At 42.2% G+C, this 541,716-nt stretch overlaps 2 protein-coding genes and 1 long non-coding RNA gene across 9 annotated transcripts; 2 read left to right on the top strand and 1 right to left on the bottom strand.

Moving 5' to 3' along the window:
• Positions 1 to 23,088: 23,088 nt before the first annotated feature.
• Positions 23,089 to 32,817, top strand: LOC131824163 (uncharacterized). Its single transcript, XR_009350769.1, has 5 exons — positions 23,089 to 23,170; positions 30,449 to 30,640; positions 30,730 to 30,805; positions 31,375 to 31,533; positions 32,447 to 32,817. It is a non-coding gene; the product is annotated as an uncharacterized LOC131824163 (long non-coding RNA).
• A 40,814-nt stretch (positions 32,818 to 73,631) lies between these two features.
• Positions 73,632 to 400,603, bottom strand: ITPR1 (inositol 1,4,5-trisphosphate receptor type 1). Of its 6 annotated transcripts, none has more exons than XM_059161557.1 (62): positions 400,362 to 400,603; positions 399,464 to 399,534; positions 377,724 to 377,831; positions 373,466 to 373,536; positions 281,823 to 281,938; positions 272,415 to 272,501; positions 269,695 to 269,853; positions 267,652 to 267,750; positions 266,511 to 266,594; positions 266,255 to 266,401; positions 261,635 to 261,730; positions 260,125 to 260,169; positions 256,052 to 256,206; positions 249,311 to 249,410; positions 247,868 to 248,028; positions 247,260 to 247,401; positions 245,172 to 245,330; positions 242,903 to 243,075; positions 241,200 to 241,319; positions 240,024 to 240,218; positions 237,575 to 237,826; positions 236,894 to 237,035; positions 235,804 to 235,957; positions 234,133 to 234,320; positions 230,919 to 231,057; positions 229,978 to 230,036; positions 227,484 to 227,645; positions 227,222 to 227,392; positions 226,672 to 226,737; positions 225,514 to 225,651; positions 222,355 to 222,480; positions 219,743 to 219,943; positions 217,634 to 217,885; positions 216,292 to 216,417; positions 213,550 to 213,678; positions 209,098 to 209,218; positions 206,396 to 206,580; positions 202,559 to 202,707; positions 201,514 to 201,625; positions 195,555 to 195,587; positions 187,789 to 187,824; positions 186,554 to 186,604; positions 181,238 to 181,370; positions 178,949 to 179,139; positions 147,928 to 148,108; positions 145,728 to 145,981; positions 139,244 to 139,444; positions 137,574 to 137,684; positions 135,834 to 135,929; positions 133,249 to 133,371; positions 132,077 to 132,181; positions 128,879 to 129,071; positions 122,241 to 122,363; positions 116,719 to 116,894; positions 112,241 to 112,405; positions 107,221 to 107,416; positions 105,715 to 105,807; positions 104,160 to 104,299; positions 103,478 to 103,643; positions 100,611 to 100,771; positions 82,273 to 82,434; positions 73,632 to 74,964 (listed from the first exon to the last, which is right to left on the bottom strand). In XM_059161557.1, exons 3-62 carry the CDS (start codon positions 377,813 to 377,815, stop codon positions 74,878 to 74,880), a joined length of 8,250 nt encoding a protein of 2,749 aa, XP_059017540.1. In that variant the 5' UTR covers positions 377,816 to 377,831; positions 399,464 to 399,534; positions 400,362 to 400,603; the 3' UTR covers positions 73,632 to 74,877. The 6 variants fall into 6 exon arrangements, with proteins under 6 accessions (XP_059017540.1, XP_059017541.1, XP_059017542.1 ...); XM_059161558.1 differs by having other exon boundaries at positions 186,554 to 186,601; XM_059161559.1 differs by lacking the exon at positions 260,125 to 260,169.
• A 31,877-nt stretch (positions 400,604 to 432,480) lies between these two features.
• SUMF1 (sulfatase modifying factor 1) lies at positions 432,481 to 538,459 on the top strand. Of its 2 annotated transcripts, XM_059161555.1 has the most exons (9): positions 432,481 to 432,778; positions 450,754 to 450,927; positions 454,773 to 454,847; positions 477,883 to 477,965; positions 479,865 to 479,987; positions 480,741 to 480,855; positions 486,986 to 487,099; positions 526,822 to 526,881; positions 537,351 to 538,459. In XM_059161555.1, exons 1-9 carry the CDS (start codon positions 432,509 to 432,511, stop codon positions 537,459 to 537,461), a joined length of 1,125 nt encoding a protein of 374 aa, XP_059017538.1. In that variant the 5' UTR covers positions 432,481 to 432,508; the 3' UTR covers positions 537,462 to 538,459. The 2 variants fall into 2 exon arrangements, with proteins under 2 accessions (XP_059017538.1, XP_059017539.1); XM_059161556.1 differs by lacking the exon at positions 526,822 to 526,881.
• The last annotated feature ends 3,257 nt before the right edge of the window (positions 538,460 to 541,716 follow it).

Raw genomic sequence — 541,716 nt, 5'->3', positions numbered from 1 at the left:
CCTCTTGTTTGTTTAAATTATAACCTCCTCACTTTCTTTTTGTCTTCTAGGAGGTTCTTTGTCAATTTCTCTTCGGGGGAATTGATCTTCTGCCTAACACATAATGTTAGAGTTCCTCAGGATTCTCTCTTAGATTTCATTCAGCATTCAACTAATAGATATCTGGGCATTGTTCTAGATTCATGGGATACGTTAGTGAACAAAAATTCCCTCCCCTTGGGGAAATTTTTAAATGTATATATAATATCTTGAATTAATATGTGTCTTAGAAAAGAAAATAAAACAGGTTAGCGAGTATGAGGTAGGGGGGAGGGTTTAAAGTAAGGTGGTCAGAAAAAAATCTGAATCATCTGAATCAGAAATCATCTCCTTAACATTTGAACAAAGCCCCCCCCCCCCAAAAAAAAAAAAAGTTAAGGAAGCAGACATGTGGAAATGTATAAAGAACATTCCAGGCAGAGGGAGCAGCAGTGCAGACACTTTGGCAAGGAATGTGCCTGCAGTGTTTGAGAACAGGAAGGATGCCCCTGTGGTGGGAAGGAGCAAACAATAGGAGATGAGGTCAAAGGATGAATGGACTCCAGGTCCTGTAGGGTCTTGTAACCCTTTGTTAGGACCTTGTCTTTTTCGGACTCACATAGGTGAAGGCCTACTGGCCATCTCCTCTCCCAGTGTTCTCCAGGCACCTCTGGCTCTGTTGTTCCACTAAAACCTTTGTCTCCTTTCAGGCTTCCTCTACTTCACCACTAAAGCCATGCAGCCACACCTTCTTATTAAGGCATTCTCTTTAAGAGGCCACTGCTAACACATATGTTAGTGAACAATCTTTGCTGGCCTATAAATGCTTTGGCTTCCATTAACACATCATTATGGTTTAGTTTATCAGATTTTCTGCCTGTGATGGTGGCATGAAGGATTAGACTTAAGATAGATGGGTTTTAATTGGGATAAGATGATGGAATACTGTTTTAGGAGACAGTTCAGGGCAAGGTGCCATATTGGGGGAACTAAATGCACTGAGGAGAGAGGATGGAACTACGAAGGGAATTCTCTACATTTTGCAGTTTTTCCCAACAGGGGCACTGCCACTGGGTATTGTGAAGACACGTAATTCTGAAATTGTCACTTTTGTTACAAATGGTACATTTATCACATAGCCAGCAAGAGTTAGGCTCCATATATATCACAGACTTTTAATTTGTGAATTTAATTTTCTACCATCTCTCACAGGAATTTTTTTGTCCACTCCCCATTATAATTTTAGAATTTAGCATTCATTCTTTTGACTTTCAGCAGAGGAACCAGTTTTGTTCTGGAAAATATTTAGTTAGAAGGGTGTATGCTGCCTTTTTCCATGATCATCTTTTTTTTTTTTTTTTTTTATAATTTGTAAAGGAGCTTAAGAAATATCTTAGTCTTTTCTAAGTCTTATAAGTATTTTTAGAGATTCATTTATTTATAATTTTTGAGAGAGGGAGAGACAGAGGAAGATAGAGAGAATCTCCAGCAGACTTCCCACTGAGCAGGGAGCCGGATGTGGGGGTCAATCTCACGGCCCTGAGATCATGACTCGAGCCAAAATCAAGAGCCAAAATCAACTGAGTCACCCAGGTTTCCCTCTTATAAATGTTTTTAAAAAAATAATAACTGATACAGGGGAAATAAGTCTTCCTAGGTTATATTTTCCCATATTGTACTTATATGTGGGAAAGAGTCTTGTAAAAATCATTAATGTGAAACTAACTAGGCCAATGGGAGCTATTATTTTTTATTAGAAAATCAATTGCAAAATGAATGTTTAAAGGCAAGCTTAACGTAGTTAATAATGTAATTAAGTCTCATCCCTTGACACTTGAAAGTGCTGTTTTATTTATTCATCATTTTCAACAGTATTTATCGAAGGCTTGCTCTATGCCAGGTAGCATGTTTGTGCTGGGGATAGAGTACAGACAAAACAGAGAAAAAGCTTGCTACCATGGTGCTTAATTCTAGTGGGGAAGGCAGACAATGAAACAGTAAAAATAATTACTACTTGTAATAAGTGCTAGGAAGGAAATCAACAGAGAGGTGTGGGGGGGAGGGAGAGAGCGAGAAAGGTAGACACACAGAAGACCTTGGTGGCTGCTTGCAAAAAGGACTCTCCAAGAAAGATGACAGTGAGTGGAGTCCTGAAGATGAGATCAAGGCTGTCAGGAGAACTAGGAGAAGCCTCCCAGACAGAGGGCCCGGCAAGACCAAAGGCCTAGAGGCAAGAAAGGTTTCATGTTCCAGAAACAGAAAGGAGGCTAGAACGGCTGCCGTGAAGTGCCCAGGGATGACAGAGGCACAAGACAGGCTGCAGAGAGGGGTGGGAGCCAGATGGTGCAGGATGTGTACGCCTTGGGAAGGAATTCGGGTTTTATTCTGAGTATGATGGCAAGACCACAAAGAGACTCTGCAAAGGAATGCGGTGACCAGATGCTCTTCTTCTCTTTTTAAAAAGATTGTGGCAAAATATACATATCGTAAATTTTATGATTTTAACCACTTTAACTGTATAATTCAGTGGCATTAAGTCTGTTCATAATGTTGTACAGCTACCACCACTATTCACTTCCAGAACGTTTTCATTATCCCAGATGGAAACTTCTGTACCCATTAAACAGTTACTTTAGGCTACCTAATTTGAGAATCATTTTTGGTTCTTTTAAGTTTTGTATGCCCATGATGACTTTTTTTTAGGCTCTTCCTAGGTGGATGTCGTTTAACTCAGGGAAAGCTATGATGATGACTACAGGAGTTTTGTCCCTACATCTTGTCCTCGTACCTGTAGTCTTATGTTTGTGGTTGGGGGTGTGTAGGAAGTAGCAGCTGGATTTTAGACCAATTCCAAGCAAATAATCTTTCTCGTGTCGAAAATCAGCTACACTACTTTGGAAAATGGTGTGGCAATTTTCCAAAATGTTAAAACATAAAATGATCATATGACTAACCGTTCCACTTCTAGGTATCTACCCAAGAGAAATGAAAACATGTGGCCCCACAAAGACTTGCATGTGAATGTTCACAGAAGCTTTATTCATAATAGCCCCGGAAGGAAACAACCTGAATATCCATCAACCAATGAATGGATGGACCCAATGTGGCATATTCATGCAATGGAATACTTTTCAGGATCCAACTACCGACACACGTCCCATCATGGATGAAGCTCAGAAACATGAAGCCACATGCAAAAAGCACATATTGTATTTGTATGAAATATCCAGAAAAGGCAAATTTGCAGGGTGCCTGGGTGCTCAGTCAGTTAAGCATCTGTCTTCGGTTCAAGTCATGATCCCAGAGTGCTGGCATCCAGCCCCATGTTGGGCTCCCTGCTCACCAGGGAGCCTGTTTCTCCTTCTGCCCGCAGCTCCCCTCCTGCTTGTTGTCCTTCTCTATCTCTCTCTGACAAATAAATACATAAAATCTTTTTTTTTTTTAAGGCAAATTTATAAAGACAGAAACTAGATTAGCGGTTTCCTGGGGTTAGAACCAGGAGCAGATCATAGGTAAATGGGCATAAAGATCTATCTTATTAGGAAGATGAAACTATACTTAAACTGGTATATGATTATGGTTGTACCACTTGCTAAAATTACTAAAAATCATTGGTCAGAGCACCTGGATGGCTCAGTCGTTGGTCCTGGGATAGAGCCCCGAGTTGGGCTCCTTGCTCAGTAGGGAAACTGCTTTTTCCTCTCCTCTGTCTGCTGCTCCCCCTGCTTGTGCTCTCTCTCTCTCTGTCAAATGAATAAATAAAATCTTTAAAAAAAATTTTAAATAAAAATCATTGGTACACTTGATATGGGTGAGTTTTATTATTTTTATTTATTTATTTATTTATTTATTTATTTAATAAGCATATATTTTTATCCCCAGGGGTACAGGTCTGTGAATCGCCAGGTTTACACACTTCACAGCACTCACCAAAGCACATACCCTCCCCAGTGTCCATAACCCCACCCTCTTCTCCCAACCCCCCTCCCCCCAGCAACCCTCAGTTTGTTTTGTTAGATTAAGAGTCACTTATGGTTTATCTCCCTCCCAATCCCATCTTGTTTCATTTATTCTTCTCCTACCCACTTAAGCCCCCATGTTGCATCAGATATGGGTGAGTTTTATGCATGTAGTTTAATACTTAATGCTCTCTGGAAGATAAAAGTTCTTCTGCTGGACCAATGTTGAAACCTTTTTATGGAGCAGAGTGGGAGGGAAAACCTGTCCTAATACTGCTGATGCCTTGCTTTATCTGTGATGACTGTATTTGGAAAGGCTCTGAACCTCTTTCTTTCTTTCTTTTTCTTTATTTTTATGAGAGCACACAAGTGGGGGTAGGGAGAGGGAAAGAGAGAATCCCTAGAAGGTTCCACGCCCAGCATGGAGCCAGATGCAGGACTCCATCTCACGACCCTGAGATTGTGCTCTGAGCTGAAATCAAGAGTCAGACACTTAACTGATTGAGCCACCCAGGTGTCCCATCAATGTCTCTATTTTAAAAAGAATTAAAGTCTCTCAGGCCATTTTTAAAATGATGTAATTATTTCAGCTTTACCCAAAATTGTTCTTACTTCTTTCAGTTTTTCCTGACTAGGGTTTAGAATCTGAAATAATTTCTGTCCCCTGAACTGTTCTGTCTGCTTCCATGAAAATTGGTTATCCCAAAGATTACTGTTGAAGATTTCACTGTTGGTGATACAAAGGGTTTGAGGAATTTGTTTTTTAAACTTTCAGAGAAAGATTTGTTCCTCAGAAGGCTAAAAGTTGTGACAGATATGGTGGGAGAGAGAAAGACTTCACAGAAGCACTTGGCTGATGTTTGCCAAAATCGTGTGCTTGGCTGGTTTTGAAAACCATCTTCAGAATATTTTTAGTTTCACAGGGTATGGTAGGAAAAGGGTGGCTCTTTTACTGAATTCCTTCTGTGAAGTAGCACGTTAGAAAGAGTCCAAAAACAAAGGCCTGCGGCGTAACCTTGGATAAGTCTAATTACCTCTATTTCCTCTCTTTTCTCATCTGTACCGTGGCAACATATGGAAGACCTAGAGCAGCGACTGCCAACTAGGAAGCACCCCATAGTGCTTGTTGTAATTTTTTTATATTCCCTTGGAAAATGCCATTGGTAATGGTTTGTGCAGTGTTGATTGATTTGGACTTTTTTGTTCTCTTTACACAGTCATTGCTTTTCAAGAAATAGAATGAAAACCATTGTATGTCTTGGTTTTTGAAAGAACAAAGCAATCATCGTCTGCATTCCCATCACCAACAACAGACATTTATAAATGCAGGGTGGTGTCAGGGTGAAGAGCGGGAGCTGGGCCAGCCTATGTGGGTGTGAATGACCACTCTGCCATCACCAACGCCGGTGACCTTGAACAACTCACTTAAGCTTCCCTTAGCCTGGTTTTCATTAATACATTGGGACTCATAAAGGTGCTTTTGTCATAGGACAAAGACTGGAGAGAAACTATGCCCCACAGGACTGTTAGAAGTAATAAACCATTGATTCTCCTAGGAGTGGAGTTGCTGGGTTATGGGATAGCTCTAGGTTGAACTGGTTGAGAAGCTGTGAAGATGTTTTCCACAGTGGCTGCTCCATTTCACATTCCAACCAGCAATGAACGAAGGCTCTGATATCTCTGCATCCTCACCCAAACTTGTTATTCTCTGCTTTTATTTTTGTTTTTTGGGGTTTTTTTTTGTTTTTTAAATAGCCTTCCTAGTGAGTGTTTATTGCTCGGGGCTGGAAATACAACTGATCATTGTATATTGATTTTATGTAATGCAACTTTGCTGAACTGGTTTATTAGCTCTAATAGGGTTTCTGGTGAATTTTTAAGGGTTTTCCATATATAAGTCATGTTACCCATGAATAGAGACAAGTTTTACTTGTTCCCTTCCAATCTGTCTTTTATTTCTTTTTATTGCCTATTTGTACTAGAACTTCCAGTGCAGTATTGAAGAGAAGTGGTAAGAACAAACATCCTTACCTTTTCCCTCATCTTTTTTTTCTTTTTAAGACTTTATTTATTTGACAGACAGTGATCACAAGTAGGCAGAGAGGCAGGCAGAGAGAGAGAGAGGAGGAAGCAGGCTCCCTACTGAGCAGAGAGTCCAATGTGGTACTCGATTCCAGGACTCCGGGATCATGACCTGAGCTGAAGGCAGAGGCTTTAGCCCATTGAGCCAACCAGGTGCCCCCCTTTTCCCTCATCTTAAGAGGAAAGCTTTCTTTCACCATTAAGAATAGTGTAGGGGCGCCTGGGTGGCTCGGTGGATTTAGCCGCTGCCTTCGGCTCAGGTCATGATCTCGGGGTCCTGGGATGGAACCCTGCGTTGGCTCTCTGCTCAGTGGGGAGCCTGCTTCCCCCTCGCTCTCTGCCTACTTGTGATCTCTCTCTCTGTCAAATAAGTAAATAAAATATTAAAAAAAAAAAAAAAGAATAGTGTTAGCTGTTGGTTTTTCATAGATACAGCAGGAGGTTTGGATGTGTTCCTCCAAGGGGTGGTTTATTCATATATAAGAAAAGGTATCTTAATGTAACTGTTAGATGCAATGCATAGATCTTGATTCGATGAAGTTAGGATCTACATACTGCATTTTGGTTGTTAATCTCTCTTAAATATCTTTTATCTAGAACATTGTTGTATACATTTTAACATATAAATTTTATGGAAATAATACACAAATAATAAAATATATATTTGTAATATTGACTTTTTGAAGATACTAGGTTACTTGACTTTGAGAGTGACCCAAACTCTCAGATTTGTTTCTCAGACTAGATTTGTTTCCTCATGGTATTGTTTACTCTGTTCTTTTATTCTCAGTGTTTTCTGTAAATTTGAAAGTTAAATCTAAGGGTTTGATTAGATCCAGGTTGAACACTTTTGGAAGGATATTTAGTAGGCGATTCTATATGCTTGTTGTATCTCTCAGTGGGCATATGATATCAAGTCCTTCACTTACTTGTGATATTAAATTTGATCACTTAAGAGGTGTCCATCAGAAATGTCCTTTGAAAAAGTACATTTTCCCCTTTCAAGCTCTGAAACAGCCACTCCTTTAACCATGAGAAAATATTGAAGACTTAGATTTGGAGGAGAGGGGGGTAGACCACTGTTTGCTTTTTTTCTTCCTTATACATCCCAATTTCAACTAGTGGTTTGGACAACTTTTTGGTACAAATAGAAATATAGAAGCGAGCTTGCAATAGATCACGTGATGTGCTATAACTTGGAGTCACAGTCAGCTTCTTACTCTGGGATCAGTGAAAAGGTCATTGCATTAGAAATCAAAATCAGGGGGGTGACTAGGTAGCTCAGTTGGTTGAGTATCAAGCACTTGGTTTTGGCTGGGGTGGTGGTGATGCCCACGTTGGGCTCTGTGCTCAACAGGAAGGCTGCTTGAGGTTCTCTCCCTCTCCCTTAGCCTCCTCTTCCCCCCCCATGCACATGCTCTCTCTCATCCTCTCTCTAAAAAAGATAAATAAATCTTAAAAAAAAAAAAAAGAAATCAAAATCCGGGATCAAAATTTCAGTTTCTGATCTGCCATCCATGACTCAAGATGGTTTTTAGAGTCCTCTTCAGTTCACAGAATCATAGTTTATGATTCTGTGGTTTCACTCCTTTTCATTTAGTGAAAAATACTAGATCACACTTATTAGCTATATCATGTGGGCGCTTTTATTTCTCTCAAAAATCACAACACTGGGATTTCAGTTAATCTCATAATTAGGGAGTGCCTACTCCATGTGGGCGCTCAGTAAGTATTCCTGTGAACCAGGACACTAGTTGTGATGAGTGGACATTTATTTTGCTTTTATCAATATGTTTTATGTTATTTTTATTGTTTCCCTTTATTCTCCATCACTGGAGAAAATTGTTGGGCAGCTGGGTTACTTTTTCTCAGTCCTGTGGCTTGAATTGTATCTCTGCTTTCCCACTCCCCCCCCCCCTCCCCGATTCCTATGTCGAAGTCCTAACCCCCAGGACCTCAGAATGTGAGCTTGTTTGGAAACAGGGTCATCATGGATCTAATTAATCAAGTTAAAATGAAGTCATTAGGGTGGGCCTGAACCCATATGATTGGTTGAAAGGGAGAAATTTGGACACAGATACAGATGTGTGCATTCGCGCGCTCTCTCTCTCTCTCTCTCTCTCTCACACACACACACACACACACACACACGCAGGGAGAATCCCATGGGAAGGTGAAGGCAGAGACTGAGGTGATGTATATATAAGCCAAGGGATGCCGGATTGCCAGTAAGCCTCCAGATGTTAGGAGAGAGGCCTGGAACAGATTTTCCCTCATAGCTTTCAGAAGGAACCATCCCTGCTACGACCTAGACCTAGGCTTCTAGCCTCCAAAACTGTGAAACAGTAAATTTTTGTTGTCTAAGTCACTCGGGTTTTCGTTCCAGAAGCCCTAGCAAGCTAATACACTTGCTATCCCTGATCTGGGAATGATTCCATGAGGAAGTATAATAGTCTATATGGAAAGTAGTCACAGGCTTTCTCTTATGTGCACGTTAGAGCCCTGAGCAGGTTGAAAAGTTCTTTTTTTTTTTTTTCCCCCAAATTCTGTCTCAGGCCAGACACATCTTCTGAACTGCTCGTGGAACACTTTGTTGTTATTGTGTCTCTGGTAAGCTTTGTGCGTATGTGCGTGGGCATGTGTATGTGCTCAGGCACGTATGTATAATGTGAGTGCTAACCTCATCCTTTCAACAGATTTCGACTTTTGATACCAAGGAGACAGACTAGAACAGAATTTAAATATCTTCGTTGTTTTAGCATACATATGGTCACATCTACCATACCAAAAAAATTATAGTCAGACTTTTTTGAGTGAAAATTTTAATAATTGCTCACACTTCCTCTCTGGATATACAGAAGGATTTCAGTCATAGAGATAAGGGTCCCGGCTAAGTAGAAAAGACCTCTGGAGAATACAGATGATCTGCTAAAAATTTTCATTTATTTCTAGGTTTTGCCATAATCTTAGAATGGAGAGCTCTCAATATATGTCATAGTACAGTAAGTCGTTTACAAGGCACACAGATGTAGAAATGCTTTTGTTTGGTTCAGATGAGTGGCTTCAGATAACTACATGGACCTAGTGGGTTTTGGTTGTTGTTGTTGTTTTAAGCATTGCTTGCTTTATCTGTTCTAATAGTAGAATTTGTTATGCTTTGGAAGAATTGCCTCCACTGTGCCCTGGTGATCACTATGGTCCTTCCACTTATAAAATGCCATCAGCCTCTTATAAATAATGGCATAAAAGAGTTGGTGTTAGCATGGGTTTTTCAAATGTGGCCTTTCAAGGTTGACGTTCTGACATAAGCTTTCTTCAATGATTTGTAACAACAAAATCATCTTGCAAACTGAACAAACGAGCCTAGCTTTTGTTATAAAAATTTTAACTGCCTGTGTCTTTGATTATGTACAGTGGTAAGAAAAGAGTCCTTAACCAGAGAGTTGATAGATAATGAATAAAAGAGGGACAATAATAGGACTTTTGTACTTATTGATGAGTCAAAATTCACATATATCTGCATGTCTACACTGAAAGTCCTGTGTAAGGATAAGCAGAATGTACTCATCTGTCTGAAAAGAAGATCACCTTGCAAAACTTAAGGTTTTAAAGCAGTTCTGTTTTGCATAAGATAAAGTGGCTGGTGATGAAGGAAGAACGTGTGTTCATCCTAAAGGCAACTGTGGTTTCCCCAATCTGGTAATGAACTTGAGGAAATAGGATTAACTGTAGGGAAAGTTAAAAAAAAAAAAAAAAAAAGAAAGACAGGCTTTCTCTTGTGGTATGTAGATGTTAGAACTGTAATCAGATCAAGAATATCTATTTTTCCTTTTTTTTGCAAATTCTAGCCTCGGGCTAGATACACCTCCCAAATTGTCCATGGGGTCCTTTGCTGTCATTGTGTCTTTGCTAGGTGTTGCGCATAGGTACATGTGTATATGTGGACACGTGTAGATAGATGTCCCACAGCCACAGCAAAACCCTCACACTTGTGACTAAAATTAGAATGGTTTTCTCAGGCGCACAGTTTGGAGTGAAAAGTCATCATCCAGACATTATACACAGCACTCAACTTCTATGGTGGGATAAAAAGAATGGAGACTTCAGATTTTTCTCTTAGGATTCAGTGTTACAAAGACAGACAAATGAAAACGGAAATGAACTCCTACAAGCCCAAAGGACTTTGACACTATCAGTCTAAAATACTGCCTTCACCTAGACTCATGGAAGTTCTAATAACACCGGAGGAGGCATTCATCCAGGGGTAAAATTTATTCCATAAAAATTGTCTTTTCTGTAGGGATGCTTCTGGAACTATCAGCACTTATCTCACAAATGGTCCCCCAAATGACTCCATAGTCCGTAATTTATCTTTACAAGCAGGTATCCTAAGAGCCCAGCTCTAGCAATTTTAGTTTCAAAACCCAAAGAGATAGAAGCAACGTGATAATAACTGGTGATCAAATATAATGCGATTCCAGATTTTCTAATGATGATACAGCGTTGCGATGTGGAGCTGCAGAAATGTTGTAACTAACCCATTTTTAAAATGCCGCCGTTTTTATGATCTCATTTCATATCTGTCAGTTCGGGTTATTCAAGACATCCATCAGTGTAGATGGAACATTGTTCCACGTGTTTGACTCTCTTCCATCCAACCGCTTCTATTAAAACCTGTGCTGAGTTGGGTTCTTGAGTTCTGAGAGTGAGTTTCTCAAAGGTCACATATTCAGCAAATAGAATTATTTTGATATTTACTAATTCTTTACTTTTGATATTTTTTAACTAGTTTGGGCTTCCCAAAACAAGTTGTGGTGAAACTTTATAAAATGGGGAAGGACTGGCTTTTTCATATAGTTAACTACTCCAGTTTTTATGCATGGCACTAACCTGTCTTCAGACACCCCAAGACATGCCCTGTGTTTGGACTATTTCCCCTCCCTTCCAAATTCTCCAGGGTCAGCAGATATTTAAGACTCAGGCAAGACAATTACTGATAAAGTACCAACGAGTTTTCCACAAGACCTAAGGCTCATATCCATTCAAAGAGCTCATGACAGGAGAGGGCCAAGACGGGAATGTTCCTTTTCCACGGCCTCACCCAAGGAAGTGCGGTCCACACTTCTCTTTAAGGGTCGCGGGATGCTTACACTGTGTACGTGCATCTGCCTAGTGTGGCGGATGAGCCTAGTGTGAATTGTCCAAACGATTTCCCCTTCTTTCTTTAAATCTCAACTTCAGTCTCCCTTCTACTGGGAAGTCTCCCTCCCCCAGCCTATAATGTGGGGCGCGGCTCAGGGCTGCCATGTTGCACAACCGCAGGCACCATTCACATTGTGCTTTAGGCGGATGGCACCCCTGGAGTTAAGGCAGTGAGGGGGCCCTCCCCACTTGCCCTATCACAGCACCCTGGGTTGACCTCTTCCACGGACTTTACCCAGCTGGATTGTAACTGCCTGTTTCTTTGTCCATCTCCCTTCCTCAAGGGCCGGGACTGTCTTCCTCTTATGAGGCTAAACTTGACATAGAGTATGCACTCAGGAAAGACTCCTAGAGGACTAACCTGAGTTGTTGAATTGGGAAGTTCGGGATCCTTCCTGCAGTCCCTGATGTCCAGCCCTGATCAGCCAGTTGCCAGTGGTCTTGTTTTAGAAAGAGGTGCTACCAAATCCCTATGGGGGCTCTCTGTTCCTTATCACTTACCAGCGTAAACTCCTCCCAGGCTCTAGGCCCCTGTGGACTTTCTGAGAGAATGGGGCTGCCTGAGGGGCTGGAATGGGAGAGGGGCTAGAGAAACACAGGTGCACCTGGCTTGGTTGGCAACAGGGTTTTATTTTAAAGATTTTATTTATGTATCTATTTGTTTATTTCTTTATTTGGAGAGAGAGTGTGCTAGAGAGCATGAGAGTGCCCGCACACTAGAGGGCACGGGTGGCACGGGGAGGAGGGGGGGAGGGGAGGTGGAGCAAAAGGAGAGGGACAAGCAAAAGGAGAGCCACAAGCAGACTTCCTGATCAGGACCCTGGGATCATGACGGCCGCTGAAATCAAGAGTGGGTGCTTCACCAACTGAGCCACCCAGGAGCTCCGGCAACAGGGTTTTTGTTTTTCTAAGATTTTATTTATTTGAGAAAGTCAGAGAGAGAGAAAGAGAGAGAGAGAGAGAGTGCACAAACAGGGATAGAAGGAGAGGGAGAAGCAGATTCCCCACTGAGCAGGGAGCCCAATGCGAGGCTCAGATCCCAGGACCTGGGTATCATGACCTGAGCCAAAGGCAGATGTTTAACCAACTGAGCCACCCAGGCGCCCCAGCAGGATTTTAATCCAAAGCACTTCCGGGGCGCCTGGGTGGCTCAGTGGGTTAAGCCGCTGCCTTCGGCTCAGGTCATGATCTCAGGGTTTGGGGATCCAGTCCCGCATCGGGCTCTCTGCTCAGCAGGGAGTCTGCTTCCCTCTCTCTCTCTCTGCCTGCCTCTCCATCTACTTGTGATTTCTCTCTGTCAAATAAATACATAAAATCTTTAAAAAAAAAAAAAAAAAAACCACTTCCACCCCCTCCTACAACCCATTCTTTTTTCTGAGATGGACCTGTCAGTCCTAAATTCAATTTGTTTTTAATGGCCGAGGATTATATAACCAGTGAACTCTGATTTTTGAAATTTATTTTATATTTTTTATGACTATGTAAGTATAGATGGAAGTATCAAAATCATTGAAATCAAAAAAGTTGGTTCAGCTTTGTGGAAAACAAATCCTTCTGCTGTAGTACATTTTTCCATTAAAAAAGAAAAAAAAGAAAAACTGATTTTCAGAGTTCTGCCAACAACACTCTAAATGTAAGTGCTAGATTTGCAAATAGGCTTATATTCAAATTTAGAGAATATGCATATTCAGAGACTTATTATTCAGGAAATATTTGGTTATCTTCAGACTAAGTAAAACTTTTGGCTAAAAATAAGAGGGGTAACATATAAATAGTGGGGAAAGTTAGGGAGCATGCCATTACAATAATAGAATAGAGAGAAAGAGGTAAGGAGAACTATGGGTTGTTTTCTGTTTTGACTTGCTTTTGCCACTACCTGAAATTCAATTAAATTTAAAAAACATTAACTTGGTACCTAGCATGCAAAGGGTTGGAAAATGCAATCTTGACCCCCATGTTCTTAGAGTTGAATAGGCAGGATAAAATGGAACAATGAGACTGATTCACCAGCACCATCTCTTGCACCATTATGAAGGCCAGATATAATTCAGAGTTTATACTTCAGTTCCAAAGGTGGGCTCTGATTGTAACCACCACCCCCTCATCAATGACTAGTTCAGGCACTCATCAGGCCACAGTTGTTGGTTCGGAATGATTGTGTGACCTAGTTTAGGCCAATGAGACACAAAAGAGAGTTTTCTCAGGGTTTTAGGAAATGTTTCCTCTCCTAAAACACAGAATAGATAGTGGATTATTCCTTCTAGAGTCCCTATTGAGTATGAATAAAAGGCCCAGAATCGCTGCAATCTCTTGCTACTTGTCTGAGGAAAAAGTTGTGAATAACGATAGGTAGAGTCAGCAAAATCATAGAAAAATGGATGGAGAACCCTGATCAAGCCTTGCCTGAAGCTGCCTATCTACTTAATTTCAGTTATGAATTGATAAATCCTTTTTATTGTTTAAGGCACTTGGAGCTGTCTTATTTTTCATGCTAACTGATGCAATTGATAAGCACACTGATACTTTTAACACTTGTCAAAATATGATAAATGGTGTTCAGGTTATACCCAAGAACACAGCAGAGTCCATCAGAGATGGGATCCTGTTGCTAATAATTACAGATATAGTAATAAAAATATTATCAAATAGAAATTAAATTAGGCTTACCAGGATGAATTAGCACTCTATAGGACAAATAGCAAACATGAAATAAGAGAAACCTAAGTTAGAAATGAATCAGAATTTGAGAGATGGAAGAGATCTCAAAGCTGAGATAGGAAAGCCCCTAGGTTTCCTGTGCAGAAATAGGCCCCTAGAACTTGCCCAAAGTCACAGAAGTGAATTGAGCAGAGTTGAGGACCAGTTTTTTTGGATTCCAAATGGGGTTCTTTCTGTTACAGTTTCCTCTCTAAAGATAGGAAATGAAATAGGAAAATGATATTTTAAAATGTCAGCGTCGGAAGAGGAGAGAGGAAAATTTTGCGTTTTTATTTAACGGGAATTTAGGAAGCTCATAATAGAAATTTTGGATATTTTGTTTTTAAATCAGACTGTGGCCTTTTCTAAAAGGTTGAGCATATGCTACCATGTGGAACCACCTGGGGTAGCTCTGTTGCTAGGTGCCCCGCCTAAAGCAAGGCAGTGCTGGTTCAGCCCAGTCTCACCCAAATCCTGACCCCTCAGAGCCGTCAGTTGGCTGGCTCTCACTAGAGTTAGATTATACACTCTTTTACAAGATCAAAAGTCAGTCTATCAGGGATCAGACCAATAGTGTGTTCAACCTGGTGTCTGGCCCAGTAGAGGCACTAAGGGATATTTCTCTGTCTTCCTGCACACACTGAGCAAGGTAAGAGATTCCAGTAGAGCTATATTATGTTATAACTGCAACAAAGCAGATCTTGAATTAGAACTGTGTTCTGGTCTCAGGTGTTCTATTTTAATTGCTCTCAGATCTTAGACACGTTCAATCTCTGAGCCTCCATTTCCTCTTCTGCTAAATAACAACCGTCCTGCCTACCTTTCAGGGTTGCTATGAAGATCAAAAGAGTTAATGATTGTGAAAGCAGAGGGTGAATTCTCCAAGCCTGTTATCATGATCTGCTTCATACCCCTCGGTTTAAAGATCAGGGAGCCAGGAGCAGCTGAGTGATTTCCCCGAGGTCTGTTAGTGGCAGGTCTGTTAGTGACTAAGACCTACCTCTTCCTGAGCTTGGTGAGAACTGAGCCCCAGCAGAGAGATTTATAATTACCTACCAAACAGTCACAAGATTTGCTGGATTTACTCAACCACCTAACGAAGCTACAAATGAACACTGGATTCTACCAGCTCTCTCGAAATGATGCCCCCAGTATAATGAAGCGTGGTATACAATGTCAGGGGAGATGGGTAGGAACAGTCTAGCCAAATGAAGCCCAGTTTATTTATTTGTTTGTTTGCTTGCTTTAAAATTTTTATTTATTTATTTGACAAAGAGAGATGACGGGAGAGGGAATACAAGAAAGGGGGAGAGGGAGAGCAGGCTTCCCACTGAGGAGGGAGCCTGATGGGAGGCTCCGTCTGGGATCATGACCTGAGCCAAGGCAGATGCTTGAAGGCTGAGCCACCCAAACACCCCCAAAGCCCATTTTAAAAACAGCTTCCAGCACTATTTTGCTTTTTAGCTAAAGAAAGGAAAAGTGCTCAGAGAATGGCTAGGAAGTTGAATGAAGGAAATGAAAACTATTTCTTACTGGCTTTCATTGATGTTACAGTCGTCCAACAAATCATTCTCTTCTTCCTAAATTCTCCTTTTGCCCGAATTGGTGAGCCCATCAACATGAATCCTTGAGGTGTTCACTCACACTTAGGGTTAACAATTAACGAGTGATTGTCTTGCCTTAGCCAAAAGGACTCTCAGATCTTACAGTCTATCATATTGTGTGTCTGTCTTATGTATTTGTCTGTTTGCTGCTTTCCACAGAGAAATTTGAAGCTGTTCATACAAATAGATGCTCTGTCCAAGAATGAGATAAAATGGAGTGAGATAAAATGGAGTGAGAAATTAAAAAAAAAAAAAATGTGGGTAAGGAAATGTGGTGAACTGCCAGACATACATACCCAGTAGCCCAACTCACTTGCCAGTAGTTCGGTAGAGGGTGGGGTGGGTGGGAAGGGGAGGAACAAAACCAGAAAACCGAAAAACAAATGCTAAGCCTTCCAGAAGTCAAGAGCAAAGACAGTCTTTGTTACTGGTGATTGCCATTTGGTTCAGACTCTGCAGCCTGCGTGGGGCTGAAGGGAAGGGGCGGAAGGCAAGCTTGGCCTACAGCCAGCACCACACATGCCTATGGAGCGGTACTGGTGAAAGCATTTAAGTGCACCTTGAACTCCGAATATTCGCTTGTAAAACATCCATCTGTCATCCACCCACCGAGCGCAGTGGAGTGTCTGCCTCACTTCTCCAGTGAGTGCCCGATTTACAGATTCTCCTACCTCAAGCAAAGGGGGCACTATCCAAATTCAAAGGTTGTGTTTGCTCTCATGGAAGCCACTTGGAGAGTCTGCTGCCCTTGCTAATTCACTGCCCTAGGCAACTGCTGGTTTCCTCTCTGTTCTTTTCCCAGCCGGAGTCATTGTTCCAACTTATTTATATGAGTTAATGCTTCTCCATACCCAGAAGCCTATTCCAGAGTTCACTCATTAGTCAGATCTGTTTTTTCACTGATCAATTATATTCTTTTGTTCACTAGCTAATCTGAAGGAAAGCGAGTTAGCTAATTTGGAAAAAGCAAGTATTTAAATCTTGGTAATATAATGTTCTCATGAAAAGTGCTTCGCTAAATTAGAGTCAAGTTGCATATGCGAAGAATGTAAGTGGTTGTGGAATCTTAGGAACGGGTCTTTATCCCCGTGTCGCATCTCCCTAGAGTTTCCTCTCTCCTCAGGTGTACCATATATAAACAACTTCATTCCTTGTGGAAAAGAAGGAGTGTGAAATGACAGGATGGTGGAGGGGGGGAGCAGATTGAGACATTTCGTAGTAGGCAAAGAATGGGCGCTACCAGTTGGGCAGTTTGATTTAGCTGTGTCTATAATCATTACTTAGTGATAATTTTTATCACCATCTGCCTTGCTAATCACGTTTTAAAAACTAGGACCTTAATTCAACCTCTACAGATTGTTTGTTTTAAACTATTTGGTCTATCTAACAACTGGTGAGCAATTACCAGAACCTTTCAGAGAAAATTTTTAATTCATTTACACAGACTTGAATGTTTAAATTACATGAACATATCATCACTTTTATTTTAGTCAGTTTTCTTCTCTTGTTTTGATCTGCTGTTTGACTTTTTGCCTTGCCAACCCAGATTCAACTGTCTTCAAAGATGTCTTTAGCTATCATTTAAAAAATCAGCTCCCTTTTCTTTGGATAATTCTGCAACCTGGAGAATTAAAACAACATTGTCTACTTGTGCTGTTGACTCATGTGCAATCTTCAGAAAAATATATCGTTTTCATGTGGCTGATTAGGTTTTGTAGCAAGGTTCTCATAAGCATATGCTCTTTGGAGAGTAGCAATAATTCCGTCTGTTTTTCTTTCCTATTTTTTGAAATATACAATATGGAGGATGTAAATTATTAAAATTCTCTATACCTGTAAAAATTTATCTCATATGCCAAAGATTTTTGTTATCTTTATTGAACAATACAGTTTATGAAAAGAAACTGTAAATCTATAAAACTGATATCTATTGGAATATTTTCTATGGATTCTAGTTTTTTTTTTTTCTTGTCCATCTGTTGCCATAAACTAACAAATGAGAAACAATGACTATTATGAAAGCAGAATCACCAAAGAGTGGTTCTCTCCAGTTTTGGAATAGGTTATACTATTTTGTATTCATCTTTATCTGAAGATGTCAAATATCAGAAATCTCAATACCTCTGTGAGGTAAATAATTTTATGTTATTTTGCAGGGAAGGATAATGGTATACTGAGAGGTAAATTAAGTCCTGGGGTCATATTACCATAGCACAAAGTAAGATTTTAAAGTTCAAATTCAAGTATGATCTGCAATCAAGCCACATCAACAGAGATTCCCAGATTTTGACACCAAGGCTGTGTTTATTTGATATAAAGATAGGGAGGTTGACTGGCTAAAATTTTTCTCCATCTCTCCAGTCTTCCCTCCACTTAATCAAAAAAACATAAGGCTTCTCTTGCTCTCCCAAAAGTTGCATCTGTAAAATGGGGATGATAATACTAATACTTACCAAGCAGAGTTGTTTTGAGGAAGAAATGAGAAAATGGAAATATCTTATTACAGACACTGGCATTTAGTAAGATATTCAATAAATGTTAACTGCTATTAACATTATGATCAGCTCATAAAGAAAATAAATGGAGGACCTCAAAACCCCTGACTGGGGGCATGTAAAAGAATGTTCACTTACTTTGCAAAAGAGAAAATCTATTGTTTTTTCCAAAAGATTAGAAGATTTAAAGTACTCTTCTGTGTTCTATCACGTATTATTATCTATCTAGTATCTATGCATTTATTATCCATCATTATCTGTCTTTATCTTTTATCTATTGTCTATTATTACCTATTGTCCTATTTATTATGCAAGCATAAATTTCTGTCCTATAACTATTAGATTACCCATGGCCAGGTGACAAGAGTCAAAGACAGTATCATCAGGATAAAAAAGGAGAGATATTGAGGTGGTAGCCAGCAACCACCTATGAAACTGCCAATATTTGATGATTTTTGACCCAAGTAAGTGGCAATTTCAAGACTCAACCTAATAGGCTCCAAATCCAGACCTATCCAAACTAAAATTAAAAACAAGAGAGACAATGTATCTTTTACTGTTCTCACCTACTTCCAAAACACCTGAAACAAACAGCAGAAAACCAACAGTAGAATAGGAAACAGTGATTCACCACGGTAGTTCAAACTTTGGAAAATACAATTTATTTAAATCTCTGTTTATTGTATTTTTCATTTTCAAAAGCCATTTTTAAAATTTTGTTCACTTAGCCAACATATAGTACATCATTAGTTTTTGACGTAGTATTCAATGATTCATTAGTTGTGTGTAACACCCAGCACTCATCATAACATATGCCATTTTTTTTTAAGATTTTATTTATTTATTTGACAGACAGAGATCACGAGGCAGGCAGAGAGAGGAGGAGGCAGCCGCCCTGCCAAACAGAGAGCCCGATGCAGGGCTCGATCCCAGGACTCTGGGATCATGACCTGAGCTGAAGGCAGAGGCTTTAAACCACTGAGCCACCCAGGTGCCCCAACATGTACCATTTTAAATATAACAAATGTCATTTTCTCAATCTAAAATATAAGTAAACATCAAATGATATATATTTTTTTAATTATTGGTATTTCTAGCATGAAAGCCCATTGTCTTTTAATGGGACAAAGTTATTTTAAAAATTTACGATAGATCACAGGCCCCTGGGTGGCACATTCAGGTAAGCCTCCAACTCTTGGTTTTGGCTCAGGGTCTCGAGATCAAGCCCTGGGGTGGGCTCCATGCTCAGCACAGAGTCTGCTTAAGACTTTCTCTTCCTCTGCTCCTCCCTCCAGCTCGCTCGCTCTCTCTCTCCAATAAATAAATCTTAACAACAACAACAACAAATTATGGTAGATCCACCTTCATTTTTAGAGGACAAGATTTTTTTTTTTTTTAAGATTTTATTTATTTGACAGACAGATCACACATAGGCAGAGGCAGGTGGAAAGAGAGAGAGGGAAGCAGGCTCCCTGCTGAGCAGAGAGCCTGATGCGGGGCTCGATCCCAGGACCCTGAGATCACATGACCTGAGCCGAAGGCAGAGGCTTAACCCACTGAGCCACTCAGGTGCCCCCAAGATTATTTTTAATAAAATTCGGTACTGATTTTGACCATAATTTTTACTATGTTTTGAATAGCTCTAATTTTGAAGAGTGTTTTTTTGTAAGATAATTTTTATACCTTCCTTCTTGCTGTTTTCTGCTTCCTCAATTGGTCACCTAGCTAACAGAGCTCTATTTGAAACATGGCTTCCTCGTCAAAAGGGAGAAGTGAACAGGCTTCTTAATGCCATCTTCGAAGCTGGGATTATGTATGATACTTCTGCAGACCTCTCTTTCAGACAGGCTGAGCAGCCATCCATTATAGTGTGTACGTGTTCTCCCAGGACAGACTAACCTCCAGCATACCAATAAAACCATGACATGCCCTCCAACACACAATTACATTTCGCTGAGGTTTTCAGGTGTGACATCTTTAAGAGAATTTCATATGCAAAAGTTTCACGAATCACGCACTCTGGCAAATTACTGGGACACTGGTCTCAGCTGGATCTCTTTGGGAAAACAAGCTGAATATTAACATGAGGGTTTTTGAAAGGCTCCCTATGGCACCTTTGCTGAAAAGATATTAAACCAAACAGCTGCTGATATGGAAACCGGCTGTTTGAACTGTAACTCGGTTAGATATGTTAATAGGGGAAGAGTATGATGTCTGACGAATGTGACGCAGGAAATGACTAAACAGATCATGCTTATTACTTTGCAGTATTCCTGTGGCTGGGGAGGTGGTAAGGGTGTTATCAGTGTGGCACTAAACAGTAACCCAGGGCAGCGACACTTGAAAGGGACCATTTCTTTGTCCTTTCTAGAGTTTCAGGCATTATAAATATTAACTCGTCAAAGATCCTGCTTCATAGCAATCACTGACGGGACAAGTGAAACATTTTGCAACATCTTAAAAAAAAACAATCCTATCAGTGTTGCAGAGCTAGTTTTATTATCCTGCTTTCTAAAAAAGCCGTGAGGCCTCAGTAGCTCTGGCAGAATTTCCATAAAGGTGATAGAATCCTGGCCCTTGAATGACGCAAAAAGATGCATGCATGGATTTTGCAAATTCATGCTTCCACATACATAAATGCTGGATTGAACCCAGGTTTTTAACCGTTTGGATTTTTAAAATAAATACAGATACCTCAGTATGGAATTTCATTTAAAAGTATCAAAAGTTGGGGCGCCTGGTTGGCTCAGTCAGTTCAGTGTCTGCCTTTTGCTCAGGTCATGTTCCCAGGGTCCTGGGAGAGAGCCCTGTGTTAGGCTCCCTGCTCATTGGGGAGACTTTTTCCTCCTTCTCCCTCTGCCACTCCCCCTGCTTGTTCTCTCTCTCTTTCTCAGATAAATAGGTAAAATCTTAAAAAAACAAAAACAAAAACAAAAAACCCACCAAAAAACCAAAAACGAGAAGTTAAGCATATAAAAATGTACTAGGGCTCTGTGCACCATTGATCTTTCATAATATTAGAAAAATGGAAGAAAGTATATTCCCTTACAAATACTCTCATTTTTTAGAAAGATTTTATTTATGTATTAGAGAGCACAAGCAGGGGTAGGGTAGTGGCGGGGAAGAGGGAGATGCAGACTCTCCACTGAGTAGGGAGCTGAACTCAGGGTTCCATCCGAGGACCCTGAGATCGTAAGATCATGACCTGAGCCAAAGGCAGATGCTTAACTGACTGAGCTGCCCAAATACTGTCATTTTTTATCAGTAGAAGAATCATCAGTTATGCAAAAATATCTGTAAATACAAAATAAGTAATTTCCAGCATAACCCAAGACCATTGATGATAAATGCAAGAAATATTTACTAAGCCAGGGTCAGGCAACCTATCCATCCCCCAGCTGACCTGGGAGCTAAGAGTGTTTTTTATGTTTTTAAAGGGTTGTATAATAAAGCAAAGAAGAATCATCAGCGACTGTTCATAGCTTGGAATGTCTAAAATATTTCCTAATTAATCTTTTGCAGAAAAAGTTTGCCCACCCTTGTAGTAAGCAGTTGCAAACTCTCTTTTGGACCTGCGTTTTCCATCTGAGACCGTGGGGAAGATGAATAAAGCCTTCTGTGCCTGTAAGTAGTTTCTGTACTCCAGGGGCACAGGGCTAGTCAATAACTTAGACTGTGAAAGATGATGGCGTCAGATAAGGACTTAAAAGAAACAGGCCCCAGGGTTGGTGGGGAAGTAGGGAGTGGCTTGTGGGGGGAGGTGGGTGATTCTTAAAATGAACCTTGAAGGTTCTTGGGGGATACAGGAAGGTAGAGTGAAAAGGGGATTGGAAAGACCAGAAGGCAGGGTGATTCACTCTCAGAAGCACTTGGGTGGCTGATGGTGGCCTACCAGACTGGGACGTGAGGTTGGGGTTGCATGACAGAGGTCATGATCAGGAGCTTGTATGGAATCTAGAGTTTCGTTCTCTTAGAGCCCGAAAGGACAATGTATGCTTTGACTTTGGTGTCTGGTACTACTGTATTCTCGTGCGGTCACAGGGAAGTGTTTTATTACAATCGGTGAACAGGGAGGGGGATAGGCCTTCTTGGGCCATGCATCTAGTAAATGAATAGCTTTTGGCTGTAGGTCAATGAATAGCATGAGTATACGCAGTTACGAAGTCACCATTAACAAATAAAGCTGGTAGAGTTTCAACGTACCCATCAGAATTCTTGAAAGCCTATTTTCCAGGCAGTTCAAACAGAGGTGAAGCAGCTCAGGTTGGCGGGGCTGCCAGGAACACCAAGTTCTGAGTTTGCCCCTGACTCAGTGTGTGACGTTCGGCAAACCACTCAACTTCTCACTATCTCAGCTTCCTCGGCAATAAAATGGGGATAAGCTCTGTCTGTACCCCAAAGCTTAGAATGTTCTGCTTGGTTCTCCTGTGTATTGTTCAGTTACAAAGTTGCAAAGAGAAAAAAAGTCCCTTTCTCCACTTCCTTTTCTCTTCAGACTTTCATGATCAGTCCTAGAGCGGGACCGTAGAGGCAACGTCTACTGGGACAGAAGGGCTGCCTCATAGCTAACCAGCTGTCATTGGCCCTTAGAGGCTGAGAGACATCCTGAAGTTTCTAAGGAAAGTTGAAGAAAGCCCTGGGATACACCCTACTGTACCTGGAGCAGACCACTGGGGATAGAAGACATGCTCTGCACTGCTCTGGACATTTGGGCTGGTGAAGTATCCCTTCAGATGCTTGCTTTCCCTTACCCCCACCCCCTTTTTGCTTCTCCCTCCCCTCCTTCCTTTTTCTTGTTCTTTCTCTCTCTCTTCCTTTCTTTCTTAAAGAAATCTTTACTTTATAGTTGGCTAAACTGGAGACACAAGACACAATAGTTCGATTTGCAATTTGCTATCTTGTTGGGAGGACACTAGCTCAAAACCACAGAGCCCTGAGTTTGACCCTAGCACTCTGTGGCTACTGATGACTCATCCTGATAATTATCAGATTGAATCTTCTCTACTGGTTTGGTAATAACAATGAGTGGAAAAAGAACTTCAATCAGATGTTCATGCCTAATAATCGGTCTCCTGATTGCCTTTGCAGACTCATGGTTCTCTTCTTTTTCCTGGTATGTATAAGACAATATGCTCTTGATGCAACCCTCGGGTGTTGCTTGGTCAAAAAACATAGATAACGCTGTTTTCGGGTCCTTGGAGAATGCTGCCCTAGTAGAGGTGGGAACCACTAGACACAAGCAACAGTCAGAGGTGGCTGGAATGAGAGGTGCCCCCTGATGAAATCTTGATTTTATGGGGCCTTTCTTTATAACAGGGTTGCTAAATAGGAAAGTTAAGCTGCAACTTAACTGCCAAGATTCTGCCTTGGATTTTGGAGCTCTGGGTCCATGGATGTTCCTTTCCATCCCATCCATTTATAACTTTCATTTCTTTTTTCTCAAAGTAAAGAAAACGGACCTCCATGACTCAATGGCATACCAAGGTCATCTGAGTCTTCCCAGTGTTCCAAAGGAAGTTATTGATTTGAATTCAGATGCTTAAACAATTAGTCTCTAAGACAGCAGTTTGCAGCTTCCTTAAAGTACTGGTGTGGGTTTGGAGAGGAAATTCGCTTGTTGATTAATTTTTTTAATTTTTCAATTCCTGGTTATTCGTCTGCTTGTGTGTGGTCTTTTGAGCTTGATACTCTGCTGAATGAATCTCGATGTCAAAGTAAAATGGGAAGAAGACCAAATTTCTGTTCAGTGGAACTATGCATTTTCTGACATGGAATCACTTGCATATCCTTAGTAAAAACCATGTATGGATGGCCCACAATAACACTCAGTGATGTATATATGTTATATGCACATAATATATAAAATATACACTTTTATTCTTATATATTTATTTTTTTTTAATTTTTTAAAAGATTTTTATTTATTTGACAGACAGATCACAAGTAGGCAGAGAGGCAGGCAGAGAGAGAGAGGAGGAGGAGGCAGGCTCCCTGCTGAGCAGAGAGCCAGATGTGAGGCTCGATCCCAGGACCCTGGGATCATGAGCTGAGCCGAAGGCAGAGGCTTTAACCACTAAGCCGCCCAGGCGCCCCTTATTCTTATATATTTAAAAATATATTTATATATATATACTTATATATAAATATATAAGTATATAAATATAAAGTATATAAAGTAAAATATAAGTATGATAAATATAAAGGTATATACATGCACCAAAAAATTATGTTATTCAAAGCAACACTAGTCACAATAGTCAAAAGTTAGAGACTACTCACATGTCCATCAACTGTAGAGTGAAAAAATAAACTGTGGTTTGCTTATATGATGGCACGTTGCATAGCCATGGGAAAGAATGAGCTCCTGCTACACACAACATAGATGAATTTCACAAACAAAATGCTGACCAAAAGAAGTCAGACACAAAAGGACACATACCTATGAATCCATTTATCTGAAGTTTGTAAACAGTCAAAATTAGTCTATGGAGATGTATTCTGATAGAAATCTGAAAAGTGGGTTTCTTTGGGGTGGGGGATAGAGTTCCTAAAGCGAGCTCCTAGAGTTTGGTAGTGGTTACACAAGCATAGAGCTGTATCATAATGATTTGTAAACTTTTCTGTATGTATGGTCAATTTTAATGAAGGTTTATCCTGAAACATGCAGAGTCATTATTATCAGTTTGAGTGTAGTGTCATTTCACTTTTCATCAGAATGAAAGAGATCAGTATTGTGCGAATGCTCTTAAGCTGCAAATGACAGGAGATCCAACTCAAAAGTGGTATAAACCAGGGGGTGGCAAACTTTTCCTACAAAGGAAAAATAGTAAATACTGTAGGTTTTGGGGGTCATGGGACTTCTTGTGAGTACTCATCCCTGTGTTGTAGCAGGAAAGCAGCCACAGAAAATATGTAAACAGAGGAGCAGGGCTGTGTTCTAATAAAACTCAAGAGAACTTGGGGATAGTCTTAGAATTCTGCCATCCACCAACCCTAACCTGTAACATCAAGTCAGGTCATAGCACAGTAGAAAATGGCACATTCAGAAGAAATAGGCTTTATTTGGCATTCTCCTTGCTTGGAGGATTTATGCTTAAAATCCAACTCCATGAAGACAATGATAACATGGAAATTTTGGAAAATGTTTAGCTATTTGCTATATAGCAAGATGGTCAAAGTACCAGATAAAATACTGAAATATTTACATAAAAACAATCAAAGTGGTGAGGGTTTTTATTCATTTCAAATGTTATTTGTTTATTTCTAGACTAAGTAATACACTAACAACATTCACATCTCCGAAAATAAAGGAATGGAAAGAGAAAATCTCTTTCCCAGTTGTTTTTTCGGAGACAACTGATGACTGCAGTTTCTGGTTTACTTTTACTTTGCAATAGGTCATGGAAATCTTTTCACATCAGTATATAAAGAGTTTCCTCATCCTTTTTGACAGCTGCATAATGTTCCATTATAGAGCTGTAGCCCCCAATTCACAGATTTCCTATTGGTAAGCATTTAGATTATTCCTAATCTTTTGCTATTACAGAAGATTATGTATTAAATAACTTAGTACCCACATTATTTCACACATGCTCAAGCACCAAACAGGATAAATCACTGAAAGTGGAATTGCTGCATTAAAATACAGGTCCATTTATGATTTTGATATATACTCTCAAATTGCCCATGATGGTATTACACTGATTTAAACTTTCAGCAGGAAAATTGGAGTGCCCATTTACCATGCTTGTTTCAACAATGAATTTAATTTCATCTTACCTAATCTGACAGGTAAAAATGATATCTTATTATGAGTGAACTAGAACTTTATTCCGTTTATTTCTTTTTCTACAAACTATCTCTTTTTTTTTATTGAAATACTGATCTTTTTCTTATTAATTTATAGGAATCCTTTATCTGTTGTATGGATTGCAATTTTTTTCTAAAGTTTGTTTTTTGTCTTTCAACTTTGCCAATGTTTTGTTGTTGTTCTGCCATACAGAAGTATTTGATTTTATGTATATATCCAATTTTTTATGGACTCTGGCTTTTATTCTGTACTTCAAAGGACCTACCCTAGTCTGAGATTATATTTATTTATTTATTTATTTTTAAAGATTTTATTTATTTATTTGACAGAGAGAGAGATCACAAGTAGGAGGAGAGGCAGGCAGAGAGAGGGGAGGAAGCAGGCTCCCCACTGAGCTGAGAGCCTGATGCAGGGCTCAGTCCCAGGACCCTGAGATCATGACCTGAGCTGAAGGCAGAGGCTTTAACCCATTGAGCCACTCAGGCACCCCCTGAGATTATATTTAAAAATTACCGACAATTTATTCTGGCATGCTCAGAATTTTCTTCCCCTTTCTTATTTCTAAAAATGTTAATCCATCTGAATTTATGGCAAAAGGTGAAAGGTTTGAATCCAACTGTAATGTTTTCTCCGCAGAGAGCTGTTCAGTTGCTTGAACAGCATTTATTGAATGGGCATCTCTCTCCACTGATAAGAAATATCATTTTATCTTATACTCAGTTTCTTTTTGTATTTGAGTCAATTTCTGTTCCATTGTTCTATCTATTCATGTAGCATGCCTTTTTTAATGATTGTAGCTTTACATTTTAATATCTAATGCAGTTAGGTTAACCATTGTTTTTCTTTTTCTTTTTTTTTAAAGATTTTATTTATTTATATGACAGAGAGAAAACGCACACAAGCAGGGGGAGCAGCAGGCAGAGGGAGAGGGAGAAACAGGCTCCCCACTGAGCAGGGAACTGGACAGGGGACTCTATCCCAGGATTCTGGGACCATGACCTGAGCAGAAGGCAGATGCTTAACTCACTGAGCCACCCAGACTCCCCAGTCCTTGTTTTTCTTTTTCAGGATTTTCCTGCATACTTTGGCATGTTTATTTTTCCATATTAATGTTATAATCAGTACATATCATTTTAAAAAATCTAATTTTCAAGTGATATGTATTTTTTGACATTTAGAGATAATTTGGGGGAGAATTGACCTCTTTATAAAGTCTCTTTTACCTAAAAGCATAAATACCCTTCTATTTGTTCAAGTCTTCTTTTTGACCCTCAGTAGCTTTAAAAATCTTCTTCATGTAGTTCTTCATTTCTCAAGTTTATTCCCAGGAATTAAATCTTTTTTGTTGCTAATACAAATGAGGCCCTTTCTTCCATTTTATTTTCTAACTCATTGTTTCAAGGGCATTTAAAAACCAAGGGAGAAAAAAATTTATTTTTAGCTAAATAAATGGAATTTTCTAAACCATAATAAGTAACCATAGCAGTTGTAATTTAATTCTGTTCAGAATAGTTGCAAAAGGAAAAAAAAAAAATCCCAAATTCATACAAGTAGAAGGATATTAGGAATAAATTAAAATATCTTTTTAAAGTTGTTTTTTTGATTCACATTTTCATCTTAAAATAGAATCCATATAATTTTCTCGTTCTCACACATCACTCACTGTTCATCTTTTGCCTGGTAGGGTACACATGTTGTTTTTGCCCAGGGCTTCTCAGGGCGCTCTGCTAATTGCTTACCTCTCCCCAGGGGAAGGCTGGCAGCTCAGCTGTTCTCTTCTTTCTCACCTAGATTTTATGGGACAAATGCTGCTGGGAACTAGAGCTTACAGCTCCTGTGGAGGGGATGGCTGATGCCTCCCGGGCTCCCTCCCCTCCGGGCCGCTACCTGCCCAGTTCCCTTCAACAATAGCCTGGGAAAGCAGTATGTATCCGGGAAATCCCAGCTCTACCGAGAAGAGAGGTGAGAACATTTCCGAGGTCAGCAGGAAAGAAGAAAGAGGGAATTTCTTACAGATCCCTTCCAGATTTGCAACCTGGGAGGATACAGGATGGAGGACTAAGTTGTCTGGGAGGGGAGGCTGGAGCTGGAGTTTTTTTTCCAGGCGGGTTCTGATTTGGGGTGGATTTTGGTTTTGTTTCCTTCTCCTCTTTTTTTTTTTTTTAAACTGGTGTTTTGTCTTTGATTCTCCTTTAGTCGTTATTCCTGATCCTCCTCTTTCTTGATTGACATCTTTGCCTTCCTCTGTCCCCTTCTCTCCCCAGTTCCCTTAGTTCCCCTCCAACCTGAAAGGGGCAGGGGAGTGTGGAAGAGAAGCCCCAGGCCCAAGATTCCATCTGCTTTCCTTCCTGATCCCAGAGGGGGTCAGGAGAAGAGGGTGGCATCCCCAGCCCCCAGCACTGAGGAAGAACAGGGCTCCTAAGGCCTGAGCTCTGACCCCCACCGACCACTTCCCTTTTTCCCCTGCTCCCAGGACTGGGCCACTTCTAGGTGGGGCAGTGGGTTCCAACTTGGCTCACACTGAGAATGTAAGAACTACAAACAAAATTTCTATTAAATTAAGTTTTGTGTCTTAAACAAAACAAAACAAAACATTAACACCCGGCTGTGTAGCCTTGGGGAAGAGTTTTCCTTTAGTGAGTGGCACATTAGAGTCTTGGTCTCCTCCTTAGAACTGAGTTCGTTGACTGTCTGACTTTGGAATAACCATGAACTGGGCTAGGAGAAGAAAGAGTGGGTGACTTCTTGCCTCTCCTTTCATGCGGGGAAGGGACTGGAGGCCATAGTCTTCTCTTCTTGACAGCCAGACAGCCTTTTTACAGGCAAAATCTTTACTGATCACATTGCTTAGGGTTAACTGGTGGCCCCTATATTTACTGGAAGGCAGTCAAAAGGCCTTCTGCATAATAACACTAATAAGGAGTAGAAAGGCTACTGTATTTGGAGTACCATGAGCTGCCTCTGCCCTTTACATGGGTTCCCTTATTTTAATCCTCATGATGACCGTATAAGTCAAATATTACTGTATTTATTACTCTAATTCGCAGATGAGAAAAGTTAGGTTGAGGGAAATCACATAACATTGCAAAACAGAGTTGGGATTTAAAATTAAGTATCTGACTTTAATGATCATGGTGTTTTTGTTTTAGATTTTATGTATTTATTTGAGATAGAGAGAGGGGGGAGAAAGAGCACACAAGCAGGGGGTGGGGCATAGACAGAGGAGGGAGGGATAAAAGACAAGGGAGAAGCAGACTCCCCCCTGAACAAGGTTCCAGGCCAGCACTGGGGATCAGCACAGGGGATCTGGACTGTGACTTGAGCCAGATGCTCAGGGCAGACAATGGACTGAGCCACCCAGGTGCCCTAATGAGTATGCTTTTTATCATCACACTTAGGTCTTATGAAAATGAATGGTAAATCTAAATATTTTGAAATAAGGATGAGCAAAGAGAGTAAAGTATTTCTTTTCTTTTTTAAAGATTTTATTTATTTATTTGACAGAGAGCACAAGCAGGGGGAGCAGCAGGCAGAGGGAAAAGCAGACTCCCCGCTGAGCAGGGAGCCTAATGTGGGGCTCCATCCCAGGATCCCAGGGTCATGAACTGAGCTGAAGGCAGACATTTAACTGGCTGAGCCACCCAGGTGCCCCAAGTTTTTCTGTATATTAAATATTTCTTCCTGTAATTTTATGTGTTAATATATTCCTCCTAAAAATGTGAGCTTTACTTAATCCTGACTACGCCCATGTCTTTGAGGGATGTTGTAAAGCCCATTCACAAGCATATAATATTTTTTGCTTTAAGAGACAGATATATTCACGCAGACATTGAAGTATAAGTAGCAGCTCAGCCAGCATGTTTATTATACAGTATTCCAAAGTCTATTCTACTTGTGACTATAATTCTGTACTCATGGTTTGTAACATTCTTCCAGAGATGTCAGATGTGTGTATATGCCTGTGTGTGTGAGAGTGTGTGTGTTTATGAATAATATGATTTCCTTGTGGGTGTGAATTTCATCCTCTCTGTGATTCCTGTGCCTTAACCATATTGCTAGGCAACACAAAGCAACACACATCCCACATTCTCCTAATTCCGTTTAATGTTTCACCAGTGGACCTTTGCTTTTATATGCAAGCAGAATCATACCAGTGGGTTTAGGATTTTGGATTTTTAAATAATCAAGGGTCCACTCTGGTCAAACCAAATGACCATAACCATGAGAAACTGGCATAAGGCAAATACACATATTTGTTTTGTAAGACTTTGGTGATAGTTCATTAGTAAAATTGGATGTGGTTCTTACAGGTGACAGCAAGGGGAGAGAGAATACTGGTTTCCTTCCAAAGGACTCCTAGGACTCGAAGGGGAATTGTATATGGAATACTCTTTCTGATATTGGTGATGTTGGACACACATAAATTTGCCAGAGGAAAATCAGGTGCACATCTTCTCTGTCAACACAGAGACCAATAGTTTTATGTCAGGCTCTAGTTTAGTAGAGTACAATGAATGTACTCGTGATAATTCCTCATCATAAGTTAAAGTCATTTATAGTCCTCCTGCTCTCTGTTCCCAGGGAAAGGTCAGAGGGAGGCTTCAGTAGGCATGAAGCGTACTGGAATTTGGCCTACAGTGGACAAACACACAGATCTTCATCGCTACAAAAAACATCCCTTGATGTTGCCCCATCCATTCAAACCAAACCTCAGAGAGCCCCAGGAAGAAGAACTCATAGATGTTTACAGTGCTGGTCGGCATTGTTTAAAAGGTAGGATTGCACAGGTCAGAAAGTCCTATGATGGCATTGTGAACGAATACTCAACCTATAAAAGCAAATGTCATATTATAATTCCTTAGTTGCAGGCTTAGGAAAAAGAACAACCAAAATTTTTGCCAGCTGGGAGATGAAAATGACATGGAAAGGAGGCCACTGGTAAGAACAACACATATGGAAAAGTATGGTTATATTCGTTACCGAAGGCTGTGTAGCAGTTTTCCCCCAAACTTTGTAGTTTATTTTTTTAGTTTTTAAAAAAGATTTTATTTATTTATTTGACAGAGAGAGAGTCAGAGGGCACAAGCGGGGGAGGGAGGGAGGGACAGCAGAAGGAGAGGGAGATGGAGACTCCCCCCTGAGCAGGGAGCCTGATGACTTGGTGCTCAATGACCCCAAGATCATGACCTGAGCCAGGCAGATGTTTAACCGACTGAGCCACCCAGGCATCCCCAAACTTAGTAATTTAAAACAGTAAGAAACATTTATTATTTCACACAGTTTCAGGGCATCTGGAGCCAAAGAGTGCCTCAGCCTATTGGTTCTATCTCATGATCTCTTATGAATCCACAGTTAAGATGACAGCCAAGGCTGCAGTCATTTGAAGGTTTGGGGCTGGAAAATCCACTTTCAAGATGGTTTATTCACATAACTGGCAAGTCAGTGCTGACTGTTGGCCAAAGGATTTACTTGCTCACCATATGGCTTCCTACATGTCCTCACAACAGAGTATCTAGCTTCTCCAGAGTGGACAATCCAAGAGAGAGCCAGACAGAAGCCACAGCGTCTTTTACAGCTCAGCGCTGGAAGTCATGGCCATACCTTTCTGCAGTATCTGTTGGTTACACAGGTCATCCCCATTCCGTGCCACAGCAGAACACATACAGGTGGAAACACTGGGAAGTGGGAATTTGGGGGGCTATCTTGGAGGGTGGCCACCACAATGATAGAGACATTTCTGTATATACAGGATTGAGAAGAGATTCATGTGTTGGCTGAGTGATTGATTTTTTTTTTTTTTTAAGATTTTATTTATTGTCAGAGGGAGAGAGAGCATAAGCAGGCAGAGTGGCAGGCAAAGGCAGAGAGAGAAGCACGCTCCCCGCTGAGCAAGGAGCCCTATTTTGGGACTCAGTCCCAGGACGCTGGGATCGTGACCTGAGCTGAAGGGAGTGGCTTAACTGACTGAGCCACCCAGTTGTCCCTGGCTGAGTGATTGATTGCACTGGACCAGTGGTCTCAATGCTAGCTGCGAACAGTTGCCTGTGTCAGAATGACCTGAAGGCACTTCAAATAATATTGGTTTCCATGGCCTCTTCCCCAAATAGTCTGATTAAATCAGGGATGATGCCCAGATTTGAGAATTACTGGATTAGGTGATGTCCCAGGTCAAGCCCAACCTTAACCCTGTTCCCCAAACTTTCCAGATGATAGGTGTTACCCAGGGAGTTTGTTTAAAATACAGATTTCCAGGCCCTACCTCCAGCTTCATGAATCAAAACCCCAAGTGAAGGCCCTAAAAATATGTATTTCTGCTTAATTTTTTAAAAAGTTTAGACCAAGTCATTCAACATGATTGAAAATTCTAAAAGGTATCAAAGAATGTTGTTTAAAAGTGTCTTTCTCAACTTTGTCCTCCCCAAATCCCAGTTCACCTTCCTAGAGAGGGTGATCAGTATTACTTTGTATGTGTGTATTCTTGCAACAATAAATGCACATATATAAATGTGGATATATATATATATACACACACATTTTTTATTTTAAAGATTGTAATTTATTTATTTGTTTATTTGACAGAGAGAGAAAGAGAATGCTCGAGCACAAGCAGAGGAAACAGCAGGCAGAGGGAGAAGCAGGCTCCCCGCTGAGCAGAGAGCCCGATGGATGCATCTCAGGACCCTGGGATCATGACCTGAGCTGAAGGCAGACGCTCCACCGACTGGCCACTCAGGCGCCCCTAAATGTGTATATTTTTGAAATTTCTTCTTCTCTTTTTAAAAACAAATTAAAAATCAAAAGCATATATGGTCAAAAGCCAGTTTGTTCCTGATCCTAATCACTAGCTCTCCTCTTCAGACTCGAACCCTTTTTCCAGTTTCTTATGGTTCCAGAGCCAGGACTCTGTCATTTTAATAAGCGACTGAGGCATTCTTACAGCCCGGTGTGTTTAGGACACTGTAAGTCTGTTTTAATATTTTTATAATATATAATAATATAAACTATTATAATAAGTTAACATAGCTAGAAAACTTCACTTGGCTCCTTCTCGGTTGTGTAACACTCATTTAGTTGAACTCTACCTTGGATATTACATTTAGTTTCTTTCATTTAGCCATTACTTATAAGGGCCTGTGCTGTGCCTGGCCTGGCCTGGTCGGTGGTGAACAGTGAACCCAGCACACAGAAGCCCACAACAGAGCAAACAGCTACTCTCCATGCAAGTGCTATGAGAAAGGGGGGGAAGGGCACCCCAGCAGCACATTGGCACTGGAGGTGGGTGAGGCTCCTGGAAGGAAGGGGTTTCCACAATGGGGCAAAAGGGATGATGAGGCAGTGCTAACTGGGCAAATGGAGAAGCAAAGTATTCCTGGCAAAGAGAAAGCAAAAACTCAAAGGTCCAAGTTTTGATCTGGCACATGGCTCTCAGACAACCTCAAAGTAAAGCATCTTGGTGTTGGGTGCAGGAGAGGCTGGAAATGAAACAAGGGAGGTAAACTGAGGTCAAAATAAGAGGGGAGGACCTATAATGGCCCCGAAGTTCAGGAATTAAATTTGGGAATGATATAATCAGTGTAAAAAGTCGATGTTGGGGGCACCTGGCTGGCTCAGTCATTGAGCATGTGACTTTTGATCTCAGGGTCGTGAGTTCAAGCCCCACATTGGGCAAAGAGTTTATATATATAAAAAAAAAAAATACTAAAACATTGATTTTGATGCAAAAAAAAAAAAAAAAGGATTGGAAAGGATAAGAGTGGAGTTAGGGAGATAGTTTAGGAGGTTGTTGTCAGAGGAGATAGGTGCAGCCTGAATTAGAGAGCCCTTGTAGGGATGGAAAAAACGAGAAACCTTTTGAAGTTATTTGAGAGGTAGATTCATCAAAACTTGGTGATTGATTGACAGGGGATGGAACTGGGTCACTCCCAAATCTCTAGCACAGGCAATTAGGTGTTCTGCACTTCAGCAGGGAACACAGATGGGAAAGCTCTTTGGGAGAAGGCATTTGGGAGAGTGAAGGATGAGTTTGACATTTTGAGTTTGAGGAAGAGAGAGCGAGGAACTAAATGAAAATCTAGCGTCAGACTGAGAAATAAGAGACGGTCGGTGGGGGTCCGTGGCAGGACAGGCATCTTCTAATTGGTCTTGAAGCCTTGCCCCTCCACCTCTACCGTTGCTTTGTCCTGCCCCCGACCCTCTCGCATCCCTTCTAGAGCAGGCTGGTTTCACCTTTCTCCACCGCTCGGGGTGGAAGGGGCTAACGGATGGTCCTGCGTCAAAGCTGCTGCTTGCGCAAAATTCGGTAGCCAGCCAATAGTATGCTAGGTTCGGTAAAAAAGATAATACCCTTCCGTTGATTATAAATGGTTACCTGACGGTTCCATGTTTCCCAGCATAGTGCCCAAAGTGGACTCTACCTCTGTTTTCAGTTCTTAGTTTTTTCTGGGTACCGAGGCTCTCTATATTGCACGGGCAACCGACGGCAGTGTGGATATACTTGAGACAAGGTAAGCCTGCAGCCATAGTTTTCTTTGCCTTCTGGAGCTCTTAATACTTTTTGCTGGAATTAATAGAGCTTCGGCTAATTAGATGTTTGAAAACGCTCACCTTTGTTTGGTGCTCTGAACAACCAGCCAGAGGCATTGTAGATTGTGAGGGTGACTGAGAAAATAAGATCTTTGCCATTGTGCAGAGAAATCTGAAGAATTTTCTCCATTCTTCAGTTCTTGCTAAATGGCTCATTGTATGCTGTCTGTATGGTATGGGTCTAGGACAGATTTCTCTCTGAACTTCACAGCATGGGTGGAAGAGAGTAATTTGGCCTTTCCTTTTTCCTGGCAGTCCGTGCCAGTCCATTTATATGGTATGTTCACAGGAGAGCTGACAAGTGTTGAGAGGTTTTATTTGATATGCATTTTTTTTTTTAAGTAGGAAAAAAATCCATAAAAATAGGTACTTTTAAGCCAGTTTTCCTAGTTAGTCTTAAGGTCATAACCCATTCTGTTTTACTAAAAAGTTTCACCTCAAACTGACTAACTACCTATGCTAAATTCTCTGGGCTGTGTTTAATGTATATGATGAAACCATGTACTACAGGGACAGTTTTTAATGATACAAATGCAAAAACCACATTATTTTTCTGTGTAACTTGTAAAAGCCATTCCTTCTAAAATGGGGCTGCTTATGCTAATTTGTTATAGTTAGTGAGTTGCAGGCAGCTCTGTGAATTTACTTTTCTTGGCAGTTCTAGAATATCCTGCCATAACACATACTGAAAAACTGTTTGATGGATTATGAAAATCTGGATGTACTAAAGGTACATCTTGTGCAAACCATAAGATAAATACATGATTACATCTTTAAAAATCTGTTATCTCATCAGATTAAGGAAATTGTCATTATAACAACCCAAAGAAAATTAAACTATTTTGAATAGAAGACCTATTTCTACATGCTGTAAATATTATTAATATCCGGTACTGGCTCAATTTTGCTGGTCTTTCTGAAAATGCTGCCTGCTGGAGATAAACTGTATTCCATCTAGAACCCATCTTACAGATGGGTAGGACTTCATTGCTCTAGTTGATATTCTTAGTAAAGTGTATGTTGTTGGGATTACTGATGCAAAATATATTTTGAAATGTTATTATTACATTGAATGAGGTGAGCCCTTTTCTATTACTCAAGGATGTTGAATTACTGGGCCTGTCTATATAATATTTGCACTGATATATGATTGGTTCATTAATAATAAATGAAAAAAATATATAATTTGGTTTGATAGCTACACATAACCAGCGCCTTTGAAATAGTCTCTAACCTCTAGCACCTTGCATTTCTAACAGATGAAAAGGCATTGGGGCGGGGTGGGGGAAAGCAATTCATTTGTTCATTTATTAAAAATAAACATATGTATATATATATATACATATATATGTGTATATATATAAATACTGAGAAGCTATTATGTAAAAGGCACTCTGTCACACTTTCTAGGGGCCTAGGGAATATACTTTGATGAACAGGAGAGATTTGGTTTATATCTTTGTCTATCAGGGAGACAAACAGGAAATGACAAATTTTAAAATTGATTATTTAGTAATTATGGGATGTGTTTCAAAGGATACCAATAGGGTGGGATGAGGGCAGAGAACTGGAACTGGATGGAGGAGCAAGCTTGTTTTAAGGGAGTTTTTAAAGTTTAAGTTGCATTTGGGATGAACTGGAATAAAATCTTAACCGTGTCCATTTAAAAAAAAGAGAGAGAGAGAGAGAGAAGAGTTCTTGTATTTAAAGGTAAAGAAGCCAAAAGATCTGTAAGAGAAATATGGTGTAGTGTGGTAAGAATCTTATACAGACAGGAAAACATCCTTGCATGTGCTAAAAACATCTTACCACTTGAAGGAATGATTTTTAACCTTAGGCTAAAAGTAAGATATTATATTCCACTTTAGAAGAAGAAAAATGGCTAAGAAATGCAGATGGCCAATTAACTTTTTCAGTTAAACTTCGTGCACGTGATAAAATATGTAAAACTTAACATAAAAGACTTCAACATGTTTATATGCTTATAAATGCTTCAAATTGATTAAAATTCTTCAGTTGCAAGGTTAGGCTCCTGGATTGTCGAATGTTCTCATATGTTTCAAGCAAAATGGAATTTTATCGGAAGCTGAAGCATAAGGACAGAGTTATACAAAGAAAGACCAAATTGACTAAGAAAAGTCAGGTATGAGATGAAAATAATTTTTGTCACTTACTCTTCCCATAATGAATTTCAACACAACGTAATTTATTTTAAGTTTCTAGCATAGCATGTAGTTTGAGAAAATGTGTCATTAGAGAGACATATTATGTCATTATATTACAGACATATTATATGTCATTAGAGAGTCATATAATCGTAAGTAAGTGTGATCATCTACTAGGCTTAGGTTGGGTAAAAATACTAATTTACTGTTAATTTTTGAATAGGTAATACATATATTATTGAAAAAAAAAAAAGAAATCCAAAAATTAAACTGTCTTTCTCTCAGTTCTGTTTTATACCCATCCTGTTCTCCACCCACCTGGACCACATACGGAAACAACCGCACACTGTGAATCTCAAGCAGGCTCTGAGCTGAGCGAGGAGGCCCAGGTGGGGCTCAGTCTCATGACCCTGAGATCGTGACCTCAGCTGAAACAAGAATCAGATCCTTAATCAATGGTGCCACCCAGGTGCCCCCTCTTTTAAGATTTATTTATTTATACTTTGTTTTATTTTTTTCAACAGCTGTCTAGTATAGTGTGGATGTACCATCATTTATTTAACCAGTCTCCTGCGGATAAGCATTTGGGTTGTTTTCTTTTTCTTTCTTTCTTTCTTTCTTTTTTTAAGATTTTATCTATTTATTTGAGAGAGAGAGAGAGAGTACAAGCAGGGGAGGGACAGAGGGGGAGGGAGAAACAGACTCCCCATTGAGCAGGGAGCTCGATCCCAGGACCCTGGGATCATGACCTGAGCTGAGGCAGATGCTTAACCAACTGAGCCACTCAGGTGCCCCTGGGTTGTTTTCAATAAACAACTCCATAGCGAACAACCTTGAATATGGCCACTTCACAAACATCTCCACCAAGATAGAATTACCAGTCAGAAGATATAATCATTAATAATTTCAGCAGAGATTAACAAAATGTCCCAGAGTTTGTACCAATTTACACTGCCTGCAGCAATGTATGAAAATGTGTATTTTCTTCTTGTGTTATCCATCTTTTAGGTTCTTTTTTGTGAATGATTGGAGAAAAATGGCATCTCATTTTCTCATTATTTTTTTCTTTTAAGATTTTTCAATTGGACAGTTGGGGATTTCCCCCCCTTCACTTTGAAGAAGGTCTTTTATATTAAGAATGTACGATCTTCATTAGTAATAGGAGTTATAAAAATTTTTATCTCACCTTATCATTTGTATTTTGATTTGCTTGTGCTGGCTTTTGTTGCTCCAGTTTTTTGGTTTGTTTGTTTGTTTTTTTGGTTTTTTTGGGGGTTTTTTTTTTGTTGTTGTTTTTTTGGTGCTTTAATTTACCAATGTTTTCTTTTATGGCTTTTGGATTTGACCCACAGTTGGGAAAGACAACTATACCCCAAGGTCATTAAGAGAGTATCTTGTTTGTCTGCTAGGGCTTGAGTAGTTTGTTATTGTTTGTCTGCAAATCTTTTATCCATTTCAAATCTGTCCTGGTATAGGATATGAGTTTTCCTTCTAAGATGGTACCAGTTATCTCAGTATCAAGTATTGAATTGTTCATACTTCCATATCCCTTTGCAATGTCATTTTTATCCCATATGTATTTGGATCAATTTCTGCACTTTTTTTTTTTTGACATATGTATTTTTACCCATTTCAACTCAAAAATGTTCCCATGTTGTTCCTGTGTTTAAGCTCCTTTTAGGTAACTGGAGTGCTTAATTTTTTATTTTAAATGTAGTTTTTCCTAGTAACAAACCTTGCATTTATTGCTTCCTTGAGCAACATCTTTAGAAAGTTATACAAAGTGAAAAATATGTTTGCAATTATGTGAAAATATTATTCACATCAGAGCAAATTCTGCAAAGCCTGGAATCTTGTGAAAAAGAAAAATCTATTTCAAGTGAAATCCTTTCAACCCCAGGGAACCTCCATATACTCAGACCAAAAGTGGTTTTGGTTATACATAATGTACTTTAAAGAGAAATGGATCAATTGGGCATTACATCTACCTCAGAATCCCTCAGTGAGGTTACATAGAGACTCAACCCTAAATCACATTTATTGCAGGCTGGTTTTGTCACTTTTTGGAGAGGTGGTTGGCAGAGGGAGAGAGAAAGGATTTTAAGAAGAAGCAGGCTCTGGGGGCGCCTGGGTGGCTCAGTTGGTTAAGCATCTGCCTTCAGCTCAGGTCATGATCCCAGGGTCCTGGGATGGAGCCCCGCATCAGGCTCCCTGTTCAGTGGGAAGCCTGCTTCTCCCTCTTCCACTCCCTCTGCCTGTGTTCCCTCTGTCACTGTGTGTCTCTCTCTGTCAAATAAATAAATAAAAAGAAGAAGAAGAAGAGGAGGAGGAAGAAGAAGAAGAAGCGGGCTCCATGCCCAGCGCAGAGCCCGAGGTGGGGCTGAATTTCATGACCCTGATGTCATGGCCTGAGCTGAAATCAGGAGTCAGACACTTCACTGACTGAGCCACCCAGGTACTCCTGGTTTTGTCACTTTTAAAATATATTTTTTAGTTGGAAATGACAGGGAGCTGGTTATATAATACTTGTAATTTCAGGATTTTAGTGAAAATATCAGGCCTGCATGTTTTAGATAATCACAAGCAAAGTCATGTGTGACTGTGGAAAAGGAAGAGGAACAGAGATAGGTCTGTCTGATTATTTACTGTCTGTAGGTGTACACAGATTACTTCTGGTGCAATTTGATCTGGAAGATTATGTAGCTGAGAATAAGATCAAATCGCTGTCCTCTAGCTATCAGAAGCCATGAGGCAGTTGTAAGCATGGGACACGTAGGTTACATCTGACACTGGACAACTCACTCGGGTTCTCTGCCTGACTTTCCTTAATCAAATAAGGTCTGTTTGAAAGCCTGAAGTTAGTACTCATATAAACAGGGAAATGCTAAAACCAGCTGGCATTCTGTAAATGAAGTAAATAGAATGGGGACTTGGGATATTTTTTTTCTTGATTATTGTGCTAGTTGTTCACCATAAATGACTCAAATCTAAATCGGCTGTCTGAGTCTTCCTGGGGGAGATGTCAACACAATCTTTTACAGCGTTTACAGAATAATTTTCAAAGCATATGCTGAATTTAATATAGATATGGCTATCTATCTATCTATTTATTTATTTAAGATTCTATTTATTTGTCAGAGAGAGAGAGAGTGCAAGCACAAACAAGGGGAAAGGCAGGCAAAGGGAGAAGCAGACTCCCTGCTGAGCAAGGAGCCCAATGTGGGTCTCCATCCCAGGACACTGGGATCATGACCTGAGCCCAAGGCAGACACTTAACCAACTGAGCCACCCAGGCGTCCCCAGACATGGCTATTTATAAGAATACAATGACTACTTGACAATTTGGGAAGAGTTCCACAGTATGCTACAAAAAGAGAAAGCTATTCCATTACTATCAGACATGGAGGAGAACTTAGTGTTAGCTGGATCCTACATACAGAATGGTAATAAAAAAAAATCAAAGTTAATTTTTTTTTTTTTAAAGATTTTATTTATTTATTTGACAGAGAGAAATTACAAGTACACTGAGAGGCAGGCAGAGAGAGAGAGAAGGAAGCAGGCTCCCTGCCGAGCAGAGAGCCCGATGTGGGACTCGATCCCAGGACCCTGAGATCATGACCTGAGCCGAAGGCAGCGGCTTAACCCACTGAGCCACCCAGGCGCCCCAAAGTTAATTTTTAAGTTTATATCAGAGTATCTTTTTCTTTAGAATATTGATCCTGAAATTAAAATGAACATATAAAAAAATGCTAGTCTAATCTACCCCTCAGAAACATAATACCATTAACTAGACACCAAATAGTTTTGCCCAGAAATAACAACATGTATAAACATAAGTGCATAAAGTTGAAATTAATTTTAAACTTGCTCAAAAATATAGATATTTTTGATGATTTAAAAAAAAAAAAAAGCATTACTGAGAAAATGTCCCCAATTTTTTTTTTTTTAAAGATTTTATTTATTTATTTGACAGAGAGAGATCACAAGTAGGCAGAGAGGCAGGCAGAGAGAGAGAGGGAAGCAGGCTCCCCGCTGAGCAGAGAGCCCGATATGGAACTCGATCCCAGGACCCCGAGATCATGACCCGAGCCGAAGGCAGCGGCCCAACCCACTGAGCCACCCAGGTGCCCCTGTCCCAAATTTGTTTTAAAGAAATTTTAACTGAACTGTTTTCTTGTATGAAATGATTGACCAATGTGTGGTTTTTTCCAAAGATAAGCAAATAGGCAAATCAAAATTAAGATTAAGAGTCTGGATGATTTAAATGTTGTATGTCTAATTAAATGTTCTTCATGTTCTAAAAGTAGCACTTTGTTAGGCCTACCTGCACAATAGTGAAACTATCTACACGTGTTACCCCGTGATAACTATACAGTAACTGTACATGTGATAAGCAAATTAATAGCTACTACTGATGAATGAAGAAAATACTGAAATAAGAGGGAAGAGGAGAGGAGCTGTCAAATGGCTAGTATGGGGCAAAGAATGAATGAAAAGCGGATAATGGTGATTATTTCGTAGTAAAGCAATGCAGGCCAGGATTATAGTTTATATTTCTTTTCATAACCTTTAGTGCCTACTGTGACTTTCACTGTTTGCTGATTTTGTTGCCTGAGCAGCATGAATCTCCCTATTTGATTTCTTTTTAGTGGTTCTTCATTTAAACTACTTGTGACAAATGAAAACCGAAAAGGCTTTTTTTTCTTTTTTAAGGAAAATAAGACTAGTATGAGGTCAAATTACTTTCTGATTAGTGTGCATATTAGAAAACAATTATATTAATTTAAAATGCCCTTTCCTGATATTTTAGACAATCTAGGGCTTGTGGTTTTTTATTTTATTATTTTAAAAGATTTTTTTTTTTTTTTAAATTTATTTGACGCAGAGAGAAAGTGGCAGGTAGAGGAAGAAGGCAGCTTGCGGCTGAGCTGGGACTCCCCCCGGCCCCCATGTGGGACTTGATCTGAGGACCCCAGGATCATGACCTGAACTGAAGGCAGATGCTTAGCTGACCATGCCATCAGCAGCCCCAGGCTTTTGATTGTTTTAACTAATGGATTTATTAAACCCATTCTATGCCTAAGGGGATAAGACTTGGTCCCTAGTCTATAAGCAAATTATTTTATTTGAGGGACCAAGTTGATGCTTTTTTCCATGTAATAGTTAAATGTTTCAGATGATTTCAGTCACAGCATTTCAAAAGGAGAAAGGCTACATGAGTTATCATTTCGGGAAGGTTTTCCTGAAAGAGATTAACGTCAGTTCTTTTCTCTACTTCCACACATTGCCTGTAATTGGCGAGGAGTCTGAGAACTGGATTGTTCCTGCTTAGAGAAGAATAAAGGGCAGGACTGATAGGATTCAAGAACTTTGTATATAAACTTGGAAAAATTGCTTAACTTGTTACAGGCTTCGAGGGTGCGGGGTGTGAGAACTAGGCCCCACCCAAATCAGTTTTTTTTCTGGGAATTTTCTCTTTCCCCAACGGGTAGCTGAAGATGCCATAGAGGGAGGAGAGGTGATATAGAGAAGGATAGGATTAGGTTTGAACGGAGAGGTCGTGGTTTTTCCTGGGAAACATGAAAATGCAGTTCCTCTCAGTATGCAGGAAGCTGGCATTGGAAGGAATTCAGTAAAGCTCAGGGAAAGACAAAAACCACACCTTCGTTTTTTTTTTTTTTTTTTAAACATTTTATTTATTTATTTGACAGTGAGAGATCACAAGTAGGCAGAGAGGCGGGCAGAGAGAGAGCAAGGGAAGCAGACTACCTGCTGAGCAGAAAGCCCGATGCGGGGCTCGATCCCAGGACCCTGAGATCATGACCTGAACCGAAGGCAGCAGCTCAACCCACTGAGCCACCCAGGCGCCCCCACACCTTCGTTTTTGATAGGAATGGAGATAGGAGCAGATCCATTTGACGTCATGGTGGGGATGCTTTTGTCTCTGAATACATTCTCCGCGGGCATCCTGGAAGTCTTTCCAGCCAACTGGGATCTTCTGGTTTTCTGTCTTAGACTTCTTCCTGTCAGCAATGAACTAAAACACAGTAGCAGACACTCCTGATCTGTTCCTCTGTAGCAAGAACCTCTTCTTCTGAAAGACAGCCCCTCCTGTTGAGAGTCCTGTCTCCTGCTTTCTACTCACCATTCTGTCCCAGCAGGCCCTTCTGAAGTCCAAGGTACAATTCTGAATTCTAGGGACTCTCTGATTTTAGCTCAGGTTCCAGAATGAACATTGGCCTGAATCAATCCTCAGGTCATTCTTAACAAATAAATACATTCCAAACCATCCTATGCAAACGACTCTAATACTACTGGAATCTTTCTTCTAGGTCTGGATTTTCTAGAAATGAATGTTTCTTCAGGAATGCTAGCAAATCTGGAGTCTCAAGGTGTCCGCCAAATCTTAATTCAGTTGAGCATTTTGTTGCTTAGTGAGCTATTCTTTGATTCTTTTTATCTATTTGCAGCTGAAGAGCTATGATGATTTGCTACAGTCAATGTGTCATCCAGATCCTCATTTAACAAATAACAAGCATTCTGACTATGTGCATAGCACTAAAATGCTTTATTCTTGCCCTGAGTAAAGCACTAATGACCTTCCTTCTTTTTTGGGAAATGGAGGTTGCTGCCTATTCAACATGCTTCTGTGTTTGACTTACCATCACACTATTTCTTCTTTTTGTTAGAGTTTTTTGGTATTTTTTGGAGTTTCTATACCAGCTACATATATAATTTAAAAACCATCTGAATAGGGCGCCTGGGTGGCTCAGTGGGTTAAGCCGCTGCCTTCGGCTCAGGTCATGATCTCAGGGTCCTGGGATCGAGTCCCGCATCGGGCTCTCTGCTCAGCAGGGAGCCTGCTTCCTCCTCTCTCTCTGCCTTCTTCTCTGCCTACTTGTGATCTCTCTCTGTCGAATAAATAAATAAAATCTTTAAAAAAAAAAAAAAAAAAAACCATCTGAATAGAAACATCATGCCCCAAACTGACAATAATGGAAACTTTGAAAAACAATATTTGGTGATGCGTGCACACGGACACACACACACACACAGTTTAACGTTTTAAAGGTTCACAGTGAGGAAGTTTTAATGGTGATATTTGATGTTGGCCCATCATTTTACCATTTCATAGTTGTTTTCATACGTCTTATGTAGGAGGTAGACTAGCTTAGTAGTTAGAAGTCAGTTTACGTCTTCTCTCTACCACACACCAGATATGGCCTGGCAAGGCACTGCATTTTCTAAGCCTGGGTGTGATCCGTGCGCCTGTCTCATAAAGTTACCGCGAGGATTTGGTGGAACAACACATAAAATGTGCAAAAGAGGATAGAGATCATAGGAAATGTGCAGCTCGTGGTACTTACTGTCTGACCTTTGTGTTCCCTCCACAAAGTAGGCCCTGTGGGATTACCTTCATTTTGCCAAGGAGAAAACAAGTGCTCAGCGCGATTAGGTGAAATGACAAGCAGTTCTTCAGTTTTGTTTTGTTTTTAAATACGATTTTATTTATTTATGAAAGTGCATGTGTGCATGAGAGACAGAGAGAGAGAGTGTGTAGAAGCAGGGGCAGAGGGAGAAGCAGCCTCCCTGCTGAGCAGAGAACTTGATGCAAGGCTTGATCCCAGGATGCTGGGATCATGATCTAAGCCGAAAGCAGACACTTAACCGACTGAGCCACCCAGGCATCCCAGTTACTCAGTTTTTAAACTGAGTTTCGATTCCAGTATTAATGCCAGGACTAGAAAGGGCCATCGAGTGAGTTTATTGGGAACTTTTTCTAGGGTGGAGTAAACACCAAAGGAAACCTGAAACACCTGTTGAACTGCTCTTGTGGGTTGAAGAGAACCCCTAAAGATCTGACACTGTCAAATTTTCTTTATGGTCAGGGAGCTAATGGCCTCAAGTTCAATTTGAGCTGAACATTCTAACCAGGCATGTTCAAATCATTCTTCACTTTTTTCGTGGGGGCGGGGAATGATGCAAATGAATTCTTATTAACTAATTTCAGTAACTTTCTAATCTCTAAGTGCAAATGACTTGTTTGAGAATTTCGGTGAGTGTGTAGCTACTTTAAAAGCTCAGGTTCCTTGGTTAATGTGACTTTGCAAAAGGGGCACACACGGAGACTGGGAACCATGGAGTGCTGGCTGGCCCTTATCTTATTTGGCCACATGTATTGATCCAGCAGCTGTATATGAGACCGGGCTCCTCTTTTTAAGCTACTTGGAAAGTAATGCATCTTATCAGCTTGTGACAAAGATGCACTCTGTGATTTCATTGCAAAAATTTTATTTTCTAAATGTTTTAAGTTTTTAAATTTATTTATTTATTTGACAGAGAGAGTGAGAGAGCACAAGCAGGGGGAGCTGCAGGATGAGACAGAGGGAGAAGCAGGCTCCCTGTTGAGCAAGGAGACCGATGAAGGACTCCATCCCAGGACCCTGTGGGAACATGACCTGAGCCGAAGGCAGACACTTAGCCAACTGAGCCACCCAGGTGTCCCCGATTTAATTTTTTTTTTTACTAGATTAATGTTACCTCTGCATAGCACACGTTTGCCATTCTTTGGCATGTAACCCAATTTGCTTTTTTCTAACAAATACTTTTTACGATAAATTCATTCCTTTTAAAATGAACCAAAAAAGGGTCGCCTGGGTGGCTCCAGTGGGTTAAACCTCTGCCTTCAGCTCAGGTCATGATCTCAGGGTCCTGGGATCAAGCCTCACGTTGGCAGGGGGGGGGGGGTCTCTGCTCAGCAGGGAGCCTGTTTTCCCCTCTCCCTGCCTGCTTGTGACCTCTTTGTCAAATAAATAAATAAAATCTTTAAGAATAAAATGAACCAAAATATTAAAATGTTTCAGGTAGCAACAGTCTCACCCCTCATTCTACTGTGCTTCTTGCAGAAATAATCTTGGACTATACAGCTTTAAAAGAGGTAACGTATATAAGTGAAAACATCCCAATAAACAAACAAAGCATCCCAATAAACAAAAATGAAAACATCCCAATAAACAAAAACAAAGAAATGAAAACTCTCATTATTAAAGAATTTTTTTTGCTCATTGATGGATTCTGTTAGTTATATATTTAATTTAAAGGCATGAAATCTCTGAAATCACATTGTTGAGAAGACTAATGTTTTTGAGATATATCTATTTTTAAATTCAATTAATTAACATATAGCGTATTATTAGTTTCAGAGGTAGAGGTCAGTGATTCATCAGGCTTTTATAATAACCGCTGTTCATTACATCATGTGCCCTCCTTAATGTCCATCATCTAGTTACCGCCTCCATTAGTTCCTTCCCCTCCAGCAACCCTCAGTTTGTTTCCGATGATTAAGAGTCTCTCAGGGTTTGTCTCCCTCTCTGGTTTCAGAGAGAATGATTTAAAATGCAAGCATTGGGATGCCTGGGTGGTGCAGTTGGTTAAGCATCTGACTCCTGGTTTTAGCACAGGCCCTGATATTAGGGTTGTGAGATTGAGCCCCATGTCAGACTCTGCACTCAGCTCAGAGTCTACTTGGAATTCTCTCTCCTTCTCCTTCTCCCCATCCTGCTTGTACTCTCTCTCTGAAATAAATAAGTAAATTAAAAAAACATTAAAATAGTAAAATGCAAACATTGGATATGTACCAAAGCTTTTGGTAATGTAGTCTTTGGTAAACATCAAAGTGGAATCTCCAAAGATAGTCTGGAAAGCCAGTGTTAAAAGGTTCATAAAATCATATCTTCAGGTTATGATGAAAACATAATTTAGGAAAAGAAGCTGAAAAAACTAGGTTTAGAGATCAGACCACAGACAAGTATTTAATATTGGTACAATAACCAAAGACTATATGGAGGGATGCCTGGGTGGCTCAGTGGGTTAAAGCCTCTGCCTGCTGCTGAGGTCATAGTCCGGGGTCGTGGGATCGAGCCCCGCATCAGCATCGGGCTCTCTACTCGGCAGGGAGCCTGCTTCCTCCTCTCTCTCTGCCTGCCTCTCTGCCTGCTTGTGATCTCTGTCAAATAAATAAATAAAATCTTAAAAAAAAAAAAAGACTATATGGATATTTTTACTGGATATTTATTTTTACTTGTAAGTTTCAAAACAACTACAAAATGACATAGACATTTAGCAGCTCTTCTTTGATTAGTACATGTCCTGGGGCACGTTTTTGTGATCAGAAATGCTAGTTTTGCTGTTCACACACAAACTTCAATTTGGCTAAGTGTTAGGCACAGTATGATTCCTACCAGAATTACAGTAAGCTACTGCACACTTTATTTCCTGTCCTGAGCTTTTGAGTGTTACTAGGCAACCGTTAAAATGGCATTGCATACCTCTGGTGTGGCACTGCCAGATTTAAAAAAACAAAGACAAAAACAAAAAAACTGGTGAACTGGGTTGAGAAGCTCGAAATCCTTCAGGAAAAAAGATACTGAATGAATATGGTGTGTGTGTCTGCATGAATGTGCATGTAGAAATGTAAGTTATTAGTATTCATTCATACAGAGCATGTTACAGAGCATATAAGACTAATTTCTTTAAAATATGTGGCTGGCAAAGCCAGATTAAATTCATAATGTCTTAGCCTTCCTACGAATACCCTACGTGTTTCAACTATAAGCAGTGAATCAATTTTTTTTTTCCTAAGGGACAGGTTTATAAAACAGCAATAAAAGTAGATTATACACATTCCCCTTTCCCCAGCTGTAATACAAATCCTTGGGCAAAATGGAGATAAACTGTGGCTCCCAAATAAAGTTATCTATAAGGAAAATGAATTAAATTTATAAGTATTACAATCAGCAATAAAATTAAAAAAAAAAATCAAAGCTCCTGGGATTAGTTTTTCTCTTCTCTTTCCTTCTTTCCTCCCTCCCTCCCATTCTTTCTTTCTCTTTCTTTCAAGACTTTATTTATTAATTTGAGAGAGGAAGAGGGAAGGCATGAGCAGTGGGGGAGCACCAGAGGGAGAGGAAAAAGCAGGCTCCCTTTTGAGCAGGAAGTCTGACACAGAGCTACATCCCAGGTCCCTGGAATCACGACCTGAGCCAAAGGCAGATGCTTAACCCACTGAGCTGTCAAGGCACCCCTGGAATTAGTTTTTCTATCTAGATTTTATTCCTGGCATAATCCACATTTGGAAGCAGGGTGAGGCGAGATTGTGTTTTCCAAATATGGTAGCACTAACCTAGCCCTTCCCATATGCTCTTCTAAAAGTGTGATGTTGGCATTCCTCTATCAAAGGTGGCCTATTTCCCTGAATATATAGGTAGACCCATGGTAGGGCAGAAAGGACGTTATCTGACTTCCAAATCTAAGTCATCCAAAGTGATACAGCTCTTGCTTGGATCCCTTCCTTGGGACTGTGTCTTAGAATCCCTGAACTGATATGTGAGACCACCAACCAGCCTAAAGCCACTGAGCTGGGGAGACCACGTGGTAAGATCCATGAAGATAGTAATCTCGGAGAAGCCCAACTGTTCTAGCCTCCAGCTGTTCAAGTTTTCCCCCTGCCACCTATCTCCAGATGAGAGAGAACTGGCCTTTAAGCCAGGCCTACCTGATGCTGAGTTGGGCGAGACTGGCTGTCCTCATGGAACTATGCCCAAATTGCAAAGTAGTGAGCAAAAGGAGAAGTGTTACCTTAAGCTGCTAAGTTTTCCGGTGTTACATAATGCATCATGGGATAACCAGAACATTAAAATTGAAGAAAAATTTGTGATAGTTAAGTATAAGTTAATATATTTACATGTATAATATATGGAGCAGGGTTGGTTGTTAAACAAATTAATAAACTAATTTATACCCTTAGTGTCTGAGTTAATTTAAAGCAGAAAACCACCTTGTCTTGATAAGATACGTGAAGTGTTGGCCCATCAGTTTCCCTACTAAGACTTCTGAGACCTAACAATGCTCTAATGTCTTGATTTTTTAATTATGATAATGAAGTGAGCAGAATAAGGCAAAGGATGTAGGGGTCTTTCAGTTGTCTGTTTCTCATGATTTTCTGCGTCAGGAATTGGGGTAGAGTTCATTTGGTCAGGTCTTCTCCGTGTGACTTGGTAGGGGTAACTCATTCAGCTGTATTCAACTTGTGGCTGGGCTGGAAGGTCCGAGGAGGCTTGCCTCGTGTCTACTGCTCTTCCATATGTCCTCTCCATCCATGTTCATTGGCTCATCACTCAGTAGTCAAGCCCAGTTTCTTTACAGTCATGGAGGCTGGCTTCCTAAAGCAGGAGGCAAAAGCTGCCAGACCTTTTAGGGCCTGAACTGGGAAGTCTCAGAGTGTTACTTCCCCTGCATCCTGTTGGTTAAATGGAGTCGTAAACCAAGTCAGGAGGTGGACAGAGATTGCACTTGCTGACAGATGTCCTGTCATGCATATCCGTGGGTGACGTGGGAGGAAACTGATGCCCATTTTGGGGACAAATGGCAAGAGTACTTGTCTCTAAAGAGAGAGAGTCGTTCTAATCCCAGCTCTGCTATTCTGCCTAGCTATGTGGTGTTGGTCCAGTCACCCATTAATATACTTAACCAGTTTGCACACATACCAGGTGAGAGGAATGAGCCATGAACTCCAAAAGTCCTGTCTAGTTCCAAAAGTTTGCTTCTCATCAGGGCAGTGGCTACATTAAGCCTGGAAGGTGGGCACAGGAGGAGAACACAACTAATGAATTCTCCAATTGCTAGCCTGTGTTTAACTTTAGCTATGGACTGGGTAACTAGTGATCTCTCCCTAACCAATCACCATATGAACTCAGCTTTTGAGACATCATATGTTGCTGTTACAACCTACCCTCCCCTTCCTCCCCCTCCTCTTAGTCAGCTCATGGGATGGGAAATCAATTTCACAGCTGTTATCTTTTACAGGGAGCAGGAGGCACTAGGGCTTCAAAGGGAGTTGGGGTAGGGATCCCAGAACTAAGATTTGATAAAATAATGTAGCCAACTCTATAAACATTGTGCTGAATCGGTTGTTAAGATGAGACCCCTGAAGCAAACTGAAACATTTTTTTAGTGTTTTTAAAAGTCTTCAGCCAGGGGGCTTTATAATTTTGAAATACACAATTTCCTTAGCAAGTATTCTAAAAAACTTCATTTTAGAAGGATTACAGGTTGCCATAAGGACATCCCCGAGCTAGATCTGTGATGATTACTTGGTGAGGGGCGGTACATACAAGATCCATGGTAGGTGTACAAGGAGCTCCTTTAGGAGCTCAGCATTCAGTAAGTTATCTGGTGCCTTCCACTGTGGGCCAAAGTTAGACATAGCATTTGAACCCTTACAGGCTGTATTGCCCCAGGAATTTCAGCTACAGAACCCAGATTCAGGCAGAGACTGTGTACCTTACCCAGTTTCTCCTTACATAGTCTTTGATTTTTCAACGTGGAGGGTAGGGTGGGAACACTAAAACAATGTGCACTGAGATCTGCTGGATCCCAGATTGTCTTTCTGGTATTCAACTATCAAACCCTCTTTATGTCCTTCCAACTTTTGCCAGAACTTGCAGGACTTCTCAAATGAGGGAATGGTAGTTTTGTTTTGTTTTGTTTGTCATCATTAACAAGGTACAAATCTTCATGCCCAAGACTATGATTACCATTAGAGCATAGGAGTATCTTGCTAGATCTGCCACCCAGTCTTTTTTTTTTTTTTTTTTTTTTTTGGTCTTCATTCTTTCTCTAAGCTTTAGTTATCTCCCCTCACCAGGATTTTCTTATCTTCCTTTTCTTAACACACGACACCGTCTCCCCACACACCCTATTTACAGTGCTTCCATTCCGCCAAAATTTCAACTCAGGCTATACAAATCTAAATGCAGGAAAGATATTCTTCCAAACATTATGAAGAAAGATGCGATTAAAAGCATTCGATGAACAGTCAGTGAGTTCTAAAATCTTAGGAGGAGACGGTGCCAAGAGGAACCAGAACATTAAGATCTCCAATCAGTAAAGGTTTTTTTTATTTGTTCAATTCTTATTGTTCCTTAATCCTTCACCCATTGTTACAACTGTCTGACAGGAAGTCTTCATTGAAGCTAACCTCCCTAAGAGAGGAGAGAAAGAGAAACAGAAGTAGAGGCAATTTGTATAAACAAGAAAGTAAGGGGCGCCTGGATGGCTCAGTTGTTAAGGGTCTGCCTTCAGCTCAGGTGATCCCAGCATCCTGGGATAGGGTCCCACATCAGGCTCCTTGCTCAGCAGGGAGCCTGCTTCTCCCTCTCCCCCGTCTCCTCCCCCTGCCCATGCTCCCTCTCTCTGGCCCTCTGTCAAATAAATAAAATCTTTTTTAAAAAATGAAGTTTGGAGTTAGAGTAGTAGGTCTGGAGCTATTTCCCCATAGTATTTGCACCCAGGTAACAACGTAAAAAAACTGTCCGTGGGAACGTATAATCAAGCACATCTATATGCTGCCAAATACGACAAATGGGGGACATATGTTTGGCTAAGTCCTGTATCAGCCATTTCCCATGTTACCAGAGGCCATCCTGACAGCTTCTAAGCAGTGTTAAAAACAACAAAAGTACTTAGTGTTCTTAAGGGGCATGTGGCTTCATTGAGGAACCCATGGCATAAGAATATACACAACCGACATAGGTACGTATGTTGGGTTTCGGACATGGCAACGTGGTCTTTTCTTCATAAAACCATCCAACAAGAAAGCTGCTGGAGAATACCCATAATTGGATTAAGTTAATGACAGGGTCTAAGAGTCACGAAAGCTCGAATTGGTCCCTGGACTAGCCCTAGAGTAGGCCGTGGCCCAGGTGGGTGCCCTCGGATGCGATGATCTCTGTGAGCCGGCTCTTCCTCCTGGAAGATCTCAGACCTGCCCCCTCCCCCGCCCCCTGCAGTGCTCTAGAGATGATTATTACTGCTCCACGTGCAGCTACTGCGAAGTACTTGCTAATGTTCCTGGCGTGACGGAGTCGGAGGGGGGGGGCGAGTTATTTAACCATATAAAATGGGAAAACCTGCAGCAGTTCTGACTTCCCCCAAAAGGGCAGTGTGTGCGGCCCGTGATACCCACTTCCTTCCTTTTTCTGGGAAACAGAACTTTCCCCATCCAGGCCGTCCCCCAACACCCCCGTCCCCCCTTCTCCCACCACAGTTCGTGGCCTCAGCGGCCTCAAACGTGTTTGGACGACTCTCCCACCTCCACCTTGCACATGCGCATACACAGCACGCGGTAAAGCAGGAACAGCCTGCGCAGCGCGGTGTTGCACTAGCCGCCCGGCGTTCTGCTCTCCCTCGAGCGGGGCGGGGCACCAAGGGGGCGTGGTAAATGCGAGGCCCTGTGTTGCCATTGGTAGCGGCGGGGTCACGTGGAGGCTCACGTGACCCCTCGGCTCTCGGGTCCACCGGCCCACGGGCCCACGGGCCCACGAGTCGTCTGTCCGCGGAGCGCAGGCGCTCAGCGGGGTTGCGGCGAGGGCGGAGGTGGTAAAGGGGTGAAGGCGGAGGAGGGAGTGCCTGAGAGCAAGCAACACATGCCTGGCGCGGTGCCGTGCAGCTGGCGGCGGGTGGGGCTGCCGGGCGGGCCTCCGCGGCTTTCTCCTGTCGTCGGAGGCTGCTGACAGGAAAACGAGCCGGGTGGGGAGCGCCCCGGCCCGGGCCCTTTCCCCTGAAAGTCTGCCGGGGCCGGGTAAGCCAGATAGAGACTCTGGGCCATGTTACAAACGGACGTTGAGGATCGCAAAGATCAGCCTTCTAGCCCTCTCTGTGCCTGTCACGAGCTTTGTGACCTGTGGCGAGTCACTTAACCCGCGCCTCAGTTTCCCCACTCTTCTAGAGGACTTGCGACCTGAGCGTGGTCAAGAAGAAAAAAAAGTTCACGTCACAAGCACTACCTGCCTAGTGAGTATTTAGAGCACCTGAGTCATGCCCTTTTGCTCTCAAGAAATCGGGTGCCTCCTTCAGGCACTGAGCAAGACGGAAGTTCCACCATGGTTTATGCCAGGGCCCTGGAATGGGCCCTCCTGGTGGACTGGCTGCACTGCCCATGTGAGCTTGGGGCTCAGTTTTCTGATCAGGGATAGCAGGTGCTTCAAAGGTAACGCAGAGAGCGTGGAGTGGTCAGCGTCGTCATTGGCACCTAGTGGTCTCCTAAGACTGGTGACCAGCTTCAGGCAGGGCGAAAGGCTTCCCTGTACAGTCGCTCATTTCAAAGCAGCCTGAACGTGTGGGGGAACGCAAGCATGGTGGAGGGGCTGGGGGTGCACACCCGCAGAACGGAGGTTGGTTTTCATTCTGGGGGCTAGCCAGAGTGAAGGAGTGGGATTATCGATGAAACCCAGTCCTATTTGTTCCTCCTACCTTGGGAGAGGGCTTCTGAGTCTTCCTTTCTGAATCCCTAGTTGGTAGTGGTTTAGAACAGGCAACGGAGAGATTTAGTTGATGTTTCTGAATTCGCTCTTACGTTCAGCCCTCTTCTGATGACGGAGAAGGCAAGTGACTGACTGGTCGTTGGGGCAGTTCATGGTGTCTTCTAACAATTTGGGATGACATTGTCGGTACTTGACAGGAAAGCTGGCAAAAAACATTCACATAAACTGTTACTGTGGTTCCAAGTTGAAAGCTTGAGAAATACTCGTGGGCTGTGTTGTATTACCTCTTTCTTGCGGTCTCCATAATACGCCTGCCTCCATTGTGTCTAGGTGGTCCTTAAAAACTGTGATTTATTATTATTTTTTATAGATGTGCATTTTGACCTTAATCTCACCTTTTCTACCAGTAACCACTTTAAGATCCTGTTGCTACAAGAGTTCAGGGAAAATCCATTTGTAATATTATTTAGAGAAGGATGACCGCACCCTGACTTAGCAGAGTGTTGAGTAAATCAAGCTACTGTTCTTTCTGGAAAAAACCTGCAGCTGAAACTGGGATCAGGGATAAAGAAACCCAGCTGGATTTTTGCCCCAGTGCCAGTGATAGTTTCTGTTTATGGTCTGTTTATCAGACAACATGCTTTGCCCAGAATATGACTAGTTTTTTTTTTTTTTTGTAAGCCTACCATACCTATAGTATGTGATGCCTTGTGTCTAAAGGATGTATAAAAAGCTGATTGATCTTGACCTTTTAAGTGAATGGGAGATGTTAAAGTTGGTAGCTTATCCACACACAGGTCTTTGGAGAAACTAGCCATTTGATTGACGCTCTCTAATAGAAAGCATATAAGAGATTCCAGGAACTTTTTCATTTATTTTCAGTTTTTCGTTTTAGTCTTCTAAACATTTGCAGAGTTTACAGGCCAATGTTTCAGTTTCCTGAAATTGGCTTTAAAGAATTAGTTGTCCTTGGTCTCACTCACTATTTCAGTTCAACATATATTATTTAACACAGTATAGTAGCTGAGTAACTACAACACTCATAATAAACATTGGTTGAGTATGTACTGTTTATATCAATAATTTATATATATCATTTATATCCATTGTTTCACTTCACTATTTTGGACACTGGGGAATAAAACCATGTTTATTATATGTTCCTCTACTTCAGGAAATTTATGACCAGTTTTCTCTACTTTTTTTTTTTTCTTAAGAGAAAAGAATCTTCCTGGAAAGTTACGCCTTTTAATTGTTCTAGAAATCTTGGATATTTATATTGTTTCTTTGAGAGTACTCGTTTTCTTTAACATTTTAAATTTTTTCTTTGTTTCAAATGGAATAACTCTTGCAATGTTAGTGTAGGTCTTAGCCAAATCTGATCATTTTCTTACTCTTATTCCTTTTTTTGGCCAAGTTCCACTTACATATACACGAATACAATATTTTCTTTATCCATTTACCTATGGATGGGCACTTGGGTTGCTTCCATTTCTTGGTTGTTGCAAATAATGCTGCAGGAAATGTAGGGATGCATATTTTTTTTTTTCAAATTAGCCTTTTCATTTTCTTTTGGTAAACCAGAAGTAGAATTACTAGATCACATGGTATTTCTGTTTTTAATTTTGGGGGGAACTTTCATACTCTTTTCCATGATGGCTACACCAGTTTGCATTCCCACCAACAGTACATGAAGGTTCCCTTTTCTCCACATCCTCACCAACACTTGTTATTTCTTTTTCATTCTAAGCCTTTCTGACAGGTATGAGGTAATATCTCATTGTGGTTTTGGTTTGTATTTCCCTGATTATTGATGTTGAGCATCTTTTCAAGTGTCTCTTGGCCCTGTATGTCTTCTTTGGAAAAATATCTATTAAGATCTTCACATTTTTTTTTTTTAAAGATTTTATTTATTTATTTGTAAGAGACAGAGGGAGAGAGAGCAAGCGAGCACAGGCAGACAAAGAGGCAGGCAGAGGCAGAGGGAGAAGCAGGCTCCCTGCCGAGCAAGGAGCTTGATGTGGGACTCGATCCCAGGACCCTGGGATCATGACCTGAGCCGAAGGCAGCTGCTTAACCAACTGAGCCACCCAGGCGTCCCAAGATCTTCACATTTTTTTAGTTGGTTTGGATTTGTTTGTTTTGTTTTGAGTTGTAGGAGTTCTCTATATATTTTGAATATTAGCCCCTTACCAGATACATCATTTTTAAATATCTTCTCCCATTCATTAGGTTGTCTTTTCATTTTGTTGATGATTTTCTTCACTGTACACAGTTTTTTTAGTTTTATCTATTACAGTTTATTTTTGCTTTTGTTTCCTTTGCCTGAGGAGACAGATCCAAAAATATACTGCTAAGAGCAGTGTCCAGGAATGTACTACCTACATTTTCTTTTAAGAGTTTTCTGGTTACATGTCTCACATTTAGGTCTTTAATCCATTTTGAATTATTTTTGCATATAGCATAGGAAAGTGGTCCAGTTTCATTATTTTCTATGTAGCAGTCCAGGTTTTCCAACACCATCTATTGAACTGAGTGTCTTTTCCCCATTATATATTCTTTCTTCCTTTGTTGTAGATTACTTGACCACATAGGCATGGGTTTATTTCTGGATTCTCTATTCTGTTCCATTTATCTATGAGTCTGTTTTTGTGCCAGTACCATATTGTTTTGATTACTATGGCTTTTAGTATAGTTTGAAATCTGGGAATTTCAAATTTCAATCTTTGTTCTTTGTCCTCAAGATTACTTTGATTATTTGGTGTCTTTTGTGGTTCCATACAAATTTTAGGGTTATTCTAGTTCTGTGGAAAATGTTACTGGTGTTTTGATGGGGATTGCATAGAATCCTTGCTAAATCTTTGTGAATTGCTTGGGGGTAGTATGGACATTTTATTTTATTTTTAAAGATTATTTATTACTTGAGAGAGTGAGTGAGCAAGAGAGCACAAGCAGGGGGAAAGGGAGAGAGAGAATCTCCAGCAGACTCCCTGCTGAGTGCACAGCCTGATGCTGGACTTGGTCCCATGACCCTGAGATCACGACTTGAATTGAAACCAAGAGTAAGACGCTTAACTGACTGAACCACCCTGGTGCCCCGGATACTATGGACATTTTAACAATATTCTTTGAACCATGAGCATGATATGTCTTTCATTTGTGTTGTACTCAGTTTCATTTATCAGTATCTTACACTTTTCAGAGTACAAATCTTTTGCCTCCTTGGTTAAATTTATTCATAGGTATTTTATTCTCCTTGATGTAATGGTAAATGGATTGTTATCTTCATTTCTCTTTTTCTTGTATGCTATTTGTATATAGAAACACAGCAGATTTCTGTATGTATTTCTGCAACTTCACTGAATTCATTGATTAGTTCTAATGGATAATGACTTTAAATCTAAAAATCTCTAAAGTGATGACTTTAGGATTTTCTATATGTAGTATCCTATCATCTGCAAATAGTGACAATCTTACTTCTTTACCAATTTGGATACCTTTTATTTATTTTACTTGTCTGAACCAATAGCTACAACTTTCAGTACAATGTTGAGTAAAAGTGGCAAAAGTGGACATCTTTGTTTTGTTCCTGATACAGAGGAAAAGCTTGGAGCTTTTCACCTTTGAGCATGTTAGCTGTGGGTTTATCGTATATGGACTTTATTATATTGATATATGTTCTTTCTACACCCACTTTGTTGAGAGTTTTTTATCATGAATTGATGTTGAAATTTGATGTTTTTCTGCATTTATCAAGATAATGTGATTTTTAAATTAACATATAATGTATTATTGGTTTCAGGGGGACAGGTCTGTGATTAATCAGTCTTACACAGTTCACTGTGCTCATCACCCAGCCATTCCATCCCTCCCACAGTCCTCCCCTCCAGCAGCCCTCACTTTGTTTTCTGAGATTAATAGTCTCTTATGGTTTGTTTCCCTTTCTGGTTTTATCTTGATTTATTTTTCGCTCTGTTCCCCTATGATCCTCTGTCTTGTTGCTCCAATTCTTCATATCAGTGAGAGGATATGATAATTGTCTTTCTGCAATTGATTTATTTTGTTTGGCACAATACCCTCTAGTTTGATCCATGTTGTTGCAAATGGCAAGATTTCAGTTTTTTGATGTCTGCATAATATTCCATTGAATGTGTGTGTGTATACACACATGTGCACACACATACATACCACTTCTGATTTATCGATTCCCCTGTTGATGGACATCTGGGATCTTTCCACAATTTAGCTATTGTATACATTGCTGCTATAAACATTGGGGTGCATGTGCCCTTTCAGATCACTACATTTGTATCTTTGGGGCAGATACCCAGTAGTGCAGTTGCTGGGTCATAGGGTAGCTCTATTTTCAACTTTTTGAGGAACCTCCATACTGTTTTTCCAGAGTGGCTGCACCAGCTTGCATTCCCACCAACAGTGTAGGAGGGTTCCCCTTTCTCTGCATCCCTGCCAACACCTGTTGTTTTCTGACTTGTTAATTTTAGCCATTCTGACTGGTATGAGGTGGTATCTCATTGTGGTTTTGATTTGTATTTCCCCGATGCCAAGTGATGTGGAGCACATCTTCATGTGTCTTAGCCATCTGGATGTCTTCTTTGTAGGAATGTCTGTCATGTCTTCTGCCCATTTCTTGATTGTAGGTCTGTTCAGGTTTTCTATTTCTTTCTGGTTCAGTTTTGGTGGTTTATTTTTCTAGGAATGCATCCATTTCTTTCAAATTGTCAAATTTGCTAGCATATAGTTGCTCATAATATGTTTTTTAAATTATTTGTATTTCTTTGGTGTTGGTTGTGATCTCTCCTCCTTCATTCATGATTTTGTTCATTTGGGTCCTTTCTCTTTTCTTTTTGATAAGTCTGGCCAGGGGTTTATCAATCTTATTAATTCTTTCAAAGAACCATCTCCTAGTTTCGTTGATCTGTTCTACTGTTCTTTTGGTTTCTATTTCATTAATTTCTGCTCTGATCTTTATTATTTCTCTTCTCCTGCTGGGTTTAAGCTTTCTTTGCTGTTCTTTCTCCAGCTCCTTTAGGTGTAGGGTTAGGTTGTGAAATTGAGACCTGAGAAAGGCTTGTATTGCTATATACTTTCCTCTTAAGACTGCCTCTTCTCCATCCCAATATTTTGAACAGTTGTGTTCATTTGTTTCCATGGATTTTTAAATTCTTAAGTTCCTGGTTGACCCATTCATTCTTTAGTAGGATGTTCTTTAGCCTCCATGTATTTGAGTTCTTTCCAAATTTCCTCTTGTGATTGACTTCTTGCTTCAGAACACTATGGTCTGAAAATATGCAGGGAATGATCCCAGTCTTTTGGTACCGGTTGAGACCTGATTTGTGACCCATGGTGTGATCTATCCTGGAGAATGTTCCATGTGCACTAGAGAAGAATGTATATTCTGTTGCTTTGAGATGGAGTGTTCTGAATATATCTGTGATGTCCATGTGGTCCAGTGTGCCATTTAAAGCCTTTATTTCCTTGTTGATGTTTTGCTTAGATGATCTGCCCATTTCAGTGAGGGGACTGCTAATGTCCCCTGTTATTATTGTATTATTATCAATGTGTTTCTTTGATTTTGTTATTATTTGGCTAATATAATTGGCTGCTCCCATGTTGGGGGCATAGGTATTTAAAATGGTTAGATCTTCTTGTTGGACAGAACCTTTAAGTATTATACAGTGTCTTTCCTCATCTCTTATTATAGTTTTTGGTTTAAAATCTAATTTGTCTGATATAAAGATTGCCACCCCAGCTTTCTTTTGATGTACATTAGCATGGTACATTGTTTTCCACACCCTCACTTTAAATCTGGAAATGTCTTTGGGTCTAAATTGAGTCTCTTGTAGACAGCATATTGATGGGTCTTGTTGTGTGTGTGTGTGTGTGTGTGTGTGTGTTTTATCCATTCTGTCTTTTCCATTGGGTCATTTATCCCATTTACACTCAGAGTAACTATTGAAAGATATGAATTTAGTACCATTGTATTGCCTGAAAGGTGACTATTACTGTATATTGTCTCTATTCCTTTCTGGTCTATGTTACTTTCAGGTTCTCTCTTTGCTTAGAGGACCCCTTTCAATATTTCCTGTAGGGCTGGTTTGGTGTTTGCAAATTCTCTTAGTTTTTGTTTGTCCTGGAAACTTTTTAATCTCTCCTTCTGTTTTCAATGACAGCCTAGTTGGATACAGGATTCTTGGCTATATATTTTTCTTTTTAGTGCTCTGAATATATCATGCCCATCCTTTCGGGCCTACCAAGTCTCTGTGGATAGGTCTGCTGCCAATCTAATATTTCTACCATCATAGGTTACAGACCACTTGTCCTGAGCTGCTTTCAGGATTTTCTCTTTGTCTCTGAGACTTAGAAGTTTTACCATTAGATGACAGGGTGTTGACCTATTTTTACTGATTTTGATTAGAGATTCTATGTGCCACCTGGATTTTGATGCCTGTTTCCTTCCTTACATTAGGGAAGTTCTCTGCTATAACTTGCTCCAATATACCTTCTGCCTCCTCTCACCTTCTGCCCCCCCCATTCTTCTTCTTCTGGGATCCCAATTATTCTAATATTGTTTTGCCTTAGGATATCACTTATCTCTTGAATTCTCCCCTCATGATCCAGTAGTTGTTTATCTCTTTCTCAGCTTCTTTATTCTCCATCTTTTTTTTTTTTTAATTTATTTATTTGACAGAGAGAGACATAGCGAGAAAGGGAGCACAAGCAGGGGGAGTGGGAGAGGAAGAAGCAGGCTTTCCACTGAGCAGGGAGCGTGATGCAGGACTCGATCCCAGAGACCTTGGGATCATGACCTGAGCCAAAGGCAGATGCTTAATAGCTGAGCCACCTGGGCGCCCTATTCTCCATCATTTTGTCTTCTGTATCACTGATTCTGTCTTCTGCCTCATTTATCCTGAGAGCCTCCTTTTTTTTTTTTTTTTTTTTTTTTTACTGAGAGCCTCCATTTTTGATTGCACATCATTAATAGGCTTTTCAAGATTTCAACTTGGTGAGATTTTAGTTCTTTTATTTCTCCAGAAAGGGGTTCTCTAGTATCTTCTATGCTTTTTTCAAGCCTAGCTAGTATCTTTATAATCATCATTCTGAAGTCTAGTTCTGACATGTTACTAATGTCCCTATTGATTAGGTCCTTGGCAGTTGGTACTGCCTGTTCTTTTTTTTGAGGTTAGTTTTTCTGTTTGACATTGTCATTTTTGTTCAGAGACGAATAGATGAATGGGAGAACAAAATGCTAAAAGGGTAACAACAACCCCAGAGAAACATATCCTAAACAAATCAGAAGAGACCCAAAACCAGAGAGAAAAGAAAGGAAGAAGAAAAAAAAGAGAAGAAAAAAGGAGTATGATCAGGCTGGTGAATAGAACAAAGCCACACACTAGATTTTGGGTATATTTTGGTCTATTAGAAGAAACTGCCTCCAAAAATTTTAAAGAAAGAAAAATTTACATATATACAAAAATAAGGTTAAATATGAAGGAGGAATAGAATAGGACTATAAAGATGAAAATTGAAAAAAGATTTTTAAAAAGGAATTGATAAGAAGTTGGTTGAAAAAACGAAGAAAAAAATTAAGGAAGAAAAAAGGAATGTGATCAGGCAGGAGACTAGAACAAAGCCATATGCTAGATTTAGGTTATATTTTGTTCTGTTAGAAGAAAATGTATCCCAAAATTTTAGAGAAAGAAAAAATTACATACATACACAAAATAAGTTTAAGTGCAATGAAGGAATAGAATATCACTGTAAAAATGAAAATTAAAAAAGATTTTAAAAAAGGAATTGATAAGATGTTGGTAAAAATAGGAAAGAAGAAAAATTCAAAATAGAAAAAAAGAGGAAATTTTAAAAATTAACTTTGAAAAACTAAAGGATCATGGAAGAAAAAGTCATGATTCTGTGTGCTGTATTCCTCTAGCGCTAGAGTTTTGCAATTCTCATTGATTGGTGTACTTGGTCTTGGCTGAATGTTCTTGCTGATCTTCTGGGGGAGGGGCCTGTTGCAGTGATTCTCAAATGTCTTTGCCTGAGGTGGAATTGTACTGCACTGCCAGTGGCTAGGCTAAGTAATCTGCTTGGGTTTGATCTCAGTAACTTTTGTTCCCTGAAAGCTTTCCGTGTAGCTTTGGAGGATGAGAATAAAAATGGCAGGTTTCCAATCTCTGGCCCTGGAGGAGCTGAGAGCTCAGGGCCCCAATCCTCAGTGCACCCTCAGAGAAAAGCAGTCAATCAGTCCTTTCTTCCTGGTCCCTGGCTGCACTCCATGCTCACCTGGCTGTGACCAAGCGTTTCTGTCTCTGACACACAATCCTGTTTGTAGTCTACAAACCCAGCAGATTTCTGAGGTATGTTCCCATGCTGCTCCTTCCAGGGAGGAAGGGGAGTCTCCCTGGATCTGCCACTTGTTGGGTCCCTGCACAAGGAGCAGTAACCCAGCTGTGGGGTGGATCATAGTTTATGGCAACCCCAAGCTGAGAGCCTCCTCCAGGGTTCTGTCTTTGCATCTGGCTTTCCTGCTCTGATACCTGGTAGGTCTGCTGCACTCAGATACCCTCAAGCTTTCTGTGACCCTGAGCGTCCTGAGACCACACTGTCCCACCAAGGGTTCCACTTAGCCACTGGGAGTGATGTCCCTTAGTGGAGCAAAACTCTTTTTTTTTTTTAAGATTTTATTTATTTATTTGACAGATAGATCACAGGTAGGCAGAGAGACAGGCAGAGAAAGGAAGGGAAGCAGGCTCCCTGCTGAGCAGAGAGCCAGATGCAGGGCTTGATCCCAGGACCCCAGGACCATGACCTGAGCCGAAAGCAGAGGCTTTAACCCACTGAGCCACCCAGGTGCCCCTTAAATGATCTGATTTTGTGCTCCACTGCTCTCTCACTTGCCGGGAGCCAGCTGATGGAGGCTCCCTCTCCTGGTGGTCTGTCTTCCCAAATATTGCCTCAGATTGACTTCTCTGCATGTCCTACCTTCCAGAAAGTGGTTGCTTTTCTGTTCATAGAATTGCTGCTATTCTTTTCTTTGATCTCCTGTTGAGTTTGTAGGTGTTCACAATGGTTGGGGTGGTAACTATCTAGCTGAATTCCTGGGAGCAGACAAAATTTAGGTCTTCTACTCCTCTGCCATCTTGCTCCCCTCCCCCCACAATATGATTTTTACCCTTTATTTTGTTAATGTGTTATATGATACTGATTTGATTTGCAGATATTGGACCACCCTTGCATCGCTGGAATAAATCTTACTTGACTGTGGTGAATGATTCTTTTAGTGTGTTGTTGAATTCATTTGCTATTGCTTTGTTGAGGAATTCTGCATCTGTGTTCATCAGGGAATTGGCCTGTAATTTTCTTTTTTGTATGGTCTTTGTCTGGTTTTGTTATCCGGGTAATGCTAGCCTTGTAGAGTGAATTTAGAAGCATTCCTTTCTCTTCGATTATTTGGAATAGTTTGAAAAGGATAGGTATTAACTTATTAAAATGTTTGGTAGAATTTACCTGTGAAACCATCTTTTCCTGGACTTTTGTTTTTGGGGAGTTTTTTGATTATTGATTTAATTTCATTACTTTTTTAAAAAAAGATTTTATTTATTTATTTGACAGAGTAGTACACAAGGAAGGGGAGCATCTGGCAGAGGTCAAGGGAGAAGCAGTCTCCCTGCTGAGTGGAGAGCCTGACATGGGGCTTGATCCTAGGAACCTGGGATCATGATCTGAGTTGAAGGCAGATGCTTAATTCACTGAGCCACCCAGGGTCCCCTAATTTTATTACTTTTTACCAATTTCTTTTCGGATTTTCTACTTTTTCCTAACTCAATCTTGTAGAATTGTATGTTTCTAATGATTTATCCATTTTTTTCTAGGTTGTCCACTTTGTTGGCATATAACTTTTTTAGTGGCCTCTTATAATTCTTTATTTTTATGTGGTTCAGCAGGCTATTCCTAACATTTATATAGAGAAGCAAAGAACTTACTACATCCAGAACAATTTTGAAAGAGAAAAGCAGTTATAAGACTCATACTACCTGAGTTCAAGACTTACTAGAAAGTTATAGTAGTTAAGACTGTGCAATTATTTTTAAACCTATGGTAAAACATACACAGAACATGAGATCCACCCTCAATAAATTATTAAGTGTACAATACAGATTTTTAACTGCAGATATAATGTATAGCAGCTCTCTAGAACTTTTCAATCCTGCATGGCTGAAAGTTTATACTCGTTGATTAGCAGCTCCTTGTGTCCACCTCTTTACAGACTTTGACAACAGTATTGTATTTTTTGCTTTGATGAGTTTTGACTAGTTTAGATACCTCATATAAGTGGAATCATGTAATAATTGCCCATGACTGGCTTATTTCATTTAGCATAATGTCCTCAAGTTCCATCTATTTTCTGACATATGACAGGATTTCCTTCCTTTTTATGGCTGAATTATATTCCCCTGTTTGTATAAACTACATTTTCTTTATCCATTTATCTGTCAACACACATTTAGGTTGTTTCTACCTCTTAGCTATTCTGTACAATGCTGTAAGTCTGGGAACACAGATATCTCTTTGAGAACATGATTTCACTTCTTTTGAACTTTTTCAAAGATTTTATTTATTTATTAAGAGAGAGAGGAGCACAGAGGGAGAAGCAGACTCCCGCTGAGCAGAGAGCCCAACATGGGGCTCCATTCCAGGACCCTGAGATTTTGACCTGAACTAAAGGCAGACACTCAACCAACTGAGCCACCTAGGTGCCTCCAGTTGTTTTGGATTAATACCCAGAAATGGGATTGGTGCTTCATGTGGTCATTTTATATATTTTTTGAGTAACCTTCATACTGTTCTTTGTAGTGGCTGTACCATTTTACATTTCCGTCAACAGTGCTCCAGGGTTCCAGTTTTTCCACATTCTTATCTATACTTGTTATTTTGTTTTCTCAATAATGGTCATCTTAACCAGTGTGAGGTGTTATCTCACTGTGTTTTTGATTTGCATTTCCCTGATGTCTAATAATGTTGAGCATCTTTTCATATATTTATTGGCCATTTGTATGTCTTCTTTGGAAAAGTGTTCAAATTTCTTGCCCATTATTAATCAAATTATTTTTGGGTTTTTGTTTTTTTTTTTTTTTGCTTATGAATTGTAAGAGTTCCTTACATATTTTGGATATTAATCCCTTAAAAATTTGCAAATATTTTCTCCCTTTTGATAGATTGCTTTTTTAGTCTATTGATTGTTCTCTTTGCTGTATAGGAGATTTTTAGTTTGATGTAGTCCCATCTTGCCTGTTTTTGTATCTATTGCCTATCCTTTTGGTGTCATATTCCAGAAATCATTGCTAAGACCAGTGTCATGAAGCTTTTCCCTGATTTTTTTCCTTAGAGTTTTTCAGTGTCAGGTCTTACATTTAAGTTTTCAGTCCATTTAAGTTGATTTTCATATACCGTGTAAGACAAGAATTCAGTTTTATTTGTTTGCAATTGGAGATCCAGTTTTCTCAGCAACATTTGATGAAGAGACTGTCCTTTCCCCATGGTATATTCTGGGTGCCCTTGTGGAAGGTCAGTTGACCATATATGAAGACAGGGTGCTACTGGTGAAAGGAAAGACACTTAGGTCAATGGAACAGAATGTAGAGTTCAGAAAAAGACATAAACATGGCCACAGGTGCCAAGATAACTCATTGGAGTAAAATATAGTCTTTTTACAAAATGGTGCTAGAATAATTAGATGTCCGTATTTTTAAAAAATGAACCCTGATCCATACTTCAAACACTTACAAAAATTAACTCAAAATGTATCATAGACCAAAATGTAAAATCAAAACTATAACACTTCTAGAACTTCCTGTCCATATGGTAGCTACATGTGGCTATTTAAATTTAAATAATTAAAACTAAATACAATTTTAAAATTCAGTTCCTAGTTCTAGCCACATGTCAAGTCCTCAGTAGCTATGTGTGGTTAGCTATAGCTAGTGTATTGGTTAGCTTGGAGTATAGCACATTTTCATCATCACAGAAAGCTTTATTGTACACTGCTGTTCTGGAAGAAAACATAGGAGAAAACTCTGGGATTTTAGTTAGATGAAGATTTCTTAGGACACAAAAAAACATGAGCCACAAAAGAAAAAAAGTTGATAAATTGGGTTTTGTCAAAATTAAAAACTTTGAATTTTTGGAAAGCTGTGCTAAGGAAATAAAAAGACAAGCCGTAGACCAGGGGAAAAAAGTATTTGCAAAACATATATTTGATAAGGAATCGGCAGTCAGAATATAAAAAACAAAACTTAAAATTCAGTAATAGTAAAAGAAATAAAAAGGTGAACAAAGAAAAAGAGATTGTATAGACACTCACCAAAGAAGAGATATGGATGTCATATTATTTAAATTTAAATTTTCTTCAGCCCCCCCCCATTAAGTCTTATTGCCTGGGAAGTTTTTTTTCCTTTGTCTTCTTTGAGTTTATTGGGTCTTATTTCTTTATAGATGGGGAGGTGGGACAGAGGCAGAGGGAGAGAGAATCACAAACAGGCTGCATGCCCAGCGCCCAAACAGGGCTCAATCTCAGAATCCTGAGATCATGACCTGAGTGGAAATCAGTTAAGCTGGTTGCTTAACTGACTGAGCCACCCAGGTGCCCCTCACTGTGTCTTATTTTTAAAGTGCTAATGCTCAGAAATAAGACTGAGGAAAATAAGATATGTGTGTGTGTGTGTGTGTGTGTGTGTGTGTGTGTGTGTGTGTGTGTCTCTCTCTCTCTCTCTCTCTCTCTCTCTGAAAAAGCAAACACATCTCTTTTATAGTTTCTGGTATCAGTAGTGAAGGTGAAAAGAAAGCAACATACCATCTTGGGTAATCCTGTGTAGCTTTATCACTTTTTACGATCATGTTAATGAACTGATTTTTCAGCCTGTTTGGACCATAAGAAAATGCACCTTCCTAATTGTATTCAGATCAGTTAAGCTTGTAAACAGATGGGTGATTTGCTTTTCTTGTCTTAAACCTAAATACTTGTCTAGACTCTGTGTAAGCGTGTGTGGTAGGCAGAATAACAGCCCCCTTAAAGATGTCCACATCCTATTGCCCAAACCCTGTGAATATGTTACCTTACATGGCAAAGGGATTTTGCAGATGTGATTATGTTAAGGATTTTGAAATGGGAAAATGTAACTGGCCATTTCGGGTTTTGAAGATGGGAGTAGACCACCAGTAGGGGAATGCAGGCTGCCTTTCTAAGCCAAGAAAGGCAAGGAAATGGATTCTTCCCTAAGGCCTCTAGAAGCAATGGCAGCCCTGCCAAGCCATTTTAGAGCTACTGGAAGTATGATTTGTGTTGTTTAAACCACTAAATTTTTGCTAATTTGTTATGGCAGCGGTAGAAAGCAAATGCAGCTAGAAGACTGCTCCATTTGCAAGTTATAAAACACATTTCTTTTTTAAGTAGGAGCACACCTTTTTTTTTTCTTTTTTCTTTCTTTCTTTCTTTTTTTTTTTTTGAAGTCTCACTGCCAACCCTATAGGTACCCCAGTGAGCATATCTTTTGCTCCAACCCTCCTATTCAACCCTGTGAAAAGAAACTCCGTTCCAAAAGTGTGCACATGGCCTGTACCAAAAAGAATAAAGGTACTGTGATGCAGCCCAGACATTAGCAGTGCTTCTCATACTGTGGACTGTAGACAGCTTGCATCAGAATTATCTGGGGAGCAAATTAAAAATGCAAATTATTGGATCTGACCCTTTTATCTCTCCTCCACTATACCCCATTAGTTTTTAGAAATATTTTCAGTCAAATTTACTGGGATATAATTTACATATAGTACAATTTACTTCTTTTAGGTTATAGTTCTTGAATTTTGAGAAACCTGTGTAGTCATAACTACCAACACACCAAAGATCTTTCTATTACCCAGTGTATTTACCTAGTGTCCCTTTGTAATATATCCCCTTCCCATACCTCCTGTATCTGGCAACTGCTGATCTAATTTCTGTCCCTGTAGTTTTGTTTTTCTGGAATGTCATATACATGGAATGACACATTATGTAGCCTTTCAGTTCTGACTTCATTTGTTTAATGTAATGCTTTGGAGAGTCATCCATGTTGTCTGTATGTTTATATGTAAAGGAACCATAATTCTTCACTACCCAAAATGGCCCTAACTTCCTTCTGTTACCTAAATTGTGTTCTCTTTGTGGACAGTCTGAGAACTGCTACAGTTCCTCCACGGATTATGGAGGCAAAGTGTCCTTTAGTGTTAGACAAGGGGCTGTGGTGGAGAGAGGAGCGTTGGAGCACGCGTGAGTCTGTACATCTTCAGGAAGACAACACAGTCACACATTATCCTGTTAAAGAATTGAAAGATGGGAGAGATGGGGGTCACTTGTTCAGAGGGAGCAGTGGAAGATGGTTTTGAGTTGTGAAGCAGGACTGTGGGAGCCAGAGGCATTACAGTTAATCATTGGTTGTAGGATTAAAGGGTCAAGTTGCAGCAAAAGGAGTAGTGACTGATTGTTCTGTATGTATAACTCCCTTCAGGCCACTAGATACTCCCTCTTCATTGAAAGACGCCTAATTAGTGTTGGTTCCAAAAACCTTGAGCAGATTAAGTGGAGATTCGCAAAGAATTTTTCCCTCCAGTCACTGTGTAGAATACCTTTGACAGGTACTATGCTAGGGACCCATGATATAGAAATGAACTAATGCAGCCATGACCCTTAACAACTTTTACATTCTTTTGTGTCTTGTAGAATTTTTAGCTGGTACAGGTTTTCCCCAGACAGGTGGGCAGGGAAGAAGGGGAGGCCCCAGCACCTTATCAGCAGGACTGCACCTAGCAGAGTGAAGCCTCGGCAAAGAGAAGAGAGTGGGTAAGATCACATGATCTGCCCTGAAATCCTAGGTCCCAGGTTCTAGTTGGGCCATATCACTTAACCTTTCTAAAATGATTTTTTCTTCTTTAAGATAGGGATGTATCAGGAAGGGGAAAAAAAAAGTTTAAAACACTGGTTGATCTCTGAGTTGGAAGCTAAGGACAGAGGAATTAATGTTTTTTGTTTGTTGGTTTGGTTTGGTCAAGGTAAAGGGCTAATTTAGATAGGAGTGGTTGGGACCTGGGGGCTAAAATTGCTCTGCATGGTAAAGAAACAAGAATTTTTGTTTTTAACCGAGGCTGGAGGGAATTTTTTCTTTAAGATTTTTAAAAAATTTTTTATTTGACAGACACACTGAGCGAGGGAACACAAGCAGGGGGAATGGGAGAGGGAGAAGCAGGCTTTCACTGAGCAGAGAGCCTGATGCGGGGCTTGATCCCAGTACCCCGGGATCATGACCTGAGCTGAAGGCAGATGCTTAATGACTGAGCCACCCAGGTGCCCCTGGAGGGAACTTTTTAATTATGCTTTTGTTTGGTCAGGAAAGAGAGTGGGCCCTAGCAGTAGGGTAGACATGAGAATTGCTCCTCCAGTGGCAGAGAAGAAAGGGGTGTGGGTTTTGATGTCTGATTCTCAATTTTAAATAGTTTCCAATTTGCTGTTAGAATCTTCCCCCCATAAAGATCTGCTTGCATGACACCCAGATGTTAATGGAGACAAGAGTAGAGCAGGCTATGTCAGCAGTAGGGGTGATGTGAAATAGAGGGGAGATGATGAGCATCAGGTTGCATTTGGGGTTTAGGGTCAGGAGTGACAAGGAATCATTAGGATTCCCTTCTTGGGATCCTCAGGAGTGCTGGGCTGTCCACCGTTATGTGAGATCTGGTCTAAAATATGCATTTGCATGTTAAATGAAAGAGTAATTGAGAACCATGCAGATGACAGGGATAATAATCTACTGAACAGGGTTGGAGGTGTAAATGAGAATGTAGGTTTCATAAACGGGACACCTGGGTGGCTCAGTTGGTTAAGTGCCTGCCTTCAGCTCTGGTCATGATCTCAGGGTCCTGGGATCAAACTCCATGTCGGGCTTCCTGCTCAGCCAGGAGTCTGCTTTTCTCTCTGCCCTTCACCCTGCTCTTGCTTTCAAATAGTAAAAATAAATAAAATCCTTAAAAAAAAGAAAGCATTTCATAAACTAAGAAAACACATCATCCTCTAGAAGATAAAACATCTTTCCATGAAGAATATTTTGGAAAGTCAGATTTGAATTCAACACTGATCATAAATATGAGAATAATTATCTGGAAGTCATAAGCTATGGTAGTTTTCTTTCTGTATAAATTCAGTTCAGATTGGTAGTTAAGATATAATTTGGATGTTAGATATACAGTTTTAAAAAATGACTCAATATGACCCCAAAGTGTCATGTTCAAACATGAGGATTTAGGATCCTACAGTAATATCTGGCCCATTTATTAGGAACAGAAAGCAGCTTTGGTCATTTAATATTTGCCTGAGATTGTGGATAGGTATGAGAAAGAATAAGTGATTATGTTGCAAATAAATGGGAAAGAGCATGTATTGGATATATGTATAGACACTTGACATGTTTTGTCTTTATTGCTCATCACTGCCCAAAGAAGTAAGTGGTGATGTCCATTCTTTAGATGGAGTGTGACAATTATAGTGATTAAAGGACTTGCTCAAAGTCATAGCACTGAAGTGGCAGAGCTGGTATGAAGACTCTCAACCAACTTCAAGGTCTTTGTTCTTTTCGTGCCACCGTGCTGCCGTGTGGGTTCTGAAGTAAGTTACTGCTTAGCCCCCAAGCCTTTTGTGCTTTTGGGCTCCTTGTCCCAGTTTCATACAAATCTCAATTGTTATTCTTCTGGAGAACTTTTATAGAAAGCTTCTGACAGACTTGGAGATGTTATAGCTGACAAGCCTATGAAAAAGGATTAAGTAACTTGAGTTCTGGAGTGAACAGTTAAATCCCTGAATTGTTGAAAGTTCCATTCTTGACCTGGGACTAACCATTTTTTGTGAGGTAATTACAGAAATGCTGGCGAACTCTTTCCATTAGTGGTTCTTGCATACAGTATGCACTTCTTATGTTGTGGGGGCTCTTTTTCTTGTTGTTGTTGTTCACAATTCACCTTAGGGGTTTTCTCAAACTCTGCATTCTTATTCTATAGTGGTTTTTAGCTTTCTTTTTTCTTTCCAGACTGGGTGGATGATGCAGTTTCACTTCTAGGTGTTAGGATTCTCTTTCACACTGGTTTGTCATGACCTTAAAGTATTTTAAGCTTCTCCTTTAGTAAATTTTTCTTTTTAAAATGTGGTACCCCTAGTAAGCTAGAGATTTGTTTTACCAAATGAGTTTAAAATACCAGTGCCTGGAGAACCCATAGTCAATAATCATTGTTGGAAGTTGACCACATATCAAAACCCACTAGGATCAACCTTTTCATTTTTTTTATTTTGGCAGGTTTTGGGGTCCAGACTTAAAGGCTAGTTACGGTTCTGAATTGCCTTTAGGATGCAAGAATTACCAATGTGGTATATAATGCCAAAGAAGAAAAAAAAGTTACAATGATCGTAATTGTCTTAATTTATAATTGCCATCATAGCTCTCCCCTGTAGGTAACTGATGAGGCTTAATAGTCGTTTTGAGCTGCAACCACCCACAAAAACCACACACATGGCATTTTACTCAAAACTTTACTTAAACCACTACTTTGTGATGCAAAACTGGCGGAATTTTGGGTACTTTCTGTAAAATTGAAATCTTTATGGGGGTTTTCCAACACTCTAGTTGATTGTTAGCAAATTATCAGTATACTGAGCAAGAGCAGAGCGGGGTTTGCTAATAAACACCTACTTCTGTGGTAGGATAGGATGCCAATCACCACCTATATCTGAATGTTTTCACTAGGAGGAAGCCACCTTCATTGAGAGAAGAGTCTCCTGTTGAAAAATGCAGTTAAGTAAGAAGTACTGTATGAGATTGGTAATTGTAAGAGAGATTTTAGGAGCTGCTCATCTTTGCCACAGTTTTCAGTCTTGACAAAGTCTTCATATTCAGTGTTTTCTAATTTGTAGACCCTTATAAAAGTAGATTTGTAAAAAACAAACAACAACAACAACAAAATCAGTTTGCATCTTAGGACAAAGTGGTATTCTCCCTAAGAACTTTCTGTGAAGGGAGAACTGTTGTGGGAAACTGATTTCTCCTGAGATATCACAGCCCCATTCTGGAAGACTGGTAGCAATTGGGAAGAATGCTCTCTGGATTTGGCTAAGTCAGGAGACCTTTGTTTATTCTGGAACTGAGTTCTTAGGCCAATTGCTTTGCCTCTCTAAGTCTCAATTTCTTTTTTTCCTCTCTTTTTTCCTTAAGGTAATCTCTATCCCCAACGTGGGGCTCGAACTCATGACCCTGAGATCATAGGTCACATACTCTACTGCCAGAGCCAGCCAAGCACCCCTCTAAGTCTTATCTTTGAAATTAGTTTCACTCCTGCTGTATGGTTTGGTAGATACAGCATATTGTCTCAAGAGCCTTCTGTAGGAGCCCTTTGTAATATCCTGTCTTATATAAAAGTGACTTTTATGGTCATATAATTTATACCTTCTATCAGGCACCTATTTTGTTCTTTGAAATCTGTAAAAACATTATTTTAGCAAAAACCAACTCTACTTCTAGAAGTCTGTATTTATGTCCCTTTTGTATTTAGTATTTTTGAAGGAGTAAATTTCCATCTATGCAGCCCAGAAGTTAGCCTTAAAATAACTGTCAGAAACTTCCAGGCTATTTCTCATTCATGCATTATCATGCTCAGTAGGAGGATAGTAGACCATCCTCAGTAGGAGGATAGAGAAGTCTAGAATTGAATTTTTAACAGGTTAATTCCTTAGTTTACTGTGAAGATCTTGATAATTTCCCACTAGCACATAAGTAAAGCTTCGTTTAGTTTGCTCTGCTGCATAGACTGTGTTGGTTAGCTTCCAGAAATAAAGTATGCTTGCTATATAATTTATGTTAGGAAATATTTAAACAGGATGAAAGAGCAGTTTTTACAGGACCCAAATCAAGCAATCCATTTTCAGAAAGTACAACCAAATAAAAAAAATTGGCTGAACAATGAATAAGAAGCATGAACTTGGAAACAAACCAATTAAATTGAATCAAATTTTTAAAGAATGAAATAAAAGAAGTTGTATTTTGTATGTGTGGGGGGTGACTAGAGACAGATGTAGTACTAAGAAAAATTGTACGGGATGAAATAGCATTTAAAGCTTTAGGACTCAGTGAAGAGTAGAAGGGGAAAAGGTTTATCAGTACACAGGTTTATATTACAGAAGAAGCAAAGGCTAGGATATTATAAATGTTAGAAAACTGGAATGGAATTCTCCAGATCCTTTGATTTAACGAATGGTTTAGTTAAGGAATTTGGTAAAATCCTGAAATTTGGATTGGTGCTACAACAAACTTTTAAAATTAAATAAAGCCAGAAAGACTTTCTTGCATATTAGCACTCTATTACCACGTCTTTTACTTAGCCTGATACCAGGCAGCTTTGAAGGTGATGTGGACGTCCACCCTTGAAATAGAAGTGTTTGAAAAAGCAGTGTCTGGAGAAAGGTGAAATCACAATTACACATCAAAGGCTATAGAAGTTTTAACTTCAGATTTTATGTTTCAATTATACAAGCTTTGTGTTCACACCCAAACTCCAAGGGTAGGATCTGCCACATACAGGGTGGAGTGGCATTCCAATTCCATTTATTTTCTGCTGAAGCTGGCAAATTGAATGAAGATTTCTATCTTAGGTGACAGGATTCAGATGAAACATGACAAACTTGTAAACGCTGCAACCCGGACATGTCCGTGCACAACTCTCCAGTGAGCTGGATGGGAATGGAGAGACAAACCACACATACTGCCACGCTGTGCTGGGCAGCACGAGATCAAAGAGAAACCGGAGGAGGAGCAAGTCCCTGCTGGCTCAGGCGCAGGTAGGGGGCTTCAGCCGAGACCGCACTCGACTCGTGTTCACGGATTCAAGTCTGTGTCTATCTTGGGCCTGCCTCATTACGGAAACATTTTGTGGAGATACACTGCCTTGACAGGAAAATTATTCTTTTTTTTTTAGTTATCAAATTTATAACATAGAAGCATTGGTTATGAAACTAGTCATTTAACTGGAACTCAATCCTGACCTAGTTCCCAACATTGGGTGGTAATTATGCGTATTTACCAAAGAACAGAGAGAATTAGTGTTAAAAGAGCAAATGGGCGGGCAGGAGGGCATTGCTTTGAGGAGGGAACAAGTTTTACTACCTTTGGATAGACAAGTTAGCTCTGTGAAATATTTCTGACTGTCTTGCGGAAGGCCTCCAACCACTGGACACGAAGGAAAACAAATGGCAACTGTTTTTATTTGCAGACAGCAAGTCAGAGCCCCCCAGTCCTGGGAAAGCCCAGGCAGCCAGAGCCTCAGCAGAGTCCACCCTGACTTTCCCTCAGCAGGCCCTGGTGCTCACTGCTCAGGACAATGTGCTTGGCAGCCACTCGTCTAGAAGAACGAATGAATGAACATCGTATTAAACACTCCCTGATATTTGTTGAAGTAGATCTCCTCAGCGTTCTTGATAATGAGGTAAGCATTTTTGAATGAATCTGGTAACCAAACCAGGTGCACTTTAAATTGGCCCCAAAGAAAATAATTCATTGGAACAGCTGTTAAGACACAAAGAAATGCCAAACTGAAAGCCACCAATCCACCACTGTATATTGTTCTGCATCATTAAATATTTATTTTCATATATGCATTTACAAACTTTACTCACTTCAGAACTCTGCTTTCAGTACATTTTAAACTTTTTTTTTTGGCAGAGAGATTCTCTTGTAAAATGAGATCCATGTACAAAACTAGGCAACAGATATAAAAGTTTCCTTTCATACTTTTCATCCATCAAGGAAAGAAATCATGTGACAAGGAAATAAAACCAAAACGTGGCTCTTTCACAAGAATAACATGTCAGTGTTCAACTATGAGTTCTAATGGGATAGCTCATATTTCATCTTTATATGGATGTATATAGTTTAAATACTTAGCTACTGTAGCATGTTGGTTCAGATGAAGAAAAAAAATAAACTCTACTGTTTGGACTAGATAATCTAGACACCATCAATTATTCATTTCTTTATCCTGTGACACCAAAATTCACCTTGGAGATGACACTGATTGGCCAGCAGTATGCATTTATTCCAAATGTTGCATAAAAATTTACCTTTCAAAAATTCATTAACTTCACAAGCTAAGGTCTGAGCTTCTAATTTAGCTCTCTTACTTAAAGAAAGTTTAAATGATCAGTTCAGAAGCTTAAAATTATCTTTGAAACTAAAGTTGATTTTCTTAAGATGAATGCTGACTTGGAGCACTGTCACTATTAGAGGCACTAATGCCACTAGCAACGAGAAACAGTATCACCACAGATAAGTATATAGTACAAAATGCCCAGGGGCTGGAAACTCACTAGTCATAGGATTTTGGCAGCAGCATCATTTGATATTTAACCATTTATTACATAGTATTAACACACCAGCTTCAAAGATGTGCACTCCCTTTTGGATACTCAGGAGTTACAAATTCATTGTGATTGCATAATTCGTATTGCACAGTTTTATAAAAAACATAAATACTGGCTATTCTAGTTTTAAATACAAAATACAGGTTGTATACTTTTAAATCTATAATCTGGTTCAAGTGCAAATCAGGTGCTTTCTTTAGTCCTTCCAAAAAAGGCATTTTTAATATTTTTGGCACAAATGAAATTTCATCATGCCAACAATTCTAATTACAATACATATATCCAAACCTTTAGAGTAGCAATCATATACATACAGTATAAAACTGATTATTTACAAATGTACTAGGGATTAATGTCATCTTTGTGGGTGAATCAGAACTAAGTAGCCATACCCACACCAATAATAATTATAAAAATTACAGGAGTTTCCTTTATTTCATTTGCTTATGCTGGTTGCTGTGGGTTGACATTCATATGAGGAGGATGTCCTAGAAGACCAATTCTTTGTTTCTGCTTCCTTTGTTCTGTCATCTGGAAAGTTAAAAAGTTTCATCATTAGACCCAGACACTTCCTGTACGTCAGATCACATACTGAACCATAGATTTACCTCTGTGGTTATGGTTTATACTGAAACCCACTTTCTACAAATAGTGTACCGTCACTAAATCAAACACTCAGAACTTCAAAAGGGACATCTTCCTAGGCAGAATGGGGAATTCGGTTACCTAGTCATGCAATGTGGCATTCAGAAGTATTGCTTACTATTTGTTTCATAAAGAAACAAAAAATGATAAAAGCACAGGATTCTTGATTGTTTCCCAAATCCATTTCCAAATGATTTAAAGCCTCATTGGAAATGGTGGCTTTGTGTGGTGGGAACAGCATATCAAACTATCAAGAGAAGCAGTGTGTTTAGAATCCTAGGTTTGAGAGGGACTATGTCCATGGTCTTCAGGGGGTCCTGATTCCATTTCTCAGTGATTCCAGAGTAATTCTGGTTTGAGAGGAAAAAAAAAATGATGTAGCACCTTGAGGAAAATGAGGAATGTCCTCACATGCTAATGAGATCCAGAGTGACTGAATAGGCACTCAGTGGGGTCTGAAGTAGACCCCATCCGCAGACAAGGGACTGATTAAGGTCAGGAAAGACCATTTCCCAAAAGTGGTCAAATGAAAAAGTGCTTGCAAAACCCCAGATAAGAGGTTGTTACTATTCATTTGGCTGCTGAACCAAATCACTTTTCATATTGATGGGTATCTGTTCTAGATATTTTAGGGTACATTTAGTGTTCCACATTATTTTTCTTAACTAGTTGGACCTAGTTCTGGATTCATTTAAGCCAATTAAGATAAAAAGTCTATAATGAAATATATGTTAGATAAAATTGCTGTCTATAAGTGGTGTTAGGTCCTGCATGTAGATTTTTGGTTTCCTAAAATCAGACAAGAATTAGTGTATCCTGGTAAAAAGAACGTGGACTTTGAAATCAGACCCATTTCCTTATGGTTCTGTGTTATTTAGCTTATCAAAGTCTGTTTCCTCACTCACACAATTAGTATGATAATTCCTATCTCATAGGTGGAGAATTGAACAGATATATGTAAACTTTTTGGGAGAGTGTCACATAGTAGTTGCTTAAGTCTCACTTTTCTCTTGGACTAATTTTTGGTACAAAATATCCTGAGAGAACATAAAACAAGAATAGCTTACCTAGGTTTAGTTTTAAAGTCGTTACTTGCTCAAAACATGGCAGTTTTCTTTTAAATCAACATACTATTTTTAGGCTCCTGTGATATGCCTTCTGTTATAATTTAGAAAAGTATTTACAAGGAGCGAATATTTCCAAAAGGTAGCTTTTTATAAAGAATTAGGATATTCCAGCTAGCCTCTGAAGTTTCCTTAGATGAATGACAATCTTTTAAGTAAGTGTTACACACTACACTATACTTAACAGATTCAGCTGAAAAAAGAGAACCTAATTTGACATGTGGGATAAATGCACAATTAGATTAAAATATAATCTGTATTCATTAATCTTACTACCTAATACTTTGGGTACTTCACTCAGATCCTCCTCCCTTCCCCAACTGACAGACACACGGATGGACGCACACACAAACACACTCTCTCTTCCCTTGGCAGCTAACCCTGAGAGGGAATCTAACACAACTTCACAAAGTTTAACAATCTCAAGCATTCTAATGGATTTAGGAATCCTGGGGGGGCTCAACCACTATTGAAGGCTACTTTATTTAGGCACTTTCATTTAAAGTTACTGAGGTCTTTCAACTGTCAAAGTTGGCTATTAAACCCTTTGCTGTAATTTTTCTATAAATAACTACTTCCATTTGAGATGACCTTTTATGTTTGCATATGTTCATGCCTGTTGGTTCAGTCCGCTTTTAACTTTCAATCTGTTGGCTATTCAGTTATCTCTTAAACAGAAAAGCCTCTACACTGTATTTCCTATAACAAACGAATCTTTAGCTGATGGCACACCTCCCTTCCCACTTCTGCAGCCATCACCTGACACCTCATTGCTGCTCCTATTTTAACTTTCTAGGTTTGCCTTTCTAAGGTAATGATCACATCACCGGCCCTCCCTCCTAAACCTTCAAACTCCCTAGTGATGTAAGTTAGTGGCCAAATTCTTTGCTCAGGCAGTCTTATTCCTGGTGATTTCAAGTACCCAGTAATACCTAATTTTCTATGGAAAGAAAACAAAAGTAGGTATATACTGGGTACTTGAAATCACCAGGAGTAGTTCTTCAACTTTGGCATAAGTCAGAATCACACAGAAGGTATGTTAAAACAGATCAAAGGGCCCACAAACAGAGTTTCTGATTCAGAAACTGGGGTAGGGCCCATGAATTTGCATTTCTAACAAGTAACCAGTAAGGTTTATGTTGTTGATCTGGGACCACACTACTGTGGATTCTCTCTGAAATGGGTCAAAGATCACATCAGGTGATCTTGAACATAAAGTAATTTGGGTACATACATCATTTTTCTCTAATAATATTATGATCTTGGAGAAGATTCTCTACAGCTGAGCACAGCAGAGGCACACACATTTGTCTGAATTCTGTTTTCACGAACCCTGGCCTTTTAGACAGAATAGCCGTCATGTAAGTGACTAATAAATGAGAGGGAATAGGGTAACTGCTAAAGGACTGAGCCCTTTTGACAGTGGTCATCATAAGGGAACAAAAATAAAAGCCCTAAGGCTTAAATCTGGCCTATAAAAAACCAAGGTCAACACTGCTGGCTAGTTAGGTTTCACTGGCCCTCTAGTGCACAGCCTCACATAACTTCTGGCTTTATGGGCTCAATTCTACCTACTTACCTATTTACATAATTCACACACAAACTGTATAAAGTGTGTGTGTGTATAAATTTAAAGTGTATTACCTGTTGTTGTTACCTTTATCAAAGTACATAGAAATAATGACCAAAGTGAATCTTCATATTCTCATGCAGTATTTGCTCTGGACATTTGAAACAAAACGACTCAAAAAGATCCATCAGATTCTGATCTAAGGTAACTATATTCAAAATATGAATACTGAAAAATCTATTTTGAACAGTGTGAAATGTCTCATTCGTAGGAGATTCATTTAAAATCCTCATAATTCCCATTTAGCTAAAGGATAAACATTTAAAGCAGTACTCTTCTTCCTATGCATATGAATATAAAAACTAGCTTGAATGTTAGCATTCCTTCTTTTGACTCAGTCTAAACAAGAAACAAAGAATACTGTAGCTTTACAAATCAGAGGCAGCCAAACGTCGGAAAGATCTTTCATGAAAACACTAAGGGTAGAGAGCAAATGAGCACATTTCACCTCCCAGAACTGGCCTCGATGACAGAAGGCTGGCAAAGGAAGGACCGCTCAGTAGCAGCACACGGATGCCACAATCTGGTTTCTAACGGGTCAACAGTCCGAAAAACTGCTTTCCTGTCACAGCAGGGTCTTGGTTACTCAGATTCTAAACAGCCGGGGGACTCTAAAATCAGCCATGTTTCTAACAAGGAGCCTAAAATACTAAGAAAAAATCCCAGCACAACTCTCAGACACACTTACGTTGATTTAATGTCAACGTACAGATACTTGTTCACGCACTGAGTTGATCCCTAATACTCTGTCCCTCTCTGTAGCTCTGGCAGTGCACTTCGGAGGCCTCTGTGGCCTCACTCTCTCCCAGAGATCAGGCTGACTAAACTGCTCTCCTCCTTTTCCAGTCTGCTCATGCCTCCATTACATACTTACAGGGCTGAATTCTCCGTTTACAGTTTACTGATTCGCTTCCCACTCTAGACTGTTGAGTATAGAAGAACAGGTTCTGTTCATCTTTGCGACCCAGTACCGAGGGCTGCACCTTGCACATCTATTTCACAAGTGGTGGTTCAAAGAATGAACTGAATTAACCAGAACATAGTGCCATTCCTGGAGCATGCCATGCATTTTCATGCCTTTGCTCATGCTGATTCCTTTCCTGGGATGCCCCCCCTGCTGCATTCCTCTGCCAGCTCAGAAGTCACCTACTTGTACAGGCTCTACTCCTTCCTCACTCCCAGCCACACACAGGACCCAGTGCCGCCTCTGTGCTACCATCAAGCTGTCTTCCTATCTTGAGTGGGTTGTACAATTTTCCACACTGTATCATATCGTCAGAGGTCTGTATGCCTGTCTTTCTTGCTAGATTATGGGACCCTAGAGGGCAGTGGTTATCTTAGTCCCCCTTTGAGGTTCCAGAACAGGGTAGGGGACAGAGGCACTCAGTAAGGTTTAACATTCAATTTTCTAACTGTAAGGCAATTATTTTAATCTTCTGTTATTCCTCCCTCTCTTAAGCAGTTAATGTTCACAAGATAACCATCTTGCATGAAAAGTGCCAAACACACTGGAACATGCTAATGTGATCTGGATTTTCAAACACTTTTGTATTCCTAACAGCATGTAAGGGTTACTGTCTCATAGGAAGCCAGTCACATTTTCAGTAAAGTGAAGCCTCTTCGATATTTGCTCTTTTGCATTATGAAGAAAACATGCAAAAAAAAAAAAAAAATGTAGGTTCTTACATCAGTTCTCCTCCTTGGAATAAGAATGTAAGAGAATCACATTTAGTATTCAGAATCTCTTGGGAGGGGAAACTTCAAGATGAGATTCATCATTAACACTTAGAATAGCAATTCTAATCAACTGTTCTTGGCAATAGTAGGAAAAGTGACACCACCAACCAGGTTTTTAACTTCTAACCTTGACAAGAACTTTTTCTCCTCAAATTGGTATTTTAAGAAAACCACTACCAAAGAGGTCAATAGCAGTACAAATTAAAACCAAAGACATTCACATTTATAAACTATCATTGCTCTATTCTGCTTTTTTGGACCAGAAGATTGAAAAAATAGCTCAGTGATGAAGCAATTTATGTGTTTCCCAGCACTTTTACCAGTGAATGGTATTCTTTCATAGCAGTTTTAAAAAATATCTATCACAGAGTTTCTTGCTCATTAATCATTTGTAGGCTTTTATTTTTTAATTCAAAAAGGTTTTTTTCTTCAGAGGGTAGGAATTCTTACAATTGCCATTTAAGAACCAGCAACTCTCTACCATATCTGCCTGATTTCTTATGCAGAACAATTCAAGAAATTTTTATGATTGCTATTACACCAAATTTAGTAAAACTGAAAAATTTTTAGTAAGTTGATTCTTAAACAAATGGCCTTAAAGCTTTGTTAAAGGTTACATAATCAGAAAAAATGCTGACTAATTCCTTTTGAAAGAAACACATTTCCCCCAATAAAAGCAGCTGTGCTGAGTTTTTCCTGGGCACCTTAAAACCCAAGCAGATCAATCCTGGGAAAGGCACTAGAGATTATATTACTGGTTTCCTGGTACTTCTTTTTAGCTTATAGTGTCTTCCAAGATAAAATGGTTCATATTCATTCAGAGGGGAACGTTAAGACAAAAAATGTAGAAAGGGCCCAAACCAAGCAGTTTAAACCATACTGGCTTTAATGTCACTTAATGAACCCTAGTCCTTACGCAATGAATATTTACATATTTTGTTTAAGCTGAAATTGAGGCTTAACGGGAACAGTTCTACCTTGTATTTTAACAATGCCAAGTTTCTACTACGTACAGCTGTGTAACATGGCCGTGAAGGTATCCTCCACAGGGCTCAAGTGTGGGAGGCAACCTCGGAAACTTTAATGCTCTTAAAAAAAAATGAGTAAGAATTTAAACAGCCAATCTGAAAGGCAAACCAAGGTACAGTGACAAAACAAATGAAAACAAAAATATGTACGACAAACAAAAATCAAACCCACACAGGAGGATCAGGCACTGTCCTAGAGAGTTGGAGAAGCTTCCCAGGAGCCTTTTGTACACCTCGGTGCTCTCATCAGTACGAAGAGGGAGTGAAGAGGGAGGACCTCTGTGGTCTCAGATGCCCTCCTTCACCTCGGATGCCTTCTGCAAATTCCTCAGCTCACCTCACTCCTGTGACCATTTTAATGAGAGCTCAACAGTTCCTTTAGTGAAGTCTGTCTTAGATCAGTTTCTGGAAGGTTTTTTAAAACCTCCGATTTAACTAAGATTCTTGCGGGTTGTTGATGTTAGGTGGCCACCAAGCTCAAGCACTAGAGACAGCCTTCATAAATAAGCCTTTCTGTTGTCATTAGTCTTTTTTGTTTGCATCTTAATAAAAGTCAAAGAAAAGAACTTTGAGACCAAATGGTGTATGTGGGGGTATGGTTTGGAATAATTCAGTTGGGAAAGATAATTCAAAGTAGATTGTTAAAATTGCTCTGAAGACCACTGCCAAGAAGAGTTTATTCTAGACGGGGTATTCACTAGCTGTGTACCTATGAGTAAAAAATCACCTGTAGGTCTGCCTTGCCACTTACCTCCAGGGCAGCCTTGCCTGACAACTTTTGCCATGCACAATTTATAATCTTGTCTGTGGAGCTGATTAAAACACTCAGAAACCCGTCCAGGATGCTGACCTGTTCCCAAGTCTGTGCCGATTATCCTGTCAGCTTTGGTACAGCAGTTGCTCACCGCGCCCCGCCCCGCCCCCAGCATCCTGTCACTGCAATAACTACCCAGTGACTGTTCATTGTAAAGGGATCAAAAGGAAGAAAAACAGTACATAGAGTTTGGTACAAATCTTAAGAGTTTGGTACCCCCTCCTTAACTTCCTTCAAGTGGCAAGTGTTTACCTTAGGGATAGAGAGCAGGATGGAGCGGTACTTGTGCAGACTATTATGCTCTGTGGGAGCAGGGTTAGGTCTAGATTGTGGGTTCATCCCCAGCACCTGGCATAATGCCTGGACTACGATGGCCACTCAGTACAGATTTGGCCAATGAATGAACCAAAAGGAGTTTTCGCACAAGTATGGCTTATCCTGGGATGCTGAATTTAAGTATCTTGAGTGAAGAGTTGATAGATCTGAGGGCCAGAAAGCAAAACCAGAAATAGCTTTTAATCTGTAAGTAAAGTAAAAAGAGTATAGCTTTACAGGTCCTGTTTTCTGTACAGCCCTTCACTGAAGTCATTTGCATTCTCCCATTTTCTGGTTTTGTTATAATACTAGCAGCACTGAAAGTAGTGTTATGGGTTTACCCTATAAAAGGGCAGTGAAGGGGACTGGAGGGGAAATGGGGAGACTAGGTGACTTTGTTCTCTGTGCCCTCGGTTCCCTTTCTACATCCATGTGAGGGAAACGTCCGCCTTAACATGAGCACTAGTAATTTTGCCTCAGCAAATCTGGTGTGTCTGGTAGTGGTGTGTGTGTGGTTAGGGGGCAGATGGGTTATCTTTTCTTTACCTGATCCTTTAATTCTGACAGCTGGCCGGAAAGGTTAGTGACCAGCTTCATGGTGGACTCCAGCTTCTCCTGCAGGTTCCTTAGCTCATTCTGCTCTCCTTCAGAGTCACTGCTGACCAAGGACATGGCTCTCATCCTGGGGAACCAGTCAAGGTTTCTTTCCTAGAATCCACATTAAAAAAAAGAAAAAGAAAAAGTCATTTCTGGAAATAGAGACAAGAAAGGCAATCCCAGGGGTGCCTGAGTGGCTCAGAAGGTTAAGCCTTTGCCTTCGGCTCAGGTCATGATCTCAGGGTCCTGGGATGGAGCCCCGCATCGGGCTCTCTGCTCAGCGAGGACCTGCTTCCACCTCTCTCTGTATCTGCCTCTCTGCCTACTTGTAATCTGTCTCTCAAACAAATGAATCTTTAAAAAAAAAAAGGCAATCTCACCATGCTATCTTTTCTTTGTGACATCTTTTATAAGGCTATCTCTGTTGTTACTGAATTGATGTGCCATGCCTTTTAAAAAACCATTTAGTGAATATCTTTTTTTTTTTTTAAGTGAATGTCTTTTTAAATTTTTTTTTTTTCAAAGATTTTATTTGTCAGAGAGAGAGAGAGCACACAAGCTGGAGGAGTGGCAGGCAGAGGGAGAAACAGGCTCCCCTCCGAGCAAGGAGCCTGATGTGGGACTCAATCCCAGAACCCTGGGATCATGACCTGAGCGGAAGGCAGACGCTTAACCAGCTGAGCCACATAGGTGCCCCTTAATTGAATATCACTGAATTCTCTCAATTCTTAGAAATCACTTTTGACCTAAATATGGTGCCTGGTGAGGGACTGGGGGAGTGCACACCTGGGTGGCTCTGGCAGTTAAGATTCTGGCTCTTGTTTTCTACTCAGGTCATGATCCTCGGGTCTTAAGACTGAGTCCTGTCTTAGGCTCTGTGCTCAGCGAGGAGCCTACTTGAGACTCCCCCCACAACCAACTCAGGTGCTTTCTCTCTCAAAAATAAATACATAAAATCTTAAAAAAACAAAAAACTAAATACAGGGGAAAGGGTAGGTTTCTGAACAACTTCCCTAATCTATAAATAGGAATGCAGCCACTGCATTACATGGCTAATGAGTGGTGGGTGGCAAAATATATAGAACATAAAATTTTCCATTGAAGTCACTTTTAGCTGTACATTTTGGCGGCACAAAGTGCAGTCACACTGTTGTGTAACCATCGCCACCCTCTACTCCTCGGGAACTTTGTTCGTCTTCCCCATCTGAAACTCCATCCCCATTCAACACTAACTCTCTCACCCCTGCCAACCACCATTCTATTTGCTGTCTCTGTGAATCCGACTGCTCTAGATACCTCATACTGTGCTGTGTATTTTTAAAAAGCATTATACTTGGAAAATCATTTGCAAACACTCTGGAAGTGAAATGAATTTTGAGATCCCAAGTGTTCAGGCATTTACCGGATATGCGTATGTATGCTTTCACTTGGTAGGGGATGATCAGGAGGCTGACAATGGGGAATGGGCTTCTTGTTCAGTTTCCCTCATTGTCAGCTTTTGGAAATACTGCTCTATTCTTGTTTCCTTTTCCTTCCAGTTTGACATCATTGATAGGTGCTATCGGTTGGTGTAAGAAAGGCCCATTCAGTCTCCATCCTTTCTTTTGATATCTACAGCTTATACCTGAAAATAGTTTTTCTCACCACTGGTTAACCAATGGGCCAAGACTCCTCTTCCTATCTTTCTTGTGCCCACAAATGCCTTTTTCCTAAAAAGTATGCATCGTGTATAAGTTCTGTACAGGGAGGCAGGAATGAACAGTAAAAGCTAATCAGCACAAGTTAAGGGGGAAAGTGGACTCAAGTTCACATCTATCTGGTGTCATTTCTGACTGGGACCATTTTGATCTCCTCAAAATCAACCATAACTGACATTCTAACACAAATCTTGCCCATCCCCTTACCCCCTGCCAGTATGCCAGCACACCCTCCCCCCGCTATATTGCTAATGTGTATACACCAGAGGTCAGCAAAATTTTTCTATACAGTATTTTCTGATAGTAAATATCTTTGGCTTTGTGGACCATATGGTCTGTCACAATGACTCTGCTACTATAACCTGAAAACAAGCCACAGGCAATACATGAATGAGTGTAGCTGTGTTCCAATAAAACTTTATTTACAAATGCTGGTGGCAGCAGCCTGGGTTTGGCCCATAGGCTAGAGTTTTGCCAACCTCTGTCATAAAATAGAAGGCATCAACATACTTAGAGTCAGATACAAAATCCCACAAGACATGTCTAAATGTTAAAAAGCAACCAAGACAGTCTAGCAATATTGAAGCCAAATGAGAACTAGTTGAGATTGAAAAATATTATGGGGGGTGCGTGGGTGGCTCAGTCATTAAGCATTTGCCATTGGCTCAGGTCAGGATCCCAGAGTCCCAGGATTGAGCCCTGTGTTGGGCTCCCTACTCAGTGGGAAGCCTTCTCCCTCTCACAGTCCCCCTGTTTATGTTCCCTCTCTGGCTCTGTCAAATAAATAAAATCTTTAAAAAAAAAAATTACACGAATAAGGCAGACCACACTGGCAACGTGACATCACCCCTACTTTAGAGTGTTGGCTTAAAATATCTGGGGAATCTGTAAGTAGGAACTCACTAGCCCTTTAGCATCATGAGTGCAAAAACCACCTTAGTGCAGTAACCAGAACACGGCAGACACTTGCTAAGTATTTGTGGAAGGGAGGAATGATAAACCATCTCTATTTCCTGCATGAGCCCTCAGAGAAAATGATTAAATGGTGAACTCAGTTGTTTAGAATAACTGCCGGAGGAGAAAATGATGATCTCTACCTTCCTGTACCAAATACCCTATGATCAGCACTTCACATGTGTAAGCCCATATTCATTTTGACCAATTTCCCACCACAGTGCAATGGGCAAAAACACCATTCAATGAAATACTCCATTTCAAAGATGACCGACCTAAAAATTTAAGGTGTTCCCATGTCTGTAGTCTGTTTTCTGCTGAGTGTCTACAGCAAAGCAGAGGAGGAGAACAGACATTTGAAAACATTTAGCTTGGTGTTGCCACTGAAAGGCAGCAAAGGTAACCTGTCACAGATTATATTCACTGCTCTTGAGTCAGTCCTTCAGATATAGTCATACCTTCCCACCGAAGAAACATCCCTTGTTCAGTGTCTGTCCAAATCTAAGGGAGGAATGAACCGAACTGCTCAGAAGAGGGTACCTACAGGGGACGAGTGGCTGGGGGTTACTCGCACTGGGGCGAAGCAGCCCATGTTGGGCTGAGGGAGGGTGTGGGCCCGGCTGGTGAAACTGTGAGCCGTGCATTGGCAAAGCACGAATGCACTAGGATCACAGAGCACGAGGCCGGCCCAGCAGTGAGAGGCCTCACCTGTCCACAGGCACTGCTCTCAATTTTTGCAGACTGACAGCCCCCCACTCCCACTGCCAGGAGAACAGCTTGAAGAGGAAAGATCCAGCATCCTATTTACATTGTACGGCTTGGAAGAGCAGAGAGACACACCATCGATTGGGATGTGACAGAATGTCATGCCAAGAAGGAGTTCAGAGATCATGGTCACAGTTGTATGTGTGGTGCAGAAAACTAAGCTCTGAAAGGGAAAGTCACTTGTCCCTCCCTAGGGGGAGGGACCTAACAAATTCTCTTGTTTCACAGAGGGGCCCCCCAAAATATGTGGTGCTGATGAATTATAAACTGCTATTATTGAGTTTATTTCGGGGTGAAATATTTGCTAGTTCTTTGGATTCTAATCAAAAGTATAAGCATTATTTTAGTTCCCTGGAAGGAAATATTTTAAAAACAACATATATTCAACATCTGCTTCAGGGGCACTCCTTGTGTGCATGGTGCTGAGGATTCAGCAGTCAGCCAGCCAGGCCGCCCCTGCCCCCACCCCGCCACGCTGCCTCCTGGACCTCTTTCAACTGGAAATGGCTTTCAAACCCAAGTATGAGATAGGGTTCCTGCCGTCATAGCACCTGTTGTTAATGAGTGGACAGACATTTAAAAAGGAGAAAAATGCTATAAAGCAGGTTCTGCTCTGTCAAATGAATGGCAGAGAGTAGGGCCACAGAACGGACCAGCAGTGATGACGGCTGACTGGAGCTCTCCTGGGGAAAGCCATGGCCCCACAGGAGGGTCGGGGCTTGGCCAAACTAAAGGCAGCATCAGGGCATTCTCAACCAAGGGGGGTGGCACAGGGAAGAAACCAGTTTGCCTGGAGTGGGGGATGAAGGCCTACAGGTAGAGGCAGCTCAGACTGTAGAATGCTGTAGAAGAGACTAAAGTGTGGGATAGGCGCAGGAAACAGTAACCAGGCACAGAATGAAGAGGGCCTGGGTCAGCTGGCTGGCCGAGAGGAGGAGGAGAGGTGACCTGGAGTCCCTATAGGCCTGCCTGATGAGATGCAGAGAGAGGGACAGATGCAAACCACTTCAGCGGTAGGGCAGTGAGCATTCTCCTGTAGCTGCTTCACTACCAATGTGCAAGTTAATGGGAAACGGCCTCATCCCGTTTGAGAATGCATCTGAAATCTAGCTCTCAAATCTTGCGATGTTCCTTTGCTTAGCAAACCCCCCATAAAATAGAAAACACAGATTTCCAAACAGAGTATGCATTAATGAAGTCTTCAAAAGAGTACAGAAAACTGATGCAAGAGTCTACACATAGCTTAAAGCTCAAGCAATAATTTCTTTTCTCTGTTCCAATAGCAAGTAACCAAATGACCACAGATTCCCACCTTCTTTCATGATCTATTCGAACAAATGCAAAATGCACAGACTTCACTTAACAATTGTTTATTGAACATTTCTAATTTCTGTGCCTGGCCTCGGGCTGAGTGCTGAGGGTCTCATGACAAGCAAGACCAGGTCCCTGCCCCAGGTGCTTCAGCGCAGACTGTGGTCATGGGGCAGTCACTTCTGAGGGGCTCCCGACTGGTGACTGCCTAATGAGTACCTGCTGGATGAATGGATGGGGTCCATCAGAGTAAGGATGGCCGCTACTGGCATCTGTGCTCCTCATCTCAATGGCTAAGAAGATGCACTCAGATCTCCTTTGTCTTTGCTTTACTTGTGCTTCTCTGCATGAGATACCTGTAATCCTAGGGCAGGAAGGCCTGGCCCGGAAGTACATAACACCAGACAGAAAAGAATGCATCTTTTTTCCATTTCATTCGATGGTAAATTAAAAATATTTTAATATTAAAATAGGCCCTAAAACTGCACATGAAATGGAATCAAATTTTAAAAATAGAATTAAAAAATAAATCCATGATTTAAAGGAAATGTCATATTTGCCCGAGGCTACTTTGGGCCATAAACTCTCATCCTAGGGCTGAAGCTTCATTCTCCAGCTCAGGAGAGTCCTTCAGTGCTGAGCTGGGAAAGGAGTTCTCGTCTAGATATTTACTGGCTACCACCATACAGGTTCTCCCCCAGTGCTTTCCTTAGACTCTAATATTTAACAATGAGACCTAAAGTGGAGGAATCCCACTAAAATCCTAAAGCATAGGAAACCAGCTCAACTGCAGAAATGCAAGTATTCTGGATGGCATGTATTATTATTATGTATTATTGTATGTATTATTAGCTTTTCTGTGCTGAGGTAGGTAAATCCCCAAATCTGAGCTCCTCAGTGTTGCCAGTATTTTAATTAAATAATCTTCCTGGGCTGTTAAGTCAAATCTCAAATTACCAAGGAGTACCTACTGGTTAAAATTAACTAGCAATTCTAGCCAAACTGTTCTCTCAGCTTCCATTTGATTTTGTACCCAGCACAGTAGGAAAAGCTTTGCTGCAGGATGAAAGGTCGCTCACTGACAGGATCCCCCATCTATAGAGAATCTGAATCTTGAAGGGAAGATGTTTAGACTCTCCCAATTACTAGTATAGGAGCAGAGAGAACACCTGAATCCAGTGCCTTCGTACCTAACTTTCCAATGAGATGCTATGCTTGCTTGAGTGCTACTGGACTCCAGTGAAGCTGGCTGTATACGGCTCTCCAGCTAGTAGTGTTTGCAGAATCCTGCCTCTACGTGTACTAAAGATTGAAACCATGTCTCAGTGTTTTGGCTTCTGCGTTTCTTGAGAAAATCATCTACAGCTATGGCATTCTGTCTATAGACGAATTCAGCGTGTGTGTGTGTGTGTGTGTGTGTGTGTGTGTGTGTTTAGGGAGGTGGCTTTGGGGGAGGCTGTGGGTTCACCAAGCGTCTGTCAGTAGCATCTGTCACTCTGGGTCTGAGACATCCCTCTGTGCTTCCCTGGCTCTCCTTGCTGCTGGCATGTCGCATACCAATGTCATTAGGCACTGTCTGCCCTGGTCCTCCTGCAATCCAGCCAGGGCAGTTCCCGTCACAGCAAGCGCTTCCTCTGTCAGAGCAGACAAACTGACTGAAGCCACAGCCGGAAGCAGGCTGACCACAAGTGCTAAAGTTCTGGTTAGTTCTTTTCTAGGTAAAGTTGGAAAAGTCCCTGCAAAGGCAAACACTGAAGTTTTAGACACGGGGGCGGTACTGACCTCTTGAAATGTCCTTGACTGGAAAGAAGGAGGGTGTGTGTGTGTGTAGTGTGTGTGTGTGTGTGTGTGTGAGAGAGAGAGAGAGAGAGAGAGAGACGGAGAGACAGAGAGGAGGAGGAGAGGAAGTTGGATTGTATGATGCAAATGCTAATCATTCTGAGAAGAGGTTTTTTTTCTTCTTCCCAGGTTCAACTGAAGAAGCTGTTCTAAGAAAGATGACTGAGGTAATCAGTCACCTTCCTCAGAGAAAGTCCACTCAGGTAGAATTTTATTTACTATGTAAACAATGGAACATTTATTGCCGAATCCCTTGTTCCTTTATAGCTAAGCTAGAGAATTGAGATTTCTTGGTGGGGGGCATGAAAGTAAAAGAAATGGTCATGGGAGAGAAGATGGGTCCTGGATAAAGAGACCAGTGGCTTCTCTATCTCCTTCACAGCCCCAAGGAGAATCAAAAAGGTAAAGACTGTCCCTTTAACTCAGATGGCGTGTGTGTTTCTCTTTATTTTACCAAGCAGGATGACAAACCGGGTTTTCCCAGAAAGCCTGGGGATGCGCAGAGGATAGGAGTGACTAGGGAAGGGAGGAGGGCAGGGGAGATCTGAAGATCATCCTTAACTTTCCAAACGCAGGAATATAGGACACTTAGTAAACTTTAAATTTCTTGCCCCTTTTATGGATGGGGATAAGGTTATTTTTACTGAAGAAAACTAAGATAATTTACTTAAGAGCTCACCTTTGTAAGATCACAGCAAAAAACAAAACCCAGAATCTGTTTGTTGCTTTAGGTGACAAATGGTGATAATGATCTCTATGCTCAGTTAGTTTACAATTGCTCTTTATAGCAAATATTATACGCTAAAAACAAGTACACTAAGAAATGGATCCCAACTATGGACACGGTAAAGAGATCAGGGGTTGGGGAGAGGGAGGGATGAGGTGGAGCACAGAGGATTTTTAGAATGGTTAAACTACTATTTGCTGCTGTAATGGTGGATACATGTCATTATACATTTGTTAAAACCTGTAGAAGGTGTAACACCACGAGTGAGCCCCAAAGGAAACTCTGATCTATAGTTAATAGTAATCTATTTGTTCATCAACTGAAACAAATATACCAGAGTAAAAAATGTTAATAACGGGAAATTGTATATGTATGTGTGTGTGTGGGGGGGGGTTCAGGCAAGGAGGGATTAGTATACAGGAACTCTGTGCTTTCTGCTGTTTTCATGTAAACCTAAAACTGCTTTAAAAAATAAACTTCATTAAAAACAATGTGTCCCAAATCTGGAATTTGTTGACCAGTCCCAAATCCAAGGATCTACTTCCCTCAGTTCCAAAGTACAGCAAACTCAAACCACATACAGCATCCCTACACTTTACAGGTGCCTTTCTACAACAGCCTGGTGACATTAATTCATAGGCAGGAAGAGGGATGGCCTGAATCAGGAGCTAAGGGCTTCAGGTCACAATGCCCCAGTGTTACAGGACAGCGTGCTAGGGAAAACGTCAGTTCACCGACCGGGGTCTCTGTTTCTGATTTTTTTTTTTTTTTTTAAGATTTTATTTATTTATCAGAGAGAGAGGGGGAGAGAGCGAGCACAGGCAGACAGAATGGCAGGCAGAGGCAGAGGGAGAAGCAGGCTCCCTGCTGAGCAAGAAGCCCGATGTGGGACTTCATCCCAGGACGCTGGGATCATGACCTGAGCCGAAGGCAGCTGCTTAACCAATTGAGCCACCCAGGCGTCCCTCTGTTTCTGATTTTTGAGAAAGAGATCATGGGACTGCCACCATGGAACTATCATAAGGGTCAAATGGGTGTGAGAAAGTGTCCCAGAAGCTGGAAAGCATTATGCAAAAGAATTATAAATCAGTGTCATCAGCCTAAGGTCACAAAGCTAGTCTAGAGTTGGCCCCAGGATGCAGACACTGACTGCAAGTGTAGTGCTTGACTTCCATGCTGGTTAGTTCCTTCCTTTCTGTGGGATTCCATGTTACAGAGATTTCTCTTTGACCAGTGTAGCCGCGTGAAGGTCACCCACAGTGCCCCCAACTTTAGGTGTCGGGGGGGGTCTGCTCTTGAGCTCGGAATGACATTCCCCAACAGGCCACATTATATAATCGTCAGCTGGGCTGGAATGACCACTTACCCTTCCCAGACTCAGTTAATAGTTGTTCTTGGATGATACAGTGTAACAAAGACGGGCCCTTGCCAGTAGAGAGAACCGCACCCATTTCTGATGAAATCCCTAAGAAAAGCCAGCTGCAGAATCACTATTTTCAGTCATTCTAGGCCCTCAGGTGAAGTGATTTATGGGCCCCCTCGAGATTGAGAAAGCAGTGCCTGCCCCGCAGAGCGGCATGGCTGGGTACTTGGCACCTGGGGCTGCCAGGCAGAGGAAGCCAGAGGTCTCAGAAGAGGAAAGGTGGGGCTGGCAGCCACTCTCGGAGTGAGGCAGGGTTGGCCCAGTGGAGACTCCCAATAGAGAACAATTAGGGTAACTTGCCCTTCTCTTGAGCTGGTTCATGACATTTTGCTTACACAACTTCCGCTGCATTTTCAGTTAGCTAAGAAATCTACCAGAATGTTCCCAGAGGTTAGGTATGGGATTTTAGCAATTTCTGTTGGTTTTCCTCTATTCCTATCTGGATTTCATGACTTTTCAACTTTGATCTCTTAGTATCTTTAAGACAGTAATGGTTCTTGTTTTTTGGTAAGCCTGCTTAAACAGCTTTCCAAATTTCTTTGCTGTTTTTGCAGGAAAAGATACTTGGCATTTACCTTTGAACCTACAAACACATACACACCCGTTAGCCTCACTCCTAAGCTGCTTCACATATGACAGTGTTCCGCCGAACAGTGTTTCTCAGTCTGTGGGTTTCTATGCTGGCAAACTCTTGACTCAAGTGGTTTTACTGAAGGTCAGCCCTGCCTAGATAGACTCAAAGAAGAGAGGAGAAAGTCCTCTCTCTTACTGCTCACGGACTCCAGCCAGAGCTGGGAGCCAAGTCACCAGCACCGCCACACCACCATGGGGAAGAAAGGTGCCCCGCAGCTTGAGTTTTTCAGGGTGAGAGGTCATCAGCTGTTCCTCAGTCCTTTCCAGATTCCCTGTTTTGTGCACCTGCCCCATGCACTCTGACCCTGAAGACCAACTCGAGTTTTCCCATAGGTCTCCCTCCTGACACCTACATCCGTGCTCTTGACAAAGACCCCCTTTAGTAGTTCACAAACTCCCACCAGCAATTTGAGAGTTGCTTCACTGACAGGTTACTCTAAATATGGTGTAAGAGACCCTGTGGTTCAACTTTCCTTTATAGGTGGTCACACCAAGGCCCTGAAAAGAAGTGGGTTTGTGAAAGGAGAAGCTGAGAGCCTTGTCCACCTGTGTAAACCGCCCCCCCACAGGACTGCACCTAAATACCAGTAGCTTTTGATTCCCACATTGCTTAGCAACACGCTCACAGGCCTCGTTACCAAGAGGCATCTTGGACTCCTGAGCATAGGTACGGTTGGTCCTTGAACATCATGGGGGTTCAGAGGCACTGACTCGCGCACAGCGAAAATCTGCGGAGAGCTTGTGACTCCCCAAAAACTTAACAATAGCCTACTGCTGATGGGAGTCAATAGTCAGCATATCTTGTATGTTCTATGCGTTGCATACTGTGTTCTTATAATCAAGTAAGCCATATCAGTTACGGTCAGTGTTTAGATTCCGGAGTAACGAAGGAGTTTCAAGTGCAGTTAGGGTGTCTGGGACCACAGGCAACAAGGCAGGCAGCCCAGTGGGGTCAACACTGGGGCAAGGAGCTGAAGGCGGGTCCAGCGTGTGACAGGGAGAAAAACACATTTTTGGAGTTACCATGTCTGCTGAGTTGGGGGAACTGTGTAAGCAAATATTTATGTACAGATACAGTGTGTACAGACATCCATGGACTAACTCACAGTGGGGAGACTAGCACTGGTGGCGAACGCAGACGCCGGTTGCCTCGATCCAACAGTTGGATTGATCCAACAGTTGCCTCGTACAACGCTCCAGACCTGCACGGGCTCACATACAGTCCCCTTGGGTAGACCTCAGTCCCTGTGCTCTAAGTTAGCACAGAAATTCCTCCCAGGCAGATTATGGCTCGACTCCACTCACTGTTACCAACAAGTGCCCCACACACTCTCTGTGAAGGTCAGAATGTGGAAAATTCAGAGGACAGTGCAGACCCCGGGGTCCCAATGCCAAGTACTTCACGATAAGAAGAAGGCACCTGTGAAGTGCACAGCAGGATGAGGGGGCAACTTCAGAGCTTCTAGACTAGAGGGCAGAGCCTGTGATAAGCCTGGGCGGGGAAACATAAGCTCACCCTGTGCAGCTGCCACCGACAAGAACCCAAGCTCAAGTGCACAGGGTGGGGTGAAGCACGTCTGGCTGGCTGGAAGGCCAGTCCAGGGCTGCTGACACGCTGTTTCCAGCCACCAAAAAGCCAGCGCCAAATCCCTCTCTCCACGTCTCCCTTGCTCTGAGAGTCTTGAACTCTGCCACGGTGCCAGCTAACTTCAGAAAGCATGCTGGGAATCATACCGGAGCAGAGGGCCTCCCAGGCCAGATCCTCACGCACAGCTAAGTGCTTCTGGAGCCCAGGGGACATTTTAATCAAGGCGTGTGGCCCCCCAAGTCAGGCAAGAGAAGCTGATGATACAGCACTACCAGTGCTGAAATCTATGTCCCAGGAACTTCTCAAGGCCCTCCCTTCCTCCCGGCATCCTCACTGGAATTCCAGAATAAAAGTCCAAACCTGTTAACTGCCCATCTGCATGGAAGCAAGGGCTTTCCTGTCACTTTATCACAGCCAGGAGCCACCTGCCTGCCGGGCATATGGTGAAGCACAGATGAAGATGGGCAGGGGAGGTGGGTGCACAGCTTGCTGGCCAATCCTGCACTCTTAAGTCCTGCCTTCTAGGGACCCCCAAATTCTCACTGCCTGGGGCTGAGACCCTTCAAGTTGGCCGTGTCCAGGCAGACCTTCCCTTCTGGGCTCCTACCGTCTCTGCCGGCACCCCTCCCCTGCAGACTTCCAGGGCCTTGCTTTTATCGGATTAGGAAACACCAGTCATTCCTGCTGGGGGCGGGGGTTGTGTCCTGAGTGATTCCCTTTGGTCTCTTTACTCAGTTCCTCAGGGCAAAAAGCTCCACCCTCACTTTGGAAAGTGCCTGTCTGCAGACTTCCTAGCAGACTCTCTCTCGGGTCAAGAAAGGTGCAAGACTTGGGTCAGTTCCCCTTTTAAAAGAAGGCAGTGACTTGTAGGTAATTCAGTTCCCATTTTGATCTTTTGCCCTTGTTAACACATTGCTCTCTGACTGTGCTTGCTTCCCAGGTCTTTTTATCAAATACAGACTAACACAAGTGCTGAGGCCACATGCCCTATGGCTTTAGAATCTTCCTTATGGATGTTCAGTAGTGCTCTATTTGCTAAGAAAATATATTTGCTTGGAAAATTTACCCAAAAGGAATTTTCCAACCAAAAAGAGCTCTCTCTTTCATGGCTTTATTGATGCAAATGGACTAAGGCTTACAGAAAAGGCTTACAGAAAAGCGTTTTCCGGGAATGCAGGCTCCTGGACTGGGCCCTCCTCTCTGAAAAAAAAGGCACTAATTTCTAAGAGCGTTTTCACTGGCTGCCATGATACTACCTTTGATTTGGAAAATTGTTTCTTTTGCTTTCTATACAACTAGTTTCTGAGGAGATCAAGTGAATTAATACAAGATGGAACAAACTGGAAAATCTCTAGTGGAACAGTGTGTGAGCACGAGACAGAGAGAGAGGGAGAAAGAGGGAGTGAGGGGGGAGGGAGAGAAGTCAAAAGCGGTCTATCTTCACTATGAGAAAAAGTCAGCACCAGGCTTAAAGGATGATGGATCAGACACTCTAATTATCAGGGAGTTCTAACTCTTGAGATGAGTCACCTGGGCGTGGAAGCCCGTCTGTCTATGGTTCTGGTGAATCTTCCTTCCCCTTTAACTTCGACAACTCTCCCCTCAAATAATGGCCACCGAAGGGAGTATCACTCCCTGTTCTAGGCTCAGGGGAGGGTAATGACGTTTCTCAGACCGTACCAAGTCAGAATTAACACCTACTTCAGATACACCCTATGCAAGAGTGGGCTCTCCCTTTCCCAAACTCTCGTCATTTTCTACAACCCCCAGTAGTACCCGACTCCAGGTGGCTGTGCTGGCGGCAGCTCAGAGATTTAACACGCGTCGAATGCCCAGAGCTACCAACTCGTTGATTTGTGCGTTAGCCAGTCAGCATCACCCAGGAGGCTCTCCCCCATCCTTCTCCCTACCCCAGTGGGGCCTTTGCTGGGCCTTGCGTCTTTGGATGGCGACTGGTTCTCCTGGGAGGTGAGCCAGTCCCAGGCAGGAAAACCGGATTCAGCCTGACCAAGGGTGGCATGTCCTTGACATGGAGGGTTGTAGGTGCGTGTGTCAGCCCCAGGGTGGGCTCTGATTCCGCAGACCTGCACGGGGTTCTCAGCTGCAGCCTTTCCAGCAAGGGGACCCTGGAGAAGCTGCTGCCCCTGGCTGGTCTTTAGTTTCCCATCTGTAAAATGGTAAGAGTGCCATCTACAAATGCTGTTCCCGGGATTAAACGGGACTGTGCATGCAAAACATTTATTTTAGTACATACTGATTAAACATGACCTATTATTAGCGTCATTATCCAATCTGTCATTGTTACAGCAAAGCACAGCCCGGTCCACTCCTCTGGAAGTAGCAGCCTACCCCTCGACACTAAGGCTGTGGTGGGAGGAGGTTTCCCCCAGCTGGCGCGGTAGTCAGTCAGTGTGCCCTCCTGGGGAAGAGAAGAGGCCAGAGCAGCTCCAGCTAGCAGGGGATGCTGAAATATGGACAAACAATAGTCCTTCTGACTACCCTGCCGTTCACTCAGAAACATGCCTCTGAAAATAGAACTTTTTTTTTTCAAGGTAGCATTCTAAGATACTGAAGGAAAATCTATATTGCATTAGCAAAATAGATGCTATATATTTAAATTATAGTTTGGTCTTCTTTACTAACCTTCCTTCTTAATATTTCTGGAGTTTCTAACTTTCAAGAATAACTCAGTCTGCTTAGCAAATTAAGCCCTGGCTTTTCTCCTGAGCTTGACTGTCACAGAAAATTGGGCTGCTGAATCTTCAGTGGGAATCCTATATTTGATCTTTTATCTACAACATGCCCACTGTGCAGTATTTAAATCCCTTCAGGCAAAGATACGACTAATTTACCACTTATCCAGGTTAAATATACCTGATTGTATGGCCTATCAAATCATCGTCTATGGGCTAACATATTCTCATTTCAGTCAGCAGTAGAGAAAAGTCAAAGAATGCTCAATTATTGAAAAAGAGTGTGTGGTACATCAATTATCATGAAAATTTCAATGTAGTTTAGGGCTAATAAAACATTAATCATGAAGGCTACCACTAAAACTACATGGTAGCCCCCCAAATCCAGTGGCTATGGGGAGAGGAAGCTCGGGGGTTCTTCTCCTGCCCTGAGCTTCTGGGGCTAAGTGAGGTCACTCTGTAGTCACATTTCTCTGTAAGTACAGCCCTGTCTGGGGCCTGAGTCAACGAATGTGAGAGATTGCCTCTCCTGTCTGAGCTGCACTGTCTGCCCTGTACAGAGGCATGGGGAGCCCAAGCTCCCCCCAGCCATGACAGTAACAGCAACCGCTTCAGTCATGTGCGCGGAACCCAGGACAAACATGACAGCATCTCATCACAGAGAACCCAGGGGCCACTCCCCAAGTCATCCCAACTCCTGGTCGTGGGTAGTGACTGTGAATGGAGGCCACTGCTAAACACATGGATATGAGTCCCAAGTATTGAGGCCAGTTCCATGGAGAAAGAGTGAGAATGGCGACTTTGTCCTGCTCCAACATTTCAGAGCACTTAGAACATTTCACTTTAAGAGCGAGGAAGAAGCAGGAATTTTCCATGGGAGGAACTTCTTGGAGTCAAGATGCCCATTCTGACTTTTCTTAGCAACAGCGTGCCAACAGCCAAGACATCTTACACAGTCGTGAAGTGTAGGACACCGTGCCTGCGTCAGCTCTCTGTCAGCGCTGTGCTCCGCTTCCCTGCCGACTGCTCTGTCTGTTCATCTGGCCCTTCTGGCATCCACTCCCTGCCTCCTCGGGTGCCTACACCCCCACCTTCGTCCCCCACATTTACCTCATTCCCATCACCCAGTGGACACAGGAAGTGCTGCTAACCCCTATTCCCACACAGCAACTCAGGGGAGGGATGTCCCATGATGTCCTGGGGCTACATGGCTCCGAAGGAGCAGGGCCCAAACTCACATCTTGGATTCTTTGCCTTCAAACCCAAAGCTTGGGGAGTAAGGACCTCACGGTAGGCATGTGCCTGACCCTGGCTTTGCCAGAACAGTCCCATCTCTAATGAAAGAGAAGGCATGGCCAGAAGGAGAAAGAAGAGAACATACAATATTCTATTACATTTAGATGAAGATTAAATGTGGGTAAACATCTGGGTGCTGAGTTCTCTACTGCCATCTCTGGCAAGAAACTCACTGTCTCCATGTTTTTCTTGAGATGAAAGTCTATTTACCATCTCTGACACCACGATCTGCAGGGAGTCGTTTTCGGGCCTCTGTGAAGCTCTCTTCCTCCACCTGCCTGGGGCCTCTTCTGTTTGGTTCTTTTGGGTGGTCTAAGGGCAGCTGTTTCTTCACAGTTCTTAATGAGTCTCCAGGATCTTAATTCATGAGTGGAGGGACAGCTTAAAACCTCTAGCCTCTGGCTACTAGGCAAGAGGTGGTTTTCCTGAAAAACCCAAGTCCCAAAAAGCCTGTCTTGATTCCTTTTGGGACATGAAGCAAGCAAAAGGGTAGATGAATGCCCAGCTGACTTTTCCTTCCCTAACACTGTTAGCTGCCCCTCTCTCCTTGATCATGGAGTAACATGCCTTCTCAAAGAGATCCCCTGGCTTTTCCTCCCAGAAGCAGTGGGCAGGAGGCCTGCCTGCTCAGGAGGGATGTTGAAAAGAGCTCCTCTCTTGGCTGTGGCTGCCTCCACAGGGTATGACTGAATGGGTCTGCCACTGGGGCATGTGGCCTGCTTTCCTGCCACTCTGAGCTTCCCTGGGCTTCCAGCTGAACACCCCCAGTCTACCCTCCTGTGGCCAGTGTTCTCTGGGGAGTCGCCGGCAGGGATTCACCACTGAAAACAGTGTTGGCAAAGGCACTGCCTTTCAGCCAGGGGAGGGCATATCTCCCCCAGCCCTCACTAAGGGCACAAAACAGCTGGTTCCTCAGCAACCGGGACGTTCACAGTTAAGAATTGTTTGATGCTACATATTTTTAGGCCTTTGGACAAGAAGTTCTTGTACAATTTAAGAATGATGTGGATGAGGAAAGCCCCCTGAATGCTGGGTTTTTCAAAGTGTCATCAAGCGATGGGCTCTGTGCAGGCTTGGTGGGAGGCTGGGGGTGACTTCTGGCTCTTAATCCTCACCAGGTGATTGCTCACAAGGCTCCTTTAAGTCTTCATGATTGAGACAGAAACCTTAAAGTGCACCAGAGTTTTCTGTGACAGTAAAGTAAGGTGATTAACAGAAAGCTTTTAACAATGGCTCCTGTAGACTTGAAGATAGGGTACAAAAACTTTTGAGAGAAGCAAAGTGAAGGAGAAAAAGAATGTGTGACAAGAGTAAAAACCAGAGGTCATCTCCTCTAGCCATTACAGGACTTAGTGCAAGTGAAGGTATTTGTGTACGCAGACGGGTAGGTCTCTGTCCCACGAATGCTGGCCAAGTAGCTTCATTTGGCAATATCCACAATTGGAGGAAAAGAAGGGACAGGAGAGCTTTTCAGTTAATCTGTCCTGATCCTGCACACCTAACCAAAAATCGGCCCTGGCAAGCAACAGGAGCCCCAATTAACAACAGATCCTGCTCCCACCTGGCCCGGTGCTGCCAGCTGCCTCCCCGTCGGCTCCCTGGGCCGTGGTGCAGTCCCTGTCACTAATCCCGGGCTGGCACCCTGGTCCTCTCCTTCTGAGCTCTTCTTGGGCAGGCTACTTAACCCTGAGCCCGGCTTTGATCTGTAAGAGAGCACACCCAGCAGCCGCCTTCTGGAACTCCTGTCTTTTTTTCCTTCTGTTGATTTTTTCCCTCTTCTCCTTTTGCTCATCTATGACCCCGTCTCTCTTTCAAAACCTCTTTAAAAGTCATCTCTACTGTAAAACCTCATCCATTTCTCTTTACCCTCAAAGTTTTCTCTGAATGGTTCCCCACCGAGGGTAATTTTATCACACAGTTCTAGATGTGAAAGTTTTGTAAGCCATAGAGTGCTCAACACCTAGATGTTATTAGGAATCCCTCTCCTCAGCACTCACATTACCAGTCCAAAGGCTCATTTCTTCAGTCGCATTGTTTTGTCCCTTCTGCTGGCTGCTCACTACTGCTCCAAGCATGACCCGGCAGCCAGCAGCTGCGGTGTCCAAGTCCTGACGGTGCCTGCTGAATCTGAATCCCAACTCCCTGCCTGTCCAGGTGAGTTCAATGTACATTAACATTTGAGAAGCACGGAATTCGACGTTAAGGACCTCAAGGGTACAGATGGCATGGAATTGCCAGAAAGCCCTCCAGAACCTCTGAGCTGGTGTTATATGGGCGGCGACAGTCTTGTCGAACTTGCCCTCAAGAATATCGCCACGTGACCGGTGGTTTGCCAGCAATAAAGCTAAAAGCCTGCCTACGTCTGCTGCATATGAATGATGATATTTACAGGAACAGACGTCACCTGAGATTTCTTTATATTAAAAGCTCTAAAATCACATCTGCATAAAAAACACAGAAGGGTTTGTTTAGGATAACTCATTATCAGGCTGAGTGCTTAAGTCCTTGGCAACTGGAAGGAGAGTCCGTGAATTGCGTCGTCTCTCTTAAGAGTGAACGGCCCCCTCTCCCCAAAGCGAGCTCGTGTAAATCACAGAGGCTCCCTACCCTTCACAGCTGATGCCTCCTCACGTTACCAACGCTGCTGAACATTTTAATGAAGTCCAGAAACCACAGGTATGAAAGGACAGCTGGCCTGGGACTCCCACGGCCCACGTCTGGTGCCTCTGCAAAGTCCTGACTGAGAAGAGTACTCTGGAAACCTGGGGCAGCTTCCCCTCTTCCCAGGACACGGCGGTCACGCTCCCCATCAGCAAGATTAATTTGGGACTCCAATTGCTCTATCATATGATCCCTTCCTAATGATTAGCAAACCATCTCCCAGAAAGGCTAGGCCGAGGCCCAACAAATGAGCAAATAAACCAGGCTCAACACATTCCACCAACTGATCATCGTTTAACGTTCTCTCTTAGGGACCAGGTCTTATTTAAAGAGAAAAAAACAAAAGGCTCCATTAGAAAAAAAAAAAAAAAGAGGCTGAGTAGGTAGAGATGGGAAAGCGGGTTGTGGGGTTAGATCCAGGTTACAGCCCAGCCCCAGTTAGGTGGCCGTGGGCGAATCTCCTGGAGCCTCACTATTCCTCCTTTAAAAGGGGAATGATACCACCTGTTTGGTGCCTCTGCAGTTCACTTGAAAGGATGCACACAACGTTCTAGCGTCTAATACCTCACCCAGTCTAAGAGCTCGGTAGCCCAGGACACGTTAGATGTTCTTGCTCTGCTGTGCGACTGGCTCGCTGGCTCCTGCCCCGTGCTGCAGGCCCAGCCCCAGCGCGAGCTGCCTCCAGGAGCTTCCTGCTCACCTTGATCATTTCCGCCACGTAGCTCTCGGGCCCGGTGTACTCCGTGGAGTCCTTCACTTTCACCAGCACGATGAAGCACAGGTAGTGCCACATGTTGTGTTCTTCCTTGATGTGCTCTTCAAAGGTGACAGTCTTGTTGTCGAACTTGTCTCTCTCCAAGCCTACGGAGAGACAGAAAACCGCCGGCCCTAAGTGAGCAGCCACACAGAGCGGCAAACCCTGGGAGATGACCGCCCGCAGGGGAGGCTGCGGCTCTAGTCCCCTCTTTGTGCAGAGCTGGATTCCGTAGCCGCCTCCACGCAGTCCCTTTTACATCCCTGAAGGGAAACCCAGAGTGCAGGGGAGATGGACCTGGGTCTGCAGCCCACCTGGGCTCCCTCCCCGTCACTGTTTAGTTTCCACGTGCCCTAGTGGCCTTGTCAGGGAACAGGGTGGGGGGGTGGCAGAGGGGTGAACTTTAAACACATTTTGAACTTTAGATGGTAAGTTAGTATTTTGCAGAGGTCTGGGCAAGCCATCGTAAAGCCAGTTTCTGTGGATTCCTGGATGGAGCAAGGAAATACATGATGTGTAACAGGAGCCACACTTCTCACTGTCAAAGAAGAGAGCTCAAATATGGAAAGGGACAAAGAGAAACACTGCAATGGTGAAATGGAATAAGAGATATGGGTATGAATTCATCCTTTTTCACATGTACGTAAAATTCAGTGCAGAAGTGTGTGGCATGTGATTATGTGCACACAAACCCCGCCGAGTGTGCAGGTACATGTCTACTCTCCTTCTGTGTCCTCATAAGCCCTGGGAGCAGGCACCCGGCAGCACGAATGCACACACCCCGTCCCCAGATCACAGCTTCCAAATGCCCTTCTTCATTAGAAAGAATCAGGGCTTTGTGGAAAAATGGGCGATGCCAGGGCTGGATCAGGGAGTTACAAGCTCAGCTTGAGCCTGGAATATCTCACAGCACTAAGAAAGGAAGGAAGTATATAAAAAATTGGGGTGACATGACAAAACAGAAACCAGCCTGAAGGGAAGGACACTTCTGGGGCATTCTGAGCATCCGAACAAATAATGACATTAAAGGATTATAACCCACTGGATTAAATAAAAATACAGGAATCCATGTTGTCATAAATACAAAAGTATTAATACACCTACACGAGAAGAGAAAGTTCTTTCTTAAAAAGCCAGTTAACAAATGTAGAAATCATAAAGTAAGAAAATCATCACTGGGCAGCCATCATAGTAAAAGAGCCAGTGGGCGTTAAAGCTAGCAGATTAATGTTTAATTTGAAGAATAATGGGATGTTTACATGGTCTCAGAATATCTCCTTATAAAATGATTCCCAACTACAAAGAGGAAAAACCCTAAGCTTTAGTGGAGAAACCTGGCAATTTCCACCTTAACTCAAGTGACTAGAGTTAATATCACCGGTTAGAGGAGGGACAGGCATCACATGCCTCCTGAAATGATGCCCTGAGAGTAAACACTTCTTTGATGTTCCTACAAAAAATGCATAACCCCAATTCTACCATGAGAAAACATCAGAGAAACCGAACCCACAAGACATTGACTGAACTCTTTAAAAATGTCAACCGAGGCTCAAGAGCCATGACAACAGAATGCTCTATGACTTGGGCTTCCACTGGCGATAAAGGGCATTACTGGGATCAAGGGTGATAGGAACAGGGTCTGCAGAGTGGCAGAGTGACCTCTTTGCTAATTCCCTCATCTTGGTGACTATACTGCATATGTGTGAGAGAAGCTTCTTGTTTACGAGATATACATAGAAATATTTAGGAATCAAGGAGATCATGCCAGTGGATCTCAGACTGTTCAAAAAACTGTGTATGTGAACAAGCCAGTGAAGGAAGAGATATTTGAGAGAGTATTTGGGGACTCTGGATGAAGAGCAGACATTTTTTGTATTGTTCTTATCATTTTTCTGTAACTCCAGAATTGTTTCAAAACAAAAGGCCTGAAGTGGTTTTAAGGGGGCAAAAAGCAGATTTTAGTTTTTAAATGGAAAATGCTCATTTCTTTGTGGAGTAGATGTACCAGCAGGAAATTTCTATATTCACAATAACCATATTAGGAATAATTGTGAAATGAGCACTCAGTTACCACATTCCCACGTGGTTGGTTTCCATTTCCACGTACCTCCTGTGGCTGTACTGACGATGGTTTCTTGGGCACCCCATGCACCCTCTACCACTCACCACAGAGCGGCTACAATGTGCGGGGTCTGTGCTAGGAGTGCTGCATGGACTAGCTCTCTAAGCCCCACGATAATGCCTGGAAGGACATACTATTATACCTATTTTACAGATGGAAAATCAAAGTCCAGAGAATGAAGCGACTACCAAGATTATGTGACCCATAAGCAGCAGAGACTTACTCAGAACCCAGGTCTGAGTCCTGAGCCCAGGCTCTGAGCACAGTCACCACACTCCAGGCAAGGAATATTCTTTCGTCTGATGCCCGATACCATTTGCAGCGGAGACCTCCACAGCCTGGCTCTGATGAAAGATCTCGAGTCTAGTTACTTAGCAGGGGACCAAGAGATGCTCTGCAGCCTCCAAAGACGAAAGTCCCCCAGACACATTCATTTCAAACCATGTGCGCTTGTATATCTGCCACGGGAACCTTCAATCCTGCAGACACACTGGCCCCAGGAACTGTGGCTCCAGGTCCCTCAGCTGCCAACACCCCCCAGCAGAAGGGAGGCTGGGGAGCGGCCCCCCAGCACCAGGGGCCCAGTGGCCTGAGGAGGCGGCAGCACCTCCCTCGCTGCCCAAGGCCTGCATACCACCCCTCCAGTCCGTGGGGCCGGGCTTTCCTGCGACAGCCGGGCCACCACACTCACCGCAGATAAAGCACGTGGTCTTTAAGATCTCCTCCTTCTTCTGCTTCTCGCTCCTCAGGTCAGCAAAGGTGTCAATGATGACCCCAAAAATCAGATTAAGGACGATGATGATGACCATGAAGAAGAACAAGAGGTCATAGATAACTCTCGCGGCAAAGAGGGGCTCCTAGAAAAGAGGTGTCTCTATCAGTGAGGTCACCCCACAGGTAAACTTTGGTCTGCAGGGCGCAGGGAAGGAGGGAAAAGGCCTCAATGGGCCCAACCTTCGTGGCTCACCCACACCCCATGGGTCTGCTCTGTCACAAGTTCAACTGGGCAACACCTGTCTCTTTTCACACCCTTTGTACCAAAGGTTGGTTCTGCTGGTGTCGCGTGGTGTGTGCCTGAGAGCCACTCCCTGGCATCTAAGGGGTCTTGGACGTGTATCCACGAAGGCCGGACCCGGCTGGGGGTGGGCAACAAGCATTTCCATGCACCAAGCAGAGAATGGAAGACACCCCTCCCCCCCCCCCCCCCGGGCCCCTTAGATGCCAGGGAGCTTGCCCGTTCCAGGAGGTCAGGGGAAGGAAGGAGCCTCAGGGTGCCAGCTCTGCTGTCCTGGGTTTCCACACGTGCTCTCTGCCTCGGGCTCTGGCCGCCCGCCCCGCCCCCTCTGCTGTCCCTTCCCCTCGGATCCAGCTACCTCTTTGGATGGCTTCCTGAGCACGTCTCCTACTCCGCCCCCGCTCCTCAGCCCGTGACTCAGCACTGTGACGATGCACATCAGCAGCGTCTCACACGTGTGCTCTTTGTCTTGCTCTGTCTCTTCTGCAAGGACCAGCTCTGTGAACACGGTGAGTAACAACAGATTTACGTGTGGGCAAAGAGCGACCATGGTTCCGAGACGGCGTTCCCTGCGTGCCAGCTCCCCAGCTACACGCAGGAACAAGACAGAACTGTTAAAACTAAGGAACCAAGTGTCACATAATTTCTTTCAAAAAGGTGATGTTACCTGGGACAATTCGGTTTTCCTCACCCAACTCTTGCTAGTTTCTCAAGCCAAGTCAGAATTGCCTTTCCCTATATTAAATCCAAGAGAATCCCTATCCTTTTCAGATTTAAACTCCAGTCCCAGCTCTGAGCAGGCACTGGACCTTAGCTGAGTTGCTTAATACCGTGAGTCATGAGTATCTCATCTCTCAGCTGAGGGTAATCCCACAGCACCCAGGCTCCTCACTGGCTAAATCCAGCCACATTTTACAGCAGGTCCCCTGGTTGAATAGCTTTGTATTAGACACTGTCCATTCCTAATAATTTTTGGAGGAAGAACCATGTCTTGCTGCCTATCTTGTTCTTTTCGGCAACTGCAGGCAGAATGGTCTTGCTAAAACAGATCTTATCGTATCGCTCACCCACTCCCCCCTCAACTTTTTTTTTAAAGATTTTATTTATTTATTTGACAGTCAGAGATCACAAGTAGGCAGAGAGGCAGGCAGAGAGAGAGAAAGGAAGGAAGCAGGCTCCCTGCTGAGCAGAGAGCCCAATGTGGGGCTCCATCCCAGGACCCTGGGATCATGACCCAAGCCTAAGGCAGAGGCTTTAACCCACTGAGCCACCCAGGTGCCCCTCCCCCATCAACTTCAATTCATTCTTTGGGTAATGTTTAACCTCCTCAGCCTAACATGTAAGATTCTTCGTGATCTAGCCTTTTGTTGACCTCTCTGGCTTCATTTCTCGCTACTACTATTCTCATGATCATTTTCTCCTTCAACACACTATGTTCTACTTCCAAGGCTTTGAACATCTTATTCCCTCTAACTGGAACACCCAACCCTCCTCCAATGTCCAAGATTCTACTATTTTAGTTTAACTACCACCTCCTTGGTGATACTCTTACTCCAGTATTAGGCCAGGTGCCTATTTCTGTATTCCCTCCTTATTCCTAGCATTTCGCATACTGTCTAATAATCCCCTACGTGCCTGCCTGCTGACTCCCTCCCCGATAATGTTGTATCTTAGAATACAACACAGTCCCTGGCAAATAGGGGCACCTAGTAAATAGCGGTCGAATCAACCAAGCGGGTATTTTCTTCCCACATAGCCTTCTTTTCCTTTTATCTCCCTCCTCTTTCCCAGCCTTTCCCCTCTCCTACTAGCCTTGCTTCTGAAGAGTAAATCTGTTTCCAATATCATGTAAGCCATCTCAGCTTCTAGAGAAGCCTAACACTAACATGGGGCTTAAGCCTACAAGGTCCTACCTTCTTTGGGTGCTGGAGAGGAGCAGTTTTCCCCAGTCTCCACCCTACACACGTCAGAGTATAGGAACTCGCTTGCCAAACTCTCTCCGGCTTCTGGGAAAGAGAGGAAATTTTATGATGAACAATCTGGCAGCATATGGTTAAAATGTTTGAAGTCCCCAATTCACGGCTGATTAAACAATTCTTTACATAAATAACACCCTACATTCCTGCATATAAATTCAAGGCAGAGATGCAATTTACACTTTCATTTGGTGATCTGGATGGGAAAGGAGCCAGAAATGTCAATTCCTGTAGGCTTACTAGAAATATCGCACTTAAATAGCACCTCTCCAACTTTAAAGACACACAGCTGAAACTCTTCGACAAATACTACTGTATGTACAGACTCCAGCAAGATTTACACCAAGTCTGCACAAAAAGCATCAGTGAGCAGGAGCGAAAATCTAAGGTCCAGACCAGTTTAGTTCGGAACCCTAAGATGGTTGGCAGCAAATTTCACTTAGAGTCAACTTGGAAGCTGGAGTTACATGCCAAGAATGAAGTATTTGGGAGAACAAGGCTGCCTGGCTTAGCCAGTGATAGTAATTCAAGTTTATTCCTTAGACTCGGGGCCTCTGGCTCCCTGATTAAAAAACAAAACAAAACAAAACAACCCAGTAACCTTTTATTTAATGGTGTTCAACTATTTTAATTGAGACAAGGTATACTTGGGTATCACTCAAGTATATGATCATTTTATTTCATTTTCAAAAGTGGAAATGAGTTCTGTTTGCTCTCTATAAAAATAATGTAAGCTCATTGTCAAATTTATATATCATAAAAAAAGACAAAAAACAAACAAAAAAACCCACAACAACAACAACAAAAACAAAAAAACCCTAGAGATAACCATTGCTGGGGGGAGGTAATATTCTTCCGTATTTTAAAAGACATATATGAGCTTTTTCATCTTTTAAAAAAATATGTGGATCCTATTATAGTTATTACTGCAATTTCCCACCACAGCTTGAAGGTTTACAGAGATGGGCCCTGTCTGCACGGGGATGCCCCCCACAGGACCATAACCTAATGGAACATCCTACATTTACACTGCTTCCACTTTCACGCTGCAGCGGAAATTCTTCCATATACATCTGTTTCCACACAAATAGGCAGCAGGTTTTTCCTTTAAGGATAAATTCCTAGAAGGAGCTTTACCAAGCCAGAGGGAGGCATCCCCCTATGCTTTCAATACACAGGGTCCAATTCCTTTTAAATGAGTTGCATTAGTTTAAAATATGACTTTAGTGAGTAAGTTAAATGTAGGCTCTGGACCCTTACACTTGTATCACACATACCATACCACACCCTTGGAATAAAGCGAGAACCAAGCCCTGGAATCAGAATTCATCGTCTGAGTGCCAGGGAGAAACCTACATTGCTAAAGTCATCGTTCTCTTTTGTTCACCTAGGAGCAAGAACTGTTCTCTTAACATTAAAAAGATTGGAAGATCTCAAACTCACCTGGAAGAGCGGTTTCATTGGGCAACCTATCTACTTCCAAGATAAAATCATCTTTGAAGAAAAGATAGCCCACTATTGAGAATAGGTAAACCAGGATCAAAGCCAGAACTGCTGTCAAGATGATGGACCGTCCATTGCGAGTGACACTTTTAATGACATTAAGCAGAGTCTCTTCTCTGTATACCAAATCAAAAAGCTTTAAAAATGAACAAAGAGAAGACAATGGGACAGTTTTAATAAGCCTCTATGTTAGATGTACACAAAAATCTCATAATGAAAACTCGATTTATAGAGAATTTACCCTTTTAGAAACAAACACAAAAGCATTCTACTATCTTAACACTTTATACTTGCTTTTCTTCCTGAAAACTGAGATGGGGAACATTAGCATAGAAAAGGTGGGCAGAGGCAGCAGTAATTTCCGGTGGGACTCAGAGAGCTGCGAGGTCCTGGGGATGGAGAAAGTACAGGGTAGTTCAGCGAGCTTCAGAAGGCAAAGGAGAGCAAAGGATGAGGGTCCTGGCATGTGTCCGCATAGGCAGTAGTAGCTGAGTTTCTGCTAAGGGCCAGCCACTCCGGATACAGGATTGGACAACCCTGGCCCTTGTCCTCAGGGAGTTTGGAGTCCCGCAGGGAAGGCTCCGTCCAGCAGGCAGCAGGAGGTAGCAGGGACTCTGGAGTGTGAGATGCAGCCTTAGCTCAAGCACAGGACATCAGGACGGTGAGCTGGGTTCTCGCTCCTTCCCCCTGAGCCTCTGTTTCCTCATCTACAGAAGGGAGGACAGGGAGCTGCTGTGAACAACAGCTACATAATGGATACCGTGTCCGGGAGATTGCGGACAGCCGCATGTACGTGCTGTGTGCACACAATAAATAGTAATGATTATTTCCTGACGGAGGGACTGGGCCCAGGTCACACAGCTTATGGCAGGGACCCTGGTGGTAGTAACACACCGGGGAGCCTAAGCCCTTCCCATCTCCCTAATGTGGAGGGTGGGGTGCAGAGCCCCCTTGCGAGCTCTGTGGGCTCACAGTCTAGGCTCGCCCTCTACTAAGAGACTACTTGCTCTTTGCAAGAAGTTGGCCTGTAAGTACTTCTAGGAATGCGATACAGATGGCTAGTTTTCTCAGGTATTTGGCTGTGGGAAGAGTACAGAGCCGGAGGAGAGTTCTGTGGGCTTTTTCTTGGAGCAGGGTTCTAGTTTGGCCTCTGTGCTGACACCGACTCTTCTGAAGTTCTGCTTCCACATGGCTTTGGGGCATGAGTGCACAGACAAGTGAGTCAGGGGACAAGGGTTTGAATCCTGACTCTGCTTTTAATTTGTAGTCACATGTAGATCAAACCATGTAACCTCTCTGAACTAGCTGGTGTCCAAGTCCCTTCCAATTTATACTTTTACATCTGAGTTCATTTTCTGGTCAATTACCTCTTCTGCCTCCATAAGGCCAATCTGTGTCCTGAGACCTTCCTTGGCCAGGGCACTGGGTATAATAGGAGACTCGAAGGGAAGGAAGCAAGAAAGAGGCGTTTGGTCAGTATAACAGTACAAAAGGCTTATGTTGCTGTTGCAGTTGGTTAAATATTTTCCAGCAGCCTACCATGAAGCAGCAAGTGAGAGCAACTTCTGACAATAAACAAATGACACTTGTGTTCTGGGGGAGGACCTGTAAGATTCTGTAGCCACCAAGTCATTGAGATGGCAAGTGATTGCTTTTTTCACTCATCTGTGATTTCTGACTTGAAGATAATGGACAAGCATTGTTTTATAAAGGAAAAACTTTCTTCTAATTGGAAAGTTACACACGTTCAATGGAGAAAACTTTGAAAACACAAAAAAGCACAAAGAAAAACCAAAATCACCAATAACCCCACCATCTACTTGAGTTATTTCTTCTGCAAGGGCTATACTGGAAAAATGTAATAGATACAATATACCACAATCCTGGCATTTGGTCAGTCCCTTTCATCAAGCAATCATGAAAATTTCTGTGTCAGAAATGATCACCTAGAATGTCCCTGTACAGAAAAAAACCTCAGTTTACTTAGCCAAAATATTTACTTTTTTTTTTTTTTTACAACAGTCAAGATGTTTCCAATTGCACGCCATTAAAAATAATGCTGTGATAAACACCTTGCCCCTTGTCTCTATACATACTTATCTGGTTATTTCTTCTTGGAGAATTTCCAGAAATGGAATTATTGGGTCAAATGTTGCAACAGAAACACATCGCCCCATCGCTTTCCAGAAAGGCTGTACTGATCCACACTGTCAGGGGATGGGGGATGGGGGCCACAAACTAGAGCACGCGGTCGTAAGACCTGAACATGCTTAGCCCTTTGAACCTTTCCAAACATCACAGGTACAGCTTGGGATCACACTGTTGTTTCAATTAGCACGTCTGTGTTTAGCAGTGAGGTTGGACATTCTTCCATGTTTACTGACCATATGGATTTCTCCTCCTGTTACCTGCCCATCCGTGAACTTGACACATTTTCATCTCGGGCTGTTAACGTTTTCTAAGGACACATTTGGACGCAGGCTCGAGACCAGGTTCAGCCAGTCTGGGCCCCCACTGTCCTTTTCTGGTCTGCTGGCAGGGGCTTTCATAACCCCGGGATATGTGGCTTTTCCCTGCTGGAGTTAACTCTCCAATTCCCTTCTTTTTTTTTTTTTTTAAAGATTTTATTTATTTATTTGACAGAGAGAGATGACAAGCAGGCAGAGAGGCAGGCAGAGAGAGGAGGAAGCAGGCTCCCTGCTGAGCAGAGAGCCCGATGCGGGGCTCGATCCCAGGACCCTGAGATCATGACCTGAGCTAAAGGCAGCGGCTTAACCCACTGAGCCACCCAGGAGCCCCTCCAATTCCCTTCTGTCACAGGTTTTAGTCCTTTGTCTGTGATTCTCGGTAAACATGTTAAACACTACTTTTGATACCAAAAGTAGCATGTCACCAGAGACCACAAGTCACGGGTCAGAAGCACACAGGAGGGGCATCCAGCCACTGTTTAGTCTGAACCTGGTGAGTTCTCTGAAAGCGAGCTGAGCCCAGGTGGCACCGACAGCTCAGGGTACTGCTTCTGTGACGGAGGAGAAACGTGAAAGCAAGAATGTGAACTGCCCTGGGAAATACCAGCCGCACCAAAGCAGGGACTTTTTCACGAGCTCAGATGAAAGGCAGTTCAGGGCTGGGCTCACAAGCTGACTTGGCAGTCACCAGAGCTCAGCTCCTCTCTGGTCTCTGGCACTTAGTAGGTGACTCTGGGCAAGTTACCTAACCTCACCAAGCCTGTTTCACCATCTGTCACTTGCAGACATTGTCTCAGAAGTCATGGTGAGAGACTGTATAAAAAGGGCACATGGGGGAACATTCCCTAAATGGCGGTAACGATGATCTTGTAGACCATGAGCCTGTAAGGGCAGAGAGGATACTGGTTTGTCTCACTACAACAGCCCTGCATCTAGCTCGGGTACCAACCCGCATCACAAAGACCAAAGGCAGAGGACTTGAAGGTGCAGGCAGGGAAATGAAGCCAAAGGGATGCAGAAGGTAGGCGAAGTCAAACCCTCCCAGGAAGAGATGGCGCTGTCTGAGGAAGAATCTCCTGTGTCTTGGGAGAGATCCATCAGCAGGGATGTGGGAGACCTCCTCCTGAGCTCTGCCTCCTTGCCTGGGAGCACCCGGGGCTCCCTGACTCCACACCCCGATCCTTATCCAGGGGCATTATTGTAGGAGACAGAAAGGCTCAGAGGTATATAGGGAGCTCTCAAGATTTCTGATACAGAGTGACCAAAATAGGCCAAATAATGGCAATCTAAAGTACATCCAGAGACCTCTCTGCCTAAAACCTCAAACTATAGCCAGACCTATTTTAAAATGAGGCAAAACAATCCATTTCCTTCAGCCTGCCAACATCTACCACTAATGGAATGAGCTAATCCTGATGACCTGAATGGTGAATTCTTGATGGTGTTTTGGATGGCAGAGGAAGTAAGCGATGACAAAGACAGTAATAATAGCTGGAATTGCTAAGCATTTCTTGTGTGGTAGTGCTATTCTAAGGCCCTGATGTGCACGGCTGCAGATAATCCCTGTGGCAGCCCTGGAAGGGGGACAGCTTGTTCTCATTTTGCACATGGGGAAACTGAGGCACAGAACCAGTGTGTCACCGGTCCAGAGGTGACATGGAGGATACCTCTCAGGAGAGTTTTCCTCGCTCTATCCTTCGCAAATAAGTCCCTCACTTTAAGTCAACACATAGGCTTGGATCATTTTTTATCCTCACATTTTAATTCTTCTGGTCTGGTTATGGATCCTTTTGCTTGCAGACAGGTCAGTTTCATGCTTCCTGTCATTTGATGTAGGTACAAGGCAAAGGTTTCTTATCTACAACTCTGCAGGTCTAGACTCCCCCTAATGATGGGAAAATAAGTAGCTATTTAGTCTATAATTTAAAAACCTGCTCGGAAGAAGGTGACTGAACCAACTCATTTTATAGACTATCAAGACATTAATCACTTGACTGAGAATGGAACAAAATAACTTCCAGGGAAAAGGTGTCCCGGACCAATAAATCTATTGAGGTCACTGTCCCGGATCTTGGGACTTTGAAAATAGCTCCTCCTCTTACTTCGTCACTAAATGTTCTCCCTGGGAAGCAGATCCCATGAGAACTGTCAGATGACAGTCTCAAAAACATTCTCCTTGGTAAGCGCTGGCTGAGTCCAAGAAAGCAAGGAAAGCAAAGATGCATGTGGAGGACGCTTCCCTTGATCCAGACCGCAGGTGCTGTCTACCACTGGAAAGTAAAAGGTCCAATGTGGACGCAAGCACACACCAGCTGATCTTCTACCAGCTGCCCTGCTCCCTGGGGGGCTTCCTTCTCTAGATCTCAGAAATGATGCACCTGACCTTCTTAGACCAGACACACCAATCACCATTAAAAGGAGGGGTCTGTGAAGAGAGACACGGGACACTCCTCGTTTTCAACATGTAAAATCTTTCCGTACCAGGAACTCACCAGCAGACTGTAGAAGAACTCGTGGACGAAGAGGCCCATGGCGCAGATCAGTAGATACAACAAATGGTAAAGGAACTCAACATCCAGAACCATGGCTCGGTAGCCTCTGGTGAATGTTCCACAGTTGCCCACAAAGCTCATTAGAAAGATGATTTTATTGCAGACCTGAGAATAATGACAGGAATAGCCAGATAAGCACAGACCATGCTGAACTGCAGACTTCGTGACAGCCAAGGGCCATTTTCACGTAATGGTATTTCCGCTACGGTGCCCAAACGAAGCTTCCAAGTGCCCACTGAACCCGCCCAGAACCATTTTGCAGATCTAAGTCATATCGTTACTTTGCTTTTCAGGCATATTACACAGTATGCGGTACTCAAATAACTTCATGAGCAACAGTAATCAAGTGGCATTTGTATATGACAAAAACAAAATTAACACATACCGAAATTATGATTTTCGAAATGAGATATGAATCATTTCTAACATTCTTATATGAGTTAGTCAAACACAGAAGTCACCTCAATCTACGAACCCTGTGATCAGCATAAATAAAAAGCATTTTCTGAATTTCTGTTACATTCTGGGCATTATAAGGATTGTAATTTAATGAGAAGCAGCTAGTTCTTGTCTTTCACTGCTCCTGAATTCAGAGGAAATAATTTTCTTGGGGAAGAAAAAGTAAGGGACTTCAGGATGAGTTCTGTTTTCCTGCCCGCCTTCTGGGAATAATAATTTTTCTTTGGAGATTCGTCCCTTTCCATGTGTCAGTCCTTGGAATCTGCAGTGGGGAGTGGGGGGCACCCCAGTCAATCAGCTGTTGTATTGCCCTGGCAACAGGGATCGGTTCAGGGATAGTCACATGGTCCAACGGAACCCGTGAGACCCACTGAGAGCTTTCCTGGGATTGCAGTAAAAGACAACTTTATTAGGGCACCTGGGTGACTCGGTGGGTTAAAGCCTCTGTCTTCGGCTCAGGTCATGATCCCAGGGTCCTGGGATCGAGCCCTGCATCGGGCTCTCTGCTCAGCAGGGAGTCTGCTGCTCCCTCTCCCTCTGCCTTTCTGCCTGCTTGTGATCTCTCTGTCAAATATAAACAAAATCTTTAAAAAAAAAAAAAAAAAGACAACTTTATTGCTTCATCCTGACCTTGAACCTAAGAGAAAGTAAGCTTTGAAGCTGCTAGCCTCCGTCCTGCCATACCACGGCACCTCGGAGCACAACTGATGCAGAGCCCAGAGAGGGAACTGGATCCTGAGGCCACTGTTGGGGCCACTGTTGGGGCCCCTGTATTCAGCAGCCCCTGACAGCAGGGTCTTCATCTCTCAGTCCCACGAACCAATGCATTTTCTCCTTTGGTTCAACTGGCATGGATTTGGTTTTTTAACACTTGCAGCTGGAGTTTGATCTACTATGTAATACAATCCACCTCTAACAGAAACCCCATGCCTCCAAGTCCATCTCCAGGAACACACTGACAGAAAAACTCCAATGAAGAGAAGGCTGGAGAGAAAGGTTTTTGGATGTACTTGGTAAAACCGTCTTCTGCTCCCCCAGCTGCCTTGGCCTGGGTAATCCTGCCAGTTAATCCGGCGGGTCGGTGTAAGGGAGTTTCTCTGCAATCAGGTATGTGAGGAAGCCAACACCCACAGGGAACATGAGGCTTTCTCAGGATAAACATCCAATCCCCTAGTACTTGTTCTCTAATCTCCTACCCATCACTGGTCCAGGATCTCTCACTGAGAAAGTACCATTGATCTGGATGATCTGTGCTGACGGGGTTTCAGGAAAACAAACAAACAAGAGGTCACATACTGGTTAACACGGCAGGACCTCAGACATGCCCCGGCCCGCCGTGTCTCATCCGAGCAATTCGCTTTACTTGAAGCCACTCTTCCCCTTGACACGACTTCTGCCCTCGATTCACATTGCTTCAGTAGCACATGTGTATTCACGGTCTTGGCCGGTTGTCCCCACCTCCTACCGACCCTGCTTAATGAGTCTAGCATCTGGCTTCTGGCCCCACCTCCCCCACGTAGCCGCTCCCCTCCAGTCTGCAAGGGACTGAGCAGGGGCGCAGGCGGCAGTGTCAACCCTGAGCACCTAATCCCAGCTCTTGCAACAAGACAGCTCGGCGGGCCACCCCCCTCCCCCCAGCACTCTGGCGGCCCCTGGGTGCCAGGACACCACCCTGTCCTTCCCCAGCCCTTGCATATCCACTGCTCCTTCTCCGTCCGCAATGACTCTTGCTCTCATCTCCTGTAGGCTCCATGTGAGTGTTCCCCTTTTCTCATTCTGGTTATTTATTACAGTTATTTCGGCTCTCCCGCCCCAGATGTTACTGTAAGTGGTAATTGCCTAATTTGAGTCGTTCCCCCAAAAGATTTATGTTAAAGAAGAGATGACTGTGAAATGATTAAAGCCCAGAGAAACCAGAAAAAAAAAAAAAAGGCCATAAGACTACAATCTCTGAAATACTGAGTTTTCCCTTTTGTTTTTTTTGTTTATTCTGTGTTTCCTTCTTAATGATACCTACACCAGTGAAGGATACCTACTTTCCCTATGTAACACTGATCAGTCTTTGTCACCCCGGTCATATGTTTCCAAATGCTACAGCTAACATGAATGGTTTGCCCTGTCATCTCAAGCCTAGTCAATCAACAATTTAAGTGCATTTTCACCTTGAATATTAGGTTTCTGCATGACTCCACTTTAGTTAGTGGCATTATTCTTTTCCTAGTCACCTGTGACTGAAAATTTGGAGTTGGGGTGGCCTCCTTCATCACCCCATCAAGACAATACTACCTTCTTGACCTGGAGAAAAGGCTTTGAAGGTGAGGCTCTGACTCCAGTCCCACAACACATGACCCTAAGCTTCGCAGCTCTGACATCTGTACCTTCCTTCTTCCTTCCACATTATGACCAAGACCTAGGATTGTCACACCTAGTCAAAAGCTCTGCTGGGGGTGTCCAGAATGGTCCTCCTGCCTCTGGTCCTTCCCACTTGAATCCACATAACATGCCACTACATGAGGGTATTTTCCCAAGAATACTTCTTTGTATATGCCATTTCTTTGCTCAAAAAAACTTAAGTCATTTCCCACTACTGGGAATAGTTTTCCAACCTGTATTCTATAACACTAATTCCAAGTGATACTTAAAATGTGGGCAAGTAAGTAAGTTTAGGAAACAGAGATGCGTGGTTTCCCTTTCTTGGAGATTCATAACCCTTATCACACATGTTAAAGTCTCTCAGAAATCCTACAGTATAAACCCTTTAATTTTGTTTAACCCAGCCTCTCCCTCATGGATTTGACCAATGAACCTCTTTCTCACCTAACTAAGACTTATCAACATGGAGCAGTCAGTCTTTGGAAACACTTCCCTACCACACGGTGCCCTGGTGACCTGTGCCGGGAGCAGGTCCTGCGTGTCCCTCCCTGAACCACAGCGGAGGGGAACACTACTGCTGGCTGTCTCTTGAGAGTGTCCTGGGCCTTCCCCAGTGCTCTGGCCTGTGGGGCCGACAGGAGAATGCTCTTCCCAAACCTGTTTTCTGGCCTGGTCCTGGCCATTCTTCAAGGCAGAGCTGAACCCCAGCCTCTTCCCCTGGAGCTTGTCAGCTTGAAGTGGTCCCTCCTCTCCCAGTGTCCTTGCTGTCTTTGCCATCTGCATACCCATTTGAGGACATTTATTGCTGCAATGAATTACTCTATTAACCTTATTTTGCAACAGGATTTGTATTTCTGTAAAGTAACCTCAGCTTCCTGATATGCTTGGGGCAGAAACCTCGGGAAAGCAGGTTTTGATCTCCAGACTCCCTCCCATGTCCAAACCTTTTGCTTCCTTTCACCAGGACACCTCTCATATCTATGGTCCTGCATTGGCTATCTGTATTTCTTCAGAATTCTCCCTACACGTGCAGGTGGCGTCTAACCTTCAACTACCGTGGAAGAGAACTTCCAAATGTCCCCACTGACTTTGAAATAACCCTGATTCTCTCTTTACCTCTCTACCTGCTCCTCTTCTGTCTGAACAAGTCCTCCTGCCTCTTCTCCTGGCTCTGTGTGGTCCCCACCAGAAGTGGGTGTGCTGTATTAATATCTGACCATTTGACTTATACCATCAGTATCTGACCATTCAGCTAAAATCTCCTGTCCCACCAAACCTCTGACCTGACTGGGAAAACTAATTTATATCTCCACTGCTCTCCCTCTTCCTGCCTTACTCCTGGGAGGGATATTCCCTAAAAAGGAGACCGTGGATGCCCGGGTAATAGATTAAGAGGTTCACTGTACCGTGAGAAGGTTAAGAGGGAGACATCCACCCGCACAGCTCTTGCTTCTGCTTTTCTAACACCTGACCTGAACAGTCTTTGGCTGCACTGCAAGCCCAGGCCAAGATCCCAGGAACCAGAATGGAAGGCATTCCTGTTTGCATGTCAGCAAGAATGCGGCTATGAAGTTACTCATACTTACATTGAAAGCTCCCAGAAGAAACAACGTGGGTTGTAATCCAACCGAAAATATCAACCGGAGAATTGTGGAAGCGATTAAGGCCCGGATGCCATGGGGCTTGGGGAGGGCAATGACAATGGCCAGAGAGATGAGCATGGCTGTCCACAGTAGTCCGGACCAGTGTGGCTCCAGGGTTCCTGCAAAGACAAGGCAGGACTTTCAAAGATCAGTGCTTTCACCAAGTAAGAGGTGATGGACCAAAAGACACTTTCTGCAATCCTCCAACTGGCCCTACTGTCCAAACTCTCACCTCCAGTTCTGTGCCCCAGATGGAACAACACACATCCATGTTTTCTCACCTCCAAGCCCTGACCCATGTTCCTCCTACCTGGGAAATTCTTTCCCCTTTCCTCTTCATCCTAGGTTTTAGCTGAGATGTCAACTTGCCCCAAACCTCCCCAACCCCCTTCCTTTTCAGAACTGTGCCAGGCGCCCCTCCCTCTCTGGGTTCTCCATACCCACTCCAGTCACCCCTACAGAACACTATTTTCTGGTGGTCAGTTCACCTTTCTCTCCCCTCCACCCCTATCCTAACTGCCCCCCCCCCAGGTGTATTCCTCCCAACCAAATTCCCCAAGGGAAGCACTCAGCACCCCGCAGGCGCTGGTCAAATGAATTTGTTCAATCAATAAAACTCATCTCCGTATCACATTTCACTTTTCGGGAAAGCAGACTGGAAGCCTCAACTTCTAATTTCTATTAAAAGTATGCAAAGGAAAATTGCAGGTCCCCTGCCTGAATCAGACTTCTCCAAGGGAAGGAGGAAGGCAACTTCCGTATCATTAACATCATCCTACAATTAGATTATCCTTGTAGTCAAAGAGCTTATACCAGTTTTTGTCATCTCTTGCTATTTCAAGTTCTATTTAGAGTGTCCCACGAGACGGCTTAGTTATATAACATGAGCCAACACGGCTAAAAATATAGTTCTGTAAAACGCTCATTAAAAAAAAATAAAACCCTATTTCAAATGCTGTCACATCTTGAGTCTCCTTCAGATGTAAACAAGCAGCACTCCACGATGAAGGCCACTTACATAAAGGAGTTTCACTTCTCCAGCACTGCTGGGATCGAAGCCCCACCCAGGAAAGAGACCCCCTTGCGAGTCCCAGCTCTTCCCCGAGCCTGCTGGCTGTCCTAGTTCATTCTGCTCATGCCGCGGAGACACTTTTTCTCTGGAAACTGTTGCCCCACTCCCAACCACTTACCTCTTCCCTTTTGATATCCTTCAAAAGAAAACCTGATTAGAAACGGGCACAGAGAGGCAGAAGCTTTTCAGAACTCTGGGAAGACGTGGATATTGAGGCTTATGTCACTTCTCGTGCATTTAAGAGTGGTGAGATAGCCTATTAAGCCTTTTATGTTGATTATCATTTATGTGATCTTCCCAACAGCATATGATTATCTTCATTTTCCTCTGGAGGAAACCGGGTTTTGGATTACCTATCGGGCCTAAGGTGACACTGCAAATGGCTGGACTGTGTATGCCCCTGAAGTGGATGGTCCTTAATCACCAATTAAAAAAAAAACCCCACAGAAAATCCACTGATGTTCAGCTTATAATGTGATGAATTTTGGCAGTATATAGAGCCATATTACCACATGCGACTGCCAACACAATCAAGATACAAACATTTTTGTTCCCCTAAAAGGTTTCCTGTGCTCTTTGCCATTGCTGCCTTGCCCATCTCCACCCCCAGGGCAACCACTGGTTTCCTTTCTATCACTAGAGCTTTGCACTTTCTGGAATTTCATAAAAACGGAAAGATAATCAGATTAGGAGGCAGTCTTTTAATTCTTTCACTTAGCAAATTTTTAAGATTCAGTCAGGTTATTTTGCGTATTAATATTGTCCTTTCTATTACTGAGTAAGATTCCATAATACAGATAGACCACAATTTACTTATCCACTCAACAATTAATGGGTATGCGGGTTGTTCCCAGTTTGCAGTTATTATAAATATTGTTACTGGGAACATTCAAGGACGAATCTTGGAATGGGTCTATGTCTTTCTTTGCCATGGATAAATACATGGAAATAAGATTTCTGGATCCTAAGTGTATGTTTAATCGCTGTGACACAACCACACTTCCACAGTGACTCTGCCGTTCAGTTGCATGCGGGAGTCCCACGTGCTCCACGTCGTCACCAATATTTGGTATGGTTGGTATTTTCTTTTTATTATTTGCTCATTTTTATCTCTTTTTTCAGCATTTTCAATTTTAGCCATTCTTGTAGGTTTCTCGCGGTATGCCATCCTAGCTTGCATTCGCATTTCTCTGATTAACGACTGATGTTGCGTATCTTTTTCTGTGCTTATCGGCCATTCTCTTGTGAACTGTCTGATCACATCTTTTGCCCGCTGTTCTAATTGAGTTTTTTTTTTTTATTATTGAATTTCAAGAGTTCTTTTGTATTCAGGATATAAGCCTTTTGTCAGATACGTTTTGTAAGTATTTTCTCCCAGTCTGTGTCTTGCTTTTCATTTTCTTAAGTGTTTAATCGCCATTGTAAACTGCCTTGAGATCTCAGTATAATAAATGGGACCAGTAGAGTGGACATACCCAAATCCTGAAGGGGCTGAAATAAAAACCTGTTGTCTCCCCACTATAAAAGCAGTGTTAAAAAAATAATGCTAGATTTTTAAAAAACCAATTATAGAAAGACATCTTTAAGACAATTGGAGAAACATGAATATGGACAAGCTATTTCATGATTTGCTGTTAGTTCTGTTACATATGATAATGTTATGGTAATTATACATATTTTGAAATATTCTTAGAAGTTAGAAATGCACACTGAAATATTTATGGGAAAAACAACAAGATGTCTAGACTTATTTAAAATCTTTCAGAAAATACAGTAGGAGAATAGATGAAACAAGACTGACAAAACGTTGGTAGTTGTTAAAGCTGGGCTAATAGATACAGAGCAGTGTGTTAACTTATTACTTGTATATTGGAAAATTTCAAAAATGACAATGTTTTAAAAGGAGTACTCTATGTGCTTTAATCATAGCAGGCTCAAAAATTCAGTAAAAAATCTGAATGTGCCCCAGGCTTCATGTTTTCAAAGGCTGTGTGACTCATCAGTTCTTGAATAACGGGGGAAAATGGTTCTTTTGAAAAGGAGCTTTTAAGGCCACCCACCGGTATCGTGGGCAGGCACAGGCCTACGATGCCACAAAGCTACATTCGCACCCATGAGAAGGGGACATTACATGGGGACATTTCGGAAATCCTGGTTTTAGAGCTCAACATGAACAAATACTGATGTCAAAGAAATACTCTCAGGTAACCAACCAGATCTTATTTCAAGGCTGGCCTAATACATCCCTCCTCCTGAAGATGGTTAGTAGTGAGTACAGAAGATGGTCCCGGCATGTCTTACAAGAGGAAAAGTAAATCCCTCTGAGAATGAACTGATGTGTTTGAGGTGAGCTCAGTCACTGTGTAATGGGAAGGGCTTCCTGAGGTCAGATTAATCCTCTTCCGTCCTGGAAGAGCTAATGATACTTTCCATTTAGTCTGTACACATGAAGTACCACAGCCCACACTGCCAGAACAGGAACCCAGAGTTGATGCCACATTGAGAACCCCACACTGTAGAGTTGGAAGGACCTTTCGCACTCCTCTCATCAGTGGGTCTCGAACTTGTATGGGCCAGAGACAGGATGTCCCAGAGATCCTGACTGGGTCAACCACTATTTTAGGGATTTCCAAACCCACATCCAGGTTTTACAACTATGGGCTCAAGTGCCTTTTAACAGAGTAACTAAGAAAAACTAATTGAAGTTGCCTGCCTAGAGTCATGTGGGGAGTGAGTGGCAAAGCCAGGCCCAGTCTGGATGTTGTGAGTGTCGTATTCCAGCAGACGAGGCTGACCGCTGCAGGGGAGAGGAGCTGTCAACCACCTCTCCTCAGACATGGCCCTCAACGTGGCCACAAATGACCAGTGAAGAAAATGGCCAAAGCATGTGGTAAAACTGATTTTAAATATTTCTGAAGAAATGGGGGATAAAGCAAAATGCATACAAAGTAATGGCTGAAGAATGGGTTCTGATGAGCATGAGGACATCCCTGAGATGGAAAAGAGGGCTGGGCTCTGTCGCTCCAACGGGCCACTTCATGCTCGCATCTCTGCCGACCAGCAGTCTGGCTTGGGCACATGCCCCCTTGATGTCAGCCTTGCAGTACTGTGGACCTGCACAATCTCTTCACATAGGGGCACTTATTCCTAACATGACATTAAGAGGGAAAATACCCCCAGACTTGCGTTTAGGTGTCACTTTTGGGGGAAAAAAAAAAATCACTCCAATGATGCTTTCAGTGTAACCGAAGGCCAAACAGAAAAGCTAACTGCTCGAATGGGTGTGTTGGATACCTGAGCATCAAGGAACAAGCCATTGCTTTCAAAATGGACCTTAAGTAGACTTTAAGTCTAGACAAGCTGTCTCATTACATATACACCTCTACATTACCAGGCTCCAGAGCTAAGCCTGGAACTCCTGCGCTGTTTTGGTGTCTTCCTTTTGGGCTCTTCATTCCATTCTTTCACACAAGGTGGCTACTGGCAGGTTGTGACATATGTATGTGAGATGATCTGCCAAACAGCTGATGAAAAATGCAGCAGAGAAGACCTCCCAAAAGCCAGTCCAGGGTGTCAGAAAAGGGGCTGTGGATGTGTGACAGTGGCGGGGCTTCTGTTGGCCCCCAGGTCCCCACAGGCGTGCACGGCTCCAGAATGCTGTCCAGCAAACGGAAGAACTGCAGACACAGAGAAGCCCCACCTGGACTGTCTGCCTGTTCTCGGCAAGATGTGCAGAGCACACACGGCAGGTGGCTGGAAGGAGACAGTGGTGGGGGTAGGGGGCAGATATCCACAAAGACCATGGACATCACATTTTATTGCATGAGTAGTGGCACGTGGCTCTTTATAGACTAAATATCCAAGGAGCTGCAGTCTTCAGTCATTGAAGCCCTGCCTCCCTAAGCCCCTTGCCAAAAAAAAGAAAAAAAAAATTCCAGACATGTCTTAAAAATTCTCCACTCTGAAATTAATTCTGTAAGTATGGTATGGGGAAAATAATCTAACTGGACTGGGCATCAAAATATCTATGTTCTAGGGTTAGCCCCCCCCCCCCCCCACCTAGCTGTGAAAGTTTGGCTCCATCTCTCAGTTTCTCTGAGACAAAGTCTCCCAATATGTATATAACAAGGAGGCTGACTGAGATCGCTTACAGATTTCAGAGTGTACAGCTTCTCTTTCTTTCCTGGCAGATAAATGTGGACACACCATTTACATTCTTCTAAGTGAGATTGAAAACTGAGTCTGTGGTGAAAGCTACAATCTCAACTTGTCTGAACTAGGTGAGTGAGATCCCATAATATTGCACCGACACTTCCAGGGACCATACTGAAGATGCAAGTCACAAGCTTCCTGCTGCTTCTCATAGTTTTCATGAAATTAAAAATGTGGGTACCTCCTCGGACTCCTTTAAATGGGTAGAAAAACGCCACAAGCAGGTTCATCAGGACGGCCAAGTTAAATGAAATGCTGCTCCAGAAAGACATGTTTCGGGCACACCAATACAGAACGGGCTGGGCTGTGAAAACAAAGATCAGGCCATGTCAGGTTTGAGGCCGCCGGTCAGAAGGCTGGGAATCCCACCCGCCCTTCCTCCCGCTCTGCCCCACAAGCCCACTTTTGTTCCCAGTTTTTACCACAGCAGTAAAAAATGATCATTTGTTTTGAGGTTGACTCATAGGCTCATAACAACATCAGATTGGTTTATTTCTGTTTGGAGTACTTACTGGAACAGAAGATGTATTTGGGGACAAGGGAGAGAAGAAAAGGAGAAAAGTTGGAACATCTGAAAGACGCTGCATGCCCCGGTCGACGCCACCAGTTATGGAATCTGGGGTTGTCCAGAGTTCAGGCACTGAATCCTCAGCCCTTCCAGGGCTCTGGGACCAAAGGAAATGCCCGGAGAGACCCAAGAACTTAGGGAGCCTTTTGGAAGTGCGGGGCTCCAGCTGGAGGGACACACAGCACTCAGAGTTGGCCCAGCAGGGCCCCAGGCTAGGGAGGCTACCATTTCCACACTCCTTTGCTCAATCAAAATCCTCCACTAATTCACCGGTGCCTAAAAGCTAGACAATGATGCCTTTCCTGACATCGAGCCATTTTCTGTTTTCCTGAAGTCTGACAATCACACGGGGGCCAGGGGAACTACGGGAGGGAGTTGCCGACTGGGTAGTCAGCAGCAGCTAAGTTCCCATTCCCAAAGGCTACAGTAGAGAAAGGATGTGGTACCAAAGCCATCACCGAGGGGTGAGAGACACTTTGCATATTGCTGCCGTCTGATTCTGTAGTCCCCTAGAGGTCACACCATGCTGGCCAGGCATGTTCAGTTAGAACAACAAGCCTCTGGCCACACCACATGTGGTGGTGCTCCTGAATTTGTCTCCTGTGGTGCTTAGGGTGATGCTCAAAAATAGATGTGGTAGGCATAATTTCAGTCTCCACGCCAGAAGCAGAGTTTCCAAAAGACGGTCTCCTTTCACATGATCTCCCTCCAAAGAAGTATGGAGTATGGGAGAATTGGTCTCTATGGCATGTTTCTCTTCCCCAGTGAAGTCATCACTTAACTTTAGGACTGCAGCCAATGACAAATGCAATGGCCCTATAATGACGCCTAGAGCAGCAGCCAAATCTTTGAAAGCTTCTCTCCAAAATAAAGTTATGCCACAATTAAACAGAGCCTTGGGTAATTTAATAATTGCTCATTTCATGTTTGCACTTGGAAACAGGAAATGTTTCCAAATTCTAGATGTTTAGAGCTATGAGCACCTAATTTAAAATCTCTCATTTTTAAAATGAGGGAAACTGAGGCCCAGCCCCTAGGGGGTGGAAGCTGTGGAGATCTCATCACCCAGGTCAGTGATCCTGTGCAGTCAGACAAGGCTAAAAGTAAGTGGCTCATCTCCTCACCCCGTAGACGAACTGAGCAGGATTCAACCTCCAGTAACAATTAACTTTTTTTTTTTTTTTTTTTAAAGTTAATTGCCGAAACAAATTTAAGATGAGAAATCATCTGCTCTGGAAACAATAGCTACTGGTGTTTCTTCTGGGACTGAAGCCCATTTCTGATCTGGAAATGGAAACTCCACAAGAGACAGGTGGCAAGCATGGCAAAGGGCTGGTAATGGTCGAAGCTGAGTGGTGGGTGCAAGGGGATTTAGAATATCCTCTCCCCATTAGCGTCAGTATAGAAAGCTCGTATGAGATCAAAGAAAAACAGGAAATGGCAAAGCTCAGCGCTGGTCTACGTAAGCCAGAACTCTCTTCAAGGGGGTTCTCAATATCAAATATAACAGGAGCTACTATAGGACGCTTTCATATAATTGTAATAAATGGCCCTTAAGCACGGCATAGAGTTCACAAATAAATCATGTATTTATAAAGTTAACATACTTAAATATGATGAACAAATACTCTGTCCTTCAAATCAACTGGGTATCTGTCCTGGTGCAAAAAGACCCTTAAAGACCAACCTTGACACACACTGTCTTCTATTTCCCGCGTGTCATCTAAATTTCCAGACTCTTCTCCTACTTCCCTTCCCCAGATACACCACCTTCACATCCCAGTCTAGTAATGGGCTCCCTGGACATCTGCCACCCCTCCTCCAGCCTCTGTGCACTGTCCCCACGGAGGCTTAAAAGTATGTCCACAAAGTCTTCGATGCTCTGCTCTTCGAGAGGTACAGCTCAATCCCCCTCCCTATGAGTGTGGGACGGACTTAATTACTGCTCCCGGGAGAATACAGAAGTGACGGGCATGCTTCCTGACATTCAGTCATAAGACGCACTGCAGCATCCTCCGTGCACACACACTCTCACCCTCTCCTCAGTCATCTGCTCCAAGGACACAGTCCGCCATGTAGTGAGGAACTCCAGCAGCCCTACAGGGGGGCCCGTATGGAGAAGAAGTGAGGCCTTCCAGCAGCAGCCACATAAGCAAACAGAAAGTGGGTCCTCTGGGTACACCCAGCCTTCAGATGAAGAGGCCCTGGCTGCCAACTTGACAGCAAAACCCTGAGTCAGAACCGCCCAACTAAGCTGCTCCCAAACTCCGGGGCCCTGAGAGACTGTGAGGACCTAAATACTTACTGTTGGAAGCCACTAAGTTTTGAGGCCATTTATTCTACAGCAATATAACACAACGGATATACCCTGTGTGAGGGGAAAATAGTAATACCCCCGAAGAGGTCCACATCCTCATTTTCAGAATCAAATATGTTACCTTTCGTGGGAAAAGGGACTTCATAGATGTGATAAAGTAAGGATCTGGAGATGGGGAAATGATCCCCAATTATCCAGGGGGCCCAGCATAATCATAAACACCCTTAAAAGTGAAGGAAGGGTGTGGGAGTGTCGAGGCAGAGTCATGCAGCGTGCGAAAGCCTCTCCTGGCCACGGGTGGCTTTGCAGATGGAGGAAGAAACCAGGAGCCAAGGAGTGCAGGAAGACCCTGGACGCCGGAAAACAAAGCTAGAGCCTCCAGAAGGCCGGCAGTCCTGCCAACACCTTGATATTAGTTCAGTGAGAGCCTCTGTACATTTCTGGCCTTGAAAACTCTAAGATAGTAGATGTATGTTGTCATAAGCCTTCAAGTTTGTGGGACTCTCTCAGAGTAGCAAGAGGAAATGAGTATGCCTTCTCTTCCCCCGAACTCTCAGGCCTATGTTTGTCCAAGTCCTATCAGTCCTTCCAGATGCTGTTCAGATGCCACCTTTTCTCAGAAGCTTCTCTTTCCCACACTTCCAGAGCATGTCACTGCTTAATTACAGCCCTGCTCCTCGTCAGTCGCCTCAATTACAACCGCTTAAAGATATCCTGTGTTGCCTGCCCCCATCAGGTTCACACAGGAAGGAATCACAGCTTACATACTGTTGAACCCCTCCCAACTATACTTTGTAGCATATTTTCTACTTATTAAGGATACAAGTTGGAGGGATCAATACACCTGTTACATCACAGCAAAAAGACAGACGCCATGACCCCAGTAAGACAGGTCAGTCCAATGACCTACACCCCAGAGCACTTCTTGGTCATCCCCTTTCCTAGCCTCTGTGTCTGTTCTTCTGAGGGAACAAGGCCTTGCTGGGGGACCTGGACTCTGTGTATATAAAAAACAGAATTCTCCAGCTGTTTGGATGGGTGTGATAACCAGGAGGGAAAACCCCAAGCAGGAAAAGGTCAGTAAATGCAATTCTGCCTCAATTTCCTCTTTTACTATCTTCTCATTTTCCTAGCCCAGAGTGTTCACTTCCCCGGGGCTGGGAACTTCAGGAGAAGGAGTCAGAGAGACATGGGTGAGAGAGCATGTGAGCACACTGGAGGTGGTGTACGTGTGTGTGCACGCACGTGCGTGCGTGTACGCAAGTTCTGTAAGAGGAGCAGGGAAGGTGGCTTCGGGAGAGCTTAGGAACTGACGATCTTAATATCTGCAGAAGCAATTACTAAGTGACCTCAGTCTTAGACAGACTTGGCTTTATATCTGAGCCCTGGCTACAGACGTACCAAAGCATAGGTGATTCTGCGATACTTTTGGAAAAAGGGAAAGCAGCTTCAGGAATAAAGCAGCATTTTTCCCCCCTGCAGATTTATTAGGAGAGAAATCAGCTACTTAGAGGGAAAAACGTATTTCACTTTAATTGCACTTCTGATGAGTACATTTCTCCCCTCCCTAAATATGCATATCATGTTTAATTCAGTTACTGTTTTCAGTTTCTCTCCTACCAGCAGATAGCTTTGAAGCCAATTAAAATCTTTCAGTTGACAACTATAGCTGTATTTAAGCTTTACTGAAGTAAAAACTGTTTCTGAAACAAAGGTGGACTCAATAAGAGAAGGTATTAGCTACAATGCAACGTAAATCTTGAAATGACAACACAGCGGCTCAGCAATCAATCAACCTCAATTCCCCACCGTCTAGGCAAGGGTCTGGGAGCTGGAAGTCGTCTGCTCAGGACCATGCAGCCAGGGTGGCAGGAGTGGAATGCGAGTGAGGTCCCCACCTCTGGGGGCTGAGGTCTTCCCACTGTGCCTGGCTCAGGGCAATGTCTCAGAACAAGAGATTACAAATTACCTCACCCCAGCAAGAAGAGGTGAGACCCCCTCTGTCAGTTCCCAAGCCTCTTGGAGAGCCTCTACAGTATTGATCTCTTTTTTAGAGGCTCTCAGAGTTGGCAGGATGACTCTATCTCACCAGTCTCAATAGACCCGCACACGGACAAGAGTGAAATCACAGGGGTAGCAGCCACAGCGGAGGCCTGCATATGTGAGCTCAGGATTCTCCCTTGAAGCTGGAATCCCAGACAGCCCCAGCCAACCTAACGGCTGAAAATGTAAGAGTACAAAATGGATGCGGTCTATGTCCACCTTGTTTTTGGTATTTTTTCTTTCCCTGTTCACCTGAGCATTATGCTGTGCAGATGTTCAAGGCTGCTCACGCTAGAGCAGCAGGAGCCTACACAAAGTCCACAGCAGGCCACAAGGACACACTGTATTGGGCAGAAGTGTGCCCTCAATCTTCCAGGGTCCCTACCAAGGGGGACACGCAAGCTGTTCTGCTAAAGGCCTCCGGGTCCCGCTCTCTGTCAGTCACCTGACTGGGTGAGGAATGGGTTTTGGCTCCAGAAGCATTTTCTTTTTCTCTTCTTTTCACAATTCTATGTTTAAGTAATCTCTACACCCAACATGGGGTTCGAACTCACGACCCTGAGATCAAGAGTCATAAGCTCTAGCTATCAAGGCAGCCAGGTTCTCCCCAGGAAACATCTACCATTTTAAAGATTTATTTGTCAGACAGAGAGAGAGAGAAAGAGAGAGAGAAAGAGAGAGAGAAAGAGATATAGGAAGCACACAAGCGAGGGGAGTGGGAAGCAGAGGGAGAAGCAGGCTCTCCGCTGAGCGGGGAGCCTGACGCAGGATTCAATCCCAGGACCCTGGGATCATGACCTGAGCCGAAGGCAGAATGAGCCACCCAGGCATCCCCAAAACTTCTAATGTTTTAAAGTGATGGATGAGGAGATAGCCCTTAGAGATGAGAGAGAATGCTGGGGGGTGGAGGTGTGGTAAAGAACAGGGCCCCTGGCCAATGTGTACATACGCCCCACTTTGCCACTAGCCAGACCCGAGGGGCAGGGAAGCAGGGAGAAAAATGGCGAGGTGGAAGGAGGGTGCCGTGAGGGATGCTGGTCCGTTCTGCCTGGGTTGGTGGGAGGCAGGAAGAAGACAGAGCTCCCGGAAAGTGATCTCCAACACAGCTTCCCCTCCCACCGCCCTGCCCCGCAGAAAGAGCCCAAAAGATCACAACTGTAGCTGGAATCCAGGGTTTCAAAGAGAAAACCTGCCTCCTGACTACGAGACAGAAATAAAGCACGATCCTTTCTAAGTTGGTTACAACAGTTGGCGCGGAGGGTACTGTCAGTGCTGAGGGATCCCATTAAAATCCTAATGAAAACCAGGCGCTGAGCAGCCCTCAGGGACAGCCCTTATAAAAGCGTTTGAGATGGGTAATTTCAAGCCGCCGGGCCGGGCAATGCAGTGGGACTCGCTGGCGAGTGATGGTGCGTTTTATGTGGCAAACGGTTCCGCTGCCTATAAAATGACGCTGGAGTCCAAAACCCAAGTCACTCTGCATAAAAGGGGGAGACCGGTGTCTTTGGAGCCGGAGAGCTAATGCATGAGCTGTCAAGCTGGCTCAATTTCCTGCTTAAGGGCACCATCCTGTGAGCTCAAAGCCTGGCCTTTTCTCCCTTCCTTTTATTTCCTACAACAAGATACCAAAAAAGGACATTCTGGAAGTCTTCCACAGAGCTCTCCAACCCAATCTCATCAAATGGGGCACGAAGGGAGGTGCCTCCCTGAGGCTAGAGCCCACTTCTCAGCTACCAAGGTGTCTGGGTCTGCCCAGTGCTCAGAGGCAGACGTTAGGCTCGCCCTGCTCCTGCTGGAGAGTCGCCCTCCACCATCGGGCGGGGCTCCTGAAAACCCAGGATGGCGTGCCCCCCCGCCCCCCAGCCCGAGGCGTCATGCGCCACAGACCCACCTCGCAGTTTCTTCTGCCAGTTCATTTCATTGAAGAGGTCCTCGGACCGCAGGAAGAAGTCATTGATCTTGCTGCCTTGCTCGTCCCTCTCTGTAGTGTAGTATATCCGCAGTTTCGACTCCTTGGTTAGGAATTCACATATGCTGGGCACAGGGAACACAATCTGTTCCATGGTTCGGTCTAATCGGACGATCTAGGGTGAGAGAATGGAGGAGCTCCGACAGTCATCCTCAGGAACCTTTCACTAGGGGTCTTCACTAAGGTCACGGGCTCGGTGCTCAAGACTGAGTGTAACACAAAGCTCTTCCTGCGTCTTCTCAGATCTTAGAGCCCCCCGATGGGGCCATGTCTCTCCCATTTATATAAAAACCAGTTTGGGAAAGTCTTTAAGAGTTGGTTGTTTTTTTTGTTTGTTTTTTAAAGATTTTCCATTTATTTATTTGACAGAGAGAAATCACAAGTAGGCAGAGAGGCAGGCAGAGAGAGAGAGGGAAGCAGGCTCCCTGCTGAGCAGAAAGCCCAATGCGGGACTCGATCCCCGGACCCTGAGATCATGACCTGAGCTGAAGGCAGAGGCTTTAACCCACTGAGCCACCCAGGTGCCCCAAGAGTTGGTTGTTTTGTTTTAACTTGAGACCCATTAATTTTACCATGACTAACTTTTGCCTCCAAAACTTAAAACTGTGTTTTGCGTACATATCCAGATGACGGGGCTGCGCCTGTCCAACAGAACTCTGTACCGAGGGAATGGTTCCGTGTCTGAACACCTGCCCCGCGTGACTGGTGCCACTGACCCTCTCCATATTTAATTTTAATTCAAACAGCCACATGTGGCTAACGACGACCATACCGGAGGGTGCAACACTGGACTGTGGGACAAACCTCACTAAAACTTCTCCGATAGCAAAATTAGTTGTTGTTGTAGTTTCCCTAAATAGGAACTTTAGAAAGAGACCCTTGGTTCATCCAGTTGCACTGTCCTCCTGTCTTACTCGTCACGGCATCTAAAGTGCGCAGCGCGTGAGCTAGTCTGGCTGCTTCACACGGGGGTAGTGCTCAGTGCCCTTTAAAGCAGCTTTGTTGGGTCCCAGAGTGGACACCTCCCAGGTGTTCTCCATGACCTTCCCAGCATGGGTCGGTTTCTGGACAGGAGGCAGTCTGGTGAGGATGGTTCAAGTTCTAGGATACTTAGTCACCATCCTGGGGGGGTAGGGATTTCAAAAGGGGTTCAGGTCACAGTACCACTGGGGCTTGGCCTTTATTCTTCCTCCCCAGAGGATGGAAAAGTCAGGTGAATCCCAGGGCCTATGCCCTCTTCCAGAAGATCTGGTTCTCACACTCTTCAACACTTTTATCCCCTGACACAGCAAGAGAGGTGACTCTGGTCAAGTCTTAGTGGCAAGCTCTCTCAGATGTGTGAGAGGTTCCCATGACCCTATGTCTATAAATTCTGGGAGACGTGGTCTTTAGACCAGTGGTTCCCGAATCTAGCGGAATATCAGGTTACAGGAAGCTTCACTGTCATACTGATTCTGGTCCCTCAGTCAACCTCATGTAACTGGAACTGTGGTGTGGGGATTGGTGACTAGAGCGTTCTCATGAACCAGGTTCCCCCAGGTGACACTGTCGTCCAGACAGGCTCAGGAACCAACTCTGCAGTCTCCTGCTGGCAAGAGCCTGCCTGTTTACATAGTTGGGTGGGCCCTGGATCTCCCTAAGCTGAAGGGATAGGATATAAGATGTGTTTCTGGGATCCAGAGGGAAAGAAGGAGGCTTCTTGGCAAGAACGGAGTCCCAGACTCCAGGGCTACACAGCCTAACTGTGGAGAGCGAAGGAAGCCCCAGGGAGTAACAGGGTGTTCTCTGGCTTTGCACAGGTAATTCCCTCAGGAAAGTGGAAGAAATAGGCGGCTAGCCAACGGCAGGATTTGAGAGCCAGCAACACCATGCCTGGCCATGTCTCTCCATAATTTAGTATTTGCCCTCACCTCATTTTCAGGAGACTTAAAACTGGGAGGACACATTCCAATCCTTCCCCGCCTCTAACAGGTCAGGTGACTTTGTTCACACCTCTTAACTAGAGTAAGCTTCAGCCTTCTCTCCAGTGGATGAAGGAGCTCTGACATCCTATGCTGCAAACACCTACAGCTTGTCCTTTAAGGGCCCCATAAATCAGAGCTGGCTCTGCCACCAAGCTTCTCATCATTAACAATAAATCAAGGGTACTTGCCCACATGCACTGCCATGATCAACTCATCAGTAAGGTGACGCATTTTATTAGAATAGTCCAGACACACTTGAGACATCAGGCAAGAAAATATTCCTAGGAAGTCTTCATCCTGAACATTTAATATGGCCCAAAGGAGTCTGTTAGCCCTTCAAAATCTTTGTTCTGACACGGATATTGAATTTGTGCCCTTTCTTAGCTAATCAGGGCACACCACCCCTTACTGCCCAGAGCCTGGAGACAGAACGCTGTGTTCAACGCAGGTAACAAAATGCGCCATGGGCTCTGGGGTCAGCCAGGCCTGGATTACACACAGTTCCGGCTCAGGCACTGCTCGCTGGGCCAATGACACACCCTCTCTGAATCTTCTTTCAATGTCTCCCCATCTGCTAAGGGCAAGATGGTCCCAGTTAGGTCACAGAGAGTGAGTAAGGTATGCTGTGTGTATGTGCATTTAATGCGAATCTGACCGCCCCACTCCTGTGCAGAACTCTCCCGTGGTTCCACATGGCTCTTCCCGATAAACCCAGACTTCTTGCCAGGAAGGCAGAGAGGATTCCGTAGGACCTGAGCTGCCTGTCCTGCCCTCCCTGCTGCTCACTGAATGTCAGCTCCTTACCCTCCCCTAGTGTCCCCTTCCACAGCCTCCAGTTGTTACTTCCATGTCAGCAAAGCCCTTCCTTCTAGGCTCTGCCTGTTTGACTCTGCATTTTCCTAAGTTCTGCGCTTGGCCGTCATTCTTCAGGACAGGCCTCTCTGACCATCAGAGTCTCCAGCAGGTCACTCTGGAAGGACCCTCTGGAAGGTCCCTCCCTTTCTTATAATACCTTCTACTTGTCCTCACGGCCTGGTCAGAATTCATACCCAACATGCTGGGGCTCAGAAGAATGACTATGCGCCCACCCCAGCACAGGGCAAAACCCAGAGCAGGCCCTTGCCACAGGCCCGCGCTCAGTTCCTGCTGCCTTTACCTCTATCTGGGCTGTGTGCTTGGCATAAAACTCCAGAGCTTCGTCCCCATCCACTTGGCCTCCAGGTTTCAGCATGGTCTGAAGTTCTTTGTTATGCCGAGCCAACTAGAACAAAGACAGAAAACCAGGGAGTCACCATCCCTTTGCAATAGGCACTGCACGCGCTCCTTTCCGGCCTTTCCGGGGTATAAAGAATGCGTTCTAACCTGCGGCAAGGTGAAGGGCAAAGGCGGCAAGAGGCCGCTGAGTTCCAGCAAGGTGCGTTCCGCGCGCGGCTAGTTTGGGAGCTCGGCAGAACAGCCTGAAAAGCTCAGGCCCACGAGAGGTCCCTCTTTCCCCCAACGTTTTTAGCCAGGCGGGAGGGTGATGGGGTTTTCTGTACAGCCACATGGAGTCTCCATTCAGAATGTTCCCAAGCCCTGTTAGTGGCTAAACACGGGCCGTGAAAGAGATGAGGGGCAGGAGCCTGTTTTCTATCCTTCCGCCGGCACGCCGTGGTGGGGCATACCTACCCCTGCCCAGCACCGTCGCTGCTCTAGCCCTCATTCCCGCACCTCAGCGAGGTGAAGGGGACAGGAAGCATAAGCCTGCCGCAGAGTTACAAGCTGCCCACACACCTCAGCAAGCTCAAGGCACATCAACCTCCAGAAAAAGAAAGTGTCTTCAAAAGCCCAGCCACTTGGGAAGAGTTATGAAACAGGGCATTTCGGTGCCAGGGCAGGAAGCATAACTACACCCCCCGAAAAACAAACAAAAAGAAGTCATAATGACAAGTCAGTCCCCCAAGATTTTTAAATGTGATAGGCAAGGCAGCTGAGGTTTATTTCTTCGGATTGTTAAGACAGATTCATCAATATTTATGAAAAGCCCGAGTCCTTTCAGCTGTCTCCAAAGACAGCCATAAACCATCCAAGTGTCAGGACTCAGTGCGAAGGCCTTTGAGCAGCGCGGGGATTTCCAAGGACGTGATGCTACTGTGGGAAAACGGAAGCCCTGGAACTCAGTACACTGGGTCAGGCTGTCACTAGTACCTGGGAGCCACATTATCAAGCGCAGACACAGCCCGAGGTTAAAACCGTAAAGGAAAAGCAAGTTGAAGCACACGTTCACCTTGGAATGCCGGCACCGAGGGCCAGCGACATCTGGCGCCGGGACCTAGGGAGAGGTCCTACCTGATGAGCCAGTATGTAGATGTTGTGTCCTACGTTCCTGGGGGAGGCGGCTCCGTCCTCGCCATTCTCTCCATCCTCAAATTCCACCTCACCTTGCATGTAGGCTTTCTTGATCACTTCCACCTGCAAGAATGGTCAAAGGAATACAGCTCCTGTTCCAAGGACGACCCACCCACGACCGACACCCACAGGCCACCTGTCTCCAGGGGCAGACAGTGCCCAGGAATCTCAGCACTCTTTCCTGTCAGGTTACGGACCCAGCCTCAGAATCCTTCTCAACACTGCCACAGGCTGTCCCTACCAATCAGCTTCCAGTGACATGATAAATGAAACCCACGTGTGCTGTAGCCAGACCAAGGGCTATTCTGTCCCCTTAGGAGGGGACAAGGGTTATAAAAGTTTCTGGAAACAACAAAATAGGACATAAATGTAGACTAGAAGCCAGACTTTTCCTGTCTCTACATTTCCTCCTGCCATGTCTCCCCAGCTCCCAACCTTTGCCATCTCAGGAAAAACCAGTAAGAAATCCACTAGCCTTTAGGCAGAGCTGGTCAAACTATTACCTCTGATTCCACAGATACCTCTGATACCTCTCCGACCCTACTCCATGTAAAAATAACATCTACCAAGGTCTTTGTATATGTCAAGCACTGTGTAAGTATTTTAATATTTTTTGAGGGGGGAATTTAATGCTCATAAACATTTTAGGAAGTGTCAAAGATTGCCTTTTATTATGGATGAGGCAACAGAGAAGTTTCATTTCAGAGAAGGGCATTCCTAAAATGATCTGCTAGTGAGCTGAGATTCGATCTCGAATCTGCTACAGAGGACCCATGCATGTTGCTTATTTCACCCTGCAAGGACATTTCCTAGAGCATTTCTGTACCTGTCTTACTGGTTCAGTCTACCTCGGTGCCCAATGCAGGGCCAGGGGGCTGGGTCTGCTCATTTCTTAATCTTTACCTGGATTCCCAGCACAATGCCTTGGACAAAGTCGGGCCGGGCCAATGTGTATCCCATGAACAAATCATTGGAGATTTAATCATTCAAAGAATAAGAACAAAATGCCTTCAACCCCTAAGTTGAAGGGAAAATTAATCATTTTCTTTGATGATTCAGAGGGCATCTCAGCCTTCTGCATTGCCACAAGGCTATTCCCTGGAGTTATTTTTCATGATCCCAGAGCAAGCATGCAGAGGGCCACACAATTCTGTACTGACATCAGGGCAGGCCCTGAAAGTAATTTTAGAGAAAGATCCTTGAGATTCTTGCTTTCTAGCTGGATTCCCTGTTAGTTCTAATACCAAACTGAACAGGCAATATATTACATGGGTTGTGGGGGCCGGAATATACATGTATGTGCACACACATACACACAGGCTTATGTGCAGGGGTGTCCTGGACAAGGGTGCTTCTTTTCTACATGGATTCTTAGAACCACGTTTGTTCCAGGAAGCCTCTGACTCCTCCCATGAGCTGGGAATGATGTTTTCCAACCACAAAGGGGCATCCCCCCACCAAGATGGAGGCATGTTATTGGTCCATGAGAGTTGGAACAGGGTCTCTGTGAAGTCATTCTGTCCCTACTCACAAGGGACACCTCGAGCCCCCCCAACCCCCGGTTACATAAGCTATTATGTAAACTCAGAGAGGGCGTCCATCTCAGGCTGAGAACTCACTCCTGACCTCAGAGATCAAAGAGCTGGGCTCACTGTTAACTTTATTTCAAGGAATACATGAAGGGACTTTAGCCTGGTCCCTGATGCACACAGGTCACCAGGCGACAGAAAAGTTTTTGTGCCCTCATTTAGTGCTGTCAGTGTGGGAAAAGTCCCAACAGAGTTCTGTCCTCAGCTCATTTCAGTGTCTCTGAGAGCAGCCTGTCTCACAGGTTGCAGCACCGACCTCCACCCTGGAAGTCACAGCCCATTGTGAATATCACCCAGCAAAAATAAACAAGATTTGTGTTTTCTTTGAACAAACCAAAAACAAAAACCCAAGACATCAGCACCCAAGAAACACTCTTCTGCTGCCCAGACTATTGGCCCCAAGAAGTGATGGGGATCCTTTAGCTCTGGATGCAGACAGGGCACAGAGAGCAGCAGCAAAGGAGGAAGGAGGAGGAAGGAGCTATAGTTCACTGCAGGCGCTGTGCTGGGGCCGGATGCCAACCGTCTTGTCTAGCCTCCAAAGCCACCCTCTGGCCTACAGGATATTATCATCTTCCTTTTAGGGGAGGAGGAAACTGTGGCTTAGAGCGGTCAAGTGCCCGCCCAAGGTGACCAGGCACAAAGGGAAAGCTGTGGACCTGAACTCCAGGTTGCCAGGTTCCCCAGCCCACTCACTGCCCTGGCTCCCTGGAGGGGAAACGGGAGGTGAAGGTGGCTGCCATCCGTGGCTGTGTCACTCACTCGAAGCACTACTTCACTTCTCTGGTCCAGTCAGACGCCTGAGTCTGAGGTTCTCTTTACACTTCTGGTTCTTTGGCCTCTTTAGAAAACTCAAGGCAGCAAGTTCTCTCCTGCCGCAAACCCTGCTCTGCCGGTGTCTCGTGTCACGGCCAGGGGACTCGCCATCCAACTCACCAGTTCCTTCGGCCTCATGTTATAGAGGATCCTCTCCGCGTTCTCGCTGTCGTGCCTGCTCTCCATGATGGCCAGCAGCAACTTGGAAGCATTGTTCTAATTGGACAAACAAAGGGAGGAGACAGTGGAGAGGAGCGGCCTGGGGTGGCTGGCCCGAATGCGTGCGCCCAGTTGAGGCAAGCGCTGCATGCTGGCCGGACAGACTGACATCTCATCCCACAGGAGAGCCACGGGTTTAGCACAGCCAAAGCCACCTGCACGCGAGAGGGAATGTGCTGCTGCAGACCCCAAACTGTAAATGCAGGTTCTGCTTTGGGTCTCGGAGGAACATGCTTGCTTGGGCATGGTTTCTCCTTAACATTATTGACACAATTCCTAGTGGAAACTGGGAAGTTAAAGATGTGTGCTTGTGGGCGTGTGGGCACTCTCATGATGCCAGGGGTCAGGGAGAACCTGCTGGATGGATCCATGATGCCTTTAGGACAGATGTCCCTTTAAACCTTGTTCTTTAGTCTCGCAGGGCAGAGGAGGTAGGTAATTAAGGTAATTCTGCCCTTTCTTAAAATATTACTATCAGCTCTCATAATCCCTAATACTATAATCAGAGTACAGATGACACTAGTTAGACAAAATGACCCAAAGGAGCACTGTATGTGTGCCAAACCCTAATTTCCCATTTTATTCCAAGTTTTCATGTGCCCACGCCCTGAACTTCTTGGCTTGACCTCCTTTTAGGTCCTGGGTCTAGGATACCCTGCATGCTTCTTTGTATACAGGATTAGAAAGGTCTTACTATTTTGCATAAGAGGGGGCAGTATTTGTTTCCTCCCCAAGTATGGGTCACGGCAATTCACTCAGGAGGCTGTGCCATCCACGGTGGCTTTTTAGAGCACACAAATTTCTATCATAATCCACAGATTCCTGGATTAGTTGAAAAAGTCACTGAAAAGACTGAACAGTAGCACATAAAATTTTGTTCATTTCAGGTTCTCATCATATAAATCCTAATAAATGGGAACCAGGCACATGAGCCTGAATTAATGTTCAAGTCACTTCTACAACTTGTCAAAGGAATTAAAAATAGCACACCCACCAAAACACCCATTTAAATCATACCCACAAATCAACTATCAATTTGGACTCTCCGTTCTAAATACTAAAGGAAAAATAAAAATAATTGTGTAATTCCTGTGGGCTTCTGTGTTAACACCTTCCCTAATGATCTTTCTTTCCCATGATACTGTTCAAGCATTAAACACAAATCAGCTTTTCAGCTAAACCCTGCAGTTGCAGGCAATTCTGTGACAATGACAAAGTGCTCACTGCTGTGTATGGGTGTGAGAGAGGACGGATCTCAACACTCCCCGACATGGGAAAGGTTAAAAAGGAAATGTGCTCAGTGAGGCAAACACGGTCTGAAATACACTTTGGACAGCAAGAGGTCTTTGGACTCCTAAAGAATCTTTGGAAACCCTAAATACGAATGAGGGTTTTCTTTTTGGGCGATAGAGGAGTAAGAAATCAACATCAGAAGTGGTATCCTGTCCTGAGACCCTTATTTGGAGGGGAAACCAGATGTTTTGCATTTTTTAGTCAGAACTTACAAAAAGGATCATTCATTTAGTCTAAGAGAGCTGCCTGTATTTAGTTTCATAACATTGACTGTATCGTGTGCAGAGGCAAAACACAAAAGTGACTATTTCGACATGCTACTGTCTTTTGCTTTCATTTCCTACTTGCCTTCAGTTCTAATACAAGGTCCATCCTCTTCTTTCCCAAAGGATTGATGTCATTAAGGATCAGGGCTGTGATGATGTCAATGCCGTTGGATTCATGGGTGGCTATGCAGTTCTGAGGAAACACACACACACACACACACACACACACACACAAATTTACAGAAGTGCTGGTCATAAATCAGATGTCAAAAGCCAACAGGCTGAACTGCTATTTCAACACAATGCTTGCCACTCCCAGTAATGTCTCTAGGGGAGAGCTGCAAATTTTCCGTGAGAAAGTGGTAAAAAATAAAAGACAGATGAAAATCGCTAGTTTCAGAATTAACAGTAAACAGCAGGAAAGTCCCCATGCACTGTAACTGATAAATTGGTCGTGTCTAATCCAAAGAGTGCCGTAAAGTTGGCTTTTGTTCTTAAGGGAAAATACGGCGTGTGACTGATTCTGAGTTCTGAGACCTGTTTTCCCCTTTAAAGGTGTGTTCCATTCTCTCTACATCACTTGGTTTTCGTATTGCATGCTTTTGCTTAAGGCTGAAGCCTGGAAAGCAAGTTTCCGGCTTAATTCACACAATACCAAAATTAATCATCTTCCCCCAGGTAAGGTTCCCACTTGCAGCAGAATCCACTTCAGTATGTGCCTTTTAACAGACCTCTGTTTGGCAGAAAAGCAAACTTGTGGTTAAAAGGAAATTCACTTAGATGTTAGAGCCTTTTCTCCCAAGCCGGTTGTAATTTTTTTGTTCCTTTTCATTTTAACTTTGACTACACCATCTGTCTCATCAGTGAACCAAGGGAGGAAAGTAGATCCAACACATGCTAACCTCGTATTTATAGCCAACTATGACCAGGTGCGTGGTACACAATGAGTTGTCCCTTTGGTCAGCCATTCTTCTCTCCTGAGCGAAGGTCTTGGCCTTGCTCCCCAAGTAACACAGCATACCACACCTTCCCTGTCAAGTGAGTTTGCAGCTGGCAATTTCAGTGCTAGTCTACCCCCTTCAACCAGAGTAGAGCCAAAATTTGAGTTGAAAGTCATAATTACCTTAGAATCAATGCAAAAACTCACAAAGTCTACAATACATCACGGATAAGTAATGAACATTCTACTTAAGGAATGGTTGGTTTCTTTTCTCAAAATCTACTTCTTGAGAGGCCAACATTAAGACTAATGGGCCTTTCTTTTCTCTAAATGTCTTTGGTGTTAAAATCTCAACTGAACATTTTCTCATGTTGTTGAAGCTGTCTTGTCCATAGCAAGGTTTCTCTCTCCAGCTAGGTATAAGCCTTTTTCTGTTAAGTAGCCACTGTTTGAGTCTTTTCTAGCATTTAAAATTGAGCCCAGGCCTCTGGTCTTCACTGAACTCCAACTTCATTATCTACCCTTAGTCAAGTTAGTCAAATTTGGACATTCAAACCAAATCAAGCCAAGACATACCATGGCACGCATGGAGACCAAGGACAGTACCACCAATGCCTAGGATTAGATCAAGTCCTGAAGCACAATAAAGTACCATAGCTCCTTCTTGACTGCTGGAGAAGATCTCTAGTTCTAGTGACTTCTTAGGCCAACAGGCAAATGTTATATGACTTCTGAACTAGTTCCTGTCAACAGCATTTCTAAAATGGTGAACCTCTTTTTTTTTCTCCAGCCCCAAATTAAAATGGAGATACCTGGTTCTCATGGCATGGTCCTTGACAGTATTCGGTCAGACTTTCCAGGGTCTGGTTGATGAGGGCGACGTTCTTTTCATTTATATAGAGCCCGAGAAGACCAAGACCTCCAGTTGTGCTTCCACAAATACAGTCCAGGAACTGCAGCGTCTCACACACCAAATTGTAGTTGGTCTTGTTATTTTGGCAACGAAGGAAGTTCTACAATTGGGCAGTGCCCAGAATGAGGGAGCAAAGTCAAAAAGGAGAGGGAAAAGGTCATTTAATGCTGCCAATTTGCTGGTGTCTAATTGGTGGATGCCCTGAATTGATTAGCAATTATGCAGAGAGATGGAGCACTGGAGGAAAGAGTAAGCCCCCATGCTGGTCAACTGGGGACCTTGGTCTATGGCAATGGCCACCAAACAATGTAGCTTATTCTCCAAGTGCTTTTCTATGTGAGGCTGTGGAGGAGGGCTCCTCTTGGACAGAAACCTAAAACCATTTTGAGTTCTCCTTTCTCTTGTTTCCCACTCCAGCCCATGCCCCTCCCACCAGGTATTGGGTTCAGAAGCATTTGACATTTCAAAGGGCAATGTTTATGTTTGAAAGATGGTGGTGTGGTCTGGATGCTGGATGCCAACAGCCAAGCATTAGGGATATTTCATCACAAAATAAGGTGTTTATAGGCTGACTTAAGCCCACTGCCATGGCAGAAACCTTGGTTATCTTTTTTTCGCCATTTCCATTAATTATTATAGGAAGGAGCAAGAAGGAGTAAATGTCTGTGTGCTTGTGTGCATGTGCTCAAATTTATGTTCTCCCACTAAATCTGTAATGTTAACGGGAAACATAAGAGCAGGTACTTCCTCAATAAAATCAAGCAAACCACAGTCAACCACCTCAGAAAGCAGAGTCTATTTTGATGAAGAGGAGATTTTTGTCAGAGATTCTTTTTAAAATCTCTTTTTAAAAAGAAGGAAAAATTAACCACAAAAATTCTTTAAAGCAGTTATAAAAGTTGGATCTTTAGCATAGAAGACAGTACTATAAAAAGATAGAAGCAAAATATAAAATAAATGTGACCTTCGACATGGCAATTCCACTTGTATAAAAGAATGACCTCTATTCACAAAGAACATACTGGATGTTCACTACCAATTGCACTGTTTTCAACAGTGAAGAACTGGAAGCAACCTAAGTGTCCATCAGTGGGGGAGCAAATATAGTACACCAACATCATTCAATATTACAATTTAGAAACACTAATATGTGTCAATATGGAAAGATCTTTAGGGCATACTGTTAAAAGATAAGAAAACCAAAAAGGCAAATAATGGATGAGTATGTATACACTCCTCCCATCCAGATACACAGAAGAGTGACTGGAAAGTTACCAGCCAACCCATTGGTTCACTGTCCGAACCAACAATAGTTCTCTCTGGGTAGAGAGGTAGGGATGGGGAGAAGAATAAATTTTTTTAACTAACATCTTCATTTGAACTTCTATAGAGAGAGTCTGTCTATTCATGTATTCCTTGTATCATTGAAGTATTTATAAATGTACAGATTACAAGCTGGTAACAAAGTTGAATGTTGGACCATCAAACCAACCATTTTGCCCTACTCTTCTAACTTAACTTTAAATCATTATGCTCAAGTCTTCCTAACTAGTCTAAAAATTGAACCAACACTTGGGTAGGGGAAGGAGATGGAGGAAGGATAGATGATTTGAGACCGTGTGGTCATACGATGTCTGTCATACGATGATTGTTTTTCTCAGGGGCACAGGAAGCCATGGTAATCTTCCACAGCCACTCTTTAACCCAGTTCCTCAGGGAAGATGTTACCTATCTGGGGGCCTACCTGAGCCCCTCATCATGTAGAGAGGGAGGGAGAATTCTTCGGGAAGCAGATAGGAGAGAGCTTGGCTGTCTAAGGGTAAAATTCAAAGCATGGCTCTCCAAGCCAGTTGCCTCTCAAACTCACGTGTGACTGCTCCCACCATGTCTCCCCGTCTGCGCTCAGTGACATCACTGCTCCCACCATGCCCCCTTCTTCCACTCAGTGACATCACTGCTCCCACCAATGATGCCGTCCCTCTGCTCAGTGACATCACTGCTCCCACCATGCCCCTCTGCCAGGAAGCAATGAACTCCTTCCTACTCTTCATTCTATTCTTCTGGGGCTTCAGGCAAACTATTCTCTCTTCCTGTCATTCTCTCCCCATCTCTACCTTGATGAACTCATCTTCCTTTAGGATGGAGTCTCAGTCACTTGCTTCAGGAAGTCCTCCTGCGCCTCCATCCTGACTCCAGGGAGATCAGAGAATGGCACGCACCTCTCTCACCCCTCCTTACACTTCAGGATGTGCTTATAGAAATGTCTGTCAGCTCCATCCAGGACCATGGTGATAGCACGGGGTGCCTGGTGGCTAGCACAGTGACTGGCGCATGCCAGGTGCTTCATAAACACTGGCTAAAATAATCTGAATTAAATTGAGTGGGTGGAGGAGAGGGGACTGGTGAAGTCCTCAAGCAAGTTGTGTTTCAGCTCCCCATGAAAAATAACTGGCCGCCCTCTCTTGAAAGCCTCTCCCATAGCTCATAGTTTTGGCAGTGTTAAGCCAGAATTCTCCCTTCCCCAGCTCAGATCCATTTCCTCCGTCCTCTGCAAAAACAGAGCCATGTCACTCACTAGGAGGCTCACAGGGACTCCTACATTCAGGGAATAGATTTCACCCTAAGCACACACTACCCTGCCTTGCTTAGGCTAGAGAAATCCTGTTCTTTTTGGGGTTTTCCTTGAAAGGACAGGGACCAAGTCGAGATGGGCGGACTGAGAAATGAAGAGACTTCAAGTCTGTTCTCATACAGTAGTTCTCAGCAGTAAGAGACCCGTGCTCCTTAACCCAGCTGCAAAGCAAAGGCAGCCCCTCAGGGGAAGGATGGAAAGCATAGGCAAAATGTCTCCAGAATAGTCCTTCCCAGTAAGTTTCTTCCTACTGTGGACAAAGCTTGTTTAAGGCAGCAGTTGGCTGTTTGGCAAAGTCAAAAGCAGTGGCCTTATCTCTACTAAACATTTACCGACAGTAAAGTGAAGGTTATAAATATGACAAGAGATGCTGGGCAACTTTGAAAGGCCGATTCCTTCTGTCATTGAGCTCACTGGTACTTCTTTACACCAGCGGGGCAGTAATGTCCTCATGAGGTCTTCTCCTCCCTTTGGTACACAAGCAAACCCTGAGCCAGAGAGCCACTGTCTGCTCTGGTATGCTGCCAAAATGGTGGCACTCAGAGTAGGTGACTTCCACTCAAAATTGTCATTTTGAGAATCAGATTTCTACAAATGTCATCCTATCAGAGCAATTTTACCAACACCTCAGTGTATGACATAGTGGGAGCCTTTAAAGATGATTCTAACCTTTACCCTTGAGAACCACTGGTTCGGATCACTGGTTTTCCAACTAGGCCCTGTAGGACCCAGGCGCATCCTTGGAAAGCACCGCCTCTCAGGGCTCTGGTAGGTAAGGGAGGAAAGGAAAGCTCTTGGGCACTGTAGTTTCTCCTCTGAGTAGAACAGCTCTGCTCTCATCTGCTTTACTTAGTACATTTCTGCATAAGATCTTAAACAAAGGATTCTGTGGCCAAAACCAAAAAAGCGTAAAACCACTGACTTGGATAATGCTTATGGTACTTTCAAAGATTAAGTTGCTAAGACTTTTTTTTTTTTTTTTTTTTTTTTAAAGCTGCTAAGACTTCTAAAAAATATATTAAAATATACTCTAGACTTCTCTTTCCCCCAGTACTCTTTTCCAGAGAGCAATGTGTTGGAGAATCAAATTTTGGAAGGAGTCATTGAATGGTGATTCTGTCCATGGGGTTCTTAGGGCCTTAGTTCAAAGGAAGCACTAAGGTACAGAACTAAAACTGTGAAGACTTCTAAACAAGAACTGGCAAATTCATGCAATGAAAGCCTTACTCTCCTTCTGCTGTGGACTCTGGGTACGACGGTAAAGAAGGGAAATCAAGGGTGTACTGTGAAGGAGGCAGAACAGGTCCATGAAAGCAGACCAGGCTTGAGAGCAAGGACGTCAGCACGGCCCCTCTGCCGGTCATGGAGGGAATCTACTGGAGGCAGCCTTCTCTTAGCTCAGAACCTGGCCGTTATCAGGTCCTCTGAGGAGTCTTCCTGGATAGGCACAGTGGGCTGGTTTGTGAACCCACAAAACCCCTCTGATGACACCACGACAGCCCTTGTCATGCTGCACAGCAATCTTGGGTTTCCCCGAGTGGATCCTGCCTGAGACTTGTTTCAGGGCAGGCGTGAGGTCTCTGTCACCACCAGTGCTGGGCACACAGCAGGTACTCACCCAGATGACGTACAGTCACGGTCTCAACCCACTTCCCTTTGGAGCCCAAGGTCGATGGAGATCAGTGGCAGCAGGGGGGTGGGGGACAGTACAGGGCCCTGACCACCGAGCTCAGCCCAGAAATAGCTCCAGCAGCAGGGAGGTCCCCCCATCCACAGAGATGGCACAGTTGGCTTTGCCTTCCTGCTGGTGGGACAGCCTGGCTTTCCATGGTGTCATTCACACTCCCTTGGCCAGTCTCCCTCATGACTAATGGTGTACATATGGAAGGCGAGAGGGCACAGTTGGCCGGCAGACAGAGCACTAGCCACTGAGACCACAACCCATCCCTGGCTCTTTGAATCACAAATACTTTGTTCTACCCGGCTAGGCCTGTCAGTCCCAGGCCTGTGGATCTGGGGCCGATGTGGTCTACGTCCAAAGTTGGAATATTTGAGCAACAGGCAAGGAAAGAAAAACTAAGGGCTAAGATCCCACACTCAGACGTTGGGCGGGATCACGCAGGGAAGGTCAATGGAGGATATGAATGACCAACAAAGTGGAAAAGAGCCCGATGGGTCTCATGCAAAAGTCTTTCATTTTTTTTAAATTTGGGCCAGATTTGGCTGATGGATGACCTTGGATATATCTGTCTTTTCAAACCTCAGGCTCTTCAGACCAATTTGATTAAAAATAAATACCAGTGCAGAAGTGGTTAATACTGCAGACTTTAGCCGGTTTTATTTCACTGTTCTGTCTTACTGTTTAACAATGTAATTTCTTACTCAACTTTTCCAGGCGTCGACTGTGTGGCAGGGTTGAAGCATGACTGATTCACAGTGGCTGCCCCGAAGGGTCTGGCCACAGGTGACGTGTGAAAGGCCATCACATCACCTGATGGATCAAGTCAGCAAGGCATATAATTTAAGACTGCACTTTTCTTTGCCACAGTTTCCTTTTCATACCATCATTATTCAAGTAACTGAACTACCACTGCCAACTTGTTTATTTTAGGAGGCAATATTCTATCTTAGTGGAGTTGTTCAGACACACTTTCTTGTTAATCCTCAATCCCTTTTAGGCAGAGAGGGGTGTTTTTCCCAAAAGCCAGCAGCAAATCCAGGTAATGGCCAAGGACCAAGGATGCTCCAGCATCCTTCCCCTGGGCAGTGATTGGCTCTACAGAAGCTATGCCCATTCAGTAGAAAGAAAATATCTCCGGGGCGCCTGGGTGGCTCAGTCGGTTAAGCCTCTGCCTTCAGCTCAGGTTGTGATTTCAGGGTCCTGGGATCGAGTCCCACATTGGGCTCTCTGCTCAGCAGGGAGCAGCTTCACCTGCCCCCCTTGCTTGTACACATACACTCTCTCTGTCAAATAAATAAAATCTTAAAAAAAGAAAAAGAAAAAGAAAGGAAGGAAGGAAGAAAGAGACATCTCTGGAATCTATCCTTAGTCCTTCCATCTAGGCTTTGCAGGTGGGGAACTTTTCAAGGAAGAAAATAAACTATCTTAACGTGGTGGTGGACCACACGAGCTCTACCACCCAGATGGCCTGGGTTCAAGTCCTAGTTCTCTACTCCCTAACTATGTCCCCTGAACCTCAGTTCCCCCAACTACAAAATGAATATAATGATATCAGCAACACTTGGCATCCACAATATTCTAAGAAACTGATAAACCTTGGCCATCGATATCATTCCGATACCAATTAAAAAAGTAGACAAAAGATGTCTGGAATAATCAGTTCAACACATATATTTGAGCAGCTATTTGTGTAAAAACCTGGAAGGCCACGTCATTCATTCAACCAACACATATTTAAGTCGAACTTGCTACGTATCCGCTTTTCTAAGTCTAGTGTACGTAATCATTCATCCGTCCTGCGTCCATCCAAGTTTTACCTGCGTCCGCGGCAGCCTACCACCTGCACGCACACACAGGCACATACCCCCATTTCACTACATATGCAGGAGGCACCAAACTGGTGAGCAAGAGACTTGGCTCCTGTCCTGGGGGAGATGGTGGGGAAGACAGACAAATGGGTCAGCTGCCCAGAGGTCAGAACCATCCTGGGTTCTCAGCTCAAGGACGCTGGTAGAGGCGAGGGGAGCAGAGATGTCCGAGGAGCTGCAAGCCCTGGGGGCCAGCCCTCACCTGCAGGTCCCGGTTGTGGTTCTCGCACAGGAGCTGAAGGAACCGCAGGATGGGCTGCATGATGGTGATGACCGCACTCATCTCCAGCTCGTCCTTGGTCTTGTCTGCTGTGGCCTGGGTGCCTTCCCCAGACTGGTAGTGGTCGTCGGGGTCAGCCTCCCTCCGGAAGGTGCTGAAGGCTTTCCTGGTGGCAGCAGAGGCCTCCAGGAGCTGATCGCGGACCTCTTCCGTTATTTGCGTTGAGGGCTCTTTGGCTAGAATGCAAACAGAAGACACTCAATGTTTCTGAGTCCACAGGAGTCCTATTCACGGCACGAGAGAGAATGTTCCAAAAGGCAGGTTCTGATTTTCACTAGAAATCTTCAAGGTCGGACAAACACTTCTCTTAGTCCTTATGAAACTGGGTCATGCCCCCCCCACTCGCTTATGGCTCTGACATTGTATCTAAGCTTGCACTGTTTTAGAGGGAAAGTCTTAGTATTGGCTCCATCAGCCTCACAAATCTGTATGGCTCTGGGCCTCAGGGTCCTCATCTGCAAAGGGGAGAGAGGATCAGTGAATTCTACCTAGAGAAGCTTCTGAGAGAGTTGACATAACAAGGATCACAACTGTTAAGTCCCTGTTACTGTGGTGATGATAAGCTGAGCGCTTTTCACTAAGTACCAAGGCACTGTGTGTTACCTCATCGAACCCTCACGGTGACCCTGGAAGGCATCAGAGTGAGGAGTACGGTGCCCTGCAGCCAGTCTACCTGTGTTCAAAACCTACTCACTGCATAGTCTTAACAAGGACAAGTCAGTCTCCGCTCCTCAGTTTCCTCATCTGTAAAATGGGGGTAACAATTCTATCTCTTGTACAGGGTTAATTTCAGTTCCAAATCAAGTAAAAGATGAATAGTGCCTGGTTCATAGAAAGTACTTAGTAAATGTTAGCTTTTCTCCCTTTCTTTATTCCCTTTCTAGATCAGTGATTATAAAACTAGAGCTGACTTTGTGTTTACCCCCACCATGGGGACAATCAGCACACTCTGAGGACACTTCTAGTCTGTTGCAGGACACTTCTAGTCTACTGGTATCTATTGGGTAGAGGCCATACATGCTGTCAAACACCCCACAGCACACAGATTAGCCCCTCCAGTGACTCATCCTCCAGAGGCCAAATGTACTGTGGCTGAGAAACCCAGTTCTCAACTTAAAACAAGAGGCCCGTCGTGGCTCGTTAGCCTGTTCACAGCCATTAGACTTGAACACTGATGTATCTACCTACTTCCAAGTATGACTTCTCTGAGTAAGAGCATGAATGAACAACTTTAGAAACTTTCAAATAATTTCGAAAATATGGGGGAATTAGGTGACAAGTGATACATACCCAGTTTTGAAGTGTTTGTTTTTTTTTAAGATTTACTTATTTTTAATTATTTTTTTAAATTAACATATAATGTATTATTTGTTTCAGGGGTACAGGTCTGTGAATCACCGTCTTACACAATTCACAGCGCTCACCATAGCACATACCCTCCCCAATGTCCATCACGCAACCACCCCATCCCGCCCCCCCCCCCCCACTCCAGCAACTGTCAGTTTGTTTCCTGAGATTAGGAGTCTCTTGTGTTATGTCTCCCTCTCTGGTTTCACCTGGTTTCATTTTCCCTTCCCTTTCCCTACGATCCTCTGCCTTGTTTCTCAAATTTCTCATATCAGTGAGATCATGTGATAATTGTCTTTGATTGACTTAGCTCCCTTAGCATAATACCCTCTAGTTCCATTCATGGCATTGCAAATAGCAAGATTTTGATACAGTGGAATATTATGCAGCCATTATTTATTTTAAAGAGGGAGAGAGAAAGAGAGCATGTGCAAGAGGGAGAGGAGAGAGAGAATCTTAAGCAGACTCCCCACGGAGACTCAGGTGCTCCTAAGTTTGTGTCTTAACTTTCCCTACCATCGAATAGAAAATTATAGTAAAAGATTACAAATGGATTTCCTGCCAATAAAACCTTGAGCTTGACCAAGAAGAAGGTACATACAGCTTTTTACACAAGAAGAACGGCCAAACCACAGTTTGAGCAGTTCAGCTCTGCTTACTTGAGAAGAATTACATTGTAACCAGACTGGTCTGCTTCTCCTGAAAGCCTCAGGAAGAATAGCTTGGAGTCTGTAGGTCCAGCTGGTAGAAGGGCTGCACGCAGGGGAACACTTACCTTTTTTCCGGGATGGGGCGTCCCTGTCTACCTCATCATCTTTCTTTTTATTCCCCAAGTCACTGGTGTTCACGGTCACCGTTGCTTTGATTTCCTGCTGGGCCACCTTCATTCGGTCATAGAAAACTTTGAAGAATCTTTCTGACTTCTTGTCTTCTGTTAACCGGCAGAAAAAGGAGTGCTGCCGAGGAAAACCCACAGATTTTTCAACACTGTGACAGACCAGTGATCTAATCCCACTCAAGACACCAAAACCTCACAGAGATCCAAGCCAGCTGCAAAACTTCACAAATGGTCTAGGTTTGGACCAAAGTTGATTCCATGCACTATCGTTCTCCAGATTGCATGCCCTGAGATTTTCTACACGGAGACTTTAAAGCAGCCCGCCACAGGATATCTCTGATGGACAGTTACACAGGCTTGGGACACATTCTAAGGGGGGTGGTGGTGGGGAGAATCCAGCCTACTAAGAACAAGCACCTGCACACACCCCAAACAACTTCTTTAACAATGGAAACAAGATATTTCTGGTGATTACTGCAGGTTCTGTCATGTGTTGAAGGACTTCTGTGAGTCCCTCCACTGTGCACGGCCCTGTGAATACCTACAGACCAGTAAGACGTGCTGCCCACTCCTACACAGCTCCATACCAGGTCAGGGTGACAAGTTCGTAAGTAAAACAAAAATGTGTCAGTAATAAGTGCTCCAGAAGCTACACAGTTACATCCTAGAAGCACAGAGCTGGCAAGGATGCCAGTGGCCACAGTGATCCCAAAATCTTTGTGGAAAAGGTGATTTTCAAACCAGGTCTTGAAGGACAGGTAGAGAGTGGTTAGATGGAGAAGCTCCATGTTAACAGGTAGCTTGTCTCTTGGATGCACATTTGTTTTTGGGCCCACTGCAAGCAATAGTATACAATGTTGATGTAAAAACACAATATGGTGTCTCAACTTCATTTATGAGTATTCTCTTTTCACCCCTTTGCAAACACCACGCTGTTGTGAATTATTTACATAAAAATACAATACGGTCATTTCCAGAGGAATAAAACAAAGCTCCAAACAATATATTTGCTTCTCCCGGTTGGATCTTTCTGCCAATTTCAAATCCTCCCCCTTTTGGAAAGATGGCATTTCCCTACTGAAGGTAGCCTTAAGGCTTGCAATCCTAGAATAAAGTAAAACCTTAACAGTCATTGTAGCCCCCATAACTCCTCGATCTCTCACCCTGCCCCACCCCCGCAACACCTGCTGCCAGATCCAGCAGGCCCCGGGGAAAGCCACTGTGTTTCCATCTGCCAGAAGGCAAGTGCGGCCCCTGACCTTTCTCCTAGCCACTAGCCCCTGTGCTGCCTCGACAAATGTCGGTTTCATTTGCCGACAAAGCACTTCTTCATTTTGCTCTTTCCTTTCTCTCTCACTCTTCTTCCTTACTCCTGGTTGCTTTCAATATATAGCAAAGATCCATCCTTCCTACTTGTGCTCCCTGGTTCTATCTTTTCTCCTTCACCAGCTCCCGGTGGCAGTACAAGTCACTGCCGACCTCCTGCTTGGCCTTATTCTGTGTGTCATGAGTCCTCCCAGACTCCCACGCTCTTCGAACCAAGCTCAAGTCTTTTGTGTCCTCCATTGCACTTTACTACCTTTTATCTTCTTTTAGGTTTCTTACTATTTCATCTATCCATCCATCATCCCATCCACTTACCCATTCATCCAGGCACCTACGCATCTCCCTCTTTATCCACGCATCCAGCATTTACTGTGCGCCTGTCATGTTCTAGGTTCTAGGCCCATCATAGGAGTCGCAATGGTGAGCAGAAAAAGGCCTGGACCCTGCCCCTGATAAAACTGGTAGGCTAGTAAGGAAAAGACCCAGTAATTCAATAATCACCCTAAGGACGTTTTACTAAAAATAGCCATTTATCCTTATGAAACTGACCCAAGAGAATGCCGGCAGAGCGCTATATCAAACACTCAGGGCCACTGCCTTGTTTTTCCTTGCTTTTCCTGGCTCTTCCCATGGCTAGAATCCCCTCATCCCCACTAACATCACCTCCTTAGCGAGGCCATCTCTGACCATCCTACCTGAGGCAGCAAACCAGTCAACTGCTTATTCTCCCCTGCCCTGTCTTATTCTTCTCGTAGCAAGTGGTCTCTGTTGTATTTGTTGTTTACCTACATGCAGAGTGCAAGCTCCAAGAGGCCAGGTGCCTCACCTGTATGCTTTACAGCTCTCTCCAGAGCACCCACAGGAGCCCCAACACCTAGAAGAAGTTTCCTAATCATTTGAGGAAAGAATGAACACAACCCAATACTTCATGGCTCCTTCTAACCATCAGATCCTGCTTATATTCAGTGGCTGTTCCAGAAGTAAACCCCCAACACAGATTAATTCTGGAAAACTGCTCAAATATGAAAAAGCAAGTTCTAACTGTTCACTTCTTTGAGAGCTGATGCCATCTACAAATAAAAGGAGAGAGGTGGGGACTCAGAACTCAACCTATAACCACCTAATTATGATGACTACATTTTTTACCAAGATAAGCCATACAATATTTAACCCACATGGGGTCATGGGGAGACTGCGCCAGAAGGGGGCCCCTCGGGGCAATTAACTTCAGTTGCTACCCCATTAGTCTTCTTGTCGCAGGGAGGCAACTTAAAAAGCATCCTTTAGACAATCTGGTCACTCAAAAAAAAAAAAAAAAAAGGCACTTTAAGTAGGTAAGCAAATAAATAAATAACTAAAGCCTGCCATCTGTCATTGGTAACAACGCAACACGGTGGCGAGCGATCACCAGCTACAAACCGCACTGCTTAACGTCTAGCTGGTTAACCCAACAGATGTCAACTGATAGGGCCAGGGGAAGGGAACCTCTTATGAAACGGGAGAAGGGCAAGTGACTGAGGATTACACACTTCTATATATGTTTTGCAACAGCCAGTATATTTATTTTGCATTATTTATATCAGTCCTTAGTCCCCCAAGGATCTGAAGCCACTTTATAAACAGAATGTGGTCAACAAATTAAGAAAGTAGACACTAGGTACAGAGACACGAGTAAGCACCAAGAACCAGGACTAAACAAGGCCGGAGGCTGGAAGGTGGAAGAGATGATTCAGGGCAGTCCTGAGTCCCTGAAGTAACCAGCCATTCTGCTGAAATGGAAGGCATAATCCAGGGGTTATTAGTAAGTATCAAAAGGAAAAATATTGCCAGTGCCTCGAAGGAAGGAAAACATTCCTGAATGAAGGGGTTAGAAGGCAGGCTTTCCAGTCAGAACCCCCTGGGTCCCTCACTCACTAGCTCTGTCATTTGAGGCAAGTTACTCAGTCTCTCTGAACCCACTTGAAAGGGTTGCCACAGTGCCCACAAAGCACTTAGCACAGGGCCCACTGAGTATCGTGTGTGTGTGTGTGTGTGTGTGTGTGTGTCTGTGTGTAGCCATTACATTAGTATAATGTGAAAACCTCACAGTGAAGGCATCTCCCTAAGAGGTGAGGGCTGGGTAGTGAAGTGTGAGAATTCTGTCTCTGGAGACAGAGACACCAGGGTTTCAGCTCTGCTACTCATGAGCTGATATCACCTTAGAAAGTGATGATATCTCTGAAACCCAAATTTTCTCATCAGAAAAATGGCCATGGTAACAGTACCACATGGTGGTTATGAAGATCTAATGAGAAAATCACAGTAATAGGCACAATGACCGATATTTCCTGACTGCTTATAAGGTGCCAGGGACCCAGAGTAAAGCTTCATGTGTGTTTTCTGACACAGAAGTTCTCTAGGGGTAGTTATTACTTGTATCTGAGAGTACAGGGTACCCTAAAATATAATGGACATCAAGTATTTAGCACACCCCCGAGATGCCCACACGGTGACAAATGTAACCTCACCGAAACACTGAGAGTCAAGAGCTGTCACCTCAGGTCTCCTGCCTGAGAATCTAATTAAAGATACTTTGGAGGGAAGAAGCTTGGTCTCCAGAAGGGAAGCAGTGCTATCTTGTGTAAGAGGAGAAGTGAAAAGTGACAGCAGTGCAGAAGAGCTAAGATACCTCTCCCACAGGGGCATGATATGCCAAAGGGGTAAATGGTGGGCTGAGGAACGGGGCCCTCAGTTAGGGGCTCCTGGAGGCAGTCATTGTCCTTCTCCGGTGCGCAGCACAGTCTGGACTCGGCCAGACCAGGGCCCTGCACACAGTTCAAAACCCTGTTTGTTAAACCTCTTTCTGTGATATTATATTTGGAGGACTTGGGAGGGGAGAGGGGACACCCTCCCCAGGACTCTTTCCCCAGATGCAGGTGGGACCTCAGACCAGAGCAGGTGGGTACTTTTCCTCCCAGACCTCAGGCTCTTGAAGCAGGGCCTTTTCTTTTTTTCTTTTTGCTTTGCTTACTTATGCTTTTAAATTTAAATTCAACCAACATATATTATTAGTTTCAGAGGTAGAGGTCAGTGACTCACCAGTGTTATAGAACACTCAGTGTTCCTTACATCGCGTGCCCCCCTTAATGTCCATCATCCAATTACCCCATCCTTTCATCCCCCAGTTACCCCCTCCCCTCACCCCCTCCCCTCCAGCAAGCTTCAGTTTTCCTGTAATTAAAAGTCTCTTGTGATTTGTCTCCCTCTCTAATTTCATCTTATTTTATTTTTCCCTCTCTTCCCCTATGATCCTGTTTTGCTTCTTAAATTCCACATATGATTGAGATTGTATAATTGTCTTTCTCTGATTGACTTATTTCGCTTAGCATTTTATCTTCTAGTTTCACCTGCATTGTTGCAAATCGCAAAATTTCATTTTTTTGGATGGCTGAGTAGTATTCTATTGTGTATATATATACATATATACCACACTTTCTTTATCCATTCATCTGTCAATGGACATGTGGGCTCCTTCCATAGCTTGGTTGTCATGAACCCTGCGCTATTGACATTGGGGTGCAGGTGGCCCTTTGGATCATTACATTTGTATCTTTGGGCTAAATACCCAGTAGTCCAATTGCTGGGTCACAGGGTAGCTCTACATTCAATTTTTTTGAGGACCCTGCATGCTGTTTTGCAGAGTGACTGCACCAGCTTGTATTCCCACCAACAGTGCTCAAGGGTTTCCCTTTCATCGCATCCTCACCAACATCTGTCATTTCTGAAGCAGGGCCTTTTTTCTACAAGCTCCTTGTCTACTTTCCTCCCTGAACTTATGAATCACCCTTTTCTCCAACTAAGGGTCAGTAGTGTCAGGTAGAGACGGTTTTGCTTTTCCAAAAGTTTCACAGCACCCCCACCTAGCAAGTGTGAGGTAACCACTCAAAATTCACCTGGCCTAGAGTCGGTAATCTTACATGGTGGTAAGAGAAGTCAGAACAGTGGATGCTCCTGGGGCGTGTGAGTGGGGAGACTGAAGGGAAACAAGAGACCTTTCTGGACTGAAGGAAAACCCTGATGAGGCTGGTGGTAAACAGAGGCTGTGGTAGAGAGAACTATAACACTAAGAATAAAACGTGGAACCTGCGAATGTGTTACCTTCCACAGTGAAGGGAGACAAAGTTGTTGACCTTAAAAGAGGGAGATTATCTTATGCAGGGAAGGCAATATGATCAAAAGATCCTAAGCGTGGAAGAGGGAGACGGAAGAGGAACTCCGAGTGAGGCCGTCTGAGGACTCCATGCGCCACCGCCGGCCGGGACGATGGAGGAAGGGGCCTTGACCCAAGAAACACAGGCAGCCTCTACTGGAAGAGAAAAGGAAATGGATTCCCCCTGGAGACTCCAGAAGGGAACGCAGCCCTGACAACACCTGGATTTCATCCTAGTTAAGACTCCTGTCAAACTTGGGAGGTAAAAATTCTGGTTGTTTTCAGTTGTTTAGTTTGTAGTAACTGGTTACAGCGGCCATAGAAAACGAACACAGGTAGGCATTATTTGTCAAATCTGATCAAACTGTACACTTAAAATCTGTGCATATTACAGTATGTGAATTATGCAACAATGAAAAGGGAGCAAGGAAAAGAAGATCGGCTTCGTTCCCAGAAAGCTAGAAAACCACGTAAAGCTGTCCAGAGAAGGAGCTATCCTCTGAGGCCGTCTCCGCCAGCAGAGGGGTCTGTGCTGCTGCCTGCACAGCTGACCTTTCTTCGCCCTCCACGCATCTCCAAAACACAGGCAGTTTCAAAGCCCCTTCCACATGAGCCATCCTGTCAGCATCTTACGAGACTGCCAAGACAGAAATCATCATGCATCAATCTGCCCCGTTGTAGAGGAGAGAGTTGGGCTGGGAGAGGTCCGGTGCTTCTTGCTTTCCCTACCCCCAGCCCTTGCTACCATCCTGCCTTTTTGAGAACACATGGAGGACCAGCCCCAGGGGTGGCACTTTTGGGGGCAGATAGACAGTACCAACCCCTACATCACAGACAACAGGTCTACCTGGCATGGCTTTAAGGAAGGGGCGGGAGCAGGTGAGCAAGGGAGCATGCGCCGTGGCCGCCTCCCTGGCAGCTCTGGAGGACCATGGTGGATGGGGACCCAGGCGTGGCCTTCGTAAGCCAAGCCGAAAAATGAGAAAATACTGGAAAAAAAAGAAAACATTCGTCACAAAATGTGAAAGCAGGAAGAACTCTATTCCAGCAGTTTCCAATACGGTTTCCAGCAGAGAAACCCATGCTTCCTCCCTCCCCAAACACCACCTTAGGGAAAGACCCCATGTTTAAGAGAGATACAGGCAGAACTGTTTAGCTGGAAAGAGAGTGGGAGGGACCCTCTCTCAGCCCCTGGAACTCCTCGGAGCTGCACGGCTACAAAGAATATCATTTGGAAACTACCCCTTTAGTCAGGCCCTCCACATTTTACAAAGGAGGAAACTGAGGCCTAAGGGGCGGAAGAGACTTGCCAAGGCCACAGAGGATCTTTGTCTCCAACTGCGCAAACCAATCAACTTCTGACCATGCTGGGTTGTGGCTGGGTGACGCGATGGTCCGAGGGCATGTTCTTGCCCTTGGTAACTGTCACGTGGACACAGTTTGCCCTCCTTGGGCTGCTTAAGCTGTAAAGAGACTCAGGGACTGAAGTCTTAGTTTAAGATAAAAATGAAAGCATCTTTTAGGATCACTTGAAAATACTAAGGTATTGCTTCGTTCACCTGGCAGCTGCCCACTATGGCCGCTCGAGTCCTTGCAAAGAAGCGGAGCACGATTGATGACAAGCCCACCTGGCTTCTGAAATAAGAGGTACCCCGAAGTTCGGGACTAGCAGACAGCAGCAGCTCTCCTAGTGACAGGCAGGCCCTGTGTGGGAGGGGGTGGGCCGACACTCCTTTCTTTAGGGTCAAGAGGTCACAGCGTCAATTATACTGCAGGCAAGGGGTCCTGGGAGAAGAATGGGAGACAGAAACCAGAAACCTGCTCCAGGCACTGCACACCCACACCAGGGAAGGTGAGCCCATAAGCACCTTCTTGAAAAGCCACCTTCCCTAGAGTTCACAGACTTAGGGGGCAAAGACAGACTTTGTACCCCAGAACCAGCCAACCTACACCTACAGGAACACAAGGCCTTTCTGGAGGGAGAAGCCCTTCATGGGCATCTTCACTTAAGAATGGGGGGGGGCAGGCAGCAGAAGTGGACACGACCCAGGATGGAGCATGACAGGTGCAGGGGTGGTCTGGGGGCAGTGGTCCACAGTGCCACTAGGACAGCTTGGAGGCTTGGATCCTGCCCCACAGGACAGTATTTCCACGCGGAGCATGGCCCACCTTCTAGAAGACTTTGTGCTGGACCTGGATAGAATCCAGAGAATGAGCTTTTCCATTTCACTGCCTAGTACTACATGACCCAACCACCACAGCCCATGACATTCACTCTGGTCACTTATCTGCTGCAAAATGAATTAAGTCCTCAGACTGAGTCCAAGAATTTGAAAAATGTGACTGCCAAACAGTGCTCAATGCTTGAATTTCCAGTGGCTGATAGAAATTCCTCCCTAGAGTCTGATTTTTCTCTTTTCGCTCTGCTTCTGAAACACAAGGACATCACACATGGCCTTGGGGGGGTCTCGGGGACTTGGGGAGACATCCCCAACCAGACCTTCCCAGCGTGAAGAGACTCTCTGCAGGTGTCAGAGGGACAGCGATGGCTACCGAGGCTGCCCAAGGCTACCTGGGGAGTTCTTCTCCTGTGCCTGTGGTTAACTGAGCAGTCAACGTTTCCTGGGGACCCCCACTTCCATAAACTGTGTTACAGTGAATGCTCACTGAACATTGCCTATTTTCCAGGTACTGCCTAAATGCTTTACCTATATTATCTCATTTAATCCTTGTAATGACCCCATGAGGTGTGTACTATTATTAACCCCGCCTTACAGATAAGGAAACCAAGGCTCCAGGAGGTTAAATAACTTGCCCAGTCCCACAGCCAGGAAATGGTGGCGGTGCCCCAGGACTCAGGCCCCACTTGTCTGCTGTCAGCCCATGCTTGCGATCTCTCTGCTTTGCTAAACACCTCTCATCTGAGCAAAGTTTGCCAACCTCTAAATACCTCCTGGCTTTTTATAATCCACACCCCCCTCCCCACCACACCCAGTCTCTCAGCTGCACAAACACAGACTCTTCTCACAGGAAAGAATAGCTCTGGTAAGTGCTCATGTGAGGCCCGATGCACTTGTTCAGATGGGCTCCCGAACGAGACCCTTCTGCCAGCTGGAGACTGCCCAGGGCTGGGGGTTACATGTTAACAAGACCACTGTCACACAATGACAGCTTTAGGTCGGGAGTCCTTGTCTTAGAAACCAAGGACAATAATCAAAACCCAGGACCGTGGACCATGAACTGGCGATAAACCACACGTGGTTAGGCACAGCTGCTCGGAGAACCGGACATCTGGAAACCTCAGTTTCAGCCTTCGCTCCTCACTAAGCAGCCACGTGATCTTGGGCAATTTACTTAACAGCATTTATGCCCCCGGTTCCTTATCTGAAAAACGAGACTCTTACCACCTGCCTTGCCTGCATCACATGGAAGCTGGGAGCCCATCAAGGTTGCAGTTATGAAACATTACGTGTGAAAAACATTTTCATTACTCTGGGAACCTACTGAAATGTATGGTGCTGCCATTATCTATCCATTCCCCCTTTTAAGGGAAAGGTATTAGAACGTAGGATACGTGGCTCAACCTGAGTGCTGGGTGTTCCATGATGACCAAAGTCTGGTGTCCACAAAACACCCAATGATAAACAATTCTAGCTGATACTGGCAGGTCAAGACAGTAAATGAATAGCAGTTCTCATAACTGTCACAATAAAGAAAGCTTAAAAAAAAAAAAATCCAGCTGGAATTTCACTAGAGAAGCCATTCAGATTGCTTAAACATAAAAATAAACAATTTTGCTTCTGGTTCTCAAAGTTTAACATAAGGCAGAATACAAGCTTGCGGTCAGACCCTCCTCGTAGATAGTCCTAAGACATTCAACATGAGCTATTTTTCTGTTATCGTTTCTTTTTTTCCCCCACCATTCTTTAGAAGTATGATGCAATGGAAGAGTCTAAGAATTAATAAATTGGGCATTAAGAATCGAACACTCCTCTGGTATAAATTATCACTCTAAGAAGGACTTTTTTTTTTGCAAGGTTTGATGGGTTTCAACCAGTAGACATCTGGAACTTTCAGCTCACCAAGCTCTGTAAAGCTATCTCTAGCTTTGGTGAGTTTAGAGATAAAATAAACTTCAAAGTAGAAAAGAAAGAAGGGACAAAGCAAACCAAGTCTATGTTGGAAAGATACCCACATTTCAAGTTCATTCTTCTCAAAGAAAGTTCTCTTGGCACCTGGGTGGCTCAGTGGGTTAAGCCTCTGCCTTCTGCTCAGGTCATAGTCCCAGGGTCCTGGGATTGAGTTCCACATCGGGCTCTCCGCTCAGCAGGGGGCCTGCTTCCCCCTCTCTCTCTGCCTGCCTCTCTGCCTACATGTGATCTCTGTCAAATAAATTAATAAAATCTTAAAAAAAAAAAGTTCTCCCTGGTCTACACCATATAGCTCCCTCCTGAGGACTTAGACAAATGCCCTTTCAACGACTCTGCCATGTCAGAGCTGATGGAGGCCACTTTCTGGGTCACTGCTGCCTTCTAACGCCTGAGAGAGAGGTGGAGGACGTGGAGATCCTCACTCAAATTATTCTGCTCACTGAGCTCCAAGTAAGGGCCTGAGTTTCAAGGTCAAGGCCAAAGCAGTGGCTTATCATGACTTTTCCCAGGGTGAATTAATTTGAATATTAGCAAGCAGTAAGGTCCAACCTGTTCTATAAGAACCATTTTTTCTCCTAGGATGGAAAGCTTACCTCTCCTTTTTCATCTCCCAGCACCTACAGGAATCAGCAGCTGTGGACAAAGTCTGCCCTATTTGGTAAGCAGGCTGGTTTCTCCTCAGTGTGGATCAAAACACTAACACTTTTTCACATATTCATCAACAACAACCAACAATCTGTACTTCCTAAGAAAAAAAAATTTAAGGTGTTATCTTACAAAGTCCCTGTATGTGTAGGTAAACTTATAAGCAAACATCTCTAGGAATATTTAACAGTAAAATCAAACAGATTTCAGAAAGGCAGGTCAGGGATCCTTCTGGAGGAAACAGGAACAAGACAATAAGAAGACTCCAAATTTTCTCTGGGTTCAATGCCCAAACCGCCATATGGATGCCAAAAGTCGGCATCTTTTGTTGGTGTGGACTGGCAGCTGTCTCTTTCAGCCGAAGATGGAAGGAAAAAACAGAAAGCCTTCAGAGAAAAGCAAAGATGACCAGTGGAATGTGAAGTTGTTTCAGCCTCCAACATTGCCTGATGTTGCAGGGGACTATGGGAGGGACATCCTTGGGACTCTTCCTCACATGTAAGAAGGCACTGTGGCTGCTCTTCATATCAGCAGGAGGCTTAGGCAAAGGAAAGGTAGTACAGAGCAAAGGAGACTTGGATTGGACCCCAGAAAGGCCTTTTGTTAAAGCACTCAGGGAGGTGTTAGAAGCTCCGTCTATGGACATCGATTCAGCTACGGAAGAGGATGCAGAACAGCCTCCAGTACGTGTCTGGGGCTGCAGGAGGTGCACGCCAGCCTCTGACGGTGCCCTCCAGAGCTCCTTCTATGACTCAATGAAAAGTAACTTCTGGCGGTTAGGGTGAAACTCTCAGGTCCCATGTCGCCTGCCCACAGACTTGCCATGGGGGACACAGAAGGCTTCTCAGCAAGCTCTGACCTGCCTAAGGGCTGCAAAGAGGTGTGTGGAAAACTCTATCACCAAAAATCCCAGCCATGCATCCACACGAGACAGCACGGGGGCTGAGGTAAAGCGGTCTCCCTTTCCTCACCTGTAATGTTGGAGAGTGGAGGGTAAGTGCCTCCAGAGAGGCCTGTGGGATGGCGTAGAGGAGGTAACACGGGGAAGCCCAGCAGCGGCCTGGCACCTGGTAGGTATTTTATACCAGCCACCTTCTCCTCCCTGCTCTCAGCAAACCTATGACAAATCCACTCGACCATAAAATCCAAAGAACAATAAATATACTCTGGCCTGCTGGCGGCAAGGACACTGCCTGGCAAAGAGCATACCATCAACCCAAGCGAGTGCTTTCCTGATGGAGGTCCCACAGTCACCCTCAGTCCTCTGCTCAATTCCACCAACTCTCAGGGGACATCCCCCCAGGGACCCCAAAGGCAAAGCTCCAGGAATTGCATCTCCCAACCTCCCAGGCCCATTTCACCAGGTCCTGGCCCATCAGGGAGCTTCCCTGTAGCCACCAAGAACATCCTTGGGATGGGGCAGTAGAACGTACAGATGGCCAAACGGACGGAGACGGCGGGATGAAATTGCACAGCTCTCATCAGCCTAAGTGCTGCTTAATATATTATGGCTCTGGCATCAGTCCCGTGGATGCCAGCAGGAGATGGCCTGAGCCAACTTGGTGCCCTTTAGAAGCACTGACTAGGGGTTGGCAGTCAGGTCACCTGATGACAAGCGTATTACTGGGGTCCAGCCACCATTTCATTCCTGCTCCCCCCACTGCTATGCTTCTGCCACCTTGGCCTCTCTCAGCTCTGGCAAGAGGCCCAGCCCACGCCAGCCTGTCTGTCTGAACACTCCTGCCCCTGCTCTCCACATGGCTGCTCTCTTCTCCTCGGTTAGGTTTGGGCTTACATGGCACCTCCTTAGAGAAGCCTTCCTGACCATCCTAAGTGGGTTCTCCTAAACCCTCTGTGCCCCGGTTGTTTCCTTCCTCATCCTTCTTCCAGGGTGCTATTTAACTCGTATACTAGTCACCTCTCCCACTGGACTGCGAGCTCCTAGAGGGCAGGGCCCAGACTGATCTTATCCCGGACTCTGTCTCAGCCAATTCATATAATGGCCGGCACCCACCCGGTGCTCAACGCGTGTTTGCTATGTTGGTGAATACACAGTAATCCTGAGGGAGGCTTAGTTCCAAGAACCCTAAGCTGAATCAAGATGTGCAGCACGGCAGATAAAGTTTAACTCAATAACCCAAAGATCCCCATCTGTGGAGGCCCCACGTGCTGCCAAATGGGGACTGTGAAACACGCCAAGGACCAGGTGAAGGTGGCTGAGGTGGCCTTCTTGCCTCTCTGAGGCTTATCAGGTTCGCACACATGCCTCCGGGATGGGCTCGGGCTGGCTGGAGATCCGTAATCCATCTAGTTAACTGTTAACCACTCTGGCCTCACTGACACCTGCATTATTAACTATGGGGCACCGAGGACAATGATTTGTGAGCCTCACGTCTCAGAACCTGGCTCGCTCCTGGACATGCGAACTACCCGGGCTCTGGGCTGAACAGTTTGTGGGCTTATGTTGCAAGGAGGCTAATAAAAACACATTTCTCAAACACCGTATGGTGAGGGCAACTGAAATGCAGCCTCCTCAAATGCAATATATATATATATATATATTTTTTTTTTAAGTCCGAATGCAAAGGGACTTGCAAAGTGGCTTGAAGACGTTAGACGGTTTCTAGGACTAGCCCAGTCAGTGTCTGGGCCATGTCAATGGGTAGTTTATAGCCTAGCCATGGCAAAGGATAGAAATAGCAGGAGAGCCTCTGCCAGTCTCAAAAAGGGAACCCTTAGGAAATTTAAGTTGATATAGACTTCCCAGTGAAAAGAAGGGTCGTGGCAGACGTCTCAAAGCCCACTGTGAATGTCAGTTAGGTCGTGGGGCCCAGGCTCCGCGCTCGTGGACGAGGTATCTTTCCTATCCCCACATCAGGATTCAAAAAGCTGGCAGTTTCTAATGAGAAAATATTTTCAACGATGAAGTTAACTCTGCTGGAAGAACTCCAAAGGGAAAGTCCCTCCACTTACTCGGAGGGGGGAAAAAAATTACCTTCTTGGTCTGGAATCTGGGGATATTTTATGCAGATGTCTCTAACAGAAGTTAATAAGGGGAAGTCAGCTTGCCTTTGATTATTCAAACAGGCTACTGCTATTAAGAGTTGCACAACTCTTGGGCAAGGCAGGGGTGGGTTTTAGCTTCTTTTTTTTTTAAAGCCTGTCCTCCTGGGAACTGGTTTTTCTTTTCTAAGAACATTTCACGAAAACTTCCCTACTCACATCTTCTCAATACCTCTGCTCTGGTGGGAGTGTGGATGGTAATGCAGGCCCATCTCAGAAGGCTCTGTGGTGGGCACTCCTGGGGGCTGCCACAGGGAACTTCTCCGAATGGCAGTTCCACTTCCCTGCTGAGAACTGGGTAGAGGAGCCACAACAGCCCCCACCATATTTTTCTTTTTTCTTTCTTTTTTTTTTTTTTTTTGGTGCAGGCTGAATAATTTCAACCTACAACCTGCAGGTACCAGAAATTGCCCAAGCTCTAGGAATTATCACTGTAGGACAAACACATTCTCTTGCTTTCCTGTGGTTCTATTTTATAATGTGCTAGGTGAGACAGGAGACATCCGCTCAGGGCAAGAGCACACAGGAGGATGTAGGGAAATACAAACAGCCCTTCTTCTTTGGGGCAGAGCAACATTCCTACGACTAACAGTGGAAACCACCCCGTTTAGGGGCAATCCAACAGGGAAGAGTAAGCTTCTATTGGGTGAGATTAAAGGCTTCTGGGATTGGTCCCTATAATGGAGGGGCTGGGTAATTAAAAAAAAAAAAAATCATGGGAAAAGAAATAGGGGACGGTGAACATAATATACCTTAACAGAAACTCTTCTGATGTCCTGGAGCTCCACAATGGGGGGAGGGGCCGGGGGGGGGGAGGGAGAGGGGAGTGGAAAAATATTCTGTTTCCGGAGACAGCTCCAAGATCATGAGTAGGTGTGAGAAACAAGGAAGCTTATAGATTAAAAAAAAGAAAGAAAGAAAGACGAAAGAAAGAAAAGGGGAGGAAGGAAGGAGTCAGGGACGGGGGGGTAGTGAGATCTCTGAGAGACAGGGGAATTAAAGAACACCATGGCAACAAGTCTGTCCACCTACCCCGACCGCCCACCCACAGCCAGATTCTTTGCTGACGCACTTGAGAACAAGCTGGTTCCTACCAGCTCAGGAAGGTGAGCAAACCCAGAGAGCTCATTAAATCCCTTCTCAGCGACTCTTGTCTGCCTGCAGATAGTGAGCAAGGAGGATATAAATAGAAGTTATATAACATCTCTTTGTTGATTCCTGTGCTTACCAAAAAAAATGCAGCATGACCTTGTTTTTTCTGAAGCATTTTCCTCGGCCTACTGGTTGGGGACTTTAATCAAGTTAGGGATCATCTTAAAGTTTAAACAGCAGGATATAGATTTCCAAGTTAAGGGTGCTCAGGAAAAATCAGCCAAGCCTGGAACCCTCAGGGTCAGGTCTTGCTCAGGTATACAAAAATATCCAATATATATATATCAATCTTTAGGAATTGTATAGCTTCTTCCTAGAACGCTTTCTGATCATGCTAGGGGTTAATATTAATTCCCAAGAGTCAAGAACCATTAATAAAATGGCTTCTTGGATTTTCTAAAGGAGATCAGAGCACATAAAAAAATATATATATATATATGTATATATATGTGTGTGTGTATGTATATACATGTGTGTGTGTGTGTGTGTGTGTGTGTGTGTGTGTGTATATATATATATATATATATATATTTAAAGCTAACTGATGGCTTCTAAATGCCACCAGGCATAATCAGCACTCCTTTTCTCTCTTAAAAGGCAAGACATTAAGAGTCCAATAGACTCAAAAGGACTCCTCCTCAGAGATGCCTTCAAAAGTCAGCATTGCAGTGAGACACAAACGTTCCCTGAACCCCAGCCCAACCTGGCCAGATCTCCAGTGTCCACAGGGGCTGCGTGCTGAACAGACTGCCCCTTGGGCGCCTTGGCGCGGAGGAACTGAACAGGAGACGTGCTTGCAGGACGCACTGCAGAGCTCTGTGACTCGGATACCTCGTCTAACCTGTTGATGCCACAGAACACTCTTTTAGAAACTGTTGCCATGGGAACTTGCCCCTCTCAGGCATTTGTCAAGAAATGTCACAGGTGCTGGAGAATTCAATGCCCTAGGTCTCAGAGAGCTTTCTTGGAGTCGGAAGTGCAGCTTTAGCCAAGAGGACTATGAAACCTGTGACAGGAGGGTTTTGAACACAAACATCTTGGAAGGGGTTCATCATAGAGGGCGTGATGGGGAGGGGTTGTGCCAGGAGAGCCTGAGAGTATATACAGGCCCCACTCAGCATTTAAATTCCATACACAGTGTTCTTAATGCAGCGCATCAGCTAAACAAAGACCCTGAAGGTCTCTAGGTAGCTCGGATAGTGACCCCAGCAAGAGATGCACTGCCTGTTATCCCTAGCAGGGGCTTTCCTTTCCCATCAGAACTGGTGGGTGGGCAACAACACAGTCATGCCCAGACTCAGGCAGGACAAGCGCCCACGCCCCTTGGCAACCCCCTAGCCCGGGGACGGTGACTGCAGTGCCTCCGCTCAGCTCTCGGCTGAATTCCATCAGCCTCCTGCCTTCTCCTTTTGTAAATTCCTGCCAGAAAAACAGGCTCTACCTTCTACAGTATGAACAGTGCAGATCTGGTAGGAACCAACACATCTCCATGTCCCGACGCAGCAATGTTGCCAGGTAACAAATGTAGAAATATACTCGGAAGACTGTATGTGACAATACACAACCCCCGCACCGCAGCTGATAACCGAGGGAGTGTTAAAACACCATGTTCTCTTAACACTCGGGCTTGTGGTGTGAAAATAAAATTAAACGGGATACTTCCTCTTGTAAATATAAGACAGGCATACAACTCACACATGCATCCACTAATTGGAAATAGTAGAGGGGTTTGCGACAGCCATCTGCAGTGCACTCTGGCTTTCCCTCCCCGCCCTCCCCGCCAGCATGAATTCCAGAAAACTCCAAGACACATAACTGAGCAGGAGCCCTTGTAATGTCAGGGACGAGTTCACCTCTGACCAGGGAAAGTGACTCAGTGAAGGACACCGCGGAAACTACAGAAAAGCTCATGCGTTATTATGAAACTCACCATTGTGCGGATTGGTGGGATGACATTGAAAACTCGTGGTAGAACCAAGAAGGGATTCCTTGCCTCCTGGATGAAATAACCAATGCTTCCTGGCCTCAGCCCCAATAGTATCAACACAGACACTGCTCTAAAGGGTGTGCAGCCCCTCAGTGAAAATGGAGCACTGAGTTAACTCCCTGGCATGGGACCCTGCCATCTCCAGGGCTTTCTGACAGGGCAGAGAGGTGAGAAAATGTTTGAGAGGAAGACTTGGGTTCAAATCTCAGCTTTGCTAACTGGGTGACCTTGGGTAAGAGTTCTGGCTCTTGGGACTCCTGAGGAGCTCAGTGGGTTAAGCGTCTACCTTGGCCTCTGGTCATGATCTCAGGGTCCTGGGATGGAGTCCTGCATCGGGCTCCTTGGTCAGTGTAGAGCCTGCTTCTCCTTCTGCCTGCTGCTCCCCCTGCTTGTACACATGCTCTCTCTCTCAAAAAATAAATAAAATCTTAAAATTTTTTAAAAAAATTTGTCAGAGAGAGAGAGGGAGAGAGAGAGAGAGCGCGCGCACACATACAAGCAGTCAGGAGTGGCAGGGAAACTGACACGGGGCTTGATCCCAGGACCGGAGATCATGACCTGAGCTGAAGGCAGACGCTTAACTGATTGAGCCACCCAGGTGCCCAAACTCTGGGTTTTTTGAGCCTCCCCTTCCTCCTCTGTAACTGGAGCTATCCGATCTAGCCCAGATAAAGTACATAACGGCACAATACACAGCTCCTGCCCTAGAATGGGAACTCTTCCTTTTTCTTTCCCCCAAAATGAATATTCTCCAACTAACCAAAGACTCAAATATGGGGAGAATTCAGTGTACTGAGCCTCTTTGTGCAAAATGAGTAAAAACTGAGCGCTAACAAGCCTCACATTATGCCAGAGTGCATGTGCTTCCTTCGATGCAAGTAAAACCCCCAAATTGTTAATAATGTCATCTAAACTTTCATAGAAGCCCTAATTAAACAAGCCGCCTCTGTCTCCACAGAAAGGAAGTTATGCAAGCGAGTTTCCTCATCATTAACTTTCATAGACCTGGGAACTTGGAGCTTGCTGGAGGTGAAGCAGCACGTATAGCACTTGAGAGTTTTTATTTGGCAAACAAGACAGCAAGCCTAAAAGAGAAAGACTTTCACGGTTTCCTTCTGTCGTTCACAGGCCAATATTATAACCAAAGCACAGACACCAGCCACACAAACTGTCTTCTGCCATATTCGGAAGGCATCGCACTCTCCACAAAGAGTCCATCTGCCGAAAGACCAAGCAAGATGAAGCCACCAATACCACTTTGCCTGATCAACAGAGGCCAGGTCCTCGAAAGGGGTCCATCGCCCTTTCTTGGTTCCCAGCCAAGGAGGGGATGTGGGCCACCTTTGTGCCAAGGAAATTAATGGAGTCTTCTCATACTTCTCATACAGGGAGGCAGCAACGCAGAGGGCTGAAACCTCAGGCTGAGGCAGGAAATAAACCCGGACACAATTACCAGCCAGCTCGGTGGCCCTGAGCAAGTAACTTGACCTCCTGGATCCTTTATTTCCCCTTTAACAAAAAAAGGGTCATGGCAGCACTGACCCACACAGGATCACCATAAAGAGTAAATAAGATCATGCAGAGAAGGCATGTGGCCTCACTCCTGGAACATGAACATTCAGATTCTGGTTTTCATTATTCCCACTACTGCAATTATTAAGAAGAAGAACTAGACCCCGAGTGCTCCTGGCACCATAAGGACAGTCTTCCAAATTCACATGATGTGTTGCCTGTGAAGTCAGCTAAACTTAACTCCCTTCCACCCCTAAAGAAGGAGGCCCTGTATAGTTGTAACAACCACTAACCACAAATTTTCACATCCTAATGCTTTTATTCAAAAAAGGACAATAAGTCTAGAGTATTACAGTGGCCACAGAGGGTCAGAACTTGTATTCCTTCAGTGAACGCTTAGAATATTTAATGAGCACCCATCAAGGTCCCGATGCTGGGGAGTCAGACAGAGGCTGGATCCTGGGGGAAATTACATTCCTGGGGGGGGGTGAGCAGAGAGAAAAATGTACAACCAAAAAGTCACCATGAGCAATTACAATGTGTCAAGCAGCCGGCTGAGCTGAGCATTTTCCATACATCTCATCTAGTTCTCAGAAGGACCCTTACAGGGTAGGATTCTCTCCACTGATACGTTATGTACAGACTGAGTTCCCTTCACCTCACACACACGGGGACTTTTCTAAGGAACTTGGGGGTGAAGACAAACTTGGTTTCTGTTCCCTCGGGTCCTACACTGAATCTCCACTTCAAGTGCAGTGACTGCTCTAGTGAACGAACAGCCCAGAGATGGGGATCACTACTCCTCTGCCTCAGGGGATCAAGAGAAAGTTTCCAGAACAGGAGACATTTCAGACAGGGCTTGGGAAGTATTCCAGGCAGAGGGAAACAGGGCCTGTCCCACACGGAGCACAGGCATCCGAGTACACAGAAGGGACTGACAAAGGAACAGATGCGGCTGCAGGACAAGAGAGTAGCAGTGTGGGTAGGGAAACCCAGGCGGGGCCAGACCACGCAGGGGGCCACTGGATTTCATCATGGTGGCAGTGAACTCCAGCATTTGCATTAGGCTGTTGAGACAGGAAATGAGGAGCGCCTCCGTGGATCAGTTGTTAAGTGTCTGTCTTCAGCTCAGGTGATGATCCCACGGTCCTGGGATCGAGTCCCAAGTCAGGCTCCCTGTTCAGCAGGAAGCCTGCTTCTCCCTCTCCCTGCTTGTGTTCCTGCTCTCTCTGTGTCAAATAAATAAACAAAACCTTAAAAAAAAAAAAAAGACAGGAAATGAAGTGGTCAAGTTTCTGTTTGGGGGATATCACTGACAGCAGCATGGAAGTAGGAAATGCCCAGAGGTAGGGAGGCCTCGAAGAGGCTATCCCAGTTATCCAGGTGAGAAAGAATCAGGCTCAGACTCGGACAGTCCCATGCTGGCAGGCAGTATAGCATGGTGGTCAGTAGTAGGAATTCTGAAGCCAGAGTGCCTCATTTCAAACCCTAGCTCCCTTGACCCTAGTGGGGCCAATATGGTCATGTCATTTAACCTCAAGGTGCCAACTATCTGGCTCATTACAAGTCCTCACTGACCATTAAATTACTGGGAGGTGGATTGGACACCAAATGAGCTCCTGATGAATAGCAGGAGAGGAAAGAGGCCAGAGATATCAAGGTATCTCCCCTAGGGAAAGGAGAGCTGCTGGTGAGCCCGTTGGCCAGCGCGTGGAATACAAGAGGGCAAACGGGGCAGAGCAGCAGGGGTGACAGGTGCACCTGAGGTCATCCTAACCTAGAATTAACACAGGTAGGGATGCCAACAGAGATTGGAACAGAAATCTAGAAATCAGCAAAGGGGTGGAGTCAGGAGCTACACCTTTGGGAGTTGCTGACTTGAACGGTAGCTGGAAGCCATGGGAGTAGATGAGGTCACCCAGGAAGTTTGGAGAAAAAGAAGACAAACAGGCTAGAGCGCAGGTTCCAACATTTCAGACGTTTTAATGTTAACTAAATGCCCCGAGGCCAGTAGGAAACCTTTGTAGGAGGTACAGAAATAGCTGAGCACTGGGCCATAAAGAAGTGACTAATTTAAAATGTGGTGGTCTGAGGCAGGATGGTCAGAGAGGGCTTACAGATGAAAAACCTGCAATCCCAGGTATCTGGACTCTTGAGCCACAAGGACAAATCCCCACAGGAAAGAGCTGCTTTAGTCTGCATTCCAGATCTGGGTTGAAAGGGGACAAACAGGGGTAGTGGAATATATCTGAATAGAGACAGTGAAGGAAAAAGAATATCGCCTCTAGGAAAAAAAGTCTTCTAAAACACAATCCCAATGCCCCTGCAGACCATTACCTGCCCTGGGAGCGGGGCGGGGGGAGAAAAACAAAGAAAGAAAGAAAGAAAAGAAAAAGTAGAAAACTCTATTTCTCTGAATTCCTGTTTATTAGGCGAATGAGTGGCCAAATTATCTTGGGACTTAGCATATGGGTCATCTGGTGAATATTTACTAAAAACCCATTGTTGCATACCAGGAGATGAAGAGCACAGAACAAAGAGGAAAAGACATGGTTCCTTCCCTCCCACAGATTAATATTTAGACAGTGAAGATTCAACAAGCACAGGAGTTGGCAGAGATTTCCATAAAGGGCCAAATGGTAAATATTCTAGGCTTTGCAGGCTATACAGTCTCTGTTGCAACTATTCAACTTTGCCCTCACAGCATGAAAGCAGCCAGAGACAAAACTAAAGGAATAAGCATGGCTGTGCTCCAATAAAACTTTATTTACAAAAGCAGGCCATAGACTGGATTTGACCTACTGGTTATAGTTAGTTTGCCAAGCCCTGGACTAACACATCACAAGCCAACAGAGGAGACTGTGGTGTCAGCCGGGAAGTTGGTAAGCTTGTAATACTTAAGTTGGTAAGTTGGTAACGCTGGTAAGCAGCATTCCCTCCTTAGAAGTCACTAAGGAAAGTGAGGAAGAGCACAGACCTCTGGCTAGCCCTAAAGGAAGAGAAAGAAAGAAGGAAAATCTGGGCTTGTTGCAGATTTAATAGGATAAAATGAAATGATGTTTCAAGATATAATGTTTTCCAAGTCTTCTCTGACTTTTTTTTCCTGCTCTTTAGTCAAATTTTAAAGACCATGGAAAACCTGAGAATTCCTTTGAAGACACCTCTTAGAAACCAGCTCCTGCTTCTAGGTTTTGCACAAGGGAAAGAGATTAACATTCTGCTTCCAAAGATCTCTCAATAACCCCTGATAAGTTCAGTCTTCTCATGGAAGGCCAGAAGAACAGACAGATGTATCTGCCCACTTCTGCCTAAACTGTTGGTTTTACTATTCAGGAAAAAAGAAAAATAATACTGGGTCTCCAATTCCTTTAAAATCATGAGCCAGGGTGCAACTCAACAGGACTGTGCTTCTCATACCCAAACGAGGACAAGCCACAAACACATGTGCTGACAAGTCCTGCAGTCATTTCTTGCCCCGAACTACAAAACGAAGCCAAGAGGCACATGCCTTCTCCAGTGCCCACCATCGCTTGGAGAGATGCCATGACCAGGACTGTGCTATGCGAGGGGTCACTTTCCTTTTTTAGGAGAGTCATTCATGTCTTATGTTCCCAAGAATGGTAACCCTCTTTAAATGTTGAGTTTCTATCAAAACCTGAATTTTGGGGGCGTGGGTGGATTAGTTGGTGAAATGTCTGCCTTGGTCTCAGGTCATAATCCCAGGGTCCTGGGATCAAATCCCACATTTGGCTCCCTCCTCTGTAGGGAACCTGCTTCTCCCTCTGCCTGCCAATCCCCCTGTTTGTGCTCCCTCTCTCTCTGACAAATAAATAAAATCTTAAAAAATGCAATGAATTTTGAGACCAAAAATCTTAAAAGACCTTTGTTCAATGACACACCAGTTTCTTGGGAATGGAGAAGAATGGTAAAAGGGTGAGGTACATATGTCAAAGTAATTATTAGACTCCCCCCCCACCCCCCGCAAAACCAAAAAAGGTAAGGAAAGTAAAGGCCTGGGTCAGGGAGCACTTAAAACCACAGGGTGACTGGACTGGACTGCCCTTCACTTTCTGCCTCACCCAGAATGTCTGTCACTGTAAGTAACAAGTACTCAAGGCACAGAAGTGTTCCAACCTTCTGGACCACTAACATCATTTCAAATATATCATCAGTGGGATTTAGGTGAACTGAGGATGAAAACAAGGTAAAACAGAGCATCTCCTAGGCCCACTGGATCATAAACCACTAGACAGAAGCAAAAGCTCAGAATTCAACTTCTTGAGAAGAAACCTATTTTAAAAAATGAAGTCTATTTTTAAAAAAGATTTGTTATTTGAGAGGGAGCGTGAACACGAGAGTGCGGGGGAGGGAGGAGGAGAGATGGAATCTCAAGGACACTCCCCAATATGCGTGGAGCTGAGTCCCACGACCCTGAGATCATGACCTGAGCCAAAATCAAGAGTCGAGAGCTCAACCAACTGAGCCTTCGGGTGCCCCTGAAGTCCATTTTTTAAATAAAAAACATTTTTTAAAATTTTCTTTTTTTTTTTAAATTTTTTTTTTTTTAATTTATTTGACAGACAGATCACAAGTAGGCAGAGAGGCAGGCAGAGAGAAAGGAAGGAAAGCAGGCTCCCTGCTGAGCAGAGAGCCTGATGCCGGGCTCGATCCTAGGACGTTGGGATCATGACCTGAGCTGAAAGCAGAGGCTTTAACCCACTGAGCCACCCAGGCGCCCTAAATAAAAAACATTTATTCGTAAAAATAATCACCCAATTTTGAGATCTTTCTACAACCGTGGCAACTGCATGAGGCAACTTCTGTGAGTCACCTTGTCTAACTGTCTCATGAGCCCTGTGAGAAGGACACTGCCACTGTCCCGTGCTCCAGTTGGCTACCATACTGACAGAGGTCAAGGACTTTACCCCAGGTGCTCAAGAGGGACGTGGCAGAAGCAGTGCTCAAACCTGGATCTTCCTCATTCCAAACGACCAGTCCCCATGACAGTAGCTCATAGGTGTGCAGTGTCTACTAGGGTAGGCCCTTTACCCCCATGTCCCGCGGTTTTATCCTTCCAACAGCTCCATGAGAAGGGACTTAGTTTTTCTAACTTATTTTACAGATGAAAAAGCTGAGTGAGTTTCAAAGTATCCTGAGAAAGTCCAAGGTCACCCTACTCACCAAGGGCAGGGCTGGGATTCCAACACAGGTGTTTCCACTCTAGAGGCCAAGCTCCTACCTACGTCATAGGCTTCCCTTCTAGGCAGTGTCCCCAAAGTCTCTGACCCTTTGCCACCAACTCTCAAAGGCAGCCGTTCAGACCCTTCCCAGTTTTAACTGAAGGGCCAAGCGTCCAGGGAAGCCTTCTGGGGAGAAGCCACCTGCCTCCCTCTTATTTCAATTCCAATGGCTCCCAAACCCCCCACACTGGGGTGGGAGGCGGGGTGCGGAGCAGTCTTCAGACTACAGCAGGCCACACTCATTTCCCATATGGATAAAACCTGAGGTCAGAAAACACCACTCAGAAATGACTCATTTCTCTCTTCCCTGCCAAAAACAACACCCTTTTACGTAACTTGCTCACACACCAATCTCCTCCTCCTTCTAAGGGTGAGTGTCCTGTCAAACCAAGGCTGCTCTTCCTCACAAACCAGCCTTCCGTTTCCAGCAAACGCAAATCAGATCACCCTCTCTGGCTTCATATCTCTGCGAACCGGGGTCAGAGGCAACCAGACCAACATGCTTCTCCAACGTGTTCTTCTGGTGACTTCTTCTGGAAGGGGTGGGAGAATGTTTATCTAATATTGGCTCTTGGGCTGACTTCTTAAGCCAAACCAAAAAAAAAAAAAAAAAAAAAAAAAAAAAAAGTGTGTGGTGTGGAAAAGGCCCCAAGGACTAGGGATCTCTCTCGGATGAATTTGCAAGCCAGTTTCCTGATGGAGCACTTCTCACATTTTCCATCTCCAGCTGCGTACGTGCAGAAAAGAAAGCCCTTTTTGGGTGTGTCTGTAGGCTAGACTTGGCATAGGAATAGCTGTGGGCAGCCATTTGATACATCAAATTCACTGTGCTTCTGCAACCGGAAGCAATTAGTCCAAAAAAAATTTTGTGTTATGTCTGTCCCTTTCATTTGCTATGAGGATCTCTATGGTCCTGTCAACACATACATCTCTGAACATCTGTATTTCCTAAAAAAAAAAAAACCCAAAAACCAAAACACAAGATAATGTCCAAAGATATACCTTACTCCTCCTCTTCTCCAGGTGAGGACAGCCTCTACCCTCCTGTAGGGAATAGGAAGCAGAGGGAACTTCCCCCGGGTGCTGGTGGGAACGTCTCCGGAGGAAGGAACACAGAAGTTGGCAAGGACTCGAAGGAGGGATATGCAAGTGCCGTAAGGCTTGCTGAGCCCTGCATGTGCCAAAAATTAATTCATAAGCAAATGCTTATTTTATAGTTTTCCACTTGCTACAAAACACCAAGCAGAAAGGAAAGATTCCTTCTGAGGGCTGGCAGGAAGGGGGTGAAACCAGAGTGGGGAGGAAAAGCAGGGGTTGCTCAAAGTGAAGCTTGATTCTATGGCTGGACAACGTGTCGGTACCCCTTGCAGAGCCCAAGGGCAGTGGTATCATCTCCTTGTTCCTATAAGCAGAGGGTTCGTTCACCATGAAGTCCAAGCCGCTCCGATGGCACCCAGGGAGGAGGACTTTTGGAGGTTAGATCTACCCTCAGATAAGCCAGGGCACAGATGGAAGATGCTAGAAGACTTGAGGGCACTGTCGCGAGGATCCCATTATGCCAGGCTGGGAAATATCCTAAATTTGGCTTCCTGTCATTTCAGGGCTTTAGGTGCTGATGTGACAGATAACAGGGTTGCAGAGTAAGGGAGCAAACTCCCTCCGTGAGGGTCCCTAGCAAGCACTACATGTCTTTATTTTTGGATTCCCATAATTGAATCATCCAAGGTCTGCGCAGTGAAATTCATAACTTTTGGAGAGCTACAGGCCCCAGTGACTTTATCCTCAGGACTAGCTGAATATTCACAGATCGCTCCAAAGAGGAACAACATGAGCATTACTTCTGCAAGATGGGATTGAATTTTCTGGGAAAACAAAGCTCCCCCAGGACAGACAACAGTGTCTCCCTCTTTTTGAAACTTTAACACTCATCTCAGGGGTCAGAATGGCCCTGGTAGATGCTCACACAATTATAATGAGGGGCGGAGCCAGTCTCCACACGTGCCCACCCCCCCCATCATTCCCTACTTTTATGCATATGCCCTCCTCTCAACCAGAGCTGGTTTTTCTCCTCTCCCTCTGAAGTTGGGCTGACCTGTGACTGCCTTTGACCAAAAGAATATGGCAGAAGTGACATTCTAGGAATCCCCCTCAGCCCAGGACATAAAAGGATTTGTAGCCTCCACTCTCTGCTTCTTCAAACACTACTTAGAACCCAACCACCATGCTCTAAGAATTCCAAATGACATGGAAAGTCCACCTGGAGGAGAACCGTGACAATCCGGGTGGCAGCCCTCACTGAGCTCCCAGCTGAGAGCCAACACCAAGCGCCACAGCCACACGGGCGGCCGCCACAGCTGATGACCCAACCGAGCCCAGGCCAAGAACACATGGAGCAGAGAGCTGCCCAGCTGAGCCAAAGCCCCCAGAATTGTGACAGGTGCCAGAGAGGCCACTGCTTCAAGCCATGCCATGCGGAGGGTGCTGCTAAGCAATGGAACTAAAGTTGGGGGGGGGTGGTGAGAAGAAGGAGGAGATAAGAGGCACATGCTATTTGGTCTAGTTCCGTAGCTCTGAGTAAGTCAGGAGCTTCAGTCTTCTCACTGCTACGATGGGGGCCACGCGTGGCTGGCACACAGCTCCCAGCACAACTGGACATTCCAATGAGACAGCTGAGTGGGAGGACTTCATCAACAGCAAGTGTCCGAACCCAGGGAGAATGGATGCTAGACCTGCTGTCTGCTCTACTGAGCTCCGCAGCCATGGACCCATCCTTGGCCCACCGAGGCCTCTGTCTCTGAAGATGACAAGGACTGACCTTGTAGGAAGGAGCAAGTCATCTTTCTTTATAAAGCACCTACTCTTCTTCCTCTGATCGTTACCATCAACCCACAGAATGAAGCCATCACAGGCAAGGAGGTGTTCATAGAGCCAAGCTGCTCTGGTTCCACTCTTGGCTCGGCTACCTACTGACTATATGATCTGGGGCAAGTTCCTTAGCAATTTTTCACTTTAGTTTCCTCCTTGGTAAAAAGCAGTAATTACAGCACCTGCCTCCTTTAGAGAGTGGGGGGATTAAATGAGATGATACAAGACACACACTGGAGCACAGTTCCTGGCTCACAGTTAGCACTTAATTGGCCATTGTCGTCATCATTATGTTTTTACTTTTCAAAAATAACTTCAAAAACTTTAAAGAACTTTTTTTATAAAAAGTTTTTACTTTTGTTAATTTTTAAAATGTTCATACAGTAAAACTGACTTTTTTGGGTATACAGTTCCACAGATTTTCACAGATGGGCAGACTCTTGTGGCCACCACCAAAAGCAGGACCAACAATGGTGTCATCACACAAAAAACTCCCTTGTGCTAGGCCTTTACAGTCCAATTGTCCCCTCATCCCTAATCCTGGCAAACACTGATCTGTCCTTCACCGCTAGTCTTGTCCTTTTGAGAATGTCATATAATCAGAAGCACACAGTATGTCTCCTTTTGAGATTGGCTCCTTCTACTCAGCATAATGCCTCTGAATTGCATCCAAGCCACTGCATTTATCAATACTTTGCTCCTTTTTATTGCTGAGAGATATTCCATCGTATGTCTCACCTGGAGTTTGTCCAATCATCATAGTTTCAATAATTATTTTCACAAGCCAAGGAAAACTTCAGAAATGGAACCAGCCAACCATCGCTACCAGGTCCTAGGAATTCCTGGGAAAACATCCAGTAACTGCTTGAAAGTTCTGATTCATACCGACAAGGGTCCCAGAGGTCCATACTTGTGCCTCACACTTGATAGAACAGGAACAAAAACCCAGGAATAACTTCCTTAATCCCACACAGACCCAGACTGGAAGATCAGTCTCATTGTCCTTCTTTGTGTAAAGCATGTCCCAGATCCTAGGAAGAGGTACTCATAAGCAGAAGGGTCCTTCTGTAGCCCTCTTCCTGGAGAGGCAACATGGTTTTGGAAGCCTGTAGCCCTCCATGCTTCTCTGTGATCACCCTTTCTACCACCTGTCACTGAGCAACAATCTTCTATGGGAGCCCACCTGACCTGAGACCAATTTCCCTTCCTAAGACCATAACAGGACAATCTGACCAGGAAGTGATAATGGGCACAGAGTTCCGGCTGGAACTGACCCTGCCTTTAATGGATTACAGCATTTCAGCAATCATTAATAGTCACAAAGGCAGCTTTAACCCAACTCAGACTCACTTCCCAGCTGGTCATGCACTACTTCAAACCAGCTTCTCTAAAGCAGGATGAAATTTTACATCACTCCCCCTGGGGCTTCAAGGTTCCTGTCCTTAACTGGCTCCATACACAAGCTGAGTTCCCATCATTTTCTCCAGAGAAAGAGAAGCTTGGGGCCAAGGGAGATCGCACCATTCAACTCTGGGCTAGAATGAATTTTCCTGGAACCACAGGTCTCTATTGAAGTAGTGCCTACATTCTCCCCTCCACCCTCTGAGGTCACCGAAGGGGGTGCGGGGTAGGGGAGACAGAGACAAGGAGAAAGAAAGAGCGAGCACACGTGCCCTCAGTGCTATGCCCTCCCACCCTGGCTCACCACTCAGGGCACTCTGGCTGCCTTAAGAGAAAAACTTCTCCATTCCCTATGAGGCTGAACTACTGGAACTCTATCGTGGCATTTCATCTGGTGCCTGAGCATATGAGTAATAAATGTGTGAAAACATGAAACTAATATTCATAATTACTTTACAAGATAAAGAACTTGAAGGAAAAACAGCTTCTGTGTGCCTTGCCGTCACCATCAGGGGTACACTGTGAAAAACACGGCATCCTGCCAGAACCTCAGACTTCATCTTGCCAGCCAGCCTTAGTGCCGGCGGCCCTCAGCCCCCGCGAGTCCTTTCCGTGCTTCATTATTCCTTAATTAATGGTGCCTTCATGCGTCTCGTCATCCAGACTCTTTAGAGTCTCAAAGAGCCAAGTGGGACCTCTGACCTTCTCATCTCCAACATCCGTTGAGGCGCCATTTTGGCCAACGTTTTTGAACTATCAACGGGTGTAGGCTCTAGCCTCAAGCAGCGAGTGTTAGAGAGTCTGCACTCATGATAGCCTGTACCTGACCCTCTTGCACCCCTAGGTTCAGTATCTCTTTTTCTCCTCATTTTTTTCTTTTCTTCTGAAGTATAACTTATATACAATAAAGTACACCAATTTCTACTGCATGTGTCACTGAGTTTGGAACAGGTAGGTACCCATGAAACCATAAATACCTCCAGCACCCCCAAAAGTTCCCCTGGGCCCCTCCTAGAAAACATCCTCTCCCAAATTATGGCCAACTTTATCACAGAATTATTTTCAGTTTAGGTTCTCATTAGCTCTCCCCTAAATTACTGCTAATTAGCTTTTAATTACTGGGATGCCTCCTTCTGGACCTTGCTTTTCTCAACTCATCTATCCTACACTGCCAGATTTACAGCCCTAAATTGCAGCTCCACAGGCCTTTGAAAGCCTGCCCTGCTGTTGCGTACAAACTCTCCCGCTGCCAGTCCCCATTTACTGCCCCACTCCGGCTCTGCTCAGTCTGAGGCACCCCATTCCTGTTCTGCCAGCACCTTTACCGCTCCTGCACTTCCTGGGCTTCCTCTTCTCTCCCAAGCAGCACAATGCAGCTGCCATGCTGCAGATCTGTACCCAGTTTCCACCTTTCAGATCCAGAGCCATGCTTCAAAGTCAATCTCATTAAAAAACCTTCCACTCCTCACAAAGCTGTTACTTCTTTCTTGGTGGTTCCACATTATCATTGTTACCTTTTGGATGGCATTACCATTAACCTTGAGACAGAGCTTCCTACGTGCATGTGTTTACATTCTTATATTCTTGCTGGATTTTTCAATTTCTTGAAGACCAGGCTTCTAGGATTCTAGGATTTCTCTAATTGCCAAAGCTTTAAAAGAAAACTGGGAAGTGGAAGGAATAACGTACTGTTTCCCACTTCTTTAGTCAACAAAGAAGAAAAAAATTGTCATCTGCTATCAAAATCTTTTCATTAAAGCAAAGACACTGGAGACGACATAATACCAGAAATAAAATGGCAAGATAGAACTTCAAACTGAATACACGTGATTTATGAAAAACTCACCACACTGCCTTCATTTTTCGTACTTGGCTATGCCTGGAGAAAATTCTCAGAGACCAACTGGCTCCTGTTTCTAGAAACCAGGGCCTTATAGTCCCTACTAAAGCACTGTGTACCTACAGGGCGCTCAATAAATGTTTAGTTCAAATGATCTAGTCACTGGAAATCCTGTGGCTGAAAGACATGGAATGTCTGAGCATGGCTTCCGTTCCGACACGGTAGTGGGTGGGCCACATCTTAATGATGAGAAGGACCACAGGATCCATTCGTGCTCATGGTCAGACTCTCATGTGAAAAAAATCAAATAGCCGTCCCAATGTGTCACGGCTCTGGTGCCAAAGCGATGACTCGGGCACAAAGTGGACTCTGCCACCAGCACAAGTCTCCACTGAGGGCAGCGCCTAACAATGAACTTCACAAGTGTGTGTGAGGGCCAGCTGGGATCGGAGTGCGAGAAGGCAGGGCCCTCACAGGCTGCTGTGCAGCTCGTGTAAGGGGCAGGGCACCTGGGAGAGGTAGCACTGAGAAATGTAACCTGACCCAGGGCAAACCTACCCACAGGAACCTAGCTTCTTCGTCTACACTAAGATACATGACTCCATTCATCCAGATTCTGGAAGGCAGCTATGCTCACCACTATACCACCAACGCCCGCTATCCATTCATCCAGATTCTGAATTTAAGCTTGGGCCCGAGAATTTAATGTCAAGTCAAATATACACATCAGGGTGAATGAAGTTTATGATGTGTTAATTAAATCTCAATCAAGCTTATCGAAATGTAGGTGTGCATACACAGACAGCTAAGTAAACCCTTATTCAAGACCTGACAAAGAGGGAAGATTGCATGAAAAACAGGATGAGAAAGTATTTAAAGAAATACTTTTAATTGGCATTTTGAAATGAAAATTATAAACATACTCTTAAATTCACTAAAACTGCTTCATGAAGGACTTCTGTCAAGAATTCTTTCAAGTTTTTATTACTGTTTTAAAATATATATCCTATCCGGCTACCAAAAAAATCATCTACGCATCTTTGACTAATCCAGCCTGACTCTTCCCTATTAGTCTAAATTGGTGTTATTAGTTCAAGTGGTTTTTTATCAAACTTCTCACCCTGAAAGGTAGAGAAATTGATAGCCAGCAGTAACTGCAGTGTCTATAAATATAAAAATTAAATCTAAACAGCACACACAGCCCAGACTCCTTTTTGGTCATCATCTGAGGGGACTGTCTATGATCTGGGATAAAAACTCTAAGTACACTTCATTCAATCACTCATTGCACAAACATTTATGGACTTCCCACCATGCCCCAGATCTTGGATCGAATTTTTTTTGCACATCCTCAGCAGTTTATCAGCTTTCAAATGTAACTCAGGTCTTGAAACCAATTCTGAATTATGACTGAATGACCGAGGAAGATACCGGTAGAATTTGCTTCTCATAAGCACATAATTTTGTGCTCTAGGAATGACCCATCCATCATAGAAGAACCTTGGTACCACACAGGTGCCTGGCTCTCAGAACAGATTCTCTTCCCTCTCAGTAGGGATGTCACACAGCAGCAAGCTGCCTTCTTACCTGTATGGTGGTGTTGCCTCCTTCCAGGAGGGCGATGGCCAAGAGAATGCTTTCATGAAACACTCGGTCACTGGATGCGTTCATGATGAGATCAATGACCAGATTGGAGGCACCCTCCTTGTCGAGGTGGCACTGAACCTCAGCCAGGCTCATCTCACCCCTGCTCGTGGAACTGGACCCAGAGCCTCCCCCTAGAAGGATGGAACATTGCTCCTATTAACCACTATCAGAGCATGTATTGCATACTTACTATGTACCAACATTTAATGCACTGAACGGTTTAACAGTATTAGCTCCTTCTAATTAGTATTAGAAGGTCCTTCTTAAGGACCCCACAAGGAAGATACTAATTATTAGCACAGAGATGAAGTCACTTGTCTTTGAGGAGGACACCCAGCTTGTAAGAGAGATGGTATTTCAATGCAGGTAGGTAAGATGAGGAATGATGTATTTCCAGCAAAAGACCCACAGCCATTCAGCCAAGACTCTCCCTGACATTAAAATACAATGACTTGGTGAAGAATTATTAAAAAAAACTTTTGAGTTCAAGAAACAAACCCAACTTATACATGTCTTATAACACTCCTAAAAAAATATAGCCTATAACAATCACTTTAGCCCTGTTTCTAAGAAACCCACTCTTGCCCCAAAATCAACCTTTCATATAATTTATCTGTTCATTCATTCATTCAATAAATACTTACTCAGTGCTTGGCACGGAGCCAAGAACTGGGGCTGGAGAGTGAAAACAGATGATATTCCCAACCCCACTGAGCTTGAGATGACATGAATAAAGCTAAGCAGACAGGGCCTATGTCGTTTAGTGGAATGGATTCCAACTGTGTTTAGAAAGTGCCTACATAAGAACTTGCCTTGCATTACTATTGGCAACAACTGAAACATTAATTTACACGGGGACATGGACCAATCGATTTCAGAGAGAAGAAAATCATCTGCCAGTCCTTCTCCACAGACCTCAATTCAAACGCCACCTCCTTTGCACTGCTTGTCTTGACTGCCTAGATCCATTATATCCATAGAGCAGAGTAGAAATTGGGTTGTGTCTCTTGCCTCTTATAGCTTTTTAAAGCAGAAATAGTCTCTGATGCATTTCTAAAACACTCTCATAAGGCCTCCCCAGGGCTCCACATACTTTGTGGAATGACCCCACTACAGAAAGTAAAGAGAAATAGTTTTGAGATATTATGCGAGGAACTTCTTGAGAAATCTCTTGAGAATTCAACTTGCAGATGAAATGCTAAGGTCCTGTTCCTGGGGTACTCCGAGACCTATCTTCACCATAGCTGTACAGCCCCATGAAGTGAGGTGTGCTCCAAGTTTTTGTTTGGTGAAAAACTCAAATCCCTTCCCAGAAACGGCTAGGATAACTGCATTAATCACCGAGTATTCTGGTTCTACCTACAGCATGCCCCCCAAACCTACATGCGTAACAGTTATCATTATAGACAAGGAATCAGTCAGCTCACATCTGTGCTTCCAGCGAGCGTTGAACTCCTGCCTCCACCCCCCCACCGGCTTAAAACCAAAACCAACACCCACAGTAGAGTTCAGCGTTCTTCCAACTTTTGCCTGTAACTGTGTTTACAATGTCTTGCAACCTCTTTGAGGATTTTTTTAAAGCAATTCTATTGGGACTTTTCTTTCTTTCTTTCCTTTTTTTTTTAAGATAAACTCCCTTAAGATTTTGGGAGGAACACAGCATAGGCATTAGAATTAGACATACTGAGGTTCAAATTATAGAACAGTCACTAACAAGGTTCCATTTTCTTTCTCTTAAAAAGGGCTAACAAGAGTGCCTGCTATAAAATGGGGTACTTGGAGCAGCAAACAAGAAGGCCAGATGCTTGGGAGAGCCCTTGGTACTCGGTAGGTGTATAATTATTATTATATACCTTTTATTATTATAAAAAAAAAGTGAGGAGCTTTCACCATCCTCCCTGCTAACACCATTGTTATTTAATGGGAAGAATGAATCCTCATGAGCACAAGAAAATGGGCAGTAAAATCAAGTTCCTTGAGTCGCTCAAAAATCATCCAGAGGGTTGCTGTACTAGAAAGGGGGGCAAAAAGACTTAGCCAATATCTAACTGCAGGGAAATATTTTTAGATATCACTTTGATGGTAGACCAAAGACAAAACAAGTTGCTAGAAAACACACTTGCCACCCAAATTCATCTGTTAGTTTCAACCTGTTAAGGAGAAACATACAGCTCTCATGTGGCACACTCAATTCACACGTGCAGCTAATTAGCACACCACACAGCCTACCTCCTCCCCCAGGCTTGCTGGGTCCTCCTGGTGACAGCGGGCCATTGCCAAAGCTGGTGAGGCTTTCTCTTCTTCCTGAAGGTCTGATGTTTCCATAGTAACGGTTGACCAAAATTTGCCTGAGCGCCTCACCCTTAATTCAAACAGGATAATGAAATCAGGTTCTGAATTTAATGCATAACTGAGCTACTAATACTAAAAAAACATGGGGGTACTCAGTTATAATTGGCTCAGTTTCACTCAGTGAAAAAATAAATTATTAATAAAAGCACTTGGAAACTCTGAAGTTAACTTCTTCAATATTTTCTCAGGAAAGCACATCATTAAAAAAAAAAGCAGCAATCTAGAATATTAAATATCTGAAGTTTCTCTCTCTCAGTGATAAACACAGAACATTAATTTTGAAGGGCAACTAGCAATAACAAAAACAAAAAAGTCCCTTTGGGTTAAGCCAATAAAACTCAGACAAAATGAGAATTTTACAGGTCACCTTTCACACAGCAATATGAAAATGTTACCTCAGACATAGGGCTTATTCCCAGTATTGTAAGAAAATAATAAAATATAAAAGTAATACTGCATGATTTAATGAGCTGAAAGTAAGCCTTTCTTATAGAAATAGTCAATGGGTCGAGTGGTGAAGAAAAAATAATGCTACAGGAAATAAAGTAGGGGCAGATATCAGACATGCCAATCAAAAAATAAGCACCATGAATGAAATGAGTTTGACATTTGCTTTGAAATAATAAGGGAGGCCAGTAGGTACGGATACAGATGAGATGAGAGGGACCACGAGTCGATAGTCGCTGAAGCCAAGTTAGGAATGTGCATTCTCGGGTTCTCCAAACTCTTCTGGTTCTTCTCATATATATTTGAACATTTCCATAATACTGTGTTTTAAAAAATGTAACTATCAAAGGAACCTTGGACAGGAGACAGAGCAACTCTCTCCCACAACTCCAACCAACCAAATAAATAAATAAATAAACCCGTGATTTGTTCCCTAACACTAGGGGACATTAGCAAAGCAGCCCGAAACAGCACAGAGCAGCAGGATTCACTCTCAGCTCTATTCTACATTCAGTCCTGCTAAATGATTCCCAGGCCGCCTCCTGGTCTGGAAGTTTCTGAAAGTCAGAGGCTGTATGGTTCTCCCCCAGACTCTTCCCCAGGGACAAAGTAGTAAGCCATGGAGTTCCTCTGACACCTCACCAGGAGAGGTGAGTGAGACGTCTAGCAGACAGAAGGGTGCTGAGATATAGCGGGTGTCTAAAATAGAGGCTCAAGAGTTCTTTTGAAGAGCCCTGCAATGGGAACACGAGTCAGTAGAATTTAAAGTGATTTGTGAATAAGCTCCAAGAATAGGTCTGGAGACTTCAAGTGGGGTGTCTGAAAAATAAGACGGGAGGAAGCAGATGGGAGAGCAGGAAGGGCCCTGAGAGGGGCAGAGAGGCTGGGGTGCCAGGGGCACGTGGGACCAGGGAACAAAGGAGAAAGGTAGAAAACTCCTTAGTTCAGTGTCAAAATCACATAAGGTCCCAGGGCTACGCTGCCAAGTTCTTCTTCTTTCTTAATTCAGGCTGCTGGTCAAAGACTCCAGGGACAAGTTGGGATGGGGATAAATAGGAGTTCAGGAAATAGGAAAATCTCTGTTTTCTTCTCTCCTTTCTACCCACATATGGGTCTCTCACTGTAGTTCAGCAAAGGAGGGTGCATCTATTAGCTCGTGAGACTTGTCACCCACCTTGGCTGCCTGTAAATACAAAATTCTGAGAGTGCTTCCAATAGGGAAGCTATTTATGAGGTTTTCACGTACTTTTTAAATAGATTGCATTTGGTACAATATTCTTTAATGGCTCAGAAAACCACACTTTGGTATAAAGATATAGTTTTGCTGGTGTTTACATCTCCAGCACCAATACAAACACACAGATGCTCTCCAACGCAGTCGCTGAGAGCACGGGGATTTGAAAGGCTGACTTCATAAAAGGAGAGAAATATAAATTTCAAAGGATCATTCATGGAAGCCACCCCAGAAAGAAAAGGGGCAAAGAAAAGGTTACCTCCATGCTGAATGTAACTGGAGATTAAATTTGATTTCCTTTTTTTTCACCATAATGATGTACAGTTTGATTTTCTTTCAATAACATACAGTCTTTGAATTCCCATGATAGGAAATGGTTGGCAGCAAACCATCTAATTCTCTAACTGGGTCCCTCTGGGCATCACAGGAACCTTGTCTGAGAGGTAGATGGCTGGGCTGAGACCTACGAGCTGCAACCACTAAAGACAACCAATGTCACCATCCTGGCTAGCATCTGGAAGATGGTAGGAATGAACGGTCAAATCAAAGGCAGGGTGACCATGACCAACCAACCAACAAACACACGTCGCAAAGGAAGTGTCAGCTATCGACTTTACAGTCAATTCCAGTTCAGGCAGGAGCAACTCAGATTTTCCACTCTTGAGCTTGAGGGCAATGGTCAGTTTGCAATCAAGCGAGCGGGAGGTAAAGAAAGGAACACATGCCATCTGGGAACACGTGGACTCCAGGAACAGGAACTTCACATTTATGCAGCCTGGATGCCAACTGAAGTTACAAAGGGATCTCACATTACCATTTTGTCTCTCCTTCCACAGAAAAACCCTAGCGGTTACCATAGCAACTGATGCATCAAATGGTACATTTTTCCCCCATAAGAGAATATCATGAAATGTGCTAATTATGGAAAAACACACACACATACATTCTACCCTACAAACTTTTATTTTTTTTCCTTCTTAATTATAAGACTTTTGGCACATATTCACTTCACCTTCTCTCCACACACACAAAAAAGTTTAAGCTGCAAGGGGGAAAAACCATAGAGCATGTGGGACTTGCCTTTTTTTTTTTTTTAAACAAGTTTATTCTTTTCTGAAAGAATAAAGACTGATACTTTTAGGTAAAAAGGGAAAAAGAAAATGGACAACATTATAAAAAGTTATGCAAATCCCTAGTGTAAAAACTTAGGTTCGAGAAAAATTCTGTTTTTTGAGCCAGTGGTTTAATTTAGGAAAAATTAAAATCTGCAGACAAAAGCCTTCCTAATCATCATGATATAAATTACTCAAGAGCACAAAACTTCTCGCACTGTACTAAGATCAGAAACCTGATTGAAGAAAAGAAAAAAAAAGACTCTGCAAATAATGTCATTTCTGCAATTTTAACATTTGGCCAGGCAACCCTTTAAAAAATAATAATAATGATTTTTTTCCAGAAGTTTACACCTCTAGTATGCAAACAGATATCAGATGTTTTTCTCTGGTAAGAAATCCCACACACACATTATAATCTAAGACTGAGAAAAAAGGCAAAGGCCAAGAGTTTCTTTTGTAGTAAGTGTCATCTTAGAACAGTGAAATGGTGGCTCAGTGACGGGGAGTAATGAAATCAGGCTTCTACCTTGAAGTTTGGTTCAAACAAGTTTCATTTCTATCAGTTCAACAAAGTGGCTAATGATAGGGACAGAGCGAAGTGCCAAACAAGGCACTAAGGAGTTAATATTGCCACATACAAACAGGAGAGAAAAAGTGACCTTTTTGTCTTCCTAGGTTCCAGCCACTTGAAAACCATGTGCTGCAGGAAAGATCAGCCTCTCACATGAGTGGTGAGCCTTTCACACCTTAGTCAGCACTAAGGTCGCGCCTCAGTTTAAAAATACCTTCCTTTTGCTACTATTATCTACCAAATCAATTGAAGCGTGTCAGTCTGCAAGGTAACAATACAATAGTTAATATTCCTTATCATAATCCAGCCACCGTGCTAAGTGCTTCACACGCACAGCTCAGTAGGGCAGTCCTAAGGGGCGGAGACCATTAGTATCCCCATTTTACAGCAGAAGAAAATGAGGAACAGGGTGGGTCAATCACTTGCTTTAAATCACACAGCTAGGACTTGGCACAGGAAGGCTTGAACCTCTTTCTAAGCTTACATCCTTAGATAGCATTCAATACTCTGACTCCTGAGAACTTGGGGCATGAGGGATGGCTCTGGGTCTTTACCAGCTACTTCTAAGGCCCATGGTAATTGTTAAAGGACAGGCACGTATGGAAAACACAGGAATGCACAGGGGCTCTTGGTTGACTAACTGCCAGAGATCCAGGATGCTGGAAGGGAAAGGCTAAATGCCAGCTCCACAGGGACTCCTCTTTGGTCATAGCCTGAGAAATTACAATCACAAAAGAATGCAAAGAATTTGGGATGTGGTGGGACTGGGCAGGGGCTGGGACCTATGAGCAGAACAAAGGTGCATGGGCTACCCCATTTACCTCAGGCATAAATCCTCCAGGACACTGATGACCACAATTCCAAGGCAGTCTTTGTTATACCCCATCTTCCTGTGTCTTAGTTTCCTAATGTGAAATGGGGATGAAGACTGTGTCACTGAGTCAACGTCCAGCATTAACAAAAATTAAATTGATGAGTTAACATATGTAAAAGTCTTAGCACGGTCACTGGCATATGATAAGTACTCAGAAATCCAGGATATCTGGCTTATCTTCCAAAAATGAGTAACATGAATTGGTCAGCATGCTAATGATGTAGATAAGCCTTGTAAAAAATGGTTTAGCAATGCATAATGAGCACCTAAAAAAAGTATCTATGCTTTGGCCTAAGAATGCCCCTTCTAGAAATCTACCCAGAGATGTACACGTTTCTTCATTTCCTCATCAGAGGAAAATATTACAAACCACTTGTTCATTTGTGGAACTTCAGAGAGCTATTAACTTTCAGACTTTCAAAGAAAAGCATCACAGACAATATTAAATGACAACAGCAAGGTACGGAAGTCGTAAACTTAGAATATCCCAAGGACAAAGAAAATGTTCATTGGCACATGATGCACACCTGCGTAAAAAAAGTGGGCAGAGGAAATGTTATATCATTAGCTGCTTTTATAGCAAGTAATACAATTATGAACTTTTTATAAAATTTCTTTTGCTTATTATAAATTAATTGTAATGATAATCAATGACTTACAGAAAAAAAAATTTTTTTAAGACTTCACCTAATTAGAGAGCCACTACAGAAAAAGAAGAGAGGTCATGAAAAGCTTACTGGTCATCATTTGGACACTGGCAGGGTCTGTGGCCCAAGTAGGTAGATAATAGGTGGACTCACCAGTTAGCCTCACTGATACAAATGGCTGTGATTGGTCCTGAGCCAATTAATGCTTTAACACGATCAACACCAACATAAGCTGTCTTTGTATTACAGTGCTTGGCTGAGGGAGGCATTATGGTCATTAGCTCCCAGAGTCCAAGACTACGTACCCTTTTATGGTCTTCCAGTTGCCTCAGGGGGGGGCTCGGCTCAAGCTCCTGCTAAGCACGCAGAAATTCCATTTTAAGTACAACACGAGGCAGACACACCATCTTCAGCATCAGTCACAAATGAAATACACCAAGAGCTCATACTGAGCTAAGAGTTACACAAAAGGATTGGAGGCCTTTTAAAATGTTTCCCCAGGCACCTACGAATGCTCAATTACTTTGAATACTGCTTAACAGCTGTCCTGTCCCCAACCCTAATGCACTATGTAAATGAGCAGGTTTCTGACTTTTTGGCCGTATGCTATATTATGTATTTTTACAGGACCCCAGAAGGGGTTATAAGGCAAGACACCAACAGGGCAAGTCCTCACGGTTCATACATGCATAACTGCACAGCACATGCATCAGAACATCAATGCATTGACACTTCTGAGCAGACACACATATATGGCCCCTCAGCTCTCCCCAACCCACTGGTTCACAGCATTCTAATCAAAGCTGTGAACAGTGAGGAGCTCTGATCAGCATATTAGAGACTGATCATCGTAAAGCAGCCGCAATGCAACTCGGCAATTTGATAATGTTTGTTTTATTTTTAAGATCTTCATTAGACTTTTCTCAGATGAGATACACTTCATTCATGCTTTTACCCTCCCGTGATTTTAGTAGAGCTTCTGAAAGTAAATTTTGATACTTAGAAATAGGTCTCTCCAAAAAGCTTCTCTATGATTTTAGAAGCCTTAATTAATTCCAGTCCTTCATTTAACGAGTTTAGTTAGCAACAGGAAGAACAGAAAGAATGCAATGTGAAACCATGACTTTATTAGTAGCTTTCACCAAAACCATGCGTTAGTATCCAGGACTTCAAATTTGCATCACCTCTGCACAGAACACAGAGTCTATTCTGTAGAACAAGAGAAAGGTCTTGACATTCTGGAGTTGCTCAAATGAGTATTTTACAACTGAGACAGTTTTGTGTGAAAGCCTTTACTTCGAGAACCCCATCTCCTCACGGGAGGCATGCTCTGGTTTAGCCCCAGTAACTCTGAACTTACTTTCTACATTGAGAGCCTCCTCAATTACGGAAACCATCAGTTCCCAGCCTGGCTAGAAGACTTCCCCCTGCACCTACCACCATGACAGAAATTTCACCACAACAGCTCAGACACTCAACCGAGACAACTGAGAATCACCCATATTTGCTGTCACTGCAAATATAGGTGAGCGACACACACCTCTGTGGAGTTCTCCGAATCTGGAGCTTGTGGGAGCTAGTTGGGAGTAAAACAAAGCATGTTAGTTATGGCACTTGAATCTTGGGGGCCACAAAGAAATCCAGAGACCAACATCAAGGACAAGACACAGAAGGCAAGATCAAAGATGAGGTGACATGGCTATACTGGGTCTTGAGCAACAGAGGTGAGGAGATACTTTCTCTTTTAAACTGCATTCAATGTGGTCATGATGGAAGAAACCAACTGGCCTGAGATAGGGAAACATATTTAGGAATAATAGGGAAAGAAATAGAAGACTACTAGTGACCAAGAAGGAAATAGATCTTAAAAAAAAAAAAAAAAAAGACACCAAAGAAAGAACCAGTGCACACCTGTGCTTTGTTTGTCCACTGAGACAGAAAAAGCCATCACAGTGCATACCCAAGGGGGGGGGAGGGAGAGGGAGTGGGGTGGGTAATGGTAACAGGGCTCTCAGGGGCACTCCCCTTCCCAGAGCCCCAAAGCCTGTGAAAGACAGCTCCATGAATCTGTCCTCCACCAGGGCACATGCTTGGAGCAGGAAACTGACTGATGTCAGAGGTAACCAGCAGACCCTACCCACATCTCCCTGGACCAAAGTCACGCACCAGGTACGGCTGGCTAGTTCAAGGTACAGTCTGCGACTATGGAATGAGGCCAAGGTTCACGCTTCAAGTGAATGACCTTGCTGAGGCCAGAGTGTGGCTGTCGGCTGGTGAGCCAGAACAGGTGTAGAAAGCACAGAAGGACTGACGCTGTGAGATCTGGTAGTGTTTCAACCCAGCCCAGTGCTACCGCTTTGGTGGTTTGATCCCCAAGATGGAAAAAAAAATGTTCTCCATAGAAGATTGTCGTTATGTAATTTCACGGTTTCTGTCTTGTTTTCTATTTCTGAACAGGTAAAATGAAGAAAAGATATAGGAGATCTCTTTAAGTACAAAGATTAAAGTCATTCTCCAAGGACAGTGGGGCATACGTGGAGGGCTGCTCACTCAATTAGGGACAGAAGACTTTTCAGACATGAGTACAACGCCACTGGCCTCAGGGAAAAAAATGATCTCCAGAGTCTTGAGCTTCATGTTGGGGTGGGGAGACACAGAGTGGCAGGAAGGACGGACACATGGCAAGGAAAATAAAAACAGAAATCAGTTATAGGTCTTTGCAAGATATAAATAATATCACAACCCAAGACTCTGTTCTTTAAATTCTGTATGCTCTAGGCTAAAGAACTGAAACTGTACAAACGTATTTGCTATCTCCCACAGTGCAGAAGGGACAAGGAGAAAAAGCAGAACTAAAGCAATGACCCACGTATTTTAGAGCAGCCAGATACCAATGGAAAAACAGGTTACCTTCTACTATTTGCACTGGCTACCTTCCCACTAACATATCCTTTTATATGGATCCCACAGGATTAGGACAAAAAGATTAGAGGCACCGATTTATGGCAGGAACCCACAGAGCTACCCTATCCTACTCCTTTGCCAATCAAAAGTTAAAGGAAATCAAGAAGATTGAATTGCAAGTGGTGGCGTTTGGTTTTGTTTTTAAAATTTTCTTGTTTGAGGTCCCTTTGACTGAAGAAGTATGGTGAATACTTCTAGAATGCCCATAGGTAGTGTATGGTTATTTCTTAATCACTCAGACATCAGTGATTTCTGATATGTTTTATGATTGTATACTCACTCTGCTGCTTCCCTAAACTACTGTCATGCTTGTTTTAAAATTAATTTCCAAAATAATAACTAAATTAAAATTATCTTTTTTTTCCTTGAACATTTCATGAAGCCTTTTAAGAAAAGAGAGGATGCTCTGCAGCCTCAGGATTCACTAAAGAGTGGATAGAAAGACTATCCATTCTTAAAAGAGAACAGAAAACCCAAGGGTGCTACACAGGGTCATGGGTCCATAAGCGCAAACAGGCGTTGGTTCTGTGTGAACCTGACCCAGGCACTGAACCTCTTTGGGCTTCCACGTTCTGACCTGGAGTTCAAGGAGACTGGAGCAGCTATTCTTTAGGACTTCTTCCAGTTAAAACATTAAACAATGCTTGGTATATTTTCAGTAAACTTCATTTCATAATATCTAAAGGCAAGTTCCCTACATATAACACAACGTGCTAGGACATAAAATGATTTCAGGCATAGCAAAGCCCAAACCATATCTGGCACATGATTTGGCAAAAAAACAAAACAAAAACCAAAAACAACAAAAGCCAAGTGCCTTTACCAGTACTTTCTTCTAAGAGGATTTCAGCTCTATTTCCTTGAGGATGAGGTTATTTAATGGCAGTAAGTTTTGAAAACAGAAGCATATTTATAATAAGCTATATATTGTTCGAATAAGATAAAAGCTACAGTGGTGCCTGGGTGGCTCAGTGGGTTAAAGCCTCTGCCTTAGGCTCAGGTCATGATCTCAGGGTTCTGGGATCGAGCCCCACATTGGGCTCTCTGCTCAGCAGGGAGCCTGCTTCCCCCAACCCCTGCCTGCCTCCCTGCCCACTTATGATCTCTGTCAAAGAAATAAATAAAATCTTTAAAAAAAAAAAGCTACATAAATACAAAATATAAGGCCCAAACCAAAACACAATGTTTAATAATGAAGTGATTTTTCACAGCACATTTTTAATATTAATTTTTTTTCATGAAAGGGCATCCTTAATGAGTACAAATTAAAGAGGTATATGTTTTGAGAAAATGGTCATGTCTGAATTTGGACAAGTCTTCCTGACCTTAGTCCCAGGCGCTGACACCTCCAATCAAGGCAGAGCCTCCCAAACCAGCAGGTGATAAACAGTGGTCTGATGTCGCCTGGTTTTGAACTTGGAAATCCACTATTGTACCCTATTGCTTCTCTGTATTTCTTTACTGATCTTATGTGTCAATTGAAATCTTTTGCACACCTCGTCTAGTCAATTGACTAGCTTTTAAGTAGGAATTCAAAATGAATCTCAAGTCACTAAATCCCAAGCAGCCTTCTTGGCTGAGATCACAAATCAAGTCCCCAGAACCACGGTACTTGAGTAGTATCAAATATGTGCTTGTGAGACATGGACATGCTTGCTTACAACATGTAACATACCTAACATTTTATCTTAGGATAGAATTCTACTATAAATGAAGGATATCATACCTTCTCATCTTTAAAAAAAAAAAAGCCCCTGGTCTTCCTAGAGTTACTATTTAGTGTATGTATGTACAACAGTACCCGTTCACATGCATGCATATGTTTCACGTATGCCTCCAAAAGGATAGTGCAGACCACAGCCTTATAAAAAAAATAAAATAAAAAAACAAGACCTTTTGTTTTCCACTGCCAATTACATAAATCTTTCCATTAACCATGGGATTCTAGAATTTTCCTCTGAAAGATAAGGTCTTCTTCTATGGACCATCCTCAGCAGAAGCTGAATACAGTTCAAGAAACGACAAAATACTATGACTCTCCTATTCAGCACATCAAAGGGAAAGTATGAACTCCAGCATCCGTGAATTGGCCTCCAGTTCCTCTTCACCCACTCAAAACCTCAGAGGAGGGAAACCAACCAACTAGCCAACAGCAGACAGGCTTGCAAATATGTTTGCTGGGACCCATTCTTCCTGAGCCTTTGCAACCCACCTTGAGAGACCAGAAAGCTTTAAAGAAAACTGAGCTAAAATATGTGATCTAGCATTTTAGCAGAACAATTTTAAACCTTCACATCTGCTAACACAATGCCCTTTATTAATGGCATTTGTTTTTAGGAACCAAATAAGAAGTAAAAATTTAGCCCCGATGATGCAGTTTCACCTTTACAGAACACGTTCATCGGAACTCAAGAGCAGAATTCATTTTTTAAAAACGCATTCTGACTTGACTAAATTATACAATTTCAGTCACCGCGGAATAATCTCAGCATCAAAACACAGACACAGACCCACAAACACACACCCCCCCCAACCGACCTCCCCATCCCTCAAAATCTTCCTGCAACAGCTTCTGTGTGCTCGGAGTTGAGCTCGCTTGCTGTATGGTTGCCGGTGTCTAACAGTAAACAGCCCTGCTGCATTTATTGGCAATTACTGCTGAAGGTCACACATCAGCAGTGAGCCTAAATTCCAGGAAAAAAAGCAGCTCTTATGTAACTGCCGCCAGAATGTTGGCAGGTACCCAAACCCAGCAGTTCACAGCAATGCAAAAAAGTAGGACACCTCCAGCCCGGGGTTCGATGTCATAAGCACGCCCCCTGAAGGTGAAACTGAATAATTCTTGTGTTTCTCTTTTCTCCCCTCCTGAATTTTACAGAGTTCTCCTTGGGTGGCATCCTTGGGTTGCAGAAGAAGCTCAAGGTGGGATGAGTTGAGGGCTCCCTTGAAGCAGGAGGCAGTCGCCCTTAAACCAGTGGGAATGCCACTCTAGCTTTTCTGTTGCGGTGCAGGAAGGTTGCTAGCTGACACCAGTGGCGCTGGAGATTTCATGGTTCCAAGTGACAGTGATGAAATGGGGATCCCATCTCAAATAGGAAGAAATGCTGCTTGCCCCACTGAGCTACAGCACACACTTTCCCAACACACCACACTCCCTGCCATAGACACGTATGTGAAAATGAGGCGGATTACAGTTCTGTCGTACAGACTGCACCTCAGGTTTGAATACTGGATTGAAATCAACGGTTTGGTTCACACAGCACTTTACAGTTCAGAAAGGTGATTCATAGCACTTGACAGTTTAGAAAGCTGCTGGTGCTGCCCACCTGTTCTCACCTGACCTCCTAAGCTCTTAGGTGACCTCCTTACTCAGGTAGAAGTTCCCAAATTATGGGTTCTCATAACCCAACCCCAGGTACTTCTCCACTCTGGCAATTCTCATGACAGCTGTCACTGAACAGTTATTTGTACTACTGGCCATCTCCGCCACACAACTGTGGACTTCAGAAGAGCAGACACTGCCTATTCGGGGGCATCACCATAGTCCTTCCCCCTCACACCATGCCTGGAATGTAACAAGTTTTCAAATATTAGTCATATAACAGAGTATCTTTAATATCAACTGATATCCATGTAAAGCCAAGAATGGGTAGGCAATGGGAACTTTTGGGGGGTGATGGAAACATATCCTATCTTGATTTCTGTGTATACGTATGTAACAATTCATCAAGCTATAAATGTTAAGAGTGAGCTGAAGGGACACCAACCCAAGTATGGTAGTTTCCTTATCCCCTCCACTCAATCTGTACCCCATCAACCAACACCCCAAGTAAAAGAGAAAATTAAGGGGGTAGGGTAGACACTGTGCCTCTCTATTTGCCAAAAGAAGGAAGGAAGGAAGAAAGGGAGAAGGAAGAAAAAGAGAGAAAGAAACCAGACCTCCTCTTCCTGGTTTCAAATGGATTTTTGTTCTAAAAGACAGCTGGAGGGCTCCATACCATTCCCTTTCCTTACGGGGACTCCGTGGCTCTCTCTCCTTTCACCCTGATTTCTCAGGGCACGGACAGAGACACAGAGGGGCTCTGCTTTTTCACAAGTCATTCACAGCACGTCTCCTTCCTTGAGATGTCCGAAGGGCCTCTACCACCAAAAGGGAGAGGCCCTCCCCCAATCAGGGATTCAGAGGATCAGCATATACGCCCTACACTATTTAAGGGGCAATTCCCCACCATGTTTAGAATTCCACATTGGTTTGCAAGTTAGGTGTGAGGCCTTGGCTGTATCATGGGCCAGCATGAACTCTCATTAAGCTTCTGCTGAACCCCAGCTGTGGGCTGCAGGTCTCCACCAGCACACACGGACAAAAGGCTTGGTAGAGGAGAAACCACAGGAGCTGTCGCAGTTTCCAGAACAGCCATTGATGAAAAAGGCCCATCAGCCATCTCTGCTTCGGGGACCAGATCCGAGAGCCTGAGGGACTGGGGACAGAGTGCTGGTGTCCCAGGGCTCTGACAGTTGCCAGGGGTAACAACGGAGAGAGGACCCGCAGTTGCTTCCTCAGGGAATTTTCAAAGAATCCAAGTGGCTGCCAGAACATTCTTCTTTTATAAACAGACAGTATTCTATTTCCTAGAGTATAATTATAAACACACCTGCTCCAACTGTGGAATCTTTCCATAAGCAAGCAATAAACTCCCAACCAGGAGACCCAAGTTCTATCTTGAGCAAGCAAACACATCAACTGATTACTATGGTGCAAAACAGTATATTAATAACATTGCGGACTCTGATTAGGGAAGGTGTTCCTTTCCTGACTTCATCTGTACTTAAGCAAATAGAAACACAACTTCAGTATTTCAGAGGAAAAGTTCGAATCAGGGAGGCATATACAACTCCAGGTAGAAATAAAAGGAATGAGAGATGCCAACATGCAAATTCAGCATGAGGTATTTTTCTGGCACAGAAATAACCAGGAAGAGAAAGAACGAGCCAGGGAATGCCAAAAATCACTAGTTAGAGCCATTCATTAAACCTTTACTGTAACACCTTTTCTCACCTTCTCTGCATCCCAGAGGACATGGCCTCCTCCCCATCCAAGTTTGGTTACTCTAAGGAAAAGTCCATGCTTCCAGAGTTTATTATGGTAGAAAAGCAAGCACACCAGGACAGGAGCGGAGCCGGCAGTGTGTTAGCTTTAATTTAGCCACCATCCAGCTGTGTAAGCTAAGTCCAGTCACTTAACCACTCTGAGCTCCGTTCCTGAGGAAACTGAACCAAATTCAGAACCACTTGCTTTCAGTTTTCAGTCTGTGATTCAAACTCTCCTTAAGTAATTCTGAACCATCTCTTAATAGGTCTGAAAGGATGATGGAGGGTATTAGAATAGACAAATGTATTCGTTCTGGCAGCTCTATCTCACCCAAAGTGAGGTATGAATTGGTCTATCAAAGGAAGTAACAGATGTCTAAAGAGGTAGAGCAGGAAAGGGATTTTTTAAAAGTCCAATAAAAAATGTTTTCCCAGGGTGCTCAATTTCCCTCATTTGTATACTTTAATTGTATAACATGCATTGACACCTAAACATATGGCAGGGAATGATGAAAAATATTCACCAAACACGCAGTATTTCAGAGGCCCCCAAATCCCAAATAAAATGACTTCACTTATTGGTCCCCAGGGTAACTGTGGTTAGTAAAACCAATTAGATACATAAGCAGAGAATCCACGAGACAACATTTCAATTTCCTGACCTCTAGGTAGTTTTCCTGGATGAAAAGCCACAGATCCAGTATATTCTTAATCCCATTGTAAACCTGCGGCTAGACAGTCTCAATGAGCACTTTGGAATTCACAGTGCACTTAGACAAAATTGTATATGATCCCTCATACTCAATACCTTCCAACATGTGGACCAAGAGAACAGTGTTTTGGTTTTTTACCACTTTCAAACTATATAAATGTGGTTATTTCTTTTTGCATCGATGCTCTGCATCCAGAAAGAACAGCTCTTTTTAAGTGTGAACACTGAGTTGCAGAGAGAGGTTAATGACAAGCATCAACAACAAATTTAGTTGAGATTCCAAACAATGAATGATTGAAATCTTATCACAGTTTAGAAAATCTTTATCTAGATTCTGATGGGATCTCCAAGGACAAATGGCAAACAAACTCATGGGAAATGCTCAGACAAGACACAAAGGACTGAACTCAGGCCCAGAAGGCACACTACACGAAGTCAGATACTAGATGCTGCGGAGACTGGGGGACAGACCACAGTGTTCACTGGAAGGGTGTCATGGAAACATCACCATGGGACATTGAAAAAAAAAATGAAATTAGGACCTCAGCATTATCCAATTCATCAATGGAAATGAGCTGGAAAAGAAAAAAAGAGGGGAGAAAAAGAAGGAAATGTTAGGAAGTATCAGCAAGTGAAGTGTTAGAAACTTTGTCTTAGCGCGGAGTCTCTCACTTTGGAGTGCTGTTAGATGGGGGCCATCTGAAGGGGTGCAGCGATCTGGGGCACTGACCACCACCGCTCACAGTGACATCTGCTCTGCACTGCGCCACTCAGTATGGGGCAGGATGCTGCCACACTGTGCTCACTTGGCAGGTAGCAAACCTTCCAGGTCATTGACCCAAGGGGGTTGAGAGGTGCACATTCCCCCTCTCTTACAGATATGAAAACTTGAACTGAGCTGCGAGCAAGGGCCAATTACCCAATCAAGAACCATGTTCATTTGGAAGAGGGTGGGAAAGAGGAGAGCCAAGGATGATATAGTTGGATCAACACAGCTTAGGAGAAAATTATTTCTTTCCATTCATTTTACCATTCCATAGGGCTCTGGGGGTCTCAGAACCAGGTTCCATTTCAGCAAATAGTATGACAACATATCCTAAGAGCAGAAGCTCCAAATCCTAGAATTATTGATGACTTAAAAAAAAAGCACATTTTCCCCCAAAGATGATTAGAGCCAATTCAAGTGATATTAGTAACAAGTAAATGATTAGCATCAAGTTCTAGAAAAAGAAAAAAAAAAAAAAAACAACTGGAGCATTATTCAAAATTGTGCTTGTTTAAAAGGTGAGAGATAATCCTCAAGTTGTTTTTATCATGCTTTGTTAATAGTACATTTGCAAATTTAAGTTCCTTAATAAAAATCCTGATAGCTGGAAATGCTAACAGTTCATTCACCTAGAGAAAAGAACCATTGGTAATTAACAGGTTACTGTCAATTTGTATGAGAAAACCCTGACATTAACCTGAGGTCAGAAATTCTCTAGTAGTAAAACAGCTACTACTATTCAGAAGACAAAATAGATTTTAAATAAGTTCTGAGATAACCTTTTATATTAATTCTTGGCTTCTGAATTTCTTTTCAAAGCTCTCTGACTAATAGAAAAACCTACAACAGACGACAGAGAAGCCAATATATAACATATAACATAACTATGCTCGCTTTTCAAGCCAGGTCTAAGGGCATTTAGATGTTCTTTGAGTTATATAGAGATTCAGATTCAATTTTGGAGATGTTTAGCTATGGGAAGTTATTTGTTTTTGTTTTTCAATAAAGACATGGTTTAATTTTGGATTAAAAACAGGAATGTGGGGGCGCCTGGGTGGCTCAGTGGGTTAAAGCCTCTGCCTTCAGCTCAGGTCATGATCTCAGGGTCCTGGGATCGAGTCCCGCATCGGGCTCTCTGCTAGGCGGGGAACCTGCTTCCTCCTCTCTCTGCCTTCCTCTCTGCCCACTTCTGATCTGTCTCTGTCAAAGGAATAAATAAAATTAAAAATAAAAAACAGGAATGTGATATGATGAGCACTGGGTGTTATATTCAACTAATGAATCATTGAACATTATATCAAAAACTAATGAGGGGCGCCTGGGTGGCTCAGTGGGTTAAGCCGCTGCCTTCGGCTCAGGTCATGATCTCAGGGTCCTGGGATCGAGTCCCGCATCGGGCTCTCTGCTCAGCGGGGAGCCTGCTTCCTCCTCTCTCTCTCTGCCTGCCTCTCTGCCTACTTGTGATCTCCCTCTGTCAAATAAATAAATAAAATCTTTAAAAAAAAAAAAAAAAAAAAAAACTAATGATGTACTAAGGCTAATTGAGTTTAAAATTTTTTTTTTCTTTTAAAAAGCAGAGTTTAGTAGGCACTGCTAGAATAGCTGTAAAGTCCTGTTATCATTTTAAGGTTTATTAACCTTGAATACAAAGGACAGCAAGAGGTGAGCATCACACAAAAACATATTTCATCATTATTTTGGTGATCATTTTTAATATTTATATTAAGAGGCAAATACTCATTGCTGCTCCTTTGCATTTTAGAGACATAATAAAGATGATTTTTTAAAATTCCTAAATTAGCATGATTAAATTTTTGCGATAATCTTCTTCCAGCAGCCTTGAGCTTGGCTTCCTGTATGATAATTCTTAGAAAGGCACCTATCAGGGAGCTGACCGAGAACAGAGGACTGACCACTGGCTACTCACCAATTTGAGGCTTTCTTCTGGGACCTGACCAGAACCACAGGTTGTGGAGGACCCTGGGACAATCGTAATTTGTACAGCCAGTTGGCATCAAGTGGAGACTGTTTTCAATTAGGTGAGACATCACAACTCAGCTGATGTTTAAATTTTGCTACCCACAGTGCTGTCAGAGCTACTAGTTCATGTCATTTACATAATGATGGAACATGATCGAAACTCAAATGTTACACTTGTGGGTGGACTTCCAAACATTCAGATGTTGTCAATCACCAATGATATAGTGGAGAAGACCCTGGAGCCAGAGTGTTCAGGTTTGAATTCCTGGCTCCTCCATTCCTGTGTGGCCTCAGGCAAGTTTCTGAACCTCTCTGAGCCTAAGTTTTCTCCCCATGTATAAAACAATAACAATACTGCTATCTCTGAGGCTGACCTGATGTAAGGCAATACATATGTTTAGTACAGCGGCTGGCATATAATAAGAATTCAAAGAATGTGACTTATTTAAGACATACTTTAGGACACTAATGGGTACATAATGCATTTTAAAAATGTAAGTCAGTGTTACAGTGATTCTGTTACATTTTAATCTGTCTAGTAATACGGGTGGCAGTAGCTTTTTTTTTTTCAGGCAAGTAGATCTATGCAAGCACACTAATGTCTCAACATTTTTCAACAGGATAATAAAGAACTATCTCAACTTTCATTTTCATCTGTGACCTTGACAATCCTAAATATTGAATGAAAACAGAGACAAATAAAGGCATCTATGTCTCTTTAAGGAGTATGGCTTAGAAGACAAGAAAACTTGGCCCAAAGGTAGGGTGGACACCACCTGAGGGGTGGGACAAAAGGGCAGTGCACTGGGATTTGGGACCCTGGCTTTCAGTCTTGATCTTGTCGGGCACTTGCCACATGACCTTGGTCAGTCTCTTCAGCTCTCCGCCATGGCCTCCTAGTGTGCAGAAGAGGAGTGGGACAAAGTGATGCCAAACCAGACTATGGCCATGAAAACTCAGGATAGGGCAGGGAGGCAGAACAATTCTGGACATCCCAGGAGGGTGTTAGTCATGGGACAAATTCCACTAAAGAGACAGCTAATAGGAAAATTGGGCCAGGAAGACGGAAATGACCTCACACTTGCCCTTGTGCCCTGAGCAACCAGTCCAAAGAACACCTCATTTATTTTATCAACCAAAGCCAACTGGTTTGCCTGAGAAAGGTTAGTTTCTTGGCTCTGGGTTCCTTCCACCCTTAAAGGAGCTGGCCCACCCCATACATCATGCATTTGTAGTCAAACAGGAAGAGCCAGCAAATCATCAAAATCATTTTCAAAAAGCCTTAATAAAACAGGACAAATTTAATACCCACTACCGGATCAGAAGAAACAGAGATAGTTTAGCACAACCTCCCTCTCCAGCACCAACTCTTTTACATTCAATTAATGTGAATAGTTAAGTAGCATTTTCCCACAAAGCATAGGGCCAGAAGCATTCTAAGTATGTGCCATAGGTATTGAAGCTGTTGACTAACATGGGTTTCTGGAATGTCTTCCTTGGTTGCATGACCTACATTTGCCTACGGTATTTTCACTTTCGTGAAGGGGGAAGACAGCCCCAGCCAGACTGGAAAGACATGCCATCTTTCCTTTAAGCCTGTCTCTGCTTGGGTGTGGCTACTTCCTTCACCAGCTAAAGAAAAAATTGTGAGCCAGGGCCTGAGAACCTCTTCTAAACTGTGACAATTTACTCTTTCATAGTGACCTCCACCTCCTGCCCTCTTAAAGCTGTAGGCTCTACTGTTTTTCGTGAGGTTTATAACAGACAATTTTACAACATCTCAGATCCAGTATCTCCCATGGTCTGTGATATTCTCCCAGTTAGCAAACAGGCAGGGAAAACTGGTGGGGAGAAGCATATCTTCCATGTGGCTCAAAGACCCTGATGTACGTGGATGCCAAGCAACAACAGACCTGACTCCCAGCTTTTTTCCACTTTCCATGATATTAAAAACAGAAACAAACAAAAAAACTTGAGAGAAATGGAAGTATAATCACAACTTGTAATGTTTGTGGGAGTAGCCACCACGTTTACTATAAAAATCTCAGTCATTGAAATGAACAGATCTTCTAAAGAAGAGAAAACTGATCTCCACCTTTAAAATCAGGTTTTATGCCCCCAAACCTGCAAATACATTCATAGCTGGTTATGGCCCTTTTGGTGGATTTTATCTTATTATGAAGAGTGAATTTCTGTAACTAGAATTGTATGTTAAAAATACTCCTTAAAGGTCACTTTAAGAAAAATAAAGACCTCGGGGCGCCTGGGTGGCTCAGTGGGTTAAAGAAGCCTCTGCCTTCAACTCAGGTCATGATCCCAGGGTCCTGGGATCGAGCCCCGCATCAGGCTCTCTGCTCAGCGGGGAGCCTGCTTCCTCCTCTCTCTCTGCCTGCCTCTCTGCCTACTTGTGATCTCTGTCTGTCAAATACATAAATAAAATCTTAAAAAAAAAAAAAAAAAAAAAAGAAAAGAAAAAGAAAAATAAAAATCTTGTGAAATAAATGCTGCTTATTTGTCTGGTCCTCTCTGCTATTAGCCTTTGCCTATTCCTTGTGTGTCAGCGCAAGATCCACACAGCTATCTATAGGTGCTTGTATGAAAAGGACATCTCATCCTTTCTCATTTGTACAAGGGGTCTTCACCTCTACCATTTATATTTATAAACTCTTTTATTGTAGGTTATCGCCTCAAAGTTCCTACTGAGTTATAGATACTTATTTCCTAATTAGTCCACATTCATTCACCCTTTAATTTATGTATTTTTAAAATTCTCGGTGACATTTCAAAGCCGTGTGATTTGGGGACAGGAAGGAATGTATATACTACAAAAGGGCTTGTGTACTTTGCTGTTTTACTTTTCTTACCCAAAGATTTTCACATGTGAAATTATTCTAATATTTGCATAAGATATTGCTTAGGTCAGAAATCAAGATGCTTGAAATGACCTGGTTGCCACCACCCACTTTGACAAAGAAGACTATGATTTAATTATCAAGGCTTCTTCGCAGAGATGAATCAATGAGTTATTGGGTATTTTGACAAACCAATGATATCAGTGCATTTACCTGCTCAGAAAATGCTACGAAAGTAGCTAGGAGTCCATTAGTGAACACACTACCTTCAAATGAAAACTGGTGGAATTTTAAATTCAGGACCCGCAATTTTTTAAGGTGGGGAAGGGGTAGAAAGGAGGGGCAATGTGATTGTTTTTATCCCACTTGGACCAAAATCAAAAATGTGGGGAGTGGTCTCTGCACATCCTTGCTCACTGCCTATGCCAGGAAATTAGCACGTCCCAGGGACGGCCCGTGTCCCAGTCTGAGCTAGAAAGGGTAATATGTTTGCCTGCCCTAATTCCAGTTAGACCCGGAGGGAGTTTTTCAGTACACTGGAAGCACTGTGCAACATCTCACCAGAAAGAACCAAGCAGGCCCACAGGTATGCGTGGCTGGAACCCACCAGTCAGGAATGCGTGCCTCGATACACAAGAGGCGTTTGCACTCATGCCGGGAATTGAGACAAAAATCTCTTATTACTATTTCTCTAACATTAGCAGCCTATAAGACGTCTAAGTATATGTGATTTTTAGAAGAGAAGACATATGATTTAGCTACCTTTTATGACAGGATAATTAGCTTTAAAAAGTAATAAGTCCCCTCAGTCAGTACGCCTGAACTATATCGGATTTCTAACCCATGATCCCATTTCAATTGAATAGCAAGATCTTGTCTTGACAAGAGCATAAAATGCAGTACCTTTTCTCCATAGCCTCTATCTTTGGTCATCATTTCTCGGAGGGTCTGTAGGACCTTAATGCAGAGTTTTTCCTCATTCTCCTCTAGCAGCTGTTTAGTATGCTTTATCAACCTGAACGGAGGGGAAACCATGCATTAGGTCCCTGAAATGATCTTTGAATTAAACAAACAATCACTTCACAAGCAACTTATTTTAAGTAGTCAGTTAATGAACAAATATTTATCAAAGGCTCACAGGTTCGACATGCTTCGGGGCATTCACTGTAGTGAGAACTGCCAGTTGGTCTCTAAAGTGTCTCAACAGTGACACCCGCTGGTCAGTAACAGCAAAAGGGCACCCTGGGCAGGAGTCTATCACATAAGAGGGGGAGACGACAGGGGGAAGAGAAATAGTACAGAAGTCCACTCAAACCTGTTAGTTTATAGAGTGTGGCTTTTTACGCAGCAAGGGGTGCTGATAACATGGTTAAAATATGCCACTGGTATTAAAAAACAGCAACAACAAAAAAAAGTCATGAGGATGATCATTAAGGTGAATAAACACTGTTCATTAACCCATAGTCTTGTTCTTTGAGGGACCCAGGGTCCTTGGAGGGGCTCTGAGGCAGAGCCCACTCTCAAGTTAACCAACCCACCTTAGGATAAAAATCAAACGGAGATTTCCACTGATGGAACCTGTTGTTTCTTACAGATAATGCCTCAAGGCATAAACTAAGAAGTTACAAAGATGTTGGGAAAAAACTGTGGGATCCTGGTACGTCTGAGCTTTTTGAGGGCAGAAGGGTCACGACCCTTCCAGCCCACGGTGGACACCCTGCTGGTGCTTATGGTACGGAAGATGATCGGAGAAATTCTCACGCAAAACAAGTGTCAGGAAGTACGAGTGAACCCACAGACTTTAGAAAGGTCAGAGCAGGACTCTAATGCATGACCTTGTACTCGTCAAAGTCAAAAACCAGGCCAGCATCTGCTTCTTAATGAACAGGTACTTTGTCTGGTCAGCAGGGCTCCACAATCGACCACCCCAGAGTGAGAGGCTGCTTACTTGCAAATGAAGCCACCGCTTTCACACTTTCTCCTGGCATCTGTGTTCTCCGGGAAAAGCAGCTCAGGTCTGTGGAGCACGTCCACGAGCACAGATAACTCTGCCTGGACCAGGGGCCTTAGACGGTCCTCCAGAGCCGAGACGATGTCCTGGAACGGAAGGAAGTACAGCTTTGGTGAGCAGCTCAGGCCGAGGCTGACTACAGGAGTGTGAGAACATTCATTTCTGACCTCAAAAATGACCACAACCTAGGCTAGGTTAGAGCGTCGTTAATGCTGTCTGATATTTATCACAAATTATTAAACATTGCCCCAGGGATATCTGAAGCCATAGCCCCTGACATGGAGAACGAGGTAAAAACAACACCCCCAGCCCTTCTATTGTGATGACCCTATGCCACTCAAGGGGTCATTCCACATATTTTAAAATATGATGCAAAAAGTATACTCGACAACATAGAAAAATGACTACAATATGAATGCAAAAAAAGGTTAAACAATAGCATGTAGTATATGATCCGATTTTTTAGAAACAACATCAGGTGTTTCTAAATATTAGCAAAACATCACTACTAGTTTTTTCTGGGTGGTGGGATTGCAGGTGATTCCAGTTTTCTTCCATAAATGGGTACTTGGGAATACAGTCAAATTACTTCCAATAAGCATGGATTATTCATATAATAAAAAGTCATACCAAAATGAGCACACAAATGAATGAACATGCTGTATCAACATGCTAAATACATGTACCCTGATAGCATGATGGTCTTCAAATGCAAAACACATAGCTGTAGGAGAGGAAAACAGAGAGAAGTTGAAAGAGCAGCAAAACCAACACAACAAACACCATATAAAGGCAAATGGCAGAAAACAGATGAGAAATTATCTTCAAAAGATGCTACAGTCTGCTGGATGGCTTAGTGACTCAGAACCTAACTAGAAGCCTTGCTAACCAAGATGGGAGCTGAACACAGCATGATAGACAATAGAGGAAGGCCTAGTAAACCAAGGAGATTTTCAAGGGAAAGGTCACTTAAATGACCTTTAAGTCATTCAACGTAACTGTAGACCCAAATTTCATAGAGAATGGTCAATAAAGAATTGATTTAACTGTTACCCCAAAACTAAAACTAAAGAATGTGAATATTATTTATTTTATACTGAACAAAATTTATAATCACTCAATAATATTTAGGATGCATAAAGAATGCATGCATCGATCAAATTATTTTAGGGGGAAGGGTAATTTTTCCAGCAAGAGTACACTACAGTATCCCTTAATTCATACTGACATTCACAGCACAGTCAAAAAGAGGGTCATTTTTTTTTTTTAAAATCTGTTTCTTCTTTTGAAAGCACCCAAAGTTTTCTTCTTCAGTAGTTATCAGCCCTAACTCAGGCAAACCTTTGTCTATAGCATTTGCAGGGGGTTGAAGCAGTTCTTCAAAATCATATTCATAAAATCCTGCATCTTTTGCAAGGTTTGAACTTTACACTGCAATTGATTTGCATTGTATTGTCAAATGTTTAGCATTCAGCAATCGAGGAGAGGCCAACAGACAAGGATGGTGAAGCAATGGGTAGGGAAAGATGCTGGTGTTAAGTGAGGGGATGTCTCAATGGAGATTAATTATATAAGCAGTCAGGCTGCAAGTGAATGTTCTTATATTATGATAACTTCTGCTGTCCTAGGCAATCTTACACTACAGGGACTCAGACAATAAATCACGGCATAATGAGGATCCTTTCAGCCACTACTCAAGTCTTTATAACAAGCATTAGCTAGGCTTACATATTTTATTTTATTCCTCAAGAATATGCATAATAAATCTGGGAACTGGTGTGTTTGGCTGCAGATAATTTATTTAGTCTGAACAGTAAAAAATACTGTGCATTCAAACAATTATGAGTCTGTAATATCCCTTCACTTTAAAAATACAGTGGAGTCAGGAAGCACTCTATTTGAATTAAATTACCTTCAAGACTGGGTCTGTCAGAGGAAGGGTGGAATTCTTTCCCTGACCTAAGAACACCTTCCTACTTCCCCAGCTCCATGGGCTTCCAGCCACACTAACCTTCCTTTGGTCTTCAAATGCATCACATTCTGTCCCATAAAAAGTTCTTTTCATATGCATTACCCTCCCTTCTACTCCTTTCTTTAAGTAAGTCCTATATTCCTCTGATCTTGGTTCAAACATCACTCCTCAGCAAAGCCTAGGATCACCATCCCAGCTCTGGACAAGATGAGGTTCCTCAGCAGCTCTCCGTAGCACTACTCATTTGTGGTTTTCATCACCATTGCATTCTAGTGCCCACCATGAGTAGAGCTAATAAATGCATCTGTAGGCTGGTTATATAACCTCACAGAGATTCATTATTACAGTCCTAACAGCAATGACAGTAAAAGTAATAATCATAATAGCAGCTGTCATCTTTCAGGTGCTCACTACACGCCAGGCTCTATCCTATGCCGTTTACATGAACCGTATTTTCCCAAAATGGCCACTGCAATATATCTTCTCTTGCACGTTCTTCTCACACTGCATCACTGACATTCATTCTTCCCATCATATGGTGGTCTATGTCCCCTTCTCTTGAACCTCAGTGGACACCTGTGAGTGTCTTGACCAAGAGAATTTGACAAAAGTGATTCTATGTGTGCCCTAAAGTCATTACAGCTTTTGTTGTCTCTTTCTCTCTCTGAGATGCTGATCTTGGGACCCAGCCACCATGCTGCAAGCAAGCACCGACCACATGGGGAAACTGCATGGAGATGCTTCAGCTCACAACTCCAGCTGGAGGGGTCTCAACATCAATGGCCAAACATGTGCAAGATTCCAAGATGAGTCCAACCGCAGATGCCTTCTCACTGCGACTACATTCAAGACCCTGAGCTAGCGAGCCTAGCCAACCTAGGTAGGACAGCAGAAAAGAAGGAAATAATGGCTGTTGTGATTTGTTAAGCAAGCAAATGTGTTCCGATAATGGGAACAGGTTACCAGCCTTGTAATCCTTACATCCACCCCTTGAGGTAGGTGTTACTATTATCCTACTTCACAGATGGGAAAACCAAAGCATAGAGCAATAAAGTAACCTTTCCGAGGACACAGCATTTCTAAGAAATGGTGTCAGGACTTGACCGCAGGCGCTGGCCTGAGATCATGCCCTTAACCACTGCAGCAGGCCCATCTGAAGTGTCTGAGAATCTCCGACAATGGCCCATGCACTTCCTGTAAGAGACTCCCTTAAAGAGCTTGCTAAAGGAAGGTGCTCATGTTAAGATGTATATTTAAGTGTTTCATATACCCCTAATACTCACTACTCTTCCCTTAATAAAGGCACAGCTCTCTTCCTAGGTGCTAAAAAAAAAAGTACAATCCAGGTAGAACTTAGGAACATTTTTATTTTCAGTTGGCTCAGTCTGATAGAAAACTCTTTTCTCGGCATTATCACACTAGTTTACCTGCTAAATCAAGAGGCTAAATATCCCAGGGTGATTTACAAAATAAAAAAAAACATGGAGCCCTCATGCCCTTATTCTAAGTACCCTTATGTAATACTTAAATATTCCTTCCTGGTAAGAGCAGAGTCCCCATTCTACATAAAGAAATCTGTACATCTATGAACCTTTATAGACCATGACTTTGTGAGGAGCTTTCCTCTTCCCAAGTAGCTTTGCATTCTCGGTCCTATGTCTGTTACGGTGCTTGACTATCTACTCACATGCCAACATCTCTCTATGGTCCATCTTGGTTTTTCTCTGGCTCATGGAAGCACTGCTGTGTGGGAACCACCTTAGACCTGGTTCAGGTTCACTCCTCTCTGGGTCAGGCATTACCTGCAATCTCTCAATGATATTCCGGTAGTCTCTAGAAGCCGCCAGAACAGAGTCTCTGCGAGCCGCATTGCGGGCAGTCAGCCGCCAGTTCATGGCAGTTTTCTGTACAATGTTGTGGGACTTCAGAAAGAGGTTGTTGACTTGGCTGTCCAGGTCCACAGGAATAGCAATGGCCCGGCTCTTAGCTACAGGGAAGAAAGATGACTTGTGAGACTCCAACTTGGGGAGGAGATGCCCCAAAGACAGACTTAACTCCCCCATCATCCTTCAGGCAGATTTTTCCGAGCCATAACATGTCACTTGCATGGCAATGAGTATGAATGCTGAGGAGCTCAAATGAATTTGACCATCCTTAGGTCAGCAATTTTCAGTGTGAATTCTTGGGGGCAGTAACTCTGAGGATTAACATGTTCTAAGGTCAAACTTTGGGCAAGTCAAAGTTAAACTTCATTGGGTTTCCCCAATGACTGGCATCCTAAGGTCTCTCTTATGTTCATATATGTAAAGAATTATGAAGACAGGGAACTCATTTGGTTATTTTTCTAAAAATCCTCTATCGGTGGTATTCTACACAACAATCTACAAAATGCCAATTTAAGCCAAACATAATACAAATGATGATATTTACAATAACATAAGCTATTCTTTCCATTTAGGCTCGTGTCTTCCCCTCTTAAACTCCAGTCTAATCATGAGGAAAGGAACAATCAAACCCACAGCAGGGATATTCTACAGGACACCTGACCAGCACTCTTCAAGACTGTTGCTGTCATAAAAAACGAGGAAAGTCCGAGGTACTTTTGCAGCCCAGAGGAGACTACAGAGGCATCACAACTAAAGGCAACATGGGACCCTAGACTGAATCCTGGAACAGATGAAGGACATTGATGGAAAAAGTGGTGCCAAGTCTGGAGTTTATTTCATAGCAATGGGCCAATATCAGTTTTGTAGTTTTGACAAAAATATTCTGGTGTTGCAAGATGTTGACAGCAGGGGAAACTGGGTGAGGGGCATATGGGAACTCGTGTGTTCCCCTGGCAACCTTCCTATATGTCTAAAATTCATCCAAAATAAAAAGCGTAATTAAAGAAGGAAAATAACTACGACCAACAATCCTTTTTTTTTCATACGGAAAATCCAACAACCTCCAAAAAACAAGACAACAACCGCCTATCTTTAATGGTTCATATGACCAGAAGCAAAGAAGAGGTGCCATATTACCTGTATCTAACTGTAAAAACAAAGCTAGCACTCTGGAAGAAGCAATCTGAGAAGCAATTGTTTAAATCCAATTAAAAACAAAAACAAAAACAAAAAAACCTAGTGTGGGTTAAGGAACCATCAGCCAGCCAACGAATTTTAATAGTTTAATAAAACAAGTGAGAAATTTGGGGAAGAAGATAAGAATAATACAAAACACACACACACACACACACACACACACACAAAACCAGGCTGCACAGCATATAGTCAGATAGAAATAAAGTACACCAGATACCCCCTTCTGAAGATAAACCATAAAAAACAGTGAACTTTGGTGTGATTTTAGTCAGGAGGAGGCATTCCCCAAGAGGCACATGTCTGAATTCCTGGGGGGCTGTGCTGTTTTCATGCCCTGCCACTTAAAAGACATCCCCTCCCTCTGTCTTTTCTCGTCAGTTTCAAGCCAATTAAAACATTTCATCTCCCTAATGAGCACTGACCTGGTCAGCTGGGCAACCTGCCTGAATTTTACTCAACAACTTCATGACGCATAACCTTCTGAGGGCAGAATAGTGAGTTCTGGGGATACTGCCTCAGAATCTTGGCTCTGGGGTATCACGTCATAGCCCTATAGCGTACACACTTTCAAAAGCCTCATCTCTTATTATGTAATAGAACTGCGTAGATAATACAAAGATGCCAACACCTACCACGTGAGAGTCAAGGAAATCAGGATTGGGAGGACTGACATCAGGTAAGTCACCCTAGAGACAGCATCTGTATTTGCTGGGCAACTACTCAACAGTGCCGAGAACCTCACCTGTTTCTGCTGATGCTCTCAAGGGATGGAAATCGCTACTACAGGGAGAGAACTCTTCTTAAATTTCGGCACGCAGGGGAACTCCTTGCTTAACATTTATGAAGGGGAACAGGGCCAAGAAATAGAGCCTGCTTAAGTCCGGGTGAAGGGAGCAGTAATTTTTAAGACTTCCTTTCAAAGCTGCCAGAGAGGTGACAAGTAAGGGGTGGGGAAGAGGGAATGGAGCACCATTTATCATGGAGTCAAAAGGGATCAGTGCACCATTTCTGAGAAAGGATGTTCCCTGGGCTTGTACTTCATAGGAAGAAAGTTTCCATACGGTCAAATACACTTACTGGAGTAAACAAATTCATTTCTTGCCTGAGAGATTTCCCAGAGCCTTCAATTAGCTTGTGTGCCCTGGGACTTGCCAAGAGTTGCCTCACACTGAACCATGCACTCTTACTTTTTCAAAGGCTAGCTTTCTTTGGGACTTACTGGCTCTTGACTTTGGAAGATGCTGGGTTGGTAGATGAAAGCAAGGGTTAGCAATCAAGATTTCCATTCCAGTTCTGCCTCTGCAACATCCTGCATGCAGAACTTCAGAAGAGCTATAACAAGCGCTTGAGAAATGGCTGTCTCTAATACTGGCAGGGAGTTCATTTTCATCATGTTCAATCCAAACTGCACGATATCTTACCTACATCAGAGAGCACCCGGATACAGCTCTCCACGGAGGCTTTTTGGCTCGGCATCAACCAGTTGCAGTGGTAAACCCTGAACACGCCTTGCAGCAGTTGCACAAAGACCGGCTGGCGAGTCTGCAAGTAAGAGAGGCCGAGAGACGGGCAGTATGACGTTTCTGCAGATCACAGATATGCCCGTCAGAAACAGACATTGCATTGAATGGTGGGTTAAGAGTAATGGACCCTTTGCAAGAGTGAGAAGGGGGTGACCGGTTATTGGCAGGATTCTAGAAGTTGCCTAGCCTAAGGAAGAAAAAAATTAGAAGCATTTTAAGGGCATCTATAAACTTGATACCAACTGAGTCTGACCAGAAGAACAAACCATGGAATTAATGTGAAAACTGGTATTACTGTCCGGTTACCAACAGGCAGTATGACGTCAGGCAAATTACCTCATGTTGCTGAGCTTTTTTTTTTTTCTTAATATTTTATTTATTGCTTTGAAAGAGGGACAGTTCACAAGTAGGCAGGGGGGTGGGGTGGGGGGGGGGGAAGCAGGCTCCCCGTGGAGCAGAGAGCCTGATGAGGGACTAGATCCCAGAACCCTGAGATCATGACCTCAGCCAAAGGCAGAGGCTTAACCCAACTGAGCCATCCATGTCTCTGAGCTTTAACTTCACCTAATATATAAAATATAAAATATATAAAATAAGTGGACTGAGGCAGATTAACCCAAAGTTCCTTCCAGATGTTATTTCCTATAAGCAGAACCTCTACTTTTAACCAGAAAAAACAAACTGATGAGTGGATCTCACCAAGAATGTTTACTTATTTGTAGCAGTGTCTTCAGTGATATCAACAGCAGACAGTTCGGATGGTTACTCATTAGAAGTATTCATTTACTACGGATGAGGGAGTTAATGATATGGTAGAATCTATTCCTAGGACGGTACAAATGTGTACTCTTTTTATTAAAGTAATAGAACTCCAACATTTACTTCCTCAGTTTGACAGTGCTTTCTGAATGCATTTCAAAGTTATATTATGGTCTCCACCCAAAGCTACCCGGGTCATGGTAGCTTTGACCTGCAAGGCAAACTTCACTGTGTCCAGTGAGCTACTCCATGGGATTTCAGTCTGGGGAAAGAGGACTTACATAGCCCCTCCATAACACAGTGGGAGTTAATATAGCAAAGAAAAAAAGCATTAAAAAACTCTAGAAAGGTTTCTGAGATAGAAGAAAAACAACAGAAAGTGCTGGGGTAAGGGGGAAGAAACTCTATTAGAAGAAAGTACAACAGGTCAATAAAAATTCAGAACCTCTTCTATGAACAATGTTCAGGTAACTTACACTTATTAGGTGCCACATTTGGGGACTCAACTAACAATCCTGTGGCAAACAAACTGCCTTAATGCTATACCTACAAAATGGAGGCCCAGAAAGCTTAAAAGAAAGTTCACCAAAGAACGGACAAGTGGTGGCAGAGCAGTGAGTCAACGTCAGAGCTCTCTGACGCCAACAACTTGTGCTCTTTCAACCAAGGTCACCTGCAAACCGGGATCTCACTGCTTTCTTCAGGAAGTACTTTCTGTGCCACATGCCAAGGCCTAAGGGCTTTTTGCCTCTCACTGAACCCTCACCAAGACCCAGAGAAGTCAACATCCACCCCACTGGCTGGAGTTGTGATGAGAACCCAACACCCAAATTCAAAGAGTATCTCTGAATTCAAAATTCAAAAAGTATCTTTGACTAAATTAATTCAATGGAACCAGTGTTTATTAGGCTCTGTTTATTAGGCTCTGTTCTTCTGACCTCTGGAAAAACAAAAAATGAATTGGCCAGAATAGCTTCCATTAGGCATCACTTCACTTGACCTCATGGCTGCCCAACACCTTCTACATATAATCCTCCCTGTTCTTGGGTCCTGAAGCCCTGCTTGTTCCTTGAATCCTATCCTACGTGCGGACAGAGTGAAGTGAAAACCTTCCTCTGGCTTCTGGAGTATCTTGTCTCTAACTATTTGTGCTGTGCCCAGTCCCTTCTAGTAAACCATTTCATTTTCTGGGCCACGACTTCAAGGAGCCAATGTATAAATTTGGATTCTGCCACTCCATTCTCCTGAGTCTCACCGATTCATTTACTTATTCAATGAGTCAGCAACTACTAGGTTCCAAGCACAAAGCGAGGCACAGGGACAGAGCAGGGTCACAGACAACTGGGCACCTAAGACATAACCACGTCCTTCTTACCGTAGCTGACAGTCTAGCAGGGAAAAGCACAAGTTCTTATTCACTAAGCCTCTCCTACGCACCAGGCATTATGCTAGATGTTTCATAAAACATTATTTCTTGTGCTCACAATAACCTGTATGGCGGATACTACATTTCTGCTTCAAATGCAAGCCAAGAGGTTCGGAAGTTCAGTGGCCAAGGCAAGTCCACAGAGCCAGTAAGGGACAGAGTGAGGATTTGAGACCAGCTTTATCCCGCTCTAAAGCCTCCAAAATTCTATTCTTCCTCTCTGGATCCCATAGTTCCAGCTGCTCCCCGGACATTCCACGGGCAACATAAATGCAACACAGCCAAACCCAAATTCACCATTTCCCTTCCTCATATGTTTGGGCTGAATGAAAAGAAGGAAACAAACAAACAAACAACAAAAAATAAACAAGGAAGGAAGCCAGGAAGGAAGTAAAAATCTAGCTGGGGAAATGAGGCATATACTTCTCAGCATATAAACAAAATAAAACAAACTATGAGAGATCCAAAAATAATATTCCTTGAAAATAAATGTCCTAGAAATTCATAAGCTACCCCTTAAAAAACAAAGCTAAAACCACTTTAGACTTTGTATTCTAAGTATATATAGACTACCTGGGTATTGCTAGGAACTTATAACATTTATATTGAAGATTCATCTCTCTGACAAGTCTGGCTTATTAGGCGGTCCAAAAATTGGCTTCAGAGTAAGGCAGTATGAGGAGACCGAAGTGACCAAAATAGAAAACCAAAACTCAAGTTCCCGTTTAATGGTTTTCCAATTAATGTGACTGATTTACTTTGACATTTTGGTTTTGTAATACTGTTTCACAATCTATAGGAGAATGGGCATTGCTGTGGTGATTGTCACTTGAAATTAAATTACAAAAGAAGCAAGTCTAATCTTAGTAACCAAAGCATCTTCCCTAGCTGGCTCTCTGTGTAATAGTACTTGGTAAGGAGCATGTTCTGTTCTCTAGGAACTCATGTGCTTGGGATCCAACCAGTTTCTGCTCCCTAATTACTCATGAACAAGTACAGACATTTGAAAGGCAATCCTTCTAACTCTGGGATACTTTCACTTAACTGCTAGCTTTTATAGCTATTTCTAATTAAACAGAAGGTTACCAGTAGTCCCAAGGAAAGGTATCTCAATAAAAAAATTCTATAATTCAACTTTTTGCATCAGAAAGAAGCAGGCTAAAATCATGATTATGCCACCTCAGTCAATGGCTGTGACCCTGACTGAGCACGGTAATTAAACTTTCTGAGCCTCAGTTTACACAGCTGAAAATGGGAAAAGTATTATCTACCTCATGGGCTGTATTAGACTCATACGAACTCTTTGCATATTAATGAACTATAGCAGTATCTAATTAATGCATCAGGGAATATTACACTGACCAAGAATCACCCTTCCCTTAGAGCATTTACCTTCATTAGGATTATGTCTATACTCCAGCAACCCTGGGCCACCCATCAACCCCAGGACAGGCTCTATCTCCTCCTACGACAAGGAGGGTATTTCTCTTCTGACTGCTGGAGACCAAGATTAGATTTTATCCTGCAGCAAGACTCACACAGCGGTTAACCCAGATTTACGTTATAAAGAGAAGGATGATTTTTTTCCAAGTCAAAGAATGATACCATCCCCCAGATCCATGGATTCCTACCTTTGGACCTGGTGGGAATCGTGACACGGGGCCATGATGGTACACAGTCCCAGGAGTGCCACGCATGAAGGTGTGCATACGCCCGCAGGGCTGGGCCATGCAGCAGTACCCCTGGCTGGCTGCACGACTTCTCACACTAGCCCCTCACCATGTCGGGTAAACTCCAGGCGCACATTTGGGAGATAGAATCGAGATCTCCAAATGTGTTTTTAAGAAGCATTAATAACAGGGAAGCACCTATCTGAAAGCTGCGTCTCCTTCTTCTAAGATTAGAGGGGAGGAATCAACAAGAAGGAAGGGGGAAGAAAAAGCATCTTAAGGGGCTAAAAATCAACAACCAATAGAATCATCTGGTTTAGAACAACATCCTTAGGTGCTTCTTTAGTCAAGGGACCCCCCCCCCCGCCACAGAAGGAAAAGCACCTTGTCCGAAAGCTCTGCAGAATGGCTCACGGACAGCGGCTCACTGCCAAATCCGGGCGGACAGCCACCGCCCAAGTTCAGCTGTGAATGCCCTGCCCTTGCCCTTCTTACCTGCAGCGTCGTGCTCTGGTCCGAGAAGGGAGAACTGAAGAAAGTGGTGACGATGCTCATGACAATTTCAGTAACATACTTCTCCAAAATGGAGTCTGCGTGTTTCCGGTCACTGGTGTTGTTACAGGCCTGTAAGGCAAGTGGACGTTTCAGACATGGCACCAAAACCTGCAGGTCAGTGGTAGGATTAAGAAATCTGGGGCCACTACTGCCGATTACCCCCTTAACAAATGAAAGGGAAGGGCTTGCAGATTGATACGTCTCCCTCTTAGGAATTACAGTAGTAACAACAGTAAATCATGCAGGAAGAGACGCTAATCCACTCAGACATCACACAGAGACACACAAAACCGGGATGGCACCTAGAGGGCCATTGCTTCCCAATTCCTAGCCATGTGTGGCAAATCTAAAACCTTTAAAAGGCAGCTTAAGGCATAGTCACTACAGTTATCTATACTGTCCCCTAAAAGCAAATTTGTCTTCCTGGTGAAGCCACTCATCTCTTGTCAGCTATGGTTTCCTATCCATGTAATCAAGAGAATCAAATACATCAGTGAGGTCCATTGTGTGTGATGCTCTCCAAACCTACAAACTTTCACACATTCTTTCATTCAGTAGAAAAGTTAATATAAAGTTGTCACATCACTATGTTGTACAGTGGAACTAATGTCACATTGTGTGTCAACTAGACTTCAATTTTTAAAAAGTTAAGGATATGCAATGCTGTTGAAAGTAGTGGGCTGTAAATCAGAGTCACGGACTCTAAGTTTTGGGGTAAGGAGAGACTTCAGATTTTACTTACATTCTACTTAATTATGCTGCTTAAAATAAGATCAGACATTTAGAGGCAATGGTTTAGAAAATACATTCTTAAAAATCAAGTTTTATGGGGTGCCTGGGTGGCTCAGTGGGTTAAAGCCTCTGCCTTTGGATCAGGTCATGACCCCAGGGTCCTGGGATTGAGCCCCGCATCGGGCTCTCTGCTCGGCAGGGGGCCTGCTTCCTCCTCTCTCTCTGCCTGTCTCTCTGCCTACTTGTGTCTGTCAATAAATAAATAAATAAATAATCTTTTTAAAAAATCAAGTTTTATTACCAAATTCGTTACTTACACAGTTTGGGACATTAACATTACTCATAAAAATTTATGAAGGGCAAAAAAGAATCAAGTTTTATTAACTAACTACCATGTTCTAAGCTTAATGCTGAGCAGTCTGTAGACAAATTCAGAAAATGAAATTAGCAACTCATTTTACATTTCTGAATAATGTAATGTAGAGGTCAGCAAAATTAAGGGCTGGTGGCTGCTTTTATAAATAAAGTTTTATTGGAACACAGCCATGCCCACATGTATACATATTGTCATGGCTGCTTTCAAACTACCAAGGCAGAGTTGTGATACAGAACAGATGGCTCACCAAGCTGAATGTTTTAATATCTGGTCCTTTATGGAAAACTTTGCTCAGCCTGATTCAAAAAAAGAAAGAAAGAAAAAAAGAAAAAACAAAAAAACAAAGCAGGGGTCCCTGGGTGGCTCAGTCTGTAAAGCCTCTGACTCTTGACTCCACTCAGGTCTTGCTCTCAGGGTCATGAGTTCAAGCCCCACATTGGGCTCCACACTGGATATAGTCTATTTTTTTTAAAAAAAATTTTTTTAAGCATAAAATAAAAATAAAACAAAACATGCCTTTCTTTCCAATCTCTAAAACCCAGATTTATGGGATTAAAAGAGACTAGGAGGAATTTGACATTTAAAAAATATATATATGTCTGTGATACCAATACCTGAGTACTATTAAATAAAGTCCTCAATTGGGAAGAAAACAAGTTCCTATAGGTTCCTTGTCTTACACTGATAACTGTACATTCAAGCAGAAATTATCATAGTCTAGGACTCTAGAGTGCACTTTTCTTTTCAACACGTATCCGAAATTAAGGTTCATCTTACAATTATTCTCTCTTGGTTGCCACCACCTCTCCCCTAAATCCACCATCACAAAACTTCTAGTGTATCTATGGTGTGCCTTGTCAGGCTGTAGGTCTTGCAGCCTTAAGATTAATGTTAAGCTTCAAGCAAAACCAAATCAAGAGTATGAAGCCCAGTTCAATGGCTGGTCAGGAAAGCAGATCCAAAGGGAAGTGCTTCGCAGGATCCTCGACACCAGATGGAAGGAGAGAAATGCTCAAGCTTAGGACAGTGTCCTTCAAGGAGACATAGTGTCAAGGAAAAGAAAACTTTTAAATCTGATTGTATTATGTCTCAGATTTAAAAAAAAAAGATTTTATTTATTTATTGGACAGAGAGCGAGAGATCATAAGCAGGCAGAGAGGCAGGCAGACAGAGAAGAGGAAGCAGGCTCCCCACTGAGCAGAGAGTCTGATGTGGAGCTCGATCCAGGACCCTAAGACCATGATCTGAGCCAAAGGCAGAGGCTTAACCCAGTGAGCCACCCAGATGCCCCATGTCTCAGATTATTATTCACAGATCAATCCATAAAGGATGAAGTGAAAAGCAGAAATGATCCATCTTCCTTGACACATGACACATAAAATCTATTCTCTGTTAGGAGTAAAAGGTAGAAAGTAATGAGACATATGCGAGGCCAAGAAACACATCTGCCTCCCTGTGCCACACATTAATGAGTTGAAATTATGTGGCTATTTTTCTTACGCCTGCATAAGGATGTCCAGACACACTTGTACATACACACTTGCGCTCTGCTGCTCAGTTCCAGAGAGCCTTACCCTGCAGATGTCTACAAGGAAATTCTCAAACAATTTCCACATGTGATTGCTGGTGTAAATCTCCTTCATTTCCACCTCCGTATCCACATAGCAGTGATTAAGGAAGTTAATGTATGCAATTTTAACCTGAAGACGGAAACAGACTTCTATGAAAAACTGATTTGGTATACATGGAATAAGAGAAACGCAAATCAAAACTCTGTCAGACCACTCTTTTCACCTATCAGATAAGAGTCCAGAAGTCTAAGTAGACAAGGCTGTGAGAAAAAGGCAATCTTGTCATTTCCTCCTTCACGAGAATCACCAGTTATTATCATCTCATTATAGTCTCATAAGCCTGTTAAACAGCCATGCAGGGCAATTACAGAACATCCACACAATAAAATTTTTATGTAACTATAAAAAAGGAATGTGGAATCTCTTTATGAATTTATATAAAAGGAAGAACAGTGTATCCAGAATGTCACCTTTTGTATTAAAAAAATTAAATAAATGGGGGAATGAAGAACATATATTTATATTTGTTTATATGCAGAATTCTAGACGATGCACAAGAACATAATAAATGATTTTCTGTGGGGTGGGAGGGAGCAGATTAGGACACTTTTCATAGTTTACTCCTTTATAGTCTCTGCTATTTGAACTTCTCAAAAAAATTATCTAAAAACATACTAGCATATATATGATACATACTATATATACTGTATACAAATATATGTATATTTAGTTTAAGATAAAAATTAAGAGTATATATTTTAAACATATAAAGCCAAACTATATTCTGGATGATCCAATGTTTTTCTGTCATTTTTGTTACCAGCCAATATATATGAACAAGAAAATGGACAGCTTGGAAGGAATCATTTTCAAAATCAAACTGTTATTTATTATGGGTGGTAGATTTTCATATTGCTTACCTGTAGTTCCTCAATATTTTATAATTGTCATTATTGTTATAATACAGATTTTCATTTTAAAGAATAAACTTGCAGAATCGGGTCTTCCATGCCCATGAACCATATCTCAACCCATTCAATCTCATTTTTTCATTCATTCATTCAAAGGGGATTCAAAGAATCCTCTTTGCTCAACAGGCTGTTATTAGTTACCAAGAACAGAAGCACAGCAGCAGATTCCCACGGTTCTCAAGGAGACAGCAGGAAAGACTAACATCCCCTCACCGACGAGCTTTATGCACAAAATCAGCATTCGAGAAAATGTTGTTTCCACCAACTGAGACCTCACTATGAAATGAGCTGCAGGTCTCAGCACTGTGAGGTCTCGTGTGGGCCGGCAACAGCTCCACACGCCACACACAGAGGCATGAGAAAGGCTCACTCACCTCGGGGATGCAGTCCTCGTGGGTCACGACGCGGACGATGTCATCCAGCGGGAGCAGGGAGTTGCACTTGATCTCCGTGTAGACGTTTTTGCCCTCAGTGCACACGGCCAAGAGCTCCACCAGGTGGATGTGATACATGAGAGGGCTGTTCTCGTCCATCCGGTCCCTCTCTGACCTCATCATCTGGATCAGGGTCTGGAAAGAGGCTCTGTCGTTGTAGAACACGAGGACGTCTTCTCCCGAATTAACCAGCTATAAAAAGAACAGGGCTTGTTTATATTACAGGCTTGCGGAGGTGGGGACATCATTGAAAAAATATCTACTTGCAGAGAAGGAGAGCTGCTTTGTCAGCTTTTGCTTTCCAAAACCAGTCTCACCTTTATTACTAAACTCATCTAAATTTCATTCACTTCTATTAATCAATAACTAAAAATCTGCAGCAGCAGCACTTTAATAGACAGATACAGGTATATGACAGTGGCCTTAAACAAAACTACCAGGGGAAGAGAAAGTCTGCAGAACCACATTCATGTACCCAGTGGAAATGAAGATTGCAAGCTTGCATGTGGATTTCCAAACCTAATATTTAGGCTATGATTTTTCTTTTCAAAAATGTTTCCATTGGGGCACCTGGGTGGCTCAGTGGGTTAAAGCCTCTGCCTTCAGCTCAGGTCATGATCTCAGGGTCCTGGGGTCGAGCCTCATGTCGGGCTCTCTGCCTTCTTCCTCCTCTCTCTGCCTGCCTCTCTGCCTACTTGTGATCTCTGTCTGTCAAATAAATAACTAAAACCTTAAAAAAAATAGTTTCCATCTTTTTTATGCTTGAGAAGTAGTATCCGTTTTACAACTCTTTCATATACTGCCTCCTCTCTTCACAATGATCAATTATCCACTTCTTACTAAGGTATGTCTTCCTTTCAATACTGCTTCAAAGTATCAGGGCATTCCTACTTATAACTTGCCCCCAGGACTGTGTGTGTGGCTTCTCATTAGTTCGCTTAATAGTAAATCAATTTCAGGAAATACAGAAGATCCAAAAAGGGCTGGCACAGAAGTCAAAAAACATATAGTCCATAATATCTGCGTAATAACAACTCACTTCTGTCAGCTCTAATTAGGTGCCAGATACCACGACCAACATTCCACATGGATCTAACCTCCCTGTGCCTCAGTTTTGCCCATAAAACTGAGGACGAAATTGATACCTAACTCATGGTGCTGCGTCCTGTAGATGAGACAAATGATTATATGCAAATTGCTTAGAACCTTGACTAGAGTAGGGCAGCCTTCCCATAATGTTAGCTCCTATTGTCACCGTCGTTTCCCTGAGCTGGCATGTCAGCTTCTTGGCTGAATACCACCGTGCCTTCATTTTATAGGAAGGCACACTGAGGGTTGGCAAGTCATCAGGTCACTGTGCCAATAAAGTAGTATAGCTTACACTCACATCCCAGGTCAAGTCAATTCTTTTAAACATACTACACTACCTTCCCCTGGAACCCTGTTTCTTATTAAATGGGAATTATAAATCCAAGTGTTAAATGGATTTACTTGATATTTCATTTTTATTTTTCAACAGGTGGGAAGATTCAACTGAGTCTATTTGAACACAGGTGTGGCAGAGGGCCTTCCCGGTCAGACAGCATCCCATGTGGCCCTGACTGCCCACAGACAACCCAGTGGGACTTTGTCCCAATTCTACTGACCAGCTTCTTCTTGTGAATCAGCAAGCAACAATTTTTCTAGCTAGTTAAGCGAATAATTAAAGAAACTGTCATATAATCCACAGGAATGTAGGCTGTTCTGGCTCAGTGGTTTCTATCTATATTTAATCTCTATTCTTTGTAATTTTTGTTCAATATTCCTATTTTTTTCTCCTCTCAGAAGAATCTGAGCCAAAATGCCTTAAAATAAATAGATATGCTGCTATGAAAAAGTCAGATCAGACTCTCACTTCTACATACAATTTAAGCTCACAAATACACACCACAATTACGTTTTGTCCATTTATGTGGCTCCAGGAGAGGGTGCCAGTTCGTACAGAGAGCAAGAATTTAAAAATTTGCCAGAAACTCTAGATGAAGGTATATAGAAACAAACAGCTGTCACCTCAGCCATGACCATGTCTTGGCACTTTTTGATGAATTTCCCTTCTGCCTTGACGATCGTCTGCAAGAATTTTATGTACTGGACGTTTCGACCATGGGTCTCAATGCAGTGAACAAAATGCTGGACAACCCGCTCATTGATCTCACTGCAGAGCTGGAAATTGTTCATGAAGATGTGCTGCATGGTGACCGCCTCCAGGATCTGGCACAAGAGTGAGGGCAGGAGCACAGGGAAATGGTCAAAAGGTGGACAGAGCGGAGTCAAGTGAGAAAGAGAGTCTAGCAGTATGCACAGAGAGAAGCGTTGAAACCCACAAAGACACCTTTCTCCTTTCTCACTTCTGTACTGCCTTCTTTTGTAAGTTGTAATAAACCCATGGAAAGGGAAACGAATCACTTGTCTCCAGCTCAGTGAACTACAGCGGAAACCCCAGCACCCACGTCCAGAAACGAAAGGCCTCACCCCGCCATTTAATTCATTTTGATTTCTGCAACTACAGATTAGTTTTGCCCGCTGTCAAGCCTCATGTACTCCCTTCCTGTCTGGTTTCTTTTACTCACAGTCCAACTGCAACGCTCTCAACATGCTGTTGTGTGTATCAATAGTCTGTTCGTGGTCACTGCTATGGAAGTTCCATGGCCTGGATAAACCACCACGTGCTTCTCTGTTCTATTGCTGATGGGCATTTGGGGGCGGATTCAGTTTCAGTACCAAGTAGTAACACTACTCTTAGCACCAATAGTGCTGCTCTGAGCATTCCGGAACGTGTCTTCTGCTAAGCTTTAATATACGTGCATTTCTGTTGGGTTTCCACCCAAGAGTAGAATTGCTGGGTTGCGAAGTACAAGCGTTTGGCTTGAGACAGAACTTGCCAACAGCTTTCAAAAGATGTTAACAATTTCCATTCTACACTAGAGCTTTTCCATACCCAAGTTGGGTTACAGTGTTTGGTTTTTGTTTGGTTACAGTCTCTTTGGTTTTTGTCATACTTTGTTGTGCAAATCTTAGCTAATTTACACTTCTCTGATGATCACTTTGCCCCATTTACTGGCTATCGGGATTTCTTCTATGGATGATTTCATTATAAACTTTTTTTTAACCTATTTTTAAAAATAGGTCATCCTTTGGATTATGGACATTGGGGAGGGTATGTGAGAGTGGTGAAATGTTTAAGCCTGATGATTCACAGACCTGTACCCCGGGCATATAATACATTATATGCTAATAAAAATAATTTTTAAAAATGGGTTGCCCTTGGGCACCGGGGTGGCTCAGTGGGTTAAAGCCTCTGCCTTCGGCTCCGGTCATGATCCCAAGGTCCTGGGATCGAGCCCCACATCGGGCTCTCTGCTCAGCAGGGAGCCTGCTTCCTCCTCTCTCTCACTGCCTGCCTCTCAGCCTACTTGTGATCTCTATCTGTCAAATAAATAAATAAAATCTTTAAAAAAAAAATAAAATAAAAAAAATTTTAAAAAAAATGGGTTGCCCTTTTCCTTATGGACTTTTTTTGAGTTGGTTATATATTCTAGATAGGAATTCTTTATTGGACACATGTAATGCAAATGTCCTCTCCCTGTCTCTGGTTTGCCTCTGAAGGATCTTAATAATGTCATTTGGTGAATAGAAGTTTTTAAAGAAGTCTGGTTTACTGATATTTTCCTTTGTAATTAATGCTGCTTGTATCCTATGTAAGAAAATTTCACTTTCCACTAGGTCATCAAGATATTTTCATGTTATCTTCTAGAAAATTTATTTTCTATTTTTTACCCAGTCAAGTTTTATGTTTGGTGTGAGGTAGGGGGCTCTAAACTTTTTATCCTTTTTCCTTTCTTTCCCCATACATAACAAAGAGGAAGTATTACCCCTCAACCTTCCAGTCTTCTCCTCCAAAGCTCTAGGGGTACTAATGAACGAGTGAGTGTGCGTGTATTTACAAGGATATCCTTTGTAGAATTATTTACAAAGTCAAGAATTAGACATTGCCTCAATGTCCACTAATATGATAATGGTTTTTAAAATGTTACAGCCATACTATGGAACACCATGTAGCCATCACAACTTCTCATCAAAAATGAGAAAAATTTATGTAGCTATGACTTGCAAAAACAGCCATAGTATTAAGTGAAAAAAGCAAAATGCAAACTATAGAGTACGTCACCATTTTTCTTTAAAAAACTGCACAATACATACTTTCAAAACATATCTGACAAACTAAGATAGGACAGTTATGTTTTATATGAATAAACCATGTATTTGTATATATCTAATGTATTATATTATGCACACAGAAAACTTTATGCATGACCTCAGGAGGATGTAGCTAGAGACTGACAATCAGCAACTCTCTAGGGCTAAAATTTGATGTAATAAAGAATGTTAGGAAAAAAATATATCTTACCTTACCCTATCACTTCCTCCTCCCTTTCCCTGCTTTCTCCCCTAAAAAGATGGGGAGTGTTTACGTCCTCCCGAGAATTGGTCCAAATGTTCCTTTTAGAATGAATGTCGCATTATAACAAGTCCCTGTGGTCACCACAGCAAAAGAACAAGTTGTTCCTCTTACTGCTTCCTGCCCTCCCCTCACAGATTTCCAGACATGCCTGAGGTCTTACCCCTGGGTTGAGAAACAGGTTTATGTGTTTGTGTAGCAAGGCTTGATTCTGCTGGTTGCCTGCACAGAAATTCTGCAGGAATTCGTGAGCCAGCCTCATTATCTCCTGCATCTTGGTATCTTCAGCCTGTGTGGAAGGAGGCAGATGAATAATAGGTTGAAAACAGGGCTACGCTGTGGACAAAAGGTCAGCAGGTGACAGCACCTACCTTTCCGCCAGGAGACCCAGTTCTAGGACACGCTGAAGGCCTGTTTGTGTGAAAATACGGGGGTGCTGCACTGATGACACTGCAAAGAAGCCTGTAACTAATTCTACTGTCCTACGTTCTCTGCCACTAGCCACAAGCAGACACAAAAAGAATTTATTTGGGAAGAGTAGAATACAGAGTGGAAGCCATTTCTAACAATGCCCCAACTTTCTGAACGCACCCCCAATCCTGAGAGCAGAGTGACAGCACAACAACAGCCGACTGCGTCACTGCTGGTGAACCCACACCGCCCCAGCTCTCGGGCTCACCCTGTTTCATCTGCCGAACGTAAGCATGCATTAGAGCTCTTGGCAGGAGAGAACATGTCAGAGTAGAAATCTCTTTAGATTATAAACTTGGGCAAATACATCTGCCGTAATCCTGTCCTTGTCACCTCAGCCTCAGCATTTAACCCAAGAGTTAGTTTTCCCACCTGCAAAATGGGGATAATACCTGCCCCAGGCACTTCACACAGCTGATTATGTGATTCTCATTTCCTACCATAAAAACACACACTCGGTGTTCTTTAAGCATTAGATGCCCCGTGATAAGACAACTGATTACACCCTACTGCCATTCTACCCAATTCTAAACAAACCAACCTTTAATATAGTAAAAATGAAGGAGAATGAAATGGAATCATCCGTCTTATTTGTACAGTCAACAGTAACCTCCCTAAGTCGTCTCACTTATATGACCTCTTTCGAGCAGCCAGGAGCCTAACAGTTAAGAAGGCAAGCCCTAAAACCTGACTGCTTAGGGCTTATGCAGATCTACCACTCCCTAGCCATGTACTTAAGCATTCAGGGTCTTCGTCTCCTCCTCTGTGAAATGGAGGCAACAAAAATGCACACTTCGTATGGTTGTCATGAAGATTCAGTGCAAAATCCATGTCAAGTGCTGAGACAGTTATCACACCATCAACGTTAGCTACTGGTTCTGGTCTAGACCAGGGGTCAGACAGATACTTTGGGTTTTGTGGGTCAAAAAGCAAAAGAGAGAACATTTTGCAGGTACCACTAAGAATGTAACTATTGAAAAATAGAACAATCATTCTTAGCTAATATGCTGTATAAAAACAGGTGGTGGGCTGGATTTGGTTCATGTCTGCAGTTGGCTCCCCCTGATCTAGATAATAATCCTGGGAGAAAACAGGACACATCTGGGCAGAACAACTTACAGAAGGAATCTGAGCTACCAGCTTTAACAATCAAAAATGGGCAAGGTTAAGAGGAGTCCCATACAACAGAGTGGATATTACCGTTTGTCTCTCATTAACAGAGAAAGTGGCATGCCTTCCAGCTCTAAGAAATCAGAGGCCTTGGGACAGAGAGACACTGCTGGCCGGCAGCCGTAACCTCAAACAGTCCTGCACTCTTTCACTTCTTTGCTAAAAGGAGAATCTGCTGGGGCTCACAGAAACTAAAAACTTCATCATTTGAAATGGATTTTTACAAGGCAGGTAAGCTCTAAAGACATCACATAACAAGAGCGCATCTGTAGGAATTCCTCCACTGTTCTCCCACACTGGGATATCTGCACTCATGGAGTAACACACACACACACACACACACACACACACACACAATGTTTTCCCACCAATTCCAACCACATCAGGTTACCTGTTTTTTTCCATTAACACTACTCTACGAAGGCATGTATGTTTTCAAGGAAACTGAGGATATTAGGAGGCAAAGACAAGGCCAGCAAATTACCTCCTCATACTCTGTACACACAGCAAGGTAAATCAGCTTGCTGGTTCTAGCCTAAATGCCAGTCAAGTGAGGATGACATGCACACTTGTGCTAATGTCAGGTTAGTTAAGTTCCTGACCTCTTGGAGGGATTAAGCTTACACCTTATAGGTGGCTACTGAAAGGTTGATGAGCCTGAATCCTGTGGCCCCCGTGACTGTGGTGGTGGCCTCTGCCAAGAATTTCCTTGAGCACAGGCAGCTGGTGCAGCAAACAAGATCTGGGCCCCACACCTGAGCAGTGCTGGCTCTGTCATGTTGCTGCACTATGGAGGGAACGTATCGAACCTCTGGTGACAGTCTTTTCATCTAAAGTGGGGCTCCAAAAAGTATGACCTGTCTCATGCACTGTCTTAAGGAGATCAAGTGAACGAGTGAACAAAAGGACCTAGTGCAGCCCCCGGCGAGCACAAGCAGTGAGGCTTCTTCAGGCAACTCAATGCCAGCAAGGTTTTCTGGCAGTCACTGGTAAAATCAAGAGGCAGAAGTCCACGCCCTCGGGCTCTAAACTTCCCCAAGCCTCAGTCTCCTCATCTGTCAAGTGGGAACACCATGACAATGGCACTGGATTGTGGAAGCGAAGGGACAGGGCTTTCACAAATGCCCTGTCAGGCTGCACAGTGCCAAGCACCATTATCCTGCTTCCCTAAATCCTATCACTGTCAATGACAAATGCTGGCATGAAAGGATGGGACAGAGCGTATAACTTCTCATGAGAGAAAGAGGACTTAGAGCAACATATACGATAGACCCAAATACTTGGCCAGATGTCAGCACGCTACTGAGGACCTCCAAAGTAGGCAAGCCCCACGTTCCCACATGCATTTAGAAACCTGTAGGGCTTAAACTGCCTGCAGGGCATTTGCAGAGGATGCTGGAGAGCACAAGCCCGTGCGCAGAGCTCCGTCTAGCCAACCTTCATATCCAGCGTGGTGTGGGAGCAAGGCGAGAATCAACGGGCTCCTGCTTAGAATCTAAGAACTGGAGGCAGGTTACGGGTGACTTCACTTTATGAAGCTGTTAGTTTCATACGAGTGACCTACAAGCGCCTCACACTCAGCTCATCACATCGGCTTCATGTCTTCACCAACACCACCAAGCGATAAGGGCTGAGGAAAACATGGGGACCCGCCGCCCTCTGGGGAGGGGGACTGGCTCACCTTCTCGTAGGGGATCTGCAGCAGCTCCAGCACCACGGCATGCGCGCCCATGTTCCGCAGAAGCCGCTGCTGCTGCTTCCTGCTTTTCCTCACGGACGCGCTCTCCTGGACACAGAGTTTGCTGAGGCGGATCAGAATCTATCCGAGAGAGAGATCCCAAGTTTGTACCTCTGACCAAACCTCAGCTGTGAGCTCCAGGGTCCAACACGGTGACAACAGGCAATAACGGTGTATGTACATGCGAAATTTGCTGAAGCAAATCCTAAGTGTTCTCACCGCCTCCAAAGAGCTTACTCTGTGAGGTGATGCATATGTTAATGGACTTGATTGTGGTCATCATCCCACAGAGTATATCTATCCAATTATGGCATGTCATGTTTTAGTGAGATTATAATTTTTGTTTTGGGTCAATTATGCCTCAATAAAGCCAGACAAAATGAAAGAAATCAACCTCCAAAAACTAGAAAGCACAACTGAGAAAAAAAAAAAAAACCGTAGGTGCTGGTCATGGGCAGGGAGGCAGAAGTGATCACAGCATATTAAAACACCCAAAATGAGGGAGATCGTGTTCTAATACTCAGTATTCTTGTTAATAATATGAAGCTGAATCTCCATGTGGCTAAGAACATGCCCTTCCAGAGGATGCAGTGGATTAAGGCTTCAACCCAAAGTGGGATAATTTCAGAAAGATCTCCTAAAATGATGAGACTCAGCATCATTGCCAGGGACTCGAGAAGAGTGTGCTCTGTGGGTAAAAAACCCACAAAGCTCCCAACCTCCCAACTTTGAACCACCTTATGCAAAGATCTCTAAAGAGCTAGAGCCCTCAGGTGGACACTATGTGCCAGCCGCTGAGATGGAATTCTGATGGTTTTATCAATTAATCCTCTGGTCAGTTATAACCCCTCAGAAATACACGTGTTAGCTGCATCAATCAAAAGTGAGAAAACTGAGGATAAGTAAAAAAAAAAAAAAAAAAGCGGCAGAGGATGATTCGAACCAAGATCTGACCTTAAAACCCATGTATGTAACCTCTGCAAGCTTCTTTCGCCCTGTGAAACTTTACATGAAGGAAAAAGCCTAAGTGTTTGCACCTTCAACCTCACTATCACAGACCGTAGCTCCTAGGAGAGGAAAGCAGGCAGGAGGGCCACTTACCTCTTTTACCACCCTGTAGTTGTAGCTGCTGGTGCTCTCATGCTTTTGTGACTTGTTATTCCCGTCCTAGAGACCAAAATAAACGTAAGTGTGGTTTGTTTGGCCCTTGGGCAATAGTCTGTTCATTCGGCTTGGCATCGGCGTTTAGGAAGCAATGAGAATTTGGCAGTTTTCCTATCGTCGTGCTGGGTTTCAGCCCAACTCATTCAGATTGATGTGATTTCACTGATGTGGGAGAGGATTGGTGGGGGGGCAGCCTCCTGAGAACAGGTTCTTTCCCAGGTGGGTCTGCAAGGGAAAGCTGGTGCTCATCCTCTCGCAACAAAGTCTACTCCCCACAGTCCAAGGTAACACAGAAGAAGTAGCTAAACTTCCATTTTGCAGCTTATTTCCTAGGAGAATGGCTGTTACTGTGGCTACTTAATAAGCTAATCTCTTGTGAATAACGCTCAACCCACAATCTGCACTTTTTCCTAAAGCCAGAGGAGGGTACCCCGTTGTTGAGGAGCCCATCCATCTGCAAGGACAGTGTGAGCCTCATCTCACCCACCTCTGTTTTCTTATGTTCATTTTCACCAGAGGCACCATCCATGGCCTCATCAGGGCCCTGCCCTTTGTACACCCAGAGCTCTGACTTTTCCACGATGGATCTCAGCTGGTCCAAGTCTTGTTTGATCTGTTTGTAGTTGTCCACATCTTGGCTGGTAACAAGCAGCTGGACCTGAACAAAAACAACGGGTCAGCGGCGACAGCAGCCTCTCGGAAAGTCACGCGAAAAGCAGTAACAACACACAAACAGCAACCCCAGCTACCTGTTTGAAGGCCTGCAGGACCTCCTGCCTCTGACTGAAGTGCCGGAAGAGGAGCTGCAGCGCTCCTGAGACCAGGGGTGGGTAGTCGTGCATCGTCAAATGCAGCAAGACTCGGAGGAAGGTTCTGCCGCCGTGGTCGTCCAAGTCCAGGGGGGTGTTCTCCTCACTAAAGGAGCACAAGGAAGGGGGAAGGCCAGATGAGCCACAGAGGCCCTTCTCTCACGTGCTTGCACCCAGACACATCCACCAGTCAGAGTTCTCACCCCACAGCAGCCTCGGGGGGCTTGAGTTTTAACAAGCCCCCCTAACAACGCAATCTTGTTTTAACTTCCGCTACATTGTAAGGTGAAGGGACAATGAAGATCTCACCACTGTCCGATTTTAAGCCAAGGTCCCTACCCTCCCACAGTGACAGGACCTAGCTTTTTTCTCCAGATTCCCGACTCCTGGGTTTTAGTGCTCTTCTGCTGGGTCTCGTCTATGGGCGGAGGATTGCACACAGTTGTGTTTGTCCAAAATCAGGCGTTTATCTTTTATGGAAGATGCTGTAATTCAGTGCCTACCAAAGGACTAGTTGCATTTACTTCCACTTCACGGCTAACTGATGAGGTAGTCGGTACCAAGTCCCCTGATCCCACACGTGGCTGTAGCCATCAAGTCACTATAAAAATGTCCCAGTGATTACTCCTGTGCTCTGAACTTCTAAGGTCACAAACGTGTAACAAGGAGTCTGCAGACCCCACTTTGGGGTGTGTTGCCATGACCAGGACGACGCGGTGTGCTTCAAACTGAGGACCATTAGCAAACTGTCGGGACTGATCTCTGTATCTATTTTAACTGTGTCATTTAAATAATTAAAAAATTAATAAGCGTGTCCTGGATCAGATGGCAAACCGCCGCCGACCTGAGCATTGCTCCATTGCTGTGTCAGTGGCCTGCTATGTTGTGTTACCATCGAATGAATGCCAAATGGTGGGAACTTCATGCTTGCAGGTTAGCAAGAAAAGCACAGAGGGGATTTCACAGGATGATACTCTACTCTGGGTACATGCTCTAAAAAGTTGTGAAGACAGTCCTACTGCTATGCAATAGTAGAAAATGATGGGAAAGTTGAGATACCCTAAAAGCACAAAGGTAGTGTCATCATGATGAACTCAACATCCTCTGTGTTCCAGAAAAACATCTTTTACCGTAGTAAATAATATTGCTAATTTAAATTTCACAGGTTTTATAGTAAGTGCTGGGGTAGACTGCTAACATTGGTGCCCCCTCAACAAAACAGACCTTCCTGGTATAGACATCTTCATGTAGATCCCTCCTCCACTGACAATGGGCTCAGCCATGGGATCTGCTTTGACCAACAGGATATTAGCAATGCGATACAAGCAGAGGCTTGATTATTGTTGTATGCTGTTGGCCTATCCTGTCGGATTCTTTGCACTTAGAGCTAGTCACCGAGCTACAAAGAAGCCTAAGATGATCACGTGTAGAGAGAGAGAGGAAGGGAGGGAGAAATAGAGTTCCCAGCCTTGAGATATTCCTACCAAGGAGACAGAAATGTGAGTTAAGAAGCTTGCATGTGCCAGCCCCAATCACCAGCCCCGACCAACTCAACAGTGACCAGCAGATGAGCCGTCCAGCTGAGCCCCAGCCAACTCACTTAATTATGAGAGGCAGTGAAAAGACTATTTTTTCAATCCATTAAATATATGTAGTAAGTTACACAGCAATAGATAAGTGAACCAAGTATGTGTATGAAAAGAACTATGTGGGGGACACCTGAGTGGCTCAGTCGGTTAAGTGTCTGCTTTCAGGTCAGGTCAGATTCCAGGGTCCTGGAATCAAGCCCCACATCAAGCTCCCTGTTCAGTGGAGAGTCTGTTTCTCCCTCTCCCTCTGTCTCTCCCCCTCCTAATGCTCTCTCTCTCAAACAGATAAAAATCTTAAAAAAAAAAAAAAAAGACTATGTGGAGAGGGTATTTAACTGAATTTGTGGCTGTTCGAGTCTTGTAGGTATTTGAGTCTCATAATAATGTTTTAAGTCTACATTGAGTAATCTGATCTTTTAAAAAGAGGATCATACGTTCATCTAATGTTGGGGACAATGTGTGTTTCTGTTGTCATTGCACGTACAAAAATGGCAATCCACCAGCAGCAGAAACACATGATCTTGCTAACCTCACTTTGTTTTCAATCCCCTCTTTCTTTCAACCCTATTTTGCACCATTTAAAAAAATATTTTAAAATGTGTATTTGGGGAAACCTGCATTCCTTCTATCCTAAGCAGGAAACACATGAACACACACACACACACACACACACACACAACCAACTAATATCATTCTGACCTGAGCACTAAGGGTTACAAATACAGCCAAAAAATAACCTAAACCCAAGGCTAATTGTTTCCTAGAAAAATGAAGGAAAAGCCTTTACACAAAAGGAGACTTCCTACTCTTAGAATCACTCATAAAATTGAACACTGAAATTTTACTTTCCTTCCTCCAAAGATGCCTTCTGCTTGCTCTTCAATGTGTTCAAAGTCAAGAGTACCTGAAAAGATAGAGAACGAAGCTTCAGATGTAGAAAGGTCTAAAAAAAAAAAACCAGGCTGTTGGTGAATGGCCTTGCCCCACCCCTAGGTTAACCTCAAGTCTCCCAAAATCTTATCTTGCAAAGCTGTGCAGCCAGGTCAACCCAGATCACACTGTCCAGTGGCTCTGGTGTGCACTGCTCTACATTCCTGTCAGTCTCCTACCTGCTCATGATCCCCTTAGCAGAGCAGAGTGATGACCCCACTCCAAGGCAGCTCAGGCCTTGACAGGTGGGATTATGTTCCCCACTACCACCTTCCCCAGTACCCTTCATCACTATTTCCTGGGCAGGGTAAAACTTCCATTATGAGTAAAAGTTGCTAGTGGATGAAACATTTTCTTAGAGGGTTTTGTTTGCTTTTATTGGCATTTCATGTAACCACAACACTACAACCCTCAGCTGTCTTATGACGAAGACACTCCAAGATGGAAGGAAATAAGACCTAACCCAGAAGAGATCAAAACTCTATCAATTATTCTTCTGTTCAAAAAGGGTAACTCCAGGGGCGCCTGGGTGGCTCAGTGGGTTAAAGCCTCTGCCTTCAGCTCAGGTCATGGTCCCAGGGTCCTGGGATCGAGTCCCGTGTCAGACTCTCTGTTCCTCAGAGAGCCTGCTTTCTCCTCTCTCTCCACCTGCCTCTGCCTACTTGTGATCTCTGTCGAATAAATAAATAAAACCATTAAAAAAAAGGGGGGGTAACTCCAAGAATTTCGTTCTCCATTATAGTAATCTTCAAAATATTCATATTTTACCCTTTCTGTAGTATGTACTATTGGAATCCTCAGTTTTTATTAGACTACACCCAGTCTACAGCTGAAATCCCATTGTAGAATCACTAACCTGGTACGTTACTTGGCCCCTCTTGGCTGCTGTTTCCGGAGGATGTTTCTGAAGTCTGGGAATTGCTTTCATCAAACTCTCGCTTAAATATACACAGGAGGCAGGAGATCCTATAATCCAACCTCACATTCAAAATAAACTAAAGATTCAAGTGGAAATGGAAACAGATTGGTTACATTAGCATACCACCTGTAACACTTTGCCAAGCCACTGCACTCTGGCTGGGCCTGGTAACTGTTGCATCAATTAGCTTAAGCACTAAGTGAGCCAAATATTTGGCTTAGATTTCAACAATTACTTTAACAACAGACTTCCATGGAGTATATCAAACCTGTCCACAGCACCTTAGCTTCCAGTGCAAACTTCAACATCCAGACAATTAATTTAATAATTGTAATAATAAATCACTCACTCCCTACTCCATCCTCTATAAAACATTACTTCAGCAAGTAGTAAATGCCAATTCTGGACCCTGAGAATGGTGAAGCTGGCTGCTTTAATTTAAAAGAATTAACAAAGAAAAATATGTTTTTACTACTAGAAACTAGCTCAGTCTGTATTTTTCATTTCAGATGGTTTCCTCTGATTTATTATCAACCCTTGGGTTCCCTCTTCATTCACTTTCTACATTCCCTTGCCCTCTGCTCTGAAGGAAGGTTACTTTTTCCTGGATTGTTGCTAAAGCCACCCCCCACCCCCCAAAAAACAACAACAAAAAAACCCCACCACATGGCCTTACTTGAGGACCTTACTAACATTCCCCCTTCCATTCTCTCCCCATCTCTGCCTTGCCCTCTTGGTGACCTTACCCAATCCCAGGGCAGTCACCTCTCTCAGACCGAGACACTACCTTGGCTTGCCTTCAGAGATGCTGGTCATTGTTTCCTATTGACTACTGGACATCCCATTTGGGGTCTTTGCAGAGTCTCAAACTCAGTATTGTACAAAACAATGTCAATCCTGCCCAGGTTCTCTCAGTCAGCCTCAGGAACATCGACTCCTCCTTCCCTGAGTCACACATTAATCAGAGACAAAGTCCTCTTGGTTCTGCCTCCACCACTTCCCCTGCATCTCTCCCGACTATCACTTGCCCCTGCACCCATCCTCCTTCTCTTCTGCCTTGTCCTCATCAAATCCACCTCCCACAGGCACTCATTCTTATGTCAGTCCCCTGCATAAAAATCTTCAAAGTCTCACCACAGAATAAAGTCCTACCACTTGAGGCACCTAGAGCTCTCTAGAACCTGGTCCGGTCCTCCTTTCTGACAACCTCCATTCCATACATTCCGGGTCTCTGCCCAAGGAGGAGATGCTACTGGCCCATGTGATGTCATGCCCTCATCCAACCTGCTCCAAGTTCAAGGGGACTTGAGTATGTTCCCTTGTTTCTATACTATAAATCCTGTCCAGGCTTAAAAGCGCAGATGAAATCCTACCTCCTCTGTAAAAACCTTCTCTGCTGCTTACTAAATGAGATCACATGACCCACCCCTGTGTCCCAGGAGACACTTTCCTCAGAGTTTTATTTCCTTATTTTCCTATTAGACTGTAAATCGCTTGTGGATATAGTCTCTGTCCAAATCACCTGTGCATTCCTCCTAGTGCCCCAAGTGCCTTGCATATGGTAGGGGCTCAGCAAGTATTTACTGAAACAATGATTCCATGGACCAACTGTTCTAAGATGATGACAATAAGAGGACCTCAAGGTGTGATCAAGGTTTACACTCTATCACTGCTGATACACAGTCATGATACTAATGTACTTGGGACACATATGCCATAGCCTAAAAAGTCCTTCTCAACTTTTGGTCAGGCAAAAATTCAATGATGTTTCTTTTGAGTCATTCTCTATGGCCTTAACTATTTGAGGACTCTCATGAATGGTTTCAAACTACTGATAAAATGTGATTTCAGATTCAAAATACAAATTCTTAAATTTATAAACATTGATAATCACCTACTACATGTTCTGGGGTTGGCAGGAGGCAGCATTAGATAAAAGAAAAAAGTGGTAACAGTATTCTTTTCATTAAGGAGCAAATGATTTTATTGATGAATAAAAATGACCTGTGAGCAGAAAGCGGAAAGCACAGGAAGGTTCTTGTACCTAAGACCAATCCCTGTCTCCAGCAGCCTGGGTCGCCTACCTCCTTTTGCCCATGCAAGGTCTTCACTCCTGCTGTTCACTCCTCTCTCTTAAGTCAACAACTTGCCCACTCTACTGACCATTCCATTCCACATACAAACTTGCCATAAATTCCCAACTTAAAAAAATAAAACAAAAACCTCCTGTGACCAACAATCATCCTTCAGACACCTCCCCATTTCTCTGTGCATTTTGTAGCAAGTCCACTCGAAAGAGTTGTTTGTTCTTACTCCCCCTAATTCATCTTCTCCTGTTTCCTCTTGAACCCAACCAATTCCCAAACCTGCCAAGTGTATCCCCACCTCAGGGTCTTCCTCCTGCTATTCTCTTTGCCTAGAGGTTTTCCTAGATACCCACATGCTAGCTTCCTTGCTTCATTCGGGTTTCTGATCCAGTCACCTTACTAGAGAGGCCACATCTGAAAACCCATCAAAAACAGTATCCCTGACCCCCACCTCCTGGTGGCCTCCAAACCATCCTGGCCCTCCTCTAGATTTTAGCATCTTTAACACTTACCACTATCTGACATAGTGTACCTGCTGTTTAATATGCCTATGACTCCTACCAAAATGCGGGCTCTTCAGACACAGGAATTTAATCTATGCTGTTCAGTGTTGGATCTCTGATGCTTCAAAGTACTTGGCACAGAATCAATTTCAATAAATGTGTGTTGAATAAATAAACGAAAAGGGAAGGGAGGGATGGAGCCAAGCGTTGCCAAGTTAATGGAGGCTTAAACTAGCTATGAACGACAAGCAAGGAATCCAGCTTTATGTAGAAGCCTAACTAAGTGAATTAGCTTGGATGAAGACACAGAGGGCAAGGATTATGAAAACCTAAGGTAATTTACAGGAAATTCTGTCATGGCTGGAGGGACCAGGGCACTTTGCGGAGGGGTATGAGATGACAGTAGACCGATGAACAGCTGGTACATGAATGGCACTTAGCAACGAGCTAAGAATTTATCTCCATTCTCTCCCCAGAAAGTCTAGGGCTTTATAAAAGCAGGGATACGGTCCCAGTGGCAGCCCTGTGAGCACACCCCTTCCACCTCTGGCTGACAGTTACCTGGAGTATTTCGATGATCTTCAACTTGGTGTCCATGACCATGATGTCCTCCTTCTCTGGCTCTGCCTGCTTCACATTGCCCTCAGGGGCAGCAGCCATGGGAGTCATGGGTAAAAAGCCTCCTCCCCGGAGCACCACCTGGGTCATCAGCTCTCCGACCCCATGGATGGACCGCATTACGTTACTGCCTAGGAAGGGCCAGCACAGACCTCAGTCACGACAACCGTCTGGGAGAGTGCTCTGAGGTGCCTGGCAGCGGGCACAGGCTGGAGACATAGTACTGAACATGTCTCTGTTCTGACACATTCTCAGGACCCTAGGAACCGGAAAAGGTTAATACCCATCAAAAATTTGGGGATTCGGGGGGCGCCTGGGTGGCTCAGTGGGCTGAGCCTCTATCTTCAGCTCAGGTCATGATCTCAGGGTCCTGGGATCGAGCCCTGCATCGGGCTCTCTGCTCAGCAGGGAGCCTGCTTCCTCCTCTCTCTCTCAATCTCTCTCTCTCTCTCTCTCTCTGCCTGCCTCTCTGCCTACTTGTGATCTCTGTCAAACAAATAAAATCTTTGAAAAACAAAAACAAAAAAAATTTTTTTTTAAATCTGGGGTTTCGGGAGTGGCGGAAAACACATGGGCTTTGAATCCCCAAAGGGGCACTTTTGTGTATTAATTCACCTACCAAATGTTACTGGTCACCTAGCACATGCTTGTTGCTATGCAGAAAATTAGGGGTACAGGAGTTAACAAGGCATAAATCGGGTGCTGCTACTAACACTGATCTTGAGTACACTGGATTACCTCTGAGGCTCAGCTTCTTCATCTCTAAAATGAGAATAAAAGAGCTCAGTCAGAGAATGAGATGGTGAAAAACACATGAAATAACTGAGCACAAAACCTGACAGAAAGCAGGAGGTAAGGAGATGTACTTTTTCTCTTCTAGTTGTAGGGACAAGTTTGACAATTATCCAGACACGAGTACCTAGTACATGCCACTCTGACCCTAAAACAGGAAAAAAATACACATACAAAGGCAGATTGTCCTCTTCACAGACTGGAAATACAAGGTTGGATTTTATTTCAGCATGTGCTACTATCATCATTAAATGCCTCAGAACACATCATATATGAGGGTAGGACATGTGTTCTTCAGAGATAAGCATTCAATTTGTTAGATAATTTTCAAGTGGTTTGGTAAAATAGACACACAGACTCATATATGAATATAAAGGAAATCGAGCAAAATGTGAATAATCAAGGACCCGAGGTCGTGGATCTACAGGTGTCTGCTGTGCTGTTCTTTCAGCTTTGCTTTTTGTTTGAAAACGTCCATAATGGGGGTGCCTGGGTGGCTTAGTAGCTTGAGCATCTACCCTTGGCTCAGGTCATGATACTGGGATTGAGACCCACATGGGGTTTTCCCTCTCCCTGCTACTTGCCACCCATACCCCTAGCTTGTGTGTATTTTCTCTCTCTGTTTTTGTTCTTTCAAAAAAATAAAATAAAATAAAATAAAATGGAAATGTCCATAATGAAAAGTCCAGGAGAGAAGGATAAGGAAAGGACCTCACAGGGAAACACATGACAAGAGTCATAAGGGGAGAAGTTGGCAGGTTGTGCCCCAGGCATATGGGTGCCTGCAAATCCCATTCCTCTACTTTGCTGCAATGTTCTTACCTTTATTCTCTTCTCCTTTTGCCATCTTGCTGATGGGGAAGATGGTCGTCACATGCACGCAGTCCAGTATGGCCAGGAGTATTTTGGTTAATCGGAGAAGGTCAGAGAAGTTGTAGAAACCAAAGTATATGAGATTCCTAGCTAAATTTACAACCTATTATATTCGAACAAAAGAGAGAGAAAGATGGTATTTAATAAACTTTACCCTTCGGTTTTACGTTGACTAGCTGATAAATGACTCATTCTGACCCTTGTTATGGTAAGAGAAGGCACACACTTTGCTTGCCATTTCTGATCAAATTTCATTTTATTTCATAAAGAGAAAAAATAAACAAAAAACTGCCAAGCTCCTGACCTATTTCAATAACTAACCTAATCATGTGTCTGTGCAGCTACCCAAAGATAATACAGGACCAGTCACCTTATAGCCAAAGAGAACACAGGTAACAACATTGTAATCCTCAGAAATAGAACTCGCTGCAAGGAAAGTCTCAAAGAGAAATATTTTTAACTCAATGGTAACAAGGATTTATGTACCTCAAATGATTCATCTGTGATAGATCTCAAGCAGAGGCTGTTTCTTTCCTACAGTGTTTTGTTTTTTCATTGTGTTTGTTTTTAAAGATTTTATTTATTTATTTGGCACAGACACAGCAAGAGAAGGAATACAGGCAGGGGGAGTGGGAGAGGGAGAAGCAGGCTCCTGTGGAGCAGGGAGCCTGATGCAGGGCTCGATCCCAGGACTCTGGGATCACAACCCAAGCCAAAGGCAGACGCCCAACTGACTGAGCCATCCAGGCACCCTTTCCCGCAGTTTTTAATATAATGTACAGAGTATACCTAATATACTACCATTTCAGATGATACAATTTGCCCTGAGTACTTCTAAGAACTTAACTACCATTAAGCCAAGTGACTGGTTAACAGTTCTATTTTATTCTGGAATAAAAGTGAGCTGAATTCCTTTTTATTATCAAACGAGAGTCTCAGGATAGAAATCACCACATGCTAAAATATTTTATATTTACCCAATGGAAAAATGACCAAAGAAAAGCAGATAAAACACACAGATCATTTCATCATGAGTTACCTCAAAGGTAAGCTTATTTTTCTCCTTATCAGAGAAAGGAAACCTCTGACAAACCACATCTCTTAAATACTCCTCCACAAATTCCATGGTTTGTGCAAACCTCTCCTTAATTTCATCTTTAGAAGTTCCACTACTGTCATAGCTAAAAGAAAAGGAAAAGAAAAGGAAATCACATTTCAAGATCTTTGCACTCAAGCTTACCCAGCTGCTCCAGCCACAAAGCCAAGAAGCCCTCCCAACACCTCGTATCCCACCCTCTGTCCTTACTTTATTCTTCCCTCCTTAGCACCTATCATCAAGATATGGAATCATTTATCTTGTTTGCATCTTTTTCCCCACTCGTATAGAGATAGTGTTCTGGCTGGTTCACTGATGTATTACTTAAGGCTGACACCAAGTAGAAACACATATTTGTTGAATTTAAAAAAAGGGACAAGACATAAAAAATACAATCATGCTAGCTTTTACATTCAATCATGCCAGCTTTTACATTCTTCAAAAAAAAAAATTTGCCACACACTTTTTAATTTTAAGCTTAATGAAAAAAAAAAAGACTTCACTTTGCATCTGTGATTTAACTAGACTTAACCTGACCATAAGTGGTTTGTCTACCATGACACAAAACATTATGAGGTCTTAAAATAGCACGAGGTCTTAGCAGGGAGAAGGAGCCAGGCTCACTCGTCAATGGCGATCTCCGAGGGAATCTCAGACCACAGGCGGGCATATTTCACAGGCGTGACTTGTTCCTGGGGATCTCGGTCTACGTGCATATGAAGCATAAGACGGCAGAAGGATGCCCTCAGGTCATAGGGCAGGTTCTCGTCAGACATGCAGCGGAGAATGAGATCAACATCCAGCTGGCCTGATATTTCATTGATAGCCAGGTATTGGCGATCCAGACACATCCTGGCAAAGAGGTTCAACTGATACCTGGAGAAAGGTAAAGTTACATGAAGAAATCAGAAATCGTTGAGGATGAATGGAAATTCACAGCAGGAAAGTCGAGATATCCCCAACTTTCATAAGAGGGTCATTTGGCTTCCTGAACTTAGATACCAACACACTCAAATAGCTCCAATAAAGGAAGAGTTCAAGCTACACCACTAGTCCTACATGTCTACCCTGCTGAGTTGGGAGTAATTACATGACTACTTGATTCCATTTTGGCCTTGTTTATTTTATGAAATAAATGGAGAAAAATATTACATCTCAAACACGTGTCTATTTCTTCAGCTGTTTTTTAATATAGCATATAAAGACCATGTAGGAAATGTTAAAGATATCTCCCATGTTGAGTCTAGTTAGAAATTTTGTAATACTCTTAGGATCTTATCTCGTATAAGCCTACTCTGTGATTTCTACATGAAAACCATGGTGTGCAAGGTAGGGAACTCCTCATGATGTCTTTTGCTTTCTTCCTCATCCAACTACGTGTCATCTTTGTCACCTTCCATACTGGACCAGGGAAGCACGCTTTCACATTCACCCTCAGGAGAAGACATATCAAACATTAAAAGAGTAAAGAACTTCTGACATGAAATAGCAAGCCACTAGCATCCAAAGTACCAAATACTGGCTTCTCAATCTAAAACCCCATTGCTATTAATAACCGTTAGTTGAAAATATTCTCAGTCTCACCAGATACCAGTGAATGCAGATTAAAATATTATTCTATTTCATGCTTATAAAATCAGCAAAGATTAAAGAGCATTGCAATATTCAGAATTAGCAAAGACCAGGAGAAACAAAGTTCTCATTTACAACTGGTGAGTGTGTGCGCCAAAATATCTGATCTAGGATTGCTGAGTGAAGTTTTAAAATATGCATCCTCGCCAATTCAACAATTCCACTCCGATACAAAATGGAAACTCTTACTCATATGCACACTTTTGAATAAGGATGTCCCCCAACATGAAAGGCTAAACTGTGGCATACAATGGAATATCAAAGAGCAAGGTCAACGTGGCGTCATAAAAAGGAATACCGCTCAGCTGTTGAAATTAGATACATCTACCTCCATTAACATGAACACATTTCAGAAGCAACACAGAATCTATCAGGCAGGTTTCATAATGGATACATTATGCAGTACAGCACCATTTACATACATTTCTAGGAACAGGCAAAATCCACTCTATTTGTTAGGACTGCGTACTAATGTAGTAAAATACGAACACACCGAGAAAGTGGAGGGGTGCACACCAAAGACACAAATGGGAGGGAGGAGAAAAGAATGCAGGAGGTAACAGAGGGCTGTAACTGCCAAGTTTTACTTATTTAAAAAAAATGCCATGAGCACTTTGCCATCTTCCCTTCTCTCTTCTTTGAAGTGGCTCTTCCCCCCACCCTTTCCCTCTCCATTGCCTTCCCTGAGGTGGCAGGGTCCACAGGTCTTAAAGCTGGGCCCGGGGCAACTCTGGGGCTAAAGAAGGTGACTGGCAGAGGTGGACAGTGAGCAAACAGGTATCCACCAGAGCCAAGGCCAGCCAGGTTTCTCTGTCACAGCATGGAGTCACGCACACAGGAAGGTGAAGCCTAGAATGACCCCGTGGGTGTTGGAATGGAATTGGAAGTACTGATGTGCACTCACAATTTCATCATATATTTGTACAGACAGAGAACATAGATATATGTGTGTGTGTACATAAATATGCATATACGTGTGAATACACATACTCCTTTCCTAGCTCTGTCTGCAAAGGTTCCAGGAGGTTGGCACTATTGTCTCTATTTTGCAGATTAAAGAACCGGGGCATACAGAGGTATGTAACTCGACCACAGTCAAAAACTTCGTATGTAGGAAGGTGAGGATTTGAACCCGAGCAGTCTGACTGTACAGTCTGACGCCTAGCTCCTATGATATGCACATATGTCTTATGCTACTAAGGGGAAACGGTAACCAGGGGCTGATACAAGCACTCATTCTTCGGTTGCCTCGGTCGAATCTGGAAATCAACTTACTACCTAAATAACAACCAAACCTTACACTCCCAACTCCTCCAATACACAGCATTTGCTCGACAGGGGACAACTTGTCGTTCCTTGGAGCCATCGACCAATAAGCAATAAACTTCCCCTCAATTCTTTTCAGGGCACCCCAAATCGAGCCTGGCGGGACCCCCATCACCTGTAGTAGCTGAGAACGTCTCGGTCTTCCTTTTGTCCTTCTTTGGCATCCTGCGCCAGTTCCCGGACACTCTTGCTGCGAACCTCCTTGCTGCTGTCCCTCCAGAAGAGCCACACCTCCTCTTCATCTTCCCCTGCCTCCAGAGCATTCTCTCCAGTGGAAACGCCCTCAAATTCAAAACGAGAAAGAACCAACCTGGACAATAAGAGGAAGAGGGAAAACTCATGCTGAAATACTCGCTACTGCCGGTTCGACTACAGCAATATATGGCAATCTAGCCGCACTCTCCGTGTAAACATAAAATGAAAACCGGTGTTTCCCTCGGCGGCAGAATCACAAAGAGCCGAACATGAACTTCTTCACATACTTTATCCCAGCGGTTCTCAAGCAGGGTGGTTTTGCGTGCCCTGTCCCATCTCGAGGAGACAATGTCGGCAGACACGTTCTCATTTCTGTTTGTCCCAACGGAGTGGGAGGGGCATTACGGACATCTACTGGGTAGAGGCCCAGGATGCTCTTCAATTAATAGGACAGTCCCCCGTGACAATTATTCAGGCCCAAATACTGAAATGCTCAGGTTGCATCAGCCCAAGCCCAAAACTAAGTTATGCGTGAGAAACAAACAAAAGAATCGGTAGTTCAGGGCCTGAGTTTGCAGTTTTGTTTTGACTTGTTTTTCCTACATTTGCCCCATTGTGGGCATGGTACTTATCAGGAAAGCTGTTCTCTTGCTAAAAGTGAATCACTACAGTTACTGAAGTTTCTGGGTACCACTAACCACTTTTTGAACAGTGATGATGTAAAAAGCTCTGCCCTACCGTGTCTTAATATCACCACTGAATTACCTCCTTTAAATTTTAAAACTGATTATCGTACTTAAAGAACTTTAAGGATGAAAACAAGTGTGTGCAAAATGCTCTCTGGTGAATACATATTGGTTTTCAACCAGTGTGCAAAGTAAGTGCAGAGAAGGCCACTCCAAAAGCAAACTTAATATCCCTATCCAAGATCTTTGGCTCAGAACGATCCCATGCCAGCCCATCTGACTTCAGAGCAAGTCTGAAAAAGTCAAAGAGTTAAGTTCTATTCGTCAGGAGTGCAGGCCTCCCCTGAGCCATACATTCTCTACCTAAATCCCTCTCTCATTGGAATCTTAATCCCAAGATTGCCACTCACTTGGTCTCAATCAGGATGTCGGCATTGGTTGGGTTCAGCACGGCTTTGCATATCAGTTCCTGGGTCACTGGGATCGATTTGTTCATGGACACACAGAGGTCAGAGAGATAATCTAAGAATCTGTCAAGAGAGAGAAAGCAAACAAGACATTTTCCATAACTAGGGAGAGGTTTGACTCTCAGAGCCCGACTCTTTGCTCCAACAGAGCTGGGACCAAAGAAAATGACAGACGGTTTCGGTTTGGGGGCCAGTGTCTACAGCACCACCAGAAACCCAGTAACCGTAAGAGAAGAAAGACGGCAGTGGCTGGGGCAGACGAAGAAGTGATGAGGCAAAAATGCAAAGAAAGAACGAGACAGGGAAGGTCACATAAGGGAGCCATGGGGGAGGAGGAGGGGCAGCAGAGAGGCAGAGAAGGGCTCGGAGGCCCGATGCCCCAGCTGGAATCCCTGCTTTGGTTCTCCTTAGTTATGTTCTGATAGGCAGTGTGACTTGGAGAAATTTCCAGACCTCACTGTGCTCCACTCTTCTCATCTACAGCAGAGGGTAATGCAAAACCTCAGAGAACTGTCCTGAGAATTAAGTGAGATAATTCATGGCAAATGCTGACTTAGTTCACTCCCTCGTACATGAGAATGCTCCACAAACGTTATTTATCCTCATGGGTGGGAGGAGTCATTTTACAACAACATTATCAGTTTTCCCGTGTGACCATTCACAATACCTATATTGTAAACTATTTCCCACTTCTCCTAAAAATGTTGTGAATCCCCCCCTTTTTAAGATTTTATTTATTTAGGGGTATCTGGGTGGCTCAATCAGTTAAGTGTTTGCCCTCGGCTCAGGTCGTGATCTCAGGGTCCTGGCATCAAGCCCTGTATCAGTTCCCTGCTCAGTGGGGAGCCTGTTACTCCCTCTGCCTCTGCTACTCCTCCTGCTTGTACTCTCTCTCAAATAAATAAAATCTTAAAAAAAAAAAAAAAAAAAAAAAAAAGATTTTATTTATGAGAGAGAGAGACCACAAGTGGGAGTGGAAGTGGCAGAGGGAGAAAGAGAAGCAGGTTCCCTGCTGAGCAGGAAGCCTGATGTGGGGCTCAATCCCAGGACCCTGGGACCATGACCCAAGCTGAAGGCAGAGGCTTAACCCACTGAGCCAAGCAGGTGCCCTGATGTTGTGGATCTTAATTAGAAGAGGGAAGAGAGTAAAAAGGGGGAGAGCTATAGAAATGAGAAAAGATGGAACTACAACTTAAATAAAAATAGTCAAGCAACAGCTAAGTTTGCAAAAGACTCTTACTAATATTTGGGGAGATGTTCTAACTGCAAATCAGGGTGCTAAACTGGGACTGAGTGGCCGAAACTGTCATTTATTATGCAAGGACTAAGTACCAGGCAACTTCCCATGCATTTATTCTCATTCAATTTTCATAACCATTCATTTAGCATAGAAGAAATTAAAGCTCAAGGGGAAAGTGAAGGCCACCCAGCTGGTAAATGCCAGAGCTAGGATTCCACCAAAAGGTCTATTCCAATACCATGTTTTTTTGACTACCCATCCAAGGGTCTCTCAAAACTGGCCTAACTGAAATCTGTCACTGGCAACCCTCAAAAAAGAAACCTAGCCCAAAGCACAATGACTAGCTCAGTGACTGCAACTTTGATACCCGGATACCTTCTGCCGACCAGGCCCACTTCCGCCTCACCTGGGCTCCCTGTTCTTCCGCACCAGACTGACAAATGTGTCGATCTCAGCGGCGGTGATGTGCTTTTCCAGGAGTTTTCGGTTATTGTGAAGCAGGGCGGTGATGGTGTCTTCAGCCAACACATCATAGCCAATCTGCTTCTGCATGAAGCCAAACTGCTTGGCTATATACTCCTTTTAAGGAAGAAAAGAGAGGTCAGCAGGAACAATGAAAGGTATTAAGGTTAACCCAAAACCAAGGAAAGTAGCAACAGTCTCTGATGAGAATTATCGTTCATAAGGGAAATCCTAGTGGAGCATCTTTCCACAACTTTCTAATCTAGGACACCAGCTGCACACGCACCCACATCCTTCATTTTACTAAACCTGCCGCACAAATGTAATTAAGCAAATTATCCTGTATGTACAGATGGGCATTTTATTAAGTGCACAGTATAAATATTAATGTGGTGACTTATTTCTCTAAAAGGTCAAAAGCTGTTTTTCAGCTCTGATTTTATTACTAATTCAAGAGGCTTTAACTGTGCCTTACTGCTCTGTGCTGCTGAATAAACACACTTAAGCCTACTTAGATATTTAGAACAATACCACCCCATCCTGTTTTTTGTATCCGGGGTGAAAATACATTCTTATAGCCAATGGGTAGCAGATCAAGTGAGGAATACCTAAGCCCATCAGTCAGATTCACAGAACGTACAAAAACATCCCTGGCTTCTCTCTTGGGGGACCAGACGTGACGTTCCATAAAAATACGTGAGAACTCGGGGAAGCCTCTTGCACATGTTTGTTTGTTTCTAGCCAAAGATATATCCCTTCCCAAGACAGACTGTTTGCTTACTGAAAGTACTAAAAGCCCTTGAAACTTGGCTTAATTTTTTTTTAATTAATTCTAAAATCCTAAAAACTATTCAGGGTGTCCACAGGGGACACTGACCCCTTTTCAGCCCATGCTCAATAAGGGTGCATATGTGGGAAATCACCAGCCTTCAGCAGCTCCTGCCAAGTGGCAGAGACTCTACAGACAACAAGCAAAGACAGTCAATGTGGCAGCAGCGGGAGGGACTGTTGCGTGTCTTCATGTACAAGCAAAATATGCGGGCAGACACCAGAGGCTCTGGTGTGACCTCATCTGAAGAGGGAGAAAAGAGTCTCTCTGCGCTATTCCAGGATGGTGTCAGTGCACTGCAGGTGGATTTAAAGCCACCAGAGCACTCAAGGACCAGCCGTACGCACTGAGGAACATAGCCTCACAGGTACAGGGTACTTGCGATCTCAACAGGAGCAAAGGCCAAGTCACAAGCTCACCGTTTTGCTCACAAGGTTCTCTCTGATACTTTGTGATACTTTGGAGCGCCGCCGCCTCCATTTAACACTGTCTTCACGACAAAACATGAAACTTTTTATTACAGAGAGAAGTTTAAATTTCAAGGCCGTCAAAAGTTTACCAACAAAGGCCTTTTGTAACCCAATGCAGAGACCGGGATTCAAGGTTATCCCAAGCGCCCTCTGTGCACCTACAGCAATTTATGTCACCAAGGGCAGGACTCCCCAACCTCAGCACTACCGACTTTCAGGGCTGGATGACTATTTATCGTTGGGGGATGTCCTATGTGTTCTGGATACTCCTTCTGTCCACTAGGTGCCAGTGGTGACAGTCAAAAGGGTCTCTCGACAATGCCAAGTATTTCCTGGGGGACAGCATTAGTCCCATTTAGAGAACTACTAAATGTGACAACACAGTTCACAGGTTTCCTTAAAATCTCAAATTGATGGGAACCCTCAGAGAGGTTAGAACATTTATTTCATCGGAAGAGGATAATATAGACAGTGCCATGACATTCACAAGGGCTTCGGATGTCATAAAACATAGCCAAAACCAAAATAAAGAGAAAGTTACCAGCAGACATGGAGGAGATAGAAGGGAGCGAGAAGAAAAAAAATTCTGCTCTACCTTTAATATAAATACATGCAATCACTACCCTGAACCTTAAGGTAAAGCACCTTAAAAAAAAATAAAAAACACTAGAAATGCAATACCAATGTCCCAAAAAACAAACAAACAAACAAACAAACTCACTGAAAGGTGGCTACAGAAGGGGACTTCTCTTGATATCTTTCTTAAGGACTGTCTTTTTCTCAGGCTTGCAAAAATGTATTTCCTTGCTAAGCAGAAACTTAGTAAACTGTTCTTTAGCAATTAAGTAACAACAGATGTAAGACTTAAAACCATGAGGCACGTATATGAACTTCTGTCAGTCCCAAATCCCAACCTGATTTTTCCTGTAGTCTTGCTGGGAGTGTCTCAGGACCCTGTAGCACAGCCGGCAGATATGTCGGAAAGGGGCATGCCGCTGGTCCCCGAGCTCCTCCAGACGCAGCATGGGGCCATCGCCACAGTCTGTGAATGGGGCTTGTAACAGCTTGAAGATCTGATTGTGAGAAGGAAGAATAGACACCGCCATCATTTAGAGTGCTAATGGCTAGCCCTCTGTCTCAAACTAATCTAACCTCACAGGTGGCCAGACTGCACTGGCAACTCTCTCTATATCAACATCAATAACTTGAACATTACATGCAATCCACCAACTGGGACTGGCTGCTCACTGAATTCAGGCCACCTGGACCTAACTGGTCCTTAAGCACTTCCAAGTATGGTGTAGGGCAATGGTTAAAAGTATGGACTCAGGGCGCCTGGGTGGCTCAGTGGGTTAAGCCTCTGCCTTAAGACCTCTGCTCAGGTCATGATCTCGGGGTCCTAAGATCGAGCCCCACATCAAGCTCTCTGCTGGGTGGGGAGCCTGCTTCCTCCTCTCTCTCTGCCTACTTGTTGTGATCTCTCTCTGTCAAATAAATAAATAAAATCCTTTTTTTTTTTTTTTTTAAAGTACAGACTCTGTAATTGCCAGATTCTAGGTTGAAATCACTGTCCCTACATTATACCCTAGTGGTATAAAGGACAGTCGAGGTAACTCCTGGCTTTCTTCTCAGTAAAAAGGAAAGAATACAACCCAGCTCCCAAAGGGGTCCTAAGGAAAAAAGGGGATAATAACTGTCAATTGTATAAATATAGTGCTCAATGAAGGCTTCTGCCATGGAATTCGATCATTCTGGCCCCTCAAAGAACTACTACTGTGTTGGAAAATGAGCATTGGCATGGAGCCAGAGGTCTAATCTGGGAGTCATCCCATGAAACAGCTGGATATAATTTATTCTTGGATGGGAACTCCTTGTTGAAACAGGATGGAGTGCTAATAAATTTTGTCTATCATCAACTGACAGGAGAAAGGAGTCTCAAATCCCAAGTTCCTATGGAGAACTGTAGGACTAGTAACTAATATGTTTTTCTTTGGGGTTTAGTGGCCAGGAATTTCCAAGCCATGCATATAGCTAACATATAGCTTTAGAGAACTCTATGGTATGCATTTCTGTGCACTTCATCTACTCTTGTCACCCACCTCCCTGTCATTTGTCTTGACAGCAGTTTATGTAAATTTATGCCAGATAATACTATCTACATATGTCCTAGAAGCCATTTACTCATTCTTATGGTAAGATTTTGTGGTGATTTATATAGTTCCCTATTTATCAAATACTCCAATTCTCCCAGACATGTGAAATAACCTTAAGGTCACATAGCACCCATTATTTTTAATGAAAATAAGTAGTCAAATGAACTTTTCTTGGAGTTCCTAACAGATGAATTCTCACACATTGAGATTCAACAAGTGCATTTTCAACTGAACTGAGCTATGAAGCCATGAAAAGACACAGAGGAACCTCAGGTGCATATTACTCAGTGAAAGAAGACAGTCTGGAAAGGCCTCATACTGTAAGATTCCAACTATGAGACATTCTAGAAAAGGCTAAACAATGGAGGCAATAAAAAGTTCAGTGATTGCCAGGGACTGAGGGGAGGGAGGGATGAATAGGCAGAGTATGGAGGTGTTTTAAGACAGTGAAAATATTCTGCATGATACTATACTGATGGATGTCTTTATATATTTGCCTACATTCTAAGAGTGAGTATGTGACACCCAAGAGTGAATCCTAATGTAAACTACAGATCTGGGGGGACTAGGATGTGTCAATGCAGGTCCACCAACTGTAAGAGATGGACCGCTGCAGTGGCACATGTGAATGATGGGTACAGCTATGCATGTGTGTGGACCGGCAGTGTGTACTGTGTGCTTTCCGCTCGCTACTGTTCTGAACTCAAAACCGCTCTACAAGCATCAAGTCTGTTTTCTCCAAAAGTCAGTTGATCAAGCCTTCCAGGTGGGAACCACACACATCCCTGTGTAAGAGCAGGGATCTCACCGATGTCTTACAAAGATCCCAGTACCTCGCATCTCACAAACCTGCTTGAGGATATTCTGTTCTCTCATCAGCTTCTGCCGTTCTCTGTTAGGCTTGGAGAAGACCACTTCAAGTACATCTTGACCAGAGTTAGTGCCACCGGTGACAAAGTAAACCAAGTCTTCCAGCAGCTTGGTTACAGACCTTAGGGGTAAAGAAGCAATTAGAGATGGGAAATGTTTAACGCCCAATAGGTTGGAAGCGTCACCTTGGGAGACTCAGGCCTAATGAGGTAGTTAAACCCAAGTGGATCCATTCTTCCCAATTTCCCTGCGAGTGACAACCAATTACCAGAAAGAGTAAAATACACAGAGCACACTATCGTCTACAAAAGGCTAACCATCTTCATAAAATAGGAGCCATCAAATTTCATTTCAGAGTAACACTGGCCCCAAACTGGAGATAGACCGGTCTTTTCAACTTTAGAGACTTTCAAAGAAGTGAATGTGGTTTTTGAAAACCACAAGTTGAAGCCACATATAAATGCTAAGGCCTGCTCCTCTCATACAAGGTTGTTCAGAGTTGGCATTTTTCTCTTTCTGCAAGCAAGGGATTTAAAAAGTCCACAGTGGCTGAGGATGAGTGCGTCTGGCTCTTGCTGAAGCCCTACCTTCTTTCATTCTGGGTGATGGTGCCCTTCTCCAGCTTCCCAGCTATGGAACCCAGCACCTTGCTGGCATCATTGGCAAAATCCAGGTCCCGAACCTCTGCAGGGGAAACTGGAACTATGGCAAATGCTTCCTTATCCTCTTTCACAGGGGAGGTGCCGATCTGAAAAGCAGAATTTTTTATGGAACTGTCTCTTGGATTGAGAGAGGAACACATTAATCAAACACTATACTGGGGCACCTGGGTGGCTCAGTGGGTTAGCCTCTGTCTTCGGCTCAGGTCATGATCCCAGGGTCCTGGGATCGAGCCCCATATCGGGCTCTCTGCTCAGCAGGGAACCTGCTTCCTCTACCTGCCTTTCTGCCTACTTGTGATCTCTATCTGTCAAATAAATAAATAAGATAAAATAAAATGAAAAAAAAAAAACCCCAAAAACAAAACACTATATTTATGGGACACTGGGCTATCCAAAGAGCTGAAGCTATCTTGCATTTAAAATTAACTAGACATAGACAAACATCTGGAAGGAAGTACCCCAAATCATTAACAATTGTTACCTCTGGAGATTCTTACTGTGGGTAAGTGTGAGGCAGAAAATGGGCTCTGGTATCGATTTATACCTTTATTTGTTAAAGGAAGCATATTAAGACTGCTGTAACTTAAAAATATGCTTATAAACACATAAGGAAAAAGCAAATGAGCAAAATGGTAATTATTTACTCTGAGTATTATAAGGGTAGACAATGTACCAGGGGCACCTGTGTGGCTCAGTGGGTTAAGCCTCTGCCTTCAGCTCAGGTCATGATCCCGGGGTCCTGGGATCAAGCCCCACAGGGAGCCCGCTTCCCTCTCTCTCTCTCTCTGCCTGCTTCTCTGCCTACTTGTGATCTCTGTCTGTCAAATAAATAAATAAAATCTTTTATAAAAAATGAAAGTATCATTTCATTTTTAAAAAACAAAGTCCATGTTTGTGAATTTATGCTCTATGACCCTGGAGAAGGTAGTGAAAGGGAGGGGGATTCAGTGAGAGAAATTAAAGGGGCTGAGAGAACTTTCAAAAAATAAAAGTATATTTAAGTACACAGAGAGATAAAGAAATAATAAAGATTGGGGAAAACTGACTAGGTATCTGATGTTCCTCAAGGCACAAGCAAACATTCCCCCAGCCAAAAATGATCCTTCAGACCAACGTGAAATCCAGACAATTGCTCAACCTTTAGGGCAAAAGCCATGGAATTAAAAAAAGTTCTGTTTATTTCAAAAAGCCTGGGCTTGCTTTAGCCAGGTCCCTTGGAGAGAATTCTTTCACTGCATTCAAGTTTGTCCATGACCACACACTGGCCAAACCAAAAAAACGCAGCCTCTACCCTTCCATCAGTTCTCAAAGGAGCCCTTTCATTAGGGAACACAAGACCAAAGGAGGCAGCCAAGTTCCAGGACTTACTTTCAGCATCACGGGTTTCTCTTCTTCCTTGTCGATGGGGATATTTGTGCTGTGAACCCAGGTATTAGTGCACAGGTGTCTGAGCCGGACATAGGAGTTTCTAAAGGGGGGAATAAAAAAGGATTTGCGGCATAGGAATTTTTAGGTTCTCTATAGCCACTGGCCTAGAATATATTCTATCAAAATAAAAAGGTATCCAAATGGTTTTTGTTACATACACTAGAAAATATAGACTGAGAAGCAAATGGCTACTGAGATATATTCTGATATATTTATAATAAGAAATCATTCCTTTGCTCACTTCAGGGGTACAGGTCTGTGAATCATCAGTCTTACACAATTCACAGCACTCACGATAGCACATGCCCTCCCCAAAGTCCATAATGTTAGTAGTTTTTAAAATGATAGTAAAAAAAAAAAAAAAAAGAAAAGAAAGAAAGAAATCATTCCTAAGGATTCTAACATTGGGATATTTGTATCTCTAAATATAAGATCATTCTTCTGGGGCGCCTGGGTGGCTCAGTTGGTTGGGCGACTGCCTTCGGCTCAGGTCATGATCCCGGAGTCCCGGGATCGAGTCCCACATCGGGCTCCCGGCTCCATGGGGAGTCTGCTTCTCCCTCTGACCTTCTCCCCTCTCATGCTCTCGCTCTCACTCTCTCTCTCAAATTTAAAAAAAAAAAAAAAAATCTTTAAGATCATTCTTCTAAATGAGTATCTCAGAACAAACTGAGTAGGAGACAGAGTAACAACAAGTCCTTCCTGAGTATATATTAATGCAGATCATGAGAGTTGATAAAGCAACATTTGAAATTTTCATATGGAATAAAAGACAAAAAAAATAAAATTACTAGGATAAAATATGAGTTAAGTGACTCTTAATCTCACAAAACAAACTGAGGGTTGCTGGGGGGAGGGGGTTTGGGAGAAAGGGGTGGTATTATGGACATTGGGGAGGGTATGTGTTTTGGTGAGTGCTGTGAAGTGTGTAAACCTGGTGATTCACAGACCTGTACCCCTGGGGATAAAAATATATGTTTATAAAAAATAAAAAATTATATTAAAAAAAATATGAGTTAATATTTAATAATCTTGTGGTAGGGAAAGCCCCTAAAGCACATAGGAACATAAAAGTTTTGTAAGTTTTAAAAGTCAAAGATGGATACATCTTATAATACAGTTTAAATTTTTTATCTTCTGTAAAGCAAAAAAAAAAAAAAATCAGGAACAGCTGATAGAAAAAGGACAACCTGGGAAAATGAGAGAATACCACATAGCCTAAAAAGGTTATTCATCTGCATTTATAAAGAGATCTTTAAAATGAGTAAGAACATAAATACTGGAAATGAAAATGAGACTAGGACATAAGCCAGTAATATAATAATGCTGTATAAATGGACAATAAACTTGAAAGTATACACTCAATCTCCTTAGTATACAATTCATATAAATTAAAACTATGTATCACTTTACTCTACCACAGTCCAGAAATCTTGGAGACTGAGATAACCCAGTATATACCAGAGCTTAGGGAAATAACTTCTCCTCACACTCCTGGTGAGAGTGTAAACAGGTAAAACTCTGGAAGGGAGTCTGGCACTTTATAAAACAAGTAAAATGTATCTACCTTTTCACCCAGCAATGCCATTTTTAGATTTTTTTTCACTTAAAATGACAGCACAAGTACAAAGTGGGGCATGGAAACATTTAACAAAACAATACTTACAAGAGTGAAAAACTGCAAACAATCCAAAGTCTCAACAGTGGACTAGTTAACTGTGTAGCACATGCAGTAGAATACTAACAAGGTAAAGTGATTATAATCCGTATATACTTGGAAATATGTACAGAACATCCCCAGTAAAAAATGTTAAAAATAGTTTATAATTCTATTTATGATAAATCATATACATGTTAGCTGTGTGCCCAGAGACCTGTCTCAAACTATAACCCTAATAAACCATAAATGTTAACAGTGATTATCTCTCAATACTTAAATTTTATGTAATTTTTATTTACTTCTTTGCTCTCTGTGACATTAACACATTTTTGTTTTTGCTTTTTATAGTGAGCATGGATAATTCTACAGTGTTTCTCCATCTGCTTTAAGAAAGTTGTAGAAATAGTGGCATAATTCTTACATCAAGAACCTACCACATTAGTGAGACAAGATCAATGAATACCAAACAAAAGCAAGTAATGGGAAATGCACATTAAAAAGCATTAAGTTGGGAGACAGTCAAGGTAAGTACTGAAGGACTTTTAGAAGATATCATTGAGGCTTCAGAAAATCATGATAGTTTTTTGTTACAGAAACCCTGAGTTGGAACTTTGAACACTGTTGGGGCTGGGCAGATAAGGGACCACAGACATCACTTGCATTAAGAGGAATTTACAGCAATGGTACACACATGGAAAAGAGGTGAGGGCAGGGACAGCATCAAACCAGACAACTGTCTTTAGGACATCCTCTCTGCCTTCTGCTTTCCCTCATTCTAACTGCCCTGAACACTATAAATAAGGGCAACCCTAGCGATTTTTATGTAAACTAAAATGAATATACATGAAACAACATGAACAAGAAATCTGACAGAGATTTTCAGTTCTTTTTCTTCTGAGTGGCTTGGACTCATTTTCTTAGTTTCAAAGTATAACCAAAGCTTGGAGCTTAGTTTTTAATTGGATGATTACATTCTATAAAGCTCTAGGCCAAATTATATTTAAGACACAAAGAGCATTATATCCGTTCATCCCAAATCTCATTCCCAATCCTTAACGCAAAAGCCATGAGATTGGGACAGTTACAAAACAGCCACAAAGTTGGATGTTCTCCCAAAGTTCATTTAATTCATCTAATTTACATATATTGTAATTTTATTATCTTGTTTAGTATATCCAGAATTTGCCATTATCCTTTTCATTTTGGCTTGGAAAGATTCTTTTAACCAGTGACTACCCCAAAAATTCCTTTGCTAACATCATTTCAGAGACATTCATTTATCTACTTTAGACTTCCTGATCTTCCAACAAGCAATATTTAGCACAGCTTTAAGATGCAGGGAAATGAGTAAACTATCCCTAAGGCTTTTTACCTCTCCACAGGAATAATGCATAAGGAGCCCATTCAATTCTGGCTCTTGGGTTGTTGGTCAAAGGCAAAAATGGATAAAGACTTTTAAAGCTAAGACCAAGTCCAAGATCATAACTGCTAACTAACACTGGTAGACCATACTGGACACTTTTCCATGGTGAATACAAGACTTCCCTCATTTAAGAGTTTAGAATCCATCTACCTATGGACAACTATCCACCAAGAGTTTTCCAACAGAGAAACAGAAATAAATTGAAGTGGATATAGAAGCACAGTCTCTAACCAGCCAAAGCTGCTTGGCCATCTGACCTAAAAGCTTAGACTCAACTTCCCCCTTCCTACAGGATCATGTGGATTTTCAACCCATTGGGGAATATGGTCAACTAGCTAGCACCTTACTCCCCATGCCAAGGGAATGTCACGAGACACCTTCTAATAAAATAATGTCAAATCACAAATCACAGGGTCCTGTTCTTCGCTATCCCTTGCAAACTAAAACGTTTAGCATGTAATATAAATGTCATTCCCTCATCTCCTGGGAACTTAACCAAATTCATTAAATCACTACCAGAACAGAGGACACAACATATGGAAACTTACTTAAACTAAAATGCAATTGGGTTCTACAGACCTGTATTTATCTAGTTAACAAGTCAATGAGAAAGAAAGCTTTTAAAAAGCAATCTACTGGGGTGCCTGCGTGGCTCAGTCTGTTGAGCATCTGACTTTTGATTCCAGCTCAGGGTCATGAAATTGAGTCCAGTGTGGGGTTCTGTGCTCAGCGTGGAGTCCACTTGGGATTCTCTGTCTCCTTCTGCCTCTGCCCCTCCCCCATACGCACTCTCTCTCTCAAAATAAATAAAATCTTAAACATAAAAATCAATGTACTATACTACAAACCATATTTTAAAGGGACCTCAAAATGGGTCAAAGACCTTAAGAGTAGAGAGCAAAAACTATAAAACTCTTAGAAGAAAACATCGGCATAATTGTTTTTGACCTTGAAATGGGCAATGGTTTTCTTAAGAAACTAGAAACTTAAGCAATCAAAGAAAAAATAGGTAAATTGGACTTCAACAAAATTTAAAACCATTCTAATTCAAAAGATACCATCTAGAAAGTGAAAAAATCCAGAGAATGGGAGAAAATTCTTGCAAATCATATACCTAGTAAGAGGTCTATATCTAGAATAAAGAACACTTAAAATTCTGTAATAAAAAGACAATGCAATTTTTCAAATGGAAAAAAAATTTTCTCAGATGTTACATGAGTGGCCAACAAGCTCATGAAAAGATAATGAACCTTATTAGGCCTCAAAGAAATTCACATCAAAACCACAGTGAAGTGCCACTTCACACTTACCAGGACGGCTCAGATAAAAAGACAGTAACAAGTACTGGAGAGAGAGAACGTAGAGAAATCAAAATCCACGCACACAGGTGGTGGGAATGTAAAATGGTGCATCTGCGTTGAGAAACAGCCTAGCAGTTCCTCAGAAGGTTAGATAGCTACCATATAACATACTCTTCTTCCACTTCTAGATCTATACCCAAGAGAAGGAAGCCTTATGTTCCCTCCCCAATAATGTGTACAACAAATGTTCACAGCAGCATATTAGCCAAAAAGGGCAGACAACCCAAATGACCATCAGGTAATAAGCGGATAAATATGGGGTGCCTGGCTGGCTCAGTCAGTAGGGCAAGCAATTCTTGGTCGTGAGCTTGGGCCCCATGTTGGGCACAGAGATTACTTTAAACAAACAAATAGATAAATAAATAAAATCTTAAAAAAAAAAAATGTTGACAGATAGAGATCACAAGTAGGCAGAGAGGCAGGCAGAGAGAGAGAGAGAGGAGGAAACAGGCTCCCTGCTGAGCAGAGAGCCCAATGTGGGGCTCGATCCCACGACCCAGGGATCATGACCTGAGCAGAAGGCAGAGGCTTTAACCCACTGAGCCACCCAGGTGCCCCAATAACGTTTTTTTTTGTTTGTTTTAGAGAATGGGCATTAAACCTTCTTTTAGAAAAATATGAAAAATAAGTGGATAAATACAATGGGATAAAACTGCATAATGGAATGTTATTCAACAATAAGATAAAATGAAGTACTAATGCATGCTATAATATGGAGGAAAGTAAAATAAGCCAGTCACTAAAGATCCCAGGTTACATTTACATGAAATGTCCGGAACAGAAAGATCACTAAAGACAGGACGCAGCTGAGTCTAAGACTGGATGTGGAACATGGGGAAATGAGAGTGATGGAGAAAGGATATGGTGTTCTTTTTTGGGAAAAATGTTCTAAAACTGTGATGACAGCTGCCCGATTCTGCTCATCCCCTAAAAACCACTGAACTGAGCATGTTAGGTGAACTGTATAGAATATGACTTAGATCTCAACAAATCTGTTATTTAAAAAAAAAAAAAGAAGAAAGAAAGAAAAGAAAAAGGCAATCTAAATCAGGAGTTCCAACCCTGGAGAATGCAAAGCTGTGCACATACTTAAGATTTTCTAGAGGAACATCCTAGCTTTCCCCCCAATTCTCAAAAAACTAACAACCCAACAGAGTTTAAGAACGAAGCAACCCTTTAACTGGATGGCCATGGAAGGCCTCCTTGCACTGTAAAATCTCTTCTATGTGGACACTGTCCTTGTTTCATCAATCCAACAGCACAAGAGAAGCTTCTCTGCTACTGCTGAGAGCACCCACCTGGCATTACTGTTTCACCAGCAGATTGAACGGTGACACGGCAATGACGTACACGAATAACAAAACACAGAGTGGTAGTCAGAGGAGCCATGTGTAAAACCTACAGATGCCAAGGAGATTGCCGCTAACCAATGCTGTGCTGAAGAGTGAGAACTGCCCCCCAAAACCCTGTCTGTCTTCGGTGTTTAAGATTTGGGGCTCTGCAAAGGGACTGGCTGATGTGTGATGAGTTGCTTAAACTCTCTGAGCTTCGGTGTCTACGGTAGAAGGGCAAGTAGTAACACGTAGCTCACAGCTGGGGGCGAGGGGAGGGACGGGTTTGTGACGATCAAATCACGTAACAGAAATAAAAGCACTTGGCATGATTACATGGCATGTAATCAGCACTCAGTAAATGTAAGCCGTCATTGATAATAGTGCGGCTGATTTGGGTATTAAGCACAAGTTTTCATCCCACTTGAGTCCAGTTATTCCCTCCACCAAAATGCATCCTTGTGCAACTAAACCAAGAGTCAAATTTAACAAAATAACCAAACAACACTGGTCTGACTTCTCGTATTCCACTACATACTCAATGAACTACAAATATTCCATTTCCCAGAATTTCTTTACGACTGTTTATTCAGTTGACTTAGGGGATCTCTCAAGTTGGGAAATGAGGACACAAGTAGAGGAAATCAGACATATGGAGCTACTGAGGCTTAGGATTTGACTTGTACACCTAAATAAAGTAAATTAAATAAATAAAAATAAATTAGGTTCTTGAGAACTTAAAACTAATGAGCCATAAACAAACCAGCCACCATTCCAATGGGCAACCAGAACAAATCCTTTACAAAAGCTTCAAGAAAGGCAATGATGATTCGGATTCCAAGAAGCCCAACCAGGTCACATATATCAGCTCTGACCCACTCAGGATAAGCCATTTTAGAATCATACCTTGGAACAAGGCTATCACCTCCACGGAGAGTGGTGGGGTCTAGCTCAAAAATGGAGGAGATGTCGTTGCCTTCCGGCACAGAAACCAGGGAGTACACCATCTTTTCTTGGGCATTTCGCAACCTGCTTCGAGAGGCGTCCTGATCAGGGTCCACCTGAGGAGGAAAAGTCATCAAGTCATGGATTCTGCACACCAGACCTTCCCTCACTACAATCACTGCACAGTCCACAGGAACAGGGAAGAAACATTAGCAGTTGGCAGGAAAAGAACCACAGTTTCAGAGCAGTCATGAAAGAGGACAGTCGGCCACCCACGCCAAGAATATTTACACTCTACCTCCTTGTGTTGCAAAAAAATGTTTAAACAATGCAGGGTTACAGTAACAGATGTCCACGGAAAGAGTGCTAGAGAGGTGATAAAGTCCACAGGGTACATCCGTCTGCAGTAGTTGGAGAGAGAAGAAGCACTTTGAGAAAAACTCATCCTGTGGCTTTGGTTATGGGTCATTGTGTTAAGATACAGTTAAATGGGCTAGCAATAATATGATACATCTACTTCCCAGGAGAAAAAGTAAAATAAAATAAGCCTGCATCCAAGAGTTCGTAAGCAGAGATCCCAGGGTGGCCAAGAAAAATATTTGAGAAGTCAGACTAGCCCTGAAAAAAAGTTCATAATTAATCAAGGAGCACTGCCGACGACAATTCAGGGGAAAGGGGGCCTCTCTTGCTATGTAAGGGATTTGGTGGAGGCTGAAGAAAATCTCTGACAGTTAAGACTAATGAACAATGACGAAAGCTTTCCTGAGAAACTATAAAAACACACTGTAGGCCCCAGAGCCCATCTGCCTGAGTGGATTTAAGCATTATGCTTCGACGGTCACGTCCTCGCATAGGCTTTGCTACGTGGCTCCCGGCACTGAGACTCTATGTGGGATTATTTTTAATTTTCAACATGCTTGCAAGAAGACAACATCCACTTGTATCTACTGGGGAAAATCACATTTTCTTTGTCACTAACGTGCTTGGCTTGGGCTGAGGCACGGACTCTTTTCCAACTGGGGAACGGGTAAAAGGAAATCAGGTTTAACACGCCAAGGAGAGAGGATGAGAGAAGTTAATTCCAGGGCCTGATATCTAAGATTGCAGGCAATGGTCTGTTCTAGCTCATCGGGCAGCCCCAGCTCTTGTTTGCGAAAATGACAAAGGGAATGGAGGGAGAATGAGGGGAGAGGGAGGGAGAAAGGAAATACAAAGGTTTCCTTTACTACGCAGAAGCTCTGTGTCTTCCTCCCCATGCCCTCTCCTCTAATACCTTATAGCACCGTCCAAACAAAGCCGCAATTCATTGTTGGTTCTACCCTCGAGGATGAATCTACTGGAGAGCACCAACTACCCCAGTTCAAGGAAAAGCTCTGCCCTCATCTAACCACTCTGACCTGCAAAATCTTCCACATACCACTTTAAAATAAGCCCTGACCTGATTTTGGCTTGCGACACACAGCTCAGCTACAGGCTGGCAGTTCGATTTCAGACCTGCTGGAACACTGAAGAAAAATTAAAATTGCATGGAGTGCCTGTATCTGGACTTGGAACCGCAAGACAGCGGCTTCACATTCTTTGTGTGCAGTCGGCGTTTGCCACCTAGTGGGAGGAAAGGCACATGTACAGCAGGCTGCAAGACGAGAGCCAGCCTGGGATTGTCCTTTCTCTCCCTCTGGCGTCAAGAATGCAGCTCATGGGTGCTGCTAAATTGAGAAGAACAAGCTCAACAAGTTAAGTAAGATTCTAGGCAGAGATTCCTATAGGCACTGGATGCCAGTCTCGGGGATGTACGTGACCCACGAGCAGAACAAAGTTTCCTCTCCCATGCTTTCCCAACTCCAGCTTTCCTGCTCAAGTTTCCCAGCCTACAAGAAGGTGAGGGGTATAGGACTCTCCTAATGCTAACACCTTCCCCAGAGAGGCAGGAGCTGGGCCGCGTGGCTCAGGGTGTCCATATGGGCCACTGGGCTCCTGGGGGCAGATCTCCAAATGAAGACCGCCACCAAGGCAACATCCAAAGCAACCAAAGCAATGCGGTCTAGATCTGCACCCACGCCTGCTGGCACATTCCACCACCGGGGCATGGAGAAGCAGGAGAAAATAGAAAGATGACTGAACTCTGATTGAACCAAGACAGGTCTGACGAGTTAGAACCATGCTCTGGTTCCTCATCAGTCCAACAAACATCATCAAATCTCCCCTAACTCCTTTCACACAGCTGCTGCGCAGTCCAGATGAACTCATGGATGGATGTAAAGGCACTAAAAATGCTAATGATCTTGTCCAACCTACACAAATGCTCCATGCTGAGCGCTTACTTTGGGCTGCGTCTTGGGTACCACAGCTCACTTGGGCATTATAACAAGCAGTTCCGCCACTTTTACAGAGGAGGGAAGTGAGGGCCAGAGAGGAAAATGTAGCTCCTTCAGTCCCACAGCTCAAGTAACTGGAGGGTCTGCTATTTAAACCCAATTCTGCCTCTCTTCCTGCCCTGCTTTTGGATCACTACATTCTTCCTCCTGTGCTACAAATGCCCAACCTCCCCACACCCATCAACAGGCCAGGAGGGCAGCCCCATTCTTCATACAGCTCAATGTTCAAATGGGGGTCAGGTCTCACGGGCAGAAGCCACAGCTCTCCTTCGAAGTCATCTCAGAGAGGATAATAATTACTCTGTGTTTCAGCCCAAATGGTGGTGCTACCGCCATTAGAGGCAAGTCCCACAGGGTCTCTCAAAGTAAAGAAGGTGCAGTGACAAGAAGTGCCCTATGGAACATGGCACCCCCACCAGTCCAAGCCTCTGAAGACCAGCCACGTGAACACTACACACCAATGTTGGGCAAAGACTTTACTGCACGCTGGCAAGAAGTCAGACCAGGTCAGTGCTCTCAACCTGCCGGGCAATGAGACAGGCAGCTCTCAAAATGAGCTCTGGGAGTAAGAGTAAGGAAGATAAAAGGTAGGAGCAGGACCTGCAGCGGCCCCCTCAAGAACTGGGAAAGACATAATCTCCTGCAGCAAGTCCAGGAACTCACGACATGAGTCCCTCAGCTAGCACGTCTCTTCACTCCTTCCAGAGCTAATATTGCATCCAAGCGTAACTGCAAGGTTCATCCTTTCCACAGAATTTGGACTTTCCAGAGACAACTGCATTCTGTCATCTCCAGCTCAAACCCCTTTATCCATGGATCCACTTTAAAACCTGTGAGCTCTTCCAGAATTTTATGCCCCGCCCCGAGTCAAAAAGAAGCAAGCTCAGGACCACGTACTATATTCACCAGAGATGATCACATGAACAAACCATGTCAGAGTAGCAACCACTTGCATTTTTTTAAAATCCTAAACCAGAATGAAGCACTGTATAAGAGAAGGGCTTTACTGAGAGCCGTCATTTCCATAGAACAGTACCACTGTCCTCTTTAACACATATTTGTGGACAATTCAACCCCCAAGTGCCCCCAAATCAGCATTAATTGGTTGTATGGCTTCTAAAGAAGGATTCTGTTGGCATTAAATTCCAAACTACATTATAAAGTCTACTCCTGAGTCTGCAGAAAGCAAGGACAGATGGTCAGACAATCGAGTGTCTACTCCAATGTCAGGAGCACCTTGCCTCAGGTATGACCTCCATCCTCTAAATGACACTATCCATCTCACACACTCATTCCCTGAAAAAATCTGGGCGAATCATAGATTGAGGTCAACAGCAATCGGATATTCATTCTTAAGGGGCCATCTCTGTCTCTTACCGAGGGGCATTCCAAGAGAGCATCAACTTCTGCAACTTAAAGGTGGAAACCCTTTGACTAAGCACACAGAAGGAGCATCATCACTGCTAGTCCTGGACCAATCAGAACACAGGAAGATATGACTGCCCTCAAGGGAAGCACAGAAGAAGACCCTCTTTTAAGGCATCCTATGGTTTCCCCTTCCCCATCACTCAATGACAAATGGAAGTTCTTAAATGGGGTTCCAGATCATTTGGCCTCACCCTACCAGATGGAGACAAGAAGGCTCTTGCTCATACTTACTGAGGGCTGAAACTCCAGGCATTCTTCCTCAAAGTCAGGGTCTACCTGATGAAAAAGAATCATTAGGAAATTAAAACATCCATTGATTTCTCCAGGACTCGGCCCCACTTGCAGGAGACTTCAAGGCCTGTGAACATCTCTGAACAGCTAAAAACTCGGCCCTTCCCTCTGCTCATGAGACCAGCATGCCACAAGACATATCACATGAATACAACACACAGGGAACGATCGACCAGTCACCAAAAGATGGCTCTCAAGTGTCGACAGAAGAACACAATGAGTTTACTAGCAAGGCAACAGTTACAACCCTGAGATAAATTAAAGAGGAGTATCCAGTCATTGATAATCCTGCTTAGTTTTAGACAGAAATAAAAAATTTATAGCCTCCGGCAAGACTTACACTCACTTCAGAACATAACAAATAATGCAACCACCACTGATCTTTGGCAAAACTTGGAATCAACATTTCTCACAGCTGGCTGGCTGGGTCTGTAACTCCTTACGGCTTCATTTTAAATTTCAACTTGGTCTTGACATTTGGTTTGTAAGTATTTTGAAATCACCATTTCTTCCAAGTATCAGGCATCTCCAGGATGAGGGGCTCAGTACATTTCAATTCAGCCTTCTTTGGGGTCAGCAGCAGAGGCAATACTGAATCACCCTGAAGATCTCTGAGCCGTCCCACAGCGGAATCGGACCAGCGGGAGGTATCCTTTGATGTACGACAAGAATCTGATATAAATATGTATCGTACATCTTCCAGCAGATCAGAGTAAAACTCAGCATCTGCCACACGGTAGGATGGCTCCTTAATTGAGCACAAAAATTAAAAAGTCAATTCCTCCTGTTCAGTACTGAGTCTTGCCTTTCCTCAAAAACCCTTTACAGACATTTAAGGAAAAGTAATTGTCTTTGATTTTTGGCATTCCTACAAGTAAAGATAATTCCCTGTCTATTCCAGCAGTGCTCTGAAAACCAGAATACTTGGTAAAGTTGTCTAATTCTTTATGTGTCTTAACGCTTCCAGCTTTACAACCATGTTTCACCACAGCTGAGTCTTGGACATTCATGTTAGGAGCAGAGTGGGTAGATAAGACATGGGGAGATCAAAACGTAAGAGCAAAAATTTTATAATCCTAAATCCCAGAGAAGCATTCTTTCCTTTTTTCTTTTTTTTTTTTAAATCTGCTCTCTTAGCAACTTTCAAATATACAATATAATTAACTACAGTCATCATGCTGTACATTGCATTCCCATGTCAGTATTATTTTCTAACTTATTTTCTCCCCACATCTTGATCAAATCCCTGTGAAGTACTAAAATGTGTTAATCATCTTTACCTTTTCTCATCTATAAGCAGAGAAATGAGGCAGGCAGAAACAGAAAAGCCGAAGGAAAGGCAAGGTGACTGAGCATCTAACTTCCCAATGGCCACAGATAAATGGAAGAAAAAAAAAAAAAAAGGAACGTGTCAGCCTTGAAAGAGAAAGACACAGAGGCTATTACTTACCTCTGCTGCTAAGTAATGCCCTGTAGCAAGATGCTTGAAACGGAAGAGGCTGTTCCAATATCCTGCTCCGCCCCGACATGGGTCATGTTGAACTACCTACAAGAGGAGGAATGATTACCAGAAGTGGAAAAAATGTCAACCCTTAGGAAGACAGCACTGAGACTTCACTCCTAAGTCATAGTTCAGGAGTGATATTTACTAGCTGAAAAAAATGAGTATCTTCCAACAAAGCCACTGCAAGTATCACATGTAATGTCAGAGCACAAACATACGAAAGTGTTATTTTTTTCCAAAGAAGAAATAGTCTCCCAGTTCATATGAAATGGTTCCACCAAGTTGAATGGCTTTCAGATTATTTGCTTTAATCATAATAAAGTAGAAGTTAAGATTCTACAATGCATCCATAAAAGGCATGACAAATAAAACTAAATTTCAGAGGAAACCGAAAGAATTCTGTACTTGTACTCGCGTGCTGAAACACACAGATAAGCCAGTGCTCTGAACTTGAAACTCACAGAGCCTGGGCCAATTTACCATAAAAATACATGTAAGTTCAACTTCTAGTCATGATGGAATAACTGGCAGTTGGTGCCATGAACAATTAAACACTGCACAAAATACATGAACTTGCTACAGACGACTAGAAAACTGCATAAAATACAGGAAACAACTGTGTTCCGCTGTTAGACAACGGGCAGTACACAACTGTGATCTCTGAGAAAGGGGAAACAAACAAAGTGATCTTCATGATTATTCCAGCTTTCTGCCTTAAGGGTCCTCTCTGGACGGTAGCACTGGGAAGAAGAATCCAAGCAGAAGACACCGATCTGAGTTGAGGAGATACATCAGAATTTAGGGAGACTAAAGTGGCATCAATTTATGGGGCCAGAATACAGAGCTACCCAGAGAAAAAGCTCCAGACAACTACACAGGAGCCCCCTTGAGCTTTTGGTTGAATACCAAGTTGCATATGTGTAAGGGGAGACCACACAAGGCCCAGTGAAGAGTGATAGGAAAGCTGTGAGTCCATTGTTCTCATTGTTCATTTGGGGCTGGGAGATGTTCTGACAGATTCCATGGAACACCTTGGACATTCTATAAAATGTCAGAAGAATTACACCTTAGTGATGGGGCCAAGCCAGCCCCCCAAAGAGAAAAGACTGTAGCACACTTGACTTAGCAAAGCTTTAAAATAAGCCTCCAAAGCATCAATCTGATACATAAGTAACATTACTGTGTGACAAAACAGAACTCAAAATTCTTTAAAGGAAGGTAACAGAATATAGGTACTCCATAAAATAGCACCACAATGTTCAGCATATAATCATGAAGCACTGGACAGATGAGAAGCAGGAGAATGTGACCCACAAACTCAGCAACCTGTCAGACAATATCAAATGATCCAGCATTTTTGTGTGGGTTGGTGGGGGGAGGAAACATATCTGAGACAGAATGAACCCAAATTTTACCATTTTGATACATACATACAGATTCAAGAAACTCAATGAACTCAAAGCAGGAAAACACACACACACATATACATACCTACACACACACACACACCCAAGGCAAATCATAATTAGATTAATGTAAATCAGAAATATCAAGAAAAATTGTAAAAGTAGCCAGGAATAGCATGGAGAAAGAAGGGGAAAATGAAGCGGGAGAGATCAGAAGGGGGAAGAACCATGAGAGACTGTGGACTCCGGGAAACAAACTGAGGGTTTTAGAAGGGAAATGGGTGAGCCTGGTGGTGGGTATTAAAGGAGGGCACATCAAAACAGGTACAAGAAATGCTATACGTGGTATTGGCTTCCTTTTTTTAAAAAGGAGCACTAATGATTCCAGAATCTGCAAGAAAAATATTAAAAAGGGGGAGACAAAAAAGGGGGGAACCCTCAATGTTTTCCTAGGATATGCAGGGAAAAACCAGCAGGAAACAATTTTTTAGGGAATAAGAATTAGACAGCTGTTTCTTCTCAGAAGAAAAAAGAGAGAGGGAGAAGATGTTCTGAAATGGATTTCTGAGTTAAGTATCTGAAGTTTTTAAAGTCCAGACCTTAAACACTCTCCACAAAAACTTGTGATCTTTAACTCATTTCTACATCGGTAGAAATGAGTAAGACATGGTGGTACCTGCTTGTTAGTTTACTCAAGTCAGCCTTGGTGACTTCTGCAGGGCTCGGGCTTGTTTTGGGGTGTGGGAGTTATGACAACATGTTAAAGCAAGATGCAAAAATGTTTGTCATCACTTGACAAAGTGATGTCAACTGTGCAAAACAACCTGCTCACAGAACAAACAGCTCCAATGAAATGGGTACATTAAGTTAATGAAATGATGGATTGCTTCTTCCTTTTTTCCTGTATTTTCAGTTTTCTCTTAGTTTCTACTTACTACTTTAAATTCACTTGAGAAGTTTTTTTGATTTGGGGTTTTTTGTTTTTTGGCAGTAGTATCCAAATCATGTGAAAAGTAGTTCTGAAAGACGTTTGGCTGTGCTGAGTACAGTGGTGACATCAGGGAACAATGACAAAGGTCTAGCTCACAAGGGGTTTCTAATCTAACAGGACTGATAGGGTCTCTATGTAGGCACTGACTAAAAAATTCCCAACAAGTGCTCTGGGTGTGGAGAGAAGGAGAAAAAGAGTAAGAAGAAGGCAGAAATTGAAAACTCTATACAGAGTCCTTTCATTATGAAAACTGTAGAAATTATTCTATACAACAGTCAAGATAAACCTAAGCACTGCAACATTCATGTTAAAAGAAACATAAGACAATTTTTTAAATGGGCAAAATATTGCAAAAGACACTTCCCTGAAGATAATACACTGATGGCAGATAAAGACATGAAAAAATGCTCACTATCATTCACCATCAGGGAAATGCAGATTAAAAGCACTAAGAAATCCCATGATGCACCTACTAAAATGGCTAGCGTGGAAAGGACGAACAATACCAAGTGTTGGTGATGATGTGGAAGAACTAGAACTCCCATACCCTGCTGGGAGGAACATTAGATGATATGAACACTTCTGGAAATAGTTCAGTAGTTTTGTTTTTTTTTTTTTTAAACATACACCCACCATATGATCCAGCTGTTCCATTTCTAGATAGTCAGCCAAGAGAAATTAAAGTTCACAACCATGAAGAGACTTGCGCACATTTGTAATGCCCTCCAAAGCTGTAGTTCTAACAGCCAAATGTTGGGATCAGCTCAAAGGTCCATCCACAGGTGAAGAGACAAATTGTGGTGTACCTCATGGGGAAACATTCCTCACCAACAGAAAGGAATGAACTACTGACATGTGCAACAACATGAATGAACCTCAAAATAATCATGCTGAGTAAAAAAAAAAAAGACCCAATCAAGATTATACACTCTCTGACTCCATTTATACCAAGTTCAAGAACAGAGAACACCTAACGGTGGAGAAGGAAGATGGAAGTCCAACCGCTGGCGACTTCTCTAGGAGGAAAGAAAGATGGTGCTGGAAAGAAGTTCAAGGGAGCCTTCTAGTTGCTTCTAATCTTCTACTTCCTGATTGGGTGCTGGTCGTGTGACTGTGTGTGTATGTAAAAACTCATCAACTTGTATACTTTTGACCTGTCTGCTATACCTCAGTAAAAACATGAAACCATTAGAGCAAGGGAGGAAGAGGAGAGGAGGCAGGCCAAGACAGAGAAATGCATGTACCCTAACAGCTGCAGTTACACGGAGAGAAGGGCTTTGGGGAGAGGCTAAGTCCTGCGGCTCAGGCTCTCATCCCCTCTGTCACCAAGCACTCATGCCATTGTCTGGGGGTCCCACCATTCTAGTCTCTTTCCACCTCCTCTCAATAAATGACAGGCAGAATCATTTATTTCCTCAAGTAGCAGAATCCTTTATCTCCGTAAGTAGCATACTGAATACTTTACTCTCCTGCTCAAAACTCCTCTCCAAACGCCCCTTCGGCCTATGACTTAAATCCGAACTCCTCACAGCTTGGATAGGTGCCCTTCAGGCTCCAGACTCCAAGCCCAGTTTCTGTTTCCCTTCCGTGCCCATCCTCTGCTCCCCACTGAACTGGGATGCTGAGCCTCACCTCATTGCTGCCTCATAGTCCCAACTGCATGCCACCATCTGACATGAAGTGACCAACGCTCTATGTATCTCTACCTTCAGAAATACACGCCGTCTCGTTCCATACCAGCCCAGATGCCACGTCCTTCACCCAACCTGAACTTCTCCCTCCCTCACCTCCATCCCCAGAGCAAGAGGAAAGTGTCTCTGGCCACATCGCCATCCAGTGATCTGGATGTCTCTCTATCCCATCCCTGACATGAGTCACCGAGGTACCCTGCAGAATAGACACTCAGTTACATATTGTTGGGACATATGAGCACGGTTGAGGAAGACATGGAAGGAAACGATGATTCAAGAGTAAGAAACTTCCAACTTCACTTGAGAGTTTGCTTCCCAAGTCGACATCATTTTTCCCCACAAGTGCACCCAACATCCTCCGGATGTGGCACGATGCACTTATTCATCTGTCATCCCAACCCATTTTCAGAAAGAGGTGAGCTTAAGCACTTCACAGACCCCCGAATGTTCTCTCTCCCTCTCCAGTCCCCACCCTTACCTCCACTTCCCACAGGGCTTTTGAACTCGTGGCAGATGTGGCGGACTGCCGGCCGGTGGTTCTCAGGAAGACATGCTGTTTCTTCCTGTGCTCATCGCAGGTGAGAAACTTCTCCTGCTCTGCATGGAACAGCCTTACCACATCACCCTAAAAAGTCAGCACATGGAGGGTTTAAGGACCATGAATCTTACCAGAGAACTTAGCTACTGCCCCACGAAGAGCCAAGTGCAGCCAGCCTGGGAAGTACCAAACTCACCCCCTTCAGGATGTCGTCTTTGTTGTCACTCCATTTCATGAAAAGGACTATTTTCCAGCTTGTATTGCAGTTGACAGAATTGACCTGAAAAACAAATACAGTTGTTTTTTCACACATCCCTCCCCACTGTCTTCCAGTGGGGAGTTTTCCAGCCCCAAAACTCCACATTACTGCCTAAGAGGCAGGGCTGTGCTTCCGCTCCAAAATCCTACCAATTCATACAATTAAGATCACAGAACTGCCAAATGAACTGGCCTGGCAGACATGTTGGGTAATAAAGGGTGCATTTCTGCCCATCAACATGTATGCTCAAAATGACTAAGGGTACCTTCTTCACAGCCTTCCTTCTGCAACTCTCCTGCTCTGCAGCCAAAAAGTAAAAAGCTCAGTAGAAACAAGGACCGAGAAATGTACAGGTACAAAGACTGCAGTGAACACATTCTAAAATGTGAATGATAATCACTGGCAACAGCAGCCACCGCTGGTACACTAAACACATGCCAGGCACTGGGCGAAGCACTAATATTCACGACTACATTCAGTCCTCAGCAACACGCTGAAAAGTGGTAAGGACCATCACACCTATTTCAGACAGGAAAACTAGTGCACAGGGAGATTAGGGACATGTACGGTAACTAGCCTGGAAATGCGGACAAGATCTTGTGATCTTGACCCATAGACAAATATTTATGTCACAGTCAAGTTACTGTCCTTTGGTCCTGGAATTGCCAAATTGGAGGCCAAGGAGATGTTTTGCCAAAGTCAACAAATCCCCATTGCCGGGCCACCGATGGCCTGTAGCACACCCGTCGGAATGAGCAGCCAAAGACATTCACCCAAGGCAAACAAACTGGAAAAAGGTGCCCATGTAGCCAGAAAAATGTGAAGAAGAGGCCCTTCTCTGGCTTAACAAATTAGGCAACAATCTCCCAATTATAGGAGGCTTAGTAAACTGAGTCATAGGGGGAGCTATTAGCCCTCCCCCAACCCTGATTCTAGGCCTTGGTTACTCCCCTCCAGAACAGGTATGCCGCCCTGAGTCACTAATAAGGTCACTTTCATCACGCACCTGCTGTGGCCCCCAGAAGCCCCGCTCCTGCGGCCTCTCCTTGCCCACAAGCCATCACGCGGTTTCCCTTACCTCGTTGCAGCCCGGGTTATCCACCAGCTGATGGCTGCTGGCATGTAGAGGCTGGCCGGCATTGACGGGGTTCAGTACAACCTTGTCACCAATGACCACCTGGAAAGGAAGAGACCAACAGAGCTTTTAAAAAAAGGGTCCGACGTCCTCGTGGAGAGCAGGTGGGGATGTTTAGACCACACCCTTGGATATGGTACATCCTCACCCATCACAGCCAAACACAGGCCAGGCAGTGAAGTCCCACAATCCCCGTCCAGTCCCTGGAGAAATACCAAGACTAGCATGGGACACCGCTGCCAAATGTGAATATCCCCCCTTTCCTATGTTAACAGAGATCTATAAAAAAGCTCAGAGTATTAGGAATAGAAGCAGAACATTGCCTGAAGGAAGTCTATTTTTAAATGAATAAAGCTATAATCATCTATATCTAAAGTAATGACTTTCATACTCTTTTTGTACAAGCCAGAATAAGAAATGCATTTCTATTATATTCCAGTTCATACCTACTTATGTGCACGTGTGTGTGTGTGTGTGTGTGTATATATATATATATAATATATGTATGTGGGTGTACATATATAGATATACATATCTATATTTACCTAAAACAGAAGTTACCTCCTTAAAACAATAGTTATCCTCATTATGTTTAGGACAGCCTGATACTATCTATTCTCCACTTTCTAAAATGATAGTCACAAGCCACTAAACCGATGGGAGTCCACAAATAGATCAACACGTGTTTGTAAAACACTATCCTACAAAGGATAATCAACCTTTCCATGCCATCATACCTTCTCAACTAAGGCACAACTAAACAGATAAGTTTAAAGAAGGTCAAGGATTTGCCAAATACGAATTTCAGGACAGAGCATCTTGCTCTTTTATTATGAGGGTAGAGGGAAGGAAAACCTAATTGATGGCTTCCTAAGAAGTAAAACTCATCTATTTTCAGTTTGCTACATTTGGGGAGGGCATACAATTAAATGTTCCCTAACTCCAAATAAATACACATACACACACACACATAGAAAGATAGATAGATAGAGATAGATAGAGAGAGATATGGACCTCAAAAAACCAAAACCTATGGTGAAAACTAAGCTCTACTGGACTTGTTCTTCTCTCCTCAGTGGAGGATCAATATTTACTACACACCATCTGGGAAGGTGTGGTCTGTTTCTACCTGCTTCTAGGATACAGCATATAACGTAATACATACCCCAGCATATAAATGAATACTTCACTGCCCAAAGCTTGCAAACTGAAATAGCAATATGAAAAACGGCAAAACTCAGTTTGAGATTAAAGCTAGCTGAGCATTTTGACCAGATTTCAAACTGTTTAAGGAACACATTTTGTGTTAGTAAGAAGCTACTATTGTCAAATCCTAACAAGGTCAGAAAAACAGCTTAATAGCATTTAAACATATTTGTTGTCAAGTCGATGCCCACATAATGACGTACTAATGCAGCTGACAACTACCAGAATGCTCTGAGTCACATGGACAAGGATTTTGGTGGCTTTATACCCCCCAAGCAGAGGAGCCAGCTGAGGACCAACCCCAGTCACTGACATGAGATGGAGAATCTGCCAGCTTACTGATAAAGGAACAACTGAAGCATCATCCTAAAATCCACTCTCCCTCCCTACTGTATCTAGTTATCTTCTCTTTTCCTTCTCTACTAACTGTATTTCCAACATAGAGAGGTGTTTCCATTCCACAAGTGATCTAGAATGACAGGGACACTGCCCAGGACATTTATATAGGATAGCTGTTTTCATGGTGAAGTTACTGAGGTAATGGGCTATTCATCCAATTTTTTCAGAAACTCAGTAGGAAAAACACAGCTACTGTATTTAGGTCACACTTCTCTCCAAATTTCCCTGTTTCCCAAACATTGGTTTCCATAGTGACTCCCTTCTCTTCATCCAGGATGAGCCTCTGGTTCCAACTATAAAATTCTCCCCATTGACTTGTATATACAGTTAGGGCTGGAGACTTGGCATGGGGCACTCCCCAGGCTGCGAATTTGCACTTACGCTGTCTCCGATGGATCGCAGCTTGTAAAACGGCTGAATATAAAACCAGGACCCTTCGTTTCCCGCCTCGTCCAAAGTCACTCTCATGGCGTTCTTCTCCAGCAGAGCCGGAAGCCTCTTATTCACAGTTAGGTATTTATTACTTTTCAAATGCAGGAGCTGAAAACCCACAGAGGAAATAAGGTGAGTGCCAGCAGGTCTCTGAATCTCTGTGATGTCTTCAGTCACAAAATATGTTTCAAATATTCCTTCCACCCCTGAGCTAACTTTAAAGTTAGAAAATCATCAACGTATCTGAGGCAGGGCATAATTGGAAAATAAGGAAGAGCAAAGGAAGAAGCAGAGGGAAGAAGAAATATTTTATTCCCCACCCCCAACATGGCCATGGACAAGATGGTAGTTGTTCAGGTCAAGTGCACCATCAGCAAGGATGAGCACACCATCTTTTAACAAGTAGGAGCCTAATCCCATGTAAAGAAGCTGAGGAATTGCAATCCGAACACTGCTGACCTGAACACGGAGCTGAGGGAAGGCACTTTTGAGCACAAGAAATAGTTGAAGAGATGACCCTATAAGGAGTAGTCATTTCATGTGGAATAACATGGCTGCTGTAAATTTCCACCTCCAACTGCTAAGTACTTTATTCTTGATTCTTGGGAAAACCAAAGATCTAAATAGGAAACAACTTGTCTCATAGTAGGTCTACACCAGGAAGCACTGATTAATGCCTCCCAAATTAACAGGCTATAAGAGAAGATGGAAGGGTAGTTGAAAGATTGCCCAAATCCTGGAGAAATATTAAGACCAGTATGAAACTGCATTGCCAACTGCCAATATCCCTTTTTCACATGTCAATAGGTACACTTTCTAGAACATTCCTAGGAGGTCCACATTCTTCTAGCAATTCAACAGCATTCTATCAATGCTTTTAGGGTCATGGGTCATGGATCATGAGTCTGATTTGTGAGTCCCTGGCATGCCTTGGTCATTATACACAAGGGGTAGGCAATGCCCTCTTAAGTCTCATCATTACTCTGGTGAGTGGCCCCTAATCCTCCACATAGCTGTCCAGGTGCTGGACTCAGTTGGTTTATAAACTGACATTACATAGAGATGGAGACAGATCCCAAGATCCAGGGTTCAAAGAAGTAATAGTAAGTAATATCAGCTAAAATATATTCAGAGCCTACTCTGGGACAGGTACCTCTCAATCATTCTAGAAAACTAGTACCATTATTATTCCCATTTTTGCTAGTGAGCAAACTGAAGCATGGGAACATTTCTCACCCCAAATCTCATAGTTATTAAGTCACAAAATCTGAATTGGAATATATGGGAGAGTTTATATTCTTAGCCCCTGTGCCTACCTTCCATCTTTAGTTCAAGCCATATTCTCTGATCTAACCACAGGAGGGAGTCCAGAATTTGAAGGCACTGGACTGACCCAGTAATAAAGCAGATATTGAACTCTGGACCCACCTGGCCCCTTGTGTCCTTTCTCAGTTGGACAGAACTTGAAAGGATGGTCAAGGGGGACTGGCAGGACATATCTTCACACAGATTTTAAAGCTACTTTACTATTGCAAAAAGCCAAATAATAATAACCCATTTAAACATAAAAGGTTGCTATTACCAATGTGGCAATTCTACTTTTCTCATGCGCTAGATTATCACTGCTTCACAAATAACAACAGGAAAGAATTCCTTTGTATCCAGTCAAGTTTAAATGGCAAGCGCTATCTTTCCAAAAGGTAAATAATAGAGCAGGATAACCAGATGGGTCAGGTCTTCAAAAGTTAGTAACTATTACCCTTTGTGTCCCTATCAAAATGACCCGGCAACTAGGTAAGTAGAAAAAGGCTACAGGGGTATCTGGGTGGCTCTGCCAGTAAAGCCTTGGACTTGGGTTTTGGCTCAGGTCAGTATCAGGGTCTCTAGATGGAGCCTCTGATTGGGTTCCGAACTCAGTGGGGAGTCTGCTTGAGATTTGTCCCCTCCCTCTCCTTCCCCCTCTGCTCCTCCCCTCCGCCCACCCCCACTCATGGAGACACCAGCTCTCTCTCTAAAATAAATACATAAATAAAATCTTTAAAAAGAAGAAAAGGAAAGGCTACATTTAGCACTGGACCTCCTCTCACACTATTTTCTGTAAGGAAAGACCCAGATAGATTTTCTTAGCAAACCCCACAATAGCTATTTCCTAAAGTGTGATTTAACCCCATGCCAACTTTAAAGGCACAAGGGATAAACAAGTGAACCTCACAATCTATGAGACAAGACATGAAACCTGTCAACAAATATTCTACCTGAAGGTACTGAATTGCAGTGATTGCCCCATGACCAGCTCTTGAACCAACAGATAAAAGGTACAGGGAAGCCAATTTTTACCCAATAGAGAGAACTTTCAAGGAAGGCAAGTGAAACAAAAGTGCAGCCGTCAGGCTCATTTCCAGATAGGGAACTTCCCACTTCAAATATTTGCACAGAACTTAAATTACCAACCAGAGGGTAGAGTAGTGGCTTCTTGCACTGAGAGAGCCAACTCAAAAGCCCAAGAATTCAACCCATATAAGAAGAAATGCTAGACCTTTTGCACCAGACCGGCTGTCTCCATGGGAGCCCTGTTAGAAAGCTGTCCAAACCCAATCTTATGTGTTTATTTTTCAGCTTTGTTCTTTGTAACACTCCAGCTCCAGAAGAGAAGAGTGGTCATGACCTACCTGGATCACGTTGCCATACTGGATTACGGTCCCCAGCAATTTCCTGTTTTCTGTCTCATTCTGTTTCTTTTCCAAGTCTGCAGCATGCTGTACATGGAGAAGGAAGACTAGTCACAAAGAGACAACAATGGCTTGTGTTTCTCCACAGTGATGCAAAACCCATGTCACCAGTTCATACGAGAAATGCAGAAATAAGCAAATACGTAAGCAAAATGAGCAAGGGGTTCAGGAAGCCATCCCACTCTGCCCTTCTTGGCTTTTTTAAAAATGTTTTCTTTTCTTTCAGCCATTCATGGACATCTGCTTAGGTTAAGATTACGTCAAAAGCTTATGTATTTTTGAGGAAAATAGGGTAGGGGTGGGAGAAAATTTGCATAACTCTTTTATGATTTGTAAAAGTCCTCTTTTAAGGTTTTGGAATAAAATAAAACTGAATTTAAATGCTGATTTTGGGTGACTTTTGGTTCTCTGTTCTGGGTAATTCCTGAGCCTTAGTTTCTACTTTTGTAAAATGAGGATAAAAATAGTACCTATACTCATGTACCATAGTGCCTGGTCACTGCAGCTTTTAATGGAATGCTGTTTATTATTATTAGACATTATTAAAATTTATTTAAATTTTTTAAAGATTTTATTTATTTATTTGACAGAGATCACAAATACGCCCAGAGGCAGGTAGAGATAGGGAGGAGGAAGCAGGCTCCTCACTGAGCAGAGAGCCTGATGCGGGACTCGATCCCAGGACCCTGGGATCATGACCTGAGCTGAAGGCTTTAACCTTCTGAGCCACCCTGGTGCCCCATTTATTTAATTTTTATAGTAGCTCCTTGAGGGGGGGTTGTTATCGCCATTTTAAAAAGAAAAAACATAGACTCAGAGATTGAAAGGTTTACTCGACACTATAATTAGTTGGATAGTAGGTACACAAGGAAATTGTTAATAATATCTACTTCTGTGTATACTTAAAATTTGTTTAATAATGTCTTATTTTGGGGTACTTGGGTGGCTCAGTTGGTTAAGGTCTTACTTTAGCTCAGGTCATGATCTCAGGGTCCTAGGATCAAGTCCTGCATGGGGCTCCTTGCTCAACGGGGAGCCTACTTCTCCTTTGCCCTCTGCCTGTTTTGCCCCCTGCTTATGCGCTCTCGCTCTCTCTCTCTCTCTCTCTCAAATAAATAGATAAAAATCTTAAAACAAAAAACCCACATCTGTACTGTGCTAGGGGAGCGCGCGCGTGCGTGCGCGCGCGCGCACACACACACACACACACACACACACACACGAGTATTACTCAGCCATTAAAAGAATGAAATCTTGCCATTTGTGACAACATGGATGAACCTGAGGGTATTATGCTAAGTGAAGGAAGTCAGACAAAGACAAATACCTAATGATTTCACTTACATGTGGAACCTAAAAAACAAAACAAATCAACCAGCAAGGGGTGTCTGGGTGGCTCCTTCAGCTAAGCATCCAACTCTTGATCTCAGCTCAGGTCACAATCTCAGGACCGTGAGTTCAAAACCCACGTTTAAAAAAAATGGACAAACAAAAAAGCAGAAACAGACCAATATATAATGACAACAAACTGGTAGGTGCTAGAAGGGAGGGGGCAAAGAGGAAGTGGAGTGGGAGGCGTAGGCTTCCAGTTACGGGATAAATAAGCCATGGGGATGAAAGGCACTGCATAGCGAAGAGAGTCAATGATGCTGTGACAGTGTTATATGGTGACAGATGGTAGCCCCACTTCTGGTGAGCACAGAATAACCTATGAACGTGCCCAGTCACTATTTTTACACCTGAAACTAATTTAACGTTGTGTGCCAACTATGCTTCAATTCAAAAATAAATAAAATATAATGATGCTGGATATTTTTTTAAAATATCACATCTATTAAGTAGCAGGGATAATCCTCAAACCCACATTTGGGTTAACTGCAAATCTATAGGTACAAAAGGGGCCAGCAGTCATTACTAGTCCAAATTTGGCATGCTCGGGAACCTGGGAAAACTGAAGACAGGGTTCCAGAAGAGTCTGCCAGGGCCATCAACCGGAACAGGCATTTTTATTCATTTACTTGTACACCTCAGAAAGTACTGTTATCATATTATAACAGAGCTGAAGGGGAACTAGCTTTGTTCTAGGCAATAAAGACATTGTTGTTCCAAGCTCTGTCCCCCAAACCTAGACTGGGTCAAACAGAAATAAATTAGCAGGAAGAAATCAGTATCTAATCTGATGGATAATAAAACCCTGGTGACCAGCTGTGCGTTTCAGAATAGTTCCCATTGTTCTCTTCCCAGAGTTTCCCTCTCCTTGAGGCCAGATGTCCCCAGATGCCAATGAGAAAATGGGTCTCTTTCCTAAGAACGGTCTCTATTCTTATAGGACATTCTGGGTTTGGCCCTGGTTCCACCACATACCAGCTTTACCATCTTGGCCAAGTTACTTAATCTTCCCAAGCGCAACTCAGCATTCTTGTTCACAAAATGGGGACAATGCACGGGAGATCAGAGAAAAAGTATGCCTGATATATAATAGGCATTCAATAAATTCTAACACTATTATACCACATCACGAAAGTTAAGAAATGTTCTAATGTTCTAATGATGAGAACTTCCACTGGTGAACTGGGTGTCTGGGTGGTAAAAAAATATTTCCATTTCCTTCAAATTCAGCATCTGCTCCATCTCTACCTTCAGTGTAGGTATTTTTAGGAAGGTACATCTTCTGACAAAAATAAGTTGCAGAAAGCAATCCTAAACCAAAAAGAAACCACGTTACAGGATGAAATGACCTGCCTCTGATGGTGCCGATCACTGTTAAGTCTCTCCCATCTGTCTCAGCCCTGTAAAACAATGGTCTGTTCAGAGACGTCCCTCCCTCTTTCTCCTGGAATCGGGTACCAGTCGGCTTCTCTCAGTTACCCAAGGATAAAAATCCACTGGGTTCAAGACACATCCAGAAATAATACCAGGACGGACAACATGACCGTCCCAGGCATCTGAACTGCCCTCAGCACCGAGCTTAGCTCTTCCTTCCCCTCTATCCACAGCCTCCCTACATTTCCTCCCACCTTCTGTTCTCCCTCGTTTCCTGCCTGGGCTGCACCCCTCCAGAGATCTATGAGTACCCCACACATTCTACAGGTAGTCTCCCAAACACAGCACTGGACTGAATGCACTTGGAAGGAAGGTTTAGACTTCTTAGAGAGGCATTTGTTCTTTCTGCTAAGTTGCTGTCTCTGTTAATATGGACAGAACATTCAAGAAAGAAAAAAATGTCCAAGTGGGAAAAATCATACATTCAATAAAATAAGACACAACGTTTTCCAATAAATACAGTTTTTCCTATACTCAGAACCTCCTACTGAAAGGACTCATCTTTAGTAATTCACAAGGCAGTGTTTCTTGAACTTAATGATATAAAGGCACCTAGGTGACTGTCAGTTAAGCCACTGGCTCTTGATTTTAGCTCAGGTCACAATCTCAGGATTGTGAGACTGAGCCCGGTGTCAGGCTCTGTGCTCAGCCAGGAGTCTGCTTGAGATTCTCTCTGTCCCTCTTCCTTTGCCTCTCTTTAAAATAAATAAATCTTTAAAAATAAATAAATACATAAATAAATGATATAAAGGTTACAGTTTAAGAGAAAAAACTCTCATGGGCACTCCTCTTACTCTCAATTTCCAGTGGCCTCCATTTAAGAAGCACTCATCTAAGATATTAAGTTCCTACCTACACTTAGATGAAGTACAGATGTGGCAACTCAGCGTTTGCTGGCATGTCTAAAAAGAAACATCAAGTCAGTCATCAAGAAGGCATATAGTCCGTATTAAAAATTAAATGCCACCAGCTCTACATATTAAAGAGTATTTGTTTAAAAAGATATAAAAGGTAAAATTAGAAAATATTAGAGAACAAATACCCAAGAACCTCTCTTAAAATGCTGACTGTCTCATCGGAAATACCGTTGAAAGGTTTAATGATAACCAAGCCTATATAATTATATATAAGAACATTCAATGCATCAACCTCATGGACTATTTGAAGACTTCACTTTTCCTATAAGGATAAGCATACTTTGCTTAAGGAGAAAACTCTCCAATTCATTTTACTTTTTACTAAATACATAAATGCCAAATGTGTTCACTTGAATTCACCCATTGTTCCTTAGATAACTTCCTCTACAAAGCCAAATTCCAGCCTTAGACAAAACCATCTTCATGACCTTTGTGTTTCAATAGGTGAGGCACAGATCGATAAAAAGGGAGTCAGGTACTAACTACGCCTGGGCCCTCTGATTGAGGTTGTTTTGGCCTTGAACAGAACACAACTTGGTCTGTTCAATCCCTCAAGTACATTCTAAGGAATGGCCCATGCTGTGAAACGGTGAACTGACAAATCTTTCTGAAGGATTATCTGGCCATATCTCTCAAGGATTTTCAATGGGCGCCACTTCGATTTGGCGATTTTGTTTACAGAAATTTCTCCTAAAAAGATAATCTTGCATACAAACAGGTCCATAACAGCTAGTTTCAGTCCTGTAAAAACTGCCAAGATTGTGAATACCGCCCACCCCACAAGGACTATGTAAAACACAGTGTTGACATATAACAGAGGAAGTGGCCATGTGGCCACTAAACAGGAAAATAAAAGATTCTTATTCTTATATTAAGTGAAAAAAAGTGAGTTAAAGAAAGAGAAGACAGCCGTATGTTCCCATTGATACTTCAAAATGTAGAAATACAGGAATATACAGCGGTGGGGGGTGCCAAATATAAACCAAGGCTATATTTGAGGAGTAAGATTTAGGGATTGTATTTTTTTTCTTTTTCTTACTCATATATTTTGAAATTCTTTTTCTGTAATACTCATGTGTATTATTTCTTCAAAAACCTCATCATACCTCTGTGACAGCCTGGATTTTTAAAATTCATCTTAAGTGTGTTATGTTTTCAAAATTTAAAACCTTGTAATTTAAACACCTGTTGCTCTTCTCTCTTAAACACTGGGTTGAATTTCCCAGGAAAAAAATCACACTTAATGCTATGGTCTCTATCACCATGGTTCACCCTGGATATTACCATGCTCCCTAAGTGACATGAAGGTCAATCTTATCGTAGCCACCTGTTAGCTTATGTCATAAAAATAGAGAAACCATTCTTCAGTTACTATAGAAAGGTCACTGGAACATGGGGAAAGGTTATTTAAGGTCAACAAGCTCTACAATGTGTAATACAATATGGAGTTAAGGTTTTTGAAAACAAGCAATATAAGACCCAAGCTTCGGGAGACAAGAGACTCGTCACTCCTCTGGCTTTTCCTAGTTTGTCAAGACTATGACTTATTGTAATTGACAAGTTTCTCAGAACCAAAACAGAACAGGTCAAAATGCTGTTGGCAAACAGTAGTCAAAGCCTTTGAACACATTATTTGATTTGTGGGTGGGAAAAGCTCATTTTGCCAAAAGACTTTTGATAAATCATGACAAGAAGAGTCACAATCCAATTAGTCCTGCAGAGGGAATGAACACACAGTAACCAGCCACTAGATGTCATTCTCCCTCAGAACGCTGTTTATATGTTGCTTATCCTAGTGAAAAGGAAGTCAAGTGGTCTAGACAACTAATTCCTTAAATGGCATTAATTTAAAATAATCTGACCTTTGATTGGGGTGCTGCACAGTAGTTGACAAAAATAAAAATGAAAACCCACTGGAGACTTGCCATCAACCCCGAAAAGTAAGCAGCTGCCCAAAATACAACATTTTAATGACTGTACTAAAACACGTACACGACTTCCAGACACTAGAGGGGAAAAAAAGTCCAAATAAGCAGCAAAGTAGGAAATGCACGAAGTCAACCTCCAAGTCACATCAGCAACCCTAAATAGGGGGAAAGTACTAGTTTCCTTTTTAAAAAATGTTTTAAAGAACCAACAGCATGAAAGAGCTATTTCATTTTCTTTCTTTTGCTTTCTTTCTTTCTTTTCAAATGTGTTCAGAGTTCTTGATCACCTTCAAGATTGCATTTTTGTTCAACTATGCAGTTTTTTTCACAGTTCATTCATGAGAAGGAGCCCTGAAAGGAACTTTCATTGAAAGAAAAAATGACAGTTCATTACAGGTTGCAAACGGGTGGCTAAAGAACCCCATCCAGCTTGAGACATTATTGTACTGAATGGGTGCTTTAAACTTTAATTGAATTAGGTGCCAACGTCTCTTGAAAAATTGAGATATTAGATAGAAAGCATGAATTTTTAGCTTCTCTTGAAAAAGTATAAGATGTGGCAGCAGCTCTGGGCCCATGTTCCCACACACCAACAGCAGTGGCACGGAACTGCCCTGCTCTGGACCCATACATGCACACTCAACTTAGCAACCAGGCCCACCAAGTTCCTTTTATTCCAGTTAGCTTCCTGCATTGTCAAGAGGAATCTGAATTTCCAACTTCTGCTGTAAAAAGCATAGGAAAAGGAAGGTTTTTGAGAGGTACTAATAAGATCTGATAGAACTGAACGACTTTCCTATCAGAAAAAGAAAAGTCCAAACTACTAAAGATGTACTTCTTCCAAGATAACCCCATAGGCATAAGCACTCAATAGCTACTGAGAGAGATGTGCAAAATTAAACAGTCTTGCCCAACCCATTCAACTAGATTGCCACAGTCCCAGCATAAATGTCAGGAGGATCCTGGGTCATCACAATGGTTGGGGGAGGTGGGGGTTGCTACTGATATTCAGTGCACAGAAGCCAGGGATGCTGGATTCCCCAAGATGTGTGGTACAATCCCGTCTAAGGACAAAACATCATTCATCCTGTATAGTTGCATGTCTGACATTTACATGGATTAACAGGCTGTCTGCAATTTCTGGGTCTAGCTCCTAACTCCACTTAGCGTATCAACACAAAGCATAGTTTGATAGGGTTTAGTTACCACTAACACATTTACCCAAAATGCAAGTGCTGTTTAATAAGGGGAGGAATGTACTTTGCATTCTTTGTAACACTAACAAGATCTGCTGCCCATTTTGGAAAATTACTTACAAAAAAAATTGCTTTTTAGTGGCAGTACTACACACCTACCTGAGTCATAGTCTTTGGATGCCTCATTCAGAGTTTATACAAATAGGAGCGAGCATTTACTTCCTTAAATCCCCTTGAGTAATCCTGCCCAAGCATTAACTAAAGCATACAATTATAAGATTTATTACTTTCCTCTTATTTCTTCTTTATAATTCATTTTTTAAAAATGTGGTGTCTTCAGAGGTTGTATGATGTACGAATGTTATTTCCTGTTTATAGAGTTACACAGTATTTTCTACTAAGAGGGAGTCTACTGAGGTTGAGAATGACTGCCCTAAAATCATGAAAATAATGACACAGTTCCTGAAGTATTCAAAGCAACCTATTTGTTTCTGTTCTCTCTTCTTCTCCTAACCTCTGACTCCCACAGATGCCTCAGACGGAGGCTTGGCACTTCTTTTTCCTCCAGGAAGCCCTCCCTGACTACTCATACTTATTCACAGAGATGGATTTGGGTGCTCCTTCTAGGTATTCCCGCAACCTCCCAGGTGCTTTTAGGATCACCTGTAATAGTACTTGCCATACTGTCTTGTCACCACCTCTTTATTCCTTATTAACTCTTGAGCTCCCAGAGGGTTCAGACACTGTCAGTTTTATCCTGATTACCTAGCAGAGTGCTCCTTCAATCAACAAATATTTCTTGAGCATCTACTATGTGCCAGATACTATCACAGGCAGGGGGCACACAGTGGTGAACAAGCCAGCCATTCCTTTTCATCTTGTGGGGCTGCCATCCTAATGATGAAAGAGGATAATTAAGGGAAGTACTAAATATAATTGCAGACTCTCATCAGTGCTGAGAAAAACAGAGACTGTGCTGCAGTGGAGGAAAGCCAGCAGGGCATCACTGAGATAAGGAGATGAGGAGAGACCTCGCTAAGATAACGCTTCAACAGAGATATGAAGGCGGCAAAAGTCTTCACTTAGGAAGAATCAGGAGAAGAATGTTCTAAACTGACAAACTGAAAGCACACAAAGGTAGCAAAATTGTTAAGAGACTATGGTGCTCAAAAAAATGAAATGAGATAAAGCTACTGCAGCAGAGTACGTGCAGATCAGAAGGCTCAGAGATGAAAGCAGGATCCAGCAAGGACAACATCTGGATTTCATTGTAAGTGCAATGGCAGTGACTGCCGGTGTGTTCTCACCCTGCACAAGCTCCCTGAGGTTAGGAACCAGGTCTTTTCATCAGACTAGAGCACCTAACCCCCATCCAACACGGTGTGCACGGGATCAATAAGGCCCTCCATGTGAGCCTTCCTTTACCAAATGCGGCTGTTCGTGACTTTGCCGCCTATTACTCAAGGGGAGTCAGTGTGACAGATGACCGAGTAAGCTCCATGGGGCTCACAGATACACTGTGTCTTTAACTATTATCGCTAAGTCTCAAGAGAGACCTTTGTTTTTCATTCCGGTAGCAAGTATCTGAGTGCCTACCATGTCTTGTAGGCATGAGAGACACAGCAGTGTACAAACCTGACACAAATCTGTGCCTGCAAGTAGTCCGTTGACATGAGTGGGGAGTAGCCAGCTGGTAAAATACATTAGAAAGATTATGATAAATGACACTGAGAAAAATAAAGCAAGAAAGGGGGACAGTGAATGGGTTGCAATTTTAATACTACTACATTGGGTGTATGTCATGTCCTTCTTCTAAACATCTCCAAGTAGTTCCACACAAATTAGCCTCACAGAAGAATCAGGTCATCTAGATACTGGACACTAGAAAACGATGTCACTGTTTTACAGACAGAGAAATACACTCCGAGAGGCTCAAAAACTTGCTCCTGGTCACAGAGCACATCAGCAGTGGAATAAGCTTATATGCCAACCAGCAGTCAAGATAAAACAGTGATAAAATTTATTAAGCACTTATTGAATGTTGCAGGCACTGTTCATGTGCCTTTCATGTGTCATTTCATAGAATTCTCACAATAATCTCTTGATGTGGATATTATTCCTATTCCCATTTTATAAGGAGGTAACGAAGGCTCCAAAGGACTGATTAACCTTCCCAAGATCAGCACTGAGTGAGTTTGCTTCCAGAGCCTGTGCTCATAACCAGTACTGTAGCTAGCGTTATCCCCAAAACGGAATGCCTAAGAAAACAGTGCCTCTCAAGGGATCCCAGGGGGACTATGATCTCAAGGGTGTCTCTGACCCATCTCTCCTTAGAGTCAGCTCCCTTTTACCCCTTTATCAAAGAACATAGGAAAGCCTATGCCCAGAGCTGGAGGGTTGCAAAGCTAATCCATTTCACTCAGACACAATCCAAGTGGGCGTTCCTAAGACCCTTGTCACAAATAGGTCCCTCGCAATACGTACGTGCAATTTGTTGAGCAATACGGCATCTGTTGTGTTGTTGGCCCCTGGCTTGGCAGCTTTCCAGAACTGCTTCTGGGCAGAGTAGCGATTCATGGGACATAGCTTAAAGAGGCAATCTAGAAGTGAAACAAATAAGAATGTTTTTGAGGAAGTATACGCATGCAACCTATGAAAAAACATTCTCTTAAATATAAACTTACAAGGCCCTTTTAGGAACTTCTCCTCTGACCTTTAATCTATGCCACCACAATGTGAAGTGCCAGGTGAGGAAACTGAGGCTTTCAGAAAGTCAGTCAATTCATTAAATGTTGTCTCGGTCTTGATCTCAGAGTTGTGAGTTCATGCTCTATGTTGGGCTCTACACTGGGCATGGAATCTACTTAGAAATAAACACTAGAGAAGCTTTTTTATAGGGACCTCCTAGTGCAGCGGTCTCTTGAGCACCATATACAAAATGATTCTTGGGGGCAGGAATAAAATATCTGGGGCTTGGAGAGAAACAGCAAAACAGCACAAGCCCTTTCCCCTCAGTGTCAGTGCGTCACGATGTGCTTCCATGTGGGTGTGCCTGGACTCATACAACTTCATATACTGTCTTAGAGAGTAGGTAGAACTGGCCCTCACACAACAGACTATTGGCTTCAAAGTATTTCTCCAAAGAAGTCCAACCAGCAAAGATAATGGTAATGCAAACTGAGCAAGTAAGAAAAAGGCACAATCAACTCTTGTTGCATTCCCTTTGTGAGCCACTAGACAGGGAAAATAATGATGATCCAAAAAAAAAGGAAATTTGAAATCGCCTAGATAATAAGTCTAATAAAACCATTTAAAGCATTGTCTCTAATGATGAGCCTAATCCTATAGCACCTCTGGGCCTCCCAACAGGATAATCATAATAGGATAATCCTGATAGACAGGATACTATACTGTTTAATCTTAATATTTTCATCAATGTTCACTTTCCTGCTTGTTTTTATAATATATACAATATATTAGTATAGTAACAGATATTCAGAACTTTCAAATATATACATAGACATAGTTTAGGAGTATACTTGTCAAATTTTTGATAGGGACATGCCACCAAAAAAGTTTAGAAATAGATACTCTAAAAAACTAGCACAAAAATTGACACTATTCCTTGAGAAGTTTACATTTTGACATAATTAGGTTTTCAAGAGGTTAAGTATTTATAGAGTAAAATTAGTTACTCTGGGATGAAAACCTAGGTTTGGAAAAAGTATACCCTAAAATATTTCAGAACAAACGTCTCAAGGATATTCAATCTAATAACCACACACTTATTCTTATCTGTTCACTTTAACAGATTCTCTTAAAGGACCTCAAATAGGAAAATACCTAATTATAGTTTACACCAAATAACTCTCTCAAAGCAACAAAAATTCATTTGCTATCAAGTAGGTAGACACAATGGCTTTGCTCTAATTCCAGTCACTGTCTCTTCTAGTTAGGATCAGTGAATTTTTACAAAGTACTGCACAATCACTTGACACTGTTCAGGAAACAAACAAACAAAAAAGATCATTTAATTGTAAAACTAAAAAGTACTTCCCCCCTTTCCATAATCATCTTCTTCACTAAATATTTCTACCTAATCACAAGCAGTTACAAAGTAAATATGAAAGCATAGATATCCACCCTTATCAAGAACATAATCCTTAACCCATTACTCAAAGTAATCATTAGGGCATAGGAAAGATGCCATCTAGATAGAAAACAAAGGACACCTCAGGTAACCTATTAAAAGATAGAGCTTTTATCCTCAACTCTTATGAAAGCCACAGGTCACTGTCATTTACTGTATTAGTGGCAACTTAATGACATCATTAAAACACTATCCCCACCAGTTTCACCTATGTGAACCCCCCCACACACACTATTTACACCATGAACAAGAACACACAACCGTGAGACCACTGGTCACCTTTAAAGGTCCCAGCTTTGGTGGTGGACAGAGGTGGGCTGGACAAGGGTGACATCCTTGATAATCATGTGACTGAAAGGACATTCAAAACATGAATGCCATCAGTATTAATATTTGACACAGAACTCACTTTATGGGCCAAATAGGGTGAACAATTTCAAACTTCATCAATAGTAAGAGTAAAATGGTCTGCATTTTTTCCTCCAACCCACTTCATATGATAATAGCTACATGGTATGAATTGCAAACTAAAGAATTTAAGTTGGTTCTAGGAACAATCAGGCTGGAATCATAATGCCAAGGGATTAACATGCAATGGAAAGTACCATCCGACAAGTGTTCATGGGACAGCCAAGTCCAACGCCCCACTTAAATAAATGGGCCACAACACAGGCTCAAAACTTCAGGTGACTTCACCTTCATCTAGGATGAGAGTGTCAATTTAAGTACTAACAATCCAACCAAAGCCTTGCCGTAACTTCCACACTGACTACTTTCCTTGGACAAAACAAAGCACTGCATTGGGTGAAGCATATTTACAACCAACCAGCTATGTAAATATAAGAGATGCTAACAAACTAGTAACAGAACCAAATTAGCCTTGCTGATTTTGTCCTGTCTTCCCAGTTGCTTAGCAACTGATTCAAAGAGAAAATTAAATTAAGCAATTCAAATGTGATGTTAAACTAGCCTTCCAAAATTCTGCAAGTCAGCGGCTCCACATTGCCCTTTTCTATGTGGATGGCACAGCAGGGCAAAATTGAAGTTCCGTTGGATTCTAATACTGTGCTAAGTACAGAATACACAAATACAGGAAATCCAGTAGGAGAATATATATAATACATATTTGAGAGAAAGGAGTACGTGTGTGTGTATGCATGTGTGTGTGCGTGCACGTGTGTGTGTATATATACACGCACACACGTGCGCGCATGTGCACATACACAGTGATCTGATCTCACCCCAAAGAAATGCCACAAAGAATACCTTATGTGACAAATGTTATTTTAGGCCTTTGAAGAATAAACTAAACTAAGCTTTCAAAAAATTACTCCTGAATATTCCTAAGCTTTCACAGATGCCATACTGGGCTAACACAGAAGTTGTCAGCTGAATAGAGGGTTGGGTTAGGTGCTGAAGGGCTGAGTGGGCTGGAACCCAAATTCAACAGGCCATGCGAGATCTTCTGTGGTTTAAACGGCATCCCAGAGCTTGGCTGGAAGGAGAAGGGTCAAATGCTTGAAGATGCATTAACTGTGAAATGAGCATTTGTGGTGCACAATTAAAAGAGGAAGTCATGGGGGCACTTGGGTGGCTCAGGTGGTTAAGTGTCAGGTTCCTGATCGTGGCCATGATCTCAGGTCATGAGTTCAAGCCCCACATTGAGAAACAAAAACAAAACAGAAAGAAGGAGAAGTCAAGAGGAGCCACAGGTGTTCATGGAGTCCTCTGCGACCGGGTCCCTGGGGGTGAAAGCAAAGAAGCCCTCTGTGGGGGGTTGGGGAGTAACACCTTAGGGACTAAGCCAGATAATAAAGGCTGCCAGAAGAACAGCCAAAAGCCCACTCCCTCCATACCATTTTCCACCCACATCCGTAGAATTTTGAACTCTAGAACAATGGGTTCCTGAGTGCAGACATTTTGTCTGTTTGGCATGCACTCATAAACCAGGGCCTAGAAGTCCCAAAGGAGCGCAGCGATAGTTGCTAAGTTAGTGACTACATTGTGCTGTCGTCTCTATAACTCCCCAAGTGATGACAGGTATGTCTTCTCAAGACACCTCCAAGTCTAAGCCCCTGGGAATCTCTTCACTGACTCAGTTACCATTCACTAACGTGCCTACTGTGGGCTGGGTGCAGTACAGGGTGCTGAGAATACAACGCTGAAACCAGCTCACACGTTTCTTAACGACAGCAAAAAACTCAAGACACAAGTTGAATGGCATTAAAGTCAAAAGTACTGTGGAGGAATGAATTCTATACTGCCACAGTGTGGCCACTGCGGAGATGCGGCGGAGATGTGGCATTTACACGGGGTTGTCAGGATGGGCCCCCCCAGGACAGTGGCATTTGACAGACGGCTGAAGGGTGTGAGGGAGCCACCTTGATAAACACCCGAAGGCAAAGCTTTCCAGCCAAAAGGACTAGCAAGTCCAAAGGCCCTTAAGTGAAAGAAATTTTGAAAAGGTTTAAAAAAAAAAAAAAAAAAGGAAAGAAAGAAAGAATGAAAGAATGGCCCAGAAGGTAATGGGCAACAGGGTGACTTACGAGATATGGCCAGAGAAGCAAGCAGACACTGCTTCACCCAGGGGGTGTAGACCCTGGTGAGGCAGGGAATTCTTATTTTAAAAGCAGTGAGAAGCTACCAAAGGGCTTTAAACAAAGAACCTCAGAAGGGAACCTTGATTTTTGGTGTTGGTGCCTACTAAGAAAGGAAAGGCTAAGGGAGGAGTGAATTGGGGGAGAAAAGTAGAAATCAGTAATTTTAACTATGCTTCGTTTGAGATGCCTATGAAACATCCAAGCTGAAATGTTGAGTAAGCCATCCATCAACTAGCAGGTTGGAAATACAGTAGTTATTTCAGGAGTGAGGGTGCGGGGTGGGTGGGGGCGCAGCGAAGAAGGATGGGGATGCTCAAGAAGAGAAACGTCAAGGAAGTCAGCATTACAAATAGAATTTAGCTACCCACCTGTGACTAGGGAGGGCAGAAAAAAGACCACTCCTTCCCCTTTCCTTCCTCCCAAAAGAAAACAGAAAAACCCAAATCCATCCTCTATGAAACTCAGTTCAATCTTCCCAAGTAGGGAGAAGTGAAGCCTGAGTGTCTGCAGACGGGGACCAGGGAGAAGGAAGCCAATTTTCCCAGTGGAACCCTGGAAGAGCTCGGGAACCCAGGATGACACTGTGCGGGGCACATCACTGCCCAACCCGGAGCAAGGACAAAGGGCTCCAGGGGCTGAGCATGAGAAGCAGGAACGACCAGGGATTCCATCCCCCTGCCACATGGAAACATACTGAAGCTTCCAGAGGCAGAGAAGACTCAGCACATGCTATGAAAATGTTATGTAAACAAAGAAAAATGAGATTATTGCTAACTCCACAGGAAAGCTGCACATTAAAATCCGGTATGTTGGTAGCTCAACAGTGAACAATATTTACGTAGTCATAAAAACCCGAGACTGAATATTATTTGTCTAGCCAAAAAGAAGTGGTACAACTCTAATGGGAGGACGGAAGAGGAGCCCGGAGTGTCGGAAAGGCAGGCTCATCTATAATAACAGGAAGTCAGCAGAAGATATTTATAATAGGTTCATCTACAGACATCAAGAGATACACATCATCTAGAAATACAGGGGTAAATGCCAGTAGAAAATGTTAAAATATTCTAAATTGTTGCCTCTAGAAAGTGGGAGGCAGGAGGCGTCAGACATAGGACTGTTATTTTTATTCTGCATTTTATCAATATTTGAACTTCTTTGAGGCAAAATTCACATAACATAAAAATAAACCATTTTAAGGTAAATGGTGCAGTAGCATTTAGTACAAGGTTGGACAACCACTACCTCTACCTAGTTCCAAAACACTTTCATCACCCACCAAAGAAAGCCCCATATCTATGATGTTTATTCCCAACCCCCCATATTTCACTTTTTAAAGAATGTGTACCAATCAGTGAAAATGTTTAACTTTTTTAACAACCTTTTTGTAGTCAAAGGCATCTCAGTTCCTACTGAGTTACCACTCTGCAAAGAAGTGACAAAAGGCAGCAAGCTGGATAATACCACAGATCAGCAGGGATACAAAACCCTTCTGCAATGGTGATGGGTACACAGACTAGCGTGGCTACTAGGGTTGAGTCAAGTTCTGTAGCTACACACAGCCTGTAACGTGTAATCCAGCAATTCTGCTACTGGGCAGACACCCAAAGACATGTCTCACTGGCCCTGGGTCTCCCACTTCCACTTGAAGGAGAAGGTTCTAGGGAAGAGAGCCTGAGAAGGCACACCTGCTCTTAACTGTACTGGCTTGAGAGCAACACAAATCCTGTATCACCAGTCATCAGTGATCACCCATCACCTGATCTCACCATGCTACAAGGAGCTAAAAAATGTACTTCAGCCGCATGCCCAGGAAGAAGAAGGCGTTTGCTGGGTATTCAGCCAGACTCAACGGCTCTCTGTCCTTCAGAATGCCAACAATCCATTTCACCCTCTTACCACCATCCACCAGCTGGTGGTGTAGCAATGAATGAGACAAAAATAGTCCCTTCTCTCACAGAATTTAAGCTCTTCAAACCTATTTCAATGACCAAAAACCACAAATAATCAATAATCTGTCATTTTTTAAACAAAATTCTTTATTCATCCATCATATATAAATGCAACTTTATATGGGAAGAATCAAGGGGAGAGTTATTTAAGTTACAAGTATGAAAAATTTAAGTGTTGATCATTCATACATTGCCTTCTTTTGAAAAGAAGAGAAAGAGGAATAAAAATTTCAAAAGAAAAGACAACATGATTAAAAAAGAAAAGGCAGAGTGTTAATCCCCTAATAAGGGAGTTAAGATTTAAAAAGAGGTGTTGAAAGGGGAATACAAAACAGTCCAGTATTTTAACTATTCTCCCAATTCAACTTTACTGCACTGAAAGTTTCACAAGGGCAGGACGAACCTGCCTTATTCATCATTCTGTCCCCACTGCATTCAGTAAAATGTTGGGCCAAGGAACAAATGGATACTCAAGGCGGAAGAATACTCGAAAACGGCAGTTCACATAAGTGAAACCTACTCTTAATTCCAACAGAAGCCGTCCGTGTACAAGCAATTAACTGCAGCTCACTAAAAGAGGAAACCCGTACAACACATTGTTGGGTCTGTTGCTTGCTAATCACATTTCCCAAGTCATGACAGAGCCCTTCGAAGTTAAATGACATTTTCCAATTGGGACTGCCAAATAAACCTTCCATTACCTGTCTGAAAAAAATATATACACATTGTTATTAAGAGACCAAAGAAAACGAGATAATATTTTCCCATTTAGGCAACCAGGTGCTTTTTCGGAGTAGAAAATTCAGGACAGACACCATGTGAGAGTACAAACTTAAAAGTAGTAGATAAGCCCTAGAGATCTAATGCACAAGCCTGTGAATGTAAACAACAGTAGTATACATCATAATCATCAAATCTGCTAAGAGACAGAACTTAATTATTCTAAACAATAAAAAAGGATAATTATGTAATGTGATAGAGATTCTAATTATTGCTACAATGGCAATCATATTACAACATGCAAACGTATCAAATTATCAAGTTATACTCTTTAAGTTTATACAATGTCAAATATATTTCAATTTTAAAAAATTCAATACCAAAAAAACCCCACAAACAAAAAAACTCAAGCTGACTACAAGCAAGGCTGTTATCCTCTACCTTGATCATCTTTCCTGGTTATAGTGCCATCATTCACAAACACAGTAATAAAGTGGAAATGCAGGTAAAAATGCCTTTTTGATTTACTTTAGCTCAACCAAGTAAATTTTTACTTACTTACTTGCATGCACTATTGAAAATGGGTCAGCTTTAACCCAAAGATAGAAAGGGAAAAAAAACTACTAAGTTATAAAAGCAAGACCTCTTCCTACTCTACAAGACAAAAGTGCACACAAGTTCCTCCAGCTGCAGCCTCCACACAGGCATCTGCCAACCACTGGAATGTCAGAAGTCCTGCCCTCTGCACCCGACAGACAGAGGCAGAGACCCAGAGCCATTTAAAGATCACTTTGACAGCAGGGTCAGATGTCCAGGAGCAATATGCAGAGTGTTATCAGTGAGGAGGGATGGGTCACTGCAACAGAGGCAGCCGCCTCCCTGCCAGAAGTGTTCCCAAGCAAGAGCCTTGCTGTGCCTCTATAGCTCCCTTAGTGCCTGAGCCTGGTTGCCTCCCTACTGATTTTGTGAGCTACCCAATATTCTTCCAGCAGTTGGTTTCCTTGGCTTATCTTAGTTTCTGTTGTTTACAACCAAGAGTCCTAGATAAAAAACCACAGCACTCTGCTGGCAATGGAAATAAACAAAGGCTTTTACCATCACCAAAGAGAATGCCAAAAAGTAAGAGATAGCAAATCTGGGAAGTTGGGTGTTCCCGCCCTGGTCCCACCCCTCACTAGTGGAGCAGTGTTGCCCAGGTTTTTACAGTTCTCTTCCTATAGCAAACAAGTCATCCCTAAGGGACCACAGAGCCTTGACACAGGATGGAGTAGGTGGAAGTGTGTATTTCAGGTTAGGTCAGTCACAGAAAATCCAGACTTGGACGTCTGTGTACACTGCTCTGCAATCTAGCTGACTGGGTTTAAACCTTAGCTCTATCATGTTAGCTGTATGATCTTGGAGTAAATCATCTCATCTCCGCAGGTTTTTGTCTCTTGCCTATAAAAGGGCAATAACCACAACAGCGAACTACAAACTAACTTAGAAGATGAAATGAACTACTTCGTTTAAAACAGTACAGATCCTGACATAGAGAAAACACTCAATAAATATTCGCCCCGTGATAGAATGGATAAACAAACTGCATATTCATTCTGCACTGCGAAGCTGGGAGGGTACACCGTAACAGATAACCACATATTGTCATACACGACAACATGGATGGATTTCACAAATTATTCTGAGTGAAGGACGTCAAAAGCAAAAAAAAAAAAAAAAAAAAATCAATTCATAATAAACTCATTTATATGAACTCAAGAATAAGCGAAACTATAGAGTCTGAATACTGGTTATCTTTGTTGGGGGTGATATTTCCTGAGAAGGGGTACCTTCTGAGGTGCTGGAAGTGGTCTCTACCTCAATGTGGGTAGGGGTCATGAGAGAGAGAGAGATTGTGTGTGTGTGTGTGTGTAAAACTTCAATGAGATCTGCATTTAAGGTACACATGGATGTATGTGTGTGTTTAAAACTTCAATTAGAGGGGCGCCTGGGTGGCTCAGTGGGTTAAGCCGCTGCCTTCGGCTCAGGTCATGATCTCGGGGTCCTGGGATCGAGTCCCGCATCGGGCTCTCTGCTCGGTGGGGAGCCTGCTTCCCTCTCTCTCTCTCTCTGCCTGCCTCTCCGACTACTTGTGATTTCTCTCTGTCAAATGGATAAATAAAATCTTTAAAAAAAAAAAAAAACTTCAATTAGATCTGCATTTCAGGTGTGTGTGTGTGTGTGTGTAAAACTTCAATGAGATCTGCATTTCAGGTACGTGTGTGAGTGTTCGTGTGTGCGTAATACCGCAATAAAAGATAAAAATGAAATAGCTGTTCTCCTACAAAGGAGGATTAAACACATTTTCCCTTTATGTGAAAGGTTAACAATAGTGTCTGATTTCCACTGCTGGGAAAACATGCTTTGTTTTGTCAGGGTTTTGGGTTGGGCATTTGCTGGTTTATAATGGAGAGGAGGAAAGGCGCAACAGAGATTACATCACTGACTCCCCAAATGGCCTTGGTTATTTGCGTTACTTGCAGGATACCCTGGGCAATGAGCATTCCCTGGCCCAAAGCCTAATACCCAGAGGGACTGTGACTGAGGGAGGCTTTTCTCTGCTGACTCCCTGTATTATCCAAATATAATACCATTAATAGGCAGCAGTTTAAAAATGCAATCTGCAACAAAATGCTAGGATGTCTATTTGCTTCAAAATAATCAGGAAAAGGGGAATAAAGGATATAGATGAAATAAGATTGGCCATGAGTTGGTTAACTGTTAAAGTTTGGGTTTCAGTACATGGAGGTTCATTATACCACTATTCTCTCAGCTAATATAAGCTTAAAATTTTATTTAATAAAATCATCTGTGAAATTTCAAGTATGAAATTTTTATAAAAACCACACAAGTATTCACCAGGTCCAAAACAAGGTTGTTTTTAAGTTAAAAGGAAGGAAGGAGAGAAAGAAGGAAACCCCGTTTATTACACACACACACATATGTATAAGTATACACACATATACATATATGTATATGTATATGTATATATAAAAAATATATAAACAAACCAACCTGGTCCAGTTTGCCAATCTACCTGAAAACCAATATACTCTGTAAAGGAAGAAATAGATGGAGGGACTGGTCAGATAAGAAAGACAGTGGCGCCTGAGTGGCTCAGTCAGTGGAGCATCAGACTCTTGGTTTCAGCTCAGGTCATGATCTCAGGGTCGTGAGCTCAAGCTCCTGTGTGGGAGGTCCACACTGAGCATGGAGTCTGCTTGACATTCTCTCCTTCTGCCCCTCCCCCTCTGTAATGCACTTTTGTGCTCTCTCTATAAAATAAATAAATAAATCTTTAAAAAAAGAAAAAAAGGAAATACAATAAACTGAAGTGCACCCCAAAATTACAGGATGCCCAGCTCTAAGTTAGATCTGTGAAGGGGTGCCTTTGGCTCAGGTCATGATCCCAGGGTCCTGGGATCGAGCCCACCATCAGGTTCCTTGCTCAGCAGGTATTCTGTTTCTCCCTGTGCCCGTGCTGCTTCCCCTCCTTGTGCGCGCGTGCACACACACACACACACACACACTCTCTCTCTCTCTCTCTGTCAAATAAATAAGAAAATAAATCTTTTAAAAAAAAAATCTGTGAATACCATATAATTCCATGGACTTTGGAAAGCTTTGCTCTAAGAGAACTCTACATCCTTGGCACCTCTCAGAGTTAAACAGCTCTGGCTATTTAAACAACTACAGCACTTGTGAACCTCTGAGAATATGTCAAATCTTCTACAAAAGGGCATTCAGAAGGTCTGGAACATCTAGCCTGAAAGGAGTTACATAAGCTATTGGACTGGTCATCCTGGGATCCTCCTGGAAAAATACTTTTACCATTAGAAATTCCCATTACACAAAGGAAATGTATGCTGTCTCAAAGTAATTGGATTTCTCCTTCATTCAACAAACATTTCTTAAGCGCCTGTGTACTAGAGATAAAGGGTCAGTAAAATCTGGTCTTGAATGTCCTCAGGGAGAGGGGGGAGCCAACCGATAACTCTATAGTATATGGAGCAGAAGGTCACCTAATCCCATGTGGAGAGAGATGGGAGAGTCTGTGAGAGAAGGTCCCTCAACGGAGCTTTGCAGGATCTACCACTGCAGTCAATGGGCAGGGCAGGAAGAGGGACCGACAATACAGAAAGAATGAGAAATCTGTTGCATTATGTGTAGCATATTAGCCCAGAATTAACTTACTCTGTGATGTGGGCCAGACCTCCTGATATGGCCCACAGTTCACAACGAGAAAGGCTGATACCATCAGCCTGCTCCTACCAACTCCTACACTCCCCTACCTACAAACCTCAACACTGTGTCTTCTTCACTGGTTCTCCACCTGGTGTTCAAGAAAGTACAAACCTGTCATTGCTGGTTTGCATCCATCTCTTCACACAGAGATAAGAGGGTGAGTAGACACCAACAAGCAAGAGAAGATATGACCTGATTTGTCTCGCTCTGGTCTTTTCCTTATTGGTTTCCACTAAAGACCCAGAAACCCAATGCAGAGCCCCCTCAGTATTTCTCCCCAATGTGAGGATTTCCCAGTCAGCCCCCACCATTTGTGAGCAGGGCCTCTCCTCCACATGTTTTTGACTTTTTACTTATTATTCATACCATCAGTAAAGAGAGGCCTTCCCAAGTGGCCCATTCACTGACTCTAATCCATCAAAAAGGAATTACCCAAACGAATCAAGAGTCAAAGAGGTCATTTACTTTCCTAAATGAAGAGAAAAGTCACTCCTAAATTTCACGACCTAGGTTTCCTTTACTTACACTTTATTTTTACCTTTGCAAACACAGACTACCAACAAGCAGCTTCTTGAAATCAAAATATTTGCCATGAATGAGGGTAACTAAACATTTTCTCTCCCCAAAACACCTATCTGAAAGATATACATTGCCGCCCAGAAAGGTGCCTTGCTATAACAGAGGTTCTCCAAGAAGCACCTCTGAAATGAAAACCCCCAAACAAGGTGGTTATACCAGGGTTTCTGAACACCATTATTGACAGTTGTGGCCGTCACCTGTAATTATTTGTTGTGGGGGGCTGTCCCGAGCACTGTAGGATTATTAGCAGCACCCCTGGCCTGTACTCTTCAGTTGTCAGAAGTGACCCATCCCCCAGTTTCTTATGATCCAAAAATGTCTCCAGATGTTGCCAAATATCCTCTGGCTGGGGCAAAATCACCCCTCACTGAGAACCACAGGATTAAACTGCCTTCCTATCCTTCCTGAGAATCAGTGCCCTCAAGTTACCAAAAGTGACAAGAAGGACAGATAAAGACAGCAGAGAGAGGCAAAAAGCATTCTAGACCCTTACAAATTTTGTCTCAGAAGCAGCTGTTTTGTTTGCTACACTTGAAATTCTACTTGACAGCTGGAATTCTCTCTCTGTAAGTGACTGTCCTGCCTAAGAGCCTGCAGGGTTATAATTCGCTGGGCCGGTTTAGTCCTCAGAGTCATGTGGAGGGCTTTCAAAATAATACACAGCTCTGGCCCCTCCCTAACAGATTGAATTCGCGGGTCTGAAGTCAGATCCGAGCAAGGTTTTCCAACCAAACTCCCCAGATTTCCACTGAGAAGAGCTCCTTCAGGACTTCACATGGTAGTGGTGTGCTCAAACAGGGGTAGGGCATTATTGCCAGGGGATTTTACTAACATATTGATGTCTGGAGGGAGAGTGGGACCTACGAATCCTCATTTTTACCAACTTCTCCAGGTGCTTCTAATGTGAATGGCCCCCAATCACACTCTTAGAAACAGTGGCCTGCAGAATAAATGAATTCTAAAAACAGCACTTCTCGAACTTTAATATACAGATAAATCATCTAAGTATCTTGTTAAAATGCAGGCACTAATTTGGCAGCTCTGAGGAGGGATGTGAAATTCTGCATTTCTAACAAACTCCCAGGTAATAAGAAGTGCTGATCTGGGGACCACTCTGCCTAGCAGGGTTCTAACAGACTCCAGAGACGGCCAGCAACTTGGATCCCCAAGGCCCATAGGTACATATATCAAAGAGCTTAGCAAAGAAAGGTTCAAAGGTTCAGGCGTGGTAGAAAGAATGGTAGCCAGGAATGCGTGGCCCTTCTTATGGTCCATCTCCAGCTCCACTTCTGCATAGCACTCCACCAACGTCCCACTTTGGCCATTCCAAACTACTTACAATTCTCACAAACATGTGCCATATGTCACTCTTCTGTATCTCTACCAAGTTGTTCCCTCTGCCAGAAATCATCTTCCCATGCCAGCATCTCAATCAACAATACCGTCATTTTCTGCCCAGGCCATTCTTCGTCTATTGTGCTTTAGGCTCACCTCAAAGTTCAGCTCCCTAGAGAAGACGTGTGTGTCCTCCATCCTACCCTCCCTACCACACAGGATCATCGTTCCCACCCCCAGGATCCCAAACAGTACCTTCACTCTAGGACTGCCTCATGACTTGTCTGTGTAATCAGTGTGTGGACTTGTGATTTAATTCCAAAACATCTAACACCGTTTTAAAATGTATTCAGTAGAAAAGGTTCTTTTATCTCCCTGGATTAAAAAAAACACATTGGGTAAGATACTAACAACAGCAAGACATTAACTATCCTAGATTGCAAATACTGCCAATTCAGAAATTACAAGTATCTAGACCCATTTAACGATCAAAGTTCCCAATATTATTTGGAGCTAAGATTCCACTCTTCCCAATCCCCGTCTTGTGCCTCCATCCTCCCCACCCTACTCCTGTCTTGCCTACTTTACTTTGGATCCCATCTGGGTAGTGGCAGGAGATGTGGGAAGAAGGGCAGCAAAGTTGCTACTTGGCTGGAGGTATCAAGTCAGCTTCATACCCCAGACTTAGATGACAGATGCTACAGTTGACTTTTCCAGTCATTGGACAATTTTTCTTAGATTTTTATTTATAAATAATTGCAAACTTACAGAAAAGTTGAAAGAGTAGTAATACATAAACTATTCTCTACCCAAAGTCACCTTTTGTTAACATTCTGCCCATTTACTTTATCATTCCTATTCTCTCTTATGTACACATATAGAATACAGAATATTTCATAGGTATGATATATATGAGTCACATATGAAATAATTTCCTGAACCATCCCAGAGTAAGTTGCATTACATTATGCCCTTCGCACCTCTTCCAATGTCCATTTTCTAAGAACAACGATATCCTCTAACATGACCTCAGCACATTATCACTTTCGGTACATTTAACATTGATCTTATACTTCTATCTAACCTGTAGTCCACATCTGTACCTTGTCATCTGATCCAGCAATAGCCTTTCTAGCACTTTCCCCACTCCAGTTCAAGATCCAGTGGGGACCAGGGACTACATTTACTTGTAACGTTATTGCAGTTGATCCTCATTGTAATGCTCCCCCCACTAGAATATATCTACAAATACAATCGAAAACTGTCATCTAAAAAAGAGGTCTTCCTCCTGAAACAAACTGAGGGTTGCTGGGGGTTGGCAGGGATAGGGTGGCTGCGTTATGGACATGGGGGAGGGTATGTGCTATGGAGAGTGCTGTGAAATGTGTAAGCCTGATGATTCACAGACCTGTGTAACCCTGGGGCAAATAAATAAGTAAATAAATAAATAAATAAAAATAATAAATAAATAGGGGTGCCTGGGTGGCTCAGTGGGTTAAAGCCTCTGCTTTCGGCTCGGGTCATGATCCCAGGGTCCTGGGATCGAGCCCCACATCGGGCTCTCTGCTCGGCAGGGAGCCTGCTTCCTCCTCTTTCTCTGCCTGCCTCTCTGCCTACTTGTGATCTCTGTCAAATAAATAAATAAATAAGATCTTTTTTAAAAAATTAAAAATAATAATAATAATAATAATAATTAATAAATAGACCATGCCTTATTTCATTCCCTTTTACCTCTTTTTCCACTTGTAGTTTTAGTCAAAAACTGGTATTTTATGTGTGATTCACTTTCATGTTTTGTTAGCAGTAAGCTTCATTTCTACTCATTTTTTAAATTGAGATTTCATTCATATCCAACAAAATTCACACTTTTAAACTATACAATTCAGTAGGTTTTTTGGAAATTCAGAGTTGGTTTAACTATTATCACTATCTAATTCCAGAACATGTGCATCACCTCAAAAAGAAACCTCAGGCCCATTAGCAATCCTTCCCCATTCTCCAGACCCTCAACAACTAGCAACTCCTACTTTGCTTTCTGCTTTTATGGATCCTGGACATTTCACATAAATGGAATCACAGAATACATGGTCTGTTGCGACTGGCTTCTTTCCTTTAGCATAGTGTTTGTAAGGTTTATCCACGTAATGGCATTCCTTTTTATGGTTGAATAATGTCCCACTGTATGGAGAGACTACATTTCATTTCTCCATGTATCAGTTGATGGACATTTGAGTTGTTTCCATTCTTTAGCTATTAGGAATATCACTGCTATGAACACTTGTGTACAAATTTCTATGCAGATATGTTTTCAATTCTCTTGTGTATATACTAAAAGTGGAATTGCTGGTCATGTCATAACTATGTTTAACCTTCTGAGAAACTACCAAACTGTTTTGCAAAGTGATTACATAATTTCATGATCCCAGCAGAATGAAAGTTCCAATTTCTCCAATCCTCACCAACACTTATTACTTCCACCTTTGACTCTAGTCATCCTAGTGGTGCACCTCTGTATTTCCCTAATGGCTAATGATATAGCACATCCTTTCATGTGCTTATTGGGCAACTATACATTTCCTTTGGAAAAGGGCCTATTTAAGGCCTTAGCCCATTTTTAAAATGGAATATTTATTTTTTAATTGTAAGTTATAAGTGTTCTTTATATACCCTAGATATTACTCCCTTACTAGAAAAAGTGATTTGCAAATATTTTCTTCCTTTCTTTGAGTTGTTTCCTCACTTTCTTGATACTACCCTTTGAAACACAAAAGTTTTCATGTTTCATTAAGTCCAATTTTTTTTTCTTTTACTGCATATGCTTTTAGTGTTATATCAAGAAACTATGGCCTGATTCAAGGTCATGAAGAATTATACCTATGTTTTCTTCCAGGTTATAGTTTAAGCTCTTATATTTAGATCTTTGAACCTTCACATTCACTTTTGTTTATGATGTGAAGTAGGAGTCCAACGTGTGAAAATCCGCTTGCCCCCACATCACCTGTTGAAATTACTATTTTCCCCACCTAACTGTCTTGGATACGTATTGCAAGTGAAATGAGTATAAATTATGCATTTCCTTCTCTTTCACTTCTAGCAGGTAATTAATGTCCAGCAAACTTTTCCATGCTCAACTCTTAACAACAGGAAAAAAAAAAATTTACTTCAAAAAGTTGTTCTGGAATTTCACAAGAAAGCCTACAAATATAATTAAAGACTGTTGAAAAGTATAATTAGCATAATTTCTCTAAAAGTTAAACACAGCATAATGGAACAACATCAGCATAATGGAAGAACAACAATGTACCATCTATAATACATTCTAGTATGTAAGAATATAAGACTTGGGTCTTGAAAACCCAGCATTTGAAATGTAGTAAGATGAAAGAATGCCTTCCAAATGGGGTCTTGTTGACATAAAAGACAGTGTGAGATGCTATTCCCTGGCAAATTTTCTTTACGATCAGTGATTTTTTTTTTAATATTTTGATCTTTTTATTTTTTTATTGATTTTTAAAAATTTTTTATTTTTTATAAACATATATTTTTATCCCCAGGGGTATAGGTCTGTGAATCACCAGGTTTACACACTTCACAGCACTCACCAAAGCACATACCCTCCCCAATGTCCATAATCCCACCCCCTTCTCCCAAACCCCCTCCCCCCAGCAACCCTCAGTTTGTTTTGTGAGATTAAGAGTCACTTATGGTTTGTCTCCCTCCCAATCCCATCTTGTTTCATTGATTCTTAAACTATGGATGTGACACCATATTTGGTCAACTTAGCTTTGACCAAGTTCTCTTCCAGGAATAAATGCAACTTATATCGTGAATGGATTTCTGTGAAAACCACAAAATTATGATGTAGTTTCATGAGCTGTACTACCCAACCAAGAAATTCAATGGAGTTGATATTTTTTTCTCCATTCCTTTGTTATAAAGGCTATGGATGTTCTGTGGAACCTTCCTTTGGGGAGCAAGTAAATCTTAGAGGGGAAGTCATAGAAATTAACTTGTATGACACAATCTTGACCTTTTTCCAAGGAATGTATCTACCACCATTAACTTTAAATTCCCAGAATACCACTCTTCACACCATAATCTCCACATTATAATTTCTAAACAGTCCACAGACTATCATTTTACATAGAAGACACATAAACATTCACATATATTTGACAAATGCCAGGAAAGCATTCTCAATTTAGAAGCTAAAAATTAAAGCTTTTTAGACTCTTCACCACACACACACACACACACGCGACAGGAAGACATGCAAAGATGGCATTCCTTCTAGGCTGGGGACCTTCCAAAAGCCCATGTGCACACTCCCCAGTAAAGCCATCTACAATAAGACCTGTGGCTAGTATTTCTGTAGAGTCACAAAATCATTTAAGATCTTGAAATTCTCGGGGCACCGGGATGGCTCAGTGGGTTAAAGTCTCTGTCTTCGCCTCAGGTCATGATCCCAGGGTGCTGGGATCGAGCCCCACATCGGACTCTCTGCTCAGCAGAGAGCCTGCTTCCCTTTCTCTCTCTGCCTGCCTCTCTGCCTACTTGTGATCTCTCTCTGTCAAATAAATAAATAAAATCCTAAAAAAAAAAAAATCTTGAAATCCTCAATTTCAATTCTAACCCATGGGAAGAATTTGAGGGAGCATAATGAGTAGGCAGAAACCAGGGCCCTAATGTCCCCAAATCTGCCTCAAATGGATAAACAAACTAAGGTATGCAATGGACCATGCTCAGCAGTTAAAAAAAAAAAAAAAAGACCAGACTATTGACAGACCCAACAATGGGATTGAAACTTAATGGAAGTATGCTTCATGAAAGAGGTCAAACAACAGAGTATACACTGTATGATTTCCTTTAAATAAAAAATTATAGGAAATGCAAACTAATATATAGTGATGAAGCAGATCAGGGTTCCTGGGGGCAGGGCTTGGGGGTGGGGGTAGTTGTAGCAAAGAGGGAATAGGGATTATGAAGGGGCAAGATAAGACTTGGGGGGTAGTGACTATCTTCATTATCATAATGGTGGTGATGGTTTCACAGGAACACACATGTCCAAACTTATCAAAATGGTACATTTTTAAAATGTGGGATACACTGTATGTCAATGACACCTCAATAAAGCTATTTAAAACCACCACGGAACTATATCCACAACCTTAAAACTCTATAAAATGACATGCCAACCTGATACTGTCTAGTCCAAGATTGATTCAGCACAGAGCAGATCCGACTCATGCTGATGCCAGGGAAGTACAGTCGAGGCCCCAAGGAATCCAAGTGAAAAACCACTGCCACTGTCTAGGTGGGTGCGGATTAATTAATTTCAGCCAATTAATTTTGTTAAGGAATTTTCGCTTTTAGAATTCACTACTTCTCTTATTTCCAGTTTTTAATGGATCAAGCACAGCGTCACAAACCCAACTGGCTGCAGTAGCCACTCCAGAATTTTAAGGGAAGGCCACAGGAAACAGAGGAATGTGAGCAAACTGTAGAGCACTTCCCCTGAGAAAAGGGGAAAGCTGCTACTCATTTTCTGACAAATGTTGCCATCTGGGAATGCTAATCCAATGGGGCTAGATATGAATTTTCCCAAAAAGCCAAAAAATTTGTCTTTTCATGTCAAATCTGAAAATCTTAAAGGTGAAGCAAGTTACTCAATTTTTTAAAACAACGTGTGGGTTAAACAAAAAAGGGTGAGCAGCAGCTTGCCTATGGGGTGCTGATTTGCAACTACCCACAAAGCTCAGAATACAGGCTCTGGGTTCAGGACCAGCTCTGTAATTTCTGGCTCCATGACCTTAGGTAACAAACCCGAGCTCTCTAAGATCCCATATCCTCACCAGCAACACAGAGCTCACAAGACAGGACCCACATCTGAAGGTTGTAGTAAAGATGAAATGTTCTACACATGGAAAACCTACAGTAAATATTACCAATACTAGTATCCAAATGAGAGCTTGCCTCGCTTCAATAGATCTCACCAAAAACAGTTTTCTCTTTTGTGTTGAAGCTGCAGATGGCTTGTAGCTTGGAGCGCTCATAAGAACACTGGAGAGCAGCAAATGGGTTTCAACAAGCCAGAGAAGGGGACAGAACCAACCTTACCACACTTGAACACAGAACAAACTCATTTCCTGAGTAAGACACAGGGAAAATTGTCTTGGGAAGGTGTCTGAGTGATGGGAATAGAATGTGTCAGGGTTACGTGGCACCGAAATATAACGACCAGGAAAAAAAAATTAGTCATGATCCAGTACACTAAAGAGAACACACACAGAATATGCTCTTTCATTTTGAAAGCCACTAGGAGACATGAACAAACTGCATCTCAGCCAGAAAGAGGAACCAGGACATCCAGTGGACTTCACAATGTTCTGGGAGGAAAGGTAGGCATCTGAACAAGGCTAAAACTACTTTATTGTAAGACTGGATGGAGACTTTAACATAACTCCCATGTTTTATGACCATCTTAAAAGTGGATGTAGTAATTAATTGTGTTTCCTAAGTGTTCTGCTTTTATTTTTTTAATTCTTTGGTCAAACTAGGGTTTCTTGAAACATACCCAGGGAAGGAAGAAGACCTTCTTGTTGCTGTCAAGAGTCATGTCACAGTTAGAGATCTACCATAGGTTATGTCCAGAAACGAGTAATGACAAGTCACCAAAGGGAAGACTTGCTTCCTTGCAACCAGGGGCAGTGAGAAGACCAGGAATAAACCCTAACTGGGAGAAGGACATAAGCTCAGCAGGACTCGCTATCCAGAACTGCACGAGGTCATACAGAACTTAGTTGGGTGCATAAGCCTCATGCCTTGTGCGCCTCCTTCCCCAACAGGTAGATGGAAGGGGGCACCACAGAACCACACAGCAGGTGAGCTCTAGGATGGTTTCACAACCCAGCACTCAGGCTCCCGCAGTCTTCCAACACTACTAGCCTCTCAATGCATGAGTCTCTGTGGGTGTTTGCAGATCCACGTGCGAGGATTAACATGAGATAGGAGACCACTGACTCCGTGAACTTTACATGCCAAGTGGACAGCCAGGAATGGCCTGCCAAGCTAGGACGGGGATGAACAGCAGCTGAACGGGATCACACGTCACACCAGAGCAGAATCTCTGGCCCAAAGTGAGCTGGTACTTTACTTCGAGCCCAAGCAGGTCATTGACCGTTCCTAAATGCACATGCTAGGTCTCACTTCCACAGCTTCACCACTCTGCCCCCTTGTGCCCCATTGCCTTCACGGTGCACCTCAATGCACCCTTCCTTGGGGACACCCGCCACAAGTCATCTCTCCAACCTGGAAACCCCTCCTTCTCTTACTAAACTGCTCATGCATGGCCGGATTGCTATCTCATTTGTCCACTGCACCATAGACAGCAGCTCCACGGGAGGGCTCGAGGGACACCATCGTCACCTACACAGACCCTCCCAGCCCCACAAAATCTCCCTCTGTGCGTGTGGATACATTGACTGAATGAATAGGAGCCTCACTTAAAAATGTTATTATCTCAAGCCAGAGTTGCTAGCTGGTGGGCTTAGGGCCAAATCCAGCTCATAGACAATGTTCTATCTGGCCTGCACAATGTTTTGAACAGACTGATAAAAATTGCCACTATGTAAAAGTAATCAATTTCACATTAAAATCCACCTATCCAACTTCTCATTAGAAGACAAACAAAACCAGGAACTGGCAACGCTGGCTCTTAGTTCTGCATGGCAGCAGAGACAGCAGGAGGCCAGGGAGAGGACCCCTGTAGACAAGACATATACTTGTTTTCTCATTTGCCTGGGTCTCTCTGAGCTAATTTACTCATTCCTCACTCTTCTAACCCATGTTTGCTGAAAAATGAGTTAGCCCCAAACCACTGTTGACCTATCGATACACGAGAACATCAGCTTCTAAGAGATGACACACTTTTATTGACCCAGAGAAACAAGATAAAGTCAACTTGTTTTCATGTAAATTACAACCACATTCCTATTCCCTCGTAGGGTGCCTTGTGCCTTTTCCTACGTCATGGAGTAGTTGCTGGCTTTAAATACTAACAGGGTAAACAAATGAAGGGGATTATGGAAAGACAGAGCAGCTAACGAGGACTTCTGATCCTAAGAAGTTGTCTAAGATTTTAGGGAGGAAAGAGATTTCCACGTATGAGAACGAAAAGGATTCTAGCAAAAAGGTAGTCATTTGATCCACATAACCCCAAACTGGAAAGGTGACACTTCACACCTTCATTGCAATAACAACCAGGTTCAGAGAACTGAAAACTTATCTGTGACCACTTACTAAACCCTCCAGATCATAAATAAACCCCACATTCCACATCTGCCACCTGTAAACAAGGGATCAGCAGAGCATAGACACCACTTTACACAAACAACAGACTATTATTTTGCTCAATCCCTAAGTTCAAGGCTTGGGACTAAATACAGGACAGGCACAACAACCATTATTAAAAACTAATACTTAAAAATCAGGAAAGAAAATTCATGGAAAGAGTTCGTCTGTTTAAGGACTTAGTTTTCAACCATAAACGCACCCCTTCCAACATCACAGCACTTTTTCTCAATTCTTGGCTGATAGTTTTACTGTTAGAGGCTTACCTGAAAAACATCCCAATTCAAGCTTAGCGAGCTTTCTGAAATGTGGACCTTTTAGAACAACATTTATCTATAATTTGGGCTTATCACTCTTCTGTAAATGCTGCTAGCCTTCACAGCAAGGCCTTCATAAGCAAGGTATCTAGATTTAATGTCTGGTTTCACCTTAATCGATTAGGTGGGGGTTGGGGGGAAAGGGGAGGCGCGGTGAGGGCAGGGCAGGGGATGGCGGGGGTTGGGGGGGTGTGTTCAGGCAAACTCCAAAGAGAAAACAAACATATACCATAATTGTCCACCTACGAAGTGACGGTCATACCTGGCCTTTCTGATTTCACAGAAACATTCTGCCCCAGCCACACCACCAAAATTCTCTCAAAGGTCACCAATGACCTAAATGCTAAAAACTGAACTGCCTTTCCAGATGGCATTCTCCCTAATCTTGGTGCCATCTGATACTCTCTGTTACCCTCCCCGTCAATTTCCAAGCTCCCTCTCTGCCTCACTGTCCCTCTTGAGGTCTCCTCACTACCTGCTCTTTCTCTGCTCTTGAAAACATCCTCATCTGTAAAGGTCCAAACCGACTGTAACGTATACGAGGTATCGCACTGCGTTTCATATACAATGTCTACCTTAATAATTCACACGACTACTTTTTGAGCTAGGTCCAGTTATTATTACCATCCTCATTTTTCAGATGAGGAAACAGAGGCTTAGCAGTCGGCCCAAGTTACATATATCAGGTAAACATGAGAGCAAGGGAGGGGTTTTAAAACCAGGTCTAAGTCCAGAGACAATTTCCTTAACACTATGCTCTACTTTCTCCACCTCACACAGGCTTCCATGAGCACTACCAGCTGCATGCTTAGTTTTGATTTTAACCTCCGTGGCCGACACTGTTTGCTGCTTACTCAGTGCCCATTCCCCTTTGTCCGAACAGAACACTTTATCGTCAGTGGTGGCAATGGGACTGGCTTTAAACACACACACACAAACACACACATCCCAGCCTCCCAGTAAGATGGCCATGGGGAAGAGCTTTTGGCCAAGGCGTTTAAAGGAGGCTCAATCAGTGGGTAGGTGCACCCTTGTGCCCCGTCCCCGTTCCCACACCCTGGAAGGCGAACAGGACGGCTGGAGCTAAACTAGCCATCGTATGATAAAGAGACAACCTAAGCGAAGGCACATGGTAGGGAAAGGAGAGCAGACAGAGACAAGGGATCCAGTTCTCATTAACCATGCAGCTGCCACATCAGACCCAGGATACTGTATCTTGACTTCTTTTTATCTGAGGTAAAGACCTATCTTAGGCGGAGTCCCCCAGAAGGGGAAAATGGATTAAAAATTCATGTACCAATGATTTATTAAGAAAATGCACCCAGGACAGACCTAGAGAGAGGCAAAGAAAGCATAAGAGAGGAGAGAGAAGCCCCGTCAGGGTGGACTTCTAGGCAGAATTTACAGAAGACCAGCTTATGAAGAACTCTGGAGTATAAAGGATGCCTCCTATTATCCTAACCTGAGGCTCAGGTGCTGGGTTTTCATTCTTCTGCTTCAGCCAGTCCCAGGCTAGGGTGGAGAATGATAGAGACTCCCCGGGGCTCTCATGTTTTCACTTTCATTTTTCAAGATTTTATGTATTTCTTTGTCAGAGAGAGAGAGTAAGAGAGCACGCACAAGCACGGGGAGCAGCAGGCAGAGGGAGAAGCAGGCTCCCCGCTGAGCAAGAAGCCTGATGCGGGACTCAGTCCCAGGACCCTGGGATCATGACCTGAGCTGAAGGCAGACACTTAGCTGACTGAGCCACCCTGGACTGTGCCCCTGGCTGTCCATGTTTTAAAGCAAAGTCTCCTCCAGAGCCCAAAGGCACTCTCTTCTGATGGTGAGGCGAGCGCTCAGACTGTAGGAGGCAATTGCTCACAAAACCCAGGAGGAGCACATGGGGATGCCAAGGGATCAGGCAGAGCAGCAACAGCAGCTACTACAATGTCCATTTGGTTTAAGTGCCTGCAATTTGTATTTCTGTTCTGTAATAGCCAGACCCAGTCCCGAGTGATGCAATTTCTCCGCTAAAGACATCCGCCCTTGCATCTCCAGCTCTAATGGCTGTCCTAAACTGTAGGCCAGATATGAAGTGCCTGATACGTGTCTCCACAATTGTTCATACCTCATCTGGCTTCTCTGAAAATATGGGTAGCCTCACATAGGCCTCCCACCATGGCCATGGCCATGTGACATGAACCAGTGTCAACTCATTTTCTGTCCCTGTTCCTACCCTAAATCCATCCTTTCTTCTAACCACTGTCTTGATTACTGGTACAACTAACCTCCTGGTAAATCAGGAAAGAATGCTTAAATTATCCCAACTGCTATCTCTCCTACTTATCTCCCAAAGGTCGTGAGCAGGTTCTAGTGAATCTACCTTACACTCATGGCCACCCCCCTTCTGTGCTGCCTCTGTCTTGGTTTTTGGTCCCATCTTCTCCCATAGGGACTCTCCCCATAACCTCTTTGGCTGCTGTATTCCGCCTCTCCACTAGAGTTGGTTTTCTTAAACACTTGTTGCCCATATCCTTCCTTATGCAGACATCTTCAGAGGCTCTCATTGCCAAAATGAAGGGCTGAGCTCCTTAGGCCAGCACCCAAGTTCAAGGGGCTTCAATCCACATTCCAGCTTTAGCTCTCCCCTCATCCTGCATATGATCTTCAACTTCTGCTCCAGGCTCTCCTGGTTTAGGACATGAGTCTGCTTAGTATTTATTTTCTCATGCCTTATAATAAAAATGTAGTAGAATAAACTAGCCTTTCTCTTCTACAGTATTCTACATGACTGCAGGGAAACATCCTATCCACTTCTGTAATCTCCAAAGGAACTAGCATCAGAACTTTGCACACAATTATTAAGTTTTTATTGCTGAATCAACTTCAAGGCTGTAAGGGGAAAACGAATACCATCACCAGCACCCTGGCTGTTGTCTTCACTTCTTTCCGGTGTCAGCTCTAAGATAAAATATAAAATGCAACCCGGACGCTGCCACTGGCTGTGGCACATGGAGTCGCACATTATTACTCTGAGAAAGGAGAGTGGCCTAAATGATATCACAAGGTTTTAGAGCTGAAAGTAGCCTTATATAGGCCTCCCACTTACATAATCATTGTAATGGTTACACAGAGAAGGAAAATGATGTGTCAAAGTTCATAAAACACGCAAGTTAATACTAAATGTGGAAGCTGAGTAAAGCATCAACAACAGATATTGTTAGACATGACAACAAGTGACAAAGGAAGTCTCCCGACCGAGCAAGTTTTCATCTTAGCACAGAGCATGTCCTGAGTTATCAGAAAATAGGTCACTTTCCAATGATCATACCAGAGAAGCTGATTGTTTGTTCTTAGCACGCCCAGCTAAAACCAAACCCCTCCCACTCAGATTTCCCCCATGGAATCAACCTCCTCCCAGAGTCTCTGTATTTGGGTGGGGTTCACTCTACCTTCCTGCTCCAAAGGTGGGACTGTGATCCAGCCTTTATGAAAAGGGGATTGTGTCCCCTGGCCACAGTTCTAAGAGCCTGTGGTCCCAGAGTCGAGGGGATTAAATCAGCTGGAGAAACTAGGAAGGCACACCTTCCTTCCCCTGGCTTGGTTGAAGAGCCTGCAAATCCAGAGTCACACACCACAGTATGGACATCACCAAGAGAAGCCTGCCTGAGAATGAGGCCCAACCATAGGAAAGCAGAGATGAAACAAAGAGAAAATGGCAGAGTACAGGCTGTCAAAACACAATGACGTCAGGTCCGCCCCTCTGTGCCAGCCGGCTATACATGCCAACAAATTCCTCTATCAGCTGGGTTCTCAGTCTGCACCCTAAAGAATCATGACTAATATAAAGGCCATCAAGGGAAAACAACAAGAATTGCTTTGATTAAACAAACAGATTGGGTCTCACAGTAGATGAAAGATTATATATGTTATAAGTAATGGGGATGGGGGCCTGGGTGGCTCAGTGGGTTGAAGCTTCTGCCTTTGGCTCAGGTCATGATCCTAGGGTCCTGGGATCAAGCCCTGCATCGGGCTCTCTGCTCAGTGGGGAGTCTCCCTCCCATCTCTCTCTGCCTGCCTCTCTGCCTACTTGTGATCTCTATCAAATAAATAAATAAAACCTTTATTAAAAATTTTTTAAAAAAATAAGTAATGGGGAAAATTTGATGTAAACAATGCTTAATGTACAAGGAAATCACTGAAGTATTAAAACTAAAAGACAAAGTGCCTAAGAGACAACAGTGAACAAACACATAACCTAAAACAGGCCAGTCCACACTGAGCACAGAGACTGACTCTTGCATCTTAACCATGGCCAGTCAAGCATCTTCCTGGCATTCCATGGTACGGCAGATATGTACTAATGACACTTCTTAAAACTGATACTGTCCCCTGCCTTTACTCACATCTGATTAAACATGGATATGACTCTCACTGTGTTCTTTTTTTGGTTGAAGAATTCCTTAGAACCCTGGCTCTGAATTAACTTACTGAAGGAGGGATCAAGGCTCTCAGATCAAATGCAGGAAGACCAACCCTCAAAGCACATAAAATAAAAGAAGTTCTAAAACTTAACTGCAATGACTTTTCAATTTGCATCCTTTAAAAGCCTGATTATGTAATGCAGTTATGTCAGTTCTGTTAAACTGACACTGTTCCAAATGAGGACTTAAAAAGAACTCGACTAAGATAAAGCAAGCTATCATTTAAGTACACCAACTCCAAATCCAAGCCAAAATAACCTCTGACACTTAACACTCTGATATCAGTCCTAAATGCTATAGGTTTCTGTTATTCAGTTATAAGTTTCTGTTCATAAAGTGGGGGGGAAAGGCCAGGTTAAATGAAAAAGTCTCCCAAATCCTACCAAACAAAGCAAAACCAGCTCAAGGTAAAGATGTGGTGATCTCTGGGGTGCCTGGGTGGCTCAGTGGGTTAAAGCCTCTGCCTTCAGCTCAGGTCATGATCCCGGGGTCCTGGGATCGAGCCCCGCATCGGGCTCTCTGCTCAGCAGGGAGCCTGCTTCCCTTCTTCCCTCTCCCTCTCTCTGTCTTTCTCTCTCTCTCTTCCCCTCTGCCTCTCTGCCTACTTGTGTTCTCTGTCAAATAAATAAAATCTAAAAAAAAAAATAATGTGGTGATCTGAAGACACTCAGATCCCTCTAGGAAAATAAGTTATCCCGCCATTCAGACAAGGAACACTGTACTGAATCAAAATATATGGAGCGGACCAGAGTTAGGGTTTACTAGTGATGAAGCCTTCTTCCTGCCTCGTGGTCTTAAAACAGCATGGGCAGACTCAGTGGTAAAAAGCCAAAAAAAAAAAAAAAAAACCCCATGATACAGTCATGTACTTACTCTACTGACTCTAATTCATTCATAAATGCTAATTCAGCATCTCCTGTGGGCCAAGCACTATTCTAGGTACAAGGCATACGATACGGAGCGAGACAGACACAGTCTCTGTCCTCACAATAGCTTCAACTTCAGAAGGGGAGAAAAGAGTAAATAAGTAAAGCAACAATGCTAAATACAGTGCTGGGAGTAACAACTGCTGTGGAGAATAATGCAAGGTGGAGGGACAAAAAGGGGTGCAGCAGCTAAAAATAATAAGAGAGGACGGTCAGGGGAGGTCTCCGTGAGATGCTGACATCTATGCCAACACACAAAAGAAGTAGGGGCATGAGCCCTGCAATAGCACAGAAGAAAATTCCAGGTGGGACAAAGGCTCTGGGGCAAATGTTAGTTCACCATTGTGCAAGGAACGGGAAAGCCGCCAATGTGGTTAGAGCAGAGCAAGCCAGAAGGGCCACACACAGGTCAGTTCTGAATGGTAGGCAGGGGTCAGAGGACACGTCAAACAGCAGTTCTCAACGCCAGCTGCCTAGGCAGATATTCCAATCCGATTCTGTGATGCATTCTGGGTACCGCTTTTTTGGTTTGTTTTTCAATTCTTCCAGGTGATCTTAATGGGCTGCCAGCCAAGTTGAGAACCTGGCTTGATACAGAATCCTATAGGATTTTATTCTATGTGGGAAGCCCTGTAAGCAAAGGAACTGCTTAGCCTAAATGGTTTTAGAAAGACCGCTACAGCTCTGCACACAGTGAGGAAGACTCTAGGGGACGTGGCTGGAAAAAACACAGCTAGCGGACAACCACAGTATTCATTCCAGACAATGACAGTCAAACTTCAAGTGCTGGCCAATCCCCTAGGATCTCCTTCAGTGCAGAGTGCGGTTCAATGGGCCAGCAGAGCGGGATTTCTAAAAAGGCTCAGGTGAATAGCACAGTTTTGGGCTCCATGGATCACCTTAAATAATAAGGATCCAGATCAGTTGGGGTGTGTGTGTGTGTAGATTATTTATTTTTCAGGGAGAGAAGGAGAGAGAGAAAGCATACGAGCAGGGCGAGCAGCAGGCAGAAGGAGAAGCAGGCTCCTTCCTGAGCAACGAGCCCAGTGCAAGGTGCCTGGGATCATGATCTGAGCCAAAGGCAGAGGCTTCACCAGCTAAGCCACCCAAGCATCCCCAGACTACTGTGTTTTAAACTGCAGCTCATGAATGAAAGTGGGTCAATGAAATCAATTTTATGGGTCTCCACTATTTTTTTTTCCACGTAGTTAAAGAAAGTACAGTATCAGGGCATACTCTAACAGTAAAGGTTAAGTAGTGTTTTGTGAACCTTCTGTTTTGGTCACATACACATAGAAATTTAACACACACACACACACAATCCTATACACATATGAATATGCCTGATGGACTACACTATTAAATATTTCCTGCAACGAGTTCCAGCACAGAGAAGCAGATGACAGTGGCTGCAGACTAGGAGGTGGGAAGTCGGCAGCTCTGGGACATAACTGAAAGCAGAGCAGACTCAGCTGGTGAAGATGCGGTATGTGAAGGATGGAGAGGAATCAGAAAATTTAGAATTTTACGTGAGCAACAAGAATCACCATACACTGAGATGGGGGAAAAGGAGCCATGGACGAGGTTTGGGCCAAGGAGAACCAGCCAGTTTGAGGCAGATTCATAGTCCATTCAAGTAGAAGGGTCACCTAGAAAGTAGGAAGTGTGAGTGGTTAACTCTTGGGAGATGGCCCTGGGCTGGAGAAACACATTCAGCAGCTCAAAGGACTGGATGAGATCATGAGGCGTGAACACTGAGAAGAGATGAGGGCCAGGAACCAAGCCCTAGACCATACCAAGACTTGGAAGTGAGAAAGAGGAAGAGACGGTCTGGAAGACCCTGAAGGAGCAGACATCCAGGTTCTGAAGAAACAGCCAGGAAGGGTGTCTCTAAGCCAAGTGAGAAAAAGATGTCATCACGGCATTAAATACTAGGTTTAAAAACCTACTGTACTATTCAACTACACTCTCAATAATAAGCTTAAAAAGTAGAAATGCAGAGAAAAAACATCTGAGAGGTTACGAAGCAATTTGATCATAGTGGTCAACTAGGGTTAAGAATAGAACAAAAGGAGGCCAGCCTTTGCCCCAGTACTTCACTGTATTCACTCCTAGTCTTCACTAGGAGACGGTATTTCTTCCATAGTGGGGAAAAAAACAAGTGTTTAAGCTCTTAAATGATTCTGATAGACAGCCAGGTCTAGGTATGACCAGGCAGGGATGCTCAAGGGGACATACTCCAGGATCAAATATCAGATTGAACAAAATGTCTTTGAGGGCTTTGAGACTGTGTATGACTGATTCCATACCAAGAAGAAAAAAAATCAATTGAAGCTTAAGAGAGCATGCTTGGCAGTTGAAATATGCGAGGAGAGAGTCTCCCTACACAGCTTCTATTTTGGATTCCAGCAGGCTATTTAGCAGAGTCAGATGAGAAGTGCTAAAAACCTCTGCAGCTAGAAACTGTCTTCAAGAAGACTCCAGGCAGCTTGATTTGCAGACTTCAGTGACAAAGATAAGATACAAAGCTGGTAATTAACAATGCCTGCCTTTTTAACAAGTCCTTTTCCAACACAGTTTCTACCTTGCTCCTTCTCACTTTACCCCAGAGGCAAGTACCTCCAAGAGGTTGCTGGAAGCCACAAATTCCAGCGGTGAGATACTACTCGTTACAACAATTGGAAAAGTAAGGGACGTACGGTCAAGACGTGCAGGCAAAGTGCCAGCTACCTGAAACAAAGACTGTGAGCCACTAGCTTCAGCCTCACTGGGTGCTTATCGGAAAGGCAGGATCTCCCGGCAGGTAGACAACAATCAGCAGACTGAGGCAGAATCTCCATCTGAACAAGATCACTGCACCCTTCCACCTGCACAGTCAAGTTTGAGAAACAATGCCTTAGAGCCAAGCTAGCTGGTCATGAAAGTCTCCGGGGAAATGTAAAAACAAAACAAAACAAAATAACAACAAAAACATATTTCCAAGCCCTCTCTCAACTGCAGGGATGGAGCCCAGCAATTTGTTTTTTTATTCTCTCAAGTGATTCTGAGGCAGAATCAAGCTCACGAACCAAGGCCTTAAAGGACCCAAAGGTCTCAGCGACGCCTGAAATGTAAACGAACCTGAGTCAGAGAAAAATCACAAGAAGGGAACAAGGGAGGAGAAGGGTGAAAGACTGCATAGCAACAAAGCAAGGCAAAGAGGTGACCTTATCGAAGAGATAGCCATCACAGCAAATACCTTAGGTGCATGTAGTCTAGGTGGGAGCCTTTGCACCATAGTGCCCAGATCCTAGTTCAACCCCCAAAATGCTCAAGGCTCCGGGCAGCCAGACAGTGACTTAAACAGTGTTAGGAGGCAGTATAGCAAAGCATCTGGCAAGGAAGTACATTTCTAGCTGAGTTGCTGTGGGCGTGTGAATTCCCTAAGCCTCAGTTTCCTCAATAGTCCCACAAAGATAGAACGGGTACCAGCCTCCCAGGGTTGCTATGCAGAAGAAATGGTAAACTGTAGGCAAAAGCTTTCCGTACAGACCAGGCACACGGTAAGCGTTCGACTGAGTGTGACAAAGAATTACATGCCTCAGGACAGATAAGAAGGAATAACAAACAGGATCAAGGAACTAACTCCAGCCAAGAGTCATTAAACTCTAGTGCAGAAGAATGACAGGTCGTTAAATCAAAATGTTCTTGTCTACCCTATATGGACAGATAATTGGTTGGGTTTACCCACTTAACCCAGCATTAGGCAAACTTCCATAACATACCTACTATATAGCTCTGGATCTCTAAAACTTGTGATTTTCTAAGGAGGAAAACAATAATACCCAAACTAGGGGTGCCTGGGTGGCTCGGTTAAACGTCTGCCTTCTGCTCAGATCATAATCCTGGCATTCTGGGATGGATCCCCACAGCAGGCAGGCTTCCTGCTCAGCTTCTCCCTCTCCCTCTGCGGCGCCCCCTGCTTGTGCTCTCTCTGTCAAACAAATAAATAAAATCTTTTCTACAAATAAGTAACAATAATGACACCTAAACCTAACAGGAATGAACAGAGCATCTGGGTGCCCAAGATAGCTGCCTGGTCAGGGAATGGCACAGAATTAGTATCTGAGGAGGGTAGCCTACACCAGGGTCCTCCTCACTGGCCTGGATAGGCAGGTAATACATTCTCACGGGGTTAAGGTCAGTTTAATTCTGGTATTTAACACTTGGAGGCTGTCCTGATTTTCTCCTGCAGGCCCTCCATCCCAGTGAATTTCTAGATGTCACACATGTGCCTCCTCATTAGCCTTTTGGGATGCCCTATGATGCCAGCATCTCTTAACTCCACATACACATGAGAAACGAAATGCAGGGGAAGGACGAAGAATAGGAAGTCTCTCCGTGACACACAGAGAGAGCAAAGAGAGAAGTGCAGCAAAGATGAAAAAACGCTCCACCAACAGGTCCTTGAAAGTGAAAGTGAGTTCAGGAGCTTTGCTGCTTCTCCCACTGAGTGGCAGCCTCCGCATTCTGGGAGGTAAAAACATTTCCTTCAGCCCCCTCCCTCCGAACCCGTAATAAATCCAACTTCCTTTTACTTTAAAAAAAAAAAAAAAAAACACCAAGCAACAAGAAAATGACGGTCCTTTTGGCAATGAGTGGACGATTGGCTTACATCAACCTCGCTTCCTCTCCCCCCGCCTCGTCTCCATCCCATCTTTTGTCAGAAAGAACCTAACTCTCTTTCTGAGAACCAGGGGTCTACAAACTTCATTCTTAGGGCAAAACACAAAATATATAAGCTCCAAGAACTAAGCCACACCTTTTCATCTTTCTAAAATGTATGCCAATTACTTTTTAAAGTAATGCTGCTTAGAGACTAGAGAAGGATGTGTTGTCAGAATTCTAGATTCCACTTGGTTAAGGGAAGGTATGGGGAGCTGAAGGGGGTGCTAAGACCATGACTTCATATATAACAGAACATGTTAAGAACAAGTTTTCCTATAAATAACATCAAAAGAGGTACTTAAGAATAATAAACCCTGAGCTCTATTAAAACCTGGGATGTGGAGCTCTCTTGTGAACAAAATTATCCATTCCTTAAATGGGATAGGAAAAGCCCCCAAAAAGACAACAAGAAAGCAAAACCGAAGTAATAATTGGGGGAAAGGCGGTGTAGATAGCAAGATAGAGGTAAAAACTAGAAGGACATGCCCCTTCCAGGCCCTGGACAAAGCAAAAGAGCCAGCCTCCTTTTCATGCGTCCTAGTTTCAAGGGGAAGTTTACACTGCACTATATATATTACATGTAAACAACTCATTAGTGAGGGATATATCACCATCAGCCGTGTATACATTGAGAATTCTTCAGGATACTCCAACCCCTACAATTGCCGCAGTTCAAAACAGACACCACGGAGCTGCAAGCAAAGCTCTGGTTTCCAGCTCAGATCGCAATGAAAGTGGGAAAGAGTCCTTGAAACTGGTGAAACAGCCCTTTCCAAGAACAACGAAGCCCACAGCTTTACCAAATAAGGCAAGTGAAAGCTAAAAGCCAAGGAAGAACAGGCTCCAGCTCTATCTTTCCTAAAACTAGCCAGCTGGATGATAGAAATGTGAGTATCCCGATTCAACTAGCAAGGATTGCAAATGCAAAAAGAAAATGCAAAGAAACTACAAAAGAAAGAATACTTTGCCAAAGAGAGGCCTGTAACGTACTGATTCCAACTACTAAAACTTTCAGGAAGTTTCAAACCCACTGAGCTGCTGAACATACTCTTGTGAAACACGTAACTCAAACTGAAACGAGTCGGTGTTATGATTCAGACCCTAACCTTTTTTTGGTTCAATGTCAAAGATACACAGTTTTATATCAAAGTTCTGACAGAGCACAGTTAGACATCATTACAGACGAGAATACCCACTGAATTTTCATTTTTTTTAATGAAATTATTTATGAGACTACTTGTGTTTAAACATCTATTTAAATATATATATATATATATATATATATATATATATATATATATATATATTTGCTTCCAAAGCAGCTTCAAATCCAATTTCCTGTTTTAGCAAATCTCTCTCATAGGAAAAATGCCTTAATTTTTTAAAAATTCTTTTCTCCCCCACCACTTATGCCACAAGTCTCTTACATGCTGGAGATGAATTTAAATAAATATTAGAAAGAACGATTGCTAAAATGGAAAGAGAGAAAACAATTCTCTGTAGGGTTTGGACGTAGACTTCACCACTGTCTTCAGCAAGTTTTCAGATATGTCACCGGCCCACAGAGTATGGGTATCTTATAGAAAAGGAGACAGCTTCCCTTAGGCACACACATCACTGTGAGAAGGATGACACATTCCATAAATTCTTCCAGAAAGTCTAGTATTGCTTTCACTTTCCTTGAGACACTGAGGATCCTGAAGGCTGATCATCTCACAAATATACCAAACACAGGGTAAGACACTTTCACAGACATGAAGGGATGCACTCAAAGGGTTAAAAGGCTTGGAGAAAATGCACCTATTCAGACAACTGCTAGTCCCTTTAAATTCAAAATGTGTGTCCTTTCTTCAGTTTCTTTTAATGCAACATGGCCAGTCACTTACCATCTTCGAACTTTTCTTCTTCCCTTAAAGTGTGGATACGAGACCACAAACTGAAATTGTATCCAGAGGCTCACGTGACTATGAACATCTCTAAATGCACACCTGCTGGCAGGCAGGGCAAGGAGATGGTGACTACTCATTCTTCAAGGCACACTGGGAAGTGGGTCAACGGGGCTCATCCTGAACATACTCAAACTAGAAGAGCATTTTCCTACAGATACATTAGGAATGCAGTCTTTGGGCATTAAAATAACCAGCTGTTCCTTTGGCATGCTGTAACATTTCTGGATTGGAAAGCTTGTTTATTTGCTGGGGGAGAGGGAAACTGCCTACTTGATAAAAAAATCAGAGGCCTCCAACTTAGGAGCTCAGAGCTTCACGGCTGATGCCAGTTTGACAACATTGGTAGATATACTTCTTGTTAAAAGGACACAGGCCAGCATGTGAGCATAAGAATATTCAAGTCTCATGCTAGCAGAGCTTAAACAACATCAACATTAGGAACATGGTTAAGATTTTTAAAGGCCTAATATCTCTGCCTTCTGGTTACTCTAACCTGTGGTCTGTTTATTTCCATTTCTTTTTTGTAAGTCCTAAAAAAAAAAAACAAAAAAACAAAAAAATTCACAAAGTCTTCACAACCCAAATAGACCATTTCTTTTAGGCAATCTAAATAAATAAATAAACAAATAAATAAATAAAGCCTGTCTAAATTATTTTAAGTTTCTTTAACAGTTTGTGTGGGCAAGATGACATTTCAAGTCCACAGGGAAAACTGCAAGGCCTTCAACACCAGAAAAGCCTTGGAAAGACCTAACAAAACTAGTTCCAGGGCATGATTTCTGGCCTATACTAACCAATCAAAACCAGGGCAGAAAACAACATGGTTCCCCCTACAGTCATTTTTTTGTATCACAAATGGTTTCTGAGCATTTGGTTATTTTTAGTACTTTATACAGTGGAGTCTGCACCAAGCAAAAATAGATGTTTACTTCATATGAAACTTGTAATGGGGTAGGCGTTACTTGTTGTCCTGGGCTCATTTAAACCAAAGAAGGATGGTTCCCAATATAGACTACAACTACTATGTTAAATTTTCCTAAAAGAGGTTTATATAGAATATGGCAAGGAACCTAAAATTATGCAAGAGTAATTGACATATACAACAGTGGTCTGGGAACAATAAAGAAATCTTTCCTGGGAGTTTTGAGTACAAAGTGTACTCAGGACATGAGCCCACAGAACACAGTAAATGGGTTTCATCCACACCGGCAACTCTTCTGGACAAGAATCTCATGGACCTCCCAGGAGAACAAGAGAGACAGCCACTTGACATTCTTCCTCACCCTAATGCTGCCTCAGCAAAAACACTATCCAAGATGATTGGGCTATCAGGGCATTATGTGGTTGCTCCTTAAGAGAATCACTTTGAAATTTTACTGGTACTTGAAACGGGTTTATATCCTGAGGTCCATACAGTTAAGTCCTAAGCTAAGGGCTATGAAGTCCAGAAGCAGAGAGTTTAATGAACAGCTCTAGCACTTAACATACTACTTGGTATTTAGAGATTATGCTGAGTGAAATAAGTCAAGCAGAGAGAGTCAATTATCATATGGTTTCACTTACTTGTGGAGCATAAGGAATAACATGGAGGACACTGGGAGATGGAGAGGAGAAGTGAGTTGGGGGAAATCAGAGGGGGAGACAAACCATGAGAGGCTATGGATTCTGAGAAACAAACTGAGGGGTTTTGAGGAGAGATGGGGAGGAGCGATGAGCCTGGCAGTGGGTACTGTGGAGGGCACATATTGCATGGAGCACTAAGTATGGGCATAAACAATGAATTTTGGAACACTGATAAAAAAATTAAATTAAATTAAAAGAAAAAAGAAACAATAAATATTTATAGGGACAAGTTAGGAACCTTTATTCTTCTTCCATGATGTTTCCCGTGGTAGGGGAATCTACCCAAGGGTGACACTAACCTAGCCTCTCTCCAGTCCCCAGCAATCCCACCTCACAGTGGGAAGAAGTCCCATTCCATGATTGGAGGGCCTGGAGAAGGCTGGGCATGCTCAGTTCAGCCCCTGTGGCTTGCCCAGAGTCTGTTGCGATCAGCTCAGCCATGCAAACTCTGTTCCTGAGAGAGGCTGGGGATAAGGATAGTTGTGGGGGAGCGTTAGCAAGCATGTGGGACAGCAGAGCTAAAGCCACATCCTTCACGTGCTTTATCAGTGAGCTGTAGAACACAGACGCGAAAAGCTCTCCACTCTTCTCATCTATAACCTCCCTGTAACACTTGTTCTTCCTGCCTGCCACAGATCTCAGGAGATTAGAGAACTACGCTGATTTGAATATTTGATGTGGTAGTTTCCACAAAGTAAAATATGGGGAATCTGTGGGGTTCTCTAGTTCTGTCTCTTATTTGAAAGGATGACATAGGTCATAAGGAATAGCTTATGCCTGTTTGAAAAACCAATTTCTGTGAAAAACCATCAACCAACCAATTCCTTATTTCACTATTGTGAATCTCACTCCTGAATGCTTTGTAAGTTAAGATTCTCCCTCCAGAGAGCCTTGCAACAAATTATATGGTTTACAAAGAAGACTTTATTTAACATTCAAAATGCAATTATATCTAGTTATCCAACCTAGATGAAACATACCTATAATCTGCTGAGAGTGGGATGTGCTTTAAAGAAAAAGCAATGCAAGAAAATAATTACCCGTAAACTCTATATTTAACTTCTTTTCATTCAGCACCATAAACAACAACAACAACAACAAAACCACTACGTCATCTGAGAACACCACTTTTCAATTCTCTATCATTAAAAAAAAAATTCTAGTTCAGTTCCCTTGTCTAATATAGTCTTTCCTATAGAAAAGAACCAAATCAGGGGCACCTGTGTTAAGCTTCTTTGAGTCAGGTCATGATCCCAGGGTCCTGGAATCGTTTTTGTTTGTTTGTTTTAAGATTTTATTTATTCATTTGATAGACAGAGATCACAAGTAGGCAGAGAGGCAGGCAGGGAGAGAGGGGGAAGCAGGCTCTCTGCTGAGTGGAGAACCCAGTGCAGGGCTCGATCCCAGGACCCTGGGATCATGACCTGAGCTGAAAGCAGAGACTTTAACCCACTGAGCCGCCCAGTGGGTTTGCACTGGGCTCTCTGCTTAGCAGGGAGTCTGCTTCTCCCTCTGCCTCTGCCCCCCCCCCCTGCTGGTGCACATGCACCCTTCCTCTCTCTCTCTCTAATAAATAAAATCTTAAAAAAAAAAAAAAAAAGAAAGAAAGAAAGAACCAAAGGGGGGCTGGGGGATTTAAAAAAAAAAAAGAAAGAAAGAAAGAAAGAACTAAATCAGTAATAGACTTTGTTTTTTAAGGAAACCACCAAAGAGGGACACACTGAGTGGGTGACTGACCAATATTTCCTCTAAACGCAACCAACCATCTCGCAACTATTTATCCTGAAAAGAATAAAGACAGAACTTGCTCAAGTTACATGATCTACCTAATGCTTCCTCTAATTATTCCAAACCATATATACATAAAAATATAAAACAAATATACTAATATGTTGATATTAATGAGGTATGATCATTTTATGATAAGTAATAATTACAGAGCTCAAAAAATTCTCAATTGTATTATTATTATTATTAAATGCTTCCAGAGGCATCTGGCTAGCTTGTTCAGTAGAGCCTACAACTCTTGGATCTCAGGATTGTAGGATCGAGCCCCATGTTAGATGTAGAGATCACTTAAAAATAAAAATCTTTAAAAAATAGTAATAAATGCTTCCAATGTTCTGTGTATTATGTAACTACTTTACAATATCATCTCATTTCATCATCAAAGCAACTATCTTTTAGAATAAAAAACCAAGGTTGGAAGAGGTTAAATAATCTTCCCCAACATCACATGGCTGATAAGCTGTGGGGATGGAAATTAAATCCAGGCAATGTGATCCCAAGCCCACCACACAAAGTCAACTGCTCAAATGGAATTTCTTAATATTCACAGCCATAGACTTAATGGAATTTCTTAATATTCACAGCCATAGACTAACTCATACAACTGGGTAGGTAAAACCAAATGAAATATTTGGATAGGTTGTAATTGGAAGATCAATCAAGTTTCTGTTCCAGTCAGAATTGTAGAATGCTCAAAATTACAAGATTTAAAAAAAAAAAAAAAAGATGCTTTGATCCCTTGAGTCCTACCTCTAGATGACACTACCAAGGTCACTGTTAACATTTCATCTGGCCTATTTCTAGAACTCTGTGCTCACATAGACAAAATGTAAAGAGCGTTAAAAAAAATCCACAATTCAAAAAAAACAAAAACAAAAACAAAAACCTTTTCGAGCTTTGGTCATTTATAATCATTTATAATGTTTTTTGTTGTTCCTTGGAAACCAAATACTCCGTTAAGGCCATCATGAGAGCACTCAACGGTCAAGTCCCCTGCACAAATGTGGACTAGAAGATTACGGAACACGAGGGCACTTAGGGGAGTGGGTATGAACAATGGAAACACAAACGCTGAGGAAGTCCATCATACAACACGATTACTGGGCTGGGCGAGTACTAGGCGAGTACCCTACAAACACCGTTAAGTTCTACAACTTGAAGTGGCAAAGGATCCTGGAATAACTGGATTAATGCCCTTGTTGTCAGCCATGGAGATTTCTAATTTGAACATGGAAGCCAATACACAATAGAAGGAAATTCAACAAGAAGGTCAAACTGAATTTTTCTCTTTAAAAGTCACTCTTAAAAAAAAGTGGCAGAGAAAATCTGTTTTCTATAGAACCTTACGTAATTAAGTTTTTAACCTCAAACAATTTAAAACAAGAAACATGTTTACACAAAAACTCAATGTATTCACTTATGACCTTTAAAAGGCCCAATAACGTTAGGCATTACAGCAATCTACAAGTAATTTTTCTCCTGCTTGCTGTAAACAAACTATGAGCCAGAAGTAAAAGGGCTATTATTTCAAGACACTTATGAAAAATGCAGTTTCACTAGCAATTGGTTGTTAGATGAGCTTCCAGTAATGATGTTATTACCCTCCAAGATTTTCTGTCTGTAAGATACTATCTTACGCACTAAGATGGCAGGCAGAGAATAAGAAACCAACACGACTTCTGTCCATACCCTGTTACAGACACCCCCAGTATCCCTCCCATTTCCTTTATAACACTGGTCACACTTGCAATTACAGCCTTTCCTGCTCTACTTTGAGAGTTGATAAACTCAAGACATCATCTTATATCCAAAATGAAGTTATAATTTTTTCTATGAAGTTAAAAGGAGTTAGAGAAAAGAAGAATTGCAATCATAGAAGTTGTCTTTCTAGACGGATTTCAATAGTGAAGGTATCTTTCTAATTATACTGTACTTTTACTACAAACTTAACAACAACAAAAAATCAATTGACCTAACCAATTATCATGGAGATCATCATCAGTGACTCAGAAGCCCTACTAATATCTCTAGGTTTCGAGATTGTTGCTATTCAGTGTGGTCCGCCTATCAGAAGCATCAGGATCCCTAGGAGTTTGATGGAAATACTGGACCTCAGTCCTTCCTCTGAGAGAATCTGCATTTTTAACAATACCCTGGATGATAGCCTTGCATGGGAAAATCTAAGAAGAAGAGCTGTTCACTGTTCAAATAAATCACAGAAGCATGCATTAAAGAGAAGAAAGAGAGGAGGGCTGTCCACAACCTGCGACTCTAGAAATACAGCCATGTAGAAAGTTGCATGGCTAATCATGTGTCCAGATTGCCAGTTCAATAACTATCTAATCAGCACATCAAAAATAGTAAGATACCTAGAAATAAATCTAACCAAAGAGGTGAAAGACCTGTAGTCTGAAAACTAGAAAACACTGATGAAAGAAATGGAAGATGACACAAAAAAATGGAAAGACATTCCAAGCTCATGCATTGGAAGAACAATTATTGTTAAAATGTCTATACTACCCAAAGCAGTCTACACATTTAATGAAATCCCTATCAAAAATACCAATAGCACGTTTTGCAGAACTAGAACAAACAACCCTAAAATCCGTATGGAACCAAAAAGGACCCTGAATAGCCAAAGCAATCTTGAAAAAGAAAAGAAAAGCTGGAGGCATCATACTTAAGAACTTCAAATTATATTACAAAGTGATAGTAGTCAAAACAGTATGGTACTGGCGCACAAAAAAAGTCACATAGATTAAGAGAACAGAACAGAAAATCCAGAAATAAACGACCATTATATGGTCAATTACCAATGGGAATTCGTAATGTCCAATGAGAAAGACAGTTTCTTCAACAATGATGTTGGGAAAACTGGACAGCAAATGAACAGGAATGAAACTGGACCACTTTCTACACCAAACACAAAAATAAGTTCCAGACGGATTAAAAATCTAAATGTGAGAACTGAAACCATAAAAATCCTAAAAGAGAGCACAGGCAGTAACTTCTCTAACATCAGCTGTAGCTGAGGCAAGGGAAACAAAAGCAAAACAAACAAACAAACAAAAGAAAAACAACTATTGGGACTTCATTAAAATAAAAACCTTCTGCACTGCAAAGGAAACAATCTACGAAACTAAAAGGCAGCCTACAGAATGAGTAGAGCTATTTGTAAATGACATAACTGATAAAGGGTTAGTATCCAAAATATATAAAAAATTTACACAACTCAACAGCCCAAACACAAACAAGCCACTTAAAAAATGGGGAGATGACATGAACAAACTTTTCTCCAAAGAAGACATACATATGGCCAACAGACACATAAAAAGATCCTCAACATCGGTCGGCATCAGGGAAATACAAATCAGAACTACAAAGAGGTGTCATCTCACACTGTCAGAATAGCTAAAATCAACACAAGAAACAACAGGTAGTGGCAAGAATATGGGGAAAAATGAACACTCATGCACTGTTGGTGGGAACACAAACTGGTGCAACCAATGTGGAAAACAGTACAGAGTTTACTCAATAAGTTGAAATTAGAACTACCTTATGATCCAGCAGTTGCTCTACTGGGTATTTACCCAACAATTACAAGAATATTAATTCAAAGGGATATATGCACCCTTATGTTTATAGCAGCATTATTTACAATAGCCAAGATACAGAAGCAGCCCATGTCCATCAACTGATGAATAAAGAAGATGTGGTCTATATCTACAGTGGAGTATTATTCAGCCATTAAAAAGAACTGAGATCCCGCCATCTGCAACAACTTGGATGGAGCTATAGAGTAGAATGCTAAGCAAAATAAGTCAGTCAGAGAAAGACAAATACCTTATGATATCACTCCTATGTGGAATTTAAGAAACAAAACAAATAAGACAAGGGGGGTTAACAAGAGAGAGACTGAGAGAGAGAGAGAGAGGAAGGGAGAAGGAAGAAATAGATTCTCTTAAGTGTAGAGAACTAGTAGGGGGGTGGCAGAATTAAATAGGTGGTGGGGATTAAGGAGGGTAGTTGTCTTGAACACAAGACAACTGGAAGGAAGTGTTGCATCACTGTACTGTATACATGAAACTAATAACATAGCATGTTAACTAATGGAAATTAAAATAAAAACTTAACATTAATTTTAAAAAGGAAAAAAATGTAATCAGTAGGGGTGTATGTAATGCAGTTTGTTTCCCTGCTATATTTAACTGACCTCCTGGGTAAAAGAACACACAGTGGAAGTTCCCGTACTTGTTCTACAACTGATATCTTCATTAGACTGTAAACTCTTTAAGAGAAAAGAATTCTATGAATTTATCCCCCCAGTAGGGTCTCAGAGCCTAGCTCAGGACCAAGCATATCATAAGAGCTTAGTAAGTGATAACTGATGAACAACCAGACAAGTGGAATGATTACTTTTCAGAGATCTCTGACTTTTAGCCAACGCTCTGCTACCCCTCACAAGTTACTTCCCTGACTCTGGAACTCTGAGTCTTTGATCTTAAAAGACAGGTTAGATCAAGAGGTTCCTGTCTGAGATCAGTTCCAGCTCTAATGTGTGAAGACATAAATTCATGTAGAATGATTTTTTCATTTAAATATTAACTTCATTCTTAAGCCACCTTCAAATAAAAATATTAAAATAGATTATAGCATTCTACAGATAACAGGTTCAATCACTATTATCTGTCCCAACATCAGTCCTTCCAACACTAGAGACAGCCTGCCACATTTGTTCCTTCTAGACAAATTTTTTGTTTCTATCTTGGGAACTAGCTTGCCTCCTTACTGAACATCGTCGTTTTTTACTTCCAAGCATTTGCCTTCCACCAATCCTCCTCTCTCTCCCTACATCATTTCCAACCATCATTTCTCACAGCACAGCCTGTGAACCACCCACACCTGCATAATGCTAGGCTTCCCCCAGGCCCATGGAATCTGGGAACAAGACTTATGAATCTACATTTTGAACTTGTTACTGAGGTATTTCTTAGGTGCCTGCAAGTTTGGAATCCACTGTTCAGAAACCAATTTGGGTGTAATGACTAAAAGCGCCCAACCATTCCCTATCCATCAATTTTTTGTTATCCATTCCGTCTATGAGCTCGACGCATTTGTTTTAGAAAAATTAGCTTTCTATTATTTTGCAATGCTTATAATCACTGCCTATCACAATTCTGTCCAATCATTATGATAAAAAGAAACAGAGCAACCTTGTATATCTCATCAGACCCTTTCACAGCAACATTTTTTAAAAATAGTGATGTCAATTTTTTTTTTAAAGAATTACTACCCCACTACCCCTCACACACACAACACGAGTCAACTCCAATAAAGGGTCACTGCCAGCCATCAATAGTACTAAGTATTTCCCAATAACAGAACACATCAATGGACAATCCACAGTCATGTTTTCAACTCTATTCATTCACCCATCTAGATGCCAAAAGAGAGGAAGGTCTGGGGAGATAAGCTCTCTGAGGGCAAAGATACTTTTAATGAATTTTTTGTTTTTTAAGCAAGGATATTTTATCTTGCAAGCATGCTCATCTCAGAACTAGAATCTATAACCTACTTATTCTGGTTTCCTCTATATAAATCCTGATCGTGTGTAAAGGAAGCCAGGAAAAGGTGATAAATTCCATTTAAGTCTCCTCTTTGATTTTTTTCTCCATCCTCCCCTTAAAAGATGAGTTCAACCCCTTTTATTTGTGCTTCCATAATATGCTTTCTTTAATCCCAGCACTAATCTGAGTAATATGATCTATTTGAATATCTTCACCAGGAGATTTTCTTGAAAGTAGGAATTATAGTTGGTTCCTTTTCTTCAGAAAGCTTTTTTACTGAAGTGCAACATATATACAGAAAAGTATCCAATCCCTAAGTAGAGAACCTCAATTTTCAGAAACAAACACACTTGTGTCAATAGCATTCAAATGGAGCATCTGAAACTATGTTGCAATGATCTTTGAAGTTCTTGAAATGGATAGACCCCAGGAGTGGACAAGACCCATTTTAAATATCCTTGTTTCTAACTGACCAGTAAAACTGAAATAGACTTCTCTATGCCTTGAGGAGGCTGTGAGCAGACAAAGACAATGTTCCAAGTCTATGACATTATCACTCTAACTGATGCATCAGAAGCTCTCTTCCACAGCATGGAAGACCATTTAAGGTAGAAGCGTTCTGCTCAGCAAGTGTGTGCTGATCCTTTAGAACTAACTGAATGTTTCCATCAGAATAACTTCATCACAAACCCAGCTGGGGGAAAACAAAACTATTACACATAATTCTAATCCCAGAGCCCCTTAAGTACAGGAGAGCAGGTAGGAGAGTGCCAAGAATATCCCAAACGAATGGGGAAGAAAAGCCCATTGTTTTTGATATTTTGGCATCTTTATAGGACAGGTAAAAGGAGATCCCATTATATAATTTGCAGACTTGTCAAGCTATCATCTCCCCTGCAGGAAGAATTTCTGGCTTTGCTTTTTGCTTTAAAACCCATTTCCAACATTCATTGTGCAAATGAGGCATTGCCCTCACATTACAATTGGAAATGTGATTGCCGGTATTTAAGAGCAGCCAAGACTCATTTAGGAAGGGTGATCTGGGGCCAACAGGACAGAGGCAAACAACCCCCATCAATCTTTGAATTATTTTTTTCAATAAGAGATTGGATGAGGCATCTCTATTTTTCTCACACAGATCTCAGAACAGCCCACAAGTGAATAAGAGCTGGGGAAACCAGATGGAGCAGGAAGATAACACCAAAGGTATTTTCTTTGGAAGTCACCCCTATCCAGGACACCATGTGTGCACAAGGAATCTCTGTCACCTTGGCCAAAGCTATTGAGATACAAGAGTACAAAGCATTCATTCATTCATTCATTCATTCAACAAATATTAATAGAACATATTCTAAGAGTTTCAAGGCAGTCTTCCAGATGCTGAGGTATAACTCACAGTGCTTACATTCTTTTGGAGAAAAAAAAAAAAAAAAGCCAATAATAAAGTCACAAGTAAACAGTGTAATGTCTGAGAATGGTAAGTGCTCAGGGAAAGGTTGACAGTTGAGTGACGTTTTGTATAGGGTTGTTTAGGAAGGCCTTTCTGAGTAGATCACAAAAGAGCAGACATCAGAATTAAGGGAAGAAGTGAATCAAGAAGTCTATAGGGGCGCCTGGGTGGCTCAGTGGGTTTAGGGGCCGACTCTCGGTTTTGGCTGAGGTCGTGATCTCAAGGACATGAGATCCAGTCCTGCCTTGACTCTGCACTAGGCATGGAGTTTGCTTGAAATCCTTTCCCCCCTGCCTTTCCCTGCCCCTCTTGCTCCTCACCTCCAACCCACTGCGTACTCTCTTTCTCAAATCAATCAATAAATAACTCAAAACAAAACAAAAAGTCCATGAATGAAGCCATCCAGTTGAGGGTACATCAAGTATAAAGGCCCTGAGGCAGGAACATTCTTAGTGTATTTAAAGCATTGCTGGAGGTCAATGAGAATTTTTAGGACATTATAATCAAGAGAGGGACTTTGGATTTTGTATCAGTGTGATAGGAGCCGCTAGAAGAGTCTGAGCAGAGTGATAAGGTCTGGCTTCTGTTTTTAAGTTATAGTTCTGGTTGCTCTATGGGGAACAGACTGTAGGGGGCAAGTGCTGTGGTCAGGACAAGAGCCAATGATGATTAGGGGCCAGGTGACAGTGATGAACAAGATGAGAAGCCATCAGATGGGGGATACATTATAAACATAAATCAAGAGCATTTGCTGATGGATTCCATGAGCAATCTGACCTACATTAAGAGAGAGAAGATACAAAGACTCTAAATCTTGCATATGAAGAAATTAGAATCCCTGGGTACCAGTGACAGGATTGTAAAATTGTGCAACAGCTATGGAAAACAGTATGGAGTTCTCTAGAAAGTTAATAACAGAGCCACCATGTGATCCAAACAGTTATTTAGCCCTAAAAATAAGGAATTCCTAAAAAAAAAAAAAAAAAGGAATTTCTGCAACAACATGAGTCAACTTTGAGGATAATATGTTAAGGAAAATAAACCAGTCACAAAAAGACAAATACTGTTCCATTCCACTTATATGAGTTATCTAAATTGGTCAAATTCATAGAAACAGCAGAATGCTGGTTACCAGGGGCTGAAGGGATAGGAGCTGTTGATAATGGGTATAGAGTTTCCAACTTGCAAAATGAAGAAGTTCTGGAAGATCTGTTTCATAACAATGTGAATATACTTAACATTACTGACTTGTACACTTGAAGGTTAAAATGGTAAATTTTACCTTAAGTGTTTTTACCACAATAAAAAATTTAAACTCAAATTTAAGGCACATTTAAGTACTTACTGTGTTTAAGATATTCATAAATGAAAATATGCAGCATCTAGACTTTTATGATTGATTTTACTTCATCTCATTAAGTTTGCAAATCTGCTTTCTTGTATAATGTAGGTACTATATTAGAACTGTAGTATATGTATATAAATTTTATTTTATTTTTTAAGATTTTATTTATTTGTCAGAGAGAGAGCACAAGCAGGGAGAGCAACAGGCAGAGGCAGAGGGAGAAAAAGTTTCCCTGCTGAGCAGGGAGCCCAATGCAGGGCTCAATCCCAAGACCCTGGGTTTATGACCTGAGCCTGAGGCAAATGCTTAACCAACTGAGCCACCCAGGTGTCCCTGTATATAATTTTAAAATAAATATATAAGCAAACACTTAAAAAAGATTCTTACCCTTACACTTAAAAAGATTCTAAAGTTTAAACATACAGTAAATTAGAACTGCCAGTAACTGAAAAAAGGCTGGGAAGTGAGGGTTTATAAAGGGGAAATGAAGTGGCCCATATGGGGTAAAAGCTTGAGATTCCTAGGAGATATATACTACGTGGTGATGTGGAATAAGATGGAGTATATAGGAGTCCGGAATTCAAGGGACACATCTAAGCTGGAGATAGAAATTTATGAGTCGTCAGCATCATGAAAGCATTTAAAGTCATGACACTGGACCAGATCAGTAAGTGAAGACATAAAGAAAGAGAGCAAGTCTGAGAAGCCAGCCCTGGGAGACTCAGAGTAGACCTAAGAATAACCAATCCATGAGCTAGCATTTGGGGACATGAATTTGGGACTGGGAAACAGGGAGATACGGTGGGTGCTTGAACTGAAAGCCTGTGCAACTGGGAATGAGAAGGCCACATAGGGTCCTGCGCAAAAAAGCAGAACTGGGAGCAACATTGTGAAGCCGCATGGACTCCCTCAGACAAAAGAGAACAGCCTCCAAGGCTAACATCTAGCAGTCCCAGTGAGACCTATCTACTCTAGGTTGTCTTCTTTTACCTGTCTGCAAGCTTGCCTATTGGGTTCACAGTAACTCTCCAGCCAACTTGAGTGGGTTTCTATTCTCTACCACCAAACAATACTGATGAAATCCCAAGGAGAGGAGAAAATATACATGGTACATAAGAACTGAAATCAAGGGGCACCTGGGTGGCTCAGTGGGTTAAGCCTCTGACTTCAGCTCAGGTCATGATCTCAGGGTCCTGGAATCGAGCCCCACATCGGGCTCTCTGCTCAGCGGGGAGCCTGCTTCCTCCTCTCTCTCTCTCTGCCTGCCTCTCTGCCTACTTGTGATCTCTATCTGTCAAATAAATAAATAAAATCTAAAAAAAGAAAAAAATCCTGAAATCAAATGTTCTCAATAAAAGTTCTAAGTCCTAGGTGGTGGATTGCAACATTTGGCCCCAGTTCTTCACTCCTCCCTGTACCCATGCCTTTTGCGGTGCCCTTCATAGTGCCAGCCTACCCTGGATGGGGTGGCCTTTTCTGCCTCTTGACTGGGCTCATCCCAGAGCAACATGCTTTGGTCAGCAGACATGATGCAAGCACCGTGAGCTTGAGCACTAAGACTGGCTCTCTAGAGCAACTGCCTTGATTGCTGGACAATGAGGGACAAGTGGAGCAGAGCCAAGTCACCCAGTCACCCCATTCAACCATGAGTCAACTCCCAGACACATGGGTATGCTTACCCATGATCAGCAAAACCTCAGTGACCCCAGACACGTGAGCAATAAACGCCTATCCCGTGCCCTGATGTGTTTTCAATTGCTATGTAACAAAGGTAACTGATACATTGTATATAAAAACACAGATTGGATTTCATCAATTTATTTCCTGTTTGATTATCACCACTGATAAGTGAGGACAAACCTGGGCCCAAAAAATGGCCCAACATAAACAAATAGTAATTGACAGAATGAAAAAATGGAGCTTCAAAAATATCTAAATGATAGAGAACCTAGCTGATTTATTCCCAATTACTGAAGAATTAACTATAATTTTAAGGTTTATTGTAAAATAAAGAAGCAGTCTTCCATATTGTTTTCTTTGATTGGCCTCAGGCATTCAGATTCTTCTATTCATGATTTGCTATACAGGTGGGGGGGAAAAAGTCACAAAGCAAACTTTTTGTTTTAAGAACCAGGCTTTTATTCTTTCAGCATAAAAATCCTCATTCATCTTCAATGAGTGGTTATACAGTCCAAAAGCATTACTTAGAGAATAATTTTACATGAACTCAAGTTAGCATAGCACTCATATATGTTATTTATAGATGATAAAAAAATTGTGAATATAGAGCTGGGTATTTTATGAGTGCAAAAGTTCTCAATGAAACAAAATTAATATTTTAAGTCCATACTTTTTTATGTTTAGCAATCAATATCTCAATATATTATCTTATTTGGAAATAATCTAGGTTTTTTATGAACATCCAATATCTAGCTGTAACTCAGTATAAACTGATCTCATTTACATTTAAATTACTTGCTTTTAACAACAGAACTTGGATGACACATTAAATGGCTAGCCATCATCTTATTTCTCTCATCGGCAAATTTTGTAATACAGAGAATGCATGAGCTTTTATGATTAGTAAACCCAGGTAGACCAAGGTATTTATCTGTACTATATTTAATGCCTGTTTTTATTAAACCAGCAAACTAAAAACCAATGTTTATTTATCAAAGATTATCTCAGATCATGTGAACTTGAAAAACCTTTCGGTTAGTTTCTGTTACATTTCTGAGAATTTCTGCAATACTTAATTTTTGTAACTGCTTTTCTTTTTTTTTTTTTTTAGATTTTATTTATTCATTTGAGAGAAAGAGACAGAGATAGCAACAAATAGCAAGAGAGAGCATGAGCAGGGAAGAGAGGGAAAAGCATGCTCTCTGTTGAGCAGGGAGCCTGATGCGGGACTTGATACCAGGACCCAGGGGTCACAACCTGAGCCAAAGGCAGATGCTTAACCGAAGGCAGCTGCTTAACCGAGCCACCCAGGCACCCCGTAAGTGCTTACTTTTCTTTAAACCAATTAAATAGAGTTCTTTTATAAATTAATATTGTCAACACCATCTGGAAATAGAAAATATGATATACCTATAACATACATACATAGATATACATAACATATAGAAAAACAGAAACAAAAACTTTAGTTTCGTTTTAAAATCCATGCCACCAATCAAGAACAAACCACAAAAGTGGGGGCGCCTAGGTGGTTCAGTTAATTAAGTGACTGCCTTCGGCTCAGGTCATGATCCTGGAGTCCTGGGACCAAGTCCTGCATTGGGTTCCCTGCTCAGAAGAGAGTCTGCTTCTCCCTCTCACCCTCCCCCACATGCTCTCTCTCTCAAATAAATAAAATCTTAAAAAAACAAACAAACAAACAAACAAACAAAAAATGAACCACAAAAGAATAGCTGATTTCACATTGTACTTTGGGTAGATGTACTAAGTTAAGGTTATCTGCTCGGATAGCCATGGTCTTTTACTAAGGTTGTTTTATTTGCCCCCTGTAAGGGTCCTTTTAGAGCTGGTCTATTTTTATTTGTTTGTTTGTTTAACTGAAGTACAGGGGGCACACCATGTTACATTTAATTTCAGGTGTACAACATAGGGATTCTCCAAGACTACACATTATGCTATGCTCACCGCAAGTGTAGCTCCCATCTGTCACCATACAAGGCTAGTACACTACCATTGACTATATTCCCTATGCTGTACCTTTCATTCCCATGACTTACTCATTCCAGAACTGGAAGCCTGTACCTCCCACCACCCTCCTCCCAATTTGCCCAACCCCCATCCTCTCCCCTCTGGTAACCATCAGTTTGTTCTCTATATATGTCTGTTTCTGCTTTTTCTTTGTTACTATGTTTTGTTTTTTAGATGCCACATATAACTGAAATCATATCATATTTGCCTTTCTCTGTCAATTGTCTCTATTTTTTAATTTGATAATACCATGAGGCTTAGGAGTTTAAGAATTATTAAAGGAAGCCTAACTAACAACCTCATACTTGCCTCTGACCAAGCTTGAAATGTTGTCATTTTCTCTCAGCAACAGTACTTGTATTGTACATTGAAATAGTAAGCCTCAAAGCTGGAGTGTGAAAATATGCAGTGCTCCAAATTGAAGGGTAGCTCAATTGTAGAGTTGGGAGAAGAGAGGAAATGAATAGCAATATAACCCTCAGCTGTTATACTTGGGACTCCTGAAGTCAAGAATATCAGTAAATACCAGTCCTTGGTGAGCCAACAGTTTAAAAATATTAAATTCCCACAGGAAGTCCTTTCCTTGAACCTGAATATAATTGCCTTCAGATCTTTAATAAGCAATTCAAAAAACCTTAATTAAATATGCATGAATGCATTCAACAGCTGGTCTTGAGAAACCACAGTTATTCTAGAGTTCAACGTGAACAAAGTTTAAGGTTAAAAAATGGTTTCCAAAACTATGCAACTCCCACGACAAGCTCAAAGACCTATTCCTTGAATATCAAAATATTCATGCACCCTTTTAAAGCCATCTATAAAACAGCTGTGTTACCTATGCTGGTAAACACTTGGAATCGCTGGTTCCCAGTTTTTGGATCATGGGCTCTGGGATCTCCCATAATACACAAAAAGAAAGTAAAGCATTTTTTTAAGGCACCAGAGATCTGAGCTTGAAATCCTCTGTCTTGTACGTTCTCACACACTAAGTTCTGTTCTTTGACAATCAATATTCATTTTTTCATAAAAACAATGGTCACGACGACTTCATTTATAGAAACCTAAAATAAAATTTGCTTAAAAATTTGTAAAAGTATTGCTATAATGCTTTATTATCACGCTGTTAGAAAGGGATTTTTATATGCATGCATAAAATATACACACTGTTATAATGTTAGAAATTAAATGTCTTAAATATCAAATTTTAAGTTTTATATAAAAGAATGGATGGAAGCAAACATCTTCCACACCATCCCCAGAATTAACTTCTGTTGTTAAAAGAAAGCCAAATTTAATGCATTTTAAGCCACTTTCTGGCTTAAAAATTTTCATGGAATCTCTGGCTTCTACCACATGCCCTGAAGAGAGAGTAGAAACTCATCCCATACACTTGCCCTCAGGAGCATTTCCACCTCATCTGGAATCACTCCTGCCCTCCACGTCAGACACACAACTTCGCCCATCCTTAACTCAAGCTCTGGCCTTTCCTCCATGATTTTACAGGCTCTGCTCCCTTTGCTGAAATGCCTTTTTCCCTGCCTGGTCAGTATCTATCCATGTTGCAAGACCTATGTCAACGTAAAGCCATCCCCACAAGTCATGCAGGACATGGTCCCTCCTGAGCACACACACACTCTCTTATACCCCACTGGCCACACTTGACATTGTCATTAGTTCTTCACACAACTAGCTGCCTCTAGCAGGTGAGACCACCTCCAGGGCACAGATACTGTCTTCACTCAGCTCGCTAATTCCCTAGCACCTGGCGCATAATAGGTGTTCAGCAAAGTTCTATGGAATGGGAGGAAAGGGGAAGGGAAGGGGGGAGGAGGAGGAGGAAGGGAAAGGAAGGAAGGGCAAGGGAAGGGGAATTAAAACAGAAGCAGATGAAAGCATGCATGTGTCCTGAAGGACAGTGAGGATCTCAGCAGGAGATGACTTATTTTTACTATGTCTCAGTTCACATCCTGTTTTTTGTCTTCTGTATTTCTCTAAAATATCACTAGCTCCAGGAAGTTTTACTATAAAACTCTACAGTAATAACTGTCACCTTCGTGGCCCAACTTCATAATCAGAATACTTTGTTTGTTTGTTAACCTCCTCCTCTCCTCAGTTCCTGCACTCAGGCTCCTTCACCAGCCGTAGGGTACAGACTCCCAGGGACCGCACGTCTGCTAAATCCAATGGGTGGCTCTCCTGTCTCAACACAAGTGACTCATCAGTGGCGCTGGAGGCGTCGAACATTCCATCGCTGAACTTCTTGCCCCGCTTGGTGTACCTTCCCGCATGTTCTGCTATCTGCCCCCACAACTGCCTCTGACCCTGTGTTTTCTCCCTTCCTTTTATTTGTTACCTAAATGCTGGTGCTCCTTGAATTACTAGCTTTTACTCTTTTGCCTTTCTTTACTCTAATTCATCACTTCCATTCCCATAGTTGTCACCTGCTAACTACCCACTACTATTTTCTTAACATGACTCTAACCTTAGCCACATCTCACTCCCAGACGCTTTTTTTCTAACTGCCTATTAGATACTGAACATGCCCTATGGTGCCCTCAGCATCACTTCACCTTCTCCCATGCTCCCTACCATGGTTGACTGTGCTGCCATTCCTGCAAGCTCCCACGGCAGAAACTTGGGGAATGTTCCCAGGGCCTCCCGCTACATCAGCACTCATATCCCACCAGAAACTAAGGGCCATCGAAGTACTTAGATTTCTCTCCCGACCACCCTCACAGCCCAGGTTCCTTGCCATCTCTCACCCATACTGTAGAACACCTGGTCTTTGGCTTTCTGAAGAACTCCCTCTCCATACCACACTCCTTATCCGCAGAGCTAGCAAAGATTTCCTCTTAAAATGCAAGTGTGCTAGACTCACTCCTTTGCTAGAGCCCTTCAATGGCACTCCTGCCTGAAGGTCAAGTCCCAGGTGTGCACTGCCCACAAGACTCCCCATGACCCTGGTCTTTGTTCATCTAGCTTCACCTTTCCTACAGCAAGACCCTCCTCTGGCCATCGTGAACTTCTTGCCTAGTCTTCCTAATGCTGTTTGTTTGGTTTGTTTTGTTTTTAAGATTTTATTGATTTATTTGAATGAGAGAGCACAAGATGGGGGAGAGGGGCAGAGGGACAAGTACACTCCCCAATGAGTGTGGGCTCAATCCCAGGAGATCATGAGCTGAGCTGAAGTCAGATGCTCAACCAACTGAGCCACACAAGTGCTTCCCCTGTTTGGGGGGAGAGGAGAAATGAAAGATTTATTTATTTATTTCATGGAGAGAGAATGAGCATGCGGGTAGGAGTGGGAGGGAGAGAGAGAATCCAAGAAGGCTCAGTCCCAACCTGGGACTTAATCCCAACATGGGGCTTGATCACACATCTGTGAGATCACAACCTAAGCCAGAATCAAGAGCCAGTCACTTAACCAACCGAGCCACCCAGGCCCCATTATGAATGCTATTTGTATGTTCATTCTTTCACATGTGAGTTTATTTCTCCCTGGAATTCTTCCTGTTCTCTGCGCCTAGAAAATGCATCTTCATCCTTTTAAAACCAGCTTAAGTGTCACCTCCTCTGTGAAACCCTCCATAACCAACCCCTGCCCCCCAAGCCTATTCTATATGGTTGACTATTGTCTTCATTTGTCCTAGCTCTAATTTTGGTTTGTACTTGGGGTCTAGGACCTTCTATACTATATTGTAATCCCTTGCTGGCAAGTCCCCTGTCCCATTACACTTTAAGTCGCATGAAGAAAGACTGTATCTTCTTATGCTTTATTGTTCTGACTTGAGGCATTACAAGGCTTCAAGAAGGAATTGATCTGTCAGCAATTAGGTCTTTTCTCCTTCTCACTAGTGTTGTAAGAATGAATAAGGAAGAGGAAAAACTAAACAATAACAGCGATTGTCCAATGTTACCTACATAAGAACTGAAAGGGATAAAGAGGAAAATGTCCTTCCTTTTCAATTAACATCAAGTGGACACATTATGAACACACCCTAAGAGCTTAACATATATTAACCCATTTAATTCTGAAAACATTGTGACCCAGTCGGTATTACTAATGTCCCCATGTCACAGACAAGGAAACTGAGGCAAAGAGAGACTAAGCAACTTTCCCAGGGTCATGTAGGTTCTAAGTGTTGAGCCAGAATTCACACTCAGGAAGTCTTAACCCACATTGCGGTTCACTCAAGATACACATCCGGGAGAAAGACACTGAAGGGAGGGGTACCTAAAGGAGGAATGCAGGGGGCACAGGCAAGGAAAGGAACTCTCTCGAGGAAAATCGAAGACAAAGAAAACTGCTCTTGACTGCACTTGGTGCCAGGAGACTATGTAGTAGGAGCCAAAACCCAAGACAGGTTGGTTACTACCCAGAGTCATACGGGTTAGACAGGTAGAGCAACGCAGGGAAGGCAAGTGGGAGGCATCGATGCTGCCTTCAGGGAAAACCCGGGAAACACCTCCATGTTTACGGTGTGGGAGTGTGTGTGTGTGTACATGAGCCTGTCGGTCTCTTGGGTCAAACACCGCTGGCTACTTCTCTCCACCCCTAACTCTCACCTGGCCCTGAACGCAGCTCACCTGGCCTCAGTCTTGGGTGAACGGAGTCATCTATTCCTTCCTGTGCCCGTTCATTCATAGCTGAGGTTCAAGGAGCTAAATTCAACAGAGGCTTGTTCACAGGTGAGGCGAGGTAAAGGTCAATATATTCTGCAAAAACAACTCCTGCATAAGAAAATATTGCTGATATATATTGTTCTTTCGAAAAGCCATTGTTAAGCTCCTGAGTTGAAAGCACTGTGTTAAAATATCTACCCAAGAGGAGAAGGCAAGAATACAGCCTTTCAGAAATCTAAGATTCAATCTCCAGGCTGGTTCCCAATTTGGCTCACACATTCTTCCAAGTCATGATTTTTTACATTGATTTGTCCTACGAGTTTATCTTCTCCCCCATCCCTGATACACTTTTATATAGTTCATTTGAGGCTACATTACAGCACACTATTCAGGGATATGGTACCAGGAAGAGCAACGGATAAGACTGAGCCAACACCATGCCACTCAGGCTCATTAAGAGTGAGACATCTGAATGTCCTGGCACAAACCTCAGGCCCAAAAGGTTACAAATGAAAAAGACAAGCAAACAATTGCAACCTAATGTCCTGAACTATCAATATTCCTTCTGGCATTTATATATATACTCAGTCTAACATGAGACTCACTTTTCAAACTACAGTGACATTCATCTCCAAATTTCCGGGGTTGCACTCAATTTAAATCCCTAGAAGTTAAGATTTAAACCATGTCTCCGAATCAATCACATGTCTATTTAGCGGGGAGTCAAATGTTCAATAGTTTGCAGAATCCAATCTAGGGTAAAAGAGAACTGGTCACCATTCAGACCTTCCCCTTGAGGAGATAATCGATACAGCCTGCTCTCTGCAAGGATTAGCGCGAGCTCTCCTGCATGATAAGGGGGAGCCTTTGATCCCAAACAGAAAAGAAAAAACTGTTTATTCCTTGGCACCATGAGACAAAATTTAATTTTACTTTGTGTCCACAAGCTTTTCATCTTCAAAGTGCTTCACAGATATTAACTAATTAATCATCACAGTACTACTGCACAATGACACAAGATCTCACAAGGATAAAGACCAAGGGAGGCACTGAATGTGAGGGAGTACAGTTCAGAAGGTAAGAAACTGCCCCCACAAAAAGAAACTCCTTTTACCTGGAGGGGTTAGGAGTGTGGTCATGGCAGGCTCCTAAGACTTTACCAAGTCCACCAGTTTAATCCATGAGAAGAATAGTGTTCAAACTAGAACTGATGTGATCACAAGGCCAAAGGTTCCTTACAGAAGGAAGCCTCAGTTCCCTCCACTGCAATGGAGGCTGATTCCAGAACTGTCCCCAGAGGGTGCTTATGAGGAATCCACAGGGTCACACCTGTCAAGATCTTGGCACAGAGCAGCCCAGTGGCCAGTAAATGCTTCATAAACACTAGTTGTTATAAAACGGAAAAGGGGGCATGGCTTCCAGATACGGAAGCTGAAAAATGGGTTAAGAGCTTCAGGTAATATTCAGACAATGCCCATTTTTCCATTTGTGAGAGATAATGATTTGGCCAAATTATATACACATCTGTTATGGATTGAACTGTGTCCCCTCACCAAATTCAGATGTTGAGGTTCTCATCCCCAATACCTCTGAATGTGATCTTATTTGAAAAGAAGGTCATTGCAGATGTAATTAGTTAAGATGAGGTCTCGCTGGAATAAGGTGAGCCCTAATCCAATAAGACCACTGCCTTATAAAAAGGAGATCTGGATGGGGACACACACGCGCGCGCGCGCGCGCGCGAGTAGTATCTTATGTGAGGAAGAAGGCCGAGCCCAGGGTGGTGCAGCAGAAGCCAAGGAAGGCCAAGTGATGGTCAGCACATCACCAAAAGCCAGGAGAGAGACACTGGGGACAGATTTCTTGCTTGTAGCTGTCAGAAGTGGCTGCCAACACCTTAATTTAGGTAAGACAATACATTTCTGTTGTTTAAGCCACCCAATTTGCTGTGTTATGGCAGCCATAGCAAACCAACACAACCTTTAAATAAAGTCAGTTTTGTTTAGTAAACAACAACTAACCTACCAAATCCCAAAGACAAGTCTATTGGTCTGTTGATTCACAGATACACCAAACATCCTGAATGAATGAATCCAGTAGTCTCCTCTCGTTGCCAAAGAAAGAGAAAGCACCATAGGAAAGGGGGCGCTGGAGATCTACACAACCAGCAGGACTTGGGATACCTGCTCCTACCACCAGTCAGGACACCAAACTTTCCTCATCTCAATTTTACGTGGCTAATCAAAACCTGATTCATGAAATACTTCTCAGTATCCATGTAGAGAGGCCAAATTACCCCTTACATGGTCTTGACCACTCTATATGGAGAGGACGGGTTAGGACACAATGATGGGCACCCCAGCACCTGGCATGCTTCCAGTTCCTCCAACACTCCTGGCACCTGCATCACAGCTTTTACCCTTGTCTTCCAGGTCCCTAGCACCCCATCCTCCACAGGTTCATAGGGCTGGCTCCTTAGAGCCTTTTAAGTATCAACCTACTTTCTCTAGAAGACTGTCTCAGTACCTCATTTACTGTTGGTCATGCCACTGCACCCCAACCACACGGCATATCATCATCTGATTTTATACTCTTCACAGCATTTATCCCTCTCTGAGGCATCTTGTTTACTACTGTTTACTTGCCTGCTGTCTGTCTTACCGTATAAGAATGTCATTTCTATGAGGGAAGACTCTTCATTTGTCTCAGTCAGTATGGTAATTTCAGTGCTTAGCATGATGCATAGTGCACTGCAGGCATGTAATTTTTTGTGACTGAATAAACAAGTACTACCTTCAAAGGTGAATTATTCTCAGCTAGGTGCAAAATTCTACAAGTCTATTCAAAGGGAGAACCATGAGCTGGTCCAATTATAAGATTCTGGAAAGTCTGAACATACAGAGTTGGCAAATCTAAAACCTAAGATATTGGTAATGAATATTTAAATGATCCCTACTATCAACAATTTGCTTAGTGTAACATAAACATGTCAGATATCCTTTCAGCTTTAACAATTAGTCCAACTGCTTCACACACTCAGTATTTTCTTCATACATTATCAGTCAAAAAAAAAATCTGTGATTGTTTACAAGCTTTTTTTTTTTTTTTTTAAGATTTTACTTATTTATTTCTTTGAAAGAGAGTGAGAGAGAATTAGGAGGGGCAGAGAGACAAGCAGACTCCCTGCTGAACATGGAGCCCAAGATGGGGCTTAATCTCAGGACCCCGAGATCACTGCCTGAGCTGAAACCAAGAGTCAGATGGGTAACTGAGCCACTGAGGTGCCCCTACAAGACAAGCTTTTAATAAAACTAAAGGTTATTAAAACCTAAAATGCAAAGCTACTTGTTGCAACTTAACATTTCAACCTAACAATTTTCCTTATAAAAGATAAAAATTAAGAATTTTTAAAAATATGAAGGTATTTTGATAAGAGGTATCTAAATTCCAATCTTTTACATGTTTAAAAAGTTAACAAGCATTAAAAAGAAAGCGAAATAAATGTCAGTGACCTAGGTGATACTCAATTCAACTTGTCTATTTTAAGAAAAATAGCCAACCTAAGGGTTATGAGCTCTGAATCCTAAATGTGACCTTTATGGGAAAATTATGTTTATATTTTAAAACAGTTATTGCCAGGTCTATTACTCATGTTATTTTATCCCACATTTAAAAACAAAAAAGCAAAAAACAAAAAAATAAACACCTTTAACTCATTCAGGTAAACCATGAATAAAATATACCCATGTTGAGGAGGCAGTGGGGGTTTGGTGAAGAGGGGAGTGAAGACATCCCTAGGTAAATATTATGTTGTCCCCAAATCCATTCCAGATTCAAAAATCAGATACAAAACTAACATACAGTCTTTCTTGTTTTCTTCCCCTTTTAGGTCAGTTCATCCCAGTGGACCAACAAAACCAGTAAGTTTAAACCTAGAAACATGCTTTAATGAGTTTTGGTTATTAGTTCTCATATTCTAAACAATTATGTATTAGCAAATTCAAATGGTTAAAAAAACTAACTAGCTAAATAGGATTTCTGGAGCCATCATTAACCACTTAGTCACCTTATCATTATGGTCACCAGAATTGGCCAAATGTTATTCAGAGAATAAAGGGAGTTAATGGAAAATTCCACATCCTCCTTCTCAATGAGGGCAGTTGCTACAGTTGTTAAGAAAGAATTTCAATCACGTTATTATCAATTACAGGAAAATTTACTGGGCTGAACACATCACCATCTTTCTTTTGAGACTATATCCCCAACTACCTGACACTTACTAACACCAGTTATACAATAGTAATCAGCAAATCACATTCAACCACGTCAGCTGCTGAAAACGTGTCAGGAGGAATTAAATAGATTGTCCCCCTCATTCTCTGTACATTTCCAGCAAAAAACCTTATTTTTTTTGCTGGAGATGTACAGAGAATACAGCATCTAAAGTACATAAGGGGGCATCTGGGTGGTTCAGTCAGTTAAGCATCTGCCTTTGGCTCAGGTCATGATCCTCAAGTCCCAGGATTGAGCCTTGTTTTGGGCTCCCTGCTTCTCCTCTCCCTCCCACTGCTCATTCTCTCTCTCTCTCAAATGAATAAAATGTTTTTAAAATTTTTTAAAAAATAAAATCACATCAGCTTACAAAGCGTCCTCTTGAAAGCATTTCAAAGTGCCATCTCCAAGCTGCTCTAGCTTCCTGCATCATAACCACTTATGTCAGCAAAGTTCAAAAGATTGAAAAAATAATAATAATTTGGTCAAACCAAGTAAGTTCTGCCACTGTTAACAGCTCATATTACCATAATCACTGTCACCTGTACTTCTCTCCCTGAGACCTTGAGGACAGAATACATGGCAGAGAGTCAATTATTGCATCTACTAACCACACACTCAACTTAATCTCTTCCTCCAGAATCTTTTTAGATTTATCAGTACTATAATGTGACTAACATTTTTTTCTTTCTCCTTGACAGGAAAGCCCAAAACCACTGCTCTCTCCTTCCACCAAAAGCTTAACCTGATAGTCACCTTTCACACTTCCTGATTATTCATAGGGTTTGAAGAAAAACAAATTGAAAAGGAATAGTCAGAAAATTGACATGAACACAAAACATCAAGAAATCTAACAACAAAGTATTACAGGATCAGACAGAGAATCTGATTACATTAAGGGATTCCCTTCAGTGATGAAATATAAGAAAAACCATCTACAACTTGCTTCTTCCACTTTTTCTTATTTGTCCATCTGTCCATCATCCATCTATCCATCCACAGATAGACCAACCATGGTGTCTCCAGGTGGCAGTTACTTATTTGTTTTTAATGTATGTACCAGGTGCTGTTCCAAGGTCTTTAAAAATAGGAAGTTACTTAATTCTCATAATGACCTATGAGACAGGACTACTGTCCCCATCTTAAAGAAGAAACAGAGACACATAATGATTAACTCATCCAACGCCACAGAGCTATCAAGTATCAGAGCCAGGATTAAAATCAAGTAGTCTGACTCCACGGTTCATAGTATGAATCAGAACACAACACAGCCTATTAGGAAGGATGATTAACATGTCAAAGCCAGGAGAACCTGTGTGCTTTAGAAATGAAGACTCAGGATCCAGCGTCAAAATAGACCTCGCTCGGGATGCCTGAATGGCTAAGTTGGTTGGGCTTCTTCCTTTGCCTAGGTCATGATCCCAGGGTCCTAGGGTCAAGTTCCACACTGGGCTCCTTGCTCATCAGGAAGCCTGTTTTGTCCTCTGCCTGCCACTCCCCCAGCTTGTGCTCGTTCTCTCTCTCTCTCTGGCAAAGAAATAAACAAAATCTTAAGAAAAAAAAAAAAAAAAAGACCTTGCTCATATACAGGCTGAGTCCCTTACTAGCTCAGTCACCCTATACAAAGCTACTTAACCTCCTTGGGTCTCAGGTTCCTTGCCTATATACAGAGGATTCTCTCATAGGGTAGGGCACAGATTAAATAAAATACATTTAAAGCACTTAGTGGTGGGTACCTAATAAAGAATCCATTAGCTAATACCTTAAAAAATAATTATAATTCCATATGCCAAAAATGTCTCACCAGGGATGTTCAAAAATCTTCAAGGACAGGGGCGCCTGGGTGGCTCAGTCAGGTGAATGTCCAACTCTTGATTTCAAGTCATGATCTCAAGAGTTGTGGCATCAACCCTTGCATTGGGTTCACACTGGGTGTGGAGATTAAGATTTTCTCACTCCCTCTCCCTCTCCCCCCTCACACACCCTCTTCTCCTTTTCTAACAAAAAAATAAAATAAAATTTTTTTTTAAATTCTCAAGGAGAATAATCATTTTTTTACACCTTCATGTGGAAAGAAACCTGCCCAAAATAGTTGATAAATAAATTCTGCTGCATTAGAGATGTCTGAACTCAGACATTAAACAGGAATTATTTGGGTGCCTGGGTGGCTCATTGACTAAATGTCTGCCGAAGGCTCAGGTCATGATTTCAGGGTCCTGGGACAGAGATTCTCCCTCTCCCTCTGCACAACCTTGCTATGCCCTCTCTCTCATACAAATAATAAATAAAAATCTTAAAAATAAATAAAAAGGAATTATTACATTATGCTTAAGGAGAACATAAGACTTTTAAAAATAGCCACCCATACATTTTTTTAACCCTTTGAAGTTTTTAAGCAAATTACTACAAGCACTTTTTTTTTTTTTTTTAAGATTTTATTTATCTATTTGACAGACAGAGATCACAAGTAGGCAGAGAGAAAGAGAGGAAGGGAAGCAGGCTCCCTGATGAGCAGAGAGCCTGATGCCGGGCTCGATCCCAGGACCCTGGGACCACGACCAGAGCCGAAGGCAGAGGCTTTAACCCACTGAGCCACCCAGGCGCCCCTATAAGCACTTGTTTTTAACATCAAATATTGCTCAGTAAGTCAATGGCATGATAAAAGGAAAAAGGAACTATTCTTAATTAAAGGGACTTTTAAAAGAGATTCAAGACATATGATGCTCATATACAAGAGGGGGCCTGTTTTGAAGCCTAATTTGAACACATATTAACTTTTTTTTCCAGATAATCAGAAAAATCAACATGGTAAGTTAGGTACTGTGGAGTATTACTCATTCTTGAGAAATAAAGACAGCAAGACATTTGCAACAACTTGGATGGACCTTGAAGGCATTATGTCAAACAAAGACAAATATTGTGTGATATCACTTTTATGTGGAATCTAAAAAACCCAATTCCTAGAAACAGATGAGAACAGTAGTTACCAGGGGATAGGGGGTGATAGAAAAGAAGTTGGTCCAAGAGTATAAACTTCCAGTTATAAAAGGAATCAGTTCTGGGGAATGTAATGCATAGCATGATCATTCTAATTAAAAATACTATATTCTGGAAAGTTGCTTAGAGAGTAAATCTTAAATGTTCTCAACACACACACACACACACACACACACACACACAGTAATCATGGGTGATGGCAGCTGTTAATACTTATGGGGATAATCATTCTATAATACATAAATGTATCAGAACACAAGGTATGCCTTAAGCATACACAATGCTATAGGTCAATTACATCCCAACAAAACTAAAAAACTAAATAAATGAATGAATGATCTGGGGCCATAAAAACCTTACCACATTGTAATTTCCTTAAAATAAGAGATCCTACCTAGCCAAGTGAGAACCACCTGTGGGAAAGCATATGAAGCATTTAACAAAATGTGAAATAAAGGTTCATCACTGATTATTATCAACACTGAGAGACCATCTTGCATCTGAATGCTTTGGCCATTATGCCATAAAGAAAGGTTCTTTGATAATTCTATTTCTGTGCTACCTAGCATGCAGAAATTTCTGCACATGTGAACACAGAGCTATATACGGGATACTCATTCCTAAAAGGCAGCTCAGTACGGTGGTTAAGAACACAGGCTCTGCAGCTGAACTACTGTGTGCAAATCCTGGCTTCAAACTACAGGGCGTTAAACAAAGTATTTAACTTTTCTCAGTTTCTTCATTTGTAAGGCAGATAAGCCTCATTAGACAGTTACAAGCCTTACATTACTTACTATGTGCTCAGTATCTGGCACGAAGTAGGAACTATATAAATTCTTAGTAAATAAATTGTAGTACTGTTTGTGATAATAAAAACACAACTTATGCTTATCATTTGAAGAAAGGCAACTTAAACTGGCACTTCTACATTGTGGAATAATCCTCAACAGTAGAAAAGAACTAGGCACCCGAGTTTAAAAAAAAAAAAAAAAAAAAAAAAAAAAAAAAAAAGGTTAAAGAAATACCGTCAGTTAGAAAAAACAAGTTGTAGAAGAATTACAGGTTTAAGAAAATTGTAACAATATGTATTTTTATATATTTTCGTATGCCTTCAAATAAATAGAAAACATTCTGAAAAGATACACACTCAAGTGCTAAAACCCATCAGTTACCATTAAGACCTAGTTTCTGGTCCTGTCTCTCTAATACCTAACTATCCAACCACAGCTAAGTCACTGAACTCAGCCAACACCCAAGGAGACTTTCCTCATCTGAAAAGACGGAGAAGTCAGAGATGGCTGCATTCAGTAATCCCTCCAATCAATTCCAATCCCTCAAATACCCTGACTGTGATTATGGGATTCTGGTGCTTTCTATAAATAAAAACACTGCATTCTCCCAACACTCCATGCTGCTCAGTATTTATTAGAAACTCTATGGAACAGGGTGCATTGTTTCAAAAGCACAGCCAGTGTCAGATGGAAAATATTCCGTGTGGGTACAGTTCCATCCCCAGATCATGCTCTCAGTAACAAAATCTTTCTTCTCACTCCCAGCCCCCATGTGTTCTTACAGAAGGTGCCATGTGTTCTTACAGAAAAGAGTTGCTTTATCAATTAATATATGAGCAACAGTTTCTTTATTGCCATTTTTGCTTTTTCTCTGGATTGTCATGAGAAATCGATTTATACCATCAATCACAGACATATGTAATCCAATTTGTCTACCCACAAGTAGGAAGACAAGAAATTCCCGTGTCAAAACCAGGGTCATGGTCCTATCATCTGACCAATGAACACTAAGAGACACCCTTTCTGTCACTGACACCCACCATGATTCTTGGTCACTGCTGAGTGACCCAGAACCTCAGTCCTCAGGCTCCTTTTCTGCCCATCTTCCACCCACCCTCGCACTACTGAGACCTGCGACCTCACCCTCATGGCCTCCTGCCTGGCCTCCTGCCTCTGTACAACCTCTCTGTGTCTGGCCCAACCCACCATTCAGCTCACCATCATACATTCCCAGAACATGTGACACTATCTAGCACACACCAAGCATCAAAATATTAATTCACTAGGGGCACCTAGTTGATTGGTAAGAACAGCATGCAACTCTTGATCTCAGGGTCCTGAGTTTGAGCCTCACATTGGAGGTAGAGATTACTTAAAAAAAAAAAAAACTTAAAAATTCCAAGCATTAATTCAATATATCCATACCACAAAAAAAAAAAAAAAAAAAAAGTTAACTATCACCAAACTAATCTTTCTAAAGAAAAACAGTGATTACATTTGTGGCTGGGCAAAAATTCATTCTCTCAAACCCTGTAAGAACCCACAATGTGCCAAGCACTATGCTCACTTCTGACAACAGAAAGGATGATATTTTGCTCCCACCCCCACAGAGAAATGCTAGGCTCACAGATTTCAGTGAGGGAGATACATATCACCAACTCTGCTGCTCATGGACTGCTATGGTCTGAATGTTTATGACCCCACCCCCTAAGATTTTATGTTGAAACTTAATCCCCAATGTGATAGTATTAGGAGATGGGGCCTTTAGGAGGGGATTAGGTCATGAGGGTGGAGCCCCAATAAATGGAATTAGTGCCCTTATAAAGGCTATTTGAGATGGGGCACCTGGGTGGCTCAGTGGGTTAAGGCCTCTGCCTTCCACTCAGGTCATGGTCACGGGGTCCTGGGATTGAGCCCCACATTCGGCTCTCTGCTCGGTGGGGAGCCTGCTTCCTCTCCCCTCTCTCTCTGCCTGCCTCTCTGCCTACTTGTGATCTCTGTCAAATAAATAAAATCCTTAGGGGAAAAAAAAAAAGGCTATTTGAGGGAGGTAGCCCCTTCCACCATGCAGAAGACACTGTGAGGACACATGTAGAAGACACTGTTTACGAACCAGAAAGTGAGCACCAGATACCAAGTTTGTGGTCACCCTGATCTTGGATTTCCTAGCCTCCACAACTGTAAAAAATACATTTCCTTTGTAACCCAGTCTGCTTTGTTATAGTGGCCTGAATACAAAGACAAGGACTCTGTGACCTGGGTTAAGTTACTTAAGCTCCATGGGTATCAGTTCCATATCTATATGCACAGGATATCATCACTATATATTTTCTGGGAATCATTCAACTGCTACGTCAAGTATATAATGTATTCAACATAGCAAGAGAATAACAAATCTTCTTTCTTTAATAGTAGAGTATGAACAAAACCCAAATATCTTATTTAGTCCATCAATGGCTTTAAAATTTCTCCAAACAGGATTATTTTTGCTATCTTTACACCCAGATGGAAGGCAAGTCTGTTTCAACATAGTAACTCCAGAATGCACCTAGTAATTATGTTCATTGGAGGTAACTGAATTATCTTTTCTATCAAAAGTGGAGTTGGTTGGGGCGCCTGGGTGGCTCAGTGGGTTAAAGCCTCTGCCTTTGGCACAGGTCATGATCCCAGGTCCTGGGATCGAGCCCCGCATCAGGCTCTCTGCTCAGCAGGGAGCCTGCTTACCCCTCTCTCTCTGCCTACCTCTCTGCCTACTTGTGATGTCTGTCTGTCAAATAAATAAATAAATAAATAAATAAATAAGAAAGGTAGAGTTGGTTGAGAGTAGAAACCATGTCTTAGGGAGCAAAGAAAATGAACAGGAGAAAAAGAACAAGATAAGGTCTGTAAAGCTTTTTGACTTGCCAGCAATATAACCTTAAACTGACCTCTCTCGTTTTCAACTCCCTCATGGGCATGAGAGAATGAACTTTTAGAAACTGTTAAGAGCATTGCCTATGGAATATTGTCTTTGTCTCTACCTCACTACAACTGGCACATATTACATGAATTTAGGAAATATTTACTGAATAGATGCTAAGACACTTACCAAGGCCAGGAGATAGCTCTTTTATGACTTTGTCTTATAGGCAAGGTCCAATGTCAATCCTGAAATACCTACTCAACCCTTTACAATTCAGACATGGAATAAAGCATAGGCATTTCTTGGCAATACTGAGAAACCTGAAATATCTATCCTCATAAAATCTCTGTAATGCCAAAGCTATCAGAAGGCAGTGTTTTTCTATAGAAACATTTCTGAATCATTCCATGATTTAACATCTCTCAATCTCAGCACCATCCAGCTAGAGGCAAGTTAAAGGTCCTTTCCATAAATCCAGTGATGCTGGGGTGATTCTAACACACTCTCCCTGTTCTCATTACTCTTCCCTTCTAGATCCCAGCTGGGTGCTTGCATATGCACACACTATCTCTTTTACATGCAGACTAAGACTAGAATGGAACCAACAAAACACCTATCAGAGAAGAGGTACATCCCTGTATCACCATCAATGGCCTCCAAACCTCCACTGTAACAAGCCACAGTCGGAACCTTCTCTTCCCAGCTACCACCCCCTTACATACAGACACATGAACTGCCTGTTCTGTGGAAGGTAGAAACACAAAACCAGACAGCACTATTCTACCCTCAGTCCTTCTTTCCTCCAGCCACTTGGGTTCCTAGTGGAATCATCTTCAAGATATCAGTGTTTCCTATTTATTTCTTCAAGCCCAGGTCAGCAATGCATGTCACTAGAAACATAAATGAAGCCTCACTTAAAGACAATTCATCTGGGGTGCCTGGGTGGGTCAGTGGGTTAAGGCCTCTGCCTTCAGCTCAGGTCATGATCTCAGGGTCCTGGGATCGAGCCCCGCATCAGGCTCTCTGCTCAGCGGGAAGCCTGCTTCTGCCTCTCTGCCTACTTGTGATCTCTGTCAAATAAATAAATAAAATACTAAAAAAAAAAAAAAAAAAAGGCAATTGGTCTAATTATGCATGCACAGATTTTTTTTTTCTTTTAACCCTGTGCCAGGTGCAAGGAAAATCAAAGTTTGCAATCACTTATTACACAGCAGGCACTAAATGGTTTCTATGAAACAGCCAATAAAATCATTGTCACACCCCTGTCAGGTAGATGCCGACTTATCAGTGGGTTCAATGGGCACCGTGCAATAGCCAAGTCACTGCCCTTTTGCTGTCCTGTGTGTATGGAACATCTGTACCTACTATGTTCCTACTATACAGATAGAGCTTGCTGTGGCCCTATGGAGCAGGGTCTAAAACAGCACAGGTACTAGAAATCTCCAATCTGGCCCTGCTCAGAGGGTTATGGGGAATTTTTCATAGCAAGAAGCCAACAGCACCAAGAATGGCTTTCCTTCTAGCATATGCTTAGTTGTTAGCAGATTCAACGACAGGTGAATGTTCTTACTTCCAAAAAGAGATGGAAAGCACAGGAAATGCTGCAAACACTGATTTCATCAGCAAAAAAACAGATCTTAAAAGAAACCAGAGGTATTGAAGAGTTGTCTCAAGAAGAAAATCTTGTTTTATTTTCTCGGGGGTGGGGGAATAACACTACCCTTCACCTTTCAGTAGGTAGAAACATCCATGTCCCTTTTTTTCCCCTATTTCCTTCCTCTGAGGGCCCACATGGTATAGAAGTTACCAGATGAGACTCAACCCCACAGCAGAAAACACAGAGACACGGCCAAGAGAAAGAAAGTAGTAGCTTACACTGAAACTCTGCTACTTCTCAGCAACCCAGGTTATAGTTATGGGGAAAAAATTCAAAGGCTATAGATAATACCACAAGATCAGGGATCAAAGACTTCAATTCCTGGTTTGTGCCACAGAAGAGTTCCCCTCTGCCCATAGTGGAGCAGAGCAGCTGCAACTTTCAAATCGAACAGGTATCAAACACACATGGGAGGAAATGACCTGTTGGCAGTTACCAAAATGTTGGGTGTTTGAACAAACAAAACACATAAAACCCCTCAAACTTCAAGAAAGATGTGTAGGAGAAATAAACACTTTAATATTTTGTTCACGGTGAAACTGTCAGGATTTTAGAAGCCTGAAAGTCCATTTTAATTTTTTGCCAGAAAAAAATAATTTCAAACCTTTCTGATTTAAACAGCCTTGCTGAGTCTTTTAAGTTACCTCTGAATTCCATTTTAAATATTTGTGCGATAAAATGGAAAGGAAGATTAATAAATAGCTCTGTCAGTCCCTTTGCCAACTATGAAAAAGCAAAGCTTCATATTTATTTAAACTATTAAACTATTTATTATAGAGTAAATTAGAATTTGGAAGATGCTGTGCTCTCCTGAAACATGATTCCTTAGGAACATGAGAACACACATCAGTCTTCTGTTCTGAGAAGTCATTTTTTGCTGAGAAGGGAGAGTAACAACCCAGATTTTCTTTTTTTTTTTTTTTCTTGTTTAAGAGGATAAGTCACAGATAACTTTATTATTTGTTCCAGAAATCTTTACCAAGAAAATCATTTAAATAAAAAATAAAACTGTTCAACTCTTCAACAGACAGCATTGACAACTTTACTCCCCATGACTCTTTAAAACATTCACCTCAAAATCCACGCCTTACTGTGTCCACCAATCCTAACTTATCGTATCTCAATCTTTACTCAGTGCTAATCAAGCCTCTGCACGAAAGGCCCATTTTCTTAAAAGATTTTTATTTATTCCTTAGAGATAGAGAGAGCATGCACATGGGAGAGAGAGCACAAGCAGGAGGAGTGGCAGGGGAGAGGGAGAAGCAGTTTCCCTACTGAGCAGAGAGCCCCATGCAGGGCTCAATACCAGGACCTCGGGATCAGGACCCGAGCCAAAGGCAGATGCTTAACTGACTGAGCCACCCAGGTACCCCTGAAAGGCCCATTTTAAACTGGCCTCTAAAACACAACCCAGGGGGCGCCCGGGTGGCTCAGTGGCTTAAGCCGCTGCCTTCGGCTCAGGTCATGATCTCAGGGTCCTGGGATCGAGTCCCGCATCGGGCTCTCTGCTCAGCAGGGAGCCTGCTTCCTTCTCTCTCTCTCTGCCTGCCTCTCTGCCTACTTGTAATCTCTCTCTGTCAAATAAATAAATAAAATCTTTAAAAAAAATAAAAATAAAAATAAAACACAACCCAGATTTTCTTAATAGGGTTTACGGATTAGGTGAGAATTAGAACCATTTTACTCCAAGTGTAAAATCCAAACACTTACTTGAAATTTGTTTCTCTGACAGGTAACGTGGGTTTCCAAATTCTTTTAAAGACCACTTAGCCATTAGTCCCCAAAATATGCCTGAAAGTACAACTCAGGACTTAAGTGAGACATTCCCTGCTCTTTCTTCATACAATAAAAGTTGCTTCATGTGACCTTGAAATAACTGAAACGACCAGTGGAAAGGGTCACTGGAACAACTCCAGTCAACAGGACAAAGAGCTCATTCATCGCTACCTGTACACTTCATAACGAGGCATGCGGGCTTCAAGAAAGGTGATGAAATTTATTTTCTGCATGAGGTAAATTAAACAGCTGCTGAACTGGATGAACTAAATTAAAATAAAATGCCATCAGAGAAGTGAGAAATAAAAGACAATTTGCTAGAAAGTCAAGAATATCCCACTTTCTCACACACGCATACCCCTTTTTTACTTTACGGGTTCTTGGGTAAGGTAGCTAGGAAATGTGGAAAAGGAAATCCAAATGTGTAACCAGTTCAGACTGGGTGTCTGAGGGCAGCACAAACAAATCTGAAAAACTGAAGAAGAATGCTAACTGAGACCTAATTCTCAATTTTAATTAACTGAATTCAACGCCATTGGTTTTAATTCAACTGCAATGCAATATTGGCAGTGTCTTTCCACTTAAGTCAGATTAAGGTGGTATTAACTTTATCCACCACTAAAAACAAATTTGAGGAGAGCTAGAGACAGACTCCATTTAGAGGAGTTTTTTAAATGACATTTTCTAATAACCTCTCAGCTAATACTCATGTCATCGCCCTCCATAATCTTGGCCAATGGGAGTTCAGTGAGGTTTCTTAGTAGCTCAGCGTGAGAAATAAGGAGGTAGGATGACTTTGTCACAAGCAGATAGCCAGACTGAGCCAATCTTGTAGTCATGTTTCTAAGTGGGGACAGAAGAATATGTGAACTCGACAGAGTAAAATAAAATGATCTACATGGTATCTAAGGCTTTCTTGCAAAGAAATGGGCTGAGATCCTGTTTAATGCCCCACTTACTACACTACCACTGTGTCTTTGGGGTGAAGGAAGATGATTCTATTGCATCTGAGCCTCAACCCCTTGGATTTGATGATCGACTTATACCCCAAGGGTAACTGGACAGGAAGAAAGTTGGGAATTAACAGCTACCATGTGCCTAAAAGAGGTATTACTTTACAGCTTAAGTAACTAAGCATCAAACACATCAGCACATCATAAATGGCAAAGCTAATATTTGAACACAAGCAGTGTTACAGTCTTTGGTATCACCACCACACCACCCTGTCTGCCAACATGCCAAAGTCCTTTGAAGACATAGTGAACAGGAGTACAATTTTGAGAGACAAATCCATGTCATCTAAGGGGAACTAGAAGTAGGGAGTCTAGAAGCAATAACAAGGGATGGCAGAAGACCAGTCTTTTCATGGCTAATTTTAAAGCTTTTCCTTATGGCTAAGTTCAGACACTATTATAAATTCTTAGCCATATGATTTTAATAAATGCTTATATGGAGTTTATTCATATAGGGTGATAAATTCAAGGGATTCTTAGAGGGTTCTTATACATAAGATATAAGAACAAAATATTAAGCCTAATCTTTCATGAAGCAGAGACTAAAATTCATCAGGCATAGATGGAACCTGAGTGATTTCAGAGATTATAAATACAATTGTAACACAAATTGTGCCTACCTCAGGCTTTAAATGGTACAGACTTTCAATAAAGGTTTTGTTGTTTTGCATTATCCAATCCAACATATATCACAGAGGAAGAAGCAAAGACCCAGATATGTCAACAGCATTTGGAGGTCACACTGCTAAGTCAGGGACAAAGCAAAGGTTGGGACTCAAGTCCTTCAGCTCTTAAACCCTGAACTGCTTTCTGGATGCTCTAATCACTCTCATCCCCTGTCCCACAATCCTTTTAAGTAGTTGAAGTTTAAGAAGAAACAATAAAAAGTGTAATACACTTTTCAGATTCTGTGGCTGAAGGCAGAGCACACATCTGCTGTGTGAACAGAACACCGTTAGAGAGAGCTTAAACCAATACATGAGGTCTGAGGCAAGAATTCTGGAGACGAAGAAAGGTTCAGGTCAAGCCTCGCGCTTCCGTTTGCTAGAATTGCGAGCTTGGGCAAGTCTCATAACTTATATGGTCATCTTCCCACAGTGAGAAAATGGTTATACCCGTCAGCTTCACAAAAATAAGATGACGACCAAATGATATAACGGTGAATGGAAGGTTTGAGCATCTACACACTCAAATGCACCAGCAATCCTAATGTCTTCTTATGGTACCTTGAAGAGACACTTTCTGCTCTTCCACTCTATCCTTCTAAAGAAAAGGACAATTACTTTCCAACTCACAGGCAAAACTCAAAAAAGTAAAAATAAAATTCAATTAAAAATTTAAAAAGGGAGGGCGCCTGGGTGGCTCAGTGGGTTAAGCCTCTGCCTTCAGCTCAGGTCATGATCTCAGGGTCCTGGGATCGAGTCCCGCATTGGGCTCTCTGCTCAGCAGGGAGCCTGCTTCCTCCTCTCCCTCTCTGCCTGCCTCTCTACCTACTTGTGATCTCTGTCTGTCAAATAAATAAATAAAAATCTTAAAAAAAAAAAATTTAAAAAGGGAAAACCATTCCCATCATTACCATCATCATGGCCAGAATGCTGAGAATTAGCTACATGCCTACGATGTACTTGGCATTGCTCTAAGAACATTTCTTCTATCCTTTACTCTCCCAAACCCTCTGAAGTTGTTGGTACCATTTTAGTCATGAGGAAATCAAGACAGGGAAAAAAAAAAAAACTTTGCCCAAGATCACACACTACTCAGGATTTGACTTCTTTGCTTCCAGAGCCAATTCTTGACTATAACATATACAGCCTCCATACACAAACACTGGAAAAAGAATGGAAAGGTTTCCCTACCACTTTCTAGGAAAACTACTTCCTTCTTAAGATGAAAAGAGAAAAAATAGTGAATTTAAAATAGATCATCAAATTTATTTTAGGTTTTTCTCACAAGCTTAATCTTCTTGAGAATAAAAGTTATTAACCAAACTCTTCTGGATGCTTCAAGTGGGCTTTTGTTTCTTAAGAAGCTGTTCCAATCAAAACAAACCTAAGGGCAAGCTCACAAAATGCCCCTTCAACATTGCTATCACACAGGACAGATGACAGATAAAGATAAAATCTAAGACTCTCCATTTCCCTGTGTGAATTGGAAGTGTTGTTCCAAAATGACTGAGATGGATAGCCCCCAGATTTGGTCAGCGGAAACCCAGTCATGTGTATGAGATGCTTTTCTTCACCTAGCCCCACTTATCCAGCCAAACTAAAGAATTACAAAGCAAAAGCAGAAATTACTAACTTAAGGCATACTTCTCATATGCAGGCCAATAAAACAAACCAAGTGGCTATTACTCATTAAATTATCTGTTTCACCAACAGTCATACTATTAATGGTGGATACTGGCATCTGGTGAACACATACAGTTGCTTTCATTCATTTGAGATGCCATTTCAGGGCTGACCTTAACTGAGAAAAATATCTGCTTCATCTCAGGGATGGGTCCATTACATTATTTACTGGTGATAAAAACCAGCATTCTTTAATCACCAGACACTAAAAATTACACGGAAAGAAAATTATGTGGATCACTATATGTGTCATCAATACACCACAATATAGAAATCCTGTGCCTACCCAAACCATTTCCAATACCCCTCTCCTTGATTGCTTCCTAATAAAGAAGCTAAAAAGATAGAGTATCACTTCCCCAAATTCCTTACAGCTAGAAGTATTTGTGGAACCCAATGTTGACCAATGAAATAAAGGTAGGTGGCTAGGGAACATGAAGCTTCTGCTGCCTAATAAAAGGGATAGGAATGAGAGGAGAGCTCACAGTGTTGCCCCACCCCCTTTATTCTTGCCATGAATGCAAACAGGATGTCTGGTGCCACAGAGCACCATGTAACTCTAACCATGTAACTGTAACCATGTAACACCAAGAGCACCACCACTGTAACCATGAGGGGACAAGACCAGGAAAAGATAAGCCCATAGATATCCACTCTGAGGATGTGGAGCAAAAAGACAGGACACATTCGAGTCCTTCACTATATTTGGTACTGCCAATCTTTGGATTTCTAACTCACAATAAATGTCCTTAGGTTTTAAGTGACGCTTAGATGGATTTTTCCCTTATTCTCAGTCAAAAATCATTTCTAACAGACTCAAATGTTAATCTATTCTCCCCGATTACCACCACAGTAGACACCTGGATCGTTTGTCCAATACCTGTTGTTTTAGGAACAATTCTACCACAGATGGTTTTCTTAGGAGCTTCCAGGTCAACACATATAACCCTAACTCTTGGCCCTAGATTGAGCCAGAGAAAAAAATCTGACCCAAGCTCAGCAAGTCCTCTTCTTGAATTTTTTGAATATTAGAACAACAGAAATCAATCTCTCTCCAATTTTTAAAGCTATAAAAAAAGAAATTTTAGGAGTTACTGGCAGCCATGTTTTCCATCACCAAGAAAACGAGCTTGCAGTGAGACAAAAAGTAGCAGGCATGTACTTCCATTTCTTAACAGTATGGCAAACTAGCTATCCTGAATGAGACCCTCAATTAAAAACATGAAAAAGGCTAGATGAAATACTACAATACATTTTTAAACCATGTACTGAACTAGTAGGGAATCCAGAGGCCAATAATGAAGTGAAAACAAGATCCCTAGGAGTTAAGTCAGTCCCAAAGCCGGCATTTACCCTGCGCTTATGTAGAAAACCTGGTCATCTTAAGCTCCCATTTTGATACCTATCCTGGGTTTATAAGATAAAACTTTGAGCCTACTCAAGGTCAAAATTCTTCTAAGACACCCTTGTATAAGTTTGAATCTCTAAGTAGTTATACCTTAGTCAATGAAAAACCAGCTCACCCTGAAAAATGGGAGGGTAAGGTAACCTGTCTATCTTGAGTATGGTACTAGCTACAGAAAAAACAAAACAAAAACAAAAAACCACCAATAATGTATAACCACAAGTGGGCCTCCATACTGGTTTGCCCCCCAGATTCATGCTATGTGGGAGATCTTTAAACTTTAAGCAGAAACAAAATAAAATAAAATAAAAGTCCAGAAAATTTCAGGCAGAGAATTTGATTTAAAGTTCCTGAATTGTGGCACTTCAATTGGCAAAAGCAAATAATCTTCTCTGAAGGAACACAGCTTTTACACAGGCCTCAGAGAATTCCCACAGATGACATTCCAAGAAATACAAGCTAATAGTCAAAATTGCAAAACACATAGGGAAATAAGACATTTTTAGAATGAGTCATTATAGAAAAATTACAAAACACATGAGGAAACAAGACACCAATATTAGAATGAACCACTATAGAAAACAGAGTAACATCTGCAGAGATTTTACCTACTGGCATTTTTAGACATAGTATTTTTAAACTATGGTTTTTATGTAACATGAAATAAAATAGAGGCTTGAAAATATGGAAGAATGAGAATGACCAAATATTTTTAGAAGACAAAAAGAGAACTTTTAAAAATTAAAAATATAACTAAAATTAAACTCTCAAAGAATAAAGAGATTAAAATAGAATTAATAAAGAATAATAGAGCAGAACAAATCACCCAGAGTGCAGCATAAGGAACAAAGATGGAAAAGAAGAAGACATTAAGGAACCTAGCCTACCCGAAGCTCCTCAGGTAACCAATGGGAAAGGAAGTATTCCAATAGAAAAAGGCTCAGAATTTCCCACTGTTAGCAAAAAAAGCAACCTCAAGTCTAAGAATCTAACAAATACAATGCAGGATACATGAAAACAAACCACTACCTGCACTCATACCAATAAAAATGGAGAAAATCAAAGGTCAAGAGAAGATCATAAAATCAATCAGAGAGATAGTCAAGTCTTGTCGATTACTTTTCACAGCAAAATGGAACTCCAAAAAAGCAGAGAGGCTGTGAGAAAGTGCCTTTCCACCTAAATTCTATATCTACCCCTTGAAAATAAAAGTAACATCTTCAGACAAACAAAATGATTATTTTCAAACAAAGTAAGAGAATTTACCACTAACAGATGTTCTAAGTTATACAGGAACATCCTGAGGCAGAAAGATAATCATCTCAGATAGGAGGTCTGATAAATACTAATATGTAAGTCAATTTCATAAAAATTACATTGTAAATAAAATCATATCTAATATACACATTTAAATAAAGTACTAACATTGTGAATGACAAGAACATATATACTAAGAGGGTGACAGGACTTAAAATGTTCTAAGGTCCTTATAGCAGAGAAAAGAATGACAGTGATTAACATTAGGCTTAATTAAACATACACATTAAAATACCTGGGGGTAAGTGCTATAATAAACATATAAAGTATAACCCTCAAGCTAGGAGAGGGAAAAAAGTGGAAAGGACAACAATAAACAAAACCTTCAATGAAACTTAAAGGTGGCAAGAAAGGAGGAAAAAAATGGAAAAAAAAAAATTGAAGTAAAAAAGAAAATCACAGGGGTGCCTGGGTGGCTCAGTGGGTTACCCTCTGCCTTCAGCTCAGGTCATGATCTCAGGGTCCTGGGATCGAGCCCCGCATCAGGCTCTCTGTTCAGCAGGGAGCCTGCTTCCCCCTCTCTCTGCCTGCTGCTCTGCCTACTTGTGATCTGTCAAATAAATAAATAAAATCTTAAGAAAAAGAAAACCCACAAACTAAGATTCTAAGTCCAAGGTCATCAGTACTTACAACAAATGTATGTGGACCAAAGATTCTTTTTTTTTTTTTTTAAAAGATTTATTTATTTATTTATTTATTTGATAGAGAGCACAAGTAGGCAGAGAGGCAGGCAGAGAGGTAGGCAGAGAGAGAGGGGGAAGCAGGCCCCCCCCGCTGAGCAGAGAGAGCCCGATGCGGGGCTCGATCCCAGGACCCTGAGATCATAACCTGAGCTGGGCAGAGGCTTAAACCGCTGAGCCACCCAGGCACCCCTGGACCAAAGATTCTAATTAACAGACAAAGATGGTAAGAATACTTTTAAAAATCTGGTTATGCATGTTTGTGAGATATCTCTAAAACATAATGACAATTCACACGTTAAAGAAAAAATTATACATTAAAGAAAAATTATACTAACAAACCAGTTCTGGTGTGCATACATTAGGAGTAGACAAAAGAGACTTCAATATAATAGATTAAAAATGTTCCCCACATAATGGGAGAATGTTTAGTTCACCAGGAAGTTAACAGTTTTACAAGTGTTACCCTTTTGTGACATAACTTCAGGAAACTAAAAAAAACCCAAAACCTTACAAACTACAAGGCAAGATTACAATTCCCTGCCATAGCAGGAAATTTTTAGGCCTTTCAAAAATTTTTACATACAGTTAAATTCACTTTTTTCTTTGGTATACAGTTCTATGAGTTTTGACACATACATGTACTATGTAACCATCACCATAATTTGGATATAAAAAAGTTTCATAACTCCAAAACATTAACAGTGGGAAATTTTAACAAATGTCTTTCAACCACCGATAGATCAAACAAAGACCCTAGTGATTTCATGTATAAGATATTGCATCCCAGAAATGGAAAATGCACATTCTTTTAAAAACAGTGAAACATGTATGAAAATTGGTCACATGCTAAGCCATAAAGCAAGCCTCTCCAGTTATCAAGACCTGATCTGACAGTTATTATCTGATCAACATACAACTAAATTGTAAAACTTTTTTAATTTAAAAGTGGAAGTCCTCCATGCAGCAGACATATAAAACACTTCTAAATAACACATACAAGAAACAATAGCAAATATAAGAAAACATTTTGGGACACCTGAGTGGCTCAGTTGGTTAAGTGCTTTTCTTCAGCCCAAGTCATGATCCCAGGATCCTCAGATCGAATCCCGCACTGGGCTCCCTGCTCAACGGGGAATCTGCTTGTCCCTCTCCCTCTGCCCTGCTTGTGTTCACTCGAAATTGCTAATTCCATTCCTGTATGTCCCACGACTAACTCTAATCCTCCTGCTTCCTTACTACAAGGACCCCCGTGATTACATCAGGCACACTTGGAAATCCAGGAAAATCTTCCCATCTCAAGATCCTTAATCACATTTGTTAAGTCCCTGTTACCAAATAAGGTAACATACTCACCAGTTCTAGGGATTACAAAGTGGACATCATGGTGTCAAGAGGGCATTCTTAAGCCCACCACAGGGACCAAACCAGATCGTTGAAGAATTAACAACATACTAGGAGGATATTCAGATTAGGAAACTTAGATGACACTAGGTAAATTTCTAGAAACATATATTTTACCAAACTCAGCCTGAAGAAATAGCTCTTTAAAGAAAATAAATCAGTAGTTAATCGTGCCATAAAGAAAGCACAAGGCTGAGACTGCTTCACTCACCAAACGGTATACGAACAGGTAGTTCCGATGCTACAGAAACTCTCCCAGAGAACAGAAAACCAGAGAACACTCCACAAGTCATTTTAAGAGTGTAGTATAACCCTAAAGCAGATGAGGACAGGACAAGAATGCAAAGCGCTAATGCAGAGAGAGGAAACTACAAGAGACATACATAGGTTGCTAAAGGTACTCGGTGCCTGAAACAGGTCTATTCCTGGGTGGGTGCTGCCTCCCGCCTTTCATGCAATTCAGTTGTCCAGCCAGGACTGTTTGAGACAACAGAAGTCCCCTTTTTGTTGAAGCTAGCTCAAGCAGGCTATCACCCAGAATAAAGAACCTAACTAGATCACCCTGCCCCGAACCAGCCTGCCACATCCAACCTCTTTAATGACATTTGCTTAAGTATCATCAACTTGATTATCTGTATTAATGCAAGGGCCTGCGGACAAATGGGTAGTGAAAGCCAGGTCAACCATAAGTACTTTAAAAGACATGCTGTTGTTTTCCCACCAAGCTCTCTAACTGCATTTTTTCTTAAGCTTTTATTAAGATGAATTCAAATCATTTGGGCACAGAGAACTGATGGACTAGATGAAAACAATGAACATCAGGGGAATAAAAATATGTGTGGGATTCAACATTCTCCAAGAATAATCCTCAAACTAGATCTCACTCATCTCTCCTCATAAGATTGCAAATTCCTTCAGAGCGGGGACCATTTATGTTTGTTCAGGTAGATGACCTTATAAATAGTCAAGAAGCTTGCACAATCCAATGACCTTTGGGACTATGTTTCTCAGAGTCTTGCCAAGGACATATTTTCCATTGCAACAGTTAAGATGCCAATACAGAAACATGCAAAATGGTGAAGAAAGTTTATATTCCCTTGCATAATGCCCCACACTTCAAATCCTATTAAATAATTAATTCCTTTAAGGTAAAAGGAAAAAACCCGAAATCATACACGTGAAATTGAGAAAGAACAATTACCAGGATGCAACCAGCAAGGAGATGTAACAAGGTTTCAGAAGAACCTGGGTAATGTTCTCCATCAATAAGACACCTGGCAAACAGAGTAACTCAACTGCCCCTCTGCAGCACCCACGGCAGGTGATGATAAATTAGACAAGCAGGTCAACTAGAAGTATCAATACATGTCCTGAAACCTGCTTCAGTCAAGACATGGTACCACAACCTTCTGGGATGACACAATATTGGTAACGTTTTTAGCCATCATCAAAAAAGATGAGTCAGGGGCGCCTGGGTGGCTCAGTGGGTTAAAGCCTCTGCCTTCGGCTCGGGTCGTGATCCCAGGGTCCTTGGATCGAGCCCCGCATCGGGCTGTCTGCTCCGCGGAGAGCCTGCTTCCTCCTCTCTTTCTCTCTGCCTGCCTCTCTGCCTACTTGTGATCTCTGTCTGTCAAATAAATAAATAAAATCTTTAAAAAAAAAAAAAAAAAGATGAGTCAATGCAGGGGTTCTTAATAGTCAGGTGACAAGAGAAGCCAAATTTTATATAATCTACGTGCAGATCATTGCCTGGAGCTAAATCAGGGCTCAAGGACTTAATGGACAATGGGGTTGAAGGAAGGAGAACACAGTTGTACTCAGAACTCGGGATAAGGGGACAAAAAGGAGGCGTTGTTTCCTTATTCACACGTTAAGCATTCAAAGGAACAAGAATCTAGAACCTGTGTGTTCAAAAGACCCAGATTTCAGATGGGAAATAACTTTTCAAATGCCTCTCCTTCTCACCAAGCCTGCTACGAGATCACCAGCAAGTATCCTTGTCAGGGTCCCGATCACCATCATTTCCCATCTTGCCTTGTTAGTTTGTACCCTGTAGGGGACAACTGGAAATAATATTGAATGTTTTGTTTTGCTCTCTCAACAAGCTTTATATATTCATCCCTGACAGATCTGAAAATAAAGTCAAAGCTAACATTAAAAAAAAAAAAAAGAAGAAGAAGAAGAAGAAGAAGAAGAAAGGAAAAGTTTTTCTAGCTTACAAGAAAGCAGTAAAGGACGATTAGGGGTTTCCTCCCTCCCCCTGCCCAGATCAAGGACTACATTCCCTTGGGCTTTTATATCCTTGTATAATATTTAATTAAATACTCTGTTCCTACTGGTTTATGTACTAGAGAACACTAATTTTAGAAAACCGATTAGCTAGTTCTTTCTAACTGTATGTTATTGTAGCTAAGGTCAAATTTTTCACTGAAACTATGGCAACAAAACCCCAGTATTCTTCATCGACAAAACTGAAGCAAAGTTCTCAAGAGAGAGGCCTCCACTAGATGGCTAGACCTAGGCTAGATTATTCTATTTCTTACTTCTACCTGAAATGCTATGTTCCTGGGAATGGTTGGGGCGGGGGGAGGACCTCAAAGAAATTTGCTAGCATAAGTCCAAGTGAGCTTATATAGAAGTGTCATCACTGATAACATTTTTAGACACATATAATTTTAGCAGCACAAAACATCAAGACATTTCAGAAGCACCCAAATTGGAACTCAAATGTACCCGGAAAAATACCAGATGAAAAAAAGGAACTTTTAAAATTTCAAAAAGAGGACTAATTGCCCAATTTATTTTCTCAATTATTACAACTGCTCAAAATCGAGTTTTTCCTACACGGACCTCCAGCTACTGCTCTGTAAAGGAAAAACGATGGACTCTTTGAAGGGACAAATTTTTCTCCCCATACCTGAGGCCATGCTCCACTTATCTTCGTAAACCAATGCCTATAGACACAAACACAATTTCTGCCTTCAAGAGGAGCCATGCTGGCCTCTCGCCTTGGAGAGAGGTGTCTTTGTGTTGGCTGATAGGACCAAGGAAGCAGCCAGTGGACATCCTTTCTCCTTAGAATCCAACTGTCCTCAAAGCCAGGGAGAATGTCCTTCCACAGACTGACTGGCAAGAACCCTTCCCTCCGAACCTACAACAAACACACAGGGTGTGGGGGTGGGGGACTTTCAGGAAAACAGCAGATTGGCAATATCTTCCTCCTGTCTGTCAAGAGTGGCTGGAAGGCCTGCTGCTTGGGTTAAGATAAACACAACTTCCTGTCTCAGCTAGGTTTGTAATTTTATACATAAGGCAGGATTACCATCTGGAGCAAATGCCCCTTCAGTAACAGAGGCTCTGATCAAGGCTTATACACGTAGAAAAAGGGCCTGATGGCTTCTCTTCGGAAATCAACAAGTTCTAGAGCTCCCTCTTGATTATGAGACACACTCCGTAAAATTTACTAAGACATTCAGGAAGGTTATAAAGCGTGGCTATGGATACCTTTGTATAATCCACATACCGAAATACTACAACAGACATTAGTGTTATACCAGATGGCAAGGCCTGTGTTTGACCCTCCCAAGAGATGTCCTGAGAGCTGCTAATTGCAGATTTACTCATGAGGGCTACTCAGTTACTACTTACTCAGTGCTTAGCTTGTGCTCAGCATGTTGCTAATCATGCACCCCCTCATCCGAAAACAATCCAATCAGTTCCATACTATTATTAACCATAGTTACCAAGTGGAGAAACAAGGTTTAGAGAGATTAAGTAATATGCCCATGGTCACACAGCTAATTAAGGAGCGGGGTAGGGACCTGACTGCCCATCTGATTCCAGAGCCAACCCTCCTAACCACTATTGCCCCACGGAATCCCCACTACACCAAACATACTCATTAAAACTAGATCCAGCACTTGACTTTTCATATCCATTCATCTTTTCCAAGAGTCAATAATTCCATCTTTCCGCCACTTTGCAATGCTCTCTCTTGGTCAGACTGAACACATTTCTGGGTCCCTGCAAGGCTCTCATTTGGAGTGTGTATCTGTTCTCTCCCCAGCTGTTTGCTGACCCGATGCCCCCAACCACAAGGCTTCCGCAGGAAGCAAAAACAGAAGGAACAGCTGGGTCCTTTGGTGGGAAAACAGACACTTATGGTCCAATGGGATCATCTACCTAACCTCTGTCCCCAAGCGAAAATTCCCCTCTTCAAAATCCCTGACAAATAGTTCGTTTCCTCTGAATGAGAGGAAACTCAATTATCTGAAGCAGGCCTCTTCCCTGAGCAATAGCTTGGCACTTAGAATCAAGTTCCTTAAATCTGAAACCCTGCCTCTGGTCACTTTTATCTGCTGACCCTAATTCTCTCTTGTTCTGGGTACAGGACATCCATCTTCCATATAACAGCCCTAAAGTAATGGAAGATTGACAGCTGACCCTTAGAGCTTTACACGAGGATGGCAATGTCAGAAACGCCCAAATCTCAGGCCTCACCCCAGACCTACAGAATGGGAATCTGTGTTTTTAACAAGATCCCTGGGTGGATTCTATGCACATTCGTTTCAGAAGCAATGCCTTAGAGGCCTCTTTTCATTTATTCTACAAATACCTACAAATATTCTACAAATACCAAATACCTAAATAAATTCATTTATTCTTCAAAGAGCCTACTATAATCCGGGACCTGTACAAAGCCTTCAAGGAGACAGGCTTCGGACTTCACAGTCAGCCGGAGTTGGGTGGGAGGGAAGTCATAAACTAGCCGTAACAGCAAAGTTTTACAGCAGGTAGTTGGGGCCAGGTGCTCCTCTAAGTGCTTAACACAGATAAGCTCATTTGATCATCACAAAAACACTATGGGCACACACAGTCAGTCACATCCCCATTTTCAAGCCGAAGAAATAGAGGTACTGAAAGGCAAAGTAATGGGTCCAGGGGGGACACAACCAGCAAAATGCAGAGCCAAGAGACAAACCCAAGCAGTCTGGCTTCAGCGTCTTTGAAAAGGAGGAACAGCTTATCTGCACACAAGGGGTCGGCAAGGATAGTCCAGGGGAGATGTCTGAGGTTTGAAGGACAGGTGGGCATCGGGGAGACGGGGGGGTCCCAGGAGGAACGACAGAGATGGGGAGATCACTTCAGCATGAAGAAAAAGGCCATGCAAAGGCCCAGAGTGGAGAGCAAGCAAGCACACTGATTGCCAGGAAGAAATCAATCAGTCTGGCGGGAGCACAGGACATAGCGTGAGACTGCAGATGAGGCCAAGAGGTAAGCAGAGTGACTCACGCAGGGCCTCGTGAACCCTGGAAGTATGTTGTGTATCCTAAGCACCACTAGGGAACAGCCCGGGGCTCCACCCAGCCAGTGACATCATCAGATCGACACCAATTCCTGTGGCTGCAGTGAAGGGTGGCCCCACAGTGGGGCCCACGAAGGAGGGGAAGAGGGAAATGCAGAAACCAACAAGGAGGCCAGTGCAGGGACTTAAGTGAGAAATGCTCCAGCTGGCTTAAAATGGCTTAAATTCTCTCCGTTGCTCTTGGTTCAACATGAATACAATTGTTTTGCGATCCATCCTCCTGATTACCCCTCCTTGAGTTTTATTCCCACTAAGCAATATGTCCCTTAAATGTCAGCACTGAACCCAGAACTTGGTAAGAGGCCCCAAATGTTTCCTGAGAAGTGCAGCTCTATTCATCTCCTTGAGTGCATCACTGGAGAGGAGACTCTCCAGCCCTCCAGATGTGGGTTCAGATTCTGAGTATGGCTTGGTGACTGACCATTGCTGGGTTCAAGGTGCCCAATTACAAAATGGGGATAATCCCACCACCCACAGCCTAAAGATGTCCTAACGGTCAAGAGCAAAAGCCATGGGCCTACCAGGAGGCCAGGCACCAAAGGGGAAGCTCTTTAACCAAGATTTGTTTTTCACAATCATGAAAATTTAGTGAAGACAAGGAATCGCAAAACTATAGGCAGCAAAGAGAGAAAAGAGATCCAACAACGCGGGTCAAAGAGAAGGCACCCTCAGGGGATAAGTAAGGCCAATCCACTGTTCCAGGGAGAAGACAGGTCAACTATAAAAAATCTTTTCAAAAGTGCCAGACTCAGGTAATGTGGAAAGAGAATGATAAAACAGCATCCATGTTAAAAAGTCAATTGTCGACTTAAAGGTCACCAAGAGAAACACTAGTAGCAACAGGCAAACTGAAAATCTTCTCAGAAAAAACATGAATTCCTTCCCAATCAGTTTTTAACTAAGGACCAACATTATACCAGCACTAGGCCAGGAGTGCAGGGTAAGGTCTGGTCCCTCCAGGTGCCCCAAAAATTTAGCTATGGAGACAAAACAGAAAACAGTTGTGTAAACACCATATTCTGGGTTGGTAAGCAGGCAGGTAGTTCATTCCTCTAGTATGTGGACATTCACTCTCGTGTTAGTACATCTCAGAAGGACTTATCTTGCTCAAGTAGAAGAGGAAATGCAACAAGAAATCTGCAATTTAGTGAAGGAATACTTGAAGACCAGCCCTCTTCTAAAAGCAGTTTACAGTAGGGATTAGGAGGTTTTCTGAAATCAGACTGTCTGGGTTCAAAGCCTGGCTCTGCCATTTCTACCTACCGCAATCCTGTACCAAATATTCAACATTTTGTGCTTCAGATCCCTTATCTATAGAAGGAGGTTAACTATGGCTGTCTTCCAGTTATTAAGAGGGTTAAACAGATTAATGAATACAAAGGTAAATACACGAATTAAATAGATTAGTGAATATACATATGCACTACGTAAGATATTCACTATTATTTACAGAAAACAGAACACACAAGGTAAGGGTCAAAAAATAAGAGGGGCGCCTGGGTGGCTCGTGGGTTAAAGCCTCTGTCTTCGGCTCAGGTCATGATCCCAGGTCCTCTCTCTGCCTGCCTCTCTGCCTACTTGTGATCTCTGTCTGTCAAATAAATAAATAAAATCTTTTTTAAAATAATAATAATAATAAATAATACCTTTTAAATCTATGGCCCAAACAGACCTGCCTAGTTTAAAAGATAGTGTGTGTGGAAACCCACTCTGTGTCCCAATCCCTATTTTTTTTTAAGTTTTAATTTATTTATTTGACAGAGAGAGCGAGAGAGGGAACACAAGCAGGGGAAGTGGAAGAGAGAGAAGCAGGCTTCCTGCTGAGCAGGGAGCCTGATGCAGGGCTCCATCCCAGGACTCTGTGATCATGACTTGAGCCGAAGGCAAATGCTTTTTGACTGAGCCACTCAGGCGCCCCCAAACTCAATTTTGACAAAGTATTGTTCCTGGACCCCAGGAGATTAAATCTAATTTCCATATCCATCCAAAAAAGAGAAAAAAAGAAAGAAATTTATCTTAAGCTCAAGTGATTCACCACATATCTTCATCAATGTTCTGAAGACAGGATTCTAAAAGCCTCTGCCTAAAGAAAAAAAATCTTCAATCAGCCACTGTGTTCTCCTTTCAGAAGAACCATAGAACAGTATGACAGTATGACAGTATGACCCCATGACACTCGGTCACCATCCCAAAGGAGGAAGCCCCGAGAGCAATACTGAGACACAATGAGATGACAAGGTCCAGGTACCCATTGCCCTGGAAGTATTTCAGGCACTGAAGTTGAAACCTGTTCTCCATTAGCAAATGAATTATTATGGGTAAATAAATACAGGACAGGGGTCTGGGGCCTAATTTCCCTGGGTGGCTCTGATCTTCACAAAGGAAGCTATCCAGGGCATCAAAGGAAGCAGAAGCTCTCTTGCCCCCAAGTGTAGGATGCCTGGAGCTTTCAGAGATGCATCTCAAAGCTTCAAGCAAGTAGGCAGAAATCCAGTGAGGGCCACATGCGGCAATGTGTGGGACCCCAGAGTAATCAAGCAGCAGGCATGAACCCAGTGAATGTGCGACCCACGGTGAGCATTCTATGTTGCCTGGGGAATGGATTTAAATTACAGTGTTGTTCCCTTTAAATGGGAGTCTGTTGGTGCAAGATTGAGATAAGCTGGTAAGTCTGAAATGATGATTATAAAAAAACCTACTAATCTTTTTATTAAATTTGAATTGATTTTGCGAACACAAAGTTAAAAGAGGCTTTCTCCAAAGCAGCCGCACGCACGCACAACCACACATAAAACCTTTAATGTGCTTCAAAGTGTATCCTTAACAAGCACCTAAAACAGATTTTTCTGCCTTATTTAACAAGACAGGCAGAAACTAAGTCCTTTACCCCCACTGTGAGAGGCCTGTCATGGATTGGAATCAAAAGAACAAACAAATTTTAAGTTAGGCCCTCCCCTTTGCATGCGGGTATTTAAAACTAAGATACGGGTTCATCCCTTCAATGCTTTGCCAAAAGGAAAAATAAAATAAAATAAAAGACTGTTGCCTAGCAACAATTAAGACCATCACCCAAAGGAGGGTGATTTGAAAGAAAGCTAAACCATTGAGTTTGTTTGGTCACCTTAGGCCAGAGACTTTTGCCACCCAAGACCTGGCTATGTCCCCATCTGGCCTCAGAGTAAGGCCTAGCTGTTTCCATACGTTTGTCTTACCTTGACCAAGAAGATCTGCAATCCTGAAGAAATAAAAACCTACATCTGGGGGCACCTGGCTCAGTGGGCTAAAGCCTCTGCCTTCGGCTCAGGTCATGATCTCAGGGTCCTGGGATCAAGCCCTGCATGGGGCTCTCTGCTCAGCAGGGAGCCTGTTTCCCTTCCTCTCTCTCTGCCTGCCTCTCTGCCTACTTGAGATCTCTGTCAAATATATAAATAAAAGCTTAAAAAAAAAAAAAAACCAAAAACCTACATCTGGACAGCACGAGACTCCTGAACATTAATGTTCTCTTGTGAAATGTTAACTGGCCTGTTTCTAGCACTGGTCACAAAGCTTCAAGCTGGAAGGGGTCTAGGAAGTTACTTTGTCTACATTTTACTTAACAGGTAGGGAAAACTATGATACCCTAAGGTATCGTAGCAGTTGGCAGGTGACACTGGGCTGGACATTGGCTCTCGGATCAGGTGTTGCTCCTCACTCCAGCCTTAGCAGTTCTCCCACATGGGCTAAGAACCACTGCCTACTTCAACCTCAACACAAGCAAGCCAATGATCGGGTAAGTAAGCTGTAGGTACTCAAATACTTCTTATCCCCCCAACCATGAAAAATACCACTCTTATTTAAGACTCCTTTAGAAGCTGCTGGGGTATGCAAGAGCTTGCCTGGGATGTGAAACCTCTTTTTAGCAACCAAGACACCTAAGTAAGTCCACAAGACCCCTAATAGGTGGGCCAATGTAGTGCAAGAACTCTGGGACAGAGGAAAATCGCAGTAAAAGTGACAAGGACACAAGAGCTTTAGGTCCAAATTTGTCGTAGCCAAGCAACATATGCTGCTTCTTCCCAGTATCACCCTGAGACTGTGACTCCGGGCTGGCATTGTTCTAAGCAAGACACCTGCTGAGCAATCAGGAGTTGTCAACTTGGAGATACCCAGAGACATGGTTATACTGGTTATACACGGTTATACTGGTCCAGACCTTCACGCCCACTACAAAGAGGACTCAAGTTGTAGGTAACACGCTGCGTAGCCCACAGACCATCTTGGGGGTAGTTGAAAGGATCCAGGGCTTTCGCCTTCCCGTTTGGCTTTCTTCCGCATTTACATGGTCCTAAATCCAAGTTAAGAGCTTCAGCAGACAGCAGAAGAAAAGCAGTTAACTTGGCCCACTTTCATTTAGAGACTGGAGGTAATAGGGGTCCCAGCCTCAAGAGACCCTTGTGCTGAATGGAAAAGGGGCCAGAGGGCACAGAAGAGTAAGAGCACTGCTCCCTGGCCTCCCTCTAACACTCACAGGTCATAAGACACTGGGCCACATGCTCAACCAATATCAGCCAAAAGGCACCAGGCATCCTGGGCTGAGGAGGTGCTGCCAAGCTGAATGAGAGAACGAACACACATGAGAAGTATCACCATGTACTGCGCCCCAGCAAATGACAGACCAGAGGGGCAATTTTTTACACTTTGTAGAAGACATTTCATGTGCTTTGCCTCTGCTTGCATATAAACAGCTGCAGTGTGAACAACAACTTCCTAGACAACTCTAGACAACTTCCTCAAAGATGTCAACTGTGCATTGGCAGTGACCTGAGAATGCGCCTTTCCTCCTGGGACTCTAAACAGCTGGCACACAGGAGGTGTCTGATAATGTTTGTGGAATGAATGATAATCCTTGTAAGTGACAGTCAACAGACTATGGGGAAGTCGCTCCATTTCTAAGAGCACCCTTTTCCTCAACTGCATCATGGGAACATCCTTAGCTCACCTCATGGGCAGTTATATGGATTATGAGATAATCCGTGGGAAGTGCTCAGCACAAAGCAGATGATCTATTCGTGTTGGCTCCTATTCTCTATAATGTGGCTCTGTTTCTCCATAAAACCCCAAGACTCCTGAAAGCAAGGGGGACTGTGTAACTCATCTTGTCCCCTCTCCTCAGCAAGGCCAGCAGCTGGGACATAGTAGGGCTTCAATGTCCCCTGAGCTTAACACCCATTTTCATGACACTTTAGCTGAGTGGGTTATTTTCCTTGAAAGCAACTTGATTGGGGGAAGAAAGAAACATGGGACAAGGAAAATACCTAGAACATCCACACTCTCAGCCTGATCTCTGACCTCTGCCCCAATTCATATAAACCACAGAATGATTTCAGAATGCCTCCTTTGTCCTCACCTTTCCCTGCCCAAACTTCTCCCTGTGTTAAGCGAGTTTCCTTGCAAACAACTTTTCTTCTGAAACTAAGGGGTTCCTGCAAAGTTAAAAACTTCTCACTCTTCACTCACATTGATATGGTAGCATCTAAGATAAAAAAAAAAAAAAAAAAAACCAACCAAACAGAAAACCTGGGGCCAAGAATTGGCCTCTTGAACTGAATGGAGAAGATGAAGTTTTGAGGGTAAGAACTTGACCGTTGCCCCAGTCTGAAAAAGCAGATTACACAACAAATGGCATGTTCAACACTAATGCCGATCTTAATTCCCAAAAGCCCCAGGCCTTGTTTCTCCTCCAACACTCCTAGAAGTAGCATTTAAAACAGCAAAGTTTCTGGGATCAAAACAAGACTGGTAGTTAATTTCCTTCTTTTCTTTATAGAAGATGCTGTTATATTTAGTAGGGGGAAGAGACGGGTGGGGATGGAAGGGGAAAACATCCTCTAAAGAAGGAATTCCGTAACCACAAAGTTTCTATTGCCGGTTTCAATCTGTCTGTCTTCCTTCTTCTTTCAAGATTATGAGCAAAGCCAGCACAAATCAGGGAGAAGAGAGATTGTGACTTACCTGCCATGGACACTGATGCTTCCAAAGGGTACCACATTAGCTAAAGGACTAAAGGCGACTGAGCTAGACTACGTCGCTGCTCTTATCGTCACCTAGAGCCCAGGGGCCACTGTCCAAAATTCATGAGGACAATGAAGGAGACTTGGCTTAAGTGAACCAGACGTTCACCCAATCTCTCCTTCCTATGATGAAGTCCGGGGCAGAAGATACATTCAAGGGAATCACCAAAAAAACCCCAATTCACTTGGCAATTAACTTTTACCCATCAGAAAAAAGCAAGTGTGTTCAAGATTTTTACTCTTTTGCAGCTACTGGGGAAAATAACAGCTACCAGTCACTGATCAGGTCTTGTGTACCAACTACATACTCTATTTGGCTCTTTAGCCATATTATCTTCGATTCTATTACCTTTACAAATAAGGTATTTACAAGGAAGGAATTGTCCCCCCCCCCCCATTTTATGGGTGAGGAAGCAAGCTCAGAAAAATTAATCTATCAAAGCCACTTAGCCTGTACATGGGAACGCCAGGACTCAAATCTAGGCCTTTGGGTCTCTATGCACACCCCTACCCACAAAAGCATTAAACACAAAAATAAAAAACAATACTCTCATATCACTAAAGGATTCGTGTACAGAATTCCCTTCTGCCACCCTTTATGAGTACGAGCCTCTGTGCTAAGTACTGGCAATGAAAAGACAGGACTAAGGCTTACTGAGTCCTGAACCAAAGGCCAGGCTCCCTCAGTACTGAATTTGAAACACACATTTCATCTTCCCAGGAACCTTATGAGGTAGCGACTAACATCATTTCCCATTTTACAGAGGAGAAAACCAAGCTTCACAGAGGTTAAGCAATTTGTCCAAGGTCACACAGCTAAGAACTTGGATTTGAACCCAGAAAGCCCAGTCCCAGGGCCTATGCTATTAACCACGAGAGTGGCAGTTTTCAAGAGGAGCTCACAAAATAAAAAACACCAAGTCAGAAGCCACAGGGACCATTACATAAATAGGCCTTTGGTTTCCATTTACTTAAGATCAGGTTATGATGGTTCTCAATATAGGAAATAAGTTGGCAAGGAAACAATGGAAGCAACAACAAACCCAAATGACTAAATGTAGCTCTGCTGATTGCTCAGATAAAGAATCCATCATCCTAGCCGGCCGCTTGCCAGAATCTCACTTTTCCATATGTGTTTGTTAAACTCTAGGGTGTAACGGCACGGCAAGAAAATGGACTAGAAATGCCTCCAAATTGTCCAACTGCCCTATGCACAATTTCTAAACATCAAAATTACTTCAACTTCAAAAATCACTTATATTTGGAAAGGCAATAATCTCTTCCAAAAGAGAAATCAGTTTCTTCACATTAGAAAAAAAAAATTTTTTTTTTCTTTTTTTCAAGGAATGCTACATTAGAACTGAAGGGCTGCTTAGGAAAGTGTTTAAATCCTTGCTGCCCCGATTCCAAGGGAGAGATCTTTGTGACCCTCTGCCTGGGCCCCTCACTTGCCAGCCGAGAGCCTCAGGTGCAGCACAAGGAACCCAGGCAGTCCTGACCTACATTTGCAAAGCCTGCAGCAGAGTTTGTTTGGAACCAGATTTTTCCACAAGTGCAAAGCACCTCACAACCTAGAAATCTTTATTTATGAGGACAAGCAGTCAACATAGATCAGGACACAGTCATGTGACCACCTGTAGAACCAGGCCGGGCCATAAACAAAGTTTGGTTCTTTCCAATCAGCCTCTATCAGACTGTCACTTTTATCTGAAAACAGTCCCTTCAGTCGGTCAACAGATATCTATCGAAGCACCAGACACTTTGACCCTAGTACAAGTAAAACATGTACGTCTACTCTGACTTGCCCTGGCTATGGTCCCATTTATTTCAACATTCTAAATGCAAATTCAAATAGCCACCAGTTCACTTTGTACAGGGCATGAACACCTTTCCCAGGTTCCTTTCTCAACTAGCGGGCCTATGCGCAGGATGGAGTGAGTGCTCACACTGGACCCAAGCAATGAGTACCTTCCACTTGGCCCCAGTTGCAAAACCCACACCCCACCCAGCTCACCCCTAAGTAATAAAGCCAGGAGCTAACAAGCCAGGCTCTATTAGCAGGGGTGCTTGATCTTGGCTATATAGGCGAATCACCTGGGAAGCTTTTAGAATAAGAATAAGAAAAAAGGAAACTATCAATCCTAAATTAAATGACCATCCTCAAGGGTGGAACTTCAACATCAGTATTTTTCCAAGTCCCCAAGGTGATTTTAGCCAAAGTCTAGACCTACCACTCCTACTCCATCCATCACCAGCTGTGTGACCTCAGGCAAGACACTTAACCACAGACTTTGAGGACCTCAATCCCCTCCCAAGGTGGACATAGAAACCCATGTGCTAAAATGTATGCAGAACGCTTAGCACAGCACCTGGCACAGAGTCTACTGATCTTGGCCCTGTTAGAAGATAAACTGAGGCATATTTTATTATTCAGCAGAGAGAATTAATTCTGTAAGTCACTGCCTAGATTAAAGTTATTAGATCAAATCTTTTATTTCTGCTGCATTTGGGATTCTGTTTTGGAAAAAGCCATGAAGGAAGGATTGGAAAGAAAAGGCTTCAGGGGCCACAGCTGCTCAGGATCCTGTCACACAGGGCTTATGGCAACAATTCTCTTTTTCGAAGGTCCCCCTCACCACCTCCCAGGTGAAAATATTCTCTTGATAGTCTCATGCCAACTGGATGCAATCCAACACCAAACATCTTCTAAATGGCTTCTCTCCATCTGAATGTCTGCCTTCTATTTTATTCTAATTCCTTTAGCTTTTATCAGAAAAGTCAAACGGTTTCCACATCAATTAACAATAAGAACTTATCACTCAAATGATGTAACCGAAAAATGGCAAGGTGTGAGTCCTCTGGGACTGAGGCCATGAGTCAAATCCTAACTCAATGGGTTCTCAACCCCAACTCAATATTTAAAAAAAAAAAAAAAATTACTTGGGAAGCTTAAAAAAAATGCCAGTGCCCAGGTCCCAACCTCGAGAGATTCATTTGATTGGTCTGGAGTGGGGCCCTGAATATCTGTTTAATTTTTAATCTTCCCTCAGATAATTCTACTATGCAGCTGGAGTTGAGAACTACAAACCACAAAAGCTAAGAAAAACAAAACATTTATCCTCTTAACCTCTCAACTATATTTTAAGCACCTTCTGGAATAAACTAAGCTACCTTCAGAGGAAGATACCAAATATAAGAGGCCTAGAAAGAAAACCAGTAGTGGGAAGCTACTGGTAGGAAGTGTGTCCTGCCTAGGTCTTTTAACAAAAACTAAGTGCAATAACAGACATCTTCTCCTTCCAGGTGGAAGCATCTAAGAATACCAGAGCCCCCAAAGGCACAGTGAGACTGGATGCAGTAACACGTTCCTTGTGATGAGATCCATAAATCCTGTTTGTTTAGGGACAAAGGTGCACAAATGTAAGGGTTTAGGCTGAATTTTCACTGATCAACACGTATGTAATATCCAAATGAAGGCTCTAATGAAAGCCCATTCCAATCTTGATGCTGAGCTTATTTACACATTTTCAAAAGGTCACAAAGCTTGGACTTGAAATCATACTGTAAAAAAATGTAAGTAAATAAGCCTACAATTGCTTATCAAATACACACATGTGTGAGCACGTGTGCACGCGCATACACACACACATACACAGCAATACACTTGATGAATTTCCAAATGAGGGAGGTACCTACTCCAAGAAGGACATCAACTTACCTCTGAATTTCTTGGGTGGATTGTTAAGGTCCCCAGCTTCTGGCTGAACCACACAACGATCGTCAACCAGACTGTGAAGACAAGGAAAAATGCTCTATCAAGCCAAGTCTAAGAAAACAAAACCTAAGCATGATGCAAAAATTGAATATCCAGTGCTGTTCCTATACAAAACTTGGATGGCCACGTTCCCCTGCCAGGAGGCTGTTTACACTAGAGGCTTCCCATACAGGGAACTACACCTAACCCAAAAGCCCAGGTTCTGCTCCTGCAATGCACACATTAACCTACTGTTTTCTGTGGCTCTTTTCCCTTAACCACATCCATGATGGATTTGAGCAAAACATGCAAAAATGCTGAAGTCAGGAGGCGTAGCAAGGGGTGAGGGCATTCAGCTTATGGTAGCTGAAGGGTCCATTCGTGCCAGGCAGAGTGCCGGGCCCTGTGACGTGAGGATGAATATGAACTAGGCCCTGCCCCGAGGGAGCTCAAGGCTAGTTCAAGAGCCACAAAAGCAAACTAAAAAAGAGAGTATAACCTAGGGGCTATAAGAGAAAGAATAACAAAATACAGCCGGGAACTAACAGTGCCTGAGGCCATCTGAGAAGCCACTGGCAAGAGAGAGTCATATGGAACTACTGGAAATCGACATGGAGGTAGGGAAAGTGCAAAAAGTTATAAATAAATGACCAGCCCCAATTTATATACAGACCCACTATTTATAAGTTCAGACTGACCAAAGTGACGTGTACAATTCTTTTAGGACAGATTTAAAATAATGTATTTTTTTGAACAGATGAGGAAATTGAGGCTGAGAAGTTTAAATGACTTATCCAAGTTCCTAAAACTGGTATTGGTCATTTGCCAAGTGACCACAGAAACTTGCTGCCAGCTCATACACTTCAGTTTTCCAGGGTTTCCTCCATTAGTCTGTGTTGCTCTTTATTCCAAAGGCAAGACACCATTAAATAGTTTGCCTTTACTCTTATCACAACTTTCTCCAAAATTCTGTTTCACCTCCTAAAAGTCTGGCCTGTCTTCCCAGACTGATTCAGAGCCCCCATCTTCTCCATGAAGGCGCTACCTCTGAGCCGGCATTCCCTGCCTCTCCTCCTGTCTCCCTCACCTCATTGGAGAAGCACAAATGGTGCAGTAAGCTAAGAGCTTCCCAGGGGCACAGAGCTGCCTGCTTTGTGGCCCAAAAGATGCCCACCGTTCGTACATTTTCCTGCCCAGGCGAGGTGCTCAGTTATATGTTTGTGTTTGGTGTGAATCAAAGTGGCCAGAGTAACCCACCAGCACCTTGCGGCCTTTGGGTATAAGACGCAAGATCTCTCTCCCTCAAGAAGGGGAAGAATGTGGTCAATGGCTCAAGTTTTTATGCAAAAAGTCAAGAACAGAATGTGCATACAGAAAACTCCCACTTGAAGCCCTTGAGAATGTAAATATAGTAATGCCACCAGAGCTATCATAGTATGTGAAGTGGGGGAGTGCCTTGGAATCCAATACAGTGCTGAATTAAGTACTTAGCAAGTTCTCTAGGTCGAGGGGTAAGAGAAAGGGCCCCAGCCTAGCCCAAAAGACAAATGACTGTAGATGGTATGTTGCCGCCTCTGAGCAGCTTGACGACGATTTCGTCATTTCATCCCTCCTGGTCTCGGTTCCTGTATCTGTAAAATTATAGAGTTAGTCTCAAGGAGTCTCATGTAAGGTGATGTTCCTCAGACTTCCTGATACCAGGTCCCCCTCATCCCCAGGCCTCTCAAAGCTGTGTTCAGGATGGGGTCTAAGATCTTTGATTTTTAACATGTTTCCCCAGTGATTCAGAAGCATGCCTCTGATACACATGTGCATGCACACGGGCTCTCCAAGTCCGGCTCAAGCTCTGAAGCTCAGGGAGTCAATAAAGCTACTGGGGAGGTAACCGCCATCTATATAAACGGAATGTGGCTAGGGAGCTAGATGCCAAGTTCCACAAAAACAGGGTGGTCACTCGCTGTCATTCACAATGGGTGCTCCAGAAATGTCAAAAATATTAAAAGGAAAAAGAAGCTAAACTTCAGTTTCCAAGTCCATTTTGAACCAAGGGAATATTCCTCGGAGTATTCGAGCCCAAAATTCAAAACTGACCATCTGCACATTAAGGAGAAAGTGGGGGCAGGGGTGGGGACCCTATCAATAATTTGTTTTAAAAAATAACAATAATAATTTGTTATAATACTTGAGGAAAACTCTTATAAAGCAAAGATTTTGCACCTGATAGGGATTCTAAGAATGGATGCTATGGAAGAAGACAAAAAGCAAGGCAGCATGAAAGATTTCAGGGGCTGCCACAAGTGGGCTCAGTGCTGTAAGCACTGCAGGGGCAATGGCACTATGACAAGAAATCAGGGCCCCAGAGAAAAGATGAGGCATAAGGTGGGGTTGAGGTTTCACAAGGCAGCCAAGTAAGAGCTGTGGGCACTGAGGAGGCTGGTGAGCCAATTCTGCCAGAGATGGATGGTCAGAAAAGGTGGGGAATGGAAAGTCGACCCTGCCAAGGGCAGCTGTTAGGAGCACTGGTTCTGGAGTCTGGAGTACCCACAGCTGTGGAATCTGGGGCAGGTGGCCTCACCTCTCTGAAGCTCAGAGGCTTTGCCTTCATGAAGACCAAAAATGATGGTACTTGCTATGCAGATGTGTTTGGGAATTCAAGGCATTATGTGTGGACAGTCCTTAACACAGTGTTGTACACATTCACAGGACTCACAGAAGTGGCGACCTCTGCTATTTATTACCATCGCTTTACCTGCTGAAAAGCAAGAGGATGGAGGATTCCAACAGGAGGTAAAGGAAAAGGAAGGAATCAGCCAAGAAGAAAAAAAGGGACAATCAGAGAGGCACGGACAGCAAAAGGCCTCTTTGCCAAAACCCACGGAAGATGAATTATGAAGAGTGGGTCTTTAGTGTAGACAGGTTTAAAAAAAAAAAAAAAGATAATGACTGAGAAACAGTCACTGGATTTAGGGATCAGAGTCACAGATGACTGCTTTTTATCAGATGACTTTTGAAAACAAAATTTTTATGCAATGAAGTTTAATTAAACTATACTTCTATATGTGAAATAATGTGCTCCTTGCAGCTGGAGTGACCTGAATGAGAGCCCAAGAATACTCATTCTGCACAAATACCAGAGACCAAGCATGCTTTAAATAATAGCTTTGATTAAAAGAAAGTCTCTGGCTGCTCTAAGAATTAGGTTCTTAGGGAAGCTGTTGGCTTTCCTCTCCGCAATTCAAGATCAGCTCCTGCCAAATCCAATAATTCCACCTCGGGGCCTAACTCCTCCTTTCTACACAAAGACAATCTAGACCATTCCTACGCCTTCTGGAGTTAACCATCTTGATTCTCCATTCTGCTTTTTTCTGTGTTTGGGGCTATTTCACTTCTCCTTTCCTCTTCTGGACAATGAGAGAAGGAGAAGGGAGAAGATAATCAAATAAAGACATTGGGCAATGTACTTACTCTCTTAAAAGTTGGGTAAAAATTGATGACAGCACAAAAGAACAAAAAAATCTGATTTACAGAACTTTGTGTAATATGTAACTTTCAAATGCACGTTGCAATTTAAAATCGGCAAGGTTCTGCTTCAAAGAAGAGAGAGAAGCATCTGAGAAGTTCTGGTCTTTCCTTAAATGACAAACAAGTCAGCATATGAAATTAAGAGCTTTTATGAAAGTCAAAAAGCACTTCTTTGGGGTCTGTAAAAAATAATGCTAAAATTTTATCCCATAGACTATGTACTCTCCCCCCTTATAAGGAATAGGAAATTATAATAAATTCTGAATTACAAGGGTCCTAGTTAATGAGATTTTACTCTTCCAGGACTTCCAAAAAAACAGTATTTTTGTGTCAGAGGTAAACTTGGCTAACATGAGATTTGGTATCACGATTCCAACTGCCCCTGGAAAAGCCTCATCAAATGGTAACATTCTTATCTTAGAAAAATCCATTTTTAAGCCGGCATTAAGAGGTCTTTTTTTTTTTTTTTAAGATTTTATTTATTTTTTTGAACAGAGAGATCACAAGTAGGCAGAGAGACAAGCAGAGAGAGAGGAGGAAGCAGGCTCCCTGCGGAGCAGAGAGCCCGACGCAGGGCTTGATCCCAGGACCCTGGGATCACAACCTGAGCCGAAGGCAGAGGCCTTAACCCACTGAGCCACCCAGGCACCCCAAGAGGTCTTAAAGAAATCCTGCCACACAAGAAATCAGGAGCTCTTACCCCAAGGTGCTAATAAATCCATTTGTCGATCCTTCCGCGTACAGAGAACAAATGTCTCCAATATGTAGGAAACTAGACATCTTGTCAGACATGTCTTTCTCCAAAAGCCTAGACAAAGTAAAATATGCAACATTATTAGAGGGAAAGAAATGCTCGGAGTGGGGGAAAAAGTCACTGAGAGTTGGCTTCGCTCAATTTTCCAAAGCGCCCTACTTAAAAGTCAAATTTAAATGAGTGTGTGACAGGCAGGCACTCAAACGAGCCAAGCAAGGACATATGCAACAACATTTTTTTCCATATATCATTTATTTCAGGATATTCCAACCACAATAATGCCGGTTTCTAACACAACCACACCCAAATCCAATTCTGCAAAGTGAGGACCCTCGATAATGAATAGCGAATCTAAAGACTGCAGGGAAGTCAGCCAACAACTTTGCAGTGATTAAGGAGTTGGAAAGTCTGACTTATAAAACATTAACGCACTCAATCTGCCTCAGGCAATGTGAAGGCAGAAGGAAACACCTGGTATGAAACTTAGGTCTGGCAGTGCCTCTGCTGAGGTACCAAAGCAACAAAATTAATAAAAGGAAACCTAGTAACAAATACCGCAAAGCTCTAGTGGCCTTTTAAAAATTCAACAACTGTACCCACTTCATCCAAATGTTGTTTCAATTTCTTTCCTTCTTCTCCTTCACCCAAACACTTGCAGGGGGAGAAAGGATCTTAGCACCTGGTCCAAACCATGTCAGTGCAGGAAGAATAATGCGGCTTAGGCCGGGTGAGAACCCCTTCAGGAATACCAGTGGCTAGTTTGGGGCAGTCCTAGAAAGGTCTCGTAAGTTCCAGGAAATCTCTCCACAGCACAGAAATCATTACATACACATACACACACACACACCACACAAGTATCAACAAAAATACTGACATGACTCATAGGAATAGCTTTCCTGAAGGCCATTGATATTGAGAAGTGGGAGTCCATTTATATAGTTAAAAACTAATTTTTAAATAGTTAAACTAGGGGCGCCTGGGTGGCTCAGTGGGTTGAGCCACTGCCTTCGGCTCGGGTCATGATCTCAGGGTCCTGGGATCAAGTCCCGCATCGGGCTCTCTGCTTGGCAGGGAGCCTGCTTCCTCCTCTCTCTCTCTCTGCCTGCCTCTCCATCTACTTGTGATTTCTGTCAAATAAATAAATAAAATCTTTAAAAAAAAAAAATAGTTAAACTAATTTGACCTTTAAAAAACAAGCTTAGGGGCGCTTGGGTGGCTCAGTCAGTTAAACCTCCAACTTGATTTTGGCTCAGGTTGTGATCTCAGGGTCCAAGACTGAGCCCTGCATCAGGCTCTGCGTTGGGCCTGAAGCCTGCTTAACATTCTCTCTCTCCCCCCTCAGCCACTCCTCCTCTCAAAAACAGACAGACAGACATACACACATAAACATTTAAAAAAAAAAAAAAAACACCAAGCTTACTTATAGGGGAAGATAGTGCACGGGTATGGACCCCAGCTAACTCACATGGCTTCACTGGGCATCTGATGTAGATGCAGAGGATAAACCAGGTCTTCCCAGGATCTCTCCTCCAAACTCAGAGCCCCTTAAACATCTTTTCCAATGCCTTTGCTCAAGTTCTGCCTAGAAATCATTCACCTCCAAAGCCACAAGAGTTCTAACGGCATGGAAAAGTGTTCTCTCCTGAAATTGCTTTCTGGCACCAAGTTTGCTTTCCATTAAAATTGTGCAGCAATGATCATCAGGAAGCTAGGGAAGCATGTCTCCTACTTACCAGGTGCTGAAAAGGAACTGAAAATGAGCCTCAGTTCACTGCTTGGGAGAATCTACAAGGAAAAAACCAATTCCTCCAAACAACCCAGACCTGGCAAGACAAAGATCATTTCACTGAACCTGAACTTCTACCTAGAGAAAGACAGCACAGGAGAACACATTCTCAAACAAAACAGTGAGCATCTATAGACACACAAATCATGCACAGAGGGACAATTTGCCAGCCAAGTTCCACACTCCAGAATCGTCTATCATTTTGTCATTTCTTCCTAAATGGCCAAAGGCAAACCCATGTTTTAAACAACACCAAAAAAAAAAAAAAAAAAAAAAATGGCACAAATGAAAAACACTAAAGGCACTAATATTTCCCTTATATGCTTATACTTACAAGACTTATCATAAAGGTTAAGGAAGTCAACATAATTCTGGGACTGATTTTTGGAAAATAAGTTCTGTTTGGATTTGGAGTCACACCAAATTGGTGTCTTCACACTTGGGCCTCCAGGAAGGACACAGGTGAGTGCTAGATACAGGAGCTCAGGTACGTGCTCCATCGGGAGGGCCTCATCTAGAGTGACTAACTCTGTCCTTTGGACCATTTAGCCCTAGTGGAGACTGGGCCAGGAAACAGGGGTGTGCCCTAGTCTTTTTAACTTTCCTCACTACCTGGTTACCTGACTGAAAGATCCCAGGCCCTTCAGGAAAGCAGCAGACACAAGTCAGTGGTGGGGTGATGAACTCAGTGCCCGCAGCTGATTGCTGACACAGATGTCTAGACCCAGTGCTTCTCTAGCACAGTCCTGCAGGGTTACCATTTCTAATGGTAACATGGAATGGAACATTACAAATGTTCTCTTACCGAAATCCTCACGGGTACTGCTATTATTCTCATTTAATTATTGGGGAAACCAAGATACACAGAAGTGAAGATGCCCAAGGCAGGTTGTAACCCAGGTCTACCTGCCTCTTAAGCAGAGCTTCTCATCAACAATGACCCTCGGAACATGGACTAAAATGTCAACCATCCTTATTTTCTGGGTGATAAGATTACAAAGCCCAGATTTTCTGTGTTATACACAATTCCATTTCCTCCTTTTTCTACTTTGGTGTTTCCTAATTTTTCCACCATGGCCACATAACACCTGGGTTAAGTCGGAAAAAAAAGAAATTAACTTCTTTTTGACCACGTTTATTAAGTAGACAACTAAATAATAAACTTTAGCCATATTTTACATTTTTTTCCAGAAAGCAATCAGAACATCCTCCAAAGTCAATGATCCTTAAATGGGCAATCTGCCAGAGGTCCCAATTTTAAAGAAACAACTGAAAATGGGAGGGGGGGGGGGAGTACAGTTATTTCCCAGGGGTCTCAAGACATAAATCCCCTCGAAAGGGACTGGGCAGAAAACCTGCTAGTCTGGCTGGAGGCTCTGGAGTTCTCCTCTCACCCACCATTAGTTAACTGGAAAAAGAGGATGAGGACAAGGGCCAGAAGGAGGAGAGGTCCTGGGGCCATCACCAGCCATCATGGAAGGAAAAACAAAGGCCTGGAAAGTGAACGGAACAGGCCTCTGGAGCCTGGAGGGGAGGAGGTGGAAAATCAGCCCGTGTGTGATGGGCCTGGGAGCAATCTTTTAGAAGACTTCCTGTTGTTCAGAACAGGGTGGGAGAACCTGTCTCTTTATCGGATCCTGGACCATTTGTGCTGGCCAACTTCTCACAGCTGGACCCGGTGTTCCCATGTTGTCCACACAATGACTGAGGAACCCCCCCCCTGCCCCCGCCCAGTACAGAAACAGCCAGGGCCAACCTGCCGTCTGCCTAAACCTGAGATGTCAAACTCTGTATCGACACCCAGGGCTCTTTGCTAATAAACTGGGCGCTGGTCCCATAACATCATGAGAAGGCTCAGGGGACCAGCTCAGGGGATCCCAACTTCTCTCTGGGTGCCAGTTATGACGATGATTAGCTCAACACTGCGATCTGGCCCACTTAAACTTCTCGGCTTTTGTTTCATCTGGAAAATGAGGATAACACGGAACTATGGGGATTGTTGTAAGGAACAGATGAGAAAGTGCGTGTAAAGTGCTTCGTTCAGAGACTGGTAGACTTTCACTCCTTAATGCTATTTAAGATTTCTTAATGAGATGAAGTGGAATTCAGGAAGATCCTAGGGCTTCAAAATTTAAACCCAGCAAAAGAAAGGATCCTCTGTTTAAAGTCAGGTTGGGGTGGGGGACAGTGCCTGGGTGGCTCAGTTGATGAGTGTCTGACTTTGGTTCAGGTTATGATCTCAGGGTCTTGGGATTGAGCCCTGCATCAGGCTCCTTGATCATCAGGAGTCTGCTTCTCCTCTGCCCCTCCCCCTTCCCCTCAGCCCTGCTTCCGCTTGCTCTCTCTCAAATAAATAAATACAATCTAAAAACAAAAAGTCAGGTGAGTATCCAAACAAATGAACTCCTAGATGATCTGTGACCATATATTTTACTTTAAAATAATTATTCTCCCTAATTCACCTATTAAGAAAAATCTCAACTATATATGGAATTATGCTCAAATTCCAACCTCAGGGCACTCTGAGCTTTCCAAACATACAAAATCTTATCACAAAGGTTGGAGGCCCCTATACAACATGGAATTCCATCTCTCACCCCAGTAATGGAATCCCCCCATTGTGTCTCCTATGGATGGCCTGGCTTCTGCTTAAATATCCAGCAGTACTCCAGGGTTCAAAGGTTCAAGCCATGGTTTCAAGTTCAGAGAGCCCAGTTAGAAAACATCCCTCCCCCCTCCCCCCCAACACCCCAACCCCGCCCCACACAGAAACTCCCTCCCAGAACTTTTGCTACTGATCTGTCCCATGATGCTCAGAACCCTCTCACAATGTGAATGCTCTCAGACCTCCGAAGGACTTTGCTTCTGTTGGCAGAGAGCATCACCATCCTCCCTGGTTCCTGACATGGCCGGGCCTCAGGAGCATTCCACACCCAAGGGCCGGCAGAAGTGGGGATTCTGGCTCTGCCACCTCATCACTATAGGACGGTAGGCCCATTCTGTAACCTTCCCAAACCTCCCTTTCCCCACCCATAAATGGGGATAATAAGAGTAGCTCCCTCACCAGGCTGTCAAGAGGTTCACTAAGTTCATGCATAGAAACTACTCAGTTAAGCACCTGCAGGAACGAAGCATGCAATGTCCGAAGGCTATTACTGGATCCCCACCACCTCCCACCACTGCTTTGACACACTGATGCACCTCTTAAAATGGGATTGTCCCAGAGTGGCTTGATCCGAGCAGAGGAAGGAAGATTACTGCCTCTGCAAGGTGCAGTGGCTTTACTGAGCCTCTTGCTGCCCTTGTGCTCAGCTTCAGTTCTCTGTCCACTGAAACTGCTCCCTGAGCAATGCAGAACAAAAAGGGACATTTGCTTCTACTCAAAAGAAAGGTTGAAATAAAAACACACAAAGTCAGAGAGATCCTTGAAGAACAGAAACCAGAGGTACTGGTCCTCGAAACCTCTTTTCTCAGAATCTATATTGTTCATTGCCTTTTCTACACCCTCTCTAGTCATCCTGTCCCCTCTGCTGACTCCTATGACTTCTCTATGATTCCTAAATCTGTACCTTATGGCCAACAACTTCTGGGATTCAGCTCCCGGATACCAATAGCGTGCTCGCTTCGGCACCACATATACTAAAAACCGGATACCAATAGCATCTCAATGTACCAGAAAAAATTCACCTGTCTGCCCCATCTCTCTTTCTGCCTACCCATGTCATTTACCACCTCAAAGCCTGCGGCACTGCCCGTCTTCCCTCTCCTTATCCCTGCCACAGAACCTTTGCTCATGCTCTTCCCTATCCCAACCCCTATCCTCGTTAAAGCCAAGATCAGTTGGTCTGGGGATCTGTTTTGTATAACATTTTATTCCGATCACCAATGCCTAGCACATGGTGGTAGGTGCTGGTAAATATTTAGCAAATAACAAAGTCTGAGCATCAAATCTCACTGATTTTAAGTTTTAGTCTATCTCTTGAATACTCCAATTCTTTGGAACTCTTCTGCCCCCACCCAAATCCCAGCTAGGATCATTTCTTGACCGCGCTGCATTAAGATTGTCTCTTGAATTTTTCTTTGCCCCTCAATCTATTCTACACACGCAGCCAGCTTGGTCTTTTTTTGTCCGCCCCCCGCCCCCAGCATGATATTTTAGACACATAAATCAGACCATGTCATTCCCCTGCTTAAAACATTCCAAAATCTCCTTGGGAGTCCTCATGATCTGGTCCTTGCCTACCTCCTCCTCCTCATCTCTCTGTACTCTCTCTCTCTGCCTTCTACACTCTGGCCACGATGAACTTCCTCCAGATCCCCCAAAGTGCCAGGTGCCTTGGACAACCTGTAACTGCTGCCTGACACTCTTCTCCACATGGTACCCTCATTCCCCCAGGCCATTACCACTATCCAAAAATTGCTTATTCACTGGTTTGCTTATTAACTCGTCCTCACCACTAGACTATCAGGCCATGAGAACATGACAGGAGAATTCTTCTTTCCTACTGAATCCCAGTGCCTGGGATTTGCGTTAGCTATTACCTGAAAGAATGTGAAGTATTTTTAGGTGATTGTTTTCCTAAAACTAATGAAAATCAAGTTTATACTGTTGGAGCAAGGATAGAAAACAGAGCTCTGTTAGACCCTTTCGAGAGATTGCTATGAGACCCCTGGGGCAAATAACATATTATATGTTAATAAAAATAATATAATAAAAAAAGAGAGAGATTGCTATGAGAAATCTGGAAGTCAGAAAAAAATTATATAACTTCTGTCCCTGGCAGAAACTACCCCTACCCCACTAACCAGCCCCTGTGTGTCCAAAAAGGCTAGAAATAGACTCAGAACCACTGAGTCTGAATTCCAGCTTCACGTGCTTAATTAACTGACGTAACTTTTCTGAATTTCAGCTCTACCATCCAATTAAAAGGGGACAAGGGAATTTTTCCCATCTCTCATTTTGAGGGGTAAATCAAATAATCCACACAAAGTGCTCAGCCCAATATATGGCCCTTACTAAATACTTATTTTTGTATTTCTGAATGAGACTGAAGTGGAAAAAGTTCACTTTTCTTGCTCCAAAGCCTTCACTCATTTCTGCCCATAACCTGTCCTTCTTCTACTTGATGTAAGCTTCTTACTTAGTCAACACTGTTGGAAACACGTTCAAATAAACACAAGTCCCAGAAAGGTTTCAGAGCTCTGTAAGCCTAAGAGGTGGGTGATATTTGGACAGGTCACCCAAGGTATTGTTGCTTTTTGGCCTCCAAACTCACCAAGACCACCAGACCTCAACTCCACTCCCACTTCTAACAACCAAACCAGGCCCCTGTGGAATGAAGGGAGGGGGTGAGGTGGAAACCTCTTCAAAGAAATAATTCAATATTTAGAACCTCTTCTACTTTGGTGTTAAGGAGGGCTAAATCACAGCCTCACTGAAAAAGAAGTATATTCATTTCAAGAATCAGGATAGGTTTTGATTTTTTTCTTCTTTTTGCTAAAAGCTTTGACTGTGGCAGAAAACTCACTTATTGTGATTTTTCCCATCTATTTCTCCTGTAGGCACTGAACTAATTGCATTATATTCGTTTTTCTAAAAAAAAAAAAAAAATCTCAATTCTCGCCTACACACAATTCAGAATTTAAAAGTTAGCAACTCCTGAAACGAGACAAAATTAGAACACTTTCATTAACCAAGAAGTTACCTAAGGTATCACGTAATCCTACACAGGCAAGGGAGAAAATCAGAAGCCTTTATTTACACCAGGTAATGGACCCCAAAGCCAGAGACCCAAATAGTCTGACCGGAAGATTTTATTGACACACAGAAGCCAAGTCTTCTTTATTTAAGATGAAGCCACCTGGCCCTTGGGGCTGTAATTCAGGGGGGTGGGGGAGCCCCCACTGACACTGCCCTTAAATTAGGTCCTTCCAAGCACTGGTGTTGGGAACTAAGGACCCCTCCACCACCACACCTGTCCCCCACCCAGGGGACCATTCATTCCCTGAGCTCCAAGCTCTCCAACATCTGACCACCCAATTATCTTAGCTTTGACAACCTTACATACATCACTCAAGACATTCAAAATACTCCCCAGTGGCCTGGATTGTAATCACTTGCCTTTCTTAAACAAGTTGGCTAGCAGGGAATATCTCATCTATTTTTAACAGATTCTACTTAATGTATTTAACACCAGATTTGACAGAACCAGAGACCAATAAAGCACTGAAACAATCTAATTTCTGTTAGAGGACATAACCATCTGAGTCCAAAAGCTACAAGGAGAACTAAGTAAGGTTGTAGAGTAGCAGCTATGAAGGGAGTTATAATGGAAGCTACTATTCTCAGACACAGAGAAGAACCCAGATTTATTATTTTTTTAATGACCCATCCTGTTGCAGAACCCCTACAATGCTTGGTATAATCTCGCACATATGAAAAAGATGAACATACAAATACCACTAGCTTCCAAGTTTTCAGTGTCCTCTGCAATTCAGGAGGTCCTTTAAAGGGAAGCAATTTTTCTTTTTCTTTTTTTCCCCCAGAAACAGCTTAAATGCATCCCCATGCATATATTTCTAAACAAAACCCAGACTTAGGGATAATCAATTACATCCTGCTATCTAAGCCTTCAACTTCTCCATCTCTTACCTGTTCCATACCACCACCCACCTTTAAGTTATCTAGCTATCCTATAGGCTAGTGGCTCCCAATGACACCCCAGAAACCACTGGAGGCTCCCAACACCTTTCAAAGGATCTTCAAAGTCCTATTTTCATAATAACACCAATGCACTATTTACCTTTTCACTCCATCTCTCAACACAACAATGGAGTTTTCCAGAGGCTGCAAGACATGTGCTCTCTCAAGAGACTGAAAGCAGAAACAAGTATGTGATATGCGTCTCCAGCTATCTTCCATTAAGCCAGATCACCAACAATTTGCAATAGAGTAAAACAATGTCAGTCTCTAATTTTTGTTTTTATTTTAGAAAATACAGCTATCGTTCATTTAAAAAATGTTACTGGGGCACATGCATGGTTCAGTAGGTTAATTCTTGGTTTCAGCTCAGGTCACTATCTCCCAGTCTTGAGGTAGAGCCCCACATCGGGCTCTGCACTGAGTGTGGAGATGGCTAAAGATTCTCTCTCTCCCTCTGCCCCCTCCTTCCCCACAAAATGTTACTGCTTTATTGTGTGATGGCTTATTTTTCGTGTGTGTTTGTCTCAGTAGCTCAATATCTCAGTGTTAAATTCTAATGAGATAAATACGGACTGTTATACCTACATCAACTAAAGTTCATTGGGGTCCTCCATAATTTCTAAGCATGTCAAGAGTTTCTGAGACCCAAAAGGTTGAAAAATGCTATAAATTTTAAGTTTTGGTTTGGCACTGGCTTTGGGCTTAGGACTCATACTTCATTAATATGAAAAACTGGACAGAACAGGATTAAAATACAAAACATACAACATGCAGGACTTCAGAGAGGACCCCCTGATTTGAAACCCCCTTTTTATTCAACACATTCATTGAATACCTACTATGTGCTATCCCTAATCTAGGTGTGCAGGATATATAAGTAAAAAGAAAACAGTCAAGGTCCCTGTTCTCATGATGCCTATATTTCGTGAAGGAGAGAGAGTTTGTTGACAGGCAAGACAAATCAGGCAGTTAAGTAGTAGGCAGAGAATTGAAACTGGATGATATGACCGTGTGACAACTTACTTTTGTCTGGTCAGAGAGTGCAAGCTTAGACATTTAAGCTAAGACCTGAAAGTCAAGACAGAGGCAGTCATGCAAAACAATCAGGCGGAAGAGCATTTTAGATAGAGCCAATAGCTAGTACAAAGGCTCTTCAGCAGAAAAGAACTTGGCAAGTTCAAGAAACAGAAAGCCAGCCACAACGTCTGGAGCATTAATGGGAAACGAAGAAAGTGTGGGGTAAGGTCAGAGAAGAGAGAAACCAGGGCTAGTGGGACTTCCCAAGCCAGGGTGAAAAGTTTGCCTTTTATTCTAAATGTGACAGGGAGTTTACAACCTTGACTGAGCTACTCATTCCGGAACTCAGTCTCCTCATCTGCAGAACGGGGATCATGAGAGCTTGCCTCACACAGTTGTGCCGAGGATTAAATGTATAAAAGAAAATAATGGGCTTACTTAGCTCATAGGAAGTAAAACACTGCAAACACCTCTGTTTGCTGTGATTATTCTTACTGGCTAACTTGCTGCATTTTCAACTCCCATAAATGACTCTTACTAAACTTTTGAGGGCTTACAATTGGTTGAGGATTAACACTATCAACCAGCAATTCCACACGATGAGTGGATGTAGACAAGGGGGCACACTGTGAGATAACATTCATCTGAATTTATCAGTGCCAACTCCAGCAGAATGTTCTCCCCACTATTCCCAGGAAGACCTAGGCTACCAAAGTACAGCCAGGTGAAGAATGAATGACTGGATCCCACCTTCACAGGCCCCTCTGGGTCCACCCTTCAGTCAGTGAGTTTTGCCACTTGGCCTCAAAGCACAGTGCACTTGGAAAGTGATTCTTCTGCTAAAAAATGTAGCCAGTGAAAATCCATCAGTCTTCTCTGCTCTTTCTTGGCATTCCACATCACCTCCACCTCCTAAAAAACAGAGGGCCTTTGACAAAGACTTAGTGCTGGTTTTATTGCTGCTTGCTTTAAAAATGATCATTGAAAAAGAATAAAATCAAGACTTCCTTTAAACTAGGCAGCAAAGGAAGGGCTCATGCGTGAAGACTTAAAAGCGCCTGGAGGTTCAGGAGGCCATCAGCAGCGAGTCCCCAGGAAACACAGATGAAACCTGGGGGCCAAAGCTGCCACCAAACACAAAAAAGCCACACTTCGTTTTCAGGGCAAGCAGCCCCCTGGAGGGCAAAACCAAACAAACCACAAGGCTTTTCGGAGGGAAAACAAGAGTGTGCACAGGAAAAGGAAGAGTTGCCGGCATTTGATCGATCTCCTGGCTGGAGGCCAAGGACACTCCTTCTACACAAGCCTCCCCCTAAGATGCCGTCACCCAGGTACATATATGGAAATATGGCTGTAAATTCAGGGAAGAGAAAACCTATAACATTTATGGTTGATTCCTCCAAGACAAGGGAAGAGGTTCTCTTTACAACTGTCTCTGCTTCTGTGACTAGGAACTCTCATGGTTAATTCTGGAACTTCCTTTGAGCAAAGACTCTTGACGGTATCATCTTTATAGTGAAACAAGGATGAGCAATGCAGTATTTTTGCATTGGCCACCGGGCCGGCAGCTTCCCCCTCTGTACCCCCATACACATTTCCGGTGCTGCCCCCTCCTTGCCTTCTTGTTCAATTAGTGGTTCATCAAATGGTCCTCAGGAATGCAGAGTGTCCCCATCAAGGGATAATGTATTCTTGTGCAAAAAGCACTTCTCTCGGAGGACAGAAAATTGCATTCTGCTTTCGTTTTCAGACAGTCCCAAAGGAAGTCACCAACTCAGAAGTTTCAACTTTAAGCAGGGCCCTCTATGACCATCTCAGAAACTGCAGTTGTAAACCTTTGGGTCAGAGCAACTCTCTAGTGTGAATATTACTCATTAGACACACAACAGATACACATGCACAAAGATAAACCTACTCGCCTTTTCACAAACATGCCCACTAAATAACCTGTCCTCCAAACAGGTACAATATTTACATGGTTATTTTAGAGAAAAGATGTCAATTCTGACGTGGGCTCTCGTGTTTCCTATCCTCCAAGGCCAATATAAGAGAAGCCAATCCAAAGTTCAAAGTTGCTAGTCAGAACATTTTGTATTTGGTGGATAGAGATCATCTAGCTAAAATTCTTCATTTTATAGGCAGAAAGAGCAAACAACAACAAAAAAGCCTGAAGGACTTCTTGTAGGCCACAAAGCCCTGTACTGGCCAAAGCTAATAGACCACGGGGCTCCAGAAACCAAAGCCAGTACTTGGGGCATGAGGGGGAAGAGAAGTGGTATTTATTTTACTAAAAAGTTAAAGTTAGCCCCAGCCTGAAGAGACACCCCTCTGTTCACAACCTGAACCACAAAAAAAAACAAAAAGCAAGCAAGCAAACAAACAAACCCAGCAAATCAAAGGTTAACATCCTCGGAGACGGAAAAGTCTCACTCAGTCTGGGAAAATCACTCTTGGACAGGGCTTCTCAACCTCAGGGCTACTGACCTTTGGGGGCAGACAATTCCTTGTTGTGGAGGACACATCCTGTGTATCACAGGATGTCTAGCAGCATCCCTGACCTCTACTGACTGGATGCCAGGAGCACCCATTCTCCCTCAGCTGTGACAAAGAAGTCTCCAGACAGTGCATGAGTCCCTGCGAGGCAAAATCAGCCCGCCGCTTGAGAACCACTCCTCTAGGACAGAGCCTTTGTTTTGCAAGACTTTTGCAAACATGTATTCTTCTACAGAATTGGCAGCAATGACCCAAAGCAGGTATTTTTATACCTATTCTAAAGAGGAGGAAACAGAAGCACAGATGTGACATGTTTTGCCCACACCCAAGAGACAGTCAACACTCAGACATCTGGAGGCCCCATCCTGCGGTTCAGCAGGGCAATACCATTACAACCTGAGAGCAGCTTCCTTGCACTACCTGCTTATTACCTCTGCTCCCTTTTATTAACACTCAACAATTTCTCCTGCCTCATGCCCTCCAAAGAACCGTTCTGAGCAACCTCTCCCAAGCTCCCAAAAGGAGCTGCTTGACATGTGTCTGCCAGCCCTCACTCTGCTCTCCACAGCAAAAGGGCCTTTTCAATGCAAACGGCCAATTCAAGAAATATTTAATCGGGACGGGTGTACAAAAAATTAGATTCTCCTGACCAGCAGTCTACATCCTTCAAAGGGAAACAAAACATGGAGATAAGTAACTTCATTCAGCAAATGGTTTTGTGGACGCGTAACTATTTGTCAGGTGCATTTGTGGGTTAAAAATCAAAAAGCCCGCAAGGAAAAGAGACATAAAGTGCTGGGGAATTTCAAATCACAAAGATTTTCAAATGATCAGGAAAGGCTTTCCAGAAGAGGAAGGAAGGATTCAGGTTGGAGACACAAGTATTTGGCAAGGTGGACAGAGAAGGGATGGGGGCAGCAGGGCAGAAAGCATGTGGGCAAAGACACAGAAGCAGACACGGTCACAGGCACAGGAGTGAACATCCCTGAGTCGAGGTGTTGCATCAGCTTTTTCTCTTCAGAAACCTGCACACAGTAACGTTTGCAACTGTTACAGCAGGACAAAAATCACTTCCCAGACAAACCTCCTCTTGAAATGCAAACAAACAACAAGAAGCTTGGAGGTGGAGTGATTTTTTTTCTTACGTCCATCTTTTTTTTTTTTTTTTTTTTTTAAGATTTTATTTATTTGACAGAGAGAGAAAAATCACAAGTAGGCAGAGAGGCAGGCAGAGGGAGATGGAGAGGGAGAAGCAGGCTCTCTGCTGAGCAGGGAGCCCAATGAGAGACTGGATTGCAGGATCCTGGGTTCATGACCTGAGCCGAAGGCAGACACTCAACCGAACCAGCCACCCAGGCACCCCCCCCCCCTTATGTCCATCTTTTTCTGAAAGGCAACATTCTATCAAGCAGTCCACAAGTTCTGCTAAGTAGACAGGTCATAAAACATTATAAAACCTAACTTGCTCAAAGTGTGACAACATCATACTAAAACGCAGCCTTGTTCATATCTGGGACTTCCTAGCCTTAAGCAGGTTTTACATGTATTGTTTGATTTCTAGCTCTACCTGAAACTGCCAATAAAAGAGTCCCCAAATGAAAGCCCCCAGATGTCAAAAAGGGTCCTGCCAGGCCTACATGCTCATCTTCAGTGGGTGACTTCGCCTATCTTTCCAGTTCACTGAAAATGGAAAGACTTCGAGGGGCAAGTACAAAGGTCACATTTGACAGGTGAGAAAAAATAGCTGTAAAAATAAGGCAAGTACTGAAAAAGCACAAGGGGTTCAGTCGAGAGTTTCTCATACTTTCGAGTGTGCATGGATCCCATGGGGATTGTGCTAAGAGGGCAGGTTCTGATTCAGTGGGTCAGGGGTGGGGCCTCCGAGTCCACATTTCTAAGGAGTTCACTGTGGAAACCCTTGATGCTAGTGTGATGACCACATATGGAGGAATAAAAATGTAAAACAACATTTCTCAAACTTGAAACTGCAACCTACAGTAAGAAATACACTACACTTACAACCCAATGCTCACTGTGTGTGAGATAGACAGAGAAGGGCAGGGGAGCATTCGTTGCAACGTACACGGTTCCTTCCAAGTACCCATAAAATAACACTTTGGCGCTTTCTATTCTACCCTGCTCCATTAAAAAGCTGTGATGGAGGCCCGCTAAAATGATTTTGGGACCTCATCATGGGGTGCCATACAGTATGAAAAACATGCGTGCAGAACAAGAATAACATTTCTGCTCATCTGGGGGGCACAATGGTATTAAGATACCAGTATACTGAGATTATAACCAATACCAAAATGGAAAGTTTTGTGTACATTCAGAATGCTTTTTTAAAAGGCAAAGATGTGTTGATTACATTTTAGAAATACTTCCACTGAAAGCACTTAGGTTGTAAGTTTTCCTCACTTAGATTTTTTTTCTGACCTGCAGGAGGAGAATAAGAATACATCTCGGGGGGCGCCTGGGTGGCTCAGTGGGTTAAGCCGCTGCCTTCGGCTCAGGTCATGATCTCAGGGTCCTGGGATCGAGTCCCGCATCAGGCTCTGCTTGGCGGGGAGCCTGCTTCCCTCCCTCTCTCTCTCTCTGCCTGCCTCTCCATCTACTTGTGATTTCTCTCTGTCAAATAAATAAATAAATCTTTAAAAAAAAAAAAAAAAAAAAAAAAGAATACATCTCAGTCCCTGAGGAGAGGTCTCTAAACACCATTTCCCTCTCAAAGGATCTATGGCTCCTTGGAGGAAAGGCTGATTCCAGGTCTGGGATAAGAAAGATAGATGATGAGCCTGGAACATTTGTATCAAAAGCAAGAAAGCTATCAAAGACTACTAGGGTTGTGTTTTTTGAACCAATCTGAATAGCCAAAGTTGCTCAGCAAAAATGAATACTTTGATCATCAAGAAGGATAGCTACACAAAGAGAAACATATAAAATACACTTAAATCCACTAGTTCATAAAGATACTAACAAAAAAAAAATACCAATTTGTCATCTTAGTATAAGGGTTTCTCACCAGTAGCATGGCTGTTACTGAGAAATGGACAGTTCCATGTTGTGACAGGGCGAGGTGAGGTACTGTGGCTATTTATTAGCATCTCCAGCCTCTATCCACTGGATGCCAGGAGTGCTCTCGCCCTAGCTGTGACCACTGAAACTGTCCCCAGATATTGCCCAGTGTCACCTCCTTGAGAACCACTGTCATGTATCATGGTAGGGAATCAACTGGATATTTTTGAAAACTGGTAAAATACAGAAAGAAATTTAAGTACAGATTTTTTGTTACATGAGCTACATATGCCAGGGAATAAAAAACTTAGTGGAAGGACATTTCTTTTTATAAAATAGTTCAGCTAAGGAATGAATAAAGAAAAATAGGAGTTTTATAAGTCCAAATGAACTAATGGATTAAGGAAATGAACATCCATGGCTGCTAATATCACAAGAAGACGTACCCACACACATCACACACTCCCCTGAATAAAGTTCAAGAAAATAGTAGTGCACCCCCCCAAAAAAAAACCCTGATTCTGATCAAGGTTCTACATTTAATAACCAGATATGATATATACAGAGAACAGAGGAACATGTTCAACTATACCACACAGATACAGTGAGCAAAATAGGAAAATAGATCACCCAGTTTCTTCAGTAACAACCACAAAATGCCTGGGTAAAAAGAGGTGTAGAGGAAATATACAGATTAAAAGACACATCAACCATTTGTAATGTATTGACCTTATTTGGATCCTAATTCAAACAAACTGTTAAAAATGCATATAAATTATTATTACATTATCTAGATGTATATATATTATATTGTATGCATGGGTGTGTATACATGCACTTACACACGTTGGAAAAAAATGAGAACATAGAGTTAATTAAAAATTTTGTTTTTCCTTGAGGTAGATAAAAGTATCACAATTTTTTAAATCCCAATACTAGAGATATATACTAAAAGACAGATGAACTGGTATGCCTGGTATTTGTTTCCGACTCACCCAACAGGAGGGAGAGAGTGTATCAGAATACAGGTGAACACAGCTTAGTCATGGATTGATAACCATGAAGGGTGGGCGATGAGTATAGAGGGATTTGTTATACAAAGATCTCACTGTTACACATACTTCAAATTTTCTACAGTGAAGTTTTCCTTTTAAGGGCAAACAAACAGAAAAAAGTACCTGGCCCTACGTACTCCAGAGAATTAGGTTACCCTGAAGAAGAGACAAGAAATTCTGCATTGATGGAGATAGACAACTACCATATGATCTCCCTGATATGAAGAAGTGGAGATGCAACGTGGGGGGTTTAGGGGGTAGAAAAAGAATAAATGAAACAAGATGGGATCGGGAGGGAGACAAACCATAAGAGACTCTTAATGTCACAAAACAAACTGAGGGTGGCCGGGGTGAAGGGGGTAGGAAGAGGGTGGTGGGGTTATGGACATTGGGGAGGGTATGGGCTATGGTGAGTGCTGTGAAGTGTGTAAACCTGGAGATTCACAAACCTGTACCCCTGGGGCTAATAATACATTATATGTTTATAAAAAAATTTTAAAAATTAAAAAAAATAACTGAAATGTAAAAAAAAAAATTCTGCATTGAAATGAATGATTACTAGACTTTATCCCTACAATAAGATAGCTAACTTTTGAAGAGTGCTTTACCTTCCATTCAGTTTTCTTTAAAGAAAGAATATAAACTGAATGAGAAAACTTGGATTCTATGATGAAGAAATCTGAATGATTTTTTTTTTAACCCTAGTGATGCCATCCATGTGACCACTCAAAGGCAATCTCTTCAAAGGTACAGACACCTTCAGAAAAATGAAGGCATACGTATCTACTTATTAACAAGAACAGAGCTTCGGGATTGAGTACAATACAGCAAGGTACCAAACTTGAAGTACTGTATGAGTCCTTTTTTATGAAATTTAAACATACATGTAATTTGTATATATGTATACATGGGAGGTGTCTGGAACCCTCACCTTGGATGTGGAAGAGTCTGGAACCCTCACCTTGGATGTGGAGGAGTCTGGAACCCTCACCTTGGATGTGGAGGAGTCTGGAACCCTCACCTTGGATGTGGAGGAGTCTGGAACCCTCACCTTGGATGTGGAGGAGTCTGGAACCCTCACCTTGGATGGTGGGACTGGGGGTGCCTAGTTTGGTTTTATTGTTTATCTTTCTTACTATTTTACTTTAATTGAATATGCTTATCTTATGCAATTAAGTAACAACACATATGTGCATTATAAATCTATACACACAAAGGGGTCCACTTCACTTATCAGGGAGAATCACTTATGTGGAACTTGGTATCCCCTCAGGGTGATGCTAGAAGCAGAGCATGAGTTCTCCTTGTGTAATTCCGTATAATGAGACCTGACAGATGGGGGTGGTAGTAAAGTACACAAAGTCTGTGTTGAAGAAGAACCACCAGGAATATCATTAGGCTCTTAAACTTCATTATCCAAACCAAAAAGAATATTCCCTTCCTACTAAAGTGGCTTACAATCTGAGGTAAGACATTTAATTAATGAGACTGTCTAGAAATCTGGGTTTGAACCACCCGCCCCCCAGCTAAGTTCGAATCCAGTAGGCGATCCTGCCAGCCTCACCAGTCCCTTGAGAAAGGAGAAGGTAGCTCAGGGAGGCAGAGAACATTAAGGGTTCTGAGAAAGTTAAGAAATCCTCAGGGAAATCAATTAAGGCTTACCTGCAAAACCAGGCTCCTCTAACATCTGACCCTAACTCCCTCTCCCACCTGAACACCTAGCACTCTCCCTCAGCTGCAACCAATCTGGCCTCCTGGCCTTTCCCTAACCTGTTGTACCTGCTCGCATCTCAGGGCCTCAGCACTTTCTGCTCCAGCCAAAGCTTTGGAACGTCCTTCTCAGCACAGCTAACCTCTCGCTCCCTTCAGCTCTCTGCTCAGATGCACTCTGTTCAAGAGCCCGTCCCTGATTCCTCTCATTCGAGATCCCTTCCTGAATACTTTTATCCCCTTTATGCAGTTTTGTTGTTACCATTTCTTTATTGTGGTAAAATACATGAACGCAAGATAAAATTTGCCATTTTAATCATTTGTAAGTGTAAGATTCGTGGGCATTAATTCATTCACAGAGCTGAGCAACCAACACTTCCATCCATTTCCAGATCTTTTTCATCCTCCCTAGGTGAAACTCTGTACCCATTAAACAAATTCCACATAGCCCCAGCCCCTGGTAAGCACCATTCTACTTGTCCTCTTTATGTATGGCTTATTTCACTTAGTATGTTTTCAACCTTCACCAATTTCGTAACATGTATAATGATATCATTCCTTTGTCAGGCTGAATAATATTCCATTATATGGACATACCATTTTTTGTTTATCCATTCATCTGTCAGTAAACACTTGGGTTGTTCCCACCTTTTGGTTACTGTAAACAGTGCTGCTATGAACATGAATGTACAAATACCAGTTGTGTCCCTGCTTTCAATTCTTTTGGTTATATACCCAGTGTAAAACTGCCGGATCATTTGGTAATCATTTGAGGAACTACCATACATACTGTCTTCTGCAGTGACTACACCATCTTACACTCCCACCAACAGGACACAAGAGTTCCACTTTCTCCCGATCCTCATCAACATTTGTTATTTCCGGTTCCCCTTTCCTTGGCTTTCTTTTTCTCTGTAGCACTTGCTACCTGGTACACAATAATATTTGCTTACTTATAATTCCTGCTTCCCCCCCAACTAGGATTTAAGCCTCTTGGGAACAGGATTTTCATCGTTGTATGCCCAGCACTTAGAACATATCCCAACACATAGTAGGTCCTCAAGAAATTGTTGAATGAAGGAATAAATGCTTTAAAGTAACAACTTTAGTAGGTGTTAGACATTCATAAAGAGATTCATCACACCAAATGCCTTAAACTATGTCCAGCTGAGGGAAGACCCTAGCCATTGTTCAATAGGAAAAATAGCTCCACAGGTGACAGTTTTAGTGGCGTTTTCAGCTCATGCTCATTAGCAATAAACTCAGAATGAGACACTATAAAAATTGGTCAGAATCATAAAAATTATGTCATTCATGTCACTGACTTCAAGACTTAACTGATTTCATCCAAAGAGCAGTGCAAAAGCTTAAAACAGCAAAAATAAACTAAAAAATTAAATGCATTTCCAGTTAATAAAAAGCCTACAAATGCCAACAGTAAACAAGATGGGACACTGGCCTTGTGTAGACTCCTTAATAAGATATATCCAAGGACAGCTTGATCTAGAAACCTAGCTTCAGATGTATTTTTATTTTTTGTTGTTGTTTTCTGTTGTTCATATTTGGTGTTTATTATTTCATTTTGGTTTGTTATTTAACAGCTGGTTGTCGAGAAATCAGTTTCCATGACATAATTATAAGTGAACTAAAAACACTGCAACTTTTTTTGTCTAGAAGTCAGTTAGTTGTATACCATTGGATTACAAGTTTCATTTCTACCTCTAATACCCTGGTCTTCCCTACTTGAAAATATTTTGAGGACAAAGGCAAGAGATTTATCTTGTTGGGTTCATCTTTCCTTTCTTCTAAGCAACAATTCCATCTCTCATTCCTAAAGAAAGGATGCCAATTCCCTCCAAAAGGCAACCACTTTGTTTAAAAATGAATAATACTATTGTCAACCCCCAACAATTTCATGGGGCTCAAAGTGGAGGCCAGGGGTCATTCATTTAGAGCATGAAGAACATTCCCTGCCTGGTAAGAAGGAAATCTTGATAGTATATCCTGTTCTGATTTGAATTATTTAAAGAACAGACTGTACTTTTCACACACACACACACACACACACACGTGCATGCATGCACACACAAGGAAAAAAATGAAAGTGTTCTGCACAATTGGCCACAAACCAAACTTAAGAGTATATGAAAAGAATGAAAAGATACCGATACTTCACAGTTTAGACTCACTGCAATTCAAATTATCAAATTATTCAGACTGAGAAATACCTGATTCTTTTAACCTGCTCAGATGCCTTGATGTAGATGATCGAGATGGATTTCAGTTATGAGATGAACCTAATGCTGAATTTAGACAATGTTCCTTGTGGTGTGGTTTGGTTTCGTTTACTTTCCTCATTCAGGCTTTCAGCATACAGCTTTCTAAAACAAAGTCAGTATAAACCTCTAATACCTCCTCAAATAGCCACACTCTTATCCCTACATCAATGGCTACATCGTTTCCTTCTTAAATCAAGGTAGATATTATTACTCATTCCTCACTGGTGGGACATAAGCAAGACTTATTTTGTTAACAGAAATAAGTTTACCATTCTAGCTTCTCCCTTCACCTTTACCCTCTAGCTTAAATGCATCTGTGGAACACAATAAGCCCCACAACTAGGAGTTCTACTTTGTTTGATTCCACTGCGCACCAGCTACTGGGCAAGTATTCCTACTCTCTACACCTCAGCTTCTTCACCTGTACCCAACTCACTGAGTTTCTGTGCTATATGGCTCTGGATCCCGCTCACAAGTACTTCACGTGTCAGTATTATTTTTAGCAACAAGCTGGAGAAGAGTCTATGGATCAGTTTCTCCAGGCTGTAGCTTACTCAAAAGACGGGAACTTAACCCTTTCCTTGGCCTTCTGAGCACCCAAGTAGCCATGAAAATCAACTGAACTCCAAGAATGAACTACACCCCACACATCCAAAGGCTTCCCACTCCACCAGCACGCCTAAGGATCTTATCAACAGGAAACAAAAGCACTATACTACTATAATGAAGTGTCTGCCTTTTATTTTCTAATTTAAAAAGCCCAAAGATTGTAGCCCAGGGAACAGCTAAATATTTAGAACATTTAAGAAGTAGCTGAGACCCAGTTCTCCACCTATTACCCCATTGTCTACCCTGTTCCTGGCCATTTCGGAAGAAGAAAACTTGTGATGGTCAAATCTGCAGCAATGGGATGTATAGGCAGCTGTTAAAACCTCCCTTTCTTTAAAGTGCAGTCTGACCATTTGGGGCAGGTGACAGAAGCTGCTTATCTTTACAGATATGCTGCCCTCAACTCATATCCCACAATAAGCACCTAAACAAGAGGGGCTCATCAGATTCCTTGACTTTCAGGCAGCTTCAGGTCAAGGACTGGATGCTACTCTCTCATGCTTCAAGAACTAATTTCCCTTTTTAAAGTACTAATACTTCCAAATTGCCAGCAACCACTTTCATTTCTTACAATCCAGCCTACTCTGATTAAACACATGTTACAGCAAAAACAAAAACAAAAGTGACTACTTTTCAAAGACAGAGGCAGTTAATTTTTGCTTCCATATCTTGGCTGATGAAATGTACTTTATCCTTCAGAATTTAAATCATCAGCACGCTGCCAGGCATCAATGGGCATTTCTTTTATTGCTCCATTTAATGGCTTCTGCTCCCCCCACCCATAACCCTTCAGGTTGCTTTAAGTCTGAATCTTGGCCAAAAGTGCTAGGCAGGACTGCCCCCTGGATCTCAAATGCTCCCTAAAGCTCTTACAGAAGGCAGTGACAAATTTTGGACACCAAGCCCTGGAATTTGCTTTTCTTTTCTACTTCTAATCTCCATGGCTCTTTAGAGAGGACATAACATACACTTAAAACAGAAACTCATTATTGACTACAGCTCTCAGGCTTTACACTCACCTGACCTAGGTCAGGCACTCTGTTGCCAAAACCCTCCAGCTGTGCGAATCCTGCTCCTCCGTAGTCAGCTCCTAGGTATTCAGAAAGAAAAAAAAAAAAAAAAAAAAAAGACTGAGGTTAAGACTACAGACAGACGGGCCCCTAACAGAAATGCTTCAAACTGCAAACTTCCACCTTCTTTAGCCTCCTTCCTGGAGAGACCCCCTCCCTCACCTCCCGGAACAAGACCGGAAGGCTGAAGGGATCAGCTGGACAAAGACTACAGGTAACTTTGCCTACTTATTTCCAGTTGTAACTGACAAGTGAGACTAGGCACGCAAAAACTTGGAACGTGCCGGGGGAGCTGGAACTAAGGGAAGTGTTTGGCAGATCCCAAAGCACTTGTTTCCAGGAGCCTAGGCCAAGTATCCGCAGCCCGCATCCTCATTGGGCGTGAGCTCTGTCCACACTTCATCCCTCACGGCTCCCCGGGTTTTCTTCCGTTTTTCAAAACCCTCCCCACTGCCCTCCCCCCCACATGCATTTTTCTCTCAACCAGGCAGCTCCAGGGACGGCTACTTTTAAAAGATTGTTTCCTTGAGCGGACTCACATATGACACCCCACATCTCCCCCCGCCCCCAAAAAAACCATTTCCTGCAGCTGCTGCAACAGTTTCCAACTTAGGGGAATGCCATTCCAGTCCAGAATGGGTAGCCCTCAAGGCCAATCACTGGAATCGATCATTTTTTTTTTTTAGTCTCAAATGAACACCCCAAAATGCCGTCAGTTTAAAGAGCCCCCAAACGTACTCAAGTGCATGCAAATCCACCAAAAACTCCCAGCGAGCGGGGCAAAACTTCGGCGCCCGGGGAGGACAGTACCAACTCCCCGCGCCCTCTGCCCGGCCCCAGCCGCTACCTTGGTACCCGGGAGCCACGCCGATTTGGGGGAGCAGGGCGAGGAGAGGGGTTAGCAGCCGCTGGGTAATCCCATGTCCGCGAAGAGGGAGCTCGTTCCGTTAGGATGGAAACGAACACCCACACCTCCTCTCTGCGTGCGCTTTCTCTCTCTCCACCCTCTGCCTCCTCCTCCTCCACCACCACCTCCTCCTCTCCTCCCACCCCAGCGAGCTTGAGGAAACGCTTCAGCAGCACATCCACATGGTTACTGCACTTTGAAGCGGCTCCTGGCGGCTTATATAGGCCGGGAAGCTCCCTGGGCAATGTAGTCCGAGTCCGAGGTCGTGGAGGCGCCTGGGGCTGCGGGGAAGGACTACGAGTCCCAGAATCCCCTGGGCTCCGGGCTGGGCTCTAAATAGAAGCGCGCGGGGACGGGGAGGGGCGTCCTGCGGGGCGTCCGGGCTGCGAATCCGGCTTCTCGCAGAGAGCTGGTAGGGCTTGCAGCCGGCGACCCAAAGCCACCCCTGGGGGGCGCCTCCAACCCTTGGGGACGCTCCTCCTCCGGCTACCCCCCCTTCCCTTGAATTCAGGTATCTCTGGGAGAGGGGGGCAGGGAGCAGCTCGGATTTCTGCTTTGGGAAGTTTTTACAAGCTGTTACCCACCCTCCCCCCCAACCCTCCTCCCCTGCTCCTTAAGTCCTTGAGCGAAGAATTTCAGAAATCCAGGGCACAAAAACGCCAGTGTTTGCGGTCAAGGATTAAATGCGCGAGGTTGTCTGTCTTTAATCTGCTACGCCCTGCTGGGGTTTGCACAGAAAACTAACTCGGAGCGACGGTCGACGCAGGCGGGGACACAGGCAAGTGGCTTCAGAGACCCCGAGCTGCTTGGGTCCGTCCTCGCCCAGCAGGAGGTAGAGAAACGCAAGCCTCTCCGATGCACAAATAAAGGAGCCGTGTTGTAACTTGAAGGCGCGGAGATTGGGAGGCACAAAATAAATAAAAACCGCGACCTAGGTCCTGACCCCGCCTCGAGCAGCCCCTCTGCTCCCCGGAGCTGTAAATGCTTAAGTAAATAAACCGCAAGCCAAAAAATTAGGGCTTCGGAGAGAGCTGCTCCCACAATGATGCGCGTCCAGGCGGGGCGCCCTCCAGCAGCCTGGACAGCGGCGTCAGGGACCTGACGGGTTGCTGTCCATCCCACTGCTAAAAAGTGCCTAGGCTCTTTTTAATCCTTTAACCCTTTAACTCTTGTAACCCCTGGGTTACAAGCTGTTTGGTATTTGGAAGAGGGACAAGGGCTAAGCTAGGAAGCAGAGTCGGTAGGCTGCTCTCCCTTCATCAGATGATAGACATTCATTCCATAAATGTTTCCTGAGTGTCTACTGGGTGCCAGGCACTGTGCCAGGCGCTGGGGCATAGTGGTGAGCCAAAACACTTCACAGCACCCAGACAGGCACTGCCTGCTGTGCTACATAGTAACTATAACAACAACAGTAATAATAATAATTTGAGAGACTGTTTTCATTGAATCCAGACCACATGTACTTTTCATGCATCATGCTATTGAGTTTTAACAACAATCGGCATATTTATTATCTCCATTTGATAGATGAAGGCCTAAGGACTCAGAGAAATCAGGTAATTTCCCAAGATGACACCGTGAATTAAGTAGTGCAGCCTGGATTCCAATTCCAGCCTACAAGTGTCCTAAGTCCTTGTCTTTGGGGAAATCCATCACCACTGCCTTAAATGGCCTCCTTCCCCATTTTAGGAGCAGACTCTGAGCCTTTGGGCAAGTGGTGTTCATCTCTTTGCCCCAGTTTTGCCATCTTAAAGGGAGGGAGTCATTAGAATTTGCCTACTTTGTATCAGGATTGCTTGATAGGGTTAACCATCTTGTGAAACTTCAGGAATAAATTAAGGGAGCCCCATAGATAATAATTACTATTGATATAAAAATACTAAATTTAATAATAATAACTGAGTACATGTCATGTGCCAGGCATTATTCTAAGCTCTTTATTTACATTTTCTCATCAAATCCCACTAACATTTTTTGATTTATGCAAAAAGTGAGGCAGAGAGAATTTAAGTAACATCTGCATATTCACAGTGATGGGCAGTCTGGCTCCTGAACTCTGGACATTAACTACTATCTCCCACAGCATCCCCAGTGAAAACATTTGCATTGTATTTATCTGCTCAGTCCAGGAACGGGCAGTGCTCTGAAGTAGACAAAATGTGTTCATTATATTCACTCCTGCCCCTCCTCTCTATCAGCAATAGCCGCTTGTTCCTAGGCACTAAAGCTTCATGCTTATTGCTTCAAGCTAGCACTCCCCATCATCAAGAGATACCCCCATCTTGGGGTGCTTGGGTGGCTCAGTGGTGAAGCATCTGCCTTCCGCTCAGGTCATGATCCCAGGGTCCTGGGATCACGCCCCACATCAGGTCCCTGCTCAGTGGGAAGCCCACTTCTCCTCTCCCACTCCCCCCTGCTTGTATTCCCTCTCGCTGTCTCTCTTTCTCTGTCAAATAAATAAATCTTTTAAAAAAGAAAAAGAAAAGGAATACTCCCATCTTGTCACAACAAAAAGGTCCACACTGGGTCACCTGGGTGGCTCAATGGGTTAAGCCTGTGCCTCTGGCACAGGTCATGTTCCCAGGGTCCTAGGATCATCCTACATCAGGGCTCCTTGCTCAGTGGGATGTTCTTTTCCCTCTGCCTACCACTCCCCCTCCTTATGCTCTCTCCCTCTCTCTGACAAATAAATAAAATTGCTTTAAGAATTTTTTTCATTTAGGGGCACCTGGGTGGCTCAGTGAGTTAAGCCTCTGCCTTCAACTCAGGTCATGATCTCAGGGTCCTGGGATGGAGCCGGCATCAGGTTCTCTGTTCAGCAGGGAGCCTGCTTCCTCCCCCTTCTCTCTCTCTGCCTGCTTTTCTGCCTACTTGTGATCTGTCAAATAAATAAATAAAATCTTAACAAAATAAAAAATAACTTTTTTATTTTAAAAAAAAGTCCACACCCTTCCCATCTGTCTGTCCCCTTTCTTCTTTTCCCCTACAAAAAAAAAAAAAAAAAAAAAAAAAAAAACTATTTGTTTCTAAAGGGTTTGGCTCTACTTTCTCAAACAAATTAAACAAATCAGTCATCAGTCATTACTATTACAACTGTTAAGTACTAAAGGGTAATTGTTTCATGTGCAGAAACAATGGAATTTTAATGTAGGTTTTCTGGGAAAACCTGGTCTTGTTTGAGAGCTAGAATTCAGTGATTTTCATGCTCATCATGCAATGGACACTTAGCCTTTAACCGCTTTAGCCAATCTTCCCTCCTAGACCGCAGGTTTCATGCTTGTATTGCTTCCTCCCCACCCAGCAGACCTTAGCTCTCTGCACATTTTAGTGGATATGTATCCCCCAAAAAAACTTTGTAAACAAAAGCATTGTAATATAATATATGCCAGGCATATGGCAGACTATTCAACAGTTTGCAACTGTCATTAGTTTCTGGAAGCTACTGGATCTCTAGAAAGTAGTTTTGCTAAATTTGCTATGATGCTGAGAAGCTCTTTACAGTGCTGTACGATTGATGACTAATGATGAAGTGTCTCATTATAAAGGCCACTGTTCAATTCATTCTCTATTACGAATAGAAAGAAGGGCACTTCTTTGTCTTAACTGTATTTTTTTCCTGGAAAAATTTTCTGGAACTTTGCTGCCAAATACAATAGCCACTAACCATTTAGGCACTCAAGATATGGCTAGTTCTAACAGAAATGTGATATAGATATAAAATACAGGTCAAATTTCAAGGACTTAGTACCAAAAATTTTTTTATATTGATCACATACTGAAATGTTAACATTTTGGTTGTGTTGTGTTAAATAGATAATTAAAGCTAATTTGCCTGCTTTTACATTTTTAATGTATTTTATATTATATGCTATTGGATAGTGCTGATTGAGAAAACCAAGAATCTAATTCTTAATATCCAATTCAAGATTACAACCAGCCCTGAAAATTGCCATTTATGACTTTGCCCTTGAAATGCCCATGCAGGGAAGTAGGAGGGCTTTGCAGAGTCAGGATAGAATCACAGACGGAGTGGAAGTCTGAAGATCATCCAAAACTAGCACACTAGCCTACCCCCAGGGAAACCCTACAAATAGAAACAGGTTTTCATCAGCAGTGTACAGCTAAAAACTGCAACGGAATGAATCTTCCTAGAAGCCCACCTTCAAATGCCACAGGAAAATACACAGGAGAAAGCAAAGATCAGAAACGAGTTTGACATTTAGCTGCACCCTTAACCTCCATGTAGCTGTGGCCATTCTCCTAACCTTGCAGAGAATCAGTTTTTTTGGTAGACTGAATGCTATAAACTTTGCCCTGCCAACCTCACTGGATCAAAGGTGTCCTTGGACATGAGAAGGCTTTGCAAGCTCACCCAAGATATGCCAAAGTGAGAGAACGTTATGGACAGGTTTGGAGAAAATGCTGATGTGTCACAACATAGTACTCAGCTCCACACCAAACTTCGGATTATTGAGGTAGGGCTAGACCCAATTTTTCTCCCAGGCAAAAGAGTTTATTTGCCTGTAAGTGCTCCAATGTTCCTTGGATACTTACCAGCTTGTATTAAGTATCCTAAATCATTCTTAAATGGCAAGACAGAATGATTGACACTGAAGTCAGAGAATTCAATCTATTTTTTTAAGATTTTATTTATTTATATGAGAGAGAGAGAGAACATAAGCAGAGGGAGGGGGAGAGGGAGAAGGAGGAACAGACTCCCTATTGAGCATGGGGCCAACTTGATCTATTGGTCTATTGATCTATTGGCACCAATGCTTTACTTCCATGTGCCATCAAACATGAGAACTACTGGTAAGGAGAAAACACTGCTACTGTAGACAGTCCTCTAGTTAGTCCATCTTGGTCATTGTTAACTTTTTGTGGTGAAGGCATGGAGTCACAGTTTCTTTGAGAATTTCATAAAACTCATGGACATTTGCCCCAACAACACAGATGCTCATATTTTGAGCTCCAGTTCTTGGAATTTCTTGTACCAAACCCCACAAACCCATTCACAGATACCCTTGGCTGACAAGACTATTATTCAGCTCCATCTTTGTGTGATATTGTCTCTCTAACCAGATAAACTTTTTGCGGATAGGGACCAAGTCTTTTATTTGTGTACCCTTTGTAGCATGTGGTTCAGCTCTGCATACAGAACAGTTGCACAGCATTTACTGGCTGAATTCATTAGTGGAACCACAAGAGTAGGGAGAAGAAATCACCCACAGACACATAACAGCCTTAGATGATAGGGAAAAGTGCAGCTGGTGTTTGGACATGAGCGGGAGTGAGACCAGTTTGGCATGGAACTAGGAGAACGAGATGTTTTTCCTGAGCCCTCTTTCTGAACATCCTGTGAAGCTGAAAGAGGACAGGTCCTGTATGTGTTGTCCCACGTCTGGAGTTTAGAAGAGACTGCCAGTCAGTAAACTTGCACATGGCGGGGGGAACATCGGCAAATTGTGGATGATTTAGGTCCTGGGAGGCAGCATGATAGCTACAGAAGAATGCAAAAGTTACAGTTACTACCACTATGTAACATATGGAAGGGACAGCTATTCCATCTCTGAGAATCTCTGCCAATCATGTAAGCAAATAAAAAGGACTATTACTTTCCTACACATTATCTCCCTGTGACATATGCAGAACCAGGAGTTTATTATCAGCTCAGACATTTTCCACATCTCCTGCTTCCCATCTGCGAGACTATCATCCTAAATTGCTCTGGTAGCCAAGCTAAGATCTGGGAACTTGAAGAAATCTGCAGAAAGGCCTTATTATCTTATCCTACAGTTTGAACTGAAAGGAAATCTGTTTATCAAAAGAAAAACAGAAAGCTCTTCTCCACAGAGGAATTCAGCTACTACATGTAGAAAGAAAATATAAAATTAGAAAAGTCACCATTTTGCAACTTCCAGTGTAATAATTTACTTAGATATCAGTAGATGCCGAACCTCCTAAGGGAAAGGTAATGGGGAAAAAGATATTTATACAGCCCTAAAAATTTACCCCACATCCTATCCACTAATTATGAGGTGGAAAATGGAACTTTACAATGAAGAAATATGGCAACCTCCCACATTAAGCAAGTGATCGAATTTACCATCAACAATACTGGGACAACCAGACATTATTTGGATCCTGGTATGATTGGATAAGAACTATACAACATCACATAGCAAAGCATTTTTGCCAACAATGCCTGAGAATACAGTGAGGTCCAGAAGACCATAGGGCTGAACTCCTCAAACAAATCGATGTCATGGGGGGGAAAAAAAGGCAAGAGGCTATCTAGATTTAAAAGACAAAACATTAAACTAAATGCAACATGTATGTGCCCCATGATTGGATCCTGGATTAAAAAAAAATAAAAAAAAATAGGGGAGGGTGCCTGGGTGGCTCAGTGGGTTAAGCCACTGCCTTCAGCTCAGGTCATGATCTCAGGGTCCTGGGATCGAGTCCCGCATCAGGCTCTCTGCTCAGCAGGAGCCTGCTTCCTCCTCTCTCTCTCTGCCTATCTGCCTACTTGTGATCTCTGTCTGTCAAATTAAATAAATAAAATCTTTAAAAAAAAAAAAATAGGGGAACTGGGTGACACTGTCAGTTAAGAGTCCAATGCTTGGTTTCTGTCTCAGATCATGATCTTGGGTGATGAGATGGAGCCCCGAGTTGGGCTCAGTGCTCAGCATTGAAGTAGGCTTGATATTCTCTCTCCCTCTCTTTGCTGCCCCCACTTGTTTTCTCTCTCTCTCTCTTTCTCAAATAAATAAATAAATCTTAAAAAAAAAACAAAACAGAAAAAGAAAAAATAAACCTGTAGAAGACATTTCTCAGCAACTAGATGTTAGACTATAGAAGATTTGTGGAATTCTTAATTTTGAAGGTGTGATAATGATATTGTGATTATATAGGACAATGTCCTTGTCCTTGGGAGATGTACCCTAAAGTGTTTAGAAGTAGAATCTCATGATGTCTGAAACTCATTCTCAAAAAATACGTATCTCTTTTATCTGAAAGCAATTTATGATTCTGTATTTATACTTGTCTACATTATTCAAAAACCTAAAATCTTACACATTTATAGATATTTCTATTACCAATTTTGTGACCACTGAAGAGTTACACTGGAAAATTGTTTTGTGTCTTTAAAGTAGGAGTTAATGGCAATAAATTATTTTAAAATCTACATTTAATTTTTTAGATAAAATGCAAAACAAGGTAGTAGGTATGAGTAGTAACTCCAAGTTATGAGTAATTCCATTTGTTGCAATACATCCCTCTTGGGGTCTTCCTAGGTCAGCCAAAAAAGCAAAGGGGATTAAATATAAAAAGGGGGAAAGTGGAAAACTTGAATTTCTATAGGCTTCAATTTTGCTTATAAAACTATTTGATGACCAATAGGCCCAGGCACTAAATCAGGCACAAAGCATCTAGTTGCTCATCAGGTAGAACTCATAGCTTTTTCACTTCTTGTGCCAGATCAGTGTTTCCAGATTCAAGCTTGTTAACTGTTCCCTTTTGTTCCCCCTTAATTTTGTTCCCAGATTTGAAGTTATATTTCCCTTTATTTGTAGTTTTAGGGTATGGATAACCTGTGTCCTGAGTTCAACCCAGATGGTGTATATGAGGTCAATCCTTCATGAAACAGATCAGTTAGACAGAGTCAGTCCAGGGAGGTGGGAGCAGATGGATCCAGGGTGGAGTGGAGGGATCCCTACAGGAACATGTTGCTGGTTGCTGGAGTGCCTGATTGTCAGTACGGAGCTGGTATCTCACGGCTACCTATGGAGTACACTAGGTGCTACGCTAGGTATGGGGGGGGCTGGAAAAGACAGAGTAGAACAGATGGTGCTTTTGCTGTCTGCCTTTTCCTCAATCATGACCTTCCTTCCAAGGGAATTTCAAACACGATGTTTAAAGGGTCACACACAGGAAAATTGTCTGGTTTTTAATCATAGGTTTTTGGTCCTCTAGTTGTTAATTCTATTTCCCGTGTCATTTCTTCTTTCCAGGAATATTTTGCAGACCTAGCAGCTGTGACTAGGAAATCACCTAGATGCTGTCCAGGGCCTCTGGCCTTCCTTAATTACTTCCCCACCCCCAGGTACCTGTCCGTTCATGCCGCAATATTTTTGCATTAGAGGTATACATGGTCAGGATGGTCCTTGGTCACTGAAACACTTATAAATCGCACAGAGTACGGCAAGTGCTGTAGTGAAATAATGTCTCTTGAGTAGTTCCTCTACTCAGCTCTCCCTCAAACAAATCATTTTATTTATATTTATTAACTGTGCTACTTCTTAGGAGGAGAAGGAGGAGAAAGCAAAAAATGCACCACTCAGCATCTGAAATACCTAGAGAAACAGATGAAATCAGCAATCCTTCGAAGACAATGAGTCATTCTGGAAAGATTAGCATCCATCAGAACAAAAAACAAACATATAGCATTCCTATCATCAAAAATAAATAAGGATGTTTAAAAAAGAAAGACTATTATTTCCAAAAGAATCCCACTCATTGGGAAAACAAGCCCTTTATTTCTAAGTTTCTGAATATACTCTTTTGTACCTAAATGAAAACAACAACGACACTGTAATAAAGCTCAATGAAAATGTTTCTACATAGTAACAAGTGAATAGATCCAGTCTTTAAAAAAAAAAAAATGATTCGAGTAAGAATTTACTAGTTATTACTAATTATTTTTAACTTGTGCAAATTGAATGATCATTTGACCGTCAGAAAAGACAAAGTGTTTAAATTTGTCTGGTTTTGGAAAAGTTCACTTGGTTTAGGAAGTGGGTGAAATGCTGCTAATTAAAAAAGCCTTTCTATTATGTCTGTTACCCTTGCTTTAAAAAAAAAAAAAGTGTACATTCTGACCCCAAATCAGTATCAGAAATTAGGTTCTGAGATTAAATTAGCCTTTATTTCTCTTGCACTTATTTTCAGAACCTTATCACAAAGGAAGAGGCATCAATATAAAAAAGAAAAGAGGGAAAAAAGACTTGTTATAATGCCAACCTATTTTGGAACAATGTGTTGAAGCAATAGAGTGGCACTTGAGGCAAGTCGACCCATACTCAAAGCAAAGGAAGAAGAAAAACACTTTCATGCATTTTGTGGCATGATTTTTAATCAGCAAGTACTTAAATTGTGACTAACCGCAGCCATTAAATTATGTCCTATTTTGTGTCACCATCTTATTCAAAATGCTTTTCAGTAGAAGCAAAAAGTCTAGAGAAAATGAGGAACCAATAGACTATGCCTTGAAAGCTTATTTTAGGGGAAAGGAAATAATGGATTCATATCTTTGCCCCATAGAGAAGAAGCCCATTCAGGAAGTATAGGAAACTTTTTGCTCATGGGATAGGACACCCTGCTAGAGACATGTGTTTGGCAAATTCTAGCATCTGTAAATGACATGATAGCAAAGAGAGTCGGCAGATTTGGGTAGAATCTAGAATGCATGTGAAGATTTCAGAATAATTTCCAATGCTATGTTCTTTGATTTTGTGAATTCCCCAGTTCCTCCCATAATGCCTGGTACATGCTGGATAACAATAGGTATTTATTATATAAACATGTGTAGTCAATATATTTCTTAGATATAGATTCTAAATGTGAATAGGATATTGGGTCTCCAAGTGATAATGGAGATCCCTAAAGTATTATAAACAAACTAGGTGGCTCTGGTTATTTAATTTTCATCTACATATTCTAAGAAAAGTACAACCATATGTAAATTTTTATTAAATCAAGCTAGGGGTCCTTGGTGGCTCAATTGGTTAAGCATCTGCCCTCTGTTCAGGTCATGATCCCAGGATCCTGGGATAGAGTTCAGTGTAGGTCTCCCTGCTCAGTGGGCAGTTTGCTTCTCTCTCTGCCCCTCTCCCCACTCTGGGCTTGTGGTCTCTTGCTTTCTCTCCTTCTCTGTCATTCCCTCTGCCACTCCCTCCCCACTTGTGCTCTTGCCTGTCTCTCTCTCTCCTTCAAAAAATAAAAAAGATTATATGTAGATATATCTTAAAATATACATTTTAATAATATATCTAATATAAATATTTCTATACCCAGTGTAGAATATCTATACAATAGAATATTATTCAGCCAGAAAAACAAATGAAACACTGACAAATGCTATAACATGGATGACCCTTGAAAACAATCATGCTAAGTCACAAAAGTCTGTATATTATATCATTCCATTCATGTGAAATGCCCAGAATAGACAAAGCTACAGAGACAGAAAGTAAATCATTATTGGCCTAAGGCTGGCAGGGAGTGGGAGTGCGAGGAGGAGATGGGAGTGACTGCTAGGGGTAAGAGATTTCTTGTTGAGATGGTGGAACATTCCAAAATCAACTGTGATGATGATTGTACATCTCTGTGATTATGCAAAAAACCAAAAAACCCCAAGGAACTGTACACTTTAAATGGGTGAACTATATGTTAAATGAACTATTTCTCAACAAAGCTGTCATAAGAGAAAATTCAGAAATGGTTTTGGGGGCACTTGGGTGGCTCAGTCGGTTAAGCAGCTGACTTGATTTTGGCTCAGGTCTTGTTCTCGGGGTCTTGGGGTCAAGCCTCATGTCAGGCTCCGTCCATGCTCAGCAGGGGGTCTGCTGTCTGCTTGATTCTCTCTCTCCCTCTTCTTTTCCCTCCCTGCTGCCACAACAAGTAAAATATATGGGCATAGATCCTATGAGCTGTCACTCACTAATTAGTTAAGTTCCTTTTCTGAAAAGGGGCCAATATAGTATCTACCTCACCGAATTGTTGCTATAATGAGTAAATAAGATATTCCTGGTAAAAAGCCTTAACTCTAACAAGCACATAAGCAGTAGTTATTATTAATTATTAAAGGACATTGGCCCCATCCCCAGCTCCAGCTGCCCTGTTTCATTTAGGGTGCATCCCAGGCCCTGTGGCAGAATGTGAAAAGGCGGGCAGGGCCAGGCAAATTGTTGCTTTTTAGATTTAAATGGAGAAGCAGGGAGTTGAGAGTAAAGGACTGTTATAGTTTTGCAAGTCACAGAGTTTGGGTGAGCTCTGAGCAAGGGATGAGGGAATCGGAACAACTGAGGGGGCAGAGGGGAGCAGAGAACACAAGCTCAGTGGGGTTGGGAATGACCAGTACCCAGAGCTCCCTGAATTCCTGATAATTTCCTTGTCTAACCCTGAGCCATTTGTAACCATGCAATATGCAGTCACCTCTGTGGGAGTCCATGCAACCAAGTGTTAAATAGCAGGGGTACTGCGATCACATTGCAAAGATCTGAGACCCCCTTTCACATCCTGGCTTAACACTCACTAGCTCTGTGACTTTGAGCAAAGTCTTGGCTCCATCTTTCTGAGGATGGAGGATGTCCAACTGGTATCAGTTAGATCTTCCTTCACTGCACTGTTGAAGGAATGAAACAAAATCATGCACCTAAAAGCTCAGCATGTAGTAGATACTCAATAAATGTGAGATTATTAGTTAATACCACAGTCTCTGTCTTTTTTAAGTTAATGTAACTTTACTCATTATAAGCAAAAGCATTTAATTAAGTAGGTAGTTATACAAAGTCACTTACAATGTGAAGTTCTTTAGTTGAAAGGTAAATTGTATGAAAGACCACTTGACAGTGAAAATTTTAGAAAAAGCCATCTACTCCAGCCCTTTGGCTGATGAAGGAAGAAGGGACATCTAAAGATCCAATAGTCCTTCCAGCTCACACAGCTAAACAGAAGATAAGCAGGGATGGGAAGACTTGCTCCTTGTGCACTGATGTTCAGATCATCGAGATTGAAACTATTTTTTTTTAAAGATTTTATTTATTTGTCAGAGAGAGAGAGTACACACGAGCAAGCTGAGTGGCAGGCAGAGGCAGAGAGAGAAGCAGGCTCCCCACCGAGCAAGGAGCCCGAGGCAGAACTCGATCCCAGGACCCTGGGATCACGACCTGAGTCGAAGGCAGTGGCCTAACCAACTGAGCCACCCAGGCATCCCTGAAACCATTTTTTTAAAAGATTTTTATTTTTTCATTTGAGAGAGAGAGAGAACAAGTGGAGGGGGAGAGGGAAAGGGAGAAGCAGACTCCCTGCTGAGCAGGGAACCCCTTGCAGGATGTGATCCCAGCACCTGGAGATCATGACCTGAGCCGAAGGTCAGGTCAACTGAACCTCAACTTACTACAACACCCAGGAGCCCTGAGACTGAAACTATTACATTGACTGAACTAGGAACTTTCCTATTGTTGTCTTCACCAACTCTTTATTATTAGTTTCTTAAATAGAAGATACAATTAAAATCTTAAAGCTACTGGGCGCCTGGGTGGCTCAGTGGGTTAAGCCCCTGCCTTCGGCTCAGGTCATGATCTCAGGGTCCTGGGATCGAGTCCCGCATCGGGCTCTCTGCTCAGCAGGGAGCCTGTTTCCTCCTCCTCTCTCTCTCTGCCTGCCTCTCTACCTACTTGTGATCTCTCTCCGTCAAATAAATAAATAAAAAAAATCTTTAAAAAAAAAAAAAGGTTCAACCAGCATATCTCATTTCTAAAAAAAAAAAAAAAAAAAAATCTTAAAGCTACTTACTTCTTTATTATATTAATTTTATTATGTAAATTATAATAAACTCCATCCGCTACTTATTATAGTTGGATTTTATTCCACTGTACTATTGGCTTATCCATCTATATGGCCAAGTTCCACCAGGAAAGAGACACTTTCCATGAAGAAATCATAAGAAAGTCATTGGTTCCCAGTGACCTAACCTGTTATTCTGTCGCTCTGTCCTGAAGAAAGAATTCCTCGTAGTGGAAGGACAATGAAGTCATTCTAGGGGCGGCTTTTTTTAAAACATGATGCTAATACCAGTTATCCTAGAACAGGGAGGGGGAAAAAAAATAAAACCCTTACTTTTTTTGTCAGATTTCCCAGAGGCATGAGCATGGCACAGTTCCTTTTCCTTTTCTGAAATTATTATCAAATTAATTTGCTCCTGGCCCGGTTTACTTTTATTCATTTCTATACCCATTGCATCACACCCAGAGGACTTTCCGTTTTCTATTGTTAGACAAATTTTCTCAAAACGCTTTAAGACTTTCTGCTTCTTGTTCATTCTGCTTTGTGGGCGAAGCATTTTTAGACTCCTTTCTTCTGGCGTCCCCTTGGGTTACAAAGTTAAATAGTCATCCGTGGGTGGGAGACTTTGAGAAAGTTCTGACAGTTGTTGGAGGGCAGCTTGTGAAGTGACTTACATTGTCCGCCATTACCTTGTCTGTTGAATGTTTCTGTGCCTTGTATGGTACATTTAATAACTTGGCATTAATCATCAATAACGGTCAACACAGTATAACGGAAACCATTTATTGTGGACTTACTATGTGCTAAGTGCTTTATGTAGATTGTTCTATTTAATTACAAGAGGTGGGTTTTATTAACTCTATTTGATAGGTGGAAGAAGGTTAAAAATTCCAAAATTTAAGTTGCTTAAGATCAATCAGCTTGTAAGCAGCAAGCACTGCTTGAGTCCTAAGCTCGTACTGGTTACGTCCATTGTTCTCATAATGCTGTCCTCAGACCAGCAGCACCAGCAGCACCTGGGAAATTGTTAGAAATGGGAATTCTCAAGCTGCATCCTAGATCTACTGAATCAGAAATTCATGAAGTGAGGGCCATCAGTCTTTGTTTTGACAAGCCCTCTGGGTGACTCTGATGACTGCTGAACTTACAGAATGAGCAACATCCTGCTATTCTTCATAGGCACATGGGCATCATACCTGGAATTAGGGAGCTGGGACGTCTGTTTGGGAAATGATTCCAGAAACTTTGGGCTGCCTGGCCAGGAATTGACTGTGGCTTCCTGGTTCTCAGATGGAGGGCGAAGATGTCTTAGGGTTCTAGAGGACCCCAAGATCACCAAGGGCTACAGTTGGCATTTCTCTGAGTCCCCCAAACAGCTGGCATCTAAGTTCAGATGGTCTACACCTAAGCCCTTAATAGTTTTCGTCATCCATATTCCCCTACCGCCAGCAAAATCACTCACTGAGAAGGGAGAGCAGTGGGAGGGAGAAGGTGAAACATAGTCCCTTCGTGTACACACACACATCCTGGTCCAGCTAAGGCCCAACCAAAGCACTGTCTGACCCTCCAAAGGGTGTCCCTTGCAACTGCTGACCTTCTGCCTGGGAGTTTCAGCCTGTACCTCAAGAAAAAGTTCAAACCCAATATGCACTTGGGTTAGTTTCCTATTGCTGCCATAAAAAATGCTCACAAACTTTGTTACTTAAACAATGAAAATTTACTATCTTATAGTTCCACAGGTCTGAAGTCCAACATGGGCCTCACTGGACTAAAATCAAGGTGCATCAAAGGCTGCATTCCGGGGCGCCTGGGTGGCTCAGTGGGTTAAAGCCTCTGCCTTCGGCTTGGGTCATGATCCCACGATCCTGTGATAGAGCCCTGCATCAGGCTCTCTGCTCAGCAGGGAGCATGCTTCCTCCTCTCTCTTTGTCTGCCTCTCTGCCTACTTGTGATCTCTGTCGGTCAAATAAATAAATAAAATCTTAAAAAAAAAAAAAAAGCTGCATTCCTTTGCAGGGGCTCAAGGGGAGAACCCATGTCCTTGCCTCTTCCATCTTCCAGAAGCAACTTGCATTCCTTGGCTTGTAACCCCTTTCTCCATGTTCCAGATCAAGAATGTTGCATCTCTCTGAGCATTCTTGCATAGCTACTTCTCCCTTTGACCACAGCTGGGGGTGGGGGGTAGGGTGCCTTCTGCTCTCTCATGATAGTCCACAAAAATCTCTCCATCTCATGTACCTTAATGCAATCACATCTGCAAAATTCTTTTTGCCATGTAAGGTAACATATTTACAGGTTCTGAGATTAGGACTTGGGCATTGTTGGAGGGTCGTTATTCTGCCTACTCATTATTTGTAAATTAGAGGAATATGTAAAACCGTATTTCCTTTGATTCCAAGACCATTTACTAGATATATACCCCTGTTTCAAAAAAAATTTTTTTTGAGGTAAAAGGAAGCATGGAAACATGATAGGTGTCCATAGTTTGTATCCATAGCTTCTATTATGTTTGGCAAGTTTTCCCAGGAAGAAGTTACTTCTGAGTGGCAGCCAAGCTTTAGGTCACAAAGCCCCAGGGAAACAATAATTACAAGGATGGGGACTTAATTCATCTGCTAAGCATTGGCTAAAGCCTGAGAGAGTAAAAGAGTAATGTTTATTTGTACCTTTCAAATATATGCAGGTGCTAAAATATTTGTGTGTGTGTATATATATACACACAAAATATACGAATACATACAGGTGTTGTGATTTCGTACGCAGTTTCCTTTGCTCATGTACTGCCTTCACAGTGGCATATTGGCATTTCATTTTCTAAATAAGTGGATATGGAAAGTAAAACTGCTATTGAATGAGCATCTGAAATAAAAATACATATATATATATATATAATGTATGCATTTATGTGTTTCCTCTTCACAAATGAGATATCATTCTTCAAAAATATGGGAGTCATTCTTCTGCTTCATTTTATTTGATCTCAAACATTGAGAAAGTGAGGATCTACAAGAGATCTGCAAGAGAACCATGACTGTGATTTCTTGTCTTATGCCTTCCTCCTTCTTTCCAAAAGCACTGAAACACCTTTCACTTACTTTAAACGTCTTTTGGTGTGATTCTAGCTTCTCACCTTTCTCTTCAATCACTCCTGTTCAGGAACATCAGGAAGATTAAATAGATGGTACACTTAGAGAAGGAAAATCATAGGTTGTACAGAGCTGTCAATCACAGTCCTTGCTGTGCCCTCAGCATGGCTAAGGGGAAAGTGTCCCACCCAGCAGAGGCACTAAAGGTGTAGCACCACTGGCTTACCGGCAGACCTCAGAGACATTGCAGCTTTGGTTCCAGACAACCCCAATAAAGCAAATATGCACAATAAAGCAAGTCAAATGAATTTTTTGGTTTCCCAATTCCATATAAAATTATGTTTATATTATACTGTAGTCTATTAAGTGTGCAATAGCATTTTGTCTTAAAAAATACATACTTTAATTTAAAAATACTTTATTGCAAAAAAAAACCACATGTGTGATTGCTAACCATCATGTGAGCTTTCAGTGAGTCATAATCTTTTTGCTGGTAGAGATTCTGGTGTCAGTGTTGATAGTGCTAATTGATTTGGGTGATGGTTGACAAAGGTTGGGTAACTGGCAATTTCTTAAAAGAAAACAAAAGGCAAGTTGGCCACAATGATTGACTCTTCCTTTTAGTAGTTTGTGATACTGTTTGATAGCATCTTACCCATAGCAGAATGTTTTTCAAAATTGGGGTCAATCTTCTCAACCCCTTTATCTACTAAGTTCATGTCGTATTCTAGATCCTTTGTTATCATTTCAACAATCTTCGCAACATCTTCAGCAGGAGTAGATTCCATCTCAAGAAACCACTTTCTTTGCTCATTCATAAGAGACAACTCCTCATCCATCAGTTTGATCATGAGATCCCAGTAGTTCAGTGAAATCTTCAGGCTCCACTTCTGATTCTAGTTCTCTTGCTATTTCTGCCACATTTGCAGTTACTTCCTCCACTCAAGTCTTGAACCCATCAAAGTCATCCATGAAGGTTGTGATCAACTTCTTCCAAATTCCTGTTCATGCTGGTATTTTTACCTCTTCCCATGAGTCACACATGTTCTTAATGATATCTAACATGGTGGATCCTTTCCAGAAGGTTTTCAACTGACGATCCCCAGACCTATCAGAGGAATCACCATCTATGAGAGCTACAGACTTGTGAAATGTATTTTTCAAACAGTAAGACTCAAAAGTCAGAAAGATCCCTTGATTCATGGTCTGCAAGAATGGGTGTTGTGTTAGCAGGCATGAAAACAGCCTTAATTCCATTGTACATTCTCCATCAGAGCTCTTGGGTGACCAGGTGCATTACTAGCAAATGTAAGTATTTTGAGATCATTTCTTTTTCTGAGTAGTAGAGTGTTAAAATATTTAGTAAACCATGTTGTCAATATGGTCGTAAAAACCTGTCATCTGGGCTTTGCTGTTCCATGTATAGAGCACAGGCAGAGTAGATTTAGCATAATTCTTCAGGGCCTTAGGGTTTCGGGAATGGTAAATGAGCACTGGCTTTAATTTCAAGTCACCAGCTGCATTAGCCCCTAACAAGAAAGTCAGTCTGTCATTTGATGCTTTGAAGCCAGGAATTGACTTTCCCTTAGGTGTGAAAGTCCCAGAAGGCATCTTCTTCCAATAGAAGACTATTTTGTCTACATGGAAAATCTGTTGTTTAGTGCAGCCCCTTTCATTAATGTTCATTCATTCATCAGCTAGATCTTCTGGATAACTTGCTGCACCTTCTACATCAGCACTTGCTGCTTCATTTTACATTTTTATGATATGAAGGGGGAGTCAACCTCTGCTAGCTTCAGACTTCCTCTATAGCTTTCTCATGTCTCTCAGCCTTCACAGAATTGAAGAGACTTGCTCTGTTTGAGTTGTTCTGGATGAGCCTTGCTCTGGATGAGGCTTTGACTTAAGGAAATGTTGTGGCTGATTTGATTTTCTATCCAGACCACTAAAACTTTCTCCACATCAGCAGTAGGACTTTTTTTTTTTTTTTTTTTAATCATTCATGTGTTCAATGGAGTAGTACTTTTAACTTCCTCCAAGAACTGGTGTGCTTAACTGGCTCAGTCAGAAAAGCGTGTGATTCTTGATGTCAGGGTTGTGAGTTCAAGCCCCATGTTGGGTGTAGAGATTACTTAAAGAAAAAAAAAAAAACCCACAAACCGTTTTCTTTGCATTTACAACATGGCTAAATTTTGGCACAAGAGACCTAGTGTTCAACCTATTGACTTTCAACATGACTTATTCACTGAGCTGAATCTTACTTTTTTTTTTTTCTTAAGATTTTAGTGAGTGAGAGAGAGAGAGAGAGAGAGAGAGAGCACAGCAGGGGAAAGGGTAGAGGGAGAAGCAGACTCCCTGATGAGCAGGGAGCCCACACAGAGCTCGATCCCAGAACTCAGGGATCATGACCTGAGCTGAAGGCGAACACTTAACCAACTGAGCCACCCAGGGTCCCCTGAGCTGAATCATTTCTAGCTCTGGATTTAAAGTGACAGATATGCAACTCATCCTTCTACATGAACACTTAGTCAGCCATTGTGGGATTATTCATTGGCCTAATTTCAATATTTTTGTATCTCAGAGAATAGGAAGACCTGAGGAGAGGGAGATGGGGGAACAGTGGAGCAATCAGAACACACATTCATACGGGCATGGCTCATGGCACCCCAAACAATTATAATAGTAACATCAAAGAAGACTGATCAGGGGCGCCTGGGTGGCTCAGTGGGTTAAAGCCTGCCTTCAGTTCAGGTCATGATCCCGGGGTCCTGGGATCAAGCCCCACATCAGGCTCTCTGCTCAGCAGGGAGCCTCGTCCCCGCCCCCCACCGACCCACCTCTCTGATTACTTGTGATCTCTGTCAAATAAAGAAAATCTTAAAAAAAAAATAAGATCACTGATCATAGATCACCATAACAAGCATAATAATAATGAAAACAATTGAAATATCGCAAGAATTACCGAAATGGACACGGAGACGTGAACTAAACTGGAGCTGTGGGAAAATGGCACTGAAAGACTTGTTCCCTGCGGGGTTACACAGATCTTTAATTTGTAAAACATAAAAAAATAAAACAAACAAAGTAAACCAAAAACAAAACCTGCAGTATCTGTGAAGCACGATAAAGCAAAATGCAACTTAAAAAGTATGTCTGGGGGCACCTGGGTGGCTCAGTGTGATAAGCCTCTGCCTTTGGCTCGGGTTATGATCTCAGGTCCCTGGGATCGAGTCCCGCATCAGACTCTCTGCTCAGTGGGGAGCCTGCTTCCCCCCCTTCTCTCTGCCTGCCTCTCTGCCTACTTGTGATCTCTCTCGGTGAAACAAATAAATAAACAAATCTTTAAAAAAAAAAAAAGTATGTCTGTGTTTTATGAAAGTAGTGATTTACAAACTAACCAAATCAATACCATCAGCAGCATCTTGTTAGAAATATAAATTCTCTGTCCCCACCCCAAGACTTACTGAATTTAGGGATAGACCACGCAATCATTATTTTAAGTGATTCTGATGCACACTATAGTTTTTTTTTTTAAGATTTTATTTATTTATTTGATAGAGAGAGATCACAAGTAGGCAGAGAGGCAGGCAGAGAGAGGAGGAAACAGGCTCCCTGCAGAGCAGAGAGTCCAATGCGGGGATCAATCCCAGGACCCTGGGATCATGACCTGAGCCGAAGGCAGAGGTTTTAACCCACTGAGCCACCCAGGAGCCCCTGCACACTATAGTTTTGCCCAAACTTCTAATGGTAGCTGTTTGGATTGAGGGGAACCACGTGAATCCAGACAGCTAAGCCGCAGGCTCCCATGGCCTCTGCTAGGCTGTGCTGTGGGACTGAGGAGCTGGACAGACAGGCCTCCTCCTTGTGACAGCTAAGCAGTCACTGGTGAGTGTTGGCAGCACTGCCAATGCGGAGTAGGGCTGTGCGGTGACGTTGAGGGCTTACTGGAGATAAGAACTGAACCGTGATGAAGCAGAAGCTGTAGGGGGAAAAAAGATGAGGAGAGACACTGAGCAAGGCAAGCCAGTTGCAGAAGAACTAAGTGTGCAGGGAACAGCAGACCTCTTGGAGGGGTGGGCCATGAACCAGGACAGCACGCAAGTGAAGATCAAGAATAGGGGCTACGGAATCTTTAGGTTCTGGTTCTGGTTCTGGTTCTGGTCTTGACAGTGTTCCAGTCCCCTCTGAGATGGAAGAATTAACTTTTCTGCAACTCCTATTCTGTTTGTGAATCCTTAAAAAGGTACCTCTTGTTTGCATTTTCTTTTTTTTTTTTTTTAGATTGTTTATTTACTTATTTGACAGACAGAGATCACAAGTAGGCAGAGAGGCAGGCAGAGAGAAGGGGAAGCAGGCTCCTCACTGAGCAGAGAGAGTGATTTGGGGCTTGATCCCAGGACCCTGGGATCATGACCTGAGCTGAAGGCAGAGGCTTTAATCCACTGAGCCACCCAGGTGCCCCTTGTTTGCATTTTCTTAAAGGAAGCTCTGTGTGTGTGTGTGTGTGCGCGCGCGCGCACGCTTTCAAAGAGGTAGAGAAGTAAGACCAAACAACAAGCAAGACATGAAAAATTCTCTGTATATAAGTTTTCCTCATTGACTCCAGCATAAATTAGCAACACTAAAAAGCCTAAGTCAATAGGCTTTCCAATCAGGTGCTTTCACCACACAACGGCTCTGAAGAACGTCTAATGAAGAACCACATGGCAATATTGTCCTGCCTCTAGTTATCTGGACTTCTCATTTTTACTCTCTAAATATACAGAGGGAAGTGTTGTAGTAAAAATAAAAACCTTGGGGTGCCTGGGTGGCTCAGTCAGATAAGCATCTGACTCTTGATTTTGGCTCTGATCATGATCTCAGTGTCATGAGATGGAACCCCACGTCAGGCTCTGCACTTGAAGATAGTCTGCTGGAGATTCTCTCTCTCCCTCGGTCTTAGCCCCTCACCCCCGCTCATGCGTGCTCATGCATATGTTCTCTCGCAAATAAATAAATAAATATCAAAAACAATTTTTAAAAAAGCTTTGGAATGCTCATTTTAGATAATAAATAGGTTGACAATTGTAACAATCACAAGTAATAATTTTTTTAAAAGATTTTATTTATATATTTGACAGAGAGAATACAAGTAGGCAGAGAGACAGGCAGAGAGAGAGAGAGGAGGAAGCAGGCTCCCTGCTGAGCAGAGAGCCTGATGCGGGACTCAATCCCAGGACCCTGAGATCATGACCTGAACAGAAGGCAGCGGCTTAACCCACTGAGCCACCCAGGCGCCCACAAGTAATAATTTTTGAGCAATTGCTATGTAACAAGCCATGTTCTAAGGATTTCACATGTTTTGAGTCATTTAATCGAACGTGGGGTTCGATCTCATGACACTGAGATCATGATCAGAGCCAAAATCAAGAGTCAGATGCTTATCTGACTGAGCCACCCAGGCACCCCAATGCCAGTTCCACAAGGGAAAGACTTTTGTTTTGTTCTCCAGCCTGGAATCATGCTTGGTTACCAGTCAATATGCAACAAATACTTACTGAATGAATTAAAGTGGATCATCAGAAAATTCAAGATGGAGATGCTATTATCTCCCTGTCACATACCCTCCCGCTGTTGAAATGGAAGGTCACATCCTGAAAATCTATGTGAGCCTAACACTGCCAGGCGGCGAGCTGCCGAGACAAAGAACCTGACCTTCAGGGTTCATCTCACAAATGTTTTGAAGCATCGTTACTTGAGGAATGTTGATGTTCCATGTTAACGTTTCATTCATTTATTTATCAAATATTTCCTTAGCCCATATACAAGCTATGTGTTGTTACAGGTATGGAGGTCACGTCGAACACTAAAATGCTCTACCTGCGCCCATGGGGAGAGGTGTAAAAAAAACTCAATTTCAGGTAGTGCCCAGGATATGAAGACAATAAAAGAGGTGATGTGATACGGCATAATAGGGAAGGATTGCTTTGTATGTGGAGATCAGGAAAGGCTTCACAGAAGAGGTAACACTTGTGTTAAGACCTCAATGACAGAAAGAGGCAGTCATGAAAAGGGTAGAGCATCAGAGGAGGAAGGAACAGCAGGTGCAAAGATCTCTGGGTAGATTATGCTTGGTGAGCCCCAGGAACAGTAAGAAGAGCACCGTGGCTGGACCACAGTGAGTGAAGGACACCTGACAGAGGATGAAATGAGAGGAGTGGCCCAATTACAGGTGCTGGCAGCCAGCAGGTGTGTGCTCTGGTCTCTCTTTAAGAATAGACCTGCCACAGGGAGTACAGTCAACTGACAGCCTCTAGAAACAGCCCCTGTGGGATCAGCCAGTAATTAAACTGAGGACACCCTCTTCCTGGGCAGTTCCAGCCAGTGACTGGCTGCAGTGGTAAGATCAGGGCCTGGCCATGTTGGCTTTGTGCAAGACTTCTCTAATGAGCAGTCTTTGCTCTGGGGGTTCCCATTGTGCTTGCTTAAACCTTCTTAGTGTAGCGCTGTATTGGTTACCCAGAGAAACAGAACCAATGGGAGATAGATGTAAACATTGATACAGAATAGATACAGACAGAGATAACAAGACTTTAAAAAAGATTTTATTTATTTATTTGACAGAGAGAAAGAGAGAGAGAGAGAAAGAGCACAAGCAGGGTGAGCGGCAGAGGAAGAAGCAGACTCCCCATTGAGCAGAGAGCCAGACTTGGGGCTCGATCCCAGGACCCTGGGATCATGACCAGAGCCAAAGGTAGATCCTTAACTGACTGAGTCCCCCCAGAGCCCCGTGAGATTGTTATAAGGAAGGGGATCGTGTGATTACAATGGACGAAAAGTCCTGTCAGCTGCCCTCTGCATGCTGAAGACCCAGGAAAGCTAGTGGTGTCGTTCCAAAGCCTGAGAGTCAGAGAGATGTTGGCACAGGTTCTAGTCCAGGTCTGACAGTTTGAGAGCCGTCATGGGCTAAGAGCAGAAGATCACTGTTCCAGCTCAATTAATTCAACCTTCCTCCACATTTTTATTCTTTTCAGGCCCTCAAAGAATGGAATGATGCCCTCCCACACTGGAGAGAACCTTTTGCTTTAATCAGTCCACCAGTTAAGTCAATCAGAGAAAGACAATTATCATATGATCTCCCTGATATGAGGAATTTGAGAGGCAATGTGGGGGGTTTGGAGGGTAGGGAAGAAAAAAATGAAACAAGATGGAATTGGGAGAGAGACAAATTGTAGGATACTCTTAATTTCACAAAACAAACTGAGGGTTGCTGGGGGTAGGGGGTTAGGGAGAGGGTGGTTGGGTTATGGACATTGGGGAGGGTATGTGATATGGTGAGTGCTGTGAAGTGTGTAAGACTGATGATTCACAGACCTGTACCCCTGGGGCAAATAATACCTTATATGTTAATAAAATAATTAATCAAAAAAATATTGCAAGAAAAATTGAGTTTAAATATTTAAATATTTCCGAAACACCCTCACAGACACACTCAGAAATCATGTTTAACCAGATTATCTGGACGTTCCATGGCCTGGGGAGGCTGACATGTGAAGTTAACCGTCAGGAGCTCTCAGTTCAGAAGCTTTTCCTGCACGGTGTTTCTTCTTGGCTTCTTCTAGGAAGGAAGGGGAAGATGTAAGAAGGCACAGGTGTCGTGCCTGTCTTGCAGTCTGGAGGCTTTTGATGCCAGCCCGTTCAGATTCTCTCTCCCCTTGTAGTTTTCACAGCTGTTACCACCGAGATATCTTCATTTCTTTCTTCATTTTTTAAAAGATTATATTTACTTATTTTATTTACTTATTTGAGAGAGAGAGAGCACAAGCAAGGGGGGAGCTTCACAGGAAGAGGGAGAAGCAGGCTCTCCACTGAGCAGGGAGCCCAACGTGGGGTTCTATCCCAGGACTCTGGGATCATGACCTAAGCAGAAGGCAGATGCTTAAGCATCTGAGCCACCCAGGCATTCCTCTCCAGGATTTCTAATGAAATTCTGGTACCTGTTTTTGAGAGGAACCCCCTGACAGGTGATAAGATGGGTTTTGGGTGAGGTCATCCACTTCCTGGGTGGCAGTGAGGATTCCCATCTTGAGCAGTGGATGGGGTATGTCTCTGGCAGAAGGTGGCAGCCCAACTGCTAAAAATTTTACTGGTTGTGACCTGGGTAAATGTACGTGACAAGAAATGTCCATACCAATGTGCTGAGTCAGGAATTTGAAAGGTCAACAGGTACAATATACCCAAGGATATAGGATTGTCTGGTTATTATTGAGTTGCCTTGACCCCCCCCCCCCCCGCAAAGGATAATGAAAAACCAGGGCAATTAACAAACAGTTGAAAAACTGAGTGTGAGGAAAACAAAAACTGAGTGTGAGAGCCAGAAAACCTTCTGCATAGCTTATAAAGAGGCCCTTATCCATTACTGTGCAAGATGAGACCCAGCTGAGTGGAAGATTGATGGTCTAATTGTTGGAACCCAGGGCTCCAGAGATGTCTGGACACTCCGCTAAGTCAGGGATCAGGTTGGAAAAACCTTAGACCTGAAGCATGGGACAAGGACATCTAGGTGGGTGCCCTTGGGAAATGTGGCTCTGTGGACTTCTCTGAATGCCCAGAGCCTGTGTAGGTGGCCTCTCTCTTCCCATTGAGAATGAGCTGAGCCGTTCCTCCATGTAGGAAGACATTGCAGAACTTCCTTCCTTATAAGGTAACAGGTTGCCCTGACACCAACCCCACTTCCTCTGTGGATGCCAGGCTAGAAACAGGATTAAGTCCCAGGATAGCCAAACTGAGAAAATGCTGGCCTGATAAAGGAGGAAAAAGATTTTATGTGAGAAGAGATGTAAGAATTAACTATCATGATGGAGACATCGGAACATCTTAAACATTGCTGACAGGAATGTAAGATGGTAGGACCTCTTTGATTTTAGCCATTCTGACAGGTGTCAAGTGATATCTAATTGTAGTTTTAATTTCTATTTCCCTGATGAATGATGTTGAGGATCTTTCCCTGTGCCTCTTGGCCATCGTGTTGCTTTCTCTGGAGAAATGTCTGTTCGTGTCTCCTGCCCAGTTAAATCAGATTATTTGGTGGTTTTTTTTTTTGTTGTTGTTGTTGTTGTTTTGTCTTATTTATTTATTTATTTATTTATTTGGTTGTATAAGTTCCTTATATATTTTGGATGTTGACCCCTTATCAGGTATGCCTTTTGCAAATATCTTCTTCCATTCTGTAGGTTGTCTTTTAGTTTTGTTGATTGTTTCCTTCACTCTGAAGAGGTTTTTTTCTATTTTGATGAAATCCCAATAGTTTATTTTTGCTTTTGTTTCCCTTGCCTCGGGAGACACATCTAGAAAAATGTTGCCATAGCTGAGAGAGAGAATTTACTGCCTGTGCTCTCTTCTAGGATTTTTATGGTTTCAGGTCTCACATTTAGGTCTTTAATCCATTTTTAGCTTATTTTTGTGTATGGTGTAAGAAAGCGGTCCAGTTGCATTCTTTTACATGTAGGTACAGCGACTTTGGAAAACAGTTTGGCAGTTCTCTCAATAGGTTAAAACAGAATTACAATATGACCAAACAGTCCTACTCCTAGTTTATCCCCAAGAGAAATGAGAACATATGTCCACATGAAACTTTTACCTGATGTTCATCTGTTCTTTGTAGCAACATTCTTCATAATAGACAAAACTAGACAGTTCAGGGAAGTAGGAATGCTGTTTGGATTTATTCCAAGAGGCCGGAAGACCCACCTCGGACTATATCCCATGGGAGGGCCTGGAGGATGCTCGTTCCCTGAGGCCATCAGGCATGTCTTGGGAAGAGGGGCTCCATACCCCATTGGGGGTTCAGTCCGGCGGAGGCTTGCCTCTGCAGACCACCTGACTGGGAGGGGCGGCCACAAAGCTGGAGCTTACAGATAGTGATGGAGATGAGAGGGGCTTGAAGCAAGACAAGCTAGCTGATGGGCTTTATCCCTAGCAGCCGGGGGATGGCATTCTTGTAGCCACAGAAGTCAGAGGGGCAGCCACGGAGACTTGCCCCACAGGGTGTGTGTGGAGGGCAAGAGAGGTGAGGCACCCACAAAGGTGCGATTAACATCTACAGTTGAAGGAGCTCAGCGTGGTCAGCCCACTGAAAAGAGTGACAGCATCAGCAAGCCAATCCTGGCCTAAATCTCAGGCTCTGTGCTTGATGTGGCACAGTTGTCAGAGCACATTAGGAAGGCCGCCGGTATGTAATGTGGCACTGTGGACTTGGCAGGTGCGTCGGGGCATTTTTTGGATTGTTTTTTGTTTTCCTATCTCAATCAGGAAGAAGGATCCAAAAGTGTTCACATTAAAGTGGAATGAGTATATGATCTCACCGATATGTGGGATTTAAGAAACAAAACAGAGGATCATAGGGAAAGAGAGGAAAAAAAAAAAAGACAAAACCAGAGAGAGAGACAAATCATAAAAAATAAACAGACGGTTGCTGGAGGGGAGAGGGGTGGAGGGTTGGGATAGCTGGGTGATGGGCATTAAGGAGAGAACATAATGTAAGGAGCACTGGGTGTTAGCAGAGACTGACGAATCATTGACCTCTACCTGTGAAACCAGCAATACACTGTATGTTAATTAATTGAATTAAATTTTAAAAATAGTTTTTAGCTTAAAAAAATGAAGTGGAATGAGAAAACTATCACTTGATAGCAGGAACCAAATTCCACCTGTGGCTGCTGATAGCCTCTCCCCACCCCGCCCCCCCCCCCCCCACTGCCCTTGAATTGAGAATAGTTCTTACATTTTTTTAAGGTTTGTAAAATAACAAAAACAATGAAATAAAAAAAGAATATGCAACAGAGATTATAGGTAGCCCACAAAACTTAAAATATTTGTCATCTGGCCCTTCACAGAAAATTTTCCAATCCCTGTTTTACAGCTTTACTCTTGGCCTCTGTTAATGTTCATGCCCTATGTCATAATATAGTTAGAAGAGAATTGGACTAAATTATCTGGACATCCTACAGAAAATTCCAACGTTCCAACAGAACACTGATGACATTAAGTTAACAAGACAGGATGAGCAAGAGGGGGCTAGCACACCGGAGGTATCTGTAAGATACACACACTCCAGGAGCGCCTGGGTGACTCAGTGGTTAAGCCTCTGCTTTCAGCTCAGGTCATATCTCAGGGTCCTTGGATCGAGCCCTGGGTCGGGCTCTCTGCTCAGCAGGGAGCCTGCTTCCTCCTCTCTCTGCCTGCCTCTCTGTCTCCTTGTGATCTCTCTCTTTGTCAAATAAATAAATAAAATCTTAAAAGAAAAAAAAAAGAAAGAAAGAAACACACACTCCAGAGAACGGAGATAAACTCACAAAGAGTCAGGAACTTTCCATCTCAGTAAAGGTAGTTTCGCCAGTCACACCTGTGCTGGTCACTTCTCCAAAGTGAAAGACAAATTGCTGCATCATGCATCCCCTACTCTGAAGAAGGAAACGCCAGGGCTGATCTGGTTCTGGAAACAGCATATTCCACAACTAGGACTATTATCTAGCCCGTATACCAGGTAACCTGGAAGGCCAGGTTTAACTGGTGGAAGAAAGAGCTCAGTAGCAGGAAAGAGGCAGGATGGAGAGGATGGCAAGCCCAAGAGAAAGAATCACAACACTAGGCCTCTGGGATTCTGGAACAAAGTCATGTCATCCACAACAGAGAATGACTGTGATGGTTAATTTTCTGTCACCTTGACTGGGCCATGAGGTGCCCGGATATTTAGCCAAACATTATTCCAGGTGCTTCTGTGAGGGTGTTTTGGGATAAGATCAACATTTAAGTTGTAGAAGGACTGAAGCAAATTGTTCTCCCTGGTGTTTGGTGGGTCCCATCTAATCAGTTGATGGCCTGGCTATCATGAAAGAGCCAATCCTCCCCTGAGTAAGAGATAGTTCATTTTCCCTGACTGCTTTTGAACTGAGACATCAGCTTTTTTCCTGCTTTCAGGCTTAAACTGAAGTATTGGTTATTATTGGGTCTCAAGCCTGCCAGCCTTTGAATTAAAGCTACACATTATCTCTCCTGGTTTTCAGGCCTTTGGACTTGGACACAGACTTGGACACACACGTTATCTCTCCTGGTTTTCAGGCCTTTGGACTTGGACACACATCACTTCTCTTGAATCTCCAACTTCCCACTCACCCTGCAGATCTTGGGACTTGCCTGACTGCATAGTCATGTGAGTCAATTCCCCGTAATAAATCTTTTCCTGTGTATAAATATATATATATATATATATCCATTCTGTTGGTTCTGTTTCTCTGGAGAACCCTGACTCATACAATTATGCATCCTTTAAAAAGCAGCTGTTGACATGCTCCTAAGCCCTGGTAGAGATAAAACTGTTGGTTACCAAGTAATCATGGCTCTGGAACTGCATTCTTAACTGGTTCTTCCAGATCTACCATGTCCTAAGGTTGGACAAGCTCAAGAGCAATCCATTATGAAATGGAAATGGTACATCCAAGATCAAGTCCAAGCAAGACTCGATGACACAAGTAAGCTGAACATGATCACAATGGCACCAGTGCCCCTCCTTCCACTCATATCTAGGGTTATGTGAAGGTCTCTTACGACCTACAGAATTAGGTGGAAAAAAAGCCCAACCTGAGTTTTTGGATGAGTGGGCTCAGAATAAGGATGCAACCTGAAAATGGATGATGACTGCATCAGGGGTAGCCTTGAAAAATGGTGACAATGGAAAAATCTTTGCAATAAACAAAATCCAAGTTATGCCTTTCAGGCTCCAAGAGCCTCTACCAACACCACTGTCTTGGAGCTTCTAGGATGCCTTATCCACAGATATGTATTCCCACCAACATAGCATTTGAGCAGAGTGCCCCTTTCAAGGAAGGAGATGCGTGGGCAGCCTCTGGTCATGGGATCCAGTGGTGTTATCCCATATCACATCAACCAGAAGCAAGCTGTCCTCATGGAGAGTAGGAATGAGGTACTGAAGGCACAGCTGAAACGTCAGCTTGGAGGCTACAGTCTGCAAGATGGGGTCATCTCTAAGGACACAATACACACACACACACACACACACACACACACACACACACACACAGCTGTCTACATGGCACTGTGTCTCCAAGAGGTAAGAATACACATGGTTTTAGCAATCAAGGGGTGGTAGTAGAAGTGGTCTCACTTATTATCACTCCTAATGCCCCGCTAGGAATTTTATTCCTCCCATCCTTAGAACTCTGGGCTCTGCCAAGTTGGAGGTCCTGGTCCCCAAGCGAGCGAATTTTTTCTTTAGACAAGGATCCCACTGAAACAACGGTCATGGCTGCCATCAGGGTACTTTAGATTCCTTGCATTCAGAGACCAGTAGGCAAGAAATCTCTAACTTGCCAGGGAAATTGACCCTGATTACCAGGAAAAGTGTGAGGTGTCTTCTCAAAACTGCACAATGGCACTGCCTTTCACTTAGGGTAATAGTTTACCATTTTCTCCATCATCTGGTCCTCTACTAGCTTTCTGATCTCCTTTCCTTATTATCTTCCCTTTGTTCACTCTGTGCCACGAAGAAGAAGACACGGTAACTTCTTTGCTGCTTAGTAAACAGACACACTTTCCAGAAGAGGGTTTTTTCATCCAGCTTCATTAGATAAAAGGGGCAAGAAGACCCCCAGAAGTACCTCAAATGGGAGCTAGAGGGTAGGAGAGATTCTAGATAAAATGCTCTTATTTACACAGAGCTGATTGGTGAATTGTATGTTTATCTCTAATTTCTAGCTTAAGTGCCCTCAACTAGGGATTTCTCATCAATATTTTCCACTTACTCCTTGACTGGTGACCTGTAAGAAATTATTCAACAGCTTGACAGAGAAGGTTGATACTTCCTGGAGAAACTACAAAGTTCTTGTCTTGGATAATGATTGCTAATAATAGCAAAGGGTTTTTTTATTTTTATTTTATTTTATTTTTTTTGTAGGTATTATGCAATTCCAAGCACTGGGCTAAGCCTTTTACATTCTTTAACTCATTTAATCATTATAAAATCTCTAAGAAGGTGATATTATTATCCCTATTTCACATATAAAGAAAGAGAGGGTCAGAAAGATGAAGTCATTTACCTCTATCATACCTCTTGCAAGTGGACAGCTTTAAACACAGCTCTTTCTAAGCGTAAACCTATATTATTTTCTCAACCATTTGCTTCCCTTTAAGAGAAAGAGGTCATGATTACTGCCATTAGTTCATTTGTCCATTAATTCAATAAGTGTTCACTTGAGTGTTTATTATGTGTTAGGCTTTGGCCTAATTTTGCTGATTCAGTGGTGAAAATTGGCAGAATCCTTGCCTTGATGGAGGTCATACCCTAATGGCTTAGTAGGATCATGAGTCTAAGGTGTTCAGTTCTCAGAAGGGCAACCGGCACAGCATGTGCTGAGACTGAATATTTGCAGAGAAACCTATAACTGTCTTTGACCTAGACCCTGGAGTCTAAATTGTCCATAGCAAATATGTAACTGTAGTTAAAACAATGACTTTTTAGCTTCACCAATTGTGAAATGGGTATGATAATAGTAGGTTGCTTGCCAAGTGGTTAAAATCTCAAACAAGAAAATGTGTGAAAACTCTTGGAAAACTGTGAAATAGTCAACAAGGAGGAAAGGATTTTGTTATATTCATTATTTATTTATTTATAAAAATATTTTATTTATTTATTTGACAGAGAGAGGGATCATAAGTAGGCAGAGAGGCAGGCAGAGAAAGAGGAGGAAGCAGGCTCCCCGCTGAGCAGAGAGCCTGACATGGGGCTCCATCCCAGGACCCTGGGATCATGACCTGAGTGGAAGGCAGAGGCTTTAACCCGCTGAGCCACCCAGGCACCCTGTATCATTATTTAAAAATTCCAAACATAAAGTTGAGAGAATATTATAACAAACGCCCAGATACCCATAAACCAGTTTCAACAATTGTCAAATCAAGGCCACACCTGTTTCATCTCTAGCCACCCCCACCCTCCCATCACCCACTTTTTGGAAGCAAAGACTTGACAGCATATCTTTTTATCCATATATATATTCCAACACATATATTTCAAAGAAAGGAATTATTATTTTTTTAAGATTTTATTTATTTATTTGAGAGAGAGAGAGAGCAAGAAAGCACGTGAACAGGAGCAGGGGGACCGGTTGAGGGAGAAGACGACTCGCTCTGAGCAGGGAGCCCCATTTGGGGCTTGATTCCAGGACTCTGAGATCATGACTTGAGCAGAAGACAGTCATTTAACCGACTGAGCCACCCAGACACCGCAGGTAGGGATTATTTTAAAAAATATTACCACCGGGCGCCTGGTAAAAAAACAAAAAAACAACATAGACTGCTGTATCTCCCCTCACAGATTCTGATTGAGTACTTCATTTTTTTAAAAAAAGATTTATTTATTTATTTATTTGACAGAGAGAGAGAGATCACAAGTAGACAGAGAGGCAGGCAGAGAGAGAGAGAGAGAGAGAGAGAGAAGCAGGCTCCCTGCTGAGCAGAGAGCCCGATGCGGGACTCGATATCAGGACCCCGAGATCATGACCTGAGCTGAAGGCAGCGGCTTAACCCACTGAGCCACCTAGGTGCCCTCATTTTTTTTTTTTTTTTTTAAGATTTATTTATTTGCGAGAAAGACAGAATGAGCAGGGGCAGGGGCAGAGGGAGAAGCGGACTTCCCCTTGAGCAGGGAGACCAAAGTGGGGCTCAATCCCAGGACCCGGGGATCACGACCTGAGCCAAACACAGAGGCTTAACCCGCTGAGCCACGGAAGCACTCCAAGTACTGGATTTCTAACATGTTCTGGATGATGCTGATGCTCGCTGGTCTGGGACTGTTGGAGGGCCACTGTTGTATCTATTTTAGCTGTACCTAGGATTTCCCTAAGTGTATCCTTTGGAGAAGTCTTTCAACACGTTCATCTTCCCCTTATTTCTTGTTAAGGCAAGACTATTTAATTGCTTACAGTACAACATAATGGCCAAACTCAGGTTTTAAGTTAGATTCCCTGGGTTTAAATCTCGTTTTTGACATTTATTTGCTATGTGACCTTGGGCAAGTCATTTAACTGCTTGGTGAACCCAGTATTATAGGGTCCTTGTGAGGCTTAATGAGATTTCCAAAATTTAAGTGTTTGCTTAGCATACTGCCTAACATTTACCAAATGCTCAACAAACTCGATTATCGTTTTTCAACCAAGAAATAAAAATAGGGCTCACAACCATCTGGAGGTTCTTGAGTTTTGTAGGGCTCTGTGTTTCAAAGTCAGCAAAGCCAAGGTGAGGTGCTCTAAAGGGGAGGTACGTAGAAAAAATTGGAGAGAGCAACTCCAAAGCCACCTCAAAAATCATCCCAGGGTTGGGCCCTTTAAGGAGGGCGGAGCCACGTGACCTGGCGGGTCACATGGCTCCCGGGACAACATGGCTGCGCCCTCAGTAGGGCCAGCTGGTGGGTGCTACCCCCGGCTCGGTTTCCTTCTATTGCTGCCGCTGCTCTTGCTGCCCCGCGAGGCGGCTGGGGGCGAAGAGGCCAGTACGGGCCCGGGCGCGGCTTCCCTCGCGGGCTCCTGCGGCTGTGGCACTCCCCAGCGGCGCGGGGACCATGGCGCCTCGGCGGCGGCGCACCGATACTCGCGGGAAGCGAACGCCCCCGGCCAGGTCCCGGGAGAGCGGCCGCTCGCGCCCACCAAGGTGCTCTCTTGATTCCGTGAAGGCGGGTGGAGTCCGCGGGGTTCTTGCACAGGGTGGGATGGGCAAGGCAAGCGGTTTGCAGGAACGCAAGTAAAGATTATAACCACACCGCAAATCAGCATGGGCACATGCTGATCCTACTTGACGAAGAGTTCCTCTCCTCTTTTTGCTTCCAAAGTCCGCGGGATGTTGGGGGTCAACTTAATCCTGCACTTTAGGGAATTTGGTTTGAGAACAGTTGACCCTCCTTTTCTTACCTCCAACTCCTTATTTCCTCTTCACTCCACCCTAATTTCCTCCTCACTCCACCCTCACTCCACTCTCTTTCTCCTGAGGTTCTCGGGCTTTTAATTTTAGGGCCTACAGATTCCTTAATCTTGGGTTCCTGTGGTTACTGAAGGAATCAGGACAGTGGGTCTCTGTGTCTTTAAAATTCTGGTATTTTAATCGATGGACTCTCCTAGTAGACTTTCTTGAGGGCAAGAACTTGTCCTATTTATCTTGCTATCCTTAGTACTTGAGCACACAGGAAGGACCAAGTCAACTGTAGTTGCTTTATTAGTGCTATTTATCCGTGCCTTTTATAGTGCACGGATGTGTTAACTGTTAGCATACATAAATAATAACATGAGTAATAATGATTACTCCATTCTCTCCAGGTACTTTGCATATTGGTATGGTTGTGGAAAAAATTTAGAGGGACTAGAACCAAGATGTTTGATCCTAAAGTAGTGCTCCATGTATATTGAGTACATTCGTTCCTTGTTTCTTTAATCCCACTTTTCTTTCTTGTGGTTTAATTCTGAACAATATTCAGGGCTTAGGTGAGAGGTCCAGCAGACCATACTAGACTTCTTTCTTTTTCTTTCCCTGAACTATTTCCATATGCCGCCACCACAGAAGCTCTTTGCTCTGACATTGCAGTTACCAAAGATACTTATCTCCAGTTTCTTTACCTAAATAGGGAGTGAGGGTGGTAGGGGTTAGGACTATAATTTTGTGTCTCTAATATAGTGTTAGGGAATTGGTGGCTGGGCTTCTCTGTTTCTCCATTTTGTGTAATTTTGGCCTTTTAAATTTTTCTTGACCCTCAGAGGATGCACTGCATTATTAGTGTTTATCTTTTGTCTGGTGGGAACCCTGGTTATTTTTGTAGTGTATATTGACCGTACATGATTTTAATTCCTTTCTACCTTTTGTGATATTGGATAATCATGTCCTTACTTCAAAAGAAAAAAGCCCTGTGTCTTGTTTAGGTACTTGGTAACTAACAGGGTGGATGTCTTATTGCATTTACACATTGATCTGTATCAAATTTTTCCCTAGAACCTTCTGGCCATTACAGAACATTCTGCATTTTAAATGCTCTACCTTTTGATTTCAAAATGAGATGATGGTGCCAGTATCTTTTTAATTACATTGATAAGATACACATTTTGTCCATTTCTTCAGAGTGGTTTTGTGTCTAGACTAGGTATTGTATGGGTCATTTTGACCAGTTTTTGCATTTTCTTCCTTTCTCCCACCCCCCCTTCCTTCCTTCCTTATATGTTTTTATTTTGTGCTCATTTTCACTTGAATGCACTTTCTATGTTTGGAGGCATCCCATGCTATTAGTAAACTAGCAGTTGCTGAGAGCACAGATCACAAGCCTTCAAGGACTCAACTTAATGACTGAACCCCAAGTAGCTTTGTTGTCAAGACAAAAGACTTCATAAAAGGATTTTCTTGGTTTTAAGTTTTTTGGTTCATGTGTAGATGACTTTGGTCTAATTCTGACATTAGACATTTATTCTGAATTCAGGAAGTTCAATATTACAGGAGAGGTGCATGGTTGTAGTGATAGTGCTTTTTTCCTTAAATCTTAAAAAAAATTTTTTTCTTCTTTTTTTTAAGACTTAATTTTTAGAGGATTTTTAGGTTCACAACGAAATGTAGAGGAAGGTACAGAAATCTCCCATAATACTCCTGTCCCCACACAATGCAGTCTCCACCGTTGTCAATATACTCCACCAGAATAGTACATTTGTTACTGTTGATGAGTCTATATTAATGCATCGTAATTACCAAAGTCCATAGTTTTCCTTAAGTTTCACTCTTGGTGTACATTCTGTGAGTTTGGACAAGTGTACAATGATGTATAGCCATCCTTATAATACCATATAGTATAGTATTTTCATTCCCCTAAAAGTCCTTTGTGTCCCTCTCTTCATTCCTCCCCTTGGTCCCCACTAACAATGTCTGATCTGTTTTTTTTTTTAAACGTTATTTATGTATTTATTTGACAGACATCACACGTAGGCAGAGAGGCAGGCAGAGAGAGAGGGGGAAGCAGGCTCCCCACTGAGTAGAGAGCCCAATGCAGGATTCGATCCCAGGACCCTGAGATCATGACCCAAGCCGAAGGCAGTGGCTTAACCCACTGAGCCACCCAGGCTTCCCTGTTTTTTTTTTTTTTTTTTTTTTTAAATAATTTATTTATTTATTTTGGAGAGAGAGATACATGTGTGATTGCTGGAGGAGGGGCAGGCTCCCTGTTCAGCATGGTGCCTGAAGCATGGCTGCTCTCACAACCCTGAGATCATGACTTGAGTGGAAATCAAGAGTCAGGTGCTTAACCAACTGAGCCAACCAGGCACCCCTTCTTTCCTTGCTAATATGCACTTAAGATTCTTCCATGGCTTTTAATAGCTTACCTGCTAATTTCTTTTTAGTTCTGAATAATATCCATTGTCTGGATGTGCCACGGTTTATTTATCTGCTCACCTACTGAAGGGTATCCTGCTTGTTTCTAAGTTTTGGCAGATAGGAATAAAGCTGCTGTAATCACCTGTGTGCAGATTTGCATATGGGTATTTGGATAAGTACCAGATATTTTCATAAATACCAAGGGACACAATTGCTGTAACATACGGCAAGAGTATGCTCAGTTTTTTAAGAAACTGCAAAACTGTCTGCAAACTGCAAAACTGTCTTCCAAAGCAGTTTTACCATTTTGCATTCCTACTAGAAATGTATGAGAGTTCCTGTTGCTCCACACCATCACCAGCATTTGCTGTTGTCACTGTTCCAGATTTTGGCCATTCTAAGGTGTGTAGTGGTATCTCACTGTTGTTTTAGTTTGCATTTTTTGCTTGATATACAATGAGCATCTTTGCCATCTGTGTATCTTTGGTGAGGTATCTGTTTAGGTCTTTGGCCCATTTTATTTTATTTTTTATTTTTTAAAGATTTTATTTATTAATTTGTCAGGGATAGAGGAAGAGAGAGCGAGTGAGCACAGGCAGACAGAGAGGCAGGCAGAGGCCGAGCAAGGAGCCCGATGTGGGACTCTATCCCATGACCTGAGCCGAAGGCAGCCGCTTAACCAACTGAGACACCCAGGCGTCCCTCTTTGGCCCATTTCTTACTATTGAATTTCGAGAGTTCTTTGTTTTGGGTAACAGTCCTTTATCAGATGTCTCATCTGCAAAGTTCTCTCAGTCTGACTTGTCTCCTCATTCTCTTGACATTCTCTTTTCATGAGCAGAAATTTTTTATTTTAATTAAACCTTGCTTAGCAATTTCTTTTGTGGTTGTTGCTTTTGATGTTGTTTGTAAAAAGTCATCACCGTACCCCTTGTCATCTGGGTCTCCTCCTATGTTATCTTCTAAGAGTTATACCATTTTGCATTTTATATTTAGGTCTGATCCATTTTGAGTTAATTTTTGTGAAGGGTGGAAGTTCAGTGTCTATTATTATTATTACTATTTTTATATGTGGATATCCATTTTGTTTTGGCATCATTTGTTGAAGAGGCAGTCTTTGTTCCACTCTATTGCCTAAGCACCCTTGTGTTGAAGATCAGTTGATCATATTTATGGAGGTCTTTTTCTGGGCTCTCTGCGCTGTTTCACTGATCTTTTAGTTTTTTCACCAGCACACTGTCTTGATTATGTTAAGTTTACAGTAACTCTTCAAGTTGTAGCATCAGTCCTCTAACATTGTTTTTTTCCCCTCGAGTATTGTCTTGGCCATTATTGTCTTTTGCCTATTTATGTATGCATTGAATCAGTTTGTTGATATCCATAAAATAACTTTCTGAGATTTGGATTGGGGTTGTATGAAATCTATTTTTTTTTGTTTTCTGTTTATTTAGTTTAGTATAACACATGTTTATTTGGTATACAAATATTATAGCACTGTCCTATGTCTTGGATATAAGGAAGAGAAAAAAAGACATATGCTCTTCCCTCAAGACATTTGCCACCTACCTTCTGGTAGGCGTATGTTCTCTCATGGTATGTGTCTCTCCCCCATCCTTACTCCCTTCCTCTCTCTCCTTCCTATGTCTTCCTCTCTCTCCCCGTCTCCCTTCCCCTCCATGCACAATCACCTATGAGGATCATTTTTCCATAATGATGGTACTACAGGAGGAGTTGAACAAAGCACTTGGAGAGGAAAAAATGATTCATTTGTCCTGTATAAATTAGGAAGTGGTTCAAAGAAAAGGTCACATTAGAGCTAGGGCTTGAAGGAGACATTTTCAGAAGCTAAGGATAGAAGGACAGATTGAAGGACATTCCAAGAATGGGAATAGCATGGGCACAAACAAAGTATTGTACAAGTGCATGATGTGTTCTGGGAAATGTTAGTAATTTAAGGTTTCTGGGGGTGACACTTTTCACACTTTTTAATGTAACACTTTTCAACTGTGAGTCTTTTTTTGTATTTTAATTCATTTAATGAGCACTTGGCAAGATGAGGTACACAAAGAAATAAATAGCATTGGGCTTTACCCTCAAGAATTTACAGTTTCACTGGAAAGTTACAGCAGTAAAAAATGTATGGGAAGCAGTTTAGATGTTTTAAAATTTTACTCAAGTTCCTTCTAGTGTATGTATGTGTGTGTGTATGTATGTGGGTGCATATATATATATTTTTTATATATATATATAAAATTCTCAATGGGAAAAGTATCCTAGCAGTTTCTGCACAGGTTATTTTGTACAAGGTGGCAAAATGTTTTGATTTCCATGAATCTTTGAAAACAGTTGCTTGAAGGACATTTAGAATCATGGGATGATTCAATTGTATGTACCATCTCTGTATGTATGGGTAATTTCAGTCCTAAATTCTTATCTGAGAATGTTTCAGATTAGGTAATGCTTACCCAAGTGTCAAGGCATGACTGAATTGAATGCCATCTCTTCCATGAAACCTTTCCTCGAAGAAGTGGTTTTCCTTGTTTCTAAATTCCCACAACATTTTATTGTTGTCTGAGGGCAACTTGCATGTTTTCTTTCCTGTTATATGTGTAGCTGTTTGATATTCTACATGGGAAGCATTTTTAGACTTTTATAAATCTATATATCCATCCCCTCCCCACACTTGCCCAGTGTCCTACACATTTTAGACATTCTGTAACAATTTCTTGAATGATCTGTTACCTTTTTTTGGTGGATACAATATGAGAAACTGCTGTGGGAACAAAGAATATCCGATACTTTCCAAAGAAACCTTTGTAAAATTCTTTTGCTGTATCTTATCCTCCTAAGAATCCAGTAAAAGATATTATTCCCCTCTTTACAGGTAAGGCTGCTGAGGCTTAATAGAATCATAAATCCTAGGGCTTGAAGGAACTTTAATGCTGTTCCATCTACAATTAGCATCTGTCTCTGCAGTCCCTAGAATAGGAGAATGGTTTCGATGGGTAAGCCTTGTGCAGACAGCCAAGGCAGCAGTTTATGGACAGATCCAAAGAAGATGATTCTCTTGTTCACCCCACTTTCTTCTGAGCCTTTAATGTATTATCTTAGTTTTAAGAGAGAAAAGAAGGAAAAAGGAGAAGAGCTACACAAAAGTATTTGTGTAAGTTTATTTCATTTTTGTATATAAGACAAAAACATCACAGTAGTGAGTGAAAGAAAACACAAAACTGGCTTAAGCAGAAAAAAACTAGGAGAGGGGACATTTATGGACTCTCAGAGTGGGGAAGTTTGAGAGTAGATACAACCCCAGATACCACGTTTGAGGGCCTTGGACAGGTCTTCCTCTTTGTCTGTCTCCTAGGTTTTTCTTTCTCCATGTTTGCTCCATTTTCAGGCAGTGTCTCTTTTTACCAAGGAAGTAGCTGGAAGAGAGAGTGTTCCTTTTCTCCAGCTCCAGCCAGAGATTTAAGATTAACTTCAACTGGGTCATGGGCCTATCCCTAATAACATCTCTTTGGTCAAAAGAATGCCACAGTTGGCCATGCCTGAGTCATGGAGGTGGAGTAGAGTCACCAGCTCTACTTGAGCCATGTAGAGAGTTGAACATGTGGTTTTCAAAGGGGTGTCAGTTGTTCTGATAAGAACAGGAAGGAGGAAGGGCTGGGTGGGCACCAGGAATAGATGCCCACTGTACCTGCCTAGAATGTGTAGCCCAAATATCTACCTATCTATTTTTTTTAAAGATTTTTTTCATTTATTTTGGGGGGGGGGTTGGCAAGAGCACTCTCTGTTGGGAGAAGGAGCAGCAGAAGGAAAGAGAATCCCAAGCTGACTCCCTGCTGATCCCATGACCCATGAGATCATGACCTGAGGTGAGCTTACAAGTTGGACGCTTAACCCACTGAGCCACCCAGGTGCCCCCCAAATACGGTTCTAATGGCAATAGAGTCACTTTGACTTACCTATTTTTGACTTGAGTGGCAATGGCACAGACTGGTGTAGCAAAGGGGATTTTAACTTTCAAGAAGGAATGGATTGTTTAACTCGAACTTCAGTAAAGACTTGATTCAAGTCGTTCTTATTATTTGGTTCAGAGTCTTGTAGGTGAAACAGTTGATACTCTGGGTTTCACTAGGACAACATTTTATATTTGCAGGACAGAAAACTTCATTTTATTAGTGTAAATTGGAAATTATGATCCACTCAGAACAATGCAAGGTATTTTTATCTATAGCCTCCAGAATGGAAACTTGACTTATTCAGTGTTGGTTATCTCTGAAGGTAAGGAAAGAAGAAGAAGGAAAAAAAAAAGTAGGCCGGGAGTTCACAATGGAAGTTGTGATTGTATTAGCATTGCTGGTACTCACCTTGAGGGAGAAGAGGATGGAAAAAATGAGGCGATTGTAAAACTTCATTAGGCACAATGGGCACAGTTTTCTGTATGTCTTCTCTTTATGCCAAGGACTGAACACCTGTTCTCAGAGTAGGACCTACTTGTCTGCTGCTGGCAAGCTTTTTTTTTTTAGCTTTAAGTCCTTTATGAAACCTTGGATTAGATCATTTTCATAATCATGTTAAAACTACACTTGGAGCTTTTGTCTGAAGTCTTCTATGTTTCTGCTTCTCTGCAGAGCTGCTTAAAATTCTGACTTCTAAGGACTGAGGAACCCTGTGTCTCAGACATTTGGAGGATAATCAGAATAATGTGTGAACCTAGTTCAGTCCTCGCACAGAGTCTTTTAAACAGGTTTCACTACAATGCAAACATGCTGTCCATGTCTGGGACTGTTAGAATAAGAATTTTTGCAATTATGAATAACTCACGTGGCAAATTTCTCATCGTATTAATGATCTCACTCAATCAGTCAATGGTTTTTTTTTTTTTTTTTTTTTTTTTTTTTAGTGTCTACACTGAACTATGCACCATGCCAAGTCTTAGGAATATAGAAATGAAAACTACTCTATTTGTGATTCCCAAAGAGCCTAGGATCTAAGGAAGTGAAAACCCATCATTAAAATACGTGTGTGTCATGTTAGGATGGATAGAGGTATTTATTAGAGGAACCCACGTGAGGGGCATATGATCCAGCCAGAGGACAGACATGCAGGCAGTAAAGGCCTGGAAGAGGGGATCTTGAATATTGATTATTTACAGACAAAGTGTAGGTGGAACATGTGGTGAGGGAGACGGTGAGAGATTAGGCTTTGGTGGTTAGATATTTTATTTTACCCTGAAAGATGACAAGGATGCCTAAGGAATCTAAGTAAGTAAGTGGTATGATCAGATTGACACTTTATTTTGCTGTTTATTTTTTGGACAGACAGTGTCCTTATATGGTTTAGAAAAAAAATTAGAGAAGGGTGTATAGTGAAAAGTTTTTATTTACCTGATAGCCTTCCTCTCAAATAACCACTACACGAGTTTCCTATATGTCTTCCCAGAGCTCTGTTCTGCAAATAGAAGCAAATACAAAAATAAGTGAATCTGTATTCTTCCTCCACCTCCTTTTCACATAAATGATAGCCTTGCTTACTATGGTACACCTTGCTTTGGTCTTTTTAGCTCTTTGTCTTGGCAATCTCTCTCCATATTAATTTATTACAAGTGTCTTTTTTCTTTTCTTTTAAAAAATATTTTATTTATTTATTTGACAGAGATCACAAGTAGGCAGAGAGACAGGCAGAGACAGAGAGAGAGAGGAGGAAGCAGCCTCCCCGCTGAGCAGAGAGCCCGATGCCGGGCTCAATCCCAAGACCCTGGGACCATGCCCTGAGCCAGAGGCAGAGGCTCGGCTCAGAGGCTCACCCACTGAGCCACCCAGGCGCCCCAACAAGTGTCTTTTTTCTTGTTTTCAATCTCTTTCCTTTCTTAGGGCTGTTTAATCCCCCTCCCCACAATTCATCAAAAAACACACTGGGTTCCACTGCCTTTTAAAACATTCTCTGAAGGGCTTCTGGGTGGCTCAGTTGGTTGGGCCTCTGACTCTTGATTTTAGTTCAGGTCGTGATCTCAAGGTTGTGAGATCAAGCCCCGCTTGGGCTCTGAGCTGGGTGTGGAGCGTGCTTAAAATTCTCTCCCTCTCTTCCTTTACCCCTCCCCACCCATGCTCTCTTTAAAAAAAAAATAAAACATTCTCTGAGATTGGCCACTCCCTCAAATTAGCAGGTAATTTCTCTCCTGTTTCACCAACTACTTCCACTTCCCCCTTCTCACTCCAGCTCTTTGTAGTTTGGTTTCTATCTCAAGAAGTTCAGTGAAATCTATTTGCCTAAGTCACAAATGATCTATTTTAGTTTTATAATCTCTTACTATTTAATGTGTGATGGCAAAGAAGATTTAGCATAATACTGGAAAGAGATTTTCAAGATTTAGATAAATCCAGACATGGAATTGGTTATATCATAAAAGAAGAAGTTTTCCAATCACTGACATTTCTGGTAATGTACACAGGCTCTGTCCCCTGACTTATCTGCTTCTGATGCTAGTTCCCCCTGCTGTGAATTCTGAATGCTGCATCAAATGAAGTGGACTGAAGGCAACTACCATAAATTCCTTCTTGCTAATTTGAGCATATTATGACTTGTTGGAAAGATCTTGAGGGTTTATGGAATTCTGGGAGTCCTGATACTGGTTAGCGACCACAGTGACTGGGGATTATGAAGGGCAGCATTGTTCTAGTAAGAATAGTCTCATCAGACCTTGCCTTGTATTAATACCTTTCCTTTGGTTTGGTAACACTATTTGCAGATCCAGTGTTTTGCCAGATATGGAGATAGTGCACAGCCTGACCCCTTTCCCAGTTTTATTTTTATTTTTTGTTCTGTTTTGTTTTGTTTTCGTCATCTTGGGATTATTCTTGGGAAATGGCTCTTTTTTTTTTGAAAGCTGGTAAATAAGGGGAAAGAGTCAAGAATTTATCTTGCCTTTCCCATGAATATACCACTTAGTAGCTAAATAACTGAGTAGGAGAAGTTTCTCTATAGAAGCATTCAGCAATGAATGAAGATGTGATAGAATTCTAATATCATTTTGCAACCCATGATGAATTGAACTTCGATGGCTGCTAGCATCAGAAGAGAGTAACGCATCAGAAGAGAGTAACCCATACTTTCCATGCTTCTTGATGAGGAAGACCACCCCATCTACAGAGGAGCCTTACTCCCCCCAAACCAAACCTGAATCTGATAAAGCCTCCAGATTCAGCTATCAATTTTCAGGAGGTACAGAGGACAGGGGATAATGATAAACTACATTATAAAGTTGCAGTTAACAAAAATCTTGACTGTGGGATTCTCTCTTGGACAAATGACCCAGTTTCTTCAACAGATAAATTGCAAGGGAAAAAAGAGGTAATGGGGGAACCTATAGATTAAGATTCTTAAATGCCATATTTTACAAAAAAAGAAAAACCATAACTATAATGACATTGGGAGAAGGAAAGGAAATGTGAGTTGGGGGAAATCGGAAGTGGAGATGAAGCATGAGAGGCTGTGGACTCTGAGAAACAAACAGGGTTTTTTTTTTTTTAATATTTTATTTATTTATTTGACAGAGAGAGATCACGAGTAGGCAGAGAGGCAGGCAGAGAGAGAGAGAGGAGGAAGCAGGCTCCTGCTGAGCAGAGAGCCTGATGCGGGACTTGATCCCAGGACCCCGAGATCATGACCTGAGCCGAAGGCAGCGGCTTAACCCACTGAGCCACCCAGGCGCCCCACAAACAGGGTTTTGAGGAGAGGGGACGGGGGATTAGGTGAACCTGGTGGTAGGTATTATGGAGGGCACATATTGCATGGAGCACTGGGTGTGGTGCATAAATAATGAATATTGGAACACTGAAAAAATAAAAAATACTATAATGTTTAAGGATGCAGAGTTAAATAAAAGTGCAAATAAAATAAGGTAACAATATATAAAAGTCAGGATAGTACAGTGTAGTTAATAATATTATATATTTGAAAGTTGCTAAAAGAGATCTTAAAAGTTCTTATCACAGCATTGGGGAGGGTATGTGTGGTGGTGAGCGCTTTGTATTGTGTAAGACTGATGAATCATGGACCTGTACCCCTGAAACAAATAATACAATTTATGTTAATAATAAAAAAAGTTCTTATCACAAGAAAACAGTTTAACTGTGGTAGTGAATGTTGACTAGGCTTGTGTTGATCGTTTCATAAAATATATAAATATTGAATTATGTTGTATACCTGGAACTAATATAATGTCTTATAATCCATGGCATCTTAAAAATAAGTTAGAAGTTGGGACAGTGGTTTTTCTCTTTGGTGAGGGGGAGGATTTGTGTTCAAGATGGGTATAGGAAGGGCTTTTGGAATGACTAACAAGATATTTTCATGGAGGGGGGTTACAAGGATCTTTAGCTTACAGTTTATTAAGCAATCTATTTAACAATTTTTAAAATATGTTATAACTAAAAAAGATTTTAGGTTTTAGATGATGTGGTAAAGTTGTTTCCATTCTCCTTGTAAAACAAGACCGATAACAAAAACAGCCTTATGCTCTGAATTGTCCAAGCAGTAATCTATAAGATGCACTAAAAACATCACTAGAATAAATTTGAAATATTGTACTGGTTAACTCGGGTCTCCACCTGATTCCTTATAGAACTGACAAAAAGTACACGGTATTTTTTAGAGAAATAAAAAGCCATGCCTTTCTGGAGCTGACCAGTCTTTTTTCTTTTTTTTTTTTTTTTCCTTTTCTTTTCTTTTCTTTTTTTTTTTTTTTTTTTTTAAAGATTTAATTTTTTATTTAACAGATTACAAGGAGGTGGAGAGGCAGTCAGAGAGAGGGAAAGGAGGAAGCAGGCTCCCCACTGAGCAGAGAGCCCCATGTGGGGCTTGATCCCAGGACTCTGGGATCATGACCTGAGTCGAAGGCAGAGGCCTAACTCACCGAGCCACCCAGGTGCCCCTGGAGCTGACCAGTCTTTAAAAAATATATTTTTTATTAAAAAAAATTCTTTTTAATATGTAATTGATCAGTTAAAAAAAATTTTTTTTAAAGACTTTATTTATTTCTTTGACACAGAGAGAGGGGAAGTGGCAGGTAGTGGAGAAGCAGGCTCCCTGCTGAGCAAGGAGCCAGATGTGGGACTCAATCCCAGGACTCTGGGATAATGACCTGAACCAAAGGCAGCCGCTTAACCAACTGAGTCACCCAGGTGCCCTACCACTTTTTTTTTTTTAACCTCTTCCTCTTCCCCACCCCTGCCTGTGGCAACCACCAATCTGTTCTTTGTATCTATGAGCTTGGTTTTTGTCTGTTTAGATTCCACATAGAACAGAGATCTACCGTTGTTTGTCTTCTCTGACTTATTCATTAGCATAATGCCCTTAAAGTCCATCCATGTTGTAAATGGCAAGACTTCATTCTTTCTTATGATTGAATGATATATATATATGATGCATATGATTTAAAAGGACATATATTTATACACACATATATACATACTTACATACATACCGCAATTAAAAAAATATTTTATTTATTAGAGGGAGAGAGCATGAGGTGGGGAGGGGTAGAGGGAAAGGGAGAAGCAGATTCCCTGTTGTTCAGGGAGCCCAATACAGGGCTCGATCCCAGGACCCCAGGATCATAACCTGAGCTGAAGGCAGACACTTAACCAGCTGAGCCACCCAGGCGTCCCCATACCACAATTTCTTCATCTGTTCATCCATTCATGGACACTTAGGATGTTTTCATGGCTTGGCTATTGTCAATCGTGCTACATTGAACATTGAGGTGCTAGTGCAAACTAGTGTTTTGTGGGGCGCCTGGGTGGCTCAGTGGGTTAAGCCTCTGCCTTTGGCTTAGGTCATGATCTTAGGGTCCTGGGATCGAGCCCCTGCATCGGGCTCTCTGCTCATCAGGGAGCCTGCTCCCCCCCCCACCCCCTCTGCCCGCCTCTCTGCCTACTTGTAATCTCTCTCTCTGTTAAATTAAAAAAAAAAAAATCATAAAAAGAAAAAGACTAGTGTTTTGTACTAGTGTTTTTGTACTAGTGTACTAGTGTTTTGTACTAGTATTTTAGTTATCTTTGGGTAAGTACCCAGAAGTGAAATTGCTGAATTATGTGGTAGTTTTTTAAATAATATTTTTTAACTTATTGAGGAGCCTCCATACTGGATTCCATTGTGGTTGCCCTAATTTACATTTCCACTAACAGTACACATGGGTTTCTCTTAACCACATTCTTGCCAACACTTGTTACTTCTTGTTTTATTGATAGTAGCCACTGTAACAGATTTGGGGCATATTGATAATAGCCATTCTGACAGGTGTGAGGTGCTATCTCATTGTGGTTTTGATTTGCATTTCTGTGATAATAATGATGTTGTGCATCCTTCCATGTACCTTTTGACTATCTGTATGTTTTCTTTGGGAAAATGTCTGTTCAGATCTTCTGCCCATTTGTTAATCAGAGTTGTTTTTTGTTTTTTGGTTCTTTTGCTGTTGAGTTCCATGAGTTCTTTATACACTGTGAATATTAACTCCTCATCAGATACATGTTTTGCAAAAAATGTCTACCATTCCTTAGGTTGCCTTTTTATTTTGATGATAATTTCCTTTGCTGTATAGAAGATTTTTAGTTTGGTATAGCCCCATTTGCTCATTTTTTATTTTATTACTTTTGGTGTTGGGTTCAAAAATATCATCACCAGCGCCTGTGTTAAGGAGCTTACTGCTTATGAAATTTTATGATTTCAGGTCTTATGTTCAAGTCTTTAATCCATTTTTAAAAAATTTCTTTTCAGTGTAACAGAATTCATTGTTTTTGCACCACACCCAGTGCTCCATGCAATTCGTGCCCTCCTCAATACCCACCACCTGGCTCCCCCAACCTCCCACCCCCCGCCCCTTCAAAACCCTCAGATTGTCTTTAATCCATTTTGAGTTAAAATTTTTTAAAGATTTTATTTATTTATTTGACACAGAGAGACACAGTGAGAGAGAGAACACAAGCAGGGGGAGTGGGAGAGGGAGAAGCAAGCTTCTGCTGAGCAGGGAGCCTGATTCGGGGCTCGATCCCAAGACCCTGGGATCATGACCCGAGCCGAAGGCAGAGGCTTTAACCCACTGAGCCACCCAGGTGCCCCAGAGAACCAGTTTCTTAAGATAGGTGTTTGATGCTCTGAATTTCTCTTAGAATTTATTTGCCGCATCCCATAAATTTTGATTTATTTCCATTTTTGTTTGTCTTCATTGTATTAATTTTTTAAATTTCTTCTTTGATTTCTTGATTGATTGGTGGCAAATTTTCCTCTATCTGTGAATTTTCCTATTTTCTTTGTGGAATTGATTTCTAGTTTCATATCTTTTGTGATTGGAAAAGATGCTTGATATGATTTCAGTCCTCTCAAATTTATTAAGACTTGTTTTGTGGTCTAACATGTTCCGTGTGCATTTGAGAAGAATATGTATTTCTTTTGCTTTTGGTTGGGTTGTTCTGTGTATGTCTGTTAAGTTCATCTGGTCTAACATGTTGTTTAAGGTTGCTCTTTCTTTGTTGATTTTATGTCTGGGTGATCTATCCATTGATGTAAATGGGATATGAAGTCCCCCGTTATTATTGTGTTGCTGTCTGTTTTTCCCTCTAGGGAAATAAATATTGGTTTACTTATTTAGGTGCTCCTATATTGGTTACATAAATTTTTCCAAATGTTAAATCCTTTTGTTGGGTTGGTCCCTTTATCATTATGTAGTTCTCCTTGTTTTTATTGTTGTCTCTATTTAATTTTTTAAATTTTTTCATTTTTTTAAAAGATTTTATTTATTTATTTGACAGACAGAGATCAGAAGTAGGCAGAGAGGCAGGCAGAGAGAGAGAGAGAGAGAAGCAGGCTCCCCGCTGAGCAGAGAGCCTGATGTGGTTCTCCATCCCAGGACCTTGAGATCATGACCTGAGCCAAAGGCAGAGGCTTAACCCTCTGAGCCACCCAGGCGCCCCTGTAGTCTGTATTTTAAAGTTGGTTTTGTCTGATATAGTATAGCTACACCAGCTTCCTATTGGTTTTCATTTTCATGGAGTATCTTTCTGCTTCCCTTCACTTTCGGTCTCTGTGTGTCCTTATATTTCAGGTTAGCGTCTAGTAGACTACATAGAGATGGGTCTTGTTTTTAAGCCACTCTATGTCTTTTGATTGGAGAACTTAGTCCATTTACATTTCAAATAATTATTGATAGGTATGTACTTACTGCCATTTTGTTCACTATTTTCTGGCTTTTTTGGTTATGTCTTTCTGTTCATCTTTTATTCTCTTGCTCTCCTTCTTTGTGATTTGATGGCTTTTTTTTAGTGGTATGCTTATATTCCTTTTCCTTTATCCTTTGTATATTTACTATAGGTTTTCCCTTTGTGGTTACCATGAGGTTTACATATAACATCTTATATCTATACAGCCCACTTTTATGTAGATAATTTAGGTTTGATTGCATTCTAAGGCTTAATATTTTTACTCCCTGCTGCCATGTTTCATGTTTTTGATATTTCTTTATATATCTTTTCATCTAACTCATCCCTTAACTTCTTGTAATGAGTTGTTTTCACTACTTTTGTCTTTGAACCTTCATACTAGCTTTTATAAGTGTTTAATCGACTATGTTTACTCTATATTTATAAATGTCATAAATTTCCTTTTCTTATGGCTGTTTAATTTTCTGTTGTGTGGATAGCCCACAATTTATTTAACCTTTCCACTACTGATGGACATTTAGTTTATTGCCAGTCTTTTTCTGTTAAAAACAAAGCTGTAATAAGTTACATTGGATTCCAAGGGCTGACATTTCAGAAAGTTCTGTAGGTACTCAAATATATGTTGAATGAATGACTGAATAGAAGATAAATGGCTAACAGAGGAGCAAGGAGGGATGTGAAAGGATGAGACTGGAGTCAGGGTGACTGGTTTGAGGCTCTTGCAGGTTTCTGGGAATAGAAGGAGGGGAGGAATCCAGCAAGATGGAGTGACCTCTGTAATGCTGGGATTAGGGAACAGGAGTAGACAAACACGATTTCTTAGAGTAATAGTAATACATTGAACAAATAATAAGACATTACCCATATGTCATAGAAAAAGAGCTCCATTTTCATTGGGAAATAGATGCACAGAATTAAAGACAGTCACTAGTAATGGAAGTCAATGGAAATAGTAGGATTCAGTGATTGTTGATTGCTACTTTCTGTTTCTTTTAATCTTGTTTTTCTAGGTCTTCTGTTGTTATTGATAAGTCACATTCTTTCTTTTTATTCCAACTAGTTTTGTCTCTTTGGCTTTCTTTTTTTCCCTCCTCAATTTGAACCCTTATTTTATAGATTAGAGGCTTCACAATTCTTATGCTGCTGGGAGGTCAATGAATTGTTTTTTCATTCAGCTGATTAGAAAGTAAGATACTGTGTCTACAGATGGTATGATTGTGTTCTTTTTTAAAAAAATTAAGATAGAATGACATAACATAAAATTCAGCCTTATAACTTGAACAACTTAGTGTTTCCCAGCTCATTCACAAGGTGTCACAACCATCATCAGTAATTCCAGAGCATTCCATCACCCGCCCCCAAAACCCTATATCCATTAGCAGTCATTCCTCATTTTTTTTCCCCCTCCAACCCCTGGCAACCACTAATCTACTTTATGTCTCCTTGGATTTATCTGTTCTGGGCATTTCATATGAATGGACTCATATAATATGTGGCCTTTTATGAGTAGATTATTTCACTTAGCATAATCTTTTCAAGGTTCATCCATATCGTAATATGTATTGTTAATTCATTCCTTTTTATGGCTGAATAATATTTCATTTAGTGGATATACCACATTTTGTTTATCTGTCATTTGATGGACTTTTGAGTTTCCGCTTTTTGACTATTCTGAATATTACCGCTATGAACATTTGAAGAAGTTTTGTTCATGGATGTTTGTTTTCATTTATCTTGGATATATATATAGGAGTAAAATTGTATCATATAGTGATGCTTTATTTAGATTTTTGAAGAACCAAGAGACTGTTTTCTAAAGCAGCTGCATCGTTTTACATTTTTACCAGCAATGTATGAAGGTTGCAATCCCTTGTCAACACTTGTTATTGTCCATGTTTTGGGTTATAGCCATGCTAGTGGGCATAAAGTAGAATCTCTTTTTAGTTTTTACTTACATTTCCCTAACAAGTCATGATGTTGAGCATAGGCCTACATTTCTTAACTGAATATTTTTGGTGCAATCCTAGGCACTATATTTAGTGCTGGAAATACAGATATGAACAAGGCAATCCAATGGTCTCTTAGAGTTTAGAGTTTATGTGAGACAGTATATAGGAGCAAAGTAATTGCAGTTAGAGTTTTAATAAGGAATCAGTTAAGGACAAGGACATAATAAGAATAAGACATGCTCCCTTATTAAACTTTTTAGATATTCTATTTCAGTGATTTAAGTATTTTCTGTTTTACTGGAGATGCACATTCACTCAGTGGTTTTTAGGAATATTACATATGGCATTTTTGCATTTGATTTTAAAAGTAATTCAATGAGAAATTACAAGAAATGAGATCATATTAAAGGAAAAACATACTCAAATGTATAAAGAAGTAGAATATCTCCTTGCCTTTGTACTCGAGCCATCAGCAGCTTGGTGACTGTTGTTCCAGACCTGTTTCCATGGCATGTATCAAGTAGAGTTTGGACTAAAGAACTACTTGCCAAGAGGATTTTAATTTCTTTCTTTTCTTTTTTTTTAAGATTTTATTTATTTATTTAATAGAGAGCAGGAGCTAGAGCAAGAGAAAGCACAAGCAAGGGAAGCAGCAAGGGGAGAGGGAGAAGCAGGCTCCTCACTGTGCAGGGAGCCTAATATGGGGCTTGATCTCAGGAGCCCGAGATCTTGACCTGAGCCAAAGGCAGATGCTTAACAGTTTGAGCCACCCAGGAGCGAGCCCGCCCTTCCTTCTTTCCCTCTTTCCTTCCTTCCTTCCTTCCTTTTTAATATTTATTTATCTCTACACACAATGTGGGTCTTGAACTTGTGACCCATAGATCAAGAGTCACATGCTCTTCCAACTGAGCCCACCAGGCATAGCAAGAATTCTCATTTCTTTTTGAGACTAATCCTTCCCTTTCTTGGGTGTGTGGAGTGATTTTACTGGTTGTGCAGTGATTTCTGTGGTGGGTATGTAATAACTTTTGGGTGCTTACTGTGTGCTAGGCACTCTGTCCTTGAAACAGGCCCACTTTGGCTGTGACGGCATGACTCTCCGTCTTCCCTTTTGCTGCAGATGGTCCTCATCCCCGCCGGAGTGTTTACAATGGGCACAGATGATCCTCAGATAAAGCAAGATGGGGAAGCACCTGCCAGGAGAGTTGCTATCGATGCCTTTTACATGGATGCCTATGAAGTCAGTAATGCTGAATTTGAGAAGTTTGTGAACTCAACTGGCTATTTGACAGAGGTAATAGGGTTGGGATGGGAAGGAAGAACTTGTTCTTTTCTAATGTTGATTAACCATTTTTTTTATTATGTGCCCAGTACTGTGCTCTGCAGCTTATATATATTTCATCCAGTTCTCATAGCAACCCCAGGAGGCCGGTTATTTTTCAGGTAGCAAACTGAGGATTAGAAAAGATACTTGCCCTGAGTTGCCGAGCTGGCTAGTGGTGGAGCTGGGATTCAAGCCTGGCTAGTGAGATGCCAGGGTCTCTTTTCTAACCATTATGCTGTAATATCAATGCTGTAATATACCAGAGAGTGCCACTGTCTTCTTAGGCTTTTTGACATAGCAGATAGGATCTAAAGTAAGGCCACTTTTTCCTCTCTAAAAATTGCACTTTGGTTGTTCAAGAAGCATTACATATTTCCTTAAGCAATAGATAGAAAAGTATAGCTTTTCAAATTTTGTGGTTTTTTTCATTTATTCTTTTGTTTTAGAGAGAGAGAGAGAGAGAGAGAGAGAATGAACGTGTGGTTGGTGGGGGTTGAGAGGGAGAGGGAGCGAGAGAATCTTAAGCAGGTTCCACGCCCAGTGCAGAGCCTGATGTGGGACTTGATCTCATGACTCTGAGATTATGACCTGAGCTGAAATCAAGATTCAGATACCCAATTGACTAAGCTACCCAGGCACTCCTGTGGTTTTATTTTAATGCCTGACAACTCATAAACTCTCCTGTAGCAATTCCAAGTTATTCTCTTGTCACTGAATCCCAAAGCAAGGTTCTGCAAATGGATGTTTCTTCTTCTTCTTCTTCTTCTTCTTTTTTTTTTTTTTTTTTTTTTTTTATGTTTCTTCTAAAAGGGAGTAAGAAGAAGGGGGCTTTTTAGTTTATGAAACTTTCTCTAAGTGTCTAAAATACACTGTTTTGGGGGTGCCTGGGTGACTCAGTCATTGAGCGTCTGCCTTTGGCTTGGGTCATGATCCTGGGGTCCTGGGATCAAGCCCCACATTGGGCTCCCTGCTCAGCTGGAGGCCTACTTCTCCCTCTCCCACTCCCCCTGCTTGTGTTCCTTCTCTTGCTGTGTCTCTCTCTGTCAAATAAATAAAATCTTTAAAAAATAAAATAAGAGGGGCGCCTGGGTGGCTCAGTGGGTTAAAGCCTCTGCCTTCGGCTCAGGTCATGATCCCAGGGTCCTGGGATCAAACCCCGCATCGGGCTCTCTGCTCAGTGGGAAGCCTGCTTTCCTTCCTCTCTCTGTGCCTGCCTCTGCCTGCTTGTGATCTCTGTCTGTCAAATAAAATAAATAAAATCTTTAAAATGAAATAAAATAGAGTAAGATAAAATACACTGTTTTGTAGGCTTGTCATTTTCTCTCACCAAAGGACTTTACCTTTGCCTTCAGTTTGTGGAATCCTTGTTTTATTTCCCCCCACCCAGCTCCCAAAAGGACATTTTTTTCCTTTTAAATAAAAAAGTAATTGCTGAAAGCAAAAAATGTGTTCAAATTTGGTTTTGCAGCATCACATTTCTTCGGAATTTCCTAAAATATACAAAGCAGTTTTCTCTTTTGTACCTGTTTATAGTAAGCAGAAGACCCTCTTCTTTTTGTTTCATAGGATCCTTTTAGGTCAGTCTCCTAGGTAGTCTACTTAAGGGAGAAGACAAGCTTCCCTCAGACTAGGGTTCTTCTTAAAGAAGACAGAATAAACAGCATTTAGGGCATTCAGGAATGTGGATGGGGAAGAACGACATCTGGCTTTTTACTATCCTTTCACTCAAGTATGTCATTTCCTTCAGTTATGAGACAGATGACAGTAATAGTAGCAGTATTTATAACTTTGTCACCAGTAGAAATCACAAACATTTTTGTCACGTTATTGTTATTGTAGATATCTTGAAATATTGTTTGCATTCATCCTTCCTTTAGAAATGATAATTTTGAGACCTTCCACTAGATCTTATTTAATATATTAATAAAGAGCATGTATATATTGCTATACTATAAATTTATTACTTTTGAGATAACTGGTTTTCTTCATAAAAGAAAACATTTATTTATGTATTTAAACATTTAAACATTTCATTCTGAGAAGGAGGCCCCGAAGCTTCATCATTCTGCCAGGAGGGTTCAGGGTACGAAAAGTGTTAAGAACTCCTACTTTGGATAAATGTTTCATATTTTTAGTATACTTCACGGTTTTTTTCTATCTCTCCAACTTTATTTTATATTATACTCCACTTACCATGTTCAAGCCCAGCTGGTCTTGTTTCGATTCCTTGAAAACTCAGCGTTCTTTTCCAGCTGGAGGTCTCCGCTCACATCCCTGCCCTCCTTGGAATTTCCTTCTCCCCATGCGCATCTCCCTTTTACTGTGGCTGATCCCTTCTCATTCTGAGTCCTTGCAGCTGAATGGCCCCTTCTCAAGGAGACCTCTTCTCCCCACGCTATTGAAAAGAGGCTTTTCTTGATACTCTTTACCTTACAAGGTCAAGTAAAGTTATAAGTATTTTCTTCCATCCTTTCTTTGACTTGAGTTTTGTCTGTGCCCCCACATGTAAGTGCTATTAAGACAGGGACTGTGCTTACCTAATACTGACCTTGTATCTCTGTCATTTAGTTCACACTCAGGCTGCCCAAACAGGGCAACATGTTTGGAACTTGTTCATTGGATGAAGGGATGGTTTGGGTGCTTAGGCACTTTCCCACAAAGGAAAGAGGAGGAAGAGCAGGGGTGAAGAGAAGATGAGAAGCTCTGATCAGGGAAAGGAGTTTGAGGTGTTTTTGTAAGGCCTGAACTACAGGAATCCAGTAAGCAGTTCATATCATCTAGTGAGGACAGGACTGGCCTGGATGGAGGTGGAGATGGGACGGTCATTTGAAGTACATGCTGCTGGTCATTATCGCAGTGAGATTGGAGGAAGTTGTCTGTCAGTAGGTCAGTGTATCTCAAAGTGTGATCTCTTGGACCACCAGTCACCAGCTGAGCTGTTGACATGTGCAGGTTCTTTGGCCTCACCCTGGACCTCCAGAATCAGAAATTCTGGGGTTGCGGAGCAGTAACATATAGTTTGGTAAGCTGGCCAGGTGATCTCCGCTGCACAAAGCCTGAGAGCCACTGGTGAAGAGAAAGAAGAAGCAGGGCAGAGCACTAGGGAGCAACAGCATTCTAGGGGCTAGAAGAAGAGCCCTGTATTTCAGGAGATGAGTAAGAGGTTAGAAAGAGGAGGGAAACTAGAAGAATAGAATCATGGAGATGAAGGGGTTAATGTGGGCCTTTGCAGTATGAGGTCGATGCAACAGATAAAATGAGATAGATGAGGACTCGAGGCAGTAATGTTAAATGAAAATAATACAAATACAGATTTCCATCTGTTGCTTCAATTGGCCACTTGAGATTTATAAACCCAGTTGATCCCTTTGGGGAGCCAGAGTCTATCAGAATATCAGCCAACAATGTCATTCAGTTCTTTTAGCTAGATTGCAGGAGCAGAGCAAAGGACAAAGGTTGGTTATGTAAACTGACCTGTAAAGAATCCTGTTGTTTTCCAAGTCATTTGAAATACTTGTGGAGATGTGTTTCCATCAACAAGAGCAATCACATTCTCAAAAGCTAATCTCTTCCAGTCTGCATTCTTATCAGCTAAATGAGCCTGAAAAGACCGTGATCTCTGTAAGTGATTGATATTAACCTGTCTTAATAGGAAGCCAGATGCTTTTAAGTCATTTCCGAATCCTCTGGGAAGTCATAAGAATAACTAAAGTTCATTTGGACTAGAAGAATCACTTTTACGCACAGAGAAAACTCTCCATGTGAAACACGTTGCTACAACCATTCTGGATTTTTATTTCCTTCTTTCCTTTCAGGCCGAGAAGTTTGGTGACTCCTTTGTCTTTGAAGGCATGTTGAGTGAGCAAGTGAAGACCGATATCCAGCAGGCAGTAAGTAATGTCCAACCAGGCTCTCATATTTCTCTGCTGTTTGTTGGAAAGGGGCTGGGTTAAAACTCGAAGCCATAAGGGCCACAACTCCTCAGCCCCCTAGCCCCTCACCAGTCCTGTTCCAGATGGGCCCACAAGAGCAGGCCTGTGGGTCAGGGCCCCATGCCTTGAGGAAAATGACACAAGTCCAGGATGGAGCTGAAAGTGTCAGGTCTGACTTGAGTTTCTGTCTTCTGTACCTGAGTCACACATTTTGTTGCTACGGAGGGCTTAGCTGAGCTCTGGACATTTCTGGGTTTCTTCACTTGTAGTCATTTTAGAATGGAGGGTTAAAGGTGAATTTTCTTTAACTTCTGTAAGTCTTGATCTCATCAGGCGTGAGTGTGGAGAGTTTCCTATTTAAACTTATTCATGAATTCCTACAGTTGGAGAAGCATTCATGAAAGGGAACTTGCTCTGGATATTCATAGGAAGGTGAGCCTGGGAACTGGCCTGACTACCCAGGGTATACCTGCTTTAACAAAGAGGATCTAGGGAATGTCAATTAGGTGTGTTTTTCTCAGGAGTCATGGAAACAGTGGACTGAGCTTCCATAAGCACCTTTGTGGTGAGCAGAACTTTGGATTTCCGTATGTTCAAGAATTTATTTACATACAAGTCTCATAAAGAGGTGGAAAATAGGGTGCATGGGTGGCTCAGTGGGTCAAGCCTCTGCTTTCAGCTCAGGTCATGATCCCAGGGTCCTGGGATCGAGACCCACATCGGGCTCTCTGCTCAGCGGGAAGCCTGCTCCCTCCTCTCTCTCTCTGCCTGCCTCTCTGCCTACTTGTGATCTCTGTCTGTCAAAGAAATAAATAAAATCTTTAAAAAAAAGAGGTGGAAAAACAAAAAATTGTGGATAAGCTAGGAGTTTGAGGGTTCAAAAAAACAAAGAGGGAAGGAAATGCAGAAGAGGCTGGAGGTAGTAAGAGAAGAGAGGAAATGGGGTCAGCCTTCCTTTCAAGGGAGACTGATTAAGATACAGAGATTGAAGACAGGAATTCAGCCCTAATCTTCCTTTGTTACACAAGTTCCCTTTCAGTTGCCTGAGCTTGGTCTTTATGTGTTGGCCTCACTGTTCTTGTTCTTCTCTCTTGTAAGCAGCAGTGCCAGAAAAATGAAACTGTCTGGCTCCTGTTTTTCTTTCTCTTCAAATGATTGTAGCCAAGGTGGTCAGGGAGAGAGGAGATACAACCAGACTTGCTCTCAATTCATTTACAGGAGAATCAGGCCATTTTTTTATATGTATTTTACATAAATGTTTTTAAAACACGACTGAGCTATTTGAGAGTTTTTTTGCTCATTACAAGTTTTTATTTTATTATGTAGTCCGATACACCTTTTTTTTTTTTTTTTTAAGGGGCTTTGAGGTCACATTGGCCTAGTGTTGATGAGCCAGCAGCTCAGGATGTGGTGCCTTGTTTTAAGATACAGAGTTCAGATGATGGAGGGCCTTTGTACTCATTTTTGTAATTTGTTCTTTCGGATACAGGGCCTCTTGTCACTCAAGAACCTCCAAACACATTAGGCATAAAGGCAAAGGCAGATTATTGCTAGGCTCTGAGGGTGCCCTGTAAGTACCCAGCGAAGTGTGTGTGCTTGTAACCAGGACGATAACAAGTAGTTCTCACAGGAGCCTAGTGCTCATCTCTTGCTTAAATGCTCATAATGGAAAAGCAAACCTTTTAAGTGTGTTTAGAAAGGGCTGGAATGAATAAAATGCATCTGTTGATGATTTGAGAGTGCTAAGTTTTTGTTTTTCAATCCCTTCTTAGGTCTGACATACCCGCATGCATCACACCTTTTTTTTTTTTTTTTTAATATTTTATTTACTTATTTGAGAGAGAGAGAGAGAGCATGAGCAGGGGCAGGGGCAGAGGGAGAGGGAGAAACAGGCTTCCCGCTGAGCAGGGAGACCAACAGGAGCTCCATCTCAGGGAGTCCCCAGACCCTGGGATCACAGCCTGAGCCCAAGGCAGGTGCTTAACCACTTAACCTACCGAACAACCCAGGCACCCCTACCAGACCTTTTATTAACTCGGTGTTTCCAGAAGCACAAGACAGGGATGGTCCAGGAGAAGACTTGAAGTGAAACAGGAGGTGAGTTCAGGTAGTATGTGGCAAAACCTAAAATAATCCTGAATCATGGAGTGAAAACATTACTCCCTTTTCAGATCTCTTTCAAGACCTGTGTAAGTCAGGACAGAGTCTCATTTCAGGCGGAGCATGTCAATAACACTCAGCAGCACTTGTTAGTCTCCTGTTAAACAGACAAAATCGGCCTTGGAACCTTCCCCAGGCTACAGTAGCTAACTAGAATTTAGTAACATTGTTTACTTCCATGCAATTATTTTGTAATATTGTTTATTTTCATATAATTATTTTAAAAGTTTCATATAACTTTTATGTAAATGTAAATTATTTTAAATGTCATAAATCTTTTGGTGACAGGTTATACCAGTGATACAAATTTTCCATTAAAAAAACAAAACAAAACAAAAAACAACACACATACAGAAAACCACACAAAGCAAATGTTTAGCTTACTGAGTTATCCTGAGGTGAACATGCTTGTAACCATCACCTAAGTCAGGAATTAGAATTTCTCTGCCTGCCCCAGTAAGCCCTTCCATGAGCCACAGCCTTATTGCCCTTTTCTTTTCCTAGAGTTGCCATTATCCTGCTTTAAAGTAAATCCTTCCCTGAATTTCTTTATAGTATTATCACCAGGTGTACATCCCAAGGCTGTGGTTTAATCCTATCCATTTGAGGGTAAATTTGTGTCTTTTTCAAGACTCTTTTAGGGCATCTGGGTGGCTTAGTCAGTTAAGCCTCTGCTTAAAGCTTAGATCATGATCCCAGGTCCTGGGATCAAGCCCCAGGTTGGGATCCTTGCTCAGCAGGGAGACTGCTCTCCCTCTCCCTCTGCCATTCCCCTTGCTTGTGCTCTCTGGCTCTCTCTATCTTGCTGTGAAATAAATAAGAAAATCTTAGAAAAGAAAAACAAAACAAAAACTCTTTTAACCTTTCCCTTGCGCCATCCTCCTCCCCGATTTTTCTATCCCTAACAATTTATCTCTGGAAGAATCCAGGGTGATTAACCTATCGACTTTCCTGCTGCAGCTTACCCGTTTTCCCTCTTCTCTGCATTTCTTGCAAACTGGTAGCTGGATCCACAGGCCTGATCAGACTCCAGTTTGAGCCCAATGGCAAGACCTCAGACAATGGCATTGGCTGTGCACATTGTTCTTGGGTTTTTGATGTTGTTATTCAGTTATTCTGTCTGGTTTTATGCATACATTTGGCGAGATCCAAAAACGATGCTACTGTGGCTGTCATCTTAGGTAGGTTTTTTTTTTTTTTTTTAATTTTAAAGATCTAAGGCAAGACATTGAACTGGCTTTTAGGGTTTGCTGACAAAAATATCTGAAACTGTGTGAATTTAATGGTTTAAAACAGAGCTTATGTGCATGCTGAAATTTTCTTCGTTGTGATTATTATCTGAATGCCTAATTAATTTTAATTAATCTTAAAAGGTATATAGCTATTAAATCCTAGAAAGGATGAAGGCTAGTTTGGGTTGCTGTGTTGTTTTTGTCTTGGAGTATTGGTATTTTACTCAAGATAACCTATTGTTGGAATAAAGGTAGTGTTTAAAACATTTAATATTTTAAAAGTATACTTCATTTTAATAAGTATGTTATTAAAATAGCTCATAAATCTTTGCCATGAGGGATGGCCATGAGGTGGGGAGAAAACAGTTGCTCTTGGTGGGAGCCTGAGAAACAATGATTATCTCTTGGTTTGTGGTTTGACACTTTCTGAATTTGCTAACACTTTAATGAAACAAATTTTTGAATAGGTGTCCTTGATAAAAGAGGAGGCTAGGTTATTTTGAGAAGTTCTTTTTAACTGAAAACCAATTTCCGTGAGGAATCAGAAGTACCAACTCATCTTCTTCTTCTTCTTTTTTTTTTTTTTAAGTAAAACACAGTTTTGGGACAGCCATATCCTGCCCAAGTAAATGCTGGCTGCAGCGTTATTTGGATGGTGCTGGACCAGGACAAAAGGCAGGAAATAATGCAGCCTGATGGTCTCTTACATAATCACCACTGGGTGAAGACTCCAAGCTAGAAAGAGAGCCGCTAGTAAGGATGTGATTCAGTTACCTAAATGCACATGGATGGTGATGACAAATGCCTTGGGGCCCAGCAAGATTCTGGGGTCATACCTCAAAAATAATTTTTAGAAAAGCTTTACTAAGTTAAATAATATAAGCCAAGCCAGAAACTCTTCAGAAAGGCAAGTTCTAGTATGTAGGAAAAGTAAATTAAAATAACTCAAAACATGTGCCTGGTGGATAAATTGCTCAGCCTCATTTTTGATGTTAGAAGTTTTACTTTTCTGGTAGCTTAACCACCATTTCCTTGGACAACCTCAGTTCAGCTTGAAGAATTTTCATTTTTACCAAGACTTTTTTTCTCAAATTGATTTGGGGGCTTGTTTATTCAGAAAAGCCATGAGGAAAAGATCACAGCCTTTGAATGAAGGAGACCTGGTTTTAAATCTCCACTCAGCCGCTCACCAGCTGGTTTTGAGAAAAGTCACTTCTTTGCTGCTTTTTTTCTTTTGGACTTCTCAAGTTCGATGCTTCGTTTTGAATGTTTGGGGCCATCTTTTTTAAGCATTTTGATCTACAGATTTCTTTCTAAATGATCTCTTTAGCTCCACAAGTTTTGTAATACATTTGTAATTGCTTGTATCTTAATATTTTCTAATGTCCATTATCGTTTCTCTTAGTGATTCTGTTTGTTTTTGCTTTGTATCTTTCAAAACTTTGCTGTTAAGCTTGGAAGTGTAACTGTGTAAGTGTGGAAGTATGTCTTTCCTGTTGAATTTTGACATATAGGGATTCTCCTTTTGTCTAATATGTTTTATCTTCAGATCTATTTTTTATTATCTATGTGGGTGTATAAGCTTTCTTTTGTCTAATACATACTTTTTCATCTCTTCATTTCAGTCTTTCTATATCTTTATGTTTCTAGGTATATCTCTTGTAAAGAGTATACGACTGTTTTTAGAAAGTCCATTCTGACAGTTTTTGTCTTTCAGTCAAGAGATAGTTTATTTGTGTTTATGTATAGTTTATTATGATTACTGATATACTTGGCTTTATTTCTTCCATTTTATTCTTTGCTTTGTCTTTATGTTTTTTCTCTTCTTTTTTCTTCAATTTCTTGCATATTTTTCCATTTCTTTCTTATTCTAACTTGACTTATCTCCTTAGAAGTTAGATACTGTATGTCTCTTCATTTACTAGTTTAACTATCTATTTTAATGCTCACATTTCAAGTCCAAATTTTAGTCCCTTAATACTAGGACCTTGCTGGAATCATCCCTATCCAACTTCTGTATTTCTTATACCCACTATTTCATTCTAATTTGTTCTCTTCCTCCAGTGCTTAGTTATTAATCCATTTCCGTCTAAACCTTATTTGGTTGCTGCTATCATTACTACTATCTCTGCCTTCCTTTCTGCATCTCAGACAGAATGTATCTTTTGACTACAGGACATCTTTAGGTAGTAAATGTTCTTGTTATTAATTGTTTAAAAATATCTTTAATTGTGTTATTATTAAAAGATATTTTCACCTAGTAAAAACTTAAGGTTGGCAGTATGTTTTCTCTGCACACTGAAAGGATGATTTCACTGCTTTCTGTCTTCTCTTGTTGCCATTCATATACAGTCTGTTTCTGTTCCTTTGTAGGTAATCTGGTTCTGGATGCCCCCTCCTTTTTAAAGATGTATTTATTTATTTGAGAGAGAGAGAGAGAGTGTGTGTCCATGTGCGATTGCACGGGTTGGGGGAAAGGGCAGAGGGAGAGGGAGAGAACTTCAAGCAGACTCCCTGCGGAGTTTGGAGCTCCTGGCCCCAGCTAGGCTAATCCCATGACCTTGAGTTCAAGTCCTGTGCCAAAATCAAGATTTGGATGCCTAACCAACTGAGCCACCCAGGTGCCCCTGACTCTGGCTGCTTTTAAGATTAAATCCTGTCTTTGCTATTATATAGTTGGTCTATAATATTTATAGGAGTTGATTTCTTTCATTTACCTGGCTTGAGTGTCATTGGGCATCATAGATCTGAGAACTGACATTTTTTTTAAACAGCTCCAGACTATTCTTGACAATTATTGTTTTGAATACTGCCTTCCCTTGTCCTCACTTATATCTCTCCTGGGGACTCCAATTAGACATTGGTCAGCCTTTGTCAGTCTCTCTTCTATGTCTCTTAAACCCACTTTTGAACATATAGATGTGTATTCCATTTATTTTTTTAAAGATTTTATTTATTTATTTGACAGACAGAGATCACAAGTAGACAGAGAGATGGGCAGAGAGAGGGTGGGGGATGCAAGCTCCCTGCTGAGCAGAGAGCCTTATGTGGGGCTCGATCCCAGGACCTTGGGATCATGACCCAAGCCGAAGGAGAGGCTTAACCTGCTGAGCCACCCAGGCACCCCATGTATTTCATTTTAATTTGTTGCTTTTTGGCTTTATCTTTAGTATTATTAGTAGTTGCTGTAAGGATTACTATATGTATACCTAACTTCTCATAGTCTGCCACAAGAGTTAATATTTTTTTTTTAAAGATTTTATTTATTTATTTGACAGACAGAGATCACAAGTAGGCAGAGAGGCAGGTAGAGAGAGAGGGAGGAAGCAGGCTCCCTGCTGAGCAGAGAGCCTGATGCGGGGCTCGATCCCAAGACCCTGAGACCATGGCCTGAGCTGAAGGCAGAGGCTTTAACCCACTGAGCCACCCAGGCACCCCCCAAGAGTTAATATTTTAACACTTCAAGTAAATGTAAGTGCCTTGTAACCGTATACATTCCTTTACCCCCTGCTGTAGTTGTCATAAGTGATGTGTCTACATGCATTGAAAAGGCTTGAGATGATGTTACATTTTGCTTGCAACATCCACACACACACGTGCGTACACACACACACACACACACACACACACATTTTTAATTTAAGGAAGAGATATATTGGGGTGCCTGGGTGGCTCAGTGGGTTAAGCCTCTGCCTTCGGCTCAGGTCATGATCTCAGGGTCCTGGGATGGAGTCCTGCATTGGGCTCTCTGCTCAGTGGGGAGCCTGCTTCCCCTCTCTCTCTCTGCCTGCTTCTCTGCCTACTTGTGATCTCTGTCTGTCAAATAAATAAATAAAATCTTAAAAAAAAAAAAAAAAGAAAAGAAGAGATATATTATATTTACCCAGACCATTTCTGTTACTTTATTCCAGAAGCTCTCTGTTTTCGTTGGGTATCGTTTCCTTTCAGCCTAAATAATTTCCTGTAGCATTTATTTGAGAACAAGTATTATATCCATGAATTCTCTTAGTTTTCCCTCATCCGAGAATGTTTTTACTTCCCCTTCATTCCTAAACGCTATTCTCACTGAATACAGGGCTCTGGGTTGGCACTCTTTTCTTTCATCACTTAGAAAATGTACTTTCATTTTTTTATGGTCACATGTTTTCAGCCATTTGAATAACTTTTCTTATACATATTGGTATTATTAATTTTTGGCTTCTTACAAGATTTAAAAAAATCTTGTCTTTGTAGTTTGATCATGATTTAAACATTTGGACATTGTTTTCTTGGATATTAAAGAGTATCCTATTTGTTGAGGTGCTTGTGTCTGTGGATTTATGTCTTTAATCACATTTGGGGAGTATTTAGCCATTATGTCAAGTATTTTTTTCAGCATTCATGTCTCTTGTCTTTTTAGAACTCCATTGCATGAGTGTTAGATATTATCCTACAGGTTCCTGAGGCCTTGTTCATTGTTTTAAAATGGTTTTTTCTCTCTGTTCTTCAGATTGTGTACTTTCTATGGATATGTCTTGAAGTTTCCTCCTTTTTCTGTCATTTTCATTCATCCAGTCAGCTTTTTTTTTTTTTAAAGATTTTATTTATTTATTTGACAGAGTGAGATCACAAGTAGGCAGAGAGGCAGGCAGAGAGATAGAGGAGGAAGCAGGCTCCCTGCCAAGCAGAGAGCCTGATGCAGGACTCCATCCCAGGACCCTGAGATCATGACCTGAGCCGAAGGCAGAGGCTTAACCCACTGAGCCACCCAGGTGCCCCCATCCAGTCAGCTTTTAATTTCAGATATTGTATTTTGCAATTCTAAAGTTTCTTTTTAAAATATAGTTCTCGTTTCTCTGCTGAGAATGCCTGTCTTTCTTTCTGTTCATTTTAAGAATATTCACCTTTACTTCATAGCTGATGGTTATAACAGCTGCTTTAAAATCTTTGATAATTCTGACATCTGTGTCATCATAGGGTAGGTACTGGTTCATTTTCTTTTCCCTTCACTATTGAGTTTCAGGTCCTGTTATGATTCTCAGGAGAACATTGACTTTTTTTTTTTTTTAGGCTATCAGTCTGATAACATGGTAGGTATAGACCACAAGCTTTGCCTTGACTACTGCTAGTAATGATTTTGTAGTTCTATTTGTTCATTCCTTTTACTCCAGCACAACCCCGTGGTTATTTTTTTTTTCTTCACTGTAACTAGCATTTTGCTTGTTTTAATCAATTTCTTGTAAGGGTAATAATGCCTACCTAATCGAGAGTGTTGTAAAGACCAAATTAAGTAATGTGTGAAGAACCATCTAATACAGTACTTAGCACATAAAAAGTCTTTTAGTAAATGTCATTATTCTGGCTTCATCCAGTGCACTGTCTCTAATTGAAAATTGAGTTAAATTTGCTTTGCTTTGCTTTACTGTTCCCCATTTGTAAGATTTGATAATGTCACATATAGCACTATGCCAAGTTGCAATATTTTGAAAGGATTTGCTATTGTGGAAGAAATCTTCTTGGATTATCTCAGAGCCCTTGGCTGGAGGAGTATCAGTGACATAACTGACATATCCTTTTTTTTTTTTTTTTTTTTTTTTTTTTGGTGGGGTTGGTAAAATATACAAAAACATAAAATTTAACATTTCAACCATTTTTAAATGTATAGTTCATTGGTATTGAGTCCATTCCGAATGTTGTGCAGTCATCATCACTATACATTCCAAGAGTTTGTTCACCATCCCAAACAGAAACTCTCTACCCAGGAAGCAATAACTTCCCATTCTCACTTCCCTCCATCCCCTGGGAACCTTGATTGTACTTCATGTCTCTATAAATTTCCTTATTCTAGGTGCCTCATGGAAGTGTCCTTTTGTGTCTGGCATACATTACTTTGCAGATGTCTTCAAGGTTCATTTATGTTATGGCGTGTATCAGATTTCATTTCTTTTTAAGGCTGAATAATATTCCTTTGTTTCTATAGACCACATTTTCTTTATCCATTTATCTGTTAATGGGCATTTGTATTGTTTCCAGCTATTTAACATCTAATTGCTGTTTTGGCTTTTGTGAATAATGCTTCCATGAACATTGGCATTCAAGTGTCTGAGTCCCAGCTTTCAGTTCTTTTGAGTATCTATAGTGACATATTGTTTGAGTTGTTTGGATTCATGCCTCCTTGATTATCAGCCATTAGCCCTGTGGTATGTTCTTTGACTTCTTCCAGTGATGGAAATGAGTCTACCTCCCAATGTTTGAAAGTTTGCTTTCTGGTGTAAAATGTGGTCTGTTTAGCAAACAATCAAAAATGTTCTACTTACTGTCTTTTAGATACTGTGTTATTCCTGAGAATACAGAGATGAAAGATAGCCTTCCCCCCTGCTCTTTAGGTGCTCAGAGTTTAAGGAATGTGGTAAACCAAAATTCAATGTTTTCTCTTATTTATGAATTTTTTCAAAAACGATTTTATTTATTTATTTGACAGAGAGAGAGATCACAAGTAGGCAGAGAGGCAGGCAGACAGAGAGGGGGAAGCAGGCTCCCTGCTGAGCAGAGAGCCCAATGTGGGGCTCAATCCCAGGACCCCGAGATCATGACCTGAGCTGAAAGCAGAGGCTTTAACCCACTGAGCCACCCAGGCACCCCTGATTTATGAATTTTTTATATCAAATGTTTTAGAGAGATAAAAAGGAAAACACATACATCACTTGTATTAAAATTATAAAAGTAGGGGCGCCTGGGTGGCTCAGTCATTAAGTATCTGCCTTCAGCTCAGGTCATGATTCCAGGGTCCTGGGATCAAGCCCCACATTGGGGCTCCCTGCTCAGTGGGAAGCCTGCTTCTCCCACTCCCACGCCCCCTGCTTGTGTTCCCTTTCTTGCTGTGTCTCTCTCTGTCAAATAAATAAATAAAATCTTAAAATAAAATAAAATTATAAGAGTATATGAGATCTGTACCATCCTGGAGTATCCTGGAGGTAGCATGAAATAACATGGAGAAAAGAATTAGAAAGGGCGTTGGCAGGTGCTGTGGTAAGGAGTGCTGGGGAAGAGTTAGGGGAGGTGCCTGGAGAGCTACCTTTGTTAGGTTGATAAGGGGAGAAGGCCTGTGTGTGGAATAGACATTTAAGAGGAACCTTGCAGATATGGAAGAACTCGTTTTGGGATCAAGTAGAGAAAAGCATCTGGGAAAGGGCCCACTATATCCTTACACTCTAGCCACTCAGTTTTTTGCTTTGTGTGGTCTGGTGTTAGCTATGTTTACTCTGGGAAGTCCATTCGAAATGCTCCTCTTTTGTCCCACATTCCAGATTTAGGTTGTTCCATTTATTTGTTCTTGTGGTTTCTTGTGCTTTCTCTTTATGTCATTTATTTCACTCATGATTACTTATGTAGGTATTTGTTGAATGTCTTTCCCTTTCCCAAGTATGTTCTGTGATGGTGGGAGAGAATGCAATCTACCACTCTATTCCCAGCATGGTAACTGTCACTTAATAAGCAGTAAATATCTGCCCCCTGCCCCCAAAAAAGAAAGAATGCCATTGGGGTATCATTTGTTGGAGCATTTAGTTCTTGAAAGCTGCAGGGCTCAGACCTGGTGTGAACCATCTCCTGTTGGAAAGTTGCTTTTCCTTGGCAAGAGAACACTGACTTAAGTCAATCAAGGTTGAAGTAGGTTCACTGTAACTGAGTTATTTGGGAAGGGCAGTCCAGGGCTGGCTGATTGGATAAGATAAGAAGAAAACATAGTCACACAAGTGTATTTTGTATCTGTTTTTGAAAAGAGTAGTTGGCTATCTGATTTAGGAGCCCCCATGTGGTGTAGGCTCAGGAAGCAAAGCTTGATAACCCTGGAAGGTGAGAACCCAATATAATAGGATAACAGGGCCCGTTTTTGTTTTTTTTTTTTCCAGCTTGCTCCAAAGTAAGGCATCTGATTAGAATGAGCATGAATTTGAGGCATGCTGGTGTTCCAGACGCTCAGATTTGAAATTTCTCTTTAAGAAGTCCTTGAGTTTCTTGTCAAGTCATAGGTCTTTTGAGAGCTGACTTGGATGAAGTAATAATGATAATAATGATTCTGACATCTGTACCTCCCAGATGTTGCTGCTTGCATTGTAAACCTGTAAAGTGAGACAAAGATTGACTATTAAGTAGGGGAGTCATGCCCAGGAGATACCTAGCTTTAAGAAAAATTTACGTAGGGGCGCCTGGGTGACTCAGTTGGTTGGACGACTGCCTTCGGCTCAGGTCATGATCCTGGAGTCCCGGGATCGAGTCCCACATCGGGCTCCAGCTCCATGGGGAGTCTGCTTCTCCCTCTGACCTTCTCCTTGCTCATGTTCTCTCTCTCACTGTCTCTCTCTCAAATAAATAAATAAAATCTTTAAAAAAAAATTTACGTAAAAGTGAGAATTTAGAATCAATGGAATTTCAAAAACATCTCGCAAAAAAACCTTCCTCTTATAGATGAGGCAACCATGGCCCAGGAGGGGAAATGTCCTCCCTCAGTTCTAGATAATGTTGAGGGTGGCGCTGACCTTTTAGCACTGGAGAACCATCCTAGCACTATTCCTGTGGTGTAAAACTCATAAGCCAGGGGCTGAGTCTCTCTCCGTCTTTACAAAAAGATATCCCACTGAAAGACTATATCTACAATTGGTATTTATCCAGAAAATGTCACCCAAAGTGGGGAGGGGTTTCAAAAACATGGAAACCTCAGGAACACGTGAATTTATTCATTATAAAATTTTTATCTTGTGTGTGCTGTGGGCTAGACAGTGTTCTGAGTGCTGTGGATACAAAAGGGACCCAGGTATAAGTCTTCACTCTTTTGGAGGTTATAACTCTATAGGACTCTAAACAAGTGAACTTCTAACAGTGAACAGTCTAACAGACAAATTGTGAATAAAATGAAACAGACTTAACAGGATGGAAAGTGACCGCAAGTGTAGTGTGGTTGGGTTCTTTTGGCTTTTCTATTTGTGGGGTCTGGGATGGCTTCTCTGACACTTGAGCTGAAACCTAGATGAGGAGTAGGAGCCAGCATGACCGGTAATGAAGAGGGATGAACAAGGGGGATTGGAGTGGGTATGGGAGGGTGGTGGTTAGGTTGGAAAAGTAGGCAGCATGTGGATTACATAGGGTTTTGTAGCTCAGAGAAATTTGGGTTTCTTCTTAAGTGCATGAGAAGTTGTTGGACTTAGTTTAAACATTTTAAAGGGCATGCTCTGGCTTCTTCATACATTTTGTTATAGTGGGTGAGACTTGTTTGGGCCATGGAGCAGGGTGGTAGGAGTAGAGATGCTAAAAGTGGTCTGATATTTGGAAGTGCATCTGAGCCCATAAGGGGAAAAGGAGAGGGGGGACTCAAGTATGACTACTGGGTTTTGGCCTGAACAACTGGGGAGGTGGTGATTCCTTTGAGATGGTAGAGCTTGGAGAAGGTTGAATAAATTACTGAATCTAGAGAAGTCTAGGCACTGAGTGAATTACAATTTTTCTACAGACATCTGAAAGGTGATCTGAAAGGAATTTGATTTATTCCATGTGATCCTTAGGAACCTAATGAGGGCCAGCAGTTGGAACATCTGGGAAACATTTCATTTTAGCCTTTGATCTGCACAGGTGAAACTGCCTGCAAGGAAGTGATGAGGGTCACCCGAATTGTTAAGGCTGAGACAGAAAGACCACCTATTGGTAGGGTGATCATGTAATTTATTGTCCAGATCAGGGCATTTTTGAGAATGAGATGGGGTGCTGTTAATTATGCTAGATAACAAGTGTAAATCTGGATTGCCCTGGTCACGTGAGGACCAGTGTCTCTCCTGCCTCACCCGTTCATCCTAGCGACACTGTAGAAAGGATACCTTTCGGTATAAGTTGAAACGAAGGGATCTCTTAACATCCCTTCAGAACTAAGGTTCTGAAGATCTTTGGTGTGTTTCATTTAACAGTAAGTATTGATGCCGAACTTTTCTGATTAAGTGGAGTGTACTTACAATACCGGCAGCCTCCAGTGTGGGATGCCCTCCCCGTCCCTGCCCTTCACTTGTTCCTCCTTCTTACCTTCTATGGGAAGCATTTGCAGAGTAGCACCCCTTGACTGTTGATGGATGCCCCTCCTTGGGCTTCCATAGCTCACTGAGCTCCTCCTGGTCACAGTACTTAATGCAGGCTTAAAAATCATCTACTCATTTGTTTGTCTTCAGCCCCAGGTTGTATGATCCGCTTCTGTACCCCAGGCTCCAGCACAGGCCTGGCATAGGACAGATGTTCGTGGAATGTTTGTTGAATGAATGAATGAATGAATGAATGGAAGATTGTCACCGTAAATTGGTTTTTATAGATTTTCAGTAATGTACTGACACCCACGTCTGCATAAGAGTATGTATCTCTTCACTGTTTATTACGCTAAATCTACTCAGCAAGCCTATTATATAAGTTTTTTTTTTTTTTTAAGATTTTATTTATTTATTTGACAGAGATCACAAATAGGCAGAGAGAGGAGGAAGCAAGCTCCCTGCCAAGCAGAGAGTGAGATGCGGGACTCAATCCCAGGACCCTGGGATCATGACCTGAGCCGAAGGCAGAGGCTTTAACCCACTGATCCCTATAAGGGTTTTTTTTTTTTTTTTTTTTTTTTTTTTGTACTCATTTTACTGATTGAGGAAACCAAGGCTCAGAGAGGTTCAGTAACTTTTCCCATGTCACATGGCTAGTAATTAGGAGGAGAGGCAGGACTGGAACCCACTAACCACTTGGTGAACTGCTTGGTTCAGTGCATACTGTGTCTCCTTCCTCAAAACTTAACCACATGTTTGAAGATTTTGAAAAGTTCTGCAATAAAACAAACAAACAAAAACTAGTTTAACTTGATTAGCCCAGTGTCTTCCTGACTATGTAGACTGCTATGACGGTGGAACCGCTCCACCACCACCTCCCCTTTACCTACCAACATTTTGTCGTAAACTGTTGGGAAATGCTTGTATGGTGGAAAAGAGTTATGAACTGAAAATCTCCAGTTGTAAGGTTCTTTTCCTGGCTCTGCCTACCACCTTTCCAGGGCTCATTTTTTTTCTTTTTTTAAAATACTTTATTTTATTTATTAGAGAGAGAGAGAACACTAATGAGCAGGGAGAACAGCAGAGGGAGAGGAAAAAGCAGACTCCCGGCTAAGCAGGGAGTCTGGGGGAGGGGGTTGGCTCATTCCAGGACCCTGGGATCCTGACCTGAGCTGAAAGCAGAAGCTTAATTGACTGAGCCACCCAGGCACCCTAGGGGCTCACTTTTTCATCTGTAAAATGAGGAAGTTTAAAGAGATAGCCTTCCAGAACCATCCCACCTTTAAAACTCTGCAACATCGTAAGCAGGCCTGCCTTCAGCGTGCAGCCATACTGGGGAAGCCTGGCATACCTGAGTGTTAGAGCCAGGTTTCCACTCCCTGCCAAGCCTGTGTTTGCTTCACCAGCTCTTGCAGAGCTTTGCAAGACACACAGTATTGTTTTTTTTTTTTTAAATTTGCATATGTTTCCTACTCTGTGTGCTGTCACCACATAGAGAATCAGCAGTCAACCTTCCTGTCGCTGGCCCAATGTCTAGCTGCCGGGTGAAATGTTCATGTCAGGCTGGCAACCTGAAAAAGTCAGCCTTGGGAAGCTTCCAGAATTTCTGTGCTCCTGCAGCCCTAGGCTGAGATGGGCATGTTCAGTGCCAGCCTCTAGTTTCAAGGGGCCGCACTTGAACCATCATGCCATGTGGCCCTCTGCAGAGGCGTGTCGGGACAACATCAGGTGGGAAGTAGATCATTTCTGGCTGTGCACCTGGGCTGCCTTGGCAGCAAGAGTCCCTGTCCTCTTTGTCATGATGCTCTTTGGGGTGATGACTCTCCCCTTTTTCTTCTCTCTTACCAAAACTAGGTGGGATTATTCAGATTCTGATTTCCCTCCAAAAAACCTGTGTGAGAGAATTTTCCATTCTTTGGATGCATTTACTATATTCTGTCTTCTCTTTGCCTTTTTTTCTCAGAATTTTCATAGCTTGTAAGGCATGAAGGAAAAAGTATAGAATCAATCAAATTGCATTCAGACTTAATGAAATTTCCCTGTTTTATACACTGAAAAAGATCTAAGCAAGCCACTAGCAATTTAAGAGGCCTAAATGGAGTCTCCTTGTAAAGAATTATAATAAATACCTTGCTCTAGAGTGCCGTGAACTTTTATGTATGCTCAGCCCTCTTTCCCAAGGGTAACTAGCCACAAAATCTATTAATGTTATAGATTAAAAAAAAATACATCGTGGATTTATGAACATGAGTTTTAGCAAGAGCTTACTAGAGACAAACTCTAAAGTACCACTTCTGGAAATTTAGCAGAAACAAAAAAATAAAAAATGTAAGTGAAGATGTTTGAAGATGTTTACTGTATTATTATCTATAGTAGCCAAAAAAACACAAAACAAAACCAACCTGAGTGTTTCAATGTTAGAAGGTTATTTGGTAAATTATGATATAGCCACATGTCAAAATATTATGTGTGGCCACTAAAAATGTTTATTGTGAAATTCACATTAAGCAGGAAAGTATTTAGTAAAATTAATGAAAATGATCAATATATAATTTGTAAAAAATATGTTAAAATGTGTATGCTTATTGATGAAACTAGAAGATGATTTTTAAAAGTTTACAGTAGGATAATGAATATAAGTATTTTTGATTAAATTAATAAATATTTTTAATATTTATTTTTGTTTTTTTCAATGTAAAATTAAGTCTCTTAGCTCTGTTAAAAATATAAAACTTAGAAAATCTGAAAAAGTTTGTTTAGAAATTAAATTTAGAAATTAAAAATGGCACCTACAGAAGAACATTAAATATCACGCATAATCTCAACACTCAGAAATAACCATTGCAGACATTTCAGTATGTGTACTAACTAATCTTTTCTTGGGGTGTCAGTGTTTGTGTGTCTATAGGAAAATATTTTTAAGTAGTCTTGTACACACATACTTGCAAGTGACTTTTTTCACTTTCTGTAAAGGGCAAACATTTATTCAACAATTACATTTTCCCCACATATAATTTTTTTTAAGGATTTAATTTATTTATTTGACAGACAGAGATCACAAGTAGGCAGAGAGGCAGGTGGGGTGGGGGGCATCCATGCCCCCCACCCCACTGGAAGCAGGCTCCCTGATGACCAGAGAGCCTGATAGGGGGCTCCATCCCAGGACTCTGAGACCACGACCTGAGCCGAAGGCAGAGGCTTAACTGAATGAGCCACCCAAGCACCTCCACATATAGTTTTTAATGACAGTTCTATTCCTTCATATGGATGTACAAACAAGGGACTCAGGCAGTCTCCTCACTGCATATGCATGTGATGTAGCCTCTTGCTGAGTATTGTCAGATTGCTCTGAAGGTAGGTTATATTAATTTACATGATCACCTCTTTGCCTAAAGAAGTAAAAAATTATTTTTTTAAAAAGTACTTTTCTCTTTTTTTCTTTCACTGAGGCAACTCCCAAATCAGGTTTCCCCATACAACTGACAACAAGTAAACTCCATCACTCTTAATGGTTCTTTGAGCCCAAACATTCCTTGGGCCATTTTTTGCACATTGGGTATAATGAGTGACTGTGCATCCACTCCTGTCTTAAGGATGTGTAATGAATGTTTATAGAGTGTACTGATTGTTGCCATATGGGAATTCAGTGTTTCCTAGCCTGAGGGATTTCACTAAGAATTGAAGCAAAAGTTGTTAAAAATTTTCAGTTACATTTTAGGTTTCATAAATATTTGTACTCTATTTGAAAAAGGATGCATTTTTCTCCTGCACAAATTCTACTAAGTAGTGAAGGTACCTAATTTAGGATTTAATTTGACATAAGCTGTCAGACCTGACTACCTATCTATTTTAATGATGAATTTCTTTTTACTCTTTATTCAAACCTGGTTCTTTACTTTCCACATTTGTATTGAGTGCCAAAGGAAGAGATTCTTTACTCACTATGTGCTTTTCTACTCCATTTGATTCCTTCGGAATTCTCCTCCAGTTTTATTTATACTTCATGAATTTGAACAGATCTGTAATCTCTCATTGTTCACTGGTGCCAGTTGAAAATTCTCCCAGGCTCTTTTTATAGGGTAACTGTCATGTTTATACTACGTTTCAAGAAACGTCCATCTTTTTAATTTGCTTGTCTAAATGCATTTAATTTTTAAGAGAACAGTTGTAAAGTTGTGAACTTGACATCTTTACGCTTTAATATGCATAATTACACAGTGCTCTATCCCCTGTGCCGACTTTATTCTAGGCTATGTGTGTATAAAAAGCATGATTTACCACCTCTGGCAAGAATAAAGATACCTTTGATATTGTCTCCATTTCTTGTCTTTCAACTGTTACTACAAGTCTGGTTATATCCCCAGGGAGAGGTGAGAAAAGCTGTCTTTGCGCTGGGAAGTCCATTTCTCAAGGGGACATCAATACTCACATGGATCCTATTTACATTGTAATTGGTCACTGGCTGTCTGGTACAGCTGTTTCAACTTAAAACCCAAGGCAGTTGCTATGGAGATGGTTGACTAGAAATAGGTCAAGTTAAAGTCCTTTCCCCCTGGATAGAAGTGCTGTAACAACTCTGGAATTGTCTCAGTTGAACAGAAAATCTGTAGGTGGGCAACCACACTAAAAAAAATAACGTTCTCTTTGTAGGATGAGGCTCATCATGGATGCCAGTCCGCTCATGTTGCTTCTGCTACTCTGCAGGCAATACTGCGGAAGACTTCCTGTGAAAGCCAGAGTACTAGAGATTTCATGATTTGCAGTATGTCCTCGATTCCTGGCTCATGTATGACTCTCAGAAGTTATTTTATTTCACAAGTTCCCAAACATAGTAGGATAGCATTTATTTTTAAGACACTAACCAGGAGTTCAAGAACAAGTTTTTAAAAACACAATGTTAACAGTGACATTTGGAAAAGGAAGGCACCTGGTGACATTGGGATGTGACGTAAACTGGGCTGGGCAACATCGTGGCTTTCTTAAGGCCTGATTCCCAGGGTGAGTGATGTCCTACCTCTCATCGCATCAGTCCTCCTGTGGGGTGACCTTGATTACCTTTTCTTTTTCTTCATTGTGTGTCAGATGCGGAAATGGTTCCTGACTGTGTGTCTGATCATTACAGTGGGGACTTGCAGTCTTCTTGGCAGACAGGCACATGGTGTAGGTACTATTACAGGTCCTTAGGCTTTGTCTGGTTTAGCGTTTGGTGAATATGGATTCTTCCTGCGTCTGCTATGCCCATCACATCCTTGCCCTGCCCCCCTCTGTGGTGCTATTTGCTTTAGGGAATGGGTTAGTTTATGTGTAGATGGTTCTCACATCATGACTGATGGAAAATGACAACTATACACTTTTCTTGACAGTTCTTTGGAAATGACACATGTTCTAATACTTTCTTCAGCCGATCTTTCTTCTGAAAAGGGTGAACTGAGGGTTGGCTGGGGCCCATGCTGAAGAAGTATTAGAGGGAAGATTTTCACTGATTAGAATGTATGTTCTTTGAAAGCTCTAAGAGAATATTGCAACATGCAATAACAAGTGAGTAACAGTAATAATGTTAGCTAACACTGTGTCATTCTTACTTTGTGCCAGGTAGTGTTCTAAGCTCTTTATGTTCATTTCTTTATTTAATCCTCACAACAGCCCAGAGAAGTGGATAGAAGTGTTACTGTCCCATTTTACAAGTGAGGAAACAGACCTTGACAGGATAACTAAGAAGTCCAAGATCATGCAGCTTGTAAAACGTGGTGCTGTTTTTCAGGCTCAGGTAGCCTGGTTCTAGGCTTGGATGTGCTTACTGCTATGCCTCTATGAACTATATATTAGCATTTAAGGAAGACAGTCTCCCCCCACTCCCCGATTATCATAGTGCAGTGGTTATTCTGCATTTGGCAATGTCTGGAGACCCTTTTGGCTGCTGCAATTAGGAGGGGGATTGTGCTACTGGCGTCTAGTGGGAAGAGGTCAGCGATGCTAGTAAACATCTTACAGTACACAAGACAGCCCCTTGCAACAGGGAATTATCTGGCCTAATATGTCAGTAGTTCTGAAGTTGTGAACTCTTACTATAGTAATACATGCTCAGTCTTAAAAAGTATATTACTCCCGTAGTCTTGACCTCTGTGAGTGCAAGTATATTCTTCTAAGTTTTTTTCTTCTGAGTATACTACCGTACATTCATGTGCATGTATTTTACAAAAACAGAATCAAATATGTATTCTATTCTATAGGCTAGCTTCATAAGATATTATATACATTATTTCCACTTCGGAGTGTTTTTTGATAACTGTATGGTGTTCCTTTGGATGATTGGGTGCCAAGTATGGGTTATTTTGTAAGTTTTAATTGGAAGTAATATAATACTGTAGATATATCTTTGTTTATGTACTTTAGATCTTAATATCTTGGAGAAAAACTAGGTAGTGGCCTTTGGACAAGGACAGTGTTAACCGTGGTGCTCCCTCCTATAACCCGCCCCCCGCCCCCCGGCCGATCTGGAGTCAGTCTGTTTGTCCTGTCTCACGGCACACATCACTGAGATCATTGATCATTGCATAGCTCCGTAACTCTAGCTGTGTAAGCTGGTGGTCTGTTTAGGATGGGTTGCTAAGATCATGAGAAAGATTTTAGAAAAGAGGAATCCTGGGAGAAATGAAAGCATATATCTAAAATGAAGGAAGTGTGTATGGGTAGGGGGAGGAACTGAGCCAGAACTCTAGCACTAGTGTGTGTAAGGTGATCCCTAGACCCAGCAGTTGGAGTTTTGTAGACATTTTTGAAGGAAAATGAAGTGACTAGCTCCATATTTTGTTCCCAACTTTGTGCAATTAACCATGTTTGATAAATATGTAAAATAAATAATTTAAACACTATCAATAAACTGTCTTAAGTCATGCTCTGTGGATTCCTGGAAGTTAAAGATCTCTTTTAGGAATCAGAGTCAGTGGCTGGCAGATAGTGAGTGCTCAGCAAATATTTGTAGCCAGAGTGAATTGAGGGGAAGAGGAGAAGAAAAGGGAGGCCCCTGGAGCAGCCCCACCAGGGTCTGGTTTACATCAGCCAGCTCCATGCAAGTTTCCCCCAAACAAGGGGTGGGAAACCTTGGAACACATGGGCCATTAAAGCTTGTGTTTGGCTGTCTTCACTACAGCTGTTCCTATGCGGATCCTGTGATTCCGCATTTCCACTCTATAGTGTACAGCCAACAGAAATGCATATGTATACTTGCTAAAAGTCATGAGCTCCTTAGAATGTTCATAGAAGTGAATATTATCCATCATAGCCTCAAACTGGAACCTACCCAAATGCCCATCAGTGGTAGAAGGGATTAATAAATCAGTTTTAATTGCTACTGATAAAATGTTTCAAAACACAAAAGGATACGTGAAAAACAGACATTCCACTTTCTACCACTTGGATTTAACAAAGGTTAACATTTTGTCATATTTGTCTTTAGTTCTTTTATTATTTTAAGACACAACCTTCTGATGGCCCATCTCATCAGTGTTGGGGTGGGTTGGGGTTGGGTGAGTGATCTGAAGATACTGAAACACAAGAGTGGGATAACCCGGGCTTTCTATACACATTTTCCCTTGGCATGGATTGAATTACCTGTCACCGGACCCTAAACATTCAGCAATCTAGTCAGTGAGAAAATCCCTGGATGAAATAGAAATAAGCTGTACCTTTTGCCTCTCCTGGTCTCTGAAAAATAAAACACCTTGCAATGGTGTCCTTAAGGACACTATACCTCTTTTTGTTGAAATATAAGAGAATTTGTTTTTTCCCATCAAAATGTCATTGGAATACCATGAATGTTTTGGTTGTACTGATGTGAAGAAAAGAACAAGAACAAAGTTGGGTGTTTTCAGTGATTGCTGTAATTAACAGGAATACCATCCCCCCCTTCTCTTCTTCTCAACCCAGCTCATCAGGATGCAAAGGATTGACAGTCGCATTATCATGGGGATAACCTTGAGTCTAATGTAGTATATATTACAAGAGTTGTTTGCAAATTTCTGTTCTTTAGATAGTATTAGCAAGAGTGAGGATGAAGACTTTTTTATGGCTCTCCTCCAGTCATGAAGCCACAGTTGAGGCTAGTTCTCTTTAGCAAGTGCTTGCTAGTGCTAGGTAGTACTTGTCAGCCCTTTAAAAAAAAAAAAAAAAAAAAATTAATTAATTAATTAATTTATTTTCAGCATAACAGTATTCATTGTTTTTGCACCACACCCAGTGCTCCATGCAATCTGTGCCCTCTATAATACCCACCACCTGGTTCCCCCAACTTCCCACCCCTTCCACTCGCTGCTTCAAACCCCTCAGACTGTTTTTCAGAGTCCATAGTCTCTCATGGTTCACCTCTCCTTCCAATTTCCCTCAACTCCCTTCTCCTCTCTAACACCCCTTGTCCTCCATGCTATTTGTTATGCTCCACAAATAAGTGAAACCAAATGATAATTGACTCTCTCTGCTTGATTTATTTCACTCGACTTGTCAGCCCTTTGTGTATGTTATATTTCTTCCTTGTCATAACCCCTGAGGTGGCTGTTGTTACAATCTCCATCTAAATGTGAGTAAACAGGCCTGGGGAGGTTCAGTAGGTTGCCAGGGGTCACACCATGAATGATTTGAATCTTGTTTTCACTGGCTCCAAAGCCAAGTTCTTAACCAGTCACTAAATGAGGGCCACTTGCTCTTGTTACTTGGGTTATTACTAGAACGGTAAAGTAGGAGTTAAGGTCTTGGGAACATTTGGTAGAGCACTTCCCAATCCTATGGAATTCAGCCTCCTCTGTAGTCTGAGGTAGGCAAGGCAGTGGTCCTGCTCCCATTTCACAGATGAGGACTGTCAGGAACCAGACAAGCGGTGTGCCTGCTCTGGGCCACACAGGTGATTTGGGCTGGAAACTGAAGGAGGGTCTTTGAAACACACTCCAGCTTTTTCCCTGTGCTTGTGCTTGGCATATGACCACGTTAGTTGATGTTAGTTAGTAGCCCAGCACTTCGGTTGACTCTGTTTCCCCATCTTTTAAGTAGGAGCCGTACAGCCTGTCTCTTACTTCTTAGAGATTATAGAGGATTAGCCAGCACTGCATGTTTTAAAAATTCTTGGAGGGGGTGCCTGATGGCTCAGCTGGTTGAGCGTCTCAACTCCTGATTTCAGCTCAGGTTGTGATACGAGGGTCATGAGATCGAGCCCATTGTAGGGCTCTGTACTCATGCGGGCATCCGCTGGAGATTCTTTCTGTCCCTTTCCCTCTGCCCCTACTTCACTCTAAGATAAATACATAAATCCTTTAAAAACATAAAAATTCTTGGAGATACATACCGTTTAAATATATATCTATTTAGTCATTGTGATGCTTTATGATATGGAATAATACTCGTTTATTGAAGATTTACTTCCATATAAATCTTTATTTTTGGTACTCTGGTAAAAGTATTTGATAACTGAAATGGAAGTTGAAGATCATGAGGTTTTTTTCCCCCTGCACATACTGGGTCAGTGTTTTTCTAGAGTCATCATAGCTAACCTCAGCTTTTCTGGGTGGTTTTGAGGTTGCAGCTGCTCCCTGGTGGTTACCTGTTAAAGGCGCTAACTGGAGACACCCAGAAGGGCCCGACTCTACTGTTCTACACAGGTAAGGTTGGCGGCTCTTTCCCCAGTGGACATGTTTAATTGCCAAGTAGATTACTGTACCATTGAAAAGGAGCCCAGTGGCCCTTTTCAACTGTAAAAGGGTGAGAATGACAAACTCTAATTGGTTGGTAGGAAAATAAAATAGGGAATAATATATGTGAAGACCCAAACACTGTGCCTCACTCACAGAAGGTTCTTACTAGGTGGCTTCTTCCTTCCTCATTTGGCCAGCCGAAGAGCTACCTTTGAAGATTTTTTTCCCCCTATGACAGGCCTGTTACAAATCTCTTGACATATTTAATCTTCACAACCTGTCTGTTTGCTCTCTCTCATGAGCGGGTCACTATGAGGAAGAAGATCGTCTGTCTTACAGATAAGTAGTTGTGTCTGGCCAGGTGGTCGCTGTGGAAGCTCCAGCCTTGGGAATAGGATTCTTGTGATCTCCAGGCTTGGACTGACATACTTTGAAGCCACCATCTGACTGAAAAACCACAGAGCTGCAAGTCGGTCAGCAAGTCTCCAGGGTGGCAAGGAAATAATTATCTCAGGCAAAAATAGAGTAGCACTTTAAGCCCCGGAGATGGAGAAAGGTTGGGTCAGGACTCAGCATCTCGACAGCCCAAGAAAACTGTTCTCCTAACCCACTTTTTCTGATGGGAGTTTTGAGCCTCTATTTTTGACAACGTTTCTGCTTACTGCCCTTGTTGCCAGGGAGCTGAGTGTACATGAGGTTCAGCTTTAGGGCTGTAGTCCCTTGACAAAGGGCAGAAATATTGCCAAGTGTGAGGCCGGCAGCCTTCACAGTAGAAATAGACTGTGAGACAGAAAGTCCTAGGATTCTTGGGTACCTCAGGTCGACCGGGCCTCTTAGCTCCCAAGTGACATTTTCTTTCATGAATTTAATAGAAGAAAAAGCTAAGGCAGTAGGAAAACCCAGAGGGGACTGTATTTTACCCACTGACTGAGTCCATTTTCTTAGAAAAGCACATCTCTCATCATTGCTGAAAACAGTCACTAACACATATTAGATACTCAGTAAATATTTGTTGAAACAGTAAATGAAAGTCCTGGTGGAATTGCCATAGGGAATTCAAAGATGTTTCAGGAATGGACTAGGAGTGTGTAGTCCACTGGAAAAAGCATGAACAGCGAGTTAAGGCTATGTAGTGCTATGTGAATGTGTGTTTCTTCTTATTCTCCAAACTTCTCCCCTAACCCTCCTTGTCTTTCTATGCCCTTATAAAATCTTAATTTGGAATCTGCTAGCATGAGGCACATATAGCCAGCTAATCTGCTGTAGAAAGACACAAAGTTTAAAGCCAAGCAACCTTCCTCTCCCAAAGGGAAGGGAGGAAGCAGGACTGGGCAGAGGGAGAAGCCAAGACAACAGTGCAGGCCCAAGAAGTCCCCACTGATCCCTTAGTGGCTTTGGGGTAAATAGGGCCCTTCGGATGGAGCTGTGGTAGGCCGAAAGGACTGGTTAATCATTGGTGGTTCTCTGCAGCTGTGGAGAGCCCTGAGGGAGCACTCCCAGCAGCTGGAGCAGCACTCCTCCCTTAGAGGGCGATGCGGGTGGTACATCTCCACATCCACCTCACCAAGTGAGATCCTGTGGGGATCCAGGCCTGCCCACAAGAGAAGAAGAAATGTGTTGAGTCTAGTTCCAAGAGGGATTAGAACCCATTTGACATTGCAGCCTCAAATGGGTTCTAATCCCTCTTGGAACTAGACCTGTGGTGGAAGGTGACAGATGTGGCATAGCTGGGGCTTGAGTTGGGGTCCAGGACTACCTCTGTGTCCTGGCTTGAGCTGAGGGGGATTATGGGCACTTCGCTGCAGCCGGTTCCCGTTTCCTGTTACTGTTTGTGCCCCTCCTCACTCTGCCTTTGCTGTGTCCCAGGCTTGACCACCCGGTCCTCCACGTCTCCTGGAATGATGCTGTTGCCTACTGCACGTGGGCCGGAAAGCGTCTGCCCACGGAAGCTGAGTGGGAGTACAGCTGTCGAGGAGGCCTGCAAAATAGGTACTTGGAGGGTCTTATCCTTATGACCTGTGTCATGACCTTTTTCTAAATCTGTGGCACCTATTTTGACTAGAAAGTTGATTTTAAGCAAAACTAACAGCTTTTTCTTCCCAGGCTTTCTTCATCTCTATGGGCTTACTTAGGAGACACTGATGCATGGGTCACCCAGTGTCTGGTGAAGTGTGCTCCCCACAGCCCCAAAGTGTGCTCCCCACATTCAGCCCTCCACTCTTACATAGTCCTCCTCAGAGCCTTTCAGCAGGCTGCCTTGCCTTTAGGATTTTCTTACTTTAGACAGCTCCCGAAGCAGTGCTATTTCTCTGCTTCTAGAGCCATGAGGCAGAAAATTCATGTTTGGGTCACATCTTCTAGGAAAGGCTCCTTAAAATAGCAGAGGCTTTATAAAAAAGTGTGGTGTGATGCCGGCTGATTGTGCTACCATATAAGTCCAGAACGATGCCCACTTTCCCAGCCTTCGATAAGTCCTTCTCTCAGCTACGTGATTTATTTCAGGCCTCTTGAGTACTCGGGAAACACAGAGCTTGTTGTGAACTTGATACGAGCTAGTTGTGCGGAAGTTTAAAAAAAAAAGTCCTGGTTAAAAGCTTTGTTTGTTTATATATTTGAAATGTAAAACACAGTTCACTCGGAACAAGTGAGCCGTGCTCTTTTCGTTCTTTGCATTCCTCCTCTTGACTTTAATCCAGAAGCTGTGCCTGTTTGACAGGCTGATGCCTGTGTCTCTTCTGACAGACTTTTCCCCTGGGGCAACAAACTACAGCCAAAAGGCCAGCATTATGCCAACATTTGGCAGGGCGAGTTTCCTGTGACCAACACCGGGGAGGACGGCTTCCGAGGAACTGCCCCTGTGAGTAACGAGCCTTGGGAAGGTGGGCAGCAGCTCCTGAGAGCGCGGACAGGAGTGGAAGGCATTGCTCACGCCCTGACCCGTCTGCTGTCCTTTTGCTGCTTTCATCCACTTGTGCACATGGCAGCTGCTAATAGCTAACCACGTGTTTTTTTATAACACAGTTTTCTTTCTGATTCCATCATACTTAATAGAAACTTTGGAAAACAGGAAGAGTTCAAAAGAGAAATTATAAGGACCTGGAATTGTGCCACCCAGAGATGACCCCTGTTAGCATTTTGGTACCTTTCCTCCTCCTCATGCTAGGAATGGCTAGTCGTTAGTGCTTGCTGTGTAACAGGCCTGGTGCTAAACCATGTGTATGAATTATCTCTTTTAATGTTGATTCAACTTTGTAAGGCAGGTACCATTTAGTTTATACTCATTTTCCAGGTGAGCATTCCCAGGGACAGAGAGGTTAACTAACTTCCCAGAGTTACACAGGCTGGAAAGCAGCATGGTTGGGTTGAACTGGGTCGGTTTTTTTTCCAAAGCCCATGCTCTTAACTCCCATATATACCAGTGTATATTTTTCTGGTGTTTATGTAGATATATATATACACACATATATATATGAAATGTATAAATACATCTATATGTATATACATATATATACACTTATATGTGTATACATTCATATATATGAAATGTGTAAATATATGGTGTATATACCATATATATTTATATATGTACTTTTTTTTTTAGCTACATATTTTTTACATGTTGCTTTTGGGGCATGCTGAATACAGTGTTTAAAATCCTGTTTTCCCTGCTTAATATCAGAAACTTTTTATCTATCATTAACGGTTTTTCACAAAGATACTATCTTTTTTTTTTTTTTAAAGATTTTTATTTATTTATTTGCCAGAGACAGAGGGAGAGAGAGCGAGAGAGCACAGGCAGACAAAGAGTCAGGTAGAGGCAGAGGGAGAAGCAGGCTCCCTTGCCGAGCAAGGAGCCTGATGTGGGACTCGATCCCAGGACCCTGGGATCATGACCTGAGCTGAAGGCAGCTGCTCAACCAACTGAGCCACCCAGGCATCCCAAAGATACTATCTTTTTAACAGATGAATAACTTTATATTTGATTGAGCCCTAAGTTATTTGCCTCTTCTTAATAAGTCACACATTTAGGTTATATCTGTTGGGATGTTTATGGAGGGTTTTTTTTTTTTTTTTTTTTTGCTAAATAATATAACAAGGAGTATCTTATACATCAGTATTAAATCGTATCTCTGAAGGGGTGCTTGGGTGTCTCAGTAGGTTAAAGCCTCTGCCTTCAGCTCAGTTCATGATCCCAGGGTCCTGGAATCGAGGCCCACATCAGGTTCTCTGCTCGGCGGGGAGCCTTCTCCCCCCCACCCCCACTGCCTTACTCTCTGCCTGCTGGTGATCTCTGTCTGTCAAATAAATAAATAAATAAATAGATAGATAGATAGATAGATAGATTGTATCTCTGATGATTTGTTTAAGATGGATTCTCAGCAATGAAATTAATGAGTTGAGGACTAGAAAACTTTCTTTATAAAGGTTTTAGAGATATACTGTTTTGCAGAGTGCATGTGGCTTGTTTCTCTCCAGAAGTGTATGCGAGTTCCTTTCTCATTGCTTTTCTGCTGGTAAAATGGTACACTAATGAAGCAATGTTACAAACTTTTCGTTTTCCCTTAACAGTGAGAAAAGAAATCTTGTGGTAGGTAAATAGCAACTTACTGGGTTTGTTGTTGCAGAGAATAATTTTCTTTCAATACTCTTTCCAACAGCTGTCACTTTTTTCCATATTTGTATTTTTGTTTCACACAAAAATAATTCTTCCAAAATTTACTTTAAAAATGTAACACAGATACATCGTTTGGAAGATGGCCAAATGACTCTAAAACTTCAACTGAAAAAATAAAGTAGTGAGAGAGAAAGACCAAGACATTTTTGAAAAAGATAAAAGATGAGGAGACACTTGACGTAGCAAAAATCTAAAAATATTTTGAGCTATTGTATTTAAAACATTTTAGTTTCATTTTTTGGCAATTAATGTAAATAATATATTGCATGAGAATAGGGAGTCTTCCAATCGGTATGGGGTGCGTGTGTGTGCATATGAAACTCCATATATATGTGTTAAGCATGTGATAAAGGAACCAACACAAACCAATGGGAAATGAAGCACTACCCAGTGGAGTCAAAAGTCTAACCATTTGGTCTCAAAGTTGGTTCCTCCAGAGTTTCCTTCCCAATAGCTGCTACTTTTGCAAGCCCATAGTTGTATTCGGCAAAATGACTGATTCGGGGTCTTGGGGACTAAAGGAACTGCACCCTTTCTCAGATCTCACATGAGTGAGAAGCCCAGTCAGTGCCCCAGGGGCCACTTTTCATCAGCAGAAATAGCCTTCAGGATGGACAGGGTTATCAGTGACGGTGATCGGTAAGGATGCTCATGAGACCCCCAGAAAGCTTCCGGTAGATGCAGCAGGACTGTGGCCGTTGAAGTGTTCCACACTGTTGTGGACCCTACAGCAGCAGCTCACCTGCAGTGTGCTAAGCCTGAGTGTGGATGGCACACTGCTGGCCTTCTTTGGCAGTGAGCACACAAGAGAGGCTGGTGCAGGGGTGCCTGGGTGGCTCAGTGGATTAAGCCTCTGCCTTTGGCTCAGATCATGATCCCAGGGACCTGGGATTGGGCTCTCTGCTCTGCAGGGAGCCTGCTTCCTCCTCTCTCTCTGCCTGCCTCTCTGCCTACTTATGATCTGTCTCTGCCAAAGAAATAAATAAAATCTTTAAAAAAAAAAAAAAAAAAAAGAGGCTGGTGCGACAGGGGCCTCAGCAGCCTGGATTCCCTTCCTGGATGCTAGGCTGTCAGAAGGAGGGCCACTACCACAAGCCTTGAATCCTAAGGCACAGGCTTCTGATGGGCCAAATTATACAAGCGCCTGTCAGTTTTAGTAAAGGGCCATGAGAAGGGTGCATTGGACAATTATAGATAGTTTACAGTGCTTACTGCTCTATTTCATATCCTATTTAAGCACTTGAGCCTCCAAGGAAAATAGTAATTTATCCTTAAGTCAGGGCCCCTTTTCAGAAAGCACAAAGTTCCTGTGAAATAAGGACACTTTACAGATGTTTAGTGATGAAACATTTAACTGGGAGTGCAGCAAATGTCTATATATTGGGATATATTCAGCAGAACTCACCTGAAGAAGCTGCCATGGAAGTTCTCAAAATAAAATTAGAACAGTTACCAGGGACCCTTCAAGAAGTAATTGGAGAAACATGACCTGGGGAGAAAGAAACAGTAGCCCCCAGAGAGGCGACTTCCACCTGTGCTTGAACGAGACATAACAAGATCTGTATCTTCAAAATGGGACTCAACAAAATGGGACTAAAATTCCCAGTGAATTATCTCAACGTCCACCTTGGCTGCTCTTGTGTCCACAAGCTCTGGTCTGTTGAGGGAAGGAATTTATTTTCAGTGTTGGGATGGGCTGTGGTGAAACGGCCCCCTCACCTGTATTTGATGGGTGTCATTACTTCTGGTCTGGACTGAACACAGCACTGTTCTGACCACCGTGAATCTGTAGAATTGGATTTTTATTTCACTAGGCTGCTGTTACACAACCATTAGTGTGTTTCGGTTTTAATGCATATCAGTTCATTCACTTGAAAATAAGTGGGTTTGAAATATTTCTCATACACATTTGTTTTCTTTTTTTTTTTTTTAAGATTTTTTTTTTTTTTTAAATTTGACAGACAGAGATCACAAGTAGGCAGAGAAGCAGGCAGAGAGAGAGGAAGGGAAGCAGGCTCCCTGCTGAGCAGAGAGCCCAATGTGGGACTCAATCCCAGGACCCTGAGATCATGACCTGAGCTGAAGGCAGTGGCTTAACCCACTGAGCCACCCAGGCACCCACACTTTTGTTTTCTTTTTAGGTTCCTGGAAGCTTTGATTAGTGCAGTTAATTTAACAATGAGCAGTTATAAGTGTTTTTTTCCTCCCTAATAGCATACTCACAGATGGTGATTTTGGGGTATTACCTCACTTAAACTTCAGATTATTTAAAGGGGGAAGAAGACCCCAAACCTTCGGGTAGATATTATTTCCTTACCTTCACGGTGTAACAGCACCAGTGGGGTCAATCAAGTTCCTTGTTCAGTAGCTGCCAAGTGTGGGCACGTAGAAAGGATGTCAGCCAGATGGACTGGAGAGCCCCTCCACCCATGTGTTCTCTGAGCCTGAGAAATGATTCCTTCCTCCAGAATGTTTGTTTCCTTTTTCAGTTGCTCTTGTGCCCCTGGCTCCTTCGCTTCTCTCCCCCGAAACAAATGAATTTCTTCCTTTTCTTTCTATTCCTTCCAGCTCTTGTCCCACCTTGCTCTCTCTCATCATCTCCAGATTCTTGAAAGAACAGCTCATGCCGGTGGTCTCTCTGCCTTTACTGTCTCTCTGAATTTGGAACTCTGACCTTGGTTCTAAAAAGCCACCTCTCTACCTTTGTAGAGGGAGTACAGCCAGAAATCTCTGCAGCCAGAAATCCTGTCCCTCTTGGGAGTTTCTGAGACTTCCCCCTCCAACCTCCCTACTCAGTACAGAGTCTTACAGAATTGGATTTTTTGTTTTGGGCATATTCTTTTTTCTCTCTCAGCTCTTTGATGTCTTACATCATTGAACCCATCCTGCCTTCAGTTGACATGCATGGACTTACTGAGTAAAGCAGTGAATGAGCTGCTGTTTCCATAATGAATCCTGAGTATGAAGCAGCGTGGTAACATTGTCTAGTGTTCCAGCTCATCCAGACGAAGTTCTCTTAAGGAGTAGCCTCATAATTTTGAAGGGCTCTGAATTGCCCAAGTATGCTTCCATATTTATATGTTGGCCTGAAACCGTCCAAAGCCAAATAAAAGTGAATTTTAGTTTATTCATTTCTTTAGTCCTACTTTATTAGTAGGGGAGAAACATGAATTTACAAAAATATTTTTATTTTTATATCTTATTTTTTATAAAAAAGATTTTTAAGGGGCCCCTGGGTGGCTCAGTGGGTTAAGCGTCTGCCTTCTGCTCTGGTCTTGATCTCCCTCTGGTTCTGCGATCCAGGCCTGTGTAGCCCTCCCTCGCTCAGCAGGATGTCTGCTTCTCCCTCTCCCTCTGCCCCTCTCCTTGCTTATGTTCCCTCTCTCTCTCTCTCCAGTAAATAAATAAAAATCTTTAAAAAAAAGATTTTTAGGTAACTTGATATTTTTTAATGAAAATTTTCTTTATGTTTGAAATTGCCATTAGAAAAATGTTGGGAAAAAATTTTAAGTTGAATATACACGATAGCATAATTGTACTTATTGTTGCTCATAGTTCTGTTTTGTTTTGTTTTTCCTCGTCCCTCTTCCCTCCCTCCTTCTGAAAAAAGCTTTATACTTTGGTTATGTGTCTGTGACAATATTATGTGACAGACTGTCTGACCTGCCTTTGAAGTGTGATATAATTGCTTGCTGAGGAACCCGTACAGTTGGCCTCATACTTCCAGATTCCGGAGACTGACTGCAAACATTCTCTTATAAATATGCTTGATAATGAATTCACATTTTCCTTAGAAAAACAAGTCCCCTCAGTGTTTTGATGATAAAACCTGGTACTTAAAGATAAGATAGTTGGAAGGGGCTGGTGGAGAGGACAGAAGTGCTTTGCGGCTTTGAGTGCTAGAAGACATTGTGCCCACATACCTTAGCTCTGAGGACAAGATTTATACTGGGTCTAATGTGATGTTTCTATAATGCTTTTGAGAGTTTAAATATCATCTACCCTGTCCCCCCATTAATTGCAGATTCAACTTATGGTCATTATTAGTCTCTGTATTAGGAATAGTTTTATTGGCTCTTCTACCAATAATACAGTCTCTCCTTAGGTTTCTAAGCTCCCCTTAAGAACTCAAAGCCATAAAATGTCTCTTTCTTGGTTTTTACATTGGCCAAATTGCATTTTGACTATATCAGGATGAAAATTAATATTCCTACTTTGAAGTTTTAATTCTTTTAATGCATATCTGCAGCAAAGATCTTTTCGAAACAAGGTGAGTAGTTTGACAGCATTTTCCCTTTTTTTTAATTTTTAGGTTGACGCCTTTCCTCCCAATGGTTATGGCTTATACAATATAGTAGGGAACGCGTGGGAATGGACTTCAGACTGGTGGACCGTTCACCATTCTGTTGAAAAAACGATTAACCCAGTGAGTATCATTCTCAGACTATGTATTGTGAGAAGGTTACATCCATCCCCTAAACACTCTGTGGCAAGAATTTCATGTGTTTTCTGGGGAGTATTTGTGTGCTGCTGAAATTCATCTTGGAATTCCCCCCAAAGAGATATTTTAAGTAATATATATTAAGTATTTCAATCTTAAAGCACTGTGAAGGAATGTCTGTGAGCATTTTATATGCTGCTGGATTACAATGGTGATAATTTGAGGGAATCTGCCTATAATTTCAGAAATTATATTTAGTCTTATAAATTTGATTGGAATGAGATATTTAAATAACTCTGCAAAATTCATTAATGTTTTAGTAATAACCAGTGAGATCTGCTAGATAGTATTTATCATGCAACTAATTGCCTGAATTTTGATTGGCTGAAATTTTGATTCAGGGGTATCATTTAGTGAAAATGAAATAAGGGTATTTTCTGGTGAACGTTGAGTCAGGAAGTTGAGTCATTTGGTGATTATTTCCTGAACTCTGCAGTATATCAGTTCAATGCATCATATGCCTTGGGAATTAAGACAATCATGTTTATCTAAGTCTTACTTACTCTGGTACAGGAAGAATGTTGAATGCAACTAGTATTATACTCTGCCCCTAAAAGCAAGCTCTCCCAGCAAAGTATATAAAAATTGAGACACTACATGGGCATGTAGGTGGGAAGTACTCCCTTTAAAAAAAATGTGTCTGAATATTTTTTGTCGGGTGAACAGATTAGGGGGAAAGAACCATTTAAAAATCCTATCTCTAACAAACTAGACATTCATAAGTCAGACCCAAGAATATATATTTATACCCAAACTAGCTAGATTGGGAATTTAATATGCTCAATTTTAATCTTTAACCTTTGGAAAAGGCACAAAGAGTCATGATAAAGAAAATTAATTCTTTGATCTCTCCTCAGTGGAGGGTTAAGCAGTTCGAGTAATTGAAGAGCTTGTCAGACTCTGTGCCTCAGGCCACTTTTCAGAATATGAGGATACATTTGTTTGATATGCTTGATTTTCCCTCACAGAATAACACGTGGTCTGCTCATGAATAATCTGGAGACATAAACCCAGTTTCTTGGGTGTAGATGAAAAAGCTGAGTTCTCCAGAAACTGTCATTCATCGCCCCCCCCCCCCCCCACCAACTTCCCTTGTACTTTCTGGCAGGGCTGGTAGAAGTAGCGGTCAGAGACTCTTTTCTCTCCAAAATGATAATAAGGTTGTGAAGTTCTCGGTAGGCTTGTGGTTGGAGACGCCATTCTCTATTGGCAAGATGTGACTTGGCATTTGCTATCAGAATCAGAAATAGAATTTTCTTTTCCCCCCATCACATAAAAGCATCTGCATGTTTGGAAGGGGGTGCACAAGGCTTCAGAATTCTGGCAAGTTGTGAATGTATCTATCTGACCATCTGTTGTCGAGCTAAGTGTTTATTAGCTTTCCGTCTTAGAACTGCTTGTGTTTCTTCTAAGGATTTACAGAAAAATTCACATTTTTCTCCTTTTCCCCCAGTCCCAGCTCTATCTTAGATGTTGTCCTTACTCTATAAATTGTTCTCATTTTAGATTTCTCTGTGTCACACTAGCCTCGTTTGCTTCCTGATTTGACTGGGATAAAATTCATCTGTTTGGAGAACTAAATCCCAACTTCCTAGAAAACTCAGACTCCATCATTCAAATCTTTACAACTACCTTCATTTCCCGTGCCACTGGCATCTCCCATCCACAGGACGGCGCCAGCCTCCCAGCTGGGCCCTCTCTTCCCTCTCTCTGTCTTGTGCAGCCACGATGACCTCTACAGAGAACAAGTCTTATGCGGCCTCTCCCCTGTTTAAAACCCTTCAGTGGCTCCTTGGTGTCTAAAAAAGAAAGTACAGGCTCTGAACACAGCTTCTAAAGGCCAAACATAATGCAATCCTTGCTGATCTCTTTTTAGCCATACATTCTATTTCTTTAAACATCGAATTATAAAATTTAACAAAAATTCAGAAAAGTACAGAAAATAGTATAATAGATACCTACCATTTAGATTTCACATATGATAACAGTTTACTGTATTTACTATATTTCTCTTAACCAGAGAATAAGAACAGAAACTATTCTCTCAGTTCACACTGGGGATTGTTAATATCTTTAATTTAAGCTCTTCTGGTCAAGGGGTAGCTCTATCTCACTGTGGTTTTAGTCATTGTATGTTAAAGCCGCATCTGATAACTGGTATCTGGCTACCCCACTGACCTGCTTCTGTTGTCATTCTTGGTTTGGGCTCACATCTTGTTTCCTCACATGCCTGGCTGTGTTTGAACGAGTACCACGCAGTGTATGTGAAAGACTAGATGTAGACCCTGATAGAGGGTCTGGATAGTGTGATCCTTCTCTAGAGAGGATCCACCATTGCCTCTGGAAGCTTCTATTTCTGATGAGCTTACTCCAGGCAGTAATTGAGATGTTTTGAACTGAACATCAGCCCCTATAAGGGCTAGTCTGGGTATATAGTTCTTTAGGACCCCAAAAGTCAGGGGGTTTACTGTGGCTCTTCTTCCTTGAAGGGCTCTGAAATCCTGTTTTTTATTTCCTTAGGCCATGAGTCTATACCTGCCTACGGTTTTGCCGGGGCTTGTTTGTTCCCCAAGTACAGTCCTTTTATTTCTAAACAAACCCATTTCTGCTTGTAAAGCACCTAGAAGTTTTTTATTTTTAAGGTTAACACCCTCAAGCCTTCTACCTTCACCTGTAGGAAAATGAGAAATGTCACAACATCTATTCTGTGTGCCAGATACTAAAAGCTTTGTTAAGAACTAACCTGTTCTTTCAATAACTCCATAGATGGAGTTTGTTTTTTGTGGGTTTTTTTTGTCCTTCCATCCCACAAATTTTTATTTTTATTTAGTCCTTCCATCCCACAAATGAGGAAAGCTAGGCACAGAGGAGTTAAATAATTTCACACAGCTAATAAGAGCAGCGAGAGCACGAACCAAGGCAATCTGATGTCAGAACCTGTGCTGTCAATCACTTCATCACTCTGCCTCCAGACTTCTTAGCACCATGGATGAGACCCTCTGCTGCCCACAAGGGGATCCATAGGCACGACTTTGCTGGGAGAGTATATCAGTGTTCTCCTGAGAAACAGAACCAGTCAGAGATGGGTGTGTGTCTGTATGTGTATATTTATTTATGTAGAGAAGATTTATTATGAGGAATTGGCTCATGTGATTATGGAAGCTGAGAAGTCCCACAGTCTGCCATCAGCAAGCTGGAGACCCAAGAAAGCAGGCATTAGAATTCATTCCAAGTCTGAATACCTGAGAACCAATGGTATAAACCGCAGTCTGGGGGCAGGAGAAGATAAGATGAGATGTTACTGCTCAACAGGCAGACAGGAAACAAAAAAGTGGTGAATACCTCTTTCCTCCACCTTTGTTTCTATTCAGGCCCTTAGCAAATTGTGGATGATGCGCCCCCAACCCCACCCCGCCATGAGGAAGTACAGTCTACTGAGTTCACTGTTTTAAAGGCTCATCTTACCTGGAAACACCCTCCCAGCCACATCCAGAAATAAAATTTAAACTGGGTACCCACGTAAAATTAATCATCCAGGTGGAAAGGAGTGAGGGTATATGGGGAATTGCCCCAGAGCTGATCAGGCTAAAATGGGGCTTCCAAAGGAAGGAGAATGTTGTTACTTTGGGACAGAGAAGTAGGCAGGGCCTGATCAAGCTGGACTGGGGCAAAGGGTTTGGGTTTTATTTAATGTGGGACAGAAAGTCCTTGGAGAATTGAAAGCAAACTGGTGATAAGATTTAGTGTACATCTCTAAACGATTCCTGACTTTTGGGTGGAGCATAGGGCCACAGAGGAATCAGGGAGACCAGTCAGAGCTCCTGTAGTAGTCCCTATGAGCTGGTCCTCCAAGGTCCTGTGCTGGGCCATTGCCAGTCTCTGGTTCCCTGTCATTTCCTCTACACAGTGAACACCTGTCCTGTTTTAGGATGCAGCCACGGCTTCCTGTCTTGAGTCTTTCCCTGACTACTTGCCCCCAATGAAAGTATACAGTACCTTGTTTGTGTCCCCTTGAAAACCCACTTCAAATATTTTAATACTGCAGTATAATACAAAAATATATTTGGACTTTGTCCCAGTTCCTGGCAAGGAAGAACAAAAATGCTGGAACTTCCCGATAGGACTGATGTTGCCAGTCATAATGGGCCCTGTTCATCACACCTGAGTTTATGCTACTGGAGCTTAGAGGGGGCCCCTAGATGGCCTCATGATGGACCCATCATCTAAAAGAGCCAGTGATTAGGGACTGGGAACTTTCAGCCCCTCGCGCTGACCTCTGGAAGGGTGGAGTGGGCTGGAGAGGGAGCTCTGTAAAAACTATTGAACAAAAGTTGGAGAGCTTCCAGGTTGGTGACCACTACGAGGTACTGGAAGGACGTTGCCTCCAGAGAGGGCGAGGGAGCTTCGTGCTCCTTCCCCATTCCTGGCCCCCTGAATCTTTTCCCTATGGCCGTTCACAAGTTGTATCTTTATAATAAACCAGTAAATGTAAATAAAGTGCTTTCCTAAGATCTGCAGTCCATTCTAGCAATTTGCCAAAACTGAGGAGGGAGTGCCAGAAACTCTGACTTTGTAGCCAAATTGGTTAGAGGTGTGGATAATTTGGGGGCCTGATTTAAGGAAAAAAAAAGTTCTGCTCAGCTTCTCAACCTTAGAGCTGCTGCTGTTGTGAATCAACAGACCCCTAGGTGAAACTAAGTTAGGGTGGGAAGGGCTCACCTCTGGGCTTCCCTTTGCTCTGGAATGTGAGCCCTGCACTTCCTCACAGCTGCAGTAGTCCTCATCTGGTTTGGTTAAAACTCCTGCTTCTCACTGAGGTCTTCGCTTACTTGCCCTCTTTCCGCAATGGCCTGTGTGTCACCAGTGCTGGGCAAAGAATGTGGTGCATAATAGCTGGTCCTGGAGCAAAGCCAGTTCAGATACCTAGAATTGAGGGAGTTTGACCACTATCCGTATTTTAGGTATTTCAAAAGCAAAGGCTGGTTGGAAACAAGAGATTTTCAGGGAGAGTTTCGAACCGAAATATCCAGGCGATTATTAAGACATTTTGACCCAGGAATTGACCTCTTCAGTCTCATGCATAGTATGTTAGCTCCAAGATTAACTCATAATGGCAAGTCATTTAAAGCTTCTTTGGGGAGATTAAGAAAAGTCAGGGCACTGTATGCAAAGGCTAGTCAGGGAATATCTTTTTCTTTTTCAGTGACTTCCAGGGAGCAAAAGTTAATCATTGGTGCTTATTTTATTGGGCAGTTATTTATAGCAAAAGCAGGTAGTAGAAACATCTTGTGTGCTTTGTACACCCAGTCCCGAGAGAGGCTGACAGGTATTTGACCATATGAAGTGTGGGTTGAGGTAGATGGTTTCATTTGGGCAGCTTGCTTTCTGAGGGAAAGAGCTCTGGTCTTGGAATTAGTTGAAGTAACTTGGATTATAGCTTTGCCACTTAATATTGAAGGAATCTCTCTAAACCTAGAATATCTTACCTTTCCTAAAATATAAATTGGTAGTAATTTTATTTGTGAAATTAAATTTGATGATGTTGCACTTAAATATTTTATACTTTTAAAGTACTGTTGCTTATTATTTTTGTTTAAGTTATGTTTTGGCTACCTAATTGGGCTATTATATGGTCCTGTGAAGCAGAATTGATGAGGAATGTTGCTTTGGGAAGTAGAAGAGAAGAAAGTGATATTTATAAATAATGAGCGCTTGATATTCCTCCTATTTATACTTTTTGTTGGCATATCCTGTAGTCATCCTTACAATGAAAAACTTGCTAGTGCTTCATGGTTCATTCAAGTCCCACGGGAATAAAGTTTTCCAAAAAGTTCCTTCTTTGAATAAATCCTGACTGCTTGCCAAATTCTATTAGCTGGAGATTGAGTTTTGTCTTGTTTTTGTCAGTGTGGAATTGGTTGTTCAGTTAGATCGTATTGCTCTAGACAGTTTTGTAAATGTGTCCTGTTTTGCAAGGCTGCTTTGTCACTGTATAGAATTGCCCAGGGAGGCTGTAAGCCCTCCTTGTCTGCAGAGTTTATACTCTGCTGGGGTTTTTTTTTTTTTTTTTAAGATTTTATTTATTTATTTGACAGAGACACAACAAGAGAGGGAACACAAGCAGGGGGAGTGGGAGAGGGAGAAGCAGGTATTCCGCAGAGCAGAGAGTCCTAAGCGGGGCTCCATCCCAAGTCCCTGGGGTTAGGACTTGAGCCGAAGGCAGACACTTAACGACTGAGCTACCCCGGTGCCCCTGCTCGGCTGGTTTTGAATGACGCTCTGAGCCATGCCCATCACACATGGCACACGCCTTCGCGTTGACCTGAGATCCGTATGGACAGCCTGCTGGAGGGTGCCAAACTCATCAGTCTTGCTCACACATTCCTTCTCCATTGGATGATGGCCCTGGAGACTGGGACGGAGACTTGGACTTACATGGCTTTAGTCCATCTCCTTTTTTTTTTTTTTTTAAAAGATTTTTTTTTTTTATTTGACAGAGAGAGAGAAAGATCACAAGTAGGCAGAGAGGCAGGCAGAGAGAGAGGAGGGAATAGGCTCCCTGCTGAGCAGAGGAGCTTGATCCCAGGATCCTGACACCATGACCTGAGCTGAAGGCAGAGGCTTAACCCACTGAGCCACGCAGGCGCTCCTGGTCCATCTTCTAATTTCCACACTTGATTGCTCCTTTTCCCAGTAACCCCTCCTCTGGCCTCCGCCACTGCATGAATGAATGAATTTTGTGTAGCAAAAATGTTAGACCCCTGCTTAGCCTGTCTCATAGTCTTTCTCTGCCAATGGCATGTGACTGTCCTTGTTTCAGCCTGGCAAAAATCCAGTTAGTAGCACGTCATTGTTCTTAGTTGAGCCTGCCACCCCCAGCGACCGCCCCCACAGCAGGCTAATTAGTGCATCAGGCAGTCACCAGACTACCAGCTTGTGCGTGGGTTACCTAACTGAGGACTCTTACCTGCTCTAAGGACCTCATTCACATGCTCCTAGTGAGGATGTTTCAGGGACATGAGTAAATCCGTTTGAAGGAGAAGTAACTAGTATTAAAAATGGAAAAAGCATTTAAGTGTTAATGAAGTTGAGTTAAATTTGATGATAAATTGATATGGTTTACACTGTATGTGCCAAGGAGGAAAGCAAGGTGATCAAAATATCACCATCTTGGGACTATGTTTAGGAGAAGAATTTTATCTTTTTCTCCCAAGTAGAAGATGGAAATAATTCTGGAGGAAAAACTCATGTTTATCCACTGCCACTTTTCTTTGTGGCTCTGGAGCAAGGTTGATCATCCAGCAACAGCCACAAAACTGCTGAGGGAGAGAAATAAGCTTGAATGTATATGGCTGAGATATTTAGATCCTGTAACTACACTTTCAAACACATTATCTCAACACTTGCTTTTTGCTTGAAAAGAGTGAATGCTAATTCTAGTTGCTATTTGGAAGATTATAAAAACACTGTTTCTGCTTTACAATAAAATTACCTTTACAGCCTCATGTTACTCTTGACTCTTCCTGAAAAATAGAGCAGGACACTCAGATGTATCATGACCTCCTCTCTCAGTGTGGAGGATCAGTGGATCTGAAAGGTGGGAAGTGAACACCTCCAGCCTCTACCTCTGCAGGAATCCCTTCTTTGCTTCCCCTGGGGGCTGTGGTCCTGCAGCCTTTCCAGTGCCTGTAGCAACTTGTCGTGTTCTTAGATGTTCTCACTGTTGGCAGGTTCCTCTGGCCAACCAAAGTTTTCTCTCCTGCAGCTTCATCTCATCCTGCACTTGGTGAGAACACAGAACACATTTTCTCTCTGTTTCGTACATGAAAGCTTTCCCGATCCCTGAAAGCTAGTCACAGCCTGTGCCCCTTCATCTTTCTCTTTCTAGATAACCATCCCCAACCTTCAGGTGTACCTTGAATAACTTGGTTTCCAATCCAAGGCAACCCGGATTACATTCCTCTAAAGAACATGAGTGGGGGGGTGCAGTACAGGTCCCTTTTTCTAAATGGGCACCTAGAACCATACTTAGCGTTCTGGATGTTCCTGATCTGTGTGAATCACACTGGGGCATTCCTTTTTCCTCATTCTCTCTCGTCAGATCTCAGATTGTGTCAGATTGTGCGGAATCCAATAGCACTGGGTTTGAATTTTGTTGCTATAATTTTGGCTTACCATTGTATGTCACTGGGCGAGTTCCTTCACTACTCTGGGACTCAGTTTGCTTCTTAAGTGAGAATAATGAATCTTACCTCAGAGAATTGTGAGGGACAGAAAGAATGTTTGTATCGCCCAGCACGATATTTGCAAAAAGCAAGCATATAATATGTGGCAGCTTCAGTTTTAATAATTATTAGTACTCGAGCACTATTTTCAAGAGCCCTACTACTCTTATTATGAGCAGTGCGTTAGCAATGGGAAGAGTAGTGTCTCACTTTTGGCCCCTAGAAAGCTTGTAGCCAAATAAAACCTCCCCCTTTTCCTCGGTATATAATGATTTTAGGCCACATCTCCCAAGGTACTGTTGCCATAGAGCTGTTTTTTATGTAACTTTCTTTAAAATTGTTTGAAGGAAAACTTTTTTGAATTTTCTCTATGTTTATAGCTATGTTTTGAAACTTCATGCAAAGCCTATCTGTTCTTTCCATCAAGTTCAATTTTTTATGGGTTTCAACCTTGAGAGACAGCCTAAAGAAATCACTGTCTGTCAGCACTATTATTTATGATAGTAGCTTTCCCTTCTAGCTTATAATCAGCAGATTTGGCCTTGTTTTTGTCATTGATACACTATGAACAGGGGCCCAGTCCATATTTACTGAGCACTTCCCATGCTCCAGGGCTGTTTCGGGGATGCAAAGATGAGTGAGACAGGCCTGGTTGTTAAGAAGCCTAGAGGTTGGGTAGGGACCAGATCCATCAAGAGGCCCTGTGGTAAGAATTGTTGCTTATGTGGTAGAAGTGGGAGCCTCTTCCCTGCTGACTGGAGCTGGGAGGGCTTCTCTGAGGAGGTGCCCTTGGAGGAGAATGATAGTAAGACGGTGAAGGCACCATGCTAGGTCCTCAGCATCCAAATGTAAGAAAGGCAGGGCACAGCCCTTTGAGAAACTCATGGTAAGCAGAGAAGAAGTTTTGTTTCTTCTTTCTCTATTGCTTCCATTTTCTTGGGACCCTGAGTCTCAGCTGCCCTGCACTTGCCCCTCAGTCCTGAAGCACCATGCCCTCTGCAAGCTCAGAGTAAAAGTAAAAATAGTGAGTTGTGTGTGTGTGTGTGTGTGTGTGTGTGTGTAGGTAGGTATGCACCTGTGTGCACGTGTGCTTATCTTTTAATTTTGCTCAAGTGTATTTTCCCCATCCTTACGGGAGTATTAGAGCTGTTTAAAGAATTTCTCTTACCTAACCAGCTAAGGTCTTTGGAGAATGACTTGTAAATTGTCTTTCTTAGCTTGGTATGCTCAGTAAAAGGGCTTTGATAAGCTATCTTTTCACAGTGTATGACACTCCTGGGAAGGAAAAGCCACGTGCTCTAAGATTAGGATGGCAGAAGGTCCGCATAAAGGATTAGGGTTATAACAGAAGTGTTAAATGAAAGAGTGAAGAGTTTGCTCCTGTGATTATTTGCCATCCTCAGTCAGGCTCTTCCTGCTACATAGAATAGCAGATCCATTATTACGTGATGAAAGCAGAGGTCAGTAACCTGGGTTTCCATCTGAGATTGAACTTGAAAATGTCGTGGGCCTTAGGTGAGTCATCTCGCCCTTATCTGGCTTATGCTTCATCTATACATTTTGCTAGGGATGTAGCAAGCAATTCCTAGGGCACAATAAATTGGGGCCGCGGCCCCAGTGTCTGAAGAGGAGGCAATGATGGATGAAGCAGCTGGAAGCAATGTGGTTAAGAGGATTGGTTTAAAAATGATCCAGACCGGTCTACGTCCTACTTCTGCCACTTGATGGCACGGGGGCTTCGCAGGAAGAGGATGGCATCCTTCAGTTCTGTTTCCTCATCTGTAATATGGGAGTAACAATCACATTTAAGGACCCTGGGTTGTTCTGAGGATTAAAAAGAGATTAGAGCAGTTAGCATTGCACCTGCCACGTAGTCTAGAGCCACTTCTTATTTTCCAGGTACCTCTCAGTTGGAACATTTACTTTTTTGAAAATCCTTTCCTTTTCAGCACTTCTTCCTATTTTTCATTGGACCAGATTAAGTTCTTTTTCTTTCATTTATTTCATAAACATTTAATGAGCATGTGCTACGTGCTAGGGGCAGGCCTAAACAACATAGTTCTTGCCTATAGAGAGTTTGAATTTCAAAATCCCTAATTATGGTCCCTTTCTTCTGTGGTAATAGCAAGTTTTTTCCCCACTGACTTTTGGGAAGTCAGAACCAAAGCCCAGGTTTCTGGCTTCCTCTCAAAGGTTGTTTATTCTTTCCATGTGCCTCTGTGTACTTATGTGTCCTTATTAGTGTAAGGCTATTTACCTGGGAAGGGCCAGGAAGAAAGGAGTGTGGTAGGGCTTGCAGATGCCCCCTTATTTATCTGGGTCCAAAGCCGGAAGACCAGGTCTGAGCAGCTTTTCTGGCCAGAGGAGGGGTACTTGGTGAAATTCTAGTGGATGTAGGCCTACATAATGGGTCCTCTGCAGACATTTAATCTCCTGTCTCCGTGTGCTCTGGGGTATGAATTGGTAGCCAGAAGCTTAGATGTTCCCTCCAGGACCTAACCTTCTCAACCACACATGACATTCTGTCTTCCGTTCTACGAGCTTCTGACCCATCTTCTGCATACTTAGGCTTACCCAGACAGTTTTCTTTTTGGTTTTACAATGACTCTCCCAATACTTTCCCCAGTGTTTTAGCCCCTAACTTATCCAACATTTTCAGTCAAGGCCTCTATCTCATCATGCTTGGCAGTCAGCAAAAGCCAATTTAACATATGTGTATTTCCCCAATGCAGAATAGTTCTTGTCTTTATAGTTTTTTACACACAACCATCCATATTCATAAATCTTTTTCCCATGGTACTTCTCAGTCAGAGGTGGAATCCTGTTTGGAAAGAAAAAGTGGGGTCTCTGTCAACTTGAAGACAGTGACCCAAACCCGTTCCCATATTAGCTTTCTAGATTATTAGTGTAAAGTGTGTTTTGGGTTCCAAAAGAAGAGATAAGCCTCAGACCTGTCATCCAGGTGTGATCACCCTAACTTTACCACAGGCTGCGCCCTAGTGCTTTTGGGAGGAGTCAAATTGAAGTGCTGCTTCTTTACATCTTTAGGGTTTTTTTTTTTCCCCCTGAAGACCTTAAAGTGCTTTTTCTCTGTCAGTCTCTCTGCCTCTATTTCTCATATCCTCAAAATATACTTGCTTGTGCAAAAGGAGGCATGTGGTCTTAAGACTCATTTCTTATCATAATTCATAGAGAGAGGTGTTGACTTTGCCCCAGATTTTGAATTTGGTTTTCAGAGTCAGGATTAAATCCCAGGTCTTCTGATCTCGAGACATATATAGTGTTTACCGGACTCCAGATGTTATTTGAGAAACAAAACATGAAAGGCTACTTACTTCCTTATAGTATTTTATCACAGACTGCCTACATTAAAGCGGAATTTCAGGAAGTGTTATAAATATGGAAGATAATTTAGGAGATGTGAGTTGCTGTGTCATGCAGTGGCTTCTTCCAAAAGCAAAGGAGAGGCAGGGAATTACGCCTGTCGTTCCTTTCATCTTGAGATTTTAAATCAACTTTATGTCCTTACCTTCCTAATCTGTTCTTTCCGCTAAATTATTTTTAAAAATTACTGATTCTGCAAATCAGCTTTTGTACCTAACATTTGACTTGTTAATTAATTGTAAAAGTAATATAGTGTTGTTTTCCATTTCTATAGCCTTACCTTCCCTGACTCCCTATGCTATCGTGTGACTCATTTGTTCTTTTCCTAAGGATCTGGAAATAAAACCATGTTATTGAGAAGAGAAAAATAGAACAGTTAAGTCATCTTTTTTGCCAGGTTATTCTGGGAATTTCTTTTCATGTGGATATGTAGACACATTTATAATATAGGCATATACATATCCACATGTGTGATTTCTATATAAGTATATACTTTTATTCATTCAGGAAAATTTATTGGCAGCCCACTCAGTGCCAGACTCACATGTTGGATTCTGGGAATTCAACAGACACAATTCCCTTGCCCTCACGGAGCTTGCAGATGTTAAGGAATCAAGCAAACTTACCTAATTACGTATACATGTGTATGTACTAAATTCTATGTACGGAAGAAGTATAACATGATGGTTGAAAGCATGCATTTTTTGGGTTGGACCTGTTTTTCTAGCTCAGCCGGTGACATTAAGTCACTTAAACTCTCACTCAACTTCCTCATTGATAAGGAAATAGGAGCACCCCTTGTGGAGTTACTGAGAGGTTTCAGTAAGATAATGCAAAAAAATTTTTAATGTAGTGGCTGGTATGTAATAAGCACTTGATAAATCTAATTATGACCTCTGTGTTTTTCATGTATAGTGACAATTTAAATACAGTCAGTTAGCAAGCTATGAACTAGTACCTTACTCTGAAATTGTATCTATGGAAGACATTTGTTCTGGACCTTTTTAGGAATGTGATAAGGAGATAAGCCATCTGGTAGTGTTCAGTTATAAATAACACTTCTTTCCATGGACAGTTTCTAGCTCATACCCACTAAAGGAAGTACACACTGCTTTTAATGAGGCAACAGAACTTACAGAATTGGGGCCTTACCAATGATCCACTTTCTAGATGTTGAAAATAAAATCATGGAAGTCTTCAAGTATTCTTTTAAAATAATGTCTGCCTATAAATACCATTTGGCACAAGCTAATTGCTTATACTCTCTTTGTAACTTGCTAATGAGTTGTCACTGAAGAACACAGAAGGTGTGAGAGTAAGAGAAGGTGATAAATGAAATCCTTAGGAAGGCTACTCTTTAATTTTCTCACTTCAAGCAATGCTTAGAGCCATATCTGACTTTGTAAGTAGGGCTGAACAGTTTTATACCATTAGTATGAGAGATGAAAGTGGTTGAGTGTGGAGCAAACCTTTCAGCAAATGTAGTCTGTACCCTATGATATTGGTGGTTTGGTTAGTTGGCCCAGAAGCTACTTTCCTTGAAGATGATACCACTGTAAACCCTGCATTATTTAGGGTGAAGTGTACTTTAGAACTAATCCATTAGATAGACCTTGAATGTTCTATTAGCATGTTAAGCTCCCTGAAATTAAAGAACCATCTGCATATTCCATAGAGCAGAGGATGAGAAAGTTGGTTCTTTGTTGTATTGTTTCAGTGGGCTACTTATTTTCTTTTAATAATTGCTTCTTCTATGTTTACATTGACTGGTTTTCATCCTAGATGTTTCATGGTCTTTAACAATGGTGTTAAAAACTACCATTTATTTCCATAATTACTGTAGTCCATGCCTCCTCAACAGCTCATAAATACCTATCATTAATAGGTCAGAATATTAACCATTTTCCTAGTACCTTGCTACCCCCCCCCCCCCACTTCCTGCCAGGAAGTTGGATAGAGTGGCTCTAGGAATTAAGGCCCCTGGCCACCTCATACCCACTAGAATGGCTGCTGTTTAAAAAACAGAAAATGATAAGGGTGGAAAAGATGTGAAAAATTGGAAATCAGCTCCAACTGTTGCTGGGACTTGCTGTGGAAAACAGCATAGGTTACCTCAACATATTGAAAATAGAAATATATAATCCAGCAGTTCCACTTTGAAAGCACGGCCTTGAAGAGATATTTGTACACCCATTTTCACAGCAGCATTATTTACCATAGCCAAAAGGTGGAACCACTCAAGTGTCCACTGATGGATGGATGGTTGAAGGAAATGGGGTACAACATGCAATGAAATATTATTCAGCAATAAAAAGGAAGAAAATGATGACACAGGCTATCACACGGATAATCCTTGAAGACATTGTGCTAAGTGAAATAAGCCAGTCACAAAAAGATAAATATTTTACGAATCTGCTTAAATGAGGTTCATAGAACAGTCAGATTCATAGGGACAGAAAGAATGGCTGTTGTGCATTTAGCACTTGTGGTTGCCAAGGAAGGACCGAGACTTAGTGTTTAATGGGTTGAGTTTCAGTTTCACTTGCTGAAAAGAGTGCCGGGTTTTGATGGTGGTGATGGTTGCATTTGACTGTACTTAATGCCATCGAACTGTATGTAGTTGACACTTGAACAGTAGAGGGTTCGGGGCACTGACCCCCTGGATAATCAAATATCCACATACAACTTCTGGCTCCTCCATAAACTAACTGTTGCTAGCCTTCTACTGACTGAAAGCCTTACTGATAACTTAGTCAGTCTATTAACACACATTTTGTATGTTATGTGTATTGTATACTGCATTTTTACAATAAAGTAAGCTAGAGAAAAGACAATGTTACTAAGAAAGAGAAAAGACATTTACAGGACTACAGTGTATTTATTATTATTTTTTTAAATTATTTTTTTTACTTTCAGCATAACAGTATTCATTATTTTTTCACCACACCCAGTGCTCCATGCAATCCATGCCCTCTATAATACCCACCACCTGGTACCCCAACCTCCAACCCCCCACCCCTTCAAAACCCTCAGATTGTTTTTCAGAGTCCATAGCCTCTCATCAATCACCTCCCCTTCCAATTTCCCCCAACTCCCTTCTTCTCTCTAACTCCCCATGTCCTCCATGCTATTTGTTATGCTCCACAAATAAGTGAAACCATATGATAATTGACTCTGCTTGACTTATTTCACTCAGCATAATCTCTTCCAGTCCCGTCCATGTTGCTACAAAAGTTGGGTATTCATCCTTTCTGATGGAGGCATAATACTCCATAGTGTATATGGACCACATCTTCCTTATCCATTTGTCCGTTGAAGGGCATCTTGGTTCTTTCCATAGTTTGGTGACCGTGACCATTGCTGCTATGAACATTGGGGTACAGATGGCCTTTCTTTTCACGACATCTGTATCTTTGGGGTAAATACCCAGGAGTGCAATGGCAGGGTCATAGGAAAGTTCTATTTTTAATTTATTGAGGAATCTCCACACTGTTCTCCAAAGAGGCTGCACCAACTTGCATTCCCACCAACAGTGTAAGAGGGTTCCCCTTTCTCCACATCCCCTCTAACACACGTTGTTTCCTGTCTTGTTAATTTTGGCCATTCTCACTGATGTAAGGTGGTATCTCAATGTGGTTTTGATTTGAATCTCCCTGAGGGCTAGTGATGATGAACATTTTTTCATGTGTCTGATAGCCATTTGTATGTCTTCATTGGAGAAGAATGAAGACTTCTGCCCATTTTTTGATATGGTTATCTGTTTTGTGTGTGTTGAGTTTGAGGAGTTCATTATAGATCCTGGATATCAACCTTTTGTCTGTACTGTCATTTGCAAATATCTTCTCCCATTCTGTGGGTTGCCTCTTTGTTTTGTTGACTGTTTCCTTTGCTGTGCAGAAGCTTTTGATTTTGATGAAGGGTCAACTTGTACTTAAAAATGGATGAAATGGTAAGTTTTATGTGTATTTCACATAAAAATTATATAAAATAATTAAAAAAAAGAAAAGTCCAGGTCCTTGAATAAGGCATCTGAAAGACAGTTATGTTGCTTACCTCTCGTCTTGGCAAGAATTAGTAGAAAGGATCCCTGGAGGCAAAGTGGTTTGGGTTGGAGAAACTTTAAGGTGGAAGGATCTGGGGATGTATCCACCATCTCGTGCTGAATAGTGCTGAAAAAAGGACTTCGTAGGGTTTCTAGTGTAGCACCTACATTTCACAGGGGTGGACACATAGGCCAAGAGTAAAGTGACAGAACCTGGACTAGACACTCGTTCTCCTGCCTTCCTTGCCTGTGTGGTGGCTCCCTGGTGATGCCTCCTGCCACAGCTCATCCTGGGGAATTTCTGCAGTTTTCTCACTGATACTTTCTGCGTGTCATCTGTAGTAAGCCCAGCACTTTTTATTTCCAGAGTTAGTGTCAGACACTGCAGATCAAGGGCTCCATCCCACAAGGCTGCTCTCATTTTAGATGCCAGTTCCAGGTGAGCTCACTACAGTAGGCACACTTCTGCCCAGCAGACTACAGACTTGGGGGTTCTCATGATCTCCTCTTCAGTGTGGGAATTTACTAGAACAACTCAAGAACTCAAGAAAGTGCTTTACTTATGGTTACTGGTGAATTATAAAGATACAAATCAGGAATAGCCAAATAGAAGAGATGCTTAGAGAAAAGGTATGGAAGTGGAGTGGTACAAAGCTTTCATGCCCTTTCTATGTATGCCAACTTCTGACACCTCCAATTGTTCAACTTGGTAGCTTTCTGAACCCTGTCATTTAGAGGTTTTTACAGATGTTTAGTTAAGTAAGCATGATTGATCAAATTATTGGCCAATGGTGATTGAACCCAATGTCCAGTCCCCTCACCCCAGATCCCTCCCTGGAGGTCACGTGTGGGCCTGAAAGTTCCAAGCCCTCTAATGGGTTGTTCTTTCTGGCAACCAGGCCCCATCTTGAAATTAACTACAAACCCAAACCTCTGTCCCCAATGAAACATCTCATTATCTTACAAAAGAAAGACAGTCATCACTTGGGACATTCCAAGGATTTTAGGAGCCATTTGCTGGGAACCAGAGACAATGACCTGATGTTTATTTTTTTATTATAGCACAGCTAGGAGGAAAGGGATATGCGGGGTGAGAGGAGAGATAGTGATGGTGGGTGGAGGAAGGCCATGATCTTTCAGCCTGTCTGCTTACATGCCATCTGATGGAGACACTAAATGCAGCATTGAAGCAAATCTTGCAGTTGTCTGAGGGAAGATGCAGGAAGAACAGTAAGTGTAAAAAGACAGTGGTGTCACTGAAGGCTTCGAGAAAAAGGATGATGTGAAACACACAGGTGTCATGTTATCTTGCAGGACAAGCGAGGGGGCGGCCGCAGGTCGTCTACGAATGGTTTAGCACCAGGTTCCCCATGAATGGGCTTTTGTTTTTTTAAAAACCATCTGCAACCAGTCTTGTATATTCACACATCCACTTTCTATGTTGTGGCTCACTTAAGTTTTATGGTGCCTGTGGTTTTTTAGTAATGAAACTATTGAACTCCCTACTTACCATCTTCTTTCTTTTTTTAAATTAACATATAGTGTATTATTTGCTTCAGGGGTACAGGTCTGTGAATCATTAGTCTTCACAGCACTCACTATAGCACATACCCTCCCCACTGTCCATCACCCGGCCACCCCATCCCTCCCTCCCATCCCCTAGCAACCCTCAGTTTGTTTTGTGAGATTCAGACTCTATTATGGTTTGTTTCCCTCCCCAGTCCCATCTTGTTTCATTTTTTTCCCTCTGTACCCCCCACAACCCCCCATCCTGCCTCTCAAACTCCTCATATCAGAGATACCATATGATAATTGTCTTTCTCTGATTGACCAATTTCGCTTAGCATAATATCCTCTACTTCCATCCACATCATTGCAAATGGCAGGATTTCATTTTTTGATGGCAGCATAATATCCCATGGTGTGTGTGTGTGTGTGTGTGTGTATCTCACATCTTCTTTATCCATTCATCTGTTGATGGACATCTAGGTACTTTCCATAGCTTGGCTGTTGTGGACATTGCTGCTATAAACATGCAGGTGCATGTGCCCCTTTGGATCACTACATTTGTATCCTTAGGGTAAACACCCAGTAGTGCGATTCCTGGGTCATAGGGTAGCTCTATTTTCAACATTTTGAAGAAACTCCATACTGTTTCCAGAGTGGCTGCACCAGCTTGCATTCCCACCAACAGTGTAGGAGGGTTCCCCTTTCTCTGCATCCTCACCAAATTTGTCATTTCCTGACTAGTTAATTTTAGCCATTCTGAACAGTGTTTGGTGGTATCTCACTGTGGTTTTGATTTGTATTTCCCTGATGCCGAATGATGTTGAGCACTTCTTCATATGTCTGTTGGCCATTTGTATGTCTTCCTTGCAGAAATGTCTGTTCATGTCTTCTGCCCATTTCTTTTTTTTTTTTTTAAGATTTTATTTATTTATTTGACAGAGAGAGATCACAAGTAGGCAGAGAGGCAGGCAGAGAGAGAGGAAGGGAAGCAGGCTCCCTGCTGAGCAGAGAGCCCGATGTGGGACTCGATCCCAGGACCCTGAGATCCTGACCTGAGCCGAAGGCAGCGGCTTAACCCACTGAGCCACCCAGGCGCCTCTTCTGCCCATTTCTTAATTGGATTATTTGTTCTTTGGATGTTGGATTTGGTAAGTTCTTTATAGGTTATGGATATTAGCCCTTTATCTTATATGTCATTTACAAATATCTTCTCCCATTCTGTTGGTTTTGTTGGCTGCTGTTGGTTTTTTGTTGACTTTTGGTTTTGTTGACTGTTTCCTTTTCTCTGCAAAAGCTTTTGATCTTGATGAAGTCCCAGTAGTTATTTTTGCCCATCTTTCCCTTGCACCTGAGGTCAAAGAGGTGCTGCCTGTGTTCTTTTCAAGGATTTGATGGGCTCCTGTCTCCCATTGAGGTCTTCCATCCATTTTTGAGTCTATTTTTGTGTGTGGTGTAAGGAATGGTCCAGTTTCATTCTTCTGCATTTGGCTGTCCAATTTTCCCAATACCATCTTTTGAAAAGACTATCTTTTTTCCATTGGACATTCTTTCTGGCTTTGTCAAAGATTAGTTGATCTTAGAGTTGAGGATCCATTTCTGGGCTTTGTATTCTGTTCCATTGATCAATGTGTCTGCTTTTGTGCCAGTACTATACTGTCTTGATGATTATATCTTTGTAATAGAGCTTGAAGTCTGGAATTGTGATGCCACCGGCTTTGGTTTTCTTTCTCAACGTTCCTCTGGCTATTCAGGGTCTTTTCTGGTTCCATATATATTTTAGGATTATTTATTCCATTTCTTTGAAAAAAATTGATGGGATTTTGATAGGGATTGCATTAAATGTGTAGATTGCTTTAGGTGGCTTAGACATTTTCACAATATTTGTTCTTCCAGTTCATGAGCATGGAATGTTTTACCATTACGTTTATTTATTTATTTTTTTTTTTTTATAAACATATAATATATTTTTATTCCCAGGGGTACAGGTCTGTGAATCGCCAGGTTGACACACTTCACAGCACTCACCAAAGCACATACCCTCCCCAATGTCCATAACCCCACCCCCATTCTCCCAACCCCCTCCCCCCAGCAACCCTCAGTTTGTTTTGTGAGATCAAGAGTCACTTATGGTTTGTCTCCCTCCCAATCCCATCTTGTTTCACTTATTCTTCTCCTACCCACTTAAGCCCCCATGTTGCATCACCACTTCCTCATATCAGGGAGATCATATGATAGTTGTCTTTCTCCACTTGACTTATTTCGCTAAGCATGATACGCTCTAGTTCCATCCACGTTGTCGCAAATGGCAAGATTTCATTTCTTTTGATGGCTGCATAGTATTCCATTGTGTATATATACCACATCTTCTTTATCCATTCATCCGTTGATGGGCATCTAGGTTTTTTCCATAGTTTGGCTATCGTGGACATTGCTGCTATAAACATTCGGGTGCACGTGCCCCTTTGGATCACTACGTTTGTATCTTTAGGGTAAATACCCAATAGTGCAATTGCTGGGTCATAGGGCAGTTCTATTTTCAACATTTTGAGGAACCTCGATGCTGTTTTCCAGAGTGGTTGCACCAGCTTGCATTCCCACCAACAGTGTAGGAGGGTTCCCCTTTCTCCGCATCCTCGCCAGCATCTGTCATTTCCTGACTTGTTGATTTTAGCCATTCTGACTGATGTGAGGTGATATCTCATTGTGGTTTTTATTTGTATTTCCCTGATGCTGAGTGATATGGAGCACTTTTTCATGTGTCTGTTGGCCATCTGGATATCTTCTTTGCAGAAATGTCTGTTCATGTCCTCTGCCCATTTCTTGATTGGATTATTTGTTCTTTGGGTGTTGAGTTTGCTAAGTTCTTTATAGATTCTGGACACTAGTCCTTTATCTGATATGTCGTTTGCAAATATCTTCTCCCATTCTGTCAGTTGTCTTTTGGTTTTGTTAACTGTTTCCTTTGCTGTGCAAAAGCTTTTGATCTTGATAAAATCCCAATAGTTCATTTTTGCCCTTGCTTCCCTTGCCTTTGGCGATGTTCCTAGGAAGTATTGCTGCGGCTGAGGTCGAAGAGGTTGCTGCCTGTGTTCTCCTCAAGGATTTTGATGGAATCCTTTCTCAAATTGAGGTCCTTCATCCATTTTGAGTCTATTTTTGTGTGTGGTGTAAGGAAATGGTCCAATTTCATTTTTCTGCATGTGGCTGTCCAATTTTCCCAACACCATTTATTGAAGAGGCTTTTTTCCATTGGACATTCTTTCCTGCTTTGTCGAAGATTAGTTGACCATAGAGTTGAGGGTCTATTTCTGGGCTCTCTATTCTGTTCCATTGATCTATGTGTCTATTTTTGTGCCAGTACCATGCTGTCTTGATGATGACAGCTTTGTAATAGAGCTTGAAGTCCGGAATTGTTATGCCACCAACTTTGGCCTTCTTTTTCAATATTCCTTTGGCTATTGGAGGTCTTTTCTGGTTCCATATAAATTTTAGAATTATTTGTTCCATTTCTTTGAAAAAGATGGATGGTACTTTGATAGGAATTGCATTAGAGGTGTAGATTGCTTTAGGTAGCATAGACATTTTCACAATATTTATTCTTCCAGTCCAGGAGCATGGAACGTTTTTCCATTTCTTTGTGTCTTCCTCAGTTTCTTTCATGAGTACTTTATAGTTTTCTGAGTACAGATTCTTTGCTGCTTTGGTTAGGTTTACTCCTAGGTATCTTATGGTTTGGAGTGCAGTTGTAAATGGGACCGACTCCTTAATTTCTCTTTCTTCTGTCTTGCTTTGGTATATAAAAATGCAACTGATTTTTGTGCATTGATTTTATATCCTGACACTTTACTGAATTCCTGTATGAGTTCTAGCAGTTTTGGAGTGGAGTCTTTTGGGTTTTCCACATAAAGTATTGCATCATCTGCAAAGAGTGAGAGGTTGACTTCTTCTTTGCTGTTTTGGATGCCTTTTATTTCTTTTTGTTGTCTAATTGCTGAAGCTGGGACTTCGAGTACTACACTGAGTAGCAGTGGTGATAGTGGACATCCCTACCACATTCCTGACCTTAGGGGAAAAGCTCTCAGATTTTCCCCATCGAGAATGATACCCACTGTGGGTTTTTCATAGATGGCTTAGATGATATTGAGCTATGTACCTTCTATCCCTACCCTGTGAAGAGTTTTGATCAAGAAAGGATGCTGTACTTTGTCAAATGCTTTTTCAGCATCTATTGAGAGTATCATATGGTTCTTGTTCTTTCTTTCTTTTTTTTTTTTTTTTAAAGATTTTATTTATTTATTTGACAGAGAGAGATCACAGCAGGCAGAGAGGCAGGCAGAGAGAGGGGAAGGGAAGGAAGCAGGCCCCTGCTGAGCAGAGAGTCCGATATGGGACTCGATCCCAGGACCCTGAGATCATGACCCGAGCCGAAGGCAGCGGCTTAACCCACTGAGCCAATCAGGCGCCCCTCTTGTTCTTTCTTTTATTAATGTAGTGTATCACATTGATTGATTTACGGATGTGGAACCAATCTTGTGGCCCAGGAATAAATCCCAGCTGGTTATGGTGAATAAGCCTTTTAATGTACTGTTGGATCCTATTGGCTTGTATTTTGGTGAGAATTTTTGCATCCCTGTTCATCAAGGATATTGGTCTGTAATTCTCCTTTTTGATGGGGTCTTTGTCTGGTTTTGGGATCAAGGTAATTCTGGCCTCATAAAATGAGTTTGGAAGTTTCCTTCCATTTCTGTTTTTTTGAAACAGTTTCAGGAGAAGAGGTATTAATTCTTCTTTAAATGTTTGGTAGAATTCCCCTGGGAAGCCATGTGGCCCTGGGCTCTTGTTTGTTGGGAGATTTTTGATGCCTGCTTCAGTCTTCTTACTGGTTATGGGTCTGTTCAGGTTTTCTATTTCTTCCCGGTTCAGTTTTGGTAGTTTATATATCTCTAGGAACGCATCCATTTCTTCCAGATTGTCAAATTTGCTGGCGTATAGTTGCTCATAATATGTTCTTATAAGTATGCACTTCTTTTTTTTTTTTTTAAAGATTTTATTTATTTATTTGACAGATAGAGATCACAAGTAGGCAGAGAGGCAGGCAGAGAGAGAGAGAGGAGGAAGCAGGCTCCCCACTGAGCAGAGATGTGGGGCTCGATCCCAGGACCCTGGGATCATGACCTGAGCCAAAGGCAGAGGCTTTAACCCACTGAGCCACCCAGGCGCCCAAGTATGTACTTCTTTGGTGTTGGTTGTGATCTCTCCTCTTTTCTTCATGATTTTATTAATTTGGCTCCTTTCTCTTTTCTTTTTGTTAAGTCTGGCCAGGGATTTATCAATCTTATTAATTCTTTCAAAGAACCAGCTCCTAGTTGCATTGATTTTTTTTACTGTTCTTTTGGTTTCTATTTCATTGATTTTTGCTCCGATCTTTATTATTTCTCTTCTCCTGCTGGGTTTAGGCTATCTTTGCTCTTCTTTCTCCAGGTCCTTTAGGTGTAGAGTTAGGTTGTGTACTTGAGACCTTTCTTGTTTCTTGAGAAAGGCTTGTATCGCTGTATACTTCCCTCTCAGGACCGCCTTTGCTGTGTTGCAAAGATTTTGAACAGATGTGTTTTCATTTTCATTTGTTTCTGTGAATTTTTTAAATTACTTCTTTAATTTCCTGGTTGACCCATTCATTCTTTAGTAGGCTGCTCTTTAGTCTCCATGTATTTTAGTTCTTTCCAACTTTCCTCTTGTGGTTGAGTTCTAGTTTCAAAGCAGTGTGGTCTGAAAATATGCAGGGAATAATCCCAATCTTTTGGTACCAATTAAGACTTGATTTGTGACCCAGGATGGGATGTGATCTATTTTGGAGAATGTTCCATGTGCACTAGAGAAGAATGTGTATTCTGTTGCTTTGGGATGGAATGTTCTGAATATATCTGTGATACCCATGTGATCTAGTGTGTAATTTAAAGCCTTTATTTTCTTGTTGATCTTTTGCTTAGATGATCTATTTTGGCGAGGGATTGTTAAAGTCCCCTACTATTATTGCATTATTGTCGATGTGTTTCTTTGATTTTGTTATTAATTGGTTTATATAATTGGCTTCTTCCATGTTAGGGGCATGGATATTTAAAATTGTTAGGTCTTCTTGTTGGACAGACCCTTTAAGTATGATATAGTGTCCTTCGTCATCTCTTACTGTAGTCTTTGGCTTAAAATCTAATTTATCTGATAAAAGGATTGTCACCCCAGCTTGCTTGCTTGCTTTTTTTTTTTTTTTAAGATTTTATTTATTTATTTGACAGAGAGAGAGATCACAAGTAGGGACTGAAACAGGCAGAGCAGAGCGGGAGGTTTGGGGAAGCAGGCCCCCTGCCAAGCACAGAGCCCGACGCAGGCTTTGATCCCAGGACCCTGAGATCATGACCCAAGCCGAAGACAGAGGCTTAACCCACTGAGGCACCCAGGTGCCCCCCAGCTTTCTTTTGATGTCCATTAGCATGGTAAATTGTTTTCTACCCCCTCACTTTAAATCTGGACATGTCTTTGGGTCTAAAATGAGTTCTTTTAGACAGCATATTGATGGGTCTTGTTTTTTTATCCATAGTGATACCCTGTGTCTTTTGATTGGGTCATTTAGCCCATTTACATTCAGGATAACTGTTGAAAGATATGAATTTCGTGCCATTATATTGCCTGTAAGGTGTCTGTTACTGTATATTGTCTCTTTTCCTTTCTGGTCTGTTACTTTTAGGCTCTCTCTTTGCTTAGAGGACCCCTTTCAATATTTTCTGTAAGGCTGGTTTGGTGTTCACAAATAGTTTTAGTTTTTGTTTGTCCTGGGGTTTTTTTATCTCTCCTATTTTCAGTGACAGCCTAGCTGGATATGGTATCCTTCACTAAATATTTTTCTCATTTAGTGCTCTGAATATATCATGCCAGTCCTTTCTGGCTTGCCAGGTCTCTGTGGAGAGGTCTACTGCCAGTCTAATATTTCTCCCATCGTATTTTATAGACCTCTTGTCTCAAACCGCTTTCATGATTTTCTCTTTGACACTGAGATTTGTAAGTTTGACTATCAGGTAATGGGGTTTGAACCTGTTTTTATTGATTTTGATGGGGGTTCTCTGTGCCTCCTGGATTTTGATGCTTGTTCCCTTCTCCAAATTAGGGAAATTCTCTCCGATATACCTTCTACCCCCTCTCTCTTTCTTCCTCTTCTGGGATCCCAATTATTTTAATATTGTCTCATCTTGTGGTATCATTCATCTCTTGAGTTCTCTCCTCATGGTCTAGTAGTTGTTTATCTTTCACTTTCTCAGCTTCTTTATTCTCTGTCATTTGGTCTTCTATATCACTAATTCTCTCTTCTGCCTCATTTATTCTAGCAGTTAAGAGCCTCCATTTTTTATTGCACCTCATTAGCTTTTGTGATTTCAAATTTAAAAATTTTTTTTCTTTTATTTCTCCAGAAAGGGGTTTTGTTTCTCCAGGCAGGGATTCTCTAGTATCTTCCATGCTTTTTTTGAGCCCAGCTGGCACCTTGATAATCATCATTCTGAACTCTAGTTCTGACATATTACTAGTGTCTGGAATTGATTAGGTCCCTAGCTGTCGGTACTGCCTCTTGTTCCCTTTTTTTTTTTTTTTTTTGAGGTGAGTTTTTTTGCCTTGTCATTTTATCCAGAAAAGAATAGATGAATGTGAGAACAAAATACTTAAAGGGTAGCAACAATACCAGAAAAATATACACTAACCAAATCAGAAGAGACCCAAAACTGGGGGGAGAAGAAAGGAGGAAAAAGAAAAAGAAAAAAAAATATATATATATAAATACATATATTTATATATACACACACACACACACAAACACACACACGTACATACATAAACTGGTGAATAACACAGAGCCACACACCTGATTTGGGGTGCATTTTGGTCTGTTAGAAGAAACTGTCTCCCAAAATTTTAAGAAAAATAAAACTTACATATATACAAAATAAGGGTAAATTCAATGAAGGGATTGAATATGATTATACAGATGAACATTTTAAAAGATTGCAAAAAAGGAATTGATAATATAAGAAGTTGGTTGAAAAATGAAAAAAAAAAAACGAGGAAAGAATGTGATTGGGCTGGAGAATAGAACAAAGTCATGTGCTAGATTTAGGGTATATTTTGATCTGTTAGAAGAAATTGTATCCTAAAATTAAAAAAAAAAAGAAAACCCTATATGTATACAAAAAATATAGTCAAATACAATGAATATGTATTTATACATATTCATTCTACATATACAATAGAATATGACTATAACAATGACCATTTAAAAAGATTTTTTAGAAAGGTAATGATAAGATAAAATAGTTAAAAAACATTAAAATAGGAAGGAGAAAAGTTAAAAAATAGAATTAGAAAAAAATAAATTTTAAAAAATTTAACTTTGAAAGACTAAGAAATCATGGGGAAAAAGCCATGAATTCTATGTGCTGTATTCCCATAGCTCTTACATTTTGGAGTTCTCTTTGATTGGTGAACTTGGTCTTGGCTGGTTGTTCTTGCTGATCTTCTGGGGTAGGGGCCTGTTTCAGTGAGTATCAAATGTCTTTTCCCGTGGTGGAATTGCACTGCCCTTGCCAGGCGCCAGGCTAAGTAATGTGCTCGGGTTTGCTCTCGGTAGCTTTTGTTCCCTGAGCACTTTCCATAGAGCTCTGGAGGATGGGATTGAAATCCCATCTCCGGCCCAGAGGAGCTGAGAGCTCGGGGCCCCATGCCCCAGTGCGCCCTGAGAGAAAAGCAGTCAATCCTTACATCTTCCTGGTCTCCAGCCGCACTCTGTACTCAACCAGCCTGTGACCGAGCGTTTCTATTTCTGACGCACGGCCCCATGCGGACTCTCCAAACCCCACAGATTCCTGCAGCTCACTCCTGCGCCATTCCTTCCAGAGAAGGAAGGAGGGGTCTCCCCAGATCTGCCACCTGTGGGGTCCCTACTTGAAGAGCAGTGGCCCAACTGTGCCTCAGATCACAGTTTAAGGTAACCCTGAGCTGAAAGCCCACTCCTCAGCTCTGTCTCTGTAGTTGGCTTCCCTGCTCCGATACCTGGCTGCTCTGCCACACCTAGACACTCTGCTGGTCCTGAGACCACACTGTTCCCACGAGGGCTCTACCCGCCTCTTATCCTCTGCAGTGATGTCCCTCAGTGGAGCAGACTTCTAAAAGTTCTGATTTTGTGCTCCGCTGTTCTACCACTTGGCAGGAGCCGGCCCATCCCCCACTGGTCTATCTTTCCCATCCCTTTGGATTCCCTTCTCCACATGTCCTTCCTTCCAGAACTTGGTCACTTGTCTGTTCCTAGAATTGCTGCTCTTCTTCCCTGTGGTCTCCTGTTGAGTTTGTAGGTGTTCAAAATGGTTTGATAACTATCTAGCCGAACTCCTGGGACCTCATTATATTTAAGTCTTCTACTCCTCTGCCATGTTGTTCCTCCTCTCACACCTTATTTCTGGGACATGATTTTTTCCTTGGAAGTTTTTGAAACCCTTTCCAATAATACAGAAGGGAAGGTGAGATTTTACACAGTGGGTCTGTGAAATGGAACAGTTGCTTCTATGTATAAGGTTAAAGCCCCCAAACCCAGGGTGGTTTGAGTCAGTGAAGCCACTAAAAGCATCTGTGGTATGTGTGTTCAAGTGGTAGGTGCTGCTGTGGTAGGTGTGGATTTGTGGTAGGTGTGGATTTATTCCTGAGTGAAATAAGCACATAGTCTATGGTGAGAGAAGCATATCTGAGAAGGGACATGTTTTACCTGCATATCCAAGATTGAATGAGTGTTTTCATTTTTTACATATATAAACTCCAGAGTCATTGTTCTCCTGGGGTTTTGGTCATTTCATCCAGTGAACTTGTGAAATATGGAGAGGTTTGTGTTCTTCAAACTGAACAGTGAAATGATTTATTTTAAAAAATCTGAAACTGTGTCAGCTCACAAGGGGCACAAGCCAGATGACCTGGGTCGAACCCTGGCTTACTAGATATGTGACCTTGGACCAGGTGTTAACCTTTCTGCTCCTTACATCTCCTTGTATCAAATGAGGCTAATGATTAGGTGTCTAAACATTGTGGTCTGTGGCTGTGCCCAGAGCAATTGTTGATAGCTTTCCTACTTTTTTCCATGAAGTATCTTTCCTTGGACTATAAATTATATGGCTACCCTACCAATAATCAAACCTATATCAGAATATCATTTTAAAGATTACAAACATTAGAAAAAATATCTGCTTATAATATGTGCTCAGTTAAGTTCTAGTTGCCATTATTAGCTGTTATACCTAGAATCAGTGTTTTAAATACCCGGTTTTATGTATTACCCCAGAAGTAAGAATTGTTACTGTAGACCTTGGGCTTTGAAGTGACATTTTTTATTGGAAAATGGAGACATTACCACCATCTGTGCAAATTTAATAGCGTTTTGAAAATTCTCTTCGATTTTAACCTAGCGTGGGTGAAACAAATAGCATGGAAGAAATGGCTGTTTTCATTCATTTCACTAACAGGCTAATCACCACCCGAGGCATGCTGGTTTGAAAGACAAAATACTGTGGAGGTTGTTAATTTGGTTTTTGTGTTTAATGTGCTGTTCTTTCCAGTCTGATGCCAAGTTTTCTTTCTTTGACCTTTCTTTGGACATCATGACTTTCCTCTCCTCATGCAATGTCTAACTAAAGCTAATTGCAGTCCCGTCTTCATAGGTCCTTGTGCTAAGGGATAAAAAAAATTATACCTGAGAAAGCTTTATTTGAAGGAATGGTTTAATCTGCCTACTCTTAAAATCCTTTGACATGTTTGACATTGAATAGAAAGAGTGAGTTATTGGGATTTGACTTTCCTTCATACATGCATTTTGGGCAGAGTTGCTGAGCCTGGAGGACAATCAAGCTGGACAGGCACAGAGGTGGGATGGATCTCAACTCCTGGCCCCATCACTTGCTGGTTGTAGGACCTTGGGTGCTCCATGTATCTGAGATTTCATATTTCTTGGGTTTAAAATGGGGATTACAACACTTGCTGCTTCCCAAGCTTCCTGTAGGGCTCAGATGAGATGGTGAGTTAACATGCTCTGAGCAAATGTTGGCTGGAGAGTTCCTTTCTCTAAGCATTGGTGGAGGTGATTGAGACTCCTTTTAGAAGATCTGTGAGTGGAGGTGTCAGGAAAAAAGGAAGATAAACATGTTGCTCATGTTTGTGTGCTTCTGAGCTGCCTGTTGAGGCAGGTGCTTAGTTTTTATCAGGGTTTTGCTTCAGCATGTAGGAGGTCCTTCAGATGGGTGGCTGGCTGATTTGTCTTTCTTCCTAAACTTCAGGCTGCTGGAACCCTATCTGTGGGAGCCTATCTGTGGGAACCCTATCTGTGGGATGTATGTGCCACACATATATCCAGCTTGAAGGCTCAACTAGAAGTCAAGTGTGCAAGAGAGCCTAGCTTTAAGCCAACCAGGGAAAGGAGGACTTAGCTCTCAAAGGAATGTGCCCACTTCTCAGGCTTATAGAGTGGAGACTAAAATTTGTCCTCTTTTTTTTTTTTTTTTTAAGATTTTATTTATTTATTTGATAGAGTGGGGGTGGGGAATGTTGATCCCAGGACCCTGAGATCATGACCTAAGCCAAAGCCAGAGGCTTAACCCACTGAGCCATCCAGGTGCCCCTAAAATCTGTGCTTTTAAACTCCACATTTGCCTGTGCTTAAACTTCTAAGGAAGTCTTGGACTCCTAGCAATCTGAGGCTCTGTAAGACGTAGTATTTTTCTTCTTTTAGTTTATCCTGGTTTATAATTTTCTCTCCTTTAACTTAAAAGTTGTTTTTATTGAGGTGCCTGGGTGGCTCAGTGGGTTAAAGCCTCTACCTTCGGCTCAGGTCATGATCTCAGGCCTCGCATCAGGCTCTCTGTTCACCTGGGAGCCTGCTTCCTCCATCTCTCTCTGCCTGCCTCTCTGCCTACTTGTGATCTCTCTCGAATAAATAAATATAATCTTTTTAAAAAGAGTTTTTATCATAGAAAATTTCAAATATGCAAAAGTTAAGAGACTAGTATATGATACCCCCATGTCCTTAGTTCCTAGTTTTAATAATTTTCAGTTCATGTCTAATATTGTTTCACCTGTATTTCCACGCACTAATCCTTGCTCCCCTCTTTTTCTGGATCATTTGAAGAAATCCCACACTTTATATTAGGAATATAATTTGGTTTGTTTTTATTTTTAAAGAACAGTTTTACTGTAGTCCAATTGGCATAAATTGCACAAAGCTAAAATGTACCAGTTGATAAGTTTATACATCCGTGTGTATGTGTGTACACAAACACAGATCAGAAAGTATGTGCCACACATATATCCATGATATCACCAGTCTAGACAATGAACATATCCATCACCCAGAAGTTTCCTTGTGTGCCTTGGTAATCCCTTCATCCTGCCCCTCTCTGCCTCCCCTGCCCAAGCAATTATCTGCTTTCTGTCTCTGCATATTAGTTTGTATTTTTTAGAGTTTTAGGTGAATGGGATAATAAAGTACATACTCTTTTTGGTCCAGTTTCTTTCACCATGGCATAGTCTTTTATCAATTCTACCAATATTATTTTTTTTAAGATTTTATTTATTAATTTGACAGAGAGATACAGAGAGAGCACAAGTAGACAGAGCAGCAAACAGAGGGAGAGGAAGAAGCAGACTCTCTGCTGAGCTAGAAGCCCAATAAGGGTCTCAGTCCCAGGATGGGATCATGACCTGAGCTGAAGGCAGCCAGTTAGCCAGCTGAGCCACCCAAGCGCCCCTATTCTACCAATATTATTTTGCTCTAATTAGATACCATGTAGGAAACTGCAAGACCCATTATGAGGCCATTGTAGTGGTCCAGGTGAGAAATGGTGGTTGGGACCAGACTGGTTACCATGGAGATGATGGCTAATATCAGTTAGAGACCTGCTTTGGAGATAGAGCTAATCAGATCAGCTGGGGGTGGGGTTTAGGGAGAGCTAGGAATCCAGAATTACTCCTGAGGAGTCTAGCATGAGCACAGGGGGAGAGTATGGTAAAATGGAGGAGACTCACTGAGGAGTAGTTATGTATGACCTTTTCTGATTCATTCCTTCACTGGATGTCCATTGCTTTTTCAAAGCTGTCATTAGTATCATTAGTTGGTTTGAAGCAGCATTTAATCTGCAGACAAAAACACAGTATATAAAGCACTTTAAGATATTTAGTGTTACTGGGTCTTCTCAGGAATGATATTAAGTACAGGCTAGCTGCTGTTGTCAAATTGAAAATAATGAATTTCAGTTTTCTACTCAGGTATTTATAGTATCTTTTGGACCAGGCAGGGGGAGAGAAAGTAGTGCAGAGGCAAATCACGTTTTCAAAAGCTAATTTTAAATACTTTTTGAGGTGAGGTTCACTCCACTCTTTCTGTGGCTCCCAAAATGTTTTTGTGTTGGTTTTACCATTTGAAAGTGTTCACATTCTGCTGAGTGTAATGCTGCGGTGACTTCTGCACACAGTGACTCGCTGTGCAAATCTCATTGTAAAATAGGATCGTCTGTTTTCCTTCTACATGGTTATTAACATGTCAGCTATTTTATTAGAAGTTGGACTCCCTTTGGGGGTTTGACCTTTGAAAAATTGGATCAAATGATCTCCTTGATTTTGGAATTTCTTTAGAAATTACATTCCCCCCTGGATTATTAAGTTTATGGGTACTTTTGAGAAACCTGAATTAGTCATGAACTAATATTGTATAATAGTTATAACAACAACTGCACATTTGTCATTTATTACTTGCTAAGTACTTTTTGTGCATTATCTTATTTAATCCCCACATCAATTCAATGAAATAGATACTGTTATCATCTCTATCATCTCCATTTTGCTGGGGAAGAACCTGGGATGTAGAAGGGTTGCCTTACCAGACTTAAACTAGTTTCACAGTCAAGGTCAGAGCTGTGACTTAGACCCAGGCAGGTTGTCTGACTGCATATCTAATGCTCTTCATTAAGAGATAATACTTGAGGTGGATCTTACAAGATAAATAGAAGTTTAATGGCATATTCTGCAAAAAGAATCTAGTGTCATTTCAGGGAACATGAGAACCTCATTGTTCTGGGGGGTGGTGATGCGAAATAATGTTGATAGTGCTGGTAAGACCAGAAAGAGAGAGAGCCTTAAAAAATACCTCTTTGGGTTATCCAGACCAGTTTTTTCATTGATAATTTTATGAGGTCTCTAAAAGAGTCTTCTTGAAATCTTGACTTGATCAAGAGATCCCATTTCTGTTTTCTCAGTTCCAAAGGGCTCAGACAGGGAGCTTCGGAACTAGATGATCTCAAAAGCGTTTTCTGATTTTGAACAATGTAGATTTTGCCAGCCAAGAGTAAATCCACTGCTCCCAACTTTTCTGCTCAGCTCTGATTACCTTCAGTGTTAAAAAGAAGAGGCTTGTTAGTTTTAAACTGAAAGGTCTTTCCAAATGTGCCCACACTCTGACAATAGTTGAAAGGCTAACTAACAGTCAGCTAGCATCTGAATACCATGGGAGCGGTACCTAACTCACTTGGTTCCTAAAAGGATGATGATTGTAAAAAGGAAAGGCTCTGATAAGGTGTGTAAGCCTTTTTCAGAGGCTAACTCTTAGTCCTGCTTTAAAAAATGTATTGTGCTATTTAGTATTAAAAATTGATTATAATGAGGAGATGGTGGATACAAAATAAAAGGTACTTTTAGGCTTTAATAATCAGTGTTATCTCTGTCAGTGAAATGGAACCAATACCTGCCAGAGCATCTTATTTATTATTGTACTAAATGTTCCCCCCCTTTTTTTCTCATTAAAAAATGAATAATTTGTGAATGTGGATTTCAGAAGTTATACAACTTCTATCCTTGTGTCCCAAATGCTTCTTTCCTCTCAGGCAACATTAATAGTTCTTTAATGACTCTCTTTATAAAGGGAGTCTATGTATATGTTAGCATATATGAATATATGGGTTTTTTTAAGGACTTTATTATGGAAATGGTAATAAGTAGAGCAGAGAGAATGTACCCATAACTCAGCTTCAGCATCTGTTAACACTTGCCAATCAAATGTAGAGCAACTAGCTGTGTGCATATGTGAGCAAATAAGTTAAATGTCTATTTTTCACCTAAAAAGGATTAAACATGCAAATGAAATAAAGTGTGACCCATACAAGGAAAAAGATTAGTTAAACAGAAACTGACTCTGAGTACGTCCACGTGTTGGATTTAACAAAGACTTTAAAACAGCTGTTATATTTAAAGAAATAAAGGAAAATATATTCAAAGAAATAGTAGGAAATATGATGTCTGTCAACAGAGAATCCTAATAAACAGATTAAAATGATAAAAAAAGAATCAAGTGAAACTTCTAGAAGTGAAAGATATAACAAGTGAAATAAGATTCCCCCAGATTGGGGTGCCTGGGTGGCTCAGTGGCTTAAGCCTCTGCCTTCGGCTCAGGTCATGATCTCAGGGTCCTGGGATTGAGCCCCACATTGGGGGTCTCTGCTCAGCAAGGAGCCTGCTTCCCCTTCTCTCTCTGCCTGCCTCTCTGCCTACTTTTGGTCTCTCTTCTCTGTCAAATAAATAAATAAAATAAATCTTAAAAAAAAAAAAAAGAAAAAATTCCCCCAGATAACTCAATAGATTAGAAATAGAAGAAGGAATCAGTGAACTTGAAGTCAAATCAATAAGACCTGAGCTGAGATCAAGGAGTCAAACACTTAACTGATTGAGTCACCCAGGCACCCCAAGGGGAAACCATTTTTGAAGAAATTATTTAAATACCAGATTTAATGAAAGTTATCTACAGACATCTAAAAAGTTCAAATAACTTCAAATAGGATAAATAGAAGAACACACCAAGACAATTCGTAGTCATACTGTTGAGAAACAGAGAAAAACATCTTATCACACATGGGCAACAATAATGTGATTATGGTTGATTTCTCATCAGAAACAATGGAAGCCAGAAGATGCTAGACTGATATATCCCAAGTGCTGAAAAAACTATGTCCTCAACTAAGCCTGCAAAGGCCAAGTGGGGAGCCTAGATTTGTACCCTCATGAAGCTGTGTTTGAGGTGCCATAATACCCCTGCCAGGGTGGTAGCAGAGAAGGTAAAGTAGGGAGCAAGGCCTTTCATCACTGCTAAGCAGTTATGACAGCAGGGGTGTAAGTGGAGTCTGTGTGGGGAGCCAGAGCTCTCACCTCCATGCAGGAGCAAGTAACAAGAGTCCCTCCTGAGGTGTCAGGGGAGGCCAAGTGGGGAACCTGGATTACTGCTTTCACCTGGTAAGAAGATAGCTCCCTCTCTTCCCCTGCCTTCGAGGTCACAGAAAGCCAGCTAAAACAGGGTTAAATGAGATCCAGAGTCTTGTAACATAATAAAAATGTATTCAGGTTTCAATTGAATGATCACTTATCATACCAAGAACCAGGAAGTTAGCAAACAAAATGAAAGGAACAATGGATGCTAACACTGAGATGACGGAGGTATTGTATTAGAATTATCCACCTAAGATTTTAATGCAGCTATGATAAAGATTCTCCAGCCAGCAGTTATGAATATGTTTGAAACAAATTAAAAAAAAAAAGGAAGTTTCAGAAAAGAAATGAGATATAGATGAGAACCAAATGAAAAATAGAATAACTAAAATAAATGCTTTGGGAATGGGCTCAAAAGTAGAATGGAAAGGACTGAACAACAACAACAAATCAGTGAACTGGAAACTAGAACAAAAGAAATGATCCCATGTGAACAACAGAGGAAAAAATAGAAAATAAATGAATGAATGAATAGAGCCTCAGGGACCCATCTGACTATAACATTTGTGTTCTGGGAGTCCTGGAGGAGGAGAGAAGGGGGATGTCCTAAGGGGATACCCAAAGGAGTAATGGCTGACCAGTCCCAGATTTGGAGAAAGACTTAATCCTATAACTTCAAGAGGTTAAGTGAACCCCAGACAGCACTGTCCCATTGAAATCCATACCAAGACATCATAATTAAACTTCTGCAAATAAAAGACAGACAAATCTTAAAAGAAGGCAGAGAAAAGAACATCTTGGCTATAGAGAAAAAACCAGTATGAATGACAGTGGACACTAATAAAGGCTAGAAGAAACGGCATGATATCTTTAAATGTAATCTCTCAATTTTTAAAAAATTTTGTTTGATGGTTGAAGCAGAAATTATAACATTGTCTGATGTGTTTCTAAATATATTTAGAGGATGTCTTTCCTCCAATTACATTATAAACCTGGGAGCCTTAAGGTATATAAAAGGAGATAAGTGTTCTGTACCATGTTAGAACTGGTAAAATAACACCAGTAGACTCTGATGTTTTATCATCACAGTTATATATATTAATGTTTCTATATTATATATCTATATATAATATAGATATAGGTGAGAATATATAAACTTTGATCTACATATAAATCTGTGATCTATATATAAAAAACTGTGATCTCTGTATAAAACTGTGGGAATATACATACATATATATATATGTGTAAACTTCAGACTCTATAGGTAAATAAAAATGGATTTCTTAACAAAAATGTTTGGGTAATCCCCAGGAAGGGAGAAAAAAGCAAACAGAAACAAAATCAAAGAGAATAGACAGAAAACAAGAAAATGACAGACTTAAGTCCCAACTTACCAATGATTTCATTAAAAGCACATGCTCTAAGTATATCAATTAAAAGTTAGATTGGCCATGTAAATTGAAAATAAAACCTAACTATAGACAGTCTACAAAATATACTCATTTCAAATATAATGAAATAAGAGGATTGAAAACAAAATGATGGGAAAAGAGATGTACGAACATTAATCAAAAGAAAGCAGGCATGGCTGTATTAATATCACATATTAAAGTAGACCTCAAAGCAAAGCAATTTGCCAGAGTCAGCAAAGGACATTCTGTAATGATAGAATGGGTAATCCAACAAACGGACATATTAATACTAAATATGCATGCACCAATGAATACAGCTGAGACATGTGAAGCAAAAACTAATTTAACAAAGAATTCAAAGGAGAAATAGACCAATCCACAATTGTAGTTGGAAACTTTCACACCTCTTTATCAACAATTGAAAGTATAATTACATAGACAATCAGTAAGGATCTAAGAGAACTCCATGATACCACCAATGAACAGGACCTAATCAGGTCCTGTTCCAACAGCAGCAGAATATCCCTTCGAGAACTCATGGAATGTGTACCAAAGGAGAACATATCTGAGGCCATTAAATAAACCTCAGTACATTTTTAAAAGTTATAGTTGTACACAGTATGCTCTCCAACCACAATGGAATCATACTAGAAATCAAGAATAGAAACAAAATAGGAAAGTCTCTGAACACTTGGAAACTAACAGCACACTGCTAAATAATCCCTGGGTCACAAGGCAAGCCCCGAGGTAAATCAAACAGTGCATCAAATAGAATGAGAAAGAAAATCGGATGAGTGCATTACCCGTGAGGAGCAGCCCTTGTGGCGCCCTCCTGTTCCCCAGGGCCAGCCGCTCGTTCCAGGTAACTAACTCCCCACTGGGACACAGTGTATAAGAAAAGCAGAATAAATGCTTGATTCCATATTATTATCTAAGCAAAAATGATAGTGCAGTATATTCTGACAGAAGTGCCTTATATTTTCTTCAATGTACCTCATTCTTTTTAACAGCCATGTAGTATTCCACACTGTGGAATGTTATCAAGCAATATGTTTAACAGCAGTGCTTTTTTACTTTTTGCTGACTGAGGAAGAGTCAGATTTTCTCTCCCTTCTGTTGCTTTCCTTGTCATCATGTTGGGTGTGCAAAGGAGAGGAAGGGTAGTATCTCTCTTGACTACACAAAATGTTATTGTTAATGCTCCTGTGAAATATATCCTTGGAGCTTTGAACAGGCTGGCCACCGTCCTTCCTGCGGACTTATTTCTCATCCAACAAGTCAGTCTTACTGATGAGGGTTCTGTGGTGTCTTGTGTGGGTTTTTCATTGTTGACAACTTTTATGCCTTTCCAGGTGTTTTAAATGGGGGTGTATTTCCCTGCACTAACACTCAGAGCACTGCTTCTTTATCTCTTTTCCTGAGATCCTTAGCTGCTTCCTGGCCTTTTGAGATTATTGGGGCAGACATTTAGAAACTTGCATATTTTGTTTGTTTGTTTTTTTCTGTTCTTTGCAAGCATTAGAGGCGTTAAAATTTTGGTATCTGGGAGGAGAGCAGGTCTGGGTGATAGTCCCTTGGGAGTTAACAGTCACTTGGGTCCTTGTCAGTTTCTGGGTGGAATCCCTGTGTGTGGTTTTTTACTTAGATTCTTAATGTAGGCAGTAGAAGTGATGGGACACTGCAGCCTCTATTCTTGTGAGGGTAAGAGGCAGAAATACGAGGCACTCAGACACTAGTGTTGGTAGTTTCCTAAGTGGTCTTATTAACCTGCATTCACAAACTTGATCATGAGAGACAATTTAAATATTGATGTATCGATCCTTTCTTTATCAAATAGAAAGGAGGACATTTCCTCTTTGTACTGGTGTCCTAGGGCTACTGTAATAAATCACTACACACTTGGTGGTTGAAACAACAGACATTTATTCTCACAATTCTGGAGTCAAGGCTGAAATCAAGGTTCCAAAAGGACCATCCTCCCACTTGCATCTCTAGGGGAGAACCCAACTTCTGGCGGGTCCTGGGAACCCTCGCCTGGTAGCTGTGTCACACCAGTCTCTGCCTCCATCCTCACATGGCCTCCTCTAGGTGTCTCTTTGTGTCCTCTCCTCCTGTGACAAGGGCGCCAGTCATTGCATTTAGGGCTCATCATGATATTGTACGACCTTACCCTAAATTATGAAAATTACCAATCTCCAAAGTCCCTGTTTCTAAATAAGTTCACATTCTGAGGCCCTAAGTGAGTGACAATTCTGGGGGGACACTATTCAAACTGCTACACCCTCCCTAGTAATTTTTCTGTGTTTTGGGTTTGTTTTTTTGGTTTTGTTTTGGTTTTGGTTGGTTGGTTTTGCAAAGTGGTAAGCATTTCAAACAGTCAGAGCTGATCCTACATTGTGTTGTTTTTTGGCAAAAACAGTTTTATTTACAAGAATCATCTGAGCAGTCACCTCAGTTGAGGCCGGCATTCATTGCTGTAGTTATGTTGATACAGGATGACTCTTATTAGTGGTCATGTCCCTTTGATGGCTGTCGTATTTATTGACTGCAGGCTCACTTCCTTGGAGATGGTGATGAAAGGGACTGATTTTGTTCTCACTCATTCTTATTGGCAAGTCTGCTCCTTTTTGTCCTTAGATGTAACCTAACAAAACAATTTAATCTTGCATGATATCAGATACTCTGGTCAGAGTTTAAGCTGTCATTTGGGTCATTGTAACCCAGCACACCGAGAGCCACTTGAAGGAAGCAGTGAGTGTGCGGCAAAACCTCCTCAGCGAGAAAGTTCGGGTAGGAGACAGTGGCCATTATGTAGGGTAGCTCCACAGACAGCAGTGTGTTCCTTTCAGCTCCAGACTTCTCTACAATAATAGAGAAGATTGTAATGCAGTGTCTGCCAGGTTCCAGACACACCTGGGAAGAAGGCTGCGCTGGCCGTCATTATTCCCGCAGGTAGCTTTTCTCACTTATAGTTTGCCCATCTCTAACCACTGAAAGTTTATTAGCATAGCATTAAGCATTTAAGGCCATGGAAATACGGGGGCCCTGCCATGGAATGAAGAATAGTCAGTGGCGTGGCCTGTGACCATTTCTAAAGACCTGGAAGTGCTTAGAAAGCATGAGCTTCTGCCCACATAGTTGACATTTGCAGGTCAGTGTGTTCGCCAGGCTTGGAGAAAACATGGCTCTGCCACTTAGTCTGAGCCCTTGACTCTAGGTAGTTGACAAGAAAAAGAAAACTAAGATAGGCGTCATTGTTCGAACTTGTCTCATTTTCAGGAGACAAAAAGCAGGCAGCTGCATGATTAATTGACTTTTTGCCTAACAAAGGAAAAGCAAAAAAAAAAAAAAAAAAAAAGGTCCTTGTAAGCCCCCAAACTTGCCATATGTGGTTCTGGTTTGTAGGAGGCTATTGGTACTTCAGATGTTCTTTGCATGACTCATCTGATGTTGAGGCCCTTATGCTGGTAACTAAAGTTTTAGGATGTTCATTTCCAGTACACTTTTATCAAAAGCCCTCCCTAGAAAAAAGAGTCTTGCATCTTGGCTGCCTGTTTCAGGCTTCAGTTTCCGTTATGGTGGTAGCCACAGTTGCTTCTGGTCCCCTTGTCGGCATTGCCCAATTTTCTACATTCCTGGTCTCTAAATGGGTAGCATAATGGACTGGAGCCAGACTGCCTGGGTGTGAATCCTTATTCTGCCACTTGCTTATCTTACCTCAGAAATTGGAATGGAGAGGGGTGCCTGGCTGTCTCAGTGGGTGGAGCACGTGACTCTTGACCTCGGGGTTGTGAGTTCAGGCCACATGCTGGATGTAGAGATTACTTAAAAATAAAATGTTAGGAGCGCCTGGGTGGCTCAGTGGGTGAAAGCTTCTTCTTTCGGCTCAGGTCATGATCCCAGGGTCCTGGGATCAAGCCCCGCATCGGGCTTTCTGCTCAGCAGGGAGCCTGCTTCCCCACCTCTCTCTGCCTGCCTCTCTGCCTACTTGTGTTCTCTGTCTGTCAAATAAATAAATAAAATCTTAAAAGTAAAATAAATTCTTAAAGAAAAAAAAGGAAGTTATGGAGATTACATGGGTTAATATTCGCATCCACGCTTGGTTCATAGCAGCACTATGTAACTTGTTTTGAAAAGGATGAACTGTATTCTGTATCTTGATTGTGGTAGTGGTTACAGGCCTATACATTTGTCAAAACTCATCAAATGTGTGCATTTACAAAGCATTAAAAAGATTAAAGTTCATTGTATGTAAATTATACCTCCATCAACCTGACCCCCATTTTTTTTAAAGATAGAAAGCAAAATCCTTCAGTCAACAAAGGGTTGAATAGGTGCTGCACAGTGGGATTACAAAAACATAATTCAGAAGGTGAGCCAGTCCACTTAAACAAGCCAGTTGTTATGCAGCATAAACTTGCTTATCAGTGTGAGAAGGTGATATCAGAGTGCTGCCAAGCCGCTTATTAGTCATCTAGGTGAGAAATGCTATTACCAGGTTTAGAAGGGGGATTGTTGCTGTAGTCTGAAAGATTTCACCAAAGTGGAAACCTGAGGCGGACCGTATATAGCCTGGGTAAGATTTGGAGAGGTGGGCATTTGGAAGGGTGTACGGGTGCAGATTCAGGGCCCAGGGGCAGAAAAACATGGAGAGAGTAAAGGCAGATATGAAAGAACTAGTTGGACTAAAATGAACTCTCTGCCAATTGATGAGGAACATCTGTGCTTTCTGGACTGATGCATCCTCTTCATCCACAGAAAGGCCCCCCTTCTGGAAAAGACCGGGTAAAGAAAGGTGGATCCTACATGTGCCATAAGGTAAGTCAAGTCATTAAACTCCAGTGTAAACATTAGCCCTAAAATACCCCTCATTCACTTCTGCTAATACATACCTACCCTCATCAAAGTAAAACAAAGCAAAACAAAACAAAACAAAAGACATCTTTTCAGATTTGGATATGGGGCATGGGGAAAAGAAGCAGAGGTTGCGAATGATCTCTTGTTAACCAATTTTCATCTGTTAAATCTTGACCCTTTGAGAGACCTTTGTTGTCCCATAAACCAGGGTGGCTGTGTACTCTTTCCAGCATGTCTGTCTGGAAGTACACCCTTCATTTATTTGAGATTTCTGTAAATTTCGGCTCCTCTGTTGAGGTTAAGATGAGAGTTGGAAGAGGAGGGTGGATTACGGTATACTAGGATGGAAACATCACGAATGTTCTAGGTATAATGTATGTGGTTTATGAAATAAGCATCAGTCTCAAAGTGTGTCTGCTCTTTGGGTTGATTTCAGTGTCAGAACTGGTTGTTCTTGGGTAATCAGTGTGAGTTGGTGTTTCATGAGTAAAATTTTTGAGGAGTTTGGAAATTGAGTACCACCTCTCCCTTTTTTCTTTAAATCATGTATTTTTAGTATCTTTAACACTTCAGCTTCTTTCTATCCCTATGCAAAGATGGCATTTTGCAGATGGTTATTACGAGAAGTTTTCCATGGTAATTCAGTTAGACCAGGCAGTTAGAGACTTAAAACAACCTATAGGAGCTTCAAATTAAGTGACTAATTTGACAGTGGGTGTGTTATCAAATTTTACATTAAGACAGTGGTTTTCAAACTTTATTGCACATTAGAATCATCTGGGATCTGTATAAAAGACCAGTGCCTATTCTCCCCTCATCTCATTTTGATTTCTCTGGAGTATGGCCTGGGCATCAGGATATTAAGGGTCTCGGGGATGAAAATATACTGCAAAAATTGGAAACCACTGGTCTAAAGAGAATCTTTGTAGAGAACGTGTGTGTCTTCTGTATTTCTTAAAAATTTCAATCCCGGGGTGCCTGGGTGGCTCAGTGGGTTAAAGCCTCTGCCTTCGGCTCGGGTCATGATCCCAGGGTCCTGGGATCGAGCCCCATGTCGAGCTCTCTGCCTGGCGGGGAGCCTGCTTCCTCCTCTCCCTCTCTGCCTGCCTCTCTGCCTACGTGTGATCTCTGTCTGTCAAATAAATAAATAAAATATTTTTTAAAGAAATAAAAAAAATAAATTTTTAAATCCCGTTATTTAAGTGGAAGTTTATATTTGAGTTTACTTTATGCTTTACATCCACATTTATGATAAGATGTAGGCAAATTTATCTTTACAATTCTAATTTTAATTTGAAATTAAAAGCATTGCCCTAGGTCATCCTGGTACTTTTAAAGTTTTTTTTTTTTTTTAAGATTTTTTTTATTTATTTGACAGAGAGAGAAGGAACACAAGCAGGGGGAGTGAGAGAGGGAGAAGCAGGCCTCCCACGAGCAGGGAGTCTGATGTGGGCCTCGATCCCAGGACCAGGCAGACGCTTAATGACTAAGCCATCCAGGTGTCCCATCCCAGCACTTTTAAATGTTCACATACATATCAGTCTTTAGCTAGGGAAATAGACTTTTGCTAGGGAAGTAGACTTCCATGAAAAACAGGTAAATTTCTTTTTGCAGAATAGTATATCACAACTTTAATTACCACCAGTTGTGTTTCTGACATATGACACTTTTAAAAATTGAGAATCCAGGGGCGCCTGGGTGGCTCAGTGGGTTAAGCATCTGCCTTCAGCTCAGGTCATGATCTCAGGGTCCTGGGATCGAGCCCCGCATTGGCCTCTCTGCTCAGCGGGGAGCCTGTTTCTCCCTCTCTCTCTCTCTATGCCTGCCTCTCTGCCTACTTGTAATTTCTCTCTCTGTCAAATAAATAAATAAAATCTTTAAAAAAAAATTGAGAATCCATTTACTCTGTAAGATTATTTTTTATTTTTTTTTAAAGATTTTATTTATTTATTTGACAGAGAGAGATCACAAGTAGGCAGAGAGGCAGGCAGAGAGAGAGAGAGTAGGAAGCAGGCTCCCCGCTGAGCAGAGAGCCCGATGCGGGACTCGATCCTGGGACCCCGAGACCATGACCTGAGCCGAAGGCAGCAGCTTAACCCACTGAGCCACCCAGGTGCCCCTACTCTGTAAGATTTGAGGACCAGAAGAGTTTTCCTCAAGAAAATAGAGAAAATGATGCTTATAAAAAACATTTTAAGCATGAACACTAAAAGTATTCCATTGTTGTGCATATGAACGTGTTTACCTTAACATTTCATATTTTTTGCTTATTTTGAATCTGTATTTTCATAAGCTTCCCAGCTTATTCTTTTAAAATATCTTTTAACCTAATATATGTTATTAATAAATACATTTACATGATCTAATTGGCTTATCTTGTGTTCTGTGATCTTTGTAAATTCAGCTATACTAGTAATGTTTTTGTAACTTCTTTTGGGTTTTCTACATTGGTGGTTATAGCATCTGTGAATATAGACAATTCTACTTCCTTTAAAATATTTTTAACTACTTTTTCTTGCTCTGTTGCATTGGCTAGAATGTCTAATATAGTATTGAATATGAATGGTAAGAACAGACATTCTTACCTCATTTTTGATCATAAGGGGTTAAACATTTTTTAAAAATCAGGTATATTAGCTGTAGTGTTCTTGGAGATGTTCTTTGTAAGTCCAAGGAAGTTTCCTTCTATTCCTAGCTTTTTGTGATTTTTATCAGAAATGGATGTAAATTTGCTGGATGCCTTTTCTGCAGCTGTTGAGATGTTTGTATGGTTTTTCTTTTTTTTTATTTTTTTTTTTTTTTTAAACTTTTTTTTTTTTTTTTTTTTTTTTTTTTTAAGATTTTATTTATTTATTTGTCCGAGAGAGAGAGAGGGAGAGCAAGCACAGGCAGACAGAGTGGCAGGCAGAGTCAGAGGGAGAAGCAGGCTCCCTGCCGAGCAAGGAGCCCGATGTGGGACTCGATCCCAGGACACTGGGATCACGACCTGAGCCGAAGGCAGCCGCTTAACCAACTGAGCCACCCAGGCGTCCCTGTATGGTTTTTCTTTTTCAGTCTTTCAATATGGTAAATTACACTCATAGATTTTCAGTTTTCAAATGTTAAACCATTTTTGCCTTCCAAGACTGTGCTTGTTTAGTTATTATGTATTAACCTTTTTATATGTTTTGGATTCAGTTTGTTAAAATATTGAGCATTTTTGCATATACACTCATGATGGATATTGGTCTGTTGTTTTCTTATCTAGTTTTGGTATCATTGTATTGCTGTGTTTAGATATTGAATTGGGAAATATTCCCTCCTCTTGAATTTTCTGGAACAGTTCATGTAGAATTAGCAGTATTTCTTACTTAAATGCTTGGTAGAATTCTCCCAAGGAAACCATTTAGGAGTAGAGTGGTAACCATAAGTTTAATTTAGTTAACAGGGTTATGCAAATATCTCTTTCTTCTTGATTAAGCTCTGGGAGTTTGTGTCTTTTAAGGAATTTGTTCATTTCAACTGAGTTGTTGAATTTATTGGCATAATCGCTGCCTTTCCATTGGCTGTTTGTACCATATACACTTAATGTGGTTGTTGATATTGCTGAGTTTAAATTTGACATCTTGATATTTGTAGTCGTTTTTGTCTCATCTGTTCTTTGTTTCCTTTTCTCTCACTTCTTTAGTTAAGCATCTTTTATCACTCCATTTTCTGTCCTTTGGCTTATTACCTAAAACTCTTTGTTTTCATTTAGAGCTTATATTATGCATCTTTAGCTTTTCTTAATCTGCTAAATTAAAACATTTAGTCATGCCCAGAGTGATGAAGAGAGTATTCCAGAAGAAAGAATAGCAGAGTAATAAAACTGTGGGATCCATAGGATTTTCCAGAAAAGAACATTAGCTCTAGGATCTTCATCAAGCTAGTTGCAGATGATGTAGGTATTTAACATCAGGCTGGTATTTCAGGTTTTTGTTTTGTTTTGTTTTGTTTGTTTGTTTGTTTGTTTTTTAAAGATTTTATTTATTTGACAGACAGAGATCACAATTAGGTAGAGAGGCAGGCAGAGAGAGAGGAGGAAGCAGGCTCCCCGCAGAGCAGAGAGCCCGATGCTGGGCTCGATCCCAGGACGCTGGGATCATGACCTGAGCCGAAGGCAGAGGCTTTAACCCACTGAGCCACCCAGGCGCCCCTGTTTTGTTTTTTTTAATAAGGAGTGAACTAATGAACTAACTAGAGAGGCAGAATCCTTGAAATGATTTTTGTAGCATAGGTAAAAACAGTAAAAGAAAGGAAATCTATATAAAGGAAAAAATGTAATTCATTTTGAAAAGAATCACCTTGCTTGAAAGGTGACTTAACTTTTGATCATGGACCAGGACTAGCTTGCATGACTAACATAAGCTCTGATGGTTACTTGTAACTTGTTTAAAGTCTATCCCAAGTACAGCTTCAATAATGAGAAGAGAGCACAGGAAGAAAAACTGGCGACAACATGGCATTGGGTTAAGAGCCCAGACTCTGAAATGGGATCAAAAAAGTTGTAATCGTGGATCCACTGCCTATAGAAGGTGACCCTAGGCACACTGTTAGCATCATCTCTGTGCCTCAGGTTTTTGTATGTATACAGTGCAAATGCTAATACTTACCTCAGATGATTATTGGGAGGATGAAGTGAGCCAATACATGTGAATTTCTTAGAACATTTCATACAGTAAGTACTCAAGAAATACTAGCTGTTGTTCTTGAATACTGTTAGACTAATCCCTGTGGGATCTTTAACCCAACCTATAACATGAAGGAAATCCTCACCTTCCTTCCATTTTACATCAAGATTACTAAGAAAGGAGTTGATGTAGTGTCAGTAGCAAGAGCAATGGATGTGAAATTGAGAACCCCGGCTTCTGCTGTGTGATTTTACATAATGATTTTTTTCACAATGAGCTATACTTTCCTTTATCCCTGGAAGTCTTCATCTCATAAAAACCATCTCACTGTCCCTCTTGACTTCAGAGCCCCAAGGCTGGTAAGTCATTATCTTAAATGGATTGTTGCTGAGTCCAGGATCACTTTCTTAGTGAAGTTATTGAGATCAGTTTCATATAGTAATTATCCATTTTGATGAAAAAGGGCTAAAATGGGTCCTTCCCACTATCCATGTTCTTAATTAGTAAAATGACCCATATTTTAGCCACTCAAAGACCTAACATCATTAGCAACCATTTTGGGTACTAAAAGTAGAGCTGGAAAAAAAGAAAAAGCAATGAGGACATTTAAAATCAGGCCATTTTCCTTTTTAATTATGTGTTCTATTAGTTGCCCATTATTGGAATTGAAAATGAACTACTTATTAATAAGTGTTTGCTGAGTGAAAGAGTTCATTTGAAATGGAATGACGATGTGAATTGACTCTCTTACGGTGGTCCTGACCTCCCACCTTTTAACTCATGATGGGACTTGCTTTTTAAGGTTTAGTTCTACACAGTCGTTTATGCTAATGGAAGGTTTTAGGGTCTGCTGTGATCTCATAAAGTAATAGCTGTTTTTGTTGTCACTGATTTTAAGCTTTTATTATTTTACCAAAAAAAATTCAATGTGTAAAAATCAGAAAGTAAATAATAAACATAAAAATGACAATAAAAACCACTTATCCTGCTTCCTAAGTAAACTGTCCTTAGTTTTTTGCCCACATTTATTAGTGCATTCTTGTTTCTTTTCTCCTCCTAGATGGAATTATTTTCTGTGTGCCAAGGTATTCAAATATGGCTATGGCAAAAATCTTTTTTATGTTATGGATCTCTTTCCTACTGTCTTACGTCACAGCTGCCTCACAATCCTTCTGAATATGGTCCTCCAGTCGGGCACCATTTTTCTGAGTTGTTATGGCCTGAATGTTGTGGCATATGAGCAGCATCTTATTTTAAAATCTTTTTTTAATTTAATTTGAGAGATAAGTTGCATAAGAAATAGCGATCCAACAAAGACCTTAGTCCTATGCCTTAGTTACCAGAGATAGTCCTCATCTTTCCCATTTATGTAGCAAATAACTTCTGTGTGTAAGTAGCCCTTGAACATTGCAGTAGCTGGGGCACCACCTCCCCATGCAATTAGAAATCCACATAAAACTTTTAACTCCCCCAAAACTTTTCTGATAACCTTCTGTATACTGTAAACCTTATTGATAATGTAAACAGCTGATTAACACGTATTTTGTATATGTATTATATACTGTATTCTTATAATAAAGTAAGCTAGAGAAAAGAAAATGTTAAAATTATAAGGAGAAGAGGAAATACCTTTACAGTGCTTTACTGTATCTTTTTTAAAAAAAAAAAAAAATGCATGTAAATGGACCTAGTGCAGTTCGAACCCATGTTGTTCAAGGGTCAACTGTAAATCCACATTCAGATACTGGCAGTGTTCTCTTTCCAACAGAAGCTAGTTAAGACCTGTGGGGAAGCTGGCTAATGCTTTTGTTTTAGTGAGGAAGCAGATTAACCCCAAAATGTCAGTAAGACAGTCAGCGTTAGTTTCTATAATTAAGAGTGTTGTGTTCATTATATATTTTTTGAAGATTCCTTTTATTTATTTGACAGAGAGACAGAGCACACAAGCAAGGAGAAGGGCAGAGGGAGGGGGAAAAGCAGAGTCCCCACTGATCAGGGAGCCCCATGTGGGGCTTGATCCCAGGACCTTGAGATCATGACCTGATCTGAAGACAGAAGCTTAACTGACTGAGCTACCCAGTTGCCCCTGTTGTGTTCATTATAAAGTAACAGTTACAATAACTTCCACGTAGCCAGTGCTTTACTTTTTTTATGTAAAGATGAGATAAAGCATTTTGACATTATTTCATTAATAGCCCCATTTCATCAACAGGGGAATAGATTCAGAAAGGCTTTGCCGAAGGTTAAATAGCTGAAGAGTCTTGGATTTTTCTCTTTCTGCTGAGTAAATTAGCACAATGGTTGTCACGATTTCCATTTGTATCAAGCCCAAATTCTTTCTGTTGAGAAGATTGCCTGTAATGTAACACCATCCTGTTTTATCTACCCATGTTTCCTGCTTTTTATCATTTACTGTCTTTGTACAGTGATTACTTTTGCCTGGAATTACTGTTCTCTAAATCTTTGGGCAACTCACCTGGCACCACCTCAGAGAGGCCTTTCAAGGCTGCCTTGTCTAAAGTAGCCACATACTCACTCCCACTCCTTTCTCCCTATTTTACTTTCTTCCAAGCTGACCGTTCCCAGGAACAGTCTTGAATTTATCAGTTTATTTGTTCTCTGACTAATCCCTGTTGAATGTAAGCTTTCTGATGGCAGGTGGATTTTCTGTCTTGTTCTACCTTTCATCCCTCATGCCCAGAATAGCATCTAGCATGTTGTAACATCTCAAATATTTAATGAATAAATAAACTGGGCTCTGACATGATCAGGCTATGGCCTTCCTATCCCCTTAACTTGCCTGAGTTTTTCCATTTTCATGCCTCTGATTTCATTGTTTTCTCTACTTAATATACCTTCTTTCCTCCTTTCTAAATTCTATAAATGAGTTCTACCCAAACTGCAGCTCTTGGGTCCCATAGCATCAGCAGCACCTAGAAGCTTGTCAGAAATGTGAATTCTTGGACTGCACACCAGGTTGACTGAGTCAGAATCCTTGGGTGTGTGGCCTAGGAGTAGGTTCTTAAGCTGTTCAGGCGATTCAAGTCCGAAGACCACTGCCATAATCCTGTAAATCCAGCTATGGCCAAGGTTTGCCTTCTCTAAGTCTTTCCAAAGTCTTTCCTAAAGACTTTGGCCTTCTACAAGGGACCATTCCTTCACCTGAGTTAATAAAAACCTCAGAATCTTTTAACCCTAGCATGTTTTGTAGCTGTCTGATGTGTTGTCATTGTTTCATCAGCCAGCCTGTGATGTCCAGCGGGACAGGACCATGCCCACAGTCAGGCTTCCTCTATGGGTGTGCACAGCAGGCAATCAGGAGATGCTTGTTTGTTTTTTGTCATGTGTGGTACAATTATGGAACAAGAATGTCCATGTCTGGATGCTTGCCTGCCCGTGAACTCGATTTTTGCTCCAGTGTAGAATTCACTATGCACACTTGGTACCATGGGGCCCTGAATTATCCACTGGCATTCTAGGCTGGAAATACCAAAGCACTATTGCTTCACAGCATCTGGGTGAGTGGGGTCTATGTGGGATGAAGTGGCTGCTGCTGCTGCTGCTGCTGCTTTTCTTTTCTTTTTTTTTAAGATTTATTTATTTGAGAGAGAATGTGTGAGTACATGAGTTGGAGGAGGGGCAGGGGGCGAGAATCTCAAGCAGACTCCCTGCTGAGCATGGAGGCTGATGTAAGGGTGGATCCCCCAACCCATGAGATCTTGATCTGCCCTGAAACCAAGAGCTGGATGCTTAACCGACTGCACCACCCAGGCGCCTCTGGGATGAGGCTGCTGCGTCCTCCTATGGGATGACCTCTAGTCATTTTAGGGCTTCCATTGCATGGCAGGCACCGGTCGTGTAGCAGATACCATCAGTTTTTTCATTATTTCAGGCCTACTTTTTATTCATCTTCCTCTGCCTGAATAGTGATAATATGTTATATTCCTCACTGGCCACAGGGAAAATGAGAAAATTGGTTGCTATTGTTTCACTATCTGTAGAAGACAAACCACTATGTCTTTGACATAGAAATTGTCACAGACAATTTCTGTGGCAGTTTTAGAGATAATTTCTATGAAGATTAGAAACACTCAACTTCTATGAGAAAAAGAATAAGAATTAAGGAAAAAATAAAAACAGCCTCTTTCAGACAGACCTATTTTCCCCTCCACAAAGGATCTCTCCTTCATGAGTCCCAAAGTTACTCTACGTGATTCTTTGTGCAGTTTCTTTAGCCGCCTTAACAGGGACTTTAGTTTCACTGGGTCATCTCAACATTAATGCTCATGCTACAGTGCGTAACTACTTTATTCTCATTCTCTGTTATTTTGTGTCAAAGTACCATCCTAGGATAGAAGAGTTTTGGGAATATGGCAAGTTTTGATGTAAATTCAGTAATCTGTGGTTATTCACTGACTATCTACTTCGGGGGCCGGTGGTGAGTCTTGCTTTCTTACCCGGGCAAGTAGACATGTCCCTGCAGGACAGATGTATTGGGGTTGGGAAAGAAGCATGAGATGTGCTGTCTTTCCGTCTAGGAGTATAGAATTTTGCTACAGAGGCAAGAGCTCTGCCAGACAGAGCTGGGCTCAAATTCCACTTACCTCAACAACTATGTCTTCTTGGATAACCCATTTAATTTATCTGGGTTGTTCTGATTCAATGAAATGACACCTGCAGTGCCTCGCATCCCTGGCATGTGCTAGGCGCTCAATGTCTGTGTGTATTTGTGCTCAGGTATGTATATGTTCTCTGCTCCTAGATAATAAAACATCTCTCATACAGTAACGTATAGCTTTATAGCTAACCCAAGAGCAATGTATTTCTTTTTTTTTTTTTTTAAGATTTTATTTATTTGAGGGAGAGTCTATAAAGAAGGGGAGGGACAGCTGGAAAGGGAGAAGTAGACTCCGCGCTGAGCCAAGAGCCCCATGTGGGGCTTGATCCCAGGACCCTGAGATCATGACCTGAGTGAGAGTCAGATGCTTAACCGACTGAGCCATCCAGGCGCCCTCCCCTCAAACTAACATATTTCAAAAAATGTTTTTCACAGCCTTTTCTACTCTTTATCTTCCTAGGCTTGCTGTTTAATTTTTGCTCCTCTGTTGAATATTAAATAATATCTTAATTTTGTTCATAATTAATATTTTCTCAATTGCTACTTAGCTTTATTATTTGGTTTAATGTCATGTACTCTAAATGTAAAAATAACTTTTCAAATTAGGAAAGTAATATATACTTATCATAGGAAATTTGAAACTCCATTGCTCAGATATAACTATTGTTTGCATTGTGCATTTTGAATCTGCAGTCTTTTTTTCTTTGACAGATGTAATTATATAGCTTGTGATCACACCACACACAGTTTTGTATTCTGACTTTTCATTTAACAGTGAATCATGAGAATTTCCTGTGTCATTAAGTATTACATAAAAACATGGCGTTTAAGGGTTGCTTAGTAATCTCACATGTGGATGAGCATAACTTCTGTAGTCATTGCTTGTTACATGGGTTTTCTTTAGTGTTCTAAATAATGCTGGCACTAACATCTTTACACCATAGTTTCTAAGGTGAACATTGGATTTTATGTGGTGAACTCTGAATGTGCGGCCCTTTCCAAAACATATGTGCTGACTGGGTGTTTTGTGTGTGTGGCTGGGGGGTGCTGTCTCCGGTGGTCATGCCTTCCCTAGAGCTTCTGCTTGGGTATAGCATGAATCTGACAGTTGAGACCCTTTCATGAATCGGAGAACACTCACCTTTCTCTCTGTCTCTGGCCAGTCCTACTGCTACAGGTACCGCTGTGCTGCTCGGAGCCAGAACACGCCGGACAGCTCGGCTTCCAACCTGGGGTTCCGCTGTGCTGCTGACCGTCAGCCCACCACGGGCTAAGAACCGAGATGAGCCTTCCCAAATCCAAGATGTTGTGTCTGACCTGCCCTCGGCTTTCCTCAGAATGTTGAACAGCCTTGAGTGAAGAATTCCCACTCTGGGTTCATACCCGCCCAGTGGCCAAAGGAACCCCTTTGCGAGACCAAATCGCTGACCTGCGTCAGCCCACGTGCTTTATTGTGTGGCGCATTTCTGGGGATCATTGCTGTGCTTACTTTGGAGAGTCTTTTAAAGGGGATGTGGGTAGAGGAGACCCTGAGTGAAACTTTGGAAGGCATGTGTTCTTCCCTGGCTATGCCACTGGGGCTAGACCTCAGGGTCCCACACTTGACCTTCCGGAGCCTCGGTGACCTCCTCTGTCCAGTGAGGGGATGCACGGCATGACCTCTGAGGCCTTCTCCAGCTCACAGAGTTTATGCGTATATCAGAGTCTATTGTGGTTTCATAGTAAGAGTTTATGACAGATGATTTTTTTAGCTATTTTTTTCCATGTGTGAACTTGGGTGATACTAATCATGTAAAATAAGAGGTCCCTTATGTATTATTTTGAGAAAAGGATGGGATGGTGGAAGAGGTGGTGGTGATGAGTCTTTATATTCATACTGCACTTTGTGTTTTCAAGGAAATCGGTGTCTTTTACATTGTCAGGATGAATCCCACATGGGCCCCTGGTGGTGTGCTCAAGTTCAGCACTGAACACGCAGGAATGTCTGTGGGGTGACTCTACCGTGCTTTATCTTTTAACATTAAGTGCCTTTGGTCTGGGGGGGTGGTTAGAAGCCCTTCACCCCCCTCTCCCCAAAGCCTTCGGTGAATGTGAAATGTGTACTACACAGAAACCTGTTTAATTCTAGATGGAGAAGAGGAACAAGAACCTTGAATGAACTCTATTCAGGGTGTCCAGTATTTTATAATAGGGAAGTAGGAAATCTTGTTGATTGTGGAATATCAGATGCTCTGAATCATGCACTATGTCGAATAAATTGGTATCTGCTCAAGCAGGCTTCACTCTCCTTTTGTTCCTCTCCACTGTGTTGTTTTGTTTTAAGGAAAGGTCTGTGATGCGTATGTGTTTTATTTGCTATAAAGCTTTCATGTCCATTAGCTACTTGATAACTTTGATGTGTGAGCAGTTTGTGGGAACTTTTATTCCAGCAAGCCAGCCTATTTGGCCAGGAACCTTATTATAACCCTGCTTCTTTGTGCCTCAGTAGATGAGGCAGAGACAAGGGGTTGACCTTGGTTGGTGGCCCGGTAAAGCCTGACAGCTGCTTCACGTGTAGGAGAGCACCTTGTTGTAGAGCGATGGCTTTTAACCAGATGCCCCTGTCATTAGGAGCCCAGCATGATTCCCTGGTCCTTGAAGACCCCTGAGACATTTCTAGCACATCGTTTGAAACAAATGGCTCATTTTATGTTGGTTGTTCAAAAATTAAGTCAGATAATATTCACGAGTATTCAGCCAACACTTGATTGCTACTTTTGTGCATGGCCTGCTAACATTAAAATATTTCTCTTGGAAAAAAAAAAAAAAAACAGTGGTGTTGCTGGGGCGTTCAGCTACATTTGTTAATCTGTCATTTTGTGGATACAAAATGTTTCCCTGCAAACTTTTACCAACTGATAATAAATTCCAGGCAAAACAAACAAAAATTTCATTTGCTTAATTGAAAAAGCTAAGTGTAAAAACTAAGGTATTTTATTCTTAATGCAGTTTTTGTTTTTACTTGTTACCTCCCACCTGCTTGTATTTTTTTTTTAACATGGTTATATTCTTAGTGTGTATGTTTAGATTCTTCTCTTGTTAATGAATGTGATATAGCATAAATATTTTGGGGTGTGTTTTGGCTTAGTCTTCAGAATTGCTTTTTTAGCAGCAGCATAATATTGGAAAGCATTTAAGATGAAATCCTAACAAGCTTTCATTTAAGAACCGCATTTCTAGGTTACCAGACAACAAGTGCAGGGAACTCCAGACAGCCGTGACTGCTACACTTGAATACTGTTGCCTCTTGACATGTGAGCAGACTGGCAAGATGGCAGTGGAGTAAGTTGAGCTTTAAGGTGGTCCACGCAGTCCGGAAAGACCTCACCTTCTGCCAGACTCCATGCAAAACATAGGGGACATAAGGGAACAAGAGAGTGATTGGCAGAGCGCTCGAAACTTACAGAATTTTGTAACTAGAGCATTAACAAAAATAATGACTATCCTATGACCTTAAATCTCCAATGGCACTTACAGCCAGCCTCCCAGCCAGTCAGCTCTGCAGACTTACACCTTTGGGGTTCCTACTTCGTTCTCCGAGATACAAGTCCTGAAAGACATTTGCTTTTCATGGAGGCCCCTTCAGAAGTCAAAATCTGGAACTTAGTCAGTTGAACATGGGACTCTTGGTTTAGGCTCAGCTCATGATCTCAGGGTTCTGGGGTCGGGCTCCCTGCTCAGCAGGGAATCTGATTGTCTCCCTCTCCCTGTGCCCCTCCCCCTGCTCTCTCTCACTCCCTCTCTCTCTCTCTTAAATAAGTAAATCTTAAAAGTCAAAATCTGACTGGGGTGTGTACTTCATCGCTCCTCTTTTAAGAGGTGTGGGCAGTGTCTTCGTAACATCTTTATCTGCACTCTCAGCTTTTCAGAGAGCTTAATTAATGTGGTGGAAGGTGTGGCAATTCTTTTTCTTTTTTTTTAAAGACTTTATTTATTTATTTGACAGACAGAGATCAAAGTAGGCAGAGAGGCAGGCAGAGAGAGGAGGAAGCAGGCTCCCCGCTGAGCAAAGAGCCTGATGCGGGGCTCAATCCCAGGACCCTGAGATCATGACCTGAGCTGAAGGCAGAGGCTTTAACCCACTGAGCCAGCCAGGTGCCCCAGGAGGTGTGGCAATTCTTATAGCCACCAAATAGACCACTGCTTGCACCTCATGAGATTTTTAATTGCTTTTTTCTGAAGTTTTCAAATATTGCTAAGTTTTCTCATAAACTACAAGGAAGTTTACCCCTGGCTATCACAAAACAGATTTGGAATGGCACCTGCCCCAACGTGACTGCCACATTCTACTGTCTTCCATCGTCTGCTTACCAGCCACTTATTCTCACTACAGAAATATTGACTGTAGCAGTACAGACCACGTGGGTGATGTGCTGGTACCAATACTGAAAATCTGGGGTTTGTTTGTCTGCTTTGAAAGAGCTGGTACAGTAGGTCTGTGCTTCTAACTCCCTATTTCTTGCCCCATCGAAGGATGGAGGGAATTTGAGATTTGTGCTTAAATTGGCTTTGGTCCCCCTGCCTGCACAATCATTATTGGTTTTCAGGACTGTTACCAGATGAGCTGAGTGGGAAGAAAGTCATGTCTTCTTTATTTAAAGCTTTGTAAACATTATTAGGGGTGCCCGGATGGCCCAGTCAGTTAAGCATCCGTCTCTTGATTTCAGCTCAAGTCATGATGTCAGGGTCATGAGATTGAGCCCTGCATCAGACTCCGCACTCAGCATGGTGTCCACTTGAGAGTTTCTGTCTCCCTCTCCTCCTCTTACCTCCCTCCTCCCCCGCACCCTTCAAACTCTCTCTAAATAAATAAATAAAGTCTTAAAAAGTCTGTAAACATGATTAGAAAGGGGTAGGGGATGGACAGTGATGGTGGTGGTGATCAACTGTGGTATTTCCTTTGTGGAAAATATCCAATTACATGGATGCCTCAGACTTTGTGTGGTTCAGCCTGTAGCTTAAAATGAAATAGAGATCTCCATTAGTTTAGACATTTCTTTTCTTCCTCTCTTCTCCCTCCTGCTTTTTTTTTGGGCGGGGTGGGGGGGCGGTACAAAGCCTCTCTGTTGTCACTGTGACACCGAAGAAATGGAAGGTGCCAGTTATTTTAGTAAGTACTGATTTGGGGCCTGGTGGAGTTGTGGCTCGAAGCTAGTGTATTGGTAAATACTATTTTCCCAGATTTTCTTTACTGACCAATCTGTTGTTGACATAAAATAAGAGAGTGGGCCTGGGATCCGTGAGAATCTCAGCGTTCTAGTCCTCTTGCTAATCACCTCTTCAGCAAAAATCACGTTTTGAAGCTACACATGGAATTGTTGCATGTAGTAGCTAACAGTGAAAGGAGTATTTTGAAAAACACATGGAAATATGGTGTTTTCTGAGACTTTAGGAATTAAAGAAACTGGTAGGGTTGTTTTTTGTTTTTGTTTTTTTTACATGACAGTTTGCACGCATTTCTTCCTCTCTCCTTCCAGCAAATACTAACCG

This window comes from Mustela lutreola, chromosome 2 (assembly GCF_030435805.1).
Source record: "Mustela lutreola isolate mMusLut2 chromosome 2, mMusLut2.pri, whole genome shotgun sequence".
NCBI classification, from domain to species: domain Eukaryota; kingdom Metazoa; phylum Chordata; class Mammalia; order Carnivora; family Mustelidae; genus Mustela; species Mustela lutreola.
Note: the sequence above shows the minus strand (reverse complement) of the source record. Positions and strands in the feature narration are given on the sequence as shown.

Bases quoted from the DNA above. Each gene is read 5' to 3' on its own strand.
- ITPR1 (XM_059161557.1), bottom strand. From the start codon at position 377,815: ATGTCTGACAAGATGTCTAGTTTCCTACATATTGGAGACATTTGTTCT. The intron at 225,652-226,671 runs GTAAGTGGCCCT...TCTCTCGGATAG, and splicing joins ACTACAGGGTGGTAAAAGAG to ATTCTGATCCGCCTCAGCAA. The intron at 145,982-147,927 runs GTAAGTGTTCCC...TTTGCATTCTAG, and splicing joins CGCCCCATCCCGGAAAAAAG to CCAAAGAGCCCTCAACGCAA.
- SUMF1 (XM_059161555.1), top strand. From the start codon at position 432,509: ATGGCTGCGCCCTCAGTAGGGCCAGCTGGTGGGTGCTACCCCCGGCTC. The intron at 454,848-477,882 runs GTAAGTAATGTC...GGTGGTTTTGAG, and splicing joins AGACCGATATCCAGCAGGCA to GTTGCAGCTGCTCCCTGGTG. The intron at 479,988-480,740 runs GTACTTGGAGGG...CTCTTCTGACAG, and splicing joins CGAGGAGGCCTGCAAAATAG to ACTTTTCCCCTGGGGCAACA.